This window comes from Drosophila ananassae, chromosome 2R (assembly GCF_017639315.1).
Source record: "Drosophila ananassae strain 14024-0371.13 chromosome 2R, ASM1763931v2, whole genome shotgun sequence".
NCBI classification, from domain to species: domain Eukaryota; kingdom Metazoa; phylum Arthropoda; class Insecta; order Diptera; family Drosophilidae; genus Drosophila; species Drosophila ananassae.
In genome coordinates this window covers 15601056-16163954 of record NC_057928.1, presented here as the reverse complement: position 1 = coordinate 16163954, position 562899 = coordinate 15601056, and the positions used below count along the sequence as shown (strand labels likewise).

The 562899-nt window shown below is 40.7% G+C and overlaps 52 protein-coding genes and 12 long non-coding RNA genes across 111 annotated transcripts; 33 read left to right on the top strand and 31 right to left on the bottom strand.

Annotated features, from left to right (window-relative positions):
* The first annotated feature begins 12460 nt into the window (after nt 1–12460).
* On the top strand, nt 12461–159969 carry LOC26515594. Of its 3 annotated transcripts, none has more exons than XR_004310818.2 (4): nt 12461–12890; nt 151042–153962; nt 154157–155052; nt 155342–159969. It is a non-coding gene; the product is annotated as an uncharacterized LOC26515594 (long non-coding RNA). The 3 variants fall into 3 exon arrangements; XR_001408870.3 differs by having other exon boundaries at nt 155265–159969; XR_006507117.1 differs by lacking the exon at nt 155342–159969 and having other exon boundaries at nt 12593–12634; nt 153209–153962; nt 154157–154718.
* On the bottom strand, nt 47070–70823 carry LOC6506756 (knirps-related protein). The gene is made up of 4 exons (XM_001957265.4): nt 69580–70823; nt 67377–67450; nt 52168–52245; nt 47070–50073 (listed from the first exon to the last, which is right to left on the bottom strand). Exons 2-4 carry the CDS (start codon nt 67401–67403, stop codon nt 48154–48156), a joined length of 2025 nt encoding a protein of 674 aa, XP_001957301.1. The 5' UTR covers nt 67404–67450; nt 69580–70823; the 3' UTR covers nt 47070–48153.
* On the top strand, nt 87401–91398 carry LOC6493226. Its single transcript, XM_001957266.4, has 3 exons — nt 87401–87686; nt 87743–88844; nt 89125–91398. Exons 1-3 carry the CDS (start codon nt 87611–87613, stop codon nt 91274–91276), a joined length of 3330 nt encoding a protein of 1109 aa, XP_001957302.1. The 5' UTR covers nt 87401–87610; the 3' UTR covers nt 91277–91398.
* LOC6506755 (zygotic gap protein knirps) lies at nt 142742–145899 on the bottom strand. The gene is made up of 3 exons (XM_001957267.4): nt 145513–145899; nt 144685–144762; nt 142742–144554 (listed from the first exon to the last, which is right to left on the bottom strand). Exons 2-3 carry the CDS (start codon nt 144760–144762, stop codon nt 143307–143309), a joined length of 1326 nt encoding a protein of 441 aa, XP_001957303.2. The 5' UTR covers nt 145513–145899; the 3' UTR covers nt 142742–143306.
* Nucleotides 159970–160442: 473 nt separating the features above from the next.
* Nucleotides 160443–168726, bottom strand: LOC6506753 (cysteine-rich motor neuron 1 protein). 2 transcript variants are annotated; one of them, XM_014909403.3, is made up of 6 exons: nt 168514–168726; nt 166644–167148; nt 165424–165554; nt 163506–163702; nt 163310–163437; nt 160443–162021 (listed from the first exon to the last, which is right to left on the bottom strand). In XM_014909403.3, the coding sequence occupies exons 2-6, from the start codon at nt 166961–166963 to the stop codon at nt 162012–162014; spliced, it is 786 nt and encodes a 261-aa protein (XP_014764889.1). In that variant the 5' UTR covers nt 166964–167148; nt 168514–168726; the 3' UTR covers nt 160443–162011. The 2 variants fall into 2 exon arrangements, with proteins under 2 accessions (XP_014764889.1, XP_001957304.2); XM_001957268.4 differs by having other exon boundaries at nt 168622–168715.
* On the top strand, nt 163709–165193 carry LOC6493227. The gene is made up of 3 exons (XM_001957269.4): nt 163709–163967; nt 164020–164337; nt 164894–165193. Exons 1-3 carry the CDS (start codon nt 163905–163907, stop codon nt 165047–165049), a joined length of 537 nt encoding a protein of 178 aa, XP_001957305.2. The 5' UTR covers nt 163709–163904; the 3' UTR covers nt 165050–165193.
* Nucleotides 168727–169189: 463 nt separating the features above from the next.
* On the top strand, nt 169190–173467 carry LOC116655769. Its single transcript, XR_004310817.2, has 3 exons — nt 169190–172925; nt 173020–173263; nt 173334–173467. It is a non-coding gene; the product is annotated as an uncharacterized LOC116655769 (long non-coding RNA).
* A 7698-nt stretch (nt 173468–181165) lies between these two features.
* On the top strand, nt 181166–197252 carry LOC6493228. Of its 2 annotated transcripts, none has more exons than XM_032454044.2 (3): nt 181166–181570; nt 188964–189278; nt 195193–197252. In XM_032454044.2, the coding sequence occupies exons 2-3, from the start codon at nt 189194–189196 to the stop codon at nt 196317–196319; spliced, it is 1212 nt and encodes a 403-aa protein (XP_032309935.1). In that variant the 5' UTR covers nt 181166–181570; nt 188964–189193; the 3' UTR covers nt 196320–197252. The 2 variants fall into 2 exon arrangements, with proteins under 2 accessions (XP_032309935.1, XP_001957307.2); XM_001957271.4 differs by having other exon boundaries at nt 181166–181667.
* On the bottom strand, nt 189439–191255 carry LOC6506751 (putative gustatory receptor 77a). The gene is made up of 2 exons (XM_001957272.3): nt 190128–191255; nt 189439–189634 (listed from the first exon to the last, which is right to left on the bottom strand). The coding sequence occupies exons 1-2, from the start codon at nt 191253–191255 to the stop codon at nt 189473–189475; spliced, it is 1290 nt and encodes a 429-aa protein (XP_001957308.1). The 3' UTR covers nt 189439–189472.
* A 3609-nt stretch (nt 197253–200861) lies between the features above and the next one.
* LOC123257139 lies at nt 200862–206376 on the top strand. Its single transcript, XR_006507116.1, has 3 exons — nt 200862–200887; nt 204595–204758; nt 205572–206376. It is a non-coding gene; the product is annotated as an uncharacterized LOC123257139 (long non-coding RNA).
* LOC123257137 lies at nt 204740–205557 on the bottom strand. Its single transcript, XR_006507114.1, has 2 exons — nt 205030–205557; nt 204740–204917 (listed from the first exon to the last, which is right to left on the bottom strand). It is a non-coding gene; the product is annotated as an uncharacterized LOC123257137 (long non-coding RNA).
* A 4524-nt stretch (nt 206377–210900) lies between the features above and the next one.
* On the top strand, nt 210901–211424 carry LOC123257136 (U-Kazal-Dg21.2-like). The gene is made up of 3 exons (XM_044714925.1): nt 210901–210979; nt 211036–211197; nt 211253–211424. The coding sequence occupies exons 1-3, from the start codon at nt 210949–210951 to the stop codon at nt 211348–211350; spliced, it is 291 nt and encodes a 96-aa protein (XP_044570860.1). The 5' UTR covers nt 210901–210948; the 3' UTR covers nt 211351–211424.
* Nucleotides 211425–212510: 1086 nt separating this feature from the next.
* On the top strand, nt 212511–214576 carry LOC123257138. The gene is made up of 3 exons (XR_006507115.1): nt 212511–213262; nt 213377–213402; nt 214365–214576. It is a non-coding gene; the product is annotated as an uncharacterized LOC123257138 (long non-coding RNA).
* A 5935-nt stretch (nt 214577–220511) lies between these two features.
* Nucleotides 220512–221803, bottom strand: LOC6506750 (vacuolar protein sorting-associated protein 26C). The gene is made up of 3 exons (XM_032454932.2): nt 221686–221803; nt 220864–221632; nt 220512–220799 (listed from the first exon to the last, which is right to left on the bottom strand). Exons 1-3 carry the CDS (start codon nt 221743–221745, stop codon nt 220678–220680), a joined length of 951 nt encoding a protein of 316 aa, XP_032310823.1. The 5' UTR covers nt 221746–221803; the 3' UTR covers nt 220512–220677.
* Nucleotides 221801–222317, top strand: LOC6502838 (coiled-coil-helix-coiled-coil-helix domain-containing protein 7). Its single transcript, XM_001957274.4, has 3 exons — nt 221801–221922; nt 221977–222075; nt 222131–222317. Exons 1-3 carry the CDS (start codon nt 221878–221880, stop codon nt 222242–222244), a joined length of 258 nt encoding a protein of 85 aa, XP_001957310.1. The 5' UTR covers nt 221801–221877; the 3' UTR covers nt 222245–222317.
* A 51-nt stretch (nt 222318–222368) lies between these two features.
* On the bottom strand, nt 222369–223337 carry LOC6506749 (distal membrane-arm assembly complex protein 2). The gene has a single exon (XM_032454933.2). The coding sequence runs from the start codon at nt 223284–223286 to the stop codon at nt 222432–222434; it is 855 nt and encodes a 284-aa protein (XP_032310824.1). The 5' UTR covers nt 223287–223337; the 3' UTR covers nt 222369–222431.
* Nucleotides 223338–223610: 273 nt separating this feature from the next.
* On the top strand, nt 223611–228860 carry LOC6493229 (serine/threonine-protein kinase PITSLRE). 2 transcript variants are annotated; one of them, XM_001957276.4, is made up of 3 exons: nt 223611–223941; nt 225877–228106; nt 228166–228860. In XM_001957276.4, the coding sequence occupies exons 1-3, from the start codon at nt 223877–223879 to the stop codon at nt 228697–228699; spliced, it is 2829 nt and encodes a 942-aa protein (XP_001957312.1). In that variant the 5' UTR covers nt 223611–223876; the 3' UTR covers nt 228700–228860. The 2 variants fall into 2 exon arrangements, with proteins under 2 accessions (XP_001957312.1, XP_044570859.1); XM_044714924.1 differs by lacking the exon at nt 223611–223941 and adding an exon at nt 223958–224954.
* Nucleotides 228861–228944: 84 nt separating this feature from the next.
* LOC6506748 (peroxisomal membrane protein PEX16) lies at nt 228945–230322 on the bottom strand. Its single transcript, XM_001957277.4, has 2 exons — nt 230102–230322; nt 228945–230040 (listed from the first exon to the last, which is right to left on the bottom strand). The coding sequence occupies exons 1-2, from the start codon at nt 230211–230213 to the stop codon at nt 229133–229135; spliced, it is 1020 nt and encodes a 339-aa protein (XP_001957313.1). The 5' UTR covers nt 230214–230322; the 3' UTR covers nt 228945–229132.
* A 231-nt stretch (nt 230323–230553) lies between these two features.
* Nucleotides 230554–231057, bottom strand: LOC116655749. Its single transcript, XR_004310795.2, has 2 exons — nt 230787–231057; nt 230554–230730 (listed from the first exon to the last, which is right to left on the bottom strand). It is a non-coding gene; the product is annotated as an uncharacterized LOC116655749 (long non-coding RNA).
* Nucleotides 231058–231211: 154 nt separating this feature from the next.
* Nucleotides 231212–232766, top strand: LOC6493230 (peroxisomal membrane protein PEX14). Its single transcript, XM_001957278.4, has 3 exons — nt 231212–231439; nt 231504–231812; nt 232048–232766. The coding sequence occupies exons 1-3, from the start codon at nt 231332–231334 to the stop codon at nt 232474–232476; spliced, it is 846 nt and encodes a 281-aa protein (XP_001957314.1). The 5' UTR covers nt 231212–231331; the 3' UTR covers nt 232477–232766.
* Nucleotides 232767–233388: 622 nt separating this feature from the next.
* Nucleotides 233389–238368, bottom strand: LOC6506747 (mRNA (2'-O-methyladenosine-N(6)-)-methyltransferase). 3 transcript variants are annotated; one of them, XM_014909401.3, is made up of 5 exons: nt 238230–238368; nt 234995–236821; nt 234806–234931; nt 234607–234741; nt 233389–234556 (listed from the first exon to the last, which is right to left on the bottom strand). In XM_014909401.3, the coding sequence occupies exons 2-5, from the start codon at nt 236806–236808 to the stop codon at nt 233884–233886; spliced, it is 2748 nt and encodes a 915-aa protein (XP_014764887.1). In that variant the 5' UTR covers nt 236809–236821; nt 238230–238368; the 3' UTR covers nt 233389–233883. The 3 variants fall into 3 exon arrangements, with proteins under 3 accessions (XP_014764887.1, XP_044570858.1, XP_001957315.2); XM_044714923.1 differs by lacking the exon at nt 238230–238368 and having other exon boundaries at nt 234995–237155; XM_001957279.4 differs by lacking the exon at nt 238230–238368 and having other exon boundaries at nt 234613–234741; nt 234995–237155.
* On the top strand, nt 237322–238053 carry LOC116655750. The gene is made up of 2 exons (XR_004310796.2): nt 237322–237419; nt 237487–238053. It is a non-coding gene; the product is annotated as an uncharacterized LOC116655750 (long non-coding RNA).
* Nucleotides 238009–240202, bottom strand: LOC6506746 (trafficking protein particle complex subunit 12). The gene is made up of 4 exons (XM_032453730.2): nt 239826–240202; nt 239176–239760; nt 238949–239124; nt 238009–238887 (listed from the first exon to the last, which is right to left on the bottom strand). The coding sequence occupies exons 1-4, from the start codon at nt 240153–240155 to the stop codon at nt 238506–238508; spliced, it is 1473 nt and encodes a 490-aa protein (XP_032309621.1). The 5' UTR covers nt 240156–240202; the 3' UTR covers nt 238009–238505.
* Nucleotides 240203–240623: 421 nt separating this feature from the next.
* LOC6506745 (homeobox protein SIX6) lies at nt 240624–244103 on the bottom strand. The gene is made up of 4 exons (XM_001957281.4): nt 243530–244103; nt 242284–242678; nt 241667–242184; nt 240624–240922 (listed from the first exon to the last, which is right to left on the bottom strand). The coding sequence occupies exons 1-4, from the start codon at nt 243687–243689 to the stop codon at nt 240817–240819; spliced, it is 1179 nt and encodes a 392-aa protein (XP_001957317.1). The 5' UTR covers nt 243690–244103; the 3' UTR covers nt 240624–240816.
* Nucleotides 244104–248021: 3918 nt separating this feature from the next.
* On the bottom strand, nt 248022–249267 carry LOC6506744. The gene has a single exon (XM_001957282.4). The coding sequence runs from the start codon at nt 249180–249182 to the stop codon at nt 248172–248174; it is 1011 nt and encodes a 336-aa protein (XP_001957318.1). The 5' UTR covers nt 249183–249267; the 3' UTR covers nt 248022–248171.
* A 139-nt stretch (nt 249268–249406) lies between these two features.
* On the top strand, nt 249407–250849 carry LOC6493231 (hydroxyacylglutathione hydrolase, mitochondrial). 4 transcript variants are annotated; one of them, XM_014908777.3, is made up of 3 exons: nt 249421–249511; nt 249568–249753; nt 249905–250849. In XM_014908777.3, the coding sequence occupies exons 2-3, from the start codon at nt 249570–249572 to the stop codon at nt 250750–250752; spliced, it is 1032 nt and encodes a 343-aa protein (XP_014764263.1). In that variant the 5' UTR covers nt 249421–249511; nt 249568–249569; the 3' UTR covers nt 250753–250849. The 4 variants fall into 4 exon arrangements, with proteins under 4 accessions (XP_014764261.1, XP_014764263.1, XP_044570857.1 ...); XM_044714922.1 differs by having other exon boundaries at nt 249423–249511; nt 249568–249639; XM_014908775.3 differs by lacking the exon at nt 249568–249753 and having other exon boundaries at nt 249407–249511.
* Nucleotides 250850–251022: 173 nt separating this feature from the next.
* Nucleotides 251023–257273, top strand: LOC6493232. Its single transcript, XM_001957284.4, has 6 exons — nt 251023–251147; nt 251213–251304; nt 251371–252065; nt 252126–256317; nt 256376–256846; nt 256910–257273. The coding sequence occupies exons 1-6, from the start codon at nt 251121–251123 to the stop codon at nt 257148–257150; spliced, it is 5718 nt and encodes a 1905-aa protein (XP_001957320.1). The 5' UTR covers nt 251023–251120; the 3' UTR covers nt 257151–257273.
* A 74-nt stretch (nt 257274–257347) lies between these two features.
* Nucleotides 257348–262347, top strand: LOC6493233 (E3 ubiquitin-protein ligase mind-bomb). 2 transcript variants are annotated; one of them, XM_001957285.4, is made up of 4 exons: nt 257348–257824; nt 258717–259949; nt 260013–261932; nt 261995–262347. In XM_001957285.4, exons 1-4 carry the CDS (start codon nt 257501–257503, stop codon nt 262133–262135), a joined length of 3618 nt encoding a protein of 1205 aa, XP_001957321.1. In that variant the 5' UTR covers nt 257348–257500; the 3' UTR covers nt 262136–262347. The 2 variants fall into 2 exon arrangements, with proteins under 2 accessions (XP_001957321.1, XP_014764264.1); XM_014908778.3 differs by lacking the exon at nt 257348–257824 and adding an exon at nt 258360–258631.
* LOC6506742 (28S ribosomal protein S31, mitochondrial) lies at nt 262296–263708 on the bottom strand. The gene is made up of 3 exons (XM_001957286.4): nt 263557–263708; nt 263050–263502; nt 262296–262984 (listed from the first exon to the last, which is right to left on the bottom strand). Exons 1-3 carry the CDS (start codon nt 263592–263594, stop codon nt 262351–262353), a joined length of 1125 nt encoding a protein of 374 aa, XP_001957322.1. The 5' UTR covers nt 263595–263708; the 3' UTR covers nt 262296–262350.
* A 358-nt stretch (nt 263709–264066) lies between these two features.
* LOC6493234 (phosphatase Herzog) lies at nt 264067–275687 on the top strand. The gene is made up of 6 exons (XM_001957287.4): nt 264067–264602; nt 264899–265086; nt 271858–272093; nt 272165–272346; nt 272409–272562; nt 272628–275687. The coding sequence occupies exons 2-6, from the start codon at nt 265005–265007 to the stop codon at nt 272961–272963; spliced, it is 990 nt and encodes a 329-aa protein (XP_001957323.1). The 5' UTR covers nt 264067–264602; nt 264899–265004; the 3' UTR covers nt 272964–275687.
* Nucleotides 274927–279258, bottom strand: LOC6506741 (palmitoyltransferase Hip14). Its single transcript, XM_001957288.4, has 4 exons — nt 278280–279258; nt 277539–278213; nt 277204–277483; nt 274927–277148 (listed from the first exon to the last, which is right to left on the bottom strand). The coding sequence occupies exons 1-4, from the start codon at nt 278841–278843 to the stop codon at nt 276754–276756; spliced, it is 1914 nt and encodes a 637-aa protein (XP_001957324.3). The 5' UTR covers nt 278844–279258; the 3' UTR covers nt 274927–276753.
* Nucleotides 279259–279526: 268 nt separating this feature from the next.
* On the top strand, nt 279527–282960 carry LOC6493235 (DNA polymerase delta catalytic subunit). The gene is made up of 2 exons (XM_001957289.4): nt 279527–279679; nt 279738–282960. Exons 1-2 carry the CDS (start codon nt 279624–279626, stop codon nt 282958–282960), a joined length of 3279 nt encoding a protein of 1092 aa, XP_001957325.1. The 5' UTR covers nt 279527–279623.
* An 8-nt stretch (nt 282961–282968) lies between these two features.
* LOC6506740 (ADP-ribosylation factor-like protein 1) lies at nt 282969–284277 on the bottom strand. Its single transcript, XM_001957290.4, has 3 exons — nt 283946–284277; nt 283613–283829; nt 282969–283516 (listed from the first exon to the last, which is right to left on the bottom strand). Exons 1-3 carry the CDS (start codon nt 283947–283949, stop codon nt 283195–283197), a joined length of 543 nt encoding a protein of 180 aa, XP_001957326.1. The 5' UTR covers nt 283950–284277; the 3' UTR covers nt 282969–283194.
* A 49-nt stretch (nt 284278–284326) lies between these two features.
* On the top strand, nt 284327–296082 carry LOC6493236 (ATP-dependent helicase brm). 3 transcript variants are annotated; one of them, XM_001957291.4, is made up of 7 exons: nt 284327–284436; nt 284662–285012; nt 285076–285158; nt 291061–292299; nt 292365–294024; nt 294084–294875; nt 294937–296082. In XM_001957291.4, the coding sequence occupies exons 2-7, from the start codon at nt 284739–284741 to the stop codon at nt 295794–295796; spliced, it is 4908 nt and encodes a 1635-aa protein (XP_001957327.1). In that variant the 5' UTR covers nt 284327–284436; nt 284662–284738; the 3' UTR covers nt 295797–296082. The 3 variants fall into 3 exon arrangements, with proteins under 3 accessions (XP_001957327.1, XP_032310364.1, XP_032310365.1); XM_032454473.2 differs by having other exon boundaries at nt 285064–285158; XM_032454474.1 differs by lacking the exons at nt 284327–284436; nt 284662–285012; nt 285076–285158 and adding an exon at nt 290965–290991.
* LOC6506739 (inositol monophosphatase 2) lies at nt 285573–286750 on the bottom strand. The gene is made up of 2 exons (XM_001957292.4): nt 285954–286750; nt 285573–285896 (listed from the first exon to the last, which is right to left on the bottom strand). The coding sequence occupies exons 1-2, from the start codon at nt 286535–286537 to the stop codon at nt 285614–285616; spliced, it is 867 nt and encodes a 288-aa protein (XP_001957328.1). The 5' UTR covers nt 286538–286750; the 3' UTR covers nt 285573–285613.
* LOC6506738 (inositol monophosphatase 2) lies at nt 286903–288071 on the bottom strand. Its single transcript, XM_001957293.4, has 3 exons — nt 287567–288071; nt 287400–287503; nt 286903–287336 (listed from the first exon to the last, which is right to left on the bottom strand). The coding sequence occupies exons 1-3, from the start codon at nt 288044–288046 to the stop codon at nt 287066–287068; spliced, it is 855 nt and encodes a 284-aa protein (XP_001957329.1). The 5' UTR covers nt 288047–288071; the 3' UTR covers nt 286903–287065.
* On the bottom strand, nt 288181–289449 carry LOC6506737 (inositol monophosphatase 2). The gene is made up of 2 exons (XM_001957294.4): nt 288918–289449; nt 288181–288646 (listed from the first exon to the last, which is right to left on the bottom strand). Exons 1-2 carry the CDS (start codon nt 289395–289397, stop codon nt 288272–288274), a joined length of 855 nt encoding a protein of 284 aa, XP_001957330.1. The 5' UTR covers nt 289398–289449; the 3' UTR covers nt 288181–288271.
* Nucleotides 289791–290896, bottom strand: LOC6506736 (inositol monophosphatase 1). The gene is made up of 2 exons (XM_001957295.4): nt 290196–290896; nt 289791–290144 (listed from the first exon to the last, which is right to left on the bottom strand). The coding sequence occupies exons 1-2, from the start codon at nt 290777–290779 to the stop codon at nt 289868–289870; spliced, it is 861 nt and encodes a 286-aa protein (XP_001957331.1). The 5' UTR covers nt 290780–290896; the 3' UTR covers nt 289791–289867.
* Nucleotides 296083–308961: 12879 nt separating the features above from the next.
* LOC6506735 (SPRY domain-containing SOCS box protein 3) lies at nt 308962–310759 on the bottom strand. The gene is made up of 3 exons (XM_001957296.4): nt 310243–310759; nt 309365–309926; nt 308962–309305 (listed from the first exon to the last, which is right to left on the bottom strand). The coding sequence occupies exons 1-3, from the start codon at nt 310558–310560 to the stop codon at nt 309166–309168; spliced, it is 1020 nt and encodes a 339-aa protein (XP_001957332.1). The 5' UTR covers nt 310561–310759; the 3' UTR covers nt 308962–309165.
* A 388-nt stretch (nt 310760–311147) lies between these two features.
* LOC6493237 (putative U5 small nuclear ribonucleoprotein 200 kDa helicase) lies at nt 311148–318204 on the top strand. Its single transcript, XM_001957297.4, has 6 exons — nt 311148–311339; nt 311431–312126; nt 312184–316927; nt 316993–317167; nt 317224–317506; nt 317565–318204. The coding sequence occupies exons 1-6, from the start codon at nt 311295–311297 to the stop codon at nt 318048–318050; spliced, it is 6429 nt and encodes a 2142-aa protein (XP_001957333.1). The 5' UTR covers nt 311148–311294; the 3' UTR covers nt 318051–318204.
* Nucleotides 318205–318259: 55 nt separating this feature from the next.
* Nucleotides 318260–319739, bottom strand: LOC6506734 (ATP-dependent RNA helicase glh-2). The gene is made up of 2 exons (XM_001957298.4): nt 319254–319739; nt 318260–319134 (listed from the first exon to the last, which is right to left on the bottom strand). Exons 1-2 carry the CDS (start codon nt 319369–319371, stop codon nt 318359–318361), a joined length of 894 nt encoding a protein of 297 aa, XP_001957334.1. The 5' UTR covers nt 319372–319739; the 3' UTR covers nt 318260–318358.
* Nucleotides 319740–320025: 286 nt separating this feature from the next.
* LOC6506733 (E3 ubiquitin-protein ligase NRDP1) lies at nt 320026–321953 on the bottom strand. Its single transcript, XM_001957299.4, has 5 exons — nt 321714–321953; nt 321502–321644; nt 321002–321446; nt 320655–320820; nt 320026–320597 (listed from the first exon to the last, which is right to left on the bottom strand). The coding sequence occupies exons 1-5, from the start codon at nt 321801–321803 to the stop codon at nt 320494–320496; spliced, it is 948 nt and encodes a 315-aa protein (XP_001957335.1). The 5' UTR covers nt 321804–321953; the 3' UTR covers nt 320026–320493.
* Nucleotides 321954–322306: 353 nt separating this feature from the next.
* Nucleotides 322307–322928, top strand: LOC26513937 (protein NATD1). The gene has a single exon (XM_014910067.2). It carries the CDS (start codon nt 322409–322411, stop codon nt 322868–322870), a length of 462 nt encoding a protein of 153 aa, XP_014765553.1. The 5' UTR covers nt 322307–322408; the 3' UTR covers nt 322871–322928.
* Nucleotides 322929–324024, bottom strand: LOC6506731 (group XIIA secretory phospholipase A2). Its single transcript, XM_001957300.4, has 3 exons — nt 323817–324024; nt 323590–323749; nt 322929–323517 (listed from the first exon to the last, which is right to left on the bottom strand). Exons 1-3 carry the CDS (start codon nt 323904–323906, stop codon nt 323087–323089), a joined length of 681 nt encoding a protein of 226 aa, XP_001957336.1. The 5' UTR covers nt 323907–324024; the 3' UTR covers nt 322929–323086.
* Nucleotides 324025–325286: 1262 nt separating this feature from the next.
* On the top strand, nt 325287–346231 carry LOC6493238 (cAMP-dependent protein kinase catalytic subunit 3). Of its 3 annotated transcripts, XM_014908779.3 has the most exons (9): nt 326987–327104; nt 327706–327849; nt 331757–332500; nt 340825–340993; nt 343585–343694; nt 343752–343997; nt 344058–344239; nt 344721–344798; nt 345639–346231. In XM_014908779.3, the coding sequence occupies exons 3-9, from the start codon at nt 331885–331887 to the stop codon at nt 345762–345764; spliced, it is 1527 nt and encodes a 508-aa protein (XP_014764265.1). In that variant the 5' UTR covers nt 326987–327104; nt 327706–327849; nt 331757–331884; the 3' UTR covers nt 345765–346231. The 3 variants fall into 3 exon arrangements, with proteins under 3 accessions (XP_014764266.2, XP_014764265.1, XP_001957337.1); XM_014908780.3 differs by lacking the exons at nt 326987–327104; nt 327706–327849 and adding an exon at nt 325287–325365; XM_001957301.4 differs by having other exon boundaries at nt 326987–327849.
* An 872-nt stretch (nt 346232–347103) lies between these two features.
* LOC6493239 (serine/threonine-protein kinase BRSK1) lies at nt 347104–369393 on the top strand. 3 transcript variants are annotated; one of them, XM_014908781.3, is made up of 16 exons: nt 347104–347870; nt 359894–360425; nt 360883–360977; nt 362259–362485; nt 362567–362717; nt 364484–364699; nt 365135–365334; nt 365394–365618; nt 365675–366120; nt 366266–366424; nt 366484–366650; nt 366709–366813; nt 366876–366951; nt 367017–367189; nt 367248–367378; nt 367447–369393. In XM_014908781.3, exons 2-16 carry the CDS (start codon nt 360338–360340, stop codon nt 367529–367531), a joined length of 2544 nt encoding a protein of 847 aa, XP_014764267.1. In that variant the 5' UTR covers nt 347104–347870; nt 359894–360337; the 3' UTR covers nt 367532–369393. The 3 variants fall into 3 exon arrangements, with proteins under 3 accessions (XP_014764267.1, XP_032309982.1, XP_001957338.1); XM_032454091.2 differs by having other exon boundaries at nt 365675–366138; XM_001957302.4 differs by having other exon boundaries at nt 347105–347870; nt 365675–366168.
* Nucleotides 369394–371504: 2111 nt separating this feature from the next.
* Nucleotides 371505–446461, top strand: LOC6493240 (glutamate-gated chloride channel). 23 transcript variants are annotated; one of them, XM_001957303.4, is made up of 17 exons: nt 371505–371624; nt 376545–376939; nt 389597–389673; nt 421675–422643; nt 423152–423172; nt 423750–423838; nt 424341–424415; nt 424668–424732; nt 424798–425018; nt 425992–426074; nt 429753–429890; nt 431296–431448; nt 434161–434375; nt 435954–436004; nt 438471–439118; nt 442809–442919; nt 443080–446461. In XM_001957303.4, exons 4-17 carry the CDS (start codon nt 421685–421687, stop codon nt 443224–443226), a joined length of 2976 nt encoding a protein of 991 aa, XP_001957339.2. In that variant the 5' UTR covers nt 371505–371624; nt 376545–376939; nt 389597–389673; nt 421675–421684; the 3' UTR covers nt 443227–446461. The 23 variants fall into 23 exon arrangements, with proteins under 23 accessions (XP_001957339.2, XP_014764270.1, XP_014764282.1 ...); XM_014908784.3 differs by having other exon boundaries at nt 371505–371763; XM_014908796.3 differs by having other exon boundaries at nt 371505–371766.
* Nucleotides 390096–413807, bottom strand: LOC123257072. Its single transcript, XM_044714513.1, has 2 exons — nt 408615–413807; nt 390096–390221 (listed from the first exon to the last, which is right to left on the bottom strand). The coding sequence occupies exons 1-2, from the start codon at nt 413805–413807 to the stop codon at nt 390096–390098; spliced, it is 5319 nt and encodes a 1772-aa protein (XP_044570448.1).
* Nucleotides 446462–450056: 3595 nt separating the features above from the next.
* Nucleotides 450057–455869, top strand: LOC6493241. 3 transcript variants are annotated; one of them, XM_001957304.4, is made up of 5 exons: nt 450057–450582; nt 452615–452964; nt 453772–453946; nt 454137–454300; nt 454886–455869. In XM_001957304.4, the coding sequence occupies exons 2-5, from the start codon at nt 452668–452670 to the stop codon at nt 455810–455812; spliced, it is 1563 nt and encodes a 520-aa protein (XP_001957340.1). In that variant the 5' UTR covers nt 450057–450582; nt 452615–452667; the 3' UTR covers nt 455813–455869. The 3 variants fall into 3 exon arrangements, with proteins under 3 accessions (XP_001957340.1, XP_032310380.1, XP_014764286.1); XM_032454489.2 differs by lacking the exon at nt 454137–454300 and having other exon boundaries at nt 450058–450582; nt 454886–455051; XM_014908800.3 differs by lacking the exons at nt 450057–450582; nt 452615–452964; nt 454137–454300 and having other exon boundaries at nt 453775–453946.
* Nucleotides 455870–456197: 328 nt separating this feature from the next.
* Nucleotides 456198–457646, top strand: LOC6493242 (zinc finger protein 706). 2 transcript variants are annotated; one of them, XM_044714919.1, is made up of 3 exons: nt 456198–456610; nt 456798–456955; nt 457193–457646. In XM_044714919.1, the coding sequence occupies exons 2-3, from the start codon at nt 456812–456814 to the stop codon at nt 457280–457282; spliced, it is 234 nt and encodes a 77-aa protein (XP_044570854.1). In that variant the 5' UTR covers nt 456198–456610; nt 456798–456811; the 3' UTR covers nt 457283–457646. The 2 variants fall into 2 exon arrangements, with proteins under 2 accessions (XP_044570854.1, XP_001957341.1); XM_001957305.4 differs by having other exon boundaries at nt 456200–456386.
* Nucleotides 457601–459234, bottom strand: LOC6506730 (CDAN1-interacting nuclease 1). Its single transcript, XM_001957306.4, has 3 exons — nt 458886–459234; nt 458343–458828; nt 457601–458288 (listed from the first exon to the last, which is right to left on the bottom strand). Exons 1-3 carry the CDS (start codon nt 459125–459127, stop codon nt 458087–458089), a joined length of 930 nt encoding a protein of 309 aa, XP_001957342.1. The 5' UTR covers nt 459128–459234; the 3' UTR covers nt 457601–458086.
* Nucleotides 459235–459541: 307 nt separating this feature from the next.
* LOC6506729 (kelch-like protein diablo) lies at nt 459542–464233 on the bottom strand. Of its 3 annotated transcripts, XM_032454745.2 has the most exons (6): nt 463408–463515; nt 462464–463312; nt 461706–462397; nt 461454–461643; nt 461200–461387; nt 459542–461039 (listed from the first exon to the last, which is right to left on the bottom strand). In XM_032454745.2, the coding sequence occupies exons 1-6, from the start codon at nt 463513–463515 to the stop codon at nt 461015–461017; spliced, it is 2052 nt and encodes a 683-aa protein (XP_032310636.1). In that variant the 3' UTR covers nt 459542–461014. The 3 variants fall into 3 exon arrangements, with proteins under 3 accessions (XP_032310636.1, XP_001957343.2, XP_032310635.1); XM_001957307.4 differs by lacking the exon at nt 463408–463515 and adding an exon at nt 463902–464233 and having other exon boundaries at nt 459542–461387; XM_032454744.2 differs by having other exon boundaries at nt 459542–461387.
* Nucleotides 464234–464371: 138 nt separating this feature from the next.
* Nucleotides 464372–470955, top strand: LOC6493243 (m7GpppN-mRNA hydrolase dcap-2). Its single transcript, XM_001957308.4, has 5 exons — nt 464372–465226; nt 466137–466876; nt 466940–467158; nt 467217–467945; nt 468015–470955. Exons 1-5 carry the CDS (start codon nt 465157–465159, stop codon nt 468561–468563), a joined length of 2307 nt encoding a protein of 768 aa, XP_001957344.1. The 5' UTR covers nt 464372–465156; the 3' UTR covers nt 468564–470955.
* A 441-nt stretch (nt 470956–471396) lies between these two features.
* Nucleotides 471397–472751, top strand: LOC6493244. Its single transcript, XM_001957309.4, has 2 exons — nt 471397–471654; nt 471717–472751. Exons 1-2 carry the CDS (start codon nt 471529–471531, stop codon nt 472677–472679), a joined length of 1089 nt encoding a protein of 362 aa, XP_001957345.1. The 5' UTR covers nt 471397–471528; the 3' UTR covers nt 472680–472751.
* A 598-nt stretch (nt 472752–473349) lies between these two features.
* LOC6493245 (calcium channel flower) lies at nt 473350–479117 on the top strand. 2 transcript variants are annotated; one of them, XM_014908801.3, is made up of 5 exons: nt 473350–473502; nt 473738–473858; nt 475880–476087; nt 476147–476254; nt 476462–477793. In XM_014908801.3, exons 1-5 carry the CDS (start codon nt 473500–473502, stop codon nt 476598–476600), a joined length of 579 nt encoding a protein of 192 aa, XP_014764287.1. In that variant the 5' UTR covers nt 473350–473499; the 3' UTR covers nt 476601–477793. The 2 variants fall into 2 exon arrangements, with proteins under 2 accessions (XP_014764287.1, XP_001957346.2); XM_001957310.4 differs by lacking the exon at nt 476462–477793 and adding an exon at nt 478399–479117 and having other exon boundaries at nt 473351–473502.
* Nucleotides 479118–479248: 131 nt separating this feature from the next.
* LOC6506728 (rRNA-processing protein EFG1) lies at nt 479249–480015 on the bottom strand. Its single transcript, XM_001957311.4, has 2 exons — nt 479687–480015; nt 479249–479625 (listed from the first exon to the last, which is right to left on the bottom strand). Exons 1-2 carry the CDS (start codon nt 479718–479720, stop codon nt 479309–479311), a joined length of 351 nt encoding a protein of 116 aa, XP_001957347.1. The 5' UTR covers nt 479721–480015; the 3' UTR covers nt 479249–479308.
* Nucleotides 480016–480504: 489 nt separating this feature from the next.
* LOC6502791 (transcription elongation factor 1 homolog) lies at nt 480505–481075 on the bottom strand. 2 transcript variants are annotated; one of them, XM_032454109.2, is made up of 3 exons: nt 480965–481056; nt 480792–480909; nt 480505–480732 (listed from the first exon to the last, which is right to left on the bottom strand). In XM_032454109.2, the coding sequence occupies exons 2-3, from the start codon at nt 480905–480907 to the stop codon at nt 480600–480602; spliced, it is 249 nt and encodes an 82-aa protein (XP_032310000.1). In that variant the 5' UTR covers nt 480908–480909; nt 480965–481056; the 3' UTR covers nt 480505–480599. The 2 variants fall into 2 exon arrangements, with proteins under 2 accessions (XP_032310000.1, XP_001957348.1); XM_001957312.4 differs by having other exon boundaries at nt 480792–481075.
* A 28245-nt stretch (nt 481076–509320) lies between these two features.
* On the bottom strand, nt 509321–510430 carry LOC6502790. The gene is made up of 2 exons (XM_001957313.4): nt 510262–510430; nt 509321–510186 (listed from the first exon to the last, which is right to left on the bottom strand). The coding sequence occupies exons 1-2, from the start codon at nt 510385–510387 to the stop codon at nt 509818–509820; spliced, it is 495 nt and encodes a 164-aa protein (XP_001957349.3). The 5' UTR covers nt 510388–510430; the 3' UTR covers nt 509321–509817.
* Nucleotides 510431–511227: 797 nt separating this feature from the next.
* Nucleotides 511228–512362, top strand: LOC116655880. Its single transcript, XR_004310966.2, has 2 exons — nt 511228–511805; nt 511890–512362. It is a non-coding gene; the product is annotated as an uncharacterized LOC116655880 (long non-coding RNA).
* A 601-nt stretch (nt 512363–512963) lies between these two features.
* On the top strand, nt 512964–513365 carry LOC26514372. Its single transcript, XR_001408871.3, has 2 exons — nt 512964–513176; nt 513237–513365. It is a non-coding gene; the product is annotated as an uncharacterized LOC26514372 (long non-coding RNA).
* Nucleotides 513366–514067: 702 nt separating this feature from the next.
* Nucleotides 514068–514726, top strand: LOC26514436. Its single transcript, XR_001408872.3, has 2 exons — nt 514068–514535; nt 514596–514726. It is a non-coding gene; the product is annotated as an uncharacterized LOC26514436 (long non-coding RNA).
* A 585-nt stretch (nt 514727–515311) lies between these two features.
* On the top strand, nt 515312–516407 carry LOC116655848. Its single transcript, XR_004310928.2, has 3 exons — nt 515312–515345; nt 515406–515943; nt 516004–516407. It is a non-coding gene; the product is annotated as an uncharacterized LOC116655848 (long non-coding RNA).
* Nucleotides 516408–516687: 280 nt separating this feature from the next.
* LOC116655834 lies at nt 516688–559699 on the top strand. Of its 2 annotated transcripts, none has more exons than XM_044714918.1 (2): nt 516688–516793; nt 516854–517254. In XM_044714918.1, exons 1-2 carry the CDS (start codon nt 516692–516694, stop codon nt 517211–517213), a joined length of 462 nt encoding a protein of 153 aa, XP_044570853.1. In that variant the 5' UTR covers nt 516688–516691; the 3' UTR covers nt 517214–517254. The 2 variants fall into 2 exon arrangements, 1 of the variants encoding a protein (XP_044570853.1); XR_004310909.2 differs by lacking the exon at nt 516854–517254 and adding an exon at nt 558060–559699.
* On the bottom strand, nt 534588–536363 carry LOC26514699. Its single transcript, XR_001408873.3, has 2 exons — nt 535313–536363; nt 534588–535211 (listed from the first exon to the last, which is right to left on the bottom strand). It is a non-coding gene; the product is annotated as an uncharacterized LOC26514699 (long non-coding RNA).
* Nucleotides 559700–562899: the final 3200 nt, after the last annotated feature.

Sequence of the window (562899 nt, the reverse complement as noted above, 5' to 3'; positions counted from 1 at the left end):
CTTCGGTTGGGTGTTTTGTTTTTGTTTTTTTGGTGATGATTCAAGCACAGGCGCCAAATGTTTTGCCTATTTAAAAGTTAATAAAATCATATTATCAATAAGATTTATGGGTTCAGTCGGGGAAAACACGTAATACCAAAAAATAAATAAAAAGATCGAATAAGACAAAAATAACCGGCATGGCTCTCAAACGAGAAACTATGCGCCTTTAAAATATATAAATTTTAATTAGCCGAGCGATATTTGAGAGATCAAGATCGAAATCGACCAGGTGACGATGCTTGGAATTGGAAAGAGGAGCTCTATAGGGGACTCTAAAGGGGGGCATTGAGATCGTGTCCAAGTCGTAGTTGTTGGGCTTGTTTCACTAATTAAGCCAAAATGGGCGCGTGTTTTTTTTTCACTCATGCTCTTTTGTTGTTGTCTTCAAAAATCTCTTTTTGGCCTTTGCATGATCTTTAATAATTTCGAAATATTTGTGGTATCTCCTTCGGTCGCGGTATGGTTTGGCATTTTCTGTGGCGTCTTCCTCCAGTGCACTGCACTCTGATCTTGATCTTGGCCAGATGATATCCCGCGGTGTGAAATGTTTTTGATGAGAATTTATCATTTTTGTATGCCAACACCCCATTGCCTCTGTTTTGGGTACGTTCCTGGGATTTAAATACACTTTTTTAAGGAGGGTATGAATAAGTTCTTAAGGAGTAGGTCCTTTCTTTGGAAATCAATCTATCAATAAAATCTTTACATAAAGTAAAGATTTGTGATGCACCTCCTTTGAAAATAACATGTTATTTTTTAACATCCTTATATATATATTCTTACATCTATCATATTCTAACTCCTATTAATAAACAAATAAATTTAAAACTATCCTAGAGTATCTATTATTCATTTCATTTTGAAGCCCACTGATTTTCTACTTGTTTTCGGTCTTCTGTCGATCATAAATTGGTGCAGACTCTGGCACAGGTCCCTTGCCGGTTGACATGCCAAACTGCAGTCAACAGTCGCCAGTCTTCAGTCTGCAATCTCTGCTCTCCAGTCTACAGTCTGCAGTCTCCTGTCTTCTATCCTCCCGCCACCCGTCTTCTGTCTGAGACTGATAAGCATCTTTGGCCACAGTTTCAGCTTCAGTCCAACTCCGGATCAGAGTGAGTTCTTTGGGGCTGTTCTCGGGTGCTGATTACTAACCTGGATCATAATGATGCGGATGATGCCGTTGCCAGTTACTCCCAGCACCCGATGATGAGGCACGAAGGTGGCGCGGAGGAGGAGGTGGAAGAAATTCTTGCGGATTGGCGCTCAAATTTCATGAGCTGATTGTGCTACTTATACCAAAAGGCAACAAAGTTTACTTTTGATGATCTACAGAGATTGTAATTGTTGGCTGTGGGAAGTTTGTGAGATTGAGAAAACTATATAAATTAGAAAGAAAGTATTGGCATTTGCCATTTAATAGAGGGGAAAGCTGTAAACAAGTGACATTCTTTGTGACTTGTAAACAGATTCCTTAGAAAAGGTTGCTCTGAGTGTTGAGATTTTTCTTCACTATATATATACATAGGATGGCCAATAATAAACACATTATTTTACATTATTATTATATACATTTCATAAAAAAAAGAATTCTCTCCAATACCTTTCTATTCTCCCAAAAAAAACCTCATATCTTATTATATCTTTTTCCACGTTCTAAATCCCAATTCTATTCGAAGTCCCTCTTGATTCCCCTCCTATTGTTCTCATTGGTGGGCCAAACTTTAATCGATGTTATTAATTTTGGCCAGTTGCGTCTTCATTGAAAACTATTTAAGCCAAATTGTTGCGCTATTTTGTGCACATGATTGTTACAAATTGTTCAATTAAAGGCTTAAAAGACGCTCAATGGCCAGAGGAAAGCCAGGAGGACCGACCCGTACCGGGTTCCCCTGGGTCTGGACCGCGGAGTCTACAGTCTTTTAGTCTGGGAGTCTAGAGCCTGGAGTCCAATCCTGATAATGGATGTGCGTTTAAGCAGGTCCATGATAAATTATCGCACGAACAGCAGGTGTCGCCTCATTGTGTGTGGAAAATGTGTGAGAATCGTTGGGGATTATGGGTTTGGGGGCTTGAGGGAGAAATCTCTCAGATTTTTCTCCATTTCATTTGTTCGCACAATTTATTAAAAGCGAAACTTTTTCTATGCCAGTGCGGCATAAAGATAAATATACCGATGTTGGCAACAAGCTAAAAACCCAACTGCCATGACCTGAGGCAATCAACTTTAGTATCTCCACCTTATTGTTGCTGTGATGGGCAATTAGGGGCGTGATTTTCCAACAATTTGTGCATTTTTAGCATAATTGAAGTCGCAATAAAAGTGTTAATTAGTTTTTGCATTTTATCCATCCATTCACTCACTCATAGTACACAGTACGCAGCCCACCGCCTCCCCAAGCCCCATCCCTTGCTTGATTTAGTGCAACGAGCCGCATAATTTATGACAAAATTGTATAGCATCCGCTGATTGAATCGAACTGAAATTGTACTGCAACTGCAACTGCAGAGAGTGCTCATAAATTGTTATTCATATTTTGTGCGCAATTAAGCGTAAATATGAATGCTGATTATTGTGATTTCCAGTGCTTACAGTAGGATTTATAATAAATTATTTTAAACACATTCGAAAAGAGGCTTTATTTAATATACTTTTTAAATTTCATAGCTCCTCCTATGTCCTATGTAGAATCACTCTTCACACCTTTCTTTTTTGGGGAATTGTTATAGTTAAGAGGGTAATTTGTATTTTCCAGTCACCACCACTCCAGACGCCGCTTTCGGTGGTTCCTGCTCCGTCCATCATCCGTCCGGGGGTGCGAGTTGAATAATTGACAGCGATAAGGTATCGCATTGCGCTGACATGTTTCAGGCATTACAAAGGCGATGCGTTCACTGCATACCTCCTGAACAGTTCTTCGCCCCTCCATTCCTCATTTCATTTGATTCCCATCCGAGAGAGACCACACCTTCTGCCATCCTCTGGGTTGGCACGCGAATTTCACACCAATTCCAATTACACAGCCGGGCCAGAAAGGGGGAAGTCTGAGGCACTGGCCTATGTAAACATGCTCCACCTACTTGGTACAGCCCCTAAAACCATTTTGTGAATTTGATTAATAAAACCCTGCACCAGCCAACAGATGCAAGGCAACTGATAAGGAATGCGGTGGTTAAGTTTACACTGAAAGAAAATCTATAAGGTAATAAGAAGTTTTTCGAAGCCTTCGAAGTGAAAATAAATATGAATATAGTTTAGGGTAGCTCTAACATTTTTATCCAAATGAACACCAACTGGTTTTAATACATAGTTTCTTCCAGTGCATGCTTTCAAGGGGGCACCAAGAGATAAAAGGAGGAATGAAAAAAGGAACACCAGACCAGGCCAAAACCCGACGAAGTCTGGGACTTCAACGAAGTCGCCGCGACGTGTTCTCATCGTCAACTTGTTGTCTGCCGTTGTTGTGTGCGAGGAAAGCTAATCTTTCAATTATAGACAATTTGTCAAATGGCTGGGAAAGGGGAGATGTGACAGCCAGGCCAGCGGATGGAGGGGGATCAGATGTGGGGACACTTTGGTAGAAGGGTGCAGCAGAAAAAGCCAGCTCCAACAACGACATCGCTGACGTAAACGAAGTCGTCTGCGCTCAATCATAGACCCATTTATAGGCGTCGAATTACAAGAACAAACTAATCGAAATCATTTATCACGTCACCATGCAGGCTCTCCTCCTATACAGATACTCCCCTATATATAAATACCTGGACTCACTCACTCCCCTTGTGTTCTCGTTTTTGGTGGGGGCAGAGAGCAATCAGCACCTATTGTCAGGCCCCCAAGTTCCAGCATTCTTCTCCGGCAGAGTGCGTGTGCCTGCTTTTGGCCAAGGAGATGTTGAGTAATATGATTAATTGGTAAATTATTGGAACTAAAAGGTGGCCTCTTTTGTTGTGTTGTATCTGGGTATCCAGGTGGGTATTCGTGGGGGTGGAGGAGGTGATCGGGGAAAGATGAAATAACATTTGCTTATCACCAGACGCTGACAGCTAAAGGGGTTTGGGTTGGGGATTTATTGATGGTCTGTGTGGTGTAAAATGTAAAGGTATTTTAATATGTTTTGCTGGTTTTTAATATGTTATTTAATATTAAAAAATGTATACAAGTACGTAATAGATATATTTAATGTATTGGAAAATATGGATATAATAATTGTATAATGTTGGAATTTGTATTATTTTAATGGATTCATAATTTTGCATAATTCTTAAAAAAACTGTATGTACTTAAATATAAATAATACAACTATAAATGTAATATATTCCAGCTCTAACATTCCACCTCCCCAATAGGTAGACTTTACTTTACATCTTGGAGAACAAATAGAAAATCCAGCCAGTCTCGAGACCATAGAAACTTGTAATTATTTTAGAGACCTGCCATTCTACCCGGACATTTTTACGAACTCTACCGATCTCGTTTGCCGTCTCCTGTGGGGGACTCAAGTCCTCATACCCACTCCGAGGAATTCTCACTAATTGCTGGCAATTTGTTACATGCCAAGAGGTTGGCCGAAGTCAGCCAGTTCCCTTCAGCGCGTTTGGCTGTAATGAAATTTAATTATGTTGTATATCAACTTATTTGCATATCGAGGCACAGTTAAAGGTCTCTGCTGGAGATGATTCTCCTCAGAAACGAATGAGCTTCCTTTTCTTGTTTTCTGTTTCTGTTTCTCTGTTGGATTTGAATTTTTTTTTGTGGACTCGCAGTTTTCGGAAAAGGTGGTGTTGTTTCTTTTTTTTTGCGAACCACAAATTCATTTTAATTGCCACTGAAAATACCGAAATAAAATTAGATTTCGTGTGCAAAAACTAACAATTTGCAAATAATTTTTTTTCGGTTGTACTTGCCAAGCGGAAATAGTTTGTACCTCGAGCTCAAAAAAGACAGACCGCGTACAGAAAAAAATTTGTGGAAACAAACACCAACTGTAACAAGATGATGATGAAGAAGCCAGGTCCCAGTTGGCTATAACTGTGCGTTGACCTTTTTTTCGGGTGATGGTATAGTCTTGGGCCTTTTTGATAAATGTGCAACATTTAGACGCGATTTGGGGCCAAGATAAGACCACAGTCTGTGGGGTATCAGGGGTATGATGAATGGTGGATAAAGTTTCAGTGTAAGTATCGAATGGCTTTAAATAAATGGAGATGTTTGGAATATTTTAGGTTTGGGTGAGATAATTTTAATTTGAAAATATTTCATTTAAATAATCATTAAAGTTTGAGGTCTATATTCTATCCAAATCTTTAAATTTAATTAAAAACCTAGGGTACATTTAATTTCAAGCCTATACCATCAAAACTTTCCCACCTTGAAGCTTGCCAAAAAAAAAGAAAAAAGCGTTGAAAGAAAACAGAATCTTTGTGTCCAAACTGCCGCTGCTTGTTAAATGTTTGTTTTAGCGTTTTTAATTGCTTTAATTATTTATTGTTTGGCGGTTGGCCGAGTGCGTGTGTGCGATTGTGGTCTTTAGGAGTTACCAGTTCAGATCAGCGCGCCCCACTGGGCGCCATCAAAACGAATGACTTAGGCAACGAACTTGGTCCAGCCAATTTGTTCGTACAAAAAACGCCAAGGAAAAGTTGGCCAGCCTCAAAACGAAGATGCTGTTACTGCTGCCGCTTCTGTTGCTGACTGGCTGCGAAGATTTCAATCAATAAATCAATCAATAATTGTGAAAGCTGGACTAAGAGAGTGTCCATCTGCGTGGCAAGATGTTCTCTCTCGTATGTCCATCAGTCATACGCATATTTCAATTAACATTCAGGCGAGGCAGAGGCATTTTTTTCCCGTTCCCGTTTGCCGATCCATCGCGATCCGATCCGGTTCGCTTCGGTCTGGTTTTTATTGATGGAGCACTCCCCTCCGAGCACCATTTTTGCGCCTATGAAACAATTACATTTTGTCAGCTTTTTGATGCCTGGCGCCATTGTCCGAATCTTGAGAAAACGGTAGCCGATCGACCGTTGCCCATGTGAGGCACAGCCGGCGGGCTCTTAAACCGAAAGAAAGAAAAGCAATCCAGCCACCCACCATCACAGCGTGCCAATGTAAATCCCCTACTTGGCATATTGACTCTGACAGTCGCATGTGTTCGACGGTTAGGATAAACCCTTTAATGATTTCTCTACAAAGGGGAGTATTTACGAGTCTTCAAACGAAAGACTTAGGCAACGAACTTGATCTAGGCTAGGACAAGAAAATGTTGAAAAATCAATCAAATAATACTCAATCTTATTTAAATATTTATTGTAGTCACATAGTTAAGCTTATAAAAGTTAATCTTATTATAATTTATGTTGTACATGTCCAAAATGCATAATAATACTTATCTATTCTTATTCATCTTTCAAATTCTATTAGCATCAGATTTATTTAATTAATTCTAATGGAAATCTTTAGAGCCAGTTTTAAGCCATCTGCAAGGGCATATCAAGTTCGCATTTGCACTTGGCTGCCACCAAGCCTCCCCCACCTCAGATAACCCCTAGATAGCATATATCTTTTTGTATTTGTATTTTTTTTTTGACATTTCTGTTAAGTCATCAACGCACACGGCGGGACGTCGAATTCGCTTGGATCGGTGCTCGGAGTTTCGAGAGTCTCGTGTTGTTACCTGTGACTGATTAATTTGGCTATTATGGCATTTGGCTTTTATGCGCACAGTTGCCCAGTTACCCCCGCCGCCAACCTGCCAAAAAAGAAAAAAACCAAAATTCAGGCACTGTCTTGGTTCCCACTTTGCGATCGATTCGATCGGTTCGATCGATTCGATTCGATCTTCTTCTGCCTTGTAGCATGTCAAATAGATTTCTGTTTTTGGGGCTCCATTGGAGCTCATAATAGACCCAGTTAATTGCTAATAGCCGACGGTGCAGATTTCTGTGTCAGCCGAACGTCAAATGGAAATGCTTATTAAAGATGTTTTCGAATATCTTCGTTCGCTGTCTGTTGTTGTAATTTGTATTTGGAATTTGTAATTTGGCGTTCCGCGTTCGATTCATGCAAATTGTGCATGACGTTTCGCCTCGGTTACAGTTTGATGATAAAAATCCATCAGCTATTTGACCCAAAAGATTTTTTGGTTCCCAAGAAAGATGCCTTAATTGCTGGATACAAGATTTCTAACTCTAATGGTGAAATCTATTTTTGATTTAAATTTGGGCGCGGCTAATTTGTCCATCATTAACATATTGGATCTCAATCTCTGTCTCCCGCCTCCTTTCTTTTGCAAATTCTCCGCCAAAAACTGAACTGTATAATTAAATCGTTTGCAAAAATTGCCAAAAAAAAAAAAGTAAGTCGAAAATCACTTCATTTGTCAGGGGTTTTGAGAGCTCAGTCTGCTTTCCTGCTCAGTCTGCAATTATCATAAAATTTTATTGAACTGCTCCACTTTATCTGACTTCCATCTCACCTCCATGCCATGCGGATGCCGCCAGGTTGCCTTCGCTTTTCGAAATGTCTGGCAACGCTTTAAGCTCTCAAATTATTGCAGCCAAACAATAAAAACGCATAAACCTCAAAATAATGCGACTTATAAACATTTTCGAAATGCTCTTCCTCAGGCTGTACCCGGCTGTTTCCGGGTAGTTTCTTTAAGTCATTCAGTTGGTGTTACAATATATGTTGGTTTTGGAAATATATCTTAGGAGATGTGTTTGTTATTTGGGGAGTATTCCAGTAATAATAATTGTTTTAATCTTTAAAGTATAAAAATAAAATAAAATCATCTTTAATTGTAGTTTTTTATAGAAATTTTATATTAATTTTCCAATTATTTCTCAATTATTATCTTAATTATTTCCAAAGGGTATTCCAAAATTCGTTGAATGTATTCAAAAATCAAACCTTTTCTTATACGCCATCGCGTAAATCACCGCGGGGCACAAATATTTAGTGTTAATATCATAAATTGTCACAAGTTGGCCCCAATTTGCCTGGCGTATTATAAATTTGCATTCCCCACCACCTTTAGTGGGTTATGATGATGGTGATTTCGCGGGATGGGGACTCCATGATACTCCATGATATTAAACGCTTGTGGGCGTCTCTGTCTCCGGCACATACGAGAGGCAAATTGAGTTCTAATGGGAATGAGATGACTTCCCTTTCTTCTCCTCTGGATCTCATTCCCTCACCCCACTGCCGCTTCTCCGCCTAAATCTCTCCTGGCACTCTCAATATTTTTAAGGTTTTCAGCATTTTCAATTAGACCTCTGAACTCGGGACTTGGACTTGAACGCTGCGCTTTTGCCTGCCACGCACAGCTGGCCCCCACAAACTACTCTAACTTCTCCTTCACCATCTCCAAAGGCACTGAAAATAATTAATTCCCTATATATCAAGGTTAAAATTTATAGGGAAGCTAACAAGAAAAAAGTTCTGGGCTGGTCTTCCAACTTTAAGTTGGTTACTTAGAAATATCGAAAAAAAAAGTACCAAGGAACAAACTAACTAACTAATTACAAAACTATATCTTATTTTCATAATTTTTTTCCAGTGTAAAAATCTACCAATGACTCGGTGCATCTCTGACAAGTTTTTGGTGCTTAAACTGCTTGTGTTTCGAATATTTTAATGAAGTCCATTGAAGTTTTGTGCGAGCGAAATTGCATTTATAAGCCGAGCTTAGATCTTCTTTGGCTGGCTGTTGTTTTTATGTTACTGTCAGTGTTTTTCTCGTTGTTGGGGGCTGTAACCGAAACGCGTTTATTACAATCTAATGAAGTCGACAGCCTGGCACTTAACGGTACGAAGAAGCCGCCCGTTGCTTGTTTGCGCGCTTCTGCCGCAAGTGTTTTTGTTGTTGTTGTTATTGAAGTTACGCAATTATCGTGGCAGATGAGGCATTGAATTGGGGGTATCGTAAACAGTTTGGGGGTATCTGAAAAATATGAATCTGCACTGAGACAGTCGCAATGGTCATGAACTGACCGGCCATCGACTTTAAAGTTGTTTCATTTTAGAGAGTTGGTTTAAAGAATAATGATTTGGTTAAAAGTGGTTAGGCACTCAACATTGTGTTTTATTTTTTTGAGTTACGGATGGCAATGTAGTTTTGTTCCAAAAAAAACGTTGTTTTATCTTTAAAGGTATTTTTAAAAAACTGTTTTCGAAAACCTACGTAATATTCCAGAAATAATGACAGTCGAAGCATTAAAAGTAGAATTAATTTACATTAAAAATTTCGACAAGAAAAATAATTCCCAAAAAAATAATTCTTATTTTGTTACATAGACTTTTCCCATAAAAATACTAATCTAATAAAGATTATATAATCAATTTCAGACTATGGGCCAACATAAGCGTTTGGCTACCGTATTGCAACAATGGTACGATCCTGGCTGCCCGATCTCCTTCAGTCTGCCCCCCTATTGGAAGTTCGAACAACCGAAAAAATAAGCCAAGACATAATAAATAACCGCTGTCATTCATAATGTCAACAGTGCTGCCAACATTTTGTGCTGTTATCTGCGCCGCTCGCGCAATTCTGGCAACAGAAACAGCGACCGCAACAACCACATTGCGGCGCATTCGGCGCATGTGGCATATGTGGCATGGGAACGAAACGGAACGGAGTCGAGGAAGCCACTGCCCAGACAAAGTGGCTGTGGGTCTGCGAAATGCAACGAGCCACATGTGAGCAATGGGCGAAGGCCGGCGGTGGAAAGGTGGACACCGTCATGGAGCAGAAGCCAAGAGATGAGGCGACCTCTACACTGAGAAAACAGGGATATTTTGAAGATTTCTTTGAAGCCAATAGATAGACAGATCTATATGAATATAAAGTTCTTAAGCATCTCTTGATTATATCTCTTGTTACTTTTTCCCACAGTTCTTATTCAAATTTCTTAACCTGAAATTTTATTTATTATTGATGGAGCTTGTAGTCCTTAATCCCTCAGTGCATATTTCTCTCAGTGCAAATTGGCTATTCTTTTGGCTTTTTCGCATCGTCTGCGCTTTGACATCTTACAGATCAATTCATGATAATCGCTGGGACCACCATGGACCACAAAACGTTCTTTGGGTTCGTTCGCATGGTGGAAACGTTTTTCTCTCCCAGCTTCTATTTTTGCTTATTTTTGTTTTATTTTTGTTGGTCTGTGTGTTGCTCATTTTTCCTTTTACCGGAATTTAACTGTTTTCGCTGGAATTGAGAATTTTCAAAGGCTAGAGTCACTGGAGTCTAGCATGTAATCGATATTTTTCGAGCCACAACGACAAAGAGATGAAAAAGTCATAGGAGGAAGCGGGAAAAAGGGTCAACTTGTGTTGCGTTTTTCTTGGTTTTGGCAACATGCCACCGGGCACCGGGCTGCTAGATCTGTTTATTGGCCTTATGTTTTTGGATTGAAATTATAGACTTTATTATTGGAGTGCTACTGGTCTTGGCTACTTGGCAAAAAGAGAATCCGAAACCCGAGCGATTAGCATCGCCATCTATTTCGCGTCGCACATATCGATTTTAGTGTATATGGGCAAAAAATTTGCATAAAATTGCCAATATGGGGTAAAATTAATTACAAGCCAAAGGAGTTCGTTCACCAAGTCGTTACACGGCTTCTTCAACTTGACTTTGGCATGGCTGCGAATGTAAATCATTTGGCCATGCCACGCTTACAACTGCTCCACGACGAGCTCTGGGCCCATTCCTGTTTCGGGACCAACTCAACTCAACGCTCATCGAGCCATTGCGCCCTCTAACCCTCGGCCCATAAATTCAGCAGCCTCACCAGCAGCCGTCCAGTCGAATCCATCCGACAGACGAGCAGAGACAGACAAGTGGCAGCATTCCACTGCCAGGCTTCCACTTCACTCCACGGCGGCACAGGCCTCCTCCGAATCCGACTTCGGAAAAGCAAATAACAAAGGTTCGCTTTTGGGGCCCAGTCCTTGGCCCCGGACTCCAAGCACTCCCAACTTTGGCCATAGGGCTCTTCAGGCATCGAGTGTGAATTGATTTTTAAGTTATACCCTTTATCTCGGTTGTAGTTGGGGTTGGGGTATATTCATTATACCAAGAGTTTAGGGTGTTGACTTATAAGTTCTTTTTATGCCTTGTTTGGAAACTAGAAAGATTGTTAATTTTTGAAAGATTTATGAATGTTTGTTCAAATGTTTAAGGAAGATACTTTAACCTAAGGTTTTTAGGGAAGCTTCTAATGTAATTTTTGATTATGAGACGTCTTAAAAAAGGGTATCTGAATGTCTTCGATCTCATACTGATCCAAAATGCGCACTTATTTTTGCCTAGAAGTGCAACTGGAAAGTGGCATAAAAGAGGCCATTGCGACCTTAGCTAAATAAAGAACGGCAGCTTGAGGAGGGCAGCTAGGAGTAGAAGCAAAATCTCGACCGTCCCACAACAAAGTGCACCTGAGGGACCTTTGGGCTTCTGCCCTGGTAGCACTTTTACCTTAGATCCGCGGACTCCCGACTCCCAGTTGCCCCGGCATGTCCATGTCCATTTGCATATGTTTCGGCAATTTTGTGCGGAGAGCCTGCGAAAAATGATTTGGCGATCGCTCGCCGCCCCGGACACTCCATCAATTCGTGATTTTTATGAGCGCAATGTCGTCGAGGTTCTACCACGTCCAGTCGAGGTTCCATTCGCGCATCCATTCGCGGCTATATTCCCATGGAAGCAGAAGCTTTTCTGCGCATGCGCAACGAAAGCATCATTTAACGCGCATTTAGCATGCAGGCATTTCAGAGCAGACTGGCTTTTGTTTTATTTAATGTTTCTTCTCGACTTTTTTTGGTTGTGTCTTTTCTTGGCCGATTTCTGGTGGATTTATTTTTTATTTGCATTTTTTGCCATCATCCTTTCGGCTGCGGCTACTGAAGTAGCTCTCGATGCTTCGCCCCGGGCCCAGAGACTGTCAGTCATTTGTCCCAGACGAGGCGTCGTCATCCTCAGGTTCTTGGTTCTCAGATTTTCATCCTCTGTCTGTAGCCTGTCTTTATGTAAATTAGTTCAAGTGCAGGCCCGTATTATTATATTTATTTTTTTGCATTTTAGCCAGATTGGATAAAAAAAGATGACAAGTTATTGGGCTAGGTTCGTTTTATTAAGCTTTGAAAGTGACGCTTAAAATAAAATATTTAAAATTGTATTAAATTTATTTGAGATTTAGAGGGGAATCTATCGTCACTTTTCTGATCTATTCCATGCCTAAACAGGGAAACCTGTAATTTAATGTTTCTCATATGAATAAAATATTAGTTTTACCATATCATTTCTAAAATTAGATATAAAATCGATAAATCTATTTACAAAAAGTTCTCATAAAAACTAAGTAGGCTTTTAAAATTCAATTGTTTTAAAATAAATTAAATTGTACTATTTATTCAGTCAGTATCCGTCGAGCCTTCAAGCTGTGAACATTATTAAAATTTTTAATATGAAAATAAAATAATAAAGTGAAAAGTTTAAAAATATATGTTTTAAATAAAATAAAAAAGTTTTTAAATGTGTTTGGTGTTTTTTTTTTTGTTTTTTCCAAACAGGTAAGACGACAAAATTAGGTAAGTGATTGCGTTTAAAACTAAAATAAAAATCTAAAAATAATTTCAAATGGAAATAAATGTAAGTAATCTACTTATTTAATTGTACTTTTAATCAAATTTTCTTTAATTTTTAAAGCACTTGGCACATAATTAAGTTGCCAAAGCAAGCCATTAGCCAGCCTTCCTCTTGTACTCCAATTACTTCCCTATAATCTCTGCCTTTCTCGTTGATCCTTTCTAATGAGATCGGCCCGGCGATGGATGAGCTACCAAAGTAAGTCCCATGATTTACGGCTTTCATATAACTGATACTTTCGCATCAGATCGGTGGAGTGGGGCCCGCAGACGCGTTTTAAAAGTTTTCCCCTCCTGATTTATATAACACTAAGCGCTGCTTTTACAGCCTTTACGGCATTAATGTGTTTTCTGTTGTTCATAAAAGTCGATTAGGTGCTTTCTTTATTACACTTCGTCCACCCGGGTTATTTCTTTACTTAAATGGACGATAAAATATAAATGTGCCGGCGACCAAACCGCCACCACCCAAAAAAAAAAAATCTGAAAAGGATTTATGAGTGCATTAGCGTTTAAAACGATTGAATTTAGAAATATTTCGTATTCGTACTAGTATTTTGTACCATCTGTGATTTGGCTTTTATGACTGGACAAATTTTTGTGCCTATAAAGAAATGGCAATTAGGCGAACGTTTAATTACCCCGCCGCCGATCCAAGTGAAAGAAGTTGCTAAAAAGTATTTTTTTTTTCTTTCTTGGCAAGGCATTTCTTTTAACCAACAAGAAATCGCTATCCAATTCCGATGGCCATGTCTGGTTGTTGTTGGCTTATTGGTGGTGGCGTGTTGTTGTTCGAACGACTCGGCAAATGATTTAAAGTGTTGCTTTGCATTACATTTATTGCCAATTGAAATTTGAAGTGCGTGAGAAAGTTGGAAATGGGCTCCACTCGAACTCGAACTCTAGACTTGAGGATTTGGATTTGGATTCGGGTACGGGTACACGGGTACGGGCACCGGTACGGGCACGGGTTGGGATTCATAGCTGCAGAAGTCTGGTTCTTCTGGCCTGGTCGTTCGTATTTCTGTCTCCTCTGTCTTTTTGGCCAGGGGCCGTGTCCGTTGCCTGTTTTGGCCTTTGTGCTGCGGGTTAATATGAGCTGAAAATTGGCTTGCTTAGTTTTGTGGTCGTTGGTTTGCCGGATCGGTTGGTGGTTCGGTGGATCGGTGGTGGAGAGCTCGTTTGTGTTTGCCAGTTTTGTGCCAGTGATTTGATAACATTTTTCAGTCGGAATGGAAAGTTTCGTATTTACAGATGCTCTCCCACTGAATCGCTGAATCTCAGGTCGTCTCTGGGTGCGGCAACAGATTTGGGAATCGTTTATCGTCCTCTATACTCCTGCGCGCTCCCTACCCCCACCCCTTCATCCCCTCTTGGCAACACTCCCCCTATTAACTGGTATTCATCGTTTTTAGCCATTTTCATTCAAACATGTGTGTGCTGTTATGTCTTTTTTTCCAAATGATGGGTAGTTCGGTTCATAGGTGGCTTTACGATGGGCTTGAAATGATTGTCATTTGATTTTATGAAATATAATTATTTTAAGGAATAATTGTGTAAGAAATTGTTAAGGATTTGCCAAAGGATTAGTACCAAATACATAGTTATAAAACTGTTTCCATTTAGCCTGTAAAATTATCTATATTTTTAGTCATTCTTTGATAAAATATTATACATTTTCTAGGACGTTTGGAGAGAGATCTTGATATTTAAATATATTGGCTCCACCTTCTTACAGGCAAAAGAAGCCAATAAAATGCCTCACTCGTAGTCATTGCTTTTTGATTATTTTACCTTCCCCTCTATTTTTTCAATTGATTTGTTGGCAGGTTTCCACGGCATAATCAGGTACATAAATTAAAGCAATCGCGAGTCGTTTTTTTCCTACAGAGGGGCGGTCCTATATTTGCGATCCAGTTTACTTGGAAGGCTTCCAATAAAAAATGGCTTAAAGTATATAAGACTTAAAGTGTGTCGTTTTAAGAAATATTATTTAAAAATTTGAGTTTTGTGATTTTGTTTTGGTTTCTCAGCTTAATGCCCGCCCAACTTGTTATATATGCACGTGTTCGATATAATGGCAGCCGGAAAGCAAACTATCTGCTTAAAAAAAAAACAAAAAAAAATATAAAACCACAAAACGAAATACAACAAAAATCGACACCTTGCTCTGGGGATTGACCAATAAACTTGCAGCTTCATATTGGTTGACGTTGTTAGTTATAGTTTGTTATTGGTTGGCTTTCGAAAAATTTGCAAAAAAAAAAAAGAAGGCAGGCAGGAAAAAAAATAAAAAAAATACGTAAAATAAAACGACAACTAAATAACACAAACTCCTCGCCCAAAAGTGAAACCAGCTTCTCGGATTCGAGTTAGTGGTTGCTAGTTGCCTCTGATGTGTTGCTGCTGTGCTCTTTACTCAAACGGGGCCTCATCATAATTTCCATTTTTGCGGTCAGGCTTCGTCCAATCAGCGCTTTGCACATTAGCTCAAAAAAAGAAAAAAAAATGGCAAAAAAAAATGGAAAAGCGGTCACAACAAAAGCAACAATTGCAAACACATGTTGATTGCTGTTGCAGCTTTGTTGTTGCCGTCGTCAATTGCAAGTTGCTGTTGTATTGATGTTCCTGCTGTTGCTGTTGCTGCTGCTGCTGTCAGCCATTAGCGCAGCAGTGTGAAATTCGATATTAGTGCAATTCATTTTCAACAACTAATTTTTTGCCAATCTCTCAATCGCACAGTACAGCAATCTCCACAGATCCTAAAGATTTTCAGCTTTTTGCGGTTCATTAGCCGGTGATGTTTTTTAGTCTTATTTTAGGGCTTTTCTATCTTCCTGATTTATTTTATGGAACGATTATATGGCTTTTAGCCTATTTATTTTGATTTTTTTTTAATGTAAATATATTTTTGGGGTAAAAAAAATTCAGAGGCTTAGTTTTGTATATTTGGGGCAAAATGTATAGTTTATATTTACTTAACAAAGAAATTGAACAAAATACTACTTATAAATCGTATATTGTACAATATTCTTTAAAAAAAGATTATAAAATATACAAGAATATTTTATAATCTCTATGGCACTTTTCTGATTCATTATTGTTCATGGATTATCTTTTAAAACTAAAAATAATTCAAAATTTTCTTCATTTAGTTGAGTTTTTGTGGTTTTCTGTTTGCTCTTCATTAGTAAACTCCAATTTATATCCTTTTTAAGACTTCCTAATTTATTTTACGATAGAAATTGTACTTCTATTGCAATTAGCAAATTTCTCGCATGATTGAAGGCTGCTAGAAGTCAAGAAGACTTGGGTCAAATCCGTGAAGTATATGGAAAATTAATTTTACTCTTCGGGTGCGTTACGCCCCAGACACACTCTCAAGACGACCCCCCTTCTCATACCCGCCCCATCTCAACAGTAGTTTTTCTTTTCTTCAGTTTTTTGCGTTTTTTTACGACTTGCGCGTTTTTAATTACAACTACCGGGCAGCGCACCGGGATGATAAGGGGAAATGGGGAAAAGGGGAGGGAATAGACAGCCGTTGACGAGTTTTACGGATTGCACTGAGTGCACTGTGCAAATCTTCAAGCACTTTGGCCACCTTTGGCAGCATGTTTGTCTGCTAATTCTAAAAGTCTCGGTCAAAAGGTTTTGATTGGTGTTAAGGCGTAGCAAAGTGGCAGCCTGTATTGCCTGATTTCTCAAGAGCTGGCAACTGACGGACAGGTGCAGGTGGCTGTTTCTACGGCTTGTTGAGTAATCTGAAATTATAATTTGATTTTGGGCACATACGGTAAAGAAAATGTGGCTAATAACAAAGTATGTGAGTATGATTATAGAGGTTTTTGGGGAATGATAATGTTTTCGGAAATATTTGCTTCAGAATTCTTTCCAAATGCTCATTAGACTCATACAAAGATACTTTACAAAACCCATAGATAATTTAAAACCCACAAAAGTCATGATGATTTTCTTGTTAACAAATCAGATTACCATTTCATAAACGTAATTACCTTAACTCCAATTTGAATAAATTGTTATCTTTGCCCTAAATCGACCTATATCCGATTATTAATCAACGGCCAGCAGCTATAACAATTTAAATTGAACCAGTACAACAGGTTGAATTCATAACGAATGCTTTACGGATTAAAATCCGATATCTAAAGTTTTCTATCTACCTTGCGGACAGTCAGAGATCGAAAAAAAAGAAACCGAAAATCCAAAAATTCCCCTCAGGCTAAACTCAATTTTTTTTGTGAACAATATGGCTTTTGATTGCAACTAATTGTTGTAGAAAATGTAAAGAAATTTATCAAACGCCCATAAAAACTATATCAACAGCATTTGGATTCAGACTACACGCCATTCGTTTGGCTTTTGGGCTTAGGCCATCATTCAAAAGACGTTTTTGGGGCCTGAGCCCCCGAAAGATCTTGAAATAGGAGCCCCGAGCTTGAGCTTGTAGAATCGTTTATAAATTATGAAAATATATGTACATAATGCATATAAGCACGAGTTCAAAGCGCACCGTTTCTATCCTCTACACGAAAAAAACGCATAAAAATATGAAAAGCGTTTTTGTTGATTATTAATTTATTAAAAAAAAAAAAAACGATGAAAAAAATGAGAGATTCAGAGTGGTACAAATCGTTTTCAAATACAGATTTCTATGTCGTTGGGCTGCCGTTTCGTTTTGGTATTTTCTTGGCTGCAATAATTAAATTTAGATTAAGTTTTGGAGCCACATTTGATTTGGAGGAGCTCAACAGTAGTTTAATGTATGCAAATTACACGCCATCGACCCCGCCGCAGACGACCCATCCCCGAGCTCGAACCCTGACCCCATGGGAGCATCATCTTGAGCCGTATCTGTCGACATTGAGCCAAAGCCCTTTTGGACGTGACGAATCGATTTCCAAAACGAGACATTCGAGACCACGAAGACGGACTCTGCTCATCCAGAAATTTGTAACACACTTCTCATAACACACACACTCTGGTATTTCGGCATTTTTGGTTTATGACCCAGCAACACCCATTTTCTCAACTTTTCGACTTTAATCGTCGGCAAGCTGGGCTTCGTTTCGTCTAATAATATTTTCCTCAAAACGCTTTCCATTTTATTTTTTCTCCATTTGAGCCTCGACAAAATTCGTGGGCGTTGCTAATTAGTAGCCTTTTTCTTCCACCTCTCCTGGAGTGGAAAATGTGCTCGATTTGATTTGTGGAAATTTATGTTGAACATTATCGTTTTTCAAGGGACTGGCTTTACACCGATGCTTTACGTTTAGTTTACGATGTGCGAGTTTGGGGCCGAACGTATTTTAATGAGCTCCAAATGAATGAGTGAAAAAAGTTAGGAATGAGGCGAAGGCGGATCTTCAATTTTGATGGTCGAAAGCTGGGGAGATTTCGTTTTGGGGGAAATTAGGCAAATTAATTGGGAATTTCTCGGGAGCTCGTTTTAATTTAAGGTGTTTGGGGATTACAACAAATTATGAGCTATAACTTATAAAGAGTGTAATGGAATTTTTGGGTTATTGTTTTGGTATTTTGGGGTGTGTTTGACCCAGATTTGTAGAGTTTATTCCTTGGCGTTTATCAAATATCTATACGCTTTATAGAATCACCATTTTATCAAAATTTTTCCTGAAGATCTCCTCACAGAAAATATCAACGAGGTGTGAAAAATCTAAATACTTGAATTAAGATTAATCTCCGATCAATAAAATTATTTTTAGAAATTGATAGAAAAGGTGATACTATCCCAGTCAACATTCTGATAGTGGTAGGTGGGCAATCATTTTTGGCCACGCTAATTTCGTTGACCTGCTGATTGCCCATGGAAATTGAAAATTATGAAATTATAATCCTCTTCCTGCATCATCTCAGTACAACACATGCCAAGCATCGGAGATTGATACGTCATGTCAATCGTGATTTTGTTTGCTGGAACTTTAACATTTCACCGACGTGATGCGATGTGTTGCGATGTGATGTGATCGATGTGCACAGTATTGTCTGAAGTTGCATTGGACTCCCACTCCTTCACCACCACCGCCACATCCACGGGATCACCTGGCCTCACCTGGCCTGGCCAGACGTCATGCATGTTCATATACTAATTCGATGCGCCTGATTACAAGATCGAGCTGCGATGGATACCATGGACGAATCGGAGTCATCATCGGAGTCGGCCCCGTGTGACTTCTACGACTATGACCCGAACGATCAAAATTTGTAGCAGTGACCCCGGCAGGAAGATGATCGAAAACCCATTCGCACGGCCCGCTCATTGGAACGATGCCACAATATGGCTTGCAAATCAATTGGCCAGAGAGCATAGCCGCAGATTCTACCTAAGAGCTATTTTCCCTACGTTTGCGCCAGAGCCAAAGGCTTTAAGTTATTTTGAATGTTTTTTTACGGACTATATTTTACTCTTTTTCAGGTTTAAAAGCAGGAGTTGTAAACTTTATTATATAGTGTCAATACTAAATAAAGTTTTAGATCTCTGAGGAGTTTCTTTATTTTATATATAATATAAATATATGAATATAATAAAGTTACTATTTCAAAGAAATCTTAAATATAGTTAGGATCTGGTCATATCATCATTGTTATCCTGCTTTTGTATTGTTACTCATAAATTTTATCAAAACTTTATAAAAAGGAATAGCTTATTTGTTCAAATATAGTTTATAATGCGTTTGTGAACTAAATAAAATATTAAATTATTTATATTATAATAATAATCAAAATTTGTATAATATTTAAATAACTTTCAACTGGAGAGTATCGAAAAAACAGACTCGAGCAAGTGCACAAAAGTTCGCGGGAACATTTTGCGGCTGCAGTTGATCTTTAGCCATATTAAATTAACCAAAAGGCTAGGCCCCGGCCTATGATTGATCTGGGCCCGCCGTCCCGGCCGATTATACAGTCCATGTTGGTCAGGTTGGCGGATGCATCGGCCAGTGGACTGGGCCGACTTTTCAGTTGGCCAGGTCGATGGGTCGATCGGGTCGGGTCTCTCGGGTCGGGCTTTGGGTTTCGCATTCTGACGATCGCATGCATAATTTCCAATGTGTGTCGAAGCATTTTCGAGACCAGCGAGAGCGGATGAAAATATTTTTGAGGAATATAAATATTCGTGGCTGGTTGGGTTATTGAGTTATTGCTGGCAATCGAAAGCAGCTCGGCTGGGGATCAGATCTGAAATTTCAAGGTTCCAAGGGTTCACTCAAATGATGCGCACGTTCTTGGCTAAGGTTAAATATACCAATCAATGGTCGGTTTAATAAAGTTATGAAGGCAGCGATACATTGGGTTTATTAAGTTACGCTTTTTAGATTGTGATACGGGAATTAGGCTGATCCGGTCCGCACGGCTAATGACGATTTTTTTCCCATGAAAAATTGTCTGAAATTTGAATATTTATGATACCTTGTAATAAATTAGGTGTTTAACAAATTTCTCTATTTATAACTTATTTATTTACAACAAAATTTGGTTCCCATATTAAATGTAATTGGGGAAAAGTATTTGGATTAACATATTAGTGTAACTTTTTAATTATGGCAATTAAGTTACTGAGAGGTTACGTAAGTAGCTGTCGGGTCAGATTGGTGGAATAGCTCTTGCCCATTAAAATTTATTTACTCGTAGGCCATTAAAACATTAACAAGATATCCGCTGACCAGAATGCAAGACACAGCCTCTTCTCGCATAACATGCTCATATAATTACACGCAAAATAATTGTTCTATGTAAGTTGGAAAAGCTTGGAGGTGGGGGAGTGCGATTCGAGGAGAATCTCTATCCAGAGGTCGCAACCCGTTGGAGGCTACCTAACTGGGTAAGAAAAAGAACTCATGAAATTCAATGCCTGCCTCCGATTCACAGACTTTCAGCCTTGAATTCCTTTTGCTTTTCGTGCTGCGGGCTCTCTGCTATCGAATTACCAGCCAACTGAATACCCATTCCCACTCCCAATCCCGATCCCAATCCCGTGCCCGATCCCGGGCCCGATCCCTTCCTTTTCCCAGCCTCTCCCGGCCCCCATGAAAGATTTTCCCCCATCGTTGGCCCAAACTGTGGCCGCTGCTGTTGTTGGTGTCGCATGTAATTGGCTGTACATTTCGACACCCGGCGACAACAGCGAACAGCAAATAAAACAACTACCACTGGTTAGCAAGACTCGTAATGAGCTTGTACTCACACAGCCCCCTAAAATCATAGGCTCTACTCTGGATTCTAGAACTCAGCAAGAGGATCAGAATGGCACAAAAATGTTTTTAAATAAAAAGGATGGACAAATAGAGAGTTGCTGACAATTAAATAAATATTTAAAAAATAAACTGATATAAAATAAAAAATCCTTTTCCAATGTTATGTAATTTATCTCTTGCCGTATTATTACCAACCAATATTTTCCACTTGAAATATTTCACATATTTTCTGTGGCCTGACCACATCCAATATTGTTTATGGGGACCTCGGAAAAGCGCAGCAATTTCTATGCCGCCTTTCTCGTTATGTTTAACCTGGCTTATTACCAATAATACAAATCCTAATTATACAATAAATTCCATTTTGCATGCAGTCGCATTGCGGGTTTTCACCTGAAACGACGACTACAACGATGTTTGACTAGGCTGCTCTCTACGCCTCCGTTTCGTTCCGGCTCTGGCCATTGAAATGGCCAATGCCCAATGGCCAACCCCTCCCAACCGATAACAATCTCGCAAATTTCAGTACGAACATTTGGCCGAGAGTTTCGGTGCTGAATGCAGCATCTGAAGTTGCAGGATTGAAGCTAAAGGCAAGGTTTTGCGGCGAAATAAAAATAAAATCATAGGCAAAACGATAACAGTAGGTGCGAGGGGGGGTTGGTGGATAAGACACATACTCGGCAGGGGGGGAGGTGGCGTGGTGCAAAATGCAGAGGTGTGTTGCTTGCTGCGTTCGGTGTCTTGTAATTGTGGCTTGTTAATTTCGCATATTTGAGCCAACCGGCAGTTTACAGTTTGAGAGACAAGTCTCCGGCTTTATCATTCCTTTTATGTCTCATAAACTTGGTTTATCTTTGTTGTTAATGGAGTGATATTTTTGGATTAAACAAATTTAGGATTTTAGGCAATATATAAAAAAATATCAGAGAAAAAAGACAAATTAATATTAAACATCTTATATGATCTTATATGATTTATTTTTCTTATCTCACCTCTCCTGTCAACTGTGTTTAGAACTGTGGTAAAATTCCATCTAATTTGTTAAATGTCCCCTGGAATAGGTTTCTTGAATCATAAGGAGACTCATTAACAGACCCAATAGTTTTCCATGCTGATATCCAATGGCAGGAGGACCATCGTAATCATCGCCGTGATGGCCGTTCGCTGGTCTGGTTTGGTCCGTTTCGGCCTGGCTTGTGGTAGCTCTGCACGAATTTGTTGTGCCATTTGTAGCCCGATGGGCTGCTGGATATAAAATCTCATATCTTATGGCATATAGCAAGAGTTTTTGACAGGCGACCAGATAATAAAAAGCGACAAGTGGTTACCAGTTGACTGGGCCAGGATCGGTGGTAATCTTCCTGCAACTGCTACGTCAAATTGCTCCGGAACGTGTTTGTAGAGCTGTTAATTAAATTAAATTAATTGCAATTTATTCAAATTGAGGTTTATGCTGGAAATTCATGTTTGCCTTCTATGATTTTTATGATATTTAAGCTTATCCATATTGATGGGGGGGATAGATTTTCGAAATGATCCGCTGACATTTGATATGATTGTGAAGTTGGTTTTTATATCAAGGTTCTCCACGGGCTGCGAAAATATTTTTGTTTGCTACCTTTGTGTTTGTCCTCGGCAAACTCTTCGCTCCATTTCTTTGCTTTTGATATTTCCTGACTGCTTTTTCGTCTTCAGTTTGCGCGGTGCTTGCATATCATATGTGCACTTAATTTATTCAAAGTCACGTTGCTTGCATGAGGAGTTCAGTTCGGTTCGGTTTTTGCTGGAAAATGAGGAATTCTCCCGAGCCTAGCAAGCACACACAATTGCATAGTTTTCTCTTTATAGGACGACGAGAGGAGCAGACCCAGCAGAAGCTGCGGCCTGCAGTGCCCATGCCCAAACAGAAGTGAGTGAGTCAGCTAAGTGCATCAATTTCCATTTAACTGTAAGCGATATTTTGCAGTCATCGAAATATTGCCAATATTTGTGCTGCTTCTGCTGCATCTTCTCTTTGTTATTGTTATTATTGTTTTTGTTGTTGCTGTTGTTAGTGCTGCTGTGCCAAATTGCAAAAGTCAAAGCAAGGGGGAAGAGGAGGAGCAACTTCTGGCTAAGTTGACGCTGTCTAAACAAAAGACTCAGGCAACGAACTTCGCTGCGACCGAGCCAAAGTCTCTGTGAAGTGTGGGTGACATCTCCAGCAAACACTTGAGGCGTTTGAGCTATTTGCGTTGATTGTCTAGCCATCGCCGAAAAGAGTGACACACACCACTCATTGGCGAATTCTAGCGATGATATCCACATAGTTTAAATAAATTTTTAAACCCCAAAGGAACTTTAACATTTTCAGTTTTATGGGCCGTGAAGTATTGAATGAACAAGTTATTTTAATTAAAGTGACACCTTTCGGCGTTTTTTCATTGCCTTTTTAATATTAATTGCCAATGAAATTGATTTTTATTGAGAGTTTATTAATAGATTTGATAAAATATTCTAGCTTTTTACATTTAAGTGTTAAATAATTGGATCTAATTAAAATAGTATATTCCGCTCAAAGTCTTTACATATTTGATCTATACCTTTTTATAGTTATAAAGTTTAACATAAAACCTATACTTCCTTGAGCTTTCATCCTAAATACTCCGAATATTAAAGTCACGCTTCCACCACTAGTCCCAATAGTAGCCCCAAACTCTTTCCATTGGGGTCGTGTTATTTTTGTTGTTATTTTTAGTGCTACCGTTGGCTGTTGATAGTTGGTTGTTGGTTGCTGGAAGTTGGTAGTTGGCTGGTGTCTCCATCGCCTGGATGCCCCCTGCTGATCACTACGCCCCTTCTCGCCACCCCTACCGATTCCCAATTGTGATGATGCTTCAGTTTTGTTTTTGTTTTGGTTTGCTTTGATTTTGCACTGCAGCTCCCAGTTGGGGCTGGCTTTTGTTTATTTTCCTAACACTTCAATTGGCATTCCACACAAAAAGCGAAAATTGCAAAACGTGAGTAGTTTCGAGTTCTAATTTAAAATAATTTTTGTGTTGACGCTTTTGCAATTTTTGCTTAGCCCCCGAGACGCCCCGACCAATGTCTCAATGTCTTTTTGGAAGCTCCTCTCTCTGTATATATATTTTTATCCATTTCGTAATAGAGTCGTTAAGTGGCCCGTTGCGCTCTTTTTGGTAATTTGATGAACGATTTTTGATAATTTTGCACGTTTTTTTGCACGTTTTGTGTTCGCTGTGACCTGTTGAATCAGTGAAACAAAAACGAACGAAAAAAAAAAATGGTCAGAGCGGGAATTGATTGAGGAGGGAAGGCCTTACCTTTTTGTCTGATTTTAATATCAAGTGCAGGCAAGTGGGTAATTATTGTTGTTGACTGTGTGTGCCGTGTGGTTTATAAGGAGGTTCGTTGTTGTGGCTGCTGTACTTTTCATTGTTGTTGTTGGTATTGTTGCTGCCTGATGATGCAGGCTAGAAAACGCTGACCACTCAACTGTCAATGCTTGAGTGGGTAAACCCAGTCCCACCCTCCCATCACATTATTCGCAATGATGTGCACTTAAAAAATTGGATGGATACTTCTTTGATAACTATTACAAATTCATTATATAGCAGGGTATAATTATAATAAAGTAATCAAAATAAATAGTCAATTCTCTCTACTACATAAATTGCTTAAACGTATATTAGAAATATTTAGGGTTCTACCAGGTTATTTCCTGATTAAGAAAGTACTTTTATTAATTAGGGAAAATTGAGTTAAAAGTAAGGTTTTTTAAGCTTTCAGATCTTCTCTAAGCTGTGTTTATATCGTTACTTTAAAAATCTTTAAAATGCACCCCCCACATTCAACATAACGTACACGTATTTCAACATTACGTATACGACCTGTTTTCCCGAAGTGTATTTTAAATAAAATAATTAAACAAGTTAAATAATATGTTGGCTGTACAAGTTAATTTCAATGCTTAACTTGGATGCTTTTCTTCAATTACCGTCCAATTAAAAAAAAACGTTTAATGAAAATATTGCGTATACGACACGTGGGTCTGTTTCCCGAACAAAAGTCTAATAAATGAGGATCTGTATTCAAACCGAAATATACAGCTAGTAATATTATTTTTTCGTTAATAACTGTTTTTGAATAATTTTTCGCAGTGTTGCAAGGCTGGCTCTGTGTTTGTTTGTCCATTTTGGAGTGCTGCACTTTTGCCTGGCCTGATTCGTCCGCCCCTTCGTCAGCCTGTCGAACTTCACCTGTGTGTGATTTGCATATGTGGCCTCATAGTTTGGCCGCTGATGCTTCTGTTGGGGCAGCAGCAGCAGCCGCCGCAGCAGCAATTCCGATTTCCAAGCCTGAGTCCGAGTCCAACTCTGAGTCTGGGCCTGAAGTGCCCATGAATAGTCACAAAGCATTAAGCACTTCAGGTGTATGCGGTATTGGAACAACGGACTGAGAGTTTGGTGACGAGAGGCGATGGCGGCGGAGGTGCCAGTGGCAGGGAGGACGAGGTGGGGCCAGGGCCCCACAATTATCTACACAATATGGCAATCACATATGTAGATATGCACACACTCAGCAGAAGCAGCAGCGGCAGCATCAGCAGCAGCAGCTTTTTTTCAACCAGTTGTCCAATCTAGGAAGTGCATGAATTGCATTTTCCATATGGCCACAAAACGAAGCACCTCCCCCTGGCGCCCCTTTTGCATCACTTCTTCTCATCGGAGCCAACTCCTCCATCTCTCAACAACTGCGTTTTGCCATTTCCTCATTACTAGCCGCAAAAAAGCAAAAATAAAAACTATATATGTATATGTATATAGAAAGATAAAAAAAAAAGGAAAATAATAAAAACGGGTCGCAGTCATCGTCGTCGTTTGCGGCCAGCAAAAAGAAATTGAACTTTTTCACACCAGAATCGATTGTAATTGAATGCCTGAGGGTGAGCTCGCGAGGCCGAGGCCTCACATTTTCAGTCTCATCCGTCCGAGTCGACGCAGGCCGATTCGCGCCTGCTAATGCAAATTTTTCCATTTTGACATTGGTGAATTTTTCAAAAAACTATAAACTTTCGGGAAAGTAACCCAATGAGGTTAACACCACCAATGGCGTACATTAAATTGCTTTATTTTTAGATGCGCCGAGTGCGTGATGATGATGATGATGATCGAGAAATGAGAGGAACGAGGACTGGGGAACACCTGCTGCGAACATTTTGCTACAAATTGAAATTTTAAAATAGCAAACATATCGGACATGCCCAAAACAAGTTAATGGCAAAATATCAGACTATCAGCTATGGGAGTTCCCGCTTTCTGAGAAACTAAGCCCAAAGAACTGGAACAAAATATTTTTAATTTTGGGCTTATGTTTTATATAAAATAAATAGAGGTATATGTTAATGAGCTTAGACTGATATTAAAACCCATAAAAAAATCAATTTCAAGCTCTTACCCATGTCCATTTCCATTAATCTGTTGAACTTCATTAGCCGCTTCGATTTCGCTATAATTCTGACCCACTAATTTCACAACAGGCGCCACATAAAAAACCGAGATGCTTAAGAAAATAAATTCCCAGGCCCCCACATCAAGGTATCGGATATAAATAGCGTAACCGAAATTTATGGCTTACAACGATTCAACATTAAAAATGTTGAGAAATGTTGTAAATGATTCATTTTCTCAACTGACGAGATGGACAAGAAATCAAAGCAGAGGTGTTTAATTACCAACAAATAAACAAAATGGAAACGATTAATTCAATTCGCCAATTTCTGACAAGAGAGGCCCGTTATGGATACAAAAAACCAAAGATCTTATAAGTCTGATATTTTGCCCTAAGGTTATTTTAAATATTGAATAGTTATGAGAAGCTTAAACACTCTAATGGTATAACTAACATTTAATAATTATTGTTAGAAGCTGATAATCCAGATAGAGATTTGTATATCCATATTTAAGTATATCATAATAAATCTATAACCCATCAATCGACCATCATACTTTTTTTTAAGTGTATATTCTAATATCAGAAAATAGAAATCCCACAATAAACACAAACATAACCAACCTGGGTAGACAAAACACAATAATCAACCTCGAAAAGGTTGTGTGCCATTTATCAAACAATGTATAACTTGGCCCGTTGCTGCCCAGCTTGGAACTGAAACTGGACCTGGGTTTTTCAATCCAATCCGAGTTCGAGCTCTCTGGAGCTCTAGAGCTAGAGGAGATTGAGCCTGGCTTGGGCCAGGGCACACACCATTCCAATCCACTCTGCCCCCATTGGTGTGAGTTTCATTTGGTGGCTCCAATGATGCATGGGCGCCTCCATTCTACCCTGCGATCCGCACCACTCGCCGCTCTGGGTCAGACATGTGAGTTCAAACTCATCCGTCAAGTGGTGCGAGGGCTTTCGGTCTTAATGGATCGACATTGAGGCGCGTATACACTTGGAGAAATATTTTATGAATTATTCTATAAGAGTTTACTATTGAGAGCTATTTAAATTTCTATGATTGGCTAGAAATATAAGTATATATAAGTCTAATATCATATAGCGCTAAAACAATTTTTAAAAATGATTGCCTTAAATATCTTACAGTGCACACATACTGAAGATAGCCATGGAGACGCAAACAGGGATTTGGGATTGAGATTGGGAATGGAACTGCGATTGCGTCTGAGGGGCTGCCTTTCCTCGTCTTTCACTCCAAAAGTCTGGGATCTCTCGCCTAGGCTAGTTGTGTTTTGGTGTTGTCATTTATCATTTGATTCGGTTTTGATTGGACCCCTTACCGCCTCCTCTCGGCCGCCACACGCATAATTGTTAACAAGTAAAATCTATTTAAGCCTTGTTCGTGGCATTGCCGGCTGTTGTGGTTGTTGCTGTTTTGTATTTATGTATCGGTGTTGTTATTGCCGCGGCTGTTTAATTGGTTCACATGATTTGTAAATTAAACAATTGCGAGCGCGCGAGACTTTTGTAATTTGTAATTGAAAATTGAGCATGAAGAAACGGTGTGAGCTTTGACAGCTTTTCTGGTTGTGTCTGTTTCTTGTTGCTTGTTGCCTGTTGTTTCTACGGTTGTTGGTTGTTGATTGATAATATCGTGATGATGATGATGGCGGGGGGTATGGCCTGTAATTATGGCGGATAGAGTGAGTTCTGATTGAGCTGGCATTGATTTTTCTTGGACGGAGTTCTTTCGGATGGTAACTGAGACTGCTATACTGCAGCTAAATGTTTTGCCTCAACCTGACAACAGGAAGTGAAGTTTGTGAAATCTGATAATGAATCTGAATATTCAACGTGTAGATGGCTGACACTTATTGGGAAATGATTGATTGGTGGACAGTTCCGAAGATCTTGATTAGATTGCCAGAGGACTCCGGGCAATCCGGAAAGGTGAAAAATGCTAGCCGATATCTGATATCCGATTCGATATGGATAATGTGTCGATGGAAGATCAGTAATTTATTGGTAATCTGAGCAGACGGACTTAATGATTAGCTACATTTTAATTATTGATTAATGCGGTTTGTTAAAGAATTTTTATTAATATTTTATTGTCAATAGAAATAGTATTCTTTCTAGTGCCGGGTATCAAATAGCCCAGATAGAGCTCAGTTTCATAAAATGTTTTCTTAATTTATTTATATCGTGGCCTCTGGTTAATAGGTCCCTGCATTGAATTGCAGTTTGCTGATTCCATGTCCATGTCCATTGTTTGGCATGCAATCTCCTTTAAGCTCGGCCCGATCTCTCGCTTGACTTGGCTAACTGAACACCGAGTTGTCGGGTCTTTGGCTTTGGTGCTTTGGTGTCTGGTATATCTTATCTGGGCAATGCCTGTGGAGCAAATCTCTACACGCAGTTGCCCCCAGCATACGACCTCTCCACCGGTCTAGCCCTCCCTGCCGCGGCCCATATACCCCTCTGCCTCTGCCTCTCATTTGTTGCAACTTGTTGCACAAAATCCGTTTATATATATAGTATCTTTTTTTCGCTCATTACAAGTGGAGAGAAATGCAGACGAGACCCGATCCAAAAGATTATAATTGATTAAGATGAATCAGCGTTGCGGTCAAAATGTTTGATGGGAATATAAATTGTTTGTGGTTTTGTGTAACGATGCAAAAGCGAGAGAGATGGATAGATGGATGGACACGAACAAGTTGGCCTAACCAAATCAAATGCAACATTTTTGAGCAGCAGACTTTTGGGGCAGGGACCAGGGGCAACGGCTGGGGCTGGGGCTGGGGCTGGGGCAGGTGACTGGGGGACTGCAGGCCATACGGGCCATATTGCCGCAAGTGCCGCTGATGATGATGCCACCGCCGAGGGGGGCTAAGAGCGGGGCCAGGTTAGCGGCGGAGGCGAGGGGTGCCGCAAGAAGACTTTGGGGCATCATCAGCACAATGCCAAAATGCCACTCGCAAGGCGGTAAATCTAAGCCGTGGTAAATAAATCAATCGCAATGTGCAAAGAAAAAAATCTGCGCGCCTTTTTTCTCCTTTTCTATATTTCAACTGCGTTTGATTTTGCAATGCACCTGGAGAAAAAGTTTAGCTAGATTTTTTGGAATTTACATAATTGTCATCCAACGCACTATGATTCTTGGGAGTTTCAAGAGATGCTTCTAGATTTGTTTAGAGATTCAAAACTATTTGATTTATCTCTGCGTTACAACAACCATTAATGTTGTTTGTAAAAAAAAAAGAAACAGCTTTACAAGAACCGCTTTACATCTTTCAGAGAATTTTTAATAAAATTTTAAAGAATCATTGGCTTTTTTTTACTAGTCAGTCTAATTATGATATATCCTTATTCTATTAGAACTTTTTTTATCCGAGTGTGATTGAGTTGGGGTATTGGTGGTGCTGCCGCTGTGTCTATTGATGAGCGGCCATCAATATTTGTCTAGTTCGGGTTTGGAATGTGCCCGGGCCGAGACCCGGACTCGGACATGGAGTTTGGATGCGGATGGACATGGACTTGGACTCGGTTTCGCACTCGGAGATCCCAAGACCCGGTGCTGCAGAGTCGCTCATGTCTCTCATCTCTTGACTTGATGCTGATTGCGTGTGGCAAACTTCCTGTTTGGCCACCCAAAGTATTTCTTGCTGTTCGTTTTTCCTTCATTTGTTGCATTTGTTTGGTTTGCTGGTTTGCTGGCTGCATTGCGTTCGCAGATTGGGCCCAAAGGCTTGGCCTGGCTAATTAAACGCCCTGAAATACACACCTTCCCCCATTTCAGCCAATTTGCCAATTTGTGCACAGTAGCTCCTTGGCTTTATTTGTTTTCAACTCCCCACGCCTGTATGATAATCGTCATAATCATTGAACTCTGATCCGATCTCCGTTTCAATATATTTTGAATTAAAATATATATGCCTTTTTTGTTTATCGATAATTTGCATTTTCTTGAATCATATTTATTTAACAGAGTTGAACTCCTGTCTTAAATGACGTGTCTCCGGATGGATAATTTTGGGAAGAATGTAGGTGAATTTTTAATGCTCTTTACAAACTATTTATAAGAGAAATAGTTATATAATTCGTTTAGTTAGATGGCTGTAATAATTAAGTACATTTAGAAAAGAGTAATTGTTATATTTTTAATCACTAACTTTTAAAGTAAAACACTTTTCATAAATAAATGGATAAGACTTTAAGGCCCATTTTTTGAAGACTTCAATTTAATCTTTCTAAACTTTGTTTACTTTGTTAAACTGACTCAACTAAATCAAAAAATCGAGGGACTTGTGTCATAGTCTTTCAAGCTTCCATCACATGTGTGAGGCAATATTGTCAGTCTCTGGTCGCCAGCCGACGCATGTGGGATGTTAAAGGTGAGGTTACAAGCTGAAAATCCACAAGAATCACACAAAAGACCCAAGCCCCTGGCAACATTCGGAAATACAGATGCATTCCCAGATGCAGATACAGATACAAATATACGAATGCGGACCAGGCCCAGAGGCAAAGCATATATGGTTGATGGCTGTGCTCGCGTTGTTCCCGTTTCTTTTAATTTTTGCTGGGCTCCACTGCAAATCCCCAACAACTCACTGTGCCACACACTCAGACCCACCATCAGACGTGCACCATTTGAGACTCTGTTTTTGGGCTCGGCGATGACAAAGTGAGCGAATAAGCGACCGCGACTGAGCCTGTGACTGAGACTGACTTTGCGACTCAGTGCGGAGACAGACAGGCTGGACAGACGCCTAATTGAAATAAAGAAGTTTAATTTAGCTAAGCGAGCTAAGGTGTTGTTGCACCAAAGTGGAGTGCCGTGTGGAGTGGAGTGGCGTTGAGTTGCAGCTATAGAGTGGAGAGTGCGTGGGAATGTGGCAGAGCTGCTGGCAAGATGCAGGAAAGATTAGGTTAGATCACTGGCTGCTGCCTCCTCCGCCAAAGGTGGCGCCTAACACTCACGCACTCATTAAATTCCGGGTATTACATTTCGATTCAAAAAATGGGATTCATAGCTAAGACTTTGAAGAAAAGTTTAGGTTTAAATAAATTATTTGAAATAATCAATAGTATTGGTTTGTAGATATGGCAATGAGATGATTTGTAGATGAGCCTAAAAGCACAGGCTTTTTTTTGATCTTAAATGCTCACTATTTCCAATAAAATTGAATAAGAATCCACATATAATCCCCTTTCTTCAAACAAAATTTGTAAATTCTATTCACATTTTCTCTTCGAGTGTGCCTGAGAGAAAGATAAAGAGGAAAATCGGTGTCGCCTGAAAGTCTTCGGCTCGGAAATCGCATTATTACGCCACAATTACACAAGTTTATTTTTTTCTCGAGGCGCCCCAAGCCCCTGCCCCACAGCCTCGGCATCCCCCCGTCTCGTTTGGGGTAATTGCAATTGAAGCGCAATCAATTACTAACCATCCGATCGGTTTCGTTTCCCCTGCTGCAGTCCATCCGTCCGTCGGACGTCCAAGTGTCCAGGTGTCCGAGTGGAGTAAGAGGTGCCTGCCGACCAGCCAGCCACATGCTGTGAGCTGTGAGCTCTGAAACTCTGGCCAAGATTTACTCGCTCGGGCTGGCTTAAATGGAGCTAAGCGCGCAAGTTGATTGCGTGCAATTTATTAAGACGCGCTAACAAGACGTGTGAATGACCAAAGCCGAGCAGGAGCGGTGCACTGCATCTGAATCTGAATCGGAGTTGGACTGGGAGATGGAGTTGGAGTTGGAATCCGTATCGTGAATCGGAGGCAGGAGCTGTAATTGCGTCTTAACTTTCGTGGTGGTGCCTGCCTGTCAACCGACTCCAATGGCCCCAATCTTTTGGCATTCTGCACACTTCGATTTCTGGCCAATCCACCTCCCAGACTCACATGTGGCGCTATTTAAATTGATTTCCGTGTTTACTTCTTTTTAATCACAACTTATAGCTTAGTAATATTTATTTTTTATCTTTTTTTCGGGGCGTAAATGTGACAGGTGAAGAAAAGGATTTCCATCTTTCCATGAATAGGCTTACAGTCCAAAAGGAAAAGGATTTGCCAGATATTTGGTTTGAAAGTAACTTTGTAGTTTGGCTCTAAGTGGAGTTGCTTCAACTATCTATCTCAATCACCTTCAAAAATTCCTTTCATCTGGCATCTTATCTCACGATTAATCAAAAGTTTCATAATTAATAGTGACTCCTGAATCTCGGCTAAAGAGCAACAACCGTCATGACCCTAAAAGGACTCCAAGGCTTTCCTATTCCAATCCATTCACCAGGCTCACCAGTTTCAGCAACCTGACCTCCTGTCTCACTTTCCAGGGAGAGAAATACTGGCTTTTTGCGGTCGCCTATCGGACAGAGTCTATCTATTCTGTGCCGGGACTTGAGGACTACTCACAATCAGTGTCGTCTGCTGTTTTGTGGCTGCCACACGACGACAACCGCCCGATTTCCACCCACGCCCCCTTTCGGCTTGTCTACTATCTCAACTAAAGAAGCCCATTACTGTCTCATTCCCGACTCATTCAGCTCGTTTAGCATTGCTCCGAGTCAAGGCTAATCTTCGTGGGGTTGACTGACTGCCAAAGGGGGACCATGGAGCAGCCGATGAACCGACAACCGGGACTCTCCACTGACTACACTCGAAATTGGGAAATTTCTGTTTTTTATTCAGAGACAATAGGTTATAAGAGGGGTTTCAATCAGAAGGTTTATTTAATGAATCTTAAGAAATGTATGCTTTTATTTTAGATATTTTTTATAATAATTAATTTGAATTTAATTTAAAAACTATGTTTTAATGGAATGCAATAGTTTTTAAGGAAACTATAGTCCTCCCATATAGCTTTAAGTCAGAAACCATACTAAGAAAAGCAATCATGTAATCAAATAAAAAGGAAAACTAATTGTATAAACTATGTATTGGGGATATGAAAAAATCGACCTCAAAAAGCTAAAATTATTGATTTTTTCTGAAGTTTTTCTATTAAAATTAATCCTAAATGGAACCTTTGAACTTATTATCGTTGTTCTAAAAAGTTTCATCCCAACAAAAACCCAATATAGGTTTTTATATTATCAAGTCTAAATGGTAAAATTAATTATTTTTTTCGGTGTACAACTGAGACTCTTTAGACGACGACATTGGCGACAGGCCATTGTTTTGACTTATTGCCTGGGTTTTCTTTCTACGGCCCCAAGATTGATCTCTGTGCAAATGTTTTTTACCCTCTCCACCTCGTTCTTTTCAGAGGTCCCCCCCATTACAGACTTATTTTATGTTTTATTCGATTTCTGCACCGACTTCGACTGGGTCTTGTGCACTTGCCTCCGGTTAAAGTAGATGAAGTGGTGGAGCCGGGAGAGGACTCACGGCCTAGCCCATGAGTTGTTAAATGTTTAACACGTGATATGACAAATAAATTACATATGATCAACCGAGGGGCACTGCAAACAAAAAGGCTATGACTTAATAAAAGCTTTTAGGCGATCAATCAGATTTTAATGCAGCCTGCTTGTCGTTCTACATTCATCATCGTCATCCACAAGATCTTCCAGGATCAATCTGATGTCTTGTCTTCCAGTTTGATGGCTCAGTGTATCGTTTATCATTTTCTTTCTCATCTCAACTCGGATTGCAGGTGAATGATGATCTTATTCTGGAGTGATTGTAATTGATTGGGTGATTGTTACAAATTAATATGCAATGCAAGCCCGGCTCTGGGGAAAGGACTTTAATTAATTTACAATTCTTAAACACACATCTGGAAAGTATCCCCGGGAATGCGTTGCATGATTTTTTTACTACCGTATACGCATAAATATTTACTATAGCTTTCCCCAAAAAAAAATTGCTACGTTTGTTTCTCATTCGAATTTTATGGGGAAGATCACTTGCCGCAATAAAACACTTAAGAGTCGGGGGCCATTTGGCCCGGAGTAGTATGCTTGGAAATGGCTCTACGAGATGGAAAATGCCTGCCAATAAGCGATGCCTTGCATGACGAATAGAAAAACTAACCCAAAAGTCACGCTAATAGTAAATTGAGCTCTATTCCAACTCTGACTTCGACTTCAACTTCAAACAGTACGAGAAATAGCAATAGCAGCAGATACTCAAACTCCAACTCCCCCTCCCGAGCATGGGGCAACCCCAAATTGCGAATTTTTCATATGCAACAATTGACACCCTCTAGGCACACGTCGTCGTCGTCGTCATCATGATCGTGTTGCTGGTCAGGAAAGTTCCCAAGATTTGGCCAGTTGGTGGAGGTGGTTGTGGTTGAGGTGGCGGTGTGATGACGACCATGATGATGATGATGATGGTGGTGGTAAAGTGGATTAATGTGGCATGAAATGATTTGGTGAAATAATGCAATGTTGTTGGCCAGTGGACACCGGTTCGGTTCAGTTCGGCTTGGCAAAGATCACTTGAAAAAATGTCTATATATATAAGAAATTCTATTAATATATTTTAAAATCTATAAAGGATATATCTATAAAGTAAAGATCTAAAAGTTCTAAGCATTTAAATATAAATGTAACTATTTTAAAAAAACGTAATTCTAGTTATTTTTTTAAAGTGTCCTGCTTCGGTTTCGTCTTCAGGCTCTCAGCTGCATCTTCAACTTCGACTTGGAGAGTTCGACTCGGACTGTCGGTCTCACACGCAGACTCTAACGAGTTTTCCCGCTTTTCCCCCATTTTTCCGGCAGCCCCATTGTGTTGTGTGTGGTGCTACCTGTACGAAAAATTTGCACAATTTTCTAGGCCCGTATGGGGGTTCGGTCTTTTTGGCTTTTTCTGGCTGGTGGGTTGGATGGTTGGTTAGTTGGTGGGCATGCAGGGCGCATTCCCAGGCTTTTGATAACACAATTTGGTGCCGCAGACGACTGCGTTTACCGCAAAGTGCATGTGGGTTCGGGTTCATCGTGGCATCTTCTGCAGGTATTCTGTTTACCCCGCGGATGCGCAAATGGCTGGACCATATTCTCTGGACTCTGGACTTCGGATCCGTGTTTGTGTGATTTTCAGTGTCCCGCGGTTATTACCTTACTAATAACAAAGACCCACAGACTTGTAAACTTGTAACGGGTCAGTTGGGAAGACTCCCTGCCTGCCTCCCCCTTTGGAGATGTCTTCCAGATCGGTCTGTACTTTTTTTTTCTGGCCAAATCATTAGACTAAGCAAGGTGTGACTCACCTGAAATGTCGTCTCTGGCAAGAATGTCGGACAAATTGCTTACACAACTTTTTCCAAGGAAATTCATTTGGGCTTAGATTAGAGATTTATAGTGTCATTATCGTTCGATAGCTGTTATTGAGTCTCTGACGGTGTATTTTTAATTACTGATTAGCCAAGCTTAGAATATGAACTCGTAAAAAGTATAATATATGAGATGAGTGGTAGAGGAAATACGAGTTCTATAAATGAATCAAAAACTAAACCACCTGGTGATATAATAGCATACCATTCCCCTTCTTGACAGTCTTTTTTTGCAATATTCAGTTTGTTTTATAATATTTTTCTTTCATTAAAATTCCCCGAGTTCGTGAGCGATTGGAAACAACTCCCACACCAAAAACCCCAACAGTTCACCTCATTTCAGTTCAGTTTCAGTTCAGTTCAGGGCAGTTCAGTTGAGATCAATTCCCGCCACCAGGCTCTGGAGGCATCATCGGCAATGCACTTCGCTTTTCGTGCTCTACATAATTCATCATCAATCCACACAGTCAGCGGCAATAGTTGCTTCCTCCTGCGGGCAAAAAAAAGATAAATGTGTGTGAGTCTGTAGAGGTGCTTGCGATATTTCCAATCAGACAAAAGGCAAAATATTAGAGCAATTTCCTATCGCGGGCCGGGATAGGAACCTTTAGCAGTTTTGGTATATGACTTATTTGCTTGACTTGCTAGTGGTGGTTCATGGTGGTTTATGTTGGCATAGTGGTGCAGCAGGGGAGGTGGACCAGTGGGTGATGCTGTCCAGTCTGCACCTACAACTTAACGCCGACAACTATGCACAGAAAAAACTGTAAGGGTATTTTTATTATAGATTCAAATACTTAATAGTGTCTCTGGCACTTCCTAGATAACACGCTTGAAAACTAAACTAAATCCATACTTAATACTTACTACTTTCCCCATTTTTTCTCACTGTATCTCGTCGCACCTTTTTGCCAATTTAACTCTGCCCGGCTTTGGTTTAACATTGGGATTGGATTTCGTATCGTATGTTTCCTTTTTTTCGAGTTCGTTTCTGTTTTCTCGCTCGAAGAGTCAACTTTGGCATGACTTTTCATCGCTGTCGATTGTCGTGATCAATTGAGAGCAATTTATTATGAAATGAGGGTGAATTATATGAATGAGCGTCGTCGTCGTCGTTGAGGGAACTCCAAACTGCAACTAAAATAGCAAAAAGATCTCAAAACGAAAAAAAATCACAAAGTCTTCTCATCTCTGCGTTAAGCGCCGCACAATTCTTTTGATCTCTCGGCGGTTATGAAAAATCTTTCCATTTTCCAGCCGTGCTTTGGGTTGCCTTTGATGACTTGTTGCACTTTGCATTCGGTTTGAGTTGTGAGTGTGATTTTTAAAAGTGTTTTACATGGGAATCGACATGATATCCAACAGCCCCAGCTATCCAGCCAGTCAGACAGACATTCAGCTAGTCAGGCAGCCAGCCAACGAGCCTCTGAGACACTGAAAATGCCTTGGAAACGATATCTCTGCACTTTTTTCTTTATAATCTTTTTTTCCTGCCTAGTTGTAAATTGTCTGTCGACAATTATTTTATTATGCTGTCAACACTTAAATGTAATAATGCCAATAATATTGTTTTATGACAGTCGCAATATCTTCTGTGCCTTGGCGCATTTTGCGATATTTTCGTCCGGGGTCTCTGGTTGTTTTATTTTTTGGGATTTTCGGATTTTTCCCTCGTGCAGTTTGGAATCGATCGAGCTTTGGCAGAAAGATCGTTGGTGGATCGCAGTGTGGGTTGCTTTTTGCTTTTCAGTTTTGTTGCCTTTTGCCTGGCGGCTCTTTTCGGCTGTTTAATGTCGGTCTAGTTGAGGTCTCAGCCGCTTTTCGGTTTCGTTTTAGTTTTGGCTTTGAGGTCAGCCATGATTTCGGATGGGATCTTGGATTGGATCGGTTCTCGATCACCCCGAATCCCCAATCCGCCATTCCCCCAGCTCCATGCAAATAGTTAGTCACTTTGGGTGACGGTGGGAATTCTAGTCTAAAATAAATTCAAGGCACTTCAACATTTTGGCCGCCTTTTCCATTCTTTGCTCTATGGCTGTTACTATTTTTTATGGCCTCCAATAGTAATTGGTTCATTAGCCCTGCAGTAGCCAGTAACTGAAGAAATCCACAGCAATTAGATTGGATTTTGCCAAAAAAAAAAAAAGGATTGGAAAAAAAAATCTCAAGTCTCAATAAGATTTTTTAGAGTCTGCTTGTAAGAAGAACAAAATTCGTTAAACCATTTCGAGTTCTTCAATGGGTTTCTATTTAAAATCTATTTAAAGAGATTTTAATTGCGTTTTTATGTACTAGTTGGATATGAAGTAGTATTGGATTACACTGGGACAAAAATTTAATTAATAATTTAAATTTTTTAAGGGGATTTTTAGCTAAAATATGCTAAAAGTTTTGATTTCTGGAATAAAGACCGTTTAATATTTGTTTAAAATAAAATAAAAATCGTTCGAAAATGTTTAAAGTGTTTTTTTATTTTTCAAATTATAAATAACAAAAGCTTTAAAATATCTAACCTCTTCATACCTATACTGCCTTTGAGTATTTTTTACTATATGTCATAATGATAACAGAAAGAGCGGCATCTATGTATGGAACAATATGAAGTATACGACCCGTGGGCACCTGATTTGGCAATCGACGGTTAATGGATGTGTGTGGGCGGGTGGTTAGGAAACTTAGCATCTTTTATGACCCAAAGAGCATTGACTGGTCGTCCTTTCTCCATATCTTAACTGCTTTTTAGTCCATTCACCAATCGGACAATTCTCTCCGACTTGAGCTGATATTTCACTTCATTGTGGGGGATTCCATCCCAGTATCTTGCTTTTCTGGCGCATTTGCTGGCTCATTTTAGCTGTAAACCTGGTAGCCCCCAAAAGTTCAAGCCACCATATATCATAAAAGTCCATGAAAGAACTCCAACTCGAGCTCTAACGGAATTTCTAATCGAATAATTGCAAAAAAAAGGGGGCCCAGAGAATAGAGCGGATGTTACCGCTTTTTTTTTGGGCCGGGGTTTGTGTCAATGGCAGTCGGCATTCGGCAGACTGTATCAACTCAGGGCCATCAGAAGTGCTACCATTGGATATAATAAATAAGTCTCTGTCCGTTGCATTCAAAAAATTGTTGAAGCCCATGTTGCCGCCGTTGTTTTCGGGTTAAGCCGTGGTGTTGCTTCAACCTCATTTCGTGCAGATGCTTTTCGTCTGCAGGCCGGCATGGAAATGTGTGCGCGTTTCAAACTAAATTGCTTTAAATTAGCTTTTCGATGCTTTTTGTATTTTTGTTTTTGTTTTTTGCTTAGTTCTGTGGCAAGTGCCCGGCCGAGCAGGTCTTCATTTGCACCGAACGGCAGCCGAGCACTTGAAGAAAATGGTATAGTCCTTTTTGAATTTATTACTAGAAAGGTTTTTATTATATTAATTGATAAGTCATCTTAATTGTTTATATTATTTAAATAATATTGAATCTCTATACTGTCTAGTCGCAAAAGTTAACCTCTTAAGTTGCAGTGTAGCGAGAGCAACAGCTACAGCTACAATCCATCAATCCATCCAAGCGGGCATCCCATGTATGAGCTTCCAGAGCCAGTTCAAGTGCTCGGGTCATCATGGATGTGTCCCCCACCCACCCAGGCCACCCCCTCTCCTCATCCTGTCACCCCCTCAATCCCCCTCCATATATGTGTGTGTGAGTGTAGCGGCCGCTTTGTACTTTGGCTGCTGCCGCCACCACCGCCGCTGTAGCCGCTTTTGGTGCGCTTTTAGCCAAAGTTTATGGCACTGGGCGAATGCACGGAATGCATGCCACATGCAGCATGTTGCCGACTATATGCTGTACGCTGCAGCCAACTTGCAACTTGCAGCATCCAACTTGCAACTTATAGCCGCCTGCCTGTGCGGCCCATAAAACCTGGCAAATCTGCGTATTTCACATGTCAAGATTTTCGCAAAGAAGAACAAGTGCAAGATGTGCGACGCTCCCCGCTTGACAGATTTATGGAATTTGCTACAGCCTCATCCCAGCCATCAGCATCAGCCAGAAACAAAAGCCATTGACTTGGCCAAAGCATTTTCTGTTCTCTGTTTTTGTTTTTTTGCGGAAAGGTTAAAGGGATCTACCGCAAGATTCCCTCGGAACGGACAAGATTAGTAGGTGGTCATGCAATTTCAGGGCAATTAAGAACAATCAACGAGTTTTGATGGATTTGAAGCCGGTTGGCTTGAATCTCGTCTTGATGTTGGCTCGTTTCTTCATACAGTTATGTCAAAAATTCCATAGGAATAAACGGGAGAGAATTTTTTTTAAGAATACTTGCTATTTATACAAAAACAATGATATTTTAATTGATATTATGGATTGGTATGACTCAGATTATTTATTTTAAGCTATTTTTGTGGAGGTCTTCAATCATATTTTTAAATGTTCTGAGAAATTCAAATGTATATTCTTGACTTCGTTGCAAGTTAAAAGATCAAATTATGATGTCAACCACTGCCTTGTTAAATTCTTAAATCTATTTTAAAATGGGATGTCGGCTAAGCCATCTTCTTTTTGAATTCCCATCTCTTTCAGCCCAATTCATTTATGTTCCCCCTAATTGTTTTCGGATCGACTTTTGGGCAGAAGTATCGAGCACGTGCCCACCGTCCCCATCCAATCCGGCCATTGTCCGGCTGTCCACCCCCTTTGGCCATTTAGCGGCACTTGCTTTTATGGCCAAACAAAAAAAGAAACCAAAAAAAGGAAAAAGCCAAAAAAGATGAAACCTTCGCTTTGGAGCGTACAAGAAGCTAAATAAAAGCCGCGGGTCAGAACTGGTAGCAAGTTGTGCGCCTCTTCGCTGGATCTGTAACAATTAGTGCTGCTGCTAGGAGCCTTTGTTTGGCTATTCTCTTTCTTATTCCATCATTAAAAACTGCTTATAATTATTTGTAGAACGAGACTCGCGGACTCGCCCGCCGATTTGAAAACAATTAAAATTTCAAAATGGTCAGCCAGCAATTTCGGCCATTAATCAAAATTAACGCCACATGCGCTGAACGTTGATCGAAGCTCGAAATTGTGCGATTTTTGGCCAGAGATTTCGAGATGGCAACTGGCTGATTGGATTTCCGCATCGATTTATAAAATAAGCATAAAAAAATAACTAAAAAAATAAAAAAGCAGACGAAAATGGTTAATGAAACTGAAATTCAAACAGGAACTTTGATTTATGTTTTAATTTAAGCATTGGACTTCTTGGACGATTTCGATTCTGATTTTGGCACCAGAATTTTCCGCCATTTGTCTTGGGGGCATCAATCATAAGCCGACTGCACCTAATGAACTTTGAGGCCAGGCAGTTAACGCTCATTAAAGTAGCCACCGCCACTAATCATATGGGGCCTACTTTTAGGTTTGCACTTGGAAAAAAAGAATCATCAAATCATATTTAGTAAAAGCTAAGCCTTATTTTTATTACAAAAAGGGTTACAAGCTGGCTGGGTTATCTTATCTGCTTCTATTTTTGATGTCATTGATATCATACTGTTTTTTCTCTCTGTGTGGTCAAGTAGTACAGTTCGGTAGTCATTTTCTCTGGTCCCCGGCTGCTACCAAAGTTCGAACCGCCTGCTGGGGTGTTTTGATTAATGATCGCCTCTCGGCTCGCTGGAATATATAAAAAGCCCTTTTTTGGCCAGCCGATCGCCGATCCATCGATTGTCGTTTTATGTTTTAGTCGGGTTAATAAACTCCCCGAAGTGTACGTATATGGTAATAATGTATAGTCATACTCGCTTATGAATGTATAACTATAACAGTTTCATTAACTGTCTGCCACATTAATTAAAACATTTTCAACATTGGGGCCACAGCTTCTTCTTGGAAATAATTTTTAGTTACAGTGGACATCTTGGGGTTTTATAGGTGAACTGGAGGGGATCTAGTTAAATTAATTTTTCGTAGAACTGGGACAGTATAGTTTAGAAATTATAATTTTATTGGCATTGGTTATTGCTTTTTTGAAAGAAAAGGTTTTCAAATCTAACCAAGTAATTAAAAGGAAGAATTTTAAGCTTTACCTTTATTTCAAGTATCAATTATCCTAAATATTTCCCTTTATTACCCAGCCAACTTTCACCTCGAAAACCAAGTTCCATGCCACAGACCATTGTAATAATTTATCTGTTCGTTGGGCGGTAGAAATGTGGGCGGCATTTGGTTGGAGAAACCCATAGTTTATTGGTATTTATGGTAGCCGTACGATCTGCAAGTAATAGCCACATTTTATAAACAACTTATTTCCTTAATTGATTGTTAACAATGATTGCCGATGAGGCCCCAAACGAAGCCTCGATCGCACACTTCTTTCACACTGCAGCAGCTTGCAATGTTTGTTGCTTTTGGCTGATGATGCTGCTGCTTCTGCTGACGTTGTATCTATTAACCACGCACTCCATTATTATTTAATAACATATTTCTTAAGTATCTGCCAACCCAGTTCAGAGCACAAAACGAGCCTCTGCCTCGATTGCTTGGCTGGGCTTTCTTCGGGCATCGTTCGCCTCTTGACCATAATTTGTGAGGCCTGCCTCAGATCCCTCTTCTTTTTAGCTTTTACACTGAGAAGAAAATATTTTTTAGCTTAAAGGCTTAGTATATATCCTATAGGGTGATTTGTTCTTTAAATCAAAGGATGCCTTAGAAAAGAAAATTAATTAGAGTACTAGCTCTCTACGTAAGATCCTGTGAAATTCGGTCTTAGACTCTATTGTATTATTTTTTAATAAATGCCTTTTTTTCTCTTAGTATGCTGTAACGTTCGTCTCGTCGTCGTTCAAAGTGATTGCCACCCCATTAAAAAAACGGCTGCGCCTTCTAGTTGCTGCGGCCGTTGTTATTGTTGCAGCCTTGGCTCCTGCCACGATCACTCAATAAGTCTAGACAAAATGTACCTGGTACCTGTGATTGTCGCTCTTTCATGGCGAAATGAGGGGGGATAGCTGCCGTAATGGATCAGCACGTTGCCGGGTCCGTTGAGTTCAGTTCAGATGAGTTGAGCTGCCTGCCTGCCTGCCAGCCTGTTGCCTTTCAGCCGTCGTCTCTACGTCATCAGCCACAATAATAACAACAACAGAAACATCAGAAATTTATGGGGACAGGGGGCCACAAGGGTGCTGAAGAGAGATAGAGAGAGGGGGCAACCCCCTTAATCGTGAAAAAGCCAGCAACCATCATATTTGTTGCATGATTATGTGGTAATTGCGGCTGTCAATAAAACTCCCCCGTTTTATTCTTTACAAACGACAGCATTCTACGCCTAAATTTCCCATATGAATATGCATACACTGTTCAAAAAATGGTACTAGATTCAAAATAAGGTCTTTAATGTAGAATTTCAACATATTAAGATCTCTATTTCTTCAGTTTCCATAAGAATGAGCTTCAGATTATGAACTCTGTTGTAAGGGTATAAGCTACTAATCTTATAACCATGTTTTTATCTCCAGTGCATCTGAATATCGAGAAAGATGGACTCACGATGGGTTCCGTTCCCGACTATGATTTAGTTTGACAAAGGAGTGACATCCAAGTACTTAAGTGATTTCTTTACACCTTTTATGGAGTAGTTAATGCGGTATGAGCACAATATTCACATTGAGCAAAGTCATCTTGCCGGGTGCCCTGCCCCCTTCCTTGACTCAGGAGCTCCTGCCCCTGCCCATATACCGCTCCAAAACCCTTGAACCCTATACCACCGATACACTCTATCCCGATTCATGGCACCCACCAAACCACAAAACCCATTCGATGGCCAAGCACTTAGCGGCGTTTAGGTTTTGGCTTTTGTCTGCCAGTTTTTTATTTATACATTTTTTAATTCCATGAGAAACGATTCAAAAGTCCTCAAACCTTTACTTCTGTTTTATAATTGATTTCTGGTTTTCAGAAATCATATAGACCGGCATTTAAAGAGATCAAGAATCGGTCAAAAAATGGAAAAGATATGGCTATCGCAGGGGGTCATAATGTGCTCCCCATGCACTATCCACATTTTGAAGGAGATGGGTCAGAAAATTTTGGAAAAAATTTAAAAAATATTTTGTTCTCAGATTTTGACGCAGATTGCTGGAGAATCGATCTACGAATCGTTTAAGGTATTCCGCTCAAGAATCGGTCAAATATTGGCCATGATATGGCTATCGCAGTGGGTCATAATGAGCTCCCCATGCACTTTCCATATTTTGAAGGGGATGGGTCAGAAAATTTTGGAAAAAATCTCGAAAATATTTTGGTCTCAGATTTTGATGCAGATTGCTGGAGAATCGATCTACGAATCGATTAAGGTATTCCTCTGAAGAATCGGTCAAATATTGGCCAAGATATGGCTATCGCAGGGGGTCATAATGAGCTCCCCATGCACTTTCCACATTTTGGAGGGGATGGGTCAGAAAATTTTGGAAAAAATTTAAAAAATATTTTGTTCTCAGATTTTGACGCAGATTGCTGGAGAATAATTCTACGAATCGTTTAAGGTATTCCTCTGAAGAATCGGTCAAATATTGGCCAAGATATGGCTATCGCAGGGGGTCATAATGAGCTCCCCATGCACTTTCCACATTTTGAAGGGGATGGGTCAGAAAATTTTGGAAAAAATTTTAAAATATTTTGTTCTCAGATTTTGATGCAGATTGCTGGAGAATCAATCTACAAATAGTTTAATTTGTATTATTCTGCTTAAGAATAGGATGCATTTTGGCAAAGATATGGCCTTCGCTGAGGATCAACTGACTTGTTGCTGACTTCATGATTCACAATTTTTTAAAGCTACTCCTTAAAATTTGAGCTTGAAGTTATTTTTTCGCCTAGTTCTTATGTTATTTTATTATATTTTTTTTGCATGTCCAATTTGGATTCATAATTGCTTCAATACAAACAGTTTAGGGGCAATCAAAATGCCGCAGCCCATAAATCTCATGAATCGCATTTTGATAACTTTGTTTGCCTGGCTGGCTAACAATTTCCGTTCCATTTGTGCAACTGTTAACCCAATTGGAGACCCCCGGGCCAGTCGGTTAAGTCAGTGGGCGTGTTATGCTTGTTAGATTGCAGCAATTGCATTCAAAAGTGAGCTACGAGGTACGAGTAGGAACATACGGCTCGAGTTTTCAACGCTTCATCGCCAGTTATCGGGCCATGCCCCAATCCAGTTCGAGCGTTTAGTCTCCGTCTGTGTCTAGGTGTTAAATATTGAGAGGTAGAGGAACAGGCATCGGCATCGGCATACCCCCTTCCTATCCGGGCCATCCACATCCACAAATCCATCTGGGAGTTCCACCGCAGTGGATACATTCATTGCGCGTTGGTGTTTCGGATCTGCCATGTGCTGATGCTGCGATGTTGTAGGTGCGGAAAGTGGTCCACACGAGATTAGGGTGTAGCTATCAAGTCGTCTTGCTGTTCCGCCTGTGCCGCCTGCGACTCCCCGGCGAGTGGGTAGCAAATAAAAGCGACAAAACACTTAATGCATTTGGAGCAGATACTGGTACACTGAACGGGAAATGGTGGTGAGTCCTTTGCACTTCGTAGAAGTTATAAACTTGTTAAACTGCAATAATTATGTAAAAAAATTTTAAATGATAGATAAATGGATATTTAGAGATAAATAAATGAATAGATAGATAAATGATAGATATTTTTTTATCTGTGCAGACCCGGTTACAGATAGCCCGTAAATGGAGCTTAAAGTCTAAGATTGGTAGCCTGGGTGCGTCTTCCTCATCATCGTCTTCGTCATCAGTGAGGTGAGCTTGTTAGCAAAAAACACACAACAGCAAAAAAAAATATACAAAAACGGTCGCTGCTGGGTGTTGGCCAATCTTTAAAGATCAAACAATAAACTTAAAGATCTGCTGGCTCCTCTATCCCTCAATCCCTTTCGCGCCTTCGACATGCAAATTGTGCAGCCGAAGAAGTGTCAAACAATGTCAGTGGGAGAATGTGTCTCGCAATTGAAATTTATTTGCACTACAATTCACTGCTGACAATGCGAGGAGGCATTGGGATGTACTACCTTACTTTACCTGCTTTCCCTCCCCCTCTCTAGACCCGTACCCCGAAGACCCTCTGCCCAAAAGTCACAGTCGGAGCTAGCGATCTCTAACCCGTCAACTCGTCAAGCTGTGAGCGTCAATCCACAACAAAGTCAACGGCGAAGACGTCGGCCAAGCCTGCCTTACACTGAGAGTGTTTGTTGTTTTGGTTTATAGTTAAAAGAACTAGGCCATGATATGGATAATACGTTTCAAATATTTGCATTTAATAATCCATTTCATGTGCTTTAAAAATAACTTGATTGCTAAGAAGTACTTGTTCCAGGAGTGGTTCAACCATTCTATAATTTGGGCTACATTTTGTGATATCCTATGTGACTATCCTACTAAAATCAGGACGAGAGATTATGAACATCGAGATCCTAAAGTTTCAGTATCTATGGTTACACCTTATCCATTTTAACTAGCCATTTTCTCTCAGTGATTGATTGAAACGAAACCTCATTCATGAGCCCAGAGCCCAGAAGGCATTGGCATCGGTATCGTTTTGTCGCTCGAATCGCTCACAGCTTCTGTGCTGCGATTTTGCCAATTGGCAATTGCCTCCTCCGGGGCCGTGGATTCGCCGGGTAGAGCTGCGCTGAGCCGCTGAGTCGAGTGCTGTGAGGAGCATTTGCAAAATGTCAATCTGGTGCTGTGCATCAATTCAAGTGTGAAATAAATAGAAACGGATTCAGGTCCCAAAGTCTAGCATTTTGCTATAATTTTCGCGCCATTTGCTGTCGACTTTGCCTGTCTGTCCGTCAGTCTGTCCGTCTGTCCGTTTGTCCGTCTGTCTATCTGACAGACAACGTTTCGGAGGAAAAAAAAGAAGAGAAGCAGCAGCTCTCGAACCCGAAGCCGGGCGAAATATGTTGAAAGTATTTACAATTACGCAAAGATTGATTGAAATAGATTTCGGATTGATTGGCTGGTGGTATGCACATCGAGAGGAGTTCTTTCATGGCCTCCTGGCATTGTGGGAACTGCAGGTTGTTGTCGTCGTTGTGTGCCAGATTGTGTGAAAGGGGTTAAGGAGGTTATAGAAGCTGGTTCAGGCTCAGTCCCAGCTGGGATAATTTCTAATTAAGCTGCTCAGAGCTCCGAATGCACGAGGAGATACATTTTATGCGACACATTTATCCAGCAGATGCTTTTATTGATTGCCATCGGGCATTGGGCATCGGGCGAAACTGCACCACAGGAGTCTGAGAAATCAGCTTTCTCCGGCTATCCAGATTCGTGGAGCAATGTAGACCGTACCGCAGACCGTGCAGACCAAGCCCAATCAATAAAAGAAACTCTTGTTCATCTAAATATTTATTTGTATTTATTTGTGGTGATAGCAATAATAATTTTCTTGATCATCAATTCGACTGATTTGCATACCAAATCATCACACGAAAAGGAAAAATACTTATGCAACATTAATTTTAATAATTTATGCTATTTGCTATACAACTTTGTGTGTGTGTGTGTGCTTTGCTTTTCTACATAGTAAATATTTATATATATTTCGATATTTATAAATCATTTTTAATTCGTAAATTTAAAAATTTGCTAATTGTGACTAAAAACTCGAGCACGCGCATACCTCAAAACGAGTAAAATTACACAAAAATTTGTCTATCGTATTAAATGTTTTTTAAACTAACAAATACTCTTGGGGGGGGATTGGAAATGTCTAGATAATAGCTAATCATTTACCTTTATACGTTATATATGGTTTATAGCTTAGAAGAAAACGAAACTTAAAAATTACAAATTCCACTACGATATTATTATTCATACACGATACAGATAAGCTGCCCTTTTTGCATATTTTGCTACAGTTTCTATTTTTTTTTATATTTTTTGTATTTATCATTTGTTTAGATTTTCATTTTTTTTGTTTGTTGTATTTTTTAGATCATGTGGATTTTGATTTTCTTTTTGAATTCTTGCCGCTTTTGTGTTGAACGGGGCAACCGAAAAATTTGTTTATAATTCACTGAATAAAATTATTCAAAACATAGCATTTTTTGTTATAGTTTTTGGGGTCTCCGAGTATGCAAATGGAGCGTTTCGGGGGCCGATCGACTTTTGCATATTTTGGCAATTTGGTTAGTTGTTTTAAACGATGTGATAACATCAAGCCAAAACGGCACGAACTCGTATTTAGCGCTTGTTAATCAGAGTCTGAAGCTGCTGCCTCCAAATCCACAGAGTCCATTTCATTTTTCGAATTATTTATATAACTCAAATGCGTTTATTGTTTTCCATACGTATATATTTTGTTTGTTTTTATTATGCTTGATGTTTAGGTTGTTGTTTTTGGTGCTTTGCTAGCGGGGGATCATCGATCTTTAGTTTCTGATATCTCTGTCATTATTTGGGAATGTGGGTTTCTGTATTTTCTCAGACCTTTGTGGTCAGGTCCAGTGCCGTGGAGGTGGCCACTTTGACGGGAGCCTCCAGTCTCAGACGCTTACCATTTTCGCTGGACGCTTCTATTAGTTCGTCCAGCTTTCTTTTGATCGTTTCACTTGCCTCACTGTCGCTTAAAATACTATTGTTATTATTATTGTTATTGTTGTTGTTATTGCTGATACTGTTGTTGTTGTTGTTTTTCGAGGGCTTCTCAATGCTGGTCTTCACTGTCTCCGTGGTACTGTTGTCCTCCTCCTGAGGTACCTCTGGATCGTCTTCTTCTCTTTCCTCCTCGTCCTCCTCCTCTTCTTCAGTGGTCACCTTGAGGTCTTCCTCTTCCTCTTCATCATGGGGTGTATCTGGTATTTTTTCCACATCACTGGAGATCTCCGGCTCTGGTTCGATGTCGGGACTACTGCTCTGGCTGCTCACCGAACTGCCAGTGGTCTTCATGCTCAGATCAATGGGATTATCCTGCCCAGAACTGGAGTTGTGATCATCGTTGGAGGCTCTAACTGGTGCTTCCTGGCGGGGAGCAGGCGAGTGTGGCGGCGTCATGGAGACCACCAGGTCCTCCTCCTCCTCCTCATCGTGATCGTCCTCCTCCCCATCGACAATGTCCTCCACCCTGGCGCCATCGCTGTCCTCCTCGTCCACTTGGCCGTTACTCTGTCTGCTTTTCACGCGCTCCCGGCCACTTTCGGAGTTCGGTGTGACCAGAGCGGAGATCGAGTAGTCCTGCTTGGAGTGAGGCGGCAACTTTGTGGTTGCCACTGGCGGTGGAGGACTCTGTTGCTGCGATTTCAGAACGGCGTCCAGATAGAACCGCTTGGTGATCTCGTCGGCGGTGCCTCCATTGGTTAGTAGATGGTTGTTGTTGTTGGCATGATTGCTGGGACTCTTGGGTGGTGCGGAGTGTTCATCCTCCTTGTGGTGGTGCTGATGCTGGTTGTGGTTGGCGAAGGGAGATGCGCCGGGTGCGAATCGCTGGCCAGCGCCACTGGAATTGAAGAGATGCTGCACCGCCGCAGCAGCTACTGCCGCTTGCTGTTGCTCCGGGGTGGGCTTCAGCAGACCCTGGTGGTGCGAGTACAAGGCGGGGTGGTAGCCGGGGAAGAGGAGGTGCGAGGGCGGCAGGAACGCGGGTGGTGGCATCACGGGCATGGAAGTGAGTCCAGGAAAAGGGAGCGGCAGGAAGGGCGACAGATCTTTGCGCAATTGTGGTGGCCTTCCTGGCACCGTACCGCCACTCGATTGACTGCCATCGGCACCTCCGACAGGACCTCCACCACCGGAGCCGGATTTTCCGCCCAGGTGCAGCAGGGGATTTCCTCGCACCGAGCTCACCTCCACCGAACTGTCGGAGTTGTGGGAGTCGGGAGAGCTCACTGAGGGTGAGGCCACCACAGGATGTTTCAGGGCCCCGTACTCTCCGCTGCTTTCCAGTCCTAGCATCATTAGCTCCTCCTTGCTGCGGACCGCCCCTCCGGCAGTGGCCGCCGCATAGAGACCCGGGTAGCCCCCGGCATGTCCCAGCATCCCCAGAGCCGCAGCAGCAGCGGCCGGTGGTGGAACCCCCGGCATGCCCTTCACCCCGTTTGGTACACCACCTCCTCCACCACCACCGGATCCTCCGGGAACTCCACCTCCTCCACCCTGCTGGCTGTTGTGGTGCGCCGCCATCGCTGCCACCGCCTGCTGCTGCTGCTCCTGGAGGAGGCAGTGGATCTTGAACCAGTTGGAGCGCCGGCCGTAGCGGGAGCCGCTCTTGGACATCCCCACCATGAGGCACTTCTTCAGGCGGCAAGCCTTGCAGGCGGTGCGGTTCTTCTTGTTGATGATGCACTCGCCGTTGTTCTTGCAGTCCGATATGGACGACAGATTGTTGTACGAGCGACCGAAGAAGGACTAAAAAATAAAGGGAAAATAAATGATTAATGAGTATATTTTGAGGGACAGGATAGTCTATAAATAAAATATTTTATTCCAAAGGGTTTATGGCGCCATCGTAAGCTAACCATTCATTTTTTTAAGAAAACAAACCTCTTCAGCACCTTCCTTCATGGATCCCAGCCCATGATGTCATTCAATAAAACGTTTTCAGTGCTCAACAATAATATCTCATTAAATTTTTGTGATGATTCATCAATTGTCTGTTTGGGACTGAGACCGAGACCTCTTTAAACGGTCCACCAAAAAACAAAAAAAAAGAGATTCCAAAAAAACGACGAGGGAAGAAATAAACCAAATCGACATGCACAAGCGGCAACCACCTACACCTTCGGCACCACCGGGTATACGGCATTAACCGTTGGCTGGGGCACCACAATCAATTGCAACAAAGCAAACAAACAATTTAATTCAATGCGGAGGAGCCATGAAAAGCTGAGAGCCCAAAAAGCTGAGAAAGAAACAAAAAAAGACACAGACTAAGACGCAGACGGACAGCAACATGTTGCTGCTGCAGTTGCTGCTGCTGATGCTGCATGTTGCAAAGGTTATGGCTGTGCAACACTTATGCCAAGTTGCAATGTTGGCAGTAAATCACCAACGCTTCACGGCCTGCCCGCCTGCCTGGCTTTGCAATCAACCAAAAGGGACAGACTGGCTAAATGACTGACTGAATGGATGCACTGAGAGATAAATGTTTGGCTAATAAATTGCAAATAAGAGGGAGTGTTCTTTTATCCCATTTGTGACTTTATATACTTTCTTGAAAGAACTTTTTTTTATATTCAATTTGGACATGGAAATGTACTATAATTTAGACTCCTTTGGACAATTTTTTAACGTCTTTTCAAACTTTTTTTAGCTTTAATATTTGGTGCCAAACTATACCGATTTTCTCCCAGTGCAACTGCCTGACTTTCAGTCTGTTTGTCAGCATTCAGAGCCGTCGTTTTGTGATCGTAGGTGGAGCTTTTGAATGGAAGAAACACCGGTGCTGATGCTGACGACGAAGCGCAAAATTGAACTGAAGCCGAAACCGAAGCAGAAAACGCCAACTGAAAATAAAAAAAAAATACAAAAAAAGAAGCAGAAACAATGCGAAAATCCACTTTTAAGGTTAATTGGGCATCAAGATTACTGGGTCGGAAATGGAAATGGAAACTGAGGATTTCAGCCCCGTTCTGCTTCTCTTTTTTTTCTTTTTCGTTTTCAAGTTTTCAGTTTCGTTTCAAGAAGCGCTCGGTCGCTCCACGGACAAACTGACGGACACGCGGACAGACGGACAACTATTTACAAGCAATTTTGTGCATCAAGGCAGATTCACTTTTGTTTGTTTGTTTTCCAGCTTGGGCCTCCACTTCTTGTGGGCGTTAAATTAGCCAAGCGAGGCCCACGCCATTGCGAACGAGGCCCAAGCACAAATCAAATAACGCTGACCCACAAATTGTACGTTAGTTGACCTTTTCTCCTTGGCGTGGGCAAAAAAAAAATAAACTCAAATAGCGACAACGATAAATACAAAAAAACTGAAATCCCTCGACTGAACTCGAAATCGAACCGAAGCGAACAAAAAATGATCATCCCACCATTAAAGGAGCATTCGTATTTAAATCAATTATTTGTGGGGCGCTTTGTTTAACTTTGACCTTAGCCTGGGGCATCCATTTGTTGCTGGCAACTCCTGCACCCTCCACTCCCTTCAGCCACTTTTATGATGAACTCAACATTCCAGTTTGCCGGAGAGAATGGCCTCATAACTTTTTTTTTCTGCTTAGTATTTGCCTCACGAAGGCGGCGAATTCGATTTATTGAAATCGATTGAAACGATTGATATTAGAAACGCTGTGGCAATAAGGAATGTCTAATTTGGTTTAAGAGTTTGGGAAATATTTTCGAAAATTTGACACAAATGGGTTCATTTTATGAATTAAGAAATAAGATTATGGTAAGGGAGTAATATGATATTCTTATTGATTATAAACATAAAAATATTATAAACAATTTAATTATCGTTAACTATTATACCCTTAGTATCACGATAACTGAACTCACCTTACAACCCTCGCATGTGAATGCTCCAAAATGGAAACCAGCCGCCGGCTCTCCACACACCTTGCAAGTCTGATTCATCTGCAAAGGAACAAGAACACAGAAGACATGAGAATATGGTATTATATTATTATTTTGGAAGATCTCTAACCCCTCTAAGTTTAGTGCCAGTCTCCCCCAATCGCCCAGCAATGGTGCCAGCCTCCTAGACCCAAAACTGAGGCAATAAATTCATAAAATTTCAATTAAAAGCAACAGCAAATCATGACACGAGCATCTAGAGCTCTCCATTGCTGGAGAAACCTCCAAAGAGGTCCAGGGAATAATCCAGTACCATTCCATTCCAATTGCAGCCGCCAGCGAAATTCACACGCATTAAAAATTAAAATGCAAACATAGTTTGTCATATCGCGGAATTGGTATCAACGAGGTACAAAAAAAATATAAAACGCAAAAGTGCACGAACGACGACAAATGGAAATGGGAAACAGGCCGGGCCCAGTGGAGCCTACTGGCCTAGCCTGGCCTGGCCTGGCCAAGAAACAAACGGACCCGACCATGAACTATCTCCCTCCCGGCCGGCCAAGACTCCTCACTGGCTGAGGTCCGTAATAAAATATGAAGATGGAATCAAATGAAAAATTGCCTCAGAGCACACACACTCGCAGACACTCGCTGAGCAAACAAGAAACATTTGCATTTATATGGCAAACCCTGTACACTCCCCTCTATCCTGCACCCTGTCTCCATGCCCCATACCCCATGCCCCCAAAATAGGCGCAACTTGTAGCTGAGGGAATATTTGTTTATTTATTGCGAGCGAAATGTTTATCAACAAATTGCCATCAATTGTTGTTTTTTTGTGCGCCCGACCAGGAGTTGGCTTTTGGTCTCTAAGCCTCTAAGCCTTGGCTTGTCAGGTTGGCAAGCGGCGGGGAAATTGCGTTTTTCCAATTGCCACTTGTAGCAGGAACTGGAGCAAAAACTTCGATGACACGCGCACATGCAAAGAGGGGCGCACTTTGGGGTTCTACGAAAGGGGGCGACAATGTCATGCAACTGATCGTGGGAGACTTGGGGCATTTTTTGGGGGATTATATAGGGTTTACTTATGAAGTTTAGGTCTTAGTTTAACGATTATTTCTTTAAAAGAGGGTGTCTATTATGTAGTTCATCATTAATAAGTCATAGAAAGCCAACGATTTGTGTTTCTACAACCTGTTTTAATAAACCTCCTTAAAATTGAAAATAAATTAAACCTTTAGGCCATTGAAAAACGTTAAAAATATATCTAAACAAGTGCAAATTGGTTGGCCAACTAGTAGCCAAAAATCTTGAGGCACAGATGGGCACTTTTTCCCGCCAGCCTTTGTTATGTTTTATAGCCCCAATTGGCCCACGGGCGATTCTTGGCCATAATTCTTGCGGGCCACAAACAATTTGGCACATTACAAAGTAGGAGAAAGCACTCTCAACACATTCACTTTTCAGTTCCCTCGACTCCTTGCGGACAATCCAATTCCAATAAGCAAATCCCCCAAGGAGGTGGCAGTGGGGGTAGTGGGTCTTATAAGAATGCCATGCCAATTGGCTTAGTTCGTTCAGGCCGGGTTCCTTTTTTTCCTGTAGTAGGTGCCTTGTTTGGCTGTAAAACATGCTAATCTGATTTCGTGTTATGTGTTGAGTTGAAGGTGAGTTTTGGCCCGGCTTTTGGGTCTCTGGGCCTCTCGGCTCTCGGCCTCTGAGTAGGAAATAAATTTCCTACGTTTAGGTTTCATAAAGCGTCGTCGGGTCGGATCGGTGGGGTTTTGGTTGTTATTATTGTTGCCGTTTGTTACTGACTGCCTAGCAGGCTGGCTGGCTGAATTGGCCGACTGCCTGCCTGCCTGGCTGGCTGGCTGGGATTAATCGACAAATAAAAATCACATAAAATAAATTAAAAATTATGAGTTTCAAGTTTCAACAACCTGTGGATTGGCAGCAGATTTAGTTTGATTTTAAATCACATCGGGACAGGTAGAGAGTGTGAGCCAGCCGGCCGCCAGCGTTTCAGGGCCCAAAACACGTTGCAGATGAGCGACGCCGTGAAATTTATGCAGACAATGTGCAATATTAAAAAGCCATAAACATTTATTTTACAACAGACAAGCGACACATTCTAACCGAGAGCCACTGAGCTCTTACTGTGGGGGAAGCGAAACAAAAAGCTTACTGAATCTTTATACGGGTTAACTGGCCAAGATCTCTTGTCTATGTCTATACTAATTTTTTCCAACAGATCCAATCAATAGTACTCCAACGGAACTTGTTGAATGTCATGTTAGAACTCAAGCTCAGTCTAAGACTTTGATTTGTGAGTTCACCTTAATTTGGCTAATGAAAGCGAAATCTAAGCTTAGGGGGTTGCTTTAAAAGTTTTCCTAATCCACATTAAGACATTTGGCTCTTATTCAATCAACCCTCTTTAAACCTGTTTCCAATTTTAATTCTCAAGGAAAATTAAACGTTTATTTAGTATATTGGCCAAAGAGCGCTCAACAAAAAGATTTAAAGTCACAATTAGTTTGGCCATTAAGTGAAAGTGTTATAAATTAGATACGAGATCAACAAATAACAACATTTTTAATTAAATATGCACAAATATAAATAACTCGTCTTTGTCATACTATTTGTTTTAGGTTTGTTTTTTTTAAACAGTTTTGTACGGCTAGCATCATTATTGATGGCATGCGAATATTGATGAGCTTTTTCGACTGCACAGAGCCAATTTATTTTAATTAGTTGGTATATTTTCCAAAAATAAAAGTTCCCCCATTTCGGCAGAAGTGCAACAAGTTGATCCAAGACAAATAGACGTCAGATGAGATAAAAAATAAAAAAATAACCATAAATACCCGCAAAACTTCACCAGTCATCATCCACAATAGTGGATGCTGTTGATTTTGTGTGTGATTAATTATGGCGATTGCTGTTCTGTTTGTTGTTTGATGTTGTTTGGTTGTTAACCTTAACGCGCAGCAAAAATAGCAAGTAGAATTTATAATTTTTCATGCCCCGATGATGCAATGAAAAAAAATTATATATACATAATAATAAGATGCTTTGTTATATGGCTTATTAAGCTCACCACCGCACAGAAGAGGCAGCAATAGAAGCAGCGGCGGGCAAAAAAAATTAAATAAAATTATTAAAATTCATTTAAGGCACGTTTACTCTAGTTTCGAGCTTGGGTTGCCTCGCTCGAAGCTGTTAAGAGCTAAGTGCCATTAAGACCAAGTCCAAACTCGGTTTTAGTTTCTGTTTATTTTCATTTTTTTCGCTGCTGTTGCTTCTGCTAGTGCTTCTTTTTGGCAAGCAAAAAAAAATTTGAAAAAAATTATGATAATTGCCTGACCTTGACTGGCGTGTACTAATACTAATTCAAATTTGCACATCCCCCACACCACCATCTCCGCTGGCCTGTTAGCCAGTTCGAGCCACAACATTGTTCGCATGCAATTATAAAAAAGCGCAGGCAAGAGGCAAAAACATAATTTAATTAAAATGAAATCATGCACAAAGCAATTGCCTCGCTTTGTTCATTGTGCGCCACAGCAAATTGTTCTAGTTTTTTAAGTTTTTTATTTCGCCTTTTTCTGTTTTTTATTATTTTTGTTTCGTTTTTTATTCATGACTCGTCGACACTGAAGAAGACGGGCAGTGTTGTTGCTGCCTTGTGGCGCATTGATGAGCGGATAAAAATGTAAAAAACAAATGCCTGTTCGGTGTGATTAGCTAAACTCGGCTTAAGCAGACTGCACCTACAAGCTAGACTTAAACAGTAGTTAGTACTGGTCGTGCAGTCGGAATTCTTATTAACATTTTACTTTTCTAAATTATCAAACTAAAACTTAATAGATCCCGGGAACTACCGCTCATTTACAAACACCTAGCGAAACCCTACCCGGTTTATGGTTTCTTTTTATTTGAATTTTGCATAGTATGCGTCATTATCATCTCTGACATTTATAGATCTCCAGAAGTTTTTTACTTCTTTTTAATGAGTTGTTAAGATTTTATAATAATTATGAATTTACGTCCAGTGTTCTGGACGTTTATTTTACATTTAATACTATTCCTTAAAATATTGACAATATATTTTCCATTTTTCCTGCACTTAAATATAACTTATTTAATATTTTTCATCCAGCTGCAATGGAGGTAAAAAGATGTAGTCAATGAGACTATTCCTAACCCTCCAAGCTAATCGGATGAGTCATGTCGGCATTGCAAACTCGTTTATTTCCAAGAAGAGGAGTGGAATTTGTCAAAATGGTTATATCGCATGTTTGATATGTTTTCTGGCTTTCATTTCTTTCTTTTTGGATTTTTTCTCCTGAGCAGAGCCGAGCTGGGCTGAGAGTCAGCTGCATTTCTTTTGCTTTTCCTGCCGCAGCACTCCTCTTTGCTTAGTCACGCGGCCTTTATGCTTAGGCAATTTGTCAAAAAAATAACACACAACAAATTTTACACACATTTTCTAGGGGCCCTGCCCTTCGAGACCCCTCAGGGGAGTGATCAATCATAGGAAATCTTTCAGTTTTGCGTCTGTCCATTGCGTGCGGAATTATTCGCAGTCGGGCAGTGAGAATTTATTTTTTTTTGGCTGGCTTGGCTTTTCGCAGGGGTATGTATTATCTGGCAGACAACAACAGACTATTTTTAAGCTCAAAGTGTTTTTCAGTATTTCGAGATAGGTTTGTAAGTGTTGCAAAATACTTTACCCTGGACGAAAATTTAATTTAATGATTGATTTATGTTTTGTTTGACAATCACTGAATGGCCAATGAAAACGCCCTTATTTTGTTTCACTATTTTCTCCCTTTTTTTTGGGCAAAACTGTTTGCCGCCTGGTGGTAATTTTTAGTGGGGTCTCAGCAGCCCTGGAAAGTCAATCCATCATCGTTTATCGCTTGCTTGGCCAGGCTTCGAGTTCGTTGCTTAAGTCTTTCGTTTTGATTTTCGTACTTAGCTAATTGTTGTCGTTGTCGCTGTCGTCGTCGCTGTTTGCTGTCTTAAGCTACATAAAACCCAAAGTCAAACACTATAATTATGAACCGCGATGATCATGCTGCTGATGATGATTATCGCGATGATGAAAAGTGCTTAGCAGGGTTTGCAACTCTGAAGCATCTCATAGCTGCTGCTGCCGTCTTGGCCTGGCTTGGTCTGGCCTGGCCCCAGACTCTATTTCTGTTACTGTTGCAGCTCTGAAACTCTTCAAGCTGTCAAGCAGGAAACGTTTGGATTTATAATGCTCGTCGTTGTCCCGCCCCTCTTCAGTCGCCAGCTTCCCCTTTTGGCCTGGTCTCGGTCTCGTCTCTCTGTTTGTCATTATAATTAATTTGTAACTATTTTTATGAGCTCATGTGAAATTTAAATTGTATTCTCCAGCTCCAGCTCCAGCTCCAGCTCTAGTCGTTGTCTTTCTATTTCTCTGCTGCCATCGACGAGCAGCTTTCAGCGCCCAAGTGCCAAGTGTTTGTGCAATTTCCGTTTAAAATTTGAAATCTTCCGACAAAAATAGTACAAATTATGCTGAAAAATTGACAGGAAAACGTCAAGTGGGAGAGTTGAGCTGCTCCATAGAGGCAAAAAAAATATGAAGGGGTACATTTTCCTGAGAACTTTGTATGCAATTTGCAGTTCTCAAGTTGAAAATGGAAATATTTGCACAATAATTTTTGGTAGATTGTATGAGTTAAGATCTATTGAGAATGTAAAAGCTATTAGGGAAATTTATAGGCTTAAGTATGATACCGATTTTAACCAAGTATTTGATATATTCCTTATATTTTTAATTAATTGATGTTCCTAAAAGGTAAACTAGCGCATCTCAATGTTAGGGTATTCACAATTCCCGTAACGTTCTAACATCTTTTTGCCATTTTTCTTGTTATGCAAATGCGTACAAAATGTGCGAGGTTTTCTTCTGTTTCCGAGACTCGAATGCAATGCTCAATGTTGCTGCAGTTGTCCCCCCCTGTTGTTTCTGCTGGTTATGTGCCTGTTGATGTTGCTTTTGGTTTTGCTTCGGCTCAGTTGTTGGCTGGCAGCCACACGTTCACCGATCGCTGTGGCATTTGTTACAATTTTAAATGTTAGCTTAGGCAAAAGCGAGGCAACGGCAAACTAACAAACTTGTGCCAATTGTTGCTTACAAGTGTTTGACTTGACATTTCGGCGTGCGCGTCTTTACGGAATTGGCTCCATACATATACATATTAGCCATATATGTTTGCCCATAGAAACTTGCTACATTTGAGCTAGAGTAGTAGCCGTAGCTGGAGCTGGAGCTCTGGACTCTTTTTTCTCGAGGTGTACTCGTATCGATCGTTTCAATTGACAGCCAAAGCCACAGGTGAAATGTTCAACGAAATTAATCACAAAGGCCACAGAGCTTGGCTAACAAATTAGTAAGCGCTTCGAAAATTGCATTTTTAGTTGGCAGCTTTTTTTGTTTTTGCGTTTTTGGTTGCAATGATTTGGCATAAAATGTTGTCAGTTCGATTCAGTGAGCAATTCGAACTGCACCAGATGCCAATGACTTCACTTGACGTATGCGAATCGAAAAACAAGTGCAGATATAACTTTGGAAATAAATCTTGTGCTCAGCATGGCAGGCAGACAATTCAGACAAAAAGAGGATGCGACAAAATGAATGGATTGCACCATGAATGGCTGAACGGATGAATGGTTGGTTGGATGGATAGATTGCTGACTTGGTTGTCTGAAAATTGTCAGCTACCCTGGGCTTAGCCTGGCCTTGAATGCCTTCTAACTTGATTTACTCGCACCCACCAAGAAGTAATACTTTGGTTGTAAAATACAATGTGTTGGAATTCTCACTTTTTAAAAATCCAATATTTTGACAGTGTTTCGACACTCGGGTAATACAAGTTGCGACTTCTGTAAGATATGTGTGTTTTGGGCTGAGAATTTTAAATACTTTAGTGCAGGAATGTAGTTCAACAATCAATAAGTAGACTCATTTATCTTGTATCTTATTGGAGCTTACCATAACCATTTAGTGTTGAATGGCAGCTACCATAAATTCAATGTCATGTATCTTTCTTTCTTGTAAAATCAAACCATTTCGGATTGATGAACTTCTTCCCACGGTTTCTGATCGCCTCAGTCGAAAGCCAACAAAGCAATCCTCAAAGCCAAACTTCATTTTAATTAGTAGACATTTTCGCATTACGTATACGCCATATCTGACAGAGGCCACCCTTCTCCCACACCCACAGCGGTGCCCCCTTTTCGGCCATATCTCTGGCTGTGTGTCCGTGTGCGGTGGGGCCATAAAAGCCGAACAAAATTATAACAGCCAACTTGCAAAACATTTACACCAGCCCACCAAGCAACATCCAGCGGGTGCAGAATGGAGGTGGATTTTAGGCGGTGGCGGTGGCAGGCAGGCAGCCAGGCAGCCGCTTTTTTTGCCTCCAAGAAAAATGATTCATGAAAGAGGCCCGAGACTCCTGCTGTGGTGCTTCGGTGGCTCAGCTCAGTGGTATGCTTGACTTTGGCTGGTGTGGCTGGCTGGCTGGCTAGCTGGCTGGGTTTTTGGCCGAAAACGTCTCGACGCCGGGCAGACTATTAACTTTGAAAGTTGTTTAAACAGGCGAGCAGCCAAGAGGCGAACCTCCACCTTCTATTTCTTTATTTTTCCCCTCCAGTTGCTCTGGCTTTTGCATTGGAAGCTCCTCTTTGTCGTCGTGGTTGCTTGTCTACACCAGCTGCCTGTTGCCTGTTGCCTATTGCCTATTGCCTGGTGCCTGCTACATGCTGCAAGTTGCTAGTTGCAAGTTGCTAGTTGCTAGCTGCTCCTTTACCTTGCAGCCAGTGTCATCGGCGTCGCGGCTCGTGGGAATTGGATCATTAGAAGCCGGCAAAAGGCGAAGGCAAAGGCAGAAGCAGAAGTTGGTCAAATGTAGCACTGAGAGAAATTTTATAGTAATGTTTTCTAAGCCTTTGAAAGAAAGAAATGTAAGGTAATATAGAGAAAATTTAAGAGATATTTAAAGACTCTTGTGAAATAATTTGTGTATCCTCAAGAGCTTAAGGGGGATGTTTGGAAGTAGACTCTTGAGAATAGATCTCATACATTTCTTTAAGAAGAGTTAAATAAGTTAAGTTATTAGTTAAATAAACTTACTCTTTAGTTTAAAAATAAAAAAATTTTATAAATTCGCTCGAGTACATCGAAAATGATAAATGTTTGGTGTCTCTCAGTGGAGCATTCAGATGTTTTTTGGAATTTAGCTTCGATCCCTGCCCTGCCAACACATGGGACAATTTTGCATGTGTTTTGTTGGAGGCTGGGGTCGTTTTGTGGCAGAGTTGCCACCGTTTCTTGTTGAAAAGAGGCGCGATAAGTAAATGTGTCCGCCTCGCTCTGTCGTTGGCTTTTTCTTTCGTTTTATTTGCACTTGCGCAGCCAACAATTCTTTCCTGATTTTCTGTTTGTTTTATTTTATTTTTTGTTTAGTTTTTTTTTTTTTAGTTTTGTGTTAGTTTAAGCTTCTATTTCTTTGTATGCGATTTATTTGTTTGTTGTCTCGTTGTTATCTGAGTAAGCTTTGGCTCTCTATTTTTTTTTTGTATTTTCTTAACTCTTCCGATGTTGTTGCTGTTGGTTTTCCCGTGTTGCATCTAGCTGGATTTCGGGGGAGTCAAAAGTCAATTAAATAAGAGCAGTGCTCAGCGAAATGCTTGTACTTGTTATTGTTGCCGATGTTGCCCCAGCTGGCTGTTGCTATTGCTATTGCTATATTGCTGCTGCTACTACTGCTACTGCTGCTGCCTGTTGTGTTTTTTGCGAAACGAGCAATTTGTGCCTGTGCTATGCTATGTGGTTGACTGTTTTTATTTGGGGCTGCGGCCAGGAGGGCTCTATGGGAACCATTTCACCCGAAATGTTAGCCAAGTTGAAAAGTGTTTGGTGGAAAAATTACTTTGGTGATTTATGAAAAAGGTTCGCGGCACCCAAGCCAGGGGTTTTTCTCCTTCTTAGGTGTCATCGCTGACGGGAGAATTTTTTGGGAACTTGTTAAAGTGTTGCGAGAAAAAAATAAATGGAACACGAGAGTAAATTAGATATGGAGGCTTGCAAGTTACTTTTTTTTTTACTTCGACCCAAATAAAATAAACCGAAAAACCGCAGTTAATTAAATGTACTATCGCACACCTAAAGCCAGAATAAATTTCCCTTTCAATTGATTCAAGATATTCCCAAAGCTCACATAACAAAAAGATGGTTTCACTTTCCATAAAACTATTAAGAAACCCAATGAATTAAAACTGAATTAACTTGCGGTCTGAGTTGACTTGTGGGAATCGGAAAAAAAAATAAGAAATAATAAAGAAGGCAACGGCTTTGGGGTAAAAAAAATGATCATTGGACTCGCATTGTTGATGTTTATTTTTCGACTTCTGCGCAATCTCCGCTCAATGCCAGACCTCTCCCCCTAAATCGGCGATGATGCGGGGGAATCTCCGTCACGTGTGTGCAAAATAAAGTAGAAGCAACAATGGCAGAGGTATTTGTTATTAGTAGTAGCCGAGTGCGCTTTAAAAATAAACAGCTAATACAACAATGGCCACAATTTGCTCAATCGAAACTGAAACTGAACCTGAAACTGAAGCTCAAGCTGCGACTGAGGCTGGGAGGGCTGGGATTCAAGCTTCGGAGATCTAATGTAAGCGGACATGCGGGCATGCAATGATCTTCGATATATGTGTATCTATTTGCCTATAGTATATGCAATTTATATAAATTTAATTCAATTTGCCGAGCTAAATTGTTTAGTTTCTCATTTTGCCAGCAGTCGTGCAGAGGTCGTTTATGGCATAGACTGGCAATAGGAGGGGGTGGCAGGCAGCGCAGGGTTTTTGTTAATTTCATGATTGCGTCTTGGCTTAATGTGTAATGCCTTGACTCGAAAACAATTCTAACAATTTGGCAGCTCATTATGCGGTGCGCTGACTCGCTCACTCGCTAACTCGTCTATTCGCCAAACCACGCCAACTTGACTCCAATAAACGATGCACAACCTTGACCTTAAGCCAAATGAAAGATAAAACCACAGCACCAGCTCTGCTATTATTTTTTATTATGGATTACAAACCGAAAATTATAACAATTTTGTTACGCTTCTTTGAGGAAAAGGGCCCCACCACCGCACCTCACTATTCCCCCATTGCCCCTGCAGTTATCTATCGTTATTAGGCGCCAAGTTATCAGCGTAATAAAGTGGCGGGGCAACCAGTTGGAACAGTTTTCTGTGTGGCGGCAAAGTGTTGAACTTGAAAACGAAAGCAAAAGCAGAGCGGGAAAAAAAACCAAACTTCAGGGAGTTGAAAGAGGTAATACTCTTCTAGAGGATTTTTTGAGAAATTTAGTTTCAAAGATAAGGTAAATAAGTTAGTAACTCTGTATAAAATAAACCTTAAAAAAACTCTTTTTGAAGTCTGTTTTTGTAGGAACTTTTTAGCATTGTTTATTGGCAAAAAATATAATATTTTTAAGAGAGAGAAATCAAAAAGCTTAAACCACTTGAAACCCGTTTAGTCTTAAAATGAAACCCTGGGCCAACTTATCTTTAAGCCACGCGCTAATTTGAAAATAATGCTCCCCAATCATTTTCACATTTTTTCATATTTCCAGGCACTTTTTTCACGATCAGCGTGTGGTGCAAGCAATAAAAACTTTTAGCACAGTATAGCCAGCAACTCCCCCCAATTCCGATTCCAAATCCAATCCCAACCACAAGCCCCTTACCTTGTGGCTGGTCGGTTAGAGGCCCTCCCACTTGTTGATTGTCTGTATAATTACATAATATTGCATAATTTTGCAAAAAAAGTACTCGGTCGGGTCTGGGATTTCTGCTCTGTTAGCTACGGGGAGTGAGTCTGACGGAGACTTTGGATTTGGAGTCTTTGGGGTCTCATTATCGTCGGCTGACCGACGATCTTCTTCGTTTTCGCTTTCAGTATCAGTGCACAATGTAGTACTTAAATAATAGAAGTTTAATAGCGTTTTGTTTTGTGCCGGCCGCATTTGCAAGTCGTTAGTTTCTGCCGTGTTGCTTGGCTGTTTTGTTTTTTTTTTTCTTTGGTCTACTAATGCATTCAGCTGTAGGATTTTTGTCAAGGTTATCCAGCCAGCTGGTATGGGTCTGTGTTAGCGGATATAATGACATGATGCATACGGTGGAAGCCAAAGTCAGCATCAATTTCGGTTTTCGGCTCGTTCTGTTGCGTTTCTTACTTCTACGTACTTTTCGGGAGGAAGTTCAGTTTTAAGAGCGTTGTAATTGTGTGTAGTTCGTTCAAGTTCGCTGCCTAAGTCATTTGGCAAGAGCCTAACGAACTTTGCAGAACTCTTTCGTTTTCTTTTTGCTTTTGGGCAGTGCAATGTGCAATGTGTTCTCCCTGGCCCAACCATCCACCTGGGCTATGGCTAATTTCGCTCATTAATCATCGAGCATCGGCGGCGGTGGTGGGAGAAAATCGCTCTGGTCCCGTCCGCCGAAAACTGATTACATATGTACGGCCCACCAAATCAAAGTTGTGCCAAAAGGCTCAACATCCCAACATGAAGTCATCTCATCGCATCTCATCTCTCTCTTCTGGTTCGGTGAAATGTATCTGCAAACAAATGAAGTTGTCTGCCAACCGGGCCAGGAATGCCTGGGTAGAGCCTCTAGACCAGACTCTAGACCAGGCTAGTAAAGTCATCAAGCCGAGGATTGATCATTGATCTTTTGGCACTCAATCCTCCGCTCCGTCTGCTCACGAATTATAAATAGTGCAAATGCGTGCAGTGCATCATCATCATTAGTTTTCGGCCAAAAACCATGGCAATAGACTTGTCTAAAGTCGGAGCTTAACCCCTTCGCTCCAGCTTTCTGTTGCCCTACAACTTGTTCTACCAATTACTTGCATGAATGTGTGTCTATGCCTTTGGTTTCGTTTGCTAAATTGTTTCAATTTGTTTTGTGCCTGTGATAATTACTGCACGAGAAAGAGTACTACAGAATGGAGATAGAAATTTTTTTATTTTTATTAAATTTTTATTAAAATATTTATTTAATTGAAAGTCATGGGTTAAATAACTAGTGATAGTTTTAACATAACCTTTAAACCTTTTAATTAATTTTTACTGTTGGAAGAGTATCGCCAATTCCCCCACATGCGTCCTCCCCATCAAGTTCGTGTCCTAAGTCTTTCGTTTCGTTACGTTTTGCGCTTCCAGTCAGGCATTTTCTAATTGCAAGTTAATTTCTTGTTGCGAACATAAATTTAACATTCTAATTGAGTTATCAACCGCAACATGTACATATACACACCGCAAAAAAAAAAAAAGACATGGATGCCGTGGTTTGGGTTGGAAAAACAAGTAGGAGAAGGAGATGCCGACACCGGACAACTTTTACAGCTTCTCATCTCATCGTCCTCAAACCGCGTTCGCGTTCGCTTTGGTTTCGGTTTTGGCTCCCAAACTGGCTACGCATGTGAAAAATTGCCTACTACACATGCTGCCACTGTCCTCCGCTCCGCTCCAGCATCTCCGGCAGCATCTTCTGGCCGCTTTTCCGACCACAAAATTGCCAGCAAACAAACTAACATACAACAAAAGCCGCCACAGTCCGGTGCAGGGTAAGTGCAGTAATTACATTTCGGTGTGTGTAACTTTTTGGGCTTTTGCTAATTTGCTTGCTGCTTCTGTTTTGTGTTTTTTCTTATTTAGTTTTTTGGGCATTTATAACTAATTTTTCCCCCTTTTCTTCATTGCTGTTGTTGCTCTTTCTAAGAGGCTAGAGATGCCGCTAGAGCTGCCGGGTTAAAAGAATTTTCAAACGTGGAAATATGCACTTTGGCATGGCATGAGCCTCTCGCAGCTCGTAATTAATTTACTTTGTGTGTTTGCCCGATGGCAGCCACAGGCAAAAGGAGCCACACAAATAAACCAAGAACGACACACGAAATATGAAAAAATCCATTACGCAAATGTTTATGACCAAAATGGTCAGCACTCGCAGTCAAAGCCGATACTGCTGTGGCTGCTGCTGCTGATGCTTATGCTGATGCGGCTGCTGCAGTGGCAGCCTCTTCATCTGCTGCCAATGCAAATAGAAAAGATTTGCCAAAGCCCCCAGATGCGTGTGCCCCAAAACTGGGAAAACTGAATACTGAAAACTGAAGCCGCTTGGCAGAAGATGGGAACCGACTTTCAGCCCGGAGTCAAGTGTGTCCACATCTTTGGCCAGCTTCTCTCACATACATCACAACATTGTAATGCATTTTCGCCCGGTCCCAGACCAGAACAGACCTGGCCAGGCTCGGCCCCGCCCCCCACAGCCTTCAAATGCTGGAAATTAGTTTTCTTTTTCTCCCAGCATCGTGTCATCAACGGGATTTCGGAGGCGTGATTGTATCGAAGGTCGTGGCAATATGGAGATGTTGCAAGAACATTAAAATCTTTGTACGTTTATGGCCAGCTAATGCAGGTTTGTTTATCTTGCACCAGGGGGAGGTGGCGGCGCCAGACGTTCTCATTAGAGAAAACTAATTCCTGGTTTTATTTACGGGAGCTTACTGGATATTTTTCCTCAAATTTAATATCGCAAATAATAATCCATACGCCATATTTTTTTCTAGCGGATACTTATTATTTGCTCCAATAATATTCAAATTTTATTGGTTCATACTAATCTAAAAATTTATCTGATTCAGGCGGTAGTAACATGATACGTTTCTTTCGCATCTGTGTTAAATATTAATTGGAATTTATTATTATTGGTTTCTAATATCCATAAATGATTGTGCCATTCATTCAGTCTTTTTATGTTTTAAAGATTTTGCTTCTTTTTTTAGTTTTTGCATATTTTGTATAGTTTTTTAAATAGTTATTGGAAGCTATTTCATTTAATTTTAATTATTAAAAATTCGATACACATATAAATAATGAAACAATCAAGCCAAAAGAATGACATCAAGCTATACTTTCGGATTCTCATACTAGTCCTTTTCTAAATAATTCCAGTGGAATTCCTCATCCATTCCCAACCTGATTCATATTCATAAATTTATTAACTAATGCTACCAACTTGCCGCTCCAAGACATCGCAGGCTTCAAATGTGGCCCAAATTCAAGCGGCGGTTGTGCTGTTGTTGCCTTCATTTTAATCAAACATTTAGTTTATCGTCTCACATTTCAACTAATTAACACTACGTTGGGACCGCCTCTTTGGCTGAGAAGAGATATTCGAGTTGGTTTATGTTTTGCTGGCCGTCTGGCTTTTCGGCATTCGACTGATCGACTAAACGAAAATCAGCTTAAAATCATAAAAAACGCACTTAAATAAAATTTTATATTCAAATATTGACATTTAGTGCCATGTTAGCAGCAACTTAGGTGTTTTCTTCTCCATCTCTCCGTCTCTCTACCAGGGGTATTCGACATTTTTCAAGTCCCCCTATAATACAATGGCCCAAAATTATGCATGTGGATTGCTCGGATAGACGACGCAATTCTCTTAGCATTAACTAATTGATCTGCATTAATTTTGAAGCAAGGCCCAGACAAAAGCCGGAGCAGGTGAAACACTTAACGTAGTTTGTATGTGTATTATGATTATTATGAATATTTTTGTTTTCTTTCAGTTCAGTTTTTGTTGTATTCTCTGCTATTAAAATTATGACATCATTTAAATATTTTCGCCGTTGTTAGCCAGATATTTGTGTAAACTGGTTTAGGCTACTCACAATTTTCGTCGCTCTTTCTGTTGTCGCTGTTGTTGGGCAATTATGCATGCCCCCAAACCCCATAATTCATAAATTCATTCTGCGCCCATATTCGAAAATGCGGAAGCGCTTTGATTTGCTGATGCTTTTGGGGCCATATCATACATATCTTATCAATGCTTTCCGCCGGCCTGCCAGCCAGCCAGCCAGCCAACCTGCCGAAGATTCTCATCAACTTCTGTCCTCTTGTCGCATATGAAATTATTATTGTCATAAACTTTTTTATGGCTTTGCTCAATATTTAGCTCGTAAAATATTTATTTTTATTTCTCTGTATATGCTTATTGTTTTGTTTTATTGTGTTTTTCTGTCTGGCCATATCTTATTATAAAATCGGTATGAATTTTGAGATCGCTTACCGCATATGGATTATCCTGATTCATCATTATGGAAGTCGGGGAGTCGCTGGGCGCCAAATGCTCAACCGAATTAGCTAAAATAATAAAATTAAAATTTATTTAAATAATTTACTTTTAATTTAGTTAATTATTTATTCTTATTTTGATATGATTACCATATTAGAGCTGTAAAGTTTCTTAGCTCCAAAACGCTTCAAGTAAAAACAGTCTTTGAATGATCTAGTTTTTTAAAAACTTAACTCTCTAATACACTATTTAACCTTCTTAAATTATTGCTTATCTCTTTTATAAAGATATGTAATATTATCTTAAATCTAAAACTTAAAGCCACCCATTTAACCGATTGCTAGCACTAAACTGATTGGAAGAATCGCTTTAAATCTGCTTGGCTTTCTGACATTTACCTTGGCGAATGCTGCCAGCTAATAATAGTAATAATAATAGTATAACTAATAATATCAATATTTATTGCGATGCACTGCTTAGCTGCACCTACAAAACGAGCTAGGAAGACAATCGCCTGGCTCACATCAGTTAGAACACCCAGAGAACCCCACAATCTCAGAGCTCTCGAGACTCAGAACTCTGGGTGAGTCACTCGGGGCCGATGCCACACTCCTGGGCAGAAGACCCACTTCCCACTCCACACTTCCTCCCCACAAACTCCACACCTCAAGCCCCGCAAAACGAGGTGGCATGTTAACTGACAACAGGTGTTTGCTGCTCGTTGTCCGCTTTGCGGCCTGCTTGCCACATTTGCATTTGATATTTTGTAAGCTTGTTTTGCTGCCTGCCGCTGTTAACGCTTTTGCACTAAATACTTTCACACTTTTGCAACACCCCACCCCCTCCCGCTCTTGCTGTGCTCTCCTTTCGAGGCGATTGTTGTTTTCCGGCCTGGCATGGACCCCCTTAAGGATGTTCAAGTCAGCACACGACCTTGATGTGTTAATTTCCCAGTCAACTCTTGACAGTCATCAGTCCCGATGCACTCAAAGAAAAGAGCTTCCTTAAAGAGCTGTCTTTTCTGAGATGGTGGGAAAATACGGATGGTGCTACTTGGCTTAAAGTCTATATTGTATATTACTCTATAAAGGTTAGACTATATAACTGATATTGAAAATGAATATTATTTCTCCTTGTGTGTTGGCACTTGGATTGTCAGGAAAAGGCTTGGGCTGTGGATCTTGAAGGGGGACAGCAAAAAACACAGCTAGTGAGGAAGATTGCCTGCCCCAGCTAACTAGAATAAGTGCACACTTGGCGATTTGTAGAACATTGCAAACTTACAAGGCACTCACTCGCCATTGAGTATATGGGCTCTGTCAATATTTGCGACACATGCAAAAGCAATCCAAGTTAGATTCTTCATTCTACTTCAGGCGACTCAAAGCGAAATGCACTTGCAGAAATCGTATTTTAAAATATGTGAAATGATGTATGAAAAATAGATCTTAACCATTTAAGTATACTACATTTTATTACAAATTGCAGTGGTAAAAATTCCACTCTTTTATTTTCTTGCAGTGTTGTTGGTAATGCCATTCCCATGGGTCTTAGCTGGTTTTTGAATTTTTGTAACAAATATTCTGGCAAATAAAGCTTTACACGCTATTTGCATTATAAAGCAAACATGTGCGGCGTCTATATCTCTGCTGCCATCCCGCTCTCACTTGACTTACATTGATTCTGTTATATAGTCGTAAAGTTTATTTGCCCTGCCCTTGCTGTTGTTGTTGATCTAGCCATATTTTATGGCCACACTAAAAAGTGCACTGGTCAACAAAGCGCCGAGAGAAAACTTTCTCACAATCCCTGGTGTTGTGTACCCCGTTCGACTCCAAACCTATAGCTATATCTCCTAGACTGTCGTATAAGTGGGTATATTTTTGGGTGTGTGTCTGTGTAGACTGGGTATATGGCTTGTATAATTAAATCATACAGACCGCGACAGTCGTAGACAGTTCGTCAGTTAGTCAGATTGTCAAGCTTTATCTGCCATCGCCATCTTCCTTTTGATTTTTTTTTTGTTTTATGAATTCTTTTCGTTAATGAAATTCACATGTTCCCCATCTCGAACACCGATCGTCCCCATATCTCTCTCTATCCAGTTTTATGTTCGCATGATGATGAATGCCCCAAAGAAATCAACGAAAAGCTATCCCCACCAAATGTTTGTTTCGTTTTCAGCCTTTGAACTTACCTCCAAGCCACCAAGTTAATCCAATTTATTTGGTTGTGAATGCAGTTGTCTCGAAATTGTTTCTAATTTTTTGCGCACTTTTAAATATCATTTAAGGTTGGCGTTTGCTAACATCGTGAACTCTACGTTTTGTGTATTTTATTTTTTGTGTGCTATTATTATTCGTTCACCTTGCGCCAATAAAACGTCACTTGAGCGTATAGAGTTGTTTTGTTTTTTTCCTGTTGCTCAAATTGCACTTGACTTTTAGAACTTTAGGCGACCGTGAAGCATGTTTAAAATATATCTTTCGGGCCTGTGTGTGAGCTTTGTTTTTCGTGGGCTTATCACATGGGAAATAATATTTAGCTTAGGCTTTTTTTAATTTAAAATTTTGATAATTTTTAGATATTTGTTTTTGGCTTTTTGCTTTAGTTTTGGTTTTCTATTTTTTGCTGGTTCCCCTTACTTTTTTCGAATAACTTTTGTGTGCTTTTTATAGAGTGACCACACCTTTGTGTGAGGGCACTCCTGGCCGCGCAAGCGCACTCGTTATATTTCGCTTTCTTTTACCGCCTTTTTTTTAGAGGTCTATTTCACACTTTTAATGGGTTCAACCGAAGGGCCTGTGCTCTTAACTTCTTCATATGTTATGGACTTTCTGGGATTTAATTTGAATTTTTGTTTGGGCTGTGGTGCTGATTTTTTAGCGTCGGTCAAAACAACGTAACCCCTGTGGAGACGTAAGACGTAACGGCGGCGGCAACAATCACACAGCGAGCGGCACAGCGGCGTGCGATCGAGCGTGCGAGCAAGAAGCGCGAGCTATCACTAAAGACTGATGTTAAGCGGTTCTGCAAAATGCTCAGACCTCAAGCCGGAGACTCAGATGCTTTGCTTTGCAATATCACATCCGACGAACGACGAGCAGCAGCAGCAGCAACAGCAGCAGAAGCAGAAGGCAGCGGAAAAAACAGCGCTCGGTAGCCAACTGAGCACTGAGACTTCGGCTGCTACCAAACCTCTGAGACTGTGAGGCAAGCAGCCAACAACAACAATGCCAAAGATGATACTACTATAAACAAAAACTACAAACTGGTCGCCTCGCCGTCCAAGAAGCAGAAACAAAAACAAAAGACTGCAAAAGCGACAAACTCGACTCTTCGGAGCGAGTAAGTCACTCTGAGTGGCCTGTCTGTGTATATGTGAGGAAGAAGACTATTCCGATTCTCTCTAACGGTTGATACATCAACTCATCCCCCGATGAGAGCCTGGCTTAAAGGAGAGTCTTTTCGAGTGAGATTTCCTGTCTGTGTGAGCCACCATTTGAGTGATGTTAAGTTAACAGCAGCCGGCAGTTTTTGAGTTTAACTAAAAAGTCCGGGTTAAAAGGTTTGAGTGGATGTTTTCTTCTAAAAATTTGTGAAAATAATGCAACCCTATATCAATACATCTTAATTTGAGTACATATGTTCTTCAACATAACTATACTATGTTTAAAAGGAGTTTAAAATTTGTAAAATTTTATTTAATTTAAGTTCAAAAGAGTCTTTATAAATTGTTCAATGATTAGGGGAAATATTTCCTAGGAAATTAATAAAGCAAAGTAAACTTCAACCAAAAACTATAGAACATTAATATTTTCATTACAAAATGTAAAGAACAGTTTGTTTTAACTCAACAATTTTATGGTTTAATCGATCTATTGGTTCCATGCGTATAATTGTGCTTATGTATATAAAATATAATAGTTTTTAAATATTTTAAAATCATTTTATTTCTTTATTTGTATTTTACCTCCAACCATTTCTTTCTAGTTTCATAAGCTAACACATTTTTACTTTACTAAAAAAGTTTGCTACTAAAATAAGTACATTTACTAAAAAAATAAGTACTTTAAGTAAATATTATTTTGTTATTGGGGTACTACATTTTCCTATATTTGAAATCGCACTCATTTATTGACTTGCTCTCTCACCATTTTGTGTAACTTTTGGGGTTTCACTCACGGGGCACCAACACAAATGCCAAGCGGACATCTACTCGAATTCGTTACCACATTTGATTGGCTCGATTAACACAATCGGAGCACCGTTATAACCAGTAAGCCAACTCACTCGAGAGCGTTAGGAGAGGTTTGAGCCGCTGAGCGGATTTTGAGGCTCACTCACACTGACTCAAAACTCGTTCGTTTCAGGCGTCGTCGGGTGTTATAGATAACCGAGCGATCCCGTTTGCTGTGGGCGCAAACGAGACCAGACTATATTGCCGTCGCCTATTTATCGGCCGACTATATACCGGGGCATATATGTTCCCGTTTCGCTGACCAATGCAGAGCAGCTGGATGAGAGCAACCCATACAAACGAGAGCGATCAATGAGAGCGATCGCCCCAACACACACACACGCGTAGCATTATGGATATATAGATGCGCTCATTGAAATCGTATTAGCAGATGGATGTGGGCGTGGTCTATCGATCGGGGGGCAATGCCTACCTCCCTGCTCCCCCCGAAGCCCCTCTAATTTTCAGGCCCCCCTTTAGCGAACTGGATTGCAAGAGTGAGAGAGTTGGAGCTTAGACGTTGAAAAGGGAGGCAAATATCTGGCGGACCGGAGTGATGGAGTTTTCCTAACGGTGTCTTTGCTTTTATAGTATTATTTCTACTATTTTTGTGTTATTTTTTTTTTGCATCTTCCACTAGTTTTTTCGCCCGTTTGGCAGTTGTCAAGCTGTCATAGTTTCGATCATTAAATGCGATATCTGCTGATAGCCATAAGACATTTTACGATATTACTAACATTGTTAGCTGGCGCCCCCTAGAGCGAAAGAGAGACAAACTCGTATAGCCGCCAGATTCCAGTTGCCAGATGCCTTGCGCGGGATTAATGTATCATAAATAGCTTAGTTTCTGGAAATTATCCCGCCAACCGAATGGTAATCGTTAAATATAAATTATAATTAGCCATCTTTATGCCCAAGATCTACAAAATTGAATAGTTGCAGTCGCCGACATAATATCAATTGATTGCTTCTCGGGGAGTGTCCAATACTGGCGGGTAGTACGAGCAATTAAACGGTCCATGAATATTCATATGCGTCTCCCAGGCCATGCCATTTTATAACAAAAGTGTTTCTCTTTAATTGGCCAATTTACATTTGAACGTTTATGTATCTCGGTTAAGAATAGGTTTCTACAGACATTTTTATTTCATGCGATTCCGGAAGACGAGTCTAGAGTCTTTAATTTAATTTTTATGAAGGCAATGAATGAAAACATTGTTTTTCGAGGTAACAAATTATGAAAAAAGAGCGTGATTAATAAATATCTTATTTCGAATGCCTATCTTTTTTTAATCCAATAAATAGGCTACAGTTTACGTGCCTTAGTTCTTTCTTTAAATTTCTTCTAAACTTTTTGCTAATGATCTTGCATTTTCGAAACAATTCCCTTTTTCAAAACAATTTTATTCAATTCTCACCACAACAGCCCATTCTTAATGAAATATTACACAGATGCTGTGTATTTTCGTTTGTATTTTAAAAATGGGCGTACCACCAGCTTAGATCGTGGCTCAATACGATTTCTATACTAATTTTACCACTTTTCTCTGCTTTCTTCTGGCGACCGGGTCTTATCCCATTTTGACTTTCTGCCCAAAAATGTCACAGAAGTTAATCCAATTTGCTGTTTTACGACAGGGTCCAAAACAGAGAAAACCCGCAACTCGTTATCATCTTGTTTCCTCTCGCTCTGTGGGAAGGAAAGTAACCCTTCTCCGTTGCCAGTTTTCGGGGCGCGTTCGGGAAACGCCTTCGATTTCGGAGGTATTTTCTCCGACGAAAATGGGGTGTTTTAAACCCATTACAAGGGCCCTCACCAGAAGCAGTTCTAACAACGTTTTCCTAACAATTCGGCTCTGTGGTTTTCCTTTTGCGGTCGCCCATGCACCCGCACTCTCAGCCAGATACTTTTGACAAATTTTCATGCTTTAATTTCGGCTCTTCTGGCATTTGCATATGGCCAAAAGGACCAGAGAGAGGGATGGGTTGTGCCGCCAGCTAATCCTTGGTGAGAAACAGATTATCCCCGGCAATTGTTTGTACTTGATTTGTTTGTTATGGGTGCGCAGCCGGGACTAAGGACTCTTTCACTATTTTCTTTGCTTTCTTTTTATTTAAATGCACTTTAGAAAAATATTTTGGTATGAATTTAGGTTCAATTCAATAGTATATTTCACAAAAAGGTAGTTACTATTACTATTAATGGTTTAAATCAAGCAGTATATATTTCTTAATTATGCAAATTACTCTCTTCTGCAGTTTTAAGATTAAGTTTCTCAATTTATTTCTCATAAATTTGCCTATAGAATCTGTCATATATTTTTAAAATTAATTCCCTTTTTTCCAGTGTACCTTTTCACGAAAATACTGCCTTACAATTGCAACAATTGCTGACGAGTTTGCAGACTCGAGGGGTTTCCGCTTTCTTCTCCGCCTTTCTTTTCCTTCGCTTTTCCGGACCGGGACTCGCCCCTTTCTGGTTACACTTTAATGCGTTCTAATGTATGTGACTTTTGCCAGGATTTTATCCGAGGATCGTTTGCCATTTGCCGCCGCTCAACTCTAAACTGAATGCCGATTTCCAAACTGAAGTGACTTGCAAAATGTACAAAATATTCAGAACGAAATCGGTACGGAATGCGTATGAAAATGGTCTAAAGTCGTCCTGACAGTCGCCGATCATCAATCATTCGCCCGATTTGTATTCTCGCCCAGCATGATCGGGCCCCTTTCGATCAATATAAATATTTCTGCTGAAATTAGGTTACAGGCAAATTGTATCCATCCACCGCCTGGATGGATTCCAGTTTCCAGCTCCAGTTTACTTTTTTTCTTTTAGTTTTTGAGAGAAGAAAAACTTATGTCATGCCAGGCTACCTTTATTTCTGTTTGATACTGTGCATACAATAAATTAATTATAAATGCATTAATCAATGCCAAAATAAGCAGCAACAACATGAGCTGTATTTTATAATTTTTTTATTTTTGACAAATACTGACATGAGTGCTCTCCTCCGCTGTGTTTGGTTTGGATTTGGATTTTGGTTCGTTTTTTCGATTTCAGTTTTAGCCTTTAGTTTTGGTTGTGGTTTTTGGCTCGACAAAGTTCTTTGAGGCGACGCGTGAAATGAAAACAAAAATTTAAAACACGTTTTCGCGCTTATTTCTGACTAATTTATGCGTTCGATTTGAATTCGACTCGTTGCTGACTCGGTACCGATTCGACAGAATTTTATCTTCAAGATACTCTAGAACTATTGGGGTATAGTTGAAGCTATTAGTTTGGAGTGATTAAAAAACTAATAAACTATAATAATAGGAGTTGAAAAGACTGGATGATTTTTTGGAAGAAAGTTATAATCCTTTAAAATAATTAATAGCTATTAATAGCATCAATTCCTTACATAACTTAATCTATAAGAGAAATAAAATCAAACACCCTTTCTAGAGCATCCCATCTTCGTTTAAACCTTCATGATCCCTTAATTCATTTTTCTAACGAAGATTGGGGATTTGATTTTGATTGAAAACCAGCCAAGAAGCCAAAGAAAACAAAATTGATTTCCACCTTGCGGCAATATCGGTGGCCGATGCTCTTTGCATGTTTCACATTTGGCAGCTCCAATGGTTTTATTTATTTTTAATTTTTTTGTTTTGGTTTTTTGTTTAGTTTGCAGCAAAGCAGCGTGTTCCGTTCGAATGATTTTTTATACAGATGTATGCAAATGAGATCATTGATCTGTTTTTGGTATCGATTTGTTTTTGAAGAGTGTTTGGAGTGGAAAACTTGAAACCAAATCATATTTGACCCTTAGGGGTCGCCACATGCCAAAATTAACGAAAACAGAAATGTTAATTTCTCGGCATATGAAAAATGTGAACTGTTGACCATATCTCTCCATGTATATTTATATTTGTTTTGTTTTGGTTTCTTTTGCTCTCTGTCCCCGTTCTACGAGCGCGAATTTGAATTTAATCAAATTAATTATGATTGTCAATGGAGCGGACTGTGTGCGATGATCAATTTTGGCCGGGGCTGGAGTCATCATCTCTCCGGTTCGGGGACAGTGATAAATTGACAGATCAGTCAAGCCCCTCCGGCAATATCAATCAGCTTTGGAAGTGGTCCAAACAAATTGCTCCACAATTCGAGTTGCCCAAAAGCCGTGCTAATCCCACTCTTTATGGCCGGACCAGTTTACAAAATCCAAATATTTTCACTCTTCCCAGAACAGCTTCCGTTTTCCCTCCCAAAAAAATTAAAGCCCCCATATTAGCATTTCCCTTATTAGTCTGGTGTGTTGCGTGCACAAAAGCTTTTATTTTTTTGGGAAAGATTTTCTCCAAATGGGTCCATAAAATGTGAACGAGTCGAACTCCAAAATGCCATATTTAACAATTGTTCAACACATTCGGGTCTTAGGCCATTGGAGATCGGTGGGAACCTGCCCGGAGTTGACATCACACATCGGCCCAGAAGAAGAGCCAAACTTTGTCCGGTCGGACCGATTTCAATGTGTAATTGTAACGCCTTTGTTGTTGTGTTATTAACACCTTGAGGCCCCCGGACCCGGCCCGGTCCGACCTGGCCAGGCCAAATGGACTATGAAATCGCTCGGTGTCGGTGTCGGCCGTTACGAGGTTCCCGGGTGCGAAAGGTTTTTAACCTCCGAAAATGCTAACAAAACGGTGTTCCAGAAAAACAAAGCTTTAGGTTCACTCTCTTCGGCTGCCGCCTGGAATTTCGTGAATTTATGCATGATGGACATACATTAAATTCATAACATTACGTTGGAGCCACAAATGAACCTCGGTTTCCTCCAACCACGGGAGATGCTGTGAAAAAAGTTCAGTTTCGACCTGTGTTACTTTTCGGCTCATTTTAGTGGGTCATAAATGGGGTAAGATTTTTCACAGCTGATTGCGAGAAATGCTCGCCCTGAATGGCCCAGCACTGTACTCTGAATATTGTGCCGATTGGGTGATTCAGTTTACTAGTTCAAGATGTCTTAATTGGATAAGAGTGTGGATTAGTGGGGAGAAAAAAGATATTGGCTGAGAAAGCCATTTAATGATATTTTTTCAAGAATTGAATGATTTTTTGTTGCATACTTTTCATCCTCTATTAGAACATATTCCTTCAAAAAGAATCCAAATGTAGACACTGCCCAGAGCATCTTGAATTCGTTGCCTAGCAGCTTTTCCAGATTTCTCATAACATGGTTATGTGAGAAAGTAGCCCGGTCTTTGGCCAACTTATGTGCAGTGGGCAATAAAATGGCCAAGCCCATAAGGTGCCTCTGGGAGGACCCGAACTTCAAAGTGGGGCGGTTGCACCTGCACTGGGGTAGCACCTTTCCCCAAGTCCCACACTCTCCTCGTATCTCCGGGAACTTGGGCCATGGCATAGCAAATCATTTTGAAATGAATCATATATCTCGGACCATGACACGAAGTGATGAACCTGGGCCCGGGTGCTTAGTGTGCTCAGTGCTTTTGTGCTGGCCGGGTGTTGGAAAGAGGCGTTGACTGCGTGCCGACAATAAAATTATGAAAATGTATAAATCAAAGACCCCAGCGATTAGCCGGGAAAATCGTATAAAATATGTTTTCAATTTTCCTGCTTGGCACAGTGTGGAATCCAATTTAATAGATAGATTGTTTCTACACTCCACTCGACACCAGCATCACCACCACCAGGCTAGGCCAGGCCAGGCCCGCTGCTGAACTTGACCCAATGATATTTAGTTAGCCAGGTTGGTGTTGGCCAGGACGGACTGACTAACTAACTGAGACTGGGACTGAGTCTTAGACTTAGACAAAGCAGCGACAATGTCGGCCAGGAAAGTGGCAAGCCAAAGTCAAAGGCAATGGCATCTGCATTATGGTGTGTTGTTTCTGTTTCTGTTTCCCAGGTTGCCACTTCCAGCTGACAAATGACTAAGGTCGCGGCAAGTTTGCGGCACAATTGGCCCGATGGGGCGGTTTCTGTTTGGACGGGGCGGTAAGAAGGTCGTTGGAGTCGCAGTCGCCGTCTTAGCCGTCTTGGCTTTTTCCAACTCTGATGCATCATTCGCCACCCGGCAGCTGCAGTGAAAATGACTTAGAGAAAATGAAAGGCCTGTTTAATATCTAAAGATGTGGGGTAACAAATGAAAGAACAATAAGAAAAGCCCTTATGTTTATTAAAATATCTGTTATATATCCTTTTTTTCATATCTTTCAATTCCTAGGTTTTAATATGTGTCCAAGTTTTCTAAACTGAATTTCCCCCAGTGTAACCCAATGCCTGAAAAGCTCCAACTTCGTATCCGAGCAGGTGTTCCGCTACACACAAAAGATACAAAAACCTCAACTGAAGCTGTTTGATGCGCACGAATTCCGTTTTTAGCTGAAGCTGAATCTGAATCTGAAGTTGAAGCTTAGGCGATGCCAGTTTTCTGTTTTCCATTTGGTTGTAATAAAATTTTAATAAGATTTTCTTCTAGAATATGTATGCCAGTTTGTGCTTATAGCTGAATCGTGATGCAGCTCATCGCTCCAAACGCTTTTCAGCTTTTTGTGTGGCAATCGATCGTAGCTCCATTTTTGTATGGCATCGCCTGGGCAGAAATCTAAACAAAACTCCGCACTTGCAACGAAGGCTCCCAATTTGATGAATCTATATATATAATCTTATTTATTGAGTATTTCATACTGCACGTGTGTGTGCCGTTGTATTGTTAATGCAAATTGTGCTAAAAACGCTAAACGTTGTTAATGACAGTCGATGTCGACGACGACGATGCCGCCGCCGAGCGTTGAGCTGAAAAGATGGCGATAGATGCACTTTGGGTGTGTCGATTGTTTGTCTAATAGAAAAATTGAAAAAAATAAATAGAAATCACAATCAATATATTTGTATATTATATGAAATAATAATTGCAAAATAAACGCTTCAATGGTTAATTGTTCGATGTCAACAAATATGAACACGTAGGCCACATCAATTTTTGACTTTGTTGGGTATTTGAATAAATATGATTTTTTTAGGTCAGTTTAAACAAAATGGAAACCTCATTTGTAGGTCAGGGATGGGAACTTATGGCCAAAATATAGCAACACATGGTTATTGATTCCTAACCATTATGAATCATCATTCCGCTCTCAGATCTGACAGAAACTACCTTAAAATTTTATGGGATCCTCCTATCCAAATGTTATCAACTAAATCTTGATACTGTCAAAATTTGTTGGTTTTTCTGAAACGTAACTTGTAATTAGGAGGGTATTCTTAGATCCATCCTAGCTGTTGACCCTCACGCTTGATCACTCAATTAGTTTTGACCGCACACGGAGTATCTATATAGCTACGAGCTCCGAGCTCCTAACTCCAGATGTTCCGGACATCGCCCACTGCCATCAACACTAGAGTATAAAAATTTATTATACACACTCAGAAACAAGTAGGGGTGTGGCTGCCAAAAAACAAAAAAGGAGATGCCCGAAGGATAATGAAAGAAATGATTAAAAAAATTTGTTGTAAAAACGAACAAACCTGACTAAGCCGCAGATGATGAAAAGAGCGTGTGTCGCAGATTAAAATTTGGTTGTTTGGTTTAAATAATAGATGCAAAGAACTCGTAGAAATCAACATCAATTGTCATTAGCCGGGCGACCACAGAGCCTAAACAAGCAATAATATTTGCCTTTCAGCATTTTGCGCATTTAGAGCGCTCACGCATGTAATTAGGAATAAACTGAACAGCCGCCCAAATCCCGGCCCGAGAATCCCAAACATATATGGAGTTTATCCCTAAGTCCTTGTGCGTGAGTACTTAGCAAAGTTGCTGGATTTTCTCGACTCGAACTCGTACTGCTTGTACTGTCTCTTTTTGGGAAAATGTGTGCCAACAAAAGGCTTATTTAAATGTGCATTAGAACCCTTAACCCTAAGTCGTGTCACATGTCAACAAATTTCCAAAGACGTCGATCTGGAAACTTCCTGTCCGGCGATTAATGGAAGTAAGTAAAGTTCTTTAGGCTCCAAGTCGGAATACTTGGGAAATTTTCCCTCACATCCAGAAAACATGCGGCAACATATGGTCCTTTTGGCAATTTCATGCTCAGTTTAGAGGGTCAAGAACATAAATTAAATGTAAGTGGTAGATAGTTTGAGTCGGTTTTTCGGTTTATTGATACAGTCATTAGGCTACCGATCATCCCCTGACTTAATTACCCTGAAATTAGGCTGTCAGCGGCTATGTTTAGTTTTCAGGAAGTGCCAGGAAACATCGCTGAGGGTCTTCGCTTCGCTCCGTCAGTATTTATCAAGCAAAAAGGCTTCTTCCGTCAGCTGGTTGTAATCCCTAATAGTGCGATCATTATAATAGCAACATCGTCTATTTGCAATCAAACAAACTCACACAGTTTTTCGTTGATTAATAAACCAGGGGATTATTCATATAACCACAAAGCCAGTATGGCTGGCAGCTTCTTGTTAATGAGCTCCATCGTGATGAGTTTCTCGAGTGTCGAAGTTTGATGTCTGAGGTCATGCCATGAATTTATTTCCATAGCTGAAAACCCATAGATCATATTTCTCACAAGGGGGGCGGTAGCCCAACACCTGCGTATTAACCCAACCGATCCGATCCGATCGGATCCACTCCGATCCGATCCAAGCCACCATAAAATTTCCGCATTCCGCATTCCGCTGACCCACAAAAGTAGCTTCGATCGCTCCATGATCGCCCAAAATCCATGATATTTTTTGGGGCTGCTGTTGTTTTGATATATTTTCCCTTTTTTGAATAATAAATCAAAGACTTTTTCTTTCGCTGCGTGGCGTGGGAATTGAAAACATTGAAATGGTTTCAATAATCAACGTAGAAACAAAAACCTAATCAATTAAAGTCTCTTATCATTGCGGTGCATCAGCCAACTCTAACGAATATATATATATTTTCTTGGTCATTTCTCGGTTTCTTGTTATTGAAAGTGTTTTGTTCAGCTCACGAAATGCTTGTAAAACAAATCGAATTTTTGGAGGGAGAAAAGGTAGCAGATGAAGAGTGGTCATAGAGATACCCTGTAGAGTTATCTTGTTCAAAAATTGAAGTAAGAATTTCACGTATTAAATAATAATAAAAGCATTATATAGATAGTATTCAAAATAATATATTTCTGAATCTTTAAAACTTCTAATATGTCTTCCAAAAAACTCTCAATCATTCCATCCATTTACAAGGTATCACAACTTTTATTTTTAGATCCATTCGAAAGGAGTTTTTGTTTGATTGAAAATCCAATTACCAATCATTGACAGTTACGTTGAGTTTGTTGTACTAATTTCAAGATCTGGAGGGTAACGCAACGATGATTCAGGGTGGAACGAGAGACACTCATCAATCAAGTCATGGCCGACAATCCATGCAAAATTATATCATGTGTTAAAAGTTATGACGGATCATCGGAGGTGTAAAGTGTCGTTGGCACTGCCCTCCTTCAATTTGGTTCTCTCTTCCTTTTATTGTTTCTCAGTATACTCGATCTTTTTTTTTTGGCACAGCTTGAGTTTTTGGTAATACATCCACTTTTCCATCCATTACTCATCGCATTCACTGATTTCCGACTCTGACTGGCAGTGAAAAAAATAAATACGCCCAATCAAAGCAATCTTTCGAGCCAAACAAAAGGATCGATCGAGATTTTTATACAGCGCTTTTTGATTCCATATTGACAGACGGCATACAAATTCCCCGATTGTTGTTATAAATTAGCTCAAAACCCATGGACAATGCACTCGGCCCATCAATCATACGCACCTTGTATAAGTATCCGATAAGTTATAAATGTTTTCATTTCAATAAGAAGTTCAAAGACAGTTCGTTAAACTGAAGATCTTGTATTGCACCTGCCTGGAGGTTGGGATCCGCTAGGTTCTAAAGTTCTATCAAAATTTAATAAAACCTGAGGTGTGCCCTGATGGATAGAAATATAAAAATTCCTATGAGTCAACCTGTTTTTATTTGTATCAAAAGCAGACTGAGTCATATGTGGAACAGTTTAGTCACTTCTATCTTTTATTCACCTGAGGGAATTCCCACCTGCAAATATCTCTCTCCACAATAGATTCTTCGAGAGTCTAACCTTAATTGACTTGACGCAAAATTTTATCGGGCTATGTCTATCGTATTTTATGCTGTCAAAGCTTAATATCTGTGACTATCAATTGTTTTCGCATCTGAGTTATCTTTTTTAATTTCAAGCCTGGCTTTGCCCTCTGACCAGGGTCAAAGTTGAGCCATACATAGCTGTGTATCTGAGTGTGTGTGTTTCCATGTCGCGTGTTTCATTAGAGGCGACAAACAAACACAGCCCATGGTCCGCATCCGCAGATTTCCAGCGATGATCAGCAGTGAGCCGCGCGGACCTCGACTCGGAGCTGGGCTGGAGCCGTCGTTGTCGTCTCTTGATGCTCAGGCACACACATAGCATATTGTGACCTCAAAAATAACGAACGTGCGGTAAAAGCGTCGCCAACCTCGGAGAGCTCTAACCTGGCCAGAAGCATCACCACCACGCCACACACTCTTCGGGCCAGGTCTTGGTCCAGTCAGCCCGAGTAGCAGCATCACAGGCAACAGACTCTCCTCCCAGTTTATATATTTTTTTTGTTTTTTTGCGACGTGCCACACCTGTTTCATGTAGCCAAGCTCTTTTCTGGCCAAGAACCAACCAGCCAGACATGTACAGGAAGAAAAATGAAATAGAATTCGAAATAATTTATAATCCAATTATTTTCTTCTGAAATATATACTATTCTTTCAATGGAAAGATAGATGTTAGTGTAGTAGGAATATGTAGGAACTTTTTAAACTTCTTCTAGGAACTTGAGATTTTTTCTCAGTGCAGCCAGCGCCTTGTGAGAATTTTTTCGCTTTTTGCTTGTTTTAGCCTTTTTTTTGGGGTTCGAGGGAGGGAGGCTTGTAGGCAACAATTTTTCGGTCTCTAAACTGACCTTAGCCAGAGATCTGGCTCTGGGAGCTGCAAACGCATTTCTGATAATGATGGACTGTATTAACCGTTAGCCAAAGTTGAGGCCAGGAGGCTTCGGGCCGGGCCGGGCCTTTACCACCATGCATGTGGCCAAAACAACAACAAGCTCCGGCAATCAGTGGACATTTTAAGATTTTCCAACTTCTCGTCTCTTTGTCGGTGGGAAATTGCTAAGTTGCTGTTTAGATTTTTCCTTTTCCACACTAACTCAGACTTATGGAAAAAAAGGAAAAACAAATCAGCTGGAGAAGCGAAATAAAAATAAAGAAAAAAACCTTTGACAGGCTCTGTGGGGGCTTTCACTCTCGGTCTTTAATGTCGCCTGTCCCTTAGTCGGCGCAAACAATTTGAACTTGTCAAGTGTAATCAGTTTTCCTTTCATTTAGCCTGACACTCGCCGCCGCCAACGACGACGACGACGACGACACGTTGACACATGGCCGAGTGTCCGGCTTTCTGGCTAAAATGCAGACGCCGACGTGGAAGCAGCTTTTGTGGCAATTATCACAAAGCGCGCAACTTTTCACACGCAGCCAATCGGTGTCGCATTGCTGGGATGCTGCGGTCGCTGTTGCAGTTGTTGCACAGATCTCTGCCACTAATTACGGCTCATTATAGTGACCAAAGTGTAACATGTTGTCAGTCCCGAGGACGACAAGCAGATGCAATGGAGGAAAAACTAGACGGGGCCACTTCACATGCATTCCATCAGTCGAAGTTGCAGATACCCTTTGAATGAGAACCACATTTTCAATAGGTTCTTAGACCTTTTTAGTTGTACTTCTTAAACTTCCTAGAACAGTGAATGTTTTTTACTTTTTCCACTCAAGCTTTTATCAAAATTTACTTCAAAAATTATATTTAAACTGTAGGTGTTGGCTTAATCGTTTTCCTTACTCTAAACCAAGTACCAATAAAAATAATACTTGTAGCTTTTTTTCGTGCTAATCGTAAAACGCAGCTAATTGAGTTCCCACATTAGATATTTCTATTTATGGCCGTAACATATACTTTCTTAGTTTATCGGAGGACATTCATTCTAAACTAATCGCAAAGTTATCATGCCCACACTCCCTATTTTTTCTTTCCAGCCGCGACTCGTGGCTCGAGTGGCTAGATATTTGAAGCTGGAAATGATCTCCAAACACCTGACAGTCGCTTGTTGTTGGCGCTTAGACCAGGGCCTTCGACTTCGACTTCGACTTCGATTGGAGGTGTCTCTTTTCGCTGTCCAGTGACCATTTTTGGGCAGTCATGTCGTGTTGTCAGCTCCAATCGAAAGTGCAGCAACCGCAATGCCCAACTATTCGGTTTGTCTTTCAAATAAATTCTACGCTGTAGTGTTTCGAGAGCACAACAATTATATTCTCGAAGAGGACAGTTCGACCTGTTCGGAATTACGACATTCATTGTCAAAATTTCAATGGCTCGGAAATTAGCTCCATTTCGATCCATCGATCTTGGCTGTGAAAAAAGGTATATTTTTTACATATCAATTGAACTATACTCTCACTTGAGATGAAACCTTAAGTCGTTTGCTACACGAGTTGCCCGAATCACTTATGAAAATCGCTTGAGAAACCCTTGTAAGCAGACGACGATCAGAGTCGTTCAAAGTTCGTGTCAACATCATCAATTTTGATCAATATGTATGGTCTAATGCCCTCTCTCTCTCGATCTAAGTATATAAACAGATCTGGGTAAAATAATAGGATATATGGAATAATATTAAAATAGAATTTTTCTACTTATTATGAGTGTTTTTAAGACAAAGTTTTTGATCATCTATGCTTAGGTTTAAAATATTTCTAAAAATTTTATAGACTAAATAATAGCTTTATCTTATAAAATTCGATCCTCGATTGTATCTGAAACATATATATCTTTCTCTATCTGCCATTTAAACGGCTCCTTTGCCTTGGGGGCCCGATCGTGTTTGGGTTCATCGCATTCGTCGTCCGATCGTAGACTCGACAAAAATATGGAAAATTACAATTATTAGGCATTTGGCTTGTTTGTTTATTGGTAGGTGTATTGAGGTTATACGCTAAATGATACATCGATCGTTTGAATAGAGCGATCGAGCAAAACGATCCGGCGCGATCGGGGCTGATCGTTCAATTGATTGCCGTTCGTTGGTTCGATCGCTCGCTCGATCGTTCATTCGATCGGCCAGCGGACAAGTGAAAATCTTCGGGTTGCCTCGATGATGAATGAAAATTGCTGCTTAAATGGCATCGGACATGATCGTAGCCGATCATCAGTCCTCCTGGCATGATCACTTTCTTTTCGGAGTGCGACGGAGTGGCGGTGGTGGTGACATGTGTGCCGTTTTCGGAAGAGATGGGTCGCCACGACTCTTGACCCAGCTGCATAAGCAATTATGATCTTGATGACCATCCCCCCCAGATGACCCATCACCAGTGACCAATGTCCGAGATCAACTGGAGCGAGGGATTGGATCGAAGGGGGGCGAGAGCATTCATTCGTCTAGTTAAGTGACGCCCTAAGGCTGCTCGCCGGCGACCCTGTTTAAGTTTATAAAAACTCATTATAATGTCTTATAAATGCACTTGTATCAAGTGGGATTTCTTGATTGCCGTCTCTGTCTGTGGCACTCCACCCGCTGGCCCCTTACTCCTCTGGCGCCCTCATCTTTTGGCCTGATATCTGGCTGCTCCTTTTCTTGGCCAGCTAGAGTTCAGCACATGGAGAAAAAACTGGGCTTGATTAAAATTATAGAAAATGTCGATCAAAAAGTGGCTTAATTTTAAACTATTACTTATCAGATAAGCCTCCAAAAGTGTATTCCAAAAATCATTCCAAAACATATATGATTTTAGATAAAAATCATTTAATAAATTGAATCTAAATCAGTAAATTTCCCAGTGCTTCAACTCGATGGGTGTCTGTCTTTAAAACTCTGGGACTTGCTCTCGACTCTCGAGTTGCGTCGACTGAACTCCACTCCAGAGTCCGGGGCTCCCATGCTCTCATGCTTAGACACATAGTTCGCTCAAGATCATAACATGACCTTTTGACTGGCAGTGATTTCAACGCCCACGCGTATAAAACAGACCCAACAGCACCACTGAACCACCACGGCAGGAAAACAGAATACAACAACAACAACAAAAAAATACAAAACACAGAAAAGAAGGCAACCACACCGCTTTGCCTCTGTGGTCTCTGTATGTTTATGGAAAATGGGTTATGAGATATTTCTCTGTGGCTTTTATCTTTTGGCCATTTCTATTTTGACCATGGGAAATAAATTCTCCGGGCCCGAGGTTGGTCCCTCCGCTAATCGAATGGACAGACTCTGGGGTCTTGTGGCCAGGCCAGAAAGCAACCACGAAGGACGTTCTGCGTTCTGCATTTTACACCTACGCTCGCCCGAAGGTTAAAGAAGATTCCACTTGATAACTTGTTGCTCTTTCTTCCTCCATTTCTACATGCCTCATATGTGTAGTATTTGTGCGGTAATTGAACTTACGCGTATGGGGATAGTTCACCCTTGATGGAAAATCGATACTCCCAAGAGCCACCCACAACCCCTAAGCCGGGAAATTGTCTGGTTCTTCCTGGTTGGCTTGGTTGTACTTTTAATTTATACCAACAACAACCCAAAGAATAAGTATTTTTGGAACAGACATCGAACACGCGATGATGTCTATAGTTTCTGAAGACCCCCACCACTCACCACCCACATAACAAGCTGCATTAACCCACTGACAAAAGTGAGTGCAAGGACTGCCCCCATAAAAAACGAAAAAGGAAGGTTAAACTGGTTACAGTGACTAAGTAAATACCTTAACAGGATGTGAAAGGATATAGTGACTAAAATTGTTTTAAAACCTGGCAGTTTCTATCAAAAAGTGTTTCAGTTTAATAATAAAATTGAAGACTTCATGATTATTTTTAAGCTAGCTTAAAACAAGAAAGGAAAGCTAACTTCGGGCGGAGCCGAAGTTGATATACCCTTGCAGTTCAGTCGCAGTCCGCTAGGTGGCGCCACCCATCTTATTTTATTAGATATATAGCGGATCGTTTATAGTCGGCCGATCCTTATGAAAATTGGCAGATCAGATTGTTTTCCCCAAAATAGAATCTGTACCAAATCCCATCTTTCTAACTTAAAAAACACCAAAGTTATGCCAATTTTGATCGTTCTATGACAGCTATAGGATATAGTCGGCCGATCCTTACGAAATTTTGTACATAAGATATTTTGGTCAAATATAACATGTGTAGAAACTCCCAACCCTCTAACTTAAAAAACACCAAAGTTATGGCATTTCCGATCAATCAGTTATATGGCAGCTATAGGATATAGTCGACCGATCCCGGCCGTTCCGACTTATATACTGCCTGCAAAGGAAAGAAGGGTGTGTGCAAAGTTTCAACTCGATAGCTTTAAAACTGAGAGACTAGTTTGCGTAGAAACAGACAGACGGACAGACGGACAGACGGACCGACGGACAGACGGACAGACGGACAGACGGACAGACGGACATGCTCATATCGACTCAGGAGGTGATCCTGATCAAGAATATATATACTTTATAGGGTCGGAGATGTCTCCTTCACTGCGTTGCACACTTTTGACCAAAATTATAATACCCTCTGCAAGGGTATAAAAAGGTATTTAGAAACCTTATTCTTTAAATATGAAATAGGAAAGTAAAAACCGAATAATACCCTTCAAAGTAGGGTGCAGAAAGTGGCTTTGTTTACCCGTGAATGGGTAACGAGGTTGCCAGGACAACCCGCTGGCATTCCAATGCAAAACAAATCGAATTTCGGCTGCCGCTTGCCAAAGTTCGAAGGAATTTCAGTGAGGCTCCTGCACAGCCTTGGTGTGGTGCTATTATTTGACGGTGTGCTGCTCGGATTCCAGCTGACCTCCAGCATTTCTGGCCCGACTGCGGAAGTGCAATGAACTGACATGATTACGGGACCGGAGGCTAGGCAAACGCACAGGTTGTTGGACTTGAAGAAGCAGCAATGGGCCAAGGAGAGAGGTGGGTCTTCCCTCGGAATTAGCCAAGTGAAGGACATAACGATTTTAGTTTCGCAGAGGAAATCGCTCGCATGGATGAGATGTACCATCACCAGCACACGTCGCACCACAAAATCGAACGCACCTCCATTCGCACCTACTACTCCAACCTGGATCTCAGCCAGAGTTCCACCTCCAATCAGACTTCCAGTCAATCGCGCCGCCACCAGCCCACCCAGGACATGCAGTTGATCCTGCGGCAGCCAGACTTTAGGCAGGGCAACCAGGCCTACATGAACCAGCTGGAGCGGTACATCGAGGATCTCGACGGGGATGCCGATGCGGACTTCGAGGACGAAGACGAGTCCATGTATCGCAGGACTAGGCGGGGAAGCTATGCCCCCGGCATGACATCGCGTCAGATACAGAGCTCTGCCCGCTATGCGGAGCTAATGCCCACGTCTTTGCAAACGGCCAAGGGCAGGATGCAGAACTCCCGCCAGGGTCAGCACCAGCAACAACAATTGCATCAGCAACTTTTGCTCCAACAGCAGCAGCAACAACAGCAACGCCTCAGGAGTCCCAGTTTGCCAGTTATTCGACATAGGGCAAGGCAAGGGGAGAAGGTGGCAGGACCTGGAGCAGGAGGTGGAGTAGCAGCAGGTCCTGGAGTAGGAGCAGGAGTGGGAGCGGGAACTACGAAGCCAAAAGACTTTGATCCCAGCAACGGCACACATCGATTAAACAACAATCCCCCGGGAGCCCAGGGAAACCAAGGAGTTGCCCCCGGTTGCCAGGAGGAGGACACTTCCGGCTATCTTAGCGACACGCCCAAGAATCCGCACACGCCCGACATTTGGTTCAACGACGGTGCGAGCCAAATCGAGAGCGTCAGTGGCTTGGGAAGCGCCAGTGTCCTGGAGGAGATGGCTGGGGGTGGTGCAATCGGCGGCATGGGCATGGCCGGGTGTCGACGCCTCCGGCGATCGATTCAGGGTGGTGCAGGAGCAGCTCAGCTCCCAGCTCCAATGGCAATACCGCTGCCTATTCCCATGCCGATGGCAGCCCACCACCCACCGCCCCCGGTGAAGCCGCCCAACCTGGCGTATGTCATCAAGGGTCGCCGTGTGCCAGGGCAGGGATACGAGCCCCTGGCTGCCGACGGATACATGGCCGACGGGTGAGTAGCCGTAACCAGGTGACCCAATCACACACAAATCCAAAAAGCAAACATCAATTAGACATGTGCTAATTGGGATTGTTTAAATAAATAACAATGCAGTAATGACTGGTCCTGTTACCAAGGACATCCGACTTATCCTTTAATTTATTGATGAAGCAGCTTTTTGGAAATTTCATTTTGATTGTGATGAATTAATTAAAGACTTATATATTAAGTGCTATATATTACTTAATTTTTTTAAATAACCTTTTTTATTCCGGTTTAAAACCCCCATCAGATGCTGCTATATGCCCGCTCCACCCAGCTCCTCGAACATGAGCCTCAGCCGGGATGTGTCGACCTCGAACACCTACCAAGTTCACATCGGCAACTCGGAGCAGAGCGACTTCTACGTCCACGAGCAGCACGAACGGGAAAGAGCTCGGTGGGCCAACTTTAATGGCGCTACTGGAGGCGTTGGTCCGCAGCCTCCACCTGGGTGGCTCAGCCGTGGGATGCACGACCTCAAGGACAGTGAGGACGATGTCCAGTCCCTGCAATCCAGCTCCACATATCTGAGGGGACAGAACGCCCCCCTGGACGCTCATACTTTAGCTGAAAGGATGGACAAGCGACGCAAAGCGGCCGAGTATCATGATGCCATTAAGAAGCAGCTCCAGGAGCGGGAGCTGATCCGAAAATGGGAGCTGGAGCGGCATCGCCAGGAGGAGCAAATCGAGGAGGATCGCCTGCGCCGGCAAAAGATATTGGAACAGGAGCGTCTGGAATTCGAGAGGCGACAGCTTTTGGAACGCGAGGAGGCCCAGCAGAAGAAGCAGCAGGTGATGCTGGATGCCATTGCCAAGGCCGAGGTAGCGGCCAAAATGGAGAAACAGAAAAAGCGAATGGTGAGGCAGATATCCTTGAAGTCGCAGGAAACAGAGGGCGACGAGTCCGAACTCTTGAGGGTCCAGTCCGTAGAAGAGGAGGACGAGGACGGAGAGGTAACTGGAACAGGACCCAGTCAGAACGAAGAGGAGCCCTCCAACACCCCAAGGGCTGCTCCACCAACACAGCCCCAGCCACAATCCCAGCCCACTGTGGTGTCCGAGGAGAAAGTCCTGATAGGCACGCCCATCAATCTTCGCCGCACCATCACCAAGCCCATCAAGCAACCCACAGATTCCAAAAATGAGGAGCCAAAGACCAAGAGGCAGACCTCGTTTCTGGGTGAGGACAAGGAGAACATGGCCCTGCTGATGCAGCCAGCTACCCTGATTCCATTGCCCGTAACCAGCGACATCTTTGGCCTGCAGAACGCCATTGGAAACCTTCAGATAGCCACGTACTTTGTGCAGCAGCCCATGCAGAAGCCGCCACCGACTGCCGGATCATATTCCAAAGCAACGATGACCCAGCGCACGGATACCTCGATATATACTGAGGATGGGTATAAGGCTGAGAATGAGGAGGAGGAACCTCTCATCGAGACAGCGAGATCTGGGCGAACGGATGTGGTGACCGCCAGTGGTTGCTTTTCACCTGATTCCCTTGAGGTGGACGTGGCCCCAATACCCGAACAGGATAAGCTGGCACTCATACCAGTAAAGACTCCCCTGCACTTGGATGACCCGAATCAAGATTGCAAACATGAGATTAATCTGGAGCCAGGCCAACAAACCGATGTAGAAACCCAGACGGAGCTGCCCTTGAACTGCGATCTCTGCCTGTTCCACGACAATTTCTACAAGGTCCTGCTCAAGAGGGAAGTCTCCACCACCACCACCACCCAAACTTCCAAGAGTCAGACCCAACCCGCTAAGGAATCTACTGCTGAAAAAGACCATGAGACTACCACGACCACAACCACCACTACCACGACCACTTTCAAGGCCAAGAGCAAGGACAAGGACAAAGGGCTGAAGAAGAGCCACAAGGACAAGGACGCCAAGGTGGACGATCGCCCCAAGTGGGGAGTCAACCGCCCAGTAGTGCAGTACGTCAAGGCCAGCGATCGCGATCCGTTCTGTCTACGAAAAAAGAAGAGCCACCCGAGCACGGCCAAGCCGCCGAGATCCCAGTCGATGGACTCTCGGCTAGATAGTGTGGCTGTGCTGCCCGAGGATCAGCTCATTAACTGCAATGGTGGGCCCCCGTCTGCGGCTGGGGAGCAAGAGGAGGAGGGCTTCCTTCTCAAGGCCCGAAACGTCTGCACTGAGATCTTGCCCATTAAAACCGACGAAAAGGGACGCATTTTCCTCAATTTCCGCGAAGCCAGCGCCATTATGAACGAGGACGAGATCAAGGACAAGCTGCGCCAGAAGTATTTCAACTTCGGCAGGATACTGCCCCGTCGAAGCTGGGGCTCGGCCACCCAACACGCCCTGCCCTTCAGTGCGGTGACCACTGCCCCGCCCCACTCCACGGTGGGGGACTTGGCGGACGATTGACGGATCTACCAGGAGAACTTTTACCATTTATAATAATAATAATATAGAATAACCCCGAATCTAGATTGACTGTAAACCCTTTAAAATATATATATATATACAATTTGTATTGCGAGCACCACATAAATTGTTTCTTTTCTTAATTATTTAAATTAACTATCGAACTATCCCCAGCCAATGGCTCCTGCTACATGTCTTGCCAAGATCATTCTCATTTGTTTTAAATTCCTAAAGCTACTCAACTAAAGCTACTTGTTTACAACGAATTCCGGAGCCGTGAGACCAAAACCTACGCCTCGACATGGCCTAGGAGGAGCTGGGATTCCTCGTCAGGCTTTCGACCAGGTCTATTAGCAACATTGTTGCCGGGGCTTAACGCTCTGAAAGCTACAAATCACACAAATGTTGCCACATTGTTCACGGTTAGCTGCTGAGCTTTTGTCTTACTGATCTGGGGCCAGATCTTTTGGCCAAGTTCTTTCAGTCTTAAGGAGAGTCTAGAGACTGTGTTACACTTTCACAGAACTCAAAATGTCGTATTTCACGCATTTTTACGAGCGTTCGCGTAAATTTATGCGAAAAATCATAAATAACCCGGGCATAAGCTGCCTTCTATCCACTTTTTGGCGAGAGTCCTCAGCAAACAAATTTTTATATGCCTCGAGGGGGCGTTCCCTGTTCGGGTTTCAGTATATATTCGGATATTTCTGCCAGTAATTCCAAGTGGGCGCTGCATATTTCTGTTAATTAACGCATTTTGTGCGTTGTGTAACTATGAGATATTTTGGTATCCAAACTCTGTTGGGCTCTGGGTTATGGCCTGCACATAACAACCTAACAATGCAGCCATTGAGGAATTAATTGCATGCTTATGCAAGTTCTCTAGCTCCCAAAATCAAAGAAACGAAGCCAAGGCGAGGTCGGTTGCTATCCCGCCCCCTTCAGTATCTCCTCCTTGAATTTCCATTTTATTTCTCTTTTTTTTTTTGGTGTAGAACCCCACCAAATTCTATACACACAACAACAAGTTCAATGCCTTGGAATTAAAATTGACCTTAAGTTCTTGGCTATTTTGTTGCTCTTCTTAAGAAGGGGTTTATTGGTTTTGGTGGTGTGTTTAGTGAGGATCTTTAGTTCTGAATGTAAATCAGAAAATATTAGACTAACTATTATGTAGTCTCTACTTATGTCTCTAAGTACTGTCAAAGTACTATAAATTTTATGTCCCTTTTGGGGGCTTTGAAATAGTGAATCTTTTCTAGAAATTGTTTTATAATTATAACTATCTTTATTTAATTTTTTTTCTTTGGTGTTATATATACAGAGTGTAGATAAGTCGTTTTAAAGACTTCTTTTAAATGGTTTGTTTTCCACTGGCTAAGGGTAAACAAAGCCAGCAAGCATAATGCCAATAAAAAGTTCTCATTCGTGTTCTAGTTTCGCGGCAACAAGACGGCAAATTGCATGTGGATGCCTTTGAATTCGAATTTGTGGCATGGTATGGCATAGTATGGTTGGATTGCTTCGTCAGCAGGGGGCTGAAGGGCCGGGGGAAGACTTCGGGGAGGGCCGAAAAAAATTGCATTTCCAATGTCACGTGAATGTGAGTGTGTTCCGATGGCATCGGCATCGAAATAAAAGGCAACCCAGAGGCGGCAATTGTTTGTGCCGTCACCTTGAACGTATGCCAAAATCGAAGCGACACCACAGTGTGATTAATGACACTTGATTAGAAATTCAAGCCGAAAGATCGGCGGATGTATTTACTTACCCAACCCGTTAATGGCCGATCCAGACCCTCTTGAACTAGAAAACTCTGACATAATAAATGACACTCGACGGAGTGCCTGATTTCGAGTTTCGAGTATAATCCGAATCGATCGAAGCCATTTAGGGCGAACGACAGACCAGACAGCCCGACCCCGTTAAGTATGCCTGCTATTTTGCATGATTAATGAACCGATGGAAGCAGATCAGCTTTTGCAACTGTTTTCTAATTGTTATTTTGCCAACAAACGACTGACTGCTTTGACAGTTGCTCAAGATCTATGCTCGGCTACCAAAGAAGTTCTTCATTTGTCATTTTTGGAACCTTTCTGCGGTCACTTGAGGATCATTTGAGGAATTGCCTCGGAAGGCAGCTGCTGCAGCAGCAGCAGCTACTTCTGTTGCTTTTGTTTTTCCTCCTTTTGTTTTAATATGCAGACTGCAACCGAATCCAAAAAATTACTTGATGGGCAGAGCCCACCTGAGGTTGTTCCCGAACGGAAATCACATCAGCGAACACCACATAAACTATAAAAATTGTTTATTTTCGATTCAAGGCATTGCACCGAATCAATGTCCATAAATTTGAGTATTCATTCCTCTACAGTCTACACACTCGGCCTGTACTGGTTTATGGATAATTTATGAATGTCTCTCACCCGGCATGTGAGCTGAATAATTGAGGAATTTCCAATTTTCATTTGCTCTTTTTACGATTTTTCCTCAACATGAATTTTTCCTCCAATTTCTCGTATTATTTTATTTTTTTTTTAAGTCAATCAAACAATTTGTGGCATATGTGAGTTATGGGAGGAGAAAGGAAATCGCGTCCATCTGCCTGCAACACCACGCTCCCCAAGGACAGCTGAAAGGTCTCAATTTTTGTCATGGCCACACTTGATTAATTCCATAAAAGGATTATGAGAGTCGTCGCCCGGTTATTAGATAACTTCCGTATAGCGATCGAGATGAAGTCATCAGCGTGTCCGAAATGCTGAGCAGGAAACTGACATTTATCACACTTTTACCTTTCCATTCGCTCCTTTTTCTATTTTTTATTTGCGCACACGTCCTGGCTTCCTTCCTTTCCGAATTGCGTTTCATATGGCTGCCGGGGAATATCCTGTTCCCATTTCAATTGCCATTGTCTGAGAAATGCGCCTTTGTCCTGGGATTCGTTTCAGGGCATCATTATCATAATTAATGTGACTTAATCAAGAATAATGTTCGCTTAAGAAACAAACGGAATTTTGCTCCTAATAAAGTTATCCCAGGGAACCCTTTTTCCTACAAGACAATAATGCGGTCAACCGCAGCAGTTAAGAGAGAAAGGGTTGAAGGTCAGCCTTTGCCAGTTACAGACTCCTTACTCCTTTCAGTTCTGTAGTTGGAAATCTCCTGGCTGCTTTGCATACGGGCAATAAAACTTCAGAGTTTTCTTCATCAAAGATTTATGTAGCGTGCAAAAAGGCATTAAAGGAAAACATTTCTGGCCGGAGTTGATGTTGATTTTTATGTTACGGGTACCCATATGGACAGAGGGCCATTTGTCCGCGTTGATATCTCAACCAGATTTTGGATTTCTGGCACAGCTTCTGCTCATTATGCGTTCATTGTTGTGGCCAGGGCTCTCTGGGTGACATTCGCACGAATCCTCATCGTGTCCTGATCCTTATCGGGATCTCTACCGTCTGCTACCAGGAACTAGTCGTCAATGCTAGGGACTACTGTGTGTGGGGCAAAACTCACACACTGTTCTGTACTGTGCTGTGTGTTATGTGCTTCCTCTCAACGCACATGTTGACACATTAATGTCCTTACTATGCGTGCGTGAGGCCCCTGGCAGATCCTAATCGGCGTTACTAACTGGAATCGTGTTGAATCTCACAATAGATTGCATTAATTTTTTGGGTTTTCGTTTCATACAATTAATACCATTTTCCGGACGAGCGTAATTCCGAATGCAATATGCGGGATGTCCTGGTTGATTTTCCGTTCGATAAGGTACTGTTATGTGTGAGGAAAACAAAGGCGAGTGTGATGAATAATTTACAGGGTAGAGTCCTCTTATCCTTCCTCTCTTAACTTTCTTAAAGCCCAATATATTGTTTCAGTGTACAGATCAATCGATCGACTCTTCATTTTCAATTCAATTGTATTTTGTTTGAAACTGAAAGCGAGGCGTGGTACAGCTGCTCCCAAAAAAGGCATAAACAAATCATAACAATTGCCGGTGGTAGTAGAATCCATATAGACAGACAGCAGCAATTTATCATCCACTAAACAAGCCAAAAGATGTCGGAAAGGACTCGCCATTGTTAGCTGAAGATTCTTTGTGTTTCTCCTTTTGGGCATCCACTCCGAAGACGAACATAAATTGGAGGTGTGTGCGCCATATAAACATTAAATTTTATTTAGATGAGAGTTGGTGGAGAGTCTCCTTTTTTTTATGGGTGTCCTGATTTCCAACTGTGCTGCTGATTATTCTCCAAGCCCAGCTTCAACGCACCTCAATAAAAAATGAATTAGGGCATCGGAAATTTTATACTTCTCATTTTTTGTTATAGATTACATTTTGATTTATTATCATGTCGTAAATTTTCTTCGTTTTTTATAGTCCGCATCAAAAATCCTTCATATATTTTTCTCAGATAGTTTTTCCTTTTTCCCATGTGAGAAGCGATGAAGGCGCCTTCGGCTTTCCATTCACTTCTCTGGGGTTTGTGTTGGTTCCTCTTGACAACGTTTACTTCTCACTTAACACCTGGAACCGGGACGCACAGCTCTCGCCACTAGTTTAGTCCAAATAAAATATTATTTGTTTAGTATTTTTGATTTTTTCGTGCTTTGTTTTTTCATTTTGTTTCGCTTTGTTTTCTATGCCGAAAACCAAATTTTAATAATGTTAATTTGCCGCGTTCATGGGACCTGAGATTTATGATGGCTTCTCCAGCATTTTCTTGGTCATATTTGGTTTTGTTATTTCCCCTGGCTTCGCTGTAATTATGCTAGTAAGTCAGCCTCCTAAGGTGTGGTTCAGTTTTTGTGGCTCGTTTCTCGATGAAGCAAATAGGTGTTGATTTGGCGACATGGGTGGCTAAAAGTGAAATGGTAATAGGAAACTAAACCTTTAAATATTTTCATGGATTCATTGAATAAGCCTGAAATATATCCCGTATTTTTGCCCTTCAACCCTGGAAATGAGATTAAGAAACTTAATTTAGTTCCAGTTAGACTGAGTTCACCGATAATGGCTGTAACCTCTTTCGGGCATTAGCCATAGTCAATTATTAGTTCACACAAGCATAAAGTCGGGCCAGGGAAGCACCAACAATTTTTTATCACATTTCCGCATAAATCCATAACACCCGTAAAAATATCATGAGTTCGACAAACAAAAAGACGAGAGTCCGGCGACTGAAAAGATGCGTAAATGAGGGGCAATCGTCGTCTATATAGTTTTTGAAGAATTCAGAGTGAAGAGCGGACAGTCAAAATCAATTTGCATATTTTTGATGACAAACGCTGTGGTGGGTCCCCCGATTTCTGTCTTTAGACGTTTTTTTGAGAGACTTCCGATGCGGCGTGAACCGAAAGCGTGTTAATTTTCACTGTGCATTTTATATTGCAGCCATATATTGCCCATTGGAAAAGGCTATATGATGGGGAAAAAGGGAAAGAGAGGACTTGTGGAGATCGAACGTCTTATGTTAATAGGCGGATCGCAGCATTCAACGCCCCGAAAGTTTCACCGCTTGAAATGTGCTGTAAAGTTGTTAATTAAAACCAAGAAAATCCACCCAGACCCCAGCTGAGGACCACACAGCATCGCGCCACCACCACACCAGCCCCCCAGTCTCATCACAGTTTTGGGGGGATTTCGTTTACGGATTCCCACCAAGACCTGTTTTATGTCTTCCCCACATTTTGGTCTTAGCCTTTTTTCTCGATTTCGCTGCCATTTGACGTGCGTGTGTGTTGTTTGTTATCGCTTTCAAATGCACTTGCTGCTCGTTTTCAGATGTTTCAAAATTTGAATAATTTTGCACACGGATTCGTACTCGTTTTTTGATTGATATTGCCAGTCAACCTGCAACCGGCACTCCTGCGGGCCAACGTCAAAACCATCCAACACTCGAACTCGAAAAAGTCAGTAGATAAAAAAAGGAAGGTTTTTAAAAATATACTGCCAATACTCTTAAATATATTAAATTGTTTTAATAAGGCTAATAATAAATGTACCTATTTTTAAAACAAAATGTAAATAAGAAAGACAGTAATGCATAATTTATTTTGGGATTAATGTCCCATTTGTTGCATTGAGCTGTAGTATTTTGAAGAAATTATAGGCCTAAACATAGATCTATGTAATTTTGAGTATATTAACTCCCATAAAGTTAAAATTATTGTCAGTAAGTTCCTATAAAATTCTAATTGAAAATAATTTTCCACCTGCTTGAAACACCTTCTAGTATAGCAAATAAAACCCCTTAACAAAAAAGAGTATTATAAAATCTGGTTTTGCATCATTTCGGTTTTGGGGTTATCAATCACATATAGAAAATTTCGTTGTTCGTTTCTGTTAGATGAAGCGCGAGTTTGACTGACTACGCCTGGCCAAATGTTAGTCATTAATTATGGCCAGAGATCCAGCAAATGATCCGAGCGATGATGAACCGGCGACTCATCATCGTCATTATTGACAGTCGCCCCTTTGGTCCTCCTCCCCCTCCAGTGTGTTCTTTAAACTTTGGCCTTGAATCTTGGCTCTCGACTTGTCTTGTCTTTGGCTTAGGATAGGTGATTTTTTTATATTCAGTTTGCACATTTCTGATGCACCACCCCGACTCGACCACCCCACCTCCTAACTCGACTGGATTGTTCACATAATTGTTGGCATTCTATTCTTGTTTTTCGGTTTTGGCGTTTGTTTTTTTTGGTTTGTTGTTCCAACGTTGTTTATATTTAATTGCTAAAAACTATAATTCTGTCAAGTTTATTATGAAAATAATTATGATGCACGCTCACAACTCCCCACAGCCCACTCCCTGCTGCCTGACTTCTTGGCCATTGTGATGGCAGGGTTTATCTGAGTGCGCATATCTTTGAGCTCCATCCGAACAATGGTCGTGGCTTGGCAGATTTTGCGTTATAATTACCCCGGCAAGAATAAAACAAAGTCACTAAGAACGCACACAAAAAATATACAATTCTCTGTACAAGAATTTGTCCATTGGGTCAATGGGTTAGTGTTAAGTCATTTTCATTGAAATTAGTGAAAAAAGGTGAGGTTTTTCCTCAAGTTGACACAGTTTGGCATCTCAAGAAGTTCGTTCTTATACTTATACTCACAATTGTGGTAATTCTTTTTATTATAATGCATAAATATTACCCACAGACATAAATCTTTCCTTATAGTAATTTTCCACCCATTTTTCTGAGTGGAATGCGGTTGCTCCATAAATCTAACCCAAGTTACCACCCAAAAATAGTTCAAGAAATATAAAATTTGACACAAATTATTTCTTTCTCGAGCCACCACGCCCCCTTGACACATTTTCGCAAATTATCCAAGAAATGGTGGCAATTTTTGACTTGAATAGCTAACCAGTCCACCCCTCGATATATTTATGGATTGTCAAGGCCACACCCCTATCGTTGTCCTTGTGCTGTCCTTGCATTGTTTGGTGGCATTGTTGCCAAAAAAAAGGCATTTGTCAAAAGTCAAAATATTTATTGAGATCAACTGGTTTTGGTCAAGAGCACAGTATCTCTGGTAACCTTAACCGTATCAGGACCCTACCCAAACTAACCCAACGACGACGTGTGCCAAAAAATAAAGAAAAATATTTAAGGTGGAGGGCAAAAAATGCAAAAAATTAAAAAAAAGGGGAATAAAGCGTTTCTGATAAATGGTATGAGCGTTAAATTTTGTCGCTTTTGGCTGATCTAGATAAATGCATTTGAATTTGCATGTTTTATTAAGAAATTTATTAACACACACACCTCCATCTATAAGGATACGACTGCAGATACGCTGAGAGAAACTAAGTGTTTCAAAGGATTTAACTTTTGTAGAAATTTAGAAGTAATTTTAAGTCTTTTAAAAAGGATCCTTACAATCATGGTTAACCGAAATAATATATATTTTCTTGGCTTGTATTTTTTTAAGTGTGGAGGGTAAAGCTTCAGGGATTGTTGGCATTTTACCAGCTTTGTCTGCGCTTGCTCGCCGGACTTCGTTATAAATTATGCACTTAAGTTGAGGGTGTATTCATTATATGGATAAAGTTCGACTTGGACTTGAACTTCGTTTTGGGGAATTTCTTCTCCTTCGCTTTATTTCTCGGCTTCGGCTGTCTGTTCTTCATTTTTCAACGCCTGGTCTGGTCTGGTCCAAGGGTCTTCTTCCGAGCCTCCTGAGTAGTCTCTGGCCAGACTCCCAGTTTTTTTTCTTCAGCCCCGGGACTCAGTCTTTCAGTCGTTCAGTCGTCGCCATCGAAGCTCCCTCCTGCTGGGCCAAGTGACACTGACACTTGAGTAGATGTTTTGCGGTTGATAAAATCAAGAGCAAACAAGGCTGCCTCCGGGGTCTCTCCCTCTGTTTCATTTCGATTGCAGGCCACAGGCCTGCCATAGGAAATTTCTTGGCCAGGTCCACGATCACGTCCACCAACTCAGCGAGATCCTTTCGCCGCCGTTTTTTGTATATTTTTCATTTTCAGTTTATTTTTTTTTTACTAATGGTGTGACAAATTTTAAACAAGTAATTTCTGCATGTTGTTTATGAGCCTCGCAACGCTCTCGACGGGGGGATGAGTTCGGCTCTCGGGTTCGAGTTCATAATAAAATTTATGAGCAATGCCCTGTTTTGGAATTGAGCAAATCAAAAGACCTGGATATAAAAAAGGAGTCACATGTGGAATTTCATCGGAAACGATGAGAGCTGCATGGGGTGAAAATTCCCAAAGTTGCTCTCCTTTTTTCGAAAGGAATTCGATCGCTATCTGGATGAGTTGTGTTCATGGATATCGAGTCATAATTAAACATCCTTTTCCGTATAACCTATAGTTACAAAGTTGGAGAGGCCTTAAGTTTTCTATTTAAAATATATTCTTCTGCCCATAATCATTAGAAAAGCTTGAATGTCAAGTGAAATTCAGTCCAAATTGTGAATATATATGATTATTGAGGTCTGTTTAAAAATCGATAACAAGTCATCAACTTTATGACAATCTGCGGTCCAATCGACACCGAGCCGATGCCTATCAGCCCGACTATATAACGCTTCATTATAGTAAATCATAATTCTGTCATCTAGGGTTCCCTCGCCGCATGTGGCGGTCACAATGGTGATGGGCAGTACGTGTATCTGATGCCCCAGACACACTCTAAACTATCCAAAGATATTGGCCGTACGGCGCTGGGCTGACAATGAGTGTGTGGGCCAGTTAGGAGCGCCCATACCACTGAAAACCAGCTGCGCTAAGCGCCATCAACTCTCCTCTTTAGACATAAATGCTGCAGTTTACTATATGTATTATAGGTATTATAGATGACGGAGGAAATTTGAGTCCCCAGCCTAGTCAGAGACACAAATTTTCCAGCTATGATCGTTGATCGTCTGAGTGTCAGGTAGAGATTAGATAGAGATGGCATGGGTTCTGTCAGGGATCAGACTATATCTTATGAAGTAATATTTCTACATTTTTATTTTAACTAAAATCGGAGGATAAATTCTTATTAGAAGTCTTAAAAAAAGCAAAGAATGCAAGTTAGATTAAGCCTTTCTTGTTTCTAATATAAACAAGTAATTCGAAAGATAATTTTCATGGCGACCGTGTCACGATGGGTTCTTATTGGGCCACTCACGTGATGTGGTCACCTCTAAAAGAAATCCAAGATACGATGCCCGATCAGTTTAGCTGCCTGATTCAGCTAGAGCGTCTGTTGGATCCAAAGATCTCCTCCAAGTTGCAACCTCCTGCCTCGTTACCTCCAAAGTTGTCTCATTTTCATTTTTCGTTTCGTTTCTGTCCGTCTGTGTCTCAGTTTGTGTCGCGACATTGACGACTTTGTTGATAATTTTGATTTTATTATGTTAATAAAATGTTATGGTTTAAAATGTTCAACATTTCAGTCAGTCAGTCGGGTCGGCTGGGATCGGATCCGATCGGTTCGGAGCCATCCAGCTGGTGCAGCTGGTTCAATGGGTCCACGGATGGTATTCGTATACCACGGAATGGTTGTGGCAAGAGGCACCAGGCTTGCCTCGTCCGCTTCTGTCGTCTGTGCATCATAACTCATTAGTGACAATATCTTCGGATGCCCTCCGTGTGGGTTTACCTGATTTCGATAATTGTCCCGCTGCCTCTTTCTCTGTCACAGTCTCTATCTTTTTTTCTTCTGTCTGTTAATTGGATTAAATAACCCCAACAAACGAAATTTTTCGCAGTCTGAAATCTGTTTCGAAATATGCACATCGATTTGAATCGCCTGCCGTTCTCATTCCCATTCCCTGCTCATTATCTTTCAGTTTGTTGCTGTTCAGAATCAACTTTTATAGCCCCTCCATCTCCCGGTCGTGGCGCTGTGTTCGCTGTCATGTTAATAACATTCGTAATATGCTTTTTAATTAGTCTACTCTCCGGATCCGGCGTCTCCAGCGACTTGTGGGGGGTCTACCCGAAAAGGGTTCGAATTTGGGCTGGAATCCGGAGCTGATTAATGCTGCATTTCTGTTCGATTATGGGCCCCTAATCGCTGTTTGTTTATGTTAAGTAGCTCGAATGGGTAAAGTGTTGGAAATTGGACTGCAAGTGGATGGGCAGATGGGCAGGGGCAGCAGCACCTGTTCTCAAATATTCCCAAATGGATCTCCATCGACCCTAAATGAGCCGAACATATTGTGACATAAATGGATCACCGATGAAATCATCTCCCTAATGAGGTAAAAGTTTCCGCAACTGGTTCTCGGACACTACAAAAAAATCAGTCTCTTTGAAGACTGGTTGTTTCAGTTCTTTGGATGTGAAAATATTTCCAAGATCCCCAGGTATGCTTTATGGTATTTACTTTGTCTGCCCGCTTTATCTGCAATGCAGCTTAAAATTGCGAGCAGAAATCAACCGCCCACTTCCAGTAAACTTCGACTGTGGCTCCGGGTTTGGTTTCGAACTCTGCTCTACAAAAACAAGCAAAACGAAAAAGCCAAGTTAAACATAATGCAATTACTTAAAACTGTACCATGGCCTGGCGCACACAGTTTAAACAGAACACGCCCCCATCGACGGCGGCGATGTTCGAACTCCAAAGTTTAGCCAAAGGTCCGACCTCAACTAAAAAAAAAAGATTACAAGAAATATGGAAAAAACAAACTCTGGTCCACTAAACCGCAAAAATCTCTCTCTTAATGTAGATCATCTGGCGGCGCTGAGAAGCCGATCGATCAGAGTAGCGCCAGAGGGGCGAGGAGGAGGAAAAGGGGGCGGGCAAGGGCATGGCCAGGAAAGAGTGGAGCATTCGAGCCATGTGAAATCCATGAATTGCGGCAAAAAGACCAAAATTAAGTGTATTTTGTTGCAATAAAAACAACAAACGCTGAGAAAAGGAAGGATGTCTAAAATATAACTCGACTAAGGTTGTATCCTTTATAAAAATTAGGAATAAATATTTTAAACTAAATACTTTTAGTGATATGTTTCCTATTTTATGTTATTTATAGAGGAATTTTTAGTAACAATAAAGAATATAACTAGAAACAAGAAAAGTAATAGAGTTCTTAACTTTATTATTTTAAAATCTTGACCCAAAATTCTTCCTGAATGATTCAACTTTTCTCCAAAATCCGTATACCCCATTGATTCCAAGGCAATAAAAGCAACGAAATTGAATGCCTTTGCCTTGCACTCAAAGCCAAAAAATACACAAAAACAAAAGTGGGTGGAATAATGGGCGGCTATGCGAATTTACTCAGTGCATGATTATAGCGTAGATTACAAAAAGTGCGCTCTGAGCTCAGCCCCAAAATAACAACAAAAATCAGAGCCAGGAATCGGACTCTCGAAGCTGCATCTTGGCCAAGTCTTCTTGGCTGGATTGGATTATTTTCGTTTTTTAATCCCGGGTCGACTGGCGGCGAGCAATATTCATAGAGGTCGCCGTGTCGCGGCTACATGAGAGATCTGGGATCTGCCCTGGGATCTTCTCCTTCGGAGTGTGCTCCTCATATGCTAAGAGAAATATAACAAAGACCCTGGCCGTGGCCCTGGTGTGTGGTGTGTGTGGTTTCCAGCCTTATAATTGCTTTGTAACCTTTTGTGAGACCAAAAAAAAGCAGCCCCAGCAGACGGATCGGATATTCATCCATCCGCGGACTTGGCCACGCACCCAAAAGCCAAAAAGAGCTACGGCCTGCAACAGTTTTTTGTAGTACAAATTAATTGCTGCTTTACACGCGTTCCTCATCGGTCGGCCAGGCGAAATCATTCATCTGATGCTGGGGAGCTACACATGCAAGTACTTCTCTGTACACGTCTAGGAAATTAAGTTACATCTGAAGAAAATATAAAAAAAAATTTTAATATCTATTAAAACGAGCCACTTATACTCACCATCTTGATTCAAAGGATCATTAAATTTTTAAAAAGTTTATAAAATAATTATATTCTTTTAACTGCTCCTTTAACAGACAACCCATTTACATACCCCTCTAGCTTATATAAGCTCTCTGTCCTGCTTTTCTCTCAGTGTGCTTTACTATTACAATTTGGCCACAACCAAACAAACTTGAAGCCTTGCCGCTCGCTGGCCGCCAAGGAGCCAGGGGTAGTGCTGGGGCAGCAGAGCGGACCTGGCTGTCTGATCAAGACATTATCGATATGTTTTACGTAGCCGGGTCTACGGCTACATCTCTGCAGCTCTCCCAGGAGAGAAATCCAATTAGCTGCGCTTGTGGCGGCCTTAGAGAAATGCCCCCAAGCCCGCCGCCGCCAACATGCAAAAGGATCCCCAGATCCAGGGTCTCCAGAAGAGGCAGCTTTAAAATTCAATTGTTGAACTACGCTTTGTGGGCTGTTGTGTGTAGTTGGTTGGCTGGCCAGCCGACCGGCCAAGTTAGCTCGGCTAGAGCTTGGCCGAAGGAGATTAAATCGCGGCGGCGACTGGGGGAACAAAAATTCGAGTCTGGCCAAAAGGAAAACGCCGCCACAGAAAAACGAGCAACTAGGCGCAAAATTATAATTGCAAATTTGTGCCAGTCGAGTAGCTAGTACGCTGTACGTACAACAAGGCTTCGGTTAGTGAGAGTGTGGCGGCGTGATAAGTCTCAAAGTTCCTGATAACCAAATGCAGATGGAAAGAGCCAGATCCCCTCGCCGCGAAGGAGTATGGGTGTGGAAGACAGGGCGAACAGCAAGGATGTGACGTTAATGCCGCCGATTTGCATTCATTTCGGTAGCATAATGAGCTCAGGCCCACTGCAAAGAGGTCGAGGTCAAGCTGAGAGGAAGTTTTAATCACTTGAAAGGGCTCGAACTGTTTTGGCCAGGTAAATATACCCTTAAATTTATTGTACCACTCCAAATTCACTTTAATCGCATCACTTGGATCTGCACCGACTGGAGCGACTAAAAAATGCAGAACAAAAGCAGAAACTTGGCCAAAAGACATCTATCAAAGTCAAAGTCAAAATAGAGCGCTGAATCGCGGCATTCGAATGTGCCCCCACATGCAAATTGGTTGCTCGGCATCCTTGCAGCCATGTGTTGACTTAAGTGCCACACAATTTACTACACTTTTGGCATGACAAACGCATGGCGAACGCATGCATCCAAGTGGCCCAGTAGCTTCGGCTGCCCGTGTTGCAGCTTCAGTATTCCGTTCAACCGGCGACATGGGAACGAGGAGTCCGCAATCTTGCTGCAAGTCTCAAAAACTTGTAAAGAATTGCAGCAATTTTCTTCTTGTTAAGCAAACGTCACAAACAAACCGCCCGCAATTGTTTGTGGCGGCTTGTAACCGAAATGCTGCAAAGACAAACATCTCGGTCTCAGTTTCGGTATCCAGGCTCTCCAGTCTCCACGCTCTGGGCATGCCAGCTAGGCCAGAAAGCCTCCTAGACAAGACACATTTCGATCACTGTCAAGGCTTTTGGCCCTCAAGTCGCGGCGGTGTCAATATTTTGTGAATTTACGCAGGCTCCGCGGCATCCGAGGGAAAAACAAGGCCGAGGGAGAAGAGCCTCCTGTGACATTTTCTTCTTTATGGTCAGCACTCGGTTTGGGCCTGTGTTGTTTGTTTTGGGCCAAATTTGCATATAATAAGCCGCATCAATACCCAAACACGATTTCTTTACGGAGATTTTTAATGCACTTGGAAAAAATTAAGACAGAAATTGAACTGGGGCTTGGAAAAGTAGTATTATTATTTCGAACATCTTTTTTTTCAGTGCCAGCCCAACTCCTTTTAGAGATAGAGGGTGTACAAGGGGCTAGCTATGTATGTCTGTTCGTCCTGTCACTTGTCAATCGCTCTCGACCCGTAAGGAGACTTAAGTTTTTGCGATATGTCTCATTTTCATAGCATTTGCCTGGCAGGTCTCTGGCTGCCACCCTTCCCAGCCATCCCATCCTGCCAATCCTACCAATCCCCATCATCTCCATCAGCGTTTTGGGGCTAAACGCATTTGCAAAATACTTGAGTTGGCATAATTGAACATCAGCGATCATCGGGCATTTCGAGCCTGGCCAAGATCAAAGAGGAGACCTGACGGAGGAGACCACATGTTGACCCAATTCATAATCATGCTTAAACGCCGCCTGAACTTTCAACTTGGTATGGTCTCTCGAGGCCTCGAGAGTATAATGCAGATAATCATGTTAATAACAATGGCCAATGATGATTAGGTCGAGAGTCGCCTTGGATGCTGGGATACTGTGGTGGGATTCTTGCATTTTGGGCATAAATGCTGATGATGGTAGCCTTTCACCGACGCCACATGAACCTGCCGCCAGTTTCGGGCCAAAACATTGCCTGGGTCTTGGTTTCATTTCATTTCGAGACCCCTTTGCCATCCTCCCATCTCCATCCATCCCAAAAAAAAAGAAAACAAGAAAGGAAAGCTAACTTCGGGCGGAGCCGAAGTTGATATACCCTTGCAGTTGAGTCGCAGTCCGCTAGGTGGCGCCACGCATCTTATCGTATATAGTCGGATCGTATATAGACGGCCGATCCTTATGAAATTTTGTACATAAGATATTTTGTTCGAATATAACATGTGTGCATGTCTCAACTCTCTAACTTAAAAAACTCCAAAGTTATAGCATTTCCGATCAATCAGTTATATGGCAGCTATAGGATATAGTCGACCGATCTCGGCCGTTCCGACTTATGTACTACCTGCAAGGAAAAGAAGGATGTGTGCAAAGTTTCAACTCGATAGCTTTAAAACTGAGAGACAAGTTTGCGTTGAAACCGACAGACAGACGGACATGCTCATATCGACTCAGGAGGTGATCCTGATCAAGAATATATATACTTTATAGGGTCGGAGATGTCTCCTTCACTGCGTTGCACACTTTTGACCAAAATTATAATACCCTCTGCAAGGGTATAAAAACCTCCGAAAAGAACGTGTATCTGCGCCTCTGCTCAGAGCAAACATAATTTTCACAATCAGGCGGAATCTCGCTCGCCCCAGCCCCTCCTCCTTATGCATCGCCTTGTCTTCTTCTTGACGCTTTCACATGAGTCATAACCAACCCAGAGCGTTTTGGCCAGCAATGCCTTAAATGGAAAACCAAAACTGAGGCACAAGAGAACTATTATAAAGTTCTTCTGTTTGTCAAAGGACTTTTTTGACCTTTGGAAGTTTCAGAAGATGTTTTTGACCACCACATTCCCGTAGCTTGTTCTTGTATGCCATTTTATCCCACTTCTCTCCTTAAAGGCTAAGTAAAAACTCCATTCCCTAGGTTAATAAAATTTATTAATAAAATTGTTTTAAACCTATTGGATAATATTATAAAATTAATTTTCTTAACAATAAAACAATATTAATACAATTCGTTGTCACCGGATGCCATATCCTGCGTCTTCCTGCGTTTTCTTGGATCATCCCGGACATCATCTTACGCCGCTGGACGACATCTACATCCACAGTCTTCTCGAGGATCTGCAGCTACACGTCGATGAGGACACATGAGGACTTCACAGAAACCGCAGCTTCAATCCAAGTACATGCCCATCAATTAGGAAGTTTTCCTTATCCTGTAAATAGAAGATTTAATAAATAAATATGTTTTATAAATCCATATTCACGCTTCGTATTTTATTCGGGGGTCATTTATATATTGTAATTTTATAACCTTTGATTGGTTGCGAAATAATTATACAAACAAAAACTATAAAGTGCATCAAAAATTTGGATTGTGGGAAAATGAAAAACATATCAAAGACGATATTACAATTTGTCAGTTTTATGGTGGAAAAATCTTCATAACTTGGCCAATACTTGAATGATACCCCAAAGGGGTACCATCATGATTTTGGCCAAAAAATGGTCCACATTTTTTTTCGTTTCATTTTTCCGATTTTTTTATGCAGATTGATAGTTCTCTGATTCAAAAATGGTATGCCGTTTTGCGATCGGAATCGAAATAGTTAAGATATTCGCTAAAAACTGAATGGAAAGTTTAGACTTTGGGAAAATACAAAATTTTAGAAACGCTGTTCCAGCTTTTCAATTTTCCTGGTGGGAAAATCTGCATAACTTGGCCAATACTTGGAAGATCCATAAATGTCATACCTTCTCGATTTCAGGACTCTAAGTAGCATCATTCCTCATCAAAACCTGGCAACAAAAATTTTGACCCATTTTTCGAAATTTTTTAAAGAGGTACCATCATGATTTTGGCCAAAAAATGGTTCAAATTTTTTGCATTTCATTTTTCCGATATTTTTATGCAGATCGAAGGGGAAAAGTTCTCTCAATCATAAATGGTATTCCGTTTTGCGATCGGATTCAAAATAGTTAAGATATTCGCTAAAAACTGAATGGAAATTTCAGATTTTGGGAAAGTAAGAAAATATTAGAAACTGTTCCAGCTTTTTAATTTTCCTGGTGGGAAAATCGGCATAACTTGGCCAATACTTGAAAGATCATTAATTTGTATTACCTTCCCGGTGGTACCTTTTGCTGGTGGTATGATATTCCGATATGCATAGAAAATTGCATAAACATTTTTTAACACTTCTGTATAGCTTTCCTCCGTTTTAATATAAATGTTAACTAATGAACAGCTCTGAAATTCGATGGAGCAATGGCAGGTAGGCCTATTCACGTTGGATCAAGAAAGATTGGCAACAAAGTTGCCATACCCTTCCCTAAGCCATTCGCAAGGTTATAAAGGCCTGGAAAAAGAAATTCTGAATAATTCGTGATCCGCAGGCGCAAAAAGAGGGTCACGTTGTTTTGGTCGAAAAGTAGAGGACGACGTGGAGGAAACCGCTGCTGAAGCCCATGTTGATGCTAAGGGGTTAACAGGGGGACTCTTCTGTGGTGGTTTTAGGGGGGAGTGGCATACGGATGGCTGCTGGTCCTTCTTTTCTGGCCCCTGTCCGAAAAAGAAGGCGACGACGAAGCGCACGCTGAACTGCAAACACGATTTCAAAATATTTCGCATAAATAAGTTAGTGTAACACACGAGGCAACTACCCTCCCTCTCAGCTTCCCTTGTTCCAGAAATGCAAGCGTTGATCACACGTTCACATTATTTGATGATCGCACGATATGAACACCGCCGAAAACAGAAAACCAACGATGATGAGAGACTGGCTCTTGCACCTTCCCCTTTTCACTTCCCCAATACACTTGGAGAATTTCATCATAGTTTGTGGTGGCTTTAGAAGACAGGGATACTTTTTAGAATAGTTTTGGAAGTCAAGAGATTTTTGAATTATAATACAAGATTTATTATAATTATCATCAGGCTTACATCAATGAACCATTTCCATACTTATTTAGTTCTAAAATAAGTAAAAAGTTCAAAGAGCCTTTTTTCCCAGTGCACCCACACTCACACTTCCCAGAGAGAGAGCGATATTTCCATATACCTCAGACCTCATGATCGTGATAATCCATTATTAATGCCAATCAGCATATAAAAAGGAAAACAAAACCAGCAGCAACAGCCCGGCGAACATTGCCGAAAAAACTTCCATGCTTCCTGACCATGGTTCCTAGTTTCCCATAGATTATGATCGCTCCCCGGCGCTTCTATATTCCCAGTTGAGGTAACCCACCCACTGGAATAGCCGAAAATCACCCTCCCTGTCCCCAAAAACTCACCAGCAACTCCGACCATTGACATGAGCAATTCGTAAGTTTGTCGCCTGTATTTTCGGGGGCAGCGATCGCAACGGGGGCTGATGGCGATCAGGGGGCAGGGAAATTTGCATGCAACTCACCTGGTGGTCTCCATTGCGGTTGTCATTATGGCCAAACAGGACCTCCCACATGCAACTCGATTGTTTTGTTGCGGTTTTCTGCTACCGTTTGCAACTTCGTTTTATGAGCTCTGTTGTCCGATTCGTCTATACCGAATGTATTACGGGGTATTGGCGGGTTTTATTGACCAAGGTCAGGAGATGCCTATAGGAGAACAATGGTTTTTAAAAGGGTACAGTTTTATAAACAATTTTAATTATATTGGTCATGTAGCTTGACTTATTAGCTAAATTTTTATGTACTAGAGTCTTTGATTTGCATTCTAATTTTAAAATTTTTTAAATTTTAAATTCTATATTTATGAAGCGTATTTTTAAGAAGGCTTTCATTATGGAGCCAATAATATAATCCTTTAGTTTAAGGTATAATCTCTCTGAAATCTAGACTATCTTTAGAAATCTGCTAAGAATTAAAGGATATAAACCCTTCGAATCCCCAGGAAGCTGATGGCTTCTTGTTTTGGTCTCATAATTGTACGAAATTTAGTTCGCATGCCCTTGCGGTCGCTGGGGAGCAGAAGTTGGGGCCGCGGCTTCGCTTTTTGCCTTAACGGGAGAACAATAAATGTTTTCCTGGCTTGTTTTCGGGGCTACTGGCTTTGCTGCTGCTGCTGCTGCTGGCTTACTGGGCCTTCTGGGCCTCTTTGGCTTTTTGGGGGGCTGGTGAAAAACTTTCGCGAAATGAAAACTTCAATTTTTATCGAGTGCATTGCTCATAATTACAAGTGGAGCCATGGAGTACCGTGGAAGGAGTCAGTCCCACTGGGGTTGTCTCCTCTCCTCCTTCCTTTGGAGTTCGTTTGGCGTTTTGGTGGCCTGCTCCTTGCCGCTTACCGCAGCTTACTGCTTGCACTCAATATTCAATTTTGCATTTTACAACAAATGCGTGCCTTACCATATTTAGTTGGCGTGCAAAAATAAGCCAAAGCCTTGGGGCCGGAGAGGGCAAAATGTTCCAAGTTGGCCAAGTTGGTTTGGGGACCTCTGTGGTTTTGTGAATCGGTTTGCATTGTGCTTATCATTTACATAGCTTAGCATTTTGATGACCCGACTAGGATCGAAAGAGCTAGTCAGCAACAGCAGTAGCAGCAGCAGCAGCCTCCTTTCTGGTAGCAGCAAAAAAATTAATTTCAAATTAAATTTATGGCGCCGTCAGGAAAAGGAAAGCGTCCTCCCATTTGGCCACCAATCCCCTCCGCCATCTCCATCGTCAGTGCAACCGCAACAAAGTGATTTATAACTGTAGAGCCTCGCTACGGTTTTACCTTGAGTTTGCACAACTTACTGCTCGTCCTCCCCTCGTAAAATGCTTCAGCTCCAGCTTCAGCATTGTGACCACTCATCTTGTCGGCTATAAATGTCCAAATGAGTTTCTGCCCATCATCGAGCCGCTTTACGGCGGCATTCTGTTTTGTGGTCACTTTGCGGGTCTTAATCGTTTTGGAATTGCTTTATTAATAGAACAAATTTTCGGATTTGTAGGGTGAAGAGTTTGGACAAAAAAATTCAATTTTGTCAATTGCTAAAATCATAATCTTGAAGAGATCAGTTGACATTCGGTCTTATAAACTTTATTTAGAAAAGAACCATGTAACCCAGAAATGGGTACTCCTTTTTGGATTCATTATCCAATCCAATCTGTCCAACTTGATTTCTGGCCCCAACATTGTCAGGGTATTTCAGATGTCATTTAACCTGCGACCGGATTCAGTTTAGCAGTTTGCGGACAAGATACTTTATGCTCCCGATGCTGCCCCTGGCTCGGCGATTGCGACTCAGCATGACACTCGGATGCCTCCTGATGATTTAAGTGAATAATTGCCACACACTCACACACATCGCTCGCAAAAAACTAAGCAAAATAATTATAATAACAGAAGGAAACAAAAAAGTGCAGAGCTCTCCACCAGTGATGACCATCATTTCATTTCAGTGGGCCTAGTGCAATCAGGCCAAGAAGGCCATTGTAAGGCAGGGGGTCAGAAGAGAATCGAGGAGGAGGGGGTAATGGGGGCGTGTCCTCCGGGGGAATGCAACATATTTAACACTCCCTTGGTGCGTTCGATATGGCGAACTAGAAAAAGCAGAAAAGTCGACGCATTGTCGCCGCATTGGTGGTCATTTGCCCGCGGTGCCGCTTAAGTGATTTGTTCAAATTAAGACTCCATATAGAGATGATAGTTCTGGAAAAATATTTACATCATAAGAACAAGAATTATTAATAAATTTTATTATAATTAACACTAAGAGCATTGCTATAGAAATCCTTAATAAATTCCAAGTTAAACTTTAGAATACAATCCATCTAAGTAAAAATCACGGTGACATCGCTATTAAAAGTTTATGTTTAAAAAAAACTGGGGGACTTCATTAATATGTATGACTGTCCATGAGCTAAGCTCCGATCTGGACCTGGTCGCTCTCTCTTTTTCTTGGCGAAGTGCAAACTGTTTAATTGCGGAATAATTGTTTTGCACACATAACCTCGCACCGTTCCAAAACAAAATGAAACGGCCTGGCCATAAAAAGCATATTAAGTGCGAATTAATGACCACAAAAGGTTTTCTTTAAAGCTCAGCCGTTGAGGAAGAAAAACGGAGCATGGAGCACACACTGCGAAAAAGATTACGCCAGAGAGCCACTAGAGATTTGCTTGCGGGCCGAGATTCCAGATTCAGATTCACATTTCGCAGCCTCCAGCGGTGATTAAGTCGGGGCTGCCTCGAGTCCGCTTAAGTACAGTCATTTAATTAGTCTTTAGTTTTAATGTATTTGTATTACAATTTATTAGCACTTATGTGGCTACTCAGCAGTCGGTCTGCGGAGCCGAAGAAACGAGAACGAGGACTTCTGCATCGAGAAGAATTGCTGCCGAGGAAGTGTCATTACCATTAAAACGCAATGGTTGCAGTTTATGTCCGCAACTTGGAGTTATCTTACTTCGGATGGCTTTGCCTTATAAAATAGGTATTTATTTTTGTACTTGGAATTAAAAGGAATTTTGATAAAACAGAGCCAAAACAGGTGCTTAATCTTTATAAGTTAGTCCATAAAAGTTTGATCCCATTTTGATGTCGGACTTACTTATGTGTCTCTTATGTGTTTTATATTGAAATTAAATTTGATGTTAAATGCTGCTCTATTTAAGTCTTGTCCGTTACCTCAGCTTCATTATCTTTGGGTTAAATGATTCGAGTCTTATCTTAAGTAAGCCAAAAATTCCCCATAACATTTGTTTCCCATTTCCCTGACAATTCAGCTAATATCTTTTTTCTCGATCAGGTTTTCGATTCGATTTGGCTTTTGGAATCGAATGGTGTGCATATTTAAGAAACTCAATACATGGTTCATTTCTTTAAACGAAATCAATTCAAATCGCAGGCCCTAACAGCTTTTATTTTCCACCATACGATCGATTCAGACGTGAGCTTGTTTATTTTTTCTATAACAAATTCTTGCATTAATTTCAAATCAATTTTCTTCACAGTTTCGGGCCCTTATCTCCTCTGAGCCAAACAAACAAAGAAGCGGCTGGAAACATGGCCGAGTTGGTGGGGGGAAAACAAAGGAACTTCATTGTTTCATCGCGACTGTAAAAAAGATTTATGCGTCCAAGTGAAATCATTTATCATGCTTAATTAAAATTGAAATGTTTAGCTGGCTGACTTCTTCTCGCCGAGCTCCCCATAGCTACCAAAATGGGACTTTAGCCAGGTCAAGTTCTTTTTGTTGGGCATTATTAGTTGGCTTGACACTTTGTTACACAAAATGCATTTAACCGGTTTCTATTTTCCCTTTTTTTTTCCTCTTCCCAAACTCCCATTTCTTTCAATCTATCTAAAGTATCCCGAAGAGATTCTCGGTTCCCGAACCCATTGTTTGGGGAATATATTTAGCGGTGCGTTTCCAATGCAAAGCGACCGTTTATCTTTTAATTGTAACAGTCTTCGGCATAAATTAACACACCCATATCCAAGGAGAGGCTGTCACAAATCGTGGAGCTGGCGACATCTGTTATTGATGATATCACCGGAGATTTGCATCATAAAAGGATTTCGGCGGAAAGGTCACCTGTCCTGAACTAATCCCATATTCGTTCTCATTAGAAGTTGTTTCTTCGTCTCACAGTAGCCCACGGAATTGTCATTGGATCTATTGAGTTTTTCGAATTGATCTAGGTTAATCTAGCCACACTTATTAAAAAGTTGCCTCCAAAGCTTCAACACTTTTCTCGGTAATTTATAAAATTATTTTAAATTTGAAAACGATTCTCATCGCTTTTCCAGGAACACTTTAGATGCTCAAACTCATCGATTGGTTTCCACATAATTGTTTTGTATAATGAATGGCTCATTAAATCAATCAGAGCAATATCTATTTATTTGCAATGTAGATTCATCGCCTTAATTCATAGGAATTTATAAGCGAAAATCACACATATATGACTTGAACAATTATTCGTTGCCCCCATTCAGTTTGCCTTTTGCATCCGACTTACTGCTCCCCCTTAATAGAATTCTGCGATATTTGCACGTTGACTGCTATTTATACACTGGCAGAAATTCTCCTTTAAATTGTTAAATTGAAAAAATCCCCTTTTCAGTAAAAGTCCTGGAAAAATCCTTCCCTGGCGCTTTCTATAATTATACTCCTAAATATTTTCTTCAAATAGTAGGAATTTCTCTTCTCTCTGTGTCGTTTATGGGTATAGCTATTGCCGTTGATTTTTCCTTAGCCGGCTAAAAGGTGTGGTAATATGAGGTAAAGTCAGACTACAAGCTACAGTTATTATTGAGTCTCGCCCGTTGCCAAGTTAAAGTTCAATGATGTCATTACCCACTAATTCACACCTAAGTTTTGAATACGAAGTGCCTTTTCGCCTTCGTATGCCGTCAGATTTTGTGGCCTTATGCCTTATGCCTTACGCCGATCGAAATCGAGAATAATCATTTCAGATAAATAACTTTATTTGCCAAATGGAATTGTTTTCGGTATAAACCGAGAACCTAACGAGACAGCCAGTATTAAAAGCGAAACGAAATTTGTCTACCCCCTGCGGCGATATATATAATTTTTTGTCGACTTCAGCATTTAGTTAATTGATTGCATTTAAGCGTACGTTTTGTTTTTAGATGGGTATGTTTTTTATTTTTATGGCTTTTGGTAGCGGCTGCTGCTTCTGCGCTCGCTGATTATGATAAATAAAATATGAGTTCTGGCTAAGTTCGTTGCCTAAGTCTTTTGTTTTTTTTTCCCGCACATGGACGAAATGTCAATGAATTCGGTTTTGGTTTAAGGTTTCTAAGTTTTTGGGATATCTTTCGAAGAACTCGAAGGCATGTGAAAATCAGTTCACCTCCCCTTTTGTCTACCACTGACAGGTGAGTACCTTTCAATTGTCTAGGCCGTTTGTTGTCACTTTAAATTAACACCCGGGCCCCAAAATGTCCGGAAAAAAGTTAATTTAAATCAATGCGCAATCTCTTGAGCGGCCAACTCAACTCGTGCGTTGCTGAAACAAATGCCAATATATGAAAACTTGTTGGCTGTTAGTTGTTGGTTGGGCTCCAAAAAGTGTTAAGTATGCCTCGTCTTCGGTTACTTATTTTCGGTCTTCACTGTTTGCGTTGGCAATCAGTTTGTTGATAATTTTCGTGTGTGTTGTCGGTGTCAATTGTTGGCTGTGTTGTGTTGTTTGGGGCTGTCTGTTGTTTGCCGTGTTGTGTGTGTGATAATTTAGACAATCCATCGATAAAGGCGCACAACAAGCGTAGCGAAGACACTTAACTGGCTTCTATTTTCCACGGCTTTTCTTTGTTTCCCTCCCTTTGATTTGAGTTGCATTTTAATTATGTCTAATGGGTTAGCACAATTTTTTTTTCTTTCCCCCCAACCTTGTTGGTTGTTCCATTTAGCGGCTAAGTTAGTTACTTAGCTTTTTGGGGCTAAAACATATGGGTGGTCGTTTTCACACGGCTTTTGGAATTCAAATTTCTTGGATTTCTGCACATGTACGGACAATGGGAATTATTCCCATGATCCATCATTGGGGCGACCTCAAGCGAACATTCAATCATTCGGCAGTACATCACCACCCACCGACGAACGCTTTTGGCCATCTGCAATCACAACAACAGCCATCTCGAAAGGCATGTAAGGCCAATCAGCAGAAACTTGGTCAATGGCTATAATTGCCCGGGCCCAAGTGTTAATGCTTTGGTTCGGAATCGGAGGGAGTTTTCGATTTTCGATTTTTGTTTCGGTTTCATTTGTGCAATGGCAACAATAACAATAAAACGTGATTAAAGATGCTATGCAAAGCAGTTGTAAGACAATAACGAGGTATCGAAGGTTGTGATATTTAAATAGATTCTATGGAGAGTTTACTGAAGCTTATGGAAAATATTAAATTATCCTTGTGAGTTGAAGAGTTAAATGCTCAATTGAAAATTTTTTTACCTCCAATATAACCTATCCATCCTATCCTAGATCCCAATCCTAGGTCATTTAATACTTCCATCAATAGCTGAGCACTTTAATTCCATGTTATTGAAACGAATCACAAATCTGTTGGCTCTTGCAAATCGCTTTGGTTGTGCTTAATGTGGGAAAATGTCGACGTCAGTGGGCTTCACTTGGTGTCTCGTCTGTGCCGAAGGGGCATGCCCCCAAAGCTATTGCCTTTTGGCCCACTCCCAGGTCTTCTTTCCCCGGGCCACCTGACTATTAAAATCAAACTATCGAGCAGAGCGGGCCATACGTCATGCATATAATTACAATTACAAATGTACAAATGCGATGACAAAAAATATTTGAACATGCATTTTTTATGCTTCATTTCCTGTTGCTGTTGCTGGACATCCCATCGATCGTAGGTGGGTAGGTGGAGGTCCCAAAGCTGGGAAAGCTCTTGGTTGCATATTAATTTTCTTGAGTTTTTATTTAGTTTTTTGGCTGTATTTTTGTTGCTTTGAACGCAAAGTGCATGGCGGCCATACGAAATGTGCATTTAATTGACAATCCCGCCGGATAGTGCCCAAAATTAGCATAAACGGCATTTCTTAATTCTGATATTTTCATTAACAAAAAAAAAACCAGGTTTACAGTTACAGCCAATGAGGCTTTCTTCTGACATCGACCTGACATTGTCGGTGAAGTTCAATAACTTTGAAGTTCGGCTTGATTTTGATAAATGCCTTTAACAAGTTTTGCATAATAACGCACAATGGCCACGAAATGATATGTCTGCTGGTTTCTATAGCAGCTTGAAATTTGTTCTTTGGGGGCTTCAATTATTGGGCCTGTCACTCCAGCTGGCAGATGATTCCTGGATATATCCATAACCGATCCATGGTCTGGACTTGGACTTGGACTTGGACTGGACAGTGGGCTTTTATGTCAGTTGGTTATTGACTTTTGTTTGGGTGCACCGCCCGGCGAACGCAATAATAACGTGACTTTATGAAGTGGTAATGAAGCCATTAGGTTTCGGTAAACTTGCTCACAACCTGGGTAGGCTTGGCCCACAATTTTCAATATTTACGACAGGAAATTGCGCTTTGAATTTTCAAAATCAAAATATTTATCTAATTTATTTTCTATTTCATGGTTTTCTTTTGCCCAAGCTACTCAAAAGTTTTATAGCTTTTGGATTGTGTGTTTCTTACGACGATGGGAAGTGATAGATTTATGTGAGTTCGTGATCGGGTTTGTATTTGGGCGTAGAGCTCTTAGAAAGTTTACAAAGAATAGGCTTCTATGCAATGGCCAAGGAAATGGGCTGCATAGAATGTGTCGGAAAAGTGTTAAATAAACCTAAAATATTATTACTCTGGGTATTCAAAAAAAGCTATAAAATATTGATTTAATATCTAGATATTGTGAAGACAAGTACTGAAAGTATAAAGTTTGTCACTTCCGGCTATATCGATTACAAATCCAATAAAATCCAGATGAATTCCAATCTATAAATTGTTCTCAACACGAACTGTGATTGATCCGGCATCGAAATAATTTTCCTATTAAGCATCAATTGAATTGTACTTTTCGCGGGATAGATTTTTGCATAATTTCAATTAAAAGCATTGTGGTTTTTCGCGTTGAGTGCATCATGTTCAACAAGATCAAGATAGCCGGCTCGATTAGTGCATTTCCAATGAATAAAATAGCACTCTAGCCCCAGGCAAACGGAAGTCCGACGAAAATGAGCGTAATAACTCAATCATTACCATATAATGACCAGGCTATGACTTAAGGGGCGTGGCCGACAAAGTTCGATCCACGTAAGGGGTACTTCCCGCCCAAGCGGACGGTGAGTGAGCGGCGGACCCCCCAGAATGTTTGAAGTTGAAGTGCCAATGGACAGTTATGTAAGCTGGGTACTGAAATAGATGAAGGTGCACTCGGAAAAATATTATTTAAATCAGAATTGTTTAATCAAGAAGACTAACATTCCTTGTTTTGACAAAAAATCAAAGAGGCCGCTTCAGACTTAAAAAGAGGTAAGCTGAACCTCACATTTCTTCAAGTGTGTCCTTTACAACTGCAACAGTGAGGAAGAAAGGTGACCAAACTCCTCCGGTATTTGTCCATCCAGAACCGTCGAATGACCAACACTTTTGCTGATCGCAGGGTAAGCGGGATTAGGACCGACAGTGTCCGTATTTGTTCACCATTAGTATTTGTTATTATTGTTATTACTATGTATTTGAATTGCTCAAGAAGCTCGGCCGTCAGAGGCTGTGTGCTGTGCTGCAGCTGCTTAAAAATTAGCCAAACTCTAACTGCCAGACAAATGCACTTTGTTCTAGACCTCCGCGTACCCTCCTCACACTGCACATCCCATCCCATCCAAACCCATCCAATCCAATCCGTCGGAGGAGAATCGGCCAAGTTGAAAGGAAAGCCGACGACTTGTGGCCAGGTCTTTTCTTTGGCCGCTGAAAAGTGGAGTCGGGAACGCGTCATTGTTGTTTACACAATTATTAGGACAACAAGCCGCCGATCGAACACTGGAACACTGGACTGGCCTAGACTGGACGCTAATGTTTACCCTAGACAGCCACTGGCTGGTTAAATAGCTCAAAGCCGACTTTGATTTTTCCAACCTCCTGCATTGCTTCCAAGTGTCTATGAGGTGTTTGAAGGGTATATACTACTTAAAAGAGGTTTCAGGCCTATTAGGTTTAAATTTTAAGATTTAAGATAAACAGCGTCTATTTAAATGATCTTATCCTTCAAAAGATCATTTATTTAATATATTTTTAATAATTTCACATAATAGGCATCTACAGAGTCCATCACTCTTAAATCTCCTTCTTAAACTTCCTTCTCCCATTTTTTCGGAGTCTCAATGAAGTTTGTTCTTTGGTGGCTGCCAATTACAGTGAGTGTTGTTATTGTTCTGTCACGTAATGAGCAGACAATTTAGCACCTGCCCCATAAGGAAGGCACGTCTATTGATCGATAGCCGAAATTTGGTAATAATCCCCGAAAAAATAACCAAAATCGGTTTATTCAAAAATTGTTGATGAAAGAATAACAACGGTAGCTCTGGACGAAGGACGATGCTCGTAGAATTGATTTATTTGCGCAAATTCAGGTTCGACTCATAAATGTTGACATGGCCCAATGCCAGATCGCCAGATAGCATCACGATCAGTCAGCAGGCATCGCCAGTTGGCTAATTGTGTATGCTAATGGAATGTAATTGTGTCAAAGTCCTGCAGTACCTGGAACAACCTCTCATATTCTCATACATCATATTCTGTAAGTGGTCGAGGGGCACTACATTTAAAAAAAATAATCACAATGCTATTTTTATTATTACTACAAATTACAAATCACAAAAGCCTTTGATAAATCAATGAAAAGTTATTGTAAAAGTTATTATAAATCAGTGAAAAATTATTATAAATTACATAAATGTTTTTGCCAGGAATAAGCCTTTTTTCTTTAACATTTTTTCGCCAAGTGCTGAAGAGGAGTACTCGCATATTACGTGGAGTTCAGAGTACTTCAAGGCACACAAATAAATTTATAAATTATTAAACATTTCGGGGATTGCCTACAAGGGACCCGGAGCAAGGAGGCAAGGAGACACGTGAGCTGGCTCCACTGCCTGCCAAGTCAGAGGTGCGGAGACCCCATGGACCGCAACGGGCAACTGGAACATGACCGATATTGTGCGGCTAACAGTTATACTCGATCAGCTCGTTCGGATTGGCGGGCAACGGGTATCGGGTATTGGGTATGGGGTAGCGAGTATCGAAGTATACACTAAACGGTTCAGCATCGACGATTAATGCCAATGCACATTTAATGCACATATTTGGCTTTTTGTATGCCACTTGGTTGCTCTTTTCATATCTTCGTGACGTACGTGCCGAGCAAAGTTCCAGACTCTGTCTCTGACTTTGAATTCGAATCTGTTTTAATCCCTACCCCTCTGATATTTTGGATCCCCCTATTGAGGATGATGTCATGTCAGGAGGTGATATAACATGGCTTCAGTTATTAAACTACAAGACGAAACATATAAACATTTATCAACGGTAGCTAACTAGATTTTAAAGAAGGAGAGTTAAGGAGATTAAGGAGCAATAAAATAAAGAAGAGATTTAAGTTCTTCTAGTATAATTTAAAAAGAAATTAAACTCTATAATGCAACTACCTTTCACCATTTCCCAGTCGATCCTTAAACTATTTAAATCTTGACCAGAACTTCTATTTAGCCTCGAGGGCTTTTCATTCAGAGCATTTCAGTTTATTCTCGATTCCCGAGAATTGCAGGGAATAAAAAACAAAAAACCAGAATAAACAAATCTAAAACTGCAAACAGAAAAGAAGACCAATTCACGTTAAAGTTTTGTACGTTCATTCATTTATGGCTAAGTCACGTTGGAATAATTTGTTTTATGTTAATCTTGAGCATGGGCACATTGTGAGCTCCGAGTTGGAGGAGATCCTCCATCCCGAGATCCCCAAGATCCAAGTTCTTCAAGCGCCGCCTGCCGCCTTTTTCTTTTTCTCCGTGTGTGCCCCTCAATGAATTGGAATTTAATTTGAGTATTTGCGCAAATACGACGTTTCCAAATGCGACACAACAGCGGCAGACAGCGATCCCGGCCAGACAACAATATCGTGGCGGCCAAAAAGCCAGGAAGGAAAGCGGAGACAATTGATGCTCAGGATCCCCCGCTCGATGGAAATGGAAATGAAAATGGCAGGTGGCAGGCAGCAATCGTATCTGCGCTGCACCTATAGATACAAGATATTGTATCTGCCGCAGGAGTTGCAAATGTGCTCGGCACGCAACAATTTGCCACTGAATTCCTCTGCTCCACGCATTCAACTCGTCCAAGTTAGTCAGCCATGTACATTGAATCGAAAACTGCTTAATCGTGAGTGTATATTGAATATCGAAAGGCCTAACCTGCTTGGGGATAGGGCGGTGCTTGGATAATGTCTGGGGTATACTGGGAAATACCATTTTATTGAATAAAACCCATCCTACATCGTTTTAATATTTTCACTTAAAAACAATTAAGAGGTTACCTTAAGAACAACCCAAAAACACACCCAAACTAAAGACTTATCTCTCTAATAGCTTCATTAATTTCAACTAATAACTCCATTAGATCCTCTTAGCTGGGTGGCCTGTCTTGTTTCTTCTCTCTGCCCCTGGCTCTGCGGCACTTGGCGGAAGTCAAAGTCGACGCCCACGTTCCGATCTCTTAAGAGGATTATGGCAACATTGAATGTGACGTGACCGGCAGCCGGACGGCAAGTGCAGAATAATGGTAGCACCGACTCACGGGTCTGGTCCAAAAATTGAGAACTTAATTCCGGCGGAAATACAAAAAAGGAAACGAAACCACACACAAACTCATTGTTCGACGTATTGCCAAAATCGAATGGCCAGTCGGCGAGTCTCATCCCATAATTAGGGTCCGGAATTCGCACGCTCAATTTCAAATTGAAAATTGTAGCAGAGTGTTGGCTGGAGGGGAGTAAGACATCAATTATTCTGGCAGATCGGAGCAAGGTGTTTGGCAGGTATCCTTGCCCGCCGTAGTGTGTGGTCGTTTCGGGTTTCACTTTTGACCTTTGACAAATGAGCCGTGATGGATGGAAGCCGATTTTAGCAGATCAGAGCCAAGCGCCACATTGTAATTAATTGGCAGAGCCAGTTTTTGGTAAGAATTGCGTGGGAGTATAAGATATATTTCAGACACATGAGCTCAGCTCACTTAAAAAGCATATTTTAATAGAACATTCCTTTCTTTTTTGAAACTTCCTTGGCAACCTGAAAATTTCATCAACCATTTACGAAAACAGTCATCGGTTTATGGCCACGTTTAGTATCGATTTCATTACCATAAACGTCCGAAACGAAGCCCCAAAACCAGGCCCAGACCCGATTCATCAATAAACGGTTATGTGAGCTACTTCAGTTGTCATAAGTGTCACAATGTGCTTTGATTTACAATAATAACGGCGTCTATTAAACTTCATAATTGTACCAATAACCGAAAAGCAAAACGACAATTTGACGAAAATGTTTTGCAATCCATCCCCTCAATCGATGGAGCCGGGAGCCAAACAAAATGTGTCCCAAAGTGGCGAACGGCTAACAGGCTCAGGCCAACTGGCTGGCCAATTGGGAAATCCAGACACGTAGCGCAAATAAAACGATGGCACAAATGAGAGGCACAAACGGACAGGACGGACAGGATGGCGGATAGATATAGTAAGAAATCATATGTCTTATTTCGATATTTATGCGTATGCCAGACCCATTTTTGGCGACCTAAGCAAATAGTGGTCGACGCCGTCGTTGTCGTCGAATTAAAGGCCCCAAAGCGACTTCCAGTTGGGTCATTGGCTCCTCTTGGCGACGCGTCGCGGGCCACTTTGCTCGACCCAAATCTGGCTCTAAAGTGTTGACCATAAGTGTCTGATTGTTTGTGTATCATAATACAAATCCCCCTTTCTGGCCCCCCCAGGCTACCCCGATTTCAGTGCGTAAGTACAGTAGAACCAATTATGGATTTTATAAAACAAATGCGCCTTGCATATTAATGAGCAAATACTGCCTCGTTTCGTTCAAGTTTCGTTTCATTTCAATTGTCGATTTGGCTCGGTTTTGTTCGTTCATCATCATCATGGCTTGCTGGCCCATAAATTTCCAAATGATTTACTTTAGTTTCGTGTGGAATTATTTGACGTCCGACATTCGTCGGCCAGTCAGCGGAAATGTGATTAAAAGCATATTGTATATTTAGCTCTGAGCTGATAAAAAGCCAAGGAAAACAACTTCGCCTCCTGCGACCACTGTACGTGTGCGTGCATTGCATGCAAATGGGGTGGAAGGACAGCACAAGATACAGATACACTCGCAGATACAGATACAGACAAAGGCGGACCACGAGGCGATCGTCTCCGGCGCAAAAGGAGACGATCCGACCCCCTGTAGCTATGAGTGTTTATGTCAACTGCAAGCCTGATGACAGCCATAATTCTGCTCACCGTGCAGCCAAGGCAAACAGACAGATTCCAATCAGCTCCCAGCCCAGCCCAGCCGGGCTCAGCCTCGCCAGGTCTGGCCTAAAGAAAAAGCCACAGCCGAAAAGCGAAGCCCCACCAGATGAGCTCTCAGAGCTGAGAGCTGTGGGTCCCAAGGTCCTGAGTGGGTTTTAAGTCAAAAAAACTAAAGTCTATAATACTCTACTTCTATAATTTAAATGGATATAAAAATGGATATTCTTTAAAAGCAATACATGTTTCAGCTAAAGCCAGAAGCTTAAAAGCCTAAAACTATTTTCAAACACCCTAATGCCAAATCGAATGCCTTAGCCATCATAGCCATAATCGAAGAAAAAAAGAGCATATAATAAGTGCAAAACGTCAACGCCATGGGCGCAAAATTGTTATCGCCATCATTTTCGGATATTTAGTGGCCAAGAGTGTTGTCGGCGACACTGCCCGCCGCCCCAGCCCCCTGTTAGCCCCCCTGGAAGCCAACTTCTCGGATGTCTTCTGGCCGGATTGGATTTGTGGTCACGCTACGGAAAACCGAAACGAAATTGTAGCAACGGAAGCAGGGGTACTAACAAAAAAAAAAGGCAGAAAAAATGAGCAGCCAGAAAAAAAAGAGCTCAAGAGCAGCTCCCACGGTAGCTGGATTGGTTTCCACAGCCAACTCCTGGGCCATTGAGAACCTTTTGCCAAAGGCCAACCAAACAACCAAATTACGCGGCGAGTTTCTCATGGAAAACAATGAGTGCTGTTTGGATTTCTTCTAATTTCGTCGGCGGCGGTCCGCTTCTGTTATTTTGGTAGCTCTTCCTGCTCCAGTTAGAGAGAGTTTAGAGCCACACGCAAGCCCCCCCAAATTAAGTCAATTAAATCAAGTCAGGTCCCCCGAAAGAAGGCAATCAGTTTGGGAAACTGGCTCCTACTTGTCGAAAAGCCCACGAACAGAGCATTAGATTATGCAAGCAAAGCAAATAAACCAAATAAATCAAATAAATCAATGCGCGGGTCCCACCGACCAACGCATTCGATATAGGAAAATATTGTTATGGAAAATCGGTTCGCTAGCGCGCTGCTGCCACTTCTCAGATACAGATAGGCGATGCAAACGAGATACAAGATACAAAATACACATGTAGCAGTCAATGACTCACTCAGTTATTGTTGCCGCGATGATTTATCTGAGCACAAAGTAGTTGAGGCGTTGAAATTGGGCGCAAATCGAATTGTATCTGCTCTCCACAGTGATGACAGGCGGAGGTTCCATCACGGCTTTCCAAGGGAGTCACAGTTACCGTCACAGTCTTACAGTGTCTTTAAATACACAGCTATAATAGTCTTGGCCCAAATTCAAGTATTTCTTATTGAGCAATACCATATTTCTTATTTAATATCCAATTTAAAAAAATATGTAGCTTATATTATGAAACCTAAGAAATCAGTAAAGTTTAATGGTTTTTCAATCGGCACCTATCCGGCTTGTCAGCACCAATGTGGCAGTTATTGACAGTTCTGCAGTGACTGCTAAAATGAAGTCGGAGCCCCGGTTCAAGACCCCAAGCCCATAAGTCACCATCGAGCCCAGCCAGTCTGGCAGCGGGCAACGGGTCTCGTTCTGGGTCTGAATACGGGGACTGTAACTAAAGCTGAATCTGAATCTTGAGACTGAACCTGAGCCTCAATTTGAGTCTCTGCTGAAAAATCTGCGAGTGCGCTCGCTCGCCCGCTTTAATTAACATATGCTAACAAGTTGGCCAGGCCGCACTTTGTCACTTTGTGGCAAGAACTAGCAGCAACTCCAGCCTGGGATTGAGCTCTGGGCTGCGGCGTCAAGAGCTCGTGGGCACTTGGTGTTGGGGGTGGGCCTAAGTGGTTTTTAAATGAAATTAATTTAAATTTTTGCCTTTGCGAAAACGAACGAAACGTGCAGGCTTTCTGGCAGGCAGACAGGCGGCAGGCGGGCAGGCATTAAATTGTAATGAGATCATTGCCATTTAATAAATTTACTCACATGTCTATTTATAAAATATTATGCCATGAACCCATGACCTTACCCAATAAATCAAGGAAGGGTGTAATACTTAATGGCTTTATAAAATGCAGTTGGGAGCTGTGAATCGGTTTGACTCATTCAAGATGGGAGTCCAGTTAGTGTCTTAAGTCTTTTGATTTAAAAAAGGGCTGCACGAATAACTAAAAATCAAAAGACTTAAGAAACAAACTTTAAAGATTCTCGCGATTAAAAGCCACTTGCATCAAATACGAGTGAACTACACGAAATGCAGCCCATTACCCAGGGGATTACGTAGCTCGACGTCTAAACATCTGTACAAATATATCTGGGCATATAAATCTGTATTTGTCCCTAGGTGCTACCGGCTAGTTCCGCTTTCAGCTGCCGTGGGGGCATTAGAAGCTAATGCCTGCGATAGATAATAATAGATTTTCTCACGCTTGATATTTCAGCCACTGAATGACGTTAAACAATGTGTGCAAGTGTTGGCAATCGGAGATAGATATATGAGAATGTAGGAGAGATATACGGGGGAAGTTGTCGAGAGGTGCGGCCCAGAGAGGGGAGGGCCGGAAATCGAGCGACGACGTTTGCTGCAAGTTTAGAAATTACGTGTGGCTGCGGGAAAAATATTAATAAGTTACAAATCAGAGTTAGCTTCAGCTTGGGGCGAAGCTCTAGCTTTGGATGAAGCTCAACGCTCGGCTAATATGTTTATTGGAACTATAAAAAGTAAAATGATTTGCATGATTTGGCAAAACATTTTGCCTGCATCTCGGCATCTGGGCATCTGGGCATCTGGGCATCTTGGCATCCCAGCATTGGAGCGGCGGAGCAGAGCAACATTTCACACCTGAACATGCCAGCCTTCGGACATTAGACGAATGGCGTAATTATATGGTGGGACTACTAGCTGCAAAACATCTTCTGTAAATTACGAATTACGATTACGAGTATATATCGAGCTCGGGCTGACTTTTACTTGGCTGGCAATAGCCGTTGGAATTTTGTATGCATTTATGGCACTTAGTCATGCCCAAGTGATTTGCTAAACTAGTTTAGCCGCACACAGAGCGAATTCCCATTGGGTAATTCCAAAACCGTACACTCAACAAAAACAATGGCTCACCGGAGTACCTAATATGATATTAAAATTGAACTTTGCCGCCGTCTGGTAGTTGCACTTGCATTTGAGCCGGATCTCTTCCCTGGCAACTGCCTGTAACTAATTAAATGCACTTGCAAATTGCCGGCAACGAATCACTTATTGAGTTATTCAAATGAAATGCCAGCAATGCGCGGAGAGGAACTCGATACTTTAATTGTAATCTGAATCGTGCAAAGATGAGTTCCCCCCCAAAATATCCCCGGCGGGGGGCTCTACAACTATGGAATTTATCAATGAACATTGGGGGCCATGTTGTATTAAGTTGAGATAGGTTGGGTCTTGGCCAAGTTATGCTAGAGATCCCAATCGATTTCAAGGGGTGGGATTCCAAAATGAATAAATTATAACCGATAATATCTAAGTCAAGAAAATTATGCCAAAGGTTTCAGTATAAGGTTTCAGTATAAGAATCCAATAAAAACTGAAGCCTTTAAAAAAAAAAAGCAAACCCCTTTAAGGACATCGACTTTGGAAAATTTCTCCCAACTTGAACTCTGACCAGGTTCACTAAGCGTGTAAGCAAATTTGTCAAAACGGATTATCACCCATTTTCACTTGGCCAACAAGTTTGCTTGTCCAACTATTTAGGCGAACCCATTACCAGCCGATCGAGATGGCAATGGGGGGGATCTGGGGGCCCCCAGCCTCGGGCTTAAGGAGTGGGCTCACCTGATACGACCGGCCAATGCTCATCTCATGAAAAATTGTCTTCGACACCAGCAGACCTGGTGGGGTAGTCTCACACCAAATAGGTATAAAAAGAAGAACCCCACACAATGGGAGACCGGATCCAAGCTCTCTCGCCAGTTAGCCAGCGAGCCAGCATACTGATAATTTGAGTATGCGAATAGACAAACCAACACATGGCTATATGGCGACTATAACTAAAGATGAGGCAGTGCCAAAAGGCTTTAATGCAGAGGGAAAAATTTCTCTTTAGTTTTATTTATTTTTTATAAAAGAAAAGTAAAGAAAACATGAAGCAACTACTTATATAATATACATATATTTTATACTTCTAATTATTATTATTTTGTTTACTTTAATTTTTGTCTCAGCGTGGGCTTAAGATGACATACAATCATATTAAAAATGGTTGCCGTTTTATTTTTGCAACGTTTTGAGGTGACCTCTGCTGCGCCTTCCAGCCCCCTGTTTTCCTGCCTCCTTGTGTGGCTCCAACAGATATGTACCTCCAGATCGGCCTCTACCCACCGCATTATTAATAATGCCTGAGCTGCGCCAAGCCGGGCGTTTTGACCACCGCCAAAGCCGTTTCAAATGCAGGCCCAATGCAATTTTATTAACGCAACGACAAATGATCGCTCCATGTTGAGTGGAAAGGGGACAGAGGACCCGCAGCAGAGGCTTTGTAAGGAGACCTGGGCAGAGACCCTATTAAAATTGAAAATGTCGCGAGATCACTTATCGGACGGTAATAAAAATGGTGCTTTTAAAAAACAATTTGGCTTTTGGGTGCACCAACAACAACAACAATGAGCCAAAACCTCGTACTATGTAGATGTAGGTTGTATTGTAATTTATATCAGCTTTCGGTGCGTGGATGGAGATTTTTGGATGAATCGAGGATGAGGAGAGGACGGAGCTCTGTAATACAAGCCAGTAAATATTTATGATCTGGCTAACGGGTTGCAGACAGTTTCGATTTACTCCTCGAAGGAGTAAGAACCGATATCTTTCGTCTGTAAACGTTTGCTAATTTCATACCAAAGCAATTAATTCTCCCGGTACGTTTTGGCCATGAAGAGATTTTATGTACTTCGATTTGGGAATTATCTCTTTTAAAGGAATTTTTCAGAACAGTTCCCAAGCCCAGAGCCCTTCTACTCCGGTCCCCTTCTGCCGAAATGAAAGGTGCTAACCACAGGCTACGCAACTGACAATCCAAAATGTAAATAAACTTGTCAAAGTTCCCTTCATTTGAATTCAAATTCAAAGCTCAGTCAGTTCCTAGCTCCTCGGCTATTGTTTAGAGTTTAATAAACGTCTAAATCATACTTTTATGATGCATGTGCTAAAGACAAACGAATCTGGACGGAAGATGATGAGGGGGAGTCGTAGTGTTTTTAGTTCGTTATGTGGGAGCGGTCTAATAGACGTGTGTGTGGTCTATCTAACCAAAGCTTAGCAATCAAAGTGTGTCAATGAAAAGTATAGAAATTAAACAAAGCTGGATTATTGTGTATCCGAAAGCTAAGCCACAAATTTTGTGGGTGGTTGTGGGATTGTGAAATAGAACAAACTATGGGAAATGGCGTCTAGACGAGTTCATTTTTCCAAGCAAACTATAAGCATGTCTTTATTGCAATCCGGAGATTTCCAGATCGTTGATTTCCTCCTCAAAGACCACATTTATGCTGTACTACTGAGAAGCCCTGTTTCGTGATAATTGGCATGCAACTCGAATAACTGACAGAAATCAAAGCCACACAAAACAAATCAAAATGCATGCATATAATATGTTGTTATATGATTAATGCCCTGCACAGGGAATAAAATCAAGATATCAAAACGGAGGGCTACTGAAATTCTTAATAAAGATACAGATAAAGATAAAGACTGGGCAGGGCCTGGCAGGGCAGGAAAAGGATCTGTAAGTAGCTCTTCCTCGTTTCAGAATACTTTCTGGGCCTGCTGCAACTCAGTCAGCGACTCAATCGTGGACTCTTTTGAAACCATTTAGAGGCCGATCACGTTCGGGGCGTGAGCAAACTTAAAGTTAGATTAATCGAGGCATTGATTATGTGAAGGAGAAATGTCAAAACGAAAGGATATGAGCATTTCCTTTTTTGAGTTATGAGCGATTTCCGGTTGGCTAAATATGATTTGCAGCCAGCAAGGTACGAAAATGAAAAGAAATTGCCAAAGTCACATCGCGCCTTAAAATTTATTATGCTCCCGGGTCCAGCTTATGTTTGATTTATGTGCCAGGACTTCTTTACCTTACCCCCACCTCCGTCGAACCGAAATCCTCGCACGGAGTCCTTGCCACCACCTACTGTTTCCCAATAACAATGAGATCGATCGTGCAGCTGCCCCTTGTCGAGATGATCGTTGTTTGTCCCAACATAAAGACATAATAACCTAAATAGATCACTTGTCCGGCTCGCACCTACGAACAAGTGTGTGGTCCTTGCCCCGGGTCTGGCGCCAGACTGTCACTTCTTTTTGTGGTTTACCAATTGTGCAGGTTGGCTTGAATTCGGGTCGAGGACACTAGGTATAAGGTCGATCAGAGCACATTTCTAGAGAAATCTATTCAGGTTCCATAAAATACAGTTCGTTGCGTAAGTCTTTCGATTATTTTGTGGGATATTGTTGTGGGAAAAAATGTAAAATTTTTTGAGAAGAGAAAATAATTAATGGATATCAACAGGCGTAGTTTATTTATAGAACATAAGAATCCTTAAAGAAAAAAAACAATTTAGTTTTTTGAAGTTCGTTGCCTAAGCCTTTTGATTAGGGTGTCAAATTTTTATGCAATTCAGTTTTTTCCTTAGTCATTTGATTAGGTTTGTCAAAACGAGATGAACAGTTTGTTACCTATGTCTTTCAATCAAAAATAAAATTTTCCTTACCAAAAAGTTCGTTGCCTGAGTCATTCGATTAATATGAAGGATGTTAATGTTTTTTAATTTCTACAAAGATTTTTGCATAAAGTTCATAAAACATTCATGATACTCCCCCAGTCACCTAGATATATATCATGTGGGTAAACCAATTCAGATCAACGACAGGTTGACCAAGCCCAGGCTTATTCTGTTACGGATTCCATATAGCCATGATTCATCGACGTGATCTCCATCATTGGCATTGTCATTGTGATTGCGGTTCATTGTCCACAAGCCCACACTCGAGTGCCACTCGAGACCCTGTCTCCGTTTCAGGCGTCAGCCTCTCGAGACTCTAATTGAGGCCTCTCCCGGGCAAACAAAACTGGCTAAAAAATTAGCTCAAAAGTTATGCAGAAGCCAGGCGAGAAGAAAGAATAATATTATTCTTGCCGGTGACCGCAATATTTGGCCCAAGTGTTGCTTAAGCCTGCCCCAAAGCCACCGCGTTTACGCACAAGTCCCCGAACGGGCCGCAAAAGGCCTCCTCTTCATCGAAACTCGCCAAATGCTTGGATAAACAAATCGGTGACCGCAAAAAAATTGGAAAAGAAAACAAATCGAATCAGAGTGGGGTCGACTCTTAGAATACCATTTGTTCGCCACTCTATTCTCGTGGGGTATTTTGTAAATGGTTTATCGTGGAATTTCTTGTGGTTAAATATGAATTGTGGTAAAAATATGAAAACGATATAATGTGGGGGGACCTTTACCTTAACACAATTATTTGGCCAACAGATCGATCGACGATGATTAAAATAAAACGCTCGGGCAGTTTTTAAAAATAACTTTGACAATATCAGTAAGCCGAAGGGGGACATCGGCTTAAGGCAATTAATTTCTATAATAATTGTTCAATGTAGAGCTTTGGCAAAAGTTACTGAAGCGTCGACAATAATAATAACTTCCCCAACTTAACCCTGAAATCTATATATATAGCCTCTAGATACGTGTATATGGGGAGCAAGTCATTAACGAGCTCTCGAACAGCTCTCGAACAATGAACAATTTCAGTTTTCTGTGTCACTGAAAATCACACAACTCGGTCCAACTCAGGCAACTCAGCCAACTATAGCCAGCTTGTAATTGGCGTCCCCCAGACGGGGGAAGCTTAAAATCCAGATAAGGGGGCGCACTGCTTAGGGGGCAATTGTCAAAGATTGTCAAGTTTTATTTTTTCTTCTTTCGGTCGGCCTCTTGGTCGTGTGCCTGAGTTTAGTGGGTGAAATTGGTTGCCTGACTTAATGCCGTCGACGACCTTCTGGGCGACCGAAAACAGTGTCTTTAATAAATGCATAGGAAAAACCTTGCAGATACAGGTTGCATCATAAAATATATACTTGTACCCCCGCCGGTGGCACACTTCTGGCATTGTCTCTTATTATTTCTTGCACCGTTCGACTCATTGAACTTAAGCACATGAGCATGACTCTGTGGTGGACGACGACTGTCAGAATGACAAGTTCCACACACACATCGCACACACCATGCACCATGCACACACTCACTGGCCGGAGGCCCAGCGTATTCTTTTGTCTCATTGTTGAGCGGCTATGAAACTTTTCTGGGTTAATTTTCATGTTTTTCAATACAATTTTCAGCAGATTTGCTGTCAAGGTTGGAATAATTTTCCGAGTCTTGGCGGGGCTGCAAATTAATCAAGCACACGCATAACAAAAACAAAAGTACAAATTGGAGGGATGACCTTCAAAAGTTTTCATCCATTTTTGGGGTAATCAGATCTGGTTCCTCCAACTTCTTCCAGAACCATCCCTGGCGCTGATCAATTTTTAGCCATTCCTCAATTTTGAAATGTGTTTGCCCTTCTAGGAAACCCATCGCCGTTCCCCATTTGTCTCCATCATTGACTAGACTTTGTTAACATGTGCTACAATTTGTCTCTCGTAGAGCGGAAGCGCCTGGCTCGACTTCCTTCCATATCCAAATAAAAACTCTGCGCTGCATCCTCCCCGAGCTAGAAAGGGTTCTTCTTTGCTTTGTTCAAGTCTGTTTTTTGTCAGTCGCAGTCAACAGCTGTAGAGCCTATCCCCACAATTAGAAATTATTACCCTAGATATCCGATTGTCTTAACTGATTGTCAATGGCCATAAATTTATTGAGTATATGAATGGAAAATGCAAAGGCAGAGTGTAAAGCAAAAGAAATATTAATGGTAACGCACACATGCATACGAAATCAAAGCAGTCTTGGCTCTGGAGCCCGGGGCAAGTGCAGCATTTGTTGAACAACTGTTGGCACTTTTTGTCCGCCACATTTGTCCGGGCCGTGACGTTTGTTTTTACCCTATCATTGTCATAGCCCCTAGCCCGTAAACCATGGTCAAGTCATCAGCGAGCGACTCGCCTGCTGCTGTTACTGCTGCTGCTGCTGTTGACTTAGAATACTAATTCAGTTCTGCGCGACTCAGGCCGGATGTGGTGACATTTGGTCGGGCTGGCCTAGCCAGCTATTCGGATGGCCACTCTCTCTATTGGTTGCAGTCCCTTATGTCCCTAACACTATGTATGTATTGTTGGTAATAAAAAGCTAATAAAGAAAATGGTTAGACAAATGTCTGACTGACAAGTGCTTGGTTTGCCAGGGCTGGAATACAATTAGGTGGGTTTATTTAACTAACAGTTGGTACACATTTTAGGGTATTTAAATTTCTCCATTAGGTCCTTCCATCTGGGTAGTATCTATATCAGCTTAAGCCTCTAAAATCAATTTATAGTCTATAGTGTTAACATCATAGCCCTATAGTTTAGTCCCTTTCTTTCCTCGCATTCCCATAACCATATAGTACGTTCCTGTACTGTTCCTCATAATTGTCCTTATGCCTTGTTAAATAAATTATTTACTACATGAAAAATATAACAATAAAAATGTTGATTCCCATAACAATAATACACTGCCATATCCCTGACTTTGGACATGTCACTTGCTTTCCTTTTGTTGGCTTCTTGGGTAATGCAGTGGCGTTTAACAATTCATAAACATGGCTCGGACTGACGCCACTCGTCTCGGATTTGTCGTCTGGTTTTTGGTTCACTCTTCAGTTTTCAGTTTTCAGTTTTCTTAGCCAGCCTGGTTTAGCTTAGGCCTGGGAGTCCAGGAGGCTATCCCGAAGGGAAGTAGTGCAGACATGGTCATGTTTATGTATGCAAAACTAGTTTCTTTTTAGGGCCATGTCTGGGAATCGAATGGGATCGAATGAATCGGAGACCAAGAGAGCCCCCAAAGAACCCAAAACCCAAACAGTAACAGAAACAGACACCGAAACCAAAAACGAAAAGCGAATCGTATTAAATGCAATACAATTTGGTCTACGGGAGGAGGGCACGCATTTACACGGCCTGGAAGACCATTTTGCGTGTTCGACAAATTTGTAGCTGCCTGTCCAGGGCCTGATCACGTTTTAATTGTACAATAGCGACGACAACAAAATGTTTCTGCTACCGTCGACTGTAGACTGGCGCCTATCGTAGGCTAATTAACATTGCCAGGGGCCAGGGGAGAGGGCTGGAAAGCCAAAGGGGTGCTGGGGGACGGGGCAAGCTGAACTTTTAAGTCCATGCAACTGCTGGCTGTGTTCCCATTCACACTCGCTAAACATTTTACTTTCTTAAATCGTTTTTAATTGTGTTTGTCAAATGGCAATGTGAAACCGATAGACCGCATTTGATAAGGAGTCCGTGGAGAGGGGCTAAAGTTTAAGAAACTGGGGTTTTTAGCGATGGGAAAGTCTTACCAAAAACAATATAAGGGCTAAGATACTCCATACGGTAAGCCAACTTAAGGTTAAGGCTTTCAACTTTTAGATACTTTAGACTTTTTACTCTAAACTTTCATGTTAAGATCAAGGATTTTTTTCATCTTTAAAAATTTTTAAATATATTTCTTAATATTGTTAAGCAATCCCGTATTCCTCTGCGTGTCACGTTACCATCTCGTTTCATCTCAAATGCATTGGAAAGCGCTCGATTCTCAAGGGTTAACCTAAAAGATTGTTATGCCTGGCATTTAATTGCCTTGTAAGTGAGGATCACCGGTAGCAGCTTCTCATTGTTTCGATGTCTCCTCGAATCGCGTTGCACGCATTTCACAGGCCAGACTCAAACAACAACAACACCAGCAATATGTATAGCAACAGCAGCAGCAACAGCGATCCAAAAACAGCGACAACTTGCAACGCTTTTGGCATCTCGCCGAGTCTCTCGATATAAAAGATATCGGGTATCGACGGCGGCTACTGATTTTGCACCTGTTTAAATGCTTTCGATATTTGTGATCCCGTTGATAGGGGCTGGACATAAAACTAGGATGCCAGAGGCCAGTAGACTGTCGGCTTGATTGCGGAAATGAGTCGAACTGGTGGATGTGGTCGACGCATCGCCGATTCCAGCGAAAAGTCAACATTTATTGGCACATTTCCAAGGCACGGACCCATCGCCTCGGATCACCTCAGATCGGATCGGATTGGATTGGATCGTATCGGTGGAGCTGCAAAGGTAGCAGCAACCCTAAATTATATATAAAGCACATGTCACCGGGCACATCCTCGCATACAAATGATGGCCAAATGATGAAGTGGCCAACTTCTAGACATGCCCAGGGCACGAACACAAAAGAGCGAAATGGCTAAGGGCGCGGCTCGCGTCCGCAGTGCCGGAGGCAACTATAAATTTTGCCACAGAGTTGGACAGGTGGAGGAGGGTACTTCTATAATATCAAAATAGAAGTTGCTATTCTATTATTTAGCCTATTCTATTGAGCCTAGTCTACACGAATTTTAATATTTTCATTACGTTTTTTAAGAGTATCCCTGAGATGGTCATTCTGGCATGGCTTTGACTTTGCGTGAATTATGCAAATGAGTCTTACCCTCGCCAGTGGAATTACGCTCAATGGCAATTGCAATTGCAAAAGGTTCAACCGCAGAGACAGCCAAACATCATCATCATCGTGGCAGTTTTTTTGTTTTTTTTTTTCGTTGTCTTGAAGGCAGAAGAAGGCACTTGCCCAATGTGTCTCAAGCAGCACTAACTGCACCAACAAATGCACGGACACATCGGGCACTTGGACCATGGTCAATAAAGACGAAGACCTCGAACGGAGAAGCACTAAGAACCTCGAACGTAGAACCAGAACACAGAGCTCTTTGATCTCCGACCGCCTGCGAGCGGGCCATTCATTGAAGTCGATTCCCTGACACCTCTGCCAGCTCCAAGACCCAGTCGCGTCCACTCTCAAATGGTCTAAAAGGCCGCGGCCATTAGCCAATATAACAGCCACGCAACGTTTTGTATTTTATCATGTCTACAAAAGTCAAAAAGCCATATTACATCATAACGCAGCCGAGGGAGATGTGAGAGATGAGATGCAGATGCTGATGCTGATGCAGTTGGGAAATGGAAATGGACACGGAGATGGAGTTAAACTTGGGGTTAGAGCTGGAGATGGAGCTGGCGATGGCGATGGAGATGGAGATGGGGGTCTAAATTCGTTTCGTGCCTAAGTGGCCTTTTGGGAAAAGTGTTCTAATAACAAGCCAAAAAAATAAAGGGAAAAAACAAAAACTGTTTTAACTGGAAAGCGATCAGAACGCAGAGGGACTCGGAGGTGAAAATTGTTTGCATTTGTCAAATAGATCTTAGTCCAAAAAGGGTTTTCACTCTTTGGTTTTTCAACTGACCGCCTTTGGGGTTGGGGGTATATGGTAACTGGGATAGTGCACAGTAAAAAATATATAACTATTTAGGGATTTATTCTTAAAAGTGTTATTCCCGAGAAAGGCTTTTATGGTCAGTTGAAAACGACTTAGTTTTGCGATTATCCTTATTCCACTTCCATGAATTAATAGATTTTCTTTCAGTGCATTCTCTGACTTGATTTAACCCGAAGCGTGAGTGGTGCGAACTCATCACTAACTCCTCTGTCAGTCGTCGCATCCTTTTCAAATGGTCGGCAAACAATACAACACCCATCTGAATTTACCCCCCGGACCTCTACGTCTTAAAGCCGTTCTAATAAGCCGAACCCGCGGACCGATCATGTTGGGCAAACAGAGTGAAAAAGAGGGCCAGGAGGTAAAAAGGAATCCCGCCTAACAAGGCCATGAAAGGAGTTCATTGTGCGTCGCCCGTCGGTCACTTTGAGTGTCATAAAACTGACCGGCGAAGGGCTAAATAAAAAATAAAATAAAAAGGAACTTAAAAGCCAGCAAACAAAACGCTGCTCGCATTCTGTGCTGCCCAGCTAGAGCAGTTAATTAGAATGTGAGAGAGGGAGGCTGTGTCGCGGATGATGATGGTGACGTGCCCTCCATGCAACAGGTACCTATACCTGCGAGATGCCCATGCCAAAAGCACCTCACACCGTCTGTATTCGAGCCATATATCCCAGCCCAGTATTCCCCAGCCAAATCCCGACCCACTCCAGCCGTCGATGATGATGATGATGGTGTGAGCGGAGAAGTGCGCTAGACAAACAAGCTGGAACCAAAAGGCGGCTTGATTGAGTGGCTCTGGCCGCGCAGGAGAAGTTTGCGAAAGCCACAAAAAATCACATACCCACATACATATATCCACATATAGATATATAAGTAAAAAACCAAAAAAGAATAGCGACTCTGTATGAAAATCAAATCAAGTCATAGTCACTAGGTTCAGCTTAGCAGCGGTTATGGAGTCACGTCTTCAACGGCAACTGCTCCTCAATGGTGTGCAAGCCTTGGCAATATTTACCAAATGTCAATGCAAAAAGAAGAAGGTGCAATGCAGAAGAGTTGTGAAGAAATACGGAAAAATCAGCTAGGGAAAAGGGCATTATCAGAATGTATTTCGATTTTTGCATACTCTTTTGGAGAAAGGGTAGGATTTGTAAGGTTTTTTGTCTACATACGTTTGGCTAAATATCCTTCAAGTTATTGTATATAGTTTTATCTTTAAACCCTTCATCAGTTTCTTTAAGGAAACCTTTAAAACTCCCTTAATCTATTTCGTTAAAAGACCATGGTTTTCCCACATTATTGCGATAACCAAGCAACCTTATTTTGGCAAGAGCATATGGCCCACCGAAAAAAATAAATAAATATCACTAAACACAGGCGCAAACGATCGCGCACGTTTGGTAATGGATCACACGATCTCTAGCAGGCAAAAGAGACTTGAGTCTTAGCCCGGCCAAGTGCACGGCCTGTGCCTGCAAGTCTGGGTCTTGGTCTTGCTCTTGGTCTTGGCCTGGGTCTGGGTCTGGGCTCTGGCTCAGACTCTGGCTCTGGCTCTGGCTATGGGTATGGGTTCGGGGTAAAATGACATTGACAGTGACACTGCTCCAGCAACTGCAGAAGCCCGAGCGAGCGATCGAGTGTGGAGTGCAGAGCGGTTCTGGGTTAATACGTGCACTAAGCATATCAGTTAACCACACAATAACCCGGCGACCGTTCGCATAAGTGTTGCGAGCTGCTGAAGAAGCCTTAAGTGTCAGCTCAGGTGATTGCTGGCTTGAAGTGCACCACAAAAAAAGGACAAAAAAAGTAAAGGAAAATGAAAAGACTTCCAAGCTCTTTGCTTTGGCAAAAAGGAAAAATCTCAAGGAAGAAGGTCGCGGTCGCACACGTTGCAATCGCAAGTTAGAGAGCCGTTCTGGCCGCGATCGAGATCCGTCCTAATGATGTCAACCCTTTCCATTGCCACCAGCGAACTACCAGAACCGCCGGACAGCTGGCTTTGGCCCATTAGACTAATTTAACGAGCTGTAACATAAATTCCCTGTCTCCCGATCGCCGATCGCCGGAATGAGGAGCTCCTGCTGCGGTGGTCGATACTCAACGCTGCTGATGCCCAGATCGTGGGTTTTCCCACTAAAATTTTTGACTTTTTGACTTCTTTACGAGCTATCAAAATCACTTGCGGCCCAGCCTCACGCAGGCCTTTAAATCTAATTTCGTTTCTTTACTTTTTTTTGTGTTCAAAAATAAATAAGGGTAACAAGATAAGACAGGGCACTAAAAAAAAACCAAACAACCAATAATCAGGGAGTCAGATAGGCAAGGGCACTCGAAGAAAATTCTACAAACTGTTTCGAAAACTAGAAGATAATCTTTAAGAGAAGAAACAAAGAACAGTTTTAGATGATTCTTTTGATTTAAGGACATTTTGTAGAATAATGTACCTTGTTCTCTTGTAAATTTTTTCAAGTGCACTTGCTCCGATAAGGATCTCAGCTCCGAGTTGATTTGAGCTCGAGTTCGTTAGGCGTTTTGTCCTCGTAAATGTTCGAGGTGCTGGCTGCACAAATTAATATTGTGGATTGCGGTGTGAGGTCCTGGGTCCTCGGACATTGGACAATATGAGGACCAAGGAGTAAGGAGTGAGGAGCGAGGCTTGTGGAGAGGCACACACTGTCGGGGGCCAAACATACACCGTAAACGAAGACAAAAGGACATCATCAGGCAACCAGAACAGAACAATGGGCAAATTTGTCGTAAAGAAGCAGGCCCCAGAGAGAAAGTCCACGGAAGGATTTATGCAGCTGTAACCGTGTCTGGGTTAGGTCAACCCGATCATGGTCATCATCTGGTACGACGATGATAATAATGATGATGAGGATGATGGCAGCCGTGGACCAGGCTCAACTTTATCGTTGGCATGCGTATGCTTGACCTGTAAGTTCACTGGACACGCATGCGCCTCTGCCAGGCAAAGGCATTTTTTGAACAGATTTTAAACAGAGAAAGATAATAGACCCTGGGGATATCCTATAAAAATATAAAAGTTAAAATTGAGAAAAAGAAACCCTATTTTAATACCTAAATGAGCACTGCATCTAATATTTTTAACAAACAAAAACAAACACTGATTCATATTTATAGCTCTTGTAGTTTATTATGAAATATAATTAAATAGCATATATTTCTGAGACTCTGATGCCTATTTAAGCCCTTTTATCGAATATACCCTTTAAATAACAACCTGATGGTCATCAAAAATCCGCAAAAGAACAAAATACAACAAAAAAAAAACAAAGCAGATACCATAAGACCGGATCAGGTCGTACCTTAATCGCAGCACTTTAATCGACACGCAAAGTTCGTTTAAGTTAAATAAACGTTTAAACGAGAACACGGCGCGCGAAGGGAATGGCACTGGCTCTGGCACTGGCAGTGTTACTGGCTAAAAGCAAAGAGCCAAACTGAGAATGAGAATGGGCCTGAAATTGGGAATGAGACTGGGAATGGGCCAGAAACAAGCCAACGGCATGCGCTACACGCAGAACTTGTCCGAGGAGCAGATCCCAATGAGACCCCGAAGAATCGGTGGAAGGGCTTTAAGCTCCAAGTCAAATACAAAATAAAAGAAGAAAAAAAAGAATCAGAAACAGAATGCGTGCCCCGGCTGGGTGTGTACGAAATGTTTAAATTAAGGTGCATATCAAGTGCACCAGATCACTAATTACCAGCGCCAGCTAAGGTCCAGGTTCTTCTTCGGGTCGGGAATCAAGAATCGGCAATCAGGAATCCCTTTTGGCCAGCTCCCATCTCGTGTGAGCCAAGCGCCTCCAAAACCTGGCTGGCAGATTCTGGCAGTTTGTTTTTCCATTCAATCCGATCCACAAAACGGAGGTTAAAGGTGGCGGCGGCGGCAGCGGAATCGAAATCAATAAAGATGAGCCTCCGATTGGGAGTGTGCTATGTGATTTGGCCAGCTCTCAGGCGGCTTTAAGTGGGTTAATGTCTTCCTGGCTGGAAGAACAATGGAACTGTCCGTCATCCGATCGGATCTTGGGATAGCACTAAGAAATGCAGTCGGAATATGGCTGAGCAGAGAGTGTAGGGCGTTGGGGTCAAGTGGAAAGTGCAATATATGGCAGGTCATTGAATTATTTATACTCCTTGTTAAAAAATAAGGTTAATTATTTTATTGTAAAATAAATAAACATCCAGCCCATCAAATTCCTTAATGATTTTTTAAAAAAAAAAAAGATATATACACACGCCTCTATGGAAACGATTGAATACTTCAAGCCGTACCAGACTGAACTTTTGCTTCCTCAATCCTAGTCCGTCTCCTTGAAAGTTAATGATCGCTCCTCTTCAGCGGTTGAAGATATTAATATAAGCGGTATGTCATAGTTTGTTTTGACTATTTGTCAGCCGGGTTGTGCGAGTCTAAGAACACGCCCCATTACCCTCTAGAGAAGCTTGGCAGTAATTAAGGCCGCTACCGGAGGCGCCGAACCAGCAGTCGCCGAGAAGCATTGACTCTGTTCAGATTGCTGCTGACTTGCCTTTAACAAAATTTTATGCAAATTTTTGCATAATTTCTCATTAGAAACATGTTTCCACCTTTATAATGTGTCAATAATATTTGTGTTGGTTTTTTATTTTTATATATTGCTTGTCCAAATCCATTGTCAGCTTCAAATGCAAATTGGGAATTTATTTTTCAGCGATGCCACTCCACTCCAGGTGCAATTATTTAATTTAATAAACATGTTCTTACGGCTCGCGTATTATATATGTTTTGCATGCATTAATTTGAAAGCCATAATCGAAGGAACATTAGCATTGCGAACGGTGATAAATAATTGAATGGGACTGTGCAGGTGCTTGTCTCGATTCTTGAACTATTTTTAAAGATGTGCTCAGAGTCAGACTCAGAGTCAAAGTCAGAGACAGTCTTTGTTCATTGTATCGCCTGGAACTCTATTAGTGATGCATCTATCATGGATCACACACTGGCACAACGTGGGGTCAATAAAGCATCTCGAAAGTCGCCTTTGGCGCCAGGTAACCCGATCTAGCCCGCTTGTCTGCGCTCATTTTCGATTGGCGCCTGCATTTTGACAGTCAATAAAATTTTGAAATGTTATACTTTTGGACCATTTTTATGCTGAATCGATTTTATTTCTCTCCGCTCGTCTCATTCTTCTCGTCTTTGTTGTCTAAATGGCTTTTTGATTGGAGAGATTGGGGCGATGAGACAAATGAACCACTTTTTCAGTTTGACAGCGCCAGTTGAACCCAAAAAAAAAACACACACAAAATAGTCAGGGAAAACAAAAGACTTAGGCAACGAACTTGACGAATCATATGATACACCAAAGCGTCTTGTGTTTATCGAGGGTGTGTGCTTTAATCGCTTTGGGAGTGACCTAAACTAGTGACGTTTAGATAATCTAGTTCCCAAACAAAAGACTTAAGCAACGAACTTGAAGGAAAACTTTAAAATGGCTTTAGAAGTTCTTGGATTTAGAGGTCTTTAAATTGGAAAACATGTTTATATTTTAGGCACATTTTCTTACATTTTAATTTATTTCCTTATGCCAACTCATTTTAAAAATCATAATTAATTTAAAACCTACTTAAGAATGTGTTGACTTCTCCGGCTTGAATTTATTGCATTTTATTTTTTGTGACTCTTTTTTTCTCTACTATGATATGACTCTTTAATAAACTATAAAAATAAATTTAGAAACAATGACGAGAAAACACACATTGGAATGCGATCGATCGACAAAGCCACAATGGCGTGCGCTGCTCACCCACCTCCCCTATGCCCCGCCTGCAAGCCCCTTCTCCGCCGAAGGCGACCCTATCATGCATATTGATGATACGCGGTATGTTGCGGGCTCATCTCTACGGCACAAACCCACCTTGATGGTTTATTTATTGTCACCCGTCGAGGCGTCAACTGCCAGATTTTTTTTGTCGATACTCGGGCATTACGATTTTGCATCCCAGACCCCGGAATCCTGCATAACTTTCCAGCCGACCCATTCATCATCGGGTGGATCCAGTGGTGGATATAGTGGATCCAGCAGAAGTTAAGCCGTCGGGCCATAAACCAAGTTCGGAGCGGTCGCTCTGGCTAATTAAGCGATTAAAATTCTGGCCAACAACGGGGCGTATGACTGTTGTATGTGTTAATATAAAGTTTATTATTTGAAGCAGCACGTGGTCGCACTGCCAGGCAGAATCAGTGCCTACAACTGGCCCATATCGAAGGCATGGGCCGAGGCATAGGCATTAGACATAGGCCTAATGGTCATGACCGCAGCATATAAAACAGGGTGCCCGGTGGTGAATCCGGGCGGTTGGGCGATCGGTCGGGTGGCTGGGTGGTTGGGCGGTTGTGCCGGTCGGACAAATATCTGTGCGTAACATTTGTGGCATTTTTAATTTACTATACGGCAATCGCGATTGCAATGGGCAGACACAAAAGCACTTAACGGCTGCTATATCGGTTTTATTATCGGCCATCGGCCATCCCCGATCGACTTGCAACCGAATGTTGATTGAATTTATGCCAAAGCATTTGTTTCCATTTTGTTTCTTTTTGGTGTTGCCATTGACAGGCCACGCCCATTTGGCCCGTGGTTATGAAAACCAAGCAGAGTGGGTGGAGGTGGTTGGTGGAAGGTATCTTTGGAGCCAAAGATACCGCCGATCAGATATATGAACGAACAGAACTGATTTTGAAACAAGAATGATGGCAGAATAACAAAATAATTTATTAGCTTTGATCCTAGGAATGTGCGGTAGCCAAAGAACTTTGTTGACAGCTAATAGATACATCCGAGAGATAGTTTTGGATATTGGGGCATGCTTTGGTTGGAATATTTCTTTGGTTCAGGCTATTTCAGATTTTATTTAAATTTTGTATGATAAGCTTGATAAAATGGTAGTCCCTTAAAAGGTTCTAGTAGTTCTTAGTAGTTTAAGAACCATAGTTTGAGGGTAAAAAGTTGAAGGCTTAATTTTTATTCATTCCCAAAAAGAGATCTCTTAAAATTTATTTCCATAAACCTTCTAAAAATATTCAAAAAACACAGAAGTATTTAATTTTTAATCATTTTTATTTCTCTTTCATAAAATTAAAAGCCAATCGTTAGGGATAAAGAGTAACTAGGACTAAAATACAATAAAATACTTAGACACAATTAAGATCATGCTTAGACTTAACAATTCTATGTACAATAGTGTTTCGAGGGTGGGAATGACAACTAACTCCTAACTCTTCCGCTTCCTTCTAGCTTTAAATACAATTGCAAACAGGCTCAAATAAATATTTACAATTTTTTAACGTTTCATAAAAATAATTTTTGGGTTTGAGCTCAATAGTTTTTAGGTGTTTCTGTGTGTGTGTGTTGTGTAGGTGTGTTTGTGATGGTGTGAGTGCATTGCAACTACCTGGCTGGCTGTCTCCTTCTCATTCTCTCTTTCCAGCGAAACCAGTCTCTCCCCGTCTCGTTCATGTCTGCCAGGTGTGAGCGAGCACACCGACAAAATTTACATTTTCTCGAACTAACAAAAAAAAGTACACTAAACTTTAAAACAACAACAACGGTCTATGGGGCTGTGGGGGCTCCTCCCATCGAAATGAGATTTCTCGCGCCTTTCTCTTAGACGCACACGAAAATGCCCCGCATGGCACTGGCTGCATTGTGGGAGACTGCGAAGCCACCAAAGTGGGTGGAATCCGCACCACCCAGCTTCTGTCGCTTCACCTCGGCGTGGTGGGTGGCGGGCGGCGACTGGGAGTGCGAGTGGGAGGAACTGCTGGTGTACTCCGCTTCCACGTGGAAGTACTTCCGGCGGGGTGCCGACTCCAGATCCTGATCCTCGCTGCCGCTGTCATTGAAGCTGTGCACCGAGCTCCTCGACGTCTTCATGCTCAAGTCCATGGGACCCTCCTGAGTGGTGGCTGGAGGTGTGGCGGGCTGGGCGATGGGTGCTGGGGTGGTTTCTCCGCCAATCGAGCACACGGACACCGGCGAGAGGCTCTGCATCTTGGCAGCGAAACTAAGCGGGCTGCTGGGGGAGCTGGAGTGCAGCTGCTGGGTGGGCGTGGCACGGATAGCGATGGGATGCAGGAGGCTGCCGGACTGGTGGCTGTGCACGGACTGCACATCCTCCTCGGGCAGGCACACGTCGATGGGGGTCTGGCGAGCGGAGTTGGTGGGCTGGGGCACTTGCACTGGGGCGGCGACACCGCTGACCGGGCTGTAGCGGCTCTGGGACTCCACCGAGCCGGCCGAGTCTACGCTCTGGCGGTGCTTGTACATCTCCTGACGGTAGGCGGCGTCGGCTGCCGAGGCGGCTGCGGCCGCTGCCGAGGCATGGTAGCCGGGGAAGAGCAGGTGCGGGGGCAGCGGGAATGGAGACTGGTGCGGGGCAACACCACCCATCATGCTGAAGAAGGGCAGGGCGGCAGCGTGCTCGGGAAGATAGCCGGGGTAGCCCAGGAGCGGCATGTGTGGGTGGCCGCGCTGAGCAGCTGCGGCGGCTGCCTGCTGCTGCTGATGGTGGTGCAGATGGGCGGCTGCCGCTGCCATGTCTCCGAAACCGGGGGTGTGTGGGGAGCCCACCGGCGAGGCGGCCGAGGGAGCTGTGGCGCCACCAACCTGGCTGGGTGGTGCCTTTCCTGCGGCGGCTGCTGCCTGCTCGTGCTCCTGCAGGAGGCAGTGGATCTTGAACCAGTTGGAGCGGCGTCCGTAGCGGGATCCGCCCTTGGACATGCCCACATTGTAGCACTTGCGCAAGCGGCAGGCCTTGCAGGTGGTCCTGTTCTTCTTGTCGATGATGCACTTGCCCTCGTTCTTGCACTCGCTAATGGTGCTGATGTTGTTGTAGGATCTTCCAAAGAATGACTGTAAATGAAAGAAAAAATAATTGATTAAAATCATGATGATAAAGATTTCAAGAATGAAATTTCCGCTCCCTTAACTCTTTTTTTTTGCGAAAATGTTCCTTCATTCACGTTTTAGAGACACAACTTACCTTGCAGCCCTCGCAGGTGAAGGCGCCAAAATGGAAGCCCGCCGCCGGCTCTCCGCACACTTTGCATGTCTGGTTCATCTGTAAGTGAATAAATAAATCCCACGTTAGTAAGGGTTTAATCCATTGACTGATAAGTCTTAATCCATAGTGAGGTGAGACGTTTTCTGGACACTAACCAAGTTGAACACCATCTTGTACTGCTGATCTTGTGTGGAATATTGTGTGTTTTTCTCTTCGATCTCTGTGATCTGTTCGTCTAGAATGCTGCTGAGCAACTGATGTCGGACTAAGGGCCGACAGGATATTTATACCGAAGGAACTCACGAAGTATCTGCAGGATGGACGTGCAGACAGTTTCGTTTTTTATGATCAGAGACAGCAGACAACAGGCCAAAAAACTTAAGCTGCCGGATTATGCAACCCTATGCGTTCATTTTCATTTTTTCGCACTGCCCAGTCATAAAACTCAGGTAGATTTCCTTTTTTAGATGAAGTCATTACGAGGAGTTTGTCGCGCTGTTCCCTAAAAAAATGCAGCAGTCCTTGACGTTCGACCATAAAACACACACATTTCCCAAGTCAAAAAAATAGATATTTTGGTTTATGAACAATTTTTTTTTGTCCTTTGCGTGTGTTTTTTTTTAAGGAAAGATGGAAATGTGCAGCAAGATTTTCGCGAGAAACTGTAAAAAATAAAAGTAGTGCACAAGGGATCATAAAATTCGCCGTCGGCCGCGACCCAAAAATAAAAACCGTGAATTGACTTTCGGACAAGATCTCTCCCCCATCTCTTTCACTTTCCCAATAGCTGTTTTTTTCTGAACTTACCTTAATTTTTTTGTAGGTCTGGTTTTGACCGGGAACTGGGTTTAACGATGGTTTTTTAATTGCAGCGATTCCCGATCGTTGCTAAACGTTGGCTCACTGTTGCAGATTTTTTGCTTTTCCGGGTTTTCTTTTTAGTATTTTTTTTCAACACTTTTAGATCAGTCTCTGTTTATTTTCACACTTGGGAAACTTGACAGTTTTTTTTGTATTGATTGGATACGATGGTTTTCGAAATGCGACGAAACGCGCTGGTGGAACTCTCGATGTGTGTAACTGACACTTCGGCTACTAACTGACGACTGATTTCTGGCTGAGAGCATCGACTGGCAAGAAGCGTTTCTGTGTATCACTGGTCGAACTCTTTGGCTTATGTACGGGCCCTACTCACACACTCACTCGTCGACGTCGTCGTCGTGGGGTTACCAGTTTCCCAGTTTCCAGTTCGAGCAGCTCTCTGATAAATCACGGCTAAAACCACCACCATGCCCCGAGATCGGAGAGCGATCAAAAACTCACTCGAATACGCACACATGCGCACCGCACTCGACTCCGGCCAAGTCTTGAGCCTCTGTTATCGGCCTGTTAACAGTATCTCGGATGTGAATGAAAAATACTCACTCGAAAGATACATTGATCGCTCCATCTCTCTCTGGTTGTATATTTCTGGGGGAATCGCTCGATTTGCATTGCTCTGATATTATTCGTTATTCGGTTATTTATTAAAGAAACTCGCCCGCAAAAGGGCGGCTAAATTTCTCACTCACACAGATACACTCGCACTCCACAGCACCCCTTGTCCGCCAGCTATTGACTTCATTTTTAACATTTTCTCATTTTATTTGGCATGGGCGGAGCCTTTTTTTAGCCCGCTGGAAATCGAAATGGTCGAAGGCCCCAAAACTCAAGTGGAGTTGACCGAAAGACCGACGGATTTTTGACAGACTTGGCTTGACAGGCAGATAATTTTTAAAATTAACAACAAATATTCATTTCCCGACAGACTTCATCTTTTCTAATAATATTTTATATCAATTTAATTCCTATATCTAACCCTTTCTTTAAAGTCAACTACAAATATTATTACCCCTTTTTTCCTAAACAAAGAATCTTATGGTAGCACTTAACTCTTTTTATGAATATTTATTGATGTTTGCTATGAGAGAGCTACCTGTTCTCAGTTAACCCTTTTGTGTTTAACCCTTTTATGGATCCTCATTGTCCCGAAAGGGTTGACCATCGACTAAAATGAACAAGAACCTTGACTTTTTGACCAAAAACCCATCTAGGGTTAGTTATAACCCTTATTAGGAAATAGATTATTCCATCGGCTAAGTTAAGAGTGCAGTTTCCAGCAGATTTTTAAAAAATCGTTAGGAAACTTCTAGGAATATTCTCGGGTTTACTTTCAATTGTTGCATCAACCAGAGCTCTTCCAAGTAAACGAGGAAAATCTCACAAAAGGCTTGTAAAAAAGTCAAAAAGTAACTAGAACCATCCTTCGGTATATCCTTCTCTATCGTCCACCCAACCCTCCAACCAACCAAGCAAGCAAACGCCCACCACCTTTTTTTTCTAATCGATTCATTTTTATGGTCCTTGCCCGGTTCAGTCTGGTCCTTTACCATTTTTTTCCTCTATTTTCTCACACACCATAAAAAAACGAGCGTTTGGCAAAAATTCTGTAAAAAATTGCTGTTGAAACATTTTCGCGAATTTCCGCACAAGCAAATGGGTAATTTTCCCCGAGTAATTAGTTAGCCCGAAAGGAGAAGAGGCCGAAATACAAAAAAAAAATGAGGACAATGTGACTTTAATCCGGTTTAATCCCCGGATTAAGTTTTTTGCCGCCCGGCAACGCGCTCGGCGCGCAAAAAAAAAACCGAGCCGAGTGTCGCGTCCGCCGTCATAATTATGATCCTAGGATAATCTTAGGCTTAGGTAAGCTGATCCTGCGATTAGGTAACGAAATCGCGAGCTTAGGTAGCCACAAGAATTGCCCTAAAAAAATCAGCTTGCCCGCTGAGGATTTTTTCGGCCCGAAAGTGGCCGATATGATGGTCATAAAGTCGGGCCCGTAACCATAAAAAGTCGAGCAGCCGATGGCCATAACCCGAGCCAATGCAGAGCACCTCACCCATCCGCTCATGCCCACTTTTTTTAAGTGGAAAAAGGATGAAATGGTTCCTTTTTTTTTTTTTAAATATTTGTGTTTTTTGGCATATGTCTTCTCTCGAGCCAGGACCTCATATAAAAAAGTCAATTGCCCGTTCGAGTTGCGTAAAAAAATGACTTTGTCTGCTCGGCTGAGAATTTCCAAGGAAATCTTCCACAAGGTCACTCTTGACAGGAGGTTAAAAAATCGTGGATCGGTAAAAAACATAATAATAAAAAAGTAACGCACATTTCTGAGCTGACTTTTTGACTTTTCAACTTTTTTAATTGCCCGATGTCGTAAATGAGTAAAAAACTGACGGAAATGCTAGCTACTAAATTATGCCTATATGACCGGACCAGGTAGCCCCCTCCCTTTCCGCCCCCTGCCAGATTCACGGCTATTCGATTCCGGCTATAGCCCATCAGCCTCAAAATGTCAGAGTCAGAGTCAGAGGAGTCAAGAGCCGTTCGCATTTACATAGATTTGATTGCATCATTTTGGCCAAATGACTGTATAACCAGCACATATCAATCAAACGACCCCAGACGACGACTCGATCTGGGTTCGAACTTGTTCGGATTTCGATTCGGTGTTCAGTTTTCAGTTTTTTTTTTTTATTTTTATCAGTTTTGGGACTCGTGTTCGCTCTCAAAAGTAATTTGCATATTTTTGATTTAACAGCTCGGACTTGGCATTTTGTTGTGGCATCATTGTTATTGTGATTATGTGCGAAGAATTTGCATTTTCAATGTCCTACACAGCCGGCGATCTGGTCTTTCTGGCCCGACCTGGTCCACAAAGATAAGGCTTGAGCTCGTGGCTGCTAAATGTTTTTTATGGCCAAGATTACAATTAGTAAATTAATAGCTCGCCGGCCACAGATTTAGGCATAATCCCTCAGATAAACCAATGAATCACATCACATTGGATAACAACGGAATCGAGCCGGGGATTGAGATGTATTCATTATATCCGATGACTCGAAGTTTCATTATATATCGTACATATAGTAAAAATAGCTTTGATGACCGGCGACGTGCAACGGCAGGAGAATCTCAGTTTTATCTTTTTTTTTGTTATATAAAGAGAAGGCGGAAAATATTTATCGTCTACAAACAGTTTTTCTATTGCACCCGGGTGTAAATTGAGAACTATTGAAGCTGAGCACTATTATTATCCAGTCTCGTTGGGAATGTGTTGGCTTTACGATTTTTATCGAAATGTTTTTAAAGTGGGTTTCAAGGGCAAGATGTATTTTTTTAGAAGAATTTATTGCTCTCTGTTAAGGCTGAGTTATATCTGTAATGCTGTCAGAAATATTACTTTATAAGTACTAATTTTATAGCTCATATAATAATTTAACTACCCAATTCGAAATATAATACGCATTATATTTATTTTTGCACAGTTTTGCGAAAAATTAGAAATTCAGCCAGGGGGGGAAAAGTCAATAAAACTTGTTTGGCTAATTTCTCATGGCATCTGGAAGTTCTCCACTCCGGGCACTCCAGCCACTTTGTGTGCTGGATGTGTTTGGCTTTTGATATGTTGTTGGTTCGGTTTGGCCTGACAAATGTCTAATGTTTAATTGTGTTTCGGTAATGTCTTCATTACGCTTTCGTTGTTCTTCAGTCTGCACCTCGAAAACCCGTTCGGGCTGTGCATTTATTTGATATATGGCCATCGTTTATTGATTCTCTCGACGGGGATTTAGATTCTTCTCAGCTAGTAGTAGTAGTAGAGTGTGGCTTATCACTGGATCGGACAATTGATATTGTATTGGAATTATGAAATTATGCAAATTCCCAAAAATATGATTATTGATGGCAGCTATTCTCTCGCTCAAACTCAAATAAAAGGCAGCAGCATCAGTATCAAAAGGGGTTGAAATCAGTAGAGACAGCATTTTTCTGATCATAAGACTTTTGGCAAATATGAGATTTATAATCGAGTGTGACAGCATAAATAATAATTACGTTACAATTATGACAGCAGGGCGTAGCTGTGTTCGAAATGATCAGTTTCCGTTTTAAGCCTTTGGCCAAATCTCCGAGTTTTCCAAATGGAGTTTCCCTCAATTGTAGAGAGTCTGGTTTGGACCAACGCCAAACTTCCCACGGATCACAGTTCGAAGATCTTCGATCTGAGATCGCCAGATCGCTAACGATATGTTAATGTTGGCCAAGTACCCACATGTTTGAGATTAGACTCTCGGACTTGGCCCTGGGATTGGGCAAAACCCCCTAGCGGAAGTTGAATCTGCGGTTTGCCAATCAAATTTCCAGCCAGCCGGGAAACGCTGCAAATTTTCCAAAGCGTTTCACGGTTTTTCACACACTCTTCGGTCCACCACTCGTTTGGCTGATCTCAATTAAATCCGGGACTTGTTTGATCAGATCCTGGCTTTGGAAATTACACAAATTGCACAAGTTAGCCGGACGAGTCCAGGCCAACCTAGGATGACTGGCTGGCTGACTGACTGCCTGGCAAAACACGGACTACTAATCCTGGTCTAATGCTCGATAATCTATCGAAGCCGCAAAGCAAGTTAAGCTAACTGGGAAAAAACGCAGTCAATGGACAGTCTGCCGGGTTATTCCCGCTCCTCACTGGGCATCTGATCTGCGGAGGTCCTGCCGGATCGATCTTACTCCGAACTGAGATTAGCCAACATGACTTTGGTTATACCCAGGCCGGAGAGTTGGTCTATAAGATTATAATTATCGCGTCGAAAGCAGGAAATAATGTGCTTTGAAATGGAAAATAATCACGCATTTCTTCGAAGTATAAATATTAATTTAGTGATATTTTTCTGTTCCATTTTTTTGTACTCATGAATGAATGATAGCCTTCCACGTTTCCTAAATCTAATTTCCTATTTCTGGCACGATCGATTCAATCATAAAACTCATCTATGATTCCCAGGCAATTGCAACAAGTCCATGGCCCACACAAGTATGTTTCCTGGAAGCATATTTCATTGATTGTAAATATGATTTCACTTATCGATTTAAATGATCGTCCATAAAAATTCTGACCGGATACACCCCAAAACCCCTTCCCACCCACTGAAAACTCTTTGCTTCTCTTGGCTTTGAAAGTGTCATATGAAGATAGGCACTGGAAAAAATATTCATAAATAAAATAGTACACTTTTTTAACATATTTATTAAAAAATCATGTTCCTAAAAGTCAATAAAGTACTTGAAAAACATAAGTATAAGACGTCTACGTATAAGAAATCTAACCAGAACAAAGGGTTATTTGCTTGCAATACTTTTAAAAATTCAAATAAAATAGGAAAACCACTAATAGACATTTTATACTATGTTTTTAGATTTTCCCTAATATTTTTATCTATTTTTTTTTTACAGTGTACGGACCGTTCTGTGGCAACAAGTGCAGCAAACACCCCCAAAAGCGGCACCAGCGCCGTCCGCCGTCAACGTCATCGTTTGACTTTAGCTTTGGCCATAAGGTTCAGGCCAGAAAGTACTCAGTTATGCAAAACGCATTTGTGCAACGATCAGTGGGACTTGCAGGAGGAGCACAGGGGAGGATGGGAGGGGATCGTCGTCGACCATTGAACATCGAACGATCGTTCGGAATACGCCTTGGCATTCAGAACGCGGTGCATTTCCTGCCCGTCGACGGGTCAAAAAACTCGCCCACACTTCATAGACGGGTGAATGGAGCCGAGCGAGCCGCAAATGGCTAACTGTTACTGGGGCTTAATTAATTGAATGCCCTTTGGCCGATTTAAAATGCACCACAACGACCCATGATCGGCCATAAAGACGTCTGGCTGGCGCCGGTTGCCAGAATTTAGGGGTTTACCCTTCGATTTCCCAAGGCACCGAGGCGGTAGGACTCTCCTCCCAGAATAGTAATAGTATATAGTGCCCAACCACAACTACTACTCCATTCATACTCCGATCTGTTCCATTTCCAATTAGCTGCACGTTCGCTATGCTAATGACTCTTGTGATTCTTGGCCGCGTCTTCGATTGAGGCAACGATTTTTCCACCTTATCATGTCCTTCCGCCAGCTTTTCTGCTTTCGACTTGGCTTTTTCAGCGGCACTTTGAGGTGGCTTTTTTGACAAACTCACATGTCATTTGATTTTATGTTCACACGGGACAATTTATATGCTAATTTGCAGTGCGCATCAAAGGCGAGCCGTTGACGGTTGCCTCTGATGAAGGTGTTAGAGAAGTAATTACGCTGCATTTAAATGCTCAATTAGTGCGGCAACAGAGCTGCAACACAGTGCCTCCAATGTCTACAGTATGGCCTCCCCTTGGAGCTCCCTGTTCTCGGCTCCCCAACTCCCCAGGTGATTGGTGGAACCGCGCGCATGTCACAAACGATCTTTCCATTCATGTGGTTCGGCATCTCCAGTCTCGTTATCCACCCACAATTGTGGTTCAGTGGTTTCCATGCATCATGTGGCTAACGAGGAGTGAAATGGGTTCTCGAAATTCTAGAGAAGCTGTGGAACAAATCTAGATGGGAGACTGAGTCTTAAACCATCAAGGAGTTACAGGTTAAAAGTGTTATAACATTAGGTAGTTCTGAGGCCTTATATTCCTCGAAACAATAAAATATTCATATTTAAATTACTATAAAGCCTTTTCACAACCATGTTACATATGAAAATACTAATTTTTCCACCAACTTTTTCACCAGGACCTGTCAAGGGAAAGTTTTCTTCTGAAGCCTAACCCACTTTCTCAGGTTTCACTTGAGCTCCCTTATCTAACCAAATCCATTTAGCTATGTGGTCCATTTGGCTTTCAGTGCCTTTTCTGGCCAGACACTCGCACGCAAGATATATCTGAAAAGAAATATACAAAAAAAAAAAAACGAAAAAAAAAAACAGGGCCAACTCTAAGTGATCTCATGTCTTTCGTTGCAAAATGCTTTTGTCACCGTCCACTTTCCCAAGCCCAAGCCCACCAACTGGTCGCCTCCTTCGATTCGATCGCAAAGTAAACTCCTAAATTATAATAAACGTGTAATCGTAATGTGTGCTTATGAACATAATCTTTGGGTGATTTCGCATGAATTAGCGATGCTAAATGTCAAATCGAAACGATATCAGTGCAGTTCAAAAGCATCGCGACTCGCCGATCCCCTAACCGGTATACCAAAGTCATAAAAACGCAAAAAAAAATCGGAAAAAATGGAAAGAAACCAATCTGAGCCGGCGATTGATTCAAATGTGCATGCGAACGCATTTCGCAAATGCCAAACACACATAAAATCCAGAGTTGACTCACGGGAAATGGTGCACAGATCATGGGAGCAACTGGACACCAATGGTTTTGAATTGGAAATGCACTGAAAAATTATGAATTTTAAATTAAGTCTTTTTTTCAGAACTTATATATTGTCAAGAGAAAAAGCTTAACTTATTAATCTTAGCCAAAATATAAAAGGTATGCTTCTTACAATGTTTTTCCACATGTAAGGTCAGGGTTTGACAAATAATTAATACTATATTTTAACTAATAATAACCCTCTTTATTAACATTTAGTTTTCCTCAGTGCTGGACCACCTGGGAATGGGAACACGAGAAAGACTTTTGCACTTGTTCTGGCAGCCGAGCGGGTAAATAAAAACCAAATTTGCATAGCATTTTGTACACGGGACTGGGACTGAGGCTTGGGACTAAGAGGAGGTGGACTCTGGGCCTGATAAACTGGGGCTGCTCCAGGCAGGTGGCCTCACCTGAAGCTGTCCACTAAGGAGGAACATTTTGATGATCGCGTTGGACTTTTACGACACACTTTGTGGGTATTTATGCGGTGCATCTATCTATAACCGACTTGGGTGGTAAATCGAGCATTTCGGCCAGCCACTCATTAGCTCTGCCGGCCATAAATGTTTTGATTTGTGGCTAATTCCAAATTCAGTTTGCAACGGGTACAAAACAGCACCAACAACTAGAGTGACGGTTTAATGAGCCAAAAACAACATAGAACAAGAAAATAGTACAAGAAAAGTAAGGGAGTCGAACCCAGTTGAACTTTGACTCGGCGACTCTCAAGTGTTTAATGTGCTTTTGGACAGAAGACAGTGAGGGGGAGCTGCGAATGCAAAGTGGAATGCAAATCTTGTGAAAGCGATCGCGGCAAATTGAAAATCATATTTGTCTTGCCCAGCTCTCGCCTCTCTCCAGCAGCATTACAATCAAAATGTGGAACAAGTTCAATCGAAAGGCCCTTAGGGGCCCATGCCCAAAACGATCAGCGAAAGAAGCAAGCTACACTTTAGAAAAAAACATATATGTAAGTAAAAAGGGTATAAAGAGAGAAGAATTCTAATATAATATTCTAATTAAACTATAAATTTTTCTGGGAAGCTTTAAAACATTATTCAGTTGCTCTTTTTTCTATATTTATTCTTTCTGATTAAATAGGATAGTTACCTTCTAATACTCTCTATAACTACCTTTTAGATAAATTAAAAATCTTCCCTCCAGTGTAATAATTCAAAGCCAGGCCAAGGCGAGTCTACTCACAGGCTATCATCAAGCAGCCGGCCAGCATCGATGTGGCCCAAAAGCCTGGCCAAAACCAAAGCAAAACTCAAACCAAAAGCCCAAGACTCAAAGGCAAAGGCAAAGGCAAACCGCACCCGCACCACCAGATCGGCAGCAGCAGCAGCACCACCACCACCACAAAGAGCACCACTCGTGATCATTGTTTGATGTCTGGTGGATTGTGGTGCCATTTGGGCCGTGTGGGTGTGGGTGTCTGTGGGAGTTGAATGATCTTCGCCCAAACGCTTTCCCAGGCCCCGGACGCGGACTGAAGGCTGGACCCAATATGAAATCCGCGAACCCCAAATCCGAATCCGAATCGCAATCCAACTTTCGGGGCAGTTTTTGGAGCGAAAAGATAGGCAATTAATGATCTGGAAAGTGGTTTATCTGGAGGCTGTCAAAAGCAATATACACGTGGTCTATCCTCTCCTGCCACGAGATCATCTTCGTGTGTGGAGGCATTCTGCAAAGGTTTGTCAGCTCGTTGGCCTCGGTTTTGGTCACCAGGGCTTAATAACCGCAACAGCCCCGCGATATATCCTCGCCAGCCTATCCTCCTCCTTCCTATTCCAACTCTAGACTCGAAATCCCATAACGATAGCCACGATTCGATAAGTTTTTCTCACACACGAACCAAGGCAGCAAACAAAGGGAAAAGTGGAAAGTCGGAGGCGATTGCAAAGATCGCTGCGATCAAATATGTTATGGAAAATTGGGCACATACCGCAGATCGACGAGATGCGACCGGGCAGCGGCTATTGGCTCACTTTGATTTGTTTATTTCGATGCCACACGAACTACAGTGGAGTGTCCTTAAATGGGACTAACAGTAGGTGAGTAGAAAATTATAGTTCTTATTTTTTCATATTATACAAATTACCCTTTAAGTCTACCTATTTATTTTAAGTTTACTATTCAATATTCTAATGAAAAGAGCCTTTAATGTTAATTAAATCTAGGGTTGTAGGATTAATATATTAAACTTTAATTTTCACATTTTTATTAAAAATTATACTAACATAGATAACTACCAAACTATTTTTAGTATTAATTAGAAGAACCATTATCCTCTCAACTATATTCCGACTGTATCGTTTGCAATCCCATTCCAATGGCACACAGCTCCCTGGGCAGCAGTTTTCCGCTTGCTCCGGCTGCTTTTCTTGGCCACAGCTTGACCTTTCACTGGTGGCTCCGATTTGCCGGAAGCGCTCACCCAAAATATATCACCAAGCGAATATCTACAAAATGATGATTGGAGCAGCTACAGATCCAACCTCCAACAATGAGAGGGCACAGCTCGGAGCTTGTGGACTGGACTTGGCCAACTTGGAAAATTGTAAACAATATCTGTAAAAATAAAAACGCCCAACGCCGCCGAATGCACTGAATGCCCAAAAAAAAATAGTATCTTTTATAAAAATGCCCATTGTTGTCTTGCAAATGTAATGCAATGAGAGTCAGTCCGGAGTCAGTCAGTCAGGCACCCCGAGGGCATTACTTCAACTCCTCCGATTTCGGGAAGCATTTCGGGGCTGAAACCTTAGGAAGCCAGAGTTACTCTTTTCGGGGTTGGGCCCCTATCGAACTTGAGAGCTGCCCACGGAGGGTCAATCGCGTTGAACTAGTTAAATCATTTGAATAATCACTGCCGCATCGCAATAGAATTGAATTTGGGTTGAATTTGCATTGTTTAACATCTTTTTGGCTTTGGTAGCCCAACAGAAGGTGACCTCTATAATGGCTTTAAATAAAAAACTATATATTGTTGGGGTATTCGCAATCCAAACTAACTCTAAACTCCAAATAGAGCAATCAACCTGGCTATTTGTCAACTATCCTGACTTCGGAGAACCCACTTCTCACACTTTGCGTTACGATCAAAGTTAAATTCCAACGGATGATAGACCAGTTATGGCCTAACCATAAAATGCCATAAATTACTCTATTCCGATCCCAAATCGGGGGCTATCGTCGACGAGCAATCTCCGCCAGTCCGATCTGAATGCATCAACGTGCAGTCCTTACAAATTATGTTTAATTAAAATTTCTGTATTAAATATGACACAATGCTCCGAATTCCAATGTCCCAGGGATGAGAGACGAATGCGAATGCTGACTGTAATTATTATATAGCACCCAAGATCCCGATCCATTCAACAGGCTTGAGGACGGGGGATTGGGAACTGGGGACTGGCGACTGCCGATGCGTCTGGGGGCTGCATTTATGATTTTGTTTTATTTATAAAATGCCCAGCGATCAGTGGCCGCGTCCAATGATGATATTTACAATTTTCCCTGCCTCTTTATATCATTTTTTCATCGCCATGATTATTTTTTGCCCGCTTACATTTGTCGCATAGTTCGGATCTTGGCCAAAACCCAAGCGTCTGCCTTTGTCTGGCTTCGGAGCTGGCAGACTGGAAGGTTTCGCGCCCTGGGCAACAGCATCGGATGTCCATATCTGGTGTTATGACAAATGCTGTATGTAATTATGGTGCCTTCATGGCACTGATCTGCCCTCCTCTTTTCGGACTTTGGCTGCAAAAAGATATCAAAAATGTCGCATATTAATAATGCTCTCCATGGCGGGACACAGGACACGAAATACGTTTTGTGCCTTAATTAACCCTTTTTAAATTGGGCATAATTAGGGTGATGTATGAAACACTGAGAGAAGTTGTATACCTTGTTTTTATTTACTATTAAAGGCTAAAGAAATTTGAGAACAAATAACTTAAAATTTTAAAACATAAATCAATAACGTCTAAGCGAAGTATCAGTTGTCTTCTGACATCTAAAGATTAAATATTCTATTTTTTTCCTAAAAACCTTATTATTTTTCCCAAAGTGCCTGCGACATCCATCATCTCATCATTATATCATTCACATTCGTTAATATTTTTGAAATATTTTCGCGTAATTTGTTGATATCAATTTACACAGAGCTGCCCTTTTGGTCCTGGCCATAATTATATCATTTCGATTGATCAATGCGCCTCGCTCCTCTTCGTCGGGCAACCCGATATAGGTAGAGATATGTATATATATGAGGGATATAATGGGATGCCACAGATACCAGACAGAGATCCCATTGCCCTCGTTAAATTTGCAGTGTAAGATCGCTTAGCTCATTAGCTGGGCTCCAGTTAGAAGGCTTTGGCCACTGAAGGCACCCCGTACTGCCCAGCGGGTGTGCCTCTTGTATAATGTATAATTAAAGATCGGCTGCCCCCCTTTCCAACCTTTTTTAGCCACCAGCAGACAGGTGCAGGCGCGTTTTGTTACTCGGCCATTGTCCGTCACTTGACGATGATAAATGTGTCGCATGAGCCAGACATAAATGGTTTGATTTGGTGGCAGCATCCCCGGCACTACTCCCCTACCCATCGGAAGTCGTCAGCATCATCGCCTCTGGAGCCTCGGGATACCGATACCGAGAGTATTTAAAGCAACTTTCACACTACACTCAATTGTCTGTTTTAGGGCCAAGGCGCCCTAAAAGGCCAAAACACGCGCAGACTCAGCGGCCAGAGAGCTAAAAAAATGAGGAAAAATTATAAAATCAAGTGGTCTTGTCAGGCTGCCTAAGAATATAGTGATGGAGTAGAATTATACCCAGTACGGGTTATAAAAATTTAAGACTACAGAAATATATTTTATATATTTTTCAATGACTAGAAACATATTAAAATTTATTAGAAGTAAAAAAAAGTAAATCTTTATAGAATAGTTGAACCATTTCATCCAATTTTGCAACTACTCCTTTAATAAAATATATAATTAAATGATTATAAGAAACCTAATACCAAACAGTATGCAAAACCCTACCCCTTACAGGGTATAATAACAAAAGCTTAGTAATTTTTCCTTATACCATAGTATTTATTTGTATGCTGCACAAATTTGGACACATGTTGCATACCAAAAACTGTTGAACGTAAAAGGATATTTTTTGCCCCGATTCTCCGATCCCGATGACGCTCCCAGCCCGGCCCAGCAAACGCCAATAATTTATAAAGCGGACAATAAAATGTTATCAAACAAAAAAAATGTATATATATATATATATATTTATACAAACAAGCTGACTGAAAACAGGACCAAGAATCTGAATCTGAAGGGTCTGGGGAGGAAAAGAAAAAGGACAGAGTCGACAGGCTGAACTAAATGCCGCACGCCTGCGCATGTTGAACAAACCAAGTTCAGAAAAATATTCGAAAAAAAAATAAATAAAAATAAAGAAGATGGGAGATGGGGAGGTGGTGGGATCCTCCATGGCTCTGATGATATATGAAATCATATAACAGCAATCGGCAGGCCCAACAACAGCAACCCCGGCAAGGAGCTTCGCATAAAGTGTGTGTAGTTTATTAAGCGCGCCAAGAAAATGACACAACAACCACAGTGGCCTCGCCAGTTGTTGCTTTTCGCCACATAATTTATGGGGGCTTCAGTCCAGTTGGCTTAGAGCATTTGCCACAGTTTATTTATGAGGCAAACAAACCGACCAGAGATCAACGCCTCAATAGAAATGGAAATGAAGTTAACTCTATCAGCTTTGATGGGGAAACAATCGGCAGTCGAATAATAGAGCCAAACGAGCCAACGAAGATTTATATTGATTGGAGTAGTAGATGAACTAAATTACTACTAAATGGTAAAAATAGAGCACAATAAAGGGAACAAATATATATTATAAGTTTTTTGTACATCCAGTAATTAAACTCTTTTCAAAGAAAGTCAAATTCTACAAGCATATCGCTGATAGATCTCCCAAAACTTATTGTGAAAATTTTAAATTCCTAGCCATAACCATTTTGTTTTTTACCCTCAATAAATCACTTATCTATTAAAATATCGTAAATCAAATCCATAAAACTTATAAAATTCAGAAACCATTGCCAATCATCGAAAAGCTTCTACCCCTTCCCTTTAGCATTCCACATACAACAAAAAAATAAATAAAAAATCCACCTTCGTCACATGATATCCGAAGCAAGTAAAAAAAAAATACAAAAGAACCAATAAAAAATAAAATAAGCCAGAGCCAAAGCAAAGCCACATTTAAATAATTCACCAAAGGCATTCAATCTATATTTAAAGTGAAAATTGATCATAAAATTTGCAAGGCACGTTTCGGAATTAAATCATTTTAGTTGAGCATGAACGCGAGGGTTTCGTGCACTAAAAACAAAAACCGAAAAAACACAAACAAATAAATAAATTAAAAAAAAACCTCAATCAAATCTACGGCAATCTCGACTTTTAAATGATTTTTATAACACTTCTACGGCGGTTTTTCAATAAAACAAAAAAAAATTCGATGAATTTTATGGCGTGGCAAAAATTTAATGACATCGAATCGAACTCCCTCCCCATTGTTTCGCTTTTCTAATATACAAAAAGGCTTTAATGGATTTTTTGTTCGCTTCGGATCGGTTTGTGTTGTTCGTTTTATTTAAACATATAAACGGGACCATAAAAAAATACTACAGACCAAGAGACTCCCTGAAAGCGTGTTAAAAGTAGACTAATGGGTTTTAATTTAAGCCAACGAACCTTGGCTGGTTAGCTGAGCTTTTCTTCCAGAAGGGGAGGCCAAAAACAAGACAAAAAAATATATAATATAAAAGGGGGAAAAGTCAACCAAATAATTGAATAATTGTATTGGAGTGAGTGTGTTTGATAAACTTTCTCTGACGTCCATTCAAAATTAAATCACTTTACGCACTTTAGGCTCCGCCTTACCAGAGCTCCCCAAAAAAACAAAAAATATCAAAAGAAACAAAAATTCAAGATATTTATCTCGATTCATAGCGGCGCCTTAAACAAACAACAATTTGCCCGTTTTTTTATATTTTATTTTGTCCACACACTAACGCATGTATCTTGAAGATACATTTGCGTGCCAATGGCGTAATTTACCACTTAACATATCAATTGTGCGGCTATTAATCAAACAACAGACGACTGGGAGAGCTCCGGGGCCTAACTCTGGATTCCTGCTTTGATTTGTACGCATCGCTTGTCAAACAAGTGAGACAAAAGATATATTCGTATGGTCCGGCCCGGCCCCATAGTGCCCCATAGAGACTCTGAAATTTTTCATATCGTAAATGTCCATCAAGCGAGCCAAATCATAATAAGAGCATAAAGAGTAGAATTTTTAACACCTCACTCCTCCGCACTCGAACCCTATTGTTCTGCCCCCTGGACACAGTGGCCCCCCCTCTTGACCCACCCCCCTCATTGGCATTTGGACATCGGATCAGATCAGATCCCATCAGAGGCATTCCAACGGAGAGGCATATTCGGCTCGAAAACTATTCCATTGAGGCTGTCAGATGACGCCGTCTAATTGCTTTTGTTTGCTCCACTAAGGTGCACATCGAGCCACAGAAATAAAATAAAATATAACAACTCAATTGAAAAAGCGAAACACAACTCGAACTCGGGCTCAAAACTGAAACTCCTTGAAGTGATAGGTGCCGAAGATGCTGGAGAGCGGCGGGAAAACACTTAAGCGCCAAAGTGTATCTTTGATCTTTTGAAGAACTGACCCCACTCGACTGCCGTTGATGGTCGATTTTTGGGGCAAAAGGGTTTATTTATTTTTTTTTGTGGCACCCTCACTATTGTTACGGCGTCTCGGTCAGTTCGAATAGTAGTTCTGAGGACATGAACTGACAGTCAAGTGGGCATTGATTTAATAAGGAATTAAATGACTGAAATTTTTTGACATACATTTTTGTCTTTAAGTTATAAATTGGATTTAGGTAAAGTTTTCATACTCATATTGGCCAATTAATAAAAATATAATCATGGAATCATGGAATAGTAGAAGGTAAAGAAAAGAAGTTCTAACTTAATAACAAGCTGTTTTAAATACACTCTTTAGAGACAAATTAAATATTACATTTTCTTGTATTGTTCTAATAATTTTTGCTTTTCTTTTATATTAAATAATCTTTAAACAAAATCATATTTTTTTTTACAAAATAGAATAAAATAGACACTACTTCTACACGCGTTTAACAGAAATCCTTTCGACATAGCATATGCTAAATTATGTAGCATACATTTTGGGGTCTGTTAAATGTAAGGACTCTGTAATCTTATTACTGAAAGTATACTACAGTAATCTGTAATGTTATAGCTTAACAGTAGCTTGTGCTGTAAGGCGCAATAATATAAATAATGTTAACGCCAGTATGAGCTAACAGTTACATGTGAAATATTTAAAATATTTATTTCTAGTTTTCTTTTAAGTCCCCCGAAAATATAAAAAAAACAAATATTTAAATTTCTGGCCATTTATATATTTCGGATGCTTTTCATTACAGCAAAATTTGTCATTGGGCATTATTGTTTATTGTTTATTGAATGGCTTGGCTTAACATTTGCACATTTTAAATATTTTTGTTTTCAAAGCATCAACAGTTTTTAAATGCTTTTATTTTATTGTTTGTATATTTGGGCTTGACTCTTATTTTTTGGCGTTAGGAATAGAAATTGCAAATTTATACATACGTATGCGCACTCTAAAAACAATAAAGTAACAAATGTCTTAGGATACATACAATATTAATTTTAATTATCATATGTTCTTTTCCTCTTGTATATGTGTATTTATCATATTTTATATTAGCCATATTATTATTTAGAAGTAAGCATACTATCTGTACAAGATCTTTCATATCTTTTAATTAATTTTTCTTTTTTGTTTTTGTTAAGTTAAGAGATGAGAAGGGGGCTGCGACTTCAATGGCAGGTCGATGACTCAATCGTCCTAGATGATTCTGAAAAGAAAGAGAGTAATTTTCTTTAAATTGTTGTCAAATCTTATGGATGATCCACTTAAAAAATCCACAAATATAGACGAAAGGGCAATATGTTCAAAATATATGCCATATATTTGTCAATTTCCACCCGATTCTTGAGCGGAATACCTTAAACGATTCGTAGATCGATTCTCCAGCAATCTGCATTAAAATCTGGCAACAAAATATTTTTTCGATTTTTATCAAAATTTTCTGGGCCATCCCCTTCAGAATGTGAAAAGGGCATGGGGAGCTCATTATGACCCCCTGCGATAGCCATATCTTGGCCACTATTTGACCGATTCTTGAGCGGAATACTTTAAACGATTCGTAGATCGATTCTCCAGCAATCTGCATTAAAATCTGGCAACAAAATATTTTTTCGATTTTTATCAAAATTTTCTGGGCCATCCCCTTCAGAATGTGAAAAGGGCATAGGGAGCTCATTAGGACCTCCTTCGATAACCATATCTTGGCCATTCTTTGACCGATTCTTGAGCGGAGTACCTTAAACGATTCGTAGATCGATTCTCCAGCAATCTGCATCAAAATCTGAGAACAAAATATTTTCGAGATTTTTATCAAAATTTTCTGGGCCATCCCCTTCAGAATGTGAAAAGGGCATGGGGAGCTCATTATGACCCCCTGCGATAGCCATATCTTGGCCACTATTTGACCGATTCTTGAGCGGAATACCTTAAACGATTCGTAGATCGATTCTCCAGCAACCTGCATCAAAACCTGGCAACAAAATATTTTTTCGATTTTTATCAAAATTTTCTGGGCCATCCCCTTCAGAATGTGAAAAGGGCATAGGGAGCTCATTAGGACCTCCTTCGATAACCATATCTTGGCCACTATTTGACCGATTCTTGAGCGGAATACCTTCAACGATTCGTAGATCGATTCTCCAGAAATCTGCATCAAAATATCGCAACAAAATATTTTTTAAATTTTTTCTAAAATTTTATGGGCCATCCCCTTCAAAATGTGGACAGTGCATGGGGAGCCCATTAGGACCTCCTTCGATAACCATATCTTGGCCATTCTTTGACCGATTCTTGAGCGGAGTACCTTAAACGATTCGTAGATCGATTGTCTAGAAAAATCTGCCATAATAAAAAACCATAATGTGAAAAGGGCACAGGGAACATTATGACCCTTTGCGACAGCCATATCTTGGCCAATATTTCCGAAAAAAAATATGTTCTGAATAATAAGTGAATAATTAAATAATAAATGAAACAACACATTAAGGTATACTTACATGCGTTTTCTTAAACTTTTTCGCTTTCTGCGCAACTTTTTGTATGAAAGTTTGCTCGGTGAGATTTTGTAGTCTTCATCGAATTCCAGTTCGAGCTTAATTAGGTTTTGCAAATTCAACTGGCACTCCTGCAGGCCAAACAAAAATCCAATTAATAAAACTCACGAACAATAGCGCTCTCATTTTTAGGAGTTACCTCTAGGTTTTTGAAATGCCAACGGGAATCGCTGGGGGAGCCTCCGTCGCGGGTGAAATCGCTGCGACAGGTGCGCATGGTGGGCCAGCACTGGCAGCGTTTGTTGGTGATCTCACATCCTTGCTGCAGGACAATCGATTCGCTGTCAGTGCAATTATCGCGCTGGCTGTAGGTCAGGGCGGTCAAATGCTGCAAATCTGCACCAAAAAACAGAGTTATTAACACCACAAAAATTACGTTTTAATCTGCATATTTAATGGTCATTAAGGCCTTTGAATGAACTTTGAATCTCGCCGCATTAGCAGCGATTATTATGAGGTTTAATTTAAATTAGTATCAGCCTATATCAGCCTATATAAAGCGCGACCATTTCCATTTTTCCGCTTAGTTTGGTAAAGTATGTATACCCGGTTTTGGATCTTTCCCCTACTATTTTTCCCCATTCAACTGGGACTGTCAAAGGTTTGTTTGTTGGACTTTAGACTACATTTTTCAACTAATTCCCATTCAATAGAGAAACTATGACATCAATATAAGCAAACTGGACTGCCGTATTTTGCAACCAAACTACATCAGTCTATTAGAGTGCGAAATTATTCGCAAACGCATACCCGTGGTATCATCCCGTTTCATTTTAAAGGAAGATATTGACAAATTCAATATAAATGCCACATTCTATTTAATAAAAAAGGATAATAGTCGGATGTCTGTGGCCGAGTTCAAAATGGATGGTTGCAGGTATCTAAGCTCGATGTATAATAATATTATGGGACGACTTTTTACTCGATTCAAGGCAGTTAGCAATCTTCCTACTTCATGTCCGGTGCCCAAGGTGAGTCTATCACAATATTTTAGTTATATGAATTGCCTTTCTGCTTTGGCACCTCTATTGTTCCATTATTTGACAATCTGAGCTTCAACTAGTAATCCCAATGCCCACTTTTTGGTAAAAAGTTATCAAAATTGAAAGAGAATCAATATGCTTGCAATGACAACAAGCGAGCAGAAACCAATTTAATGAAATAGAACTTCCGTTTGCTTTGTACCTTCCATCTAGATAGCAAAACTTTATCCCCCCATCTCCTCCCTCGGGCTGGGGAAAGAGACAAAAATTTCACTCCTGGGAAACAACTTTCAATAAATAAAAGCAAATATTTGTCAACATTTCGTGTTGTGGAACTCGACGAGCCAAACTAGTTAAATTTGAACAACGTTTTGCAGTTATTTCATTTAGTATTTTCCATTTCCCATTTTCCATTTGGCCGTGTTCAATTTTCTGAAACAAAATACATAAATATCCGCACCAGAGTCCCATGCTGTTTCAACCGCATTAATTCCCCAAACATGATTACATACAAAAACCAAATTGATGCCATCAAATTATGCAGGGAAAACTGTTCGAGATCCGAAACTACACATTCCTGGCCGACGAATTCCCGCCAGGAGTGCCCCAGGCCAAATGGCAAGTGCGAACGAAATTGCTGACGAGCTCCGGACCGGTTGTGGAACTATTAATCGACGGCAGTGTGGTCTATAATACGTGATGTTAATGCATAATGGATGCGACTAAATACGAATTCTGCCTATCCATAACCCGCTCAATGTGTCCACTATCCCCATATGCCCTTATAATGCACAGGAAATAAAATCAATATTGTTTCGATATACAATTCACAAGCAGCAACCAACATATTGTTGTTTTATTCACCAGACCAAAACAAAACATTGTTGCATAAACTGAATTTTAAAAAAGTGTCTTTTGGGAAACAAATGCGTTTAATTGAATTGCAAATTGAGTTTTATTTTCTTTGGAAAAGGGAAGCTATGATAGATGTTCTGTCTATTTAAGGACTATTTAAGGGCACCCCAATTTTTTCTAAGTGTATATATAGTTTCATGTGTATTTGTAACAACTTACCCATACATACGCCCAGTCCGCTGCTAATGGGCAGTTTGGTCACACACTGCAGGGGCGGCTCACATTGACCGGAAAATCCGCCCGGACCGCCGCAGGACTCGCCCAGAGTTTTGGCGCATATGCGGCAACATCTGCGAATAGTTGGACAAAACGACCGGATATGTATATGAGAATAGTCCACGAATACACCAAATAGAGGCCAAATGAATCCCAGTAGTAATTGATTCGATTCCGTCTTGGATTCGATAAGCGTTAACAATTAGTTAACACTCTCTAGTCTGGTCTAGGTGTAGGTGGCTGTGTGTTGGCCTGATCTGAATTCTTAAGCAGTACGTGACTCACGATTTGAATTAGATTGGAATATAGAAGAGACAGTTTGACGTCTGACTCGCTTAATTATATCATTGCCAATTATTCGTATAATAGAGTTGGAAAAGTGTGATTTTTTTTCTAGCTTCCAAGCAATTGAGCTTCATATACTAACTACATTCATTAATATTTAAATGTATATAAATGAAAGTATATGCCTACTGTGTAATTATGCAAATTTAGACTATCAATTTATATTCGTTGACATATTAAAAAAAAACCAAAACAATTTATTCCAATAATATCTTTTATTAATATCTAACTCGACAAAGGAATTAATAATTTCAATTAATTACCCCTCAATGAATAATTATTTGGCCGAAATCTAAATTATTGTAATATAATATTTTATCAAGCCACAAATACTCAAAAAGATCAAAAGGATATTCAATTTTCACAAATTTTAAATAAAATAAAATAACTCCCCTTTGGCAACTGAAAACCGCCACAAACAGACAATTTATTTTAATTGATTTCTTGAGTTTATAATTTAATCCGGATAATTCAATTATGTTGTGGAGCTGTTGATTTTAAATTAATTACGTCCACTTGTTTGATAGCTGACAATAATTTCATAATATTTCGAAATAAATACATTTTCAAGCCATAATTAAATAGTGGACTGAAAGAAATATAAAATCCTCAGGCTTTAGAACTATTGAGAATATATTTCTGAAAGCCACCAGCAAGAGAACCAGTGCCAATAAAATAAAATCCAATATAAATTTACCCAACATGCGGGATAATGATATATTCATGTGGTTGGCCCCAGTGGTTTCCATAAAACCAGAAAATATCATTTTAATTGGCGTAGAGCTTCCGTGCTTGCCAGCGAGCGAGCGACTACTTACTTGCAGGGATCCCAGAGCATAAGTCCTTTGCCGGGGCAGTCCGGAGAATGTATTACGTCGCACTCCTTCGGATTGCAGTAGCATTTGAGGCCATTTACCACATTGTTGCTGCCGCCAGATGCTGCCATTATCAGGAGCAGATAGCAGCACAAGTAGATGAGCAGCGCGCTCACGTTCAGGCGGCCAAAATAACTTCCGTTCTGGCGCATCCTATGCGGAAGTTTGGCTTTGTTGTGCTGTTTGCCTGCCACCGTTGTTGTCCTTGTGCGTATATCCTCCACCATCACCGACTGTACCCCGCCTTCGGCTCTTCCGTCCATTTATAGGCAATTTTTATTGTGCCCCTTTTGGTTCTTCTACATCCGATGATGATGACGATGTTCGTACTGGTACTGGTGCTGGGACTCGTCCTGGTACTCGTACTCGTGTTTCTGGTTCTGGTACGGATACGGATTCTGATCCTGGGGTCCGGGCATGGGTCCAGCGCAGGCAATTTGCATGTTGGCTGCAAAAAGCAAGGGCGTTGTTAAATGATTAAAAAGCCATAAACAACAACAGCCCTATTTTCACCCCACCCTTGGACCTATTTACGACCCCCAGCGAGGGGTCTCTGAATTGGCGTTTTACAATTGAAAAGTTGTTTCGGAAATCGGCATCCCGGCCAGTCTAATTTCATTAAAATTTCATTTGCATTGCCTACTTCTCAGAGGCCGAAGAAATCGTTAAATGAATTTGGTCATAAATTTATAAAACGGTAGAATTAGGTCGCGAAAATTGAAATGCCCAAGAACAGTTTAAATCTAAATCAAGACATAAAGTACTTTCTAATAAAGTACACTCTCCCATGAGCCTCAATTTATATACATTTTTAAGTTAATAATAAAACCTGGAAAGTAACAGTCCTTCAATTAAAATCTAATTTTGAAAAATAAGGTAAACTTAATTTGATGTGAGGTTCAAAGAAAAGTTTTCATTCCAATTAAAGTTTTCTCATTTAATTTGGTCCCCTTGTGTGTCCCCTTTGTGTCTTGATTGTGTGATATATATTTGATTTTAATCATCATCAACTTGATCAGCTTCAAATCCGGCTCTCAGCAAAATGACTTCAGCGGCTTAATTAACCAAACGTGTGGTCATGGCCAAAATCAGAGACTGGAAAATGAACTCGCGACCAGAACCACAAAACAGAACAGAGCTGAGCGGAGCAAAGCTGAAATTCTCGAAACAAAAAATAAGGAAAAAACTTCCGAAATTAATTTCAATGAATCCCCAAAAGTATGCCATGTGGCAAAAAGTTGTTGAAATTTCAGCTCAAAGGACATCATCGGGGATGAGGAATGAAATCAAATTGGCTGTAGAACACATGCCAAACTAATTTTTATTTAAACGTTTGATGTTCTCCTAACTCCCCCACAAAAACTACTCCATCATGTCAATTGTTGGTACCCTAACCTACTCCACTAGTCCTATATTGTGAGCAAAAATTCCGAAATTGTTGCGCAGTTGATTTGCCTTGAAATCAATGGAATAATAATAAACTTTTGCCTATTTGCCGTTGAGCAGTTGAGCAGTTGAGCAGTTGAGTGTTTGTGTTTTGTTTTTGTTTTCGTGTTGTTTTGTGCCACATATAATTTCTCTACTTTTTTCGGGTGAGTATTGCTTTCACTTTGCCTTGGCCAAAAGGACACTTGACGTTATTGCTCTTGTCGTTGTTGTTTTTTCAGTTGCCTGTCAACCACTTTCAATTTGGCATTCAATTTTTTGTTGTGTTTTTATAACAACAGCACTAACACAGCACAGAACTCAGGACATCAAGGCAGGACACGGCTAACATACACACATAGACACAGTCACACACATAGGAACACACCTCGTTACACCTAACGATAGACGTTTAAGGCTAGCCTATATGCTATATGATGTTGTTATTGCTGTCGTTGTTGCCTGCCTGACGTTGACGAACGTTGGGCGAGAATACCTTCTTACGGACCGACAAATTCTTATGAATTTTTCATGCGCTTTTGTCTGCCGCAGGCGGCCATTTAAGGCAAGAGACTGAACTAGCTTGCCGCTGCATAGACCTTTTGCCAGTTAGAAGGATGTCTCGGGCTCCCTACGAAATAATTTCCCTCTATATCCTCTCACCGAGCATGCGCTGGGGAACTTGGAGCCTGGAAGGCAAAGTTATCAGCGAACACTGCCAAAGGACACGAATTAAATTCGTTAAATTCCGGTTTATGCGAGAGAATATTTCGTGAGTTTTACATAGCATTTGGTGGGAGAATTTCCCCTGTATTTTTTCGGCTCCAAGGCTCCAATTATAAATATTGCAAGAAAAGATAAAGGAGGTTCGGCTTATTTACTATAAGTTTTCATACTTCGTTTAAATTATGATTTTATACAAAACTTGATATTTGTAGAAATAATAAATGTCAAGAATCTTAATCTTAGGGTACTTCTTAAACTGCTTTAAAAACTAGTTAAATATGTTGATTATGATTAAATTTTTTAATAAAAAAGATTTTAATTATTTTTAAAAAAATATATCAAAAAATTAATCAATATATTTTTGGCCGTATGTATTTTTAAGGTTTTAATAATTAATTAAGTTACTTATTTATGTATTTTTGCAAACAACTAATTTCACAATCTAATCGCCCCGCATAAACGCCAAAAGTAACTAAGCACTCTTGATGATGATGGCGCGCGATGAGAGCCAACAGCGGATGCAAAAACATCCTTCAAAATATAAAGTCATTTTAGTTTATTATAATTACAAATAAAGAGCAGGATGCAGGGGCTTATGTTGATCCTAGAAGGGGAGAGGCTTTTCCGAGATTTCATCCTGACAGCCTGGCTCTCTTCCTGCCCGCCTATCCCCAGCCCGTCCCAGCCAGGCTAATGGCCAATTTAAAAGTATGAAATTCCCGTCGCTTGACTTGCGCTTATTTTAAGCTCGTATTTTTATTTGAGCTTCTTGAGCAGTTTAGGCCACAACTTTGATGATGAGGCGACCGTGTCAGCTGCTAATAAGCATCGCTCTAAGCAATTTGCCTCCAATAAAAGCCACACACCGCACCAGGCCTAAGTCGTACTCGTACATATAATGTCCTAACCGCCCGCCTTCCCCTGCCATGCCACCGTCTAAAAAACAGGCCAAAAAACTTGCAACTTTTCCAATTAGCGTAAAACAGACGTTTGAGTCCAAAAGTACACGAGAGAGTTCAAGTCCGAGAGCTGCCGGAGGTGTGGGTGTCGTCCCGCCCCCCATCTGGATCCTCTTCAGCAGCCGAAGATGAGTCCAATGCCATAGTAAATGTTGCGTAAAACAACTGCGGACACGGGATGGTGGTTGTCCACACCCCCTAGACCCACCCATCCTGCAGACCCTACCCTCCATTATCCTTGCACCCCGCACCCTTCGCAGATTTACAATTGAACAAAAGAGCAATTGGGAATTATGAGAGGGGAAAAACTTTTTTAACAACAATAACGAAACGTAAAGAAAACACTCGGACAAAATACAAAAAAAAAATTATTTGAAAATAACTGAACCAAGGATGTTTTCAGAGTAAATAAAATTGGAATGAATATTAATAAAAAGTGGATATCATTGTGTTGATTTCCCTAAAAGTGACCCATTTGATAGAAATATGATATATTAATGGCCTCATTAACTCAATCTGAAATCAAAGTAATTAACTTCACATTAAATAATATTAAGAGCTAGTAATGAAGTCATTAACCTTTTTATAAAATGTATTTTTAAAATTATTACAATATATTTTTACAGATTTTTTCACTAATTTTTTAACGTGCTTTCAGTCTGAGAAAAAATATTGAAAACTTGTGCGTTCAACTTGATATGCTGCAAAAAGTAAATGTGCAACAATGTGGTGGACTGGGGTGGCAGCAGCTTAAATTGTACAAGCAAGTGCCCCGGCCCCACTGCCACTGCCATAGCCCCACGTAGCCCATTCCAGAGGATGCTGCACTTCAGCTATTAATTCTTGAACAATTTCCAGAGGCAAAAGTTTGTCTCATTGGGTGGGGGAATCTGGGAATCTGAAAGAAAAAAAACCAAAAAATATTTTAAAGAAAAAAGCGACTACCCACGACGCGTACATTTATTTTCAATGTTTCATTACTTAACGACTTTTTGATGACAGTTTTATTGGCATTTAAACAAAAATTGAAGTGTTCTCTTTAGCCATACATATTTTTCACATTTTTCGGTTGATTTTGGTGCTCTTTTGTCCAAGTACATCGTAAAACATTAAACATGAGAAAAGCGCACACAAACCGTGCAACTTCGCTATGATCGAGGGGCTGCGGCCGGAAAAATGAGACCATCAAAGCCGAGTGGGAAAATTGTGGATGCCAAAGGAAGGGGAGGTTGCCATGCAACAGAGGTTGCCATGTTTGCAACGGATTTTCGGGGGGAAAGAGTTGGGGGTGATACTGGGCGGGGTTGCTTGGCGTATAATCTGCAATTATATTGAAGCATTCAGATTCAAATTCATGCAACACTTTCTGGCAGAAAGTTGAGCAAGTTTCTTCAACGATTGCTGCACAAACACAAAAATGTGATAGAAATATGAAAAGTCTGCCAGAGTTACAGCTCTGCCCTTCCGAGTGGGCTTCAGAAATAGCTAAATGGTAATTTTGAAAAGAGCAAAATGAAATCAAAATAGAGATGCAAGCGTATTTAATAGAATAATAAAATTGAGATACTTGAGAGTCAGAAGTGCCAAAGAACATAAAGCTGGCACTTTTTATTGAAATTGTTCGTTTGCTTTTAGGATATATTTGAGTTTGAAAAGTAAATGAAAGACTAAGAACTTGTAGTGCGAGGTATTATAAGTATTATTTGAAATTATAGAAAAGGTGATATTAGTAAACTTAATACAAATAATCTTATATATTATAAGAAATATAGATAACTAAAGCTTACTAATTTTTGTCTTATTTGTTCCATATTTTCTATACAATGTATCCTTCATCATATTAAGCTCCAATTCACCCTCCACCCGCCAATAAACCATTTTTTTTTCAAATAAATTTGAATAACAAATTAATCCTGGCCAATCCTAGCGGGGTAAAAACCAAACCAAACAAAGGAAAAAAAAACAAATTTACGCAACGCCCACACAATTTATTTAAACAATTTTTTCCGCGTCTTCATTTTTTTTAGAGGGATTTGGGGTAATTTGCGTATTTTTTTTTTCCTTTCATTCTATTTAGCTCGCCCTGTCGTCGAGTCTTGAGGGTTGTGGCAGCTGTGGCAAGGGTGTCAAGGGTGCGGAATGTCCGCAATGTCCGAGTAATTTGCCACTCGTCCATTTTAAATTACATTAGTTGAGTCGCGCCAAAGAACCAAGTTGGGGGAGTGTCGAAAGGCGGGAGTTCTGGTCAAATGCATATTTCTTGTTTCAATTACTTTCAGGGGAGGCGACGGCAAGGAGGGCGATGGCAAGGACCCAGTTGATGGCTCTGGCTAAGCTCGCGGCGGATTCTTCAGCACCAGCGGATATTTTATGTCCACCCACAGCCCACTACTAACCCACCATCTACCATCCGCATTTTTCTTAATGAAATTTGCATATAAATTGCAGGACCCCAAAGTTGGAAGTTGAAAGTTGATTTCGATTATTTGATGGGCGACTTTCATGGAGTCCTCACAACAACATCATCATCCATTGTCTGCGGGATTCTGCTGGCTTCCATCTTGTTTATCCACCGTCGCTGTTGTCTTCTTTCATTTTGTTGTGGATTTCAGTTTTTTCTTCCTTTCTTTCTGTTTTTTTTATTTTTTATTTTTTTGTCTAGGTTGTCAAAATGTCGACTTGTTTATCTTTTACATGACGCAACACTATGGCATCAGCATCATCATGGTCATCATCATGAACATCACCATCATCAACCTCCATGTCGAGGTTGTTGGTTCGTTGCATTGCCATCCAGCGATGTGGCATGCCGCACGCCAAGTGGAGCGCACTGCCGGAAAAGTATGCAGCTCCATTTTCGCGCTTTTCCGACCACCGCCCCCTTGATGCCATGCCATTCCATCCCATGCCATGCTATGCCTGCCGTGCCCCGGAAAATGAGTGAAACTAAAGCCGGCTGGCTGAGTGGCATTTAATGCACAACCAGGACACAAAGTCGGGACAACCGTAGATATAACCACCGAGATTGTGATGCACACTGAATTCTGGCTTATGCATATGGCCCAAATGGAATCCTTCCGACGGAAGCACATCCTACGGTTATTGGTTTAAAAAGGTGAGTCGTAGAGAGACTACAAATTACACGGAAACGGGTTTCTTTCTTTCTTATATATTTAAAAAATTCTTTGATACATGATATCTTTTTTCAGGATTATGAATTTCTTCACACTCTGACATACTCATATTTTGTGGGAATTTTAATAAATCATTATAAAATAATGGAACGTCTCCTGGGAGCTATAGGCCTGGGAGCTAAAAAATACCACAAATAAGCTGAGCCCAAAAAAAATTGGGCTATTTATGATTTATTTTGTATAATCTCCTGGGAGTTCAAAGAGCCGCTGGGGTGTTACCATTGATGTGTGATTTTTTGCCACTTAATTTATAATAAAGGTTGGTATTCATAAATCTACACAGCCTGATAATAGTTTTTGATATATTTTCCTTTTTATTGTATTTTTAGATTAAATGACTTTGAAGAAATCCAGAAAACTATCTCGGAAAACTTAATAAAACCAAAATTATACAATAAACCACCTAAAGCCTTTATCTTTTTATTAAAGAAAGAAAATTAACTTCATTTAATATATATTCGAATGAAAAATGTTAAGGATGTCTTTTAATTAAAATTAAACCAGTCTAGGGTGGAATTTTCAAGTTTTAAAATAGGAATTTTCGTTTATGACTTTTAAAGGTGAGTGACGCCCACACTAGGTTAGCAAGCCGAAACGAAAATCCTTTATGGTCGGCCATCAGATGCAGGTGACCGGACACGTGAAAAACTGATCTACCCCCGGAGTGTGCCCACGCCCAGGTGGCATCAATATTTGCCAAAGGGTTTTGGCTCCTGATGCTCCGCCAGCTCCTGCTCCTACTCAGACTCCTGTTTCAACTATTCCTGATGCCAGCCGCAGGCTTTGCGTTCTGTGTGTAATATGTAATGTGTAATATAGATGCCATCTCCCATCCGCTCCTTTGTCAACTATGTCATATTTCATTTTGCACAAGTCTTAATACCTTTTGCTTTATATGTGTGTGTGTGTGTGTGAGTGCCCCCCGTACCACATTCTCGCACCAACAACATATAGAGACATGGCCAGAAACCGACCGTGCTGGAGCACTTAATGTCGAGCCCGTTCCGTTGATTTTGCTAGCACATGCAGCCAAGTCCATCCGTCCGTCCGTACGCCGGTCCATACACCCGGATCCGTACGTCTCCATCTCCGTTAGCGTCTCCGGCTCCGCCGGCATTTGTACGCTTGCTCCACTTTTGAGCATGCAAATTCCGGGCCAGCTCCTTCATGCCTGGCCACACATGTCGGCCAAACATTGCCCCGCCCAGTTCGCGTCGCTGCCACGCCCTCATTCTTGGGCAGCTATTGCACTGAGAGAACAATTGGAGTGGATTTATGAATAAATTAAATTACTTTCATATGTTTGCCACCAAATAAAATGATCCACAAGAAATAGTTTTCATTTATTTTATATTTTTTAAATTACAATTTTCACAAGAAATCTGTTTACTTCTCAGTGAGTCCTTCTCTTGTTCTAGGATCCTTCAGGTTTGCGACATCGTCATCGAGTCAATGAGCAAATGAAATTTATTTCATTATAAAACAGGCCACTTTCCCAGGAGCCGTCGACCAAACCAGACCAGACCAAGCCAGACCGCACAAACATTTGTTTTAGGCTACAATGCCCCTTCGACCCCAACCCAGACCAGGACCTGAACCTGGACCCCGCTCTCGAGCTCTCCTTTCCGCAAGTGCCCCCCTTCCAGCCACATACCAGCCAGCCGCAAGAAAATTTCATTTTGAAATATGCTTTCTGAAATTATTTCGCTCTTATATGACAGCCGGGTTGAAGGCAAAAATTGTAATATTAATTTTGTGTACAACGTAACAAGAAGGAAAAGGCCACAGCGGAAGACCCATTCCCAAACTCGGTTTTCGGATGGGGTCGGGTGGCTTCCCTTTTTCTGCCATTTCGTTGCCACGAACCTTGGACTTGGCCCGACAGTCTGAGAAAACAATGAGCCAGGATTGCCGTAATGGAATTCGGTGGTAACGGGCCTTCGGGGTCCTCCACACCGTACCCTGTCCTCCATCCGGATTCACAGTTGTCGTCAAATGACGGAACGGAACGAGAGTCAAGGCGAAACGGAAGCAGGTCCGGAAACGGTTAGACAAGCGTTGGAGTCGGAGAGTCGGAAAGATACTTTGCAGAGATGTAGATGTAGATCCTTTTGCTAACTTTATTATTGCATTTTGTCCAGTTTCTGTGTGTGAGCCTCCGAGTGTTCCACTCTTCCCCAAAGTGTGTGTGTCTGTGGAATATACTATATACTTTAGTAAATTTGTTCGGACAAAAGTGTCGCCAGGGAATTAAGCTCATCAACGCTTGATGCCCTGCCATGATTCAAAGTCCGTAACTAACGTTCAACGAATTGCGAAAAAGCAAAGGATAAAGTTACAGTGGTCAGCCGGAAATGGGCACTTTGATTCACCAGTTGATTGTTATTTATTCTTCAATTTCTTAGCTTTTGTACGAGAAGGTTTTCCAATCATACTTTTTGCTTCCAGTCCGAAATAAAAATTCTACATATTTGATAGGTAGAATATTTTATAATTTCATAATTTTCATAATCATGAAATTATGGTTTATTGTTTCATAATTTTTACACTTTTTCTTTGCCAGTAAAAGATTTATAAAAAATAATGGAAAAATTTAATCTATGAAACCCCACACATTACGTATAGTACGCCAAGGAACACTGACACTTTTTCAACAAAATTCATAAATACCTTTCAATTCCCCAAAAATAGATAAATAGCCAGTTTCTAGAAACTACACTTTTAAAAAATTAAACTTTAAAGATTTTACAAATTACTCATACGACTAGTGACCCTCAAGACATTAAAGGTTACGTATACGCCTAGTAGAACAGAGTTACAAATAAAATTTTCCAATAACTAAAAATTTTTGTTGGTAGTTTTGCCTCCTTAAAATTTTATTGAACATTTCTTAAAATTAAAAAATTACGTATACGACTAGTTGAACATGAAATATTATTTCAAATTACGTATACGACTAGTAGTACGGGCTTATTAAAAAGTTGTTCTTTATAAACATTAAAGAACATCAGAACTTGATGAACAGTAAGACAGAAGGATTGTAAAGTACCAGTCGTATACGTAATGTGTTACTTTACACAGAACAGATTGGACTTATTGCGTATACGACTAGTTGTACTTTTTTAATAGAAGCTATTTACATTCTCTAAAAGCTCAACTTTAATAAACTTTTTATCTAAATTTTTATCTATTATCCATAGAAAACTAAAAACCCATAAATTCCCATTAATGTACACTTTTAAAAATTTAAACCGAGTGGTACAAGTATTTTTTGAAAAACCACTGTAAATACGAAAATGGCTCTATTCCCACGGCCCTACTTGTCACTTCTCTCCCGGCCCTCTGATGTCTGTCTAATGTTCTTAGATAAGCACTCTGGCGAAAGAATGGGATGAAGATACTCTGAAAGATTGCCCAGATCCTGAAAATTTCAAAAATAAAATGTAAAAAAAGGGAAAACAAAAACAGGCTAGGAAGTGAAAATGGAAATGAACATGGTATAGTAGATGAGGGAAAATCTGCTGTTGGCATTGGTTCGGCTTTCTGCGTAAAGGTAATCAAAATAAATGAGCGACGTTTTGCCAGCGTTGATGAAGAGTCCGAGACCGAGTCCGAGTCCCAAGCCAAGAGGCGAAAGAGACAGCGAAATGCTTTTAGAGCGTGACGGCGGAATGGCGGTGCTGAACCGCAGAAATAACTCGTTAGCTCTAAATGATGGCCTGACCGTCAAGGGCCCTGGCCAGAATGGACTAAAAAAGGACAACCATGAAGACGGCAACGTCGCGACGATGGGTTCACTTGAAATTATGAATTGTTTGTCTAGTAGGTGTCAGGTGCTTTCTTTGTGCATCAAGCCGTAATCACTTGGGTAATCGCTCAAATGCACACACAAAATGATGTTGAAATTTTCCCCAGCGGTTTTTCCGGCTTTGCTTCGGCTTCGGCTTCTGCTGCTGATGCTGCTTGTGCTGCTTTCCACCTACTTCATGCCACACTGTCACTGTCAAGTGTCTTGCTGTTCCACGGAGACTTTCTTGGCCAAAATGCCAGCGGGCGATGTAGGGGCGGATGGGTAAGAAAATGCGACCTTGGTGTCTGCCCATATGGGAAATAAGAGCTCTAAGAAATAATTGATAATAATGGATGTCTTAATAATTCATTTCATAGGAATGCCAACGAATTTGATGAATTGATAATGTAATGCATTTTCTTATCACATATTTAATTAAATGAGAGTAAGTAGAGGCAATGGGCACTCTTAACTCTAGTTTATTTCTATATCTATCTAGGAGTATTCTTACTTTTTTCTTTAAATGTAATGCTTGCACGGTTTCTTGTAAATCTTACAAATTTCCTGTCGTTCCCATAATTTCTTTTTGTATGTTTTTTAACCTTTTTTTATTTGCTTCACCTCCCAAAGCATTTTGTTCAACTTTCCCCTTTTTGGCTTTATAACTCATTCAGCTTCAATTCCTTGCCCGCCGCCTTTCCGTTTCAGCGCACATCTTTTTCCTTCCATCGTTGTGTGTGTCTTTCCTCTTTCTACTTTTGGCCCTTTGGCAGCCATTTCCACCCACTTTCTTTTGACCAAGTTAAGTAGAACATGTTGATTTGCTGCTTTTAATTTAGGCTCACCGTAACGTAGTCAAATTCATCTTGGCCCACTTAAATCCATGACTTGAACATTTGTTCCCGACACCATGTAGCACCTCCTCCCCTCTTGGCAAGAAAAAGTGCGACTTTGGCTAAGAGATTTCTTGACGCCTCGAAGTTTCATAGAGTTCCGCCCATAAATTATCATTTGGCAGCTACAACAAATCCAAAAAGCAGCAATAGACGCGCCCCTACTTTAATGCCCTCAGGACCCAAAAGTCCTTGCCCCGAGGATATATTTATTTTTTTTCCTAGAAGGGGAAGCAAGGCGTTGTTTTCTGGGGAGAATGTCTGACATTATATGCCGCACACTACCGCAAGTCGTTGGTTCTTATCAGCGCTTCCTGCGGGCCGATTTAGCCAAGACAGCGGGCTAAAATGGATCCAAGTTAACTTGGACTAGGCACTGCCAGAAAATCTTTGACCTTTCAGCAGTTTATACATAGTTTGTAGTTGGAACATTGTAACTTTTCTTCAAGTGCCATGACTATGCCAAGAACCAAAAATTCAAGCCAAGTCCAGAAAAGAGGACATGTCCAAAACGAGAATGGGGGTGAAGACTGAAGCCGGAGACTGAGCCCTGAGACTGAGCCTGAGCCCGAAACTGAGACTGAGACACGTTTCTTGGCCCCTTATCATCGTTTATTGTTGCTACATATTTTATTTCGGAGAGTTTTGGTTGCAAGGCGCAACAACTTTCGCTCAGCCTTGGCTCGTTATTATCCTATTAGGATGTGACAGAACTCGGCACAAAGTTTTCATCCGCACACACTAGCGCACTAAACACAAACACACACACACACATACACACACTATGCTGCGCTATGTTGTGGCCCACATGTCGTATACATAACGCTTTTTATATACTTTCGCCTTTGAGCCGCTCAAAGACATTACAAGCTCGTTAAAGTGAAATCAATGTTGTTGCCACTGTGTTTGTTGCTGCTGATGCTGCTGTTCATTTTGATTTTGTCCGTCCGTCCACTTTTATTTAGCTATGTATTTTTATTTCATTATACGGATTTTGTCTGCCTTTCCGCTGTTATCTGTTGTGCTGCCTGCCTGTGCTCTGCTGTATGCTGGCAGATTATGCGACAACAATTCTCGGGCTAACTGACCATGAAAACAGTGGCCAACCAGTGGTGGAAAGCGGAAAACAGCAGGGAAGCGACAAACTTAAGTAATATATACTCTCGCTGCATTGTCAGACCGCTCTTAATGGCGTTGAGATAAAAGGAAAAGTATCGGATTCCTTCAAGGACTCGGTTAATGTTCCCCCAAAATGACATGGAAATGGGGGGGAAGAACATGAATCCCTATGGGAAGCCACAACATACCTTGACAGTCGGGCAGCAATTTAAAATCAAAATAAAATTGCGAGGGAAAATTGTTATTCAAACGAATCGATTCATGCAATAAAAGTGCAAATATTCCAGATTTAAAAAGCAACAATCTGATTGCTGACAATTTGCATAAAATATTATGATATTTTTTGAATAAAATGGCGAAAATAAACGGAATAATCTACTCAAAAATTCGAATTAAATTCTAGGTACATAATGTGTAAAAAACCAATAAAAAAAGCTACCTTTATTGAAAAAAATGACGTAAGCTGCAATTGTATTCAAGAATCGGGCACTTGGATCTGGCAAGATTTCCGCATACAACAAGACTTTTTTCCATTCAATATAAATGACTCCACAGCGAGATCGTATCAATATTTATGCCTGATCTGTTAATATGTAAATCCAATAATTCCGCCGATCAGCATTCCCTTGACATTGTTTCACTTTATTCCCGAACACTTGCCGAAGAAACCGACCAACCTACAAACAAAAATTACTCATTCGCCACCGAACACCAATCACCTCGCAATTAGTCACCTGAGAAATCTGCAGGTACTTGCAAGCGGATTATTCCAGGCTGCCGAATAAATGCATGCGGAATTCTGCAATTATGCAGTTGGGGAAAAAGTTATAGATTACATTTTTTATTTTATGAGATTTTATTTTAATTATAAAAAGCTACAGGTTCATAAAATTTATATTGAATATTATATTGTATACCATTATTAATATTTCTAAAATAAAATGAAGGAAAAAGTAAAAAATTAAAAAAAAGTTTACACTAAAAATTTTATTTATTTATTTATTTAATATTGGTACAGTTAAGTATTCGTATTTTATTATTTTATTCAATTAGTTTGTGAAATTTTTCAAAAATTCTTAGGTTTAGATTGAAAATAAAGTCTTAAAGAAATCTAATCCTTGGAAATAAAATTCTTTGACATTGTTTAACAATTCTATAGTAAAATAAACAGAAAATAGGAAAATGACTACCAAATTGTAAGTTTCCAACCAAAAAATCCTTAAACTTAGTTTATCTAAAAACATCTATTAAAAATATGTTTAATATATTCGATAGTTATTTTATTTTCTAATTTTCTAATGCATACTAACTCTATAAATAATAATACATTTTATGTAATAATTTGATATCATACTTTTTTTCAAGTGCCAAAAATGTATAATAAATTGATGTGAATTTTTTGCATTTTACATTAATCCCGAGAACACCAGTCAGTGGTGGATGATGGGATGGGTGTGAGAGGGTGTTGTCATGATATTCCATATTCCATATCCATTCGCCGCATTTTACACTTCACATTTAGCATTTTGGCTTTGCATATTGTGCTTTCCATGGCGCACACGCCTTGGCCTGAAAATGCGGAATGGTGGCAACGATCTTTACTGTTTTCGCCAGTTTGTTTGGGCCGCCCTCCCCCAACCGACAGCCTCCGCCCACCGCCACATCCACTCCCCCAATAATTAATATGCGTGTGATCGATCGTTGTTGCACTTTTTTTCGCGAATACGAGAACTGGCGCACGTGACGCGTGCGTGTGAGCGTGATGCACTCAACGAAATTCCATATGCTCACTTGCTCTCGACAAAATTTACGACCTGTTGTTTCTGACGTTGATCTATGCTCTTTCGTAAGCAAGCTTTCGCGAGAAAAAGCTTTTTTTTAGCCAGAGAGGCAGAGCGGATGATCTTCGGACAGATGCCGGTTAGCCGGTAAAAATTTACAAAAAAAAATTAAACAAAAACAAACAAGAAAAAAGAGGAAGGCTATAACTAAGAGTCTCGACTACGATTATACCTAGTATTAAATCTGATTAGACTCTCCATAAGGGCTTTTATATATTCTGTTGCCTAGTTAATGGCGCCGGAAAAAGATTGCCCATAACGGTTATTAAAATTTCTCTTAAAAAGCAGCTTTTACGAAATAAATAGATAACGGATTGAAACAAAATATACCCTTTAATATTACGAGTACCAGGCATAACGAAATTAAGTGCACAATCGAATGGAATGCGGGCCAAAAGAGCGAGCTTTATTGCAGCCACATTCTCTGCGGTGGCTCTCTGAGCTCCACTCTTCTGGGCTGCTCTCTCCGCGGCTCCACGCTTTCTCTTAAAACGATCGGCGGGGAGCTTTAAATGTGTCGGAGGCAAGCTTAAACATTCAGTCGAAATTCAGCACCGAACGCGCAAGCTTTACGAAAAGCTGGTAGAAAAGATTTATGAAGAACGATTCATTTTCGTTCAGTGAAGTTAAATACAAAACTATGTTTTAGCCAGAAAATAAACACAAAACGTACGGCTAATAACGTTGCGAAAAAGAATAGGCCAACTTGAAAAAAAAAAGCACAAAAATTTCATCAACAAAAAAAAAATGAAATAATAGTAACGTGTGGCAAGAGAAAAGAGATAAAGTGAAAAAGCATGTGAACTTGTTGGGGCACAGCAACATCAACAATAACAAAAACAACAAAATAGTTTATGCTCCAGCAACAAAAACAACACACAAAAAAAAACAGCAAGAAGAGCAATAAGAAATTTACGTGGCAGGTGTGTAGAAGCGCATTCCACAGATTGTACATAATCTATATATTATATGGGACAAGGGAACCGAACCAGCGACTAAATCATTTTTCAAGTGCTGCAGGTAAACCAACCTACATATCTACATACTACCTCTCTTTTTACTCTTTTTTTTCCCCTTATTTTGTTTTCTTTTTATTTATTTTTTGCTTACAATTTTTTTCTTATTGTTTTTTTGCTGATTATATAAGCCAGCATAAAAAGTAGAAGGGTAATGACGGTAGCTTTGTTGGCCCATACAAGCACCCAATATGGCTATACAAACAAACACCGACAGTACACACACCACACACACACACAGACATACAAACACCCACTAACAGTCACACGTTGAGTCGCGTACATAGATAAGATAGCATAGCTAATAATATAACAAGAGGAAAACTGTACAATAACGTCATTTATAAAATATTTATGGATTTCGTGTGTTCGAGGAGGTTTTATGTTTTTTTTTATTTTCTAATTTTCTAAGCTATTTCAATTTTGATTTTCATTCAACAAGGTTTCCAGATGCTGCTGCTGCTGCTGCCGCTGCTGTTATATTTAAACATTATTCACAGGCATTTGCTAAATAATAAACAAATTATAAATAGGTAACTTAATAAAAAGCAAGCAGAATGGCAAAAAAAAAATAAAATTAAAAGCAAACTGAGAGACAAATAGTCAGCGCGACTGACAGATCGTCAAAATGCTGAAAGCTTTTCGTACTACTATGCTCGATGTATCTTTGTATCTCAGTATCTTGTATCTTGTATCTCACTCCTACTCGTGCTCTGTCACTTGGCCTGTGTCGCGTTTTTTTTTTTGCTGTATTTTTTTTCTTTCATGTTTTATGTTGGTTTTGTATTTTTTGTTTACACTAAGAAATCAAGGTTAAAAGCGCAAAGCGGCAAAAAGCGACGGCGGCAATGCGTAAATGGACAGAAATTAGGCAGAGGTGGAAGAGAATTTATCGCAATGATCGAACAATTCGATTTCATTAGCCGCCTTTCAGTGTGTGATATGCCCCCATCCCCTCCTCCCAGCTCCTCCTCCAAGCCTCCTATCGAGACACGCACACCCCATTAAAGAGTTACTTAAGCTTGGCACTACAGTGCCCGAACTACTATAAACTAAGAAATTCAGACCCCAGGCCCAGAAGAGGGGCCACAAGCTTTAAAGCGGCCCAAGAGCAATGCCGAAAAATAAGAAAACCAGAGCAAACAAATAAAGCCTCGAGAGGGGAAGAGCTTACGTGCCGGAGTCGAACTCTAAATGCCCTCAGGGCCGTTCAAAAATTGCCTAAAATATGTACTACACAAGAATTTTATGCCATTTTAAAGGTATTTTGGGGTCAACTTGTAAGCGAACTTGGGCTTTCATTATGTCGTTATGTAACGATAAATTATTCATGTATTTATTAACAAGAATGTGCTAATTATAATTTAAATAAAAGTAACTATAATAAGAGAAATTCAATGGTTTTTGATTTATTTAAATCCGGGCGGATTAGGGGAATAATAGTTCGTAGTTTAGTCGGTTCTAATTACTTCATAAAATGCAAAAAGAATCATATTTAAAAGTGAATAAGACTGCTTGGCAGTCTCCTTAAAGCTCTGCAAAAGTAAAAACCATAAGAAACATAGTTATCTTTTTAGGGTCCGGGAAACTAAAACATCTCAAATAAAATATAAATACTAAAATAGGGGAAAATGTCCATGAAACAACTAATATGGTGTTAGTAGTAATAAATTAGTGATAAATAGTAGTGCAAAGGTAATAAATATGATAGACCATCTTAAAAATCATCAAGATATTGAAGCAAATTTTGCAGCCTTTTAAAATTAATAATATTTCCACATTGCACATTTTAAATTTTAGTATCCGCCCCTTTAAAATATGTAAAAATATTTCGTGTAGAACTTATCAGACATACATATAAGGCTTTTATTTTGTAGAAAACTATGTATAACATATTAAGTTACAAATGTATAAAACAGAAAACCTTGATCTTGATAATAAAAATATAAAACACAATTTCTTAAAATATTTAATAGCAACACAATTTTTCAAGAAAAATACCTAAAAATATATAACCTCAACAATAGACCTCCCCCAGCCTACCTTAATCATCCTTCATTATAGAAAGTCTCTCCCCTTGAAAGAGACGCCCTTTTTAATATTCCCCTACTGACTTTTGAATTCGAAACATCCGCCCTTTCACTCAATAGTCCCGCATCTCGCAGATCGCTTAAATACCGTATAGTACGCCCTCAAAAAGAACTCATAACAGGCCGCTGGCGAGCCATTTAGAGTTCAAAGCGATTTCCATCAACAGCTCAGCGAAATGCAAATGAAAGTTCAGCAACTGATTGGCAATACCATGGTGGCGGAGACCCCCTTCTCCTCCGTGTCACGTGCAAGTGCCCCAAAAAACTTTACAGACTCCACCTTGAAAGGGTATGCCGGCAAAAAAAATATAAAAAAAAAAATTACACAAAAAAAAGGCTTCGATGGCAATTCAGAGGTCAGAGCGAGGCAAAAGCGACCAAAAGCATAACAAAACCGTCATGAAACGAGACGAAACGACGACTTGGCCGGGCCAGTGATTACACTGAAATGAAATATGATACCACTTTGTATCAATAAAGACTCCAATTCGATACATGGCGAAAAAATGGGCTTGCTTCTGTCTAAAGTATTTGACTAAACAGAAGATTTGTATATGCCAGAGCCAAGAAAATAATTACCATACATATTATACCATAAACTAGAGAATATTTGACATAAAATGTGTGCCAACACGATAATATTTCATCACATATACATAGTATAGTAGGGGGAACGGACTACGTATAGGCCATCATCTATTCGGACTAGACTTTTGGGCCAAGAATCTAGCGACTGGAAACAACAGACATTAAATACAAATTAAAATAATAATCTCGAATAATTCATTTTATGACACGGCATAAAAAGGAAGCAAACAAATCAAAATGATTTGATGCCAGCCAGAATTCCAACATGTAATTAAAATCGTTTAATATTTTGCATATGGCCAATAATGGCGAATTAAATCGCTAGCCTCAAGATAAACTATGACGCAGAATGAATAAATTTCTCACCAAATTCCAACCATCTCATACAGAATTTAATGTTTTCGCCCATTTTCCATGTCAATTTGACGTCATTGAAGTTTCCATATTTTTGAGATTAATAAAGTCTTTTTAGAAAAATAGATATATCTATGTTTTTGGGGGGATTTGTAAGGCAATTAATTGGATTAAGCTATCTTTTATAAATAAAATAATTGAGTTTTTAATAAAAAATGGGATTTATGGGACTCGTTTTCTTTATGCAAAGTCTAAGTTAAATATTATAAAAATATATTTTTAAAAGTTTTTCAAAACAGATCATCTATAAATTTCTTAAAAAATGTTAAATAAATCAATTAACTATTACTTTTAATGGAAAAAATAACTATTATTGATTTTTTTAAGATTCTATAAACAATAGAACTAAATTAGTAGTTATTATTATTCTTAGATAAAGAATCTCTCGTACCAAGTCTCATATCGAACTGCCACACATAACTTTTATTCTTAATTCCCAATCAAGCAGATTTTTTTTTTTATATATTTTGTATAATAACCAATTAATCACTACCCAGTTAGAAAGTGTGTGTGTCTTTAAGATACTTTTAAGGTTGCATTTCTTATAGTGTACTTTTTAGCTTGAAGCCGGGCCAGAGTTCCCAGAGCCAACTCCGGCTTGCAGTGTGGCGGAAAAAGACGGCAGGCTTCATGGGCAGCTGCTTGGCTTTGGCAACAGAAAGAGAAAGAGGAGACTTACCCCACAGTCTGCCCCACTCGGCGCTCATCCCGCCTTAGCCCCACAGAACCCTTTGTAATCGTCAGCCCCCACTCGCCCCCTTTTCGGCGAATGTACCTTTCAAGTGCGGGCTGCTGCTGTTGCTGATGTTGCTGCTGCTGCTGTTGCTGCTGGCTCATCAAAAAAGCCAAAAGTTGTTGAACGTGAAATTATTGTACGCGAACACGAGCAAATACCAAGGCAGATGCCAGAGTGTGTGTAAGTATTTATGCACACACAGGCTCAAGCGAGTTTTGCATGTGTTGTTGCTGTTGTTGTTGTTGTTGGGACGCCAAGATAAACAGCAAAAAGCAACAACAACCACAGCGAGAGAAAAAGCTAAAAAGCCAAAGTGGAAGCATGGCTAGAGAGATGCATCAGATTTCGCAATTCAAGTGAAATTTATGGCAATAATAAAGCTTAACTGGCATTCGAGGTAAGAGATGATGAACTATGTCTGCACCGGGGCCAAGAAACTGGCATTCGTCAGCAGCATTCGGTGGCTCATTTATCTCCTCAGCTGCCAGCTCATAGCCCGTAGCCAGCCCACCACCTACCACCTACCTCCCAATCACCCCACTCGCAGTGCAACACATCGGTCGCAAAACGATACTTTTCTGGGTTCCTATCGCAGACTTAGTCATCTGCACAAATATGCGATTACGGCACCCAGGCAAGCCAAAGATATAGAAAAAGATACAGTTACTGCCACGGCTCTGGTGCAAAAGATACACAGATACAGATACAGAAAGCATAAGAATGCCCAGGAAAGATAAGGTCTTCCATAGAAACTAAACAGATAGACATGTGTGCTAAAAATTTCTTAACAGGAAACATTAAAAGAGCTTCCAGGGAATCCACAAAAGAGATATCTACATAAAAAAAAAATGGGAAATCCCTGAAATATAAACTAAAACTTAAATTTTAAATGAAATGATACTATTTTGTGGGTTAACCTTCTCCCAATCAGTAATGAGACTTGAGTAGTTTTCCATTTGTATTTTTTACAACCCATTTATTATTCAATTCCCATAAATCATATCAAAGTGGTAATAAAAATGGAAAATTAAAGCAAAATAAACTATGAGAAATCGTATAATTTTTTCAAGTGTTATAAGGTAGGGAAAGTTCTACCCACAAAACCCCAAAAAAAAAACACAAAACAAAAAAAAATGAAAAAGAAACCGAGAGTATGAAGATGAAACCGTACAAACAAGTGACAACAGGAAGCCAAGATTAAAGAGTTTCGACCAAATCCGACCCAAATAAGATAAGATCTGGCCGGTAAAGCCAACAAGATGATAATTAAAATTCCTCCAGATACAAAACAATATCAGCTCTGATTGTTGTCAGGTCAACTTCTCAGAATTGTGTATCCCCCGTCCCGTACTCTGGTTATATTTTTGTATCCAATTCAGTTTTTTTTTTTTTCAGTTCATTCCGTGCCATTTATATCCAATTTTTGGACTACTTATTCACTCGCTTTTCCATTTATAAAGCATTTTTTGTGGGTTCATTAATCTTGAATTGTTTATGGCTCCGCTTAGCCAAATAGACGATGTTTATGGTCTGGGGGAACTCTCCATGTAGCGTCAGCGCGTACTCAATAGGTTACTGAACCTCCGTGCATACACCCTACCTACATAACTCTTTAAAAAAAAGCAAACAAATTCTAAGAAATTTCTAATGCCCGCAAACACTCAATTTTCACATACTTCTACAATACCTCTATAGAGGAATCATTAGTGAACCAGTAACCCAACTCACAGCAAGGCATTTGTCCAGCCAGCCTGTTTATCGGTTTAAGTGAAAAACAACACTCTGTAAATGAAAGCGTTTTCCTTCGAATTTCGACCCACAATACTACCCCACTTCTGACTAATGCAAATCCTAATGCAGATAAGACTTCTCCTGTTCTGGGGATCCATTCGAAATTTGATGAAAAGGAAATCCAGTTTCAACTGAAAATTTAAACTTGGCTGCGAAACACTGGGCGGGTCTCATATCATAAATCTCCACAGTCCTCCCCGCACAGTCGTTTAAATGGGAGTGCTTGGTATACGGTTTAGGTTTTGATTGAATGGATATGAAAAGCAAATCATCGTCCACTATTCAATAGAGCACTGAGAAGTATTATTCTTAGTTATAGTTTTTAAAATTTATTCATAAGAATATTTAATATTACTTCTAGAAAACCCTATCCAGAGGTTTCCTTAAGATTTAATATTAATAATTTATTAAAATAAAACTTTCCTCAGTGCATACACTTTGAAATGGGTTCTCTTCGGCCATGGACATGAACGTGGACATGGACAGGGACATGGACATAAACCAGGGTCTTTTATGGTACCTGGGACAAGGCAGCCGGTACCGCCCCCATATCCCATATACCCATTCCCATTCCCATTCCCATTCCCATTTCCAATTCGACAGTATTCATCCGATTTCCCCCATACCCTCATCCCAATAGCACCGTTCCCCAGATTTTCCGGTGTAGTGGTTGTGTCTTTATCAGTGCCTTTCAGTTTTTGGGACGCTTTCATTCAGCAAACCCAGAAAACATGCACAAACATTTTTCTGTTGCGTATCTGTGTTTTTTTTTGGGGGGAGGAGGGAGGAGAGTAGAGGGAATTGGTGACCCCGACCCTCACTGATACCTCTACTAGCCCCACAACCACTGCCAGCTGCCACTGGCCACCGCCAGTTCCCCTTTTCGCCGCTTAATGCTCCTCCGCCATCTCGAAATAAGAGAGACTGGCACTTGGTCATTAAAACTACTCGCAGAGCCGAAAAAAGGTTGCTATTTTTAGCAGTGACGAGAACCGGCAAACCAAAGCAAACCAACCCGCTCGGGAACGAGCAGAACAAAACAGAGCTGAGCGCCAAATTTCGTTGTGTAGGCACCTTTTCGTATAGTCTTATTAACGCTTCGAGTGTTTACTGCCTTTTTGCTCTGATTATACTCTTAGAGAGGGTATTTTTATTTGGTTATAGAGTTTGTTTTCTTGAAAATGTTATCTAGAAAATATAATTATTATGGATTTAGTCATAATCATAGCCATCTAGCTATCATTATTTATAAATATATCATAGTCAGTACCTCTACTTAATTGTCCATTTATGCATTTATCTTATAGTTTTGAAACCATCAAGATGTTACTTGTAGGTTTTTTAAAAAAAATAGTTAAAAACATGCATTTGAAACTTGAAAACTTTTGTCAAGATCTGAATAGTTTAAAAAAAAAATTTTATACATTATATTAACTGGATAACAACTTGTGCACCTTTTATAAAAACTATTTCAACTCAAACCTTTGAAAAATATTCTACTATTCATCCGAAAATAAATATTAGGAAGAGTATATAAACTTCGACACTGCTTCCATTTTTTACTTAGCTTTAAACTTTTTTTTTTGATTCAGTTTGTACTGGGAATGCAATCAAATTAGAATTCGCATTCCCATTTCATCAGATGTGCGGAATAACAAATAAATTCCTTCGTTCGTTTCAGTTGATCCCGATGAGAAGATGCCAATTGATTTTGATTTTCGCAAATTATAACGAGACATTTATATGATTTGATATCTGGGCGAAAAAATTCGCCATCAGAGACAGCAGAATATAACCGGCGGACCAGGCGACAAGGTCATATCGATTGTCATCAGCTGCTGTCGGCAACCGAGCTACCCAACAAGCACCCCCCTTTTTTTTTTGGAAGAAAGCAAACAGAGGGCAAGGAACATGCCGAGCTTGCACAAGCCAAGGAGGTGCATGCACCAGATGCTAATAATATATGGACTAATATTTGTATCCAGTGCAACGACACGTAAGTAAACCCCCCAACCACCCAGTAGACAGCACACAGAGCAGCTATCCGTGCTCCATTGGGATTCTGGTAGAGGCCTTCCCTCCAGACGAGCATCAATAACATATTTGCCCAAGACTTATCTGGGGAGCAATTTAATTTATAAGAATGTGCATATTTATTTACGGCCATTGTCTGGGCCGGCATTTTGTCAGCTATTTGTTTATGAGCTTATCAAACTGTATCAGTATCATCAGGTAGTTCAGTATGGCGCCCACGATGCAAAAGAGCAAGACATTGTCCAGCTTGAAGAGGCCGCAGGCGCTGACGGTGAATATATGGCCGGCATTCTTCAGGAACAGTCCGTAATAATGCAGCTGCGGAAATGAAAAGTTAATTAAAATGAAAACTGACTGACATTCAGGCAAATAAGAAAGGAATGACAATTTAATCAATATTGTGCGGCCTTTTTCCAGGTTATTATAATGAAGAAATGACAAGGAAATGCATATTTTAATTGGGGCTCATTGTCAAGTGGTCTTTATTTAATATTGATTAAAATAGTCATACTTTTTTATTAAAGAAGATTATGTTTTTTTAATTACGTAATAAAATAATGCCTATTAGTCATTAGAAGTTATTATTATTCCCCTCATACCTAATATCTTTTTTATGAAGTGCGATTTACGAGGGGCCTGTGCGGAATATAAATAATATTATATTCTTCTTTTCTATAAACCCATTTTTCTGGCACAACCTATATATGGTTTGGCAATAAATTCCCTACAAGCAGAGCATAAATATATGCAAATTTTCGGAATATTCATGTTTTATTACAAAGTCAGAAGACAGAACTCAGATCATACTTACTGTATGTATCAACTTCTTCTCGGTACACTCCGATGGAAAACAGAACACGGCAGATCTGAGGAGCTCCCTCGTCCTGGTGAACTGCCTCTCCGAGAGGCGGGTGCACAGGATCACCAGCAGGAGGTTGCTGAAGAGTCCTATCTGGAAGCATATGCCGTAGTAGTTGAATGGAAATGGCTTTCCATACTTTCGCAGTATGAACTTGCTGTTTCTCATGAAATACGTGAAAAACAAGTGCACCATGCACTCGATGGGCACGAAAACCACGAAACACACCGCCTGAACGCCGTGGAGCCGGCAAATGCATTGATGAAGCTTCAATAGCTTCTGGTGCAAGTGCAGGACCCTCAGCAGCTCGAAGGCCAGCCACTGCTGCTGTGCGGCATAGAGCCTCTGGCGATTCGGGCCGAGTCGTGCTCGCCGGGAGCTCTCCAATATGCCCCCCGCATCCGACAGGGTCCTGGCCAGCAGCAGGTTGGAGTGCCGCACCAGATGGGCAACAAACAGTAGAATGAACGTAAATATGGTCAGTGATAGCTGCAGGATTAGCTGGCAGGAGTACGTAAAAACCAAACTGAAGGCGTACATGAAATTTTCCCGCACCATCGGGTCATCTTTAAGGATCTGCATCGGCTGAGCCGCGGACATGATGGTGAAAACTATAAGGAGTACCATCTTTGTCACGTGATTCATGTTGGCCAAGCAGTTGAGGGAGTCCTTCAGCTCCTGGGTGTACATCATCCTTTGCAGCGTCTTGTGGCACTTGATCAGTCCGTTGAGACACTTTATGATCTTCGACTGCTTCGAGCAGCTTATCCACAGACACACGGTGGCCCAGAGGAGAAGCCCGGCAAACCGATTCAGGCTAACCAGGAAGAGCATTTTGTTCTGCCGGAGGAAGGCCATGCGATTGTAGATGCTCCAGAAGGCAAAGGGGGAGTAGACGCCCACAAAGATCAGCATCAGCCAGCCGTGGAGGCGCCAGTAGCCACTTTTCATTCTCACACGTCGGTTTGCAATACACGAAGACGGCTTCTGGACGGCCAACAGGCCCAGTACTCTGGTGAGACCGTGCAAAAGGGACAGGACCGACATGGCCACAAGCGACAGGACCCGCGTCACTGACATGTCGATGTGTTACGAATGGATCAGAGCTGGCAACGTAACTGCCCCTGGGAATACGCCGTCTAGCTCCGTAATCCAATCACAGCCAAAGGCACTGCTCAAGGCAATGCACTTTGAAAAATTGATTTCAATTGGCTCTAGGGGTTCTGTTTAAAGGGGTTTTGGCTTTAATTTGTCTTTGATTCAACATAAAGTTGACATTAAAATGGGTTTATTAATGGGATTTTAAAAAAGAAAAGCCAACACCTTCAAGGGAATGGTTTTAAAAAATAAGTATTTTAAAGAATTACTATTGGAAAATGCCATAAAATATAAACATTTGCTAATAGAATTTGCTAAACTAACCTAACTATTTGTTATATCTTTAAAAATATTTCATCAAACTCTGCCAAACAAAATCCTACAAAAATATCAATTTGTTTGAATGTATTTCCTTTTGTGCTGGCAATATGCAAATACCATTTTAACACAGAAATCAATTTGTCGAGGTTGTATAACATATTTTGGCGAGTGTGGTTATGCCAGCTATTAGCCTGATTGAATTTCGTTTAGCCAAGGCGTTCACTCAGCCAGATAATCTGGCCAGATAGCCGTATTCAGTGAGCCGGTCAGAGCAGCCCAAAAGTGCCACAACAAAAGGATGAAGGGTTCTCCCCATTCCGCCCGATGGATGCATATCCAGGCTATATGGCTATATTTCTGGTTACAGGGCTAAAAGGATGGATGGATTGACGGAAAGCTGGCTCTGATTGGCCAATCGGCTTTCGGGCAAGACAGAAGCAAATCACATTTTCGAGATATTCGCATGAAAATTAGTCAAAATCGGAGAGCTTATGGTCTGTGGGTTACTTTTCAAGATAATGCTCGATGCTCGTATGGATGGAAGTGCCTTCAGGTATCCTCAGGTATGTCTCTCAGCCAACTTGCCACCTGAAATGGAGGTAGTGTGTGTGTGATTGGGGGCTTAACTGGATTTCCAATCAGTGCCTTACGAAGATAAACTAACAATTTAAATTCCTGACACACTTGCCCCACTCAACTGAAGAGTTTCCATTTGTATCTGTATCTGTGTCTTTCGTATTTGTATCTGTGGTGGCTGCAGGCCGCAAAGTCAGGACAAAAGTGTTTGGTGTTTGTTTTCGTTGCCGTTGCCGTTGCTGTCGCTGGATTATTAAAAAAGTTTTCGCTTTTAAAGAGTTTTACCCCCCTCCACTCTTGTGTCTTTTATTTTTTTTCCTTCATTCATGCTACATAAAATGCAAAACACTCGAGTATCTGTATGTGGGTATGTGTGTGCTCCTTCGTACTTTCATCCTTTATGAAAACTTTCCACGGCTGTTTATAAGTTTCTCACCGAAGAACCAAAGTAGCCCCCAACTAACCAAAGTGAATAGGAGGGAAAAACATATAAAAAAAAGACAACCATGTATCTGGAAGTTTGTGTGCGCGCCTTTGTCCTCTTCCTGTAGTTTCAGTATCTGGAGTATCTGGTTCTGGCCCTGGTTCTAGTAGCCCCCGGTTCGCTGGATGCTGTCGCCGGGCCTTAGCTTTATCTGAATAGGCAGCCAAGTGTGCGGTTTGCTTTTTATCTGGGTTAGGTGGCCGGGCCGGGCCGGGCCGGGCCGGCTACTCGGGCTGTTGCTCTGCCAGTTCTCTCCCCCTTGAGTCATGCCACAAAATGCAATGCAATGTCCTCGTCTGACGGCTAATTCATTCACATTTTTTTTCCTCTGATTTACTCTATAGAAGCTCAAGAGGTAGTACTCTCTTAGGAGGCTTGGTTTATTCCAAATATTACTAGCCTTTCCAACCTATACCTTATGGAAATCACTAGAAAGAGAACCACAGTACCGGGTATGAATACTACCATTTCTACCCTAAAAATATTATTCTTTCTAAGCTTTTCTGTGGCTTTTATTCAAATGAAACTTCTTAACCTTATCAGTATTTATTTTTAATTTTTAATGATTCATTTTTTATTACCATCATTAAACCATAGATTAATCAAAAAAGTTGTCAGAACTTTGAGAAAAATCTTAACAGTGAGAGCATAAAATCTTCGACACGTTCCTTCTACACATTTTACATATTTTTACGCCGAAATCAAGTTGAGCAGCATTTAAATTGTTTTTATTTTTTGGACATGCCTCGCTTAAATCTAACCTCCCGTCGCCAAACTTCAAAGTCAAACTGCGCACTCAATACGGCGAGTACGGCGGCGGATACGAGGGCGGCCTGACAACTGTCCCAGCTGTCCCGCTGATAACACGACAGCGTCAGCGAATAAATGCGAAAAACAACAAACAAGTAAAACTTTAATTAAATAAAGTGTAAGAAGTTTGTTGAGCTCCTTCAAAGCAGTCGCCCGCTCACCCTGGCCGTCCCAGAATCTCCGGCCTAACAAACCATTTTTGGGTTCCCTTTAACATCAAAGTGCAGGCTGGCAGACAGGCCAAGAACCCGAAAAAAAAAAACAAATAAGAACTTTAGTTTTTAATATTCGACAGGCTGCGGGGAGAATCTTATGCTTAAAATCGAGTAGATTTTTCCAGCCAGATATTTACTTTTGTCCCGACTTCGGCAGAACCTGATTGTTTACCCGGGGGGTCGTTGGGGAAAAGTCGATGAGCAGCCGGCGAACGAAGAACGAAGAACGAGAAATTTCCCATTATATGGGCGAGTGAAAATGACAAATTAACTTGAACAATGACCGGTGCACTTACCGAACATCCAACCGGAGCTGAAAGGAGAAAAACTCCATGAAAGCGTGGAAAAAGCAAAGCGAATACGACGAAGGTCACCCGGTAGCCGGTGGAGAAGTGTGGCATGGTGGCGGAGTGGCAAGTGGCCCGGAGTTTAGTCTCAGGTATATGGAATATAAAATTAATGGAAAGCAAACACACAGCCAACAATCAATGGCAGTCGCACTCCACGAAAGTGGGAAAAACTTTAATTGGTTTAACTTTTTCGGGCGGGTCTGGTTCCGGGTGCGGGACTGTGGCACTTTAATGAATCACTTACCCAGATAGGCGCCGGACATTCGATCAGATAAGATGACCTTAATGCATTCAGTTATACAATTTGGTGGTGACCCCAGAAAAGCGGAATAATTAAAGCAGAGATATGGGAAAAGTTGCAAAAATGTGGGGTTGTGGGCTGTGGCAGTGGATACTTTAATTTACATTAAAAGATAGCCACAAAATAAAAGTAACTTGTTTAGTGGCTTATTAGGATAGGTAGTAGTCAGTAGAGTTAATAGAAAAATAAGAGGATCTATGGTGCATTTTTTTAATATCTTTAGGCCAAGGATATCTATAGAAAGGGTGTCTATAATATCCTCTTTAGAAAGTCTATAGTACCGGGTATAAATATGTTTAAAAATCTAGCTAAAGCTGTAAAGAATTCTCAATGAAGTATAAATATTATCTAAGGTATATTCTATATAATATTATCTATAGAAAGTCTGTGGTACCGGCTATAAATATTTTTGGGCAAAGGTTGACAATATCCTATTTGAAAGAAGCTGTATAGATTTCTAAATCAAGATGAATCAATATATAATAATATCTATAGAAAGTCTGTGGTACCGGGAATTAACATCACCTTTATCTTTAAGACAAAACTATCGTTATATAAAATATGTATAAGTTTTACAGAAATCCCTGCAAAAAAGAAAATATAACTCCATTTTTATTGCTCTTACCTTGCACAAGGTTTACAATTTCAATTTAGTCTAACAAGCTATAGTACAAAGCCTTTTCATAAAGACTGCACCTAGACTTTTCTTGGCCATAACTAAGACCCCCTTGGACCAGCCCACAATAATACTATTGTCTGGTAGCACTCAAGTACACCTAAGCTGCTACTAAGACCTTCATGTTTTATTGACAACCACTAACGGTTTCTTTATACCTTTCCCCTTGGCATATTTTCGTTACAGTTGACCAGAAGCCAAGTCCGTGTGACTCGATTAAGTGCCCGCCGGAATCGGAGATTCAATGCCCGGCGGACAGCTCGATACGCGAGAATCTGGACCTGATTAAGTCGAATGCGGTGGACTTGCCGCCGGAAGTTGACCACCAGCAGCTGCAGGTATTATACAACAATAACACTGAGGAAATCTCCCAGGCGGACCTCGAGCGATGCTGTTTGGCACACAAGTGTGTGTGCAAAACCTGCTACATACCGGACTGCAATCCGGACAAGGACGAGGTGGTGGTAGAGCTGGTGCCGGAGGATCCGCATACCCCGGGCCACTGTTGCGGCAAGTACGAGTGTCGACCGGCGCCGAGTTGCACGGCGGAAACCGAAATGAAATATTTCTGGCGGGAACGGTGCCAGAAATGCCAGTGTGTGTCCGGCTCGAAGATTTGCCACCAGGTCTGCGACGAGGAGTCCATCGCCGAGGAGGGTGCCCCGCACTCCTTCTGCGAATCGAAGAGCCTGAACAAGTTCTTCGAGAACGGCGAGTCCTGGGTGGATAACTGCGAGATGTGCGAGTGTGTGCGCGGTGAGCCCAAGTGCAGCATCACCCTCTGCGGCACCTACAACTGCCCCCTGGAGCGGCAGGTGAAGCTGAACAACACCTGTTGTCCGGTGTGCTGGCCCGAAGGTGAGCCCATGCCAAATGAGACTGCCACCGATGGCAGTGGCAGTGTAATTGAGGACTACAAGGACCCGGATTCGGAAGACATCGAGGGTGATGATCTGCCGCCTTTGTTGCCTGATCTCGAAACCACTCAGCACACTGGCGACTTGATAGCCAGCACCACCACTTCAACTAGTACCAGTACTGATACCAGTACATCCACGACTACTAGCACTGCTAGTCCCAGCACCTTAGTTGGACCAGTCCCTGTGGCTCCAGTCGCCACCATCTGCCACTGCGCCTTCGATGCACCCAACGTGGTGGAGGTCCGCCATCAGTCCAACTGCCTCACCTACGGGCTAGTAGCCTACTCGGCTCTATCCACGATCGTCCTCGTGGCCATGAGCATTTACATTTACACGCAGCGTGCCAAAAAACGTTCCTACGATCCGGTCTCCATTCTGGATCACAGCATCTAAGCGACCACCACTTGATACACTCGATAAGATTACGAAAACGAAAGTCAAATTTTGAGAATGTACTACATAGAAAATTTCTCTAGGGTCTAGAGTCTAGACTAAGTAATCCTCCTTTTCAAAAACCTCTTTTTGTTATGTGCTTTTCTAGTGAGGCCAAAATTTCGAAATGAAAATTCCTAAAAGTCCTAGTCTAGGATACTATTTTTTCAAGGGCCTTCTTAATCCTTGCCTTTCTTTGTTTTTTTTTTTTTGGTATTGATCTCATTTTAATTTTTCACTTTTCCTTTGCAAAAACAAAAAGAACGATCCCTCAAATTACGAAAAGAAATGATATAATAAGCCACGAGCTTCCGCAGCAACAAATTCAAAGTATTCTTATGAAATTACGCAAAAAAAACATAAAAAATATTTAAAATAGCAAACAAATGAAGAGTTACTATTAAAAAAACAAGAGCAAATCTATGTATATGTATATAATTCTGCTTCGATGGAATATCAAACTTTTTTTTAAACATAATTATTCGTTTTTAAGAGAACTATAATACCAAATCATATTTAAAAAGCGAGTAAATGCGAAAAAAACACACACACATGGTCGCTAATTGTCGTTTTAGTTGTTAGTTGTAGTTGTTAATTTAGGAAGTATGTGATATATATGCTAATTAGCTTACATATGTAATTTGTCAACCAAGGCACGCTGCTGTTTTGAAAGAAGAGATGATGAGAAAAAACAGTATTTGCAACACAAGACCCCGAACATACCCCCGGACAGAAATGGAACGAGTCCGGCCCAAGTCGAATCAGAGAAGGAGGTTCAACTCTAGCTAATGTCATAACGTTGCCACATTAATGTATACTACATGAAAACCTTTATTTAAATTTATGTTTTAAAATAAACCAAAATTGGTATGCAAAGCGACAAAACCAATTAAATCGATGGTTTTTACTTTCTGAATTTATGGGAGTCTGCGAGGGTGACACTTATTGGATATTTTCATGGGGTCAGACTAGATATTGGTTTTCAGAAAATAATCAAAAGGATTTTACTCTTAGACGCTCATTTTGAAATCCTTGTAAGTAGGAGCTCTCAAATCTTTAAAGTACAGAACAAACACTTGCCATAATACCCATAGACCTACTCACTTCCTATACAATAATCCAAAAACATGCCGAAAATATTTTGTATACATTTTAAATTTGACCTTCAGAGCCGGAACAGAGACAGAGTGAGAAAAGGTCGGCTCCTTGGCAAATTGTATGCTAAGCATAATGTCATGCCATGATATGATTTATAATATGTAATAAGTTCCAGCGCAACTGTGAAGTGGGTAACATAAAATACATAAAGGTGCTGATGATGGGAGGGAGTCCCGGGACAGGGTCTCGAAAAATAAAAAAAAAAACGAATATGCATGGGAATTGGTTCTTTGGTGGCGTCTCGTTGAACCTCATCGGCCTGCCTTTGTTGCGTGGGCGACCCACGTCGAGAATTTGGAAAAATGGGGAGCCCAACAATGTCATACACTTTGTTTAGATTTTTATCAAATGCTAAAATATCAAGAATAGGGTATGCAAGCAAATATACACTGAAATATAAAAGAAGAGCTATTTCTTTTTCTTAGAAGTATGGGGTATGAATAGTTGAACAGTTTAACTGCAACTTTAGCTTTCAAAACTATAACTATTTAAACATAATTATAAAAAATATTTCGAAAATAATTTCTTATTATATTTTTGCAGTGTTTTTTGGCATTTTGTTTGGGGTATAGAGTCGAGTGGGTGGCATAGTGATTTACAGAGCCATACACCTAATAAAAATGCCGCTCGAACGGAGGAATATAGTGGGGATTTTCTGGGGCCCAGTGCCAATCGTTTTGATTCAACTGAAGGCAGAGCCAAATAATGACAACCCCACTTGAATCCGAACCAAGCACCCGCTCCCGTTGTTGATCCTGCGTCCCTGGAAACACGTGTAACCCCTCCTCCGCCCGCCCCTCAAAACGATTGCAACCGTCAAACGTTTTGTAAGGATAAGCAGCGAGGGCAAAGGCCACAAAAGCCGAAGGGAGAAGGGAGCTGAAAAAAAAAATATATAACAAAGGCATAACACAATAGACTTCAAGAGTTTGGATGACACTTTGAGTTATTTTGTTGTTGATGCTGTAAAAACACGAAGGCAAGCCCCAAAGATATGCGATGGTAGATTTATTGAGGCACCGCAGCAGGAACAAAAACCATCCACAGATCTCATGGAAGTAGTGGGGAGTTACTTACTTGTTTATATACATCCATAACTTGGTTCTCCCTGGACAAGGACAAGGACAAGGATAAGGACAAGGAAGACAATTAATTACTCTACTCTGTAAAGGATTCTGGGCCCATCAAAACCCATCAAATCTCAAAGAAATAAATTTTTAGTAAACATTTTTGGAATGTGTGTTTAATAAATGAATCGCCCCTTAGTCACGCCCATGCTGGGAGCCTTCGATAAGCGGAAGGACAAGCGCCCACTACACAGATTTGCTTTTCAGCCCAGACACACGGACACAAAAAAGCGAAGAAATATAGGAAGTATAAAGTGAATGGAAGAAAAAAGTATACTGTTGAAATTTATATCTCCAGCCACTACCACCAGCATTCACCATTCAACACGGCCATCATCGAGACGGGCGAGGCAGCTGAGGATCCCGGGGGATCCCTGGAAGGAGATGGATTTTTGAGCTGATGCCCATGAACAGGGGGCATTGAAAGGCATCCGAGCAATCAAATCCATGTCTCGAGAAGTGAATAGCCATTGCAAACATTGCACAAAAAATACACAAAACACGAAAAAAAACTGAACCGAAAGGAGATTGGAAAGTGCAGACAACAAAGCGAGAGCTGGAGAAGTCCAAGACCGAGGACCAGCCAGATGCGGAGAAAGTGGGAAAGGAAAGGAAAGGAAATGGGAAAATACTTTCAACGGTCAAAGGGCGATGGAAAACTATCAACAGTAACAAGCCCTATCGGGTGGACAATAAAACTTTAAAAGGGACTTTAATTGCTCTTCAACTAAGTGAAAAATTGTGTACATTCTTTACAGGTTTTCTATAGACAGATTTCTATTTTTAATAAAGGATAGAAGCAAAAATTCTGGTGATAAAAATTGTAATTTAAATGGAAGATTTAGGTTTTTGTTTCTTAGAAGCTTTCTAGGATGACTAGGCGAACTAGAAGCCATCATACAGGCTACAGGATAAAATTTTAGACCTATAAAGTCCTACAATTAAAAATTTCATTAGTATAGAACTTAAAACTCCCAAAACCAATGATTTATGTCGAAAAAGAAGTATATAAAATATCCTCTCTCCCTTCATAAAACATTTAAATGGCAAAGGATGCTAAGGACAGAAGCCTAATTCAAAAATAGAACTAAAACGTCCGGCACTTGAACAAATGTCATGTCCAGTCGAAGGGGGAAACGGAAAGCACTTGATATGCAGCCATGTTAAATGAAAATGCCATCAATTTCGAACGAATCCGATCCAAACTAGGAGGAGATGCAGTCAAAAGTGGGGGAAGTGGTGGCTCAGAGAGGTAGGGAAGGCGGAGTGACACTTGTCACATGCCATAAATGCTAATGATTTATCGAAAAAGGCAAACGAAAGCCAATAAAACCATCAAAGACGCCTCACCATTGATAACCGCAAATGAGTCTAAGCCGTCTGCCCATGAATTCATAGCCAAATATGTACATATTCTCTATACATATATTGTGTGTATTTATGTGAGATTGTAAGGAAAGACCTCAATCCATATATCAAAAGCACATTAGCCCAAATTTGAATTGCCAATTGGAAGGCATTGGAAGGAGAGGGCGAGTGTGTGGTAAGTTTGTACATACAGATGACAAAACCCCAAGCACATGTCAAAATTAAATAATGTACCGCACGATTGCTGACTCGTCCTGCATTTTCCATGCCAGAGGACGCCAAGAGCCACCCAACGCCCAACACCCAACGCCCACTTGTAGACACCGTCATTGGCATTGGCTTTTATTTGAATTCGGTGCGTGCGGCTGTCACTTGTCTGTTGTCTGTTACATTCACCATGTAAACACAACCGCAGGCAATTTTGGCAATTTGCGTCAACAGGCGAAATACGGAACCGACCGAAAAGCACAGCTCTGCCACCACCACCATCTACAACAACAACAACAAAAGGATCTCAATCCCTGCACACACAACAAAAAAAAATACATCATATACATATAACACAACAGAAAAAAAAAAACAATTACGCAATTAATTCAACTCCACATTTTCATTGCATTTGGATTATACATTTTATTTTCTACGGAAATGCCAACGCACACAGTCTGTTTTTGTTTGTACAAAAAATAAAATGATGAAATTTTATTTTCCCATAAAGTCGACAAATTTTTTAATCCTGTTATACTCCTCCATATAAAAATAAAATTATGGCTTACACAATGCATAAATATTCAAAAGCGGCAGAGATTTTTTCTTCGGTTTTAAAACCATATTTATATTAAAGGATTGTCTTTTAAATGCAGAAAGCCAAATAAGGTAAGGATGATTCATAAAAATAGATAAGAATTATTAATTTTTGTAATATAAAGCATTCTTTAATATAAAATAAACTTTAATATACACATAAAAACCATATAAAATGGAACTATGAATATATAGTTATGGAGGATTATGTGGGTGCATTTCTATATAAATACTATATAGATTAAAGAATATATTTTAAAAGGATTTGTAAAAGACAATAATAATGTTTCTTGACATAATGTTAATTAGTAGATAAAGGATTTATTAAACTAAACTTATTGAGATACAATTATTTGAGATAATCAGTTTTGAAATAAAAGATATTAAAAATTACATTGTCAAAACTCTTATCCTATTACTAATATTTTTTTTTCAATCTAAAAAATTCTATTAAGAGATTCCCCCTATTACTCTTACCAACAAAAATCTCTCAGTGTATAACCAAAGCCAAAAACAGATTCTGAACTGGCGGCCAAGAGACAAACGTCTCGCCTTGGCTTAAGCCGAGAGGTAAATATAAGCCATGGGGGCATTTGCCTAGACGGGCCTCGAATTGTGGGGCAAATGGCATGAGCCGAGGGAGAGTGGGGCAGGACGGTGGTGGGGTTAGGGGAAGGGGGACATGTAAATCCGCATGCACCCAAGAAAAGTGTTTGCTTTTGTGCCGAGCAGCCAACACACAACCGATGACACAAAAACCAAAAAAAAATAAGCTGAAAAAATAAGGTACACAATTCAGAGAAGAACAAAAGCGAGACAAAAATTACAAAATACTCGAACAAATAAGGAAGGTAAGATGGGCCAAAGTGACAGGTGAGAGGCAAAAAAATACCCTCGGCATAAAAAATATAACAATATTTATTGTGCAGAAAAACATATTTGCAAAAGCCATGATTGATAAAAAATTATAGGCAGATCCAGAGGAGAAATATAAGTTGAAACTGTCTGGAAAAAAAAAGGTTTTTAAAAACTACGATATATTTATGTATTAATAAATAACTTTTTAAATTTTACAAAAAATGAGAATAATTTAAACTTACTTTTTCATAAATTTGTGTTTCATTTACCTAAAGTCTACTAATCAATATTTTGTGAATAATAAATTTAAAAAAAACTCTTAAAAGTATGAAAGAAAACCAAAACAAAGTCAAAGTTAATTAGTTTTCCTCCATAAATTAACCCTTGACATCCATCTACCCTTGAACCCATTGTACAGGGTGCATTCACGAAAAAAACACAATAAATGGCATAGATACAAGACAACAAAAAAAATTGTTATGCCCGACAATGCCATCTCAAACATAAACAGACACACCAACGCCAAAGTAAACCAACACATGGCAAAATATATACACATATATATAGAGAAACATGCAGTAATTTTATATTATGTACCAAACCATATATAAATATTTGTGCAAGGTAAGCGGAATATTTTATATTTGTCGACGACGCGCCCCAGTGTTGTATGCCAGAACGTAACGAAAACGAAACGAAAATCCGCACATCCATATTACGTATACGTAACCAATCGAGGATGCTTGACTGGATGATACGGAGGAAGATCTCCTCTCCCTATAGAGAAATTCGTCAGCGGGGGATGCTGGAGAGGGAAGACCTTAAAATCGGTTGGCGTAAGCATCTGCATGCACCGCGGAAATAAATCAAGAAATAACATTTACACGTTCGTTTTATGTTGTATTTGCCACGTAACAATAAAAGAGAGACTCATAGTACGGGGCTCACCCTACCACCCGAAATATTCGAAAAGCAACCGCTGCCGCGCCGCCTAGACCAATTTTCACCCCCATCCATGTGGTTGGCACGTAAACACCCTCTGGCCCTCTAGATGGGATGGCAGTTCTGGGAATTCTGGGATTTCTGGGCGAGAGTTTTGGCGCGTCCTCCAAGGGGGACAGCACAGAGTGAAAACCAAAGCCAAAGCCAAAGCCGGAGCTGGGGGCTGGAAGCTGGGAGCCAGGAGCCGAGGCCGAAGCCGAAAGCTGCAAAGCCAACCAAGACAATGCCACAAAGGAAATATTTACTACGTGATACAACACTGAAGTCATTCCGGTATAAATGTGCTTTGGTGCTCTGTTGCCTGCCACGGGTTTCCTCCTTTTTCCTTTTTTTGTTGTTGATGCCAGAGATGGGAGCGTGAATCAAAGTATGCATATTTATTTAAAAAAGAATAATAACATTATAGAAAAATTCCACAGATTTAATAAGTACAGAAGGACAGAGACGGAGACTGACGAGTAGAGAAAAGGACATAAAGACCTTCAAATAGGGGGACAATGAAAGGACAATTTGACGGACAGAGAGCGGACAGGATAGGAGACATACGGACTTGTAGTCAGGAGGAAAATCTAAAGGATTACAAAGGCTGACGGACATATGGACTTTAAGCTTATACTTATCAATTAAATTTACACTGCATTTTTATTTTAAATTGTAATATCTAAGCTATAAAATTTTTAAAACTTCTTGATTGCATAATAATTGTATAATAAATTCAAACCAAACACGTCACCTTAACCAAATAAGATTCCCTCTATAAATTAAAAGATCTCCACCTCAGACTATGTATGCAAATCCATTTAACGACATTTTGAATGGATGACACATTCGAGTCTTAGTCTGATTAAGTGAGAATGGTCTTTGGCTATTAAAGCTCTCTTAAATCGTTCCAAAATCGAATTTAAATTGGCTGTCAAGTCAATAAAATGCTTCCAGGCTTTTAGTATATGATTCAGACTTGCACTTCTTGTTATACCATACGATTTTTGTTTGTTAACAAATTTTCATTGATTTTTGATTGAATGCACATTCTGCATACAGAAAAGACTTCAAAAGTAGAATCAGAAACATTGTTGGGATTTGTCAAAATTGATATACTTCGAAGAATCTTTATTCGACCGACACTGACAACACAAAAAGCCAAGTGCTGGCATTTCTTTCAGCCTCAATAAAGCTTCCAATTAAAAATATTCTCGTGAACATCGATATTTTTGCTGAAAAGATGTGTGTATGGAAGGCTTTCATTCCTTGTAGGTGCTTGACTTTTGATTGAAATTGTATTCTGCTCTAAATTGGTTTGGCACACAAACTATGCAACAAAAAAAATCAAAAATCAGGAGAGTAAAATCAAAGTGATGATTTGTGAAAAATACATATTCTATTCAAATTTTTAGCCTAAAATAGGAGATTGGATAACCAAAATAATTCAGTTTGATGGTTAAGTTTAAATTTTAAAGTTCATATATTTGTGGGAGTTCAGGAGAGATATTATTTTTTTAAGATTATAATTTAAACAGCCAAATATTTTTACAATTTTTGTAACATGTTTTAAGATATCCTTTCAATGACAATGTCAAAATTGAGAGACAAAGCCTTTCGCTCCAATCACGCTGTCACCTTCAGCAAAGCTCTCGAGCTCTGAAGGGAGTGAAAGTACTATTAATACATAAAGAAAGCATTTCTCACCCATAAGCGCAAAAAGGCCATCGCCATCGACATCGCCATCGTCATAGCCAACGCTATGGCCATTGCCATCCTCATTCTCATGGTGGGGGCTATATCCATCGCTTTGGAAGATCGGGTGGATTGGTGGGAGGTGATGGTGGGCGATGGGCACGCGGCGCATTAAGCAAACGACCGCGGCGAACGTTTTTGTTGCCGGCCAGCTGCAGAAGCGCAATAATAAAATTTTCCCCCAGCAGGAGCCAAAGAGGGAATGGTGGAGCGAAGCCCCCGATTTGGCTTTAAGATGAGCTAGCTGTGGAAAACGGACACCAAACTGCCAGAAAAGCCAGAAACCCAAAACCAGCAAAAACAGAAGGAAAGCAAGGAAAGGCAGGCTAATCAGCTGGGCGCACGCTAAGTAAGTTTATTAGACTATTATTTTGAATTGGTTTTCTTCGGGGCCATTGTCTGTTTGCTGGTCGACTGCATCTGGCCGAAAGGCGGGCTTCTTCTAACGGATTCCATTGTTTGGCCAAATGCAGCGTTCAACCGGAACGTGGCACTTGGAAAAATGGTTCTAATTTTTGCGAAAAAAAAACAAAGAGAAAATATTAGGCATTGCTAAAAATCTAAATATGAAAATGATTTAAAAAATAAAAATTAAATAGAATTTTTCAGATATAGCTCACTGTTTTTTAAAACCTTCCACAAGACTGACGTTAAATAAAATGGTACAATTTTTTATGAACTAATTCCTTTAATATTTTATGAAATCGTAACGCTAAATTTTGAGTGTAAACTGCACCGGTTGAACGAAAGTGCATCTTACAATGGCAAAGGCCATCTATATTCCAGTCGGGAGCCAGTGTTGAATAACAAAGCAACGAAATGCCAAAAGAATCCCAACCATAAAATATCCGCATATGGCGGAACTGTTGCCGAGCGACGAAAAATTTATCACATTTGTGACCTCTTTGTGGGACAGTCCTCCGCGATAAAGTTGAACAGAAAAAAAAGCACACATCTCTTGATGCAGACACTTTTCAGCAAGAGCGTTGAACTCGGGCGATAAAAAAATATGCCAAAATTTATTCGACGATTCAAAAAAATAGCAACATATTGCAGACAGTGATGTGTACTTTTTTTTTATAAAAGTATCAAGTATTTTCATAACATAAAGCTTAAAAAAAGAAAGTACATAACCATACAATATAAAACGATATCCTTTTAGGGGCCAAGAACTTCAAGTGGTTGCCCAGGATACTCGGCTAGCCCAACGGAAGCGATTGTCAACCAACACTTTCGATCACACAGACAGCCACTTGTCAGTTCTAATTGACAATAGAAACTAAATCTGGCCAAAAGGGTAGAGGGCGGGCAGTGAAAGTGAACGATTCGGGCGGTCTGGACCACCCATCACAAATCTGCGCCCGAGGCGTACAAGAATACAGGGACACGAGGCGACCCTTGTTGAAACTCAATCAAACGCCTACGTATTTGGTGAAAAGTTCAAACAATGAAGTTGCTGCCACTTTTGAGGGCCGACAGTCCTGCTGATTTTGATTCCAATTCTGAAGTCTCGATGCCACGTTGCTGATGCTGATGATGACGATGCTAAAGCTGATGTTCGCCCCAGTTAAATAGACAATTTTGCACACAAATCCATTTAATCTAGAGATAAATAACATTTAGGACCAGAACCAGGGCGAGGACCAGGACCTTCCTCATCAGCCAGTTCGTGCTGAATGGGAGACCAATAAATGCACTCGAAAAAGAGGAATAATAAGTCTTAAGAAATTCTTTAAATAATAAATAAATATTATATTCAAAATTTAATATTTCTTATGAATAGTTTGAAGAAATTACTTTTTTAAATATTCATGTTTATACAATCTAATATAAAGAAACCACCAATGATTGTTATTGATAGCCAAAACTTTCATCCTAGTTTCTCAAAACAATAATCTGTTTAATGCTTTTTACTTGTATCTTACAGTCTTGCTTATAAATTTTTAATTAATATATTTACTATTGAACAACCCTACAATCCTTGACCCAAAAACTAAACTATTTCTTTAAAGTGCACCGCAAAACCCAAAATATCCAAAAGGTTCTTTTCGGGGGGCACTTAACGCACCCGAAAAATTCTTACGCAGCAACCTAATGATTCCCCCAGCAGATCCTGCGGTCCGCCCACAAATGGCTGGCAAGGACCTTCGGCTCCAGTGCGTTTCTGTTTCTGCTCCTACTGCTGCTTCTGTTTCCGTTTCCTGTTCCTTCTTCCTTCCGCTTCCTATCCGCTCATATCGATTTGTGTGAGGCGGCAATAAAATCCACTGTGATTAGGTTAAAACTGTTGACTTTCAAGCAGGGCTTCCTGTTTGCTGGTCCCTCGTCCCTCGTCCTGCGTGCCTTATCCTTTGTGGGTGTGCTGATGTTTTGCCGTTGCCATCGAGGCCAAATCAAAGTGGTTAACCCCTTTCCCCTGCCCAATTCACCCTCGTATCGAATGACTCGGTAAATCGAAAGAGATAAAAATACCCAAATAGCATTCGGCTCCCAGAATCATTGACTGAAATGTGATTGTATTGTGCTTGCTCTTCCCGCTTTCTCCGCCTACACACCGTTGTGCTCCATTTTGGCAACACCTCCACCCTGTCTCCCCCCGTGGTAGTGTGACACTCATTTATTTAATGGCTTTAACTTCCAATTTTCCAATTGTCAGACGTGCAGCATGCCGGCCATTAACCAGAGACCAAAAACCAGCAAAAAAGAGGAATATAAAAGGGTAAGTACTACAATCGAAAATGGTTTCGGATAGAAAGCAGTTAGTAGACGAAGTCTAAAACGAAGTTGTAGTACTCTTTTACTGAAAAGTATTAAGTGTAAAACTTTATTAATATGTTGGATAATTTTATAAGATAAACAGCCCTGCCTAAACCTGTCTAACACTTCAATTGACAAGAATTTCATTTTAATGCCCATTAGGAGACCATGTTAGATTCATTAGCCAAGTTTATTGCCAAAATCCATTAGCCACAGTGCAGGCAACAGAATTTCCATCAATTCCTAATGCAAATAAGTTAATTTGGAAACACTGACTCGAACAAAACTAGAATAATCCGCAAATTAAACTGTCGACTCTTGCTTTCAATTTAGAATGTCAATCAATGGAAAATCCATGCTTCGACAATTTCCCAAAATGCAAATTCCAGATGATTGCGTCAAGGTAGGATTTTGGTAAGTGTTGAGCTTTCGGAAAATTAACAAACCCGGCAAGATTGTCGGTATACCTTTTTGGCCAAAAACGCTTCACTTGTCAGTGAATAATGTGCTGATGCTGCATTTGATATCTGCCACCGAAAGTAGAGAGAAAAAATTGGAACAAGACTATGCCCTTAACAGCTAATGAGTTTCAAATAAAAAAAATATGGTATGCAGGTATATATTTGTGCACTTGTTCACAAGAATATAAAATGCAAAATCCGTAAAATAGACCGAGGGATAAAAAAAACACAAATGAACAAAATGGCACACTAAAGTTTACAAATGCAAATTAGATACTAAGCAATGTCAGCAGGCAACAAATATGTCATAACCGAGCGACGAGAAGGAGACAGGGACCTGGAGCTGGAAATGGAAATGGATAGACAGATGCAAATGAGGGAAATTGGAAGTCAGAAAGAGATGGGACGACGGCAAGCGAAAGAGAAGGGTGATCTGACAAGCGAAAACATTTATGAGCGCTTGGTCTGTCCCCATCCTTGCAGTGTCCTGTTCCTTCTCGTCGTTTTCTGTTGTTGACTTTTACAAAAGAATTGTAGAATATTTTTTAGCTATATATGAGTATGCAAAATATTCCATGGCGGGCTACAAATATCTGTGCCTGTGTTTGTGCATCCCGCATACACCCATACACATGTACCTACAAGCTGTAGCTCAAACACAGGAAATGTAATTTGCATAAGAATAACACACACATACATATACACAACAGGATGGCGAGAGGATGGCGGGATGGCGTACATGGATGTGGCTGCCAAGATACGGAGGGGCATATGGCACACATATTGAAGTGTAGTCTATACCAAAGTAGGAGGCGGACGGCGGGGTGTCCTGAAGTATCCTTTAACGAGATTTGCATCTCATCATAATAATGTAAATGACGAACAGGACCGGGCCAACGAAGGGGAATCGCAAAAGGGTAAGTAACGTTTAGGGCTGGCTTCAGCCAACTTGGCCAAAAGGGTTTTCTATTAAAGGCGGGATTACACATCGCAATGAGGGCCATTCAGTTTGGCTTACGGCACCATCGAAGCGATTAAATTATCCGAACCGCTTCGGATTTCGGCCAGCGGCAACAGTTGCAGTTAAATCCCAGCTTTAGAAGCCTTCCTTGGGTAACTCCATTAAGTCCACTTAGTTCCAGCCATAGGCAAGACGCATACGGGACTTTAAAGATAACTTTAAAGTACAATTCTTTCCAGATCTGAGGGATCCCCTTCAAAAATGTTGCTAACCGCATGTACTCGATAATTGGCCCCTGTGAATGCTATATCTCCGCCAAAACACATCCGATTCTTAAGCAGAATGTCTTAAATGAATTCTGGATCATTTTTCCGTCGATCTGCATCAAAATCTAGAAGCGAGTAATTTTTTCGATTTTTGGTCACATTTTCTGAGGGATCCCCTTCAAAAATGTTGCAAACCGCCTGGGAGCGATAATTGGCCCCTGTGAATGCTATATCTCCGCCAAAACACATCCGATTCTTAAGCGGAATGTCTTAAATGAATTCTGGATCAATTTTCCGTCGATCTACGGTCGATTTTCGGTCACATTTTCTGAGGGATCCCCTACAAAAATGTTGCAAACCGCCTAGGAGCGATAATTGGCCCCTGTGAAGGCTATATCTCCGCCAAACACATCCGATTCTTAAGCGGAATGTCTTAAATGAATTCTGGATCAATTTTGCGTCGATCTGCATCAAAATCTAGAAGAAAGTTATTTTTTCGATTTTTGGTCACATTTTCTGAGGGATCCCCTTCAAAGATGTTGCAAACCGCCTGGGAGCGATAATTGACCCTTGTGAAGGCTATATCTCCGCCAAAACACATCCGATTCTTAAGCAGAATGTCTTAAATGAATTCTGGATCAATTTTTCGTCGATCTGCATCAAAATCTAGAAGAAAGTTATTTTTTCGATTTTTGGTCACATTTTCTGAGGGATCCCCTTCAAAAATCTTGCAAACCGCCTGGGAGCGATAATTGGCCCATGTGAAGGCTATATCTCCGCCAAAACACATCCGATTCTTAAGCAGAATGTCTTAAATGAATTCTGGATCAATTTTGCGTCGATCTGCATCAAAATCTAGAAGAAAGTTATTTTTTCGATTTTTGGTCACATTTTCTGAGGGATCCCCTTCAAAGATGTTGCAAACCGCCTGGGAGCGATAATTGGCCCCTGTGAAGGCTATAACTCCGCCAAAACACATCCGATTCTTAAGCGGAATGTCTTAAATGAATTCTGGATCAATTTTCCGTCGATCTGCATCAAAATCTAGAAGCAAGTTATTTTTTCGATTTTTGGTCACATTTTCTGAGGGATCCCCTTCAAAAATCTTGCAAACCGCCTGGGAGCGATAATTGGCCCATGTGAAGACTATAACTCCGCCAAAACACACCCGATTCTTAAGCGGAATGTCTTAAATGAATTCTGGATCAATTTTCCGTCGATCTACATCAAAATCTAGAAGCGAGTTATTTTTTCGATTTTTGGTCACATTTTCTGAGGGATCCCCTACAAAAATGTTGCAAACCGCCTGGGAGCGATAATTGGCCCCTGTGAAGGCTATATCTCCGCCTAGCGATGTCGATATCTTTACCAAATCCAATCCGATGTTTAAACAAAATATCTTCAACAATTTGTGGATAGTTTTTTCCTGAATCTGAAAGAAATTAAAACAAAAGTTACATTTTGAAAGCAAAGCAGGATGTATGAGAAGGTGTGCGTGTAAATGATATTGGTCCAAACTATTTACATTCAATTGTATTTTTAGAAAAATAATTTTATTAGTGGCAATAGCATTGAAGAACAAATATTTTTATTTATTCTAAAATGATTCTTCCATTGCGAAAATGCCAAGATTTTAAACGCAGAGCATCTGCAAATTCAACAAATTATTTAGAATATTTCACCTACTGGTGTTGAGGGCCTTGGGTATTTGTATAAATTTTCCTTAAAAAACGTCTGCGATTGATAGCCCACACAATTGTAGGGTGTTTTTGTCAAGTAAAGGTTGAAGTTATAGGTTTAAATACAATGAATACAATGTTTTCAAGAGAAAAGTTAAAATTTATTTCAAAGAACGTTCACAGAACCCCCAAGATATTCATGAAACTGAATAAGTCTTGACTAAAAAGTTCTTTAAGTGCAGTTTAAATATTTCAAAATAGGACAAATAATAAAAAGCGTTGTTAAACTTATTTAATATTTTTCATTTACATTTAAATGAGATTTTGTAGAATCTTTGAAAGATATTTAAGGGAGTGGCTTTTAAAGGCAATTCTTTAGTTTTTTAAATTTATTTTTCGAAAGGCAAACAAGAACATGAAGGCTTTTACTTTTTTTCTGCTTATTTGTAAGAAAAATTAATGTTATTGTGAAAATACAATTTTTTTATATATTCTCTTGTAGCTTTGGTAATACTGGAGCTCACCAGCGGAGAAAGATGTGTTCGTGAATGCGACAACAGAGTCGATCCCCACTGCGCCCATGCCGGGGACTGCTATCTATCTGCTGATAATCTCTGCGATTTGGAATGGAAAGCATGTCTTAGAAGTCGCCGACGAAAGCCACGTAAGTTAATAATAATATTTTTTAATTACAAAACTAATATCTTTTTATGCGACAGGCATTATTGATGTTACGCGAGGTCAATGCTCTCTAGATAAGGAAATCTGTGAGGAAAACTTTGAGACCTTTTTCCACACTAACCTCAATTTTAAATAAATATTTGGCAATGTATTGATTTTCTTATGATCACAATTTGTATCGATTTATATCAAATAAATGAGAATTGAAGATAGTGTTTTATAATATAAAAGAATAAATTCAACAATTTTATTCGATAAAAAAACAGAATATAAATAATCTAACACAAAATTCAGTTATTCAGTTGTTTTAATGATTTTTTGTTACTATGTGTATGGAATTGCATTTTTAATTCAGATTTTGAGCAATTTTTATTTATAAAAAAATTGTATGCTGTTTATCTAAACTTTAAATTCTTATGTTGTCGCACCTTGGAAAAATAAAACTAAGTAGTTTTTTATTAATAAATTACTTAAAAAATTCTTTTGTCAAAAGTCTGTCAAATTATTCATCGGCGTTCAAGTGTTTATTTACAGTATTATATTCTAATTTATAATACTTTTTAAAAAGAGATAAATTTAAATGCACCACATTTGCATCAAAATTAGATTTTTTTAAGAACCTCTCTCTATTTAAGGAACCGGTTTCCCCAAGAAATCTTTTAGTTGTGTTAAAACCCCCAAAGATATCTAACGCTATGCAGGCCTATGTAATAATTTTTGTGATTGGTAAGATGTTTTACTATATAATGTAATTTTAAATGTGCTATATATATTTTTGGAAACAGCTATTTTAGCTCTAGGGGTCAGCAATGCAGCTGACTGTTATCTGACATGTCGCACGGTGAACAATGGCTTCCAAACCCTAGAACTTTAAGCCATTTACTCACTAAAATATGTATAAGAAGATTGGAGATTTAAATTAATAAAATATGTCTTAATTTTTTGACTTTGTATGGAAATAATAAATTGGAAAAAGATTCAACGAACAAGGAAAGCTGCTATCTTAGTTTAAGTTTTCCTTTAAAATGCTCAATCCTAACTATATTGCCCTGGGAATTTCTTAAATCAAACCTTTGACATTCCTTTTTACCCTTTTTTTGGCCCTCGTTTCGAAAAATTATTTATATTAGTTCAGTTGGTTGCATGTTTAAGCTTAGTCGCACATTTGTATCCTGTGATTTTCCTTTAAAGTATCACCTTATTGATGACTGTCTGGTTGGATGAGGGTGGGGCTGGGAAGGATGGAAGATTTTGTGGAAGAAACCCTTTTGAGTTAGGGCCCGTCACCTTCGGCGTGGCAATTTACTTCGCAACACTCGCTTTTACTGCTGGCAGGGCAAAGTTTTGTTTCGACGGCTTATATGAGATGGCTTCTCGCCACTCCAGCCACGTCCAATATCCAACCATGCACGCAAAAGTTTGCCAAAAACTTCTCTCGAGTCTAACAAATTCAATTTGTCAGGCCTGGCGCGCCTCGGAGTGCGGCTAATCCATTTACAATTTCAAAGTAAACAAACAAAATGTATCCTCAGCTCGTCGAGACATTTAGCTTTGGCATATCCAATGAAAATGCAGTGCAAACTTTGCGGAAAACTGTCAACAGCTTTGCTCGAGAGTTTTGTGTGCAGTTTTGAAAGCCTACTTCAGGCACTTATACAATATTTTTATGACTAATAAAACGTATTTCATTATGTTTAAATACGTAAGTGATTTAAGACATTTTAATTATTGCTACACGAAACAAACCCCGATAAATGTTTATAACTACACGTTATAAAATATCCTTTGCTATACATGTATGATTAATACATTTATAGATTTTTAAAACGGTTAAAACTACAAAAAAATAAAAAAAATAAAAAAATTAAAAAAAACGCCCTCCTCCTCGATTCTCATAAGTGCCACTTAAGCGCCCTCAAAAAATATTTTTATAAGAATTTTTTTTTTTTTTTATTGTTATTTTTATTTTTTTTTTATATACTCCCCTTTTCCTCCCCTCTTCCTCCCCTCCTCCTCGAGTCTTATTACATTAAGATATATTGAGATTTGTATGAACTTTTTTTTCTATTATTACTTATTTTTTTAATATTATTAAAAGTGAATAAACTATGCTGCTATTATAAACCACATCATCTAACTCATAAGCCTTCAATTTATTCTAGGTTTTTGTCTTCAATATCATTCAAAAGTATGTATTATAAAATATATATTTTATTTTCGTATATAAGTGTTATTTTTTCCTACTTTCCGCTACACTATATAATGTAGTTACAAAATTAAAACGAATACAGAAAAACTGACAAAAATCAACTTTGCCAAGTGCAACCAGAAGTGACAGTGCGACACTCAAAAAAAATAAAGCTATAAAGCCCTGTTGGAAATTCCACATAGCTCAGAATAGACAGCTTGGGTGGTGGGCGTTTTTCGAGAAGTTTTTGTGCCTTTAAAGTTGCAGTTCTTTTCCGTTGCTATTTTTTATTCCACTTTTTGTTTGCCCCTGAAAAGGCCCAAACAAAAGGGAAAACTAAAGCTGTGCGTTGCCAAAGCAAGATTATTACTTATTCAGTGAATGCGGAAGAGCCCGGCAGCCCACATTAAGTTGAAATTGGTTTTTAAGGCTTAAGTTCTTAAGTCTTCAAAATCAGATTTAAGCCTTGATTTATGAGTTGTGAATGAGGCAAAGAGTGGATTTATGAACTCAACTAAAAGTTGAATAAATAGTTCCACCCGCTTAACAGTTTGATTTAGTAATAGTAGTAGTAATATTATTAAGTTGTTTTCTTTGTCAACATTTTTGTCAAATTTTTAATTTCCTTTGGTTCTTTAAAATATGTAAGGACACAAGAGTCTTTCATTTAATTGGTATTTAAATAAACCTAAAAGTATTTATCCGCCTTAGGGACTTGTTTAGTTTACAAGTAGTTAAGTTTATGTCAACTTTTGGTTATTGATAGCTATAGTTTGAAGGAATTCCTTTAATTAAGATTTAAATTGCTTTTATTTGAAGAGCAATACTAAATAACACGCATACGCCCTGTGTACACACCGGCTCCTTAACCTGAATTTAATTAAATATGGCCGGCTCTTAATAGTTTCCACTTGCCACTTGAAATTTGTGTATTTAAATAAGCGTCTTGAATTGCTTTCCAGTTCAAGTGGAAGAAAACTGAGGCAACTAAGGCAACAAATTGGTCAACGCAATAACGCGCATACGCCCCATGGACACGTTTCCCATGCTCTATGGACGAATTTACCTTAAAATTAAATTCGAGGATTTTGCATCCAGGCAAGTAATCTATATATAGCTATATACCTGAGGCTTTATACACTTACATATACAATATATATGTATATAAACATATGTATGTATAGGATTATTTGTTGTTGTTGTTCGTTCCGTGTAATGCCAACGGCGGCAATTTCTTGTACAACAATTTGTGAGTCTGCTGCGCTCAGCACTCACGTAATGAGCATAAACTACAGGCACAAAAAGGCCAACTCCCACACACAGCCGGGCATACCAATACATACAGGATACTAGAGCACTAACACCATGATGATGGCTAAGAGAATACCGCGCTGCCGTGCACATAATTGGTGCAAAAAGTTTGAAAATTATCACGGAAGCAAAGCCGAAACACGTACATACATCAGCGTCAACGGACGCGAGATGGCATAATGTTAGAGGGCACTTCCCTTGCCTCTTCACTGAAAGAAATTTCACATCCTTACCTTGGAAAGCACTTAAATCGATTGGCTCGATTTGGTATAAGTGTCTAAAAAATCAATAGTTGTTATTTGAGACACATTTCAAAGTTTCTATAATTTAATTATAATTTTTAGGAATTTTTTTTAAGTGACTCCCCTTAGACAGCCCCCCTTTTTTGAGCGCCTTTTAAGGCGGAACACCTCGTGACCCGGACTGAGCCTTAAATAAGCATAGCCCCGGGCCAGGGTTCAGGCCTTTTGGACATCCGGCGGCCCAAAATTTATTGAAGCGGAGGCGACTGTACTAATCCCCGACCCTAATTACTCATAGAGGCGGTAGGTTAAAGGCCTCCGTCCAACAATTATAGTCCGTGTCCCGTGTTTGGTCTTATCCCGGAAAGCCGGAAAATGTTTCACTTTGTGTTAAACTGAAGAGTTTCCGCTTTTGGTTTTTTCGGGGCGAGCAATTAGTCGGGAGTAGTGATTAAAAAGTGGAAATGCTAAAAGTCAAGTTGATTACACAACGATTACAATCTGTAAAGGGGTGCCATACTATAAATACGAGATTAATGATCAAAGAAGTTAAAGAAGTCTGAGTTTTAATGAGAAAATAATAAAGTAATTAATAAGGAAAGAGATCATTAAATTTCTATATTTTTTATTATAAGCTTATAAAACATAGATTTGAAAAACTGCATAATTATTATAATGAACATCATAACTGATAGTCTCTATTTTCTGGAAATTTGACAACATTAATTAATATTCCCCTTTCGCCAGGAAAAAACACACAAGCTTTGCCGAAAAAAAGTGCATTTTATTTGCCCCAGAGAGATGTTGTTTCACATTTAATTTACTGTATAAAACCAAGTTCTTTTTCATTATATTTCATGTTTACCAACTAATAAAAAGCAAAACGTTTCACTTTACACCGAAAGTGGGAAAGACTTTGAGCCCCATGGGCGACTCAGCATTACACTGGCCAGCAAGAGTCCGGGTGGAGCACCTATTAACTGTATGTTAGTATGGGGTGTGGCCATTAAAAACTTTTCCACCATGGCCAGGCTCTTGAGCCGGAGGAGAATGGAATTTCCCCAGCAGTTTTTGGGAGCTACTGGGCTACCGGGTTGGAGGATACTTTCGTTGATTCTTCTGGCAGAGGTGGTAGTGGTGGTGCTGCCATTGGCACCTGTGTGTGCTCCACACTGGCGGCAGGGCAACTGAAAATACGTTTGCATATGAATTTTTCAAAATGTTTTTTGCGTTGACCTCGTTTACGGGTCAGAGCGGCTATGAAAAGTTTGCCGTGCAAACTAAATTGCCGTTTCCAACTGAAAACCGGTGCAAGACAAGCGCAACGGGACACGGTCTCGGGCTTTGAGTTTCTACTTTTTATTTCTTTCTACATTTTTTGTTTTTGAGTAGAACTCCGCTCCACCCACTTGTATTTCATCTTTTTTTTTGTTCTTGTTCCCTGTTAGTTTTCACTGCTGGTGCAGCATATTGAAATGCGATTACAGGGGCTGCCCTGCCCTGGTGGCTGGTGGATCCATGTTCATTAAACTTGCATAAACACAGACACACTCACTTCCAAACACCCGCTTACACAGGCACACAAATAAAGGGTCAGTGAAGGGAAGCTGAAAGAGGATTTGTTATCTGTAGAAAATACACTCCTACACTGTGAGGATTTTGGGGGTAGGGGATTAGCAACATAGTTAATATAAAAAATATTATTAGACCAAAACTATCATCTAGCTTGACTCTACCCTTTTCTCTTTACCATTTAACTTATTTTAATATTTACTATTTTTTAGAGTGTAAATTATGCCAAACTCTGAGGAGCTGCTACATTTTGGCCACATCTGTCCCCAGGCACATGTAAACAGTTTACATTTTGAAAGCGATGTGCTAATTTTAAATCAATTACACGACGTGACGTCGACACTTTATTTACTTTCTCCATAGCCAGAACAATCCAGACACACTGGCCCCCCATCGGATCACCCCTTCAGAACTCTCACCAGATGCTGTGGCATTGAAATTTTCCTCTACTTGGGGACAATAGGCGAGTAATCGCAATCGAAAATGCGTACAAGGCAGTTGTTTTTCGGCCGGGCAGCAGTTGGCGTGAAAAGTTTCTGCCTGTCGAGAGTGGATTTACTTTTGGCAGAAAGTTGTTGCCAATGCCGAAACCAATACAAATCCAAGGCCTCAGGCGACGCCCTCTATTCATTTTCCATTCACACTTAAAATGTTTCGAAAGTAAAAACAACCAAAAAATACAAAAATCTACAGATATGATAAATGTTATAGAATATTTTTGGCAATGTAAATGAATAGTAGTTTTTATTTAGGAAGCTAAAATAGTACTCATATATATGATATTATATTTATCCATCTTATTAAAATACTTATTCTCCAAATAAAAAATCTATATAAGCCTTCTGATAGAAATCCAACTTCTATTGTTTTGGCCACTTATGTCTAAGCCGTACATCTAAGCAGAACGTGGAAAAAGTTTCCTTAGTGCTACATTTGGTGACACAGAAGCTGCCAAATTGAAGGCAGCTGGCAGTGGTTTGGTGGTTCAGTGAGTTCCTGGGTCGGTGGTTCCGGGTGGCTTTGCATTAAGGTGGGGTAGACTTAACTTCATGTCTTCATTCTGCCTCAATTTCGGGCTGCCAATTCTTCACTTCCGCACAGCCACACACGAAAAATTGAAAAGAGGAACAGGAAATTGAAGATTGAAAGAAAGCAACAGTTTTTTCAGCACTGAAAAAATTAGAGGTAAGGTGAGAGCTATTTAAATATAAAGTTTTATGAAAAAACCAATAATTTGCTAGAACTTCTAGGAAACTTTTAAATTAATTAAAGAGAAACCTATTGATAAAATCAAACTATTGATGAAAGTTCGTTTAAAAGAAGTATTAAACTTTTACTAGCTTTTAGTAAAAGTTTCACAAAACTAAATAAAATTCAAACCTAACTACGAGTATCTACAAAAACCTAATTTCCATAAACTAAAAGTTACAGAAACACTTTCGTTATAGCATAAGTTACCAATGTGCACTTTCTTTGGGCTTACAAGATATGAAACCACTTGGAATAACATTATTAAAATGTCAATGATGATATTATACAAACATTCACAAACTATTTTTACTCCATTGATTTTTTGGGGCACGGCTTAAAGGAATCCGATCAAAGTGTAGAGTTATTTTAACGTACATATATTTGACTCAACAGGCCCATCTTGCCCCTGACACTTTTCATTCCATTCCATTCCGCTTCCCGACCCCCCGGCTGCCTTTTTCTTTTTATTTGACTTAAATAAATACATTCAAGTGAATGACTGGGTGTGTGTGTGTGTGAGCCGAGTCGGGTAAATATATGTGTTTGTTCAGACACACAGCAGTGGCAAAGGACCCACATGCAAGTACGCTGTGTACTGGTATGTATGAGTGTTCAATGTACATAATTTAGTGAACTTGAAACTTGCCTGGCCTGGTCGTCGCTTGGAATATATATTTGTATATCGGATGTAAAGAAGTTGGCCAAAATGTCACCCCCTCCGCCCCTGCAATAAGAGAGATGCGGCGATAAAGGCGGAGAACACCGAAATTTTCTTCTAAGTAATTTATGTCAGTACATACAGTGGTTGCCGGAAAATGTCAAGCCCCAAAACATTTCTTGATTCATTAAACCTAATTAATTCAATAAACAGACTTGTGGCTAGGACTAATTATATTTAATACGGTCCATTAAGTTGGCAACTATTATGCATGGGTTAAGCAAGCAAAAAGTGTTTAATCTGTATTGTGTACTTAATACAATTTTAATTAACATTTTCTGGCAACAACAGAAGAGGATTTAAGAAAGTTAGTTAACTTATTTAAATATTCTAATATTTTGATGAAATAAATGTTAATAGTTTTGTTAATATTTTTATACCCCACAGTGGGTTTCTGTTTATGTATTTTCGCCAAGTCACACGTAAAAAGCATTGCAATATGTGTGTATGTATGCGACAGGAGCATCAACAAGAAAAGCCGTATCAGCTTATTAAAGATTTAAAAAAAAAACTTCATGCACTGCAGGGGAAAGCAGGAAATTAATATGCACTTACCGGTCAAACGGAAACAGTGAAAAGCGAGAAAGTAAATTAAGTAAAACAAAAGCATAAGGCAAAAACAAAAGAAAATGGCGCGGTAGAAGCATTAAACCAGGTGACGCTGAAAAGTATGCTAAAAATTAGCTCAGGGAATTTTCCGCGCTAACGATGAATTCCGAATTCTTTTATAGTTTCAAATCGTTTAAATAAATAAAAAAATAATAAAAATAAGTTACACATATATGTTTTTTTTTTAAAAAATAACTCTTTAATATTCATTTAAGATAAATAAATTTAAAAAGAATCTTTGTTTTTGAATTTTACCTTCTTCAAAGATATTAATCGAATATCAAGAAGCAATCAGGTTGCATGGATTTTTTCTGTTTAGCCAGCTGTATGGAAAATTGAAAGATAATAATGGAACGGGATGCGGGATAAAAGGAAAGATGAAGTAACAAAAAAGGGACACTCCTACACACCAATATAAAATACGAAAAGAAATCAATTTCTCATACTCCCTCGCATCAATCACATATGAACTCTGATTAAAAGTAAATCAGGTAAGCAAAAAAAATATTGAAGGGCAATGAAATTGATACGTCTTTGGGCGTATTAATTTATTTACGTTTCATATGCATATCTCCTCATACAAAACATTGAAAACTTGGGGAATATGTAATTTAAAACCAAGTCAATCAAATTTAATCATATTAAGGATATGTTCTTACAACTTCCAATAAGTGTGGACATTTTGTTTAAAATCAAATAATTTTAATATTAAACGTTCCTAATTTTAATTAAGAAAAAGTTTCAATTGTTTATTGTTGAATAAATTAAATCCTAATATTTAAACATATAATAAATAAAGAACCCTTGAATTTCAAATCATGAACGTATTGCGATCCCTTGACCGCCAAACACCCAACACCAACAAGTGCCCACACACATGTGTAATTTATAGGTGGGAGGTGTGGAGGTTTCGTACTTACCAAAAATTTACAGTTGTCCACTTACATTCCACAACCGCAACGCCACCGAATACGCCACAACTTTTGAAAGGCGCACATCAAATTACCAAAGCAATTTCATTTTACGACACTTATCAAACGCTTCACGCTACATGAAACAGCCGGACACTTAATATTACACGATTTTAGGCCAAAAAAAAATCGCATGCGAAACGAAACTACACATTCTAAAAAGCCATTCGCCCGGAAACAGGAAGTTTCCTCTGAAAAACAGATGATCCGGCTGGCGGGCTTTTCAAAGTGTAAAGCTTTTGATAAGGATATAATTATAGAAAATTATGGGGAAATGGAATTTTTTAAACACATTTTAATTTATTCTTTAGCATTACTTTATTTAAAAGTCAAATTCCTTTTGTGGTTTTCCGAATGTCTAAGAATGTGTATTTTTTCAAAATATAATAATAGTAGAGTGTAGAACAACCAATAAACATCCTTTACATATGTAGATTAAGATACATTAAAACATATATTTGCTCTAATACATTTCGTTGCGCTTTTGATGCTTATTTAAACTCGTTAAAAAACATTTTAATTTTTTGAGATTTTCCTTAAACTAGTGAATATTCAAATATGATTTCAAATTTCGAGGTTTCATATTCGACACGGATATTGTTTACCGTCCTGCAGTTGTAGTTTTACTAGGCACAGGACCCGAAGAACGTTTTAAGACTATTTTGAAGTTCTCACTAACCGTGTAATCCTCCTTGAACACCACCACAACATTCAATTCAAACTCTGAAAAGAGAAAAATTAATATTTTAAGAAATTATGAAAGAAAAAGGTCCTTTTAATACTCTACCTATTTTAAAGTTTTTGGTAATAAGTGTGGGGCAGGTAAATAATCTAGGAAGAACCATATAAATGGGTAGCTCAAGTTTGGGCAGGACATTGCCATCGGCAATTTGAATTGTCTGGATTTCGGTGGCATCTTTGGAATAGCCCTCATCGCATCCGCAAGTTTCCACTCGCACCAACTGCATTTCAATAGACTTAATAGCTGCCTCAGTGTGCTGGACTGTGATGCTGCCAGTGATTGGGGTGGTTACACAGGACTCACTGCGGTCCAAGCGCCCTGTGATGAGGAATCTTGGCATGGATAGTCGTTCCTTTGCTGTGGCATTCTTTTGCAACGAATCTGGACTCAAACTGAAAGGTACCGACTTCAGAGCACCTTCACCCAAAGCCGTGGGCTTATATTGCACGCAGAACTGTTGAAGCTTGGTCATAGACTTTCCCAGGAAATTTCTCTTTACAGTGCAATTAAGCTGGTAATTGATATTTATGAAAACGCCATGGTATGTTTCATACAGCATCCGGGGTTCCTTTTTGCAAACCAGGGGCAGTTCAAAGTGAAACTCAGAGCGTCCGGGGCTGAGTTTTCCAGGAGCAGCCAACTCCAGGCTGTTTTGCAGTAGATTAATGGGCTTCACTGAGTTGTAGAAGGCATCGAATAGGCCCACAGTCTTACTGCTAAGCTGCAGGTTCACTATTCCCTCCAGATACAACATAATTCCTTCATGTTTCGTTTCTTGGCTGCATTGGAACTGCACGCAGCCCAAAAGCATGTCCTGTGAATGAAAAATTTAATGAAGAATAAACCAAAAACAAAATATTTACTTACATTTTCATAGTAAACCTTGTTTTCGCGTTTTAATTTAATTTCAAAGAGAAAAGAACTCATCTTTCTTGGCCATAAACAAACGAAACATCTGATATCTATTCTAAACCAAGTTGGCAGCCCAGGCAACAGCTGTCCAACGACAAAACAACAAACAAATTTTACATAAGTTTAAAATATTTCTTTTTTAATCAAATGCCACGAAATCAAAACGCCGAAAGGGATAACCCCTGCCTAAAGGTATCTATTTACCATAAATTGTATATATTTTCCTTAAATGAATCGTAAAAACAGGAACAGGAACTATCTTACAAATGCCTCAACAAAAACAACTTTGACCGGGAAAAGTGCGAAATTTATTTCGCAAACTACAATAATTGCAAGGAGTTTTGGGTAAGATTCTCAATTAAAGTGGGTTTATAATAAAATATAATAAATGATTTTGCAGAACAAAGTGCGATCTGAACGCAGGGCCAAGGGAATAGCTCCTTATCTGCCGCCAATAGAGGAAAGGGATGCCATTAAAGCTGAATACATGAAAGGAAAACCTCAACAAAGCTGATTTATCTTGATATTAACGTATTTCTTGTATAACTTAAACTATACATTAAGAAATTTACTGTCTCTAGCCACAACTTTAACCGACTTTTGCCACTACCCACTTCGACAATTGTAAAAATCATTTTTTCTTTAACAAAATATCTATTTTGGGAAAACCTTGTATATAATTTAATTGCACTTAGACTAATTTAGGTTTCAGTGTGTATAGCATCTGCTCCAACAATCTTTAAGTTCGGTATAGCTTCCTCCAACATGGCTGAAGCCAACTCCATTTCCAATGTAGCTTTGGAATCATCCAGGATTAACAATTTTAGTGTTGGCAGTCGGTAGAGGCAGGATAGTCCATTAATCGTTATATCGGTTCCCGAAAGGTCCAACACCTCTAGGTTTGGATAGCCCCCGCCGGAAATCCTATCCAGACACCAGTCATCAAATGTTTTCACGTTGTGGAAGGACAGAAACTTTAGTGAGCCCAAGCTGCGTATGTTTTCCAGTCCCTCGTAGTACAATGTCATGTTGTCGCAACGCAGAGCCTCCACTTTGAAGCGGGCATCAAACTTGTTAGGCAGGTTGAATTCACCATCTTCCGTGGCTCGATGCCATCGGGAATCGTTAAGGAACTTGGCAGCGCCGCCTCGATAAAGAATAAAATGGGCGGCAGCTAACTCTGCACCCAGGATCTTGTGCCTCTCCGGGATGAACTGTTGCATGTGCCTTTCTATCCGATCCCCGCGATTCTTCCACCACTCCCGCACATTGCTGGGACTGATGTCGATGGGCCGTTGCATCATCAAAATAAAATCAGAGGTCTGCTCGTTGTTTGCAAACAGTTTTAGCTTGCTGCTCCAATCCTCCGGCCTATCTCCAATCGGTGTGCGCCACTTTAGTTTCTGCTTGTCGGTGGCCAATTCCGCTCGAATCCTTTTCACTGTGGCGCTGACCTCCTCCTCCCCAGGCTGGGCTTGGTTTGAGGGCAGGGTAGAGGCCAGGCGTGGGCCACATCGCCTCAAACGAGGCAATTCACGCGACAAGCGCTGCAACATGCTAAAAACTAATTTCTTAAATAAATTCTTCCCGAGAGTTAGAGATGGGAATGTTACATGACATTTACCGTGACTCACGAGGAACATTCTGTTTTCTTGTATCAGTAACTGGCAAAGAAACAATTCCAATCAGTTTGCAAACTATTTGTTTCTCATGAACTATTGAATTTGATTAAAGGAATGGTTTAATTAGGTTTTAAAACAATTCGTCGTACTATCACGATCCCAGCTCTAGGATAAATGAAAAGCGTGTGCGAATCTCAGCAGCTGATACAACAGCTGTTAGGAAACTCGAACCAGGTTGGCAGACCCAAGCCGATGCGACGCCATTTTCTTTTCGAATTTCGAACCTTTTTGTCAGATTTCACAAAACCCAGACAGACAGAATTTGCTGAAGAGCGTGATATACCACCGAAAAACCAAGTGAATTAAATATAAATGCAATAAAATAGCCAGCCAAACGATTAAACCCAAGGCGGCGTGCATTTCGCTTGTCGAACGCTGCAGACGACCGCTGAAAATTACGTGAATCAGCATAAAGCATATTGGCATTTTAATTTGGTGTGAATCCTGCGACACCTCGTGCAAAGATGGTGAATTCGTCTGGCAGCGAAGATGGCCAGCTGCGGAGCCCCAATGATGGGCATTATCACAGGTGTGTATTCCAAATGGGGTCCTCGGAAAACCGAGATTTGGTTTTTCATATGCGATTCTTGAAAAATTGTTGCTGCATACACACGAAGGCTTACATATACACACAAGTGCTGACAGTTTAGCGGGATTTCAAATAATTCTTAGCTGTTTTTTGTCTGTTACCTAAAAAAGTTATTATTATATCTAAAATATTATTTCCTTGTCTAAATTAACAATTAGTTTCAGTATTTTTTTTTTGTTAAAAATTAAATATTTAAAATTATATATTTTACTTTGTTTTTTTGTAAAGCCTTTAATATTCTACCTACAGTGTGTATGTAGCGGCTGAACAATTTTTCGCCAACCATCTTTATCCGTTGACTTTAACGAGTTTTACATGCTAATTCTATAATATCGAAAAATTTGCGTTTGTAAAAAATAAAAAAAAAAAATAAGAAACATTCGCTCCCTCAAAATATCATCCCCAACATACCTTTCGTGCTTGTTTGCTCTATGTTACAATAACAAAAAAAAAAAAAAAGAAACCACAACCAAAAAAATAAGTAAATAAATAGAAAAAACAAACCAATTATTGACGATTAAAATTATTGAATTTCTTGTACCGTTTAATTGACTTGAATTTTTTCATTGCAAATAGGCCAAAAAGTGTGTACTTGTCCCATGACCGAGGCGCGCGATGGCCAACAACAATACCTAATAATAATATCATAATAAATAAAAAAAAAACCAACAAAGCTATTATAAAAACAAAACAAAAAATACCAATACAAAAAATGAAAGCAATATGCAAAATTCGAGTTTAAAAGTGGCGACGGGAGACAGAGCATCTCCATTTCCATCTCCAGGCAGGCCGGCAGGCTGGTGGAACGAAAGAAATCTTCTCAAGCCATCGACGCTAATCTCGCTTGACCCGCTCGCTGACTAATATAAATGTGTTTCGAGATTCGGATTGAGAGATCAGATCAGTAAATATGCTACGAACCGATCTCGCTCATGGCCTATGGGCTGCTGGCGGTAAAGTGTAAACTGTAATCCAAGTCAACAAATATCACACACAATATTGTACTATCTTTGCTAATGCCTCTTTCCAAGTCCTGTCTGAATACTTTTCGTGTCTCTTTGTCTCCCAACAAACAAAAGATAGCTCCCATTCCCAGCAGGTTGCGCAGTCAGTCGTGTAAGTGTTTGCATTTTACAGTCCACCCCTGGGAGTCTCGAGTCCCGAGCTCCAAGCTCCAAGCTCCGAGCTAGCTCTACGGAACAGTTTAGCCCTAGACCTGGATACCCCGGGATACAGGGTAAGTACTTCTTTTGATTGCACTCTAGAGTGGATCGATTTCGCTTTCCTGGAAGGAACTGGAGGTACATACTACATACTACTACTGTAAATTAACTTAAAAAATATTTAGATTTATTTTCTTTACAAATCATAAGCCTAACTTGTGTAATTTTAGAGTCTAGAGAGTACCATGCCATCTCCATTCTTATAAAAAATTTCAAATTTGTATATGCCTCAAGAAATCGAACCACTTTATTTTACTCGTTGCTGCTCGGACGGACATTCATTAGCAGAGTCTGAGCAGCTCTGATCCGATTGCTTCAAAGAAACACCTAACTATATTCCGTTGAAATACTGCACAAATCTTTCTGTATTTAATCTTGAAAGAATTCCAGAGCTAGCCGGAACTGATCCGACGAGGCGGCCCAGGGGTCAGTGTAAAATGTAATCAGCAACAACGACTGCAGCAATGTGCAACCTGCAACGTGGAACATGCAACAAGTACTCCATGATGGTCAGAGAAGTGCCTGGTCAACTGGGACAAGGGTCACGGGTCACGGGCACGGTCAACTTCAGGCATCGGTCCAGAATCATCAGCAGATGGGACACCACATATAGCATGACACCATAATTTTGGACTTTCTTTCTTACTTTTAGCGCTGGTGAGGATGAGGAGCACGAGGCGGACGCCGATTCGCTGTACATACAACCACCGCAAGCGAGCAGGGAATCGGGATCCGGTTCGAGGAGAGAGAAGAAGAAACATTCCCGCGAACGCCGGCGTCACAAGGAACGGGAGAATGTGGGTGGAGGCGGGTTAGAGCGCGATCATCGTTACGATTATCGGACCAGGGAGGATCATTACCACCAGCACCACCACCGAGAACGTGTCCACCATCTGAGTCACGCCTATCACTACCAACAGCCGCAGCCGGGCCAGCAGCAACAGCCGCCGCCGCCGCTTCCTGCCATCAACTACGCCCATCACCACCACCATCATCAGCAGCATTTAACCGGAGCGAGAGCCGCTCCCCGTGGCGACTACCATTCCTATCCGTCTAGTTATCATTCAACCAGTCGGCACGCGGACTATCCCATGGAGGAGCCTCCGCGCCGAAGCAGCAAGTACGTGGAGAGCAAGGATGCCGAAAGCCTCGAACAGGATCTGCGCTCCAGGCTGTTAAAGAAGCGACACAACTACGTCAAGGACTACGAGACGGAGGAAAACTATGAGCGGGGCGATAGGGACAGAGAGCGGGAGCGAGACCGGGAACGGGAACGAGGCCGTAAGGAGCGGGACCGAAGTGCTCGAGCCCACAAGCAGAGCCGCCATGACCGTGTGATCGAGCTGCTCGACAGTCCCGATGCGGAATCACAGCATCAACAGCACAAGTCGCATCGCAAGTGGCGCGAGGAAGCAGAAGTCAGTCGCCGGAAGGTAACCGAAGATCCGGAGCTATCGGCACGGAGGGAGAAAATGCTAGCCGCCGAGCGGGAGAACCGCCAGAGGAAGCAGAACGCTCGTGAGGAGTTGGAGGCCCGACGAGAGCTTCTGCGGGAGCGGAACGAGCACAGCGATGCACTGAGTCCAACGGCAGTAGCTGCCAGTGTCACGGCGGGCTTGAATATTGTGAAGAGGAAGTCCAAGGACAGCTACGACCGGGACATCAAGCACAAGAAGCGACGCGAAGAGGTGGAGGTGATTCGCGACGATGATGAGGAGAGTGAGGAGAGCGACTCCAACGAGGAGGAGCGCGAAGAGGACAGCGCTGAGAGCGAGAGCGAATCGGGCAGTGACGAGAGCTACGCCAGCAAAAAGAAGAGCAAGAGAAAAGCCAAGACACAGGCCGTGGACGATGACGACGAAGATCTGCCCCTGCCCGACAGCCCACTGAGCGTTGGCGAACTGTACAAGTCGCCAAAACAACGCCCGCGCTCCCGTTCCGCTAGCTCCAAGAGCAGCTCCCAGTCCAGTCGCAGCAGCCGCTCTCGATCTCGGTCTAGGAGTCGCAGCAGCATCGAGGATGAGGAAGAAGATCAGCGGGCAGCATCTCCCAGCAGCAGCACTCGCAGCGAGGAGCGTGGCATGGCCCAGCAGGTTGAGGAGAAAAGCGACGAAAAACTCAAGGAACGAGCTCAGAAATCTCTCGAGGATCAGCCGCCCTGCGACGACAAAGGTGTGCCGCTCCCCAACTACTATCCCGGAGTGCAGGGCTGTCGGTCGGTGGAAGAGTTCCAGTGCTTGAATCGCATCGAGGAAGGCACCTACGGAGTAGTCTACAGAGCCAAGGACAAACGAACCAATGAGATTGTGGCGCTGAAGCGCTTGAAGATGGAGAAGGAAAAGGAAGGCTTCCCCATCACATCCCTCAGAGAAATCAACACGCTGCTCAAGGGCCAGCATCCGAATATCGTTACTGTGCGTGAGATCGTAGTCGGCTCCAACATGGACAAGATCTTCATTGTTATGGACTATGTGGAGCATGACCTTAAGTCGCTAATGGAGACAATGAAGAACCGCAAGCAGAGCTTCTTCCCGGGCGAGGTCAAGTGCCTCACACAGCAACTTTTGCTGGCGGTGGCCCATCTCCATGACAACTGGATTTTGCATCGCGACCTGAAGACCTCCAATCTCCTACTGTCCCACAAGGGTATCCTCAAGGTGGGCGACTTTGGATTGGCACGCGAGTATGGCTCGCCGATCAAGAAGTACACATCGTTGGTGGTAACGCTATGGTATCGTGCCCCGGAGCTCCTCCTCTGCTCGCCGGTCTACTCAACGCCCATCGACGTGTGGTCGGTTGGCTGCATTTTCGCCGAATTCCTCCAGATGCTGCCCCTCTTTCCGGGCAAGACCGAAATCGATGAACTGAATCGGATATTTAAGGTAAGAGATATCTCATTAAATACTAAATTCCATTACTTACTTGGTGCTCTCCTTTTCAGGAACTTGGCACTCCCAACGAGAAGATCTGGCCCGGCTACACTGACCTGCCGGCAGTGAAGAACATGCTGTCGCAAAACTCACAGTTCACCGAATATCCCGTCTCGCAGCTGCGCAAGCACTTCCAGGAGAAGACTTCCGACATGGGCTTGTCGCTCCTTCAGGGCCTGCTCACCTACGACCCGAAACAAAGACTGACAGCCGACGCGGCCCTGAAGCACACCTACTTCAAAGAGCTGCCCCTGCCCATCGATCCGTCTATGTTCCCCACCTGGCCGGCCAAGAGTGAGCTGGGCGTCCGCAAGGCGCAGGCCTCCTCGCCAAAGCCGCCGTCGGGTGGTTCGCAATTTAAGCAGTTGGGACGGGATGAACCCATCGTTACGGGACCGGGTAACAAGCTATCCTCCGGCATCATTACAGGGAACAAGAAGAGCCACGGTGCTGGGGCCTCGTCGGCTAGCACGGGATTTGTACTCAATGCTGGACTCACCCAGCGTCAACTGGCCATGGGACCGGGATTCAGCCTCAAGTTCTGATTCGAATTCGAATTCGAATTGGGGCTGGGATTGTGTGTGTTTTTTAGCCAATTACGATTAAGATTAAGTGTTATGTATAGTTAGTGATGTAAGTAAAAAATTTCGTTTAATTGTATGTGTATAAATATTGTTCCATATATAATTTAAAAAGCCATACAAAAGCAATGTTTTTTGATTCGAAGGCCGGAAAGTCGGTTGGGCCAATATACTTAATCGGATTTTTGGGTGAATAAATTAAATAATCATTTTAATTGGCTATTTATTTTTATTCAACATTTATATAAAAAATATTTCGTTTTTCAAGAGGTGATGTTGTGATGTTCTTAGAATCGTAAATGGATGAATTCCCCCCGACAGTATAAGCCCACCCTAGACCCCACATCCTGTAACTTTAAAACTTAACCTATGGAAATACTCTCTGCATGTGATTTCTCTAAGTGGACCACAGATAGAAGTATGTGCTTTGCCACGTTGGAATGTAGTCCTTGAGGGGTCCGGCCACCACCTTCGTAATGGGAATGGTATTGGCCAGCAAGTCGAGTATCCTCTCCAAACGCGACTTGGTGAAGCCTTCGTAGAACGGAGAGCGGGCCAAATAGTAAAGAATGTTGATGCAGCGCCTACTGAGCTCGAGCTTCTGCTGCTTGGACATCAGATCACGGTGCTGGCGGTACAGGTGGATGCTATACAGATCCACTGAGAGAGCTACAATGTACTGCTTCCAGCTGCGCCGTCCGAACAAGCCCATGGCGGCCAGGTGAATCAGCGGCTTTGAAATGTACAGGTACTCGGCTTGGACCAATTCCCGCGGAATCTGAGTCTTTACCGCTTCATTGTTTTCCACGTGGAGCTTAAAGTCCCGATACTGCAGCGGCGGAGCACCTTCTACTTTGCGAATCAGACGACCGGAGCGCTTCAGCTGAAAGGTTATGGAGTGCTGAGATTGGGGAGTAACTTCGCTGGGTGCCGACACCTCGCTCGATTTCTTGGCAAGGGCTCTGCGATTAAGAGCTGCAATCGGAGGTGAGGTGATTATATCCGCTGTAGAGTGCTTCAAGATAAACAAACGGCCGGCCGCCTTGAATGCCTGGATCAGCGCTATCACCAGCCACTTGCCCGTCTGACCGAACAGCCGGCGCGCCGATATCTCGATGAACACCTCACTGTACTCGAGCGTCGTCAACATGACCTTTAGACGGTAGCAAAGTTTCGACTGCATCCGCACCACCGAGTTCTCCTTGGCATGGCGCGCCCTTTCGATGATCCGATCGTTGTAGAACACCAGCATGTTGGACAGAGTGTAGACCATCTCACTGACCACGTTTGAGCTGGATATGCGTCCTGGAAGCAGTCAAAAAATTGCATCACCTGAGCCTTATCTGCCATGATTTATGAATACTACCAGCTATGAAGTAGGAGACCCACTTGGCAGTGGTCTCGAAGTCGCCCACCACGTCTGGGTTTTTGGCCACCCAAGCCTCGTAAGCCTTCAGCAAGCCCTTCAGGGAGTCCATTTCGTAAAAAAGATTTCGTAAAACGTCTGTGGTTCGGTGATCGAGTCTAATAAATACAGAATGTGCGGCTGAAGGTAAATCAAATGTTGCAGCTCTGGAGTTCAGAACGCGTTAGGGGATTTTTAATAGCGAGGATTTCCATTGTTAGCCGATAGTTTTGTTTTAGAAATATTTAAAAATAATATAGTTTTAGGACTTCTCGGAGCGGTTTCGGAAGAATTTTCAAAGTATAAATGGAAATATTTATGCAATAATTATATTTTTTAATATAAAATATTTTCCACATCTCTGTTATCACTTAAGATAGTAGTTGGGACTTCCCCGATAAAAGAGACACATATTTATCTATTTTATTCCAACATTTTTTTTAATGTCACATTTTTAGAAATTTTAGATAAAATTAAGGCTTAAAGTTTCCTTGTCTTCGGGTCATTTTTCCGAGCGAGGATTCGTTGATTGTAGTTTGTTATCAAATTTTTTGAAACCATGACCATAAAAGCCACTGACGAAACGTTTCCTGAAAATACAAAGAGTTTTTATTGAATTTAACTATTTTAAATTTAATTCTGTTACCTGAGAAATAAAGGGTCACCCACTTTAAAACCTCTTTCAAATCCCCTGCCAGAGTTGGGTGATCGGCCACCCATTCTTCGTAGGCATCCTGAATTTTTTAAGTTCTGAACGAATATTTTTACTAAATTCTGCATTAAAGAGTTCTTTATTTTCCCAATCAACAATACTTGACATTTTTTTGTATTAATTCTAGCAAATTTGATTTACAAAAGATGTAAACAAACAACAATATTCTCCTAGGGATGGACAAGTGGCATGTTTTTTTTTTACTACTAAAAAAATACTTCATTTTAATCTTGAATTATTTAATTAATTTGTATACAGGACGCATAAATTGGTTTAAACCCGCTTTCAAATTAATCAACTTTTTTAAATTTTAAATATCCGATTTATAATCTCCACTGATTCCTTGACGCGTTAGGGTATTTCCTACCTCCCGCACACCTTTGTTTTTGGGTTTGTGATTAGCGAGCGAAGTGCGACTGATTCTGGGGTCGTTCCGTTCGGATTTTACTGACAAAATTGAATTAAGAGTCGATATACAAATGTCCGGAAACAACACGGACACTGGCGACACCACAGCCATCATGTCAAGCACGTCCTTGCAGAAGGATTTCGAGGCGGGCGAGGACCAGTTGCCCCGCGAGTCTCTGGTAAGGCGCTCTTTGATGTAACCCCCGCGAGTTTTGTCTAATCTATAATCCACTTTAAACGCAGATAACGACTGCAGTTAGCTTTCTACAGAACACCAAAGTGCGCCACACTACTCTTATCCAGAAGCAGCAGTTCCTGCGGTCCAAAGGTCTGACTGCCCACGAGATCCAGCTGGCCTGCGAGCGGGCCGGCGTCTTCACCCAGGATCCCAATAATTTTAATCCGAATTCCAATCCCAATACGGTCATCAGCATCGGGTCCCAGCTACAGGCCCTGCAACCGCAGCCATCCGCCTTCAACCGGATCCGGGAATTGATCCACTCGGCCGCATTATTCAGTGGAGTGGTGTACGCCGTCTACCTCTTCTGGAAGGTGAGTGTTTCAGCATAACAGAAGAGTCCAAAGATCATTTATCTTCTTAAATTGATGTGGCTGACTTGGAAATATGAAAACTTAAAACAACTGTTTACGCCCCGTGAAAGGTGGAATCATTTTTTACGTTCTTGAAACGTCTTCCTAATGATCACCTTTGTTTAAATGATTTTTAGCGCTTTTGTTCTAAGTAATGAAATAATTGAAGACCTGTGACTCACGACTTTATTTTCAGAAATACATTGCTCCCTACCTGTTTGGCAAGCCGAAGAAGAAGCCCGTGGACGAGGTGCTGGACGACATAGACCGGAAGGTGGAAACACGGACCAACGAGCTCAACAAAGAGATCTCTGCAGTCAAGGATCTGATCACCAGCCAGCAGCGGGATCATGCCCAACAACTGAACCGGGAATTCAGCAACTTCCGCAGCGATCTCGATGCCATCAAAGGACTCCTCCTGAACAGAAAACAGTTCGCAGGGCCGGTGGCCCCTCTGTCAGTGCCATCCATTCCCGCCTGGCAGCTGGCGGGCTCGCCGCATCATCACCATCGCCATAGCCAGTCCGATGACAATGAGAAGGGCGACGATGCTGGCTCGGGATCTGGGTCATCGGAGACGGAGGTGGTGACCAAAAACAGTGACTCCAGCCTGGAGATCATGTAATGTAATAAGTGGACGAGGCTTGCGATGCAGATGGCATATAGTTGAGCCATATAGGATCGTTTTGTAAATTGATTTCTCCCCTGAATGCCTTTGAGACTTTGGTTTTTTGCTTTGCGTTTATAGCATTTAAGTTTTCTTTATAGTCAACAGCTAATCCATATCCAAAATTACATACACACACATTCACATATACACTCTTATGCGATACGATGTCTATATAATATAATAATAAAAAATGTTTACATAATAACAGGTTTGAATTAAAGAAACTGTTTGATTAAGCGCAAAAATGCTTCTTTTTAGTTGATACATATGGGGTGTGGGTTGTGGGTTGTGGGTGGCGGCATATTCTTTTAGTTTATTACTTTAGGCTTAAATGTTAATTGGTTTCTAAAAATGTTGCCGAGTGCTACGTTCTATAAATTGGCTAAATTCCCATTAGTTTGGTTCAAGAATCGGCCCAGAGTGGAGTTCTCATTCAGACAATCTTATTGGTTTAATTAATTGTTTTTTGTTTTTTTTTTTTTTGTGCGGTGCGTAGTTATGATTTTGTATTAATTACAAACTTGGTTCTCTGCGCAATCCGTATATCTCTTAGTTTTAACTTTCTTCTCTACTTACGTTAAGTTTGTATTGTTTTCTTTTTGTGTATTGATTTGTACAGGCGATAATTTAATATTTAGTTAATCGTGTTCCATAATTCTTTAAAAGTAATTGTATCCTAGTACGTTAATAGTCTCACAAAAGATTGTTAAGGGCATATAGTTCGTTTTCAAAAATGTATATTTATTTAAATTTGTTTTTTATTTAATTATATTTATTTATTTTCTTCGAATGGAAAACCATTGTGAACCTAAAACATAAGGATAGAGGAGAACCAACACACTACCCACACTGAGTATGCATACTAAGTCTTTTGCTGGGTAGCTCGGGGGAGCCCTTCTTTATTGGGCATCCTGGTTACATACGATAATCTACGGCCACGCCGGAACTATCAACTATTTCAAATAAAATACAACATATTTACAATTAACTTTAACTTGCGAACAGGGCAATACCAGCAGCCAATGGCCAAGAAATGTGTAATTTTAAAAACTAAAGCCTTGGAAAAAAATATGTATAGATGTTTTTTTTTTTTAAGAAAATATTGCGTTGTCTTCAATGTTCTGATCCGAACTTTCAGATCAGAAACACATCACGATTGCCAACTGATGAACCGGTTTAAAAAATATAAATGGAAAAGGCTCCTCTGGAAGAGCACTCTTTCAAACAGGAGAAAGTAATTAGGTGCCTTATGTATCCCTAAATTATGCTAATAGAAGGAAACACAACTAGTGGCACCAGGCCCGAAATAGTGTAATAGATAGTGTAGAAAAAATAGACTCCTCTATGGATTGCTGATCCAGTTTAGACGGCTGAATTAATGACCTGTGCCTGCGAAGAGGCTGTGCTGCTAATGCTAGTCGCTTGGCCGAACGCTGACCCAGCTCCAGACGCTGCGGATGTGCTCGCCGTGGCCGTTATACTGACCGCCGCCGACGTAGCCGATGACCCACCATCCGGATAACCACCAGAGGCCGGCGCCGGTGACAGTGACATGGTCGAGGACGACGGCGAGGAGCAATCGCTCTGAACACTCATTGTGGGAGAGGCGGCTACCAGATTGCTGCTACTTGAAGTGTTGCTGATGGTAGGCGGGAACTGTGGTGGCGGATTGCCGGTGGGCGTGTGGGGTGACAGCGGCGATGTGGTCGACGGCGACGGACTACTGCTCGTGCTTGTTGTAATAGCTGCCGAGGAGCTATTGCTACTGATGCCACTGCTGGTCGTCGGTGTTCCCAGTATAGAATTCACCGATGTGGAAGGTGGTGTGGCTGTTAACGGTGACTGCTGGCTGGGAATCACTCCAGATGGGGCTGCAACGGCTGCGGCACGTTCACGCTCCCTGTCCCGCTGGGGACGAAATGCTTCGCGCAGCGCTTCCACTCGATTCTCGTTGGGTCCCCAGCGGGCGTAGCCAGCGCTGTTCTGCAGCCACACCACTTGGGTGCCCTGCATGCACTTCACCAGCACGTCGGACCTGCAAGGACTGTATTAGAATGATCTTTATGATGGCTGTAAGATAATCACATATACTTTTGCATCATGTGCTGGTAGCCGTGCCTGTATTCGTGCGCCATTCCCAGTACCACCATGGACCGTCGCTTGTACATGCTATCATCCAGCTTCGATATACTCTTCCACTCCGGTAAAAAGACAATGAAGCTGGTGATGGAATCAAATATTAGTATTCATTTTTTGTTGTTTGGGATGGAGGTTAAAGCCTCACCTTAAAGGCTCCATTGTGTCGGTAAGCAGTTTGTCGATGTGCATCAAGGAGGCCTCTATTAGCTCCTCACAGTGCGGAGGATTCACTTGGAACGACCCCGAAACGGGCTTGAAATCCAAGAAGGGTCTATAATTAAAAGGATTTAAATCAGTTTAAAGTTAGACGATGGAAATTTCGTGTAGTCCCTACCCTCGGGATCCGAAGTAGGCATCCGTATCGGCAAAGGCTGAGCAGTACTGCCGGAAGTAGGAGTTGAACGGCGAGGCAAAGCACTCGAAGCTCACTCCGAAGTGGCGGTGCAGGCACTCAAAAACTGGAACCGGCAATGCGGCCTGGGTTAGCTCCGCCTCCTGGGACGAGTTAAGGGCATTGCCCAAGAAGGTCTGATACCTTTTAAGAAGACACCACACCCGTCCGATGAACAGATCGAACTTTTTATCGTCGAAGCAGTTGTGTCGATACAGCTGCTCCAGCTTTTGCAGATAGGTGAGGTTGATGTACTGGGCATCCGGCTGGTTTATGGTGGCGGGAGTATATTTAATGATCATGTGGTCGCGATCCTGCAGATACTCGATCGCTGGCATTCGCGGCGATGGAACGGCAAACTGGATGGGGTAGCACCACACCTTCTTCAAGTGGGGCGGCGGCGGCGGAGGTGTCGGTTCCGGTATTCCATGCTCCTTCAACAGCTGTAGATGACGTTCGCGAATCTTCCGGGCATGGTCCGCCGAGTGATGGTAGATCTTGACGCAGAGCGTCTCCACCGAGCTCTTGACCGTCTCCACCAGATGCGGCTCACATTGGCGCTTCAAGTGGGCCAGACGATCCTGGAAATCCTCGTAGCTGGCCCCCACGGTGCGTCTCAGCCACTGGAAGGTGTCCTCCACATTCCACTTGACCACCTTTTTGGACTCGGCCGGCGCCGATCGGGATTCGATGATCTGCTTAGCTGCCTCTGCGTAGCGGGATAGCTGCTTCCGGGCATCCCCTGTGAACTTCGGCTTGACAATTTTAATCGGTATATCCGACATGATCTCCCGGTACATGGAGCTGGATATCTCGGGAAGGCAACTGCTTGGCAACAGCGGATCGCACCCGGTATCGATGACCTTGCGCTCCATCAACCAACGATTGAAGGAATCCCTCGGCGCTTTGATGTTCTCCCTTCGCATGCAAAGGTCCTCGTAGGTTTTTAGAAGCTTCATGCTGAACGCCGCCCGCAGTGCCTCAATCTCCGGATGCGGTTGCGGTAGCAGGGTTGGAGGGCGCTCCACAATTACCGCATTGGTGCACACCTCCAGGTCCCAGGGTCCAGCCAACACAAACTTCTTCATTGGCGGCCCACCGCCCACGTGATGCTGGTGATTCGAATGGATGTGCATGTCGTCCGAGGGCCTCCGCTTCAGATGATGGTGTTGCTGCTGCTGTTGATGCATATTCGGGGTCGTGGGTGTGGAACCACCAGCATGACAAATGCCCAACGGATCGGTGAGCGGATCAAAAGGCCTAGTTCCGGGCATCTCCCATAGGGATTCTCCGGTAACTTTATTCCAGTAGTATGGACGATTCTCTCGCTTGGACCAGAACTTGCGCCAGCCCTGATTCACCAACTCCGCAGTGAGTTCCTCGCCATATCCTCCAGGCCCCAGGGTAGGTGGTCCTTGGGGCGTGTGTGCCATCGTCTCCAGCGGAGAGGGAGCATGGGTTTTTGTTGGTGTCGATGGAGAGGAGCAGCTGGCGACCGGTGAACTGCCCGCCCCAGTTCCTGGAGCGTCCGACATTATGGGTCCGGTGACCGTGGGAGCTCCTGCCGTCGGCGAGGGCGCAATGTTATTGGAGCTACTGGCCGTCAACTGATCCCAGGCACTCTGCGACGCCGCGGAGGTGCTGGCCACAGCTGGCGAGGATCCCATTCCTGGGGTACCCGTCGACGCAATCACAGAACTGGCCAGGCCCCCTGCTCCCGACAGGTTGTGCAGGTTGCTATTGTTGTTGGCCGCCATTCTGTGCGCTAATCTGCCAGAAAGAGGTAAACAATAACAAATGTTTACAAAAGTGAGAGAGTAAGTCGGGCAGAGAGAGAGAAAGAGAGAAGGCGGAGCGAAGATACTCACAAAACAGAGTCTGTTTAACAGAGATGGCACTTTTCTCATTTAAATATTATAATTTAATTAAAATTAAGTTAAATTTTTACTATAAAGTAGGATTATGATTAAAGGGAAAAGTTATGCAATATCCTAAATTTATCATCTCTGAATTTAAATAAATTTCAAAATTATTATCTTATTATTATTATTTTTATAACTTCAAATAAAGCCAGGAATTCTTAAATAATTATTTTTATTAAAACTTTTATTTTAAAGTATTTAATATTTTTAAATACTAAATAAAGTTTCCTCTCAGTTATCCTTTTTTTCACTAAAATGTATAGTTCAGAAGAGAAATCATAATTTAGCCGGAAAAAAGCCAACAGCGCTCTGCTAACGGCAGATAATGAAATCGAAGAAACCACCACCGGAGAGCTATAACTGGCGTTATAGTCGAAGCAGTCGAAAACGACACTCAGCGAAGCGAGATCGGGGGCGCGCACGACGTTATGCGTGTGGATCGTGGGGTTAGTAGGGAAATCAGTGTTTCAAATTTGGACTTCCTAGTCCAATGGAATTTTTTGATATTTCTAGAGATTGGGATGAAATCATTCCAATGTTGCATCCCCACCCCCCCAGCTTTAAAACAAAAACAAACTTTGGCGCATGGACCGAAAAAAAAGAGAGCAAGAGAGGAGAGAGTAACAAATGACAACAACTCTCTCTCGTACGAATGAGAAATCAAAACAAATTGCAAAAGAATAGAGATTTTCCGACGTCTCCTTTGCCTTGCCTTCGCTGGGTTATGTGTATATGTTTTGACGAGCGTGTACCTAAGCGTATGCGCACCGCCACAGGCGGACAGAATGGAAAATATACAAAATTATTTGCTGCACTCGAACACACCGATTCACAGGCATACACTTGGCACTCTTTCGAGAGTGCAGTATGCATTATGCACGCTATAAACAATTGCGGAAAAAAATAGCACTTGGTTTCGTGGCCCCCGTTGGCTGATGGCTACGTCATAGCACTAAAATAATGGCGCGCTTTTTTTTTTACAGCACACACATTATAAACAAATTCGCTTAAATTAAAGAAAAAAACCATAATCAATTAAGTTTTGCGAGTATCATTTAATTTAGAACAATTTGCTAGGGAGCATTCGCATTCAGATCAGTGTTACAGCCAGAATAAACAACATTCTGAGTGCAACGAAAATTTCTCTACACTTTCTTTTTGTAGGCACGGCACATCAATATTTTCCATTTTATATACGCCTGCTATGCCTGGCATCATCGTGTGGCCATATATCATTAAAACGCCACAAAACTCACCTAGTTTCAACTATCCTATTCAGATAAACACACGCTATGTGTTTGCAAACATTTAGGAGTGCTCTGTGCGCACGAATTCCCGCGATTTTCAACAGAAATTTGTAAATAAATTCTTCTGAAATTCTTTTTCAGCGACGAAACGGGGCAGTCGATTTGAGATGGCCTTCCTTGCGATTCTCTTTGCGCAGGGGTCTATCGATAGGTAACTCCGCAGGGCTGCTATCAGTGAGGGTTATCGATGATTGTGTGGGTGTTTTGGAATGTAACTATTTATTTTTAACTCATAGCTTGCAGCTTAAGGCAAATTTCTATGCTAATATTGAGATCTGGCTTGAATCTATTGATAAGGCGCAACAAGTTGAATTTTTTCGCTTTTGAATTGTTCGATTCCAGTTCGTAGAGGGTGGAAAGGTTGACCAGCAAGCTTTCGTTCAGGGATTTTTGTGGGTTCAGGTTGATGGCGCGCTCGTAAAGATTTATTGCGTCCTTCAGCTTTCCGGCGTACAACAGACAGACTCCCATGTTGTTCAAAATCATTGTGTTGCCGGAGTCCAGGTGAAGCGCTTTTTGGAATATCACATACGCCTCTGGAAAATCGTTTTTGGCCACTGCTATCAGACCTTTGTCTACCAGGTCTCGAAGGTCGGGTGTGGTGTTTCTATTTCAAATCAGAAGAATCTTTTGATAAACTTTTTATATTCATAAAACATACAACTTACATTTCCCGCAGCCTTCTCGAGACGGCAAACTTCTGCTCGGCTCCGAAAATATCACCAATCTGAAGATAAATTCGCCCCCAGGCGGAGTACAATGCCCGCTGATTCTCCTTGCTCAGATTGGAACGCTTTAGGAGAGTGCCCTCCATTATGTCGTCAATCATACTGAATTTTTTCATCTAAAATTTATGGTTGAATATATAGCGTTATAGTATTTTAATAAACCTTACCATTAATCCGCAATTAATGATTGAATGCAACACTCTTTCGCATCGTCTTTGCCAAAACTCCTCCGCCGTCTTATTTCTCTGCTGAATGTAGTGCTCCTTGATCTCCCTGCTGGTCACGTGCAGCTCTGAAAGCCTGTCCAACGCTATGTGGGGTTTCCCCATGTAAATGGGCAGCTCTGCAAGCAAAAGTCGGAACGAAAAGCAGGCAATAGACCCGCTCTTGCCGTTATACATTTCCGGATAGAAATCATAGAACACGTCGGGACTGCTGAGCTGCCCGAAGGGTTCGGCCTCCGTGTTAAGCAGTTCAAATTCTCCCAATTTGGCCAAGAGCGCCAAGCGGGTGAACCACAGTTGCAGTGAGTGAGGAGAGTGCTTGGCCGGCTGACCAGATCTTCCGTATCCTTGGCCATAAATGGTCAGCAGGCGACCGGTCAAATTAACAGCCGTTCGATAGCAACCCGCCTGGATCAAGGTTCTTAAGCCGCGTTCATCCTGGGTAACGTCATCCACTAGAAGTATCTTGCGGTAGGCCAACTCAGATTCTCCCAGGTGCTGTGTAACCGCAACAACAATGGGATCAGGCTGGAATGAGGAATAAATTGTAAAAAAGAATGCATTTTTGTGAAAATTCTACTTTTCTTGGCTACCAAATCGTTTTGCAGGTGGATACCCGGCATTATAAGTTTTCCCGTCTCATTTTCGGGGGGCAGCTCCCACAAGTTTCGCACATCGTCGCTGACTTTTATGAAATCCGCTGCCTCCACCTCAGGAGTCTCCACATATTCGGGTGGCTGGAAAAATCCGGAGAACGTAGTGGACATCATGTTGCTACTGGCGCTGGCGCTGGCGGAACTGCCCGGCGAACTGCTGTCTGCCGGTATCTCCTTCGGCTTTTGTTTGTTAGTCAGCTCATCAAAAAAACTAGGCGGATCGTTAGCAAAATACTCGCTGAGATTAGATTTATTTTTATTTGACATTTCTTGTTTTACTTTTGGTGCTAAAATCAGTGTGACCTTCACAACCTTTATCGTCAATAATAGGAAATATCGATATCATTAATAAGATCTATCGATTCTACTTTTATATGATTTATCAGTTTCATTTATCGATTCTCCCCCGTCTCCAATGTTATTATGTTGGCGCGCAAAAAAGCTGTTAAAGGATGAATTTGAATATTAAAATAAAATTACGAAATAAAATCCCGAATGTTTCTCGAGATCAAGTATGGAATCTAAGTTCCAATAAATCGTTTCGATATTCTATTAATTTTCTAAGATTTCCAATAGTCGAGGCCTTCCCATTGCTTAAAATCATGGTACATAATTTTTAAATTCAGGGAAATTAAGGATACATTGAGTTCTCCTTAGAAACTACAAATAAATTCAGCATTATACCAATCATACTCACTTAAATTGAAAAATAAAAGTTTTAAAAGTAAATATTTGGAATTTATTGAACTATGTCTACTACATTTATTTATTTTATTATTATTATTGTACAATACATAAAGCAAAATTAGTTTATTCTAAAGCTAACGAATATGTGCCATTTGATGACCAATTTTCCATATATTATTCCCCACTTCTAACATAAACACGCCTTATTTACACGAAAACCCAGCATCGCATGGATCGCGGTTTATTGCCCGTTGAAGATCGTTTCGGGATAATAGCTGGGGGCATTGAACATGCGCGGGAAGCCATTGCCGTCCAATTGGCCTACGGGCAGTACTGACATAATGTCACTGGAAAGAAAAGAGGAAAAATAAGTCAATAAAGTAAAATTAAATATTTCAAATTCCTCAACAAAAGTGATGTTTGAATAACACACGAATGTTCTTAGGAATACTCAAACAAAAATCATAAAATCTTGTGCAATAAAAAAACAAAACTCCATTTTCTTATCTTAGTAATTTGTTTTTGAGTTGTACATTTTTTAGCCCTATAGGTTTCAACAAAAACAACACATTTGGTCCACTTGTGTGTGCTGCAATTTGACGCCCCTGGAGGCGGGATGGAGCGGCACATGCTACACGCATGCGCTGCGTTAGGAGCCGGGCACGTCCCGAGTCCCTTTGGCTCTATAAATATGCATAGGAGCGAGAAAGGAGCCGGTCGAAATTGGACATAAAACACGCTCAAGTGGACCGACTGGACGCACAAGTGCTTTACGGTCACTTACAAACGATTTTTAATGCCAATTCCAAAACAATTGATTATATTCGTTCGTGTTTCGTATTCCGAAGTTATGTTCTAGGGCCCAGCACCAGGCTCAAGTGTTGAATGAATTGTTTTACGAGTTATGCGGAAATGGAAATGTGCCTGCCGGGTTTTAGGTTCACTTTTAGGCCAAATGGAGTTTGAAGTCCACTAAGTTCGGGGAACCCACACACATGGACTTTGAATCGAATATTATTGGAGTAATTTCTTTAAGAAATCAGAAGACTATTCTTCTGTTTTTTTTAATTAAAAAATAATCATTAACTTACGGTCTCTGCTGTGGCGTACGATCTCTTTGGCGACGATTCTTGAACCAGTTGGAGACCTGTGTCAACGTAAGACCCGTCTTCTTGGCCAGCGTCTTCTTCTCGTCGGGAGTGGGATATCGGTTGGTGAGGTAGCAGTCCTTGAGGGCATTCCGGGACTTCTCCTTGAAGCAGTAGACCGTCTCCTCCCCATCCCAGATGGTCTTGGGCAGGGGATATTTTTTTCTCAGCCGATACTTGTCCACCGCTCCGAGGGGACGACCGCGCACCTTCTCCGCCTCCTTGTAGTGGGCCTTGAACCAAAGATTCTGCAGATCCACGTGGTATTTGATTGAGAAACAGTGCGTCTCCAGGAGGTTGTACAGCTCGTGGAACTGGCCCAGATTGTAGGCCACCATGGCCCGGGCGCGAAGGACACTCTCGTTGGTCTTGAAGAACTCGCTGGGCGGCAGGCTGCATAGAAAGGTGGTCAGTTTTTCGATGTCACCCTTCTGCTGCAGGGCTTCGCACATGCATTGGATCTGTGGACATTATTTAGATTAAAGTCAGTATTGTAATTCCTTACTAAAGTCTCTCTTATGTAGCTCATAAATAATTCTAATTTCAATTATTTCCCTTACCTGATCCGTGGAGAATTGCAACATTTTCGCATCGATGGGAAAACTGCCTACGGCGGACATATTGTGGGCTGCCGTAAGATTGGATATGAGGTGTCCCCCAGTACTGGATGTCCCGCCCAAACCACTTCCGTTCCTCTGCAAGCCACCGCACATGGAGTCCGTCTTTGTATTCCCATTAAGATCCCCCAGATTTCCGGCGTTGCCATTCTCGAATATTATGCTATTTAGGCTGGGATAATGGGTGGGCGTGGTGGAGGCGGTCGGTGGCGGAGACTTGTCATAGTCGTTGGTGATATCCTGGAACCTTCGCTCCAACAGGTGATCCTTTTCCGCACCTTCGTAGGGAAATTTATCCAATTGTAGCACCGTTTTGCACGACAAGTTGCCCCGATATCCTGAAAGTAAGTTGTTTATTGTTTGAATATTTGTTTTCTTAAACTATATCTATAATTTGTATCTGATACTCGGCATTATTTGAGTTCTTTCTCACGTGCTACTTCGGTGGTCAATGGAAAAGCCCCCAAACTTCCCCCCCAAAGACCCAGACCCGTAGAGCAAAATGTGACTAATCGACCTGCCGAAATGACCGAACCGATCGCCGTCGTCGTCTTTCGACACCTCAGACGGGGGACTGTGTGGATCATATTGAGGCCCGAAAGAGACATCATGCTTTTAAATGCGATATGCTACCATATATGTGTGTACAAATAAATAAATATACATATGATGCAGCCATGGATATGTAAATATTATAAAACACAGTGCATTTGATGTGCATTGCCAGCCATTGCCAAAATAGGCTTCGAATTCTGGGCGCCCTAACTTGGGGAGTATTTGCTTTTGAAAATAGTTTAAAAAATATATATAACTATCTTTTTTGTTGTCAAAATGAGCACTCTTTTATAGGTTTAAGGCTTCAATAATCTGTTACAAATTGAAATGCCTAAAATGCCTGTCTAAAAATCAAATAATTATTTTCCAAAAAATGCATAAAACCCCCGTCATGCACTTTTTATGAACATGCAGTCCTCAAAAATGTGACATTCTCAGCAGAATTTAATAATCCCAGGCTTTAATTGTTTATGCAGCGCCTCGATGACGCCTCTGTCCCGTAACTTGATATAAATATAATGTCTTGTCGCTAGACTCTTTCCCCTATAAGGCTAGACCTAGTTTGAATCTGGACATAGGATATGGATGTGGATATTTCTAAAAAAACTAGAGGTAATGGATGTGGAGAACTAACCAGCATTTGGTAGGAAGAGGGAGCCGTAGGCCATCGGCGAACTGAGATTATCCTGCTGGGCGGCCGAGTGGTCCGAGGAGGTGCCGCCGGAACTCGTCGAGTCCAGATCCCCATTGATCGAGACCGACAGATTGTTGGTGTCCATGTTCTTCTCAAACATTTTCCAGCAGTTTTTCAATTCAATTTATTTTTATTTTTCACTTGAAATGGAGTTCTGATTGCTATCAAATCTGATAGTTATATTTTTGGAACTTAATTTATCATTTTTGAATTGAAAATAGCAATTTAAGCTTAGGTTTATATATTATTTGTTTATTTATTAATTTTGATGTTTAATTTTTCAAAAACTCTTAGAATCACTTTAAAAACTTCCTTGTGGCAAGCTGTTTTGTTTTTTAAACTGGCTTCCTTTTATTTTAACATTTCATATTCACTTTTATTTTGATATTTTAAATAATATTTCAATTAACACCAGCAGACTTAATGTTTTTAAATTAATTGTAGAACGCTTGTCGCCTTGGCGTCTTCACGCGACCGCTCTTCAAACTCAACTGCAAGCGGGAGGTGGCTAAAAATTGAAAATCATCGAACAATGAGCTGCATTCCCAAGGCTGTGCCTGGTTCCATTCCGCTGTTCTGCCCTTCGCCTGCGGAACGCGTGGCACTGCGAAACAGACACCGTTAACTGGTTGCCAGCCATCGGTGCTACTTAGGGGTAGTTCCGTTTCCGTTTCGTCCTCTGTTTGGTGGGCGTGTCCACTTGTCAGCCATTTTGTGTTCATTATCTCTTCGAGATGGGCGAACTTTTCGGTCTTTTATACTTTTTTTGCTCATATTATCAGAGGAGGCAGCGGCAAAGTCTTGGATTTGGAAACATCATGACCTTATTAGCTGCTGGGGGGTATCTAATGAATACTGCCCGTATACTGGCTTCTGGGAATTTACATCAAATTTCTGTGACTTTGTTGGGTTTTTTTTGTTTGCAAGCACTGTTGAAAGTCAACATTTTCTTTTGGCATTTAAAGATTCCTATTACAACAGACACCATTAGACTTATGACTTAAGGGGTTTACACTTCTTATTGGTTTGTTTTCGAATTATTATTATTATGAAATATATTTAGTAGACAATCAAATTATAGTTTAGTTTAGTCTTTAAAAATATACACTTATTAAATAAATAAATGTAAAGATAAAATGCGTAAAATGATTTTCCCGATAAGACCTCATAACACCTGTGACCCAATATTATCCCTCACCCCTCCCACTTACAGCCATATCCAGTGAAAGGATATAAAATTGTTATACTGCTCGGGGTGACGATGATGTCTGTGACAAATCTGGGTTTTTTTGGGACTGGGTAGAGGGGATTTGGCTGTGTGACGAAATCATCAACCCTCCCAATTTGATGCTTAATGAATTCCCTTCAACAACAAACAAAATCCGAGGAGTGCTCCTGTTTCTGTTCTCTGTTCTCTGTTCCTGTTCCTGGGGGCAACGCAATTGTTTGGCCTTTTTGTGGGATTGTCACCTTTGTCATGTCACTTTTATTTCATTTTATTTCATCACACCATTTCGAGTTGAATGCAGTTGCTGAGGAGAGTTTTGTAATTGAAATTTGATCCCATTAGATGAGCAGCAGCAGCAGCAGCAGCATTTCTCAGCCAAAGGAAGAATTTTCCCAAACCCAGCCTCGGTTGAGCATCAAATTGCAGCAAAATCTGACTTTTTATACTCGTTTCGTTTAAGCTGGAAACTGTTTAAGACAGAAGATGTCTCTTTTTCGGTTTATTAATGAGGAGTTTTTAATTATTAATTACTCTGGGACATATTATTTTGAAGAAGAAATATTTAAGGAAATGAATGGCCATTTATTGTACAAGAAAATAAATGATTATAATATTATCATTATTGTAAGAATATATTATTATAAGAAAATAAATGATTAGAATAAATGATACTGAAATAACATCAATCTTACTTTAAAAATACTTCAAACTTAACTATAAATTAATTTTGAAATAAATCTAGAATAATATTAAATAATATATATTATTTATGCATTTTATTAAATGGGGTATATTTAATTTTTATTTTTAAACTAAATTTATGTAAATAATTGTGTATATTGTTGTTTTAATGAGTTAATTATTTATTTAATTTAATTTAAGAAACATCCATTTAATTTCCTCCACCCTCAGTGGTATCCTGGCAACCCCCTTTCGCCGAGGTGTGTCCTGTAATTGACCGCAGGAAAAGGATTGAAATCTCAGCCGGACTAATTCCATTATTAAAATCACGTGTCAGGACTTAGCGAGCTGTCAGCCTGAATCGGGCGAAGCTTTATTTTGATATTTATTTTTTACAGCTCGGTGCAAATGCGTCTTTTGGTTCCCACACTATCGTGTTTAGCCGATCTAAGCAGATTTTTGCCTTCTGGTAGCCGTCTGGTGTCTGTTTCTTGAAAAATGCAGGCGACTGAATGCAATTTTCATTTCCACAAGTAAAGTTTTATTTTTAAAATAAGTTTTTAATAATATATTTTTCCTTTTCTTCCAACTATCCAACTTTTTTTTTAATCCTAATATCCTGTATGGTCTGTAAGTACTTCCTTGCTTATCCTTTTTAAGTAGTTTCTCTCAAATATCCATACATTTTCCAACTTCTTGCATAACTAGCATTATAATTCCATCTAAAATACTGAGAAATTTCAAACACTTTACGGATTATCTCCCAACTATTACTCAATTTTCGATTTGAGACAAAAATAAAACCTGAGACAAGTTCTCAAATTGTCTATTTACTTGTAACTTCTTGCATAATCATTTGTGGCTGACCAGCCCATCGTTTTTCAATAGTTTTTCAATAGTTTTTCAATAGTTTTTCAATAGTTTTCCATTGTATTCCATTGTCCTGGTTGTCAACATTGAACAAATTGCTTAACTTCTCGCAGAACCCAGACAGGACACTCCAGTAAGAGTAGAAACCTGCCAGTTTAATCCCCAAATTCCCGAGTTTCCGGGCACAAAATAGAGCAGCCCAGAAAACAGCTTAACAGCTGTAATCCCGAAATTCCCAACAAAACAACGTTTTGTAAGGTGTCACCTTGTCCTTATTATTCCGTCTGCTCCCATTCATGAGGAGGATTCCCTTATCCTCCTGTCGATCACACAATAATGGGCAAACCCGGGGGATTATGTGTAGGAGGTTTTTGTCTGGCGATGGAAAATGATTTTCGCACCTTTCGTTGAAAAGTAAAGTATTATTTGTTGGTATTACGCTTAGGCGATAAATGTATATTTTTTTAGAATAAAATCCAATTAATAGATCATAGTTTTAATGTCAACTATCCTCCTAATAATTTATCTTAAAAACTGACTAATAATTTCCCCATTTCCCCCGACCTGGCAACGCAAATCAATCAATGCTCTGCATTTTCCGTATTTTCCGTCTTCATTAATTTTAAACATATGTTGAGAATTTCCACGGTTAATTGGGCGGTCTGGGTGTGTCTCTGGGTAGCCCATTCAGAAATCCGAAATCAGAGTTCCTAAAGGGGTGCTCTGTAAGACGATCCTTAGTTGGCAACAACCTCATTATTCTCATTAATGAAAGCTCCGCCGGTGTTTCCTTTCCTTTCCATTCAACCGATAAATAATGCGAATGCAACTTATCTTTCCACTTAATAGATATTCCCCTCAACTATTTGTATATATCTCTCCGTATTCCGTACCTGCAATAGATTAGAATATGATAATTGATTGTTCTGTTTACCTTTTGAATGGATTTCCATCGAAAATGAAAACTTGACCGGAATGGAAAGTAAATCCTCTGATATGTATCATTCTTTTTAGATCAGTTTCCTTGATTTATTTCTAGGAAATTTTTTTATATTGGAGTGGGAGGAAAGGGAAAGGATACTGAAGAGATAAAATCATTCCATTCATAACTGGGATTTGTAGTTTCCTTAGAGGAAACAGAGGTCTTGAAAAAATAATATTAAAATCAAGTTTAAAACGTGTTTGATTTTTTTTGGATAAAAATCAAAATCAAAACTAATTAAGCGCGAAAGTTAAACTCTCGCGGGACACAATTAGTGTGTTTTATACATTTTTTTTTATTTTGGACATATGTTTCCCCCTTTTCGAGTCCTGTAACCGGCCGCAAAATGAGCAAATAAATCATAAATGTTCCATTCAATGTAATTGAGCGCCGCACTCACCCCTAACTCAGTCCCCGGGCTCGAGGGTCCAAGGGCGGAGGAAGGACGAGGTCCTTCCACAGGGGAGGGAGTGTGTCACCATAGCTACAGTTCTGTGAAACGAGAAAAACAATGTAATCCGAGATGGTTTTTTCGGAATGTGCGTAATATTGTCAGAGTGTGGAGTAATGTGAAGTAAGAGGAATGGGATGAAAGGACACTCTTCCGTGAAATAGGGGTTGCAGTAGCTCCGCCCTCCACTGAAACAAGTGGGAAATGAAACACTCTGAAGGGACCTAAAAGGAAAAGGACATTTATTTATGTGGTATGGAGCTGTTAAGGATTTTTAGTCGGAATTAAAACCAATTATTTGATTAAAATTCAACGAAACAAAGAACAAATTTTAATAAAACTAAAAACAAACTAAAAACAGAAAGAAAACTCAAACATCTTTGCCGAGTCGCTGGATTTTGCGATAGTTGACATCGACCAACCGAAAACTACGTCCCACGGTGGCCAGTGGCTGCATAAAGTTGTCCAGTGTCTGGGCCACCGGCTCGAGGATGTCCCTCACCGAGCAAAGGATATTGTACACAAATATCAGCGGCGGCTGCAGGAATCCGTTGAAGATCACGGTGAGGAACGGCTTCACCAAATAATCCGAGGTCATGTGCAGCAGTCCCACGATCAGGGAGTTGACCAGGCAATACAGGACGAAGCGATAGCTTTGCAGGACGAAGGCCACCACAAAGGCCACAGCAATGTGGAGCAGACCGAACAGCTCCGCCCAAAAGTGGGTGGCGTATGTGGTGGCCCGGTCCGCCAGAATAATGGCGTTAATCTTGGGATGTGTGTCCGTGGTGCTCAGGTAGTCGGCACATCCGTGCTCAAAAGGATAAATCCCGATGCAGGTGTGTTTGGTGGCCTCCTTGCGATTCCACTGTGGCTCTGGGAGATCATCAATGATGTTCTTGGTGTTCTGGGGCGAGCACTTGCACATGTTGTCCAGAGATTGCACCAGCCGGGCCATGAAGCCCCCCTGATGCTTCTGCACCTGGGAGGCCTTGTGGGACTTGGAACGATCCTTGGTCTTCACTGGACGCGAGGGCGCTATTAAGTGGGGCCGCTTCTTGGAGTAGCGCTGGAACTCGATGCGATGCGGCTTCATCTGCGACTGGCTGAGGATGCTCTTATCCGGCTCGGCGTGCATTTCGTAGAGGGTACGTGGCGAACTCCCGGCCATAGTGGACTCTGAGGCATCTCCGCGTCGATCGTTCTTGAACATGCTGTACTGGGTTTGCGCGTTTTGATACACATCCGAATCACTGGAGGAGCTCATATGCGGCAGGAGTCTCTTGAGTGGTGATTGCATCTGAGCAGTTACACCCACATGGTGCACCTTGATCAGGTTCGACTTGGAGGTGGAGCAGTGGGGATCCGTAGAGTCGGACATTGAACTAAAATTTATGTGATATATACTTTTCAAATCCCTTTTTACTCTAATTGACAGGGACTTGGCAACTTTTGTTTAGGTAAACTAAAGAAAAGGCCTACTTATATTTATTTATAAATAAATATAATAAACAAAGGTGTGTTTTTAGTTTACTTGGGAAATTTAAAATTGGCGCTTTAAAACTAGTGTTGGATAAGGTAATATTTGTTTATCAAACTTTAGTATTGTACAGCGCGTAAAGCTTTTATGCTCAAGGTAACCCTGGAAATAATATCATTTCGGCACTTTTCCAGAACAACTTTTCCCAAAAAGAAGAGACGATTACAACAGTAAATACGGTTTGGTGGCCATAATTAATTCATCCTCCACACATATTAGATTCTAGCAATGCTGTCGTCCGCGTGGCGTAGCGTGTCCACCTCGGTGGAGACCAATTTGACTGCCGCCTATTTCCGAGGTTCGTCCAGCGCCACTTTGCGGTGCCTCCTGCGGCTCGCGGCGGTTCCATCTGGTGGCGGATCCATGCAGAGACGATTTCTGGCTGTGCCCGTCTGTCCAAGTCTCGTCAAGCGTAATCTATCTATATATATGTGTTTAATCTAATCTCCGCCTCTCTCTTTCCAACTTGTTCTCCCCCATTTGGTCGTTGATTTTTGTTTGCTTGTTTTGCCGCCTAATTTCGCGAATTTTGTATACATATGTTAATTTTCTTCTGGTTGCAGTTCAAAAACTACGAAAAGTAGGATTCAGAGGCATGCACAGCACTTTGGAGCACGTTAAACTGGAGGGCATGGAGATCAAGATCCTGCCGGCCCTGCAGGACAACTACATGTATCTAATTGTGGACAGCAAGACCCGTGAGGCCGCCATTGTGGACCCCGTAGAGCCAGAGTTAGTCATCAAAACCGTCGAGGAGGAGAAGGTGACCTTGAACAAGGTATTGACCACCCATCATCATTGGGATCATGCCGGTGGCAACGAGAAGTTGGTCAAGTTATGGCCCAAGGAGCTGGAGGTTTATGGCGGCGATGACCGAATCGGAGCCTTGAACCACAAAGTGCAGCAGGACGACTCACTGACCATCGGCAACCTGAAAGTGCGCTGCCTCTCCACGCCGTGCCACACCACTGGACACATCTGCTATCATGTCACAGCGGCCGATGGTACTGGCGAGGGAGCCGTCTTCACCGGCGACACCCTCTTCCAGGGAGGCTGCGGCCGTTTCTTCGAGGGCACCCCCGAGGAGATGTATGATGCGTTGTGCACCAAGCTGTCTGCTCTGCCGGACAACACCAAAGTCTTTTGCGGACACGAATATACGCTGCAGAACATGAGTTTTGCTCGGCACGTGGAGCCGGATAATGAGATCATCCAGCAGCGCATCGAGTGGGCCAAGCATCGCCGAGCCTCTCAGGATCCAACGGTTCCATCGACCATTGGCGAGGAAAAGACCTGGAATCCGTTTATGCGCGTCCACGAGGCCACTGTTCAGAAGCATGCCGGTGGTGCTACTGATCCGATCAGTGTCATGGGCTCGCTGCGCAAGGAGAAGGACACCTTCAAAGGTTGAGCATATTATTTCTCTTTTTTTCCCTTTTTATAGTCTTAAAATGTGATTATTGGATTTAAATGGTGAATAAAATTTACTGTATTTATGGCAAGTTAAATATTTTCTTCCTACTTATTTTTCGGTATTTTTATTCTTTACCTAATATTAATATTATTATTATGTCGACAACTATGGTAGTTTTCTGTTAAATCGGGGATAAGGACAACATATAAACATTTTTATATCCAAAAACCAAATTTAAATTATCGTTAGTGTGACCGTAAATTTTCAATTTATAAAGAGTTGGCAGCCCCGTTTTGACATTCACACAAAACTGGCGGCGTCTGTCCAATGAGAGTTCAAACCCAAAACATTTCTTAACAGCAAAAATGATTAAAAATAAACCCAGGAGTTCGGTGGGTTCGATAGTTTAAAATAATACAAGTTTAATTAATAATGCACATTTTATTACAATCAACAGTTGCGCAAGGCGCCGAATGACGACGATGATCATACAACAACAGCGATTCGAATCAAAAAGCGCATCAGTTTCAGTGGAAAGAAGTCAGTGAGGTAAGTACAGATTCCACCAGCGTCTTTTAGGATTGTACGATAATAGTTCTCCCTCCCCCCATACAGAGAGTTCGTGGACACTGAGGAACAAAATAACTGGGACTACTCCTGCGAAGTATCAGATCCCCAAACTGGGGAGGATAACTCATCGGCCCACCAAGCCCCCCACCATAGTGCCCACAAGGAAAATATCCCTATCCAAGTGCCCACTAGCAACACCAGTGTCCACATTGATAGCACACTGAATCTGCAGACCAGCATTGATGTCACCTTGTTGCCCTGCGAACTAACTCACCGGAATCCCCGCAAAGCGTTCACTCCCATCGTCCAGGACTCTCTCCATGCCGACAGCCTGCTCCTTTCCAGCGATGAGCGCAGCAAGATGCACAACCATTTGTACAATAGCCGCTTCATGGACAAAACCATGGACTTGATGTCGGGATCTTTGGTAAGCAGGTCTACCAAACACTTGGCCAACAAAGTATCTGTGCATACGCCCGCACGCAAGAGCATTGGGAACTCCTTCATGGATATCACACCGCTGGGAATGGCTACCACTACAGCTTCTGTTCCTGCGACGCATCAGAGTGTCATGGAATTGGAAAATGACGAGGAAAACCAACACAATATCCAAGAAGACAAGGAGAACCTCATTCCCGCCCAGAAATCCATTTACATGGAGATGGAGGAGGAGGAGAAAGTCACTAAGAGCCATACACAAAACAATGCAGTGGATATATTCTTCGACTGTACTCTAAATGGTTTGTATTTCTCAACATTTTTCCCCATTTTTACTCAAAATTTAAATTAAATCTTTGCAGTTTCCGAGGACAGGGACAAGATGCCGGAGAACAACACATTTTCAAGCAACAACAGCACCTTTGGATGCAAGGATGAATCCGTGCTCATACCACTGGACATGATCGCTGGCAACAACATCAGCAAGAAGATCAACTTCCGCCAACTAAACGAAGAACTGGAAGCTGGAAAAATTCAAATATTTCCCAACGGACCGAAAACCCCAAACACGGACCGGAAAAAACCGCGAGCTTGGAAAGGTTTCGAGCCGTATCAAGTGGAGGAAGCAGGTCCTGTTAGGGATATGCGAAACATTAAGCCGCGAGGAACTTTGAATTTCAGTGAAAATATGATGATGTCGCCGGAAGCAGCCACTCCTGTTCCAAAAGCAAAAGACATGCTGAAGGTTCCGGATGACAAACAGAAGTATCGTTTCTCTCAGGCGGACGAACTTATGCTGGACAACACAAACTTCCTGGCCCACGCAAGACTAGGCGATGAGACGCAGTCCAGAAATACTTCCAAGAATTCAACGCGAAGGGAGGCCACATTCGACAACTCTGTATTGGATTTTCCCAGGCTGGACGAGCCAGAGCAGCCGAAAGCGCATCCCACGAGTCGTCAAACCCTGCTTCTTAACGAGAGCATCGACCAGGAAGCTATGAAAACTCTGCATGTTAGGAAAGAGATTGACGAGGAAGTTGTGGTCCAAAAAGCCACAGTTACGGAGGATCAGTCCCACCACAAGACCACCGTGTGGCAGTGCACCAAAACCCGACGGAGAGAGACTCTATTGATGGACGATTGTATGGAGGTGGACATCGTCAGTCCCCTCAAGGAACTTCAGTTGAAAACCAGCGAACCAAAGACCAGACAAACACTTTCCGTCGCAGAACCCGTCGAGGAAGATGTAAGACAATTAGGAGGACTTCCAGCTCCGCAGAATAAATCTAAGCCAAGACAAACTATTTTGGCAACAGAGCCCATGGAAGAAGATGTGAGCCTCGAAACAAAGAACTCTAAAAACAAAGGAATGTCAAGAGTTTTCGAAGAGCCTCTCGTAGAGGAGGAGAAGTTCTCGTACATGACCCGCTCCAAGTCTCGAAGAACACAAATTATGTCCGACTCCATAGAAGAGGAAAGGGAAGCTGCGAAAGAGGAACCTCGAAAAATGCCGACGTTGCCAGGAGCTAAGAGGAGACACACCTTACTTCAAGATGAGCCCATGGAGGAGGAAGTTATCCCAGAAACGAATGCTCCTATAATTTCCAACTCAAAACAAAGACATACCTTGCTTTTGGCGGAACCCATAGATGAGGAAGTGGGAAAAGATTGCAATAATCTACCAGCTCTTCAAACCAAAACTAAATCAAGGCAGACTCTTCTTTTGAGAGAGCCTATAGAGGTGATAGAAGCTCCTCCTCTTGAGCCTTCGTCCAGGCCTCGACAGACTCTCATCATGTCTGAGGAAATTGAGGAGGAGGACACGCCACCTTCGGATGGATTTGTCTCCAAATCCGTGAACTCGCTTTCAAAAAAATGCAAAAATAGGCAGACCCTTCTCTTGTCGGAACCCGTTGAAGAGGAAATCTTAAGTTATCCCAGTGATCCTCCAGTTTCATATTCAAAAACCAAATCTAGACAAACTCTGCTATTGGCGGAGCCTATGGAAGAGGAGTCGGAGAACCAAAACCATATCATTCCAGAGTCAACTATTCCCACAAAGCAACAAAAAAACAGGCAGACCCTTCTCCTACAAGAACCCATCGAGGAGGAAAAGAACAAGCAACCGAAAAAGGCTCCTCCAGTATCTCATTCCAAGTTGAAACCTAGGCAGACTCTGCTTCTAGAAGAATCCATGGAAGAGGACATGGCTCCTCATCCCCAAAGCCATGAAGAAATAAAGAACCAGCCTGCTACTTCTCACATTTTACAACAAAAGCTAAACAGAAACAGGCAGACCCTTCTCCTGGGGGAGCCCATAAAGGAGGAGGAAACTAATCCAAATAGTTGTCCACCAGTTCCGTCTCATCCGAAAATGAAATCGAGGCAAACTATGCTTCTGCAGGAATCCATGGAAGAAGAGAGGGGTTCTCATCCCCGCTTCGAGGAGTCCATGAAGGATGAAATGAGGGACAAACCAGTTGTCCAAACCCCGAAAACCAGATCACGGCTGACGCTGCAATTGGAAGTATCCATGGAAGAGGAAACTAATGAGATGGCACTTAGAGAAGCAAAGGTCCTTGGGAAAACAGATCCTAAAACTAAAGCAAGGCAGACTCTGCTTCTTGAGGAATCAGTGGAGGAGGATAACCAGAACAATCGCCAAACATCTATGGAGCAGGAAGAAATCCCTAAACAGGATCAACCAATTTCTCAAATCCCAAAAACAAGGTCTAGACAGACTCTATGCTTGGAGGAAGCCATAGAAGAGGAATCTAATAAAACAGTTCGTGGCGAAGAGAAGGTCTTTTCCAAAAAGAAACCAAGACAGACTATGCTCTTAGAAGAGACTATCGACCTGGAATCTGAGGAGCAACGGGCAGAAAAAAAAAAGGATAGTTTCCAAGCCATAGCAGATGATATGCCAAGCAAGGAAGCTGCCCAGCCTCATCAAAAAATCAGACATGCTCTTTTCAAGGCCAAAGAGGAACACAGTCAGCACCAGAAATCCTTTTCCAGAAGTATGGTGCCTCCATCAGATGGTCATCACGTGGATATGGAAATGTCTGGATTGGAGTCCATTAGTTGGGAGCGAAAACAAACAAATTTGAATCCTGCTCCTGCTTATAGATCCTCCAAGCCACGCCAAACTATAGTTGCCCCTCAACCCATAGATCTCGAGGAGTTAGAGAAGCCTTTGGAGAATCCCAAAACGGAGATCAGCAGATCGTCCAAGGCCAGGCACACGCTTCTCATGGCAGAAGCCATAGAAGAGGACGAAGCAGACCAGCCACAGGAGCCACAAACTGCGCAACCCCCTCCTTCGTACAGGACCTCGAAGTCCAGAAAGACTATAATCGCAGAAGAGCCCATCGAAGACGATTTGGAAGATCACAGGCCTTCGGAACCCATCGATGTGGATGCAATTTTGGACCAAGATCAAGAGGAAAGAGGAACCATGGAGCAGAGTGTGGAGTTCCAAAGCCCACAGAGGACCATAAGGGACACAAAGTCGTTCGCCTTCACCCCAAGGCTATCGCTGACCGACTTCGAGCAGGAGGAGCAGAACTGCAAGACACCGAGTCGGCATCGAAAGCATCGTCCCATCGGGGACATGGTTTTGGAGGCAAATGCCTCACGGCTCAGCACGCCACTCTATCAAGGGAATCTGAAGCGGCTGCCCAATCACCTGACGCCCAATCTGCCAGAGTCCAAAAAGCGAAACACTCATCTCTTCTCGGATAGCAACATGGAGTTGGACGACGTAGACGTCCCAGAAGTTGAGGTGGCCGAGCCGAACAAGTCACGCATTCCCATCCGCAGAACTTTCCAGATGGATGAATCCGTGCAACTGGTAAGGGACTATCAGCCTGGAAGGAGCCATCTAAATGTTCCACAAGCATCCGAATCCCCGCCGGAGGAGAAGCCGATAACTGTTTCCGATGTGAGCAAGTACTTCCAGGAGCAGGCGGCTGAGCAGCGGAAGTCCAGTAACCGGGACAGTGGGAGTTCCACCGACCGCACTTTCAAAAGCTACGCGGCCACCAACAACAAGCTGATTCGTCTCTGGGGGGACAACACCATATTCGGGACACCGCAGGCTGTGGAGACCATCGATCTGGATGCGGACGAGCCCGATGACCAGATAGACAACGAAAAGATCAGTTTGGTATCCACTATGGAAGAGGATACGGATACAGCAGAGAAGGAGGAGCCGCCGGAACCAGAAACCTGCGAGGAGCCACAGCTGGCGGCGGTTGTGGCCGGCAGCAGTGGCTCCTGTCGGAGGTGTCGCAACTGTAGGCGGTCCATGAACGAAACCGAGCTGCGCTCCATTTCATTTGCGCTGCCGTATCATGATCCGTGGGACTTCTCCAAAGAATTGCAGACCCTGAAGCGGCTGAGGAGTAAACCCACTCTCGCGGAGGTCCACAAAAACTGGCACCACCGGGAGAAGGAGCGGCAGATGCACGCCCTGGAGGCAAGAGTCAATGAGTCGGTGGAGGAGGCGGAGTCGTGGAATGTGCCAGGTCTCATGGTGAAATTGAAGAGGTAAGAGAGCTCTCTTTAATGAAATTTAATGGAGATACTAATAACATTTTTATTCAAGGACACTGACAACTCCCACGATGATAATTGAAGAGAAGAGTGTTGCCGAGTCCAGGGAAACCTTCTTCCAGCGGTTGAATCGGCTGCTGACCAGCCAGCAGCCCAACTGGATCTTCGACTACCAGCTGAAGTGCTCGCGGCAACTCATTTTCTACCACCGACTGTTGCCCACATTTCGGATTGTGGTGAGCTACGAAGTCCTGGATGTCGAGGAGACTGCGATTCGCGTCTGCTCCGTTTCACTGGACAACGATGTGGCCATTCCGAAGCAGAGGTGGTCGGTGTTCTACCACTACCAGGACTTCCAGCTGAGCCTCAACCTGCCCGTTAACCTGAGCAGTGCCATGGAGGGCAGCAGCGAGGAGGCCTTCCTGAAATTCCTCAAACGCATCGACCAAAGCTGTGAAAAGGTCAAGAGGACTCTGAACAGACTGCTTTCCCTGCTTACAGCGACGGGAGCGAGACTTTTGAGGTAAGAAAGGAATGTTATATATTATAATTATAATTATATTCAATTATATCTTCTATTCTTCAGACACGCGAATCGAAACGTTGTTAGGAAGATCGTGTGGAAGGATGTCGTGGAAGGACAGATAACTCGCTACGAGAAAACCAACTTCCTCATAGAGATATCCAATGTGGACGAGTTATCCTTCAGGGACATCATTGAGCCGTCTTTTTATCAATTTGATGATAAAATCCAACACCTGCCGAAGGGAATTGCGTTTCTGGAGGCATTTCTGCCCAATCCTGACCAATTTATAGTTAGTTCGTAAGTCCTTTACATCTTTTTGATGTCGAGAAACCATTGTACAAAATATTTAACCATTTTACTCAAAAAAAAAATTAAAATACATAAATCTTAAATTTAAAATTAATAAATTTTTATAAAAAGAAAAGTTTTTGAAAATTTAAGGTATTTATTTATGGTATTTTTTACTAGAAACGGTATTTTGTACTGCCCCTTAGTATTTTAGGCAAGTCGCACTTGCAGCTGGTCACTCTGATTCGTGCAGGTTGTAAAAATTCCTTGGCTCTGATTATCGACGCGAGAAAACCCACGATATATTGGTTACCCACGACGAAACCTAATCAACCACCGAACGTGCGTCCGGCGGTGGAAAATATGTCCTGCGCAGCCAGCCTACCCAACTCAAAGGACTCGACTAACGCGGCGAACGCGAGTGCTAATGCCAATGCCAGCGGAGCACCAACAAACACCAACACGGGTGCACAGCAATCGACGGCTGTGGGTGTGGTAGTGAGCGGTGGTGCATCCGGAAGCGGGGGTGGGGGTGGTGGCACCTCCACTGCAGGCAGCACAACTTCATCGTCCACTGCAACGGCCAACGGCGGGGCAGGTGCTGCGGCGGCGGTCGCCAGGCGTTTCTCCATGGAGGGTGTGGGGGCTAGGGTGATACGCGGACCGGACTGGAAATGGAACAAGCAGGTGAGGTCAAGTTTTTGGTCAGGCGCTCAATTGCTTTAATTGCAAGCGAGTGGCAAGTGAATCGATTCCGGTTAGGCGACAAACCACAACTTTTCACCACAAGAAGATGGCCATAAAGTAAAAACGTTCTACTTAGCGGGTCTAATATGGAAAGTGAGCCGAGTGGAGTCGAGAGACGAGATCCAAGAGCCGTTGGCCTAAAAACAAAGTGTGCCAGTGTCCATGTGGACTCCTTTTCGAGGCGATGCGAAAGTGCAAACATCCAAGCGCCAAGAGCCAAGAGCCAAGATCCAAGACGTTGCTGGTCAGTCGGTTATGATTCATGCGCTGGAAGAGTCATAACTAGTGACGTACTATCTGGAATAATTTGATCTAGCTGTTAAAATAATTGAAATTAATTAAATTGTGAAGAAACTCAGAGGTTCGTGGTCTGAAATAGTTGAAATATTTATGAAATATTTATTATTTAAGAAGAAATAGAACCGAAATTCAGGCTAACCTTATATGGAGTGTCAGTTTCTTTGTTTGGAAGATAATTGGAGAAGGGAGCTGTTTCTGGGAAGAGTGTAATAGTGTCAAGTGAGTGGCGGCTTCTGGTGCCATAAATAAACAATAGAATCTCAGCTCTCTTCGAATCCCGGGGTATGCAACGCTTCGAGGCCAATTATTAGCCTCCAATTTGTTTGCATAATTCATTGATTTCTCTGCGAGATAGCCGGGCACTACTAGGGACTAGGGACTGCCCGCCCTAACAGTGCCTCAGTTGCGATTATGCACTTCAGCCACAGTTTTCGCATCCTAATCAGCGTGCGTTCCCCCTTATGCAATTACAAGTCACCAGACAAAGTAACTAGCTAGTAACTAACTAATGATTACTTTTTAATCCCAACAGGATGGCGGGGAAGGACACGTCGGCACTGTCAGGAACTTCGAGTCCGCCGAGGAGGTTGTCGTAGTTTGGGACAACGGCACTGCCGCCAACTACCGCTGCGCCGGTGCCTACGATCTGCGCATTCTGGACAGTGCTCCCACTGGCGTCAAACACGAGGGCACCATGTGCGACACCTGCCGCCAGCAGCCCATCTTCGGCATTCGCTGGAAGTGCGCCGAGTGCATCAACTACGACCTGTGCTCCATCTGCTACCACGGCGACAAGCACCATCTGAGGCATCGCTTCTACAGGATCACCACGCCCGGCGGCGAACGAACCATGCTGGAGCCGCGCCGAAAATCCAAGAAAGTGCTGGCTCGGGGCATCTTTCCCGGAGCTAGGGTGGTGCGCGGCGTGGACTGGCAGTGGGAGGACCAGGATGGCGGCGTTGGTCGTCGCGGCAAGGTCAACGAGATCCAGGACTGGTCCTCGGCCTCGCCACGATCGGCGGCCTATGTGATCTGGGACAATGGCTCGAAGAACCTCTATCGGGTGGGCTTCGAGGGCATGGCCGACCTGAAGGTGGTGAACGACGCCAAGGGCAGCAATGTCTACAGAGACCACCTGCCGCTATTGGGCGAGAATGGCCCGGGGAAGGGGCCGCATGGCTTCCAGATCGGCGACAAGGTCACCGTGGACCTGGACCTGGAAATCGTGCAATCCCTGCAGCACGGACACGGCGGATGGACCGACGGAATGTTCGAGTGCCTGAGCAACGCCGGCATGGTGGTTGGAATCGATGAAGACCACGACATAGTGGTGGCCTACAATTCGGGCAATCGCTGGACCTTCAATCCCGCGGTTCTCACAAAAGTGTCCTCCCCGACAACAGCTCCGCCCGAGTTCCAGGTGGGCGACATCGTCAAGATCTGCTCCGACGTGGAGAGCATCAAGATTCTCCAGCGCGGGCACGGAGAGTGGGCCGATGCCATGCAGCTGACGCTGGGCAAGATCGGGCGGGTGCAGCAGGTCTACCATGACAACGACCTCAAGGTGGAGGTCGGCAACACCTCGTGGACGTACAATCCGCTGGCCGTCTGCAAGGTGGCCTCCTCGGCGGCCACCGACGGCAGCTGTGCGCCAGTCATTCCCAGTGGCGAGAGGCTGTCGGCGATTCTCAAAAAGCTATTCGAACCGAATGTCTCCGGGGATGCCACCGAGGAGTTCGTCAAGGCAGCTGCCAATGGATTTTCGGTGAGTTTTTTAAAAAGGAATTTGAAAGAAACACTAGCAATGACCTTTGCCCTTTTCTCTTAGGCCCGTTGCGAGGAGTACTTGGCTGGAGCTGGTGGGCAACCATCCACATCGAGTGCCTCACCCAGTTCCGGGCCGGATGTGAATGTCAATGGTGTGTTCGCCGGACACACGGCCCTGCAGGCGGCCAGCCAGAATGGTCACATCGAGGTGATCCAAGTCCTGCTGCGCCATTCCGTGGATGTGGAGATCGAGGACAAGGACGGCGATCGGGCTGTCCACCACGCGGCCTTCGGCGATGAGGCGGCTGTGATCGAGATCCTGGCCAAGGCTGGGGCGGACCTGAATGCGCGCAACAAGCGCCGCCAGACCTCGCTGCACATCGCTGTGAACAAAGGCCATCTGAACGTGGTGAAGACCCTGCTGACGCTGGGCTGCCATCCCAGCCTGCAGGATTCCGAGGGGGACACGCCCCTGCACGATGCCATATCCAAGGAGCACGACGAGATGCTCTCCCTGCTCCTGGACTTCGGGGCGGACATAACGCTGAACAACAACAACGGCTTCAATGCCCTGCACCACGCCGCTCTCAAGGGGAATCCCAGCGCCATGAAGATCCTGCTGACCAAGACCAATCGTCCGTGGATCGTCGAGGAGAAGAAGGACGACGGCTACACCGCCCTCCACCTGGCTGCCCTCAACAATCACGTGGAGATCGCCGAACTGCTGGTGCACATGGGCAAGGCCAACATGGACAGGCAGAATGTGAATCTGCAAACGGCCCTGCACCTGGCCGTGGAGCGGCAGCACGTGCAGATCGTCAAGCTGCTGGTGCAGGATGGCGCCGACCTGAACATACCCGACAAGGACGGAGACACTCCGCTCCACGAAGCCCTCAGACACCACACTCTCTCCCAGCTGAAGCAGCTGCAGGACGTCGAGGGATTCGGCAAGCTTCTGATGGGCCTTCGGAATGCCAACAACAAGAAGGCCTCCGCATCGATCGCCTGCTTCCTGGCGGCCAACGGCGCTGACCTTACGCTGAAGAACAGAAAGCAACAGACGCCCTTGGATCTCTGCCCGGATCCCAATCTCTGCAAGACTCTGGTAAAGTGCTATAACGAAAGGAAGACGGACGACAGCGAGTTGCCCGGGAATGTGGCGGGCACCAGCTTGAATGCCAGGGCGAGGGCTGCCAGTGGCGGGACACTGCCTCAGTCCTCGTCGGCCAGCCTGCCGTTGGCCAGCTCCTCCTCCGCCTCCGCCTTCGGGCTGAACGGAGTGAGCACCGAAATGAGCCAGTCCCTGCATGCGGATGCTCCGAAGTCGTCGGCTAGCCTGGATGAGTGCCTGGTGTGCTCCGACGCCAAGAGGGACACGGTGTTCAAGCCCTGTGGCCATGTTAGCTGCTGCGAGACCTGCGCCCCGCGGGTGAAGAAGTGCCTCATCTGCCGGGAGACGGTGTCGTCGCGCGAGAAGATCGACGAGTGCCTGGTGTGCTCCGATCGCCGAGCCGCTGTCTTCTTCCGCCCCTGCGGCCATATGGTGGCCTGTGAACACTGCAGCGCCCTGATGAAGAAGTGCGTCCTGTGTCGCACCCAGATCGATGAGATGCTCTCGTTTAGCCTCTGCTGCGGTGGCATCGGCCGGCCCGAGAAGGTCACTGCGGCATCAGGTGGAGCAGTGGGTCCCCCGCCGCCCGAGGAGCGATTTACGGAAGTGGCAGCCGCCGCCTCCGCCGCCGCCTGTGCCAATGCCTCCGGCCATAGTGTGGCCATGAACAATACGGTGGTGACTCCGGTGGCGGGCAGTAGCAATCAGTTGAACAGCCAGAACAATCTCCTGGCCGCTGCTTCGGTCGCCTCGAATGTCTCGAATATCCAAGCAGCCGGCAGTGGATTGGTGGCCCCCTCCAATGTCAACAACTTTCAGATGGACGACGTGCAGAAGCTGAAGCAACAGTTGCAGGACATCAAGGAACAGGTAGGTCACAGTAGACAGTGCAATGATTCCATTACTAATCCCATCTCCTGTTCCTGTTGCAGACCATGTGCCCCGTTTGCTTCGATCGGATCAAGAACATGGTCTTCCTGTGCGGCCACGGCACCTGCCAGATGTGCGGCGACCAAATCGAAGGCTGCCCCATCTGCCGCAAGACGGTGGAGAAACGCATCCTGCTCTTCTGAAGCCCCTGCCCGGCCGACACATTCCGCGCACAGTCTGCACAGCTCTCGAAGTATTAGGATTATCTATCGGATTACACTCTTATACAAACACACACAACACAACACAACAAACAGACACAACAAACATGAATATATCCACAAAAGTATATAACTCTATATATCAATGGTCTTAAAAAGCAAATATATTTTTAACAAATATTCCAACAAAACAATGATTATGCGGAAATACTTTTAGCCGGCTCCTTGTTCATCAGATCCTTCAGAATGTCCTTCTTAGCCTCGAAGTAGTCGCGGAACCACAGAATATGCTCCTTCTTCTCCTGGGCCGTCACATAGGGGTTCTTCGAGAGACCCACACACACGAGCTCCATGAAATGCCGTATTGGTCCCTTGTCGGGACACCACTCCTCCAGGTGCTGCTCGAGGAAAATGTGCTCCGAGAAGTCTACGTCCACCTCTTCGGTCCAGTCCTGCTCGTTGTTGATGGGAAACCGCCAGACCTTCTGCTGGTCCGTCCACAGGACCATCTGCTCGAAGTAGTTGGCTGGCGGATGGGCTGCATGGAGGCTCAGTTCCCGCTCACTCAGCTGCGACCATGTCGTTAGAATGTCAGTGGAGCTGGGCAGCTGTGTATCCTTGAATATGCCGAGGGCGTCTCCGCCGTACAGGTTGACGCTGCCGGTGAAAGATTCGGCTTCCCGTTTGATGTGTCTCTGAGGACGCTGCTGCTGTCGGTCCGAGTATTTCGGCTTGGGCCGGGAAGCCAAGGAACGACGCACATATTCCCCTCGAGTCTGTTCGTCTTGCGGCTGCTGGCGACGATCGATCTTCATGCCCACAATTAGGTCACTGGGGAATGGATAAAAGGCGTTAACAATCAGGACTAAACATTAATAAAACCAATCCACTTGTACCTCAGATTTAGATCTTTGTCAGACGATGCAGCTTGAGCTGAATCTGCCGGCTGAGCATCGCCAGCTACTGTCGGAGCAGACTCATTGCCATGTCCCAGGAGTTTGGCCAGCAGCTCCGATTCCGTCTGCTTCTTTTCGCTTTCGCTGGTGCCCAGCATGCTGGCAATGTTCTTGGCTGCAGTCAAGACATTCTTAGAGGCGGCCTCCTGCTTCTGAGCCTCTCGTTTCCTCCTGTTAGCATCGCCAGGACGCGGAAAGTCTGCCCCGGACAGTCGATCCGTGGCCTGCATAGTGCCCAGCAGCCGATTTAATCTCTGGGCTGCCGTCTCCACGGGCTTCTCCTTCTTTTTGGATGGCTTCTCGTCATCCGATGAGGAGTAGCCGTCATCCTTCTTGGACTTGGAGGAGTAGCTGGCCAATCCCACGTTTTTTGAAACCGCAGGAAGGAGAGATCTGTAATGAAAACAACTCAGATATCTGCATGGATCTACGGATTTGATGACCTACCTTAGACCCAGCCTCTGGACGCTGCATAGAGCCAACATTTTAGCCAATTTCTTTAATAAAATCAACTAAGAATAAAACATATAAAGTTGGTCGCGTAACAACAATCCGGCGGATCCAGGGCTGCCAGATCGCTGAATAATGTGGGACTTTTTTTTAAGTTTAGTTGCAAAGTTAATGAATATTTTTAATTTCTATATCTTTAAGTGACGACTTTTACAATATAAAAATGTAAAAAAATCTGCTTAGTTTTAGAAATTAAATTTCCCTTTAAGATCCTTTCCAGTCTCTGTTAATACCACTACAATATATCAGAAAAGGTTTATTGAATATTTAAATTTTAAATTGAAAGGAATAATTTTATGGGTTTTAAATCAGTTTCATTCAAATACAAGAGTAATAACATTTAATAGCTTAAAATATTTTTAAGAAAAAGTCCCTTAACTAGAGATGGGAGGAATTTTTAAAATCCATTCATGGTATTATTGCAGTATGTGCAGCCAATTATATGGTATATTTAGGGAAATAATTGGCGTTTCAGCAGGTAGCCACCGCAGTCACACTTGGCCACAATTTTTGTTTTTGCGCTGTTATTCCTGTTACTTTTTTTCGGCGTACACGCGTTTTGTTTTTTTGCGCGATTAATTAATGAACTACGATTAATGGGGAGCGCAAGATGCGAATAGGGCAATCGAGTGCGAAAAATTGAATAACGAGGATCCAACATCCGAAATCAGCGGTCGGGGCCAGAGAGTGGTGCGTGCGTGTGTGTGTGGTTAGTGGTCGAGTGTGTGCGTGTGGGCGTTTATAAATAAAACGCTGCGAAGCTGTGTGCAAATAGCAGACGCGGATAGATGGAAAAAATAAAAGAATGAGCACGACTGAAAACAAGAGCGACCTAAAAGAAAGTGTTTTTTAAACCGAATATTACAAAGTTTTTTTAAGGGAGCAGCGAAAAAAAAAAGCGAAGGCGAAAGTGCATTATTGTGCAGAGGAAGTGCGAAAGAGAGAGAGAGCGAGAGCGAAGAGCGAGCGTGAGCGACAGAGAGGTGAATATCAAAGGGAAAACCCATTTGCATTCTGTGTGAACGAAGCGAACGAAAAATAAAACGAAGCGAAATTGTAAAATTCCACTGTCTGGGGCAGCCTGTTGTTGCTTTTACGGTTTATTGGTGTGTGTGTGTGCTATATACTCTCATATATACATATATATAAGACATAAAAAAAAAACATGAAAATATCTCGCGAAAAAATCATCCGCAATACATCCGCATATCTATCTTGAAAATGATAATTGTCGTATTCGTATCTGAAAGTTACTCATGTGTGTGAATACATTTTACAGCTATATACATATATGTTCCGATTCTGAGATCCGATCCACTCCGAGATCTGTCAACCCCGCCGTTAGGCAACACTGGAGCTGAGAGGAGCCACAATCGAGTGCTTAAATGGATGCAACATCAATAATCACGCAAGTTTCCCGCGACGATGAGCAGTTGAACGTCTATCCCAGCTATCCCAATGACAAAGGTAAGAAAAAAAACAAAAAAAAAAAGAAAAAGAAAAGAAAACAGCAATGAGTCATCCTTGGCGAAGGCGTCACAACAAAGACGAAAGGACACTTGTCCGTGCCAAGAGTTTCCCAGCACTCCAGCACACTCTCCACCCCGTTGACCTTTCCGTGCAATGGACACTATTACTATTGCGGTCAATAATATAATTGCTGGAACTGGCTAGGAGGCTAACCAAGTCGTTCTATTTTATTATTTTAACTGGAACAAGCGGACTGACTTTGAGAAGTGGTTGCCACCTTGAGTATGAGTTACAAAAAAAAAAACACTGAAAGAAAATACAATAATATACAATAGGAAGTCTAAAGAGTTAATATTTATTAATTTTTTTTCATTTTTTCATTCATTTTGTAACCATTTGTTAGCCTTTTTGTGTATTATTTTTGTTATTAAATTATTTTGCGACGCAGTTGCAACTCTACTATAGACCACCCACCTCCCACCTGTAATCAATTGATGACGTCTTTCGGTACTTGTGACGTCATGAATTTCGGTGAGAGCCGCCATCGCCACTGCACGAAAGCCCTTTTCGTTAACTAAGCTAACTGCCTTTGCATGTTTACTTTCCAGAATAGGCTCTAACAATAGAAACTGCCAATTAAATTGCACAGTAAAAAGCAACGGATAAAAAAATAGAAAAAGTTAGAAGAAGACAAAAAAAATTGAGGAAAACCGGTATGGAGAGAGGTGAGGAGAGAGAGAGAGGAAGACCGAGAGAGAGGCTCAACCACAACTAGTTTTTATTATTATTCCTTTTGTTTTTATTTTTATTGTAGTGATGCAAACAAACAAACAAAGAGTAATGAATGAATGAATAACTGAATGAGAGAAGGAGAAGATGAGGAGAGAGCAAAAGTCAGAACAGTTAACAGTTAATAGTCTAATAAGTCGTCTAAAGCGAAATGTGAAAACAGAAATATTAAAAATAAAGATTAAAATGGTGGAGCGGAGAGAGGTCGTTGGAGAGCCGCTGGAGAGCCGGGCGGGGCCATTGGGGGAGCGAACCGAACCGCCTTTAAGTAAAGTAATAACAAATTTAATCTAATCTGCGGTCGCCAATGCACATATTATACATGCACATGTACTGTACTGTATATACCCGCCATATAATATATAATACGAAATATCTGCGGTTAGGTGCTAATTGAAGTCTCTCGTCTCGCTTCTAATAGACGGTGCTGCCAATTTGTCACAAATAACAGCGCTATCTCCCCCAGAGATCGGTGTATGTGTCAAGATATTTGAATAAATATACAATAACTGGGCGGAAAGGGGGTTCTTAGGTTTTATAATCAAAGATGGTCATGAAATACAGTAAATTATGGAGATTTAGAGGATTCTGAAGAGGTTTAGGCATATTTCTATCCTCATAATGAGATATTTTGGGAATATATTCAAGATACAAGGTACTTCAATCCATAAATATACATTATCTAGATGAAAAGGCGGTTTAAAAGAGGTCCGTAGTGCAAGATGATCTAGAAATACAACAAATACGTAAGATTCAGAAGAGTGTAAAGAGGTTTTAAGCGTTAGCTATCTTTGTAATGATGATATTTGTGTACTTTCAATATATTTGAATCAATAATTAGACAATATCTAGGGGAAAATGGGGTTTTAAAGTTCTACAATGCAAGATGGTCATGAAATACAACAAATTCTAAAAATTTAGAAGATTCTAAAGAGGTTTGAGCATTCCTCTATCCTTCTAATAAGAAAGTTTGAGGATATCCTGAAGCTTTGCAAAGCAAGATGGTCCAAATAATAGAGTTTCAGAAGAGTCTGAAGATAAATGATTTGTCTATCCTTGTAATGGGTAGGTTTGAGGATATCTTGAAGAAACAAAAGTAGATATTTCAATAAATAGACAATAACTGTAACAAAAAGGGACTTAAAAGCTATAAAGCTGTTCTGTTATGCAAGATGGTCTTATAATACAACAAATTATAAAGTTTCAGCAGATTCTAAAGAGGATTAACTATTTTCCTATCGTTTTAATGGGTGGGTTTGAGGATATCTTGAAGATACAAAAGCTAACTTAAGATATCCATTTGAAAGCTGTTGCCCCGACTCTGCTAGTCTGATTGAAAGGCAATATTTTGCTAACCGTTTTCTTACAAGTCGCCCAGGTATTGTTGTGGCTTTGGCCATTTGGAGAGTGTGTGCGAGTGGGTGGGTGTGGGTGTGGGTGTCAGAGTGCCAGAGAGGCAGAGAGACAGAGAGGAAAACCGGCAAGCGAACAGCAACAGTTGAAATATGTTTTTCTTCGTTTTTTTTTTTTTTTTTTTTATTTCACAGAGTGGGTGCCGCCGCCGCGCTGCCTAAGTGCTTTTTGCCTCACCGCGTATAAATATTTGTAGAGATATGTATGCCGTCCCTCCGCTCCTCCAACACACGCTTATAAATACATCTATATTTTTGTTGTTTTTTTTTTTTATTTTATGGGCAAACGAAAACGCGAACGCTCTTCTAGTATCTCATTTCGAACTGCTGCTGTGATTTTTTTTCACCATTTTTCTCAAGGTCTTCAAAGCCAAATTACTCACGCACCCCCCAGATCTCCCACTTTAACGCCCTTACCCGTCCTCCGCCCCGTTTTCCTTCATATTTATTATCTTTCTTTATAGATTTGTATATTGTATGTATATTGATCCAGTCCGAAAATAGCCCAAAAAGATGCTGTCCGAGAGAGAGTTCAAAGATCTCGTCATAAACAAATGCTGGGAAATTGCAATCGCAAATTTTTTGGATGAAACATTTATACTTTTTATAGAATCTATAGCATAAACAAATAGCTTAGATTTTTATACATTGCGTAAATAATAAACAAATTGTCAGATATTAGCGGGTAATGAGAATATTATTCAACTATTGAAATAAATATTTTTAGCCTTTTTTATGGGGAGAGGAAGATGATAAGATAGACCGCCCTACACCCCGTAGATTCTCTCAAAACAGACAGCCAACAGATGCAACAGAACAGACTGCCTAATTATTGAAAAAATAATACCTATTATATGAGATGTTTGCTTCCTATATGCTGGCTACTCTTCTGAATCTGTATCTGAATCTGTATCTGAATCGATAAAGGTCAACGGGTAGCATCTCCATGGCAGATACGAGTTCGTTGAACCAACATTTGGGGGTTAAATAGAGGCCAACCCCCAAAAACAAAGGCGCTTTCGAGAGCAATCCTTGCAGTTCTTCTCAAGCAGGTGTTACTTTTATTTTTTTCTTTAAATTTTATTTAAACAAAAAAACTTATTTCTTTTCAGTTTATGTCACGTGCTATAATCTGTTTTTGTCATGGCTTAAATTCTGATCCGTCTCTATCATAAAGTTTTTTTCAGAAAAATAAAAATCGACTGAAGGTCGAGATTGGCTGGCCCCAAGAATGATATCATAGTAGGCCCCCCCCCCCCATCCATCCCCTCCGCCAGATAACAAACATTTCTGATTAGATAAGTGTCTAGAGTAAAAATATTTAGCAGTTGCGAGTGTGTGTTGGTTTTCTTTATTTATTTTTTCTTTAAATTAATTATCAAATAATTCCCCCTAGCTGACAGCAGAGACCTTGCCCGCCAACACACTTTTTTTTTTGTTTTTTTTTTTGAAAATAATTGTATCTTGTCCTGAACCCAATTGACGCGTAAGGCCGTTTAACAGTCTGGCGGCGAAGGACTCGTGGATTTGCAATTTTCATTAATTAATGCATCCTTGCCAGTACAATTTTTTTATAATTTTTTTTACATAAATCTGTGATTCAATCGCTTCTGGTTATTGTTGTTTATTTTTTTAGTTTACTTTTAGTTTGGCATTGAAACTAAATAGTTTGTTTTTCAATTGAAACCCTCTATTGTCGAGCTGGTTGAAGGAATTTATTAATACAGAAATAGCAAAAGCATTAACATTTGGGCTCTAAACGTCGGAGAGAATGCCAGTTTATTGTTGTTCTTCAAGGCGGAAAATCATTGTCTGGCGAACAGAGTAATTAGTGTATATTATAGTGTATTTAAGTACTAAACAGGTTTAAAATATGAGCAATACTTTGGAATTATTGTCCCATAAAATCTCTTTTTAAAAGTTGAACTCTTCAAGTCGATTGAAGACCATTTTTGGATTGGAATCTGACAGATTGCTGCTCCAATAACGATCTATAAATATGGTCATCTAAATAAGTCTCTGGAAGTGGGCAGAAAAAGAATTCCAACCGCTACTGCCCACGCTGGAGGCAACAAGCTTCACTTGAAACACCTTAAAAATAGGACACCAGGCCTATGCCGGAGTGGGGGGCAGCAGGTGCTCTGGTGGTTGCGACCCAAATATAGATTGCCTATCAATAATCAGCAAGGATACAGAGCAAGGATTCAGGTTGGCTTTTATGCAAAGTTATGCAAACAGTTGTAAGAGTTGGAAGGTCTATAAGGTAGAAGGATTATGGAAGGGGGTGAAGGGGACTTGGGAGTTCACCTGCCTAATAATTACAAATCCCAGACGCCGTAGCTGGAGGAGCAGTAGCTGGAGAACTACAACAACAACAGCACACGCTCATAAAATATTCAAGTGCATTTGCACTTCACTCGTAAGGGTTCTGGCTTGAAAAAATGTGGCATGGAAAAAAAATACATTAAGGGGAAACAGGAGAGGGGTAGTACTTGGAAGGGTATACCCTGTAGAGACAAGTGCTTCCAAGCAATCATTTTCTAATAGCTTCTATCTTTGAGATACATTATCTGCCTAGGAAATCTAAAAATATACATATATTTTTAAGAGCAGAAGGTACTATCCGTCCATTATACCCCTCAAAAAACACACAGTAACAAAAAGCCCATCACATTCTAAGCTCAGTTTTCACTTGGCTAACGGTTCAATGAACCGTTACGTCTAGCTTAGCCAGCAAGAAGGACATGTTCTCCCGCTTGCACTCGCCCACCCACTCGCCCTCCCACTCATCCATCCATTGCCAGCTTGAAGCTTGTTTTCCCCGGCTAAGTGATGTTTGACTGCCGTTTCCTTTTGTTGCCACACAATGCAAATGGACGCATTCCCGCTCCTCCCTCCCTAGCCCCTCCTCATTCCCCTCCATCCATCCGGTGTCCTGGCCCCGTTTAACCCCCCGCAGCCCAGACCACCACCAGGTGGCCCAGCCGCACCTCAGGCCAGCTTAAAGGTCATCCTGTGACCTTCTATCTATTTATCCAACTAACTATCTATATCTGCTACAGGCCAACCTCTATTACTATAACTTATAAGGGGTTTTAGGATAGGAATTGGGGATTATATATTTTAAATTAATATTGTGTTGGATATGGTACTATATAAAAGATAGAAGATGTATTATAAATTATTAGTGTATTAGTTAGAAGATAATTATATCTTAATTCTTTAATTTGATCCTTATATCTAAAGAAATATTAGATAGAAGATAGTAATATTTTTAGATAGATAGAAGAATATTATAGATAGAAGATAATTATATCCATATCTTATATACCTTATATAAAATATTATATCGTTCCTATATTCAAACCTTCATAAATCCATAGTTATATCTATGTAGATACTAGATATACTATATCTTATTTATCTAAAATTATTATCTCGTCTATCTTATATATCTTTTTTTATAATCATCTATCTTTTCAAGACTTCTAAGATCCTACATACATATATGCATATCCATAGGTATTATCTATACCTCATCTTAACTGAGAAACTTCTATCTTCTATCTAATAGATCTTATAATATAAACTCTTCTATCTAGAGTATCTTGTCTATAATATTTTATCTATTATATCTTTTTTTTTATAATTTTTTATCAACTCTCCAGACTGCTTAGATCCTATCCCCAGACCTATATACAGATAGTATCTTATAGATCTTATTTTTTATCTAATCCCAACTAAGATATTTATATAATATATCTTTTTTTTATTATATTATATCTTCTATTTAATATATCTTTAATACAATATATTCTATACAATAATATTTTATCTTCTATCTAATATATATATTTTTTTGTATTAGAATATCTGCTATCTACTATATAATATTTTAGTCAATACTTCACTCACTATTTTCATGACTTTTTGGATCTAGATACTCTTTATGAAGTTGCCCTGTAACTCGTCGCTCTATCAGATACTAACAACAAAGTATCTGCCTGCAATTATAGCATTTCCCATCGATTAAACGCATGTGGCCACCCCCTAGCCCCTAGTAGCCCCCTAGTAGCTGGCTGTCTTTTAGTTTTGGCTTTGACTTCTATTTTTAAACATTTTCGCACTGAACTAGACAAAAACAAGAGAAACAAACTGTCGGCATTGCATGCACTACTGCAGTATTAACCCGATATAGATATTTAAATAATTCTGCATTTGTTTTTATGCAAATGCAGCCGAACAAGCCAAACAGACACTGTTTATGTCGACATGAAGTAGGAACTGGGGGCCAAATTCGAAAATGGAATGAAAACATGGATATATTTAGAGAGAGGGACTATCGATGTGGGCGCACTATTTTGTGCGGGAGAAGTTTTTATGAGACGGCTAGAATGCTGTTTAGATTAATGGAGGAGCCGTCAGTGAAATGCGCGGTATTTCCATTAAGATCTATGGCGAAGTTTATTCCCAAGAATTCAATTAACATGGATTAAGTGTTGAAGTGAATGCCTAATTGATGCGATTTATTAATCTATTATTATTATTATTATTGTATCCCCAACAGACGATGTAGAACGCCTGAAGCCACAGAAGCGAGGATTCATCCAGTCTCTGCTCTGCTGCTGGCGACGGAATCGGACGAAAAGCAACCAAAATGGGACACAGATCGATGGCTCGACAACACCGCCACCACTACCGGACCAACAAAGGTACCTACTACCTCAGGTTAGGCTCACCGATATGCACAGGAAGTGCATGGTCATCGATTTGGATGAGACCCTAGTGCACAGTAGTTTTAAGGTAAGATCTCTCTCTAGATCCTCTCGAGATCATACAGGTTTTAATGAATATTTTCGTTGATAATCCCATAGCCCATACCGAATGCAGACTTCATAGTTCCAGTGGAGATCGATGGGACCGTACATCAGGTGTATGTTCTGAAGCGACCGCATGTGGACGAGTTTCTGCAGAAGATGGGTGAACTGTACGAGTGCGTTTTGTTTACAGCATCACTAGCCAAATATGCAGATCCAGTTGCCGATCTGTTAGACAAGTGAGTTTCAGATTTATAATCTTACTAGAATACTATTAATCTCTACTATTTTATCCTTTCAGATGGAATGTGTTTCGTGCAAGACTGTTTAGGGAATCATGCGTTTATTACAGGGGTAATTACATTAAGGATTTGAATAGATTGGGGCGGGATTTGCAAAAGATTGTCATTGTGGACAATTCGCCGGCCAGTTATATCTTTCATCCGGACAATGCAGTGAGTTATAGTCTTCTAAAATCATTAAATCTTTCATTAAAACTCTATTTTTTTCTATCCCCAAGGTTCCTGTTAAATCGTGGTTCGATGATGTGACCGACTGTGAGCTGCGAGAACTGATACCGCTCTTTGAGAAGCTCAGCAAAGTTGATTCCGTCTACTCGGTGCTCTGCAATTCTAACCAGCCGCTGAACAATCCGAGCAACCAGCAGCATCCCCAGGAGCTGCAGCAGACGCCGAACCAACAGCAACAGCAACAGACCATCTCTGCCACGACAGTTATTACCCAGGCAACTACACTGTCTGCACCGACCATCTTGAATCAACAGCAGCAGCAGCAGCAACAGCAACAGCAGCAAAGTCCGCCCAGCCAACAGAACGAGCTGCTGCAAAAGACGTAACATCAGTGGGAACTAATGTTTATAAATATATGATAATTGTATACATATTACAAGACCAAGCAAGCCGATAAGCAAGCAAACTGAAAAGCTGATCCCCTAAAATGCCTCCTTTCGATGGACTCATTAACCCCCAGTCCCAACTACCATGCTTATATGCTAGACCCCCGACACATATAGATCCGCTCGACACCTAGACTTAAGCATAAGTTTTATAATGATATACATAATTTTTACAGAACCCTATTTACACAGCACATTTGTTATTTATTATTTTGTTTTGCTCTATTTAACACTTTTTTTGTAATTTTTTAAGTTGAACGTGTGTGTTTTTTTTTTAAAACTAACTGCTACTTGCTAATTGCTAACTGCGTTTTGTACGTACCCCCGTCTATGGGTACCCCCTTTATAATAAACCCCTATGTATACCCCTTGAATCATAATTCTGTAAGCATAATTAATGGAAAAAATTAATGGAAACTGAGCAGGCAAAAAGATTTAATGGCAAAAATGGAAAATAAAACAAAAATGATAAACTATACATATGAGCAGAGAGATAAAATCAAATTCAAAATAGCTATATTTATATATATTTTTTATTAAAAAAAAAAATAGGAGACAAGGAGGGTAAAAAACACAAAAAAAAACATAACAAAAAAAAAATATGAAAACTTAAAACAAAAATATATATGTGTACTAAAAGAAAAATTTATATATACATACATGGATATATATTTAAGGCATGTGTCTACACATGTTTCTAGCACTAAGGCATGTATAATATTTCGTATATTTATTGAAAAGCAAAAAAACAAACAAAAAAATAAGCAAAATTACGGCTTATTCACGGTCTCTCCCACTCATGATTGGATCAATTGGATTGTCAAACTGAAATAATGTCAAAGTTGGTATAAAATCGGGTTTATCACAGGGCAAGTGTATTATCAAATTCTGGTTTCCTGAAATGTTCGCCGTTCGATCGGTAGTGGTGAGGCCGTTAATAAAAAAGTTTTAGTTGCATTGCAAGTGGGTGAAAAAAATAGCTATATATATTAGCCGATTTGTATGGCCACCTAAAAGTCTGCGGCGCGTCCGTAGTTAACATTACTGATTACTAAAGCCCGAAAACTCTCTGTTTCCCCGGTGGCACAAAGTCACGAATTTCAATTCAAGCAATCCTATTCCGAAATTACATTAATTCCTATTCTAACGACAGTTGAAATTTCTAACTTTGTGCAACGACGAAGCAAAGTTGCAACAATTAATTAGCCCTAAATTTATACATCTATTGGAGGTGCCAGACAAATCTCTAGGATCCATTAGAGATTTGAATGGTAATCTTTCCATCATATTTTAATCGTTTTATGTTTATTTTTTCCCTCTTATCAAGTGCGCTTATAAATCGCATTGCAATATATATTTATAAACACATATATTTACGTCTGTTCTGTAACTCTTCTAACTTGACTTTCGGCCGTTCTGTATTCTGTGCTGCCACATGGAACACCTATAGCTTCTTTCAACTCCGACCAAATATCAATCATCGTACGGTATATAGAGATATATACTACTAAGCTCAAGCTGGCCACGCCGAAATCCCACCTGATACATAAATTATATATACACATGAAGGATAATATATATATATATATAGACAAAAGACGCTATCAGAAACACAGACCAGTTCGGATATTCTATCTAAAGATTCTTTCTATCTTTGTATCTTTGTATTTCTCAACTAACCTCTGCATCGATTTCGATTCTTTTATTTAGTGCATAAGCTATTGTGTTTTATTGTTTTGCTTGAAACTAATAATGTAATAATACATTAATTTTGCAATTGCAAATGAATTATACATCAAATTAAATCAATATTGTATATCATTTTTACATCTGCTGCAGAAAGCTAAGCTAGCAAGCTAATAAGCTACAAACTCACATCAATAAAATGCAATTAATCACGAAATTTAAATGTAAAAATATATATTTAAATGAGCTGTTTTACTTTTGATTAAAAGCAAAGCATAACGATAAACCATTCAACTTAATTTATCATAAATGGGAAGAAATTCTATTTTTAAATTGAGCCTATAAATGTAATGCATCAATGTCGAAAAACAAAAAATACAAATTTCAAATCTACAAATATTATGTCATCAAACAATAAAAACTAAAAAAAAAAAAATGAATGAAATTAAAACCCAATTTGGAGCGAGTTTTATTTAATTGAATAAAAATCAGTTAAGAATTTTGCTTCGAATACGGAATAAAGTTCTATTTATTATTCAAATTTATTTTTAACGCACAGTGTTACACATACATACAGACACCTTATCGAGCTCCGAACTCCTCCATCGATCTACACACTATTTAATACATTCATATATATATATTTAATTATATATCTTTAGTTAAATATATTTGTCTTGAACTTAGCCGCTAAACTAAAGATGTAGGCAATGGGGTTCAATTGCTTCTTTTGCTAGTGTTTATAGTCTTTTCAAAAAGCTTTTTTTTTGAATTTTATTTTTTATTTGCTGCGAAAGTAATTTACAAAATGAAGCTGAAACAATTAACTCTTTTATGTTTTGGGGTTTTTTTTGCAAATCTCTCTGCCACCGTTTTGTATAATCTCGATTACAAAATACATCGAAAAATTGTGGGATTTTAGTACATAGTTGAAAATGTTTGCCTAGCGATTCATCAGATTATTTGTAGTAGATTTGTTGTAGATTTCGTTTGAATTAATATTTAAATGCATTTAAGTAACGTGTTACAATTACAAACATATCCTCCACTCCTCTACCTGCCATCTCAGGTTGCTCAAATTCCGTTTCACATTATAAATACCTATATCATTTCATAGCTATGGATATATAATATATATACTTTAATTTATTCATCGACTTTGTGGCTGTAGTTGCACTTTAACATTTTACTTAAATGATTTTCTGACTAGACTAGTGCATAATAAGAATTGGATCGCATTTTCAATTTATTTAATATGTGTTTAAGTATGCTAGTGCTTGGGATCAAATGATCAATTTCATTGTATTGCCATATTTAATTATTATTTAATTGTAGAGCCTTTGTAACTTATGCTTCGAGTTTAATTTCTTCCTTAGAGAGCAGTGTTTTCAATCTCTAATTATTTTTATGTAATTATTTAGTATCTCATCTCGCAGGAGGTCCTCTTGCAACAATTACAAAGCCTCGCTTTCTGTGCGCTTTACAATTTTAGAATAGTTTAGTTGGTGAATTGGAATCTTGGAATATTGCACGCTTAAACAAACTCTCTTTTTTTGATTATGATTGCAGTAGTAAAATTTGTTCGGTGTTCATTTGCTTACGTTTGAATTTCATTTTTTGTGTGTGTTTCTTTTTCATTTTTCCATTTTTTTTTTTGGTATACAAATACTTTAGAGGACAAAAACGTTTTGTGTACTTTCGGCTTATGATCGAAATGTAAGAAATACGCAGAAATGTACAGATTAATTACAGTAATACATTCAATAATATGTACGTATGATACGTGACTCCCAACTCGTCTCTCCATCCGATATCGGTCAGCAATGACGCTTCTGTCTTGGTGTACTTTTTGTAGAATTTCGTATTCGCGCTGTATCCTTCTGCCTGGGTAAGCCGATGCGAATCAAAATATTTGGTAAAAAATCGTATTGGGGGGATTTTAATTTGGGGGGGAGTTGAGAAGAAGCTGTAAAGCGGCTGGTGTCGGTTGTTAAACATGCGCGATGGGCATCTGAAGCGTCTTCGCATCCCGATAGGACTTGTCCTACACGTACTGATGATCGCCCCCCATTCCGTCCGGGCAGTCGACGCTCAACAGCGGCTCCTTCTCGATGGTCTGATGCGTCTGGGCGTCGTAGTCGTAGTAGTTCATCCAATCCACCCGCTTCGGCTGCACCAATCCGAAGCAACTGCACTCAAGGAAGTCGACCAGGTTCTGGAAGGGGCCGCGGGTGAACGGACTGTGGCCGCCCTTGGCCTGGAAGTGGCGATAACGTCCACGATTCATCCGCTCGTTGGTGGTCATTCCCAGGCAGATCACCTGGTACGTCTGGCAAATCGTCAGCAGGATAACCCAGGACATGTGCAGCAGGGCGTTGCCCATCACCCAGCCCACCCAGGCGTTGCAGTTGCCAATGGCCCGCATGGCACCAAGAAAATCTGAAACGAATGAGTCGAATCAGGAGCTACGGGATGGATCTTGTGGACAACTCACCATCGAACCGCACATTGCACTGGTTAACGTAGAACTTTGAGCCACCGTACAGCATCCAGGCACACATGATCAGTAACATCCAGAGGAATCCCATGAAATAGCTGTGGTTTTTCAGGCCGATGCAGTTGCCCACCCAGGGACAGTGGTGATCGAACCTCGCCACGCACCGATCGCACACGGAACAGTGCTTGGACCGGATGGGTCTTCGCACTAGGCAGCCGGAGCAGAAGGAGGCGGGTTCAAAGCCGATCCCACCGCGCTCCGACAGCTCTATGATGGTCTACAAAGGGGAGATTATATATATTTCTTAAAAAAGAGAAACTACAATTACAGACCTTAAATCTCTGCTCCCTAGTCGGTCGGATGATGCCCGGATCCCCCTTCCACGACTTGAGGAAGCACACCCACAGGGCCAGTGATGAGATCAGGAAGCAGATGGTGGCCGTGAACGAGACAGCATCGTCGATGAACATCAGCCAGGTGATGTAGAACCATGCCTTGGTGGCCAGGTAAACGCTGAGCGGCAAGAGGGCCATCAGATGCTCGTCGAATAGAGCCTTTCCAATCGTATGGAAAATGGCGTAGAGGCAGCCGAGCAGGAAAAACTTGATGATGTACAGAGTGTTGACGGTGAAGACGATTCCCGCCAAGTAGAAGGCTGTGAAGGGGCACGCCACCATGGACCACCACCTCAGGCGCTTGTCATGGCGCAGCTTGGAGACCAGTGATCTGCGCTGTTGCGAAGTAAGCGCCGCCTCCTTCACCCGGTCCATAACCTTAGCGCCTATCCAAATGGCACCCGTCTGCGATTCCAGCATTGTGAGCGGCGTCTCTCCCCTGAGATTGGGCACATCCAGCGAGGCCTTCGACTTGAGCACGAGGGTAGAAATAGCCGTTGCGTTTCGCGCCAAGATCGCCCAGTGTAAGGCCGTGTTTCCGTGTGTATAGTCTACCATAGCGGGATTGGCTCCAAGAGTTAATAACAAGCGCACTGGATCCAGTGCACAGACCTACAAATACATTTAAAGAATAAGGATTCAGTTCCATCTATGATAATCCTTTAGAGAGTAACCCACCTTCCAGGCCGCCCACATAAGAGCCGTCATTCCGCCCCGATCCTGCAGGTCTGGGTCCACGCCCTTGGCTATAAAGTAGGCCACTAAGGCGGTGTGCGCGAACTGGGCGGCGATGTGTATGCACGAGCATCCTTCCGCATCCCGGATCCTCGGATCAGCTCCTGCAGCCATGAGCAGTACAACAGCACCGAGATGACCCTGCCGGGTAGCCCAGTGGAGGGGCGTGGCATTCAGCTCTCCGCCCACAGCGTCCACAGTAGCGCCCTTCTCCAGGAAGTAGCGGATAATGTCCCGCCGATTATTAATGGCTGCCCAATGAAGCAGGGTCACAGTTTCGCTGTCGGGCTGATTGACATCCCATCCAGATTCCACCAACTCCCTGACGCGGGCAATGGCTCCGTACTGGGTGGCCTTCACAATGTCGAAGCCACTGTAGTCCGGCTCGACGGGTGCGGTGGGCGGCTGCTGGGCAATTAACGCCGATTGCCGCTCGTTGTCCGGTTGCTGGCTGGAGCCCGGGACACAGGAGCCCGTGGTGGCCGCCTGGCAGGCGCTCTGGTACATCGTGGTTTCTGTTCTCCGATGGCTTCTCCGTATGTGAAATGTGATTCACCGAGCTACGCTGCTACTCGTAACATCAACCGTCCATCCCCCTCCTTCCAACTAAAGAGCGAACGAGAGGGGTGAGGCGTGTGGAGAGAGCGAGAGGCGGAGTGCGGAGCGGAGAGTAGGAGAGACACCCCCACTGGTCAGGCAATTCACAGGTTTGTCATTTTCACCTCCTCCGACTGCGTCAGCTTCTTTGGTGTTTTTAATTCCTTTATCCTTTTCCTGGGGGGCTAATCAGTTGGTGCAATTATCGGGGATTATCAGTTAACTGCGTTTTACGTGCGAATTTTGGAGGACTAAAAGCAATTTTGGTGGTACAAGCTGAGCGACCTGCCAACTCTTTTTTTGGCCTTCGAATCGGGACTGCCAAGAGGGTGCAATTTCAGCTGCTAATTTAACCAGCTGGTGGTGCTACCCTACATGTTTAGTATATTTTCAATTTTTATTCCTTGTTTTTTAAATATTTCTAATCAATAAAACAAATGTTTTGCAAATTCTACAATAAAATGGTTATTATTCTTGAATATATTATATATACATTTAAATAATCATCAAGTTTAATTATATCATCACTTAAATCTTCAAGAAACCGTTACTTTCTTCTGTTCTCACAAGAATTTGGTATTTTTAGTTTTGTCGCACCATGAACGGCCACTCTAATTCGTACCACCTGTAAAAGCGCGCCTCAATTTTTGGCATCATTGAAACCCATGTTTATTGCAAAATAATTTAAGAATGGATGCCAAACGCAAATTTAATGGTCCTTCCAATGGGCAGGCCAAAAGGCCCAGGTAAATCCACTACAGAAAAGTCAATACATTGCCATCAATGACTATTTTTGGACTCTAGGAATCCTGATGATGATGAGGAGATGGACTTCGAGTCGGAATTGGCCGCCTTTGAGAACAGTGAGGATATGGATCAGACTTTGTTACTGGGAGATGGACCGGAGAACCAACAGACCAGCGAACGCTGGTCCCGGCCAGCGCCTCCCAAGCTAGATCCCGCCAAAGACAGCTTGGAATTCCAGCAACTGGATGTTGAGAACTATCAAGGTCAACCGCTGCCCGGGATGCCGGGTGCCCAGTTGGGTCCGGTGCCTGTAGTTCGCATGTTTGGTGTCACCATGGATGGGAACTCTGTTTGCTGTCACGTCCACGGATTCTGTCCGTATTTCTACATTGAAGCACCCAAGAAGTTCGAGGAGCGCCACTGCGAGAAACTGCAGCAAGCTCTTGATCAGAAGGTCATAGCTGATATTCGGAACAACAAGGATAATGTTCAGGAAGCTGTGCTGATGGTCGAGCTGGTGGAGAAGCTTAATATCCATGGCTACAATGGCGACAAGAAGCAACGATACATCAAGATCTCTGTGACTCTGCCCAGATTTGTAGCTGCCGCCTCTCGTTTGCTAAAGAAGGAGGTCATTATGGCGGAGATAGACTTTCAGGACTGTCGTGCCTTTGAGAACAACATCGACTTCGATATCCGGTTCATGGTGGACACTTCAGTGGTGGGCTGTAACTGGATAGAGCTGCCGAAAGGTGAGTGGCGGCTGAGGAGCAGCCACAGCAAGCCATTGCCCGAGTCCCGTTGCCAGATCGAAGTGGATGTCGCCTTTGACAAGTTCATATCCCACGAACCTGAGGGCGAATGGGCCAAAGTGGCTCCCTTCCGCATCCTGTCCTTCGATATCGAATGCGCTGGTCGCAAAGGAATATTCCCAGAGGCCAAAATGGATCCTGTTATCCAGATAGCCAACATGGTCATACGGCAGGGCGAGCGCGAGCCCTTCATCAGAAATGTTTTCACCCTGGACGAGTGTGCTCCGATTATCGGTAGCCAAGTGTTGTGTCACGACAAGGAGACCCAGCTTCTGGACAGGTGGAGCGCCTTCGTCCGAGAGGTGGATCCCGACATTCTAACTGGCTACAACATAAACAACTTCGATATACCCTACCTTCTCAACCGGGCTGCTCATTTGAAGGTGAAGAACTTCGAGTATCTGGGCAGGATCAAGAACATACGTTCGGTGATCAAGGAACAGGTGATACAGTCCAAGCAAATGGGCCGTCGGGAAAACCAGTACGTGAACTTCGAAGGCAGGGTCCCCTTCGATCTGCTGTTTGTGCTGCTCCGAGACTATAAGCTACGCTCCTACACCCTCAACGCCGTGAGCTATCACTTCCTGCAGGAACAGAAGGAGGATGTGCATCACAGCATCATTACAGATCTGCAGAACGGCGATGAGCAGACGCGTCGCCGCCTGGCCATGTACTGCCTAAAGGATGCGTATCTTCCGCTGCGTTTGCTGGAGAAACTGATGGCCATCGTCAACTATATGGAAATGGCCAGGGTGACGGGTGTACCTCTGGAGTCACTACTTACCCGCGGACAACAAATAAAAGTCATGAGCCAACTGCTGCGCAAGGCCAGGACCAAGGGCTTCATCATGCCCTCCTACACCTCTCAAGGATCGGATGAACAGTTCGAGGGGGCTACTGTTATTGAGCCCAAAAGAGGCTACTACGCAGATCCCATATCCACGCTGGATTTCGCCTCTCTGTACCCGAGTATAATGATGGCCCATAATCTCTGCTACACCACCTTGGTTCTTGGCGGAACTCGCGAAAAGCTAAGGGAGCAGGAAAATCTCCAGGACGACCAAGTGGAGCGCACGCCCGCCAACAATTATTTCGTAAAATCCGAGGTGCGAAGAGGTCTCCTGCCTGAAATCCTGGAATCCCTGCTGGCCGCAAGAAAACGGGCCAAGAACGACCTGAAAGTGGAAACCGATCCGTTTAAGAGGAAGGTTCTGGATGGTCGCCAGCTGGCGCTGAAGATTTCAGCCAATTCCGTGTACGGATTCACAGGAGCCCAGGTGGGAAAGCTGCCTTGTCTGGAGATTTCCGGCAGTGTGACGGCCTACGGACGCACCATGATTGAGATGACCAAGAACGAGGTGGAGTCGCACTACACACAAGCCAACGGCTACGAAAGCAATGCGTTAGTCATTTATGGCGACACGGACTCTGTGATGGTCAACTTTGGCGTGAAGACCTTGGAGCGGAGCATGGAACTGGGCAGGGAAGCGGCCGAGCTGGTCAGCTCCAAGTTCGTCCATCCCATCAAGCTGGAGTTCGAGAAGGTGTACTACCCCTACCTTCTCATTAACAAGAAGCGCTATGCGGGATTGTACTTCACCCGACCGGAAACCTACGATAAGATGGACTGCAAGGGCATTGAGACCGTGCGAAGAGACAACTCGCCCCTGGTGGCCAACCTGATGAATACCTGTCTCCAGAAGCTGCTCATCGAACGAGATCCCGATGGCGCCGTGGCCTACGCCAAGCAGGTGATAGCAGATCTGCTCTGCAATCGGATAGATATATCCCACCTGGTCATCACCAAGGAGCTGGCCAAGACTGACTACGCCGCCAAGCAGGCGCACGTGGAGCTGGCCGCCAAGATGAAGAAGAGGGATCCCGGTACGGCGCCAAAGCTGGGAGATCGAGTTCCCTACGTTATTTGCGCTGCAGCCAAAAACACTCCCGCCTACCAGAAGGCAGAAGATCCCCTGTATGTTCTGGAGAACAGCGTGCCCATTGACGCTACCTACTATCTGGAGCAGCAGCTGGCAAAGCCGCTGCTGAGAATCTTCGAGCCAATTTTGGGAGAGAAGGCAGAGTCCATTCTGCTGAAGGGCGAGCACACACGCACCCGCACTGTGGTGACCTCCAAAGTGGGCGGATTGGCTGGCTTTATGACCAAGAAGACATCCTGTTTGGGCTGCAAGTCCCTGATGCCCAAGGGCTACGAGCAGGCCTGCCTTTGTCCGCACTGCGAGCCTCGGATGAGTGAGCTCTATCAGAAGGAAGTGGGGGCCAAGCGGGAACTGGAAGTATCCTTTTCACGCCTGTGGACTGAGTGCCAGCGCTGCCAGGGATCGTTGCACGAGGAAGTGATCTGCTCCAACCGGGATTGTCCCATCTTCTACATGCGACAAAAGGTGCGCATGGATCTTGATACGCAGGAGAAGCGTGTCCTCCGATTCGGCCCAGCCGATTGGTGACCGATGCATGGATTTAATGAATTGTTTAATCCTATAATTTAATAATTATATTACTAGAAGTTATTACAAAGTTTTTTTCGTTTCGTGGATTTTTGCGCAATATGCAATTTGAAAAAAGCTGTAGACGATTCCTAGCTGGCGATGCTTTGGACACACATTTTTACACAGGGGGCGAAGGGGATGAGGCTTGGGCATGGGCATGGGCTGATCTGGTCCTGTCCGCACGGTCTTGACTCATTTGCGACTCTGCAGAGTGTTGGATAGCCAGTCCATGGCCTGGTCGAGGCCCTCGCCTTTGGTTGCCGACGTCTTGAATATCTGAAATGTGCGGTTCTTAAGGTTCTCCAGCCCCAACGCATGATGGACCTCGGCGACTGTCATGCAGCCATCCATGTCCTGCTTGTTGGCCAAGACAACCAGTATCGCTCCGGCCAGCTCCTCCTCCCGTAGCATGTACAACAGCTCATCCTTGGAGATGCCAATCCGATCCCTGTCCGCCGAGTCCACCACATAGATGATGGCATCTGTGTTGCTATAATAGCAACGCCAGTACGGTCTGTGAAAAAGTGGGAAGAATATTTTTAGTTTCTGATAGACTACAGATATCAGATACTGACATCGGACGACTTCCTTATCTCGCCACCGCACTCACCTAATACTTGTCTGGCCACCCAAGTCCCAGACCTGGAACTTGAGGTTCTTGTATGTGACCTGCTCCACATTGAAGCCGATGGTGGGTATCGTGGTCACCACTTCGCCCACCTGCAGTCTATAGAGGATGGTTGTCTTGCCGGCGCCATCGAGTCCGAGTATCAAGATGCGCATCTCCCGGGAGCCGAGCAGTCCGCGAAAGTAGCTGAGCACCCCACCTGCAGAACAACAACAGAAACCACACATTCATACATCATATTTATGATAGCAGACTTCGTCACCGGGTGGTGAGGGAACTCCGATTTCCGAACTCCGATTTAGTGGATTAGCGTACCCATGATTTCGGCTAATTTTCGACTAGTGCTGGCGCGGCCTCTAAATGCTTAAGTGTTATCCTAATTAATTGTATTTGCTTCTACAATTAATACAAAATCGAAATAGTCTTGTTTTCACTATTTTTGACAGGGAATGGTTTTTGGTTTTTGCCATTCGCATTCCGCGGAAACATGACGTGTCAGGGGTGTTTCAACTCACCCTCATTCTCACAGGTAACAAAATATAATTAACTTATTTTATTTATTCAAATTAAGAAATTTTTAAGGATTTAAAACCGTTTTTTAGATTAAATAAATTAAAATAATTCTAAATATGGATTAAAATAAACCAATCTGGTAACGCTGCTGCTGAACGCCCTCTTGTTGCCGGTTGCCAGAGTTGCCACCCCCGGTTTTCCCTGTAATGGCGGCCGTCTCTATAACAGAACACTAACACTAAGCGTCGTTCGGGAAAAAGTGTGGAAAAAACCTTTTCAAACAGTGCTAATAGGTATAAATTATCCTCCAAAACAATCCAAATCGCTCGATTGAACAGTGCTTGATAAGCTGAGCATACATTTTGCCTCCTACACATAGCTTTCAGCGGCTATTTGCGGTGTTTGTTCTGGATGGGCTCCAGACTGCGCAAAAGTGTGCCAAAAAAAAAACAACAAAAAATCCGTATAACTTATTGTGAAAGATTATTATTGTTGACAAGTATGTTGCTTACTTTCAGCTATCCCCGCACCAAGTGGAGCTAAGATATTCAGAGAGTTTTCCGTGTGAGCGCCGCTACTAGAGCTATAATCAGAAATGGCCTCGCCCTCGCCGGCGAACAGTCCCATGCCGCCGCCACAGGCACCCAGTCCGATGGCACCGCCGTCCCAAAGCCCAGCACCCTCGCCGCACAGTCCCTATCCCCACCAGCAGCCCGGGCCGCCCCAAGGACCGCCGCCAGGAGCCCCACCCCACATGCAGGGACCTCCGCCGCCAGGCCATCCCGGCGCCTATGGCCACCCGATGCAGCACGGTCCGCCCGGTCAGGGCCCACCTGGACACCATATGCCGCCACATCACCAGGGAATGAGTATGTTTTTCACTTTGCTTCTCGGCGTTTATCGCGAGTAATTATCCGCAGTTTTCTCAAAAGGTCCGCACATGGGAATGCAGATGCCGCCGACGGGACCGAATATGTCGCCACTGGGCTATCAAACGCATGGGATGCCTCCTAATGTAAGTGTAACATGAATTCTGATCGAGAGGCGCCTTCTTCGGGTTTGGCGAAGGAAAAGTTAGAGAACTTCGAAGAGAAAGTGGATTTTCGAGATGGTGGCCATAAGGATCTCCTAGCAGAAGTAGTTAAGACTATAATAAGAAAAGGAAGAATTATTCTAGTCAGAAGCTAATCCCTTATGCTTAAGAAGATTTATGTTTTGCAATCAAAAGCAAATGAGTTGCAGGCTTTGGACACAAGGCTGGAATATGTTTACCCAAGTCTGAACTGAGAGAGTTGAATAAATTCCCGCCTCTTTTTTTTTTGTTTATCGCCGACCAGCTGCCGACAATTAAAGCTGGAAGATCGGCCAAAGCTCTTGGAGGCTGAAGCTTTCAATTAATTGAGAGTGGAGCTAACCTCGAGCTTTTCAATTTAGATTTTTTCGCAAACAATTTATTGTGTCATGCTTAATTTACTTCGGCACTGGCTTGCCTCCCACCGACTCCTCCTGGTCGGCCTTGCGCAACAGATCTTCGATCTCTTTGCGCAACTTCTCGGTTCCGGCGCAGACCAGATCTGGCTTCATAATGTCGAAGGGTCCACCGAATGGATGAGTGACCACTCCGCCGGCTTCTTTCACCAACAGATAGCCGGCAGCGCAGTCCCAAGGATACATGTCCTCGATATAAAAGGCGTCCAGATTGCCCGCGGCCACCATACACAGCTCATCCACCACGCAGGAATAGGCCACAAGTCTATGAATTTATCAGGATTAGTTAGACCAAAAAATCATATAAAATATGTTCACTCACCGCCTGGCATTTAGTCCTATATGGTAGATCCTCTTGATGTGCTTATTGGCCACCGAGTGGACGTGCAGCAGGGACACTTCGTAGGCCACATTGGCGTTCTTGATGCTGTCGCAGCTACTCACTCGGATGGGCTGGCCATTGCAGAAGGCGCCCTGGCCCAGCTTGGCAGTGAAGACCTTCTTCTGAACGGGATTGTTTATGACTCCCACCGCGATTTGTTTGTTGATGGACAGACCGATGGACACACAAACATGGGGGATCTGCTTGATGAAGTTCGAGGTTCCATCGATCGGGTCGATGATCCAGGTTGGTGCGTCTGTTAGCTCCCCGGAGACGTTGTTGTTCTTGGCCGTTGCCTCCTCGCCGATGAACTTGTGGTGCGGATAGCTGGAGAGGATCTTCTCCATGAGGAAGTCTTCGATCTTGTTGTCGTAGTCGGTGACCACGTCGTAAAAGTCACCTTTGATGGACACATTTTTGCTGGCCATCTCGTATCCCTCCATGAGGATCTCCCCCGCTTGTATCGCCAGGGGATAGATGAAGTTGTACAACTCCTCGATCTCCTCTTGCCGTACCTCAGACATATCAGATTCCACAAGTTGCTCGGGTGTCCAAACGATGCGTTGCTGCTCAGTGCGCGCTGCCAACTAATCAGAGAGATTGGAAGTATCTCCACGCTCCGGCTACTTGGCTCGGCTCGCCGTGTCTGGAGCTTTGGTTACATTCAGCAATTGTCTCTGATTGTTTGCCTGCATCGAGTTTTATGATCGCTGCGACCGAAGACCTCCGAAGTACTACGAAAATTGGCATCTCACCTGGCTGGCTGCCTCTGGCTGGCAGTTTTATCTCGATTTGTTTGATGTACACAAATAGACAAATGCTTTTTATCTTCCCAGACAGTCCCCATCGAGGTATTCAGCCACCCAGCCATCCCAGAGAAGTCAAATAGTTGTTAAACCAGTTTCCATCAGCCAGATGAATTGTATTTTTTGGGCTGCAACTTCATATTGTTGGGGATAATGGACTTGGGTCCTATTGTGGCCAGATAGGCGCCCTGTTCCATTGTTTATTTCATCACATTTGTTAATCTTTCATCTTCATCAAGGTCTTAACTACTCGAAAGTGAAAAACGATAGCTGGTCAGCCTCTTTAACTATCTGAACCACACTCTTCGCCAACTCCTCGGTGCTGGCACCAACGCAATCCGGGTGCATTACATCAAAGGTTCCCCCGCTGGTGTGGACGACTGTACCCCCGGCTTCCCTGAGAATGGCCACTCCAGCTGCCAGATCCCAGGGCTTCAAGTGCTCCACATGATAGACATCACACTGGCCGACGGCCACATAGCAGAGCGTCAGGGCTGCGCATCCGAAGCTGCGGGAACTGATAAGGAAAACGTCAATACTTAGTTTCGCAGAAGAGATCAGAGTTCTGTGGGTCACTCACCCATTAGCCTGCGAAGTCAGTTTGTAGAATCGCTTCAGCTTGCTATCCCTCCGCTTGGGGAAAACTATGAGGGAGATCTCCAAACCCACCACTGCTTCATTGATCTGCTCGATTGCAACAACAATTCTATACAAAGTCTATTATCAAAAGCTACCCCAGTTACCCACCGCCTTGATGTCGTTGGTGTGGATTGGCTGGCCATTTAGAAAAGCTCCATGCCCTTGCCAAGCAGAGTACAACTCGTTCTGGGCCGGATTGTAGATTATTCCGGCCACCAGTTGCTTGTTGATGGTCAGACCCACCGAGATGCAGCAGTGGGGGATCTTACGGATGTAGTTGTTGGTGCCATCAATGGGATCTATAATCCAGGTGGGATCATCCGTCAGTTCTGCTTTCAAATGTGCTTCGGCCAGACCTTCCTCTCCGATTATTTTCGATTCCGGAAAGGCCTTGAGCAAGCCCTCCGATAAAACATGTTCGATCTGCTTGTCGTAGTAGGTGACCTGGTCATAGATGGCAGACTTTGTCTCAAACTCCAGTTTCGGTTTCTGGAAACCCTCCATGAAGAGGGGGCCGCACTTTCGCACCAAATCCAGGGACACTTCATAGTATTCCCGGAGTTTTTCCTCACTGATCTGCTTACTCATTATTACCCAAAGGCCAACTGATAGCCGTGTGTGTGTTTTTTGGAACTTTTATAGTCTGAAATATTAGCAAGGAAAGCTTTGGTTCTACAAAAAGCTCTTATCTTCTACTTTTTTTTAATAGTTTGTGGCTAGAATTCACTTTCTTGAGGTTCTTTAATAGATTACATGGGGGTTACAGTGGATAAGTTTTGCATACTGATTATTATAGTGGATTAGGGGTTATCTTTACTTAAACGTGTACTCTGTAATCTGGTTGGCCTCCTCGATAAGACTAATCACATTCTTGGCCAGCTCCGGGGTGGCGGCGCACACGCAGTCCGGCTTCATGACATCGAACGCGGATCCGCTGGTGTGGCAGACAGTTCCTCCAGCCTCGGTGAGGATAATGGCACCGGCAGCTATGTCCCAGGGCTTCAGGTCCTCCACATGATAGGCGTCGCACTGTCCACTGGCCACATAGCAGAGGGTCAGAGCTGCACTTCCGAAGCACCGGGTGGCAGTGGCATTCGAGGCCAGCTTGTAGAGACGCTTCACGTTCTTGTCCCTCACTCCAGCGGCATGGATGAGCGAGATCTCGTAGGCCACCACTGATTGTTTGACCTGGAATTAGGAGGAAGTAAGGGTTATAATAATACTACGGAATAATGGCCAATAAAAGTGATCTGTGAGGAAAGTGATTCAAACATGGATCCATTTAATCGGTCATCCCATCCCTCTCCTCCATTGTTCCTTATCGAATAACACCCATGCACACTCCACCCAGAATGATGATATGCATGATTACTGGTTTATTTTCGTTGTTTATCTCGTTTGGAGTCATTTTTTTGTTTTTTTTTTTGTGGCTCCCAGTTATATAAGCTCTCTCTCTTACCGTCGTCGCTTTGGACGTGTGGATGGGCTGGCCGTTGAGGAAAGCTCCATGACCCTTGTACGCCGAAAACAGCTCGTTCGCCGGCGGATTGTAGATGACGCCCACCACCAGTTCCTTGTTGATGGCCAGGCCCACGGAGATGCAGCAGTGGGGAATGCGGTGGATGAAGTTGGTGGTGCCATCAATGGGATCGATGATCCAGGTGGGTGCGTCCGTCAGCTCTGCCTGTCGCTTGGAGGCTGCCGACTCCTCTTCGCCAATAATTAGGGAATCGGGGAAGGCGGCCACCAATCCCTCGGTGAGAATGTCCTCGATTTGCTTGTCGTAGACGGTGACAAGGTCGTAGAAATCCGCTTTGACGACATAGTCGTTCTTGGCCTTCTGGTAGCCCTCCTGCATCAGTGGTCCGCACTTGAGGACCAGCTTCAGGGCCACATCGTAGTACTCCTTGAGCTTCGACTCGCTAACCGTGGAACTCATGGCAACTCTCTGCTGGAGGCCTTGCACTCAACTGACCAAACTATCTTCCTACAAGCGGCGGGTGTGGGTGAATCAGCTGTGGGGAGCTTTCCCAAGAAGCTTTTTATCACTTTGTACTTTTCTGAGAGTTCTATCGTACAGTCCAGGGCATAAAAATATAGTTTATTTTTCTGGTTTTTGTTTTAAAGACTAGTTTGGTCTGGAAATCAGAAATAATAAACCATTTCTTACGATGACTTAATACAAAATGAGTTTTTTTAGGAACTTATATGCCTTCCCCCCGCTGTTTAAAAGTTAATCTTTACAGATTCAGCTTCCAAGAGATTAAAATTGCAAACAAAAATGTTTAAAGCTGATATGGAAGAGTAAACAATAATGCATTAAAGATAGAACTTTTGTGTTTTTCATCTCATGATTTGCACTTTATTTGATGGTTTATCTTTTTTAACGAGACCCTGGCCCAAAAGAGTTCAAATTCCACTTCCACCCACATGGGGCTCTTGGTCAGCTTTCCTTATGAGGTGTTCTATCTCAGCTCTTAGCTTCTCTGTTCCTGCACAGATTAGGTCCGGTTTCATGATTTGGAAGGGTCCTCCATAGGGATGAGTGACCACTCCGCCAGCCTCACAGATGAGAAGGTAGCCAGCGGCACAGTCCCACGGATACATGTCCTCGATGTGGAAGGCATCCAAGTTGCCAGCGGCCACCATGCAGAGGGAGTCCACCACAGCCGAATAAGCTAGGAGTCTGGAAAAAGATAGTTATAGACTATGAGGATAGTGGGATGCAACCTCTTACCTTCTGGCATTGGATCCTACGTGGTAGATCCGCTTGATGTGCTTATTCCGGATCTTGGGAGCGTGCAGTAGGCAGACCTCATAGGCCACATTGGCGTCGTTGATGCTTTCGCAGCTGCTCACCCGGATGGGCTCTCCATTGCAGTACGCTCCCTGGCCCAGTTTGGCAGTGTATAGCTTTTTCTGGGCAGGATTATTAACGACTCCCAAGACGATCTGTTTGTTGATCGACAATCCAATAGAGACGGAGACGTGAGGGATCTGTTTGATAAAGTTGGAGGTGCCATCGATGGGATCTATAATCCAGGTCGGGGAGTCTGTCAGCTCCTTGGTTATGTTGTCATTTTTGTGGGTGTCCTCTTCGCCAATGAATCTGTGATCCGGGTACTTGGCCAGAATCTGTTCCATGAGGAATTCCTCAATCTGGTTGTCGTAGGCAGTGACCACATTGTAGAACTCCCCGTCCTTCAAGGACACTGCTTTGCCAGCATTCTCATAGCCCTCGAGAAGGATCTCCCCGGCACGTACGGCCAAGGGATGGATGAACTCGTAGAGCTCTTCGATCTGTTCCCTGCTAGCTGCCATCACTCTTATCTTTTTTACAATCTTTACCAGAGATATTGTACTCCGACTTTCCGGCTGCGGTTCGAGTGAAGCCGACACTGCTGGCAGTTGGCAGCAGAACGGGTTTTTGTTGGCACAGTCACTTGGTTCACTGACTGAGATTCTGGACGGGCGGGAGCTTTTTTAATTAATTTGCTCTTGAATTCAGCTTTTTATAAACAATGGAAGCTGAAGTAGGTTTCACTTACACCATATCCCAAACGAATATAGAATCTAAATTGTATTTTTCCTTCCATTGCCAGGCTCCCACTCAACCCTGCATAGTGTCTCCTGGTGGCCCGCCAGGCGGCCCACCGCCACCGGAACGCTCCAGCCAGGAGAACTTGCACGCCCTGCAGCGCGCCATCGACTCGATGGAGGAGAAGGGCCTGCAGGAGGATCCACGCTACTCGCAGCTGCTTGCCATGCGGGCCACCTCCAAGCACCAGCACCTGAACAACAACCAGGTGAATCTGCTTCGCACACAGATCACGGCCTATCGGCTGCTGGCGAGGAACAAGCCCATTTCCATGCAGATGCAGCAGGCGCTGCAGGCGGCACAACAACAGCCACCGCCAGGGCCACCCATTGGGCCGCCGGGAACACCGGGAGGACCTCCGCCAGGGCAACCGCCCGTGCAGCCACAGCAGCAACCGCCGCCGGCTGCAGGGACGCCAAGCCAGTGTCCCACTCCGCCGGCTACCAATCCCTATGGCCCGCCAGTGCCAGGCCAGAAGATGCAGGCTGCTCCGCCACCGCCGCACATGCAGCAGGGCCAGCCGCTGCCGCCGCAACCTCCGAACGCAATCCAGCAGCAGCAGCAACCGCCTCAGCAGCAGCAGCCACCGCAGCAGCCGCAGCAACCACCGCCAGAGCAACTGCAGCACCAGCTGCCAAACGGAGGCAAGCCTCTGAGCATGGGACCTGCCGGAGGCCAACCACTGATACCGACGCAGGGAGTGCGGCCGGCGCAGCCCGGAATGCCACCTGTGGGTCAAGTTCCACAGCCTGGTGGTGGTCAAGCTGCGCGGCAAGTACCACCCGCCGGCATGCCCATGCCCAAACCGAACCGGGTGACCACAGTGGCCAAGCCGGTGGGCTTGGATCCCATAACCCTGCTGCAGGAACGAGAGAACCGCATAGCGGCCAGGATCTCGCTGCGCATGCAGGAGTTGCAGCGCCTGCCGGCCACCATGTCCGAGGACCTGCGCCTTCAAGCTGCCATTGAGCTGAGAGCCCTCCGGGTCCTGAACTTCCAGCGGCAGCTGCGGATGGAGTTCGTCCAGTGCACCCGGCGAGACACGACTCTGGAAACTGCACTAAACATCAAGTTCTACAAGCGTACCAAGCGGCAGGGTCTGCGGGAGGCGCGAGCTACCGAAAAGCTGGAGAAGCAGCAGAAGCTGGAGGCTGAGAGAAAGCGCCGACAGAAACACCTGGAGTTCCTGGCCGCGGTGCTGCAGCATGGCAAGGATTTGAGAGAGTTCCATAGGAATAACAAGGTAAGGGGAAGCATTCAAGGCATCGTGTTCTTTTCTTATCCTGACCTCTTATGTCCTTCCTTTAGGCCCAGCTGGCGAGAATGAACAAGGCGGTGATGAACTACCATGCAAACGCAGAGCGCGAGCAAAAGAAGGAACAAGAGCGGATCGAGAAGGAGCGTATGCGCCGCCTGATGGCCGAGGACGAGGAGGGCTACCGCAAGCTCATCGATCAGAAGAAGGACAAGCGCCTGGCCTTCCTCCTTTCGCAGACGGACGAGTACATCAGCAACCTGACGCAGATGGTGAAGCAGCACAAGGACGACCAGATGAAGAAGAAGGAAGAGGAGGGCAAGCGGCTGCAGCTCTTCAAGAAGGAGCTGCTGATGAGCGGCGAGTACATCGGCATCGACGAGGGTAGTATTGTGGCCGACATGCGTGTCCATGTTGTGGAGCAGTGCACTGGAAAGAAACTGACCGGCGATGATGCCCCAATGCTGAAGCATCTTCACCGCTGGCTGAACATGCATCCCGGCTGGGATTGGATCGACGACGAGGAGGAGACCGGCGGCAATGAAGAGGTCAAGCCCAAGGTGGAGGAGCAGCCGCAGGCCGCGGAAGATGTTACCGACAAGGCGGCGCCGACGGGCGGAGAGGAGGATGCCAAGGATCTGATCACCCAGGCCAAGGTGGAGGACGATGAGTATCGTACCGAGGAGCAGACCTACTACAGCATCGCCCATACCATTCACGAAAAGGTCACGGAGCAGGCCAGCATCATGGTGAACGGCCAGCTCAAGGAGTACCAGTTGAAGGGCCTTGAGTGGCTGGTTTCCCTCTACAACAACAATCTGAACGGCATTCTGGCCGACGAAATGGGTCTGGGTAAGACCATTCAGACCATCTCGCTGGTCACCTACTTGATGGACCGCAAGAAGGTGATGGGCCCGTACTTGATCATCGTTCCCCTCTCGACCTTGCCCAATTGGGTGCTCGAGTTTGAGAAGTGGGCGCCCGCTGTGGGCGTGGTCAGCTACAAGGGAAGCCCGCAGGGTAGGAGATTGCTCCAGAACCAGATGCGAGCCACCAAGTTCAATGTGCTGCTGACCACCTACGAGTACGTGATCAAGGACAAAGCGGTGCTGGCCAAGATCCAGTGGAAGTACATGATCATCGACGAGGGTCATCGCATGAAGAACCACCACTGTAAGCTGACCCAAGTGCTGAACACCCACTACATAGCGCCCTATCGATTGCTTCTGACGGGAACGCCGCTTCAAAACAAACTACCCGAGTTGTGGGCCCTCCTTAACTTCCTGCTGCCCTCGATCTTCAAGTCTTGCTCCACATTCGAGCAGTGGTTCAACGCACCGTTCGCCACCACCGGCGAGAAGGTGGAGCTGAACGAGGAGGAGACCATCCTTATTATTCGTCGTCTGCACAAAGTGCTGCGTCCCTTCCTGTTGCGACGTCTCAAAAAGGAAGTGGAGCACCAGCTGCCCGACAAGGTGGAGTACATCATTAAGTGCGACATGTCCGCCTTGCAGCGCGTCCTGTACAAGCACATGCAGAGCAAGGGTGTCCTGCTTACGGACGGATCGGAGAAGGGCAAGCACGGCAAGGGCGGCGCCAAGGCCCTGATGAACACCATCGTTCAGCTGCGGAAGCTCTGCAATCATCCGTTCATGTTCCAGCACATCGAGGAGAAGTACTGCGACCACACCGGTGGTCATGGAGTGGTTTCTGGTGAGCATCCTTGTTAGTTTTTGGCTTTTTTTAGTTTATTAAACTCATTTCCTTCGCAGGTCCTGACTTGTATCGCGTGTCTGGAAAATTCGAGCTGCTTGATCGCATTTTGCCCAAGCTGAAGGCCACAAACCATCGCGTACTGCTCTTCTGTCAGATGACGCAGTGCATGACGATCATTGAGGATTATCTCGGATGGCGCCAGTTCGGCTACCTTCGACTGGACGGTACCACCAAGGCCGAGGATCGTGGCGATCTGCTACGCAAGTTCAATGCCAAGGACTCGGACTACTTTGTGTTCCTGCTGTCCACCCGAGCCGGTGGTCTGGGTCTCAACTTGCAGACTGCCGACACCGTGGTGATCTTCGACTCCGATTGGAACCCTCATCAGGATCTGCAGGCTCAGGATCGTGCTCATCGTATCGGTCAGCGCAATGAAGTGCGAGTGCTCCGTCTCATGACCGTGAACTCCGTGGAGGAGCGTATTCTGGCTGCCGCTAGGTACAAGCTGAACATGGACGAGAAGGTCATCCAGGCTGGTATGTTCGATCAGAAGTCAACGGGCAGTGAGCGACAACAGTTCCTGCAAACGATCCTGCATCAGGACGACAACGAGGAGGAAGAGGAGAACGAAGTACCCGACGACGAGATGATCAACATGATGATTGCTCGCAGCGAGGAAGAGATTGAAATCTTTAAGCGAATGGATGTGGAACGCAAGAAGGAGGACGAAGACATCCATCCGGGCAGGGAACGCTTGATCGACGAATCCGAACTGCCCGACTGGTTGACAAAGGACGACGACGAAGTGGAGCGTTTCCATTATCAGTACGATGAAGATACTATTTTGGGTGAGTCTTCGAACTGTCATTATTTGTTGGGCATTATACTTATTCGCTTTTGTTTGTTTAGGTCGCGGCTCTCGGCAGCGCAAGGAAGTGGACTACACTGACAGCCTCACAGAGAAAGAGTGGCTGAAAGCCATCGACGACGGCGCCGAGTTCGATGAGGAAGAGGAGGAGGAGGACTCGAAACGCAAGCGACGCAAGCGAAAGAATCGCAAAGACGAGTCCGACGACGACTCGCTTATACTGAAGAGGCGGCGGCGCCAGAACCTGGACAAACGCTCGAAGAAACAGATGAACAAAATTATGAGCGCTGTGATCAAGCACACTCAGGACGGCCGAACCTTATCCGAGCCCTTCATGAAGCTCCCCTCGCGCCAAAGGTTGCCTGACTACTACGAAATCATCAAGCGGCCAGTTGATATTAAGAAGATTCTGCAGCGCATTGAGGACTGCAAGTACGCTGATCTCAACGAGCTGGAGAAGGACTTCATGCAGCTCTGCCAGAATGCGCAGATCTACAACGAGGAGGCTTCCCTCATCTATCTGGATTCGATCGCCCTTCAGAAGGTATTCGTGGCTGCCAGACAAAGAATAACCGCTGCAGCAGATGCATTGGCAGTGGCGGCAGGGGACAATACGGGTGAAGCGCAAGGAAACGGTGGCGGGGGATCAGACAATTCCGAAAACGAGGATGATGATGGCGGGGACGATGGCTCGGATGATGAGGAAATCGCCACAACCTCTGCAGCGGCCGTGAAAATGAAGCTGAAACTCAACAAATCTCTGGCCAGTGCCCCGGCCACGCCAACGCAGTCGTCGAACGTGGGTAGTGGTGCAGCCACTACATCCAAGAAGCAAACGCGTCGAAAACGCTCGCAAAAGAAGTACACCATTTCCGATGACGACGACGATGACATGGACTAGCTGCCGCTGGGCATGATCTTCAAACGCGGATCATTGGATGTCGATTGATTTTTAGTTAGCCTAGGTCTACACACTTTCGGATAAGGTGCTTGCTGAATTGCTTGTTCGATTGCTCGGGCGATTCATTGACCACCTTGCCCCCCAGGCACGCAATCCTTTTAATCTTAGTTGTAGGGTTTCGTTTAAGTTTCCTTTTTCCAATATACACCCCCTAATGTTCTTTACACAAATTATAAAAATGTATTTAAAATTACATGCTTTTAAATAAATGCATATATTACATAGACTTTCGATTGTTTTAAACTATTTATAAAAATTTCTTGTCAACCATTCTGGAGGAAAAAAATATCTATCCGCAGATACCCCTCTCTCCGATTATTTTTACCCCTTCCGAATACCACAGCTCTATCAAATTGTATCTGATGAAGAAATAACATACCTTGCCGTAATCAGCGACCTTAGAAGCTTGTTTCCTCATCAAAGGAATTGCTTAAAAGTGATTTTGAAAATTTTCGATATTTTTCAAGGGGTCCCCCTTCAAAATTTTGAGATTGCGGAATATCCTGCACTTCGATTATTTTCCCCACTTCCGATTGGCATAGCTCTGCCAATTTTTATCTGACCAAGAAGAGACGTACCATTCTGTAATCAGCGAACTTAGTAGAACTTTTCCTCATCAAAGGAATTCCCTTAAAGTGATTTTGAAAATTTTCGATTTTTTTCAAGGGGTCCCCCTTCAAAATTTTGAGATTGCGGAATATCCTGCTCTTCGATTATTTTCCCCCCTTCCGATTAGCATAGCTCTCCCAATTTTTATCTGAACAAAAAGTGTCGTACCTTTCTGGAATCAGCAAACATAGTAGCTCTTTTCCTCATCAAAGGAATTCCCTTAAAGTGATTTTGAAAATTTTCGATATTTTTCAAGGGGTCCCCCTTCAAAATTTTGAGATTGCGGAATATCCTGCTCTTCGATTATTTTCCCCCCTTCCGATTGGCATAGCTCTGCCAATTTTTATCTGAACAAAAAGTGTCGTACCTTTCTGGAATCAGCAAACATAGTAGCTCTTTTCCTCATCAAAGGAATTCCCTTAAAGTGATTTTGAAAATTTTCGATATTTTTCAAGGGGTCCCCCTTCAAAATTTTGAGATTGCGGAATATCCTGCTCTTCGATTATTTCCCCCCTTCCGATTGGCATAGCTCTTCCAATTTTTATCTGACCAAGAAGAGCCGTACCATTTTGTAATCAGCGAACTTAGTAGAACTTTTCCTTATCAAAGGAATTCCCTTAAATTGATTTTGAAAATTTGCGATATTTTTCAAGGGGTCCCTTCAAAATTTTCAGATTGCGGAATATCCTGCTCTTCGATTATTTTCCCCCCTTCCGATTGGCATAGCTCTCCCAATTTTTATCTGAACAAAAAGTGTCATACCTTTCTGGAATCAGCAAACATAGTAGCTCTTTTCCTCATCAAAGGAATTGCTTAAAAGTGATTTTGAAAATTTTCGATATTTTTCAAGGGGTCCCCCTTCAAAATTTTGAGATTGCGGAATATCCTGCAATTCGATTATTTTCCCCATTTCCGATTGGCATAGCTCTGCCAATTTTTATCTGACCAAGAAGAGACATACCATTCTGTAATCAGCGAACTTAGTAGAACTTTTCCTCATCAAAGGAATTCCCTTAAAGTGATTTTGAAAATTTTCGATATTTTTCAAGGGGTCCCCCTTCAAAATTTTGAGATTGCGGAATATCCTGCTCTTCGATTATTTTCCCCACTTCCGATTGGCATAGCTCTTCCAATTGTTATCTGACCAAGAAGAGACGTACCATTCTGTAATCAGCGAACTTAGTAGAACTTTTCCTCATCAAAGGAATTCCCTTAAAGTGATTTTGAAAATTTTCGATATTTTTCAAGGGGTCCCCCTTCAAAATTTTGAGATTGCGGAATATCCTGCTCTTCGATTATTTTCCCCCCTTCCGATTGGCATAGCTCTTCCAATTGTTATCTGACCAAGAAGAGCCGTACCATTTTGTAATCAGCGAACATAGTAGCTCTTTTCCTCATCAAAGGAATTCCCTTAAAGTGATTTTGAATATTTTCGATATTTTTCAAGGGGTCCCCCTTCAAAATTTTGAGATTGCGGAATATCCTGCTCTTCGATTATTTCCCCCCTTCCGATTGGCATAGCTCTTCCAATTTTTATCTGACCAAGAAGAGCCGTACCATTTTGTAATCAGCGAACTTAGTAGAACTTTTCCTTATCAAAGGAATTCCCTTAAATTGATTTTGAAAATTTGCGATATTTTTCAAGGGGTCCCTTCAAAATTTTGAGATTGCGGAATATCCTGCTCTTCGATTATTTTCCCCCCTTCCGATTGGCATAGCTCTCCCAATTTTTATCTGAACAAAAAGTGTCGTACCTTTCTGGAATCAGCAAACATAGTAGCTCTTTTCCTCATCAAAGGAATTCCCTTAAAGTGATTTTGAATATTTTCGATATTTTTCAAAGGGTCCCCCTTCAAAATTTTGACATTGCGGAATATCCTGCACTTCGATTATTTTCCCCACTTCCGATTGGCATAGCTCTTCCAATTGTTATCTGACCAAGAAGAGCCGTACCATTTTGTAATCAGCGAACATAGTAGCTCTTTTCCTCATCAAAGGAATTCCCTTAAAGTGATTTTGAAAATTTTCGATATTTTTCAAGGGGTCCCCCTTCAAAATTTTGAGATTGCGGAATATCCTGCTCTTCGATTATTTTCCCCCCTTCCGATTGGCATAGCTCTGCCAATTTTTATCTAAACAAAAAATGTCGTACCTTTCTGGACTCAGCAAACATAGTAGAACTTTTCCTCATCAAAGGAATTGCTTAAAAGTGATTTTGAAAATTTTCGATATTTTTCAAGGGGTCCCCCTTCAAAATTTTGAGATTGCGGAATATTCTGCTCTTCGATTATTTTCCCCCCTTCCGATTGGCATAGCTCTGCCAATTTTTATCTGAACAAAAAGTGTCGTACCTTTCTGGAATCAGCAAACATAGTAGAACTTTTCCTCATCAAAGGAATTCCCTTAAAGTGATTTTGAAAATTTTCGATATTTTTCAAGGGGTCCCCCTTCAAAATTTTGAGATTGCGGAATATTCTGCTCTTCGATTATTTTCCCCCCTTCCGATTGGCATAGCTCTGCCAATTTTTATCTAAACAAAAAATGTCGTACCTTTCTGGACTCAGCAAACATAGTAGAACTTTTCCTCATCAAAGGAATTGCTTAAAAGTGATTTTGAAAATTTTCGATATTTTTCAAGGGGTCCCCCTTCAAAATTTTGAGATTGCGGAATATCCTGCACTTCGATTATTTTCCCCACTTCCGATTGGCATAGCTCTGCCAATTTTTATCTGACCAAGAAGAGACGTACCATTCTGTAATCAGCGAACTTAGTAGAACTTTTCCTCATCAAAGGAATTCCCTTAAATTGATTTTGAAAATTTGCGATATTTTTCAAGGGGTCCCCCTTCAAAATTTTGAGATTGCGGAATATTCTGCTCTTCGATTATTTTCCCCCCTTCCGATTGGCATAGCTCTGCCAATTTTTATCTAAACAAAAAATGTCGTACCTTTCTGGACTCAGCAAACATAGTAGAACTTTTCCTCATCAAAGGAATTCCCTTAAAGTGATTTTGAAAATTTTCGATATTTTTCAAGGGGTCCCCCTTCAAAATTTTGAGATTGCGGAATATCCTGCTCTTCGATTATTTTCCCCCCTTCCGATTGGCATAGCTCTGCCAATTTTTATCTGAACAAAAAGTGTCGTACCTTTCTGGAATCAGCAAACATAGTAGAACTTTTCCTCATCAAAGGAATTCCCTTAAAGTGATTTTGAAAATTTTCGATATTTTTCAAGGGGTCCCCCTTCAAAATTTTGAGATTGCGGAATATCCTGCTCTTCGATTATTTTCCCCCCTTCCGATTGGCATAGCTCTCCCAATTTTTATCTGAACAAAAAGTGTCGTACCTTTCTGGAATCAGCAAACATAGTAGCTCTTTTCCTCATCAAAGGAATTGCTTAAAAGTGATTTTGAAAATTTTCGATATTTTTCAAGGGGTCCCCCTTCAAAATTTTGAGATTGCGGAATATCCTGCACTTCGATTATTTTCCCCACTTCCGATTGGCATAGCTCTGCCAATTTTTATCTGACCAAGAAGAGACGTACCATTCTGTAATCAGCGAACTTAGTAGAACTTTTCCTCATCAAAGGAATTCCCTTAAAGTGATTTTGAAAATTTTCGATATTTTTCAAGGGGTCCCCCTTCAAAATTTTGAGATTGCGGAATATCCTGCTCTTCGATTATTTCCCCCCTTCCGATTGGCATAGCTCTTCCAATTTTTATCTGACCAAGAAGAGCCGTACCATTTTGTAATCAGCGAACTTAGTAGAACTTTTCCTCATCAAAGGAATTCCCTTAAATTGATTTTGAAAATTTGCGATATTTTTCAAGGGGTCCCCCTTCAAAATTTTGAGATTGCGGAATATCCTGCTCTTCGATTATTTCCCCCCCTTCCGATTGGCATAGCTCTCCCAATTTTTATCTGAACAAAAAGTGTCGTACCTTTCTGGAATCAGCAAACATAGTAGCTCTTTTCCTCATCAAAGGAATTGCTTAAAAGTGATTTTGAAAATTTTCGATATTTTTCAAGGGGTCCCCCTTCAAAATTTTGAGATTGCGGAATATCCTGCTCTTCGATTATTTCCCCCCTTCCGATCGGCATAGCTCTTCCAATTTTTATCTGACCAAGAAGAGCCGTACCATTTTGTAATCAGCGAACTTAGTAGAACTTTTCCTCATCAAAGGAATTCCCTTAAATTGATTTTGAAAATTTGCGATATTTTTCAAGGGGTCCCCCTTCAAAATTTTGAGATTGCGGAATATCCTGCTCTTCGATTATTTCCCCCCCTTCCGATTGGCATAGCTCTCCCAATTTTTATCTGAACAAAAAGTGTCGTACCTTTCTGGAATCAGCAAACATAGTAGCTCTTTTCCTCATCAAAGGAATTGCTTAAAAGTGATTTTGAAAATTTTCGATATTTTTCAAGGGGTCCCCCTTCAAAATTTTGAGATTGCGGAATATCCTGCACTTCGATTATTTTCCCCCCTTCCGATTGGCATAGCTCTGCCAATTTTTATCTGACCAAGAAGAGACGTACCATTCTGTAATCAGCGAACTTAGTAGAACTTTTCCTCATCAAAGGAATTCCCTTAAATTGATTTTGAAAATTTGCGATATTTTTCAAGGGGTCCCCCTTCAAAATTTTGAGATTGCGGAATATCCTGCTCTTCGATTATTTTCCCCCCTTCCGATTGGCATAGCTCTGCCAATTTTTATCTGAACAAAAAGTGTCGTACCTTTCTGGACTCAGCAAACATAGTAGAACTTTTCCTCATCAAAGGAATTCCCTTAAAGTGATTTTGAAAATTTTCGATATTTTTCAAGGGGTCCCACCTCAAAATTTTGAGATTGCGGAATATCCTGCTCTTCGATTATTTTCCCCCCTTCCGATTGGCATAGCTCTGCCAATTTTTATCTGAACAAAAAGTGTCGTACCTTTCTGGAATCAGCAAACATAGTAGAACTTTTCCTCATCAAAGGAATTCCCTTAAAGTGATTTTGAAAATTTTCGATATTTTTCAAGGGGTCCCCCTTCAAAATTTTGAGATTGCGGAATATCCTGCTCTTCGATTATTTTCCCCCCTTCCGATTGGCATAGCTCTGCCAATTTTTATCTGAACAAAAAGTGTCGTACCTTTCTGGAATCAGCAAACATAGTAGAACTTTTCCTCATCAAAGGAATTCCCTTAAAGTGATTTTGAAAATTTTCGATATTTTTCAAGGGGTCCCCCTTCAAAATTTTGAGATTGCGGAATATTCTGCTCTTCGATTATTTTCCCCACTTCCGATTGGCATAGCTCTGCCAATTTTTATCTGACCAAGAAGAGACGTACCATTCTGTAATCAGCGAACTTAGTAGAACTTTTCCTCATCAAAGGAATTCCCTTAAATTGATTTTGAAAATTTGCGATATTTTTCAAGGGGTCCCCCTTCAAAATTTTGAGATTGCGGAATATTCTGCTCTTCGATTATTTTCCCCCCTTCCGATTGGCATAGCTCTGCCAATTTTTATCTGACCAAGAAGAGACGTACCATTCTGTAATCAGCGAACTTAGTAGAACTTTTCCTCATCAAAGGAATTCCCTTAAATTGATTTTGAAAATTTGCGATATTTTTCAAGGGGTCCCCCTTCAAAATTTTGAGATTGCGGAATATTCTGCTCTTCGATTATTTTCCCCCCTTCCGATTGGCATAGCTCTGCCAATTTTTATCTAAACAAAAAATGTCGTACCTTTCTGGACTCAGCAAACATAGTAGAACTTTTCCTCATCAAAGGAATTCCCTTAAAGTGATTTTGAAAATTTTCGATATTTTTCAAGGGGTCCCCCTTCAAAATTTTGAGATTGCGGAATATCCTGCTCTTCGATTATTTTCCCCCCTTCCGATTGGCATAGCTCTGCCAATTTTTATCTGAACAAAAAGTGTCGTACCTTTCTGGAATCAGCAAACATAGTAGAACTTTTCCTCATCAAAGGAATTCCCTTAAAGTGATTTTGAAAATTTTCGATATTTTTCAAGGGGTCCCCCTTCAAAATTTTGAGATTGCGGAATATCCTGCTCTTCGATTATTTTCCCCCCTTCCGATTGGCATAGCTCTCCCAATTTTTATCTGAACAAAAAGTGTCGTACCTTTCTGGAATCAGCAAACATAGTAGCTCTTTTCCTCATCAAAGGAATTGCTTAAAAGTGATTTTGAAAATTTTCGATATTTTTCAAGGGGTCCCCCTTCAAAATTTTGAGATTGCGGAATATCCTGCACTTCGATTATTTTCCCCACTTCCGATTGGCATAGCTCTGCCAATTTTTATCTGACCAAGAAGAGACGTACCATTCTGTAATCAGCGAACTTAGTAGAACTTTTCCTCATCAAAGGAATTCCCTTAAAGTGATTTTGAAAATTTTCGATATTTTTCAAGGGGTCCCCCTTCAAAATTTTGAGATTGCGGAATATCCTGCTCTTCGATTATTTCCCCCCTTCCGATTGGCATAGCTCTTCCAATTTTTATCTGACCAAGAAGAGCCGTACCATTTTGTAATCAGCGAACTTAGTAGAACTTTTCCTCATCAAAGGAATTCCCTTAAATTGATTTTGAAAATTTGCGATATTTTTCAAGGGGTCCCCCTTCAAAATTTTGAGATTGCGGAATATCCTGCTCTTCGATTATTTCCCCCCCTTCCGATTGGCATAGCTCTCCCAATTTTTATCTGAACAAAAAGTGTCGTACCTTTCTGGAATCAGCAAACATAGTAGCTCTTTTCCTCATCAAAGGAATTGCTTAAAAGTGATTTTGAAAATTTTCGATATTTTTCAAGGGGTCCCCCTTCAAAATTTTGAGATTGCGGAATATCCTGCTCTTCGATTATTTCCCCCCTTCCGATCGGCATAGCTCTTCCAATTTTTATCTGACCAAGAAGAGCCGTACCATTTTGTAATCAGCGAACTTAGTAGAACTTTTCCTCATCAAAGGAATTCCCTTAAATTGATTTTGAAAATTTGCGATATTTTTCAAGGGGTCCCCCTTCAAAATTTTGAGATTGCGGAATATCCTGCTCTTCGATTATTTCCCCCCCTTCCGATTGGCATAGCTCTCCCAATTTTTATCTGAACAAAAAGTGTCGTACCTTTCTGGAATCAGCAAACATAGTAGCTCTTTTCCTCATCAAAGGAATTGCTTAAAAGTGATTTTGAAAATTTTCGATATTTTTCAAGGGGTCCCCCTTCAAAATTTTGAGATTGCGGAATATCCTGCACTTCGATTATTTTCCCCCCTTCCGATTGGCATAGCTCTGCCAATTTTTATCTGACCAAGAAGAGACGTACCATTCTGTAATCAGCGAACTTAGTAGAACTTTTCCTCATCAAAGGAATTCCCTTAAATTGATTTTGAAAATTTGCGATATTTTTCAAGGGGTCCCCCTTCAAAATTTTGAGATTGCGGAATATCCTGCTCTTCGATTATTTTCCCCCCTTCCGATTGGCATAGCTCTGCCAATTTTTATCTGAACAAAAAGTGTCGTACCTTTCTGGACTCAGCAAACATAGTAGAACTTTTCCTCATCAAAGGAATTCCCTTAAAGTGATTTTGAAAATTTTCGATATTTTTCAAGGGGTCCCACCTCAAAATTTTGAGATTGCGGAATATCCTGCTCTTCGATTATTTTCCCCCCTTCCGATTGGCATAGCTCTGCCAATTTTTATCTGAACAAAAAGTGTCGTACCTTTCTGGAATCAGCAAACATAGTAGAACTTTTCCTCATCAAAGGAATTCCCTTAAAGTGATTTTGAAAATTTGCGATATTTTTCAAGGGGTCCCCCTTCAAAATTTTGAGATTGCGGAATATCCTGCACTTCGATTATTTTCCCCACTTCCGATTGGCATAGCTCTGCCAATTTTTATCTGACCAAGAAGAGACGTACCATTCTGTAATCAGCGAACTTAGTAGAACTTTTCCTCATCGAAGGAATTCCCTTAAAGTGATTTTGAAAATTTTCGATATTTTTCAAGGGGTCCCCCTTCAAAATTTTGAGATTGCGGAATATCCTGCTCTTCGATTATTTCCCCCCTTCCGATCGGCATAGCTCTTCCAATTTTTATCTGACCAAGAAGAGCCGTACCATTTTGTAATCAGCGAACTTAGTAGAACTTTTCCTCATCAAAGGAATTCCCTTAAAGTGATTTTGAATATTTGAGATATTTTTCAAGGGGTCCCCCTTCAAAATTTTGAGATTGCGGAATATCCTGCTCTTCGATTATTTTCCCCCCTTCCGATTGGCATAGCTCTCCCAATTTTTATCTGAACAAAAAGTGTCGTACCTTTCTGGAATCAGCAAACATAGTAGCTCTTTTCCTCATCAAAGGAATTGCTTAAAAGTGATTTTGAAAATTTTCGATATTTTTCAAGGGGTCCCCCTTCAAAATTTTGAGATTGCGGAATATCCTGCACTTCGATTATTTTCCCCACTTCCGATTGGCATAGCTCTGCCAATTTTTATCTGACCAAGAAGAGACGTACCATTCTGTAATCAGCGAACTTAGTAGAACTTTTCCTCATCAAAGGAATTCCCTTAAAGTGATTTTGAAAATTTTCGATATTTTTAAAGGGGTCCCCCTTCAAAATTTTGAGATTGCGGAATATCCTGCTCTTCGATTATTTTCCCCCCTTCCGATTGGCATAGCTCTTCCAATTGTTATCTGACCAAGAAGAGCCGTACCATTCTGTAATCAGCGAACTTAGTATAACTTTTCCTCATCAAAGGAATTCCCTTAAAGTGATTTTGAATATTTTCGATATTTTTCAAGGGGTCCCCCTTCAAAATTTTGAGATTGCGGAATACCCTGCTCTTCGATTATTTCCCCCCTTCCGATCGGCATAGCTCTTCCAATTTTTATCTGACCAAGAAGAGCCGTACCATTTTGTAATCAGCGAACTTAGTAGAACTTTTCCTCATCAAAGGAATTCCCTTAAAGTGATTTTGAATATTTGCGATATTTTTCAAGGGGTCCCCCTTCAAAATTTTGAGATTGCGGAATATCCTGCTCTTCGATTATTTTCCCCCCTTCCGATTGGCATAGCTCTCCCAATTTTTATCTGAACAAAAAGTGTCGTACCTTTCTGGAATCAGCAAACATAGTAGCTCTTTTCCTCATCAAAGGAATTGCTTAAAAGTGATTTTGAAAATTTTCGATATTTTTCAAGGGGTCCCCCTTCAAAATTTTGAGATTGCGGAATATCCTGCACTTCGATTATTTTCCCCACTTCCGATTGGCATAGCTCTGCCAATTTTTATCTGACCAAGAAGAGACGTACCATTCTGTAATCAGCGAACTTAGTAGAACTTTTCCTCATCAAAGGAATTCCCTTAAAGTGATTTTGAAAATTTTCGATATTTTTCAAGGGGTCCCCCTTCAAAATTTTGAGATTGCGGAATATCCTGCTCTTCGATTATTTCCCCCCTTCCGATTGGCATAGCTCTTAGAATTTTTATCTGACCAAGAAGAGCCGTACCATTTTGTAATCAGCGAACTTAGTAGAACTTTTCCTTATCAAAGGAATTCCCTTAAATTGATTTTGAAAATTTGCGATATTTTTCAAGGGGTCCCTTCAAAATTTTGAGATTGCGGAATATCCTGCTCTTCGATTATTTTCCCCCCTTCCGATTAGCATAGCTCTCCCAATTTTTATCTGAACAAAAAGTGTCGTACCTTTCTGGAATCAGCAAACATAGTAGCTCTTTTCCTCATCAAAGGAATTGCTTAAAAGTGATTTTGAAAATTTTCGATATTTTTCAAGGGGTCCCCCTTCAAAATTTTGAGATTGCGGAATATCCTGCTCTTCGATTATTTCCCCCCTTCCGATCGGCATAGCTCTTCCAATTTTTATCTGACCAAGAAGAGCCGTACCATTTTGTAATCAGCGAACTTAGTAGAACTTTTCCTCATCAAAGGAATTCCCTTAAATTGATTTTGAAAATTTGCGATATTTTTCAAGGGGTCCCCCTTCAAAATTTTGAGATTGCGGAATATCCTGCTCTTCGATTATTTTCCCCCCTTCCGATTGGCATAGCTCTCCCAATTTTTATCTGAACAAAAAGTGTCGTACCTTTCTGGAATCAGCAAACATAGTAGCTCTTTTCCTCATCAAAGGAATTGCTTAAAAGTGATTTTGAAAATTTTCGATATTTTTCAAGGGGTCCCCCTTCAAAATTTTGAGATTGCGGAATATCCTGCACTTCGATTATTTTCCCCCCTTCCGATTGGCATAGCTCTGCCAATTTTTATCTGACCAAGAAGAGACGTACCATTCTGTAATCAGCGAACTTAGTAGAACTTTTCCTCATCAAAGGAATTCCCTTAAATTGATTTTGAAAATTTGCGATATTTTTCAAGGGGTCCCCCTTCAAAATTTTGAGATTGCGGAATATCCTGCTCTTCGATTATTTTCCCCCCTTCCGATTGGCATAGCTCTGCCAATTTTTATCTGAACAAAAAGTGTCGTACCTTTCTGGACTCAGCAAACATAGTAGAACTTTTCCTCATCAAAGGAATTCCCTTAAAGTGATTTTGAAAATTTTCGATATTTTTCAAGGGGTCCCACCTCAAAATTTTGAGATTGCGGAATATCCTGCTCTTCGATTATTTTCCCCACTTCCGATTGGCATAGCTCTGCCAATTTTTATCTGACCAAGAAGAGACGTACCATTCTGTAATCAGCGAACTTAGTAGAACTTTTCCTCATCAAAGGAATTCCCTTAAAGTGATTTTGAATATTTGAGATATTTTTCAAGGGGTCCCCCTTCAAAATTTTGAGATTGCGGAATATCCTGCTCTTCGATTATTTTCCCCCCTTCCGATTGGCATAGCTCTCCCAATTTTTATCTGAACAAAAAGTGTCGTACCTTTCTGGAATCAGCAAACATAGTAGCTCTTTTCCTCATCAAAGGAATTGCTTAAAAGTGATTTTGAAAATTTTCGATATTTTTCAAGGGGTCCCCCTTCAAAATTTTGAGATTGCGGAATATCCTGCACTTCGATTATTTTCCCCACTTCCGATTGGCATAGCTCTGCCAATTTTTATCTGACCAAGAAGAGACGTACCATTCTGTAATCAGCGAACTTAGTAGAACTTTTCCTCATCAAAGGAATTCCCTTAAAGTGATTTTGAAAATTTTCGATATTTTTCAAGGGGTCCCCCTTCAAAATTTTGAGATTGCGGAATATCCTGCTCTTCGATTATTTTCCCCCCTTCCGATTGGCATAGCTCTTCCAATTGTTATCTGACCAAGAAGAGCCGTACCATTCTGTAATCAGCGAACTTAGTATAACTTTTCCTCATCAAAGGAATTCCCTTAAAGTGATTTTGAATATTTTCGATATTTTTCAAGGGGTCCCCCTTCAAAATTTTGAGATTGCGGAATACCCTGCTCTTCGATTATTTCCCCCCTTCCGATCGGCATAGCTCTTCCAATTTTTATCTGACCAAGAAGAGCCGTACCATTTTGTAATCAGCGAACTTAGTAGAACTTTTCCTCATCAAAGGAATTCCCTTAAAGTGATTTTGAATATTTGCGATATTTTTCAAGGGGTCCCCCTTCAAAATTTTGAGATTGCGGAATATCCTGCTCTTCGATTATTTTCCCCCCTTCCGATTGGCATAGCTCTCCCAATTTTTATCTGAACAAAAAGTGTCGTACCTTTCTGGAATCAGCAAACATAGTAGCTCTTTTCCTCATCAAAGGAATTGCTTAAAAGTGATTTTGAAAATTTTCGATATTTTTCAAGGGGTCCCCCTTCAAAATTTTGAGATTGCGGAATATCCTGCACTTCGATTATTTTCCCCACTTCCGATTGGCATAGCTCTGCCAATTTTTATCTGACCAAGAAGAGACGTACCATTCTGTAATCAGCGAACTTAGTAGAACTTTTCCTCATCAAAGGAATTCCCTTAAAGTGATTTTGAAAATTTTCGATATTTTTCAAGGGGTCCCCCTTTAAAATTTTGAGATTGCGGAATATCCTGCTCTTCGATTATTTCCCCCCTTCCGATTGGCATAGCTCTTCCAATTTTTATCTGACCAAGAAGAGCCGTACCATTTTGTAATCAGCGAACTTTATAGAACTTTTCCTCATCAAAGGAATTCCCTTAAATTGATTTTGAAAATTTTCGATATTTTTCAAGGGGTCCCCCTTCAAAATTTTGAGATTGCGGAATATCCTGCACTTCGATTATTTTCCCCACTTCCGATTGGCATAGCTCTGCCAATTTTTATCTGACCAAGAAGAGACGTACCATTCTGTAATCAGCGAACTTAGTAGAACTTTTCCTCATCAAAGGAATTCCCTTAAAGTGATTATGAAAATTTTCGATATTTTTCAAGGGGTCACCCTTCAAAATTTTGAGATTGCGGAAGATCCTGCCCTTCGATTATTTTCCCCACTTCCGATTGGCATAGCTCTGCTATTTCTTTTCCAAAACCCACTTTAATATTCAGCGGAATACTTTAAATAAGTGATAAATTTATATTATATTCCATTTACTATTGATCCATTGTATTTTAACAACAAAATCGGACACATACGGCAATTGATAAGGTACATGAAAATATCAATTATTTTTTTTCTTAGTATAATAACATTCTATAAGCTTAGCATTAGATAAATAAATGCATTATTGATATAACTATGATATGGCAACTTCGATCTATAATAGGTAGTGGAAGTACTCGTCGCACATCTCGTGAACGGATGCTGCATGCTCCTCATCACCGCTTTCGCTTCTTCGTAAGGTAATCTTGTGGGCATTAGCGTACAAATCCTCGTCAATGTTCACATCGTCGGATTCTTTAAATGCATGAGTTGTAGTTGAGTTAATTATTCGGATAAAGAATTGATTGACTCACCCCTATATTTTTGCTTGCGACTCAACCGCAACTTAGAGCTGGACAACACTGCCTCATCACCTAGTTCGAATTCGTTTTCGTGGGATGTTCTAGAGTATCGAATCGGCGGCGCCATGAACCAATAGGCCTGCAGGATACCTTTGAGGCCAGGCATTTGACGAAGCTCCATTAGCTTTGCAGGCTGCTTGGCCATAGATTGGAAGGCACGCAATTGTAGTGTAACCGGCTGCGAGGTGCAATTGATCAGCCTTATCACAGATTTGGCTGCAGTGGAGCAGACCATCGGGTATATATCAACATCGGGATCCGTTGGAACGTTCGTGTAGGCCACTCCTAATGGCCTCCGATTAAGGTAGAACTCTAAATGTCCATTCGTGCGATCTAGGTAGACACCAATTAAGCATCCCTGGGAGAATTTCTGGCCATAGGGTATCTGCTCTCCACAATGTTGGACCCTGCCAGAGTAAGAGAATCCCCAGGACTGGGCATTGGTACCCAAAGCCGAGACGAAATGGAACTTGAACTGCTCTAAGTGGACGTTGCCGGTACCGATGCCGAACATCTAGGGATAAGAAAGAGGAAACCGATTATTGTAAGAATACACACCGATGTTTACATTGAACTTTTCTGCTTATCAGCTAGTTGAGCTGTCTAGAGAGATTTCCTTCTCTGGACGCGTCTGCTTCTCATATCTTATCGCTTCATTGTAATCTGTAATCCGTACAATGGAGCGAACAATTAAATCGTTTCCAATGGAATCGAGCACACCAGATGCCCTACAAGTTGTTCTATTTTCGTGTAGCGACTTTGACTGACTTTCATCTTAATCATTGGTTGTCAAGCCACTAAAGGGGTGATAACCCGACCTGACAACCTACCACATCTGTTCCAGCCAGTGCGGTAATGACTCGCATCTCCCAAAAGTGCACCATGCCCGGCTTTAGGGCATGCTCTCCTCTCACTATTGCCGTGCCCTGACTGAAGGTAGGATGAAAAATGATGTCCCTGTCGGTGACCAAAGCGTCCGACTCCTCGGATACATGCCATCTCCACGGGCTTACATTGCCAGGTACATCTTCGCCGCACCGGCACTTGACCAAATCTGGGATGTGACCCTTATGGTTGGTGACCTCAATGGAGTTCGGGAACGGACAGTCGCAGAATCCGCGGTTGCAGGCTTCTTGTTTCGGCAACATGTTGGAATGTTGGTACTTCTACTTCTGATGTGTTCCGCTTTCACTGGATGCACTGCAACTAATAGCATGTGACGGGCGCACTGATCTGGCACGAATGATTCAAGTTAAACCAGCTCCAGCCTCATATATAAGCGTTGGTGGCCCACCGGCGATCTGAACAGAAAACAAAAAACAATGCGATGTGTAAACATGGTCAAGAACCTAGGTTAGTGTGGCCAAGTTACTCAAATCATACATATATACCATATTCTTGTATTCAGTATATACACTGTTAATAAAAATTCAAGTTTTAAAATTTTAGAAATTATTATAAATATTTGTATTTCTTATAAATATACATATTTAATTTATTTTTAAAAATAAATTCATTTTTATAATTTGTTAAATATACCTACATATATTTCAATTGTTTCAAATTGAAACTATACAGTTTTTAAATGAGTTTTTACGAAACTTTAAACTTATATTTATTGTCTAAAAAACTCAGGGACCTAATGAAGTTTATTTAAAGTTTATCTTTATTTAAAAACAACTACTTTTATATATTATATTTAAAATATAAAAAACCCTCAGACGGTCACACTATTCGCATCCGCGTGAATGCAAAAAATGCAACTCTGTGTATTGTGGCCAAACAGCGGCTTTTTCTGGGTCTATCTTTTGGAAAAACTTGAGAATTAGTTTAATTTAAGTTATTTTAAGCATTAAAAACCCTTGAATACACATTAATCGACATGGCGGATGCAGCAGCACGTCAGCTGCAGTACGAGTACAAGGCGGTAAGTGAAAAACAAGAACCAACAACATTGGCCGTTCCATGCGGCGTCTCGAAAATTTCACCAAGGTGGCTAATGTGTTTTTATCTTTCAGAACTCCAATCTTGTGCTGCAAGCCGATGTCCGACTCATCGAACGACCACGTCGCGATGAGGCTACTGGTGAGGTGTGCTCCCTAGTGGGAAAACTGGACGGCACCCGGATGGGCGATCGGTACCAGCGCACCAAGCCGGAGAAGACAGAGGAGCGCAAGGTGAAGCGGCAGAAGCGGGACGAGGCTCAGTACGACTTCGAGCGCATGAAGGGTGCCACGCTGCTGTCCGAGGGCATCGATGAGATGGTGGGCATAGTCTATCGCCCCAAAACGCAGGAAACCCGTCAGACCTACGAGGTCCTGTTGAGCTTCATCCAGGAGGCCCTCGGGGACCAGCCCAGGGATATCCTGTGCGGAGCCGCTGACGAGATCCTGGCCGTACTAAAAAATGATCGCCTGAAGGATCGGGAGCGCAAGAGGGACGTGGACAGTCTGTTGGGATCAGTGACCGATGAGAGATTTGCATTGCTGGTCAATCTCGGCAAGAAGATAACAGACTTTGGCAGTGAGGCAGTCAATGCCTTGACTGCAGCTCCGAACAACGAGGAGCAGATCGACGAGACATACGGCATCAACGTGCAGTTCGAGGAGTCTGAGGAGGAGAGCGACAACGACATGTACGGCGAGATCCGCGATGACGACGCCCAGGATGAGGGCGAAGAGGCTCGGATTGATCACACACTGCACGCCGAAAACGTAAGTGATTCAAATAACGTGGAATTTCTCCCAATTTATAAACATTTCCATCCACAGCTGGCCAACGAAGAGGCTGCCAACAATGTGAAGAAAGATCGCACCCTCCATCCTCTGGACATTGACGCCTACTGGTTGCAACGTTGCCTGAGCAAGTTCTACAAGGATGCCATGGTGTCGCAGAGTAAGGCAGCCGATGTGCTTAAGATCCTGAAAGACGCCGCCGATGAGCGCGACTGCGAGAACCAGTTGGTGCTTCTGCTCGGGTATGACTGCTTTGACTTCATAAAACAGCTGAAGCTTAACCGCCAGATGATTCTCTACTGCACAATGCTGGCATCGGCTCAGACGGACAGTGAGCGGCAGAGAATCCGCGAAAAGATGCGCGGCAACTCAGCACTGGCGAAGATTCTCAGGCAATTGGATACCGGAAAGGCCGAAGAACAGGAGGAGGGCGAAACCAGAGGCAGCAAACGTGGCAAGGGCGATGCCGAAGATGGTGGAGCTGCTGCAGCAGGTCAGGTGGCCGGCGTACGACAGCTTCTAGAGTTGGATGAGCTGGCCTTCACCCAAGGATCCCACTTCATGGCCAACAAGCGCTGTCAGCTTCCCGATGGTTCCTACAGGAAACAGCGCAAGGGCTACGAGGAGGTGCATGTGCCTGCCCTGAAGCCAGTGCCCTTCGATGACAACGAGGAGCTGCAGCCCGTGGACAAGCTTCCCAAGTATGTTCAACCCGTTTTCGAAGGCTTTAAAACTCTCAATCGCATCCAGAGCCGCCTGTACAAAGCCGCCCTAGACAGTGACGAAAACATGCTGCTGTGTGCGCCCACTGGAGCGGGTAAAACCAATGTAGCCCTGCTCACCATGATGCGAGAGATCGGCAAGCACATAAACGAGGACGGCACCATCAATGCCCAGGACTTTAAGATCATTTACGTGGCTCCCATGAAGTCGTTGGTGCAGGAAATGGTGGGTAACTTCGGTAGGCGCCTTTCCTGCTACAATCTTACCGTTTCCGAGCTCACAGGAGATCACCAGCTGACCAGGGAGCAGATTGCCGCCACCCAGGTGATTGTGTGCACGCCGGAAAAGTGGGATATCATCACTCGAAAGGGCGGAGAGCGCACATTCGTCAGTCTGGTGCGATTGGTCATTATTGATGAAATCCATTTGCTGCACGATGAACGTGGTCCGGTTTTGGAAGCACTGGTGGCTCGTACCATTAGGAACATTGAGACCACGCAGGAGGAGGTGCGACTGGTGGGATTGTCTGCTACTCTGCCGAACTACCAAGATGTGGCCACCTTCTTGAGAGTGAAGCCGGACAAAGGGCTCTTCTACTTCGACAACAGCTACCGGCCGGTGTCCCTGGAGCAGCAGTACATCGGTGTGACGGAGAAGAAGGCTCTGAAGCGGTTCCAAGTCATGAACGAGATTGTGTACGAGAAGACCATGGAGCATGCTGGCCGGAACCAAGTCTTGGTGTTTGTGCACTCCCGCAAGGAGACCGGCAAAACAGCCAGGGCAGTGAGGGACATGTGCCTGGAACAGGATACCCTCGGCAGCTTTCTTAGAGAAGGATCTGCCAGTATGGAAGTGCTGCGCACGGAGGCAGAACAGGTTAAGAACACTGAGCTGAAGGAACTTCTCCCCTATGGCTTCGCCATCCATCATGCCGGAATGACGCGTGTGGATCGTACCCTGGTGGAGGATCTCTTCGCGGATCGGCACATCCAGGTGCTAGTGTCCACTGCCACTTTGGCCTGGGGTGTGAATCTGCCCGCGCACACGGTAATCATCAAGGGAACCCAGGTCTACAACCCGGAGAAGGGGCGCTGGGTGGAGCTAAGCGCGTTGGATGTTCTGCAGATGTTGGGACGCGCGGGTCGGCCCCAGTACGACACCAAGGGTGAGGGCATCCTTATAACCAACCACAGCGAGCTGCAGTTCTATCTCTCCCTGCTCAACCAGCAGCTGCCCATCGAGTCCCAGTTTATATCCAAGCTGCCAGACATGCTGAACGCTGAGATTGTGCTGGGAACTGTCCAGCATCTTCAGGATGCTGTCAACTGGCTGGGCTACACTTATTTGTACATCCGTATGCTGAGAAATCCGACTCTGTACGGAGTATCCCATGATGCTATCAAAGCAGATCCCTTGCTGGAACAACATCGGGCGGATCTTCTGCACACCGCCGCCTGCTGCCTGGAAAGGAGCGGCCTCATTAAGTACGAACGCAAGACTGGCCACTTCCAGGTGACCGATTTGGGACGCATTGCCTCGCATTACTACCTCACCCACGAAACCATGTTGACCTACAACCAGCTCCTGAAGCAAACTCTTAGCGAGATCGAGCTATTCCGCGTCTTTTCGTTGTCCTCCGAATTCCGGCACATCTCGGTAAGGGAGGAGGAGAAACTGGAGCTGCAGAAGCTGATGGAAAGAGTGCCCATACCCATCAAGGAATCAATTGAGGAACACAGCGCAAAGGTGAATGTTCTGCTCCAGGCCTACATATCCCAGCTGAAGCTGGAGGGTTTCGCCTTGATGTCCGACATGGTTTTCATTACCCAGTCCGCAGCCCGTTTGATGCGGGCCATTTTCGAGATCGTTCTGACCAGAGGATGGGCTCAGTTGGCGGACAAAACACTGACGCTCTGCAAGATGATCGATCGCAGGATGTGGCAGTCTATGACGCCACTCAGGCAGTTCAAGAAGATGCCCGATGAAATAGCCAAGAAGCTGGAGAAGAAACACTTCCCATGGGCCAGGCTCTATGATTTGGAGCCCCATGAGCTGGGTGAGCTCATAAGGGTGCCCAAATTGGGCAAAACCATACACAAGTTTGTGCATCAGTTCCCGAAACTGGAGCTCTCCACTCACATCCAACCGATTACTAGGGGAACTCTCAGAGTGGAGCTCACGATCACTCCGGATTTCCAGTGGGATGAAAAAGTCCACGGGGCGTCTGAGGGCTTTTGGGTGCTGATCGAGGATGTAGACTCTGAGCTCATCTTGCACCACGAGTTCTTCCTGCTGAAGCAGAAGTATTCCCAGGACGAGCACCAGCTGAAGTTCTTCGTGCCCGTTTTCGAGCCCCTGCCGCCGCAGTACTTCCTCCGAATCGTTTCTGATCGGTGGATCGGGGCAGAGACCCAATTGCCCGTGTCATTCCGCCATCTCATCCTGCCCGAGAAGAACATGCCGCCGACAGAGCTTCTGGATCTGCAGCCGCTGCCCATCAGTGCTCTCCGGCAGCCCAAGTTCGAGGCATTCTATTCGCAGCGATTCCCGCAGTTCAATCCCATCCAGACGCAGGTCTTCAATGCCGTTTACAACAGCGATGAGAACGTATTCGTGGGAGCCCCCACTGGCTCGGGAAAGATGACCATTGCCGAGTTTGCCATCATGCGCCTGTTTACCACGCAGTCGGATGCGAGATGTGTGTACTTGGTTTCCCAGGAGGCTCTGGCGGATCTGGTCTTTGCCGATTGGCACGGAAAGTTCGGCTCCCTGGACATTAAGGTGGTGAAGCTAACGGGAGAAACGGGAACGGATCTGAAGCTGATAGCCAAGGGCCAACTGGTGATCACCACGGCGGACAAGTGGGATGTGCTCTCTCGCAGATGGAAGCAGAGGAAGAACGTCCAGCTGGTGAACCTCTTCATTGTGGATGAACTGCAGCTGGTGGGAGGTGAAGAAGGCCCGGTCTTGGAGATCGTCTGCTCCCGAATGCGCTACATAAGCTCACAGATTGAAAAACAGATCCGGATAGTGGCCCTGTCAGCCTCTCTGACGGACGCAAGGGATGTGGCCCAGTGGCTGGGATGCAATCCCAATGCCACCTTCAACTTCCACCCGAGTGTCCGGCCCATTCCTTTGGAGTTGCACATCCAGGGATTCAATGTCACGCACAACGCCACTAGGATCGCCACCATGTCCAAGCCGGTGTACAATGCCATTTTGAAATACAGTTCCCACAAGCCGGTCATCGTGTTTGTTTCGTCCAGGAAGCAGGCGAGGCTCACGGCTATTGACGTCCTGACCTACGCTGCCTCGGATTTGCAGCCGAATCGTTTCTTCCACGCGGAGGAGGAGGACATCAAGCCCTTCCTGGAGCGAATGACGGATAAGACTTTAAAGGAAACCCTAGCCCAGGGAGTCGCCTATCTGCATGAGGGTCTTTCCGCCTCCGATCACCGCTTGGTGGAGCAGCTCTTCGATTCGGGAGCGGTGCAAGTGGCCGTGGTCTCGAAGGATCTCTGCTGGGGCATGAGCATCTCCGCGCATTTGGTGATCATTATGGACACGCAGTTCTACAATGGCAAGAACCATTCCTACGAGGACTATCCCATCACGGACGTGCTGCAGATGATTGGCAGGGCGAATCGACCCAATGAGGACGCGGATGCCAAGTGCGTGCTGATGTGCCAGAGCAGCAAGAAGGACTTCTTTAAGAAGTTCATCAACGAGCCGTTGCCCATCGAGAGTCATTTGGATCACCGCATGCACGATCATTTCAACGCCGAGGTGGTGACCAAGACAATTGAAAACAAGCAGGATGCCGTGGACTACCTCACCTGGACGTTCCTCTACCGAAGGCTCACGCAGAATCCCAACTACTACAATCTGCAGGGTGTCACGCATCGCCACCTCTCCGATCATCTGTCCGAGCTCGTGGAGAATACCCTGAGCGACTTGGAACAATCCAAGTGTATCAGCGTTGAGGACGACATGGACACTCTGCCCCTCAATCTGGGCATGATTGCGGCCTACTATTACATAAACTACACAACAATTGGTAAGGAGGAGGGCGTGTTCCATTCCTAACCCAATCCTTACACTAATATAAACTTTTCTATTCAGAACTCTTCAGTTTGTCGCTGAACAGCAAGACCAAAGTGCGAGGCCTGCTGGAGATCATCTCGTCGGCCGCCGAGTACGAGGATGTGGTAGTTAGACACCATGAAGAACAAGTCCTGCGCACTCTCTCCCAGCGCCTGCCAAACAAGCTCACTGGCCCCAATGAAACGGCACCCAAGTAAGCCCACTCCATATAAGGATCTACGATATATTCTAATTTTAATATCCTTTCAGATTCAATGATCCGCATATCAAGACCAATTTGCTGCTGCAGGCACATCTTTCGCGTCTGCAACTGGGACCTGAACTCCAGGGCGATACGGAGCAGATCCTGAGCAAGGCCATCCGTCTCATCCAAGCCTGTGTGGATGTGCTGAGCTCGAACGGCTGGCTCTCCCCGGCGGTGGCTGCCATGGAGCTGGCTCAGATGGTTACCCAGGCAATGTGGAGCAAGGACTCGTACCTGCGACAGCTACCGCACTTTAGTGCCGAAATCGTCAAGCGGTGCACAGAAAAGGTGAGGCAGAAGAATGAACTCCTCCTAAAGATTCCAAACTTATCTTTTATAATTTTAGAAAATCGAAACCGTTTTCGACATCATGGAGCTAGAGGATGAGGACCGTTCGCGTCTGCTGCAGCTTTCTGATTCGCAAATGGCAGATGTAGCTCGCTTCTGTAATCGCTATCCCAACATCGAGCTCAACTATGAGGTGGTGGACAAGGATCGCATTAACTCTGGCTCAACGGTCAATGTGGTGGTTCAACTGGAACGCGAGGACGAAGTCACTGGCCCAGTTATTGCGCCCTTCTTCCCCCAGAAACGCGAAGAGGGCTGGTGGGTCGTTATCGGTGATCCGAAGTCCAACTCCCTGCTCTCCATCAAGCGCCTCACGCTCCAGCAGAAGGCCAAGGTCAAGCTGGACTTTGTGGCGCCCAGTCCGGGCAAGCATGATTACACCTTGTACTACATGAGTGATTCCTACTTGGGCTGCGATCAGGAGTACAAGTTCTCCATCGAGGTGGGCGATTTCCAGTCGGAAAGCGAGAGCGAGTCGGATTAAAGAAGTTAAGAGACAATTTATTTGGATTACTTTTAGTAATAATTTCGAAATGATTACCCATCCCATCCCATCTTGGTAGTTTATGTAAAGTGAACCGTGTAGGAATTTGTGCAAGAACAAATTTTTAAAAATATATTACTTAAAATTTCAAAAACTGTTTGAACTTTAAGGATTATAGGAATTAGGAACGGAAAGCAAAGATAATCCAATCATGATCATAAATATTTATTAGCACATTTTTTAAATTTTCCACAACTTTGCGACTGGTTATTAAGGAGGTACACTATTCTCCATGTGGATGCGTAGTTCTAGCGGCTCACAGACACCGCCGATCCGTGGCTGCTGCCCCTGTTGGCTCCTCCGTTGGCGAAACTGTTCGTCGAGCTAAAGTCGATGGTCTGGCCATTGGGCAGGTGATAGACCTGGCTCAAGGAGGCTCCGGCGGCGTTGCTGGGGCCAAAGGGTCCGAAGTTCTGCGACTGAGTAGCTGTGCTGGCGGAGGAGGCACCGAACGAGCCGTTGGCGCTCTGCGACTGGAAGCCCTGGGCCTGTCCGCTGGCTGCGGACGATCCTGAGTTCAGACCGTTGTTGTAGTTGCTGTGAGCAGCTCCGTTGGAGGCAGCCTGTTCTTGGTTGTAGCCGTTGGGTCCGAGGGGTCCAAGCGGATTCAGCTGGACATTAGCGTTGGCATTACCGCCATTGGGTCCGGCACCCACATCAACGCCTGCCTTGGTTCCTCCGGCTCCGGCTGAAGTGCCAGCCTCGACATTACCGCCTTGGTTTCCACGGTGGCTGCCTCCGAATCCCTGATTACCACCAAAGCCGCCTCCAAATCCCTGGTTACCACCGAATCCACCTCCGAAGCCGGGATTTCCGCCGAATCCGTTTCCAAATCCAGGATTTCCAGCATATTGGCCACCAAAGCCGGGATTTCCGAACTGGCGCTTCACGCGCTTGTGGGTGCTGTAGATGCTCAGTCCTTGGTCCTCGGCCGACCGCACACGCCTCACCTGAGGGTTGGACTTTGGTTTAATGTACAAAGCGGACTCCACGACCACTTCCTCAATAGTGGCTCCCTTTGTGGCTGTAATTTAAAATGATATTTTTCTCTGTTCAATTAAAATTGATATTTTTTGATACTTAAAAGATTTAAAATCTATTTAATTCCCTGAAAATATCGAGTCATCCTCTTCCATAACTTACGCAACTCATCCTCCGCCGTCTGGACCTGCTTCTCGTTTCGCTGCCTCAGTTGGGGAAATGCCGAGACGGATCCCAGACAGATGAGGGCCAGTACCAGCACCAGAATCGAGCGATTCATTTTGGATTCTTCGATTAGATTTGATTCTTCGGGGAGGAACACGTCCGCTGGCTAGGCTGCTTGGCGAACAACTGTTCGGTCTATCTCCGCCTTTTGGCGATCAACTCTCACTTTTCAATCACCACGGGGGGCCTCCCCTGTGTGCGGCGGCGCTAATTGCTTCTATCAATATTCAAATGTTTCGGCAAATCCGAACAAAATACAAATAATAATAGAAACAGGCTTGTATAATCAAACGATTTTTGGCACATGTAACCGCTGCAAACAGTTAATAATTTATTATGTAGGAAAAAACACAAAACGGGTGTACAAAAGCCGAAACCGGTTTAAAGTTAAAGCTCATGTAGGAACTAGTTTGGTTTTCTTTTGTTTATTTTTTATTTCTGGGTGCTTCGGTTTTTTGCTTCTCTTGGATTTCCTTTTCGGGAAACAGATGTTGCCCAGAACTTTTACGGGCAATCAGAGCGGAGGCGGAGATTCCCTTCATGTGTATGTGTGGCCGCGACTGGGGGGCATCCCAATGAACTTATGTCTGAGATTTCTCAATGCTGGCGATAAGAGAGCAGTCTCGTCTGGATCAGTGGGTTAAGAAAAGATTACAGAATGATCACTTAGATCTCAAAATAATATTCTACATATTAAGTTAATAGTACATACTTTAAATAAACCTTTTATTTCTGCTTTCATATTTAATCTATAAGTATTGACAATTATTTTCGAATTTTAAGTAAAATGTGCAATAGGAATTGAAACACAAATTAAGACACTCACAGCTTCCTTTCATCAAAATGAAATCGAAGTGAACAATAACAAGGGGACATTGGTTGAGATCGCTTAATCAAACAGTTAATGTTTTCTATGCGCTTTTTAATGGAATATGCGAAATTGATTACGAACTAAATGGTAAAAATTAAACAATGATCTGAATCGAATACACAATTTTTGTACAACTTGAAAGTCGTGATGAGGCGCTTGAATGGTTCTTTGAGTGCTTCGTTTTGCGAGCCTATTTATAGTCTAATGTTGCGATTTAATGCTTACACTTATTGTTTAAGGAAACAACAAAACTGAGCACTGTCCGATATAGTTAGCAGTTAACCTAGGATAAGTGGCGAGTCCAGCCTACTCGATGCCATGGGCGAAGATCATGACCAGGCCTGGATCGATCATGACGTCCTCGGTCATGTGGAGGTTGTCACAGCTCAAAACGAGCACAGCCTGCTTGCCTGTGAAGTCATAAGTTTTAATATTATATTAATATGTTATCGAATATCACTACTAACCTGGAATGCGTCGACACACATAGTTATCGTAAATTCTACGGTTAGTTTGCCGTGTCTCCAGCGAACTAAGACCCCTTGGCCAACGACGCTCGTGGCAGAATTCCATGAGACTGTCCAGGATGTGTGGCGGACAACCCGACTCGGACAGAGCGCGCTTAATCATGAGCTGTAAGAGGCGATTAAGATTTAATCGATTGTACAGACTGATGGCTTAGTTAATGTTTAGTTTAATTGCCTTTTTTAAAATACTTGTTTTTAAAAACATTTGTCCGAGTTTGTTTTTACAAAGAACAGCTTTTAAACATTTAGTCATGGAAATAAAAAAAAGGATTCTTAAACTTGCTTACCTGCAATGCATCGTCAGGCGTAGAGATCATTCCTCCCCACCGAGTTACCCTGGCCCGTGGCAGGGTGCTGCTCCATCGAATCACCTCGTCGCGCTCCATCTGATCGGCTATTGCACGCATGGCAGGATTGGAGACGCGCATGGCACGCATGAAGTCTTTGAACAGCTGCAGTTCCCTCTTTAGTTCGTTGATGGTCAGCTGTTGGTCAGTAATCTCCGTCTTAAGTTCGCCCATCTTCTCCGTCTGCTTGACGATCAGCGTGCGCAGCTCCCGGACACAGTTGTGATCTTTAAGTTCGTCCTTCGGAATGTCAAAACCGCATCCCTTTTCACAGGGAAACGGCCGCTTCGGGTTGTGGATACACTCCTCCAGGTGTGAGTTGTAGGCATCCAGTTTCAAAACGGAGGAGCAGCCATAGGGGGCGTTGTCACAGGTAATTGACAATCTAAAGGGTCAAAACTGTGTAGGCGGTGGGAGGCAGAGGAGTGGGTGTCTCTTACCTGGAGAGTAGGTTGCGCAATATGCGAGGCACTGCCCTCAAATTGGCCGTGGTGAGGGCGTTTCGATCTACGGGACACGTGGGCTGGCGAGTGAGCCATTCGTTGATGCAGCCGCGACAGAAGGCGTGCTCGCACATCACCGCCTGGAATCGAAAATGTATATGGCATATGTATATCTGTGCAACGGGGGGTAAAGCATATAAACAACAAACCTGCAGAGGGTCCTCCAGAACTCCGGAGCATATGGGGCAGGTGAGCTCCTCGTCTACCTCCCCCTGAAAGCGATTGACGTCGTAGCCCATGTTGAATGCTTCGTGATCAGTCCATCAGCACAAAGTTCGGAGTTATCTATACGTTTCTTCAGCGGATTGCAAAATCTTTTTGCTGCGCTTGTTTCGTTTTCAGTGTTGTGTAATGTGTGCCAGTGCCAATGTTGGAAAATGCACCCCAATGGTATTTTGGTATATTTTTTAAAATTCAAAAACATTTTTGTATATTTTTGAAATATTGTTAATTAAATGATGCTAAATGCGTACCTTATAACATTTTTTAAAAATATTATATTATATATATTATAGTTAATATTATATTAACTATATTAACTCCTTCGGAAAGATCCAAATTTTAATGTAAATTTAAACTATATTTTGTAAAAATATATTATGTAAAAAGTAAATTTTCCGTTTATATTTATTTGTTTTAAACAGGTTTTCTTCACTTTTTTTATATTATACTTATTATTAATTAAGGCGTATAATATCTTTTATTTTGTTTTAAAATCATCTCATATATCCAAGAATAATAATATTGGCTCTATCGATATGGACTGTATCGATGTGAGCCTAGAGTTTTTACTCAGCTCTAACAATATATAAATTTATTATTCAAAATTGAACAAATTGTGGCAATGATTTCAAAATTTGGGACCAGATACAGGTCCTTGGTTCAAAATTGTTCGCCTCTGCTTGTTGGAAGATGTACTTACTATAATGTTTGCTCCCAAACACAGAAACCGTTAGATAATCGCGAAGGACCTCTCCCACACTTGCTTGGCAGGCCTGTATTTTTGAATCAAAAGAGATATCTGCCCCTGGAAGTTATTATTGTGGTACATGAACCAAACCGATTTTATATCGAGGTAAACGACAGAGAGGCTGAACTGGCGTATACAATCCGTGATGGAGTAATGACAATACACCACACCACCGTTCCCAAGGAGCTTGGAGGCCTAGGACTCGGAAAAACTTTGGCTAAGGCAGCTCTGGACTTTGCGATGATGAATGCCTATTTTTTGGATATACGATGTGCTTTTGTTTTGGACTATCTTAACAAGAATTTGCCCCACTACGCTAGGTACTTAATACAATAAGCTCTATTTTATGAAATAGACATAATAAAATGTATATATTCTTTTTAAAACATTTAAATACGGTTTAAAGTTATTTGGTATTTAATGTAGGTTTGAAATTCGTTTCACAGGCAAAAACTAAAAACTAACATTGAACATGCCTTCAACGGCAACATTTAACGCATCCTTGTTCCCACAACCCTTGGACTTAGTTTCCTGGCAAAAGGAGATTCTATACTATATCTCGTTCCGAGCCTTCCAACCGTACTTCTGGCGTTGCTGCTTCTCCCGGCTATTCGATTGCCGGTTACCGTTGGACGTCTTGCGGGGGGCACAGTAGCAGGATCTCTGCTGTGAGTCCAGGTAGGATCGGCAGCCGAGAGTCAGGGTGCCAGTGAAAAGCATCTTGGCGGCGGCTTTGCAGCCCTTCATCATCAGATCACTGGCTATCGACTTTTCGTAGCTATCACAGTATTTGTAGAGACACCGCTTGAAGTCAAGGTCACATAGCTCCTTGTCGCTATTGCAGGTATCGTAGCAGATGTCGTGGGCATTGCAGCATGTCTCCATCTCTTTCGCCGGCAGGTACTCTGTACTTATACGCAGTCCCAGAGAACCGCAGCCATCCGATTTCGGAGTGTAGAACTTGTTCTGTACAGCTCGCGGGACTGAAGACGGAAGCATAAAATTTCAATTTTTACATAATGCGTTTTGCGTCACAGACGCTGTATACCACTCACCTGGTCCACCGCCCTCGGGCTCCGGGCATTGGTAAACGCAAGTCTCCTCCACGGCGGCGTCGAACACCTCATGCACCGTTCGAAATTTGCGCACCACAGTGATCATGTTCTTGAACACGTCACCAAATATTGCTTCTGCCGCTATAATAGCATCCCTTAGCTGCAAAAGGGTTGCGGGGCAGGAATTTAGATACTATATCTTACAGATACTTAAACGCATCACTTACATGGACTATTGTGCTGGATCCGTAGCCGGAATAGGCGTATGTGAGGAAAGTTAACAGGTAGATTGCCACCTTCATCCAGGAGAACTGCATATTTATTTATATTCCGAGCCCAAAATGTAAAAGATATTGCTGCGAAGATTCAGGATGAACTGCAAACTATTTGTGGTTTGTTTTTTGTTTTTTCATTTTCAAACAGCTGTTCAGTAGGGCCAGGTAGCGCCGAATGTGAAATCCTTAACGTATCTGAGAAATTCCATATTTATCTTTCAGATAAATTTGCGCGCTTTATTTGAAATGCGCAATTTAAGACTTTTGTTTTCAATTATTATCAATAATATACATCTTTAAGATATATTTTAATTGGTTAACAAAATATAATTACCCATTGGGAAAGAAAGAAAAAAGAGAACTCATTCAGAAGCTAAGGAGGAACTAGAAGCAAAAACTAGTGGCAAAAATATGTATTTTTTAAATAAATTAAATATCAAGAACTTAAAAAAAGGATATCAATAAAAAACAAAATAATAAAAATAGCACCACACAGTTTAGTAAATAAAATAGAGTAAAAAAATAAACATCTATAGAATGAATATTTTAATAAAACGTATAGCATCTATATAAATAAAAGCACAATTGTTAAAGGATAATATAAAATATATAAATTATTTTAAAATATTTATTTTTTTAGTTGAAAATACCAAAGCGAATGCCAATGAAAACGACAACGAATAGGCGCACGAAATAAAATCCAAAAAAAGATCAAATCATATTTATTAAAAAATACATGGGTATTAAAATATAGATAACCAGGCTTCAGATCTATTTATGACCAAAAGGAAAATAAAATTAAAATAAATAAAAAATAAAAAATGTTTATTAGAAAACAACGTCCTATCCAGATCAATGTTTGGAGACGAATGAAAATATATTGGATAAAGGTTTCAATTGAAATAATTTTAGGTGTGAACGTATTATTGACAGTTTTCCATTTAGGACTTGATAAAAAAGTAATTTGTTTTTAGGCTAAATGAAAACCCTGTAAACCAAAAGTGTGAGGTATGAGGGCAATCCTTGAAATATTTTTGAGAATCTATAAAAATCCATAAAGGAGCTTACATAGAATTCAACAAGAATATTCAATATTCAAAGAAATCTAAGAATATTTACAAATTACATAAAATAAATGAATGTTATCAAGGATTAATTTAATACATTTAAAAATAGTATGATAGGCAAAATACAAATTGTAGAATTACTTCGAGATACTCATGTCAACAGAAGTAATCGATATACCGAGCGGAAAAATTCAAAAAAATTTGGAATTAAAAAACTTTTGTTTATTCAAAATGGATTTTTGGCGGAAATTTGAGTTTATTAACCTAAGCCTTGGGTTCTTCAGTTCCTGTCTGCAGATTAGTAATTTCTTGGAATTTTTGTAGGAAAATCTTAGTTACATTTTTCTTGACAGGCAACTGGCGTGAATATGACGAGGCGGCTGTGGGTCTGCGGGGAAACCCTGGCTTACGAGGACGTGTGCATTCTCAAGAAGGTGAGTACGAAAAGTCCTTGCCCTTGACAACAGAACTGCAGCAGCCGCAGTCACAAATGCACGCAACAGGGAAAGGAAACATATATACATATGTACTATAATAAAAGCTGGGCCCCTGACATCTCGTGCCTGCTTTCGCTTAATTATAACATCAAATTGAAATGCACAAAACAATTGTATGCGCCACCTGAAATGTGACTCTGGCACGCAGGCGTCGCCACCCAGCCCTCAAGCCAGCCAGCAAGCCAGAAAACCAGCAAACCAACTAACAACCTGACCTTGTCGGCCTTTATTACAACGGCCAACAAAATCAGCATACACAAACACGTAAACGCAACACCCGAAAACCGTTAAAGAGGCGTTGTTTTGTTTGTTTGCTTACACTGGCACTGGCAGAGGGCTCGTAAATACACAAAATATATTCCTAAAAATTTTCAGTGCTGCTGCCCTCCTGTCTACTAAAAACAAACAATACACAAAGAGAAAATACTTACATATAAGGATGCAGTAAGGATAGCTGTAGTTTTAAACTTAATAACGAACAACAGATAGTCGGGATTTGTACATATTTAATATATTTATTAAATTAAAATATACACAACAAAAATAAAATACATTTTTATTATTATATTATAAAAAGCTTAAAAATACATTTCCTGTATGAACAAGTGGCACAATATGATAACGAAACAAAATATTAAAATTGTATGTATATCTTTATCTTATAATATGCCCGTTGATATATTCTTTAGCTATATGATGTTCAGATTCAGATAGCGTTGTAGCCACGATGTCTACAGAAAACAAACAGAACCGTAAAATAAAATCCCCCTATAAAAATCCAATGGGTTGTTTGTCTCTTGTTGGAAAAAAGAAAATAACATTCTTTAAGTCAAAATACGTTCTCCGAAAATGAATAGAACAAAATCCTAGAATTCAAAATGAGATTCTTATTAGGTATATTCCAATCTTATTCCTTTGAAAGAAGTGTAATTAAATTTTAAGTTATTCTGGTTAATTGTTTACGAAGTATTCCTAGTTTTGAAAATAAGTTAAGGTCGACAACTTTCTATATGGTTAGGCTTGTATAAAAGCGTCTTTTAAGTTATAAATTTAGTAAAAAATCTTTCAGGTTTAAATTTTGTTCACTGTCCTTAAACTTTTCAACCTGAATGATGGATTGTTTGCGCCGTAAATTAACAGGGTACACTATTTTTCTTTGCCTGTCGTCTTATCACTGCAGTGATTACAGCATCCTGCTAAGATCCTGTGGCGGCCAAGCCGTTCAGGAAACTCTGATGGAAGAACCAACTTGGGGCACTCCACGAACAGCTTGGCCGGCACACATGGAGAGTAAAAACAAACACAAACACATTTGAGGTCTGATGGGCAGCATCTCCACGTCGTATCATCATCATCATTGGGGCACTGCCCCGCCACTCCGCCTTCCACCTGATGTATCCCCACAACGCCCACAGTGTATTTGCCCCAACAACAAGAACAATAACAAATACATCAAGAAACAACATCCCAAACTCACGAGCAACAACGACGTCCAAGACGAAGACGAGGCGACTTCGAGAGCTGTGGCAAGCGATTCGCAGATTTTACGTTTCAGTTTCGCGCAAAACGTGGAACCGGCTGGTCAACACAACAAGGCTAGAAAATAATTTTCGAAAAAAAATTGGAAAAATCGGCATTGGTCTGAGAGGAGGAGAAACATTCAGATTGCCCCGAACGTTAGTTTTTTGATTAATTACGTTCAGTTGCAGTCATTTGCATATTCGCTATTGTATTGTCTTAAACTTGGCTAAAACGGCGTCTAACGAAAAGCCAAAGAAAAACTGCAAGCAGCCAAACCGGAAATTCTAGATCTCTCGGGGATCTCACGATCCAAGCATTAATAAACAAAACAAACAAACAAAAAACTTTTCAGTTGTTGCTGAAATTGAAGCGGTACTTTGGCGACAATTGCAAAAAAAACGGCTTAAAGGGAGAAATACAAAAAAAAAACGCCATAAAAAGTGACACAATTAAAGCAAAAAACAAAGAAAAAAGTGTTCGGTGTCGGTGTATGTCCAGTCGAGATCTCGTACCCCCCTGCCAGACGTATACCTATCCACTATATATTTTTTTAGCCCCCGAGAAACGCTGAGTGTTGAGTTTATTTCTGTTTCTGTGTGTCGGCTTCAGAGGTTTTCGCTTTTTTTCCGTTCCAATATTTCTTTTTTGCTGGCCAGGCCAAGGGGAAAAATCGAAAAATCGGAGGAAAAATCGTGCGCTCTTAAAAGTAACATATTTATTTTTAACAATTTCGCAACCATTCGAATTTTGCTCCAGCAAAAAGTCAAAAACTCAGAACTCACAAACCAGACAATCGCACAACCAGAACAACAACAATAAATAGATCGGCGGCGCGATCGTTAAAGCAAAAAACCAAAACAGCGGTGGCGGCCGGCAACTTGGCTCTTAAAATTTAGTTTGGTGAGTAATCCGACGAATAGTGTAAAAAAATCAAAATAAATTCAGCAACAAATCATAAATGCTTGCTTTCCAAAATAGAAATCAAAAGTGAAGCCGAAACGCGCCCGATGATTAAGCTTTTTGTACTATAATTAGGCTAGGCGATTTAATTAGTGCAATTAGTTAATTACACGTTTTAGTTTGGGGCTTATATAGGTAAATGGAGTGGAAAAGGTTTAAAAATTACTGGCTTTAACCCAGTGTTCTCAATAGATCTAAATAAATCATAGACTTTAAAAGTGTGACTATAAATTATCGTAAATCAATTGTTCCTGATCCATTTAATGATCAATAATTATCGTATGAAGATATACGATATTCAATATTTCAATCCTATTTTTCAATATAGCCATATTTTCTATATCTTTTCAAATATATCGGCAATTCGGATTGATTTTTTGTTGTATTTATTCATAGATCAATGATTTCAATAATGGGGAATGGATGGTGTTTATTTATATAATGTTTTGAACAATTTTGATATACGAGGTTCTTTAAAAGGATATATGGTTAATAATAGAATACAGTTTCGAAGAGGGATTAAAAAAGAATAGTGAAGGTTCTATACTTTGAACTATGGAATCTATGGGTGTTCTCTTTAACGTTTGTGATATTAATAATTTCCTTTAATTTCCATCCAATTAACCCTATTTAAATCTTCATGTTCTGCTTCAATAACTTTACCCAAAACTCAGTCAAGGACATCGGAAATCTATTCCCCCAACTTCTTCATACGCATAAAACTTTTATGTGTTCCCATCACCAAATAAGCCAGTTTAAGAACTAGCCCAAGGACAACGGATACAGTTGCTCTATAAAAACAAATCCATGACCATAAATCTCTTTGGCCCTTATTGCGAGTTCGGGAAAGCCCTCCCAAAAAAATAGTATATATGAAAGAAAGCCACAAGAAACAAAAGCGTGTCGTTGGCTGTTATATGTATTTATGTTTATGATTACATTTAGCCGGCATTATTTTTGACGATTATTACCATTTGGGGGTTTATTACACAGCCAGAATGGTGGCTGCCCTGGAGGGGAAGAATCTTAATTTTGTCAACCGAAAATGGCCAATGAATTCTCGTTTTCGCACAACAACCGTCGCCTCATTAATTTGAACGCAATGCCCTTATTCATAATTGCACTTTCTGATGCATGTTTCCTGGTGATTAAAAAATATTAATAATACCCAACGCCTACAACCAAATCTCTTTCGAAAACACTCTGATGACGCTTTCGTTTCTTTCCTTTTTTTATAAAAAGCTATCTATAAATCTTTATAGATATAGATTTGTGTGAACAAATCGCTTCACGTTGCTTTTAATTAATTAATAACATAATTTATAACGCTGGGTAGACCAACGAATTAATAAATGTTGCAAGCGTTGCACGTAAATTAAAAAGGTCAAGTGGTTAGCATTCTTTAAATTAGGCAATGTCTTAACTTATTTTCTACAATTTCAAATATAAATCAGTATTTTTTGTATTCTCTAAGGTGGGCCAAGACCCATGGGAAAAGTTTCATAATTTTTAAAAGTGGGGGCAATAAAATATAAATAAATTAAAAGCTTTTGAGAAATAGTGGGTCTAGTTCTTGTGAGTTTTAAGTTGACTCAAAAATCACTTTTTCAAAGACTATTTCGAATTCATTCACCTGATGTTTGTACCTATTTTCCTCGTTTTTAGTACTTGTTTAAGTTGAGTATAGTATATACTTTTTATTGCGTTTTCCATTCACGAAAAAGTGGAAACACCTAGAGGGGGAAATAAGAGAAGTATAAGAAGTATACTAGCCACCGGAAGATTAAGCAACAATTTAACATTTAGCTAGCTGGCTGGCAACGACGACCCCAATTTCCATTTCCATTTTCAATTTTGGCAGCCACCAAGGTGAGTGGGACCCCGCCGCTACTCAGATTGTTCAGATTATTCAGATTTTGAGTATATGTACATATAGAAGAGGACCATCTGATCGAGAATCGTACCGTCGAGACGGTGTGTTTGTGTTTCTTTTAGGCGCTTGGCTAATTTACAGCCCGACTGATTGTCTACAATAATTTTTGAGAAATTATCCTCAAAACAATCCATGCACTCTGCCTCTGACAACTTTAAGTTATATTTCCGCACTTTTAATGCGTTGGTGTTTTCATATTTCGATTTTCCTACCGAAAAAGTGCAAAAATCTTGACCGCATACGTAAATAATCTAGAGTGACAGCCGTTCATAAAATTAATGCGAGTGTAATAATAATAAAACCAACAAAAATATCAAAACAAACCGAAAACAAAAGCGAAAATATTCCAAGAAAAATCTCTGAATGACAAGGTTTAATATAGTTAACAAATATCTACAAATTGGTATATAAATAAGTAAGATTTGTGGGTTTTTAAGTCGCAGTTCAATGGGTTTTACGTAGGTTACTATATTTATGGGTTCTCAAATTTCATTTAGAGCATGAGGCGTGTCAAATATTTTTTACGTGATTTTTCAGTGAAATTTAATCAATATATTATTATTTTGGTTTGATATGAAGGAATACTATGTATAAAATATTTATGGGAGCCTAAAATAACCCAGAAAGTGCAGGTTATAATGAAAAATGTTGCAATCCTCTTTATAATTAAAAGAAACTTTCCACTATATTTTATACACTTTTGCCTCGAATATCGCTGTTTCTTGCACTTTTGCATTTTTTAAAAACCAAAATCCCTCCATTTTTTCCGCTTTTAGAACCAGCAAGCCTGACTAATCCATTGTCATCTTCGGTGGCCTCGAACAGAACGAGGAAAACAGAGCCAAAGCTTAAGTTAATGACGCAAGTCAGTCTCTTCCCCTCTATTCTCATTTCGGGCGGCTTTTTGTTCGAATCTTCGATTCAATTGAAATGCTCTTCTATGGCCTGACTGGCCTAGATTTTCCCAGCAAACGCTTAAACAATAAAAGCCACTCGGACACACAGATTGTACGGCGGCGGATGGTTTATTGATTTTTGTACTTCTGCATATTGAGAGGAGATCCATTTTGAGACTGCGCCCAATACATCTTTCTATATCATCTTTATTATTTTTTTAAATTAAATGCATCTGTGCATTAAGAGGGACCAGCAAGAAAATGCCTTTGTGTGTCGCTCGTCTGGGGACATCTGGATGCTTTCCTTTTGTCGAGAAAGCTGGCTAGGCAGGCGGAGGAGCCTAAGGAGGCAACCACCACCAGCCATCAAATTGAATCAAGACTGCAGTCTTTGTTATTAATAATATTAGTATGTGATATTAACCGGAATGCAGCAGAAAAACCCTTTGGAAAGCGACGGCGAACTCAATTTTCCCAGCCTGGCAATTTACAAAGAGTCTTTGTCTGCCAGTCTGTCTGCCTGTGGGTTGATAAGGACTGGCCCACTGAATACTAGGACATACGACACAGGACATTGGACATAGGACATTGGACATCACCCATCGAACACTTGTTGCTCGCGTGGTATTGGTGCTTTTGTTTTCTTTCCAACTGGCGGTCATTTAATTTCACTTTTTATTTAGGCCAAGCCAAAACACAAAGCCAACACTCTCCACTATCCTCGCTTGGTTAATTAATAAAGCATGGTCGGCCCATAAATTGGATTAGGATGTGGGATTAGATGTTATAGAATTTTATAGAAAAGGTCATTGTATTAAAAGTAATATATATTTAATTCAATATATTCATATTGTTTATTTCCATAAAATCATTACAAATATTTATTTTTCTGAAGAGATAATATAAAAAAAAACAATTTCCCATCATTCTATAGTTTATACTTCTCTTTTGTCAATCATGCTTGGTATAATGCTTTTGTTATCCAAATATAACCAATTGTATTCCATTTGTATTACAGGACAATCGTCAGGCAGGAAAACAGGAAGAGCTAGAAAAGCAGTGACAGGCACAAATAGTCACAAATCAAGGATAGAATTCGGTGAGGCAGAGGAGGTGCAGCAGGAGGACCGGATCATTTCGATAGAGATGTCCACGGCCGCTTGTGCCCGCTTTTGCACGCCTTTGACATCCGGCACGGGATCCTCATCAAAATTGACAACCGGAACCGGAAGTGGTAGCGGCGCAAACATGACGTCATCGTACAAGAAGAAAATTCCATCAAACACCACAAATGACAGCAACACAGAAGCAACATTCACATTCAAATTGGGAAGAGCCACCGGACCTGGATCCTCGTCCGTTCACGGACGTAGTAGCAGCAACGTGGCCTCCAGTGAGTCATCCGATCCGCTCGAGTCCGATTACAGTGAGGAGGAAACGGAACCGGACCAGGAGTCGGTTCCTGTCCAGCCCAGGACGAATAGTCGGAGCAGCAGCAGTGCCACCACCACCACCAGTTCGGCTGACCATGACAATGACGTCGACGAGGAGGAGGAGGAGGACGACGACGAGGACGAGGATGGAAATGGCCGGGATGCGGATGACGTAACTCACGATTCCAGCGAGAGCATCGAGGAGGACGACGGGAATGAGACGGACGATGAGGAGGACGAGGACGACTCCGAGGAGAGCAGCAGCGTGCAGACGGCCAAGGGAGTCCGCAAATACCACTTGGACGACTATCAGATAATCAAGACAGTGGGTGAGTTGCCTGAAGTTTGTTTACACTGGCCATACGGGGCGTATGATTGATGTTACGAGGTCTAAGGTCCAGAGTTTTCTTTTTCTTGTTTGCCTTTTACCTTCAACTTGTCGCGGCTCCGATCGATTTTCTTTTGTTTGTTGATTTTTCCGAGGAAAACTGTTTAGAGTACTGTAAGAGATACCAAAATTTATTCTAGGTCATATCCAAAGACAAGGTTAAATGAGATCATACAATTCACTTTTTTTTCAATGCAATATTCTTTTTATTTTATTAAAAAAGCAAAACAATGGGAGATTCTCCTGCCTTTTTACTCGGATTATTTCATTTAATTAAAAGAGTTTTCTCACCTGTTCAATCAATTCGGATTCATCTGCAAAGAAATCGAAAAAAAATTATTCAAATTCCAAAGTCTTTCACATTTTCCGTTCAGTTGTTTGCTATTCTTTGATTTTGCTCCGCGATTTAATTTCAAATATTTATTACCTCGTTTTTTAAGCACCGGCGAGTGTTTCTCCTCAAAAGCTGAGGCTTTAGCTTCGATTCTCTATTGCTTTTTATTGGTCTTATATATGTAAATAAATTCTTATTGATTACGCAAATTGAATGGGGCATCGCAGGCGAGCATATTATGATTATTATGAGCATTGCGAGCCAGAGCCAGCGGGTAGGGCAATTGTTTTCATTGCTCTGGAGCGATCTGGCTTGCGTGAATTTTCATTTTGGCAATACTATCTATACAATATATATACGTAATACGTATATGGTCTATAGTATATGGAATATGTATTTTTGGACTCTGTTTAGGATCATCAATGGGTCTTACGTACTCGCCCTGAGACGGTCAAACAATTAATGCCCATAATATTTTGATTTGTTTCCCCATTTTGACGTCTTTGGTGTGAGCGAAGCGCAGAATGGCTTTAGTATTGAACTAAATTTAGTATACAATACTCATTAAGTCTTGTGGCATAAATATTTACTTTGATTGCGGCAAGACTGAAACATTTTCCGGATTTATTACCACAACATGTTCTCTCCAGGCACGTGTGATTTCTTTTTTGGCCAAAAAAAATCACATGAAAACATTTATGCATCGATCCTTTTAGTTGCCAAAAGCATCAGATCAACTAATTGCGACCATTAAATGGTTTAATGAGTTCTTTTCCCGATCAAGTTTGGAAAATGGCGAATTAATCGCAGCTAAATGTGTTTCAAAACAGTTGTGGGAGTTCTTGATTTCTTACCTGCCCACACGAAATGTGGATTGTACCTAGATTTTCCTGATTTCCATTGCAAAGTCCCCTCTCAATCATCAGCCCTCCGATTGTGTGAGTAATTTCGACGAGTTCCTTTCCTTATTTGCTTTCAACAGCCGCGTATGCTTAACCACTCGGCGTATGAGTAATATTGCATTGATTTCAAACAATGGCCAGATACTGGGACTGATCATAGGTATTCCACAGTGCTTTACACAGTTTTCGGATGAAATCCGTAAAAAGTAAATAAACCAGAGCGGATATCATGCCAGGCACACACGCTGGACGTGGTCGAGAATGGTTTTAAGAATGGAAATTGAACGTTGAATAAACGAGAGTGAGTCACGCCACACTATTAGGGCGTTCGTTGGGTGGATAATCCACCCTCCAGCCTCCCTCTACCTTTCCGTTTTGTTAATAACAATAATAGCCATGGCCAGGAGATGCGGTGGCTAATAGCCAAAGCGAACATCATCACTATAATTGCGGAAAACCAGTGGCTGTTGAAAACAATACGACTGCTCTGTGGAATATGAAGGAAAACCGCACTAAACCGCTCTGGACCGCAACCGAAACACGTTCCTCCTCAGAGCTTTATCTTAAATATTAATAGTTCATCTGGGTGGTCATTGATTAGAAAGCAGGTGATGGAATTAGCAAAAACAAAAGGAAATAAATTTGGGGAATTTCCCCAAAAGAACGCCAGTTCCTCAGAAATGTTTTTAAATTTCGAATAAAAACAAACTGAATTCTTTTGTTTTGGCTTTCGACGGGGAAACAAACCAAAAACATGTTTTTGTTTGGGCATGTTCTGGGTGCATGTACTACCAGAATGCCGGATCAATAGCCAGAAAACACCATCAAGCTTTTGGCATTAAACTCGTCAAATCAATTGTTGCAATTAACAGCGCTGTGGAACCTGGAAAACAATTTTTGTCTCGGAAAACTGGATTGTAAGAGTTGGATTTTGAGTGAAAGTTCATGGCTTGTCCGGGAAGAAAGTTTATATGGATTCAGGAAATCCATCAGGGGTCTAAAAGTGATTTATAAGAAACTGGAGAAAGGTTTAGCTTTCAATTACTTCAAAAGAATATAATTGAGTTGTGCATTTATTTTAGCCATTGAAGAAAGAAATAATCCATGTAAGGTTGAAGGCATTTTAATCTGCATACAAACTATAATATAAACGATTCCAAATATCCCCTAATACTTATAAATCTACAGATTTTAAAGCCCAGACAAATTAGCAACTTTTGTGGAGAATTGTCAGAAATTGGCAAAATCCTAAAAATAATGGCCATTAGCCATTATGGACGAATAACCATTACTTTTGGGAATGAAAATGTTTTCCCTGGCGATCAATTGCCTCATTAAATATTTCTAAAAATGTATGAGCTTTGTAGTGGACTATTTAGTCTGAAAGGATCAATAACCCCATCTATTTTGTGACGAAAAAGTAATAAATTGTTGAATTTAGTGGCCCACTTTTCTGGGGCATAAGGCATGCGGAAATCTCTGACAATTGAGGTGCTGACCTCCTCGGCCCCCCATGAAACCCTCCCACAGAAATAGAAGTCACCATGGCCAATATAATATATCAATTTGACAAATTTCTCCCAGTGGGGGCTTCCGCCTTTTTAGACACTTCTTTGGATCGCGAATCTCACAGACTGGCTGCTGGTGGCTGGTCCATTGATTGATGGATTTCTCTCTAGATAAATATTTACGCACGATTCTCGGAAATACAATTCAAGCGGGACATAAAATTGGCCAAAAAGCCAATGGCTGACGCTTTTCCCCAATTGAAAAACGTGGCGGGGATTCCTTTTTTTTTATTTTGCTTGTTTCTAATTTTTTTGCATTTGTGCTTTTAGCATAAATTGATTTTTAAATAATAAAAGCCAATCAAATTTTGAAGCGGCCATGTCCGTGTGTATCTGTATCTGTCGGATACCGAACACATGTCCCAGTTGTTCCCCTTGTAGAACAGCAAGTTGTGTGTCGACGTTGCGTCTGCAAAGTATAATTCATAGTTCAAATGGATGGTCGTCCCTCCTTCCGACCTTCCACCATCCCATCACCACATCACCCTTTCTTTTTTATTTTCAAGATTTTCGCTTTTTCTTTGTTGTGTGCTAAGTGCCTGGCAGCCCGTTCCTAACAATCTAGACACATCTATAATATAACAGTCTATATCTCTTTTTAAAGCTGTATATGTGATAATAATTTTTGGGCCGCATGAAAAGACAAAATCAGTCAACGGGAAATTTACGATTGCATGGAAAATTTGAAATCGCCTCGCCCGATTTCTGTAAACTTTCGATGGCCGTCGAGCCCAGAATCTAAAATTTTATTTCAACAAAATCGAGCCATCATATAAGCAAATATTATAGAAATTATTATTTGGCATTCTGCCCAGAAACCAAAAAGAAAATTGCCTGGTGTTGTCGGGCGGTACGTACTACGTACCCGGATCCAAATCCCCCATTTGGCAAGCATGTCGCCCGGCGTTTTCTTAAAAACATTAAAAGAGCACATAAAAAAAATTGCACTTTTTCCCCTCTACCCGACTCTGTTTTATTAATAAAGGTGACCTAAAAATGCAATTTTGCATCTTTTGCAAAAACAAAGACAAATCGAACCGAAAATAAACGCGTAATGATTTTTCATATTTCATCATCAGATTTATGTTCGAACCGGACCGTTCCTCCCACAGATTGTGGGGTTTCTGTAAATTGCAATGAAAAAACTTGTCAAATGTGAAAACACAACATCGACAGACATGGGACAGGTGAGCTGTTCGATTTTCTCTGGTAAATGGTAAACATCTGCCTTGTAAGTGTCATAAATCGCTTAAGTTATGAAGGGGACGTCGTCGTTGATGGAAAAATGCGATGCGACAAGATGTTATTAGTGGTTCATTGGGTGAATGTGAAATCGGTGGTACAGTTTTTAGTTTAAATATTTAATATAACTAAAAAAGAGCTTAATAAAGGGGGAAAAGGAAAAATTACACGTGAGTCTATTGGCTTCATAGGGAAAAAAATGTCACTTTCACACTTCAAGTGTGAAAAATAGTATAAATTCATGGAAAATCATATTCTAATTGCAAAAACCACAGCTACGTAATCCCAGCAGTGTTTCCCTAGAAAGATAGCCGTCAATAAACTTAGTTACTTCCCAGAATAATAATAAAATGTGACTATGAACACAAATCCAACACTGTCTGAGAATGCAAACATAAAAGTCTATAAATATTTACAAACTTAAGGCCTACCGCAATGAATATAAAGTCTAAGCTATCAAAAAAAGACGGCATGTTCGTAACTCAGGAATACTAGATACAATATCAACAATAAGTTCCCCAGATGCGCACTTAATTGAGTTCAGTAAGTCATCACATATAATGTGACCTACAAACCCGATTGTTTATTATTATTAACAACAGTTTAAATAACTGATTTTAATGCCTATTTTGAAATTGGCAAAGAATCATTTTTAAACTGACCTCCATGGGATGCGAATCATGTCTCTCTCTGTTGGACTTCCTTTATTTATGGATCTTTAAACAAACTTTGCAGCAATGGACTGCATAAAACGCAATTAACTTTATTTAACTTGGTCCGGAGACCGGGCATCTGCCGAGAAATTGTAAATGATGCCAAGTTTATATTGCCGGGACGGGGGTGCAGTGCAATGTTCCGAAAACTTTACACCATTTTGGCATATATTTATGTACTGGAATAGGAATACAAATGGAAATATTTAAAACGCCAAAACGAATCGGATTCGCCAAGAGTTGTAAATTTTATTTGCCTACGCAAATGAAAGGCATCCATCAGATGCATCTGACTGATGGACAGATTGCATCCATAGGATGGCATTTTCACCAGACAGTTAAATAGAAAGTTTTCATGTATTATGTAAAATATTTTTCGCCTCTTTTTTTATTTTAGTTTGTTTGCACGCACTTTTTGCAGTTGCATCTGCTGCAACTTTTATGCACCGTCTGCCACACAAGGCGGCAGCAACAGGTTTGGCCACATCTCGGCCAGACTTTAATTGTGGAAGACTGGTAATCGAGTTGGCTGGCTCGACTGTCTGCAGTTTTGACCTACACTGACAGAAAAGTTATTAATTTTTATAAAATTTAAAGCTATAGGAAAAGAAAAGACAAGTTAGCTGATAGAGAGTAGATTTAGGCAATAATTATCCCTATTAGTTGTTGCTTTTTTTAGAGACTTATATAAAATATATAGCTAAATATATCTTTAAATGTTAATCCTTTTTTCTCTTATTTTCCTATATATTTTAACTGTGTAACCTGCAATCACGCAGTCTCAGTTTTGTCTGCTCTGCAGCTGTCACAATTTCACTTTGGCCAGACATTTAGGAGCAGTTTCAAAGCCGTCCAAACCAGCCGTCGGGCTGTTACCTGTTACCACTTTGGTAGTGTTAGTCCAAAAACATTGGTAAAAGCACTTTCCTTTGCACTTTTTTAAGTGCTTGTGCACTGGAAGTGGTTCGTGTACGAGGTGCTAAAAGATCGCTTCACGAAAAGCCAAGTGTTTTGTTAAGTGCGGAGAGATGCCTCCTTTAGGAGGAAAAAAGGTATTTCTAAAAATTTTTTAAGCAAAGAGAGAGGTTTTTTTTAGACTTGGTAAGTAAAAGGCATGGTAAAAAAAAATAAATGATTTTGTTTGATTATTTTTAGATTGATTTTGACATTGTTTATGTTTGAAAAGGGCTAACTAACGAAAAATATAAAAAAATATTTAAAAAACGCTAAATTCAAGTATTCAAAATGACTAGTTTTAAAAAAATCATTTCAATACATCAGAAGTTTGAGAAAATCTTTGTTTTCACTGAATTGCATATTAGAAATAGTTCAAAATACATTTTTTGAAATTCATTTCAAAACAATTTGTTTATAAATTCTCATTCTACTGCATTTCCAATTCAAAATTGTGATAAACAGATCAGTTCGATAAAATTTTCCACTATTAAAATATGTAAATATTTAAAAAACTATCCCTTGCAAGCCATAACCGAATTCCCCTTGGCAACTGTGGGTGCTGTTTCCTCTATTTTTGCATGCAGGCCGTTTTGTTGCTGACCAGAATATTCCGATTTGGCCAAATATTTTTCATTGTTTTTGTATTTCGATTTTGGTGTTTTTTCCTTCACGCTCTCTCGCGCCTTCATGCAATGTGCCGGTGTCTGCAATTTTCACTTGAGCGCAGAATTTTCCACCATCCGGATTGGATTTTTAACAATTAAATCATCCATCATTGGCTGTAGTTATATCTGCATGATTTATATCGTCTGGCATATTTTCAATATTTATTTCTCGCTTACCCAAATTTAGAAATTCCCGAATCATCGAAAGCAAGTGTTTGAGAACGATCTGAATCTTGCGAATATTTTTCGCCAAATACCATAAATGTTTTACGATCTGTTTATTTATAATGGTCTAATTATTTATTTATTTTTGTGTACCAGAGTTAGTTTGAGTTCTGGGTATCCTGTACCTTAAGATCGAGTTCATTTGTACTTGGATTATGAGTTCATAAAAATGCTTTAGATATTTTATATATAGGGCAGGTTTTTGTTTGGCAGAGAGTTCCCCGCCATGGGAAATTGTTTGAATTTCAAACAATAATTTTCAAATTAGAAACATTTTCATCGGAAGAATTCACTCCAGCCCATCCAGGCGTTTCTCTTCTGGCAATTATCAACAAAAGTTCTAATACATTTCCCATTATGGCCAACTTATATAAGCCGATTGCTGAATCATTGGAACTACGTAATCCGAAAAGCAATTTGTGCAAGCCAGCAACAAAAAAGGGGGGAGAAATTCATTAATTACAATGTCGAGTGTTGAGATTCATATTTGGATTTGCACGTGTAATGCCCGAAAGTCTCTGGCCCCCTTAAGGACAGGTGCAGTCGTATTGGCCAAACCCACAAAATCCGCCCACAAATCCCGCCAGTTGTTCTCACAGGTTTTTGTTTAATTTAACGTTTGAGGCACCCGGAGCACGTGGCAGAAACGATTGCGATGCGAGTTCAATAATCTGTTCACTTTTGCTTTATTACATTGAAAACCATGGCTAATTATTGTTGGCCCGAATGGGAACGTGCTGAAAAACTAAAAGCAGCTGCAGAAAGCAAAACTTTTCCCTCCTCCAGCCATGAGCATCCAATGGATGAAAATGATTGCGTTTCGGCTTTTGATTTATAAGACAAATCAATTTGTAGCCGTTTTGTTATTTTGGCATCCAATGGAAAACAAAACCCAGAAATCTAATCGAATCGAGAGGAAAAAGTGAAAAAAAAAGAAAATAAAAAAGATTTTCTGGGTTCCGTCGGTCTTGGCCATAAGTGGGGGTTTTTAGCCAAGTGTGTATGTAATGCGAGATGCTCACACGTTCCGAGTTTCCTTTCCATGTTTTTTTTTCTGTCAGTTAGTCACTCACTGGCTCGTTCACTCAGTCGACGGACGTTAGCCCAATTAAAAATTCAAGGTTGAGAAAATCTCTACTGGGGCCCCTTTGCTGAGGTGTAAGCCAACACCCCGGCCAACTTACCAGGTAGTTGCTTGGTTTTGTAACCTCAAAACGTGCTCGTCGGTAAAAAAAAGTAATTATACACCCTCCTCCCTTCTTATTTGTACAGCCAAGTTTCTTAAAATAGTCCCAATGCTGCACTCCCTTTAAATATTAAAGGTTTTAAATATTAAATATATTATTAGAATATAAAGTAGTTATATAAAAGTTTTTAAGTATATAAGAAAAGTTACACTTTAACGATCAAATCTATCAAAGTATGGGTAGTAATGAGTCTTCTCTTTGGGTTTAAAAAATCATTTTTATTACAGTTTGAAAAAATATTTAAAACCTTACTATTTTAACCCTATCTGTATGTGGCACGTTTCGAAGTAAACCGAGACCTTTAGCTATATCGTTTGCAAACATTTTAATGGGACATGCCCCGATATTTAAGATTGTCAGTTGCGGTTTTTGCTTCGATTCATTTATTAACATGATACTTTAAACCTTTTAGGTACTGGCACCTTTGGACGGGTGTGCTTATGCCGTGATCGCATTTCGGAAAAGTACTGTGCCATGAAGATTTTGGCCATGACCGAAGTCATTCGTCTCAAGCAGATCGAGCATGTCAAGAACGAGCGGAATATTTTGCGCGAAATCAGACATCCGTTTGTCATCAGTCTGTAAGTAGAAAATAAAATATTCCATTTATTCATGTTGGGGTTGTTCCACATATACATATGCATCTAAACGAATAATCTTTAATATTATTACAAAAATATTGAAAATATAAAATACCATTACAAAACATCGCTGGAGGTCACTTTGCCTTTGCAAAGTTTTTCCACTCCACCCACTCACCTTAAGGGGTAAATTGGCAGAGTTATGGCTATAGGATGGGGAATAAGTGGGGATTTTCGCGAACCTCTCATTTTTATAGGGCTACCCTTTGGAAAATTTGAAAAATTTTCAAAATGACATTTAAGCAATCTTTAAAACGAGGAACGAAGCTACTAGATACGCTGATCGCAGAATGGTGCACTATATTGAGATCGGATATAAATTGGCAGAGCTATGGCTACCGGAAGGGGAACAAGTGGGGAAATGCGGAAACTCTACATTTTTATAGGGGTACCCCTTAGAAAAATTTAAAAACTTTCAAAATGACATTTAAGCAATATTTTAAACGAGAAATGGAGCTACTAGTTGCGCTGATCACTGAATGGTGCACTATATTGAGATCGGATATAAATTGGCAGAGCTATGGCTACCGGAAGGGGGACAAGTGGGGAAATGCGGAAACTCCACATTTTTATAGGGGTACCCCTTGGAAAAATTGAAAAAATTTCAAACTGGCATTTAAGCAATATTTTAAACGAGGAATGGAGCTACTAGATGATCTGATCACAGAATGGTGCACTATATTCAGATCGGATATAAATTGGTAGAGCTATGGCTACCGGAAGGGGGACAAGTGGGGAAATGCGGAAACTCCACATTTTTATAGGGGTACCCCTTGGAAAAATTGAAAAAATTTCAAAATGACATTTAAGCAATATTTTAAACGAGGAATGGAGCTACTAGATGATCTGATCACAGAATGGTGCACTATATTGAGATCGGATATAAATTGGCAGAGCTATGGCTACCGGAAGGGGGACAAGTGGGGAAATGCGGAAACTCCACATTTTTATAGGGGTACCCCTTGGAAAAATTGAAAAAATTTCAAACTGGCATTTAAGCAATATTTTAAACGAGGAATGGAGCTACTAGATGATCTGATCACAGAATGGTGCACTATATTCAGATCGGATATAAATTGGTAGAGCTATGGCTACCGGAAGGGGGACAAGTGGGCAAACTCGGAAACTCCACATTTTTATAGGGTACCCCTTGGAAAAATTGAAAAAATTTCAAAATGACATTTAAGAAATATTTTAAACAAGGAATGGAGCTACTAGATGCGCTGATCACAGAATGGTGCACTATATTGAGATCGGATATAAATTGGCAGAGCTATGGCTACCGGAAGGGGGACAAGTGGGGAAATGCGGAAACTCCACATTTTTATAGGGAAAATGGAAAAATTGAAAAAATTTCAAAATGACATTTAAGCAATATTTTAAACGAGGAATGGAGCTACTAGATGATCTGATCACAGAATGGTGCACTATATTGAGATCGGATATAAATTGGCAGAGCTATGGCAACCGGAAGGGAGACAAGTGGGCAAACTCGGAAACTCCACATTTTTATAGGGGTACCCCTTGGAAAAATTGAAAAAATTTCAAAATGACATTTAAGCAATATTTTAAACGAGGAATGGATCTACTAGATGCGCTGATCACAGAATGGTGCACTATATTGAGATCGGATATAAATTGGCAGAGCTATGGCTACCGGAAGGGAGAGAAGTGGACAAACTCGGAAACTCCACATTTTTATAGGGGTACCCCTTGGAAAAATTGAAAAAATTTCAAACTGGCATTTAAGCAATATTTTAAACAAGGAATGGAGCTACTAGATGCGCTGATCACAGAATGGTGCATTATATTGAGATCGGATATAAATTGGCAGAGCTATGGCTACCGAAATGGGGACAAGTGGGGAAATGCGGAACCTCCACATTTTTATAGGGGTACCCCTTGGAAAAATTTAAAAAATTTCAAACTGGCATTTAAGCAATATTTTAAATGTGGAATGGAGCTACTAGATGCGCTGATCACAGAATGGTGCACTATATTGAGATCGGATATAAATTGGCAGAGCTATGGCTACCGGAAGGGGGACAAGTGGGCAAACTCGGAAACTCCACATTTTTATAGGGGTACCCCTTGGAAAAATTGAAAAATTGGTATACAAACTGGTATTTAAGCAATATTATAAACAAGGAACGAAGCTACTAGATGCGCTGATCACAAAATGGTGCACTATATTGAGATCGGATATAAATTGGCAGAGCTATGGCTACCGGAAGGGGGACAAGTGGGAAATAAGAGAAATGTGAGGATCCCTAATATTTTTGCAACAAATCGTAACAATATTCTCTGTCTAGATTTTGTGCAGATTGATGATAAATCGATCTAAAAATCGATAAAGATATTCTTATTGAGAATTGAACGATGATTGGCAAAGATATGGACTTCACTGGGGCTCATTTTAAACTTCTAAGCATTTTTCATCGGTTGGTGGGAAAAAAATGTTGTTTACGAATAATATATACATTTTAATCTGTACAAATAATGGTAAAATATTATTGTTTTCCTTGTTCCAGGGAATGGTCTACCAAGGATGACTCTAATCTGTACATGATCTTTGATTATGTCTGCGGTGGTGAGCTGTTTACATATCTGCGAAATGCAGGAAAATTTACTAGTCAAACTTGTGAGTAAATTTTTAAATTACAAATTAAATATACTAAATAAAATTAACTTTGTTTAGCCAATTTCTATGCGGCTGAAATCGTCAGCGCCTTGGAATACCTGCACTCCTTGCAAATTGTCTATCGGGATCTGAAACCAGAAAACCTTTTGATCAATCGGGATGGTCATTTAAAAATTACGGACTTTGGTTTCGCCAAGAAACTGAGAGATCGAACCTGGACCTTGTGCGGAACGCCGGAATATATAGCACCTGAGATAATACAGTCCAAGGGCCACAACAAGGCGGTCGATTGGTGGGCATTGGGTGAGTTTGGAATTGGTATGACTCTGCACTTCATAAAGGTAATAATCGTTTGGTTTTAAGGCGTCCTTATTTATGAAATGCTCGTGGGCTACCCACCATTTTACGATGAGCAACCCTTTGGGATCTATGAGAAAATATTGAGCGGCAAGATAGAGTGGGAGCGGCACATGGACCCGATTGCCAAGGACTTGATCAAAAAATTGCTCGTCAATGATCGAACCAAGCGATTGGGAAACATGAAGGTGAGAATTTTGACCCCATCGAAATTTATTTTCTCAGCTGTCAAAGTTTATTTATTTGCTTCGTTTCCTCAGATGTTCCTTAAATAGTTTTATACATAAATATTCATAAATTTTGACCAGCTTTGCTTGTTAATATTTTTTGGCTTATTGGGCACGATATTTATAGAGAATTGTTTACACTTGTCACGCCTGGCCGTGTCGGGGCATTAAAAATTGCATCGCATATATCAAAAATTAATTGTCGGTCATCGCAAATAGATCTGCACATGCTCGTTGTCAGTTAGCTTAATACATTTTCGCAAAATCATTTTTCATATACGGCTCGCCCGCTATTTTGTTTTTCATTTAAATAGATATGTCGCGAGTTTTTGCAACACGAGCCAGCGAAATGCAGAACGTTATTTATGTCTAATATTTGAATATTTTGTATTTCGTTCTATATTTACCTTACCATCCACCCTCCTCGATGATGTCCGCATAGAACGGCGCCGATGACGTGAAGAGGCATCGCTGGTTCAAGCACTTGAATTGGAATGACGTCTACAATAAGAAACTTAAGGTAAGAAACTTTAGGGGCATAATCTTGGCTAATTGTTGGGCTTTCATTTTTTTGTAGGCGGAGATTGTCGGCGAATATGTATTTCTATACATTTCTCGTAATTAAAAGCAAATAAACAAATCAGTTTTCCAAATTATCTGTGCCTTTAGTTAATGACCGCAGCGTCTATTTCGGCCGTCCGGGTGGGTGTTAGACCCATAAATCTTCCGATTCCCTCGGCCCAGCCACCCAGCTGGTCGGAAAAGTGAGTGCGAGTGAAATGTAACAAAAGGGGGCATTTCGCATCTGAAGAAGGCGTTAATTGCCCACATGAACGCCCCCGTCCATATGAGAGACAATGGGTTTAATGCGTCAGAAATGATTGTTACAAATGTGCAGAATTTTGCACTTTTTATGTAAGATTCTCGATAGCAACAAAATGAGTTTAAGGGTTTAAACAAGGTTAGCATGGTTTTTCCTTTAAAAATGTATACTCTTGGTAACTCTGATATGTAGGCGTCTGTTTGATTCTTTCTAAAATTCAAAGGTCTTATTGTAAAGGAATTTTAGCTATTGCTATTACAACTAGTATTAAATATTTTCATAGTTTAAAACATCCAACAATCCAACCAGTAGACACGCTACAACTGCCAACTTATATATTCAGGAATTATGAAAATATTTTAATATTTAGACACTAGCCAGATACTAAGGATACAATGCCAATTGATGTGTTTAGGAATTATTAAAATATTTAAGAAGCAAGATACTAAAGAATATATTTCGAAATATTAATGCTTCAAAAGATCTTAAACAATAATATACAAAACTTGTAATTTACCATATTTTTCTCATTTATAGCCCCCAATTTTGCCCGATGTACATCACGATGGTGATACTAAAAATTTTGATGATTATCCCGAGAAGGATTGGAAACCCGCCAAGGCAGTAGACCAAAGAGATTTGCAGTACTTCAATGATTTCTAAATATGAAGGAGAAGGAAATTGTCGTTTTTTGTTTTCTGTTGAAAATTGTGTATAATTTGCGACAGCAATAACATTCATTATTTATACTGGCAATTAAGTGTTTTTAGTGCTGTGCTAATGCAATGATATGTAACGGTACATATACATACATATATATTATTTATATCTATATTATAATATACATACGACTATACATAAAACCTAAACATACACATATTACATAGTAAGACTAAATTTATAACCGTAATATTATGTTTAGCGAGCGACTTCTATTATTTATAAATATTTAATTGTTTAAATGTTATAAATTTCGAGCAATCCCCCCACAATTACATATAAAATAAAATAAACCGAGTTCAGCTAGAGTACGGTTAAAACAATATTATTAAAGAAAATAAATAAATAAAATAAAAGCAAGAAATATTAACGTAAAACGTTGAATAAAGTGATATAAACTGAGAAAAGTCCATGATGTGTGTGTTTTTTTCGGGGTATCTGTGTTCTATTCTTTACTCTTTGCGGGGGATTAGTTCTGGATCCGTAAATCTGTCAGTTTCTGGACACGAGTCAGTCTGCTGAACGAATTGACGGGCGTGTTTTTGACGTTTTCATTATAAATATATTTCAAAGTCGATTCTTGAAGCTTTTGGCCTTTATATTTTTGTATACTTTGTGCAATTCTTTCTTTTATTTGTTGTTCTATTGTTTGAAAAAAGTATTAGCTTAGGGTTCAAGGTATATTATTAAATATTGAAGAATATTTCGATGTTTTGATTACAATATCTTTTTTTTACCATTCCGCGCCAATCTAAAAACTCACCACGGCACATCCAAGACACAAACCTATAATTTTATTCGCATCTGACGGGGCGTATTGGGAAATACTTAAATAAAAAATAAGGTTTCTTTTTTACTTTTAAAAGTTAATTAAAAAATTCGACTTACAAAAATGCCCCAATGTAATATTGCTGTGAAAATTGTTAATATACTGTTGTTTATTCAACAAGCCAGTAAAATGCGATCAGGAAGGTACAAAAGTATGTTATTTTGTAAATTTAGTCTTTCTAGATTAAAAATGTAATAAATAATCCTAATCTCCGTCTTGTACATTTTTTGTAGCCATTTTTCGAATACATAATTCAAAGGAATGAAAACTTTATTTTTAAAATTTATGAAAAGTATTGCCTATTTTGCGGCGAAGCCATTTAAATTTGAAAGGGTAACGGTAAAAACAGCCATGAGAGTCCAAGATAACCGCTAATCCACCATGCGCATGCTCCACTACAGGGTGCCTTTGCGCTCACCCTGTTGCTGGCAAACTACCACCCTCTCGACTGGCGTAACAACAACAAACACTGGCGCTCTCGTGGCCAAATCACACACTTCCTTTTTCTCGCCGAAGTGTCCTTTGGCACGCTTTTACAGTTATACAGAGCGGCGCTCAGTTTGTAGACAACGTTTGCCGTGGCGGCCCGAAAGGAACGGACCAAAAACTATTTTTCGGTTAAATAGCAGATCCAACTGTAAACGGCACCGCGAATGAGCAGCCAGCCCATAATAGGCAGCTCCCAACAACAACAACAACAATACAAAAAAAAAAAACGAAAATCCCCTCGCATGTGTATGTGTGTGCGTACGTCACAGCCCGCGACGTGTGAAGAGTGTGCGTGTGTGCGAGTGTACGGGGAAAAATCAGTAAAATGTTTATGCAAATCATGCGACAAATGTGCGCCAATCGCGTAAAATCGTAAAGTGCATTAAGTGAAACAAAATTATATAATTAAGTAGCCTAGCGAGAAGCTTTTTTGGCCATTAAGGAGGAAAAAATAATATAGGAGAAGAGGTTGCTGCTAACTGCTGCTGCTGCTGCTGCTACTACTACTCTCCCTGTGCTTCTTCTTCCTGTCCTATCCGTATCCGTATCGCCGTGTAGGTGTAGCGCCAGTGTGACAGTGTATTGGTGTCTCGTGGCCAGGAGCCTGTCGGTGTAGTGGCTAGTGTGTAAGTGTATGCACTGTGGGTGCAACAACGTGAACGCTTCATCCCGGAAGTGATTTGTATAAGGCGAAAGCCTCTGAAATTTTGCACCCGAAACGGAAATAGTCGGTATGTAAGAGGGCCTCTTCCGCCCTCAGATATTTTGTATTCTTTATCGCTGTTCTGCATTTATTTTTCCCCATTTATTTTTTCTCCTACATGTTTTTGTTTTTATGGATTTTTTGTTTTATTTTGTTGTTGTTGTTGTACTTATCGATTTTCAACCAAAAACAACTGGGAAACAACATCGAACCATCCATCCGTGCGTCCAACTCACACACCCATACACCGACACGTACACACACCCACAATTATTTCTGGGGGGAAACCACAAACAACCGCAACTACGTAAAACACACACAGACACCTGCACGGTAAAAAAAGGGCTATCGAATTAGTCAAAGCTTAAAATTTACACAAGAAAGGGGATCTTGAAAGGGGGTTACTATTATCATACAAGCAATATAGGCTTTAAATTAGGCCCTCCCTCATAAGCCTCATATTATTAACTTATTTATCCTTTATATTCCCAAAAAATAAATGATATAAGATGATATCATATTTCATATATGATGATATAGGATTATCCCTTATATCATAATGAGGCTTTTAATATGTTATCATATATCATAATATACGACATTATTCCCCAAATATTCCCAACTCCCTCAGTGTACTTATACGCAGGAGTTGCGCTCCACACTCATTTAACAGTATTTATAGACAGTTTTTTGTTTTTGCTCGAAAACGAAGTTGAATTGTAGAATTTTATATGGCGGGCGGATGTGGCTTCTGAGTTCCACGAGTGCTCATGCTCACCTGCGAGCTTGGAGCTTCGAGAAGAGCAGACAGTGAACGGCGGAAGGGGGCTCAATGGCCACTTGAGGTGTTTGGCCTGACAGTAAGGGCATTAATCAAGGGGCAACAGGACCAAGGACCAAGGACCAAGCAGGGGGAACGAGTACAAAATCGAGAAGAAGAGACACTTGTGGGCCTGAAGTTGTCGCATGCAAATGACTAAACGTCTTCGTTATCAAATGGTCTTTGCACAAAATATTGATATACAAAACCCGCTGGCAGAGTTGAGATGATACATAATCAAAAATTGATTGATGGCCCGATACAAGTGCCAATACAATAAATTGTACAATACAATCATATTTGCGGCACAATGACGTCATCGCACCGAACATCCAGAAACAAAAACGTGAGTTCATGGATATTATTTTCTTGTGTTCTTGGGTTTCAACCCCAAGCGGTGAGATCCCTAGTTGTCTTGTTGTCTGTTTTTGTCAGCTTAGTTTCTTCTGTGGGAGCATTATAGTTTCGTATTTATAGCCAAGTTCAACCCTCAAAATGTTGTTGTCAACATTGCACTGTCCTAATGAACTACTCTCGGGCCGTATAAAAAAAGCCATGCAACGGCGCAAAAGTCGATACATGTCAGGACCTAAAAAAAAAAGAAAAACCTAAAAAGGACTCTGCTTTACATTCTCCCTTCCTTAGAATGGAATTTATGCAAAATTTGCATATAAAAATGGTTTTGTTTTGGTTTTTATCCTGCATAAAATTATCTTAAAGACAGAAAGGACTAATGTAGTTGAATGCCAAAATAAAAACTTATTTTCTTTCACAACTTTGCTTTTACAACTTTCTGACTTTTCTTTGGGGGAACTTTTTTTTATCAATCAAAAGCAGATACATGAAACTTTTTTGTGTCATATCTTGGAGATTGGCGACCGACAACTCGGCTTATCAATAAAATGCCAAAATGCTCAGCTCAGTTAAGCTCAACTGGCTTTCATCTTGGGAATCTGCCCGCCTCTATTTCCCAATTCTTATCTGTATCTTAATATCTTTCTTCCAAATTCCCATTTCTATTTCTATATCTGCTTTTATCCTGTGGCATGTCCCAGTAGTCTTTCATCCTTCTATTCCATCTAATGCCATCGCATCCTTTTTCCAGCAAACAATTAAGGTGTCCTCTGTCATGAGCAATAAAAAAAACTGTCGCGTCAGATCAAAAATGCAACATCTTAAAATATGAGCACCATTTCAGCTTCCGGCGTGTTTCTGTATTCTGGATTGCAAGGATTCTGAGTGTTGTTCTGGTTGCCTGTTGTTGGTGTTGCTGTTGGCGTTGTTCAATATTTACAACCTGATGGCGGCGATGAGGAGAACGTCGCCAAACTGAATAAAACATGCGACAATCGGCAGGCGACAATGTCCTGGCTGCTAGCTGGTAGCTGCTAGCAGTATCCTGTGATGCTGCCGCTGCCTCTGCTACTGACGTTGATGTTGCCGTTGCAGACACGTAGACGCCTTAATGACCCAAGGGATTACCACTGTAGACAAAGTCGGGAGCTCTCCTAACCGTGGGTGTCCGTGGGTAAAGTCTCCAACAAAGGCCAGGAGGAGCAGCCCAAGATCCTCGTTTAAACTGTTTAGTTATTCAGCGGCGTTGTCTCTTCCGATTAGTTTCATAAATGTCAGTAAAAATGTTAACAATTTCTATTTGTAATTAAAAAGCTATAAGGGGAACTAAGAAAAGAGGGGCGGTAGTTGCGAGAGGATGCGCCCGGTGCACTGGAAAGTTTTTCTATCAGGTTGGATGTATTTGTAAAAACTATAGTAAAAGCTATAATGATGTATCTATTTATGGAATTATTAAATGTATGGGTTAAATACCATAATAAAATATTATCAGAACTACTTTTTAAAGAAAAATATTTCCACTAATCATGTTCTAAAGATATTTAAATCATAAATTATATCTTTAACAGATTTAACAAAACATATAGCGTTTATAAAATATAAAATATACTTTGCACTAAATAAGATAAAGAATAATGTCCCCTGATTTCAAAATCTTAATATAATTTGTATACCATCTTTTGTCACAGTGCACAGCTGACTTACAGTGGGGCACATGGCAAACAAAATGTCAAAAGCAACCCTGAGAGAACAACAACCACCCAGTGGGGCGTGTAAGCCGCAGAGAGGCGGAGAGCCCGAGGAAGAGGCCGCATCAGAGAGATGGAGAGTGAGAGCGCTCTTGGCTCTCTTCCATTTAACCCTTGCGCCTGCGCTGGTCCTGCGAACGGACAATCACAAATGTCCATTCGGAATCCTGGCGGAGAAACCTCTACCCGCATGGTTTTGTCAACAGTTCCGTTTCTGGAGGAAGTCTTCTTTCCCTGAGCGGGTCAGCTCATCCCTACCCTTTACCCACCACCCCCCTCCCTATCGACGGGCCCCACCGACAAGCCTCTCTTTCTCTCTCTTCCCAACATCCTGGCTACGTTTTTAAGAATGAACCACATTCCCGTACGTCATTGCCTTTGATTAAAGCATATGCAACCCGTTTTTTTCCACCGCTTCTTTCACATTTTTCCTTTCAACTTTTTTGTTTTTTTTTTTTGTAGGTTGGAACATGTGCCGCCACATACACCGTTATGCGCCACCACCCCCCCAAACATTGTTATCCTGCCCCGGCAATCCTTGGGGGATTTACATTGCATATGGCAAAATCGAATTGGGTTTTTCGCCAGCTTGCCGAAGAGAGAGCCTGACTTGCAATTTTTGTTTGGTTTTAAAGTTGAAATTGTTTATGCGACGACCGCATAAATTTTTGCATATGGTATGCCTTTTTGCACTCGTCCTTGTAGCCTGGCCATGTTTGTCCATTTCCCTCCGGTTCTTATCCTTGCATAGCTTTCTCCTTTTTGTTGTTGGTGTTGTCATAGGTTGAGCCAGTATCTGCCGGAGGACTTTAGCCAAAAGGACTTTCTGCTCTGGCATTTGTTTAGGCAAATATTATGGGTCCTGGGAATGCTTTATTGCCCGCACGAGTGCCTCCAGGAGGAGCGGCCAGCCATCATCCCTTTCCGGCGCCATTCAAATCGATTTTTGCCATGTTCATGGTTGACCAATTGGACGTATCTTTGGCATTGGAAATGAAAATGGCTTTTAATCATAACTTTGGGAAGTGTAGAGGATAGAGTAATGGTGATTTTTCTTCAAAAAATTAAATTTTAGAGCCTATTTTAGAAGAAATTTCTATGAGGTCCTTCAAACCTCATGCTAAACTCTATATAATTCTTCTAAAAACTCCTTAAAAATAAAAATAAATTTAATGGCTATTATAAAAACAATTTAGATGTAATATATTACCTGAAAAACGTGTGCAACTGGCCTTGGATCTGTCCTTTGGCCGCCTGCCTTGACCTCCTTGTACCGTTCCGTTTCGATGTCATCAATTATACAAAACTCGGCTTACATCAGAGACTCCATCAGACTCAGGTTCGAGCCACCTGCTTAGCCCTAATGCGATGGCTTACGTTGCCAAATAAAAAAATACAAAAAGAACACAGCCAGTAAGAAGAAAATACAAAACGAATTGGATACGAAAGTGACATAAAATCCAACATCAAAATGTAAAATCCTTGACAGCCAGGAAAGGAATTACATTCGTAGTTTAAGGTTCAAGCCTGTCATTAAAGTCCGGGTCCTGTTTCCTTTTTGTATTTTTGTTTGTTTGTAGTTTTTCGAGTTGTAGTTTATTTTATTTTTTTTTGAGTCGTGTAACGGCGCCACAAAAGTATGCAACACGAGAAATGTATTTCGCAGTTTGCACTTTGTGCCTCGAGGAATGCCGAGTCATAAATTTAATTTGCATATTTCAGTTGTCTGTCAAGCGACCCGGTGCCACCTCTACCCTCCCAACTCCCACTCCATGCTCCCTCAGGCCGGGTGAAAAAATTGCAGTCGTAATTGGGAAAATAAATTCGCCGACCGTAATGGGAAGTGCAAGTTTCCCGGCACATTTCCTTCCCACTCTTCCTACTCTATTAGTTCTAATTGAAAAGTTTTGTCGCCTGTCGGTGGCCAATTAAGCCGCGTCTGTGGCCCAGGCTGGAACAGCTGGTCAGTTTCTACGTCAATCTCGGCTAGAAATTGCATTAAAGCACACAAAGTGCCGGCGAATTAAAACGTCAAAGTGGGAGAGCACGAAAAGGCGTTACACGAAAAGGCAACTGGCCCACAGGCCACCAGGTGAAAATGGTGTCAAGGAAACAAAAAAAAAAAATCACAAATTGGCCAGGCCAGCATCCGCGGCTAAGAGGGGCGGCCAACAAAGGCAACACGCATGCATAATAGAGTAAATGAAATTGAATTAAGTGCGGTTGCAAAACCACAAAATATACGCGATGCGAGCAATCATGCTCGTCCTTTGAGGAGTACAAGCTAAACACTGAGAAAAAATATTAATAATATTTGACACATAATCTATGAGAAATAGAAGTTCTAGAACAAATATGCATCTCAAAAGTATAATGTTTATGTTTGTTTTGAAAGGAAAACCTAAAACTATAAAGATCAAACTTTAAAATTTAAAAATTCTTAAATTTTTAGTAGTGCTTTTAGGCCAATCCACCACCTCTCGCTGCCCCACTCTTTAATTGAATTCTTAAAGGACCGGAGGAGGAGCAGCAGCAGCAGCAGCAGCTGGAGGAGATGTCTGACGAGAGCCCGTGGCTTTGGCAAACAAATGCGGGCTTTGCCAAGTCCGTGCTCATGTCCTGAGATCTTGTTCCACGGATTGTTTGCCCCACAGGCAAGGTGAGGGATAAACAAGATGGCGGGGCAAGTGGCAAGAGACTGGTGGCGGTGGCTGTGTGGCGCGTAAAATTGAAAAATGCCCTGCTTGTTTTTTAGCCATGTTTTTTTTTCCGTTTGTTTGGATTTCGTTTTGTTGCTAATTTTTTTTCTGTTTGTCCCTGTTGCGGATTATTTGTACAACTAAACTTGATTTCCATATTTTGTAAGGAAAACACTTTGCCGGGGCAGGATGTCCTAAATGTGGCGGGAAATAGGGGAGAGACCATAGGGAAGGAATTCAACAATAATTTTGTGGGTCTTCAATCAATACCAAATAAAAAATTAAATGCCCTCAATGAAGCCCTCCTGATGATTCATAATTATTTGGTAATTCCAAAATCTGAATCAAATGGGGATGAATGAAAGAAATACTCTTTAAAAGGATAGTTGGTTTAATCTTTATTCCATTTTAAAGTCCTTTTTTCCTCCTCAGTATACAATTTTTTTATCCTTGCCTGATTGAATGGAAACAATTTTCTTGGCATCACTTTTGGCCTCCGTTTTTAATTGAGTTTTTTCACAGTTTCTGCCATTTTCAGCCAGTTCTATACCCCTTTTGCCGCATTCTCCTTTATTCGGATGCCAATTTTCAGTTTTGTTTTATTTTTCGCGTTTGCATTTTATTTGGCTTTATCTGCACTATTTTTTCGTCCTTTTTATTTCGGTTTGTGAGAAATAATTGAATTTTTTTGCCGCGCTCAATGCTAAGAGAAGGCTGGGTGCGGATGCTGACCATCTAATTGCGACCTTAATCATTTCATCTTTTTAGCTTCCGGCCAGGTTAGTCTGTGCTGTGTGTTTGGTAATCGAAAACGTCCTGCCAAATGGCAAAATGGCCATGGCACAGGCAGAAACCCCGGGTAAATAAACTGGCAAATGTTTTCTGCTTGCAAATTCAGTTCGGTAACCAAAAAGGAGGACGGGTCTGGTGGACACTCCGTAGGCAAACACAAACTTGATTTGATCCTGGCTGGCAAAAAGATGAAAAAAGAGATTCTAACCAACAGGATTCATAGTTTGTGTGGTTCAGATGCACTTGAAGAAAGGGATTGTGTTTCTATTTTCACTATATTTTTTCACTATATTTCTCTAAGAGTTATATAGGGAATCTTAAAACTTAAATCTATTTTAATTTTGTTTTAATCTTGGTAAGGCCTAAATCTTAAACTAGGGAAACAGTGCGTATACGTAATAAACTGTAAGCCTGATGCATGAACTCTAAGACTTAGATCTTAAAATGTATAGCTTCTATAATGAAATAATGTTTTATTTTTTCAAGTGTTTGTTGTTTCCTGCCCTGTTGCTGTGGGAGGGTAACAGCTGCTGAGGAGGCTTCTGGTTTCTGGCTTTTTGGCCCAGTCGAATCAAGTTAATTTGTGCCAGGACCAGGTTCCAGGACCTGAAACACCAAATAGGAGCCACCTGTCCCTGCAACTGTGTTAGTTTTTGGGATGCTTTTAATCGAATTTTGTTGTTGAACCAACTGCGGGCTCAGAATCGTGAAAAAGAGGAATAGTCTGGGGGCCAGTTAAAGCTTTTTCTGGTTTGCTGCTTTTGCATTTTGCGTGTTGATCTAAGCGGTTTATTAGCCCCGATTTACAAGTAAGCCGCTTAACATTGCCCGCACCAGGCTGCCCATTATTTAATAATGAAAAGAGTCCCCTCCCAGGATTCTCATACCCCTTGAAACTGAAAGCTTAAAGTTGGCATATCCTGCTGGGCAGGGGGCTTTGTCTCTCTCTTGGCTTATTGTCTTTGTTTTCCTTTGGCTTGGCCGAGCAGTTGATTTTATTCGACAATTTAATGTGTTGACAGTTGGGAAAGTTTTGTTTGTTTTCTGGCTTTTTTCCTCGGCACTCGGAAAAGTATTTATCAACTTGTGGTGGACATTGTGACAATGTGAGGAATTCATTGAATATGCTGATTGATTTTCTTCATAAATGATTAATGGACAGTCTTACTTAAATTGCTTTCATGGTTGTTTACTTTGTTCTCCGAGGCGTTCGATTCAATAAATAGATGCCTCACATGACTTATTGAAAGAATTTCCACTCGATTCTGTTAGAAAGGAATGAAAATTGCAAAACCAAAAATACATTTGCCATTGCCATTCACACATCAAATTGAAATCAATGTTAAATGGCAAATGACAACAGCAGTCGAGTGGGTGAAGGCTGAGGAGCTGCAGCTGGGATGTTGGTTAAATATTGATTTTGATTTTCCACATAATTGCAATTAGTTGATGAATGTGGAAGCCAGGCTGTTGCAGTCCTGTTTCCCCATTTCCTGCTCCTCTGCCACTGGCACTGGCACTGACGGTGTCTGATTCTGATTAAACATGGTGTCGGAGCAACATCGAAAACAGGAACTCAGGCAATAACAGGCACTGGCTGTGGAATGGGGCTGAGCAGTTGCCACGTTCTGATTTTAAAAGTGCCACAGTGGCATACAAAATCACTAAATGCTGAAATTCTTAAAGCTGAAAATATTTTTATTGTACAAATAACAGTCTTCCATGAGTCTCTGTCAGTTATTATGTCTATAAAAATAAAATGTGAATAATATTTTTGGGTTTTAATATTTCAATGTGAAGGTATAGTATTTAAACAATATTTTTTGAGGTAATTGTAAGTGCTTATAGCTTAAAAGTAATTAAGAGTTTTTTTCCTGTATCCAGAGACAATTCTTTTTTCTATTGACTATTCTTCCAATTCATTTATTATTCCTCTCTAAAAGATCATTGAAAAGACAAGATATTTATGCTATTTAGGTCTACAAAAAATAAATAAATAATATTCCATATTAAAAACCGTCTTTACGGTAGTCCTTACTCTTCCACGGTGCCGAAGCTTATATCCTTCGTTTGCCAGCAACGCCCTTTTGCTGTTCCCTTTTTGGGTTTCCCTCAACTCTGCCGCCTCTCCCCTGTCGACCACTTCAGATGTCGGGACGTCCTGATGAAAAGCCACTTACGCACAATTTTCACAACTCAAAAGCATTTTATTGATTGCACTTTAAGGACGTCGGGATGGAGGTCCTCCCCGGTGCCTCCCAGAAAACCAAAACACTCATACGCCACGTTGGCTGGCACAGTGCCTCACAGAACTGTGCCACCCATTTTTTTTTTCTCTCGGCTACTGCGTGTGTGAGCGGGGTGCGTTTATTGACTGTCGTTTTTGAAATTGAGTTTTTTCTGGCTTTTAGACCACCACTCCCCCTCAAAAAGTTGCTTCAACTTTTGGGGATCTTTCCAGGCCACTGCTGAGTTTTGTTCGTTTTCCGAAAGACAATTTAGCCCTCAAGGCTTCATCCAGATGTATGCAAATGTTGCCCGAAAAATCAAAGTGACTTTGCTCATTTTTTGTTTTTTTGTCAGTGGCTGTTGGTTGGATAACACATTTGGCTACGGCTTCGGAAAATTCCTTATTTTCTGGGATACTCCTTGCCCCTCGGGGTTAATTGTGCGAGAAGGCTAATGAACGTCGAGTCCTGACGGCATTCGACAACAGCAGCAGTAGCAGTAGCAGCTGTGTGCGTCTAGATCTCCAGCTTGTTAATTGTTTTTGAAATCGTTGAGTGAACATTAATAAGATGTAAATTTTATGAAAACTAGAAAATTCTGATGTCTGTGAGGGGGGATTTTTAATTGGTAATTGGGGGTTGAATTTTGGTTGTACTATGAGTATTATGAATTCTAAGTGGAAAAGTTTAATTGCCAGCAGGATAACTTTGATTGCTAATTCATATGTTAATAGACGGTGGCTTTGATAAGTTATTTTAAGGTTTGTAGTTGAATAAGATAGCGATATGTTTAGTAAGCCTTAGGCTTAAAGTTTTTAGTAAAGTTATTAGAAGTTTGTCTTTTAAGAAATGTAATATTAGTCTGTCATGTTTCTGCTTTTCTGCTTTGGAATCCTTTTTAATTAAGAACATTTTGTTGACGTTACTTTTCCCTTTTCATCCATGTCATGCATAAAGTAATTTATGTGAAATCAAGCCATCTCCAAGCACTATTCATTGCCTTTATATTTATCTCTCGGAGCATTGTTTGCAAATCGCTTAATTATTGCTGATGGCATTTTATTGGGGCATCGGGCCATAAAAGGCGGTCACACCGCCTGGTCCTTTTCGGGGCCAACATCAATAACGGTCGATTCCTTTTTGGACTCCCTACCCCACAACCCCAATCGCTGAACATCCGCTTCCCTTTTGAGCCTGGTGACATTCTCGTAGTTGCCACGGCCTAAAAGCATAAATTTCCCGTGGCTTGGCCGAAATCAACGCCAAATGCTGTAAACGTTTTGCTTATGATTTTTATTGCACACACACTGGGATACGAAAAAAATAAGAAATACTTATAGACATTTTGCCGCAGCCTTAAGTGCGAAAAGAAAAAACTGAAAAAGTCGCCGCCTGAGACGACCCATGACGATGACTTGTTTATGGCTGGCGGTTGGGAGCAGGGCGTTGGCCACGCCCCTTTTCTACTTGCTATGCCTATGTATGGGCGGGCACTTGGTTTATTTCATTACGTTTCCTTTGATGAGCCGTTCTACATATTTTTGCATTATTTAGGAAAGGAAATGTTGGAAGTGAAAAATGTATAGCATACTTTTTGGGGCAAGCATCTCCAAGCATGCACAAAGAAATATAAGAATTTGCTTTTAAACCTTCCGAAAAGCACTTTATATGGTTGAATCTTTAATAATCTTTTAGAATCTTTGAAATTTAATTATTTCAATTTCCAAAGAAAGCAAAGCCAACCCTTTAAAGAGTTCTGAGTATCTAATATGCCCGATTTGGACTTATCTTGCTCACTTTTTTTTTTGGTTCTGTTGGCACTTTCCAAACAATGTCAGTTTTCAACTTTTAGCGCATTTTTCAAATTAGGTTAGCGGAACACTGGGTAGGGGACGGAGGTCCTTGGCTGTGTGTGTGTATGTGTATTTTTTTTGTGTAAGGACGTGATGGTGTTGGCTACAGTGAAAGTTTTCATATTGTTTCTGGCGGAAGGGATAGGGCTTGATGGTAGGCTTGTTAGCATCCTTCCTTCCTGAACTTCCTGCGCCACAGTTTCCAGCTGCTGCCCGTTTAACCTTAATGGTCGGGCCAAAACCAGGGCGGCACCCTAACACCCTCATTCACCCTTACACCCTCATATCCTTACAGCCTTGTAACCTTCCTTCTTCTGACTTAGCCCCGCCCCTTATTTGCGCACTGTTTCATTTTGATGTGCACTTATTTTTCAATTTGTGCGCGTGGGCATCCATCTGCCTTGTCAGTCTTCGCGCTTCTTCCCAGTCTCCCACTCCCAGTGCCAGTGCCAGTGCCTCCTTGCCACTTCAACGTCATCTTGGAGAATTATCAGAGACTGCGTCAGCATCTAAATTTAATGTTTACCTGCCCCCCGCTCATCTCATCGCCTAGACCCGTCGGGTCTTTGTTCTTGGCCATTCGTAGTTGGCCAAGTTTTATGCTCGCTTTTTATGCCACCACGCACCGTTGAGCACTTGTTGTTGGCTCTCGGTGTTGGTGTTTTTTAGTGCTGTCCTAATGAAATTTTTAAACGATTTTGTCTCACTTCATGGCCGGCAGCAGATTGAAGAGTTCAAATAGCAGAGGAATTTCTGCAAGATTGAATTCAATTGGTTAGGATATTAGAGCAAAGGATAAATAAGTTTCATAACTGAAAAGTCTGTCATTTAAACCTCTTCTGCTTAGATCCACAAGATCCGAGTCATCTTTTTACAAACTCCAATGCTCTCGTAATCATAATCACATTTATTAAATCATAAATTAATTAAAACTGTCTTTAGTAACTCTTTGAAATATTCCCTCCGGTAATTAACAAAATGATTATCCGTTCGCAACACGGGACTTCTCCAGGAACAGTATTTTACTTTTAATTAAACTTAATTACGAAATAATTGAAAGGGAAACACTTCAAAGCGCTAAGATTATTACGAATTTAAATGAACCAGAGCACAAAACTAAAACACACACACCTAGTACAGTATAGTATATTATGGTATAGTACAGGTGTGTGCGTTTCGCACCTGTGCATGTATGTGTGCTGCCATGGCAGTGCTGCTGTTCTTGGGAAGCTGTCTGGGCCATAAATTTACACTTGAAATGGCTAAAAGGAGAACTAAGCAGCAGCCAGGTAAGCGACCGAGCACAGCTGGAGGGGTTTTAATTAGAACACCTGACTAACTAACACACACACACATATATATATATCTCTATTACACAAGCACGTAAAATAGTTATCCAGTAATATAGTTAGTTTCCATTTATTTCAATTAAAAATTCAGTTGGCCAAAGGGGAACATAAATATTTATTGCTAATCACGTTGACTTTACTCCGACTACCTCTCTCTTTTGCTCTCGTATAACTAAACCTGTATTGCTTTCTCTATCTCTTGTTGCAGGTAGTGTTTTGGTGATGAAGTCATGTGGAAGTGGCAACAAAGTAAACACACAACTACAGCCATGGCCAGTACAATTATTGGCGAAACTTAATTAAATGCTGCATCATTTGCAAAACTGCAAAAAGGAATTCTTAACAATCGCAATAAAACTTTTGTCGAACAAAAGTAATTAAAGGACCTCGCACCATCACCAATACCAATACCAATACAATACATAGCTCCACATTGCCGCTATGCGACAACAAAGTTGCTAGGAGCCATAAGGACGAAAGGAGTCGAGAGTCGGCAGGTGACTAGGGGCCAAGAGCAGGAGCAGAAGCGGGTACAGGTGCAGGCCTAACGGCAGGAACTGAGGAATCTTGTGCATGGCCAGACGCCAGCTGACGTTGCCAGCCGCAAACAGCTAACAGGACGAAGGACGAGCCACCCAGTCACGGCCGCAAAATGCAGAAGGAGAACAATGTTACGGCGGAGAATTGCCAATTTGTGGGGCCCTATCGCCTTGAGAAAACTCTTGGCAAGGGTCAAACGGGTAAGTACTACAACTAAAACTTATTACAGTCCTGGTGGTTCGAGATAAAAATAATAATAGTTTGAAGAGTTTTTTTAAAAAGAATAATATTGGAAAAGAAATGAACAAATACTCAATAGAAAAACATTATTTTCTAAATGATAAAAAAATAGTCTTTAAATAATAAAGTTATATGATAGATATATTAAGTATATCTACTCAGTTAAATATTAAATTCTTAGTAGAACCTTTAAGGTTAAGGTTTTCAACCTGTCTATTATAGACTCTGTAATAATCCTGTCCATAATAGACCCTACTTCCACTAATAACTTAAAACTATTCCCACCATCATCTTTTCATATCTATCATAGTCTTCTATTATTCTCCGCATTCCCCGGCCAGACTCTATTGTTATCATTACATTATAGCCACATTGTCGTTATTGCAATTACGATTTACCGCTTCCCTCCATTTCCAGGACTCGTCAAGTTGGGCGTGCATTGTGTGATTGGCAAAAAGGTCGCGATTAAAATAATCAATCGCGAAAAACTCAGCGAATCGGTGCTAATGAAGGTAAGTGCCTTCTGCGGGGTCGAAGGTCATGACTCGATGGAAAGTTTCTGCTACGATTGGTGCCGTTCATTTCATTTTATTGTTTTTGTTTTTCCTCAGTTTATGATTTTGTTTTCTTCGCTTTTTCCTGTACATTCTCGCCGTTTGTTTTTTCTTGTTTGTCTTCTTTTGTGGCGGACGAGTCGTAAAAAATTGTGACAATAAAATTTGTTTTGTGGTTTGTTGTTTTATGACTCGGGGCTCCTTGAAAGTGTAATAGGTAGATGTCAGAAGAAAAACTTAAACTTTGGAAATGTTTTTTTCTTTGCTTAAATTTGAAGTATGCCAAAGTCTGCAAAAAAATCAAAGATTTATTGATCCTTAAAGTAGACTTAAAGTATTGATGGTACTTTGTAAATAAACTATAAAATTTGTAGTAGCAATCACAGATATAATCAATGTCCTGCTATATTCGGAAGCCCTTCAAGTCTCTTCAAGTGAGGAGTCTTAATAGATTTCATTAATTTTCCGAACCGCCTCCATTCATTCGATTTCCAATAAAAGTCAATGTGTGGCTCAACTATTTATCTCTTTGTTGCCGTCATAATAAAACCATACAAAATTATACTCCTCCGCTCCAGACCACACCAAAGGAAAAATAAATGAAAATGGTGCACTTTTTGTAGGACATTGAAAGGACATGGGACAAATTAGTGCGTGCGACAACAAAGTAAAACAAAATTGACAGACTGGGTGGGGGAATGGTTCTTTTTTTTTGTTTTTTGGTTCAGACATGTAGGACAATCCAAATGCAAGGTGGCTCTTGAGGTGAGGACGGGTGGGGTGAGCACTGGGAAGGATCAGGGGCACAGGGTGTAAATGAGTATAAAGCACCGCCGATGATTGCGTGTGGTGTCCATGTTATGGGGCCAGCTGCTCGGGACACGCAATGAGAAATTGGACGCCATTCGGAGGACAACAATGGGCCATTATGGCCGGCTGAAGAACCAGGGCTCTTTGAATGCATTGCCAGTGCACTTAAAGAAAATATATCTTCAACTAGAGGACTTGAATCTTTTCTGCAAATAGTATAAACTTTCAAGTCTGAGTACTAATTTTATTATTTTTTCATATTTTCTCATAAGTTTATAATTTATGTCATATTATTTAATTTAGAAAACCCTATTAGTTAAAGTGTATTCCAAAGGATCAATGGAAATTTGACGCCATTGTCGATAAGTCGATTAAAATCGTGTGTCTTCTCCACACACACACTTTCTCCTTTACTTTCTTTCTACAAAGGTTGAACGTGAAATTGCCATAATGAAACTAATCGATCATCCGCATGTCCTTGGCCTGAGCGATGTCTACGAGAACAAAAAGTATCTGTACTTAATATTGGAGCATGTATCCGGCGGGGAGCTCTTCGATTATTTGGTGAAAAAGGGCCGACTGACGCCGAAGGAGGCTCGCAAATTCTTCAGGCAAATCATCTCCGCCCTGGATTTTTGTCATTCCCATTCGATTTGGTAAGTTTTTTCCGCCTTACCAACCAAAAAAAACGACTCCTCCTTAAATTGTAATCAATATTCGATTATTTGATTTAACAGCCATCGAGACTTAAAGCCGGAGAATCTACTACTGGACGAGAAGAATAACATTAAGATAGCGGACTTTGGTATGGCATCCTTGCAGCCAGCCGGCAGCATGCTAGAGACATCCTGCGGCAGCCCACACTACGCGTGTCCTGAGGTCATACGGGTAAGTCTCGCTTGAATAATGGTTATAAAATTGGTTTCCACACAGCTACTCTTTTCACTCCGCTTATCTGTTGGTGCGGCAAACGCATAAACGTCAATCAAGGCGAACTTTTTAGCACATTTTCAAATGCACGCTGCAGGACGACCAGGACCTGGAGCAAGGGCGCCAGAAGTTGCACTGGCAGCATCCTGGTCTCGCTTTCCCATGCAAATTTTGTCAGGCTCCCTTCTATGCAAATGCATCCCATGTCATGTGCGCATATGATTTCCCATCTATCTGCTAGGGGAGACACTTTTAGAAAACAGGGATCCTTAAAGGATATAGTCTTTGAAGAAATGCTTATTTTTGAGCTGATATTTAATGAAAATCCAAGACAATTGAGGTTCAGTGTTTATATTTAATATTATATTAGAGTTTGACCTTGTTTCCCCAATTTTTGTATGGATATTTTACTCCCCTATGGATAGTTACCATAGTATTCTTTTCTCTCAGTGCACAGTGCATCATTTTCTTTACGCAGAAGCTTCACAAGATCCTGCTTGATGCTTCGTGCTCCTGTGTCCGTAATAAATTCATAAGGGGAATTTTAAAATATTTTCTCATGCTGCCTTATCATATATACTCCGGATGGGTTATAAATCTGGCTGGCTACGTGATGTTTAGCTTATCTATACCGTATATATCCGTTCCTTTTATAAATATTCAACAGTCAAAGCTCAGATGGGAGCTGGCGTAGTTTTTCCCCAACTCCTAATTGATGTCTGCTAACCGAATCTGTTGCCAGCAGATCCCTGGAAAAACCTTGACAATTTGTAGGGGAAAATTGCGTGGAAGAGGCCCCTGTACTCAATCACTTAAGTGGTCGTTTATCAATCTTTGGTCAGGGGTTGGGGGCCCTAGGCCACAACCGAAGCCCCAGAGCTGGTTTAGGGTTACAGACTCGACGGAAAAAAAATTGTTAGCCTGCTTAATGGAGTGTACCCAGGACATATAATCTTACAAATTGGAGTTTTGAGAGTTTCTGTAATTGGGATATTCTTATTTAGGTGATTTGTTTTAAAAATAGAAGTTTGGAATATATACATAGCTTCTTAGTCCTAGATGACTTTTTATTATAGAAAAGCCAAAAGAACTTGAACTATTTTTTAATCAATAGTAATCTTCCGAGTTATTTGAAGTCCCTGTAATTTTTTCTGGTCATCCAACTACTATTTACCAATTACGTTTAAACATTTAACAGTTGAGGTAGCTGGCTTTAAGTGGAATTCACATATTACCAGTCTATAACCAACAGCCGTGCTACAATTACACATTGTAGTGGCCAACAAACTGCGAGTCATTGTGCCATTTACCTGGCAATAACCGTCCCCTAGGAAGCCACAAATACCGGGTACGGGAGGTATTCGAGGGACAGAAGTGGAACTTAGCATTTGATGGACACGTCAATGGTCGTCAACGAGTTGAACGGACCGAACCTACTCCCTTTCCACCTCTCACCCTTTTTTCCACTTAATTCTTAAATAGAAGGCAAGAAAACTTTTTAAATTAGTAAGCATTCAGCTTTGGGCTTATGGCTTGGCCATATGGAATTTATATGTAGTTTGATAAGAAAAAGGGTGAAAGGTCCTAACGATTTGGGACCAAGCACAAAGGGCCAATCGAATTTCGAAATAATCAAACAGAAAGCAAACACCAATGAAATGTGGATCTGAAAATCGAACCAAAAAAATGTCTCAATCTTTGATTTTTTCGTTTTATCCTTTCAGGGCGAGAAGTATGATGGCCGCAAGGCGGATGTCTGGTCCTGTGGTGTTATCCTGTACGCCCTGCTGGTGGGTGCGTTGCCCTTCGACGACGACAACTTGCGCCAGCTGCTGGAGAAAGTCAAGCGCGGCGTCTTTCACATACCGCACTTTGTGCCGCCCGACTGCCAGACCCTCCTGCGGGGCATGATTGAGGTGAATCCCGACCGGCGTCTCACGGTGAGTCATTCTCCCAATTCCCAACGAATGCAGTCATAGCCCATCCAACAATGCCGCATTTCTGTAACTGACTTTTGAATTATTTTTTTAGTCATAAAAAAAGTGGGGGGTTTTATCATTTTTGGAGTATAATCCCTAGAGCTTAATAAGTTCTGTATTTCTCAAATTTCTGATCAAAATAAAATTAATGTAAAACGGGTATCATTTTAATTTAATCTTAAACCAATCAAATATATCTTAATGAAGTTCTATTTCCCTTTTCATTAAGTTATGTATTTTTTTTTGGAGTGCCATTGGTGAGTCATTTTGTAAGCCACCCTTCCAGCAGTTGTTGGTTTTTTGGGTCACCAGCTATTTACCCACTCTCCTCCCCCATTTGGTCTTCATCCCCCCCTCTGAAAACCGTTTTCGCTTTTTATTCCCCACCACTGGCAGTTGGCTGAAATCAACCGCCATCCCTGGGTCACAGCCGGGGGCAAAGGTGAACTGGAGCTGGAACTGCCGATGATGGAGGTGGTGCAGACACATGTCATTCCCACAGCAACCGCAGTGGACCCGGATGTGCTGAATGCCATTTGTTCGCTGGGATGTTTCAAGGAGAAGGACAAGCTCATCCAGGAGCTGTTGAGTGCGAGGTGGGTTTTCAAAATATTTTTTAAATTGCCTGATTCTTTAATTTTGTATCTTCCTCTAGTCACAACACGGAGAAGGTTATATACTTCCTGTTGCTGGAGCGCAAGCGGAGAAGGCCTGCCTTGGAGGATGACGACGAGATAGCCCAAAAGTCCCGCAGTGAACTGGATGCAGTGGATCCTCCTCGAAAGCGTCTGGACACATGCCGTATCAATGGAACCAATGCGCCCAGCTATGGGCAGATCTCTGAGGGCTCACCGCTCACGCCTAGACGACAGGCCTTTAAGTGAGTTATAAGATTATAATAAAAATAATTCTTTCTAATAATGTGTCTTCTTCCAGTTTCCGGTCGTACAGCAGTACCCGAAACCACCAACGCCGCTCACCCACCACGGTGTCCTCGTCGGTGCGGAGCTCCTCATATCACAGTCCCACGCGTTGCAACTCCCCGATGACCTCCGCCCAGCAGCAGGCGAATGCCATTTCCAGGCCCTCCTCGCCGGCGGCTGGAACTCGGCACTCCACCTACGGAGATCGGGACCGCTCCGGATCAGTGCATCACTCCTCGGTCAGCCGGACACCGTCGCACAGTTCGCAGAAGAGCATCGAGGGCGATGTGGTGGTGGTGCGGGAGCCGCGACTCGAGCGGCGGGACTCACTGCGTCAGGAAAGAGGTGGCGGATCGTCGCGGGAGCGAGGGGATTGCGGTATGCCGCCGGGCAGTCCGGGCGGCAACTCCAGTGGCTCCACGGCCGCCTCGCCGTCGGTGCACCATCGTGCCAACTCAGGTCCGACCATTGCCATTAGTATGTTCCACGATCCAGAGTCGAATAGTGGTGTGTGCATGCCCCGTAGACCCTTTGTGGTATCCCCTAAGTGCTCCCTAGATAATGATTAACTTTTCTCTATTTTTTGCATATTCTCCCACTACAGTTGTGAATCCCAATGGCTCGCCGATGATGAACAACAGCAGTCCGGGTATGCCAGGATCGCCGTGCAACACGCCCGGAGGACAGCTCTGGAAAACGCGACTCACCAACATCAAGAACAGTTTCCTGGGCAGTCCGCGTTTCCATCGCAGAAAAATGCAGGGTATGTTTTGGGTATTCTAATATTTATCCATAAAATATATTAATATCTATCCTATTTAGTTTCTGCCGATGAGGTCCACTTGACTCCTGAATCATCGCCGGAGCTGACGAAGCGTTCCTGGTTTGGGAATCTCATCACAACCGAAAAGGACGAAACCTTTACAATTCTGGTCAAGGGCAAACCCATAGCCACTGTCAAGGCCCATTTGATTCATGCATTTTTATCTGTGAGTTGGGGATTTAACATTATACGACCCTAATACTATAATTTGAAATACTTTTCAGATGGCTGAGCTATCGCATAGTGTGGTGTCCCCCACATCCTTCCGTGTGGAGTACAAACGGAATGGCAATGGGCCCGTAATGTTCCAGCGCCACGTCAAGTTTCAGGTAAGTGGACCCACCTCCTGGCAGAACGAACTCCAGTTAATGGTTCTTGTTCAATTTTTTAGGTCGACATTAGTGCCATTTGCAAGCAAGGTGACATAGCAGACATGTTGTTTGCTCTGACATTTACGCTCCTATCAGGTAAACAATACCTACCTCTACCCCTAGAAAGTAAACAGCCTATATTTAACTCATTGCTTACGCAGGTAATATTCGGCGTTTCCGTCGCATTTGCGAGCACATACAATCACAGGTGTGCTCCAAGCGGTTCCCGGGTCCCAGCAGTCCGCCAACGGTGACCACCGTAACCCAGGCCGTGTCCGAGAGTTCCTCCTGCGGATCGGTGTCCAGCGAGAGATTATCCTATAAGCGTCAGGTGGTAAGTTCTCTTAAGAAGTTGGATTTTTTTCTATTTTTAATTATATTATGTATTCTAGATTGAGAATGATATAGAGAACGATTCCATATTTTCGTACAAGGCCGGCAATGGTCGTCGAGCATCGACCACTAACAATAATAATGCCAATCCCGTTGATATTCCTGGCAGTCCCATAGCAGTGCGATCAAAGTATGTTTATTTTTGATTCAATTATTGTTTGGTTTAATTTTTAAACTAATTTATTTAAATTTTCTTAGCTCCGAGACCGCTGAACACGAACGCAACCGCGAACTGCAGAGTGAGCGCCAGGCGACAACGATGTCCGGTAGTGCAATCGCATGAGAATTATTTCTCTGATTTAGTTACATTTTTCTCAAGGATATTTGTTTTGATATGGCACTAGTCAACTCTAAAACCAGCAACCAAATAATGTACTTTAACTAAGCAAACGAATCAGCATAACAGCTGACAAACAACCAACTTGAAAAACAGTATTTTTTCTGAAATACGAATAGAGTCAGAGATTTTCAAAATAATTCAACCAAAAGCAATAATAGGAAAATTTATATACACTAACAATGAAATATAAGTAATTCAAATAATGAATCAGAATCAGAATCAGAAATTTTGTATGCCGAATCGAATGAAAATAACTTTTTGCTAGCTGCTCTAGCTTTTATCAGAAAACTTGATTTTCTAGTTATTGATTTTTTGAGTGATTTTTATTGTATGTTCTTTTTGATGGACATTGTTGCCGCCGCGCCTAAAAAGCTTGCAAATAAAAACACCGTGTAAAAATATACAAAAAACAAAAAAAACATTAACAAAATTAAGAAGGATAAACATAGCACCTAGCTTAAGACGAACCAGCTATTATAGTCATTTTCTTTAATTAGTATAGACCTCGTAATTAGCTACGCAGATGAGGATCGCTACTCAAGAAAATACGCTGACAATTTGTATAGAGTATGTATAAAGGATATTATGCAAAATGCACTGATCTTTAAATAAAAATTAACAAAAAAGTATAGAGAAAAGAAAGTAAACTTTTGCATTAACGTAGCGTTGCTGTTTTTTTCTAACAAATCAAATCGATAAACTATTTTGCTAGCCATAAAATAACAAATAAAAATCGACGAAGCAAGATGAAAACGCAACTATTTTTCCTAAAAACACAGACAAAGTACTAAAGCAAATCGCGTAAACTTTCAAACTTCAGATATATGCATATATGACGATCAAAAGAGTGTTGTGCGGTAGATGAACTCGAAGCCAGATATAAAGCAAGCTTAAGGAAAAATAAATAAGAATTAAAGATAATATTGTATAATGTATGATGTACATAAGAGAGATCGGCACAGCACATGGATAATTAGGCATATAAAGGCACCTTAAAATACCAGAAACAATATATATTTTGCATGGGCATGACATAAAGCTTTCTTAACCAGTACTTGTATAAAATCAATTTTGGGACGAAACATATATCTAGTATGTATAGTGCATGGAACAGGGATTGTACAAATTGTTGAGTTGCACACCAGTGACGAAAATACCTAAGAGAGAAATTCGATTGGAGTTTGTATATTTTTTGTATCGGAGATCCAGAGTTCGGTGTAGAGCGCACTGGCTTGGATTTAGAACCAAGCAAGCTGTCCACAAATGCACAAATAACCTAACATAGTTTTTCTCTCGGTGTAAGAAGAGTGTGTCGCCTGGCAACCCCCAATAACAAACAATCACATTGAATCCTAACCTCCCTCTACCTACCTTACTTTTGAGTGGTTTTCATAGAATATAGTTTTTTTGTTTTCGGTTTTCTTGAAAATAATCAGAGTTGGTTTTTTTTTATAACGACACATACGATAATTTGAAACTAAAAGACTTAAGAAATTGACATAAAGCTAATGAAATCCAACAAAAAACCGTCCATTTATCCACTTAAAACTAAACAACAATGTAGTTTCAAGCTGCAACTCAGCAATTTGTGGAATCAACCCGGCGACGAGTGTAAAGCGACAACTGATTATATGTATGTACGAATAATATTTAAAAGGATATAGTTATTTAAACTGTGTATGACAGCAATATCAAAATAGTCAAGGGACGATTATAAGAAGGCAACAGATCGATACTAAAAGTGATTAGAACAAATATTAAACGAAAAGTTCATTAAAAACAAAATGCTTCAATGATTGATAAACCCGCGTAAAAATCGCGTAAAATATGCAATAACAAATAAATACTTAATATATTTAATGACTATTGAATCAAGTACTTGAGAGAATAAACAAAAATTAAAGCTCGAACAAAAAAACATCATACAATAATATTGAAATGGAATTACTTTTTAGCATTAACTAAAAATACATCAAATTATTTATCGCTCATCAATATGGAAAGTACTCGCGAGTATAACGCATTTAAGCTGAACATACATTCAAAATTAAGCTCACCGATTTGAAGAGATGGCATTACATATATTTATACATGCATATATCATATACACACTGATCACGGAAATCTTTATATACATACCATATTGTATTCTGTATTTACTTTCTTATACAAGAAAAAAGTGTCCCACTCCTCAAAACATATACCCAACATATACGACTTATACATCTATATGCATCACCGACATTCATACCTACATCCATATACATACATATATTTACATAAAAGCGCATTTAATACAAGTTAACGTCAAGTTATGTCATCAACTCGATAAAGAAACCAAATTGTAAAAATTGTATTTTTCACAAAAATCTACTTAGAATAACCAAAAACTCTGCATACTAAAACTGAACGTAAAAAGGATAATTGCTTTATATAAGAACTCAAGAATACTCAATGCTGCATTATGCCACGCCTACCTTTTTACCTTAACTGAAACGCCTATACTAACCTAGATGATCAACCAAAATTTTCGCGCTCTTTTTCAAAACAAAAAAAAAATGCAAAAAAAAACATAATCAACCACCAAACCCAACTAACTCATTTTAACTGCTTGGTCTTAACTGCACGAGCAGCGAATAATTGCGCCGAGATAATTTTATACGCAACGTATACATATTTCTATCTATAGTATATATATATATACACCCCCGATATATATATAAATAAATATATATATATACACGCATTATACACGACAGCAAGCGCTTCACTTCAAATGCAAATGCAATCGCAAACGCAATCGCAAACGCAGTGCAATGGGGAAAATGTTTATTACACATTACAAAATAAACGATTCGAATACTTATTAAAATACATTTACATTTAGAGGGTAATGTTGTGTATTGTACTACGCTTTTTATGTTGTTCGTTTCTTTGTTTTCCACCTTCTGTTTCACACTAAATACATAATTATATTGTAATATTGTAATTAGTTCTGCAAGTGATTAGGGCTAAGTTATATACTGCATTGTGCGCTTTGTTTTCTATCCTTCGGATATAGGTTGAATTATTGTATTTTGTAATTTAATTTTAAGCTTGAGGATCTAAGCGTCTAAGCTGGCCAGGATGGCGACAGGCCGAAGGTAAGCCGGATATGAGATAAAAAATTAACAACCAACAATTGTAAAAGAAACCAAAAAAAAAAAAATCAACAAACCAAAGGAAAAATACATAATAAAGAAACAAAAAAGTGCATCTGTTATTAGGTTAAAATAATTATTGATATTGTTTGCAAAAAAATGTGTGAAATATATATATATATAAATATAATTACCACTTAGCATAAACAACAAATCGTGAACAGAAAGCGAACAACAACAAATTGTAATGCAATTTAAAAATAAAATAAATATTTCAAATAATAAATTGTAGTGTTTGTTTTAAGATATTAAAGGACTTAGATATTTGAAAATATTCTGGTCAAAATTATTTTCACCTTTATGTTACCTTCCACATTAATAATTTTTAATTGGTTTTCCAAAAAAGAAAATGGATCGCGTTAGCGCATAAAAATTAAGTATACGCACTGGTGTACAACTGTCAAGTTTTCGCCATTTGATTCCCCTGCTATTTCCCACTGTGCTTCATGAATTACGTCACTTACCGCCATGTATCCTTCCCGCCGGAGGCTGACCCTCGAAAATCAGCTGTTCCGACCAAGGATGGCCCACAAAGGGAGAGGCGGCCAAGGCGGAGGAAACGTGCGAAAAGCCGCATGCATTTTGCGGCAATCAGCTGTGGAGCTTTGCGGCAAGCTCCCCATACCCCAAATCATCATCCCTAAGCTTCGGAGAGAGCCGAAGGAAGGAGCTTTGTTTCCGAATAAAGCTGCCGCCAGTGCAAGTGGCGCGACATCGAAAAGCAAGCGGCGCACCAGAGACATTTCGGTGTTCGCGGCGCTTCGTCATCCTGCCTTTTCCGCTTTTCCGAAAAGCGAAACGAAAATGCGTGCCAACTGCATGAAAAGGAAAACTTGGTCAGTTGAGTGCTCAGTTCGGGTCGGGTTTGCAATTCAACAGCACTGCGAAATCGGAGAAAATCGTTCGCTCCGCCAAAGAGTCACCAGTTTCAGTCTCTGTTTCAGTCTCCAACAGGGCAAAACACAATAAGCCAGCGTAGTAATATCGACTTCACCTCTCCATACCACATATATATATATATATTTATATATATATATGCTATAGCATACACCTATATATTATTCGTAGCGTATAAAGTAAGAAAACGGAAAATCGTAACCGCACGGGAATGAATACGAAAGTGCCCGGGGCACCAGAAATGCACTTTGAGTGGCCCCAAGTGTTGAGAAATGATTGAAAAAAAAACGCATGGAAATTGCAATGTGCGAAATTAAATGTGAATTTGTGTTTTGAATTTTTAACGTTCCTGACGACTGCCTGAGCTCCTGTATATCCTTTATGGGTTCAGTTTTTTTTGTTGTTCTGTTGAATCGTTGGCTGGCTGCAGTCAGTGAGTGAGCGATTGAGTTATGTAAAGCTTTGGTGTTGGCTTCTTTTGGTGTACGGTTGGGTTGCGGGATAATAACCACCAAAAACACTAACATCACGGACAACAACAATGGCCAGTGGCAAGTGCAACAAAAACCACTGCGCGTGTGAAGCGACAATAAGCGTTGCAAGATTGAGTGGCTTAAACAAAAATACAAAAAAAAACTGTTATTAAAAATTAAAGGCGAGAAAATAAAAGTGGATTGTGTTGGCGGATAAAAATTAAGTATACGCACTATTGGATTATGGTTCATAAAAATTTGAATTCGACATTTAAGAACTTTTTACAGAGCGTGCGGTGAAGCTATAAAAATATTGAAATAAAATGAAGTGAGAGTGGATAAAGGGATCTCAAAAGATTAGGGTTCACAAAAATATAAGTTCTAGAGAGTTGAACTCTTCAACTTTTAAACAAAACATTATAAGCCCCATTTAAAAGTTTTAAAACCTAGAAAGGAACTCTTCAAGTTTATGTAAAGTCCCTGCCAAGTCCATCAATCAAAAAACATTTTCAAAAACCATTTCTTTTCAATCCCTAGTAATTAGTCCATTGCGCCATATCATAACAATACAATCAGTTTGTCAATCGGCATCAATTACCAATTACAAATTGACAATAAAATCGCCAAGTGTCTGTATTAAGTGGGTGGGTGGGTGTTTTATCGCATAGTGTCTGAGGGTGCAAGATCAGAGCCCGAAACATCCACTCACACTCACAGATACACCTATCAATTTGCTTTTAGCGGTCTCTCCGACTATTTTTAGTTGCACTTGCCTTCCTTTTTCTTCATGTTTTAGTTTCTTGTGTTTTTTTTACTTTGCTCAATATTAGTGTCAAGGTGCAGCCAGTGCATAGAGACAGCCGAGCCAAAAGAACAAGACAAGAACAAGAAAAAGAACTAGAACTAGAGCCAGGCGAATCAAAAGGGAGAACTTGGGGGAAGACACCAGGGGTGGCAGGAGGGCGGCGACGACATCGCGAAAAGCAACACACGAATGCGACGCCAAAAGGTGGCTATCAAAAAATAATAACAACAACAAACGTCAAAGAGCATGCAGCCAAAAAGCGGGTGGCAAGTGCACCGCAATAAAAATGCCAAATTTTTCAAAAATATATATACTGCATATACGAGAACTTATCATTGATGAGAGTACAAAAAAGTCTATAGCTTAAAAGTCAAGACATGGAAGCTATGGCTACATAAATTATAGTCTAAAACTATTTCCAGTGTAGTGATGGTTTCGTTGGCTCCTTCAAGACTTGTCACATCGAACAGAAAGAAATTGAATTTATGTCTCGGGTGGGTGGGTTGCTTTCAATGACAATTAGGCTGCTATAACCGCAAAGTCGGTGGGTCCATATACATATATAGTATAGTATAGTAAAGTGTGTGTAACGCTTAAAGGTAACGGTATAGGCAATGCTATAGTCAACGGTATAGGTAACGGTAACGGCAACGGTAACGGAACCGTGGCGCGTGTTTCGCTCAAAAAGGTAAATCGCGTTAGCAACAACAACAAGGATACGCAGGGCTCAGCTTTCAGCTTTCTGGCGACCCACATTACTTAAATTACAAACTACACGCAAAGTCGTCGAAAAGCGGCAACGAAAGCGGCCCACACACTCATCGTACACACGGTATAGTACAACTCACAACTGGGAAAAGTCACACACGCTGCTTTAGACGTCACTCGTTCATCCAGTCAGTCAATCATTAGCCAAAATGCCTTATGAGTCAGCTACTATGAATTGCACTCAGAAAAGGTCTTGTCAACTATCAAAATAATAAGAAACTGTTGAAAATGGGATATTCTTTTGAAGTTTTAAGTCTTTTTCGAAGATTTCGCCTCAATATTACGCATACGCAGTGTTGTACTTAAATAAAAATATCTGATATTACATACAGAAAAAGATACTATTACCTATCAGAAGAATAAAATGTACTTATAAAGGATATTTTTTGAAAGTTCTAAGCCCTAGATAAAGATATCTCCCAAAAAACCTCCATATTACGTATACGCAGTGTTGTACTTAGATATAAACTGTGAAATTTTGTTTCGATTTTTTCCCAGTGCTATGTCCTCGCCGAACATTGCGTGCACTTGGGTGGAGCCTCCTTAAAAAAGAAAAAAACAAGGAAAAAATAGCGGCAGGAGATTGCGGGGGCAGTGAGACATGTTGCATATTTCGGGGCGTGTTTGGCTGCTAGACAAAAATGTCGCTTTTAACAAAATTCCCGGCATTCCAATGCCGTGTTAAGGACAGACATTGAAACCGAAACATTTTGGCCACAGTAATGAGATGGCTAGCAGCAAGTGACCAAAATATACTTAGTATTCATGAAAGAGACTAACTGACTAACTGAGTAGAAAAACAAAAATTTATTTCCCCGAATAAATAAAAGACACAAGATACAATTAAAATTAATTTAGTGCTAAGAACGACGTGCCGTCGGGGGTTCCTTGTTATTTGGCATGTTAAATTCCGAAACCGAATCGTTTGGTCGTTCGGTCCTCACACATGGCATTTTTGTTAGTCTGTTTTGCTTTGGTCTGGTGCTTCGCATTTTTGCATTTCTCTTTGCATTGCTTTGGTTTATTTTTAACATCTTTCCCACACAGCGTGCGAAATTTGTTGATTCTGCATTACATTGTCTGCCAGGCGAAGAAGATGATAAGAATTTATGATCTCTTGGGTTTTTCGAGGTCCTTCTAGTGCCTTGATCAAGTAAATTCCGTAAGACGACCTTCCGTATGACGGTCTAGGATAATAAATTTAAAAAAAAAGACTATCTATAAGTAATTTGGATTCAGCAAACGATTTGTCGTAATTACTTAGAGATGCATTGAAAATGGAATTCAATAAACCCCAATTCAGGTTATTTTTGTTTCATTTGAATTTTATTTTAGCGCGAATGCGCCTGGCAATAATCTAGTATGCATAAATAAATAAAAATAGTTCATTGAGACAAACACGATTTTTACAGCCTGTGGTGTTCGCATATAGGGGGATATATAATATAAATACATGTAGGTATGATGTGTACATAGGAAAGAGGCATGCAATTTGCGCCATTATGGGAAGTGAAGGAAATGATTTATTAATGAATTGCTTGGAGAAATATTAAAAGCGATTTGCTTTGAAAACAGATGTTTGGGCAAAACAACGAATAGTATTCTGGTTAATTATTAAAATATTTAAATTAAATAGGAAATATTTGCTAAGGTATAAAAATTCAGACTCTTCATTCTATTCTGAACTCTTAGATTTATCTCCGTTTTATTCTAATCACCTTAAACTTGATCTGGTAATGCTTACGATAAATAAATATACTGTTTGATAGAATATATGGATTAAAGAGAAAATGAATGATATTAATATTTTTTATATCAATCTAAAATATCAATTTATATAGCATCTCTATTATGGAAATCTTGAATATCTATTAAAATGTAATATTCAAAGATCTTCTCCCAGTTTCATGTTTCTTTCTATGTATCTACTATATGGTATACCTTTAAAATTTTATCTAGTCCTGCTTAGACCTTCTAAACTCTAAAAGATCCCATTATAAATTTTTCCGCAAGTTGTTTTGCCAGTCTCGGGCAAAGACTTTTATCTGGCCGTAGCTTTACATCACTTTACATAAGTTTCCACCTCAAGGAGAATGGTGTTCAGCTTGCTCTTGGCCCGACTAACTGACTGGCAAATTGCTGGCACTTATGTAAGCAGCTTGGCCATCACTTGCTGGAAACTGGCTAAAAATATACAAAAACTTTGGCCAGAAAGTGGCGTCAAATGAGCAGCATTTGAGTTTCTTTTCAACTCAAAGTGAAAGCCAAAGGAAACGTAAGCGGGAAACTTTAGCATACATCGCAGGGCAGTTAAGACTTCAAAGTAAACAAAGCAATCGTAAAAATGCGAGTGCGAATGTGGAGACAAACGTAAAATGCCCAAGAAAAACATAACGGAGCGAAGGAAACATAAAAACAGATGGGGTGGGGAGGGTAAGGCCGTCAAATAAAATAAAACAAATCACATGAAGAAACGTAAAGCGTCAAAAGTTGGCCAAATAAGGAAAAAAAAAAAATACAGAAAAAAATATAACAAAAAAATAAAGAAATAAAATAAAACTTGAGTGGGGGGATTCCCCTCAACATGCCACGCCTCAACGCCCACTAGCAGGGTGTAGCAGCAGAGCAGAATCAAAAGGAAAACAACAACAAAAAATATACATTTCAAAGTGTCGTACGCCGCGCGTGTGCTAGTGTGCGTGTTTGAAGTCCTGTGTGTGTCGTTCGTCAGGCGACGCGTGTCCTTGCAACTTTCGGTTAAGCCCATAGAGCCTCTCGCTCACACTCAACCTCTCACTCACTCACTCCCACAGGCCACAGCCCACAGCCAGCGGCAATTGCACATAAGTTGCAACAAGCAAAGTAACGAAACAAACAAAAACAAAAAAACCAAAAAAAAGGAAAAAAATAGGAAAACCCACAAAAAACACAACATTGTAGCGGGGTGAAAGGCGTTGCCAGATTGTTGGATTACAGCAAAAGCAACAACTACTAGTAACTAAAGCAACAAAAAAGCAACAAAGCCAACAAAAACAGCAACAACGTCGCCGCCACAATAGCCTAAAGGGCCAAATGAACGTTAGCTAGTCCGTCTGCCGTCCATCAGGTGGCGCTGCGAGCTGAGAGCTGCAAAACAACAACAACACCGACGACAAGAACGACATTTCGTGCTGCTGGTGCTGCTGCTGGAAATCCTGTCGCTAATTAGGTAAGTCACAGCTACAGGAGTGTGTCCTTTGTGGTCAGGTGGCGGGCGTATTATTTCATTTTGGCCTGGCCTGGGCCGGCCTGTTGTAATTATGGCAATTTACGTCAGCTGCAAGTCAAGTGCAACAAATATTACACATACGCAGCGTGGGCTCAAGTCTATTAGCGAAGGCTTGATTACTGCGATATCCTTTTGAGATCTCTATTTTATTTTTGTATTTAGTAAAGTCCTGCACAACTTCCTGTATATAAACCCTAATATAATCCTGGTGTTCTAGTATATGTCCCACAAAAAACCCATCTCTTTTTTTTCCCCCCAACGATTGGCAATCAATGATGGATGGCAAGCGAAATACGAAAAAAAATAGTAGCGAATTCGATCCGATTTCTCTTCGTTTGAGATAAAACCGCGTGGCGCTAAATTGAATTTCCTGGTTAAACTGGGGCAACGAATTCCGTTCAGGAATGATATAATCATACACGCAGGTGAAATGACGCTGCAATGTTTGGCTTTCATTTCGTTTTTGAATAGAAGTACATACATATACTTTGCATTACGGGTGCATGATAAATTGCATCTCAATGATTATCAATTTGGTTGGCCCAATATTCAGATGTTTGTTGGTTTTTAAAATATTTTTTAATGTATCTAGGTTGTAGGTTTTTTGAACCTTTTTTCTGCATATTTTTCAACTGATTGAGTTTTGTCAAAAGCTGGATAAAATTGGTTTGATTACAGAGCGTTAAGTGGAAATATAATAAATATATTCGGTTCATTCGAATTTCAATTTTACAAAATATTGCTTATTGTTTGCCTTTTGTGCCGACAAAAATCCACCGTGTCTGTGTTGACGGGTGGTGCGTGGTGCTTGGTAGGCAGGAAAAATAGCAGAGCCACGTCCATTCATATTTGGCCGTAAAATTCTGACCTACATGCAGCTGAAAACTGTAAGCTCTGAATGCCTGAACTGGGCTCGAAAAATGCCTGGAAAAATGAAAAATCAACAGAAATGAGAATGAAAAGGCCAGCAGGCAAATAAGAAGAGATTCTGGAAGGCTAACTGGCGTTTCTGGCCGGGGATCAGGCCCACAATTGGATGGCCCAAAGGCAGCAGGCCCAAGCCGAAGCCAGTTTGGCCTTTCCTTGCCACAATGGAGTCTATTTTTTGGTCGAACCTTGCCGTATCCTTTTTGGCTTTCGAGTTGGTACAGCCTTTGTTGTCTTAACTGGACACCAAAAACATGAAAATGACTTGCCATGTCAATGTTTTGGAGTTAAGAGTCTGAAAGTGGTTTTTAAGACTAATAAAGGCTTAGGATAATAATTTATTTTGAGAAACAAATCTTATAAGTAATTAAAATAGAAATTGACTTTTGGCATCACTGTGTACTATCCATTTTTCCGTTGGGAACAAGAAAAACTGACTCTCATCCTGCGGGCAGGACTATCTGCCAACTTATTGGCCCTGCTGTGGCAGCTGCATGTGTTATCCTTTTTATGTTTGGATAGCCACGAGCACCAGGAAAACTGCACTTGTGCAACAACCATCTGCCTCACCATCGTCCCCTGTACCGGCCCTGCCACTGCCACTCTCTTTTGTGTGCACTCAATTTAGCCATTTCTTGCAATTCGGCGCTTTCTTTTGCCAAACTGTGGAAGCTGCTGCGGTGAATTCTACTACCCTTTGCCCCCACCCTCTGAGCCATGCCGCAACCAAAACGAATTTAATCTATTCTGAAAGTTTTCCATGTGCCCCAAGAGAACTAGCTGCAAGTGTTCGGTGGTTGCGGAGTTTCCAGCTTCTCGCCAATCTTTCTCGTCCTGCCCCGAGAACAAGGTGCCAGAAAATGTGACAGCCACTAATTAAGTCAGTCGGGAAATTGCACTCGGCTTTTGCCGAGGTGGGGGAATCGAATGAGAGTGGCTTGGTAGTTGGCCAACAAATACAAATAAAATTGGGCCAAAAGCACCTGCTAAAATGGCCAATGGATCGGTGTCTGAAGGTGTTTCCGGTCTGCTTTTATCGTATTACGCATACGACCCTGTGGCTTAGTGTCAAATTATCAGCTACTTATTATTATTACAGTTATTAGAGTCGCTTTTTCTCTTTCGGCCCCATCATAGCCCCAATCAATGTCAGCTGTTGTCATTGTTAGCGTTTTATTTTGCTTTCTTGCCGGCTTGTCGGTGTTTTTGGGGCTTTTCGGAGCCTTATGTAAACCTCGAAACGCAGACAAAAGCTTGCCAAATAGCGCAAAATGTGCGCCAATTTAGTTGTCGTTTAATTTGATGGCACAGCCGATTTGGCAGGCAAAACGGCACCCTAGGATTACGCTGGAGCAGTCCTGGCCACGTCATGAATGACTGCCCATCGAATGCCAAGCGGAAAAATTGCTGAGAAAAGTGGTAGCTCACACAAAAAATAACATTCAAAAAACCTAAAAAAAAGAAAGGAAAAGCTTTCTATTGAAGGTTGGGCAAAAGCAGAACGAAAATAAAAGTGGCCAGCAATAAAATGCTAAAAGGAACATGCAAGTACATGTGGAAGGACAGGGTCGAAAATAAAAACTACAGGTCAACTTCCATAAATTATACAAGGAGTTGTAGTTTTTTTTAAAACAAGTTTTTTGCTATTTTTCTAAAAAAAAAAGGGAGAGTCACAATCTTGAATAGAAACTTACTTTTATTAGATTTTATTATTCCTTTTTTTGACAGTATAGTTCTCAATTGATTCTTACCAATAAAGCTAAAAAACCAAACTCCTCATTTATGTAATTTTCGAAAAAAATCATGCAAAAATATATACATCCATTATATGCAACTATGAGTTTTCTTAGTTTACCATAATAAATCCACAAAAGTTCACATACCAGACACCCCACTGTATAAACTTGATCTTCAAATACTGTTGCTTTATTTCAAAAAGGGTATATTCCAGAGTGTTGCGTGTTATGCAGAAATATTTTGTATGTTTTGGTCAGAAGGAGAGGTAGTCGAAGTTGAGAGGTGGGAAGTTGAGTTACAGGGAGGATACTAAGTAGTGGAGACGGAGATGGTCACTAACACTCAAAATGTTCGCAAATAATGCAGACCATTACATTAATGACTGCGGCAGAAAGTCGAAAAAGCGCCAAAATGTCCACCAGGCAGACAAAAACAGGGAAAACAATAAAGACCGCCCTAGAATACAAAAAAAAACTAAAAGAGAAAGACGAGAAAATCGAAACATTATGAGGTCATTTTAATTATTTATGAGTGCGTGTGGCGAGCCTAGGAGTAGACTCTGCCAAGGTTAAAAAATCCTTGGAACCACTCTGCTTCAGACTTCATTTTTTTTAGAAATTTTGTTTGCGGGCAAACTCTTTAAGAAACTCATAATTCTACGGCCATTCGAATTGACCCACATAGATCGAGAGCAGTCGAGGACTCAGTTGGCCAAAACTATGGCTGGGTCGGGGGATATCAAGTTGTTCGCCATGTGCATGCTTGGAAACTTTGATTTCCTTGCTGCTAAATTTGGATTTATGTCCTGTCTTTATTTCAGCAGTTAGAAGCAGCCATCTTGCTCCGAGATTTATGACCTGCTATGTGGGAGTTTCCTCAATTGGCACTCGCTCAGTTGGCAGGACATCAAAGCTGAATGTTGGCCAATAAGTAAATTAAACACATACTCCTCTTGTCCTCCTCCTCCGCCTTCGGCTTGTTTGTATGTTTACAAGATCGAAGTTGAGATGGTAAACAATGTGGAAAATTGCGTATACGCCACGAGTGCTCCAAGCAGCTTAACGACATGAAAAATGTCAGCTAGAGAATGTCTCAATTTTTGGATCGCTGGCAGGGAACGAGGCGAATTGCCATCAAAAATATATATATGCATGCCATGCCTGTATTCAAAAGCAATTTCCTCACTTTATCTAGAAGTTATTTTAATGCAGACAAAATCCATTTTGTGTGCGCCAGCTCACGGAGACGTTACCAACTTTTTTGTTGCCATTTTCAGCAGCATTGACAACGTAGTCTGGCCCCAAAAATCTCCGCCTCCTCCCAACCATCCGTTTGCATACATTAGCCGATTTTGGCCGCTTTTCAGCCACATTATTTGCCGTTGTTGGCCATAAAATCGAGTATGTGCAAACTGTGCCGATGTCCATAAAGCCATGGCAATAAATTCAGCTTCATTAGGCTCGAGGAGGGCTACATGAAAAACAACTCTGTGCAGACAATTTTTAATAATTCTGTTACAAATAATGCTGGAATTATTCTTAAAGTTGAAGATGATCTTATGATTATTTAATATATGATAGGAATAATGTATTCATAGAAGCAAAAACTCTCCAAAAATTTACATTCTCTTGAATAATTGACACATATTGACTTCTAAGAACTCTAGTGAAAATATGGCAAAGGGAAAAAAGGCGAAGTTTACATCCGTTGCTAAAATCATAATTGCGTAATTTGGGTCTCGGGTTCCGGTTTCATTCGTCTTGGTGCCAAAACTAAGAAAAATTAGCTGAAATTAACCCAAATACAAAAAGTTAGCCTAGTTTTCTGGGCGCGTGCAAACTTAACATCATTAATACTAATCCGCTATGGGAAATCCCCCGAAAACTCCCAAAAAAAAACAAAACAAAAGAAGAAAAATATTGTGGAAAATGGGACCGTGTCAAAGTTTAAGTCAGAGAAGGCAATGAAATTGTTACATGTTAGTTTGCTTGATTATGTAACATAATTGACGACAATATTTCCCCATAGAGTTGCAAGAGAAATGCTAATGAAAAAATAAGAAAACTACGTCGCAGACGAAGGAGAGCCGGGCATGAGGCAGCCATTGTGTTTTCTGAGTCATGGCGACTCTGTATTAGCGGGGCGGAAATGCCAGGACATCCGGTGTGGCGGCAGCCAAGCCTACTAAACGTAACCGTCTCCTTAGGGACTCGAGGATACATGAGAAAAATAATTCTACTTTGTACGAGTTTCAGAACTCATTTCAGATGCCTTGTTCAAAGAATTTTAGTTAAAAATGTACAAAGTTATACTAAATGTAGCTTTATTTAAATTTTATCTGAATTTTTTATTACTTTTTCTGAGTGTATAATAAAGTAACGAGTATCCTACAGTTCGTTGCTTTCCTTTTGTGGCTGAGCTGCGTTTTAACCGTAAAGTTCAACGAGAAACCTACCCCTCTGCCACCCGACTTGTCCTTGAACCACCTGATTCCTTTTGGCCTTAACGGTCCGGCCCGGTCCGAACCGACCCGCCTGAAGTGGCGAGTGCAAGTGAATAATGGCCGTCTTCACTGCAGTCAAGTCGGGCATATGGCTCAGAAGCAATCAGTGTCAGTGCCAGTGCCACGGGCCAGAAACAGAAACAGAAAAAACAGACCCAGAGCCATGGAGCTCAAACGAAACCGAGCAACCGAGCCAAGTTTATTTGCAGGTATGAAAAAGGCATAAACCAAATCAGAGGACTTGAAAGAGCGGTAAGTAGGGTTGGTAGGGGGGCTGTGAGCCAAAACTGAAAAAGGAGTGTACCGTGTTGGCCGTGTTGGCCGTATTGGCCATTCTGCCGTTTTCAGTTAGTTCACTGTCCGGCTCAGTGGAGCGTTTGGTCAAACAGAAATTGATTTGTTGTATTTGCTCACGGCTGCATATATATGTATATATATCTTTTATATACAGACTTATATCAGTCTGTACATATAGTTGTTTGGCATTTTTATCCGTATTTTTGGGGAATTTCTTTTCGGCCAGTATCGAAATGAATATGATACCGGGGCAATGCCTGTCGGCTAGAGGATATACACCTGTCACTGTCCATGAGAATTCCAATAATGATGGACATGAAGCTATACAAGTCTCATAAAAAAGACTAAAATTAAAAAAAATGCAAATGCAGAGAGATCATGAAGCGAAAAATTTAAATAACCAGCTGCAGGACTTAACATTTGTTTAAAAATTTAATTAAAAAAAGAATAGCTATTTCCTAGCTGTCAGTTGAACTATAAGAAGTTTTAATTAAAAGTAATATTTTTTGTAATTTATCTAAAGTTTTAAAAGTATCAAAAACATGACAAAATTCATATTGAAATTGGTCAGAAGATCTACAAAAATATTTTAATAAGCTTAATGAGTTTTAGCAAAAATAATATTTACCTTGTCCTAGAGCTATAAGGTATGTTTTCCTAAAAGGCAAGAGACCAAAACGGATAGGGTGCTGAGGCAAAACTTTCACATTTCGCGCTCCACGTAAATTATGCAAAACTTTCACCCTTGGCCGACACATAACAAGGCAGGCAGGCATCACATGTCACAGTTTAAATGAGTTACCCCATTCCTTTTCGATTTTTTATGCAATGTTGATGCAAAGGAAATTTTCACGCTGGAAAAATAAGTTTCGAGTGCAGGAAAATATGCGGGAAATGATAAAAAATATAAAAAAAATAATGTAAAGATGCTGCGGGGCATACAAAATTCAGAGAGAAGTATGCGGGGGTGGTGCATTTTACAGCCACTTTGGATGGCGACACGTTGACAAGTTGAATGACGGCGTTTATTGAAATATGGCTCAAGCCGTATTGACTCAAATGTGATATATGGCTCTTTAATCTTCGGTCTTGGATGCGGGCGGGACATCACCCTATCGCAGAACCTTGCCAAACAAGCAACAGTCTCGTCCTGTGAGCAAAAAGTCAAACTCATTGAAAATGCAGGCCAGGACAGCGAGGATGTTAAGGGGAGTGTGGAAAGCATGTCACCTGCCAGGTGCAGAGCGTTCAAATCCAAGCCGTGCTTTCAATACAACATATTTCGTTTACATTCCCCTCAACATGAGATACCATATACCACTAGTGTGTGACTTTGTGTGGGTTCGGGATTATTATGCAGAGCTTTGGCATCAGGAAACTCAAATATGCTCTCTGTACCAGATATCCTTCCTAGCTCTTGGTCTCTTTTCTTTATTTTTATATACCCTGGCATAGGGTATTGTGATTTTGTCGGAAATTTGTCCTTCTGTTGATCTATATGTCCTTAAACATCTTCACAAAGTAGACTGTCAGTTTTGGATGCTTTTACAAATGAATTTAATGATTTCTTGATCCTTAATATAAAGAGCTTAAAAAAAGGAAAACCTTTTAGGATATATAAAATTCGTTTTTAACCATAAGCCCTCCTTACTTTATTTTTTGGTGTCCCCTTCCCTGTATTACTTGCCACATGCTGTGCAACAATTTCTGCTGTGTATGAAGAAAATGGTATATGGTAATAGGTTGGTGCAATACCACCACATATCCACACACATATACATACATATGTGAAGGGGGAAGAATATTTAAAAGATTTTCCTACTTCATTCTTATTCGCACTTTGATGTTGCCTTTTCCGAGTAACATGAAATTCCCATAGAGATTTTGAGGAAGAATTTTTATTTTTTACCGAGAATATCAGCTTACATAAGCTGGTTTATCTGATAAGGGGATATATTTTATTTTAAAGCTTTAAATTGTGTTTATTTGTATGAGAAATATTTACGAAAATATTTATTTTGTAAATATCCTTCGAACCTGCAACCATTTAAGCATTTTGTAGTTAATTTTTAATTCAATTCGATTCCCGTATTTACTTTGTTTACTCACCTGTTTAAAAATGTCAATGTTGGGGAAATTTCTGCCAATCGCATTCCATCAACATTTAATGCAACACAATTACTTTTAATTATTTTATTATGTAAACATTTTGGCAGACCAGTCCGCAGCGGGTCGCTGCAGTGGGAAACTCATTTAATTGATATAAACATTGTAGTTTAATTGCCTCAAATGGCAAATGAACCGGTAACCGGTTGACTTTATTACCAAACAGTTTGGCGTGAGTTTTTTATTTCATTTCATGTTTTTCGGTTCGATTGGTGGGAGTTTTTTAATTAAAATTCAATCAGAGAGACAGAGTCCGAAAAGGAGGCGACTGAAAACCGAATAAACTGAAAGCCTGATTGTGGTTTGTACTCAGTTGATTATAGGTTTTTTGTTTTGTGTACTGGGTGGACATTAAATTATTAGTGGAAATAAAGGAATGTGGCCTGGTATATGGTATGCATGCATTTGGCAAAATCGTGCGTCATTTTGAGCATTAAAATTAATCCATGGACACGCAAGGATAATCGCTGGGATGACACGATTTTTTATGGCTACCTGGTGGCCATGGTATGTGGAGCTATGCCTGGGATTTTGAGATGCCAACGCGTGACTAAGAGCTACACACCAAAAACGAGAACAGGTTACGGGCTGTGGGTTATGGATTACGTATACGCCACCGTGACCACCACAGAGGCCCACAACCACCACTGTATTGTATTTTTTTTGTGGTAAATGGACTGCAGTTGCCGCAAATTTCAATTTTCAACGCCATAATTGGCCATCTAATTATAGTTTTAAAATGTACCAGCACACGAGGTCTGCCTGGGCATTAAAAATAATCGCTTTTTTTGTGAATAATATCCTTGGCAGGAAGCACTCGAGTCCTTAGCTCTTGAAATGCTAATCATAGCAATGTCCTTTCCTAATACCTCGAAATTCGTGCAACTTTGTTTTTTATTTAAAAAAAAAAAAAAGAGAATGAAATTGAAAAATGTGCGTGTGTGTCCGTGTGAGAAAGTGGCAAGTGTGAAAGCAGAGTTGCCCCCAAAAAGAGGGGTCACCCGTCGACGACGACGTCACGCATGTCCTTGCACGGAAATGTGAAAACTTTTTGCAGATTTCACCTCTCCTTTTCGTTAGTCTGTTGGTTTTTTTTTTGCAAACAAAGGTTGTGCATAAACTAATTAACTTTCCTATTTTCCGAATGTAAGGGGATTGTTTGTGTTCCTACGGAAAGTATTATTTGGTCGTAGAAATGGAATTAGAACTTGCTGTTCGAGATCTGACTATATATATAAAATCAAATTCAAGAATAGAATACTACCCACTATTATTATCTTCTAATATTACTCCGAAAGCCAGCAATTATCAAAAATTATCTAGTCACAAGTATTCTGGGAAAAATAAACATTTTTCTACATTTTCGCGAAAAAAGGAAAGTTTTCGTGGGAAAATCGATAGATGACCCCCCCAAATACTGCGGCCAAATAAAATGCTGGATAAACAAATTCAAACAGTTACAAAGCCAATTTAGTTGGCCCCCATTGAGCCCTCGGGCTATATGGTTGGCTTGATTGAGCCATGTCCGATGGCCATATCCGCATATCCGTATGCTCCATCGAGGATTTTAATCATGCACGTATTTTGAAGCTTTTCCGCTTTCCCAACCACGAACGCCATAAATATCCATCAATATCTGAGTAAGGGACTATTCTGCTGCCCTGCTCCGCACTCCACAAAAAAAAATGAACTATGAACCCTGCCCCGGGGTGTCGAGGGGAATGGAGTCTGAAAACAACAAAATGCGATTTAATTTGTTTACATGGAGCCGTTCGGTTCGTTAATTGCGTAATGGCTGTACAGATTTGATCAAATTTCACTGTATTGTTAAATTTTCCTAGCTGGAATTAAATAATAAAAGGATTTATGAATTGATTTTAATTTCCAATTTAAGGCAATTTAAGGCAATTATCGCCAGAAGAGGTGTTTGTTCATTGGATTTAATTAATTGTAATGAAACAGAATAGTTAAAGCTACATATTTGTTAGCAAGTTGCTTTTAAAGCCACCTTTTGTTATTTATGAGAAACCCCAAGTGGAAATCACCCCGTGGATGCTCCACTTTACCAGCAACTTTATTATTCCTTTTTGGTCTATCTCAGTCTGGCTTAAAACTTAACCCCTTTTCCGCCCCCTTTCGGCTCAAACAGTCAGAGGGCTAAGCCAACACAAAAAAAAATATAAAAACAAACAGCAAATGTTGAAAAACAAGTGCAGGGAAATAGGAAAACTGAAAAAAAAAGTGTTAACAAGCAGGGTATAAATTATTAATTAAGGCGCTCTCCGTGCAATTAGCTTTATTAAATGAATTGGCACTGCCTTTGCCTTTTGCCTTTGGCTTTATAAATTTATAGTCCATGGCCTTTGACATAAATCTCATTTCATACTCGTATCTGTGTGAATTGGTATTTTAGTCGAGGACTAATTATTTAATCAATATATGCCCATAAATATTGCACAGAGCACTCTGGCAAAGGAAGAAGATATATGGTACGTAGCTGTATGAATAGTATTGGAATGCCTCCCTCAATCTGTTCAATTAGAGGAACTAAAACAAAAGTTTAAGTTCCCACACAAAACAGATCCCCTATAATTACCAAGCCTATAATTGCCTTCCACTTTTCCAGACCTGATTTTAACCATAAACCTTATATATTCGTTATATTTTATTTATTTAAGCAGTCAAGTACAGTTCCCAGGTATTTCCCAGGTAAATAAATGAGTTGGCATTTCAGGTGAAACGCTATCAGGTCAGCCTAAATCTTAAGCCTCGATTGGGGGCGAGTCCGTGCGGCAACTTTGTAAATTGTTCTTATGGGGAAAGGCCTCTACTATCTTTATACAATTATAACGAAAGCGCGACCTTTACACACATGTCTCTCAGTCTATGGTCTTCAGTCGTAGGCCTAGTCCCAGTCTTAGTCCTGGTAGTCCTCTAACCCCATGTCTATCTGGAAAAACTTGGGCACTAAAATGTGTGCGTGCCTAGGTATTTCCTTTTTTTTTATTTTATCGATTTGCATATCTAAATTTAGTCAGGCGACATATAATGCCAGGCCACAGACAGAGTATATGTTAGCATGCATACGCCTGGCCCATACATGTATATATTTATTATATGGTCTGCTAAAATGATAGGGGCTTGGGGGCCCCCAAACACACGCTCTAATAAATATTGCATTGTGATACCCCGAATGGCGTCCTTTGAGTTCGAGTTTGAGGAGTCCTGGCTACCGTAATTAAACTTGTGCCACCATCTGCCTCTATGCCTAGGGGCTACAATTAAATTTTGGTGTTAGATATGCCATGTACAGGTAACACTTGGAGAATGAGGAACTAAATCAGTTGGAATTTGTACTTACATCAGTAATAGTTTTAATTTTGAACTTGACTTATTATTAAATATAAATAGTCAAGAGGCGAAACTATGTGTTGAATTATAGAGTTCTTATATAGTTTTTTCTTTATTCGTTTTAAAAAAAAAAACTTTGAATATCTTTCTCATAATTTTCTATTAATAAAGTTTATTAAGAATATTAAAACCAAATATTTTATAAAAATCTAGCAAAAAATAAATATAATTTTCTTAGTGAAAGTGAAACCACGAGCTCAGATTGGCCGGCAAATGTCTTGGTCACCTTGAACCGCCGTCTAAGGGAGACAAGAGAGAGGACATGGCAGGATATGGGCCTTGGGAAGAGACAGGCCGAGTCGGAGCGAGGCAGGACGCGGCAGGACCCATGATAAATGAGCTGCGTTAACTCATGTGGCAAATGTGACATGTGCTCCGGCATTTTTATTCATTGTGCACCTGAGTTTGTGTGTTGTGCTGATTGCCATGTATGCGAGTGTGTGTGTATGAAAGGATATGAAGGTAGAAGCGCTAAAATTACCATATTGGCCCCAACGAGCCCGACAAGCCCTCGCCCCAGTTGTCTTGGCTAGGATCAACTTCAGCCATTCAAGCGCATATCCTGCGCTGCCCAGCCCCAGGACCAGAAGGCAAATAGGTCAGTTTAGTTGGCCGTAGCATGGGAATTATGGTTAATTTTGGCTGCCACACGGCGGAAGTTATTAACTCGTTTGATTGAAGTTGGTTGTAAGTGATTTAGTGGCTGGCTGTGGCCAAAGTTGACCGCTTAAGGGTCGTAAATAAACGAGGCGAATTTCAATTTTGTATGCTTGGAGCTATAAAGGGGATATTGATATCGTTACTGTGGCAGGATAGCTTAATAATGTCCTAATAAAATCGAATCAATTAAGAAGGAACTCATGACGATCTGGTTGGCTTTATTAATTTCTGGACATCTAGATATTTTATGGACTAGCTAACTGGACAAAATCTTCAGTATTCGTGCACAGAAATCTATGACATGCCACCAGATTTTTTCAGACTTTTCATTAGTGCCTCCTTTTGTTTGACCAAAACTAGACAATAATGGACCAGGGAGTTACGCGGCTGTCAAATATTTGAACAGAGAGATCCCAAGACGCACAAGTCTAGGCTCCAGTTCATGCCGCTTTTGTCATGCAGACAAAAGCTCATTAAGGACTCAGACATAAGCGCCACTCCACACCGCCCACAACCAGCCACTCCTGTCATGGTATCCTTGTTGTCATCGTCATCTGCACCCGCACTCGCACTCACTCCGACCTAAGTGATTTCCATCATTTGCGCCAGAGGCACATGCTGGGGAATACCAACAAGGACATCAGCAACCAGTCGAGCCTAATCTCCTTCTCCATGCCTTCCCTGTTTCTTTGTCATATGTTCAATTTCGTCTAAAAGCCGTCGTTGCTCTGTTGTCTGTTGCTTGTTGTTCGGGGATCTGGGATCTGGGATCTGGACAATGGGGAATTAACCTCCATTTCCACCCAAACAAAAAAATAATAATATAAGCCATCTTCGAGTGTGCGTGTTGACATTTGTTTAATAATTGGTTTCCCTAATTGGTTTATACTTTTCAGTTGGCACTTGGCGGGCTCGCTTATGCAGATACGAAGCGCCAAAGGATTCAATTGAACTGGCTGTGGAGTTAAATTTGGTGAGTGAACAACTATTTCCTTCCATCAGGACACAATAGCAGCACCACTTACGCCTGGCAAAGCTTGAGCGATTCAAAAAGATATTTAAATGCATTCACTGGCAAAGAGTCCTTACAGAGCTTACCAGAAGTTGAATATATATAGAATAAAATGTGAGCCATAAAAAATGCAAGGACCTAAGGCACACTGTAAAAAAAATTATGAAAAAAATAAATATTTGCAAAATGATAGTATAGTCTATATATAGTATCGACTTTTAAATGTTTTTTTTCTTGACTTAAACTTTAGGATGAAATTAATAGTTATTCATGAACGATTTCCTTGTTATTCTTTTTTTTTCAGTGCAGCTTTGTGCATATGTATTTATAAAGGTGCGGGCTGAGGTCTTGGAAAACTTTTGTGTGTTTAATTTCCGGTTGCTTTAATACAAGTTCACCCGGGCATGCTGTCGTGGCTTGGCGAGCCTGACGGACTTGTAAGCTCCCAAGGAGCTGCGTGTCCTGGGCACCGCCGTGTCCTTGCAGCTTATGACCCGCAGATTTGTGGTCTAAGGCAAAATATTTATATAGAAATTAAATAGCCTCAAAACCTGGCATTACCTATGGCAAGAGTCAGTGAAGTGCGGTAATATTGATCGGTTAGGTGGATGGACTTGGGATTTGAAAGTAAATAACTTACTTAGTTTTTAGACTACTTAGATATATATATTTTTAACAAAGATTTTAACTTTTAATGAATGCAATGTAAAATTCTCCAAAGACTTTACAATTTGTTCTCATTTATATATCAGAGTTATCCCTTTAATAGTTCCCTTTCGGAAATAAATCGAAAAATCCCATTAAAAGATTCGTTTGAAACTTATGTTTATGTAACTGTCACCCAAATGTGAAGTTCACATTGTGAACTCAAAGGATATATAGATCCTGCGTGTTGCTAAATGGGGGGGAAGTTGGCTTTTATGGAATCTTCTTTCTCGCTGCGGTGCTCCCCTTTTTATATAGCTTACCTGAGCTTAGCTTATGTGCAGATGTTAGGGTTATATCAGCACGTATACATGGGTATATCGGGTTCTATATAAGCAGGGCACATTGTTAGGACAAACGGCCCTTGAGATATATAAATAAACTGCCTCAAGATTAGTTTAAATGGTTGGCGACGTGCCTTTGCCCTCGTTCTGCAGTTGCAGCTGCCGCTGGTGGAGCTGCAGCTGGTGGCACTGCATCCTGCAACGAGGGGTGACATCCCCCTAAAGTCCTGTGAGTGCCAGTGTGTGACCGTGTATGTGTGTGGATGTAAAGTGGCGCTTATTCTAACACTAAGAGAGAGAAACCCACACAAAAAGCTCTTTGGCACTCGTCATGGGTGGCGGCGGCTGAGAGCGTCGGGGCATGTAGGGAACCAATGTGACCCCCCAGCAAGTAACCCCAATCTAGCACCCCTACTAGACCCCCCCTCTCAACACGCCCATTATGCTCATTATGTGCTTTGGTACTTGGCTCGTTTTTGTCTTTACTCTTGCCTGTGTTTTCTCCTCGTGTTTGTTTGCCTGTTTGTTTATCTTGTTTATTTGCTTTTGTGCCAAATTATTTGTCGTTGCTTGTTCGCTGTTCTTATGCTACTTGTTATTTGAATGCTTATTGCTTTTTCCTGTTTCTATTTCGTATTCGGTTTCTTGGGGGAAACCCAAGAATTTGGATTGTCCAGATTTTGGATGAGAAAGCTTTCACATAGGATTTATTTTGTTAGAGAATAAGGGGGAGTTAAGTCTATAAAATAGAAAGACACAGCTTTAGATACTTTTTTTTTAACTACATAATACCCGGTACTTACAGAGACATTAATTTACATTCTAATATTAATACCTGGATTTCTTAAAAAATTCCAAAACCAATTTAACTTAAAACATTAAGAAGAAAAATCTGAGAATGTCCATCATGCCTTAACCCAATCTTTCAGTAAGCTGTCTGCCCTCCATCCTGGGGCACTGAGTTCCAGCACCCCAGAGTTCCAGAAAGCAAAAATAAAAATAAATGAACGAAAGCGGGGAGCGGATTAAATGACAGACAGCTCGCAGCTCCCCAAGCGAAACCGGAGCAGAGAACGCCACCACGCCAGCCACTTCAAGAGAAATGTCCAAAAAATGTCAATTTATTATAGTGAAATCAGCGCAGGACACATGCAGGGAAACGCGTGACCAGCGGCGTAAAGCCCACCCAACTTTCCTCCCCATACCCAAAAATATCCTTCCCAGTGGCCCTTGGTCCTTGTATCAACTGTGTCATATGTATAAATACTTTTTAATCTGAATTATTACGGTCTGAAAGTTTTTTCTTTGCTTGATTATAATTTATTCACATAAATTTCCATGATGCATGGCATTTAAGTGGCTCTGACAGGACCAAGAGCATTCGAACTCTTCCCTTAGATGATTTTAGACCGGCCCTCGGAAACAGGGACAGCAAATCCTGTCAAAGCCCTTTTACCAAGCAGGATGAAATGCAAACAAAAAGCATTTAACTGAAAAGGACGTAGCCTCGAAAAGTTCGATCCGAAAATGGGATCAAGGGGATTGCTCGTTTCGATTGTTTAATTACTTAAATAATCAATAAGTGGACAGTAAGAGCGGTGTGAATAAATATTTATAGATATTAGTTGAAAAAATTTTATATCTAATTGAATTGTTAAATAAAACATATAAATAATTAAACCTTGGAGAAATGGGAGCTTATAATACACATTATATTTCCAATAAAAATAAAAATTAAAAAATAGACATATTATTTTAATAAACAATTATTGAAGTAAGGTTTTATTTCATCCTTCCCACATCGAATTAAATAATTAATATTTTAACTGCCACTCATGCCTCCGAATTGGTCCAACAAGCAAACTATAAATTCTCAATGGAAACATGCACCACAAGCAGCTGTTCGATTTTCGAACCTTTTTCTCCCTCTGGGGGCAGAAAGGGAAAAACAAGCTGCATCGGCTGGACTTTTCTTCTTGTCGGACTTTTCAGTATGTTTGACCAACATCGTCATCGAGCTGGGCCAAGCTTATTGTAAACAGAATGTGATACCATCCCAGTCAAACACGGGAATTTGCCACCCAACCTATACCCACATGAATGTGCACCATCATCGTCTCCCTGGATGGCTACCCTCCTGCCCTGTTCCGATACCAAGTCCAACCACAATTCCTGCTCTATCTCCGCACGACCGTTGCACATTTGCACTTTGTCATTTTGTGTTAACTTTGTGCAAACGTTTGCACCGCAAACTGTCAAAATGTGCAATTAGCTGGGTTAAATGGCTCACCTCAGCCATGGATCATATGCATATCGTTATGAGAGGAGCTGCAGGCAGTCGGCAGTCGGAATCGCAATTAGAATTCAAATTAAAATTAAATAAACACAGTATTAATGCAAAAAGTTGGTGCATTACGCTGCATTATGGGTATATATTCTAAAAATAAAATATATCAAGTTGAAAAAAAGTTATTCTTAAGTTTCGATGATCACTCTCTTAAGAGCGGGTGTTTTTCCTCAAATATGTATTATAAATGCCAAAGTATATCTCACATATAGCTCATCCTAATGCAGTTCAACTGTACTGCTTATATTTCTGCAATCAAATTAAAAACCCCAGGAGATGGAACGACTTTTATTCAATTACACCACCGTCTGGCATTAATTAAACTTGTACGTTCGATTATTGGAAAATTCTCCAACAGGTCGTCGTCGTCGTCGCTGATGTCGATGTGGATGTGGATGTTGATGTCGTGGTCGTCGTGTGTCAACTATGTCGTCGCGTGTTCCACTTTTCCGAGCAATAAGCTGACTTAAGCCTAAACGGCTTAGCGTCCCTCCGAGTGGTTTGCCATTTGCTGAGTGCCTGCATCTGTATCTGTAGCTGCATCTGCTGCATGCCGTCTTCCCGTTTAATTGAAATGCGAATGAACTGCAGCACACTCCCCAGAAATCCACTTCACTCCACTCCAGGTGGCTACTCCTACTTCCAGCTCATTGTCATACCTGCATTCCAGCCAACCCTTTCTGCAGCAGATCCTGCTGCAAAGCCATCCTGCTGCAGATTGCTCTGGCAATGCCTGCCATACCAATGGCAATTTCCAATCACAAACTGGGTCAAGTGCCTTTCTTCAATTACCACATTTGCCAGGCCATAAATTTTTGGTCTATGGCATAACATTTTAATAACTTTTAATGCAACAGATTATGGTCCATTATGGCCTGCGGGATGCTAAGCTTATTAATTATGAATTTCATTTTGCAGAGATTCGATTGGAGTGCTGCAATAAAGGGCTCTACCTCCGACGAGTATCATTATTTATGGATAAGCCTTATATGACTGCTCTATAATTTTTTATGTTGCATGTTGTGTCCGGCGTAACACTTTCAGAACAATGGAATAATTCACAATTTGTTGAGTTGAACACATTCATAATTTGTTCGGCTCCCTTCAACACCAATGCCCCCATTTAGCCTTTCTCCTTCCTGTTTTTTTTTCACCCACTATCTTTATATATATGGAGGTGGATGGATATGGGGTATAGTACGTTAAAAGCCACAGAACATTTCAATGGGTTTAATCAACTTTATTTCTGCTGTTGTCTTTTCTGTCACTGAAAAGTTCGTGACTTCGAACAATGGCGCCACGACAAACACTGACGCCCAAAAAAAATCGATAATAAGTTTGTAATTGTTGATCGTTGTTGCTGTTGTTGCTGTGGTCTCTGTTGTGGATAAAGTTTTTATTGATATTTTGTTTACTGAGGTTACTTGCCAGCCTGTGACCGAGAGTTGTCCATTAAATGCCAAGCTAAGATATTTCACTAAAAGGTTCCTTTAAAACAAGACATTGAAGCCTGAATATAGAGTTACGCCACGAAGGTCGATGGTGTAAGGTTCTATGCATTATAAATAGAATAATCGATTTGAAGATTTAACTGACATTAATATTTAAAATGTGCCTTAATCGAAATTACACAATCTAGCAATGGCTCTCGTGCAAATTGTAATTAGTCATCATCCTGGAAAATAGTTGCACACTCCCTTCCATCAAATTTAATGGAATTTTCAATTAACTCTGCTCGGCTTAACCCGAATTTCGGCATGGCGTCGAAAAGTGTTGGACTAGCATCTAATTGGATTGCCGCTTGATTTGGACAAAATTGCAAATTAGGCCATTAAAGCTGATCCAACATAAAACGTGCTTCAAAATGTTTGCCCGTTCCCGGTACTGAGGTAGATTAAGTATCCGACATGTGGTCCGGCCTCGGGACCGCAACAACAGCTCCCGCCCAAAAGTATGCAAATAATGTTGCCAGAAAATGCCCGCAACGCTGTCAACTAATTTGAACAGGAAAATTCCCGCAGGATGTGCCGGGGTGGAGATGGAGGAGATGCAAAAACTAACTACCAACAAATTATTAAATTGACTGAACAAGTCACTCTAACAAAAAAGATACAAAAAGAAGATACAGATACGGAATATGAAAAGTTACTGTAGTAAAAATATGAAAAAAGTTGAGAGCACAAAATGAAATGCACAACCAACTAGACAAGACCATAGTTTATGCACTGAACAAAATTTATTTGAGTTTAAAAAGTCTTTAAAATGATTGTCCTTACGAAATACTACAAATTTAAATGTAAAATTATTCCTAACTAAAATTTTTAAAGCTAAAAATATTATATTTATTCGCCGTGCATTAGAAAATTGAAGAAATAAAAAAAGGCGGAAAGAATTGGTCTTGTTTTGGGTTAGTTTCTGGCTTGGGCTGTCAGTTGGCGCCGTTTCCGGCCGCCAAAGGATAGAAGGATTAACTTTGTCCAGACTGCAGTCGACGGCTCTCGAGCGCGGTTTGTGAAAATTTATGCCCCGGAAGGCATAAAGGATATCAGCGGGGGAAGGCGACCAGAAGGACAATGAAAGCATACTATAAACTGATCTATGGTCAGTTGTTTCGACATTTTTCTCCTTCCCCTCTCTCTCTCTCTCTGTCTATCCTTCTCATTCTGTTCGCGTTTTTTTGTCCTGTTCCAATAAGCAGCCCCGAAAAGTTTTCAATTTAATAAACTTTTGTGACATTTTTGGTGCAAAAAAGAATAAACCCCCAACAGCAGAACAAAAACGAAAGTCCTATTATAGAAATGTTATACAAGCGTTTTAAATAGATTGAGGTCAATAATTGTCCTGGCACATGTGGGCCAGATAGAGATAGCAATACAAACGAGAAAAGAGAGGGGGAGACACACGTATATGGTGTATCGGTACCAATTTGTATATGAGACCCATTTACATGCCTACTTCTTAGGCCTTTGCTAGTTTGTGTTCCCATTACTTTTTGTATCTAGTGTCTTGGGGTTTATTTTTGTGCTTTATGGCCAAAGTCACGTAAAAATCGAATAAAAGTATAATGAAGACCTACCAATGTGGAGGAGGAAACGCCAAAGCCATTGAGTGCCTGCTTATATGTGCGGTTTCCGGATATGTTTGGAGACCTTCCCTTTCATGGACAAATGAGTTTTCATTAAAAATCAGCCAATCAAATTTGAATGCGACCAGTTCTAAAATCTAAATGAAAACAGAACGAAACAGCTTAAGCTGACCACAAAGACCAGGTTTCTTCTTCAAATCCTTTTTTAAATAAAGCCTTTTCCCATTTAAGCCGATTATATTGAACGAACATATGAATACATGTGTCCAAACAAGCATATAACCGCATGTACATAACTAATCAGACCCAAATCACTCTCAATGTCTGTTTATATATTTTTCAGAGTCACATAAGAACGAGGAAATTGAATTTTTGCGGTTCGAATTCATTTCGTTTTTATACTTTTTGGATGGCAATGGCCACTCGAGTCTTTGCATGTTGAAATACATATCAAAATTTGGCCAAAACTTGTACTCACTTGAAAAGTACACATACATATATCTGAAAACGAATATTGCATTTTACCCTGACTTGGCCACAAACTGACAGCCACAATAACAAGAAAAAAAGAAAAGCCAAGAGAAGACAGCCAAAAGACAGTCTTTGACATGCAACAATAAAAATTCGTTTGGCCCATTGACTGGCTGACTGGCATACGGTTTTTTGGATGTGGCCTTAAGTAATTTTACTGGGGTATACCAAATTGAACTCATTTATTTAGAATTAAAAGTATAAACTACCCAAATAGTAAATAAGAATTTTTATCAGAAAAATCTATTACCTTTCAACTTGATTTTATAACTTTTATTCAACAAGTTAACCTGCTTTTCTTAAAAACCTACGAATTAAAATAATAGTTTTATACCACTCACTATAATTTTATTCTTGCCAACTAATTCTATAAAAATTTCCTTCAAACCAAAAACTTATGTTAGAAATGACCCGAAAAGCTCAAAAGTTTTTGTTCGACAATCGTAAATCTGTTTCGGGAACCGTGTTATTTGGCAAACTGACATTTACAGTCGCCTGGGCACGCAGCTGGGCGTGGTCCTTGGACTGAAACAATCCTATATTGCCACATCAATCAAAATGTTTGTATTTGTGATTGTGCAAGTGCTGAGACAGGAGGGCTGCACGATAGAGGGGCAAGTCATTGGAAATGACTGTCAAGTGGGTGACGATAGATTTTTATTTTAGATTGTGCCGAGCTTATTGCTTTCGTCGAGGTTAAATTAGTGTTGTGGTTAATTTCTATTTCTAAACGGGTTTCGAAAAAGGATGTCATTTTGTTATCAGGACACCGATATCCTTCGGATGTATCCTAAGATTTTGAAAATAAGGTAATCAACTTTTGACCCGATTTTGGCAAGGGGAACTGCTCACATCTCGGCTATTTCTAAACGGATTTCGGAAAGGGATGTCATTTTGTCATCAGGACACCGATTTTCTTCGAACTGCATCCCAAGATTTGGAAAATAGGGCAATCAAATTTTGACCCGATTTTCGCGATTTTGGCGATTTTTATCAGGATTTTTTGCAAAAATCGGAGAAAATTTTATTGTTTGATTTTAAAAAATGCAGATCGAAGGATAATGGTGCCCTGGTTACGAAATGACATACCTTTCCAAAATCCGTTAAGTATTAGCCGAGATATGAGCTCGGAAAGAAGCGCCTTGGCGGCCAAAACGCGGCGCAAATTTCTTAGAAATCGTATGGCAGAAAATCTGAAGTACTAGGCGAACAGAAACCAGCAGAAGGTGGCCGAAACCAAGCAGTGCAAGCAGTGCAATGACGTCAGAGCAATAATTATTTTCTGGTCATAAGGGGGGAACGGGACAAACAGATATAAATATGTAACGGCCTCCCTTTCCACCTAATGCAATGGAGGCTCCAACCTAGGCTTCATGGGGGGGAATGGGACAATGCACTAAGAGGGAGACAGGTTGACAAATTAGGCTCTCTTGGGGATGGTAGTACTGAGTGTTTTGGAGCCACGGTTGTCACGACTTCTCGGCACGCGGCAACAGCCCCCATACAAAACAATGAATTTTCGCTCACGCTGGCCCCAAATCGTGACACGCGCAGAAAAACAACGCGTGTCGTTTTAACTTTGCCATCATTAAGTGAAAATTACCGTTCTGGACTGGAAATTTGAATGCAGGGATTGGCGAACTGTCGGCCATCATGGATTTCAGTACCGTTTTCTCTCAATTTATGAGAGAATACCTATATTAACCCTTCGCCTGTCTTTAACATTATTTAATCTTTATTTTAAGTTATAAATATGTCACTTCACGAAAAAACAACACATCAATGAAACAGAACGAGTTAAAAATGCTGGAATTATAAAAAGGAAGCAGTATTGTGCTTTTTTCTTGCGGTATTAATAAGGCTTTGCTTGCGAAAATGGTCTTAGAATGTTAAACCCATGGGGCCAGTGAAGGGATAATCGAGACATTTTTCTGGCGAAGTGAGGGTGAGGGGGTGGTGGAAATCCACCTTCTGCTGATTTCTGTTCGCCTGGTACTTCAGATTTTCTGCCATACGAATTTCGAGGAATTGGCGCAACATTTTGGGCAGCGCAATATCGCCACTTTTCAAGTATATATTTTGGCCATTTGGAAATTGATATAAATGTTTTAAAAAATACTATTAAATAATATAGTATTTATATTTAACAAAAATATATAATTTCATAATTAAAACCTTCCTAAAACCCCTTTTTTAAGCCATTTTTTAAACGCCTCTTCATCAAATTTTTCCTCGATTTCAGTGAATTTTGCCCGTGGCCAGATTTGAAGTACCAGGCGAACAGAAGCCAGCAGAAGGTTGCCAAGCGAAAGCAGTTCAAGCAGTTCCCAGCAATTTTTTCTCATTTCGCCATGTGTGGGAAAGGGAGGAAGGCAGCTATGGTGGCACCTTACCCCCCCATTGCACCTTATGGGATGGGGATCACGGCATCATTCTCTATGGGGGGGAACGAGATGACGCGATCGAAGGGGACGGGTAGACATTTTAGGCTGCTGTAGTGATGGGAGAGCAGGAGTGATTTTGCACGACATTTGGCACGCCACCTCAGCACGAAGAGCCATCCCCATAGGATCCAATGCATTTTCGCTCACGCGAACCCCAAATCGTGACACGCGCAAAAAAACACCGTGTGTCATTTTAAATTTGCCATCATTAAGTGAATATTACCGTTCTGGACTGGAAATTGGGATGCAGGGATTGGGGAATAGTCGGCCATCATGGATTTTAGTACCGTTTTTTGAATTTTAGTTTAAGAATATTCACCATAAGAGGGAAAGGGAGGCGAAATGGCGCCATAAACTACTGTTGTCTCCCTTCCTCAGAACTGAAAAAAGCAATGCACTGCTTGTACTGCTTAGTTTCGCCCACCTTCTGCTGGTTTCTGTTCGCCTAGTACTTCAGATTTTCTGCCATACGATTTCTAAGAAATTTGCGCCGCGATTTGGCCGCCAAGGCGCTTCTTTCCAAGCTCATATCTCGGCTAATACTCAACGGATTTTGGAAAGGGACGTCATTTCGTAACCAGGACATCAATATCCTTCGATCTGCATCAAAAGTTTTTCAAAATCCGACAACAAAATTTTGTCCGATTTTTGCAAAAAATCCTGATGGTACCCCTTGTCAAAATCGCGAAAATCTGGTCAATTTTTTTTGCCCTAGTTTCAAACTCCTGGGATGCAGTTCGAAGGATATCGGAGTCCTGATTGCGAAATAACATCCCTTTCCAAAATCCGTTGAGTAATAGCCGAGATATGAGTAGAACCTCTAGCCGAAATCGAGAAAATCGGAACGAAATATTTTTCGCCCTATTTTAAAAAATTCTGGGATGCAGATCAAAGGATATGGGAGTCCTGATTGTGAAATGACATCCCTTTCCATAATCCTTAAGGATAATAATATATGAGCATTACCTAATATGTATTACAAATACATACAATACATTTTTTACCAATACAGTTTTTTCCCCCTTTTTTTTAAATATTGGAATGCAGTTCGAAGGATATCTGAGTAATGATAACAAAATGACATCCCTTTCGCAATCCGTTTTTGGTATAAGAACTTTAATGTCCCTCGATCTGCATTATTAGTTTCCTAAAAATCGTTCAAATTAATTTCAACTCAATTTTTTGAATCTACGATTTCGATTTCCATTTCGCAATTGGTTCTCCGATATCCTTCGAACTGCATCCCAGGATATTGAAAATAGGGCGATCAAATTTTCGACCCGATTTTTTGGCAAGGAAAAGAAAGAATTATGAAAGAAAAACCAAAAGATAAAACTGAAGAAAAATAAAATAAAAGTCATTGAGGGGGTCATTGATTGAAAGTATTGAGGGGGTTTTTCAATCAAAACAGGAGTTTTAAACTAAACTGCCGGCTCGCATCCAATCCAGGAGTAGCCCCTCACGATATGCAACGATTTTTGGGTTGTCGAATTTTTGGTTTCGCATATTTCGGTCATTTGGCAACCGATTCCGGAACGGGATACCATTTCTGAATCAGGACTTCGATATCCTTGTCTCCCCATCCCAAGATTTTGAAAATCGGGCAAAAAAATTTCGACCCGATTTTCGCGATTTTGGCAAGGGGTACCATCAGGATTTTTCGCAAAAATCGACGAAAATTTTATTGTCGCATTTTGAAAATCTTTTGATGCAGATCGAAGGATATTGATGTCCTGGTTACGAAATGACATCCCTTTCCAAAATCCGTTAAGTATTAGCCGAGATATGAGCTCGGAAAGAAGCGCCTTGGCGGCCAAAACGCGGCGCAAATTTCTTAGAAATCGTATGGCAGAAAATCTGAAGTACTAGGCGAACAGAAACCAGCAGAAGGTGGCCGAAACCAAGCAGTGCAAGCAGTGCAATGACGTCAGAGCAATAATTATTTTCTGGTCCTAAGGGGGGAACGGGACAAACAGATATAAATATGTAACGGCCTCCCTTTCCACCTAATGCAATGGAGGCTCCAACCTAGGCTTCATGGGGGGGAATGGGACAATGCACTAAGAGGGAGACAGGTTGACAAATTAGGCTCTCTTGGGGATGGTAGTACTGAGTGTTTTGGAGCCACGGTTGTCACGACTTCTCGGCACGCGGCAACAGCCCCCATACAAAACAATGAATTTTCGCTCACGCTGGCCCCAAATCGTGACACGCGCAGAAAAACAACGCGTGTCGTTTTAACTTTGCCATCATTAAGTGAAAATTACCGTCCTGGACTGGAAATTTGAATGCAGGGATTGGCGAACTGTCGGCCATCATGGATTTCAGTACCGTTTTCTCTCAATTTATGAGAGAATACCTATATTAACCCTTCGCCTGTCTTTAACATTATTTAATCTTTATTTTAAGTTATAAATATGTCACTTCACGAAAAAACAACCCATCAATGAAACAGAACGAGTTAAAAATGCTGGAATTATAAAAAGGAAGCAGTATTGTGCTTTTTTCTTGCGGTATTAATAAGGCTTTGCTTGCGAAAATGGTCTTAGAATGTTAAACCCATGGGGCCAGTGAAGGGATAATCGAGACATTTTTCTGGCGAAGTGAGGGTGAGGGGGTGGTGGAAATCCACCTTCTGCTGATTTCTGTTCGCCTGGTACTTCAGATTTTCTGCCATACGAATTTCGAGGAATTGGCGCAACATTTTGGGCAGCGCAATATCGCCACTTTTCAAGTATATATTTTGGCCATTTGGAAATTGATATAAATGTTTTAAAAAATACTATTAAATAATATAGTATTTATATTTAACAAAAATATATAATTTCATAATTAAAACCTTCCTAAAACCCCTTTTTTAAGCCATTTTTTAAACGCCTCTTCATCAAATTTTTCCTCGATTTCAGTGAATTTTGCCCGTGGCCAGATTTGAAGTACCAGGCGAACAGAAGCCAGCAGAAGGTTGCCAAGCGAAAGCAGTTCAAGCAGTTCCCAGCAATTTTTTCTCATTTCGCCATGTGTGGGAAAGGGAGGAAGGCAGCTATGGTGGCACCTTACCCCCCCATTGCACCTTATGGGATGGGGATCACGGCATCATTCTCTATGGGGGGGAACGAGATGACGCGATCGAAGGGGACGGGTAGACATTTTAGGCTGCTGTAGTGATGGGAGAGCAGGAGTGATTTTGCACGACATTTGGCACGCCACCTCAGCACGAAGCGCCATCCCCATAGGATCCAATGCATTTTCGCTCACGCGAACCCCAAATCGTGACACGCGCAAAAAAACACCGTGTGTCATTTTAAATTTGCCATCATTAAGTGAATATTACCGTTCTGGACTGGAAATTGGGATGCAGGGATTGGGGAATAGTCGGCCATCATGGATTTTAGTACCGTTTTTTGAATTTTAGTTTAAGAATATTCACCATAAGAGGGAAAGGGAGGCGAAATGGCGCCATAAACTACTGTTGTCTCCCTTCCTCAGAACTGAAAAAAGCAATGCACTGCTTGTACTGCTTAGTTTCGCCCACCTTCTGCTGGTTTCTGTTCGCCTAGTACTTCAGATTTTCTGCCATACGATTTCTAAGAAATTTGCGCCGCGATTTGGCCGCCAAGGCGCTTCTTTCCAAGCTCATATCTCGGCTAATACTCAACGGATTTTGGAAAGGGACGTCATTTCGTAACCAGGACATCAATATCCTTCGATCTGCATCAAAAGTTTTTCAAAATCCGACAACAAAATTTTGTCCGATTTTTGCAAAAAATCCTGATGGTACCCCTTGTCAAAATCGCGAAAATCTGGTCAATTTTTTTTGCCCTAGTTTCAAACTCCTGGGATGCAGTTCGAAGGATATCGGAGTCCTGATTGCGAAATAACATCCCTTTCCAAAATCCGTTGAGTAATAGCCGAGATATGAGTAGAACCTCTTGCCGAAATCGAGAAAATCGGAACGAAATATTTTTCGCCCTATTTTAAAAAATTCTGGGATGCAGATCAAAGGATATGGGAGTCCTGATTGTGAAATGACATCCCTTTCCATAATCCTTAAGGATAATAATATATGAGCATTACCTAATATGTATTACAAATACATACAATACATTTTTTACCAATACAGTTTTTTCCCCCTTTTTTTTAAATATTGGAATGCAGTTCGAAGGATATCTGAGTAATGATAACAAAATGACATCCCTTTCGCAATCCGTTTTTGGTATAAGAACTTTAATGTCCCTCGATCTGCATTATTAGTTTCCTAAAAATCGTTCAAATTAATTTCAACTCAATTTTTTGAATCTACGATTTCGATTTCCATTTCGCAATTGGTTCTCCGATATCCTTCGAACTGCATCCCAGGATATTGAAAATAGGGCGATCAAATTTTCGACCCGATTTTTTGGCAAGGAAAAGAAAGAATTATGAAAGAAAAACCAAAAGATAAAACTGAAGAAAAATAAAATAAAAGTCATTGAGGGGGTCATTGATTGAAAGTATTGAGGGGGTTTTTCAATCAAAACAGGAGTTTTAAACTAAACTGCCGGCTCGCATCCAATCCAGGAGTAGCCCCTCACGATATGCAACGATTTTTGGGTTGTCGAATTTTTGGTTTCGCATATTTCGGTCATTTGGCAACCGATTCCGGAACGGGATACCATTTCTGAATCAGGACTTCGATATCCTTGTCTCCCCATCCCAAGATTTTGAAAATCGGGCAAAAAAATTTCGACCCGATTTTCGCGATTTTGGCAAGGGGTACCATCAGGATTTTTCGCAAAAATCGACGAAAATTTTATTGTCGCATTTTGAAAATCTTTTGATGCAGATCGAAGGATATTGATGTCCTGGTTACGAAATGACATCCCTTTCCAAAATCCGTTAAGTATTAGCCGAGATATGAGCTCGGAAAGAAGCGCCTTGGCGGCCAAAACGCGGCGCAAATTTCTTAGAAATCGTATGGCAGAAAATCTGAAGTACTAGGCGAACAGAAACCAGCAGAAGGTGGCCGAAACCAAGCAGTGCAAGCAGTGCAATGACGTCAGAGCAATAATTATTTTCTGGTCATAAGGGGGGAACGGGACAAACAGATATAAATATGTAACGGCCTCCCTTTCCACCTAATGCAATGGAGGCTCCAACCTAGGCTTCATGGGGGGGAATGGGACAATGCACTAAGAGGGAGACAGGTTGACAAATTAGGCTCTCTTGGGGATGGTAGTACTGAGTGTTTTGGAGCCACGGTTGTCACGACTTCTCGGCACGCGGCAACAGCCCCCATACAAAACAATGAATTTTCGCTCACGCTGGCCCCAAATCGTGACACGCGCAGAAAAACAACGCGTGTCGTTTTAACTTTGCCATCATTAAGTGAAAATTACCGTCCTGGACTGGAAATTTGAATGCAGGGATTGGCGAACTGTCGGCCATCATGGATTTCAGTACCGTTTTCTCTCAATTTATGAGAGAATACCTATATTAACCCTTCGCCTGTCTTTAACATTATTTAATCTTTATTTTAAGTTATAAATATGTCACTTCACGAAAAAACAACCCATCAATGAAACAGAACGAGTTAAAAATGCTGGAATTATAAAAAGGAAGCAGTATTGTGCTTTTTTCTTGCGGTATTAATAAGGCTTTGCTTGCGAAAATGGTCTTAGAATGTTAAACCCATGGGGCCAGTGAAGGGATAATCGAGACATTTTTCTGGCGAAGTGAGGGTGAGGGGGTGGTGGAAATCCACCTTCTGCTGATTTCTGTTCGCCTGGTACTTCAGATTTTCTGCCATACGAATTTCGAGGAATTGGCGCAACATTTTGGGCAGCGCAATATCGCCACTTTTCAAGTATATATTTTGGCCATTTGGAAATTGATATAAATGTTTTAAAAAATACTATTAAATAATATAGTATTTATATTTAACAAAAATATATAATTTCATAATTAAAACCTTCCTAAAACCCCTTTTTTAAGCCATTTTTTAAACGCCTCTTCATCAAATTTTTCCTCGATTTCAGTGAATTTTGCCCGTGGCCAGATTTGAAGTACCAGGCGAACAGAAGCCAGCAGAAGGTTGCCAAGCGAAAGCAGTTCAAGCAGTTCCCAGCAATTTTTTCTCATTTCGCCATGTGTGGGAAAGGGAGGAAGGCAGCTATGGTGGCACCTTACCCCCCCATTGCACCTTATGGGATGGGGATCACGGCATCATTCTCTATGGGGGGGAACGAGATGACGCGATCGAAGGGGACGGGTAGACATTTTAGGCTGATGTAGTGATGGGAGAGCAGGAGTGATTTTGCACGACATTTGGCACGCCACCTCAGCACGAAGAGCCATCCCCATAGGATCCAATGCATTTTCGCTCACGCGAACCCCAAATCGTGACACGCGCAAAAAAACACCGTGTGTCATTTTAAATTTGCCATCATTAAGTGAATATTACCGTTCTGGACTGGAAATTGGGATGCAAGGATTGGGGAATAGTCGGCCATCATGGATTTTAGTACCGTTTTTTGAATTTTAGTTTAAGAATATTCACCATAAGAGGGAAAGGGAGGCGAAATGGCGCCATAAACTACTGTTGTCTCCCTTCCTCAGAACTGAAAAAAGCAATGCACTGCTTGTACTGCTTAGTTTCGCCCACCTTCTGCTGGTTTCTGTTCGCCTAGTACTTCAGATTTTCTGCCATACGATTTCTAAGAAATTTGCGCCGCGATTTGGCCGCCAAGGCGCTTCTTTCCAAGCTCATATCTCGGCTAATACTCAACGGATTTTGGAAAGGGACGTCATTTCGTAACCAGGACATCAATATCCTTCGATCTGCATCAAAAGTTTTTCAAAATCCGACAACAAAATTTTGTCCGATTTTTGCAAAAAATCCTGATGGTACCCCTTGTCAAAATCGCGAAAATCTGGTCAATTTTTTTTGCCCTAGTTTCAAACTCCTGGGATGCAGTTCGAAGGATATCGGAGTCCTGATTGCGAAATAACATCCCTTTCCAAAATCCGTTGAGTAATAGCCGAGATATGAGTAGAACCTCTAGCCGAAATCGAGAAAATCGGAACGAAATATTTTTCGCCCTATTTTAAAAAATTCTGGGATGCAGATCAAAGGATATGGGAGTCCTGATTGTGAAATGACATCCCTTTCCATAATCCTTAAGGATAATAATATATGAGCATTACCTAATATGTATTACAAATACATACAATACATTTTTTACCAATACAGTTTTTTCCCCCTTTTTTTTAAATATTGGAATGCAGTTCGAAGGATATCTGAGTAATGATAACAAAATGACATCCCTTTCGCAATCCGTTTTTGGTATAAGAACTTTAATGTCCCTCGATCTGCATTATTAGTTTCCTAAAAATCGTTCAAATTAATTTCAACTCAATTTTTTGAATCTACGATTTCGATTTCCATTTCGCAATTGGTTCTCCGATATCCTTCGAACTGCATCCCAGGATATTGAAAATAGGGCGATCAAATTTTCGACCCGATTTTTTGGCAAGGAAAAGAAAGAATTATGAAAGAAAAACCAAAAGATAAAACTGAAGAAAAATAAAATAAAAGTCATTGAGGGGGTCATTGATTGAAAGTATTGAGGGGGTTTTTCAATCAAAACAGGAGTTTTAAACTAAACTGCCGGCTCGCATCCAATCCAGGAGTAGCCCCTCACGATATGCAACGATTTTTGGGTTGTCGAATTTTTGGTTTCGCATATTTCGGTCATTTGGCAACCGATTCCGGAACGGGATACCATTTCTGAATCAGGACTTCGATATCCTTGTCTCCCCATCCCAAGATTTTGAAAATCGGGCAAAAAAATTTCGACCCGATTTTCGCGATTTTGGCAAGGGGTACCATCAGGATTTTTCGCAAAAATCGACGAAAATTTTATTGTCGCATTTTGAAAATCTTTTGATGCAGATCGAAGGATATTGATGTCCTGGTTACGAAATGACATCCCTTTCCAAAATCCGTTAAGTATTAGCCGAGATATGAGCTCGGAAAGAAGCGCCTTGGCGGCCAAAACGCGGCGCAAATTTTTTAGAAATCGTATGGCAGAAAATCTGAAGTACTAGGCGAACAGAAACCAGCAGAAGGTGGCCGAAACCAAGCAGTGCAAGCAGTGCAATGACGTCAGAGCAATAATTATTTTCTGGTCATAAGGGGGGAACGGGACAAACAGATATAAATATGTAACGGCCTCCCTTTCCACCTAATGCAATGGAGGCTCCAACCTAGGCTTCATGGGGGGGAATGGGACAATGCACTAAGAGGGAGACAGGTTGACAAATTAGGCTCTCTTGGGGATGGTAGTACTGAGTGTTTTGGAGCCACGGTTGTCACGACTTCTCGGCACGCGGCAACAGCCCCCATACAAAACAATGAATTTTCGCTCACGCTGGCCCCAAATCGTGACACGCGCAGAAAAACAACGCGTGTCGTTTTAACTTTGCCATCATTAAGTGAAAATTACCGTTCTGGACTGGAAATTTGAATGCAGGGATTGGCGAACTGTCGGCCATCATGGATTTCAGTACCGTTTTCTCTCAATTTATGAGAGAATACCTATATTAACCCTTCGCCTGTCTTTAACATTATTTAATCTTTATTTTAAGTTATAAATATGTCACTTCACGAAAAAACAACCCATCAATGAAACAGAACGAGTTAAAAATGCTGGAATTATAAAAAGGAAGCAGTATTGTGCTTTTTTCTTGCGGTATTAATAAGGCTTTGCTTGCGAAAATGGTCTTAGAATGTTAAACCCATGGGGCCAGTGAAGGGATAATCGAGACATTTTTCTGGCGAAGTGAGGGTGAGGGGGTGGTGGAAATCCACCTTCTGCTGATTTCTGTTCGCCTGGTACTTCAGATTTTCTGCCATACGAATTTCGAGGAATTGGCGCAACATTTTGGGCAGCGCAATATCGCCACTTTTCAAGTATATATTTTGGCCATTTGGAAATTGATATAAATGTTTTAAAAAATACTATTAAATAATATAGTATTTATATTTAACAAAAATATATAATTTCATAATGGTCAGAAATGAGACTGCTTCTCAGTGGACTGTATATGAATTTTGTGGTGTTTATTGATTGACGGTTAAGAAATAACTGAATAAAGTAAATGCGACGCAGCGCAATGATGCCTTAGGTATACATACATAGATTTACATGTGTGAGAAAGGGAAATTATTAAGTATATAAGAAAATGGCGGCGCGTCGATCAGCGTTGCCATGGTTATGTGTATATAGAACTTCTTACAATATGATTAAGGGGAATTAAGATTCATGTTGCCTAAATCTCAGCAACATGAATAGATACAAAGTTGCCCAAATGCATTCCGTTCCTCAACATCCCGGCCCGCCCTGAAACATCGTTTCTGAATTTGGTAAAACTGCGATCTTGGTTATAGGGCGAGTTGCTTCTCCTGAAGCAGTTTTCAATTTGACAGCACGAACTCTACCATCTGTTCCTGTGTGAGTTGAGATGACCCTTGCAAGTGGCCAGGCTGCTGGCGGAGTATTCGAATCCTTGATGAGAACAACTGATCCCAATTCCACATTGGGTTGCGGGGTTCCCCACTTGGGGCGATGCTGTAGCGTAGTTAGGTATTCCTGGTGCCAGCGCTTCCAGAATCCTTGGTATAGTGCTTGAACTCCCTGCCAGTAGTCCAGTCGATTTTCCTGTATGTGGCTCATGTCGCCTTCGGGAATTGTTGTGAATGATCTGCCTATCAACAGGTGTGCTGGAGACAGATATGTGACGTCGGTGTCCGGTGTATAGTACAGTGGTCTTGAGTTTACCACTGCACTTATTTGTGCTAATAGGGTGTGCATCTGTTCAAACGTTAGGATAGTGTTGCCAATGACGCGGCGCAGGTGAAGCTTGACTGATCTTACGGAAGACTCCCACTTTCCTCCCCAGTGAGGTGCGTACGGTGGAATGAAGACCCATTTAATGCCTTCATCTGCCAATGTCTGCGAGACTCGATCCTTATGCTGTGAAGATGCCAGGAGTTGTTGCATCTCGTCCAATGCTCGCCTTGCTCCGACAAAATTCCTGCCATTATCACTGTAGATTTGTGCACATTTTCCTCGGAGCGACATGAATCTTCTCAGAGCTGCCAGAAATGTCTCCGTGCTGAGATCAGTGGCTAGTTCCAGGTGTAGTGCCGAGGTGACGAGGCACACGAAGAGGCATATGTATCCTTTTGACTTCTTAGCGTTGCGACCCTTTCGATCCTTGAGAGTAATTGGTCCAGCGTAATCACATCCAGAATTGACAAAGGGAAGTGATTGTGTGATTCTGATACTTGGCAAGTCGGACATGAGTTGATGCGTAGTATGGTGTCTTTGACGAAAGCATCTGATACAGTTGTGGGTGACCTTTCTTATCAGGTTGCGTGCTCCAATTATCCAATATCGTTGGCGAACTATTACAAACAGTGCAGATGTGCCTGGGTGTAAGTTTACCCAGTGCTCGTGTTCCAGGATTAGCTTCGTAATGTGGTGTGTCTTAGGAAGTAATATCGGGTGTTTGACTTCTTCTGGTAATTGAGATTGCCTCAAACGGCCTCCAACTCGTAGCAGACCATCCTGTCCAATGTACGGGGTTAGCTTGAATAACTGCGACCTGTTTCGCAGTGGTTGATCCTTTTCTAGAAGCCTTCTGTCATCTCCAAAGCACGCCTGTGCGTTCCGCAGGCATACTACTTGTGCTGCCTTGATTTCTTCAAAAGACAGTATCGTGGATTCGACTCGTTTTCGCGGCTCTTTCAGTCTTTGAATAAAACGTAAAACATAGCCCACGGTATGTACCAGCCTTTGCCAGGATGAGGCGCGGTGGACTAGTTCGTCAAATTCAGATAATGAATTGTCCATCTCCTTCAGAGTGAGCATGGCTGTTGTCTTCAATTCGTCCTGTGGATGGGTTTCTGAAATATTCAAAGAGAGTTCTGAGTTTTGCATTTTGACTGTATACTCATCTTCATCGTGTAGCCAAGTGGGTCCGTTCCACCAGAGGTGAAATTCCATGAGCTGTGTAGCCATCATTCCCCTCGATGCACAATCTGCGGGGTTTTCCTTTGAGCTTACGTGATGCCAGGCGTGTCGTGGCAACGTTTCAAGAATTTCCGATGTGCGATTTGCGACAAATGTTTTCATCTTCGATGGTGGGTATGATAACCAGGCTAATACAATTGTTGAATCACACCATGCGTAAACTTGTATATCCTTGTGTCGTAAACCATCCTTGAGTGATCGTACCAGGCGACTTAGCAGCAATGCTCCACAAAGCTCCAGCCGTGGTAGTGATTGTTGTTTCAGTGGTGCTACCCTAGTTTTGGCAGCCATCAATGAAACCGAATATGTTCCGTCTTCATGTCGAAACCTACAGTAAACAGCAGCAGCATATGCCTTGGTTGATGCGTCGGAAAAGGCGTGTAGTTCAATCGAGTCCTCCCTGTTGGGAACAAATCGTGGTACTCTCAGCCTTTTTAGCGTGTCGAGATCTGCTCTGCACTTGAGCCATGGTTCGGCAATGTTTGGTGGAAGCTTCGTGTCCCAGCCCAGGTCCAATAGCCATAACTGTTGAAACATGATTTTAAATTGAACCACAATCGGCGATAATAAGCCAAGAGGGTCAAAGATACGCGCAACATCTGATAGGATTTGCCTTTTAGTACAATTCGGATTTGATGTCAAGCATGTCTTGTACATCAGCTGATCGTCGATTGAATTCCAGTAAATTCCAAGTACCTTTACTGCTTCTTCTTCTCGTTCGGTGCTGGATTCGCGTCTGCAGATGCGTGATGAATTGGACACCCACTTGTCGAGTTCCAATTTGGCGTGTGACATGAGTTCTAATAACTCATTCCTAATAGCTATTAGCTCATTCTCGTTGTTCGATCCAGTAAGTACATCGTCTACGTAGAAATCCTCCAAAAGGATTTTCGATGCAGTAGGATATTGCTCCTTGTGGTCATATGCCAGTTGTTCTAACACTCGTACAGCCAGGTATGGTGCACAAGCGGTTCCATAAGTTACAGTGTCTAATTGATAGTGCTTAAGAGGCGCTGATGGATGCTCTCGCCAAACAATGCGTTGATAGTTTTGATGATCGGGGCTTACCCAAATTTGGCGAAACATTTTAACGATATCTGCGGAGAATACGTATCTATACATTCTGAAGCGTAGGCATACGGAAAAGAGATTGCGTTGAATACTAGGCCCAATGTGTAATACGTCATTTAGTGCAACTCCGTTGGCGTCCTTAAATGACCCGTCGAATACGATCCTAAGTTTTCGCCCAACTATAGGATGATGCGGCAAATAGAAGAAATTGCCTGAATCGAAGCTTGGTGTTCTGATTTCGTGCATATGGCCAAGACTGATGTATTCCTGCATAAACTTGATGTACTTTTCTCGTAAATCCTGATTGCGCTGTAGTCGTCTTTCTACAGCCATGAAGCGGGATCGCGCTCCCTGGAACGTGTCTGCAAATTTCGGGTTTGCTATTTTGAAAGGTAGCTCAACTATATACCTTCCAGCGTCATCCCTTTTGTGAGTTTCTAGGAAATGTTTTTCCACCTTGTCTTCGTCGGGATCCTTGTGTGCGTAGCAGCTTACTTCTTCTATCTCCCAAAATCGTTGTAGGGTAGTGTCAATGTTGCATGTGGAGAATAGAGTTGTAGTTGTTGGAGACTGATTAACTCCAACCGATGTGATGACCCATCCAAATATTGAAGAAATGGCAATAAGATTGCCCATGTTGTCGTGCATCTTTTGGCCGGTTAAGGTGGCCCAAACGTAGTCGCTCCCCAATAAAATGTCTATCGGGGCCACTGATGCGAAGTTGGTATCCGCCATCAGGAATCCATTGAACACATTGAGCGATGATGGATCTACATTGTGTCTCTGCAGCGAAGATGTGATCTTACTTAGAACGTGTGCGGTAATCTTCAGAGTATTGTCCGAAACTCTAGATTTGAGATGCAGCTGAGTGACCCCTCTGGTTGCCTCAGCCTTGATGGCAGAAATTCCTGACACTAGGATTCGTGATGATGAACGTGCTAGCCCAAGTGCGTTGATGCAACGTTCCGAAATGTATGACAATTCAGATCCACTGTCGAATAGTAGCCGGCAGCTTGTATATATCCCATTTGCGTTTTGGACATATACCAATGCAGTCGGCAGCGTGCTTTGGCGACGCCCATAATTGTTTGGAATTGCTACAGAGCCTTGCGCGTCTGCAGCCGATTGTGAGCCGTATGCTCGGGCGATGTGACTCACTGTCACCGATGTAGTGTGAGGAGCATCCTGATTATGCTGGTCCTCCCTTCCTGTTGACACGGTCTGTGCCGTATCCTGCGAACTGATCGTGGTTGCTGCAAAGCCTTGCGCATTTGCAGCCGGTTGTACATGCAATAAGGTATGATGCCGAGCGTGGCATATCCTACAGTTGAATTTGGATTCACACTGCCTGGTAAAGTGTCCAGGCTTCAAACAGTTGAAACATACCGATTTCTCTTTTGCCGTTGCTCTTCGTTGTTCACAACTTAGCGCCAGAAAATCCGCAGATCCAACCAGATCGGGTCCGTTCATGTTGCCCTTGACGCCATTGCTTCTCTCGACAGCCATCATAATATGCATAGGTTTTCTCGCCTTTTCAACTTGCTTGATCTTGCCATCCCCGATGCTTTGTCGTTGACTGAGTTCAAACTCCTCACAGCGTGTATCCAGGAACTTGAACAAATCCTTGGTTGTTGGTGAGTTTAAATCGCGGCTGTCCTCGATCCATTTGCGACGTGTTTCTGCATCCATTTTTTGCAAAATTAGAAAAATGATCCAGCAATCACGTGTGTTTTCTCCAATTGCGTCCAATGCACGAACTATTTCGTTTGCTCCATCAGTCACTTTCCTTAGCACTGATACATCAATCTTTGTTGTTTCTGGTAGCCTTGTGAACTGTTCCAATAATGAAAACACAATATGGCGTGGTCTGTCGTACCTCTCGTTCAAACGCGACACAGCTGTTTCATATGCGCTGTCAGTAATTGGCAAATGCGCAATTAGATTCGCTGCTTCATCGGTCAATAGTGATTTCAAATAGTGAAACTTCTGTGTATCTGATAGTTGTCGCTTCTTATGGATAGTGCTTTTATAGATATCCCAAAATGCCGGCCATTCCTTGTAGTCTCCCGAAAAACGTTTGATTTGAATTTTCGGTAGTTCATTATGCGTTGCTACCGCGTTCATTGCGTCATCTTGTGAAATAGGTGTACTTGCTGCTTCAGAAACAGCCATTCGTTCTAGCATCTGTTGTTGTTGTTGTAGTAACCGGAAAAGTGCATCTCCATTACCCGGCATTGACTCATTGCTTTGAGTGCTTGTTTGTGGCTCCAGTGAGCGCTTTCCTGAGACAAGTAACTCCCTTGCCCTCAGGTACCTTCCTTCGTACTCCTCGTAGTCGTCGGCTGGATCTACGTACCCATCGACCGCATCGTGAAGCGATATCTTGTCGCCAATCTTCTCGAATTCGCTCCATGCCAAATCCAGTCGATCCAACAAGACATCGATTCCATCCTTCGTTTGTGTTGCAGGTAAACGCTCAGCTAAGGACACGATCCTCGTGATCGTACCCTTCAGTCTGCGGCGGCCTACAACCAGCAACTTGTATTCCTCCATTTAAGGCAATACTCCGTGTAGTGGTGAATTATTTCTCCAGTCAATCCGGCTCGAAGGACCAATAAGCTTTACTATGGTCAGAAATGAGACTGCTTCTCAGTGGACTGTATATGAATTTTGTGGTGTTTATTGATTGACGGTTAAGAAATAACTGAATAAAGTAAATGCGACGCAGCGCAATGATGCCTTAGGTATACATACATAGATTTACATGTGTGAGAAAGGGAAATTATTAAGTATATAAGAAAATGGCGGCGCGTCGATCAGCGTTGCCATGGTTATGTGTATATAGAACTTCTTACAATATGATTAAGGGGAATTAAGATTCATGTTGCCTAAATCTCAGCAACATGAATAGATACAAAGTTGCCCAAATGCATTCCGTTCCTCAACACATAATTAAAACCTTCCTAAAACCCCTTTTTTAAGCCATTTTTTAAACGCCTCTTCATCAAATTTTTCCTCGATTTCAGTGAATTTTGCCCGTGGCCAGATTTGAAGTACCAGGCGAACAGAAGCCAGCAGAAGGTTGCCAAGCGAAAGCAGTTCAAGCAGTTCCCAGCAATTTTTTCTCATTTCGCCATGTGTGGGAAAGGGAGGAAGGCAGCTATGGTGGCACCTTACCCCCCCATTGCACCTTATGGGATGGGGATCACGGCATCATTCTCTATGGGGGGGAACGAGATGACGCGATCGAAGGGGACGGGTAGACATTTTAGGCTGCTGTAGTGATGGGAGAGCAGGAGTGATTTTGCACGACATTTGGCACGCCACCTCAGCACGAAGCGCCATCCCCATAGGATCCAATGCATTTTCGCTCACGCGAACCCCAAATCGTGACACGCGCAAAAAAACACCGTGTGTCATTTTAAATTTGCCATCATTAAGTGAATATTACCGTTCTGGACTGGAAATTGGGATGCAGGGATTGGGGAATAGTCGGCCATCATGGATTTTAGTACCGTTTTTTGAATTTTAGTTTAAGAATATTCACCATAAGAGGGAAAGGGAGGCGAAATGGCGCCATAAACTACTGTTGTCTCCCTTCCTCAGAACTGAAAAAAGCAATGCACTGCTTGTACTGCTTAGTTTCGCCCACCTTCTGCTGGTTTCTGTTCGCCTAGTACTTCAGATTTTCTGCCATACGATTTCTAAGAAATTTGCGCCGCGATTTGGCCGCCAAGGCGCTTCTTTCCAAGCTCATATCTCGGCTAATACTCAACGGATTTTGGAAAGGGACGTCATTTCGTAACCAGGACATCAATATCCTTCGATCTGCATCAAAAGTTTTTCAAAATCCGACAACAAAATTTTGTCCGATTTTTGCAAAAAATCCTGATGGTACCCCTTGTCAAAATCGCGAAAATCTGGTCAATTTTTTTTGCCCTAGTTTCAAACTCCTGGGATGCAGTTCGAAGGATATCGGAGTCCTGATTGCGAAATAACATCCCTTTCCAAAATCCGTTGAGTAATAGCCGAGATATGAGTAGAACCTCTTGCCGAAATCGAGAAAATCGGAACGAAATATTTTTCGCCCTATTTTAAAAAATTCTGGGATGCAGATCAAAGGATATGGGAGTCCTGATTGTGAAATCCCTTCCCTTTCCATAATCCTTAAGGATAATAATATATGAGCATTACCTAATATGTATTACAAATACATACAATACATTTTTTACCAATACAGTTTTTTCCCCCTTTTTTTTAAATATTGGAATGCAGTTCGAAGGATATCTGAGTAATGATAACAAAATGACATCCCTTTCGCAATCCGTTTTTGGTATAAGAACTTTAATGTCCCTCGATCTGCATTATTAGTTTCCTAAAAATCGTTCAAATTAATTTCAACTCAATTTTTTGAATCTACGATTTCGATTTCCATTTCGCAATTGGTTCTCCGATATCCTTCGAACTGCATCCCAGGATATTGAAAATAGGGCGATCAAATTTTCGACCCGATTTTTTGGCAAGGAAAAGAAAGAATTATGAAAGAAAAACCAAAAGATAAAACTGAAGAAAAATAAAATAAAAGTCATTGAGGGGGTCATTGATTGAAAGTATTGAGGGGGTTTTTCAATCAAAACAGGAGTTTTAAACTAAACTGCCGGCTCGCATCCAATCCAGGAGTAGCCCCTCACGATATGCAACGATTTTTGGGTTGTCGAATTTTTGGTTTCGCATATTTCGGTCATTTGGCAACCGATTCCGGAACGGGATACCATTTCTGAATCAGGACTTCGATATCCTTGTCTCCCCATCCCAAGATTTTGAAAATCGGGCAAAAAAATTTCGACCCGATTTTCGCGATTTTGGCAAGGGGTACCATCAGGATTTTTCGCAAAAATCGACGAAAATTTTATTGTCGCATTTTGAAAATCTTTTGATGCAGATCGAAGGATATTGATGTCCTGGTTACGAAATGACATCCCTTTCCAAAATCCGTTAAGTATTAGCCGAGATATGAGCTCGGAAAGAAGCGCCTTGGCGGCCAAAACGCGGCGCAAATTTCTTAGAAATCGTATGGCAGAAAATCTGAAGTACTAGGCGAACAGAAACCAGCAGAAGGTGGCCGAAACCAAGCAGTGCAAGCAGTGCAATGACGTCAGAGCAATAATTATTTTCTGGTCATAAGGGGGGAACGGGACAAACAGATATAAATATGTAACGGCCTCCCTTTCCACCTAATGCAATGGAGGCTCCAACCTAGGCTTCATGGGGGGGAATGGGACAATGCACTAAGAGGGAGACAGGTTGACAAATTAGGCTCTCTTGGGGATGGTAGTACTGAGTGTTTTGGAGCCACGGTTGTCACGACTTCTCGGCACGCGGCAACAGCCCCCATACAAAACAATGAATTTTCGCTCACGCTGGCCCCAAATCGTGACACGCGCAGAAAAACAACGCGTGTCGTTTTAACTTTGCCATCATTAAGTGAAAATTACCGTTCTGGACTGGAAATTTGAATGCAGGGATTGGCGAACTGTCGGCCATCATGGATTTCAGTACCGTTTTCTCTCAATTTATGAGAGAATACCTATATTAACCCTTCGCCTGTCTTTAACATTATTTAATCTTTATTTTAAGTTATAAATATGTCACTTCACGAAAAAACAACCCATCAATGAAACAGAACGAGTTAAAAATGCTGGAATTATAAAAAGGAAGCAGTATTGTGCTTTTTTCTTGCGGTATTAATAAGGCTTTGCTTGCGAAAATGGTCTTAGAATGTTAAACCCATGGGGCCAGTGAAGGGATAATCGAGACATTTTTCTGGCGAAGTGAGGGTGAGGGGGTGGTGGAAATCCACCTTCTGCTGATTTCTGTTCGCCTGGTACTTCAGATTTTCTGCCATACGAATTTCGAGGAATTGGCGCAACATTTTGGGCAGCGCAATATCGCCACTTTTCAAGTATATATTTTGGCCATTTGGAAATTGATATAAATGTTTTAAAAAATACTATTAAATAATATAGTATTTATATTTAACAAAAATATATAATTTCATAATTAAAACCTTCCTAAAACCCCTTTTTTAAGCCATTTTTTAAACGCCTCTTCATCAAATTTTTCCTCGATTTCAGTGAATTTTGCCCGTGGCCAGATTTGAAGTACCAGGCGAACAGAAGCCAGCAGAAGGTTGCCAAGCGAAAGCAGTTCAAGCAGTTCCCAGCAATTTTTTCTCATTTCGCCATGTGTGGGAAAGGGAGGAAGGCAGCTATGGTGGCACCTTACCCCCCCATTGCACCTTATGGGATGGGGATCACGGCATCATTCTCTATGGGGGGGAACGAGATGACGCGATCGAAGGGGACGGGTAGACATTTTAGGCTGCTGTAGTGATGGGAGAGCAGGAGTGATTTTGCACGACATTTGGCACGCCACCTCAGCACGAAGCGCCATCCCCATAGGATCCAATGCATTTTCGCTCACGCGAACCCCAAATCGTGACACGCGCAAAAAAACACCGTGTGTCATTTTAAATTTGCCATCATTAAGTGAATATTACCGTTCTGGACTGGAAATTGGGATGCAGGAATTGGGGAACAGTCGGCCATCATGGATTTTAGTACCGTTTTTTGAATTTTAGTTTAAGAATATTCACCATAAGAGGGAAAGGGAGGCGAAATGGCGCCATAAACTACTGTTGTCTCCCTTCCTCAGAACTGAAAAAAGCAATGCACTGCTTGTACTGCTTAGTTTCGCCCACCTTCTGCTGGTTTCTGTTCGCCTAGTACTTCAGATTTTCTGCCATACGATTTCTAAGAAATTTGCGCCGCGATTTGGCCGCCAAGGCGCTTCTTTCCAAGCTCATATCTCGGCTAATACTCAACGGATTTTGGAAAGGGACGTCATTTCGTAACCAGGACATCAATATCCTTCGATCTGCATCAAAAGTTTTTCAAAATCCGACAACAAAATTTTGTCCGATTTTTGCAAAAAATCCTGATGGTACCCCTTGTCAAAATCGCGAAAATCTGGTCAATTTTTTTTGCCCTAGTTTCAAACTCCTGGGATGCAGTTCGAAGGATATCGGAGTCCTGATTGCGAAATAACATCCCTTTCCAAAATCCGTTGAGTAATAGCCGAGATATGAGTAGAACCTCTTGCCGAAATCGAGAAAATCGGAACGAAATATTTTTCGCCCTATTTTAAAAAATTCTGGGATGCAGATCAAAGGATATGGGAGTCCTGATTGTGAAATGACATCCCTTTCCATAATCCTTAAGGATAATAATATATGAGCATTACCTAATATGTATTACAAATACATACAATACATTTTTTACCAATACAGTTTTTTCCCCCTTTTTTTTAAATATTGGAATGCAGTTCGAAGGATATCTGAGTAATGATAACAAAATGACATCCCTTTCGCAATCCGTTTTTGGTATAAGAACTTTAATGTCCCTCGATCTGCATTATTAGTTTCCTAAAAATCGTTCAAATTAATTTCAACTCAATTTTTTGAATCTACGATTTCGATTTCCATTTCGCAATTGGTTCTCCGATATCCTTCGAACTGCATCCCAGGATATTGAAAATAGGGCGATCAAATTTTCGACCCGATTTTTTGGCAAGGAAAAGAAAGAATTATGAAAGAAAAACCAAAAGATAAAACTGAAGAAAAATAAAATAAAAGTCAAAAATATATAAAACGAATGTCTGTTTCTATTGAGGGGGTTTTTGAATCAAAACAGGAGTTTTAAACTAAACTGCCGGCTCGCATCCAATCCAGGAGTAGCCCCTCACGATATGCAACGATTTTTGGGTTGTCGAATTTTTGGTTTCGCATATTTCGGTCATTTGGCAACCGATTCCGGAACGGGATACCATTTCTGAATCAGGACTTCGATATCCTTGTCTCCCTATCCCAAGATTTTGAAAATCGGGCAAAAAAATTTCGACCCGATTTTCGCGATTTTGGCAAGGGGTACCATCAGGATTTTTCGCAAAAATCGACGAAAATTTTATTGTCGCATTTTGAAAATCTTTTGATGCAGATCGAAGGATATTGATGTCCTGGTTACGAAATGACATCCCTTTCCAAAATCCGTTAAGTATTAGCCGAGATATGAGCTCGGAAAGAAGCGCCTTGGCGGCCAAAACGCGGCGCAAATTTATTAGAAATCGTATGGCAGAAAATCTGAAGTACTAGGCGAACAGAAACCAGCAGAAGGTGGCCGAAACCAAGCAGTGAAAGCAGTGCAATGACGTCAGAGCAATCATTATTTTCTGGTCATAAGGGGGGAACGGGACAAACAGATATAAATATGTAACGGCCTCCCTTTCCACCTAATGCAATGGAGGCTCCAACCTAGGCTTCATGGGGGGGAATGGGACAATGCACTAAGAGGGAGACAGGTTGACAAATTAGGCTCTATTGGGGATGGTAGTACTGAGTGTTTTGGAGCCACGGTTGTCACGACTTCTCGGCACGCGGCAACAGCCCCCATACAAAACAATGAATTTTCGCTCACGCTGGCCCCAAATCGTGACACGCGCAGAAAAACAACGCGTGTCGTTTTAACTTTGCCATCATTAAGTGAAAATTACCGTTCTGGACTGGAAATTTGAATGCAGGGATTGGCGAACTGTCGGCCATCATGGATTTCAGTACCGTTTTCTCTCAATTTATGAGAGAATACCTATATTAACCCTTCGCCTGTCTTTAACATTATTTAATCTTTATTTTAAGTTATAAATATGTCACTTCACGAAAAAACAACCCATCAATGAAACAGAACGAGTTAAAAATGCTGGAATTATAAAAAGGAAGCAGTATTGTGCTTTTTTCTTGCGGTATTAATAAGGCTTTGCTTGCGAAAATGGTCTTAGAATGTTAAACCCATGGGGCCAGTGAAGGGATAATCGAGACATTTTTCTGGCGAAGTGAGGGTGAGGGGGTGGTGGAAATCCACCTTCTGCTGATTTCTGTTCGCCTGGTACTTCAGATTTTCTGCCATACGAATTTCGAGGAATTGGCGCAACATTTTGGGCAGCGCAATATCGCCACTTTTCAAGTATATATTTTGGCCATTTGGAAATTGATATAAATGTTTTAAAAAATACTATTAAATAATATAGTATTTATATTTAACAAAAATATATAATTTCATAATTAAAACCTTCCTAAAACCCCTTTTTTAAGCCATTTTTTAAACGCCTCTTCATCAAATTTTTCCTCGATTTCAGTGAATTTTGCCCGTGGCCAGATTTGAAGTACCAGGCGAACAGAAGCCAGCAGAAGGTTGCCAAGCGAAAGCAGTTCAAGCAGTTCCCAGCAATTTTTTCTCATTTCGCCATGTGTGGGAAAGGGAGGAAGGCAGCTATGGTGGCACCTTACCCCCCCATTGCACCTTATGGGATGGGGATCACGGCATCATTCTCTATGGGGGGGAACGAGATGACGCGATCGAAGGGGACGGGTAGACATTTTAGGCTGCTGTAGTGATGGGAGAGCAGGAGTGATTTTGCACGACATTTGGCACGCCACCTCAGCACGAAGCGCCATCCCCATAGGATCCAATGCATTTTCGCTCACGCGAACCCCAAATCGTGACACGCGCAAAAAAACACCGTGTGTCATTTTAAATTTGCCATCATTAAGTGAATATTACCGTTCTGGACTGGAAATTGGGATGCAGGAATTGGGGAACAGTCGGCCATCATGGATTTTAGTACCGTTTTTTGAATTTTAGTTTAAGAATATTCACCATAAGAGGGAAAGGAAGTCGAAATGACGCCATAAACTAATGTTGTCTCCCTTCCTCAGAACAGAAAAAGCTATACACTGCTTGATTTCGGCTACCTTCTGCTGGTTTCTGTTCGCCTGGTACTTCAGATTTTCTGCCATACGATTTTTATGAAATTTGCGCCACGTTTTGGCCGCCAAGGCGCGATTTTCCAAGCTCATATCTCGGCCATTTCCCAATGGATTTGTGAAAGGGATGTCATTTTGTGATCAGGACATCATTATCCTTCGATTTTTTAAAATCGAACAATAAAATTTTCTCCGATTTTTGCAAAAAGTCCTGATTCCTGAAAATCGCGAAAATCGGGTCAAAATTTGATTGCCTATTTTCCAAATCTTGGGATGCAGTTCGAAGGAAATCGGTATCCTGATGACAAAATGAAATCCTTCTTTGAAATCCGTTCAGAAATAGCCGAAATAGCGGTTAATTGAATTTCTTTTAAATAGTTTTCAAAAAAAAGAGCTAAATAATATATTGCTAGTAAATGGGACTAAGCTAGACTTTGTCTTAAATTTCTTACAAAATTCATATTAAATCTTCAATTGTAGCTTCCAACAAACTATTCTCAGTCTGCAAACAAAAACTATATTTTCCTTTATTTATATTGCTTTCAGTTGTCCTATCATGGGCTGCGTCTTTGAAGCGGCCAAAGAGCAGCCCCAGAAACCGAGAAGCAAGCAACCTAGTCGGCATCCATGCCGTGGCAGCCGAGGAGGAGCCAAAGCCGCTGGCAGAGCAAACAACCAAACAGCTGAGGACATCGAAATCAAGGATAACTATCAACAAAATCGTAAAACGCAAACCGAAATACAAACCCAAACCGAAGCCGAAGCTGAAACAGAAACTGTGCCCAAACATCTAAAAGCGACAGCTCAAGTGCTTTTAACGGTACCACAACAACAGAAACACAAGCAGAATCAGAAACATCCTAGCCCAGAGAAGAGGCACTGTGAAGTGGCACAAACGCACAAGGACGAAGGAGGCGAGAACGCGTTGGCGACACACGGAGCCATTGTCGATAGGGCCAGAATCGAAATCGATATTGCGGCAACAACGAGGCAAGCAAGTTGCGAGATCAAAGGGCGGGATGAGCAGCGGCAGCAGCAGCACTTTAACCGCCGAAGGAGACGTCATCCGGCGACGAATCCGGCGGATAAGGCCACCAACCAAACGAACCCAAATCCCTCGCTCTCCCTGCATTTCCAAGCCCTCTCCGCCCTAGCGAAAAAGATGCAGCAGCACCAGAAGCAGGACGAGGTCCGAGGGCAGGAGCAGCTCCATCAGCAGGATCATCAACTAGCCTACCGGCCCTGGCAGGTTGAGACATCTCCGCCCGTCGGGCATCCTGGGCAGGTGGGGTGCGCTCTCAGCCCCCTGCCCGCCACCATGTCGGCTGCCATTTTCGCAATGGCGGCCACCTCGGCGGCTGCCTATCAGTATCTCGGCCAGCACTACAAGCACTACAGCCAGTCTTTCAGCTTCTATGCCGCCTCCAGTGTCATCCTGATGCTCTGCTACCTGACCAGCACATCCACGGCCGCTGCCACCCAGTCGGAGACGGGTGCCCTCGACAAGCATCCCATGTAAGTGTGTCACATCAAAAAAAAGAGGATAACTCGGGGCTAGCTTTAGTCTTCATTCAGGTTTAATTATTTATGAACTTTAGTCAAGAAAAAGTCTTTAAAACTTTACTTACTTTATGAATATAAATTAAAACTTATAAGACTTTAACTTGAGCACTTTGTTAGTTTTTAAATCGAAAACTAAGGAACTTATATTTCACACTCAAGTCTAGGGAATCTTGATGGAATATTGATTCGAAAATTATAAAATAGTGTTGAAAAGTGATGGGTTGACAAGATTCCAAATATTTCTATGCTTCAATCCAGGACGTATATTGTAAAAAAAAGAATATCCCAAAAATCATTCCATTTTATTTGATTACCACAAAATACACTCAACATCGAAACACTCCCTTCTATCTATCTATCTATATGTCCATGTAACTATCAATCTTTTCGCCTGGCAATCCTTTCCACGACACGTACAAAAAATTGTTCTATTTATTTTTTCCTTTTGAAATTCTTTCAGTCATGGCATCGATTGGTCGAAGTAAGTTAATGCACACCTTTTTCCTGCTCTAAAAAAAAGTATAATGGAAGAAAATATTTTGAATTAGAGCAAAACTAGAGTTTTTAGTTTTATCTTCTATTTCCAATTACAAAGTTTTGATTTATGCATAATTCATTGCTATTTTGAGTTTGTTTTCCAATCGAGATAATTGGGTTTTTGCTGAAGTTTTGCATGCAATTTGAAAGAAAGTTTATTTTTTGGCCTTCAATGCTTCGTCAATTTCTTAAAAAGTCAAAAGCTGCCTTATGCCTGGAAATTTTCGAACAATTTCTATGCAAATTCTACAATTGCCAACCCATAAAGTTTTGTGGGTTTTTTTCACTAAAAAAAACTGTCATTGGTTGCAGCTTACTTTTTTAGGTTTTAACTCCAACATTTAATCGGCTTTGTTGTTCGACTTTTCCATCCATTAACTAACAATCTTCCCATCTAAAAAAAACACACAAAACTGTTGTACATAAATTAATTGATTTTAATTATTTATTTTAACATTAACCATGTATTACATAGAGAGAGTGAATAATTCCCAAAACTAATATCTTTTCTTCCCCCACAGATTCGACGAGTCCAGTTCGGATAAAGAGATATTAGATTTATTGCTTGAGAAGAAGCGCTACGACAAACGATTACTGCCGCCTGTAAATGGTAAGAAGTTCAAAAACTTATTCAACATTGTCGCTTTGTTTCGTTTAAATATCCAATTTCCCTAAGTGGAGAGCGTGGGCGAACAATGACAGCCAGAATTGCAGTTCGTACTTAGTTTGCTTCTTGGGCCATTAAGGGAAAAGGGAAAAACAAGGATCGGGACATTTGCAGTCTTGGCTTGCCAAATGACAACAATTGGCAAAGTCAGGCCACGATATATGGACGCTATATAATCAATTAAACTTAATGGCAACAATGTCCTCGATGTGTTGCACAAAGAACTTGCATCTTTTGGGGGCAAGTGAGACTGCAGAACACTATCTGTGGCATAGCATCTAAGCAATCACATTACTTTTAATAAGTTAAAGGTTTTTGGAAAGTCATTACAGAAATTCTTAGTGAACACAAAATCGATAATGCACTTAACGTCAATAATTATAGCCACTCCTTATTGAATGGAGAGTTCTTTTTAAATTAGTAAAATATCCTAAAATATTTGCAGATGAAGACTTTTGCTGTGGTTTACAATCGCCGGATATGGCAACTAATCAAAATGCACGGAGGCCACACAATCGCGGTTGGTGTCTTGATATTTAAATTTTAACAGATTAAAGCACATAAAAGTTAGCACTTTTTTCATTCTATAATTTAGGAGTTGTTTTTGGTTTAATTTACCTTTTTTTTTATGGCAACAAGACTCTACACATTTTTTTCTCTTCTGTTAACTTTCTTCTTATTCACTTATTTTTTATTTCCATAAAACATTTTTTAAATGCGCCAACAAATTCTATTCCTATAAATTTTCCATTTCTTTTTCATTATTCATCAGGCACTTTGACGGTGAATGTAAACGTGCTGCTCCTGAGCTTAGCATCGCCCGATGAAAGCAGTTTGGTGAGTCCAATCAAATGGCAAAATATATACATTCTATTGTTATAGAGAATCTCAATTATTTGCAGAAATACGAAGTGGAGTTTCTATTGAATCAACAATGGAACGATCCGCGACTGCAATATGGCAATAAGTCTCATTATGACTTCTTAAATGCTCTGCATCATCATGATAGCATCTGGACGCCGGATACGTATTTCATTATGCATGGCGATTTCAAGGATCCCATCATACCAATGCATTTTGCTTTAAGAATATTTCGGAACGGGACCATTACGTACGCAATGAGGTGTGTGTGTGTCTGAATCATGCTATTCCTTTTCTTTTTTTTTCCTTCTGTATAGTGTACACCGATTTGAATATGAATGAATTTTTTATACAAAAAAGGACGAGGGCGAGGACGAGGCCGCTGACGGGTCTAAGCGGCTTTAATGGCGCCAGAAAATGCAAATTTTTGCGCTCAAAGTTCATATTCATTAGGGAGAGCAAGATGACAGGCAGAGCGGCAATATTTTTTTATTCTCACTGGTTTATTTTGTTTGTTGATTCGAGTGCTTCTTTTGCTCAATTTTTCTCATTTTTTTATGTGAAAATATCCTGAAAACGAGACAGACCAGACGAGATATGTAGAGGAAAAGCTAGCCGGCAAACACACGAGGCAGTAATGAAAAATAGCACAAGGAGTAGCAGGCTAGCCAGGTAAAAATAGAGGAATATGAGTAAAAATGTAAGAATGTATGTAAATATTTGGTCAGGTCCAACAAAACCTACATATGTATGGACCAACTTTGTTGCAACTACCCCTTGGAAATAATTTTTTTTTGTGCAATATGGCCAACATTCGCCGGATGCTCATGTTTGTCTTAGTCTCCCCTTTCTTTCCCCAACTGGTCTACATTTTTAATTCAACAGAACTTTTCCAATTGACTGCATAGCGCAAAAGTGTCGTCCAGCAATTAAAATAAGTTGCAGTTGCCATTTACTTTCCCTGAATTTCCTTTTTGCTGTTTGCATAGCCAGCAAGAAAAACTGTCTAAAAAACTTGTCGCTCGGAAAGCGACAGCGACAGCGACACGGGGTGAAAAATTATTATGAATTGATGCTGGAGGACAAAGAGCGCGATATTAATTGGCAAAGACAAGTATAAATTCCAGAGAGTTGTAAGGTCACAGCTTGGGTGTGATTATTTTAACTATTCAAGTTTTAAGGAAAATGAAACGTGAAGGAAATTATAAACATTTTTCCACTTTATTACTTTTCAGACGTCACCTGATCTTATCCTGCCAGGGAAGCCTACACATATTTCCATTCGATGATCCCAAATGCTCCTTCTCCATGGAAAGCAGTAAGTGACTATTGTATAATAAAATTAAACAAAAAGTTGTATGAAGATTCGATTTAAAAAGCGATTAAGCTATTCCGCTTAAAAATCGGTCAAATAATGACCCATGGTCATAATTTGCTCCCCATGCACTGTTCACCTTTTAAAGGTTGTGTCCCAGAAATTTGTAGAAAAAGTTAAATATATATTTCATTCCCAGATTTTAATGCAGACTGCTGGAGAATCGAACTTCGAATCATTTAAGGTATTCCACTCAAGAATCCGTCACATAATGGCCAAGATATGGCTATCGCAGGGTGGCATAATGGGCTCCCCAAGCACTGTCCACATTTTGAAGGGGATGCCCATAAAATTTTAGAAAAAATTGAAAAAATATTTTGTTGCGAGATTTTGATGCAGATTTCTGGAGAATCGATCTTCGAATCGTTGAAGGTAGTCCGCTCAAGAATCAGTTAAAGAATGGCCAAGATATGGCTATCGCAGGGTGTCATAATGGGCTCCCCATGCACTGCCCACATTTTGAAGGGGATAGCCCATAAAATTTTAGAAAAAATTGAAAAAATATTTCATTCCCAGATTTTGATGCAGATTGCTGGAGAATCGATCTACGAATCGTTTAAGGTATTCCGCTCAAGAATCAGTCAAAGAATGGCCAAGATATGGCTATGGCAGGGTGTCATAATGGGCTCCCCAAAGCACTGCCCACATTTTGAAGGGGATAGCCCATAAAATTGTAGAAAAAATTGAAAAAATATTTTGTTGCCAGATTTTGATGCAGATTGCTGGAGAATCGATCTACGAATCGTTTAAGGTATTCCGCTCAAGTATCAGTCAAAGAATGGCCAAGATATGGCTGTCGCAGGGTGTCATAATGGGCTCCCCAAAGCACTGCCCACATTTTGAAGGGGATGACCCATAAAATTTTAGAAAAAATTGAAAAAATATTTCATTCCCAGATTTTGATGCAGATTGCTGGAGAATCGATCTACGAATCGTTTAAGGTATTCCGCTCAAGAATCAGTCAAAGAATGGCCAAGATATGGCTATGGCAGGGTGTCATAATGGGCTCCCCAAAGCACTGCCCACATTTTGAAGGGGATAGCCCATAAAATTTTAGAAAAAATTGAAAAATATTTCATTCCCAGATTTTGATGCAGATTGCTGGAGAATCGATCTACAAATCGTTTAAGGTATTCCGCTCATGAATCAGTCAAAGAATGGCCAAGATATGGCTGTCGCAGGGTGTCATAATGGGCTCCCCATGCACTGCCCACATTTTGAAGGGGATAGCCCATAAAATTTTAGAAAAAATTGAAAAAATATTTCATTCCCAGATTTTGATGCAGATTGCTGGAGAATCGATCTACGAATCGTTTAAGGTATTCCGCTCAAGAATCAGTCAAAGAATGGCCAAGATATGGCTATGGCAGGGTGTCATAATGGGTTCCCCAAAGCACTGCCCACATTTTGAAGGGGATAGCCCATAAAATTTTAGAAAAAATTGAAAAAATATTTCATTCCCAGATTTTGATGCAGATTGCTGGAGAATCGATCTACGAATCGTTTAAGGTATTCCGCTCATGAATCAGTCACATAATGGCCAAGATATGGCTGTCGCAGGGTGTCATAATGGGCTCCCCATGCACTGTCCACATTTTGAAGGGGATGACCCATAAAATTTTAGAAAAAATTGAAAAAATATTTCATTCCCAGATTTTGATGCAGATTTCTGGAGAATCGATCTACAAATCGTTTAAGGTATTCCGCTCAAGTATCAGTCAAAGAATGGCCAAGATATGGCTATCGCAGGGTGTCATAATGGCCCCCCCAAAGCACTGCCCACATTTTGAAGGGGATAGCGCATAAAATTGTAGAAAAAATTGAAAAAATATTTCATTCCCAGATTTTGATGCAGATTGCTGGAGAATCGATCTACGAATCGTTTAAGGTATTCCGCTGAAGAATCAGTTAAAGAATGGCCAAGATATGGCTATCGCAGGGTGTCATAATGGGCTCCCCAAAGCACTGCCCACATTTTGAAGGGGATAGCCCATAAAATTTTAGAAAAAATTGAAAAAATATTTTGTTGCCAGATTTTGATGCAGATTGCTGGAGAATCGATCTACGAATCGTTTAAGGTATTCCGCTCAAGAATCAGTCAAAGAATGGCCAAGATATGGCTATCGCAGGGTTTCATAATGGGCTCCCCATGCACTGCCCACATTTTGAAGGGGATAGCCCATAAAATTTTAGAAAAAATTGAAAAAATATTTCATTCCCAGATTTTGATGCAGATTGCTGGAGACCCGATCTACAAATCGTTTAAGGTGTTCCGCTCAAGAATCAGTCAAAGAATGGCCAAGATATGGCTATCGCAGGGTGTCATAATGGGCTCCCCATGCAGTGTCCACATTTTGAAGAAATGTGGAAAAAATTGAGAAAATTTGTTGTTACGAGATTTTATGCAGTTTGCTGGAGAATCGATCAACGAATCGTTTAAGGTATTCTGCATAAGAATCGGGTGGGTAATGACAAAGATATGGCCTTCGCATTAGGTAATATCATCGATGGATCGCGACAGGTTTTAATACTGTTGTAAAGCAGAATCCATCCAACATTCGTTTCAGGAATTCCACTAACAATCAGGTGATTTATCTTAAATCTGAAAAGAATGTGAGGAGGAAAAAGTGTTGAAAATTAAGTTGAAGAGGTTGATGCGATGATGACATAAAAAGATGGGCAGGCGAGCGTGTTGACTGCCACTCGAGGGAAATCTTTGCCTCCATCTGCATTCGTCTGTGTTTGTATCTGTGTGTGTTTATGTGTCTTTGTATTTTTGCAACAATGAAAATGGAAGATGGAGGCGAAAGTGGCGTGTCTGAAGGCGGGGCTCAACGACAAAAGCTGACAAAGTGACTAACAAGGCTGACTGCCTGCCGCACAAGTAACACAAGCGGACTTGTTTCGTGTTCATCACACTTAAAGAAAAACTGTTTTTAAATAATAAATTGCGCTATCCTTTAAAGGGTAGTATATTTATGATTATTTAGTAAAGGTGTCATAGAACTTTTTCATTTAAATATTAATTATTTTTAGCTATCCCGTATCGAATATCATACCCGATACTTGAAACCCTTTTCTTCCAACAGTATCCTGAATGTTGTTGGTTAACCCGATTTGTTTTTAAAGTGCACCTATGCTATTGTAGGCTTTTTTGTCTTTACATTGTTTTGGAAAGTTGTTTCCGGTTTGCAGCCCCCCAACCCCATCCTGACAACAACAGCCAAGAACGTGAGCAACATCGTAAATTACTTTGAGGGGCTGGCGAGGCTGAAATGCCGCCACAGGATGAGGTCGTTCTTGCCGAGATTTTCATCTATGTGAAGAGGAAACATCGAAGTGTTTTGCCTTTTGGCTGCTGCTCCTGATGCTTGTCATGGCTTGTTTGTCAAATATGATTTAATTTGCTGGGGCCGCCCAGCCAGCCCAAACCCCGACAAAGATGCTCGAGACAATATGCATTTGTGTATCCATGCCTATTTAGATTAATGCCATTAATTAATGAGTTAGATTGACGACGATGAGGGGATTACTTGGGCCTTGAAAATGTGGTCTAATGGAGATAAGCGTTGAGTGCTTAAAGCCGGCATGTATATATTTTTTTTGACTTGTCCTTGACAGTTTCCTACGAGGAGGCGCAAATCAAATACGTCTGGAAAAACGACGAGGATACTCTGCGGAAAAGTCCATCGTTGACCACACTGAACGCGTACTTGATCAAAAATCAAACAACGGCCTGTGATCAGAATAGCTGGAGAGGTAAGTCCTTTCTATTTCCGATCACCTCACCTGCCAGTCACTTCATTTGCTTGTACTATGTATTAGCCAAAGATTTATACATTTAAGCTGGGAATAATTATGCTCTTCAGTATTGTAGTGATTTTTTGGTGAACTGGTATTTATAAACAAAACATATTATTTTTTTTTTATGTCCACAACATACAAAACGGCGTATTTTGAATAATTATTTATGAAAACCTTCTCAGTTCTCAGTACTCTCCATCCTTTGGCTTGGCTTTTAAAATTAATTTTTTCTTGATTGTCTTTATTTACAATTGTTTGTAGACCTCAGACCTCGGCTAGAAATGCTTTTGCAGCTTTTACATTTTTAAGCAAAGAATTTACAAACTTATGATCAAAGAAATCCAATGCCTATCTAATGGTCTAATCTTTGTCTACCTTCCCACTCCTCCTTTTTTTAATTGAAACGCTACTATCCAAAATTATAAACCGAAAAAAAAAACTAGGGAACTACAGCTGTCTTAGGGTCGATTTAATCTTTACCAGAGATCGTGCATTCTATTTCACCACCGTTTTTATACCCGGCATTATATTGGTGACGTCATCCTTTATAACCTTCTGGCTAGAATGGAATGCCGTGCCAGCTAGATCGATGATAGGTAACAATATCCACAAAAAAAAAAAATAAAATCAATATAAACCAAACCAACCTACAAAAATAAAAACCAAAACCATTACCAATTTTGCCCTCGCTCTCTCTATCTCTCTCTCACACTAATTAAAACAAAAACCAAAAAAAAAATAAATAAATATTTAATTTTAAGAAATTAACCTGAATTAAAAATCAATTTTGTACGCTATTGAGAATTGATTTACTTTCCGCCTTTCGTAGCATTTGCCTTTTTCGATTGCCCTTCTGTAATGTAATTTGTACAATTTTATGATTTCTGATTGCCACTTTACCATTTCATTTCAATGCGGCCAATAGTAGAAAGCCAATTAAGCAAGATTCTACCTAAACCGACCAACCAACACCAATAAGATTTTAGACTTTAAGTTTTCATCCAAGGTTTGCTGCATGGGTTCTGTTTCTTGTATTGAGAGCCAAACCACCCCACGCCAAAGTTCGAAACCACTATTTTAGTTTTTCAAAATATTCTGTTTTTTTTTTCAAATAAAATTTTCCAATCAACGAGTAGATCAGCCAACCAAAAGCCAAAATCGAGAATATAGTCTAGGCTAGAGACTAGGCCCAAATACCTCTGAGATCTATGAGCCTTACGAGCCGTGTCCTTTACCATATAGCCTCTCTCTATCTATCTTTATATATGTATCTCTATCTCTCTCTCTGTCTGTCTCTGTGTGTGTGCGTGTGTTAACCTTTGGCCTTTGAATTTGCAAAATTCTGGCCTTGTTTCTTAAGGTAATTACAGTTGCCTACAGGTCGAGTTGACATTTACCCGTGATCGTGCGTATTATTTTACAACCGTTTTCATACCTGGCATTATATTGGTCACCTCGTCGTTTATCACATTTTGGCTGGAATGGAATGCAGTCCCAGCCCGGGTTATGATCGGTACGTAACAAAAAAATAAAAATAAAACAAAATTCTCTATCAAAAATCTAAATTAAAAAAAGAAAAACTGAAAAAATGTAACAAAAAATCGTAGTCTTCCAAAATCACAACAAAATAATAGCCGTTAAGTGTCTGGAGAGTTATAGTCAAAATTTAAACGCAACCACGAGACAATTGGCCTAAAGTTTCGAATCAAAAAGTGATTTCAGTCTAGAACAGTGTAGGACCATTTAACTCATTGAAAACATTTAAGTTTAGCTAGCCGCTCGAATTAAATGGATTCGTTTTTTCTTCTTACAATTTTTAATCCAGAACTTTATTTAATCTAATTTTTTGTTTACTAACTTTTTGCACTCGTAACTCCTTTGATACATAATGCATTGCATGACTTTTTTACTATAAACTAGGTACTATTTTGGCCTAATTTAATTCAAGATGCTTTGGTTACAACATTAACGAAAAGTCAACTAAAGCCTTTCTCACATATGTTGCTAAAGTATTTTTAGCACACTTTTTATACACTTTTCACACAAAAGTAGAGATTAATAAATATTTAACTAAGAAATATTAATATTTATAAAATCAATATGAAAAGATTAAATAGTATATATTTTAAATTGGTTTTGAAAGAGTGAATTATATTTTTTTTGCAGTTTTCTGTCTTTGAAAAATGTGACTTGTTAGAGGCAGGGAAACTCTCAAAGCCGGGTTACCTGAATGGCCAAAAAGCACAATCCACGACTTATTTACTATTCATATGTATATCTACTACAGTTTTGGTCAACAGTGTAAATTAAAGAATGTTAATAAGATAAGAAGTGATATCTTCCTGGTAAATAGTTTAGTTGATTGAGCCTGAGAATCAAATATTTCAGGAAAATCCTTATATACCCTATGAGTCCCTATGATTTTAGTCTCCACTGTTCATGTGGAGTGAAGCAAGGATAATGCAATTATTGTGCCCTCTATCCCAGGGCCAAAAGCGAGAAAAGGAAACCGAAATAAAAATATAAAAAGACTGAAAGCAACGCAAAGGGAATGTCAACCGAAACATCAGACGTCGTTGGCATCTGGTCCTGGCTCCTGGACAGGACAGGAAGCCGAGAAACATGGACACGGACGTTTCCTGGTATTTGCCTGGCCGGTCTTGTGGTCCACCCCACAATCCGGCCATGATGATGATGATACGATGATGACGTGGAGCGGTGGCCACATCATACATGATGATTTATGCATAAGCCATATGGGCTACATGGACTAAGCAAATAGGGACGAAAGCCCAACCGGTCTCTCTACACATGTGCGTGTAGCGCAAAACTACAAAGTACAGGAGCGAAAGGACGAAAAACTGCCGGCTGGGGATTAAAAGTAGCTTAGGACTTGACTTGACTTTAAATTGAACTTAAATATATGCACTGAAAGAATTGTGAGTCAGCGAAGGTACTCATTATTTTGGCATTAGAAATATTAGAAACAAAAGAGCAATAAAGTCCACGAAAAGACCTCTTATTGTGAAGACATTGAAAAGGGAAAGGATGATTCAATATCCTGCTGCCATTGTCTGGACAATGCAAACACAATCAAATGACATTTCGTTGACAAAAGAAACTAAATAAATAAATAGTCAAAAAAAAAATTGCTACGGAATGGCTGATGGCAAGCGATGCCATTTTGTTAGTCAAAGTGCTGACATTGCATGCATTTTGGAGCAAGAGCAGAAGCAGCTCCTTTTCATCCTCCCAGCCAGGCAGGATGGCAACATCTTCCTGCCTCATTTGTGACCCGCTTGCTTGGCGTTTGAGCTTCTCCTTCAGATGCATTTGCAGTCGAGTGGAGCGTCAAGATTTCCTTTTTGCCAAAAAAAAAAAAAAATAGGAAATAGAGGGGGTAAAAAACGAGGACGTAACGCTGGCAAATTGAAAATCGATGGGGTCCTGGAGGCAGCCAAGCGAATGCTGCAAGTGCCGCTTGTAGCATGCCAAACTAGTTAAATTCCATTGCACTCCGGCAGTGTGGCAGCCAGCGAAATGTTGACGCAACTAATTAGGCAACTAAGATTGATAATGTTGTTCGAACTGTTTAATTTGCAAATTGCATTTTTATATCACGCGGACATGAGCTGAATAGTTAGCATTAATCAAATAAAGTCTTGTTAAAAGCCAACAACGAAATGATTAATGATTAAAGTAAAATTAAATTAAATACAAATTTAATTGGATTTTCTGTGACTTTTAATGTATATACTATTTAAAAATCTAATCAAAATAGTTAAATAAATCAAACTTACTAAACAATATATTTTCTTCAAGTACTAAAGAACTCATTTAACTAAAATTTCCTCTCATATACTTCCGTAGTATTTTTTACTATTTATTTTTAGCTTTTTGCACAGTTTCTATTATTAAAAACACAAAAAAAGATAAACTCGAAAACAGGCACATTATGATTTAACAACTCCTGCCTGAGAACCGGACCGGACAAAACTCTTGAACAACTTTGTACATATGCAAAAACTAATTACTGAACACCAACTGTATAGTTCCTTTTGTCCTGTACAGTGTACACTCCCCGTTACCCATACCCCTTTATGCTCCTGCCCCGGCCCCACAAAGTATGCAATACTTTTCTAATTACGTGTCAAACGGCTAATGCAATTTCTGTACAATCTTCAACTTGAACAACAAACTGCGGGAAACAATCAACAATGAGAAGGCGTGACAACAATGCTGAATTTCTTCACTACCTCGAATGGTTTCCGGAGCACTCTGCCGGTTGTTTCCAATCTGACGGCAATGAATGTATGGGACGGAGTGTGTATGTGCTTCATCTACGCCTCGTTGCTGGAGTTCGTTTGCGTCAATTATGTGGGTCGTAAGCGCCCGCTGCACAACGTCGTTTACCGGCCGGGCGAGAATCCCGTAACACAGGTAAATTAAATAATAATTTAATCCGATTCACACCAACCAACCCACCTACCAGCCAGCCAGTCAGCCCCAAAAACCACGCCCTCTCCCTACCACCCGTCCTATGAAAAATCCCCCAAAAATAAAAGCTAATTTCGTATGCATTTTGAAAGCAATTAAATATGAATATTACATGAGCGTACAAGGCTAAAAAAAAAAACAACAAAACAAAACAAGAATAAAGTATAAAAACGAACATAACACAACAAACACAACACCCAACAAAACATCCGTACTCTATAAGTTATTCAAGTTATTTGTTCTACCTTTTTGCTTAAGAAGCCAGAAACACCTGAGCCCAAAAGTCATACCAAACAAATAAAAATGAAATTAAATAAAAACTCAGTCAGAAACAATTCGATAATCGCCATTGTGTTGCCGTCCCTCTCGTTCTGTATGTCTATATCCTTTTTTATCTATATCCTTTTTATCTAACAACGTGTTCCGTCCAGTCTTAAAGGTTTTTTTTAGTTATTAGAACTCCAATTTAGCATTTTGTATAACAACTTCTTAAAATTAAACAAAACGTAACCTGTCTGTCCCATATATTAAATTAATCGATTAAACTAAATCCATTTGATTTTTGTTTATTTCTTCATTTTTTGTTTTGATTTTTGTCCTTAACCAAGGATCCTGTCTATGTATGTGTAATATTGTGATGATGCTCAGTTTTATTATTTGTTTGCATTTTTATTAACCCCAAGAAAGCGACGAAAGTTAATCCATTAATATCCCCCTACGATAGAACTCTAAATATCTGTTTTATGTTATGTTTTAATTAATTTTCTAAGTGTTGTATATTACAATTCGTTCGTAAAGAAACCATCAACTCCGATTAGTTTGCAAATATTCTAACAAAACCAAAAATTTAATATGAATAATAAATACAAAGTAATTGAAATGTTTTATGTGCCCGTGGGTAGGTATGTTTATTTAAATGTTTACATTATTTTTTTTTCGGCCAAAATCAAATCAATAAAAACCATAAATTGACCATAAAAAACAACTAAGATATGCATTTTGTTTTAATAATTAATAGGCACTTTACGATTTAAGAATAAATTGTTTAAACGTTTATTGCACGTTAAACATTTTTGTTTGATGTGATTAAAAGATATGTAGAACATTTTAGTGAGAATTCATTTTAGTGCAAAAATAATAATTAATGGGTCGAGCTTCGGAGCACCGAAGTGTAAAGGACAATGATTTTGTACCTTTAAAAATGCCACTAAAATTAATTATCACCTAAAAACATCCATGCATCATATGATACATTTTGTTTTCCTGAATGAAGACTTTTATTTTAAGAGTACCAAAAAATGCGTAAGCAAAACTGAGAAAATCGAACATTGTTCCCAATTTTAGTGATATGCAATTAATCGAATAACCAACAAAAAAACTAAAATTTACTTTCAAAAATAGCAGCTAAGTGAGAAATAAAAAAAAAACAAGAAACCAAAACTTAACCCAACCAAAATGACAACCAAACAAATCTTAAAGTGTGTTTTGAGTATGAACATTGTTTTGTGTACATTTTTGCAGCGTCTTCCAGCAGTACTAAGCAGGATCGGAGTAATTCTTGCAAGTCCTTTGGTAAGCTATCAACCACAACTCATGCACCACTCCTAGCCTACCCCCAGCCCCCCAAAAAGAAACCAGAAACAATAAAAATAAATTTAAACAAAACCATTTAGCAGCACACAGCAGCAAAAACTAACTAAATACACATTCACACAACCCAACCAAAAACACACTGGAACACCCGAGTCCTTGATCCCTTTCCCCCAAAAACTAAACCAAAAACAGCGAAAAGTAAATCTAAGAAAAATGGCATGCGAATTTCGCTTTGATGAAATGTATTGAAAAAGTTTTGTTTCGATTTTGGTTCTTGTGTTTCTCGAAACATTGTTTGATTTCATTTTTCGAGCCAAATGGAAAAACAATGAAAATAACAATAATCATAATTTAAATTTAAATAATTACCTAGTAGATTCGCACTCGCTTTCAATGTATATAATTCCATAATTAATACAATATTTATTTCCATAATTTATTTACGTTTTTGGCTTTTTTTTACAATCCAAGCATAAAGAAAAACTCGTAATGTAATTAAACACATGACAACAAATCAATACATGATTACTATGCGTAATTTAATTGTTTTTGAAGAATCTACTTCTACACCAATTACAAAAAAAAACAATTAAAAAAACTAGCTTCGGAAGGAGCGAAGTGTTTATACTCTTTTTGGCTTCCCAAACATACATATATTTTTTATTGTAGGTTAAAGTTTTCTTCACTTTTTAAATATTCAAAGATAATTAGAATTTAAATCTACCTTTTTTGATTTTTCTATATAATAAAGCTGGAAATCAAAATACTTTTCATAATCAAACAAAATGATTAGAATAAAATCAATGTAAAATAATATTTTTAAAATTTAAAGTATTAATCTATTATTTACAATTTGTTATAACTAAGAGTTATTTTATGAAGATATAACAAATGGAAACCATTGAACCATTGAAAATATAGACTTTTCAAAAGATATACATTAAAACAGCTTATAAATAGGTATAAATTCCTGCATATTTAGTGGCATATTAATGGTTTATACCACTACTGGTCTACATCAATCACTATAATTAGATTTTTTTTATTTTCTCCATCATTTTCCTTAACCCAATAATTTTTTTTACTATTGGTAAGAAAATTACGTTTAAGGAAGCCCTTTTTCGATTGACATTCATTCTGATCGGATCATTTTTGCAGATTTTTAAATACATTTAATGTAGTGTTCGCACTCCAGTCGGTGCGACTCGTTAAAAAAAGAAAACAACCAACCCAACACGCAGATACAACAACCACTATCATAACAAATGAAACATCATCAAGTTAAAATAAATAAATATAAAACACACTTTAAGGTCACTTACAATTGGGAAAAATGTTACGAACGAAAATTGTAACAAAAAAAAGCAAAAACAAACGATTACCGAATAATATGGAAAACTATTCTTTCTCCTCTTACAAAAAATAAAAATAAAAAAACGAAAACAAAAAAATCGGAAATCGAAAAGCTATAAATCAAATTTTGTTCTTTGCTTCTGATTTACATTTTAATTTTAGTAAATGAACTTTGCCATAAAAAATGTATATTTTAATTATGTTTTGTTGTTGATTTTCTGACACGCTTTCTTCTCGAATAAAACAAATATTTCTTTTGGTTTAATCTAAAAAAGAATAAAAAGAATGATTTGGTGGCGGAAATGTTGGTCACCATTATTTATGGTACTAACAAGTAGTGGCTATAACATTTTTCTTTTTGCCTATTTTGTTTTGTCTGTGTGTGCTTGAAAGCTTTTTGTTTAGGCGTTACGTTACGTTATAGTTTTAGTGCATTTTGTGCATCTGGATGTTCGTCAATAAATATAAAAACACACTTATGCAATTTATATACAAAACACGAAAAACGTAGTTTGTTTGTGGGTATATTTTTAGGACTCCATAGTTTGTGGGGAACTACAAGAAAAACCAATAATTTTAGGTGCTTGTGAGTCACCCTGTTTTTGAGAAGCAGTGTACTGCTCAAAATGGGTTTCAAGCAGCGCAGTATGCTTAGAAAGCAGTGTTTGATGGTAAAACCCGTATTTTCAGGATTCTTTAGGAAATATTTGTAAATAAAATAATTAAAATAGCTAAGTGGCATATTTTTTATCAGAAAAATTAGGAAAATTATATAAATATTATATTTGATTAAATTAATCGAAAAACAACTAGCCTTTAATTTTTTATTACAATAAAACAAATTCCACTAATCGCTCTTTGAGAAATTGCTTGAAGTTCCCACTTAATCTCATCAATTAACCCTATTACTTGTGTGGCCTTCGATTATCCTGACTAAAAGCACCTGTGTGTCTCTTTCCGACAAATTGTCTTTCTCTTTCCCATGCTCGAAAAAAATACAAAAATCACTCCAAAGAAACTCCAAAAATTTCTCTACCAATCCAAACAAAAACAAAAACCAACTGTCCCCATTTCGAACAACCTGCTCTATAGGCAATAATCGAACGAGAATTTCATGCTGCTTTGTCCTCCGAAAAGGCAAGCGCCACGGCCACGCCGGCAATGTCGGTGGGCGGGGTCACGCCCATGTCAGGGGGTGCCACCCCGGCCACATCGGTGGCCACACCCGGAACCCCAAGGACCGTCGATGCGGAGGAGTTCTTCGGCGGAGGAATGAGGTGGCAGGAGGCGCACGGCGGAATCATCGGAGCGGCGGTTCAGAATTTACGAGCCCGTTCGATAAAAAGGAAAGCAGCGCGGAGTCCGTCCACTTCCGTATCCCCGATGCCAAGTGGACGACCCACGGAGCACATTTACGAGGAGCCCGGCACCGCCACCACTTCCAGTACGAAGGTGAAGTTCAAGGATGAACTGAAGGAAGAGCAGGAGGCATCAGCGCTGCGAAGATCCGTGGCCACCAGTACCCCAGCTCTTGTGGTGCGAATCGAGGCTGAGAGCGATTTGGAGGCGGTACAAAAACCGGTACAGGATATGGAAATGACGGAACGCCAATTGCAATTACCGTTGAAGCCGCCCCGCCGCAAAGCCTCACGCTCCAATTCACCGGCCTCCGTTTACGGCGAGTGCACTGCCATGGAAGATGAGTCTGCGGATAATCCTGCCCAGGCAGTGGAAGCTACCGTGAGTAAAGGACACACCAGCACACGAAAATCGTTCCTGAGACTAACCCGAAATGAAAAACTAATTCGTTCTTCTTGTTGTTGTATGCACATCCAACTAATAACTAACCATAACAATGTAAAAAGCAGAAGCCAAAGGAAAAACGTCAGCAAAAAAGTTGGCCAAAAGGCGAACATTGAAGTTCGTCCCAGTCCCTTGCTCTCTGAGTGCTCCCTTCACTAACTAAACTTGATTGCCTACGGTTATTTTGATTGCCATTTGCCAAACACCCACAAATGCACCCAAACACACTCAAACACGCACCCTCAAACTTTTTTCTTCTTAAGCCAAACTTGCAATCGAACTTTAAATGAAAGACTAACAACGGGTAACTGAGAGTAACAGCATTAGCCATGAGGATTCGACAACCAAAGAAAACATCAGGTTAACCAATTAGGTTTAAAAGCTAGGCAAAGAGTTGGCTTTCCAAGTCCGATGTTTTCCCAACTAATAGCCCTAAACTAAAGTACGTGTTTAAATTCTTAATGGTTCTTCAGGGGGACTTTTGACTATTTGCAGCATACTTTGGCTAATGAGAAATTAAGGATTCTGAAAGGTTTTAGAGAATTTGTAACATATTCGAAGTACGTAGTACATTGGACTAATCCTATAAAATATAATAGGTCTTGGAAAGAACAAAAAAAAGTACTATTATTTGTTTGTAAATGTTCCGGTAGTTGACGTTTAGTTTCTGTATATTAACCAATAATCTAAAAAAAGTTATAAAAAGTTACTCAAGTTTAGAAGAAGCTAAAAATATGCAAGTTTAACTTCCCCAAAAAAAGACATTTTTGACCATCACGACTTTAAGCACTGCCAACGAATAAATCAGTAAACTTTCTACTAAAACGACGTAAATCAAACTTATCGAAATGAAAAAGGGAAATGACGGTTTTTCCTTCAAGATTTCAAGATAAGACTGAGACCTGCATAAAGCAAATAAAACCGAGTCAAGTGGGCGTGATGAAAGACCATGTTTCCAGCGAAACTATTTTATGGGGAGAAACGCTGACGACTGCTTCCGACAGCCACGAGAACAGACTACCAGAACACCAGAAATTGGAGTAAAGGAGTTGCAGGAGCCAGAACGGAAAACAGTCAACAACAAGGTGGCTGGGAAAATGTTTTCAACCATTAGCATGTAAATTAAAAATGGTGAACGCGCTTAAATTGGCACCTCGCCAGGTGGACAACGCGCAGAACAGGACAACATAATTATTCATGAGCGCCCCAAAGTGGAAAATGCCGTAATGAGCCCGAGAGCAGCGGAAAACCAACGACACGAAAATGAAACACAAACAAATGGCAGCCAAGGATGTGACCGAACTTGGAGCGAAAATGTAAGGAAAACGAAAATGTAACCGAAACCGAAACCGAAAATAAAACAAGGAGCTACATGCATCATAATAGCCGAAAATGTTCTCGAAAGGATGCGCAAGGATTTTCAACTGACAAACTTTTCCTGCTGCTGGGGCCTTTAAAGCTCGAACTTCGCGTTCGGGGAGTCTTATGCAAATACCAAAATATTCTCAGAGGGAAAGCATTTTTTTGTCCATTCGCCCAGGACTTTTTCCTTCGCCAATGCTAATTGCACTGGGCATATAAATCTTCTCGTGTCATACATTTTTCAAGTGTTTTAACAGCATTGAGTTAATAAAATTAAATTGTGAAATAAGCACTTTGGGGAGCGTTTAAGAAAGTTTTCGTTACTTGTTATAGGTTTGAGGTCAAAGCTTATAAAGTGTAAAAAATCAACAAGAAAGTACTTTCTTTAATATTTATTATTAACTTTACTTTATTACTATTTTTCCATAGTATCTGCTATGATTTAAGACAAAAAAACAAACAAAGATTACTTTTTAAGAAATTAACTGAAAATATGTAAAGTTCCGGCACAGCTTCGGTGTTTAATTTAGGTCAACCACTTTATCCGGCTCTCTGGCTGCTTAAACACACCCGCATAATACATCTTACCTAAGTAACTGTTTCCTCCCGGCCCATTTTCCTATTTTCCCATTTTCCCAACAGCCCAACCTGCCCAGGCAACACCCTGCCAGCCACACCCCATTTTGCACCATCCCCCTTTAGGCCACCTTTGACTGCATTTGTGCACTCGGCAAATGGCCACCAGCAGCAGCTGCTGGCAAACAAAGACAAGTCAGTTGCCAAGCCAGCCAACTACCCGAAATACCCCCATCCTGAATCTGGTGGTCCGGATGTTTTCTGGATTTTCCCCTGGCTCGTTGGCGTTTCAGATGCAACTCTTGCAACTCGTGCTACGTGCCACAGTAGTTGCAATAAATTGTAGCATACTTTCCAGCGGACGCAGTTAATTTCTTGGCCTGCCACCTACGACCCGTCGGACTATTTATATTGCTCACAAAAAATTTTTGGTGTTAATTATGTTTACAATTTCCATAAAACAGGATGCACTGGGGAGTGCCATAAAGAAGAAAATCATTTTTTTTGGTTATACTTTATTATCATATCTCCGAAATATTATATTAAATATTAAATACTACACAAAAGCTTTGAATTTTAAATGTGTTATATAGTCAAGAGCCTGTATATAGAATAGCGTTGGCTTTGTTGTGTTCTTAGCCCGACACCTTAGCCTAGAAGTCCTTGTAAAGCACGCTTTTCTCCCAACAACTAAGTGCACAGAGCTCCACAGATATCTACCTGTAATCCTGTATGTTTTCATAACAATTCATTAGACATTATATCAAACATACTCCAACAATTACTACACCACTGACACTTTTTCAATTTGATTTCAATTAATATTTCGAAATTCCCTTCTCATTAGTTCCAATTATGGTTTTCAGTTCACTTAGATATTGTAAAACACAGCAAAATTCTCATGCCATTCTCATTTCAATCGAAATACGAAATCCTATACAACTTGCTACAGCTTAAACAAATAACTAATGATTAAAATACTGTACGTGCAATAAAAACTTACAATTAGTAAAATTAAAATAAATTTTTAATAAATACTATTTAACTGCGCTGTGAACATAAATAGACCATCGTGTACTAAACCCGAATCTGCTCTTTTTTGCTTTTTCAAATGCTGCCACTGATATAACTAAAAATAAACTATATTAATTAACAATTTAAAGCCCGTAAGTACCGCTGATCAGAGAATACTTAATGACACATTTTAATTAATTTTTTTACGTAGTTACTATTGTAAAAGAAGCAATGCTAAAAAGCATTCCAAACGCTTTCGTAATAAATTCCGTAGTGTTTTAAATTGATTTAACTTTTGTGCCACATGTTTTTAATAAACTTTAATAAATAAACTATTCTTTTCTACCTTTTTTCATATATTTTTTACATACTTATACGCTTTTTGCTGGGTTTTTGCAAAAACGAAATGCAAACAACCAAAATATGTAACCAAAAACTGCAACTGCCAAACCAATTTTACGTTCTTTTTTTCGTATGCGTATGTGTGTGTATGTATGTGTAAATAATTCCTTCTTTTAAAACCAAATACAATCCAAAAAAAAACCAAAAAATGTTTCACCAAATTGTATTTGACTTGTAAACTTTCCAAAACTTGTTTGCAATTCATCCACACCCACTGGGTCGACACGAAAAAAATTAACAAATAAGTTTTTTAAATTTACCGCCGTCTACCAGGGCGAAAAGCGACGCGACGCCGGGGCACCTAACGAAATTGTGGCATGCACCACCTGCGGCGGCAGCAACAGTCCTTGCACCCACTCGGCAAACAATGGCTGTGCGACGGAGGTGAGATTATTCATTAAAAGTCAATGTAAACAATAAGCCAAAAATAAATTTGTTTAAGTGTATAGTTCAAGCTTTTTCTTAAAAAGCCTATAAAACTATTTATATCATTTTATTTCTGGTTTGAATTAAAATTTAAATCTAACCAATATCCTTCTTCCAGAGCTGCTTCGTTCAAGTGCGGAAAAAGGAGCCACCACATCCCATTCGAGTGGCCAAGACGATCGATGTCATCGCTAGAATTACATTTCCAACTGCTTATGCCATTTTTCTGATATTCTTCTTTGTACACTATAAAGGATTTTCGTAAAATTAAGTAAAACCCAGAACTAAACTAAAAATAATGCATAAACATACGTATAGATATTTGAAAAAAAAAACGCTAAAAATTGCCGAAGCAATGCCGGAAAAGCAGACTCAAAAGCTTCGTAAAGTAAATTTGTAGAGAAACCAATGCAAAATGTCATGAAAAACTCGTTTGCTAAGTTCTATGGCCTTGCAAAGTCATCTAATTTTAATGTAACAAAGGGAAACACAAAGTACATCTAATTATTAATTAACAATTATTTAAATGGCAAACACAACATGACAAAAACCAGTGATAAAAAAAGTCAAAATGAAAAAATTAGTTTAATCTGATTTGTTAACGGGGAAAAAACCAAAAACCAAAGAAGAAATGAATAAGTTGTTAATAATTAATAATTACGAAAGTTAAATTTATGCAAATGAGCAACAAAAAAAATACGAATGAAAAATTTTCGACTGCCTTTTTTTAAAAATAGTAGAGAAACAAAAAGCGAAATGCGAAACTTTAAAATTAAATTTGCAAATTTTTGCATATGCTCGAAAATGCATTAGTTAATTATACCAACCAAAGAAACACTGTCTAGCAATTGTAATATATAATATTTAAAAAATTTATTAAGCAAAGAAATTTATGCTGAAAGTACCAAAATAAATACACGATCCAAAACGATAAAAGACCTAGCCTATAATTACGAAATATGAAACGCAAACCAAACAGCTTTAAGGCTTTACCTATTTGAGTAGTCGGAATGATATAAACCTGTTTATACACATATACAAAAGATGTTATATATTTACAAGAACTCTAGTCAAATATTTTGAAATCGAATTCAATTTTGTTCTACTTACTATTCAATTCAATAAGTTGAAATGCCTCCGCATATGTCAAAGAATAAACAAAAACACACCATATGTTAATAATCACAAACATTTTTATGTTATTCTATATTGTATATACTATTTATTTAAATGTTTAGTTATCTTTATGTTTATTTTTTTAAAATACATGTTCAATCAATAAAGAATAATTCTTCTTGCATCTGAAAAAAAAAATCATAGAAATGGAACCGCCGCAATTTAGATACAAAATATGCTTTCCTAAAATTCAGGTGAAATGAAAATTTAAAAAAGCCATTAAACACTCAACTTATATCATCCCCCAGAAATATTGTTTTAACCACAGCCTTTTTAAGTAGCAACAGGAATTGCCTAAAAAATTTTATTAAAATACATATCAAAACTCAAAAAAGATACACAAAATGAAAGCAAACTAAAATATTTACACTAAAAAAAAGTATATGACATAAAACTTTAAAACTCTCATAAGTAGCTATGGAACATATGTATGCCAACCCAACTATAAACTCACAAAACTAACACCCAAGTATTTTAGATAAAATGTATGTTGGACGAGCTCTGCAAAGTTTGTTGGAGGAATAAAAAATTCATAAACAACAAATAAAAAACGATAAAAAAAATAAAGCACAACCTAAACTTCAACAAATTTAAACCAAAACCAAATTTAAACCTTGTGATAAATTATAAACACAGACAAAAAATACTAAATATAAAAGAAAAACCTTTGCATACGAAATTTTATTGAAATTAATTCAGAGCAGGTTATTGAGGGCCACCGTTACCAATTGTTTAAAAATTATTGTCTATATAGAACACACAACGCGTATACACACAGAATGCTTTTTGCAAAAATATGTAAGTTTATGAATTTAGAAATTGTAGATTTTTTGGGATATGTATTTTCTTTTCGCAATGTTGCAAGCTCTTTGCAGTTACTTCTCGTTTAACCAAAAAGTGCATAGCTAAACAAAAACTAAACGAAAAGAAAAAACCAAAGACAAGGACAATCTTTTTGCAATTTACCAAAACAAAAATAAAATAAATAAAAACAAGCATCGTAATCTGATGACAAAACGAAAATGTTAATTAAAATTTTGAAACGCAATGCCGAAGAACTCTGAATCCTTTTTGTAAAATTAGCTGCTTAAAAACATAGACCACAGAACTAAAGTCAATATTCATCACGTCCAAGAAAACTACTTTCGTTGCAAGGAATAGAGAGACAAGGGCTAAAAAATAAGTATGTGAGGTTCTGAATTGCTGAATGTGTGGCCAATATAAGGAATGTACAAAATACACTTTTAAAGATGATAATGGACCCTTAGAAACTATATTCAATTCATTTTCAATTAGCTGATCCAGCTAAATCTGTTAAATGTTACGTGTTTACCAATCAATTTGGAATGGTGGAATGGTGCCTTTTTTCGAAGAATTAATGTCTTATTAATTGCTTAGATGGTTTCAAGCGAAACATAGTTTGATTTGCTCCCTATCGGGGAGCCCCACCTTAGTGCCCTACTACGATTTCAGTTCGGGATTGTTTTCCAACTCCTCACGAGCTAATCTGCTGATAAAGCAAAGTAGAAGCTAAAAAAAGACCAGTAATATGATAATATACTTAAATAGATCTATAAAAAAAAAACAACCATATGCCATGAAAGTCGACATTTAATAAACAAAAGCATTAATGAAATTAGCAAACTAAACAGAGAGCAAACTAAATGAAATTTAAAATGTAACTAAATGTGTTAGTTGACACAGAACACTTTTTAAAATCTCAATACCCGAAAAGCTTTATAATTTTTAATTGTTAAGAACCAATTGTAAATAATAGTGAATCAACATTGTTAGTAGTTCATTCGTTTTATCTAATTAAACTCGATAATAATTTCCTTATGAATAATATTTGCAAAATCTAGGCAGGTCAAAAAACAAACTGTTAGCTAAACATTTGTTATAAAATCATAAACGAAAACGTTTGAAAAAAAAAAGCAAACAATTGGTACAAGTTGAGTTGTCCAATTTATTTAACTTACAAGTAGATTTCTTAAAGATCAATTAAATAACAAAGTCCCCCACAATGCTAACGAAATAACATTTATAATAACAACTTTTTTTATAATGCACAACCTTGAGCATAATAAAAACCAATTTATTAACATTGCATTCCAAAATGAACATCATGTAAATACACCGACTACATAAACCGAGTCATTAAATTAGTTATAAACAGAATATATTAAAAATAAAAACAAAACGAAAAAGAAATTTAAAAGAAACAAAACGAACAAAACCAGAAAACTAACAAACAAAGCAGCTTCGCATTAATAAAGATCGTCTCAAACAGAAAACGAAAAATGATTATTAAATAAATTTGAAAATATTGTGTTTATATTTTGTAGAGGGTAGGTGGGTAGATGATATTATAGAAGTATTGGAAATAGCTTACAGCTTGAATCAAGTGTCATTTTAGTCTTTATTTTATTCTGAAAGAAAGAGAAATATTTTCAACAAAAAAGCGCGCTTTTCAGGTCAATGCACACGAGCCAGAGGCGCAGGCGCAGTTGCCGTTAAGGCAGGACAACCCCTAAAAGACTGGCAATATAAAAAAAGTCATTACACATAAAATAATGTATATTTATTTATCCATTTTATTAAAGGAATCACGTTTAAGTTATTAATGAAACTATTTTTCTTAAAGATATAAAATCAGTGTCGTTTTAGAAAATCACTGTTATTTTTCAACCCTTTAGACAGAAACTAGAATTAATAGAACAGCGGTCTATAATTTGTTTTTAAAAATATTTAGAATTCTTTTCTGTGTAGATCTTGATACTCCCTGTTGTTGGCTGTTGTTCGTTGGCCAGATCTCAGAGGCCAGAAATCGCCCTTACCCGAAGTCGTCCTAAAAAGAAAACAGAAAACAGGTTCAGCCAAAAGGTTGAAACTCGGAACTAGCCAACGAGGACAAGTGTTTTGACCCGCGCAACAGCTTCCTTCCGCCCCGCACAAAATGCAACTGTCTTTTGGGTACGAGATGGCTTTCAACTCGGGGCACGGGACTCGCTTCGTTGACTTCTGCACCTGCAACAGCAACAGCAGCAGCAGCAGACGGCGGCTATGGCACGCGGTAAAGTGCCGACGCAGGGGCTGGTTGCTTCCATCATCTACCTGCAACATGCTGGGATGCATGCCGCTTGCCACTTGTAATTATTTTCAGCCTTTACGAGTAAGTGGCCAGAAAGAAAAAAGGTAACAATCTCCCCTCTTTGGGACCCGATGCGAGCGAATTATATTTATTTGTGCGGCTGGAAGAATACGTTACAAATTTGGGATGATGACGGGAAGGGATCGAACACATGGAATGGATATTGGACTTTGGAAATATTTATGTCAGGGTCAGGCTGTTGAGAAGAGCATGTGTGTTTGGTCAATAGGGAAAGAAACAGCTGATGCTGATTATTAAGAAATGATGATTGATCCTTAGGAATAATACGAAATAATCCTTAAGAATGAGAGGGCTATGTGTATTTTATTACAGGACATGGGGGAGTTTATATTTCTGCAGGTGTGAATAATCTACATATTTCAAAAAATATATATTATATTTTTTAAATATTAGTATTGACCAAAACAATCACCCTTTATAGCTTAACCCAAAGGGACACCCTGTTCGAATGACCTGCAATCTCTGTTCAGCAATCAACAATAAAACTCAATCATTGCTTGAGCACTGAACTCGACTACAATGAACTTGGGCTGAACCGACTCGTACTCCCCTGTCATTACGAAATTTCCATATATGCGACACATGCAACGCGGGGGCAGTACTACTAACACCCACTATACCCCCCCAACTGCCTCAGGGGGTGCCCCTTCTGACACGTGGCGCCACGCAGGCAATTGCATGCAGGACTGCGAATGGACAAAAAATGAACCTGACGAATTAAAGGAGCCAGGGGCATGAGCGTGGGAGGCGTGGCAATTAGCTATAGAAAAATCCAAATAAAAATTAATAACCACCAGGAACTATTGCCTGGTAGAGGTTCCCACACTACCAACAGCAAAAAAAAAATAAATAGTGGGAATACTAATAATAATCCCCCCGGAGAGTAGCTGGGTGCCATTATAAGGATATTACGAGCATTATGTTTGTTTATTCGACGGACGGTGCCATACCGTGAAATCGCTGAACCGCAACGGGTAACTTAGCCACCCCTAGCTAACCGTAGTCACTAACAGCTAGTAAGTACAGCCTAACCCGCTCCCAACTCCGATTCCGAATCAATCATTTACATAATCGTTATAGCCACATTCGCCTTTTGGCCCAAAACGCGTCACAATTTCACGCGCTTTTCTTTCCGAAATATACAAGTTGCGTGTTTTAAATTGTTTTTATTTTTTGGACTCTTATTTCCTTATTTTTTTTGGGTATATTTTTCGTTATATTTTCAAATGCAATTGCTAGAACATTACAAGGGAGAAGTATAATGACTTGCAAGAAGTGGCAATTTGTCATATTACCAGATAAGTTGGCACCTGCCATCAAACTTGCCCCAAAGGAGGTGGTTCTACATTCCCAGACGAAAAACACTAATTTCCTCGATGATGTAGTCCATACTTATAGGGGGAGGACTTAAACTCAATCGATTCCTAATGAGCTTGGACATTATTGAATATATTTGAATTGCCCAATCCTAATGAACCAAACAAATTAAAGGGAAAATAGGAGAAATTAATACGAAATTTACAATCAGTAATTTGAAAAATATATAATAAAATATACAGGCTAGTTTTCAATATGTATGTAGCTTTTCTTAAAAACATAAACTTGTAAAATATTGAATTTTCAATTTAAAAACTTTTACAAAAGTAGTATCTTCAAAAAACTGGTTTCAGTTATTTCTGAATATCGCTAAATATCCTTTTATTTTCTTTTCAAAATCCCAGAACCATTAGCACTATTTTTTTTAGATTTTTTAGTCCTATTTTTTGGTCCTGAAAAAAAAAATTTTGTTGGCAACAAATGTACAACCTATGAAAAAATCGAATCCAGAAGCAAATGCTTTCCATTAACAATAAAATACACAGGAAAAAAATAATGGGGGTGGCAGGATATGCTGGGTAAGGGCTTTACGAGGGGGCATGGAGGGGGTGGCTATATAAAAACAAGGCAGAAATTCGTTTTTTATGTACCGCGAGTTTTTTTATAGTTTGTTGTTGTTGTTGGTGGCACGTTATCAACAATCTCGTTTTACCAAATAACGCAAAGTGCGCGTCATGGCATTGGTACACAGTAAAAAAGAATGGGTATAAAGCATAAATTAAAAAAAAATGTCAAAAAATAAATATCTAAAACATGAAAAATTCTATTATTTAAAGTTACAGTTCAAGTTTAAAATATAGTATAGTATTTATAGTAGTTTTTGCAGTAGATAGTAGTATAGTATATAGTAGATAATATTTATTCCCAGTGCAAAGGTGAGCTAGTATTGCTGGCGACTCCTGGTGGCGGTGCTCGGGTGTTGGTGCTCCTGGCGGTTAGCTCACGCTATAGTTCGCTTACGAAATATGTGGCTGGGAAGTGCACCGGAGAGCGGAGGGAGTGGTCGCCGGCGAGAGAAGGTCTAGAAGGCTAGGGCTAGTTTGGAAATTGGTAAGAACACACTATACCGCGTTTATAGCGCATTTTTTCTCAATTTTTCGGTGGTTGCTGCTGGTTGGCCAAAGAAGTCGGTGGCAGCCGTTCAGTTCAGGACGGCTGACGACAGCGGCCCGGGGCCGGGCACCTACCCTCCTCTGGACTCTGGCTGTCTCTCGCTCGCACCTCTTTTGCGGATGGCGGGGCGACCTGTCCTCCCTCTCGCACTCCGCCAGGTGTGTCCGCATGTCCGTATGTCCATCCACAAACGTCGTGACATGGTGTGCGTTTCTTCGGGCTCGTTCTTTTTGCTTTAAAGTTTTGTGTGGTAGCAAATAAAATTTTAGTTAGTCACATGCCGTCGTCAAGGATACGCCGTTCAGTTATTTGTTGTGCAACGTTGTTCCTGGCAACGAGCCCCCGAGAAAGGACCTGTGCCGTGTGGAAAATTTGAATGCGAGCGCACCGAAAGGCTTTGAGTGCCAGGCTCGAGACAGGGATAGCAGCATTAGCACCTGTCTAGATCTAGAAAAATTTGTGTATATATTACCCGGCCGGTTGGCAGCGCAGCTAGCGTCGCTGTCGACGTCGACGTCGCTGCCTAGCTCACCTTACATTGCCGCAAATTCAAATTTGAACTTCAGTCAAGTGTCAAAGCTCAAAGGATTAGCATGTCCTTGCAGCTGCAGCATGAAACTGGCCCATCTTAAAAGTGTGAACAAGTGAATCCATCCAGAAGAACTCTTCCAAAATCACCAAAACCCATCAAGTTGCCAAAAAACTCTCAAACTAGCAACTTTAAAACTTACAAAAGGACGTCAACTAAAATTAAAGGACATCTAATTAAAGACACACTTTTAGGTAAGCGATCTCAGGTGATTTCTGCGATCTATAAATGATTTTTGTGATTTTTGAATCAAATATTCTGGACTCTCTGCTGTCTTTGAATCTTGGCACTGGGAGAATTCACAGTTGATTTTATTATTCTGTGGTTCTGCGGGTGCCAAAATTGAAATAATGGCCTAAAACCTCAAAAAAGGATATTTATTATAAAATAATTTATTTTAAACATAACTAGACAAATACTTAAGGAGGAAAAATGCAAAGGATACACTCATATGATATTATTACGAGAAAAAGACTCTAGGAAGGTTATGTTTTAGATTAAAACTACATAGTTAGCTCATGATTTTTTAAGAAACAAGAATATTATATCTTTAGGAACCTTAAATACTTCCCAATAGTTTTTAAATCAAAAGCATACAAATAATTCCCCTTAAAATCCGAAAACTTTGAAATCAAATCTCAGCCATCGCAATATTACTCATACGCCCCCCATTACCGAAACCCCCCACAGAACTGCTAACGTCACAACTGCGTTGGGTCCACTATTTTCATTTTAGAGTCCAATGCGCAGTACCCAAACAAAATTAATTTCTTCCCAACACGCAATCAAAAAATAAAAGGAATCGGTCGGGGATGGGATACAAAAACAAGAAACAATTAAGTGGGCCTCTGGCTGGAATTGTGAAACAGTTAAAAATATAATATTCCTTGAGTGAAACCTAATCGGTGGCTAAACTTGAGAGACATTGAACTTTTGGGGTCAGAAGGTATTTCTAAACTTGGCTCAGACCTGTCCTTAAATGTGTAATAAGGGGTGGGGTTGGGTGACAAGCCACCACCCCATCGAAACAATTAAATGCAATGCTAGGGGAGGGGTTCAGTTCAGTAATTGACCTCGCCGAAGGAAATTTACATTTGAACTTATCTTGATTGGAAATTACATTTTTAAATGAATGTTTGCATGTCCAGGTGTCCAGTGTAATCAAAGGCAGGACATGCACCCAAGGATATGGCCGCGTGTGAGTGTGCACTCGAATGCAGATGGAACTGCTCCACTGGTAGCTCATTTCTCTAATCGACTTGGGGGGCGTGGCCTCTGACACATGTCCTGAGAGCAAATAAATACTTAATGATGGAATTCTAAAAAGTTCTGTTGGAATCCTTGGGGATTTTCTAAACGTAGCATTTATAGCTGAATTAAAATGGAGGATCTACGGATGAGAAGTAATATTGGAAAGTAGATTGATTGTGAAGAGATATTATTATATATTTTCCTAGAATTGTTCTATAGGATTAAAGGACTCCATAATCAATAATCCCCCAGGAGAATATAGACGAAGAATCCACAGCAATTTGTTGAACAAAATCTTTTCGCACTCGACCTGCCAATCTTTATAATTTGAGCTCCTCCGCTGCATTTTCCGGCGGCATAAATTAGCATTAATTCATAAGTCACTAAGGGCCACCAATTCCAATGCAAAAACAGGCAAAAAAAACAGGAAAAATGAAAATGAAGCAGCTAGGAAAATGTTTTTCGGCTGCAAAACAGAATTTGCATACAAACTGCAGGACTCGTACTATGTACGCCCCTCCGAACAACAAATTACGTGGGGCCCAGTACTCTGAGGGTTACAGGGTCTATTGCCTAGGATGGGTTAGATTGGGCGGGGGCGGAGGCGGTGTAGGCTTAGGAGGGGAGTACGACAGGATAAATGCCGGCAATGTTCCTGAATAATGGGCCACCGGCGCCAACTGACGTTGGTAGGCAATTTTCTAGGAATCTAGATGGGGTTGCGTTGTGACTGCGGTGAGGTGCAACAACGAGTATATATTTTATATGCCATATGTGTGGAATATATAGCTGGGAACAGGGATACCAATGTGGCTAACTGCTGCATAATTTATTTAATCGCGGGGAACAAATCTAAATTGATCGTTAGGCGTAGGCGGACACCCACCTGAACCAACAAAGTATCTAACAAGGATATTGCATGTTCACTATATATATTAATCGACTTTTTTGTATTATTTTTTTATTTCGTTGCAGTGCCAATTAGCGAGAGAGGTTTTTATTTTTTTCGAGAAAAGGAAACGGAGAATATGGCGCCACAACAACAGAACTCAACATTCATCGATGATAATCTGGACAGCTGTCCATCGCTATTGAATTTACCCGAAAGCCCCATCCTGCCGCCTCGTCGATGTCAAAATCAAGACACCAACAATAACAATAATAAGCGGGCTGCATCGCCACCTATGATGGTGCCACCGTTTGAGCCGCCTCCTCCTCCACCTGCTCAGCCCGTATGCAAAAATAAACACGGCAAGGCAAACGGAAACGGTGGCCAGGCTCGGCGCCATCGTTCCATTTCCCTCTATGGCGTTAATAGCACTGTGGTAAGTGCACCTCACACCCCATACACCATACCCCATACCCCACACACCTCACACTGCCAACCCTCGGGCACTGCCTCTGCACTGACCCCTTCTCGTCTGAAATCCGGTTGCGACAGCTTTTCCACTGAAATCAAACAAATCATCTAATTGGGTGGGCAGGCGCCCCAAGTTAGTCATATGCATAAACAGGGCCACCCGCACGGAACCTGCCTGGGGTGGGAGGAGATCCACCCCTGGAAAAAGCCATTAGGCTTAGATTGTATTAGGATTTGTAAGAAATTTTCAAAAAATTAGTTTTATGCTAAATGAAAATTGAGTTTTCTTGGTCTAACTATTTAGTTTTTACTTCCAAGGGAATTCTTCGTATTCTTTATATACTTCATAGTTCAAATACCAAATATTTTGATGATTTCCTAGTCTAATAACTCTTTTAACATAAAAAGTGTTAACTACTTAAATAGCTCTTTTAATTCTTTAAAATTTGCAAACTTCATTTTTATTTTAAATGGCTTTTATTCAAAAGAAAGTTTTAAATCTAGATTATTCTTCTTAAACTTTTACATTTAAGGGTTACTTTTGGCTGGATTTGATGTAAAGTTTATTGATCTTAGACCTCCCAAAAAACATAATTTTATGAACGAAATGAATCAGATATTTATTATTATATTTGAGGTTAGGTTGAATAAAAGGACACCACATAAAAATAGATATTTCTTTATTAATAGCCCCATTGTTACTCCCTTAGAATTTATAGTTTTTAAATATTAAACTCATCATTTTATTTTTATCCTCCCCAAAAACAAACAGGAACAGGGCCACAAGGAAATCCCCATTTGGATGGATGACGGCGAGCCCCGTTACGTTTCGGGAGTTACGAACAAGACCACATGCAATGACATAATCAAGGCCCTGATTGATGACGAATTGAGAAATGGCGACGGCGGGAATTACTGCGGCAATCCTAATAATTACAATCCAAAAGGTAAGTCAATATTTTCTTTTAATAGCCAATCCTCTCGTGACTTCTGTACCACAATGTCGGGAGTTATTTATTTACGCTTCTTATTTACAATTATTCTTATTTTTACTGTGCACTTCTGTTCTTTTCGTTTCATTTCAAATTTTTGTTGTGCGGGTTTTTCGTTGTTTTTACCGTTGGGGCGAAAAACAAGATGGCGGCGGCGACGACGGCGGCCATAGGAAGAGAACGACGGCAGCATCGCGTGACTACGGCGATTACATTATAACGGAAAGTTGGGGCGGCATAGAGCGCAGCTACGATGGCAACATGGCCATTTTGCCCGTTTGGCGCGCTTGGAGCCGTGTACACAATGAGGTAATAACCGGGCCGGGGGAATCCCACCTGGCGTGCAGAAAAAAAAAAGAGAAGCCCAGCTAACTGGGGCCAAAAAGCGGCTCTATGAAAACAAAAAACAAAAAAAAAACATCTACAGTGATTGCATAATAAGCGCTTTTTCTGGCGCCACACGCAAGCCCAGAGAAATGTGAAATTCATGTCGTTTTCGAATCCCACTCTACTTTTTTTTTTACCCTCCCAATAGTCACACCCCCACACATTTAGATATTTTTCCGATTGTACTCTTATTTGACTTATGCTCTACCTTTTCGTATTTATTTGTTTATGACGCACCAAATGGAATCAATTTGCCTATTGATTTTTATATTAAAGTCCTTGTTTTGCTTCGGCTTAATTATGCTGTGAATTTTTTATGATTCCCTTCAGTCATTAGGGATTAATTTTTTCGGTGCTAGAACTACATTTTTAATTACTATTTAACGAGGGAGTCTGAATAATAGAGGAGTTTTGGAAGTAAAGACATTTTTGGCATTTCCAATATGATTAAGAAATTCTAATCAAATTCGATGCCTTAATTAATCAAATTTCTCATTTTTATTGCAGCTCCGTTTATCGCTGAAGCATCGGGATAATTTCCGAGACCCCTTGACCATGCAATTAGTGCCCCATGCCCCTCCACCTGCCGGCTCGACGACCTTCTCCATGATCAAGTGGCTCAAAAAAATGTTCCATCTTAGCAAACAGAAAAAGAACATCCCCCAACTGCCAAAGACACCGCCAAAGGTGCCCAACAAAGTGAAGGAGAAGTGCTTGCTCAAGAAACGCCAGACAATCCCCGATGAGCTGGTCCTGGTTATAATGCCCGATCAGTTGTATAACGGGAGGAAAAATGAAAACAAATCGAAGCTCTACAAACTGGCTGAGAAACGTGTCTCAAAGCAGCGCCAACGTCGACGAAATTATCGAGAAAAAACAACGACCTCTGTTGAATCCTTTCAAACAGCAATTCCCAGCGAATGCAATAATAACAATAATGCCAATAACAATTGCATCAGGAGGCGCAAGGATCGGCCGCTGAGAAACAGTGTTCGCAACAAGTTGGCAGCTCTGCACGCTGATATGAACATCCGGTACGAGAGGGAGTACGCTCTGACGCGAGAGCTTTCCGAGAAGTGCCGGCTATACCGGATGCAGAATGAACGGTACAAGGGACCGGAAATGGAGGTATCGGTGGGGCAACTGCAACAGAATATCGAAGCTTATGCAGAGGATATTATTAAAACTGAACACGAACTGTTAGAGCTTAAGAACGAAATGAAACATGATATATCGCTGATCAATAATCTGAAACGACTGACGTTGGAGCACACCGAAGGAGCCAAAGACTCCGGAGTAGGTCCAGCAAAAACTGAGACTCAGCCACCAAATACCATTAGAAATACACCTCAAGTTGCTAAAAAGACACCGGAAATGCAGTTTGTCGATAATATATACGAGTTTTGCGACAATAATGCAAGCATGTTGGTTTAATTGTACATAGTAATAACTTGTTAAGTTTTATATTCAATAAAAAATATTTTATACAGATTCAAAGGTTTTTAATATTTTTGAAAAGTTTTTTTTACAAGTAGGGGAGGAGAAATGGAAACTTTTAAACCTGAAGATCAATTGAGATGTATAAAAAACTGAGTTGTTGTTTTGTTTCATCAAACATCAAATATAAGCGGGCTTCTATAAAGATTAATTGAAATCTTTTCTTCCTACCAATTGATTAAGAAACATCTCATAAAATGAAATAAACTTAAAATGGTTTTGATAACGATACAAAATACTTTGAATTGATGCTTAAGCTGCCAATTGGCAACACCAAAACACGACTATCGATATCAGTCAATAAAAAAAAACGTGGCAACAGTATTTTACGAATATGAATATATCGATATTTTGATACATTTCCGACATGTCTAACTCCGACTAATTATTAAATTTCTAAAGCGGAACGTCAACAATTTCGGGTACCAAAACAAAAACACATTTCGACAAACCGAATTAGACTCAAATCTATAGGCTGCACCACTTGCGAGTATCCCATCCAGTTAATTAGGTAAGGCAAGTGGGGACAACAAAAATAACGTGGTCGCGAATCACATTTTCCTCCGCCTCCGCCTCTGCCTATTTTTTTTTTGCGGTACGAGGCATGCGGGTGTGGGGCTTTGTTGTTGCAATTGCCGGAGTACAGTGCCGTGTCACGTTTTATTTTCAATCAGCGATCTTCGGCTATTGCGAATAGATTGGAAAACCTGTGCGTTTCCTGTGCAGATAATCCCTGTACGTGTGCACTTGTGTCGCGATGTGGATGAGCTGGTGTGGGCGAAAGAGAAAGTAACGGCGCTTCTGCCGTCTTTGTTGCAAATCCCGTTTGAGCCGCCTAATGCCAACAACAAACAAAGCGACGTACTCGGGCCAAAGCGCTAAATTTTGGACTAATCACTTGTACTTTCTTCTCTCCCCCAAGGCGAAGAACAAGAAATGGCACGCGGACACCAAAAGATCCAGTCACAGGCGAAGGCGGCCGAGAAGCAGGCCAAGATGAAGAAGCAGCAGGGCCACAGCGCTAACGACCAAAAGAAGGCTGCCCAGAAAGCGCTCGTTCACGTCTGCGCCGTCTGCAAGGTGAGCAGGGCACTCCACATCCAGTCAAGACTCTCCAGAAGCTAGGCAGAGAGTTCTATAATAGCTAAGATAGTTTATTTTGTTATAAATCATGTATGCCTCTTACGATGTATGTAATTCTGCTATGTAAGCAGGGTGCATTAGTTTATTTGATTAATATTCGTAGCGTAGTGAAGCACATACAATATTTATGCTTGAAAACCACAACAAATTCTAATGAAACACCTTCCTTTTCAGTCGCAAATGCCCGATCCCAAGACTTATAAGCAGCACTTTGAGAACAAGCATCCCAAGAACGATATGCCAGAGGAGCTGAAGGATGTCTGATGCCCAATAGCCATTTTGCCGCGGGCACACAACATATTTATATCAAGCTGAACGAGGAGATCGAGATCGAGGAGGACGAGTTGCCTACCAGTACGAAATCTTTGCAACAATAACTTTACATCAGCCCGAACAAGAACAGCTACAATCAAGCCGAAGCCAAGAGGGTGGATAATAATAATAATAATAACAACAATAAGAGTAATAGTAATAGAAATTACCAATGCAAGGAGCGCAGCTGAATTTTTTGTATACACGCGGCTGACTTTTGGTTTTGGTTTAAGTTTTTATATTGAAATTAACATAGTATACAATTGTTCACTGAATGGCTACAATACAAGGAAAATTCCTACCACATAGCAACCTATTTACGTTTGTATTTGTTTTAATTTTAACCAAAAAGAAAAAGTTCCCCCCCTCTGCAAAAAACACCAGTAACTTGAGCCGTAATAATAATCACAATATGCTCCGTTTCTTTTTTTGATTTTGTTTATGGAACAACGATTATTACAATATTTTATAGTTTTATACAATTTATACCAGAAAATGGGAGAAATGCGACGTTTTTGTACTATAAATGAGTAAATCATGTAAATGAGAATTTATAAAATCAATAAAAAGAGAAAAAATTTGTTAAAATAGTCGTCCTTGCTGCAACAGCATTGTCATATTTCTTTTCCCCTAAAGCTAATGTTTAAATGCAAAGCATTCCTGTCAAAGGTTTGTGATTCTACACCATTTAGTTTGTACGATTTGACGGCTAGTGTATAATTAGTCTAGATATACCCTGTGGAAGTCACAGATTCCTCATTTGGAGGACTCATTTAAAGGACTGCTAGTTTCCTTGGGCGCCCCCGCTGGGACGGCCTCTCCTGAGTCCAGTTGCATGAAGACCAAATCTTCTTTGGCCGGAAAGTCTGGGAGCACTGTAATTCCAATTTTATTTTCTGGCATGAGAGGCGTCTCTTCGTGGTATCCAAACCAGTAGATGATGATACCAGGCCCGAAACTAAAAGATTATCACAATTATAATTGTGTTTATGGCAATTATTGAATTACTTACCGATTGCAGTAGCTTTGCAGTTGCTGCTGAATGTTGAACTTGTGTCCTTTGGTGTCCCCGAAGTTGGCCTTGCTCTCGATCCAGTTGATCACCTCTCCCTTGTAGAGGAAGGGTAGTATCATCTTAATGTCAGGGGTCTTGTCAAACCCCATGCGTCGTAGGTCCCGCTCGTCGTAGAAGTGGATGCCTGCCTCCTTGGCCATTGTCTTAAGCTTCATTTCGTATTCCTCTCCGATGAGCCGCCGTCGCAGGTCCGTGATGGGCCCCTCCTGGTTGTCGCTGACTACGCACTGCTGCACACAAGCCGCCAAGTGGTGTTCATCGATGAGATGCGGGTTCTTCAGTAGCCGGGATACGTGCGACCGGTGTCGTAGTTTATACTTCTCCTGCAACAGCATCCGGCAGAGAGCCACCGGATTTATACACTCCACACAGGACATCCGGATGAGCAGGGCGTCGTCGTACAGGTCCTTCTGTGATTCATACCTAAAATATGTTTTGAAGTGAGTACTAGGTGTTTTTTATTTCAAAGAGTATCATTACGCTTTCAGAAGCTTCTTGGCCCGCTGGTCGTTCTTCGAGTGCTGGCCGCGTGTTTTATTGAAGACTTCCGACTGCAGGATGCAAGTGAGTGCCATGGGATCCACGTCCTGGAAGATGCGGTTCCTCAGCTCGTACTCACAGTCGATAGCCAGGCCACGGTAGCGGCTGATGAATTGGCAAATTTGTTGATATTGGACATTGCTGAGGACCTTTAGCTTAGTCGGCACATCCCCGCCAGACATGTTTCCAGGTTTCAAAGCGGCGAAGGTAAGTGGTGTCGACCGGAGGACGCAGCTGTTGTAATTTATTGCTGGAATTTATTGAGCTAGGGTTGCTGATAATATTCAAAATATCAATATATCGAAATATCGATATGTTTTTGATAAATAATTAAAGTACTATAAATTTTGTCTAAATAGGAAGATGTAATAAGAAGAGTTAGCTGACCTAGTTTAATCAATAAATCAAATTCATTTTTTTCCTTTTCATATGTTTTCGATATTTATGATAGCGCCACCTATGTTGAAGTAATTTAAGTTGGTCTATCGATAACAAAGGCGGGAGTTCAAAAAAAGTTGTAGAAAATGTTCAGCAGACTATTTTTAGGAATTGAAAAACCATTTACGAAGAAGTAACATGTATAAAAAACTGAATTATTTAACTTTAATTAAGATATATTTTATTTTTATATATCCTTAAACTTAGCACGGGTTTACGATCCATTTTCACATTGTTAACACTTTTATTATTCAAGTTATGTACTTTTTTTTCCATTCAATAGAACTACAAATTTTTATTTTTTTATCTTCCCATAGTGTCTGCGGATAATTCTCTGGGGTGTATGAGTGTACCACTTATTGCCTAGAATATTAATAAGATTGGTTTTTGTTTGTAAATGCTATTCTTATTTATCATTTGGAAGATAAGTTCTTTCCCATTTGCTCGGTTTAACAACAATTTCTTTTTTAAATAATTACAACTTGCGCAATAAAAATAAACTAAATGAGATACTGAAGCGTACAATAAATAATAATTTTGAAAATAAATAAGTATTGGTGTAAAAATGCAACAAATAAAAGAGTTGTTACTGAGAGACTCCTTTTTTTTTTGGGTTCTCCCTCCGGTTAGCAATTATTTCGAGTACGTTCCATCGGCTCGAAGGGTCAAACTTGGTTCAACAATAATAATTCTATTTAAACGTGACCTCTTCCCGACTAAAAGGTTTCGCGTGCTTACTATCTAGGAGTAACAATATTAAAATTTATAGGCTTATATGTTGATCTTATGGCTAGGCGTAGACTTTAAATATAATTTTTAATTTTACTATTGAAATGTTTTGGGCTAGCTCTAGACTTTGTTCTTTTTTAAGGGTATTTTTAATGATTTCTTTTGTTTTTAAGCTTGAGAAGCTATTATCTTTTTAACCATTGAGTAACGGATTAGGATTAGGGGGTTTCTTGATCGTATCGAATTATTATTTAAGACATTTATGATTAATACATTTAATCTTGACTCGGCTAAAATGTAAATACAGCAATAAGTTGGTCAATCGAAATATTGCACCTCTTTGATGTCTTATTCCGAACAAACTCTCAATTAATTTCTTAAACTATGTTATTTAATACCAAAATTTTACTTGACTTTAGAGCTCATTGTTTTAAGATGTACAACTAATCGAATTCGTTTCTATGTTAATATTTGATTCCGTTTTTGTTATTTTTTTTTGAAAGAAGGCATAGTTATGAGCTAGCGATTTCCATGAAATTCGAACCAGCAACACTTAGATAATTTAGTTTTTTGTTTATAAAATATAAAACTGCTTACGATACAGTACTATCATTTAAAATTACGTACGTAGTGATGAGGGGGGGTGTGTGATTGCAATTCAATTGGGGTACAATTTTAATCTCTAATACTATTTCGGGAAGTCTAACAAACGCGCGATTCAGGTTCTACTAAAAAAATAAACAATTAACAATTAATACAATCCAAATACACTGCTAAACAATTGAGAGGGGGATAGTGATTTAGACGATTAGTTTTGGCTTCGATTGCGATTTTTGTTAGAAGAAATGCGGCGGCGGCAACGTTTGCGATGGCAAAGTCGACGTCGGCGGTTGCTGCTCCCATCAGACAACAGAATCCTTGCGTATCCTGCTTGTGATTGTGGTAGCATGTTTTCGAAAAAAGGGGAAACAAATTTAGAGAAACAAGAACAGAGAAACAGAAACAGAGAAGAGAAGTTCGTCAGAAATGGAGTGATTTGGAGTTGAATTAGTTAGAGGTGGCTTGCTGCTTAAAACTGTTCTCGCACCACATATAGTTCTCAGTCTGGGGTGCTCGCATCACACCCACGCCACCGCCCAGTCGGCGGTAGTTCATGCATCCGCAGAGACGCCATTGGTTCGTCTCCGGGTCGTAAACCTCTATAGTCTTCAGATAGGCGGAGCCATCGAAGCCGCCCACCGCGTACAGCTGTCCGTTTACCACAGCCAGGCCAACCTAAAATTATTCAAGAGTTTACAATGTATTCCTCTGGGAATTATACATTTTAAATAGAACACTCACCCCACTGCGTCGCGAGGTCATGGCCACAATCGGACTCCAGGTGTTTGTGAGAGGATTGTAGCGTTCGGCGGACGAGAGTTCCATGCAATCGTCCCGCCCGCCGACGGCGTAAATGTAGTTGTTGAACACGGCGCAGCCCAGATGTTTGCGGCGCGTGGACATTGGACTGACGGCCACCCACTTGTTGTGTCTGTAATGGAAGTATATTTATTCTGAATTCCTGAAAACCACTAAGATATAAAAGAAACTCACCTGGGATCGTATCTCTCCACAGTATTCAATGGACACTGACCATCCGAGCCACCGATTGCATACAGGAATCCACCCAAAACAGCCACTGCCACGCCTAGGCGTCGGGTGGTCATCGGAGCCACCTTGGACCACTTGTTCTCCTTGGGATCGTAACGTTCCACATGATTCAAGCACTGAACTCCATCCTGGCCGCCAACCGCGTACAAGAAGCCATCAAGCACGGCAACACCAACACTGGTGCGACACGATGTGGTGGGTGCAACGTCACATGACCACTGGTTCGTCTGCGGATCATACCGCTCGATGCTGTTCAGGTAGCTCTGTCCGTCGTGGCCGCCCACAGCGTAGAGAAGATCATTCAGCACGGCCACGCCTACACCGCAGCGACGCTTGCTCATGGGAGCAACCATTTTCCAGTCATTGGTCTGCGGATCGAAGCGTTCGACAGAGGCGATGGCGTCGCCGGAGCACCATCCGCCCACAGCGAAGAGCACCTCTCCGCGTCGCGTCGGTTTGCGGGGTCGAGTGCGAGGGCCCTGCATCAGTGGACGCTCTTGGGGCAACAGCAGATAGTTCTTGGCCTCGTCGACCAGGTCGCGGCAGGCCTCGTCGCTGCGCACGAGTAGATCGGATCCGACCGTGCCGACCAGGAACTTTGGTGAGAGTAGCGGCAGTCGGACGTGTTGAAGGACCTTGAAACGAAGAAGGAATTATATGAGATGATTTATTTTTTATTAAATATTTAAGATAAACCGTACCTGTGGAAGGTGCTGTCGCCGCTCGGCCACATTGTACTTGAGCCATGACATGACCGCGTTAAAGACTTGTTCCTCGGAGCGCACGTTCAGCTCATCGCTGCAGATGATGTCGACCAGCTGCCCGACTGGCAGAAGCAAGAACTCCTCGCTCTCCATCACTTCCTGGAAATTGTGCTGCGTGAACTTGTCGGCGATACGGAGCAGTTCCCGACAGGAGTGAGTATCGGCAAAGGCGCGTATACCCAGACAATTGGTGGGATCCAGTTGCCGCTTGAGAAACTCACAGCATATGTCCTGGATCTCGACCAACTGGAGGAGGCAGGCGGCCGGCAGAAGAGTCTGGACGTTGGACTCCTCGACGATGATGTGGGCGGTGTAGCAAAAGTCGATGAGCAGCTCCATGGCGTTCTCATCGATGTCTCGAATTGTGACCTCCGTCTGGCGGGACTCCTCCAGTTCCCCGGTGAACATGGCACAGAAGTAACTGCTGCAGGCGGATAGAATCACTCGGTGGGCGAATATCTTCCGACCGCCAACGTTGAGCACCACGTCGCAGAGCTCCCGGTGGCGTCGCAGCATATTGAGTTCCGAGAGCGTGACCTTGGGATGCTTTTCCGATGTGTGGGAGAGCCGGGCGGGCGACGGCGGTCGCTCCAGGCCCGTGGAGCCAGTGGAGGAACCTGGACCGGTGGTGGAGTTACCGTTTGTTCCGGCGATGGTCGGGCCACCTCCACCATTACCACCGCCGCCCACGCCGCCACCACCGCCGGTGGAGCCCGGCAGATCGCCCATTCTGTTCGCTGCTAAACGCAGCGGGCCGGAAGCAACCCAACCCCACACGGCGTCTATCTGGAAAGGAAAAACATACAAAGTTGTTATAAAATACCAGTTTTAGATATAATTTCAGTAAATTAGGCGATTTTGACTTGGTTTCCTCTCCTTACACTTTTTTTTGCACCGCCCACACACCTACACGCTATGTAACCCACCCACACATACACACCGATTCCAGAACACATGTCCGATAGGGTGGACATTTGTGCAAACTGCATTTTAAGATGCAATGATATAAAAAATATTTATCTAATTTTTTTTCTAACTATCACGCTTTTTCTTTCTCTTTTTGCCAATATATTTAAAAGTTTGTTTAACAAAAATTATAATATGATAAAATATAATAGTCTTCTAAAAAACATACAACTTTTTGTTTTCTTAAGGCCTAATTTTACATTTTATAAATTAACTTAAATATAACTAAGTAGACTTTTGCTTTCTCCACATAAATTTTATACTTGCTAAACTATATAATTTGTTTTATTCCCTCCTGTTTTTAATCTTAAAACTACCAAGCAGATCCACCTTAAACTTTACACAACACAAGTCCACCCAAATGTGCAAACACACGCGTAACAAATACATATGTGTATGCTGTCCCAACCTTTGCGTCTCTGTTCTCCACGGATACAAAGCACTTCCAGGGCCAGCTGCAGGCGGAGAATTTCGAAAATGCAATCTTGCTGCTTGCTTAAATCGACCTCATCGAAGATTTTCCTGCGCAATTGCACTTTTCAGACGGGTTAACTAGTTTTTTTTATTCCCTGGAAAAATCGAAACACGATTGGTATATAGTCCGTTCGGCGTTGCCAGATGGTCGTTTTTTACTGACTGTTGCCAGGGCTGTCAAGATTTTCCAGTCGTGAGCAAGTGCTGCCAGACTATTTACCTATTGGGTTTTCATTTTTTATTTCAGACATCTAAAAATTGTAACTAACTCATAATAATACAGGAAAGTCATAAATTGTTAAAGAAAAATGTAATCTAACCCACCACAGGTGTTTTAATGTGACCTTAATAAAAGTAAATTTAGTTTTTACAGTGATAGTTCAATTTTCTGCCGTCATAGGCGCTACAAATGCTGTTGGTCTTATCGATATGTGCAATCGATGTTTCTCCACCTCTAATACGCGACGCCGAGGAAAATTTCCAGAATTTGAAGACGCAGCAATAGTGCAAAATAGTGCAAATAGTTACTAAATTTAAGTGCAACGTGTAAATAGAAGCATACTGGTCGCGTCTGGTGTGAAGGGTATATGAATAACGAGTGGAAAGTACGCGAAAATAAGTAAAATCGCGAACGCAATAAAGGCCAGGTGTAAGTGTGTGCGTACGAGTGTTTCTCTTTTCCTTCCCCTAAAGTGGAGCGCACTCAATTATTTGTGGATGGCTCTCCACAACAACAAAGTCTCGAGATCCAAAAAAACAAATGCAAAAAATGTTGAGGCAACGAGAGGCGAAAGAACAATAACGAAGGCGAAAGCGAAAGCGAGAGAATGTAATATAAATGCAATTAAAGAATTAAACAGAGTACAAGCACAGCAGTTGCAATTGCATTGGAAATTAAAATTTGTTCGACAGAAGCGGGCGACGTTGTAAAAATACGTGACAAATCGCTTCCACACACCACACACACATTCACACTCCCCCACCACACTTACACATACGCGCGCACGCGAAAGAGAGACTGAAAGAGAGAGATAGATAGGCAAAGAAAGAAAGAAAGAAGGCGAACGTGAATTAACAAACAAACAAGAAATATTTTCGCAAAAAAGACAAACACAAAAAAAAAATCGAATAAAGTGTATTACATAAATAAACAGAGCGAGAGCAACAGCGCCAGGCGACCCCAAAATATTATGGAAATAACTGCTGCCTCCGTCTCTGCCTCAGCCAGCGTCAGCGTCAGCGGCAAGGAGAACGATAACGGTAAGCTTGGCCTCAAAGATTGATAAGCGGGGCTTTCGAAATGGATCCACAATAAAAAACAACAACGACAAGAGAAGCGGAGCAGTTGAAGAGTACAGTCTGACTTCCCTAAAGTGTCTAATTGTAATTAAAAATAAAAATAAAAAAAATTATGTATAAAAAGTGATATCATCAGTTCATTAACTATGCAATTTATTCAAATAAATGTAAAAAATATATTGTTTATTTAAAAAAAAAAAAAAAAATAAAAAAATACTATCCTTTTTTAAAACAAAGTAGTTCATCTATTGGAAGTTAGACTGTAGCCGAGAGTACAGACATTTCGCACCCACACCCACAGCCGTGCCTGTGCATGTGCATGCATGTTGCAACACTTTTCAGTTTTCAGAGGAGGAGGTCGCTGAACTGCATCTCTTAGTTTTTTTTTTCGCAAGCGATTTTAGAGGCCAGCCAAGTAGCAACAATAATAGTAATAGTTTCTGCCTTTGTCTCTGGTCGCAGCTCTGGTGTAGTTGCGCAATTGACGGCGTAGATCGTTGGCCAGGCCAGCCGATAGCGATTACTCAGCAGTATTACTTTGTTTTTCCTTCTTTTTTTTTTTGTCTTTTTTGTCAAGGTGCTAGGTGCTCCAATAACATATAGACTTTGCAGACAGCCTGGCAACTAATAGGTCTGTTTTTTAGCAGTTTTATTATTACTATATAGACAAAATCACTATATTCTAGTCACTATAGTGACATTGACACTTCCCAGGGTCACTGAAAAAGTGAAATCCACACACAACACACTCTGCGATAACTAGATATCATTCTGGCAGTTTCAGACATTTATTTTTCTTAAAAAAAAAAAAATACTTATCTCTGCAAGCGTGTCTGTATTTTATATTTGCTTTTCTATTTTCTATTTCAAGTCAACAATCTGACGCTGCTCGCCTCGCTGACGTTACAAAAAGTGCTGAACATCAAAAATAACAACAGCAGCGGCGGCGATACTCAAATAGAGAAGCATCAAAAACAGCAGCTACAGCAACAGCAGCAGCTACGGCAGAGCCTCAATATAAGCGATAATAACGTATTGAACGAGTTGCTTAAGAGTGGAGCTGTATTCACAAAAACCGTTACCACACCCACAGCCCCCATTGCCATTGAAAGAAAGCGGCAGCCCCAACAGCAGTTGCAACATCAGTTGCAGCAACAACATCAAAAACATCAGAATAGCGCACAGAAACAACGACTCAACTCATCCATATCATCGACCCACTCATCCACATCGACTAACTCATCCTACGGTAGCTCCTCAGATGATGCAGCTGCTGTGGCAACTGCAACAAAGGTCACAACACTTGCAACACCATCAACTACGGCAACGGCAACTACGAAGGCGTCCAGCATTAAATTGCCAGAGAAATCGAAAATTCCGTCCGATATACTCGATGATCTGGCCAGTCGGTTCATTATCAACGTACCGGACATGGAGCTAAACAATTTAATCCGAATCTGTTTCCAAGTCGAGCAGGCCCATTGGTTTTATTTGGATTTCTTTTGCGCCCCGGCGGTTAGCGAGGATGGCGAGTCCCAGAACCAGAGTCAGAGTGTCCAGAGAAAGTTACCAGCGGTGGGCATTAAACAGTTTGCCATGCAGTTGTTCCAAGTAGGCTCTTAAGATCATTCTTTTTTTGGCATTTTTAACAATATTTTGTTCTCTTCCGACCAGCACATTCCCTTTTTGAACAAACACTTTGGCACTGTGGACCAGATCCTGGAACAATGGAAGAAATACAAGATGTCGGTGCCCACCTATGGAGCTATTTTGGTTTCCGAGGATCACAATCACTGTTTGCTAGTGCAGTCGTATTTTGCGAGGAACTCCTGGGGCTTTCCCAAAGGCAAGATCAACGAGAACGAGGATCCAGCCCACTGTGCCACCAGAGAGGTAAGCTAATCCCTTCCAGAAACTCATTCAAATACTAATAGTTATAATTCTCTTTCAGGTTTATGAGGAGACCGGCTTCGACATCACGGACATCATTGACGCCAACGACTACATCGAGGCATTCATCAACTACCAGTATACTCGGCTCTATATTGTGCGGAACATACCGCTGGACACGCTGTTCGCGCCCCGCACCCGCAATGAGATTAAGTGCTGCGAGTGGTTCAGAATCGATTCGTTGCCAGTGAACAAAAACGATGCCATATCGAAGGCCAAGCTGGGCAAGAACGCCAACTCCTTCTTCATGATCATACCGTTTGTCAAGCGCCTCAAGAAGTGGGTCAACGAGAGGAAGGCCGGCATCGAGCCGCGTCGTCGCAAGTGCTCCGGCCAGCAGTCCCCGAAGGCGGCCTCGCCCACTAACATCAACGGGAGCGGCAAGAAGGACTTGGTTGGGCTGAGGAATACATCGAGGCGCCAGCGACACAAGTCCATGGGCGATTTGGATGGCGTCAAGTTGAATAATCTCAATGGCAAGCCGGCCGGGCCAGGATCAGCGGCTCCTGCTCTTGTTCCAGCGGCAGCGGCCATCAAAACCATGAACATCTGCAATAGCAATGGGAAGCGCAATAAACAAAATGCGGCTGCGGGCAGCAATCAATCGACGCCAGTGACAACACTAGTGGCAGGAGGAGGAGGAGGAACGGGAGCCAGTGTCTCCTCCAAGCGTCAGTTATTCCACAGTCAGTCGCAAAACGATGCACAGCAGCCAGTAGGCAGTGAGAAGGTAAGAGAGATGGCTCCTTACTTGAAATTTGAGTCCTTCAAGTGATAATTTCTCAAACTTCCCTAACAGATTGTAAGCTCCTTCGATTTAATTCGCATTGAGGAGCTGCAACTCAATGCAGCCAAGGTGCAGAAGCAGCAGCAGCAGCAACAACAGCAGCAGCAGCAACGATCACGCGTCAAGTCTCAGAGTGAGAATCAGCAGCCGGTTGTTAAGCAGATCCTGGGACATCAGCCCACAACTGGCGTAGACTTGATAGCCATGCTATCCGCCGCAGCGGCAGCTCAGAGAACACCAAAGACCGAGCAGCCGCAACAGCAACCGCAGCAGCAGCAGCAACGTCCGCGGCCAGCTTCGGTTTCTTTGAATTTTGGAGAGAGCCAGGTGGTAACAGGATCCGCCCAGGATTCACAGGACATGCACAAGTTACAGCGCATGGCCTCGGGCAGCAATTTAAGGATTCTGAAGCGAGCACAGTCGCAGCAGCCGCCGCAGCAACAGTTGCAGCTGCCACAGGTGCAGGTGCCGCAACCCGGCGCTGCCGACTTTACGCCAAACTTCAACTCGTGGACGAACTTCTCATTCACCAAAAACTTTATAGCAAATGTCTTTTGCTAAACTCCTTTCCTTTTCAAACTTTTTTGTGACAATTCCTTCCGAAAATTCTCATAGAATGCATTTTTAAAACTAGGTTACAGGGAACTGAGTGGTAGGCTCTTGTAGGCTCTGAAGAGCTGGAGGCAACACGATACAAATATTATAAGCTTTGGAGACTTGCGGGTAAAAGAAACCATGCCAATTGCATTTAACAAGTTCATTTGTTACAAAAACTAACACTGCAACTATCAATACATTTTTTAGACAACTAATCATGTCTAGTCCTAGGCTTTGGAGACTACGTTTCCTGATCTCCTCATTAACCAGGGGGAGATTTTTGAATTTTCCACGTATATTGTCTATATATATTAGGGAATCGTAAGCACACTCAACAAACAAAAGATACTTCAATGCGATAAATTGAGTAAGACATTTTTAACGAAAACAATTTTCATACCAAAAAAAAGAGGAAAAAAAAAAAGAATAAATGAAAAACATGAGTCTTCCGCTCAGCACATGTGTAAAGTAATATTTTTATAAACACTCCGATCGCTGTTCGCAAACTTAACAACTTAACTACGATTCGATCGAGAGTACAATTATGTTAGAATCCTTTCTTTATAAGCTATAAAGTGTTTATTGTGAGCCAAGCGAACCAAGCCTACTTCGAGCCGAGTGCTCGCCATTTGAGCGTATTTTTAGATAAAAACTAAACATAACTAAAGCGTAGCTTTAAAATGCCCCGCACCAAACTGTGTCTTGCTTTTAATTTCAAAGTCCGATAATGACTTTTTTTTTAGCGAGCACTTGAATATAATGTTTCTGCGGGCAATAGATGATTATGAGAGACATTAATACACTTTCTGGGCCGTTTTACTTACTGCCCGCCCCCACCTACGAATGATTAATTGATAATGAGAGATAGTGAGATGTGTGAGAATGCAAAGAATGCAAATAATAACAATGTAAATAATTAAATTGTGATATAGTATTTCTTAGCACAATTGTGATCTTAACAAGAACGGCTGGCAACTAAAAACAACAATTTTATAAGAGCGCGAATCCCCCTACAAAAAAAAACAATCTTTTTAAAATCAAAACAAATGCCCTGCAAAATGCCCATTTTCGGGGGATAATTAATAAAAAAAATACAGGCATATCTTCAACAGAATAGCGTTTCGTCAATTTTTTTATTTGACAACTTGAGAATGCAGAGCAGCAGTGTGACAAAAAATAAGAAGAATATTTAACGAATTTAAATTAGTTTAAAAAAAAAGTTTAAAATTGAAATTCAAACTCGATAAAAATTTGTAGTATATACACGAAGCGGTAGAGTGAAATTTGAACGATTTGTAATAATTGTGACAGCCAGAAGGATATATATATATATTTTTGTGAGCCATTAGTGCGTAAGAAGGCGTAGCTGTGGGGGAGAGAAGCCTTTAAAAAATGTCATAGTGTTTTGATAACCGGGCATTGGAGCCAAGTTTCCTATAATTCATAGATATTTGTTTCCCAACAAGCGTAGTCTCCAATCTATATATGACAATGTTGCCTATTAGCGTATATCTTTAGACTAAGCAACAATGATCCCAGATGATCAGCAATGTCTCCAAAGTGCAAGAATCTCAGAGCCTATAGAGAATAATACTCCAAAATTTCCTGTAACTTAGTTTTTGGCAATAATTCGATCGTACTTCCTACAACAGCATTTGCATTAAATATTTTACTTCTGACTTTTAAAGCTTTTCGAAAAGCCATATTAATTTGTATTTTATGTTTTTACATTTTGAGATGCAAATTTTGTTTCAAAAACTTCTCTTTTTTAATTTCAATTTGGATTATAATTTTTTTTAGTAAAACCAAAACAAAAAACAGTATAGTTTTACTTTTATTTTCGGAGCCGGGATAGAACCTGGCTTCCAATCCTGCTCCAGACAAATGCCCAAAGAAATTGGCAATAGTACTCAAGTATTTTAATTAGTTATTTTGGTTTTTTTATTCCACAAAATAAACATTAATTTCCTTGGCCATTTGTCTGGCAGCAAAGAAACATCAAACTTATCCAACAAGCAATGAATATCAAACTTTGAACAAGAACAACATTGTTAACACAGCTTGAAAGTGAAAAAAACACGAAATTAAATATTGTAAAATTTAGTTGTGAAAAAAAATCAAACACAAAAGCAAAGTAAAAAATATCAACTATAAAAGTAAATTGAAAAATGTCGATTAATGATTTTGTAATCAGTTTTTGTTCCACCCATCCCGATAATATTTTTGTGATTGTAAGCATAGCAATAATTAACTTTAACGTAAAAGGAAGCAGACTGGATCGAAATCTATATCTTGCCAACACCCGAATAGTCCGAGCTCCGAGCTAAATTTTGCTATGCCCTTCAACCTTTGTACCACAAATCCCCAAAAAAATCTGAAGAAATTACTGCAACACGTCCAAAAGAAAAATTAAACAGAATTGTAAAACAGAAATTAAATTACTCACTCAAAAGGCAATTTTACGAAAAAATGTAATACATGTGACCAGAATTGAGTAAACTTGCATACGATATCAGAAAATTATGAATACAATTTGTAGAATTTAACGCCAAAACAACCAAATACGAAAAACAAAGTTAACTTTCCAATCAAGAACAATTGTAACGTAAAGATTATCAAATAACTTATTTGTGGCAATATATATATTTCCTATATTTTCCCCCAAAATCCGGCAATAAAATTGATGTACCAAGTTTTAATTTTGCATTTTTATTATGGGTTTCTGGAGAATATAATTTAACGGTTTTCTCGATACCCACCCCGAAAAATATTCAAATTTAAAATGTTATCGATTATGTTAGGAATGGTAGTGGCGAAACCAGTTCGATAACTAGTCACTATCGATATTATCGATTATGCTAATACTTCATCGGTATCATCATTGACACATTTTTATTGAATTAAGTAATTTTTTTGTGCCTGCGACGCAATGTCTCGAGAGTCGCTGTGCAAATTGTGCATCCAGAAACAGGCCGTGGAACTGGATCTTGAGACATCTCGCTTGAAGTCGGTCAACAAACTGCTGCAACGTCTCTTCGAGAGCTACAATATCGATGTGAGTTTGATGGGATTTCTTATTAATTTTCTGGAAATAAGTGACGCGTTATTAAATTCTAGATCTCCATATTGGGCGACAAGTCCTGCATCTGCGATTCATGCTTCGAGGACCTTGTGCACCTCAGCAATTCCCTGGAGAAATGGAGCAAAGCGCAGCGGGACCTGGAAGAAGCACCTTTGGAAATTGACGACTCGCAGCTATTTCAGGTCAAGCAGGAGCCGCCTTCCTCGGACAATGAAATGGCTGTGGATAGCCCCCAGATAAGCGACATAAAAACGGATTTCCTGCCAGAGTCAAATGAGATTCCGACACCGACACCGCCCACCACCCAGCCCAATAATCTGGAACCCTTGAATAGTACTCCGACGAACCCTTTCGCTGCCGGAATCGGACGTAATGGCCTGGTCCTGGTCAAGTTGCTAAAGGACAAGACCAAAGTCGTCAAGATTTTGTGCACTTGCTGCCACCAGTTGTTCGACTATCTGCACCAAGTGCGTCTCCATTCATCGGTGCCAAGAACTAATCCTGAATACATGTGTCGTGAGTGTGGGGCCAGTTTTCCCAGTGCGGGAGCTTGCAAGGAGCATCGTTCCAAGGCTAAGGGCCACTCTCTACCCGATACGGATTACAGGCTGCGCAGGGAGATTGAGTTTTGGTCCTTTGCTCGAGAGAAGAGGTACCAGCGGTACTCGGACATCATTAGAACCGAGACAAGCCCCAGCCATCCTGTGAGGATACGGTGCCACAAGTGTCCCATGATCTTCAAGTGCCGAAAAGCCTACGAAGAGCACGCTCTCGGTCACTCTTTCAAGGGGCCAAAAATTATCAAAAAGAGGCTCCAGACTTGGCCGCAGTTCCAATCAGGCAAAATGCACGACGTTTCAAGTAAAGCGAATGTTTCTAAATTTCAGGAAGCAGGCCAATTCATAAGTCTACCCATGAAGCTTACCCTGCAGCCAGGAAAATATATATCTCTTAATAGTAAAATGAAATTGAATTCACCTAATCTTAAAAAAGTATAGACCTGATCATAGAAAGTAAGATAAAAATCTGTTTAAAAGTGCATAAATGTTAAATGTTTGTAACTTCAACTATGTTGTGCTTGACCTGTTGTTTATTTTAACAATTGCTTACATCGGCCTTTTATTAGAGGTGGAGAAACATCGATGAAAACATCGGAAACATCGATGATTGCAAACATCGATGTTTCTCCACCTCTACCTTTTATCGATGCATTTTTAAGTACTATCGATTAATGTATAACAAATGGATACAAATTATATTCATTATAAATAGTTATAACCACTATTATGGGATAGTGGAATTTTTACCGACTACCCACAATTATAATAGAATTTATGTTTCTTTAAGAAAATAAGAAAATATATCTATCGAAAGCCAAAAGTACCAGTAGATACAGGTTCTCTCTCGGAGCCAGCTATCGATTACACTAGTTCCACGCCAGTGCTGCAAATGGCAATCAAAAAAATAGCTAAATTTGCGATACCTTCTTTATTCTAACAGAAACTTTAAATTTCACTTCACGGTTTCTAATTTAATTTATTTTACAGCCTCGCGATAAAGGTGACACTGTCGATACTCCACGATAAATATAATCAAAATAAATTTAAAAACATAGCCAAAGTTGCAGGTTCCGGCTAAATCAGCTGGTTTCCAGTTAACGGCCATAGAAGTTGGCTGTGTTTTACGGGAAAACAGCCAAGTCGGCAACTCTGACAAGAACGCAAAGTACAACAATTTTTTTCGTTCCGTGTGACGTGAAAAGTGCATAATATCTGTTAAATATAGTTTTAGTCTAATTTATTAACCACATAAATAGCCATGGTATGTAGAAGTTGCAAGAGCACGTTTCGGGCATCCGAAATAACGTATTAAACTGTTAACAAAGATTTTACCTGTGCGGGAGCCGCGCGTTATATGAGTGTGTGCGTGTTAAAAAAAAAGCCGCCGCGTCACAATACGAAATTGTGTTTCGATTTTCCCCCCTTTGCCATGTAATTGTCCTAATTACTATTCGATTTTTCTTCTGGTTCTTTTTCTGGCATTTCCCACGGAGCAGTCCTTTGCGGAAAAGATAACGGGATTGCTGGCAAGGCCGAATCAACAAGATCCCGTTGGACCGGAGCAGCCCTGGTATCTGAAATACGGCAGTCGGCTGCTGGGCATTGTGGCCGCCTTCTGTAAGTCCTTAAAGTCCCCCCTAACAAAGCGTAGTCCTAAGAACCAAGGATCTAAGATCCTGAGTGAGTGCAAAAATAGCGATAACAGCCGTGACATTGTGCGGCCCAAAAATATTTTGCATCGATTTTTGTGTACCACTTGTGTTGTTGTTGCTGTTATCTATTGGGCAGGTGTTTGTGGGTGTGTGTGTACGCACGCTCTTTGGCATTGATAAAGGAAGAAGAGAAGATAAAGAGATAAGGAGGAAGAAAAGAGAGAGAGAGAGCGGAAAACGGAAATAGAATAACAACATAATAGTCCACAGGGAACTGAAATTATAATACTAAATATTAATCACTCAAATATTAGTCATTAAAATTATTATTAAGAATAATAATTATATTTTAACACAAAAAAAAACCAAAAATAATGTATTTATTAATTTATTTGTTTATTTTTTAAAATTATTTCCAGTGTAGAAAATTTCTCTCTGTAGGGACAAAAAACTTGGCCAAATGCCACAAAAAGGATACAGAAATTTTTACAAACATGTATGCTTGTATGTTTGTGTGTGAGCGCGCGTAAAGAAGAAGCTTTTCTGTGTCAAGTTTGGCGCTCTGTGTGCCCTTTTTTTCTCCTTCCGCTCCACTCCATATCACATCAATTTTCCTTGGGGGTCTCCGCTCCCAGTCGTAATTCTCAATGCCTCTGCCTTTTTGTTTTTATCAACAGAGAGGGGGCGGGTCTCCTTCAATTCCGCATTCAGTTCATTTTGCATCTATTTTCTGCTTTTCAACTTTATTGCGTCTGAGATCGTGGCGCTCTCTTTGTTTTGCATTTCGCGTTTAACCTCATCTGACCCCTTGTTTCAAAAATACAAACAAATATACAGAATATGCATTACAGATGAATTTTTATAATCTAATAGTTTTTGTTAAATTTATATTATATTTGTTTTCCCAGAATAATCAACTTATTTTCTTATCATTGTTTTTTTTTCAATGGAAATTCTTATCAGAAATATTACTACGTATCTGACATAAAATGACAAAAACACTAAATTAGGAATAACAATTTTTTAAAATTAATTTTTGATAAAATTTTATGAATGAATTTTTTTATATGCAATTTTATATTTTTTTTATCAACAGAACAACATAGAATTTCCTTTTAAAGACAAATTGTATCATTTTAATATATTCTTTTTATTTGTGCAGGAAATTAGAGGAATCATGCAATTGTTAGCCCACAAATAAACACCATCCACTTGAAATCAATATAAATAGCAGCCGCCTGAATACCTCAATTAAGGGAACAACTCACTCGTGAGGCTTCCACAATAAACCGGTTGTGTTTCGTTAGAGGAAAATAAAACCAAAAAAGATTGTGATTGATAAATAATTTTATTGCCAGAGCACACAGACTTCTTTCCCAAGATGGGTCAGCCAGCTGGCTATGAACCGCAATAGCCTCAAAACCGAGATCGGATTTCGCAAAAGACATAAAAAGAAAAATAATGCAGGAATTTTTCCATTAAAATGTTAAAAGATACTATCCCATCCATTTTATCCAATTATCATGTACACCAGTTTATTTATCTTTTGAATTAGTCTTGCTATCTTTCTGGCTTATGCTGTTATCAGAGCTCCAAAAAAAAAGCAAACTGATAAAATATTTTAATGTAATTTACTTAAACGCCCCTTGCGTCAGAAACTAACTAGAATTTAGAGCACTTTTCCATGAATGTCGTCTGGTAACAATTTACCCAACTGTTTCTGTTTCTGCCTCTACTTGTCATGCTTCTGTGGCTGGCTTTGTTGTTAATTTATGAATAAAAGAGATCCGAACAAATAAAAAGTGAAAAATGGCACACACATGACTCACATTCTCGAGTTGATTAGATTTTTTATTCGAACGCCCTCTCTACTAATTTTTTGAGGGGAGTATTATGAGACATAAAGTATGTTAGAGATAAGAAAGTAGCCTCTTAAGTAGCAATTAGTAATTGAAACCACTAATAATTATATTTAAATTCTTGTAGTTGCCATACTCTTTGGCCTGTGGAACGTCATCTCCATCCTAACCCTCAATGTGGGCTGCCTGGTGGCGGGAATCATTCAAATGGTGGCAGGATTTGTGGTGATGCTCCTGGAGGCGCCTTGTTGCTTCGTCTGCATCGAAAAGGTCAACGACATTGCGGACAAGGTGGACTCCAAGCCCATGTACTTCCGGGCTGGCCTCTACTGCGCGTGAGTAATCTTAGTTATCTATTTAACTTATTTGTTAATCTATTAATTGTATCTTTTAGAATGGCCGTTCCTCCCATCTTCATGTGCTTCGGACTGGCCAGCTTATTTGGAAGTGGCCTGATTTTCGCCACTGGCGTGATATACGGAATGATGGCGTTAGGCAAAAAGTGAGTATGGGAACCCTTTTGGCACCTGTTTCTGTAACAATTATGCTAAGCGGAGAGTGGAGAAGAAAGCGACCTTAGTTAGCCATCCATTTAAGCCTTTTTTGCTAATCGAAACAAACTGTTTTCTCTATATTCCCACAATGTGCTTGTCACTGTGAAAAATGCTTAACAAAAAAAAAAATGTAATACAAATTGTAAAAAATGTAGAGCTTCGCGCGAGGACATGGCCGCCGCTGCCACATCGCCCACACAGATGGCCGGCAGTCAGGCGGGCGGGCAGATGCAGATGGGCGGCGATCAACATATCACACTTATGGAAGATCCGGACGTTTGGCGTCCCACATAAATTCCCAGCCGCGCGATTAGTAACTGCCAAAAATCCGCAATCACAACTCCACAACACATCCAGATACAAGACACACACAAATACACACCTCACACACTCAACTAGATATGCGAAAGATGCAACAATCGAATAACAAATATTTTACGGCGCATAATTTTTAGTGTTCAGTTCAAGAAAAATTAAAAAAAAAAATGCAGCGTTGTAGCAGGGCATCAGAACAATAGTATACAGAACACCCCACCAATTACAAAGGAAATGAAACGAAATTCTCATAATTGTTGAACTAGAATCAGAATCAGAAGCAGAAGCAGTGTTATTAGTCAGTGTTTTTTGGGCAAATGCATTTTGTTCATTGGCCCCTTATTTTGCATGTTATTCGTATTCCATTTTTAAATGTCTTTCGTCAAGCGGTTGGTGTTGTTTGAACCTACAGTTAAATATATATATATTATAAATAAATAGAGAAGATACTGATATAGTTACACAAATCATACACACGTCAAGCTGCAGCAGGCATATATTTTTAGTGAGAAAATATATTTGAAAGGTGTCCGGTAAAGAAACCAACCTATATGTGAACCTCAAAGCTTCCACAAACTCTACACTCACAGCTAAATTGCGGCTATAAAATTCACACAAAAGCGCAGACAGTAAATTAATAAATTTATTAAAAATAAAAATTAAACGATATGGAACGTTGAGAACCTAGAGCAATATGTACAACTCAGAAGTATTAACTTTATATGCTTTGCTTCGATGTAAACCATACGATTGAATGTTAAACGTTGTTTGAGAATTTATTTGCTCCCAAGATAGGCACAAATTGAAATTGAACATAATCATAAAATGCATTAAACAAGTTGAGAATTTATATTTTTTTTAAAGAAAAAACATTACAATTTTCGGTAAAAGCATTATTATTTGTGTTGAAAGGTTTCTTTATCGGTTTTCGTTTAATTTTTTATAGAATTAAGTTATTCATAAGTATTTATTCCAAATTATTTTTCTTATGACTTCAACAATCATTCCAATTTATATTTATTTAAGTTATTTTGTTATTAAGAGTAAATTATTTGAAAATACTCGCAAGAACTTGTCAAAATATAGTATCTACCGGAAACTGCGAATCTCACCTGATCTATGAATGTAACTCAATAAATTTGTTAAAATTCGTTAAATAATGAAGAACGCAACACTAGAAATCGTATCATGTAAAATATTCTGTTTACAATTGAATGCGCATAAATCCAACATGAAAAAGACTTATAAAAGCCACATAAAACTGTCCAAAACCAAACCTCTTAGAGCCAAAAAACACCACAGTCGGCCAACAGCGAGATACAATGACTTTGCTTCGTCCAAGAGAACACCAAAGGCAAATAATTTTTGAGCTATACTACTATATATATTTTTTAGCTTAGATGCGATCGAAACATTACTGTATCATTTTTTGTAGATACCTTGTATTTAGATTTTTTAAAACTTATAGTAGTTCAAGACCGACTTGTTTTATTCCTTTTAGAATTTTTATTTCGCATTTCAATAAATATATATACTATTACAATACTTTATACACTCAATAGATACTATCTGTAGATCTGTTTAGTTCCCTTATATTCCGTTTTTGGTTTTTTTTACAAAATGAATATTGTTTTGGATTAGTTGTGAAATAGTATGGAACTTTAGCTGTTCTTTTTGGCACACAGAAATTAGCAGAGCACACTTTATTCTATTACATATTATTTCTAATCGTATTCTTTTATAAAAATATCTAATATCTTCCACTCTTCCTTAACAGGGCCTCCGCGGAGGATATGCGGGCAGCTGCTCAACAATCCTACGCAGGCAACGCCACTCCTCAGACCACCAACGATCGAGCCGGTATTGTGAACAACGCGCAGCCCTTCTCCTTCACCGGCGCCGTGGGCACGGATAGCAATGTGTGATCCGGAACATGATCGGGAATTATTCTAAAAACGGAAAGCTGGGTGTGCCGTGAGAAAACAAGACTCAAATCGCAACATTTGAAAGGCAAACCTATCCAAGAGAACTTCAGCAGGCAGTCCAACATAATCATGTGCAATTTCCAATTGTTTATTAACGAATGCAATAGAAATATGAATGTTTTATTTAACGTCAGTAAGCTCTGATCTCTCTATAGAGCAATCCAAATCCAAAAACCCATTTACAAAAAAGGCAAAAGAAAAAAGAAAGTATATTGTGCAACTATTTTTTTGTATATTTGTATGTATTTGTTGCTGAAAAAAAATGTATTGCGTATTCTGTGTCCTATTAATTGTGTTGCCTGTGTCCGATCATTCCAAATTATTTGGTTTTAACCTAGTAGAAATTGCAAATAAATTATTAAACGACATCACTCGCGAGGTGAAAAAAAATAAAATCATGTAAAATTTATGTTTAGTCATAGTTTAAATATACCTTAAATATATTTAAATGCATAATACTAAAATGTTTAAATTAATGCAAAATAAAACTATAAATATTGTATGTAAACCATATTAAAATTGAATTATACATACTTTAAATTATGTTAATAAAAATTAATTATACGAAAAAGCCAAGGGACTAACTTGTGGGAGTAAAAACACATTTTGATATATTTTGAACTAATTTAATTTTAAAAACTTTTCAACAGAATATAATTAATGATTATAAAAACAATTAATGAAGGTTGAAAATCAGAATATTTAAGATTCATCGGAGTCGCTTTCATCGGAGTCGTTTTCCAACTCTTCCCAGGATTTTCCGTCAAGGGGTTCGTACCACTCGGAGACCACATAGACGCTGCCATCCTCATCGGATCCTTCGCTGTCGTCATCATCCTGTGCAGATTCGCTATCCTGATCGTCATCATCTTCTACGTCATCAGCCTGCTCCAAGTACTTGGGTTTCTCATCAGATTCCTGCTCCGACGAATCCCAGCGGTAGCGACGATCACTAATCACATCCTCGTCATCAATGGCAGCGGAAGACACGTTGGCCACGAACACCACAGCCAGGATACCTATTTAGTGGCATTTTCTGTTATTTTAGAAATCCTTTTCCTGTTTAATTTTCAAACTCACCGAATACCAGGAAGAAAACTTTGTTGGACTGCATATTTAGTGATTGAATGATGCTTGAGATGCTTTCGATGCTGAGTGAACTTTCACCACCAGCTTTTATACGAAATTTTTTGGCAAAGGCCTTGTTGCAAATTGTTTAACCTATTAGCTTGAATTCGGCCACAACACAAAATGAACAGAATTCCCTGCCCCAGAATTCTGAATTAAACCAACTAGGAAAATATTTACTCAGGTTATCTGAATGCGAATATCGAGTGAGCCAAGGTCAGTGGGTTTGCTAGATATTCTAAAAAAATTCTTATACGTTATGTGTACTTAGATGTTTTGTTAAAATAGTTACTGTTTATAGATCCGTGGGTTTTTAAGGTCTGTGTAACACTTTTAAAAAATAGAAAAATGTGTCTGACAAATGAAGAACCTATGTTTTTAAATCAAGAATTGGTATTTTTTCCACAATTCCCAAATTTATATATTTACGAATGTAATTTTAAATGAAGCTTAATAGAAAAAGAACAAATCTAGATAAACTTAAATAATATCCCAAATAATCGTGAAGAAACGTATAGCTCATATTGCTTATACTCATATGCTTAATGTTATATTTACAAAAAAATAAAATTACGATATAATATTGGAACTCATTTAAATTTAAATTTAAAAGATTTTAAATTATATAATTAACAAATAAGTAAAAACAAAGTAAGTTCAAAGCTTACTAAAATTATACCCCAAAAAAGTATGCTACACCATAAGGGGAAATATTCGACATGTATTATTACATTACACAATGTAAAATGTAAATTCATCCTAAAGGTAAATTCGACGTTGTAGATTTTAAAGTCATTTTATTTATGATTCTAATCTAAAATATTCTGGCATATTTATTTTCTAAACTATATTTTGCATAAACCTCTCAGTTTTGTTCTTCACAGGCATCAATCCAGTCGTTGAAAACGTCAATCGGTTCCGATAAAAAATTCACAGACGTTTGGAATAGTTCTTGGCATATATTGCACTTGATTCTTCCAATTAACTTTATTTTATCCCTGAAATCCTTATGCTTAGAAGAATCTTTCCTTAAGTTATTGTTTAAACTTTCACTTACATTAGGACTTCACAAGCTTGCTTATGGTTACAGAAAGGACAATCGAAAACTTGGGCCAACGGCTGAATGTTCTTCTGTTTTGGCGGAGCCTTGCGTTTTGACTTACGACGACCCATTTCTAATTATCAGAAAACTAATTTTATTAATGAATAAAAAAAATTAAAATAATTTCCTATTCAAGCTTGAAACGTTCTTGAAGGCACAAAAGGATCTTTTTAACTGAAAAAGAGCCTGTTCTTAGTTATACTTTATATTTGACATTGGGGAAACGCTTACTTGATTTAAATAAAAATTTAATAAAATGTGCCTAGGCATTCTTTGATTTAAATATTTTTCGATAAAAAATAAATCCAATAGTATTTGTAATCAAACTAAAAATCCATTTCCTATAAACCAAGGCCTTCTTTGATTTTAATTCCTCTCAATAAATCAAAAATCTTGATTTTGTGGGGAACCTAAAACATTCAATGATTTTTATTTTGGTTTCCATATCACTAATTTTGAAGTTGATATTGATACTTTCTGATGGATAGAGAATTCTCAATTGATTGAGCCCACATAAGTGAATTGCGCATCTGTCTAGACATCCTTTTTAATGTAGTACCATGGGTTTTTCTTTTGACAGGACTCAATGTAGCAGAAAATCCTTTTGCCGCTGCCTTTGTGTCTTCCAAATCGATCTTAAGTCTGCCTTTGGGGCAAGGTATCGATTACGCAATTCGTTAGAAGATCCTCCATAGCTAGAAGATGTGGGTCAAGTGTTTGCCTGCAAGAGGATTTCATCTGAAAAGGACTGCGATGTAGATGTTCCCATAACCCATGGCAACGCTTTAAAGGTGCCGAATTTTCTCTGGCTAAAGCGCCGCAGGACAAAAATTCTGCGATGACAGCTCAATTCCTAAAGTGTGAAGGAATTTTTCGGCTCGCAGCATGAATTTGGAATGGTCCGGTTTTTGGGCTGCCTGCTGCTTAACATATTAGCACCAGGACATCAAAGGACAGCTGAAAGTGTCAACAGTTTTTAGCCAACGCTGTCGGCGAGTTGTGATCTGAAAATTTGGTACCCAAAGCCAGCATGAAATTTGTACTTAGATTGGCAGCAGGATGCCTCCACGCAGGATGCCCAGCTGTTGGGAATATTTTCTGTATACCTTCGGCATGCTTTTTTGGCCCATAATTTCGATCATTTTTTCGCCAAATGGGATTAAATTTAGTTTTTTTTTAAATCGAGAAGCGAGCTAGGTCTTAAGACTTTGCTTCCGCTTTCGAGCTCCTCATCCTTTCTTACGGCCCGTTTATTGTTGTCCGTATCTGCTGCTCCTTTTTTCCGGGCTAATCTCCTCCAGCTGCCGCTCACCGTTTGCCTTTTGTGGCTTGACCATTTTGCTTTTGTTCGGTTGCAACTTCAATGGCCCGGCCGACTCGCCTCCCCAGCTCCTCGTGTCCTTTGTCCTTTTTGTCCGTTCATTTGCTTAAACGCATCTTATCCTGTTAAAATGTGCGCCCCTGCTTTCCGTTTCGCTGGAAAATTGATCTTTTTTGCAAATTTCCTTCTCGGCTCCTGGGCTTCCTTTTGGTTCTTTTGTGAGCATCCTCTTGAGTGCTCACTAATTGAGATTTTCCTCCTTTTTCCATTATTTCCAATTTTTCAAGTAATGCAATACACCAGTTCCGCTTTCAAGTCCGATGACAATAGTTATTTTTCGGAATTTTTAGTTTCGAAATAATCACGTATTGTATGGATCGGTATTACTTGTGGAAAGTTGATCCGCAGAAAATTCTTATTTTTGGAAAAACAAGTAGGTTTCCTCAAACAAAAATATCTTCTAAAAATAAATAGTATGTAGAACCCATTCATGTTTTCTACTAAATTGATAAAATAATAAATAGTATTCATTACAAACCCCACCGAAAACCTATTAAAATAACAATAAACCAACTCATTAAAAAATCATGCCACACCTGGGCGAATCGCCAACAAAGCATGTTCTATTCACCAGAAATTAACAATTAAAAGTATCCGAAATGGCCTATAAAAGTTCCTCTCGGCCAATTAGATGTTTTAAATGCCATAAAATTATTATTATTTTGTTTGCTGACTTTTCAAACATACCTCCCCCTACAGACATAATTTTCAATTCCGAATCCAATTCAAATTCCATTTCCATGTTCGCGGCGCACGCAGCGCATTCATAACCATATTTCATCAAAAATTCAAAGCGTCTCCCCTCGAAAAACATGATTATTAATTAAAATTCCCAAATCAAAATCATATTACGAGTAAAACACAATAAAAAAAGAGGAACATGAACAAATCCCCACCAACCGAAATAAATATATATATTTTTTTAGACTGGTTCGAAGTTGGGGAGCGTTGGCAGCCTGTCGCCATCGGCTTCCGTCGCCCGATTTCTAGGAATGTGCTCGGAAAATGCATATATTATAATCAAATTAAATTATGCATAATTTCCCTGTTTTCCTCTTTGTCTTCTGATTTTGTAGCTTGCATTTAAACAAAAGTAGAATAGGGAAATCGAGAACCAGACCCATAAAACTGTCATAAGGCGCTGCCGACTAAATGGGAAGGAGGAGGCTCCAAGGAACTAGAGAGAAAAACGTGTTCTCTGGAGGACACATGTTTTAGGGGAGATAGTCAACAGTAGTACCATATAAATATTTTTGGTATGGATACACTACAAGATATTTTACATATTTTTATCTAAAAATGTTTGGATGCTATATTTAAAAATACACATAAATATTAGTCAGAATACTTGTTTAATAACCGAGTACTTTCTTTTAACCCATTATCTCTATCATTTAAACCATAAACCTGGCAACAATAATTTCTAATCACAATTTCCTTTGCTAACCCAACTTCAACTGGCAGTGTAATAAAATTTCCATAAATTCAAAATGTTTTTGTGCTCAATTAGCGTATAACATTGTCATAACCTTCCGCCAGGCGCCCGGGCCTCAGGGCTGGGTCCAACGAAACCAGCACAAACCCAAAAACCCAAACCTGAGTCCCTATTTTTAACCCCATACCTCCCAAAATTCATCCCCCGTGCATCCTCCAATCAACAGGTAAAAACTGATTTGATATGCGGCCGGAGGAGGACCGTGCCGGTCGGAGACGGGATAATGCTCATTTCCATTCGGTTTCGTTGGAAAATTATGTCTGACGCAAAGTGCCTGGGGCATAGTTTTCCCCATTTTCCATATTTACCGTCAGTAGATGCGCGTGGCGCGATTTAAATTATGATGACGCCGAGGCGCCTCCTCCTCGACCTGTTGGTGGGCCTTCCATCGTATTCATCCTGTTTCCACTTGGCATTTAAATACACTTGGGGAAAATTAAATAAGACTGGATTTTTCTCTAAAATTATTTATTAAAATTAGGGGAGTAAGTAAATTTTTAAAATAATATTAATCATTAAATTGCTAAGAGTTTTATATAAAAATTTCACAACTGAAAGTCATAGATTTTTCTTTACAAATTTTTTTTTTTTACAAAACAGGAAAGGATAACAAGGTTGGGCGGCGCTTCCACGTAACTATAAATTTTCCAGCTCATGATTACGCCAAAAGAAATATTAATTGGGCAGGAGCCGCAGCAGGAGCAGCTGCTGCCGCCTAATCTTATCAAATATTTGACAATAACCCAATTAGTAACCACCTACAGGAGGATCGGTGCAGCCAGCAAAGGACATACATACGACAAACAAACATTGCGCAAAAAAGAAGACCTTTTTCTACCTTTTTTTTCGAGAAATGCTACCAGGGAAGCTGACAAGGAATAAGACATCACAGAGGACGACGCAGACGCAGCTGCAAAGCGCAGGACAATGATGTCAAGTCGAAGTCAAAAGATGCTCGCGTCAACCATAAAACTAGCCGCCATGGGCACAGAGATAAGGCTGAAAGGACCGCCCCTGGCGGGGCTATCCTGGCAGGCCAAATCCTGGCAGACGCACACACAGCCAGAGCCTCTAATTTGTGAAACTTGCCTACAGTTTAGAAAACGCACCGGGCAGTCCGACTGACAAAAGAGCCAAGATTCCTTCTTGCCGTGACATTTGAGATTTTGCAGTCGATGATTTTCAATGCTGGACATTGTCGTCTCCGAATTCTAAAGATTCCCGATCCGTGTCGTGTGGATGGATGAAAAAAGCGCAATTGAAAAGCCACAAAGGGATCCGAAAATTTGCCATAATCATGACATTTTGTTCGCCCGCCTCTTTGTCTTTCTCTGAATTCTTCAGAGTAAAGGATCTTTTCTTTACTTTACGATATAATCGTTGTAATGTTGCGTCTTTATCCGAGTTGGCGACGATATCGAAGAATGCGTAGACGACAGTAGATGATGACTTTGTTGTTGATATTGTTTGGGGGGACTGTCCTTTTTTAGGAATAAATTGTAAGAGGATGCATTATTTCTTTAAATGACAGTAATCCTAAATCCTCTCTTTTTGGAAAGTCTGCATTTAATCTGTAGGAATTTTAGTATGGATAATATGTCAGATCGCCAAATGTCATACTTTTTCGATCTTAGATTTTTTCAAGAGGTACCACATAATTTTGCTAAAAAATCGACTCAATTTTGTTCGTTTAATTTTTCCAATCTTTGGATGCAGATCACAGGGAAATAGTTCTCGGATTCATAAATGATATTCCGTTTATTGATTAAGGGAGAAACAGTAAAGATATACAATAAATAAATTCAAAAGTTTAGATTTTGGCCAAGTTAAAAAGCATCAGACACGTTGAACCAATGTTCCAAAAATTTGACAGTATTTCGTAATGGAAAAATGTGTATGACTCGGTGTGTATAACTATAACTAATACCTAACAGATCCATAAATGTTATACCTTCCCGAACTCAGAGTAGCGTCATTCCCCATCAAAACCAGGCAACAAAAATTTGGACCCATTTTTCGAAATTTTTTAAAGGGGTACCATCATGATTTTGGCCAAAAAATGGTCCACATTTTTTTCGTTTCATTCTTCTTATATTTTTACGCAGATCGAAGGGGAAAAGTTCTCTGGTTCATAAATGGTAATCCTTTTTGCGATCGGATTCAAAATAGTTAAGATATTCGCTAAAAACTGAATGGAAAGTTTAGATTTTGGGAAAGTAAAAAAATATTAGTAATGCTGTTCCAGCTTTCCAATTTTCCTGGTGGGAAAATCTGCATAACTTCGCCAATACTTAGAAGATCCTTAAATGTTATACCTTCCCTAACTTAGAACTCCGAGTAGCATCATTCCCCATCAAAACCTGGCAACAAAAATTTGGACCCATTTTTCGAAATTTTTTAAAGGGGTACCATCATGATTTTGGCCAAGAAATGGTCCACATATTTTTCGTTTCATTCTTCCGATATTTTTATGAAGATAGAAGGGGAAAAGTTCTCCGATTCATAAATAATATTCCGTTTTACGATCGGTTTCCAAATAGTTAAGATATTCGCTAAAAACTGAATGGAAATTTTCGATTTTTGGAAAATAAAAAAACATTAGTAACGCTGGTCCAGCTTTTCAATTTTCCTGGTGGAAAATCCGCATAACTTGGCCAATACTTAGAAGATCCTTAAATGTTATACCTTCCCGAACTTAGAACTCCGAGGAGCATCATTACCCATCAAAACCTGGAAACAAAAATTTGGACCCATTTTTCGAAATTTTTTAAAGGGGTAAACCATCATGATTTTGGCCAAAAAATGGTCCAAATTTTGTTTGTTTTATTATTCCAATCTTTTGATGCAGATCAATGGGGAATGGATCCCTTATCTATAAATGGTATACCTTTTTACAGTCGGCTGCGAAATAGTTAAGATATTCATTAAAAAGTGATCCAAAAGTTTGGATTATGGATCATTCCCCATTCTATCTTCGCTACAGAGATGTGCTTATGACAAGTAGTCCCTTAGGTCGGATTCAGAATAATAAAAACGTTCATATCTGGAAAAGTACATCTGGAAACTCTTTTAAAAAATATATAAATATATTGATAAGCCATTTGTTAAAGTAGATATCCAGGGCTCCTGGATGTCCAGGATGATCTAAGTTATGAAACGGTTCCACTCGTAGGCACGCCATTGTGTAGGTTTCCCTTTTATTTAGTTTCAATCCAACAATGAATCAAATCAAGCTCGAAAACTACATAAACTATAAACAGTAAATCCCACCATCCTTACAGCCCCCCAAAAGCTCCTTGAAATACTCCAAGATTCTCCCCCAATGCAGACCCAATTAAAATTAATTTTATTCAATTCGAAATCAAGTCCCAGCAGTGTCTTTTCAATTTTCTTGCATTTCTTTTGTTCGCTCGCTTAAGGAGCGATTATTTAATCTGGAGCTATTAATGCCTGGGGGTAGGGGAGGGCTCCCCAGTTGCCAGTATCCTTGGGTTTCTGTGTGCTCAGAATGCGAATCCAGTTAGTCAATGCTTATTGATGTTTAGTTGCTGCTGGTGCTGTGGTATTATTTCACTTGCGTTTCCGCTTTTAGCTTTGTTTACTTTTACGCTCCGTTCCCAGACAAAAGCCCCCCAAAGATCCCCAAGCCCCAAGCTCCGACCACCTTATCCCCAATTCTCCATCCCGAATCCTCCATCCCTTCAATAAACCGAACAAGCCGCACTATGTTTTGGCATTTGGGTTGCTTGTTTTTCCCAATGTCTTTTGCCTTTTTCCCTCGTTTGGTTTCGTCCTTGCGTTCATTTTTTCGCCTGACTCCTGCGAATCCCATGACAATGCAATAAATTGCGCAAAAATTGGAAAAATAGAATTTTAGCCGCACCACCATTTCCAATAACAGTAGTAACAATAAAGACAGTATGACAATAGTAAGTTGAATATATTATAACTAATATTATACTTCCAGTTTCTATTACATCCTGTGACTAATTTTAAGGATCTAGCAACTAAGTTTATTATTAAAATCATTTTATTTATTATTTAAAATAAATCTAAAAATATAATAACACTTTTCCCAACTTTAGCTTTAGATTCCCTGAATATAGAAATAATTTCTTTTGGTTAATAAGTAATAGTTTATTTAGTCCTCACTGTACTGTACTCAGTGTAGCCAAGGCAAAGCTCCTCTGGCTTTCACGCAATATATCCACCTCTGTTCCTTTTTCCCTACCATCCACCACCACTGCCCTCCGCCTTCTCTACGGAAATCAAGTGCTAAGCTTCCCACAACGCAATCAATTGATTTCTATTGTTTTGTTAAAATGTCGTGCCGGGTCCCCGTCCTCAGACCCACCACTCACCCACTCCCTTAATCCTCCTACGCCCCAAAAAAAAAGTGTGTCCCTCTTACCAATATTTCTGTTCTATTTGAGCTTTCATTTGTTGTCCCTCCACCCCGTCTCTCGCACTGTGGCATTTTTATAAATTGCTTTGTTGTGGTCTTTATTGAAATTTTTGAGGTTACTTTTGTGATTGTTGCTCCCATTCCGATACAAAATAACAGAAACAGCAACAGCAAAAAACAACTTCTAAATAAAACTGTCCATTATTTTTGTTTATTTGTTGATTTTACTTTTGGCGTCTGTCGGACATTTTGCATTTCTATTTTCCCGCTCTGTTTTTTTTTTAATATTTTTTTTAGACTCAATTTTTTTTTGGTTGTTTTGTAAAATATTCATGAGTTACGTTTTTCGGTTGTAAATGAAAAACGTTCTTTTGGGGATTTATGGTAGTGACTTTTTTCACGGCAATACTTTTCAATGGTTTGATAATTTATAGTTTCGGATATTTCGTTAAAAGGATGCTCCATTTTTATGCAAACTGTTATTTGTTTCGTTTTTTTTAGGTTTGGGAATCGAAACATTGGATCAGTTCGGTTTTTTATGGGTGAGATTTAACAGGACATGAATGTCCTGGGAACAAAAAACATATAAATTGCCAGCAAAGGGAATTCATATCGAATTATTAAGAGAATTAAAAGAATCGTAATTGGTTATTAAGTTGAGAATTATATGTGATTCGAGAGAACCACAAAAAAATATAGTAAAAAGATGCAATTGATTAATTTAAATATTTTTTTTAGGTAACCCGCATTGGAGGAATTACAGAATCCAGATGTGAGTCACATAAAGTATCCAGGAAAGATGTCAGGTTACTGATTTCTATCTTCGAGTAAACCCTAAAATCCATTAGATTTCTTTTGACAGGCGCGGGTTTATTAATAAAAATTTTTATGATTCGTAAAAAGGGAATATAAAGGAGCCTCTCCGCCGATAAGAATCAGGCCCGAGAAAGGGTACTACAAGGAATAGAGGTTTCATTTTTATGTAGGTTTACCTGGAACCACAAATATGACAAAGGTCGGCAATTGGGACATCTGTTAGGGCTACACACCTGTTGATAAGGTGGCTAATTTTATTTTCCGTTCCGTGCACCGTAAATTAGTTGATGATTTGTCTTGAATCTAGATACTGATACACGGCAATAGAAAAAACTTTCAGGGCGGATTCATGACTCTCGGTATCCTTGCGGGGGCTTTATCAAATGAAGTGTGAATGGAGCAAACTCTGCCAAAGGGCAAAAAGTAATCAAAATGAAAGTAAATAATAATAATAAAAAAGGAAAAGCAAACAATGCCTGACGGCCAGCCCGGTAGGGAGATGCCTGATTGTGTTAAATGTTCTTGGCCATTTGGGTTGATAGACAGCTGAAAATGAAATCAATGCCACAATCCCAACAATCACTGCATCACCGAGCTTGTCTCTAAGCCTTTCCCTTGGCCCCGTCAAGGATCCATCCTTAAAGGATGCAGCCAGTCGGGCGTACGCATGTTGTTTATTTTTGTTTGCCCCGAGGCATTTTATTATCCTTTCTTGTGTGGGAAAATGAATAACCCAGCCTGTGTATACGTACACATATTTGGATAAACAGGAACCCTTCCGACTTGTTGTTTTCGGCCCTTTCGCCTCGAGTTAGAATGTCCTGGGAATTGATTGAATCTAGGCCTGGTCAGCATCGTCCTCAAAATTTGATTTCAGGTTAAACGCAATTAAATTTTGCCTTCGGGTTTGATTTGATTTTCCCTCGTCTGCCTAGATCCCCATACCTTGTTTATCCTTGAGAAAATTGAGATTTTATGCATTTCCCTCCTCTACTCAATCATTTCCCAAAAACTAAGTTCAATCCGGCTGGTTTTTGTTGTTTTCGAGGTGAAGTTCCATTCAGATGCGGTCGGTCAACTGTCGAAAGGATTTTGAAATTTTGTTGAAGTTTGGTTTTTGTGGATGCCGTTACAGGCTTTGATTAATTGATTATATATTACCAGGAGATGCCAGGACAACATGTTCGAATCCCGGATGTCTGCTAATTAGTTTTTGAGGTTTCATTTCGGCAGACGGATGTCAGGAGGAATTAGTTTTGGAAAGCCCTTTCAAAACTTAAAATAGTTATAATGGACTCTAAAAATTCTTCAAATATTTGTCCACTTAAAACGGAAAATTCCTAACTTCGTCTAGCAATTTCCACTTTGGCCAGAAATATTTATTACCAAGTTCGTTGCCAAAAGTCATGAAGTTCCCAATATGAAGTTCAAGGGCTCTCGACGTCGGGACTGAAATAAAAATCCTTTGGCACATTTCATGCTCACTTGGCGGCCAAAACGAATTCTCAAAAATATATTTGCACTCTCCCAGCGTGATCTCCTGCATAAAATCCAAAAACGCCGAAAAAAATCAAAGAAATCAGAAACCGGCTAAGCGCCAAAAAAGCCGTAAAGAAATAATGTCTGGCCAAGTCAACAAGCGGAGAGCGTTATCCTTGGAGAGGAGCTGGCCAAAAAAGAAAGCAGTGGAGAGACGGGCACATAAAATTCAATAAAACGCATATTTGGCTGTCATTTGTTCCGAGTTTTGGGCGCCAAAGTGCCACAAAATTTGCCACAGCAGCAAACAGAAAATGGCGCTAAAGTTGCAAAAGAAAACACAAACACAGACATACTATGCAGAGGAAGTGGAACAGAAAAGCGGAAAGAAAGAGAGAGACGCGGATGCCATTGGGGAACAAACAGGACACAGACAGACGGAAGAACATGGACGTAAAGCTGTCATAAGTAAGTGTGACACAAGCGCTGGACTATGCGGTTTTTAACTCTATTTTAAAAAACATCTAAAAAGATGTTTTTAAAATTTAATAACAAAGCATAAAATATTTAATATTATGTGTTTAGAATCTAAATTTACAGAACAAATGTCTTCAATATCTTTCAATAAAGTGAGACTATCTATCTGAGAGTGGGAGTGTTTCTATGTTTTTCAAAGCTACTTTAATGTTAATATTTTTTAAAATTATACCTATCCTTTTCCTAAAGACAAGGTACCTCCAGAAACTTCTACTTAATATTTTTAGGCCCCTGGAAAATTTTGTTTATCCAATCCCCCCAGAACTTTTATGCCATCCTCCCCTCGTCAGCATCATCTTCTTCATATTTGAAATGATTATAAACATTTTGGCTGATTTAGCTTATTTTGCTCTTCGACTGAAAGTTACTTGTGACTCGCCTATTTTCCCCTACTCCTGCCACCTCCCCCATCCTGCCACGCACTTCCGTTTTCTCTGCTGTCGGGATTTTTTCCACCGTAGTTGTTGTTATGATTCTGGCCTAAAGACTTCCGTTCGCTGGCTCTTTAACTTCACTTTCGGGGCCGACGCCCGTGAACTTTTGTTGCTGTTTTGCGGCTTGTTTGCATATGTCGAGTGGGGAGTGATGGAGTCTGTGGCGGGAGGAGCTCTGCCCCGGAGGAGGTGGGTGGATGAGTCAAATGTGCAAATTTGTTTTGCTAATGTTTATGCAAATACGCGAAAACATATCAAGCTGAAGTCGAAGTGCGAAGAGAGGAAAAAAACAGAAAAAGGCACAAATTCCTACTTGCTACTGCTGTTTATGAAAATGTCTGGTAAGTAGATGGCTTTTGCCCCACCCACGCCCCACTGCCACGCCCCCCCGTTCATTGTCGCTTCTTATGTAAATTTAATGCTAAAATGTTTATTTTAGTAAGATTTGCTTAGCTCTTCAAATGCTCCGCTCTAATGTCTTGCGGGAGGTGGGGTCTGGGCCTTGTTTATTCCACAGGCGGAGGATGGAGGGACCCGACATCCATATAATGCTAAACGACGCATAATTGAAACATTATGTCAGATTATTGTTAGCATCGGAAGAGATTTACTTAGTTCGCTATTTTTTTTGCTCCTTTCCCTCGGCTTGTGTCCTTCGGAGGGACTGGGTGGCAGTGGGAGATAATTGACCGGCATAAACAATATTGTGTTCGGGACAGAGAAAGTTTTTTGGTAAAGATAAGTAGAGATTTTTTGCTATTTAATGGAGCCAACAGATAAAAAAAAGCTCAACGATATGTATGTTTTGAGATGAAGAAATGGGAAATTATGGGATTTGTTGGGGTTCTTTGGGGACAGTTGGTATCTTTCCAAACATTAAACTGAATTTTTGACTAAGATTATGTAGAAGTTAGTTTTTTACTTAAATGGATTCTTTAAAGATTTAACAGCATTTAACATTTTTTTAGGAGTTTTCGAGAGAGTTCTTACAGAAGTGAGTACAAAAAAGGGTTCGAAAGTGTTATATACTTTAGTTTTTAGTTTTTAAAGGAAACTTAGTTTTAATAAGAAAGTCCTTTTTTATTTCTTTGAAGTTTATTTTGGTGAAAATCCATCTCATGCGCCAAAAAGAATTTGGCCTTTACGTATCTCTCAAATGCTATTATTTCAGCACCAACGCCTGCCCTTAAATTAAAATGTTACAAATTGAATTTCAGATTTTTCTTTTGGATTTCCTATTTTCTGTGCAGGACCAGTTTGTTCCCCCCATGGAGAGGCTATCTAAATAACAGGAAATGGTCAAAGGCAAAGGGCACTGGCACTCACTTTTGACTTTACACACACCACTGGCAAATGCCTAATTGAATTGTAGCAAAAAATAAAAAACGAATTTGGGAAAAAAATTGGACAGAGAATCACTTAAAATCTTTTGATGTCCGGGACAATGGGCCATTGTGCGAGATGCGGACAAAACGGAAGTTATATTCACTTTAAATGAATCACAAGACAGAGAACGCCAAGGGAAGCAATAAAATAATTTTCTTAGACCGACTTGAGAGAATCTATATATAATATAATTTCTTTTTTTATTTTTGTAGCGCTTCCGGCGGCAGTAACAACAAGGACGAGATCCCACTGGAGACAATTTCGTTTTGTGGCATCCTTGGTTCCTCCTCTACTGCAATCACAAAGGACAGGACGTGGGTGGAAAAGGACCTGGCAGAAAAAAAAACATTAAAACAAACTATAAAATGCAATCGATCTAAACTGTATAAACCGGAAGAGAGAAATGTGGCATTGTATAATGGAAATGGGTTTTTCTCTTTTCGTCCTGCAGGAGCGGTAGTAGGAGCAGGCAGCAGGCTTCTGGCAAACACTGGCAAAGGAGGAAAATTGCACAAGTCTTAATGGAGTTGAGCGGGGAAAAGGAGTCGGAATGTGAGGATAGAGAGAAATACGTTTTACCGGACGACAAAATGAAAAACTGTGATATTGATAAATGCGATATTAATGGCAAAACGTTGGGGGAATTTAAAAGTTTACTCTTCCCTGAATCCAGCGGCATCCGCTGCTCTCATCAGACCGGAAAAATGAGTTTCGTCTTCGCGGCTTATAGGACTTCATTAATCATTCTCTAGGATGTGGTAATATATCTACATAAGCTTCAACCAAATTGAACGCAAAGTGTTTGATAATTGAATTGAAATTCATTTTCGGCAGGCGGGCAGGCAGATAAAAGTCAAGGTCACACGCATTAACCCAGGTCCTGCCGGTGGCCAGAGGAGGAAGGAAGCCGAAAAACCGAAAATCCTTAACTGTGGTTAACATCTACACGAGCAAATCGAATCCGGCCATTAACTTGCACCCTTCGAGCGTGAAAAGAGGCGCCGCAGCTGTGTGGCATCCCCAAGGACCTGAGGGCCAGAGCTGCGTCCTGCAAACGAGTCCTGTCGAGCTGAGCTGAGCTGAGCAACAGTGCGAAAACAGCAAAATGAAATAGAGGAGTTAAAAAGGACTAGAAAGAAAAACAATATCTAAAGAAGTTTAAATACCCTGAGGAATCGTATAAAAAATGAAGAGATAGGGATCATTTTAATATTTTATTTTATTTTAAGTTAGTCCATTCCAATTTATTAAATTATGTATATGTTTATTTTGATTAAAAATAAGAACAAAGTATATTTATAATTGAAATTAAGCATGAAGTGTATTATATTTTGAAATAAATGTAAATTTATGTTATGAAAACATAAATTAATAAGTTTAAAAATGTTTTAATATCTTAGATCTATATTTTAATAATCACTCCTTCCCACAAACATAATTTTCTCCCCAAAACCGATGAACTCTATTTGAATAAAATGGCATAAAACCCCCTCCATAGGGTATAACCAGTAGAGCCGAAAACTATGGATCCCATCTACGACTGGCGGAGCACATCATTTCATAACACTTCCAGTTCATATAATCTATTTAACCCAAATTTAAACGTGCCGTGCGTTCCGCTCAATGTTTAATCAGTTGTAAAGCAATTTTCGCAATGTTTTTTCTATAAACGAGAGCGGCGGTAGTGGGAGTGTGGGAAATACCCATTCCAGATTGGATTGGAAGTGGCATTGGCTTGGGGTTATGGCTTTGCGGTCCTTTGTTCGACTCCTTGGCTGCTCCTTTTATTTTTTGTTTTGCTTTCGGGCCATCTATCTAACGACTTTCTGCGCCATTTCAATGGCAACTGTTTTGCAGCTGATAAAACTTGCCAGATCCCTAAAAGAGGGAGTGCAGTAATGGAGGGAGGCTAGGATGTCCTGGATGTCCTTGCCCTCCTCGTTGTGCTGTGCTGCTGTCTCTGGATTTTAGCGCCGTGCCTAATCGTCTGCGTAATTGTCCTGCCTCAGTGCGTGAGCCTGATCCTGATCCGTTATTTGAAATCCTGGGGGCTGCATTTTGAAATCCTTTTCGCAGCTGCACCCACGACAGTTTCTTTTGCTCTCTTTCAGTGCACATTTTCCCTATTTTCGGGCAATAACCTTCAACCGCAGAATTTTCAATTAACTTTGTTAAAAGGTTAACCTTTTCAACCTCGTCCCTGTGTTGAATGTCCTTGTTTAATTTGATTAATTGCTGCGAAAATTGTTCACTTCCTGGCCGAGACTTTGGTGTAGGAGTTGGTTTTTGAATGTTGATTGAGGTGAGACACAATGAAGAGGAAGGATTAGGGCCTTGATCCTGTTTGCCAACTATGTTTGTGATTGACAGGAAAATTGGGTTTTACAAACTGAACAAAGGACGAGGCAGCTGTGTTGATATCGAAACTGTTCGTTTTATTGGAGCGCCAAAAGGATCAATATTTTACATTTTTTCAAAAGATTTTTTCTCTGTTTTTGCATAAAATTTGATTCGATTTTTTAGGCCGATTTTAAGTCTTCATGTTTATATTTAATTTCATAGAACTTATAGAAAATCTTTAAGCTTTAATAACTTCATTTAAAACTACCGTAAGTAAACCCCTTTGAGAGCCCATCAACCCACATCAAGCTTATCTACTGGCAATCACCTTACCCAAATCAACCCACAAAATATACAAATCCCGACCAGCAAACATCTGAAAATATGTTTGAGGACAACATCAAGGATATCGGAGCTCAACCGAAAACTATGCAGACTTGTCAAAGGATTCAATGACTCGCCTCTCCAATTTGACACGCACTCCGACCAAGAGCGTAAAGGATATGTGCTTTGGCGAGCTTTAACTAACGCAGGAACAGGATGTGAGGCGGCCAGACATGGCCATGAATCATAATGGAAGCCCCAGCTCCGGCAGTTTACTTGGCTGCCTCAGGGTCACTTTATCGTCGACTTTTTGGCCGTATTTATAATTTAATTTAGCAGAAATTTTGTGGGCGTCAAGCAAGAGGAAACCAAAAAAATAAACCATGCGACCACCCCCAAGAAAAAAGCAACACAAAAATATGAAATTCTCCTCGTTTGGTTATAAGGATTCACTTGCTTGACCGGAAATTTGAGACCCGTCCCTCACTACCGTCCCCTCTCCCAAAAAAAAGAGCCTTTTTCATAGCGGGCGTCGTTTGCATGTTAAATGCACATATGGACATTCGAGTTTAGGATGTTTAAGTTATATACATATATTCCATATCCTCACATATATATGAATTGGTATATGTGTTTGTAAAGTGTCCTGGAGAACTTTGTGGTCGTATTGCGTTGGCGTGTTTTGGGGTTTTCGGTTTCTCCTTGGGGTCGCTTGCCATCGACTTGGACGCCTTCCTTTGTGCAACACATGTGTTTATGAATACATAGAAATTTTTGACATTTTTATGGCTGCCCTGGGCATTTATTTTTGCCCCAACAGTTTGGGGAGGGTATTTTTCAGGGCCTGGCCTAAACGATAGTAATGATCGCGTTACAAACGTTTAGTTTTCACGATAAGAATAAATGATATTTGCTAGATAATATCGCTTTTTTTGAATTTTTATGAGATTAAAATATGAAAAGGATTCTAAACGTTATAAGGAATTTTCAAATCTCTAGAGAAAAAAGGATACAGAATTTACTTTCCTCTAGAGCTTGAATGATAACGTTTCCAGATAACATGTTAAAATATTTTGTTGTAACTTCCTCCTTTTTTTTTTATAGATAAAAACCAAAATTTCTTTTCTTTATAATTTATACCTTGAAGTGTAATAATTAAGCATTTCTATTAAGCAGAGTCCTTTACTATCTCTATCTCCTAGGACCTTAAATTTTCATAAAATAACCCAAAGGGTATTTTCTATTTAACCACTGTATTTAACCCCCCATATGCTCCAGATTTCCTTTAGTATATTATTCATTCGGACAGAACAGTTGGTGACTACTCTTGACTTGTTTATTATGACCAGAAACCCCAAAGCCATACGGTCAAGTTCTGTTTGTTAGTTTTCCATGTGGGGGTGTTGACTTTTTTAATGTTTCAATATGACTAAATGCCCCCGAGCGAGGAGCGAGGAGCCAAGTTTATGTTTGCCTCTATATTTTTGCGGGGGACCAGCCCACTTCTGTGTGTGCTGAGTGCTGTGTGTGTCGTGTTTCGGCTTTTAGGTTCTTAGTTATTATTTTTTGGACGGAGGATGAGGCTACGCCTACCTCCGGACTGATATATTTATAGGACTCGGATTATTGGCGGGGGTCCTTCTGGAATATCGCATGTCAGCAGCTCCATGTGCGTTACGGTCGATATTCTTTCGGTTTTGAGTTACGCAAGCCGGGCCAAAGAAACGGAGGAGTCAGAGTCAGAGAGGAATCGGAGCCTTCTTAACCACTTTGACAGACACTCTCACCCAGATCCTTCTGCGGTGGCTCAGCACTAATGAGGCTATCAAATGGCCTGTCAAAAGTGTCAAAATTCCCACTTCATTTCAGATTTCTGTATGGTTGTTGGTGTCGTCAGTGCGGGTCCCGAAAATCTCATTCACATGTGTCTGCCACACTTGTCACTTATGTTTTTATAGCAGTTTTGTCTCTTGAGTGTCTCGTTAGCGGCTAAAGTGCTAAAATCTGTGTCACTTATTAATTTCGGTCCCGAATTCTGGGCCTCTGCGGTTCCTAAAGTTTTTCTGGCTTCAACATTTGTCATTTGCGGGGAGTTGACATTTCAATTATTGTTGGGATAGGGCTTGAAGAAATATAGGGGCTCTCTAATGATTTTAACAAGTGTGAAGAAGAGTTGAAAGATCAATAACTTTGGGGAAATTAAGAGTAATATCAGGAGCATAAACTTTCCCTAAAATAGTCCGCAAGAGAAGCCAATTTTCTCACCAATTTATACTTTAGTTCAATGTGTCTGAGTTTCTAACAGCCCTTGTTTAAATAGTTAGCTCCTGCTAGTGAAGCTATTGCCCCAGTTAACACTTTGGACCAGCTATTCAAAAGCCCTGCTCTGTGAGCAATTTTCGTCCTTTATGGCCCTCTGACAAATTGCCTCAGACATTAGCTAAACTGCAGTTGACAACTGTTACGAAAAGCGGGCTGACGACCATTAACCACACTGGATCAATAGGCTTTCACCTCAACCAAGACCGAGCACGAGTTCGAGCCCCACCACCACTATATGGTAGTGCCAACCAGAATATGCGCGATTTTCGAAAATTTTTTGCAATTAACAAACAATTTGATCGAGGGATTTCAGTCTGGTACATAGACTACACAGTACGTAGTACCCTTGACTCGGTGACGATGGCAGGTTGGACAAATTCGTTTAGCTACGGGACAGAGAGCAAACAAAACCCCAGCTATCCTGCTCCCTAAAGGGTCTTATTGTGCAGCACCAAAAACAATAGCAGTTACAGCAACAAGGACAACAACGAAATCACAAGTTCCAAAACGGTTAAGCGAAAAATGGAAAATCAGGTCAGCAGAGAGGCATCAGCATCAGAGTCCAATGTAGTTGTAATCGTTAGAAAATTCGAACATATTTGACAGAGCCCAAACGTAAACAAGCAACTAGGGTCTGAGCAGGGGCTTGAGATTAGGGTGGGTCTGAACATTTTTTGGGTCAAATATATTTTGATAGTAAAGGACATGCAGGATAGGAAACTAAATGAAAATTATGGTATAGCAGCTGAAAATAAATTATTTACATAGACTAGAAATCTAAATACTAAGAAAGTTTTGTCTTAAAGATATCTTTAGAAGAAAGTCCTAAAATATAAACTAAAAACTGAACCACCCTCACTAAGAAGGGCTGTCCGTCTGTGTCTGGGTATTGGTATTATCCTGTCAGGACTGAGCTGGTGAGAAATGAGCGAAACGATGCCAGAGTGTGAGTGAAACACATCCAACAGCTTGTTGAGCGATAAAGCAATTAGAAGGAAAATGGGATTTTGCATTTGAAATGTTGTTACAATGCTCGGCCATTATTCCAGGATCCTCATACACCGAACAGTGAACACCAGTGGGTGATGTGTTGAAAATGGACGAACACTTTGTTGTTAGCACAATAAGCAAGCATGTGCTTTAAGTCCCAAGTTGGTGCCCAAACTCCCTTAACTGACCTACTTTACTGATGGCTTCTGTTCCACCGCCTGGATCTGTTCCGAATGCAGTTTTGCTGTCAAGGAGCTGGGCCCTCTCGTCCTAGTCCTAGTCCTAGTCCTTTGCATTTTTATGCATCTGGCACAAGTTGAAGTGTAGAGTCGCATATGTGAGTGAAAAGTATCTGAAAGCTGCATTCATCTCTCCCAGTGCGCGCTGCAGATAAAGATGAGAGATTGCCTTTGGAAAGAAAAGCAGGGGGAAATTCCGGTTGCTTCCGGCTGCTTGGAAAGTTTTCATATTTGCCCGCCTCGTCGAACTCGTCGGAGCAGCCAATTTTCTGTTTCTTGGATAAGCAGCTACGAGACACTTTTGACTTCACACGACTTTTCTTGGGGGAGCCGGAGAGCTCAAGGAAAAAGCAAGAAAAGCGGGAAAAGCTCTCAAGGCAGCCCTTGTGCGATTCTGGCTTACGGTGTGATGAACTTGAAAAGAAAAGGGTACCAGAATCCGCAGAAAAAATATATAATATAAAATAAGGCAAAGCGGAGCCAATGGATTTGCGGATGGATGTCTTTAGAAGGTGCTCTTTAACGCTTCTTGGTTTACAGAGTGAGTCCTTTTTACGAAGCTCTCGATATTGACATTTTGGGGCTTTTCTGAGGCTCTTGAGTCGCACAAGATAAGGCTAATTTAATCGGTGGATTTTTTAATAAAAAGGATTCCGAATCCCATTATATATAATGTATGTAAATACTTTTAGAAATGTCCTTTGAGAACCGCATTTCCAAGTACTCTCATCACATAACCATCATCACAAAATTTATTCCATCACACTTTCGGGCAACAAGACTGGCTTACAATCCTTGGAACCGGTCCAAACCCCTTCCAGAGCTAAATTGTATTTGTCCTGAAACCCACTGGATGGTAACTCCTCTAACAAAGCAACTAACATGGTACATGGAAACCCTCTACCATATCTACGAGGAGGCCAACTATAATTTTTATTTGGCTAGGAAAGCAGTAGACAAACAAACAGACCCGCAGACCAAACTAACAAAGATCCCTAATCTGGAGTAAATCCACAATTGTCCTTGCTCCTGCTAGTGTGGTTGTTGTTATCCATGTCGTTGTTGGGATGCTAAATTATTTGCACATATGCAAAGTTGGCAAAAAGTGCGAACAAAGGGAGAGCGAAAAATAGAAGGATGTCTGTGCGAAAGGGAGGTGCGGCGGCAGTGTCGGCTAGAGTCCTGGACCCTAGTCCTGACAATGACTGTGCAAATTTGGTGCAGATAAGCAGAGTCCGAGAGAAACAGCAACAAGACCAACAACATCAGGAGCAGAAGCAGCAAGGACAACTAATGCCCGCTGACATGCAAAAAAGGGTAAATGAGTGACAGGACAAAACGGGTAGTGGGGTGAGCTCGAGTCCGGCCCACCAAGGGTTAACATTTACTTCTCCCAGTCGCTTAACCCTCGTCTGCTCTTTTTCTATTTACGCGAACAAAAGTACACCAAGGGAAAAAATATGTAATAGGTGTTATTATTCATTTTTATGAAGGAAAAACTATAAAATACTATACTTTATGAATAACTATAATATAAACGATGTTGGTATTTTAATCTAAAAATTTATAGATTTTGTTAAAGAAATTTTATGAGTAATCTCTAATATTTCTTTCAACATAATTTATTGAAATTAATATAAAATCAAACCTATTTTGGCAAGCAATTATCGTATATTTTTTTATTTCCATATAATTTTCTAGCTTACAATAAATTTGTCTCAGTGTAGAACACAACAATGGACTATTTCACCCCGTCCTCTTGGCTTATTTTTCGCCTAGTGCTCAACTCTCGTGTTAAATGCTATGACAATTGCTATAATTGTCAACTGTCAAATGGCATTAACAATTTTTTTGATGTAGCCAGTGTGCCCTTTGCACTTGCCTGCACGCTCAATTGTGTGCGTAGGTGTGGAGATCCGTGAATTGGCAAAGGATGGCAGGGGAAAGTGTGCGATTTTGATAGGGGAACAAAAGGATTAGGATCAGGCCCACAGCTGGTCTTTTGCAGCCCGGCTCTGCTGCTGGCAAATGAGATTAGATTAGGGCAGGACATGAGGCTGATTAAAGATATGAAGTAGAAATAGAACAAAAGAAAGGATTTCAGATCCGAGACACTTTAAAGTGGCCAAGCCCTAAGATCCCCGCGTCCTTTAAAGTGACGAAGCCTGAAGATTTCTGTGTCTCTTACCCCTACCTTTTGTCTTCACCTTTTAAAATAGAAAAAAAAGGAGGAAAGGCTCCATTAGAAACCCCATTCAGCGCTATCCATCTATCAACAGCCGACAGGAGGAGATTGTCGTCCTGCCACTTTTGCTCCCAACTTCCGCCCACTCTACTTTAGCCCACCATCCTATATATCCTTTCACGTCTGCCATCTTGTTTGCACTTCGTGCTTTTGCATTCAAATTGCGTTTATTCAAATAGAACCAGAACCGTACACATTTTCAATTATTTTATGCTGATTTCCAGTCATCGCAGATCCTTTGTCTGCTTTTTATACAAAAATAAAAATAAAAGCAACAGCCACCGATAAAAACTTTTTCCAAATTTAATTATGCTAAATCTTAGGCTTTAGCTGTATTTTTATTGAAAGTCACTCAAGTCATTGGGACCGGAAGCCGGGATTCCGCACACCCATTTATCTGTCATTCTCATAAAAATGCAAACCAGCGCTTCCCCTTTGATGACACTTGAATGTCACATATGAGACAGGATGCTGACGCTGTCCCTCTTCCTCTGTCATAGCACTTGCCCTCTCGCTCTCGGGCGTGTCACAAAGTTTGACATTTAGTGGTTGGCAAAAACTGTCAGGATTCCTGGGCAAAACTTGACGATGATTGCTCGGTTCGGTTCGAGTTGGTCTTGAAAAAAGTTTGAAGATGTAACGCAGGTCGGAGGTGAGTGAGTAGAACTAATAAAGTCTGCAGCAAAATAAACTTGCGACTTAACCCTCTGGGGGCAGGATAATGCTTTTTTGACACTTGACAAAATGTACATTTAAAATTTGTTAATTCCAAAGAGGGATGTTTGGAGCTTACAATTATAAAATACATTTACGGTTCAAATACTGAATATAATTTTCTAATCCAAATTTTTACTCACATATGACATACAAGTGAAGGGAGTATAGGGATTCTTAAGATGTCATACCTCAAAGGGTTAACAAAAGGGGCTGCCTAGTTGGTAATTAAGTTAAAAGTTTACCTAGGATTCTTGTGAATTCCAACCTCGATTGCAGAGGAAGTCGCAATCATTTAGCATATTTAAATGAAACTAACGAGCTGAGACTTCCCACTCATTTCCGTTCTTCTAACCAACTTTTTCCCTTTTTTCGGAAAGAAAGTCTTCCCACAAACTACCTTTAATATTCATAGAAATCATATAATAAATTATATTTATAGGTTTGTCTATTTTTCTTGTGTTTGAGAGCAAAGTGTGTGTATAATCAATTTTATAACACGATCCTTGTATGCCCCTCCATATAATTTCTTGTTTCTGGCAAACAATAGATCGACGTGTGCTTACCACGATATTCGTGCGTGTGTGTGCGAAGGCTTTTTGTAGCCACTGTGGCCCAACACTTTACGCATAGACAATGTCAAACCCATTTTTAAGGGGAACTGGAACAATACAAGAGGCCACGGCCCGAAGAATAGAAATTGGTAACGAGGAATAGAAATGAAATTATTTTTGTTTTGTGTCATCTTTTTGTTCGAGTTTTGTATTTTTTTGTGTTTTCCTTTATTTCGATTCCCCAGTTTTTTGAGGCAGGGGCAGCATCACCGCGAGACATCGTCGTCGTCGAGTCTCGATCTTTTGTTTGTTGTTTATTGTGGGCCCTGGGCCCACGTCTTGGGAAGGGGGTGGGCATCACCTTTTGTTTGGTCATTTCCATCAGACGTGAGTGCAGCCACAGGTGAATGCGTGAGAATTTTCCACAAGTGATTTTTATGTGCGTCTTCGACAATCAGACTTGGCCTTCGCTTAATTTAATGTCTTTTTTTGTGGTCGGACAATTGCGAAAATAATGTGTCAGAGGGCAAGGACAATGCCTGGACAGCGAGTGGGTGGTCTCCTGGCGCCAGGACTCTAGGCTCTCGTATAATTTACAACTTAAATGGAAATAAAGCTACTCCCCAGTGCAGGCCAGTGGCTTTCACCCACTTTTCCGGCACACTGACTTCCCTCATGCATTTTTAACCACCACACATTTCGGCCATATACGCCCATGGTGCCTCTTGCGAGAGGTCCTGGGGAATCATAACCCCGTTCAGCCCAGAAAGGCTTCTTCGTTCGGCTTTACTCTCTCAAATATTAATTTTTATATGCTTACAAGCCCAGGTGGCAATAGTTGTGGGCCAGGCCAGAAGCACAACAAGACCGGCAACAGCCGCTGCAACGGCAGGCTGCTCGTTCTGGAAATTGAAATGTGGAAAAGGCGCTTAATGCGCATATGAAAAATGGAGAAAGGAAATTGCATTTTCTTTTTGCTACCCGATTTGCCCCGAGCCACTGCCATAGCTGCTGCCTCGGCCGCCGCCTCCGCCGTCATCTGTAGAATTTTGCACTCTCGACTGGAGTAGGTCAGGCGAGGTTAAACTCAAACAGAAACGGGTGCATTCAACCGTGAAGGACTTGGCCAAGAGGCAAAAGCCTGAAATGCATTTCACTTAACGTGAGCTTGGGCACAAAAAACCATTATTGATAAATAAGTGGGAGCACTTCATGCCTGAAAGTCTAAAAAAAATATATATGTTTTTGTAGTTAATGGAAAAGTCTTGCATTTCTTTATTTAATTGCTTTTGGGGAAATATATTTTTAATTAACTTGAGGACGGTAGTGAGTCCTTTTCGGAATTGGGTCTTAATTAAACCATTAAACAGGGTTTTAAATAATACTTAGTGTGGAGTTCTTTATAGTCTTATCTTCTAACTCATATTGACTCAACCTCAGTAAATCACATACCGAAGAATTCTTTTTTAAAGAATATTTAGTCTGAATCGATCGCATACCAAATTCCACGCCTGAACTCCTTAATTTTCTTTGTCACTCCTCCAGCTATTATCCTGTATTTGCAGCGACTTGCCGCTGTCTTCCTGTCTCCTGTCTCACGCATACCAATTTCCATAATTTGCACAACTTGATAAACAATTTAAACATACAAGAAATATTAATGCAAGTTTGTGTTCCAGAGCTCAGTCGCAGTGCTAAGCGCCGGGCAAACAAATGGCAACAATTTAAGGCAAATTGCTAACTGGGCGCCCCGTGGCGTCAGCTCCGGCCGGGACATGCCCCTTTTACACCTTTGAACGGGTTGGGCGTTTTGGGCACGCAACTCTGCACTTAATGCGGCCAAAACCTGGCAAGGCCACGCCTTAGTACTGAATCCTGAAACCATAAAATACGAGTCCCGGCCGCCACTCCAGAAAAACTCCACTCCGACCTCAACCCTATGAACAAAAATGGATTTTTAACAATAACTCAGCGCTAAGTTGGAATGCCATTGCCATGACATTTGATTGATGTGCCCCCACACCCCCCTGGGCAGCTGCAAAAGTGCAAAATTATGGAAAAGCCGGCTATCAGCTGCCTTTGGCTTTCGTGCCAGCTATCCAATGGTAATTTATAATTTCGGGCTTACTTAGTTGGCTCATTTCCATGTGTGATAACATTGAGTGAGACTTTGGGTAAAATAATGTGATATGCGGACTGTTCTAGCAGAGAGAAAATAGTTATATATTTTTAAATATATATCATATATACTATGATACTTTATTTCAAAGTCAGTCATTGCATGCCAAAGATAAAAGGACGGAGATTTGGAAATTCTTCTGTTTTTTATACCCTTGCAGAGCGTATTATAATTTTGGTCAAAAGTGTGCAACGCAGTGAAGGAGACATCTCCGACCCTATAAAGTATATATATTCTTGATCAGGATCACCTCCTGAGTCGATATGAGCATGTCCGTCTGTCCGTCTGTCCGTCTGTCCGTTTCTACGCAAACTAGTCTCTCAGTTTTAAAGCTATCGAGTTGAAACTTTGCACACACCCTTCTTTCCTTTGCAGGCAGTATATAAGTCGGAACGGCCGGGATCGGTCGACTATATCCTATAGCTGCCATATAACTGATTGATCGGAAATGCCATAACTTTGGTGTTTTTTAAGTTAGAGGGTTGGGACTTTCCATACATGTTATATTTGACCAAAATATCTTGTGTGCAAAATTTCATAAGGATCGGCCGACTATATCCTATAGCTGTCATAGAACGATCGAAATTGGCATAACTTTGGTGTTTTTAAGTTAGAAAGATGGGATTTGGTACAGATTACTCTTTTGGCAAAATAATTCGATATGCCAAATTTCATAAGGATCGGCCAACTATATACGATCCGCTATATATCTAATAATATAAGATGTGTGGCGCCACCTAGCGGACTGCGACTCAACTGCAAGGGTATATAAACTTCGGTCCGCCCGAAGTTAGCTTTCCTTTCTTGTTTTTCTTTTATATTTATATTAAAATCATTTAATTTAAATGCTAATAAATATGCATACTTTTTTTAGTTATAAAATATAGAAAAATACAAATAATTTTATTTTGAAGGTGCAAGTTTCTTCTAAAATAGAAGATATAATATTTAAAATAAAAATTCTATTACCAAGGTGGAAATATAATCATTGCCAATTTCAAAGTCAAATCTAGTAAAAAACTTGTAAAATTCAAGCAATAAAATCATAAAAAAGTAATGTATTAAAGCGAATTCCCTTTCCTGTAAAGGAAAAAAATCCTCAGCCCATATAATTCAAGATTTTCGTGTGAGTTGTTTCGTTAAACTCCCTTTAAATATGCATGAGCGTGAAAATTTTCACGAAAATACGCCACTAGTGGCAGAAAAACGTCAAAGGCGAAAAAAATATACAAAAAAATAAGAAAAACGAGTACAGCATTTATGACAAAATTCCATTTGGGCCTGGTCGTCGAGCCCCACTTGGTTGAGAACTGGGTGTTTGGGCTAATGACTTCTGGCATCGGGTCCCAGGACTCCCTCCTGGGCTGTTTTGGAATTTTCATGTGGAATTTGTCATGTGTCAGTATGACTTAAATACCGAGAAAATACTTCGCTTATGTTCTTTTTTCCTCACAGAAAAAGTAAAAGCACGAGTACGGCATCACAAATTATGCCGGCTGGCTCGACTCTAATGGACTTTGATAAGGTGGCAAAAGGTGAGACCTGCAACACGGGGCGAAATTTATGCAAATCCACCTTTGACCTAAATTAGCACGAAAATTTGTTAGATTAGGCGCTTTTCATTTCCGCCCAGGGAATGGATGTCCCACCCCCTCACTCCATACCCAAAAATTATATAAGAAAAATGAGAAAAGCCCATTTCGATTGCCGAAATGGGAGCCAGCTTACAAGCCATAAAAATTGCATGTCCTGGATGTCGTATGCATGTTGAGAGCCTTGGCTCCTTGGCGCTCCTTGGACATGAATGGGAAATGGGTACATTGCTGGGTGCCTTTTAAGTGCAACTCTTTGTATACAACTTCCGTTTGGCGTGTGACGATGTCGGCGACGCTCACAAGAAATGCAAATTTCTGCGCACACAATCTCACATGCTTGGATATCCTTATGGAAAAGGACGAGGAGGAGCTGGGACAGGAATCGCAATCGCAGCCCAGTCAGCAAGCGCGCACGCATTCCATTCCATTAACTTTATCAATGTAAATCACCGAAATGTGTTGGCTTTGGTTGGACGCTCGAATTGCTGGCGGTTTTCGGTCGCATTGGATTAAGGTTGAGAATATAAGTATGTCTATATACATATATATTTATATATGGGATATAGTAGTGGAATGGGGCAACGATAAAGCCAACACGTCTGGGCTAGGGAAATCGTGCATTCTTCTGAGAAACCATTCATAAATGGAAGGCTTTCAGGAATGTGGGGTTCTCATAGGAAAGCCTTTTATAAATCATCAAAGAAGTTGCTTCTTTTTTAAATTCCAATAAATCCAAAGATTCATATAAGCTCCCAGGCAATTTCTATTCAATAAGAATTATATTGTCCAATTTCCATACACTGCCTCATAATTAAGACATTAATGGATCTTAATAGCTACACAAAAACCTTAAGAAACTCCACCCCGATTACATCCCAATCCATTTTTATTAGCCTATCAACTTTCATTCGATTATCTCAATCAATTTCCAGCATAAAAATTGCTCAAGCATCGACATAATTAATTACACAACAACAAAAAAATGGGAATTGTCATAATAAATCTTTATTAAAAAATGTGCCGTCAAAGGAATATGACAAATTATGAGCCAAAGTCTCAAGACACAATAAATCAACAAATCATTTGTGATGGAGTTTTTTTTGCCGCCCCTCGCCAGCAATTAGAAATCATTTAATTGCAGCGGCAAAGTCATAAAAACTCATCAAACGGGCAGCGAATTGTAGAGTTCATCAATAATAATAATAATCAAGTTTGATGCTCAGTAAAATTTACATGGTTTGTCCATAAATCAATATAAAGAAAGCGGAGAAAGTAAGGGAATTTATAGGGGTTGGCTATTAATAAGTTAAGAAATCTGTGACATCTTGAAATTCAACAATTGAGGAAAATCAATAGCGAACAGAAGTTGCCGAATATCAGAATGCAATTTGCAAGACCCATCAGCAAACCTTTTTGGCTGATTTTCGTATATGTTTTTCCCACCTCCCTCTAAAAGGGGATTTTCCCTGTTCTTTGTTTTTTTTTTACACATAAAGCCATATTTCATTCGCTGCCAGTCAAATCGGACAAGCTAACAGACAGATTGGACCAGCAGTCGGACGAACTGTGGGAATAAGTTTCCAATAAAAACAGGGCCGAGGAGGAGGAATGCATTGCACATGCCCGTATCTCTGGATAGATACCGCCTGGTTCCGATTCCCCCCAACTCTACAGATCCACAGCTCCCCAAACTCCACATCCAAAAGTAATTTAACTCCACTTCAGAACTCCCAACCAACCCAACCAACCCAACCAACCGAACCAACCAGGAGGAAAACAGGAGAAATACTCCTGGCTGCCACTGTCACTGATTTTCCGCTTCATATTTTTATATCAACGAATGCCTCCAGAGAGGCACAGACACAGATGAAGTAGAGCGACAAAAATTGTGTTTATTTTTACTTATACACAAGATATAATAATATATATATGTATATATCTACAGTAGACTCTGGCTCTTCGGGTATGTAAATTTTTCCTGGGAATCTTCATCTCTGTCTGTCTGGCAGTCGATGGGGGGATTTGTACTTGACGTGAAAATTGTCAAAAAGGCGCTTAAAGTCTTCTCCTTTCTCTGGCTCAAATTAAAGAAAATGTTATTTTTAGGCTGACAAGCAAAGGATTGAACATATCCAACTGGAAGGCACCTACATACAGGGGATTGAGGTTCTGATATTTTGGGGTATTTTATTTTTTTTTATTTTTCTGAGGGTTGGGTTCAGCCTGAAATGCTAATGGTTTCACATTTTTGGGGGGAAGTGAAGTGAAAATTGTCGAGAGCCGCAGCCTATTTGGTTACGCTTTTCTCACGCCACACCATCCAGATGGATGGATGATGGAGTTCTATATTTGCACCTAAGCATGAAAAATGATTTCGAAAAACTCTCTCAAGGGGAATGGGACAAATGGAGATTAATTGATGTGGCCAGAAATCTACTATGTACATCTACGTCAAATTTGTTTCTTGAAAATAGGGCGACAAAATTTGAAAAAATACACCTTTCAACCTATTAAGTGTAGTCATAAGGATTACCTTCCATTTTTATGTCTATCTAGTTGTCATAGGAAATTTATTTTTAAAATAAAAAATGTATCTTTATTTTCCAAATTAGTAACTAAATAAAGTTCTAGATATATTTTTATTTTATTGATTGTTTTCTCATTAACAACTGCAATGGCTAATCTTTGTGATTATTGGACACGGTGGTATAACACTCCATAAGCTTACTTCCCAGTTCACATTTTTCTGTACTCTTGAGGTGATGGCACGATTCCTTGATTGCCTTAACTTTTTTGGAATTTCTGACGTCTTTGCACAGAATGTCGCTTATCTTTTTGGGATTGATATTGTTATTGGCAATGAATCCCGCACCCACCATAAAACAGTGTTTGGCGCACTTGTGTTCTTGTAAAAACTTAGGATCATTTGGTACTTTCTCGCCTTTCATTTCGACTTTAAGGCAAGATATTACTCCCTCAAATACTTTTTTCTATATGGCGAGGATCTTAATAAGTGTTTAAATATCGGTATTTGGTTTTTTTTACTTACTTCGTCCAAATTCAATGTAAAATTTTGTGCATTTATAACTGCCAAGAGGGCTAACAAAGTCAGTGCGCCAAATATGCGTCTCATTTTAAAAGTTTCTATTTGAATAAAAAGTTTATGGTTTAAAACGACATTTATAATTTTCTTGGAGATTTTAAGCTCTATTAGACATGGGAGAAAATTAAATGGATTAACTTCACTTTAACCTTTAGATTTACACAAAAAAAAAACCTTGATTTGTACAATCCCTTTTTTTTCTTATATAAAGAACACGTGCAACCCAATTTTAAAAATTTCTGGTTAACATAATAATAATTTAGTCATAACAGTCGCTCTAAAAAATTGTCTTAAATAAGTTAAAAATGAAAGTGTAGAAAATTTTTAAATAGAAGGAACTTCTTCCAGTTTTCCTTAAATTAGTAAATATCTTCTAAATTTTCATTTAATTCAAAGTTTTTGGTTATGACTTGTGGTCTGGGGCACTGAATCTCTTCCATAAATTAGTAAATATCTTCTAAATTTTCATTTAATTCAAAATTATTGGTTATGACTTGTGGTCTGGGGCACTGCATCTCTTCGCCATCGTTATCGATTTTAACATAACACTTCACCAGTCGGCTCCCCAATTCACATTTTTTCGTGGTCCTGATGGTGTGGCATTCGGCTTCGATTTCCTTGAATAAATCGGGATCGTCGGGCAACTTTTGAAGAATTCTTTTAGGGTTTATCTTGTCATTGACAATATAGCCATCAGCTATCATGAAACAATGATCGAAACAATCGGATACAGTACCATTCAATACAGCCTCATCGAAAGTAATCCCCAGATTCTTGTGAATGCAATTTTCATATATCTTTTGTTTTTTATCCTATATCAGGAATTTATACATTAAAATATTTGTATTATTGTATGAATTATGACTGGAATAGTTTTCTGTACCTACCGATTCAATATGATAGTTTTCATCATCATCGAATATATCATAGTCATCCATTAAGTCGTCAGGATCGATTTTTTCATCAGCACAAAAGACAACTGAAATAATTATTAAAATCACCAAGTAAAGCATAGTTTTTCTATCTTGTTTAGTTGAGTTTTGAAAATAAGCCTTTAAAAACAGTTTCCTTTTTACAGGCCTGTTAAATAATTTAATTGATTCGACATACTTGAACTTTTTTAGATGTGGTCTAAAGACTAAAATTAAAGATTCAACGGGACTTGTTAGCTACTTAAACTTTATTCCGGGGGAAAATGTATTCAACTACCTCAGGACTACCCAATTACGTATCGATTGTCCTGGTCTTTGAAGACTCCCCTGGGTTATTTTTACATAATGCCTAACTCAATTTTTGTCAAGTTGTTGCCTATGTGTTTTAGCATAAAAGTTAATCAATGGTATTACGTATGCGACATCATCAGCATTGACATCGGCAGCATCCTCGTTTTCCCTTTGACAATATCCAATTCGCAGCTCCCTGAGGCAATCAGTAAAAGTACGTTTGATTTTTGCCCATTTTGCCTAGTCAGACAGAAGTTGTTGGGCCGTTTTCATTATCGGGAAATAGTTAAATTATCGCCCTTGGACTATGGACCATGGACCGCATGATTGACAGAGGGACACATGATTGGATGGGAAGCGGGGAGTTCGTGTTTCAACTATTTCTTATTCCCTCGAATCGCTAGTGGACAGTGGTCAGTTTTTATGCCTCTTCTTATCTGGCTCTTGGATGGGATGGAAGTGGGATGTGCGGGCCCAGTGGACCATCATAAACTGGCCACCACTTTGATTTTGTCATTTATTTCACAAAATAGGAGCAGGGTGGTGGGTGTGTCATCGTCCCCAGGGGCATTTGTGGTCTCTTCTCTTCTTCAAACTGACCCTTTCCTAATTTGTTTTCTATTTGGTACTAATTTCTTAATTTAGTGAAGCATGACCGTCTGCGTGTATGCCTTTGTATGTGTCCAGTTTTGGGGTCAGTTCGATGCTGGCCATTCCATTGATTAAATGTCACTCTGGCCGAGTTGTGTTCCCAAGTCGCTAATAAAAGTTTAATTTCGGCTTAAATTAAAGTGGCTTTGTGAACAGAGAGTGATTGGAATTTATTTTCGATAAGATTACTAAACGTTTGAATGTTTTAAAGTCTTTTAATTCAATTCGATATAAGTAGATTAATTTAAGCCACAATCCCTCTATCATAACCAATTAATTTCTTCTGTTCTTTGCTTTTCTTAAATCACTTTCGTTATCTTCACTTTTACCTTTTGGCAGAATCAAAATTGCAGGGAAAAATTTTTTAATTAAAATTCACAGACGTCGGCACGCCCACTTGCACACCCTCACATTTCGACAGAGGGCCATAATCCCCATCCCGCCACATCCTCCGTCTTTCGGCCACATTCCCATCTCCATCACCTGGCTCACATATGCTCTTTCTGTGTTTACCTGGAACGTGAGCCAATTATCGGGATTGAGAGTGGAAAGCGTAGGTAAGGAAGCTTAAGCCTTCGACACTCGCTGTGCGCGAGCTCAAGAGCAATTCGAGTTATTAATCTGATTTTTCAAATCGACAGCATGCAACGTCATCATTGTGATCAAGATCTTATATAAACAGGAAACGCAACTCGGCTGCAATTTCCATTTATAAGCCGGCTAAGCCGCTTATCTCCGGCATTGGCATTGGCATCCCAACCCCGAAAAACTCCCAGACTCAGAAGTCTACGGACAAATTGTCTGCCCATGAATGCCATGATTCCGGGGCGATGACAATGCCAACGAAAATGTCAAAGTCAAAACTTGCCAGACAACAGGCTAGTTAAGTAAAAAGGTAAAGGTACTGGAAATCCCTGATTGGGTTTCCCCCGTTGAAAGGCAGTTTTTTTCTCAAGGTATTACGTCTTCGAGTTGGAAGAATAATTCTTAAAGTCGGCGACATATCTATCAATCGTGCTGTCACTAAGAGATATGTATATCTATTAATTTATATTCATTCGCATTTAACTGATGAATAAAAAGTAAATTTTAATTCTGATGAATAAAAAATAAATTTTAATTCACTTTAAAAATTAAAATCATTTTTCGACTCATAGAAAATTTTCTAAAAAAATTGTTCAAACTAAAATGTATAAAAGGATAAGATGAAGTAAGTGCCAAAAATTTATTTATTGAACATTCGTCAATACTAGAGGGTGCCTATAGGGTGGGAAGGTAAATTATTGAAATTTACACATTCCAGTAGTTAAAAAGTAAAAAGAAATGTATGATAAATTACTTAAGTGAAAATAAAACTGTTCCAGCCTAAAGAAAATATAATTGTGTTTTTATTATATATATTATCTACATAAAATGACTGCAAAAATAAAATAAAACTTAGAAGTTCAAAAACAAAACTGCCAACAATTTTCTTTTTATAATCATCGTAAATTTTAGAATGAACTTAAACTAGATTGAGATAAAACCGAAGTCTAATCTATCTTTTAATAGGTTACCAAATACAATGTTACTTGCAAGTTACAGGGTCGATTGGCAACAGTATCAACCTAAAATCGCTTTGGGACGCGAGGAATGTTTTTAGGGCAAGAATACTTGACACTGAGCTATATTAATACCCTTTTTAAGTTTCAATATTTTTTAGTTTAAAACTATACCTAATCTTCCATCTTCTAATGACATTTATTATTTTAGTGGTAGTTAAATTTACCTAAATATCCATATCCATAACTAACCTTCCTATAAAAGCCATGACACTCCACAAAGCTTAAATTAGAAAAATGTTATTTTTTCATTTACTAACTTTCTTTGTGATATTTGCTTCCGTTCGGACTAATAAACCAGATATAATCATACCAGGGTTGAATGAGGTAAGTTCCAAAAATTATATTTATTAGAATCAATCTAATGGAGGAAACGAGTTAAACTAGGCTGAACAAAAGGAATATACAAAATGCCTTATAGGTGAGGAAAAAAAAAATTCAGTCGCATTAGGAGTGGGATGCGGTATACAATGTTTTTTGCGAGTTACTGGATCGATTGGCAAAAATAAAATTAACCTAAAAAGGTTGTTTGAAGAGTATACGGCTGAGATGAGACGAGAATCGGTCCCCATCGAGCCAAAAGACCAAAAAAAAGCGAAAGATATGGAAGATAAGTTCTTTAAAGAATTCGACGCAAGTTGCTCCTCCCTCAAGGACACAGATAAGTGTGAATTAGGCTTTAAGGTAGAATTATGTTTGACGGACGTAATTGAAAAATTTTCAAATGAAAAAGTGTAAAAACAATGTACAATGAATTAAAAAAGAAAAGCTAAAAATAAAAATTGTTCATTCCAAAAATATAATTGTGTTTTATTTACACATATTGAAGATACATATAATATAAAAAGAATTACATAATAGTATTTACTTTTAAATTTTACATGTCTTTTTAATTTTACATGATCTTTTATAAATAATGCCATGCTTATTTTGCCATGAGTTTTTAATGGAAATTTACTTTACCAAAATATCCACGAGAACACTTTCTATAAAAGCCATGGTATTCCACAAAGTTGAAATTAGAAATGATATACATATTGTCATTTTGTGACTTTCTTGGCAATATTCGCTTACTGCGCATTTGCATTATTCACCGAGAGACCTTTGGCTCTACCTTCAGGGTTGAATGAAGTAAGATCCAAAAATTATATGTATTTAAATCAATCTAATGGAGGAAACGGGTTAAACAAGGCTGAACAAAAGGAATATACAAAATGTCTTATGGGTGAGGAAAAAAAGATCCCAACGCATTCGGAGTAGGATGCGGAATACAATGTCTTTACAAGTTACTGGATCGATTGGCAAAAATAAAATTAACCTAGAAAGGTTGTTTGAAGAGTATACCGGAAAAGAGAACAATCTGGAAGATAAGTTGTTTAAAGATTTCGACGCAGGTTGCTCCTCCCTCAAGGACACAAATAAGTGTGAATTAGGCTTTAAGTAGAATTGTGTTACGTAATGCCATGCCTATGTTGCCATGAGGTAACTAGTGCGGAAATAATGACATTAAATATATTAATGGAAATTTACTTTACCTAAATATCCATGAAAAAACTTTCTATAAAAGCCATTGTACTCCACAAAGCTTAAATTAGAAAAATGTTATATTTTCAATTACTAACTTTCTTTGTGATATTTGCTTCCGTTCGGACTTATAATCCAGAAATCATACCAGGGTTGACTGAGGTAAGTTCCAAAAATTGTATTTATTATAATCAATCTAATGGAGGAAACATGTTAAACTAGGCTGAACAAAAGGAATATAACATATGCCGTACAAGTGAGGAAAAAAAAAATTCAGTCGAACTAGGAGTGGGATGCGGAATACAATGTTTTTTGCGAGTTACTGGATCGATTGGCAAAAATAAAATTAACCTTAAAAGGTTGTTTGATCAGTATACGGCTGAGATGAGACGAGCATCGGTCTCCATCGAGCCAAAAGACCAAAAAAAAGATAAAGATATGGAAGATAAGTTCTTTAAAGAATTCGACGCAAGTTGCTCCTCCCTCAAGGACACAGATAAGTGTGAATTAGGCTCTAAGGTAGAAATATGTTTGCAGAAGGTAATTGAAAAATTTTCAAATGAAAAAGTGTAAAAACAATGTACAATAAATAAAAAAAGAAAAATTAAAAATAAAAATTGTTCATTCCAAAAATATAATTGTGTTTTATTTACACATATTGAAGATACATATAATATAAAAAGAATGACATAATAATATATACTCTAGACATTAAGTTATTTAAAGTCTTTTTAATTTTACATGATCTTTTATACATATTGTCATGCTTATTTTGCCATGAGTTTTTAATGGAAATTTTCTTTACCGAAATATCCACGAGAACACTTTCTTTAAAAGCCATGGTACTCCACATAATTGAAATTAGAAATGTTATAATGTCAATTAGTGACTTTCTTGGCAATATTCGCTAAGATATATTCGCTTGCATTATTCACCGAGAGACCTTTGGATCTACCTCCAGGGTTGAATGAAGTAAGATCCTAAAATTAAATTTATTTAAATCAATCTAATGGAGGAAACGGGTTAAACTAGGCTGAACAAAAGGAAGTTAAAAAATTTCTTATGGGTGAGGAAAAAAAGATCCCAACGCATTCGGAGTAGGATGCGGAATACTATGTCTTTACAAGTTACTGGATCGATTGGCAAAAATAAAATTAACCTAGAAAGGTTGTTTGAAGAGTATACGGCTGAGATGAGACGAGAATCGATCCCTATCGGAAAAGAGAACGATCTGGAAGATAAGTTGTCTAAAGATTTCGACGCAAGTTGCTCCTTCCTCAAGGACACAAATAAGTGTGAATTAGGCTTTAAGTAGAATTATGTTACGTAATGCCATGCCTATTTTGCCATGAGGTAACTAGTGCGGAAATAATGAAATTAAATATTTTAATGGGAATTTACTTTACCTAAATATCCATAACAACACTTTCTATAAAAGCCATGGTACTCCACAAAGTTGAAATTAGAAATGTTTTATTGTCAATTAGTGACTTTCTTGGCGATATTCGCTTATGGCGCATTCGCATTATTCAAAGAGAACCCTTTGGATCTACCTCCAGGGTTGAATGAAGTAAGTTCCAAAAATTATATTTATTTAAATAAATCTAATAGAGGAAACGAGTTAAACTAGGCTGAACAAAAGGAATATACAAAATGCCTGCTGGCTGCGGCAAAACAAAATCCCAAAGCATTCGGAGTGGGATGCGGAATACAATGTTTTTTTCAAGTTACTGGATCCATTGGCGAAAATAAAATTAACCTAGAAAGGTTGTTTGAAGAGTATTCGGCTGAGATGAGACGAGACTCGATCGCTAGTCGGTCGGACGCCATCGATCCAAAAGACGCAAAAAAAGAAAAGGATCTGGAAGATAAGTTGTTTAAAGACTTCAACGCAAGATGCTCCTCCCTCAAGGACACAAATAAGTGTGAATTAGGCTCTAAGGTAGAATCATGTTTGAGGGACGCAATTGAAAAATTTTCAATTTAAAAAGTGTAAAAACAATGTACAATAAATAAAAAAAGAAAAATTAAAAATAAAAATTTTTCATTCCAAAAATATAATTGTGTTTCATTTACGCATATTGAAGATACATATACTATAAAAAAATTACATAATAATATATACTTTTGACATTATGTTATTTAAGGCCTTTTTCAATTTTACATGATATTTCATACATAATGCTACTTATTTTTCCATGAGGTAACTAGTGCGGAAATAATGACATTAAATATTTTAATGGGAATTTACTTAACCTAAATATCCATAACAACACTTTATATAAAAGCCATGATCCTCCACAAAGTTGAAATTAGAAATGTTATATTGTCAATTAGTGACTTTCTTGGCAATATTCGATTATTGCGCATTCTCATTATTCACCGAGAGCCCTTTGGATCTACCTCCAGGGTTGAATGAAGTAAGTTTTAAAAAATATATTTATTATAATTTTCCCAATCATGGATAAGAATTAATCTAGAATGAAAAAAATGAATTCATTCGATGCGTCAAAAAGGAAGAAAAACAAGGTCCCGTCGATCCTCCAGGGGCGTGCAAGAGTCAATGTTTCTTGCAAGCTACGGGTTCGATTGGCAATGATAAGATCAATATGAGAAAGATTTGGGAAAAAGCTGGGGCTATAGATAAGCTTATTCTACCTGGCGTTTTTAGGCAGAATAAAGAATACAAAAAAAAAGAAAAGGAGTTCTTAAAAGCTTTAGAGGCCGATTGCTCCTCACTCAAGGGCACTGGAAGGTGCGAATTGGGCAAAAAGGTAGAAGATTGTTTTAGTAAAAAGGTCATTGTCTTTAAGACACTTAAAAAATTTGAAACAAATTAAAAGAAAAAGGCAAAACACAAGTGATAATAAAAAAAATCTCATATTTCAAAATAAAAATATTTCACTCTTAATTTGTACAGTTTATTTTGTTCTTATAAATAAATATATATACATTTTTAAACGATTTAGTTTGTTGGCGATTTGGTGAAAGTCATTAGGTTTTATGTTTTATAGTGTTAAAATGGCAATCCTTTACAGATTAAGAAAAAACGATTGACAATGACTCAGTTTTATTATTATTTATTTTATTTTTGTTCTCCTGTCAAAAGGGGAATACAAAATGCAGCTTCTGGGAGGGATGCGGGCTCCCTAATTGTCTGAATGCCTACGAAAATATACGCATATAGAATCTACCTACCTTTTCCGTCCGGCAGTCGTTGACTGCTTTATTTATGAGATTTCCACGGTGGTTGAAAATGCAGTTCAATAAAAAAATCAAATTTCACTTTGGTGGAAAAGCAAAAGTTAATTGCCCGACAGGAGCAGTTGCATACAACAATTGAATTCATTTATCATGCTTAAACTTTTGCATGGAGCGCGTGGAAGCAATTTACAAAACAAAAAAATAATGAAACGAAATTCCAATTGAGGGCGTGCCAAAACGAACGCCTTGGGTGGTACTATGGGGATATAAAAAAACAAACAGCTACAAAAAATCGACGAGCTATCAGCGGGTGGTCACTCTAATTTTTTACGTGACATCGGCATTAACAAAAGAACAAAGAAAAATGGGAGTAAGTATAAGTAGTGGGTGGTAGAGGCGGGGTCCTTTCATGGCGATTACAAATCAGCAAGAAGGCGCCAAAAAGTATGCAGTTCCAGACAAAAATCACAGTAAAATCACTTTTTCCCAGCGATTTCGGAATTGCCTTGGCATGTAATTGAATGGGCGTGGGTGGTTTGGAAAGTTCACGGTATCGAGGACTTCAAGGATATGGGACATCGTCGTTTGACTTTTTTCGTGGATATTGCAAGTTCGTTCGTCACTGGGATTTGAACTCGTGAGAGGTTATTATACAACAATAATAAAATTATTGTTAAAATTTATACTGAGTATAATCGAGGTTTTATAAAAAAAATAAATAAATCCCCCCTCTTTGTAAGGAATTCCATCCTTGAGTTCTCTTCTCCTTTGTTATCTCCTTCCCCTTTTTTTTTGTCTTCTTTTCCGCTTTGTCTGTCAACCCATTTCCTGCCGCCAATAATTAAAGTAATTGCTACATTTCTGCCACTTCCCTTTGTAGGTCTCCTCCTGCCAGTTTTCCCCGGTGGAGCCCGGCACTCTAGACGTTGTCTTTGCCAAAAAAGGAAACTATTTTAAAAAGGCAAAACTACTTTGGCTTTAATTGCAACTAGCCCGCACTCTTGGCCGCCCCCGTTCACTGGCTCCGCCGTGTTGCCAGCCACTCCCCAGGGCTGTCCAATTGTCTAAATGTCCGACAACATTGTAGTTCTTGTTGCCCGGCTTGGCTTCGATGTGGGTCCGGAGTCCCTAGTCCTGAGTCCTTAGTTCTCAGTCCTGAGTGTAATGTCCTTTCTGAACGGGAACATGTTCTGTGTGTAGGGGCAGCAGCTACAGTGGGCTTCCGTTTGCATGCAATTCGCTAAGCTGCTTAAGTTTTACGTTCAAAGCAAAGGGATACACTGAGAGAAATTTAGTTACTTAGGACACGGTAGGACTAACGTAAAATACATTGTAAATAATCTCTTGATTATTCAAAAATGGTAAGAAATTTTTGAAGTTTTGCTAAGGGTTTTGAATTTTTTGAGAATTGTTGGGTATTAATTATTTAAATTAGTTCAACATTATAGTATTCTTAATGGCTTTCAGCTATAAATCTAAATACAATCTTAAAATATTTTTGATCAAGCTATCTGTATTTCTTAAATTACTCTACATAAAGTGATAATCAAATTATTCAGAATGTTTATTGACTCTCTTAGCTTTTTAGATTGTTTTCCTTATTCCCATAAAGATAAAGATTTAAATAGAATAAATTCAAATTTTACTTTATTCATTTAAATTAAATTTTTAAGACCATTTATTTTTCTGGAAATGTAGGCCAAGAACTAGACGTAAGCTCTGTGCGTGTTAATGATGGCTTGAGCTGCCATTTGTGGCCTGTTGGGTTGTTGCCTGTTGCCTGGTCCAGGGGCACGTAAAAATCAATGTCACCGCGTTGTTTGCTGTTTGTTTTCGGTTAACATTCCTTGGTTCCGGATCCGTTGCCATTTCCCTGTCCTGTCCGGCCCTGCCCTGCCCATCCCATTACCATTTCCATTTCCACATCCATCCCCGCAACGCCCCCACTCTACTAAAACCGCTGTCTGTGATTTCCCTGGCCGTTGTAATGGCAGCCGCTGCAATTTTCCTCTGCCAAAAGCTGCAAAACTTTCAACGCAAAAAAGGAAAAACAAAAAGTTTTTCACTTAAACTTCGCCGCAATGCACCAGAGGAGAGTTCCTCTGTAGTCAGAAGCCGAAAGCGAGAGAGTTCCTGAACAGAACGTTCTGAAATAATGGGTATTATTACTTTTAAATTGTGTTGGTGACGCAAAACGGAAGTGGATCGTGGATTCTTTATTGATACGGTCTCGGACTTCCTGTGAAAATTATTTGCTAAACTTGAGTCATTCCCAAAGGGTATCGGTATTTTTGACAAGGGATTTTTGCAGTTGCTTTCAGATTGTTTTGTTTTTTATGATTTAAAGATAAGATGAATAAAAACATTACTATACTATATAATAATAAATAATAAAACTATTTCTGCTCACTGGCTAGACTCTATACTGAGAGTATTTGAAACTCCGTTTTTCCCATCTAGGTATCAAATTTCGAGTCCCGTAGTGCTTTTCATAATTCCCACGTCGAGGCACTCCCAACGCCGATCGAAAGAGTGCCTGCACTTAAAATTTGTTTAAACTTAAGTGGTTAATTATCTTGAACGGTTGCGTGCCAGTCGAAGACCAGACTAGGCCACGTCGCGTCTGCTACTGTAAGCCAAAGAGCTCACCTCTCTGGAACCACCCCTAGTGCATAGCGCGGATGCCCCGGTGCACCCCTATAATTAGTTTTCATAATTTTATTTTATTTTATATCACTGCGCTTTAGAGAGCCGCCTGTCTATCTATCTGTCTGGCTCATGTTACCGTCACAATTTCTATTTCAAACATTTCAAATGTTTCGGCCCGCATGAGAAGTTGTTTTTATCATTCTGAAAATTAAAACAAAATATTTACATTAGCCATAAGTTGGGAGTGAAAAGTTAGGTGAAGCGTTCTCATTGCTCCTTTGCTTGAATTAAATTTTCACAGAATTTCCTTTTTTTGCCAAATTTGGCTGCTCTGTTTCTGGCTTGCTAATTTTCTTGGAGCTTTGCAGCTTCACTTTTTTCAGTTTTCTTTGTTGCTGCTGCAGTTTATGACAACTTGACGGACACTTTGAATTATGCATGACAACGTCGCGTCTAGGTTTTAGCTTTATGCATAACAATGGGGGCCTGAGAGCAACTTAATGGCACAACATTGTCTTCGCCGAAATGCTAATGCTAATTTGCATTGGTTGCGCACTCAAACTTTCGAGTAGGCGTTGGAGCGTGGACAACAGAAATGTGTATAGCTTTTGAGGAAAGGGTTTTCTTCGGAGTTACAATAGTACATACATAAATTTAAAATTAGGCACTTACCGGCTTAAGCAAATTATTTTAAAGTTAACTTGTTCAGGTGAAAGAAATATGACTTTAATTTAAGAGTTTAAGCAAGTTTAATCATCATCATAGATTAATTCAAAAAACCAACATTTGATACTCCCACTTTGAACATTTTTGTAGATCCTATACCTAATGGGTTATATCACGTTCTGAGAAACTTAATTTATGGCCCCATTATAGGACCCCAATGAGGTGACTCCCTTTAATTATGCTCGTAAGCTTCAATCGTTAAGAGTGAGCTCCTCGATTTAATTAGCTAAAAGCTCCTGCAGCTGCGCCACCTTCTTCTTGTCCCGGACCAATATCAACTGGCTTGATCTAGGCCCCTGGCAGTCAGTCGTCATAAAAATATATATATGCATCCCAGCAGACACGATATTACCATACATAGTCTTATATAATATGGAATACGGTTGCTGGCGACATCCTTCCCATGGTACACTTAATAACTTAATTAACTACAGTAGCGAGGAGATAAAAATCAAGCGCAAAATTAACAGGAATCTGCGCACAAAACGGAGGTGGCAATAAAAATACGTCAAAAGCCGAAAGCCAAAAGCGAAAAATAAATAAAAATCGGAGCCCCTGATGGAGAAAGCAGAAAAACATAAAAAATTAAGCAATTACGTGCACGCAGGCCAAAGGATGTGATCAGGAAATGCACAACAGACTTTTATTTGCGTCATTTTGTCATCATCATCATCATGGTAAAGGGGAAACCCCAAAGTCCCGACAAATATCCTGGGTCCTTTTGGAATATATATGTAGAATCAGGAAATTAAAGCAACATGAGACAAATCACCAACCAAAATCCAAAAATGACAGAAAATGGAACAAAAAGGAACAAGTTGCGTGTCTTAAATTCGCCATGAAAATGTCACACAAGTGAAGAAGGCGGAGTGAGTGAGGAGGCCTAGAAAAGGAGACTGACAGACAGGACAAGGCAGGACATGCGTGTCCTTTGTTTTTATGTGCCACGCCCCGCGCTCTGCCGAAACCGCACTGCCATTAATGGCAGACAGGGAACGCTTGAGGTTAGGTTCATTTGCTCTAAATCTTTTAAATGCCTTTATTTAGACTAAAAGCGTTGGAGCAGACGTGCCAGCCCAGTTTGGATTGTGTATATTGGATAGAGATGACAGTTTGGCTTTTACTCTGAAGTCTAACATTGTTTTTTTTTCTAAAAATATATACAAAATAGAATTTTAAAAAAGTAAAAGGCTTTGCTCTTGCCATAAAGCTTCATTCCTAAACAAGGCTAGGTCATATTTTGTGAAAATATGTTTTATTTTTATTTGTTCTATTATTCGCACCACTGGTACAAATATTTGTATGTATTTGTGAGATGAAGCTCCTTCTGCCAGGACGAAAGTTTGTCTGCTTCGGTTAAGTGTAAGCGACGCAGGCAAAAGTGTTTTCCGCTTCTTGTTTTTCCGTTTTTTTTTGCAGAGAGCCTAAGAATCCTTCGGCTTCATTCTGTAACGTTTTGTTGGCTTTAATGTCTCGTTCGCATGTCCTTGCCATGTCCTGGTCTAGAGGACCCAATGGAGGGTTCTCAGCTGGTTTGCGTGCTGTTTGCGGCGCGTGTAAATATTTTGTTTTACAGCTCGGAGTAGAGCCAGCAGCCCCCTAAGAACATACATACACGACTAATAGACTTGCCCGTAGGTGTCTCAATTTTCTAAATAGTTGGAGGTCCTTCCCCTGCCTCCCCTGTCTCCCGCTCCCCACCATCGAATCCTTGAGCAAACAAAACCGCAAACACACACATCCTCACAACGTTTTGCAATTTTCAAATCAATGCGGACACCGCACACAAACACATGCAAAGCATATTTCTTATTTGCTTGGGACTCCGGCCGGGACCTTTTTTCGGCCAGGACCAGATTCAAAGGACTCTGCCTGGGAGGATCCTTTGTTGGTTCATCAAATTGAAGCTTAAGTTTCAGCAGCCATTACATTTGTTGTTCTTTATCAATGGAAAGCTTTTGTGGGATCCCGAGGGTTTGTAAAAAGGAAACCCTCGGGTAAGCCCCGAATAATGCTGGGTTCGAGATGAGGTCCTTCTGACTGGTATAAGCGATGTACTTTCGGATATAGTTTACTTTTTAATGGAGGATAAATTTTATTAAAGGCTAGTTGAAGGTTTAAAAGATGTTTGATGGGGATGCAAAAATTAACAGAGCCTCCCATTAAGGACTTTAATGAGAAAAATTTAATAGTAGTACACAGATTTTTTGAGAAATTTTTAGCTAAAATATTTTATTATATTTCTCATATTTGCTCATTAAAATCTGTTTGCCAAATTCTTAAAGATACCCACAAGGCGAGCAAACTACAGCTGCTCCTTGTCCGAAAATTGTGCAATTACAGTTTACAAATCTTGTGCACAACTCAGTGCACATGAAACACCATCAATAAAATTAGGGCAAGGACCAAGCTAAAAACACTCCACTACAGCAGCCACACAAGAGCGATTCTTTATGGTTGTAAAAAAGCATTTATTAAAAATTCTCAACGCAAATCCCAACGCTTGTCCCTTAAATTAAAACAACATCATTTTGATTGAATGTCCGGGACTTGAGACTTTGGGATTCCTTTCGGCCGCACAACATATGCTGTCCCGGCTACCTATTGTCTACCTAGATTTTCTTTTATTTTTTTAATTTTATTATACAAAAGGAAAAATTGTTGGTAGAAAAAGAACAAAAAAGAAAACACAGAGGGCGAGGCGAGAGGGCCAGTTGGTAAATTGCATTTTTCAACCGCGTAGACCGCAGAACCCGAGGAGTGGAAAATGTATATAAATTGACTTCTTTATTGTGGCGTTTGCCTTTAATTTCACAGAACGCCACTCCGAGTGGAGTCTTAGAAAACAATTTACCACCTAAGAAGCCGCAGACGCAGCCGCAGAAGCTAAAGATGAATCTGAAACTCAACCTCGACCTCCGAAACCACCGAACTGATTGAATTTTACGCTTCATTTAAATTGAATTTATTACAGGAGGCCCTGACTGCCTCTCAGGTGGGTTCCATTAGGAGGACGCCTGCTGGAAATCATAATTAATAGACCCGAATATATTTCAAAAAAAGAAGCAGAACAAACTTCCAGCTAAGAGCTTTTCCCTGAGCCTAACAAATTTCCACGCTTATTTCAATTACCTCTCAGGTTGAACCTCTGGAATTCTCTGACACTTTATCATAACCCCGACATGCCGTTGGATTATGTCTGTGCCGGGAGATATGTATGTGCTCCAATTTGTTTGGTACTTTATTGGGTTCCTTTCCTGCTCTCCCCACTTTCCCCCCTTTCCAGCCATCAGCTCAAGCTGACTTTATTTCTATTTTTTTCTCTTTTTTTTTTTTGTTTTAGCCAATATTGTTTTAGCCGCTTGGTTTGTTTCACGTGTTTACCTTGGCTGGCAAGCTTTTTTGTTTTTTGTCAGTATTTTCTGTTACAATAATGCAAGGGAAGTTTTTACTTTTTTTGGGTCTTCTTGTTTCAGAGTTTTTTTTGCTCTGGATTTTTTTTTTGGGTTAACAGGTTGTCAGTGCGCCCCACTTACTCTGGGTGGGGGAGTACTGGTATGGGGAGTGTATCTGGAGCTCCTTAAAGCCGCCCACTCCTTGTAACTTTAAGAGGAGTGTTTGCAGCTCTCCGGGTTTCGAGTTTGCCAGCGGAAACACACCTACCACCTACCACGAGTGGGGCATCATCAATCAATCAGCCTTCGGCAGAGCAACTTGGGACCAGAGTCATCAAGTCAAACCAGCTGACAGTTGAGTTGGAAGATCACGAATCAAATGGTAATCAAGATGGTTCCACCGAAAGCATTCTGGGTTGGTTCGTAAATATGCAAATTTTTGCAATGCGAATCAACCTTTATCCGGATGGCTCAATGCCGGCAAATAACGAATTATTTTGCGGGCTGATGCAAATGAAATATCAATCCACGCTTACCATTTCACTTTAAAATTGTCCCCATTTCGTGTTATTTAACCTCCCATTGTTCCATGTATGTATGTGTGGTCTGGCCTAATAAAAAAATTAAATTTAATTACCAGCCACAAAACTAATTTGAAACTTTATCTCTGCATCGGCAGTCGGACGGGCGGATAGGCGGACAGTCGGCACAGGCACGAGTCTCCTGGCATTATCCAACATAAATTCCATATTGCGTGCCCAAATGCTATTTGTTCTATCTCTCGGAAAGCACCACACTAGTCACTCAGTCAGTCGAATGGATGGACGGATGGGTGGATCGGTCGGTGGGTCATTCGGTCCACAGTCTCAGTACCATTCCCAGACCCCTTGTCAGTCAGCAAGTTAGTTAGAGACACGTTTCCCTTTGGCTCTAACCAAATACATTTCACCACTTTTCCGTTTTATTCTCCCTGCTTTTCATACCCATTTGACTGAGGGGTATTAGTATTGGATGGATAGTTGGAATTTGATAAAGAAAAGGGTACCCAGAGGCATAAAATATTTTTAATCTTGATGTGGAGATGAGTTTATCCAAGCATGTGATCTATCATCTATCATGAAGTTAATATTTTTTATTAATTGGTATACAGGACTATAAAAAAGGGTTGCTCAATTAATATTCTTGGCTTTGTCAGTTTAGTTAATGCAGATTAATGTTTAAAGGTGACCTCAACAACCGGGATTGGTGACTCCGATGTACTAGGTATCTTTCAGTCGCCACCAATCCTACAATTGTCCTATTTTTTCGGTTCTGCCATTTTCACACACACATGTATTCTAGCATGCATTTTTGTGGTTGTCTCTCAAGTCTCCTCCCACCTCTGCACCTCCTAACCCACCACTTCGGAAAAGCTGCTGGAAAATGGGGAAAAGCAGGAGGCTGATTGCCTACGCACTGGGTTTCTGGGAACTCTCACTAACTAACTGGCCATGGTCGAAATGTTGTTGTGGCCTATTGTGCAGTACGTGCCGCAGGCTAATGCTCTTTCCTGGCCAAAGTGTGAGACTTTTGCTGTTGATTTAATTGGCCTTGCGGTGGTAGGGATAGATATACAACATTCTACAAATGTATCTAGATACATGGAAGTGTTGAAGTATTATATTCGGTTTCGATGGTTTGTTGTGGTCGAAGAAATCCAGAAGTTTCCTCACCCACTTTATTGCCAATTAAATTCCTGACTTCTATAGTTGAATTTTTGTTTATGAGCATTTAAGTAATTTTCGGAATAGTCCATGGATTTATCGATTTTTTATTATTACCCTTTGGCAGAGGCTTAGCTTTGTATCGTAAATTATCGGTTAGTTTGGCACCGTTATTGTCAATTGCTCAATGTCGTAAAAATCAATTTGTGCAACAGTACAATTCCCCCATTTTTTCATTTTACGATTTTTCCAATTAAACAAATTACCCAAACAACCGTTTTGAACTGTAAAATGCACAACAGATACTTTTATTTAAAAATAGTTGCGTGGAGTGTGGAAGTGGCAGTGGAAAGTGGCACGCGTTGGCAGGATTTTTAAACTGGGTTCCGGATTCAATCAAGACCCGCATACTTGGCCTGAGCCCATCAAATTTAATTTACAATAAAAATTCCAATTGTTTGGCGGCGTTGATTTAAATAGTTTTGAAAAATTTAATTACGCCGCACAAGGCACCCACACCTCATCGCTATGTCCTCAGAGTGGGAGGGATGTTTGTTTGATAAATGAATTGTTTGATAAACGACAAAATGCAACGAAGTGCAACGAATTGTGCCCGGCTTGCCTTTTTGTGAAATAAAAATTAAATTACTTGGTGCATTTTTCTTAGGAATTTCCGCTAGTTGGCGGTTGACAAAAACATGGTTCGCTCGATTTTTCAACTTTTCAGCGCACATGTCTGCGGACAGCGACCTCTATAGCCTCCGACCTCTGATCCGGCGCGGCGCGGCGTTGCAACCAAGACCCAATGGATTCATTGTGGCTGGGTCCCGGGATGACCTGACCGGGCCGATGCCGCTGGGAAGTTGGCCGTGTCAACCAAAGTGTTATTAATGGCTTGTTTTTACTAAATTTATTGCTTGCTATTTATTAATTTATTGACTTTTAATGCAATTAGATAAGAGAAAAGTGCATTTCGGTGGCCATCTCGTGTGTAACTTTGGGTCTTTCAGTTCATTTTTCTTTGCCGTATGACATGTGTAATATGCAATGCAGCTGCCTGATAAGAAAATTGTTTAAAACCACAAGCTACCATATTTTTTAATTATAGAGGACTTGGATTTTCTTGTCTCGTGTCGCCTATGATTTTAGCATTTAAGATATACAACATGATTTGTCCATCCGATTTAACTATTTCGCAATATTGTTGACTAAAGGCGTAGCTTTTTAAAGACTTTGTTTTTGTGGTAATGCTATAATTTATTTCCCAAAATATTTGGCTCTGGGTCTGAACGTATATCTTCACTAATTTTCCAACGGTTGTCATAGTAAGATAAAACTAGAGACACAGTCCATAGCCAAATAACATTGATTGATGGTGTTTACACAGTTACGAGCTCTTGCTGAAACTTTTTAGATACGAAAAAAACATATATACAGATATATTTCCATAACCTGATTTTCAATATTAAATTGTTTGTTTTTACGTTTGCTTGTTTTCGCTTTCCCAGGCCTAGGCCCAGGCGGTGGCCCGACCCCACCAGGCTAGGCACTTAGGGCAAAAACATGTCACACTCTTGGCTTTGTTCTGTTTGTTTCGTTTCGGTTCGGTTCGCCAATCAATAACAATTTAAAAGCTGTTCCGACAACATGTCTCCCCCCGGACAGCCACACCTCTCGATTTTTCCGATTTTCCTTAAACATTTTCCTCCCTTCAGCCACCAAAGAACAGATTGCAGCAATTACACAACACGCCATGCAACCGAAGCAAACAACTTTGCCAAAGACAAGCGCCATATTGTGGGGACTCTGGGATCCGATCGAATGGTTTGGGATGGGCTGGGACTCGATGGGATGGTGGTCCACCCCATCAGCTCGAAGCGAAAATTTTATGTCACATTTGTGTCACACGCCGAACAGCCGAAAAATGCCAAAGAAATAAGCTGCAAAAGCGATGGCAAGGCAGCAAAATATAAATAGCCACCCAAATGCGACAAAACACCATAAAAGTTTAACATTAATTTTGACATAGACGGCAATAGCATATGTGGGTGGCAAAAGGAACAATGTGAGTAATTCCTTTTAAGAAAAAAAAATCTAAATTGTCTAAGGAAATTTGTAAAAAATATTTTAGAAAAGTTTCATTTCTTAGTCTGAATTTTTTTATTCTTCTTCTTTTGACAAACAGAATTTGTAAAACAAAAATTTAAGATACTTTCAGGGGACCGAAGGATTGAAGAAATTTATGATTTAAGGTTAAATAGAATAAATTGTGTTTTTTAAGAAATGTTAATATTTTTTCTTCCATTTTTCTACAAATATGGACATTTTCTCTCTGTCATGTTGTTAAAAAAACACTTCCTAGTGGGAGTTGGGTCAACTTTTTTTTAGATAAAGCTCGAATGTGCGTGAGAACATCCCAAAAAGCATATCTTTGGCCAAAAAGGTCACTTTGCCACCCACAAGCCATCAACAAATGTTGGTCAGGGACCCGGCCTTTAACCTTTTAAGCCTTTTGAACTTTTACGAATTTCTTTTTATTTATTTTTTGGTATTTGGGTTTCGTGTACCTGTTGTTTTAATACAACATTCCTGTTTCGCTCTGGAATTACCAATTTCGTTTGGCTCTGGGACAGTGACGATTTCTATGTGGCTTTAACTGCCGCTGACGGTTGTGGTTTTTGGGTTCTGCGGCTTTTAGATACATTCCTCTAAACAATGTTGCAACATTTTGTGTACCTTTTTTTCTGGTTTTGCCAACGTAATTGTTAAAAAGTAATTTTCGATTTGTGAGCACGTTTTTGATACGGGAACATATTTTGTGCTAAGGTCATCATGGCGAGACCACAAATCAAATTGTCAAAATCCCACATCTGTTGATGTCTCTATAGCAGGATTGGATCATCATCGTGGAAAACAGGAACTTCTGTAACAGGGGCTACTGTATTTATTTGTTATTTTTTTTTGGTTTTTGATGATCAATGCAGGCCATCGAACAGCGGGAAGTAGCATTTGGCCCTGCTAATTATACCCGCAGGCCATGGGAACGGGAGAAAGAAGTTAAAAACCGAAAATGTATACTTTTTTGAGTTCTTCCCAAAAATTATGCACCCAAAATGCAACCGTTTTTGACTTATTACCTTCATTTGTATGCTGTTGTTGCTGTTCTTTTCGGGGGGTTGGGTAATCTCCTCGAGTTTCCTTTTGGCTGGTAGCCGTAATTACCAAATTATAGGCTTACCCTTTTGGCTGACTGATTAGATCCATTTACCAACAAAACAGAGGGAAAAAGTCAGGAGGAGAGTGCATTTGGCGGCCAACAACTGCGCCTAATAGACAAATTAACTTGCCCCTCATATTTTTCAGGTATCTCTTTTTCGTTTTTCTAGGACCATAGTTAGATCCGATAACATCTTGTAAATATTATGTAATTTTTTATAAACTCTCTATAATTGCAGGGGCCATGTTGTTAGAGTATTTGATTTATAAGTGGACATAATTTGCTGGTTGTTATGGTAAAGTTTCAGCTGGCTAGGCCAGAAAATAGTTTGGCTATCTTTGTAGGTACTATACTATCCTAAAGAGAGAAAATTTGTTAACATTAGGGGCTTAACTTTGAGACAATGTAACAAGATTTTACATTTTCTCGCACTCATTTCAAATTTGAGAAACATTCAAGCATTCCCCTCTGGCTTTTCAGTGCCTACTTAAACTTTATTGGATTACATTTGTTTATTCTGTGCCTTCATTTAAATACCCCGTCGATGATTTGCCAATGCCATGATCAGCTCAGCTTTTTTTAGTACTTGGTGTAAAATCGAAATGTTTTGAAACGCCAACTTGGGCAAGTATTTAGGTATTATCCCCATTCACCCAACTCTCCGTGTGTTTCGTTTTTTAATAGAGTTGTTAAGGTAAGTTGGGATAGGGAGGGGATGTTTTATAGATTTTTCGTGTTTCAACAACCGGCAACAACTTAAATCAATTTGAAATGTTCCGGCGTAAAGAGAGAGGCAGTTTTATGGCGTATTTTGAATGGGTTTTTCATTTCCCCAAATCCCAAGCAATTTATCACGGGAGGTAGAGTTAGAGGCACGCCCCGAGTGCGTTGACTATAAACAAACAATTAAAAGAATAAAAAGCGCAACGAAAACTAAAACTCAACACTTTCATTAAACATACGAGTAGAACCGAATCGGGCAACAATAAAATATCTTTATATGGCCATGAAAAGCTGTCATAACCAAGACTCTTTCAGTTTTTAGCACGGGCTGGGTGGGGTTAGTGATCAAAAATAAACAAACTGAAAAACTGAATGTGACTTAAATGATAAAAATGTCAGAAAAGTGTCAAATGACTTTGGACGAGGGCGAGGAATGATGATAAAGAGCTGTGACTAAGCGGCTCGTCTCCGATTTACGCCCCTCCATGCCCCAAAGACTTTTTCAAAAAAATGACAATAATTAAACTGAATGGCAGCCCTTTCTTTCCACTTTATGTCCCTGCACACTTCCGTCTTCCAGATCTGTGAGTTCGACTCCGGTTCCGTCCCCGCCTCCGCCTTTCTGGCGATCGGATTGCATTTCGGAGTCTGGAGTTTTCATTTCCCCATCTTTATTGCAACGCCCCCTGCTTCCTGCCTCTGGTGATCTTGGTTGCCTGCCTCTTGCCGCTTGATTTATGCGCCGACTTTACTGAAATTTCTGTATCTAAATGTGGCATTTAAGTTATCAACAACAACAAGATCCGCTGGGCTGGCCATCTGCCGCCTGGCGGGGAGCTGGCGTAAAAGTATTTGCCTCCAACTTCATTCCCTACACTCACAAAAGTCAGGTCTTTCGAGTGAGATTTCGAGGTAAGAAATTTGACTAAATATAACATGGAAATTTGTTATTAAATATAACATAAAAATATATATTTTTTAGTCTAGATAGAATGGGATTTAACTTGGTATAGCTCCATTTTTCCGAGTGCACTTTCAGTTTCAGTGCTCCTTTGTGAGAGCAGCAGTCCCTGAAATATTTCGCGGCATGATTTAGTTGCATTTCATGCACATCACACGCAACGGGATGGTCGGTGGGCTTGGGGGGCCTCTGAGGAGGCATGCGAGTTGCTGGCGTTGCTGGAATATCTCTTTGTTGGCCAGACCCCTCGGTTCTGGTTCCTCGGATTCTCGCTCCCCGCGTGGCTACCCCTCGAACAGGTCTCTGTCGTCCCGCTGGGCGCTGCTCTTGTGCCATATTTTTGCTCCAATATTTACGGCAAGAGTCCAATTCTCCAGCGGACTCATCAAAATAATCGCATACGCCGCCGCCTCGGTCCATTGGTTATGCAGTTTGTTGTGGCTTTGAGGCATATTTTACCAACACTTCTGATGTCCAGGGATCGCTTTGCTTGAAAGATGTTCTTGTAAATAAAGAGATTTCCACTCCACTAATGGGGGTTTAGATCTTTCTGTTCGGTTCTTTGGTAAATTATGGTCTAACTAGTGATGTATGCTTAAGTTTTCAAGATTTCTTGGGAGATTCTTCGAAGTTCTTAGGAGATTGTGTGTTTACACAATTAGTTAAGAATAAAGTATCAATTGAGAGATATTAGATGGTAATTTTTAACTCGATATATTTTTTTTCTTTAAATTTTAAATTGCTTATGCCGATTCAAAGCCACTTTCCTCTAGTTCCCTTAATCCATATGCCCCAAAAAACCTTTAGTAGCTCATTCCATATTTCTGTTTGCAGCTTGTCGAAATTTTGGCTTAATTCCTGTTGCATCTTTTTGTGTCGAATCTTGTCGAATCTCCAGGGGGCCCTTGGGCTTAAGCTTCAGAAAACATCTGCCTGCCAATCTGTCGCTGCCTGCCCCGATGATCCTGCCTGCTCACATCTCGTGTATTTTTTGCCGAATTCACTTTTTTAGCCTTCTTTTGATTTAAAAGCAGTACCAGGGCTCTTAATTATAATGTTGTGCCCATTGTTTTGGGGTCTTTACCTTTTTTTTGTTTGGAAATGAAATCACCTGCAGCGTTTTGATGGTTTTTCGTTTTGGGTTTCGAGCAGTTCCTGTTGTGTTTTTGGCATGTGTTTCATCTTAATCATATTTCGTGTAGTAAGGGCCCCAGAAACGGCAACGGAAATTTACTTAGTGCTAATGCCAGCTAATGAAGCTGATTCCGTGTCGGAGTCCGAGTTGGAGTCAAGCCTCGGATAGCAGCTCTGTTGGAGAGCTGGCTGCAAATTAGAGCGGCCTTTTAGTGGCCTGCTAATTAGCAAAGCTCTACATCGTGTTCGCAGCCATTGTTTGGCCACCTCCGACCCCTTTCGGGTTATCATAATTAACGGGCGCGAATCTCGGCCCGAAACACAATTGAAAGTGCTGTGGTTCGAGGCATAAACGAGGTCCATCCACCCACTCCACCCATCAGTACAAGAGAGTCCACCCATCGGGACACTTCCGCCGTTTCCTTTTCACTGCCCAGAGAGCAGCAGCCACTTGAACCGGACCCCACACACACAAACATCCAAACAAGCGTCGCATGACAGCTCCCGGACAGATATCCGGAGTCCGCTGTCCTCAGACCGTTGTGGAAAGTGCGGAAAGTCGCCGAAGAGGCCTTTGCAGCGCTGCGCGGTGACTGGCAAACAAAAAAGCATCCGAAACTCTTTTATTTTTCATAAAAATTGAATTAACTGTTATATTCTTTTAGGTGCTCTACAAAAAATAGGACTTTATACTCGGTTACCATATACATTTTTACCAAGTTTCAAAGGAATAGTTTACCAAGAAAAAGTGACTTGGTAACCTATTTTTTTTACTTACTTAAAAAAGAGCATTTAAAACTTGGTCTAGTCAACCGTAACATTCTCTTCTATATATAGAATAAAATCATATTTTTTGTCAGCGCCTTTAGTCGCGACATTTTTGTCAGCAAGTGGCTGGGCCTTCCTAGGATTTCAGATGAAAAGTGCAGGCCACCGTCCGTGGTACTCGTAGGGAATCTGGATTCTTAGTTGTGGATTTTGGATTCTGGGATCTGGGATTCTGGGGGGAATGGAATGGAAGTCAAGTGCTGACAGGTCTGAAGCGGCCTGCGGCTGATTATATGCCGACGATGCCCCTGATGGCTACTGTTTGTTTACCCTCCTGCGTCCAGTTGAGGGGAAAAAATGGAAAAAAAATCGGAAAAAATGATGCATGATTTACAAATTTAGACCGCTTGAGCCCTCGAACTGCCCGTGGCTGTAATGCCAGTGGTGTCTGGTGTCTCTGATGTCTCCTTGTTTACACAACCAACTGCGTGTGGCTGGCCCTGGGTGTTATTTCGAGTGTGTTGTGTTGTGGTCTGGTCCACTTCAGGGGATTTGTGAGATTAACGTGTTAAAAAATAAATATTTACCCTGGTTAGTTTTTGCTCCTGCAATTTAACTTGCAACTCGACAATGCTGAAAACAAGGAAAACACACACGTACACAGTCGACAGAGGGAATAAAGTGGAAAAAGAAGAAACCACACAGAGGATGCAAAAGTTTTCCATTTCTCGTCAACAGGCAGCAGCAGCAGCCGTATCTTGTTTTCCATCCAGCTTGCATCTCGCAGTACGAGTATCTTTTTCTCTGAACGCTCTAGCGTGTTTGCTTGCTGTTTTTGAGATGTGCATAAATTCATTTTGGTAATGGGGTTTTCCCAGCTCTTTGCTATCTTTTTTTGCGTTTTTGTTTTTGGTGTTTTTCTGCTGTGGGTGTTGCGTTTGGTTTAAGAGATTTGTTGCCCCTTGTTGCCATAACAATTGCTCCTTTCGGCCCCGGCTCTGCTCTGACTTTTCCCAGTCAGCCAGTAGTCAGTCCCTGGGAGCTGGCGGCACTTTGAGATTGAGATTGCCGACGAAGCCGGATGGATGGATGGATGGATGCGGACTCCTGCTGGTGTCCAGAGCAGGAATAAAATTAATTCCAAATATAAATGATTTAAATGTTGTAATCTGTTTGACATAACAAATTGTTATTTGATTACGACTGAGCTGCAGTTTTTGGTTTTCAGCTATATTTTCCCAGCCTTGGGTTGGAAAACTCTCCCCGAAAACCACTGTGAAAACCAAATCAAATTGAAATGCCAGAACAAAACAATAGACCCATGCGGTCAGAGTAATACAATTTAAATTAAAATTGTACAATGTGTTAATACAGAGTTTGAATGCCTGAAAAAGTTAGTTGCTAGTACGGAAGTTTTGTTAAACCTTTTTATTGGTTAGTTCCGTGGTTCCTTTTTACTTAATTTTAAGGTGTTTTAAGTCCTCTTAATCGAATTAATATAAATAGTATTTCAACCTCCGCAGAAAGTTTCCTAATATCCTACCCTAGACTGTATATTTTATAACTCTCAATCAATATACGGTTGATTTCCAATGATTTACCCATTTACTGAAAAATAATAATATTTTTCCCATGTGAAAAACCGAAAAATATCAAAACCAAAACAAAGCAAAAACCCAGGGAAATCAACCCCAGAGAAAATCATTTTCGATGGACATTTAAATAGATGACTAATTACGTCACGGCCAATTAGTTGTATTTAGGTCACTAGAGGGCAGGGAGGCTTACTAGAGGGGGTGTGTGCCACCTTTCAAGGTGCGGCTGCATCCTGGGTCAGTTATAAAATATACATGTATTTTCCCAATCGATGTGGAAATTAATATGCCTAGAAACAAAATTAAAAGCAAACAGTGAACAGGGAGCAGGCTGCACACCTCGCATTCCTGTTAAAACGGCCTCTCAAAGGGTTAAAGGTCCAATGGGTCTGCCCCATGACTGTTGTAATTGTTGTGCTGACATTTCCGTAGCGTAAATTGGTATTTACATATGACCGGAGTCGTCGACATTGCCGATCGATCTCCCCAATGCCAGGGACCCTATACCAACATGCATTAACAATTGGGAATTTTCGGTGCTCGTCCTTTGAGCTTTTTCGGGAGGAAAAAGCGGAGGGGGGTTTCGGAAAAACTCTCAATGCCCATGTTGTTTGTATTTATTTGGTGATTGTCCTGCGAGTTGTTGTCCTTCCAGTTGTCCCTTTTCGTTGTCGTCGTCCTCCGCATTGCAGCTGTTTCATGCCCATTTAACACCTTCAATCCGCTTTGCTTTCAGTCCGGCTTCGACTCCCATAGATAGGAGCTAGAGATGTGAACGTGATGATAAAAAAATAATAGGAAATAATAATAAGAAATGACTGTAAACATTAAGATTATCATCTTATGGGTAGTAATAATACTTACTTAAAGGTGAAACTGTCTAGAATAAAATAGAGATATAAAAGAAAAGGGTCCTTAGATATCCTTATATTAATTTTTAATTAGAAATAAACTTTCTCCTCTCCATTAGAATCACATTTCCTATATATTTACCAAATACTAGACATTTGGGAAAATATTATCGTGTGACATACTCCTTTTGGCAGTTTGCTGGGAAATGTTTGCACGTCCTCGGCACACACACACACCTCCGAAAATAAATTCACACACAGATACGAATGTATCTACATATATCGTATCTCGTATCTAACGAATGCACAAGGCAATTGGTTTATTTTCCAATACGGTAGCCGTTCAAATATACACAACTGAGGGGCAAATACGGTGGCGGGGGATTCAGATTCGTAATTTGTGTAAACATTTGCCATGTTTCTCACTGATTTCGATTTTTTTTCCAGCCAGTTCTGTTCGCTTCTCCTTTTCCGAATTTTTATGATAAACAGACAGAAGACAGAAGAGTCTGTTCCTCCATTCCAGTGCCTCGGAAAGTTGTAAAGTTGTAATTTGGTTCGATATATTCCTCCTGCAGATGTAAACACACCCACTGGCGGAGATTCATGGTGTTGCCGGCAAATTGGGGGAATCTCGGCTGCATAAATTGTTAAACATAAATTTTTGCGCATTATGCTTTCGATTTACGAGAATGTTTCATCAACACTCCGAATTGGGTCAAATCGCTGAAAAAAAGTTTGTTTAAACTTGCATTTGTTTGGGTCATGTGTTATTCTAAATCAATTTGTAAATCAACGTCAAAGTTTTGTAAATGCTTCTAGATGTTTTTGAAATTATTTGAAACACCATCTCCCTCCTTTTGACTAATGATTTTCTCATAGAAAGGGAAATATTACCCAAAATACTTGCTCCCTTTTGGGAATTTTTGTGCCTGCTCACAAGTTAAATGATCTGTAGGACACACACACGCTCGAGTGGCAGGAATGACACAACATATTTCTATGACAAGTATAGTAATAGTGAGATATTTTTTGCCACCCACGGCACAGAACAAGATCCCTATTTTCTGTATTATTTTCCCATGAAAACTGAAATTCACTTTTTTTGCCATCTGATCGGCTAGGGGTGGATTTTCCGCCATGGGATGCTGATAACCAGGTTATACATTTTCCATATTTATGCGCATTTTGTTAATCAGTTACGGCCTTTTGGTAGTTGAGTTTTCCGAGGGTGTAAGCGTCACGGTTAATGAAACTTTATGGCGCCTACTTGGAGTTGAACTCCATTCGCCATCCCTCCTCCGGGTGGTTACCTGTTACCGCAATTAAGAAAACCCCGGCAGGTGTACTCCGGCAAGAGAACTACTAACAAACTGAATTTATAACGCCCACATTTCATTCTCGTTCGAGTTGTTATTGTTTTTTCAAGCGTTCTCTGCTCTTTGGAGTTTTCCCCCTGAGTGGAAATCCGTTTGCGTTAACAACACACTAACAACATACACTCTCCCTCCCAGGTCCCTGGGCTATACATCAAAATTAACAGAAATGTCAGCTGCAGTTACAACTACCAACTATTCGCCGGCCACGTGAAGAGCTCTCCTTGTCCCTGCTGGTTATACTTTATATATATATAGAATACCTATATTTCTGCTCGTTGCTTTTTTTTTATGTTTTTATAATTCATGCTCATTCATCTTGCTCGGACTGGGTCTGGCATATCTGGCATTAACTGCTGAGACCCGCTGCTCCCTTCAGATAATTACAATTGTGTCATATTTTTCTCATTAGCGACTCGTCGTCCGACTTTCTACGATGTCTCATCTCCGGACTCCGGAGGGGGCCGGGCCACGCCCTCATTTCTACAAAGACTGCTCTACGAACACCTCGGCCATGGGTGCTGTTGCTGTTGCTGTTAATTAGCCCTGCTTGATTACTTTTCAAAATTACAAACGTGTCAACGTGTTATTTATGAGCCAAATTGTTTGCAGTTGCATTTCTTTTGGGCCATGTCTTTGGTAACACAGGAAGTAATGCATCTTTAATGGTTGCTGTGGCCCAAGAAAGTGGCATGTGTTTGATTAAAGGTTTCGGGGGGTATAGAATTTTAGGAGGCTTAAAAAATAGCAGATGTCGCATAAGTCTAAGGACTATAATATTAAAATTCTATTACACATTGGACTCCCCAGTCATAGTTTTTAAACTCTTAGATATTTAATACTTCAGTGAACATTTCCAGACATTACCCCTCATACCTAGACAAGCCACATCAAAAATCATACCCCAAATATGTCACTATTGATTAGAAAGATTCGAGTATCTGAGAGTTCACAAGACCAAAACAAATTCCATTTAACCTTAACACAAATGTGAACATGACAAGTTGTGTCAGAGACATAAATACACAGATCTATAGTGAAATACCTTGACAAGATCAAATTATCGATCCACCACACACTCGCGTACTAGGAATCTAGATCGGGAATCCGTTGATGTTGCCGCCGTGTCTGGAGAGGAGAGACCCCGGCAACCGCAACACTCTATGAACTCCATTGGGTGTGAAGGCAATCACTTCCGTTTCAGTGAACCTGAGTTTGCCCCCCCAGTACACCCCCCACTTTTCTCCTCTTTGAAGTGATCGTGCGTGCTGATAAAAGGCATACTTTGAGAGTGTCCCTCGTATCTGACAGATACAGATACGCATCGCTAGCGTTTGAGTTTCTACCTTTGGATTTTGTGTGCTGTGTGTGTGTTGATAGTTCTATGAGCAATTAATTGATTGTGACAGATTGCTCTATCCACGTTCCCAGGCCATACTCTGCATTTTCACCATTCTGAGCTTTACACAGAAAGAAAAAAGGTCATAGAGTGACTACTGATATGAGAGGATTATTGATCTATGATTTCTCTTTCACAATTGAGACAAAATGGTTTGATGTTTTATTTTTTTAATTTTGGTTCTCTCTAAGGCCCCTAATTTCTTTCACTGCACATCACCTCGCATCAGTGTCTCTTGAATGGCCCTCTGGGGCTTTTGGCTCCTCGCTTGATTGACACTTTTGTGTTGTGTCATCCGTTTAAATTGTGAAGAACTCTTTCGTTCGCTCCTCGTTCAGTGTTGCAGTTGAAAGAGTGGATTTTTATATGTTTTGCAATTGGATCTAAAGGGATCTCTAACTGCAGTTGCCAGGAAACGAAATCTCATTCAATGTTGCTGCCAGGGTTATGCTAAACAGATGTTGCTACGCGTCCATTGTCGTACTTGTTGGGTTGTCATCAAAATCGTTTCATTGTTGTCCCCAGCACGCATATTAATTTTATTGCTAACAATAACAGATCCATCGACAAACTATTGTGAAATGCATTTAATAGTTGCAATAAAAAAAGGGAACAAGCGCAAATGTGGCAACAATAGTCAAGGGATATTGCATGTAAGATTGATATTTCTTTGAAGGCGATATTTAGATGCTCTTTGAAAGGACTTTGTGTTTTGAAGTGGAATTTTCTATAGATAAGATTGATAATCAGTTAATTATACAACTTTAGATTTAGTCAGCCTACCAACTTTTGATGTAAATTAAGTCTAAAATTCTAGCAATGTCTAAGCCATAGTCATACCCTTTCTTAGACTTCTATTGTGACGAAAAAGAGGAGTCTGGTCCATGACACAGGGAGGACATTTTCTCCTCCTTATGCCCTTTGTTCCACCCACACCTCTAGTTTACCGCCCCCTTTTTGACAGCCTGTCAGTGGCAGAGTCAGTAGTCAGTGTCGTCATTGTTGTCGCCTCCTCGTAGACGTCGTTGTATTTGTCGTTGTCGGTATGCCACATGTGCAGAAAGGCAGTGAGAACAAAAAACAAACTATAAGATTTTATTGCTTTTTCGCATGTGAAGAAGAACTACGGGCTGCTGCTGGTGATGTTGCTGCTGCTGCTGGTGCTGCAACTGCAACAACCATTGCTGGCAGGAAGCAACAAGCCGGCAGCAGAAAAAGCTGCCATTGCAAACAAGGGCGTTGCTCGACCTGTCAAAATGAGCAATTACTTTGCAAAAATGTTGCAGAGCTCACGTGAACCGGGGGCCCAGTCGAAATGGGGAACGGTAGCGGCAGATCCAAATGGCAGATCCCCCAGAAGATGCCGGGGCCCCTATTCTTCAAACTGCCGCGCTCCCCACTGGCAAGTCGTTTGTCTTCTGGGCCAAAAGTTTTTCGGCTCCGGTGCACTATATGGTACCTCCTAAAAATCCCTCGACTGGCACATGAAAATGGATGGCATCCATGGCATCATGGCGTTTTCTTTGGAGTGGCTCCTTAATCTGGAAGTCTTTCAGTAAATGGCTGTCGCAATTGCTAATTGCCTGGCATTATTAGCTGATTAATGTGTAGCACCGTTTTGACTTGCAAACCAAGAGTGGCAGTTTCAATGGCTAAGATGCTATGGCGTTAAGCTGGTAAGTCAAAAATATGTTGGTTGTCTTGTTGGCGAAAACTTTTGGCCCGCTTAAGATATACCATCTCGAGATTATATGGCATCTGGGAGGGCTATTAAAATTTCGACTTTACCTCAATCACAGCTGGAAATCCGCTTCTAGGGAGTATATGTATGGCTTTTTTTCCGCGACCTGTCAACATCTGCCCCCCAAAAGCAGATACTTATTCAGACACTGAGGAAAAATTGAGGGTCCTATAAAGATATAAAAGAAAGATAGTTTTAAGGTCTAAGATATTGTAAGAATTGGATCTAGTTTTTCCTAAGATAGGATTAAAATATATCCCTACTTTTCCTGAAGAAACAATCTCTTTTTGCAGTGCCTACCCGTGAAAGATGTCGACGTTTACGAAAACCTGGCCTCCAACTCAGACTCCGACATGGACTCCCCATTCCTTCGCCATCTCCTCCAGGAGCTTCTTCTGGGCCATGACGAGGAGATGATGTTGCCGGCTGGTTGTGGCGGCTGCTGCTGGTTGCTGATGTTGTTGGAGGTTGGGTGTTGCTGCTGCGGGTTGTGCCAGTCAAAATGTGAGCTGCTGCCCATCGCGCCACACCGCTGCCGGTGGCGGGTGTTAAATTTTTGCTGCCACTGTGTTCTAGCTTAGCACTTCTTCATCTCGTTTCTGTTTCCTTCTCGTCGCTTCGATTTTTTGCTGCCTTTTTTGTGAGGGGGACTTCAACTTTTGCCGTTCATTTAATGGCTTCATTTTGCTTTGACATTCTTCCATGTGCCATAGCTCATCCTCCGGTTCCTTTCTGGGATGTTTGTTGTGCTGTCAGCCTGTCAGGCACTGCCTTCTGCTGCTGTCTTTTCCACTCTTCTTTTTTTGGCATTTTTTTTGGCCTTTTAAACTAATTGCATTGCCGAGTGGGTTGGGTGGGGAAAAGTGCAATAACTATTTAAACGATTGCCTTCGTGCTCACATGTGCAGCCTCTGCAGTTTCCACGTTTTGATGGCAAGTTTAACCAACCGACTACTCATTATACTCTTGGAATAGTGGGAGTTATTCTTTTACGATTTCTTCCAAAAGTAACTGCTTTTAAAGGTTTTTTCAATGGCTTTATAAATTGGTAAGGACTTTAAAACCAAATGATCGTTTTTAGAGTCTCAAGAGCTATTCTGAAAACTATTTTGAAGCGACTAGCCCACTTCTAATTTTGGAATACTGGGAACTCTATTAGGTCTGCCTAAAATTAGAGCATTTGAAATTCTTGCAGCCATTTGGCATCTTTTTGTTTGGGCTTTCGAGTGCCAATTATAGGATGCTTATGCCGGGAATCGAAGCTGTCAATGTTGTTTGTAGTTGGCTGTTTAAAAGTCCGAGGAGAGCTCCAGCTGTTTGACATCAGCGGCTGCCGAAATGGGAACGGAATCGGTTTTATGCATTTTCCATGGAAAAGCGTCAAAAGTTTTCCCCACCATTCGCCCTGCAGAGCATTGACCCAGAGCCAATGGCCAACACGCCCCTCCGATTGCAAACAACCCTCTCTCTGCTAGCCGCCCCCCAATAATTGTGATTGCGAAGGTAGGTGGGGACTCCCGCCCCCAACCCACGACCCACGACACTTGGCCAATCAATTAATCATAATCCAGATAGGAAAACATGTAACAACCGCAAACAAGAAGCCAAAAGCGGGAATGGAAATGGGGTAAGCCGATCGATAACATGAAAAATCCAAACACGAAAATCTAACCCCCTCAATGGAATCGGGAGTGTGAAAAACCATAACATGTGCTTATCACAATGCAAACACATATAGTCGCACACATGTGCAGCTGAAAACCATGACAAATCTAAGCAGACCCCAACCCACCCAAAATCCGACCCAAAAACCCACCCAATCTACGAAATCCACTCGAACCACCTCAAACCATCTAATACAAAACGTGCCCCATTGCGGCACAAACGATAATTACGTTCTGGCCAAAGCTCGCCTGATGCCATAGATTCGAATTATCCTCATTGATCCTTATGGACACGGCTTAAATGCAATGCGAACGGGCATAACTTGGACAGTGATAAATGGCCACCAATTGCAGTGAAAGAAAATCTGCAGAAATCTCAAGATGATCTCCAGAAACTTGCCATGGCTTTTGTTCTCGTTCGGGCTCTGGCTCTTGGCGGCAAAAATTTATCGCATATGTCGTCGGTCTCACATGATGTGCAAGATTTTTATTCCATAATTTTTAATGGTCTGCTTCCTCGACTGGATCCTGGCTAGAGTCCTTGGCATCCTTCCTGGGCAGTAATAGAATTTTTGCATTCGCTTGCAAGCGATAAATGTGATAAATGAATGCTGGCCATGTCTGCATGTTAGTTCGGTTATCCTCCGAGAATCCCCCCCAGGGCAATGGGCCTTGGGATGGGCCTGGGGAGGAAGGTGTTTTAGATAAATGCATTATGCAGATGCCCGGCCGAAGGATTTATGGGTATGGTGTTTGTCTTGGTAATAGCTTAAGTCGAGAGCGGATATAAATATTAGGCGAGGCATTAGATTGTCTGAGCATAATGTGGCGAGTGTTATGAATGCGGCCGGTTCGAGTCCTCTCGCCTAGCCTGGCCTGACAACTCGATGAGCAAGCAGATTTGTTGCACAATTGCCAACTGGAGTTATAAATCTCCAGGTTGCCGCAGTACAAGAAAAAAACTTGAACCATTGCATAATGGGAAAATATCTGTTATCTGCAGATGGAGCTTAACAGTAAAAGTTACTTGAGATTATATCTCTGAAATATTATATCTTAAATGCACTCCGCACAGTAGTCTAGGACTGCATTACAATGTTAAGGCTACTTTAAAACCCTATCCGCTCAAACCCACTTCGATCATTAAGTTTATCATCTATAGAACTATTAAAACCTGCAAGTCCAATCTGAAAACTGTCGTAAACCGGCTACCAAAATGCCAAATACCAAAGATTACAGGCCCCCCATAGGTTGGTCGGTTGCCCATTTCGGTGCAACATTTTTACATTCACCGCAGCGAGTTGTGTGTCGTTTTCGGTCGTCCGACCACCTGAACGATCGCGATTTTAATACTACGTATACTGGTTAACCGACAAACAGCAATCGGCCGATTTATGGCAAATAAACATTTTATTTACCATTTCCTGCAATTTATTTGCGAAATGCGATGCAATTGCAATACTGCATTTCGAGCCGCTTATCAATGAACAGAAATGGACAATAAAATAACGTTGGAATTGGAAATGGCACGGCGAACCGCCGCGGAGTTGTCATAAATGTTTTGAACTGTATTTATTTAAAAAGCATCGTGTATCCCTATTATATTTATTTGCATATTAAAAAGCAAACAAATGACAATGGCTGTGGCAGCAGCAACGTTGCAAAACCGACGACAACAAACATTGCCGACGTCGCGGAGTATCGCAGAGACGATGCAATGTTCATATACTCGTATGTGGGAATCATATAGAAAAATGTTTATAATGCCCGGCGCGTGCACAGAATTTTAAAACGAAATATAAACACGTTGCGCGAATGATATGCCCCAGTGTTCCCTGGTATCGTTCGGGGGGTGACAAGGTATACGGGGGTATACGGCACACTTAAAAGATTAACCACGAGCACGAAACTTCGCTTTGTTCCAGGTTGCAGGTTCCAGGTTCCAGGTTTCTGGTATCTGGTTGGGATCCCATTCCATCCATATCATCACCATGCCAGGCACCTATTATACATATGTTTAAAAATCGGATTCTTCTCTTTTGTTGTCGTGGTAGATGGCTTTGCTCTGCTCCGCTCGGCTCGGCTCGTCTCGTCTCGGATTTATTTTTTATTTTTGTTAAATATTTAACATTGCTTAAGCCGCCGAAAACAATAACAAAAGGCCACTCGCCCACATCTACGGATAAGTATTTACCATGGCGAGCGCGTTCCGTTCCGGCTCGTTTTTTATTTATTTATTTAAAATTTTAATACCCTAGATACGATTGTCATACACGGCGGATACATATTTTCAGATGCTGGGAATCAGGGGGGTTACTACAAGAAGTTGCTTTAAGAAAAAAGACGTCAGTAATACATGTTACTATGCAACGATTAATCAGAAAATTTAAAAGAAAAAATGAATAAAATATTTTAACTTAAGGAAGCCTTAATTTAAGATATATAAGATAGTTATTTTCTAATTAAAAAATCATTTAAAAGGTAAGGTGACCAAACATTACTGTGTGTTGGAGGATTCCTTTACTTTATAAATATCTTATAGAAAATACCCATTAAGAGTATCTAGAATTCGTTAGCCCTGTCATCCAGAATTTGTGTTATTTTTCTGGAATTTTATTTACATACGCAACCTGCACAGACCGACAAATTGTTTGCTTTTGTTTTCTGTCAATATCCAAGGAGCCTGTATATGCACTTGTCGCCATCATCGCCGCCGTTGGGTAAACAGAAATCCCACGTTACGTAACCGTAGCTGAACGAAATCCTTTTCATCTTTGACCCTCGACCCTTGCCACTTTCTCATTTTCCTTTCCCCCGTATTTTTTTCCCCGCTTTCCTCTATTTGTCTCCCTGCACAGGCATCCCACAATGCATTCTCAACTTTTGCCGCCAAAATCCACTTGACTTTCTTTTCGGTGAGACACTCCACAGATGGAGTTGCGACTTGGTAAGGCTTCTAATTATAAACTGCTATGTCAGCAAGGGTAACACTGAAAGAATTGTAGAGTTAGAAACAATTTACTAACAGTTAGTAGAACTAGAATAACAGGGAGCTATTTTATGTACCTAGTTTAGAAGCTAGAACAGGGAAGGAGGCGGTTCTTTTTACCAAAATGTAAAAGGAGTCTGCCGAAAATATTCTTATAAGTTAGTTCAATAATAAATATATGTTTAAAGAAAATTATTGATTGTTTTTTCTCAGTGCTATTTGCCGCAAACCCACTTCAAGTTGGTTACTCCAAGTTCATGAACTTGATCATTGAACTTCTTCGCTCAACCGAGCGGTAAACCAACTTTAGCTTCTTGGATTGTCTATTTTTTGGAAGTTGTCTTTTCTTTTATTTTATTTCTTTTTTTTGGGTGAGAACCAAAGGCCAAACACTTTAGACACAAATTCGGTTGATTGTTGTTGGTGTTTGTTTTCATTACGTTGCAGTAGCCATCTGTTTCTCCTTTCGCAACTGCAGCAGACTTTTAATTTTGTGTGGATTTTTGGGTTCGGTTCGAGTTTTCTCGCCCCACCCCACCCATCCATGGCGTGGAGTTCACTTCGGTTCAGTTGGGTTAGGTTATGGATGAGGATGAGCTGGTGGATGGGGTGATTGGGGGTCGGAGGTCGGGGGTTGAGGTTCCGCTGCCGTGCCGTGTAATGTAAAGTGGAAGTTGTAATTTAGTTGCTCCAAATGACTTTTCGGCACAACATTATCATTATGTGCATTTAATTGGTGTTTGTCTTGGCTTGTCTGCTCGACTTCGCCTTCAGTTGGCTTTCCTCTTGAGTGGCCTGAATTCTCCTGACTCGGCTTTTATTTGTGTGAACTTCCACTTGGGTTCTTAGGTGGCCATCATTTGGTGGCGGAGATGGGCAAGCCTCTTATTATTTTTATTCCGGAACTGTCTATCGGAAATTAAAGAGTCTTGCGGTAGGTTAATGAACTTCAAATGAGGCAATTGTAATGTGTCAGATAAAACAATTGTATAATCTTTTGGGTTTTTTTTAGAAGAAAGGCAGATGACGAGAGGACAGAATTTATCTGCTTAGGTTTTCATTTTAAGACCTTAAATTTATACATTTAAATTCATTTAGAAATACAGGCTTAAATTCTGCATTATTCTGCCAGACATGCTCTTAGAAAAAAAGTGTCACCGTAATGTGAAACCTCGTAATGCCGCATCCGCATCCTGGAATGCTCGTCCTGGACCACAATCAGTGGGACAGGAGCTGCACACAGTGAGACCGACAACTGTCCGCAAGCACAAAACACATCAGCAGCTATGCAAGCTACGGCAGCTGCAGAAAAACGTTGAAATTAATGAGAAAATTCTCAACTTGATGTAAAAAACCACAAGATAACACAACGGGGCGAAAGTACGGTACGACATGACTGAAAGGAAAGGACGTGGACCGGATATGCAAGTCCAGTTCAAAATGCAAAAATGCAAAAACACGTAATCCGGTGCGGGAGGAAGGCAAAAAATAAGCGGATGGATGGTAAATCCTTTTAGACCAGATAAAAATTGCATTGCATTTAACAGCATTAAAACCCCAACAACCAACAAAGTGCTAAATAAAATTAGTAAAAAAAGTAAATGAGGAAAGCTAAAAATGTAGAATGATACTAAGACAAGGATGCAAATGGACAGCGAGAGAAACTTGTATGGCGCAAAAAAAAAAATGATATAAGCAGCTCGTTTTTAAAATCCTCTCATCCACCATATCTCCCATATCTTCGCCAATATTGACCCGATTCTAAAGCGGGATACCTTAAACGACTTGTAGATCGATTTTCCGTAAATCTGCATCAAAATCTGGATGCCATTTTGTTTTCAAATTTTTCATGAAATTTTCTGGGGGATCCCCTTTGAAAATCTTGAAAACGCATTGACGGCCAAAATGACCCACTGCGATGGCCATATCTTCGCCAATATTGACCCGATTCTAAAGCGGGATACCTTAAACGATTTTTAGATCGATTTTCCGTAAATCTGCATCAAAATCTGGATGCAAATTTTTTTTTAAATTTTTTATGAAATTTTCTGGGGGTTTCCCTTTGAAAATCTTGAAAACGCATTGACGGCCAAAATGACCCACTGCGATGGCCATATCTTCGCCAATATTGACCCGATTCTAAAGCGGGATACCTTAAACGATTTTTAGATCGATTTTCCGTAAATCTGCATCAAAATCTGGATGCATTTTTTTTTTTTTAATTTTTCATTAAATTTTCTGGGGGATCCCCTTTGAAAATCTTGAAAATGCATTGACGGCCAAAATGACCCACTGCGATGATCATATCTTTGCCAATATTGACTCGATTCTAAAGCGGGATACCTTAAACGATTTGTAGATCGATTTTCCGTAAATCTGCACCAAAATCTGGATGCAATTTTTTTTTTCAATTTTTCATGAAATTTTCTGGGGGATCCCCTTTGAAAATCTTGAAAATGCATTGTCGGCCAAAATGACCCACTGCGATGATCATATCTTTGCCAATATTGACTCGATTCTAAAGCGGGATACCTTAAACGATTTGTAGATCAATTTTCCGTAAATCTGCAGCAAAATCTGGATGCAAATTTTTTTTTAAATTTTTCATGAAATTTTCTGGGGGATGCATATGTTTGAAAATCCTGAAAACGTTCTTAAAAAAATCCTTCCTAATGGAATATTGTTTATGATTTGTAGATCGATTCCTCACTACTCAGTATTGTACATTTTACAATTAAATAGAAAAAACTATCTTGAAGGTAGCATTTGCCTCTAAAGAAAAAATTTGAGAGAAGAATATTTTTGAAGTGCACCGCTGGGGCAAGTTGGGCACAGAGGCACTAGTGGCAGTTGGGAATCACGTGGAAAATATGCTGACAAGTGCATCGACACGTGGCAGTGGCAAGAGTTGAGTGGAGCGGAGTGCCAAGGCAAACGTTTGTTGGACACGTGCGGCAACTTCAGTTTACAGCCGTATTCCGGCGGCTGGATGGGCGATGCCTGGGTGGGTGGATGATGGCTGGGTGGCTAGATGGTGCTAGTGTTGTCGGGTGGGTATGGTGGCAACTTAATTTTCGCTTTTCCATGGTGCACCTGACGGACCAACGGGAATCGGTATCGTCATCGTTATCGCTGACTGATGTGCCCATTCACTTGGAAATGGTTGATGAAATTTACGTTGGGAAGTACGAATATGGGACACTTTTTAATGCTCTAAGAAAAAATCCTTTTATTCCTTTTTTAATAGATATTTAAAAAAAATAAGAGACTAAATTATGGCTTGCTTCATTTTATTTAATTTAGATTAAGTTATAAGGTCTTCTGTAAGAGGGAAAGCTCTCTCCGTAATCCTCTGATGTTGTAATAAAAACTTTGATTGCGGCTAAAAAACAGGCATTGAATTAATATTCTGTTGTATATTGGAATTGTAAAACATTTCTGCGTATTCTGTAGGGTCCAAAAAACGCGATGTATTACCAGGAAAACCCAATCCAGTCGATTGATTGCCTTTTTTATGATTAATGCATGCGAATGCGACCGCCTGCCAATCGCTTTCGCACTAATACACAGCCAATTTAATTAAAGCCCCCGTCTGGGCCTGGCCAACAAACGGTCATAATTATGCAACAGCTTTTCTGTTTGATGCGTTTATCGATTTATTGAAGTGTTAACCAGCGTGATGGCAAGTTGTTGATATGGCTCGATTATACTACATAGGACCCCCCAGCAGAGCCAGCGTAAGAGTCAGAGTCAGATCCAGAGCCACCCACATTCAATATTCCCATATTGATTGACGGCATGCGGTTATTTTGTCGATGCCACGCCCACTATCCTACCAGAGTGTGGGCGTGGCACCGCCCGCTAATGATACGCTTCAACGCGTTTTACATTGATTTCGCCTCGTTTGCATGTTATTTATTATTATATTACCCGCTGGCTTTTTTTCCCTTTTCATTATTGTATATATTTATTTTTTTCATTATCGTGTACGCAATACGTTTAATATTTTCACTAAGAGTGTAGTGGGCTTCCCGAAAACCCCACTCGATGGTGAAATTAATTTAGTGTAATGAGTTTTCGCATACATTCCGCTTGTATTTATGAATATTGGATAGTAATTATATGGTAAATCGGCTTTTGGCTGCCACAATTAACAGTGTAAATTAATTAATGGTTTTCGGGCAATTGTGCTACCTTATGGGTTGGCCTGTTGCTTAGCGAATTCTTACTAATTTAATTGTTTTTAGTCTGCATTAACATTTGCACACACATATAATTAAAAGTAGGTTAATAAACAATTTCCGCATAGGCATATAATAATTACTCTGGTGCCCGCGGCAACTCTCCATTCCCCACAAGGCCGGCGCGAAAACCTTTCTCAAAAATTAACTTAACAAAGAGGAAATTAATCTAAACGAAAAATGGCATTTCCCCTGACATTAATTTAGACAACAGAGCTCTCCTCCACCAGGAGACCCAGCCCACATCCGCACAGAAAGTCCATTAGGTTCGAGGCATTCTAAGCACTTGCGAAACAATTAAAATAATTTGCCACATACTCGCGCCGTCCCCTGACGGCCACCATGCAACAGAGTTCTTTTGTGAAAAAGAAGGCCAAATTGCCAGCACTTAACTCTAGCAGCCGTTGTCCAACTGTACTGGGTACTGTGAGTCCTGGCCCCGTCCAGGACATCCAGGCAAGCTCCTAAAAACATGCCGCACGTTGCTGGAAAAAACACCAACGTCAAAGTCGTAGGATGGCATTCTGTGGCATTTTGCACTTTTGGCTTTCCCTGGGGAGATTCCTTCTTTTTTTGGGGAGGTGAGGATATCACAGAGTTGAAAGGTTACATTAATTAACTTTTGAAACAAAGGCAGAATAATATTATGGATAGGTGTGGGTTTATATTAAATTGGATTTTTGGAAATGTGATAAGTTCCTTTAAAGATGGTTTTCCTTAGTTTTTTTTAGTTTTATATTCGGAAATTTTGTATTTTGTAAAATTTGTATATTTCTTGGTGTTAGGGCATTCTTTATTCCTACTCCACCCCTGGGTCCTTCTCAAGTCGCCTTTGGTTCAGTGGCTGTCGCTCGGTCTATGTGTGAAATATGCCACTTTAATGAGCCAACGTTGCGCACTGAGTGCTCTTGCATGCAACCCTTGCCCCACGAGTCTCTCAAGTCCTTCCCGCCGACTCCTGCACCGCAGTTGCCCCTTCCCCGACAGGACTAGTTGTTGTAGGTGCACTGGCGTGGACTAAACTGAATCCTGCCAGAGGCAGTTGGACAACTGGAGAATGAGTACACTTGAAAAAACATGTGGAAAGAAATACAAGGATTCTCTTTTCCTGATCTAAACATTTTTCTGGCCATGTATATTTAAAGAAGTCAGAAAGGATTTTATCCGTGAATTTTTATTATCGAAAATATATTCATTTAACCATTTTTTCAGTGCTACTTGCAGCAAATACTTACAGGACTAGAGTGCTTTGGAGTCCTGGAATATGGAGCTAGGTCCTTGTTTCGGTGGAATGGCTGTGGGGCATGAGTCCATTCTCTTTTTGCTTTTGGACGGACTGCCTCAATTGACATTTTGAATTGTGCAGCTGTTGCCGCTGGAAAAAACGCGTTGCATATTGCAGGGGGCAGGACAACTACCCATTACCAGCAACCGCTACCCACAGCCACCCTCTCATCGCCTCCCTCCGCTCTTTGTGAGAGCCCTGCGAAAAGTCCTAGGCAAAAGGATAATGCTGGGGCAAAAAACACGTGTTTAACGCATAAGTGCGAACGTGACGCTAAACTCATTTAAAGGATTACGTTCTGCACACTGTTAAGTGTGGATGAGAGCTTGTATAAGTGTATGTGTGTGCGAGAGTGCCCCAGAAGAAGTGTGTGTGTGTATAAATGAGATTAAATTTTGTTGAAAGCATTGCGACGATAGCAACCAAAAAGCAAAAAGGTTTCACACATTTTATACCCAAAAAAAGGAAAGCATTTCATATATACTCTTTTTGGAAGCAGCATTTCAAAAATTTTATTCCAAAAATAGTTTAGTTTTTAGAAATTTCCACAATTTTAGAAAGGATGTATTAAAAATTTCCCTTTCAATAATATTAGTTAAACAAATAGTTCACAATAAACCGTTTAGAATATCAGGATATCCTGAAACAGGATATCCTGTATCTCATCACTCCCTAAGAAATCCCCAACTTTTACTCACGTTTTTTATATACCCGTACTTCTGTACCTCCCAAAAAGCAGAACCCCTGAAAACCCCATGAAACCGTCAAGGGGTTAAAGTCTATTTATGCATATGTTGGATGGTTTCCGAGTCTGTTTACTCGCAAAAAAGTAGGTTAAAAGCACTTTTGGACTTCTGCGCCACGCCCCCCTGTATTTTTGGGGTGGGGCGGTGTTTGTATTTGTGTTTGTTGTTCGTGTTTGTGTTTGCATTTTGTCTTCGGTTTTGTAGTGCACAGTTTTAAGCCTCAAGCTGTTTGGCCATTGTATTTGTTAATCCTTTCGGGCTGTCGCTGTCTGCCAACCAATCCCCCATAGCACCCAGAGGGAGACCCCCATGCCCCTTATATCCTCCATTTAGTGTTGACTCGAGTTTAAATTTAATTAATTACAATTTTATGCGCTGGCTGTGAAACTCAGCCTGACATTGTCGCCTTCAGTGGGGGGTGTCCCTTTGGCTCGTTTTATTCCTCTGGCTGTTTGTTTGTTGTTTCATAAGATTAAACATCAAATATTTGTCCAACTGTCTGTCTGTCGGGGCTTAGGAAAAGTCGTGTCCACTTGCCAGTTGACTGGAAAAGCACAGGACACTAAAAGCTAATCGGTTATTTGGCAGAGACTGTCTTGGACAGGTGTATTTGGACAGAGTTTCGGCCTGTTATGTCTGAATCGATAATGCGAAATGGGATTAGTCAATTGATATGTTTGATTTCTAGACATATATTGTTGAATCTGCATGTTATTTAAAAATTAAAGAGAAATGGAAACTTTAAGAAGCCTGTCTTAGTATCTTCTATTTATCAGAAGTCATTGCTGTTTCTATCGAGTTGACAGCCCTGGCGAATCCAGACACCCAGAGTTCCTGGAAAGGGTTAAAAAACGCTGAACGTTTATTACCATTTTGACAACTAACAGACGCCACCAGTCACCCCCAGTGCTTGGCTCAAGGGTTAACCCTTCCCGTCGTCCTTATCAAATGTTTAATTAATGAACTTCAAACATAAGCATTCGCCGCTGTGGCTTATCTCTAGTAAGTTTTTTCTCTCAGTTTATGCAACAGCAGCTAATGATACCGATGGTGCAACCGAAAGAAAGAAAAACATGGCTTATCGATGCTTAACTCAATTATGCTAATTTCCTTTGAAGCGATTCAACTTGATGGCAGTGTCAACGCCAAAGTTGGACCCGATACCGATGCCAATACCGTAACAAAGTCCCACTCACAGGTGGTCAACTGAGCGTGAATAATGATTAGAGCGGGTGTGATGGACGCGACAGAGACGGGTGAACGGTCAAGTGATAGAGACGGGGAGTGCAGGAACGACGGGTGTCTAATTATGCAGCTTGGAGTCGATGGGTCGCCTGGGTCGCCGACTCCTTCCTTTTGTTCATCAAAACTGTTTAGAGAATCAGATAAACTTTTTAATTTCTGGCCAACTCGTAAAAAGTCCAAGTCTCTTCGTTTCCACGTGGAAAGTGGCGTGGAGTTTCCCAACATCGACTCCAACTTCAACTCTTCGACGGCAGTCAGTTTTGTACAATTTATTTAAATTTAAACTGCTGCAGCAACTGACGAGAACAAGAGACGACGACTACGACGACCATAAAACCGGACATTTTATGAGCGCAGTTTTTACTGTCAAGTCGGAGGTCGGAGTTCTGGGTTCTGGGTTCTGGGCTCCTCCATAAAAAGGGTTAATTTGCAAACCTCAAGCCCAACCGAAGCCAGCCCGGACCATGTGTTTTTCCGTCAGAGGGACTGATGGAGTCCTTAGACCCTTTTTTATTCACTTAGTCCGACCATCTGATAATTAGAAATTTATTAAGCTTAATTATGTGTTGGCTGAAAGTACGCACTTTGGACATTTTTTGTGTGTGTCCCGAATCCCGAGTAGCTTGATTAAATGTGGCCGGTGCTGGTGCCATCAAAAAAAGGGTTCCCAGCTCCCTAATTTTTTGTGAGTTTGTTTTTCCGGGTGGTGTGCCAAAAGTTTCCACATTGCGGTGGCGTTTTATGAGTCATAATGAAAATAAAATTAATTTGATGCCTTTTTCAAACGAATGAAGAAACGAAATTTGCATTTCGGCTTAATTCCTTTTAGTATACCTGTAATAAAAATAAAATCATAAATACACAGAAGAATGTTTAAGTTTATGGCCACCAAAGGCTACTTATTTCTTCCGGAAAGTTTTAAAATGTTATTAGGGTCATGAATTAAGGATAAAAACAAAAAATATTGCATTGGATTTTAAAAATATATTTTCATGGCTTCCATTTCTTTCACAATGAATTTTAATTTACGATTTTGTGGCCAATCGCTTGCTTACCAAAATATTTAAACATACATTTCCAAATACCACAAACATATTTTTTCGGCCGGGATTAATGAACATTTGCTAGCACTAATCCAATCATAAATATTTCCCAAAGCATCCGCACATAAACGCCCAATCTAAATGCCATAAAAACCGACACAAGTTTTCGAGATGAGGAGAAAACTTTCGCTGGGGGAAGGGAAAACTTTTCCTGATCGATGATTTGATGATCAGTGAAAACAGATTCAACTTTTAACCCGTTTAGAATCCATAAAAATAGAAACTGAAATGCATTTTGTTTGGCTTGCGGCGTGGGCCGGAAATGAGTTGGAGATGAGTTGCCCCGAAACAAGAAAATTATTTAAAAACTCATTAAATTTGCATATTTATGCAGAGACCTGTGACTGGATGTGTTTATGAGGCGACGAGCCAAGAACTATCATCATGGGGTGATAAAAAACTTTATAATTGGGTGATACCCATATCTCCGACGATAAGTTTTCCACAATTTGAAATTCATATATGCATTCGGCTCTCGGATACTCGAATGCGAAAAACATCAAAAGATGTGGTTGAGGAGCTGGCCGGAAAAATGCACAGACGAACAGATGTTGACGACGTCGTCGGTACGTGACCAATGGAAAATCCGTTGACTTATGTCAAGATGACATAGAGTCGCGTTTTTGCCAGGAAATCGACTGGAATCAAATGAAGATAGACACTGCCAGACGATGGACGAGGTTCATTCCCGGGATCCGGGACTAGGGGTTACACCAACTTTTTGGCAGTTGTGAGAAATCAAATAAGCGCCGCAGACACAGATTGCATTGCAGCCTGCCCCAGGATGACTGTCTGTCTGGTAGTCTGGGCCCAAACTGACTTTAGACAGCCAGGCCTGACAGCCAGGGTTTTGAACTTGAAATTATTTGCACGACACAGCAGATTTTGCAAATTCATTTGGCAACGACAGGGCCTTCAACAGGATGCAAGGGGGAGTGTGTTTAGGATTTCGTCTAGGGACATTGGGATTTACGCACTCTTTAAAAATATTTATTAAATTAATAACATCAATACTCTTAAAAATACTATTAACTGAGAATAATTGCTATTTTAAGTAAATAATACTCCTATATAAAGCCTGTATCTTCTGCTCAAACGACAGAGGGGAGCTGCCCCATATCGTATGCCTCGAATCGTCCGTATTCTTTGTAGATTATATTTCACTGTTCATGGACTCTCTTTGTCATTATTTCCATCAAGTTTAATTTAACTCCCCGGCAGAGTGTCAGTTGGCAGTCGGCAAACATCGAAAAGTAGTTTTTCAACGGATTAAACAGCTTTAATTCTTTTTGTACTCCGGCGACTCCGGCAACCCCACAAAAAAGTGAGGGAAACTCTCCCCATTTTTTGCGACAGCTGTCAACAGTTTTCAGAAATGGCGTTCAATTCGTGCATGGAAAACGAATGAAATAAAAAACAAATTGGCATAAAAAAATGTGGAAACTTTGGCAAGTGTTTCGCTTTTTTTCAATAATTTTTTTGTGTAGGCGTGAAAAGCTAAAAAAAGTATACACAAAGCTGTCGGCAAGCAGCCAGCCTCATATATATTCAATTTCCCATTTATATTTACTTTTCCATAATATAATTTGACGTCCAGCAGCGGCAATTGATAGCAGATATCCAATGTTAGTGGTCAGCAGGATTGGGTTTTTCGGGGTAACCGGAGACGGGAGACAGGATTCAATGTCCGCTTCTGCGGTCTACTCGTTTTTCTGGCACGTTGACGCCTCTGACCAGGACACGAGGACACCAGAGCCCCAGGATGTGTCATCGTTTGGGGTGTCCTGTGTGTCGCCCTTCGATGCGCTTGGCCACAAAATGTCATGCACCTGTCAACTGGCCCGTAATAAGATGCCAAAACAGTTATGCGGTTATCTCCAGCCAAGGATAACACTATCAGGACATCAGGACATGCACACACACACACACACACACACACGCTCAAGCGGCAGGAAGTGCGTTGGGTTAAGCCGACAGGGCTTTAAGGATTATTGTAGCAAACAGGATTAAATCAGTCCAGGCTCCTGCAAAATGTAAAATGATTGAAATAATAATATCCTTGAGTGTGGCGTTTGCTATAATTAACTTCCTTTCATTTCTCAAGACAAACTTTTCGCTTCGCACTCATCCCACTCTTAAACTGAATTTTCATCCATAAAATAAATGGAATTTTTTAATCTGGCCACTTCGTGTAATTTTTTCGCAGTCTTCAGCAAGTAGTTTTTCTTTCATTTTTCGCAACTTTCCGCATTCGGGCCATCATCATCGTCGTCCTCGTCATCGTCCTTGTCAGCTTCAGCTTGGACACTTCAAAAAATATGGCCGGCTCATAATTTTAATCCAGCTTTTCAGTTCTCTGTTCTTAGTTCTCAGCTTTCTCCAGCTTGTCGTCTCACGCACAATGTGGCAAATTAGCAACAATATTTAAAACTAACTGCCAAGGGTTTGCCACCATCCGTCCGTGCCGCACTTGCCACTTCTGCTTGCCTTGCCAATTATTTAAAGCGCAAACTTTTGCCATTTCAGGCAAGACAATGGGGCGGAAAGGGGTGCCAGGAGAGGGTAGTATGCACAAACTTTATGGCCAAAACAATTCAAGTTGCCGAGGAGAACCAAAAATGTCGCACCCGAAATTTTCAGAGCTTGGTGGCCAAAACAATAATAGCTGAAATTTTTCAACACATTTTTTGTGGGTCAGCTTTATTTTGGCCATGGCCGTGGCCATAAAATGTAGATTTTAATTTTCAATTTGCTTGGCTGACAATTTTTAATTAAAAGCGTGAGGAAAATAAACATTAATTTTTATTATACTCCACCACTCAAAATGGCTGGTGGCTTATCATAAGCATTTCTATGGTAATAACATTATTATCAACTGCTCTCCCAGCCCCTTAACTTGAGTCCTGGCCATTTTCCGTTGACAAAGTCCTCGTCGTGGCTTTTAACGCCTTTTTGCCAGTTTGGCTTTTCCTTCTTGGCGCTCCGGCTCTCTGGCTTTTTGCTGTTTTTCGCGTGGCATGCCTAATGTACAAGCGTCTTATCCTTATTACCATCCCATCTTCATTTCTGTCCATTCAGCTCGTTCCTGCCGGCCCATCCTGGCAAATCCTGGCATCAAATGTATACGAAATTTTCAAAGCAAAAACCTCGCAGCAACTCCAGTTGAGCTCTTTGTTTTTTTCGGGGCTTAGAATTTGTTTTTGTTGGCATTATTGTTGCTGTTGCCGTACTTATTGTGGGTTTTTCATATTACCGGAAATTGTGGTCACCGGAAGCGGGATTATGTTTTCAAGTTTGTACCGGAACTTGGGCGCTTGACGGCGAACGGTTATTGTCGCAACACGAATCTGGGTTAAAGTTCAGCTCGAATCGCTCTGGGACCATTTTCGGTTGAGTTAGGTCAGTTGTATCGTATTGTTATTTTCGATGGGTGATTACTTGGCTGTATTGTTTTATTTAAATCATAGTGGTTGAGGGATTATAAGGGGTTTTCATAGGACAGTATATTTATAGAGGTCCTGTTAAGGGTTAAAAGAGCCCTATTACATTTAAGTATTCCTTCGAGTATATATACTAATCTTAATATTTCAAGAGCTTTCCTTCCAAAACTTTATAAAAATTTAGTTCCAAGAGTTTGATGTAGATTGGTACAGGAAAACCATTCTTTATTTCCTTATTCTTAAAATTATCTATTCTTCAAATAACTCCTACTTCTAGATTCCGAAAATTTAAATTATTTTAAGCCGTCTTTTGAGTTTCTCTGAATTGTTGGAATAGCAGAGACCCCTCACGCCCATTTATACCACTCATCAATTAATTTCACGCCATTCGCCAAAAATTCCACCCATTCCTGGGCATTATTCATGTCAAAGTCAGAAAGGCAGGCAGTTGGAACATTTTTGCGATTTACGTGGCATAACTTTTATTGGCTTGAGGCGCCTTTCTGTTGCGGCATGTTGTCACCAGGATTCGACTTTGAAGGGAGAGGGACACAGGCAGCTGGTATCCTGGCTCAATGGCAATGCCTCGAACTTGGTCCGGCCTTTTTCATTTTGTGCACTTAAAGTAATTAAGCGAATTACTTCAAAAGTCGCCAAGTTTTCTAATTATATCGAATAAATTTGTTTAATAGTATTCCTTTGGGGCAAAAGTTCTTGTGCACAGTTCTTGTCTCTCTTATTTTTGGCCGCGTTTTCCATCTCGGCCAGAAAACCAATTTGCACACCATTCAAATTTCTGTTGATTTTTTCGATTTTTCGAATTGCGTTCGTTTTTTTGTTTTCCCTGATTTTGGCGCCACCGTTGATTGTTTACTCGAGTGGAAATGTTAATTTCTGGACTTTTGACTGAGGCTCAGGGCTGATTTCCACTGATTTGAATGATTTTGGTGGCTTTGGAGGGGGTTCGGTCTCTGGATGCTTCAGCCCTCTTGTTGGAGGGTCTATATATTTTTTTTGGGGCTTTTGTTTCCTTTGATTATTTTTCCTCGGTTGCTTATTTCAATTTCCGCTTCGGTTCGTCTTTTTATTTTCGCCTTTGTTGCTATTCCCGTCGATTGGCCTGCTCATTTGGAAATTGAATGGTTTTTTAGTTTAGTCGACAGGTCCTGCTAGAATGCCAAGTGAAAATTTCGGCTTTCAGTTTGGGGGTTGTGTGCTTTAAATATTTAGGATTAATTTTGGTGAAATTTATTGCTGATTTTTGTGAACTTAATAGGTTTTTAATGAAAAACTTGGGTAACTAGGTAAACCGGATTAAAGATATATCAGAACATATCATTGTTTATTCTTGTTTTTACTTTTTAATGTTAGTGTTAGTCTTAATTAAGATTCTGGTGTTGCAGTTTTAGATAAGGTTCTGGTTTAAAAAGCTATGTTTTTTTTCCAAAATACATATAGTTCCAATGATTTTATAATGATTTCTGTAAACAAAACTTTATTTTCTAATTTTTTGATGCTATTTTCTTTAAAGTTCATTTCCGTGGAACTGCTCACTTCAATAACGACTTCCATATGTCTGAACACTGAAACCTTATCTCTGTCACATAATCTGCTGGCACACACTTCTGGAACAATCCAATCTATATCAAAAGCAAATAAACACGCGCCTCTTGAAATCATAACCTACCCCTCAGCCATCGCCATCGCCACCGCCACGCCCACTTGGCCCTTTGCCGCCCACTTTTTAACCCCCTGATGCAGCAGAGAAGAGCCAAGCCATGCCCAACAATTGTAAGTTCGTTCGCCGGGCCTGACCCAATTCAAGTTGTACTGTACAGTGGTGTTGTCTGTGCTGTAACTATATATCCGTAAGTCAACTAACCGGAGAGGAGGATCCAGAAGGACCAGCAGCCCGCCACCACCACCTTGTTAGGTCTTAATGAAGCAACGCACGTAAACAATAAGCAAACTTTGAAGCGAAAATTTGGCGCAAATAACGTTGCCAGTGCAGAGAGGATGGCAAAAAAAAGAACGACTGGAGGAAGGACGACTGGCAGGGGTAAGGGACAGATACGGATACGGATACGTGCGGCGTGAGGCAGGAACTGGCACGAAGGTCGTGGGCCCCTGGCAGGACCCCTTAACCCTCCTCAGGCTTGATGGGTTGCAAAAGTTTCGCTGCTGTAACAAGTTGTTGGGAATTAGTTGCGAAAAGTGTGGCAATGCCGCTCCGCTCAGCTCAGCTCATTAATTTTAAGGCACAAAAACGGAAGCGTGCAGCCGGCTTCCGGATACCGTACTCGACCATGACCGGAGACAGCGGCACGGCTCTGACATCAGAGACTCTGGATTTCTCTGGCTTTCTGCATTTGTTTTGTCTACAGAGGGAGAAATGTGATTTTAAGTGGTTTTGTAAGGATTTGTGTTTTTTTTTAAATACGATTTTATTAAACTAAAAATAGTAGAAAGGACAATTGAGAGACTAATTGTTAGATAATTATGCCTATTTTTCCACAGTGCATGTTTGTTTCTTTGGCTGCCACATTTGAGTTATGGCGAAAAAATTTGTTTTCGGCCTTTTTGTTGCTTTTGGCCCTCTTAATAAGCAGGCAGAAACTTTTGGAGTGCGCGAAATATTTGGATGTGGCATGCAATGAAGAAGGGGAGTGCCAGGGGCAGTGGCAGGTCAAAGCTATGTGGGGCAACAGCTGATGCTGATGCCACAACCACTTTCCTTCCACCAACTGGTGGTGCAGCATAGAGACCATTCCTCAGCTCGCACAATGAATAGGAAATTAATGTAGGTCGAAATGGCAGAGAATGCTCTTGAAATAGATTAATTAGTTAATTGGGTTGGAAGACTCAAAGCCAGAACTCTGCACAGAAGTTCCTGGCATCCTTGAAGAATATTTAAAAATTATAAGCCGACAGAGAGATGATGAATTAAGAAACTGCATTACTAATGGCTCTGATTGAATTTAATTCAAGTCATTAAGTGGCTGTCTTATTTGCTTTGTTTTTGGAAATCAGTTTAAAATATAGGAATGCCTGACTGGCTAAGAATCCAGTTGAATCCCCCTGCCCTTGGCTCAGATAACTTGGCTTTGTCCTTTGCCAAAAAAATAAACCATCGGGAGTGTTCATTTGAGTGGCGTCGTCTCCCTGTTTTGCATAAACTAAACCACCATTGCCCCCGAGCATATTTCAACTGCAAATCCTTTTAAAACTGCTTCATGATACAGTGTCCTTTGTTTTGGCTGCAGGATGCATTGCAGGAGTTGCAGCACCAGCATCAGGAGTAGCATGAAGCTGGCAAAAGGATACCGAATGGAGAGAAAAGGCCTCTACCATATTTGTTTTCTTTCCTGTTGTTGGGGGCAGAAAAGGAAAATATGCAGCTCTGGCACAAAAATGTGCACTTGTTTGTTTTGTTTGTCAACAGAGTCCTGTTGGCAGTCCTTTTTGCGGCAGTCCTGCGGTCCTGATGTCTGCCAAGCCTGCATATGTTGTCAGCGCTAATCAAGCGCACATATGATAAACAGACTCATACACAGGCAGCCCATTCTTACAAATGTACTGAAAAAAATATTACAAATAATAAATATAGTTATTGAAACTGAAAGGATGTGTGATGCTAGATACTTCCCATACTGCATACTGTATGCAGAAAACAGAATATTAGCCATAACCTTTATCTAAGTTATATTTTCTTTATGATCCTCGTTTTCTTTCCGTGCATACACTATCACCACAATACACAGGACACGCAATACTACAAAAATAACAACAAGAAAAAACAACAACTGCAGCAGGACTTATGCAATTGTATTTGTTTACCCGGACGGCTTAGCACCGAGTTCTTTTGGGCTCTCTTTCTTTGGCATTGTGCGACTTCCCCTCTTCTACTCCATCCTCAAAGCCTTATCCTTTGTGACGAGTCCTTTGGCAGCGGGCTAAAGTTTCTGCGCAATTTCACAGCCATTCTCCATGTGCAACAATACAAAGGTGGACGCACAAAGGTGCTGTTGTGCCTTTTGATTGATTTATGTTAATCTTGGGCAATTATGCCGGACACGCAGCCGATTGCGTTGCAGTGGCCAGGACCTTAAAGGACCTTTATTCCACCACTGGCAGGCACTGGATGGTAATTGCATCTGGCCATTAAATGCATAATTTGCCATGGAGGCATGATGATTCGCAAATCACTTTTGCATGTTGTGGCCAGCTGAGGGATATGAATCGATTTGAATATTGAAAGGGAACTGGGAGCGAGCACCTGAACTAATTAATGAGTGATTAGTGGAGGCCGAAGGTCAGGAATAATAATTGTTGGCTGTGATTAGAGGGGTCAAGGGTTAAGTGAGAGGATTAAGGATGAAGGGTATATAATCAGTGGATGGCATTTGCATTTAAGAATTTATGGTACCCCCATATAGTAATCCTTAAGGAGCAGATTTTGTTTTGGCGAGAAAAATGGCAAAGAGGAAAGTTTCTTCGCGCCACAGCCACTAGTCTGTGAAAGCATCTTTTAGCGGATTTTTCGACGTCTAAACTACCAACTAAAGTAACATTTTATTATGTCACTATGTCACACCCCCCTAGCTAGCAGCTCTGAGGCACAGACCCACGGATACCCCACAGGCTGACATGTTGACATGTTAAAGAGCATGTAAGTGAAGTGTGATGGAAGCTGCAAGATAAGACGAGAGTAGAGCGAGTCCTTGCAGCACAAAGATTGCAGCACCAGGAACCCGGAGATACGGTCGCCTTTTCCTTCCTGTGTGCCATCCAACTTCAGGTCCTGTGTGTTTTATGGTTTACTTTTAGTTAGTTAGTAAAAAGAATACAAGTTTTTCCTCTTCCTATATATATTTCTTTTTAGTTTTGTGTTTTTTTGTTTTTTGAGGGAAGCTCACGTCAGCTCAGGTATTTTTATGATGGAATTTTTAATGAATTTACTTTTAGTCGGTGTCACACAGCATCTGCATGCTCCCGGTTGAGTGTGTGTCCTTTCCTTAGGATAGCTGAATATTTCGTAAGGAATATTATTAAAATCCTGCCTGTCTGAGAGACCTGCTTGAGAGCGGGTGTGGAGGGTGAGTCAGGTTTTCATCCTTCAGTGCACCCAAATGAAAGAGGTGTAAACTTGTTTATCAAACTCAACTTCTGTTTCGCTTAGCAGTAAGTTGGTTGGTTTTCCATCCCAGCAGACGGATTGAATGCGACAAGTCAAGTGATGTGGATTTAATTTGCATTGCCATCAAAATTGGATTACAAACGATAAAGAATGCGACGAGTGTCATTCAAGACACAAAGGGGAAATGGAACAAATCAAATTGTGTGATAACATTTAGTGAAAAGTTTACTTTTCCCTCCCTAGCAGAGTAAATAGAATTATATTCCATTTTCGGAAAAATTCCTCTTCGTTCAAGTCTCAAAATATTTGCATTGGCTGATACAGAAATTCTTTGAAAGGTTTTTGGCATAAATTTTAATATTTGATATGATAGTGTATATGATGCCAAAGGAATTATTTATTATAAGGTATTTATTAGAACAAAATAAAGAATGCAGCTTAAGAGAAAAAATTTATATTTTGTTAAAAGAATTAAAAAAAATACCTAAACGTAGCTTTTGTTTTTGTGGAAAATAAAATTTTATAGAAATAGTGCAAGTTTCTATTTTAAATCAGTAGTTATGGCAATCCACGTATGTATGTGATGAGCCTCATACCTTAGTATGTTCAAAAAAACATCTACCGTTTCCAACTACCAAAGATTCTATCTCAATACTTTATAGCCCCAATATTTCCCCCAGTGCTTTTAGTTTATAGTCCCCAACTGAACTTGGCAAAGTTCTTAGCTCTTGGTTCATACTTCCTAGTAATTAACTAAATTTAGGCAATCAAAGTTTCCCCGGCAATCCACAAGTATGTTGCCCTTCTCCTCAAACAGGCATTGATTAAAATCGCTGCAGTTTAAACTTATGCTCAAGTTGGGAATTACTAAGAAGCTAATTACCGATAAGCTCGGCTCAGGCTTACAGTGCAGCGGGAAAGTTTTCGGCTGCGATGCCAGAGGAGGCTCTGAAAAGTTTTAATGCATTTATCGAGTGACTTTGGTCTCGAGCTAAGTGCTTATTATCGGGCATCTATTTCAATTTCCCCCGGCAATTACAAGACTGCCGAAAAGTAGTTGGCCTGGCAATTATGTTTGGGTTTACGGCTTACGTATTTTTCGATATCCGAGGCCTGAGACCCCGTGACATTTTCCACCCACACACACTCTGTGTGTGACCTTTCACCCAGGCCAGTTCAGAGGCACTGACTGCCGGGGACTATGACTGCTCATTTTCCGACTCTTTGGGCAGGG

Coding starts and splice junctions, on each gene's coding strand:
- LOC6493228 (XM_032454044.2), top strand. CDS start 189,194: ATGCCGAGCTTGCACAAGCCAAGGAGGTGCATGCACCAGATGCTAATA. Junction 189,279..195,192: donor TGTATCCAGTGCAACGACAC/GTAAGTAAACCC, acceptor TTTTCGTTACAG/TTGACCAGAAGCCAAGTCCG.
- LOC6506751 (XM_001957272.3), bottom strand. CDS start 191,255: ATGTCAGTGACGCGGGTCCTGTCGCTTGTGGCCATGTCGGTCCTGTCC. Junction 189,635..190,127: donor AGAAGAAGTTGATACATACA/GTAAGTATGATC, acceptor TCATTTCCGCAG/CTGCATTATTACGGACTGTT.
- LOC6506747 (XM_044714923.1), bottom strand. CDS start 236,958: ATGAGAAAAGTGCCATCTCTGTTAAACAGACTCTGTTTTGTGAGTATC. Junction 234,932..234,994: donor GCCTACTTCGGATCCCGAGG/GTAGGGACTACA, acceptor TTTTAATTATAG/ACCCTTCTTGGATTTCAAGC. Junction 234,742..234,805: donor GACACAATGGAGCCTTTAAG/GTGAGGCTTTAA, acceptor TTCCATCACCAG/CTTCATTGTCTTTTTACCGG.
- LOC6493245 (XM_001957310.4), top strand. Junction 473,859..475,879: donor GGGCATTGTGGCCGCCTTCT/GTAAGTCCTTAA, acceptor AAATTCTTGTAG/TTGCCATACTCTTTGGCCTG. Junction 476,088..476,146: donor CGGGCTGGCCTCTACTGCGC/GTGAGTAATCTT, acceptor TGTATCTTTTAG/AATGGCCGTTCCTCCCATCT.
- LOC6493237 (XM_001957297.4), top strand. CDS start 311,295: ATGGCGGATGCAGCAGCACGTCAGCTGCAGTACGAGTACAAGGCG. Junction 312,127..312,183: donor ACACACTGCACGCCGAAAAC/GTAAGTGATTCA, acceptor TTCCATCCACAG/CTGGCCAACGAAGAGGCTGC. Junction 316,928..316,992: donor CATAAACTACACAACAATTG/GTAAGGAGGAGG, acceptor TTTTCTATTCAG/AACTCTTCAGTTTGTCGCTG.
- LOC6493236 (XM_032454473.2), top strand. CDS start 284,739: ATGGCCTCGCCCTCGCCGGCGAACAGTCCCATGCCGCCGCCACAGGCA. Junction 285,013..285,063: donor GCCACATCACCAGGGAATGA/GTATGTTTTTCA, acceptor AATTATCCGCAG/TTTTCTCAAAAGGTCCGCAC. Junction 285,159..291,060: donor CGCATGGGATGCCTCCTAAT/GTAAGTGTAACA, acceptor TTCCATTGCCAG/GCTCCCACTCAACCCTGCAT.
- LOC6493229 (XM_001957276.4), top strand. CDS start 223,877: ATGGTGAATTCGTCTGGCAGCGAAGATGGCCAGCTGCGGAGCCCCAAT. Junction 223,942..225,876: donor AATGATGGGCATTATCACAG/GTGTGTATTCCA, acceptor TCTTACTTTTAG/CGCTGGTGAGGATGAGGAGC. Junction 228,107..228,165: donor AACTGAATCGGATATTTAAG/GTAAGAGATATC, acceptor TCTCCTTTTCAG/GAACTTGGCACTCCCAACGA.
- LOC6493240 (XM_001957303.4), top strand. CDS start 421,685: ATGGGCTGCGTCTTTGAAGCGGCCAAAGAGCAGCCCCAGAAACCGAGA. Junction 424,416..424,667: donor ACGGAGGCCACACAATCGCG/GTTGGTGTCTTG, acceptor ATTATTCATCAG/GCACTTTGACGGTGAATGTA. Junction 442,920..443,079: donor ACAATGGCTGTGCGACGGAG/GTGAGATTATTC, acceptor TCCTTCTTCCAG/AGCTGCTTCGTTCAAGTGCG.
- LOC6506738 (XM_001957293.4), bottom strand. CDS start 288,046: ATGAGTAAGCAGATCAGTGAGGAAAAACTCCGGGAATACTATGAAGTG. Junction 287,504..287,566: donor ACACCAACGACATCAAGGCG/GTGGGTAACTGG, acceptor GCAATCGAGCAG/ATCAATGAAGCAGTGGTGGG. Junction 287,337..287,399: donor CTGACTTCGCAGGCTAATGG/GTGAGTGACCCA, acceptor TTTCCTTATCAG/TTCCCGCAGCTTCGGATGCG.
- LOC6506735 (XM_001957296.4), bottom strand. CDS start 310,560: ATGTTGCCGAAACAAGAAGCCTGCAACCGCGGATTCTGCGACTGTCCG. Junction 309,927..310,242: donor CACTGGCTGGAACAGATGTG/GTAGGTTGTCAG, acceptor TCTTATCCCTAG/ATGTTCGGCATCGGTACCGG. Junction 309,306..309,364: donor TCGCAAGCAAAAATATAGGG/GTGAGTCAATCA, acceptor ATGCATTTAAAG/AATCCGACGATGTGAACATT.
- LOC6493232 (XM_001957284.4), top strand. CDS start 251,121: ATGATTAAAAATAAACCCAGGAGTTCG. Junction 251,148..251,212: donor AAAATAAACCCAGGAGTTCG/GTGGGTTCGATA, acceptor TACAATCAACAG/TTGCGCAAGGCGCCGAATGA. Junction 256,318..256,375: donor CTCATGGTGAAATTGAAGAG/GTAAGAGAGCTC, acceptor TTTTTATTCAAG/GACACTGACAACTCCCACGA.
- LOC6506756 (XM_001957265.4), bottom strand. CDS start 67,403: ATGATGAATCAGGATAATCCATATGCG. Junction 52,246..67,376: donor ATCAGGATAATCCATATGCG/GTAAGCGATCTC, acceptor GTTCCTTTGCAG/ATGAATCAGACTTGCAAGGT. Junction 50,074..52,167: donor TCACATGCGAGGGTTGTAAG/GTGAGTTCAGTT, acceptor TTTATTTTTTAG/TCCTTCTTCGGTCGCTCGTA.
- LOC6506731 (XM_001957300.4), bottom strand. CDS start 323,906: ATGCAGTTCTCCTGGATGAAGGTGGCAATCTACCTGTTAACTTTCCTC. Junction 323,750..323,816: donor GATCCAGCACAATAGTCCAT/GTAAGTGATGCG, acceptor ACCCTTTTGCAG/CTAAGGGATGCTATTATAGC. Junction 323,518..323,589: donor GCCCGAGGGCGGTGGACCAG/GTGAGTGGTATA, acceptor TTCCGTCTTCAG/TCCCGCGAGCTGTACAGAAC.
- LOC26513937 (XM_014910067.2), top strand. CDS start 322,409: ATGATTTCAAAATTTGGGACCAGATACAGGTCCTTGGTTCAAAATTGT.
- LOC6506741 (XM_001957288.4), bottom strand. CDS start 278,843: ATGTACCAGAGCGCCTGCCAGGCGGCCACCACGGGCTCCTGTGTCCCG. Junction 278,214..278,279: donor TTATGTGGGCGGCCTGGAAG/GTGGGTTACTCT, acceptor ATGTATTTGTAG/GTCTGTGCACTGGATCCAGT. Junction 277,149..277,203: donor GTGCAATGTGCGGTTCGATG/GTGAGTTGTCCA, acceptor CATTCGTTTCAG/ATTTTCTTGGTGCCATGCGG.
- LOC6493231 (XM_014908777.3), top strand. CDS start 249,570: ATGCTGTCGTCCGCGTGGCGTAGCGTGTCCACCTCGGTGGAGACCAAT. Junction 249,754..249,904: donor CTGTCCAAGTCTCGTCAAGC/GTAATCTATCTA, acceptor TTCTGGTTGCAG/TTCAAAAACTACGAAAAGTA.
- LOC6506742 (XM_001957286.4), bottom strand. CDS start 263,594: ATGTTGGCTCTATGCAGCGTCCAGAGGCTGGGTCTAAG. Junction 263,503..263,556: donor GTCCAGAGGCTGGGTCTAAG/GTAGGTCATCAA, acceptor TTTTCATTACAG/ATCTCTCCTTCCTGCGGTTT. Junction 262,985..263,049: donor GACAAAGATCTAAATCTGAG/GTACAAGTGGAT, acceptor TCCATTCCCCAG/TGACCTAATTGTGGGCATGA.
- LOC6493230 (XM_001957278.4), top strand. CDS start 231,332: ATGTCCGGAAACAACACGGACACTGGCGACACCACAGCCATCATGTCA. Junction 231,440..231,503: donor AGTTGCCCCGCGAGTCTCTG/GTAAGGCGCTCT, acceptor CTTTAAACGCAG/ATAACGACTGCAGTTAGCTT. Junction 231,813..232,047: donor CCGTCTACCTCTTCTGGAAG/GTGAGTGTTTCA, acceptor CTTTATTTTCAG/AAATACATTGCTCCCTACCT.
- LOC6493234 (XM_001957287.4), top strand. CDS start 265,005: ATGGATGCAACATCAATAATCACGCAAGTTTCCCGCGACGATGAGCAG. Junction 272,094..272,164: donor TAGTGCACAGTAGTTTTAAG/GTAAGATCTCTC, acceptor ATAATCCCATAG/CCCATACCGAATGCAGACTT. Junction 272,347..272,408: donor GTTGCCGATCTGTTAGACAA/GTGAGTTTCAGA, acceptor TTATCCTTTCAG/ATGGAATGTGTTTCGTGCAA.
- LOC6506733 (XM_001957299.4), bottom strand. CDS start 321,803: ATGGGCTACGACGTCAATCGCTTTCAGGGGGAGGTAGACGAGGAGCTC. Junction 321,645..321,713: donor TTCTGGAGGACCCTCTGCAG/GTTTGTTGTTTA, acceptor TTTCGATTCCAG/GCGGTGATGTGCGAGCACGC. Junction 320,598..320,654: donor TGTGTGTCGACGCATTCCAG/GTTAGTAGTGAT, acceptor ATGACTTCACAG/GCAAGCAGGCTGTGCTCGTT.
- LOC6493227 (XM_001957269.4), top strand. CDS start 163,905: ATGTATACCCGGTTTTGGATCTTTCCCCTACTATTTTTCCCCATTCAA. Junction 163,968..164,019: donor TTCAACTGGGACTGTCAAAG/GTTTGTTTGTTG, acceptor CCCATTCAATAG/AGAAACTATGACATCAATAT. Junction 164,338..164,893: donor CTTCATGTCCGGTGCCCAAG/GTGAGTCTATCA, acceptor CAAATTATGCAG/GGAAAACTGTTCGAGATCCG.
- LOC6506750 (XM_032454932.2), bottom strand. CDS start 221,745: ATGAGTTCTTTTCTCTTTGAAATTAAATTAAAACGCGAAAACAAGGTT. Junction 221,633..221,685: donor ACAAGGTTTACTATGAAAAT/GTAAGTAAATAT, acceptor TTTCATTCACAG/GACATGCTTTTGGGCTGCGT. Junction 220,800..220,863: donor TACCAAAAACTTTAAAATAG/GTAGAGTATTAA, acceptor TTCTCTTTTCAG/AGTTTGAATTGAATGTTGTG.
- LOC6506755 (XM_001957267.4), bottom strand. CDS start 144,762: ATGAACCAGACATGCAAAGTGTGCGGAGAGCCGGCGGCGGGCTTCCAT. Junction 144,555..144,684: donor TCACCTGCGAGGGCTGCAAG/GTAAGTTGTGTC, acceptor TTTCATTTACAG/TCATTCTTTGGAAGATCCTA.
- LOC6506734 (XM_001957298.4), bottom strand. CDS start 319,371: ATGAATCGCTCGATTCTGGTGCTGGTACTGGCCCTCATCTGTCTGGGA. Junction 319,135..319,253: donor GACGGCGGAGGATGAGTTGC/GTAAGTTATGGA, acceptor TTTAAATTACAG/CCACAAAGGGAGCCACTATT.
- LOC6493242 (XM_044714919.1), top strand. CDS start 456,812: ATGGCACGCGGACACCAAAAGATCCAGTCACAGGCGAAGGCGGCCGAG. Junction 456,956..457,192: donor ACGTCTGCGCCGTCTGCAAG/GTGAGCAGGGCA, acceptor CTTCCTTTTCAG/TCGCAAATGCCCGATCCCAA.
- LOC6493241 (XM_001957304.4), top strand. CDS start 452,668: ATGGCGCCACAACAACAGAACTCAACATTCATCGATGATAATCTGGAC. Junction 452,965..453,771: donor ATGGCGTTAATAGCACTGTG/GTAAGTGCACCT, acceptor AAAAACAAACAG/GAACAGGGCCACAAGGAAAT. Junction 454,301..454,885: donor GGAGCCGTGTACACAATGAG/GTAATAACCGGG, acceptor TTTTTATTGCAG/CTCCGTTTATCGCTGAAGCA.
- LOC6506736 (XM_001957295.4), bottom strand. CDS start 290,779: ATGGCAGCTAGCAGGGAACAGATCGAAGAGCTCTACGAGTTCATCCAT. Junction 290,145..290,195: donor GTAGGATCCAATGCCAGAAG/GTAAGAGGTTGC, acceptor ATCTTTTTCCAG/ACTCCTAGCTTATTCGGCTG.
- LOC6502838 (XM_001957274.4), top strand. CDS start 221,878: ATGCCACGAAATCAAAACGCCGAAAGGGATAACCCCTGCCTAAAG. Junction 221,923..221,976: donor GGGATAACCCCTGCCTAAAG/GTATCTATTTAC, acceptor TCGTAAAAACAG/GAACAGGAACTATCTTACAA. Junction 222,076..222,130: donor ATAATTGCAAGGAGTTTTGG/GTAAGATTCTCA, acceptor ATGATTTTGCAG/AACAAAGTGCGATCTGAACG.
- LOC123257136 (XM_044714925.1), top strand. CDS start 210,949: ATGAAGGCTTTTACTTTTTTTCTGCTTATTT. Junction 210,980..211,035: donor TACTTTTTTTCTGCTTATTT/GTAAGAAAAATT, acceptor ATTCTCTTGTAG/CTTTGGTAATACTGGAGCTC. Junction 211,198..211,252: donor AAGTCGCCGACGAAAGCCAC/GTAAGTTAATAA, acceptor TTTATGCGACAG/GCATTATTGATGTTACGCGA.
- LOC6493235 (XM_001957289.4), top strand. CDS start 279,624: ATGGATGCCAAACGCAAATTTAATGGTCCTTCCAATGGGCAGGCCAAA. Junction 279,680..279,737: donor GGGCAGGCCAAAAGGCCCAG/GTAAATCCACTA, acceptor TTTGGACTCTAG/GAATCCTGATGATGATGAGG.
- LOC123257072 (XM_044714513.1), bottom strand. CDS start 413,807: ATGGAGGAATACAAGTTGCTGGTTGTAGGCCGCCGCAGACTGAAGGGT. Junction 390,222..408,614: donor CAGCCTGGCCACTTGCAAGG/GTCATCTCAACT, acceptor ATTTTGCCTTAG/ACCACAAATCTGCGGGTCAT.
- LOC6502791 (XM_001957312.4), bottom strand. CDS start 480,907: ATGGGTCGTCGTAAGTCAAAACGCAAGGCTCCGCCAAAACAGAAGAAC. Junction 480,733..480,791: donor CAAGCTTGTGAAGTCCTAAT/GTAAGTGAAAGT, acceptor TAAGGATTTCAG/GGATAAAATAAAGTTAATTG.
- LOC6506746 (XM_032453730.2), bottom strand. CDS start 240,155: ATGTCAAATAAAAATAAATCTAATCTCAGCGAGTATTTTGCTAACGAT. Junction 239,125..239,175: donor TCATTAATTGCGGATTAATG/GTAAGGTTTATT, acceptor CATAAATTTTAG/ATGAAAAAATTCAGTATGAT. Junction 238,888..238,948: donor TCGAGAAGGCTGCGGGAAAT/GTAAGTTGTATG, acceptor GATTTGAAATAG/AAACACCACACCCGACCTTC.
- LOC6506739 (XM_001957292.4), bottom strand. CDS start 286,537: ATGTCTGAGGTACGGCAAGAGGAGATCGAGGAGTTGTACAACTTCATC. Junction 285,897..285,953: donor ATAGGACTAAATGCCAGGCG/GTGAGTGAACAT, acceptor ATAAATTCATAG/ACTTGTGGCCTATTCCTGCG.
- LOC6493239 (XM_001957302.4), top strand. CDS start 360,338: ATGCAGAAGGAGAACAATGTTACGGCGGAGAATTGCCAATTTGTGGGG. Junction 365,335..365,393: donor CAGGAGCTGTTGAGTGCGAG/GTGGGTTTTCAA, acceptor ATCTTCCTCTAG/TCACAACACGGAGAAGGTTA. Junction 366,651..366,708: donor TGATTCATGCATTTTTATCT/GTGAGTTGGGGA, acceptor AATACTTTTCAG/ATGGCTGAGCTATCGCATAG.
- LOC6493233 (XM_001957285.4), top strand. CDS start 257,501: ATGTCCTGCGCAGCCAGCCTACCCAACTCAAAGGACTCGACTAACGCG. Junction 257,825..258,716: donor ACTGGAAATGGAACAAGCAG/GTGAGGTCAAGT, acceptor TAATCCCAACAG/GATGGCGGGGAAGGACACGT. Junction 259,950..260,012: donor CAGCTGCCAATGGATTTTCG/GTGAGTTTTTTA, acceptor CTTTTCTCTTAG/GCCCGTTGCGAGGAGTACTT.
- LOC6493226 (XM_001957266.4), top strand. CDS start 87,611: ATGATTACGGGACCGGAGGCTAGGCAAACGCACAGGTTGTTGGACTTG. Junction 87,687..87,742: donor GCAATGGGCCAAGGAGAGAG/GTGGGTCTTCCC, acceptor TTAGTTTCGCAG/AGGAAATCGCTCGCATGGAT. Junction 88,845..89,124: donor GACGGATACATGGCCGACGG/GTGAGTAGCCGT, acceptor AACCCCCATCAG/ATGCTGCTATATGCCCGCTC.
- LOC6506729 (XM_032454744.2), bottom strand. CDS start 463,515: ATGCAGTTTGCACAAATGTCCACCCTATCGGACATGTGTTCTGGAATC. Junction 461,644..461,705: donor GTGGAGAGATACGATCCCAG/GTGAGTTTCTTT, acceptor CTTCCATTACAG/ACACAACAAGTGGGTGGCCG. Junction 461,388..461,453: donor TGACCTCGCGACGCAGTGGG/GTGAGTGTTCTA, acceptor GAATAATTTTAG/GTTGGCCTGGCTGTGGTAAA.
- LOC6506728 (XM_001957311.4), bottom strand. CDS start 479,720: ATGCAGTCCAACAAAGTTTTCTTCCTGGTATTCG. Junction 479,626..479,686: donor AGTTTTCTTCCTGGTATTCG/GTGAGTTTGAAA, acceptor GCCACTAAATAG/GTATCCTGGCTGTGGTGTTC.
- LOC6493244 (XM_001957309.4), top strand. CDS start 471,529: ATGTCTCGAGAGTCGCTGTGCAAATTGTGCATCCAGAAACAGGCCGTG. Junction 471,655..471,716: donor TCGAGAGCTACAATATCGAT/GTGAGTTTGATG, acceptor ATTAAATTCTAG/ATCTCCATATTGGGCGACAA.
- LOC6506745 (XM_001957281.4), bottom strand. CDS start 243,689: ATGTTTGAGAAGAACATGGACACCAACAATCTGTCGGTCTCGATCAAT. Junction 242,679..243,529: donor CCTCTTCCTACCAAATGCTG/GTTAGTTCTCCA, acceptor ACTTACTTTCAG/GATATCGGGGCAACTTGTCG. Junction 240,923..241,666: donor CGTACGCCACAGCAGAGACC/GTAAGTTAATGA, acceptor TTTTCTTTCCAG/TGACATTATGTCAGTACTGC.
- LOC6502790 (XM_001957313.4), bottom strand. CDS start 510,387: ATGCTTTACTTGGTGATTTTAATAATTATTTCAGTTGTCTTTTGTGCT. Junction 510,187..510,261: donor AAAACTATCATATTGAATCG/GTAGGTACAGAA, acceptor TTCCTGATATAG/GATAAAAAACAAAAGATATA.
- LOC6506730 (XM_001957306.4), bottom strand. CDS start 459,127: ATGTCTGGCGGGGATGTGCCGACTAAGCTAAAGGTCCTCAGCAATGTC. Junction 458,829..458,885: donor GCCAAGAAGCTTCTGAAAGC/GTAATGATACTC, acceptor AACATATTTTAG/GTATGAATCACAGAAGGACC. Junction 458,289..458,342: donor CTGCAAAGCTACTGCAATCG/GTAAGTAATTCA, acceptor ATAATCTTTTAG/TTTCGGGCCTGGTATCATCA.
- LOC6506749 (XM_032454933.2), bottom strand. CDS start 223,286: ATGTTGCAGCGCTTGTCGCGTGAATTGCCTCGTTTGAGGCGATGTGGC.
- LOC6506748 (XM_001957277.4), bottom strand. CDS start 230,213: ATGGACTCCCTGAAGGGCTTGCTGAAGGCTTACGAGGCTTGGGTGGCC. Junction 230,041..230,101: donor GGTCTCCTACTTCATAGCTG/GTAGTATTCATA, acceptor GACTGCTTCCAG/GACGCATATCCAGCTCAAAC.
- LOC6506753 (XM_014909403.3), bottom strand. CDS start 166,963: ATGGACGGAAGAGCCGAAGGCGGGGTACAGTCGGTGATGGTGGAGGAT. Junction 165,555..166,643: donor ATGCTCTGGGATCCCTGCAA/GTAAGTAGTCGC, acceptor AACTATTCGCAG/ATGTTGCCGCATATGCGCCA. Junction 163,703..165,423: donor CGGACTGGGCGTATGTATGG/GTAAGTTGTTAC, acceptor TTTTTGGTGCAG/ATTTGCAGCATTTGACCGCC.
- LOC6493238 (XM_014908780.3), top strand. CDS start 331,885: ATGTCCACGGCCGCTTGTGCCCGCTTTTGCACGCCTTTGACATCCGGC. Junction 340,994..343,584: donor CATCCGTTTGTCATCAGTCT/GTAAGTAGAAAA, acceptor TCCTTGTTCCAG/GGAATGGTCTACCAAGGATG. Junction 344,240..344,720: donor AGCGATTGGGAAACATGAAG/GTGAGAATTTTG, acceptor ATGTCCGCATAG/AACGGCGCCGATGACGTGAA.
- LOC116655834 (XM_044714918.1), top strand. CDS start 516,692: ATGTTATATTGTCAATTAGTGACTTTCTTGGCAATATTCGATTATTGC. Junction 516,794..516,853: donor TACCTCCAGGGTTGAATGAA/GTAAGTTTTAAA, acceptor GAATTAATCTAG/AATGAAAAAAATGAATTCAT.
- LOC6506744 (XM_001957282.4), bottom strand. CDS start 249,182: ATGTCCGACTCTACGGATCCCCACTGCTCCACCTCCAAGTCGAACCTG.
- LOC6506740 (XM_001957290.4), bottom strand. Junction 283,517..283,612: donor GGTGGCCAGACAAGTATTAG/GTGAGTGCGGTG, acceptor ACTTTTTCACAG/ACCGTACTGGCGTTGCTATT.
- LOC6493243 (XM_001957308.4), top strand. CDS start 465,157: ATGGAAATAACTGCTGCCTCCGTCTCTGCCTCAGCCAGCGTCAGCGTC. Junction 466,877..466,939: donor TTGCCATGCAGTTGTTCCAA/GTAGGCTCTTAA, acceptor TCTTCCGACCAG/CACATTCCCTTTTTGAACAA. Junction 467,159..467,216: donor CCCACTGTGCCACCAGAGAG/GTAAGCTAATCC, acceptor ATTCTCTTTCAG/GTTTATGAGGAGACCGGCTT.
- LOC6506737 (XM_001957294.4), bottom strand. CDS start 289,397: ATGAGTTCCACGGTTAGCGAGTCGAAGCTCAAGGAGTACTACGATGTG. Junction 288,647..288,917: donor ACACGTCCAAAGCGACGACG/GTAAGAGAGAGA, acceptor TCCTAATTCCAG/GTCAAACAATCAGTGGTGGC.